This window comes from Rhinatrema bivittatum, chromosome 5 (assembly GCF_901001135.1).
Source record: "Rhinatrema bivittatum chromosome 5, aRhiBiv1.1, whole genome shotgun sequence".
NCBI lineage: Eukaryota > Metazoa > Chordata > Amphibia > Gymnophiona > Rhinatrematidae > Rhinatrema > Rhinatrema bivittatum.
The window spans coordinates 240,936,162-241,512,877 of record NC_042619.1 but is presented as its reverse complement, the minus strand read 5'-3'; the positions used below and the strand labels follow the sequence as shown (position 1 = coordinate 241,512,877).

At 44.7% G+C, this 576,716-nt stretch overlaps 5 protein-coding genes and 1 long non-coding RNA gene across 10 annotated transcripts; 2 read left to right on the top strand and 4 right to left on the bottom strand.

The window, feature by feature from the left end:
• Positions 1–16,166: 16,166 nt before the first annotated feature.
• Positions 16,167–81,227, bottom strand: MIS18A (MIS18 kinetochore protein A). Of its 2 annotated transcripts, none has more exons than XM_029603594.1 (5): positions 80,912–81,224; positions 80,061–80,127; positions 69,578–69,700; positions 38,752–38,848; positions 16,167–19,938 (listed from the first exon to the last, which is right to left on the bottom strand). In XM_029603594.1, the coding sequence occupies exons 1-5, from the start codon at positions 81,072–81,074 to the stop codon at positions 19,858–19,860; spliced, it is 531 nt and encodes a 176-aa protein (XP_029459454.1). In that variant the 5' UTR covers positions 81,075–81,224; the 3' UTR covers positions 16,167–19,857. The 2 variants fall into 2 exon arrangements, with proteins under 2 accessions (XP_029459454.1, XP_029459455.1); XM_029603595.1 differs by lacking the exon at positions 16,167–19,938 and adding an exon at positions 31,697–31,803 and having other exon boundaries at positions 80,912–81,227.
• Positions 81,228–101,508: 20,281 nt separating this feature from the next.
• Positions 101,509–132,460, top strand: MRAP (melanocortin 2 receptor accessory protein). Its single transcript, XM_029603593.1, has 3 exons — positions 101,509–101,750; positions 123,602–123,701; positions 132,222–132,460. Exons 1-3 carry the CDS (start codon positions 101,645–101,647, stop codon positions 132,439–132,441), a joined length of 426 nt encoding a protein of 141 aa, XP_029459453.1. The 5' UTR covers positions 101,509–101,644; the 3' UTR covers positions 132,442–132,460.
• A 2,530-nt stretch (positions 132,461–134,990) lies between these two features.
• Positions 134,991–370,002, bottom strand: URB1 (URB1 ribosome biogenesis homolog). 2 transcript variants are annotated; one of them, XM_029603591.1, is made up of 39 exons: positions 369,698–370,002; positions 366,151–366,290; positions 355,865–356,016; positions 347,581–347,713; positions 336,685–336,781; positions 335,089–335,174; positions 332,199–332,324; positions 319,811–319,941; positions 318,797–318,992; positions 316,863–317,000; positions 316,024–316,197; positions 315,506–315,653; positions 305,563–305,685; positions 304,780–304,892; positions 294,241–294,360; positions 293,494–293,610; positions 280,655–280,793; positions 271,518–271,688; positions 270,366–270,565; positions 269,875–270,099; positions 262,258–262,437; positions 257,176–258,013; positions 253,150–253,351; positions 248,405–248,585; positions 247,677–247,729; positions 247,209–247,393; positions 244,381–244,491; positions 244,237–244,300; positions 242,908–243,076; positions 235,006–235,108; positions 216,396–216,556; positions 214,654–214,765; positions 197,515–197,621; positions 183,349–183,492; positions 176,176–176,285; positions 164,857–165,054; positions 164,230–164,471; positions 138,528–139,130; positions 134,991–136,324 (listed from the first exon to the last, which is right to left on the bottom strand). In XM_029603591.1, exons 1-39 carry the CDS (start codon positions 369,831–369,833, stop codon positions 136,062–136,064), a joined length of 6,891 nt encoding a protein of 2,296 aa, XP_029459451.1. In that variant the 5' UTR covers positions 369,834–370,002; the 3' UTR covers positions 134,991–136,061. The 2 variants fall into 2 exon arrangements, with proteins under 2 accessions (XP_029459451.1, XP_029459452.1); XM_029603592.1 differs by lacking the exon at positions 293,494–293,610.
• A 73-nt stretch (positions 370,003–370,075) lies between these two features.
• Positions 370,076–478,331, top strand: EVA1C (eva-1 homolog C). Of its 3 annotated transcripts, none has more exons than XM_029603590.1 (8): positions 370,076–370,278; positions 410,509–410,708; positions 423,618–423,741; positions 425,172–425,336; positions 458,181–458,324; positions 461,375–461,446; positions 468,457–468,546; positions 474,169–478,331. In XM_029603590.1, the coding sequence occupies exons 2-8, from the start codon at positions 410,643–410,645 to the stop codon at positions 474,540–474,542; spliced, it is 1,035 nt and encodes a 344-aa protein (XP_029459450.1). In that variant the 5' UTR covers positions 370,076–370,278; positions 410,509–410,642; the 3' UTR covers positions 474,543–478,331. The 3 variants fall into 3 exon arrangements, with proteins under 3 accessions (XP_029459450.1, XP_029459447.1, XP_029459448.1); XM_029603587.1 differs by lacking the exon at positions 370,076–370,278 and adding an exon at positions 375,984–377,859; XM_029603588.1 differs by lacking the exon at positions 370,076–370,278 and adding an exon at positions 375,987–377,859 and having other exon boundaries at positions 425,184–425,336.
• On the bottom strand, positions 469,559–473,149 carry LOC115092589. Its single transcript, XR_003857033.1, has 3 exons — positions 472,736–473,149; positions 472,505–472,607; positions 469,559–471,662 (listed from the first exon to the last, which is right to left on the bottom strand). It is a non-coding gene; the product is annotated as an uncharacterized LOC115092589 (long non-coding RNA).
• Positions 478,332–506,452: 28,121 nt separating the features above from the next.
• Positions 506,453–576,181, bottom strand: CFAP298 (cilia and flagella associated protein 298). The gene is given in 8 exon segments (XM_029603586.1): positions 506,453–509,973; positions 510,325–510,420; positions 517,402–517,533; positions 519,183–519,341; positions 540,288–540,355; positions 546,065–546,232; positions 565,987–566,137; positions 575,911–576,181. Coding segments are annotated over 7 exon segments (879 nt in total). The 5' UTR covers positions 566,132–566,137; positions 575,911–576,181; the 3' UTR covers positions 506,453–509,862.
• Between the last annotated feature and the right edge of the window lie 535 nt (positions 576,182–576,716).

Here is a 576,716-nt window from a genome sequence, read left to right as displayed (position 1 = left end):
GTGTGTGTGTCTATGAGAGAGAGGTTGTGGCTGTATATGAGAACATATGTGTGTGTGAGAGAGAGAAGGTAAAGTTTGTGTACTTCCCAGCCTCCTAATACTTAACAATCTCAGGGTGACTGGAAATCAAGAGTTCCCAGGTATGGACAGCAGGGTTTTGTTTTGGTTTTTTTTTAATTCTTATTAGTTTTAATTATTGGGTGTTATTTAATGTGTCTACTGTTTTGAAATATTTTATTGGTGCTTTGGAAATTTAAAAAATGTATATGATTTTAACTAATAGATGATATTCTATTTTAAAAAATTGTACAGAGGGCCATGTACAATTTTTAAAAAATTGTACATGGCCCTCTGCCTTAAAATTGGCAGAGGGCCATGCTATGTAGGTGGGTGTGATTTGTGGAAATGTCACTTTGGCTTGCCCCCCTATAGCTCCCCTCCAAATTCTTCTGTCTAGAGACACCACTGATTTTCTGTAACCTTAAGCATTGGGACAAGAAGGATGGTGGGTGGAGAGGGAAAAAGGGGGGGGGGGGGGAACATTGGAGAGGTGCATAAATGCATTGGCCCCCGGGCACCAGAGACCCTTAGGATGCCACTGGCCTGAGACTATGCAGGGAAAAGTGACTTGCCCAAGGTCACAAGGAGCAGCAGAGGAATTTGAACCCTGGTACCTAATCTTGATATATCTGCAAATAACACAAGATCCATGTTAAGTTGTATAGTCAAGTGATCCATCAAATTTCCCAAATATGTCAAAACCTTTCCCCAAAATACATTGGGTCACCTCATGAGACTAAAACACCTGACCTCATGTGCCCCTTTCTTTTCCACACTTAACACAGATATCAGCATGCGCAATGGTGCTTTGTGGAATAAAATATTTAATCAAACATTTATACAAAGTTTCTCTAAAGTTCACACTGTGCAAAATGTGTTTAATCTTTGTGAAACATTTCTGATATGCCTGTATGGTTAATTTTGAACCTTCTTCATTTTGCTATTTCTATTCCAAATCACCTATACCATCTGTTAAATTAATCCGCATTAAAGTAAATATTAAAAAAAAGAACCCATGAGAAAATCTTGTTGTTCTTTATTCATCATTGCTTTTACACTTTTGGTTATATGTCCCTGAAGGTCCGACCTTCTCAGAGAAAAAAATCTAATACTTAACTTGCAGATATGCATAAAAATATGTTCCATCAACTGAATGTTGTCCTTTGAATTCCTGAAAAGGCAATAGCTGTCCATCTGCTCTAACAAGACACTGAATAAATACTTTTCATTTGCCAAATCTGAAAAATACCAGTTTGTAATCCAGGCGGAAACTTATTATTACCCTAAGAGGCAAATAAGGAGAATCCTTGGAAGTATAGAGGCAGGTTTTCACTACCAATTGAATCAAAGTAGCCCGTCTAATGACAAGTAGGATCTTAGAAGGCAGGGAGTGCAATATATAAGAGAACGTCAAAGACTTAGCCAACACTGGTATATTATCTAAAGTATTATATAACCAATCCCCAAGGTGTCTCGTATTACAAGCCATCTTGTACACCGCCACCAGAAGATCCCAGTGAGCTTGGCTCAGAACTATTCTCCAGCATTCTCTGGTTCCTGTCCTCAGCCTGTGCTTCAGTCTTCGTGCCAGCAGGGGATCTCCAGGAGCTCTGTCCCCTGGCTATCCCAGCCTCCCATACCTGCCTGCACCACAGCCAGCTGTTAAGTGAGGGAGAGGGAGGGAGAGGAGATAAATGCTGAAAGGGGGTGAAGTGAAAGGGAGGTAAATGATGGTAATGTGAGAAAGGGGTGTGGTGTGATAAGGATGAAGGTTGGGGAGGTGCGGTGCGAGTGAATGCTTGGGGGTGTGGCACAAAAGGGGGTGGGGAGATGAGAAGGATATTGAATGTTGGGGGGATCACAAGGAGGGGAAGTGTATGGAGTTTCCTTCCTCATCACCTGAAATCCACAACGCAAACTTGTGCTTTGTGAGGTGAGGAGAGGGGGTGAGAGTATGGAGGTGCATGAGAACTATATGGGAGGAGGAAAAGTGAGTGTGAGAATGCAGACGAGAGGGCGCAAAATTGCTGGTTGAAATGGAGTGCAAGAAAGAGAGCTGGAGGGGGAGCATCTGTATGAAAGAAAAGCCAGAGGTGGTGATGAAGGTGAAGAGAGCCAGAGATAGGGGAGGGGTGGGGCAGAGGTGGTGCTGAGAGAGAACCAGAGGTGGTGAAGGGGAAGGTAGAGTGACAGTGTTAGAAGGGGTGATGGGGTCTGGAGAGAAGAACCAGAAGAGTGATGGAGGTGAAGAGGGTAAGAGAGAACCAGACGTGTGACAGGGTGGAGGATTTGAGAGAAAGCCAGTCATACTGATTGTGAGGTGGAAGGGTTTATGGGAGATTGGTGTGTGAGACCCAGAAGGAGTGATCTAGGAGCATGGGACATAAACCAGAAACATATGAAACAGGATGGCAGAAAAAGACAATACAGCCTATTTACAATCCCTACTATCAGGGGCGGATTGGCCTATCGGGGGATCGGGCATCCCGGTGGGCCGATCGCTCCAGTCATGTGGTCTGCCGTACACGGCCGTGACAGAGCCCCACTTGGCAGACCACGTGATGTGTCCTGGGCCGGCCTGGGCAGCGAATCCCTGTGCCGGTCTGACATTGTGAATCCGCCGCTGCCTACTACCAGGGTTGGTGCTACCTATTTTGCTGCCCTACTCTCCCCCCTGCCTCCTAGTTCCCCAGTCAAACTCCCATTGATTTTTAATGAAGTCATTCATGGGCTTCTATTTTTTTTCCTAACAATAACTTTTTGTGTCTGAACGTTGTTTATAAGTACAGTGAGGTATGTGTTACATTCACCACTCGTGGGACGACCCTGCGAGTGGTTACACTTACCCTGACTCTGCCAGCTGATTCCGGCTGCTCAACACGACAGGTAAATGCCACCAATCCAGCCTTGCCTCTAGGTGCTCGCCGACTTATAAGGACCCTGAGGTGGGAATCCAGGCTCCTGGCGCATCCTGATGAAGTCATACGGCCGGATATTTAAACCCTGGCCGTGCAATACAGGGTTGTCTCAGCATGAAGGTTGCCTGGTTCCTTGTCTTCAGCTTGGCTCCTTCTCGTCAACCTGGTTCCACTCCAGTGTTCAGTCTTCAAGCTTTGCTCTGCTCCAATTTTCAGCATTGTTCTGCAACAAGCCTTCAGCCTTACTCCGCTCCAAGCCTTTGCCTTATCTTCAGCCACAGTCTTGCCTCCATCAAGTCTTCAGCTTCAGCCACAGCTTTGTCTTCAACCACAGCCTGTTGTGTCCGTCGGTGCCCGACGCCCTCTCTCCGCCCTCCTTACCTCTCTGGAGCCTCCCTCTCCGTCCGCGGGAAGATTGGCTGCCGCGGCGTTCTCCTGTCACTTGTCCTCGGGCATTCCTGGACCGGCTCGATGCTGCAACCGCCATGTTTCCTGGAGGCCTAGGGGTGCGCGGCCCTGATTGAAGTACCAGCATTGGCGCGAACTTCGGGGCGTCCCCCAAAGATGACGTCACCCACGACGGATATTTAAGGTCTCAGTAATTGCTAACAGATTGAGTTAGCAAGGGTTTCGTTACCTGAGCAACTCTGCCTCCTCGGACTTACCAGAGGTACCCGCTCCTTGGGGGCCTCGCTCTCTCCTTGTCTTTTTAGGTGACAGTCTGGAACAGGTACTCGCACCTCGAGGGCCTGGGCTTCATTGGGACATTGTGTGATCCCAGGCTCGCTTCTTATACTCTTCTGCCTGGAAGTCTTCACTACCAACTATATCTGCTACATCAGTGAGTTACCATCGTTCTCTCTGAGCTTTCCCTGGAAACAGGTATTCGCTCCTTGAGGGCCTATACTTTCCAGCTCCTGGGCTTCATTGGGACATTGTGTGAGTGTTACCATCTGCATACCCTGCCTACTCACTATACTTAGTTTCTCTACAGCTCTGCCATCCTGGGATCGCTGTTCCAGTATCTGAAGAACTACAGCCCAGCCGGGCTTACCAGCTCACTACTGCCATCTCTGGTGGTTCAGTATACTGTCTAATAAAAGAACTAGTGTGTGTCTCCTACTCTGAACTTGACCGGTGGTCCCTCGGGATCATTCCCCGGGGGCGTGGTCATCTGCCACTGGTCCAAGGATCCACCCTCTACTCTCCTATATATATAACAGATTGCTACTCTTATCTGATTGCTCCTCCCATCAGACATCAGATTAATAACACAGCCTTCCCTCTGTCAAGCCTTCAGCTTCTGCTATAGGCTCTTGGATTCTGTTATAGCCTGGCCCTTGCTAAGACTTGCTCACCTGCCGTTGGCGCAAACCTTAGGGCCTGACCCATGAGGTTGCACCAATTGTGCCATGGCAAGAGGGGCTCACGCTCACGTCATTCACAATAGGTTGCTGAAGCCATGAGCTTGGTGACTGCATCCCTGCGATGGGCCATTGCTGCCTTAGCCTCCCAGATGCAGAAGCAAAGGATCGAATTAAATAGTCTCTTAAACAGGTTAATGCAGCAAGCCCAGCAGCAACTTGATCAAGTAAATGGGTTATTACTGACTTTGTCCTGCTGCTTAGATATGATTCAAGCCCAATGCCCAGCTTCAGTCCCAGTTCCAGCTCTGATAAACCTTGCACCAGCACCTATCCGGCTCATGGAATCCATGATTCAACTCCCATCACCTCCAAGGTATAGTGATGATCCTAAGGGGTACAGAAGGTTCCTGAACCTTTGCAAAATGCAATTCGGGTTACAGCTGACTCATTTTTTTCTGACCATCTGCCTTATGGGAACAAGATGACTTACTTCTCAGGAACTTGGATAACTTCATACAATAGTTTCACCTGATTTTTTGACTAGCCCAGGCGCCTTTTGTCTACTACTACAGAAATTCTTCATATTCATCAAGGAATTCGCTCGGTCAGCAAGTATGCAGTAGAATTTCGTACCCTAGCTTCTGAACTCTGTTGGGGCGAAGACAGTCAAACCGCCATTTTTTGGCAAGGGTTATCCATAAGAATAAAAGATGAACTAGCAGCTTGGGACTTCCCCCGACCCTAGAAGCACTTACTGCCCTGGCTATTCGAATAGATCTAAGACTTCAGAAACAAACTCAGGAGAGGAAGACCTCCCATTGGGTTACTCCCATAGCTCCCAAAGGGAGGTTGGCTGATACTGAACCTTTACGAACTCGAAGGAAAATATCTTCCCATTCATCAAAATTTAGGACTAAGTTAAGATCAGTCTCCAAGACCTTCATGAAGACATCTATCGGCTGGCCTTGCAATATGCTATAGACTTTAGAGATTGCTCCCTTTAACTTTCTCTCTTGCGTACAATAAGTCTCAAACAGGGATTTACCCAGCCATAGAGTGTATGACGTTTGCATTGAGAGAAGGAAATATGGTTAATCTGAGCATACTCCAGGAAATTTAAGGACTCAATATTATATAATGCTATTATAGAAGAAAGAGACATTACTTTCCCCTGTGTTAAAAGTCATTGACTGGAGAACCTTACAAATCACCACTGGGGTCCATACTGCTGGAAGAATTGCACCAACTCATCTCCAGATGCTCCACTCCAGACCACCTTACCTGAAGGACCAGATCTGCTGCTCTGGTATACTCCCTGTTTCTGCTTTTGCTATGAGGAGTGACCAGGAGTCTTAACCGACTGTTCCAAATCTTTAAAGTCCTACATCATGGAGGTAGAAGCCACTGCCAAGACTGCAGGGGCTGTCCTCATTCAACACAATGATTTTGGAACCTACAAGTCATGTCATTATTCTTTCGAAGGATCCCTGTCTGTAGAACAGGATCAACCAACAGATGTTTTCCCAGCTCAGTCCAGAGACCAAATAATTCCTAGATGTCATGCTAACCACCCCCCCCCCCCTCCAAAGTTTCCAGATGGTAGAGTTGTACCTTCGAAGTCACCTCAGAACCGAAGAGAAGAGAAGAGGCTTGAGGAGGGGGCTTAAAGGAGAGGATACTGTTACATTTACCGCTCGTGGTACAGCTTGACGAGCAGTTACATTTACCCTAATGCCACCAGCTGACTCTGGCTGCTCGATGCGGAAGGGAAATGCTGCTGCTCCAGCCTTTTTTCTAGGTGCGTGTCGACTTATGAGGACCCCGTGGTGGGAATCCAGGCTCCTGGCTCGTCCCAATGATGTCACACAGCCAGGTATTTAAACTGTGGCCGTGCAACAGCATTGCATCAGCAAGAAGTTTGCCTGGTTCCTTGTCATCAGCCTGGTTCCGCGCCAGTCTTCAGTCTTGTTCCGCTCCAGTCTTCAGTTTTCAGCCTTGCTCCACTCCAAGCCTTCAGCCAAGCTCCGCTCCAAGCCTTCCACCTTTGCTTCAGCCACAGCCTTGCCTCTATCATGTCTTCATTTTCAGCCACTGCCTTGCCTCCATCTAACCTTCAGCTTTTGCCATAGCCTCCTGGATTCTGTCATAGCCTGGCCTGTGCTAACTCGCTCAACTGCGGTTAGTGCAAACCTTAGGGCCCAACCCACGAGGTTGCGCCAATTGCGCCATGGCAAGACGGTCTCACACTCACGTTGTTCGCAACAGTATGGGTAAGGCAACTAGTTTTCTGGTGGGCAAATCTGGGACATTTCTTTCCTGTAGTGCCATTAATGGGCACTACAGATTCGTTTGTGGAGAGGGGTGATTATCTGCAGGCACACACATGTTCTAAAATACGTGTGTCCATGTGCACGCGCTGGGAACCCCAAATGCAGACTGGCCATCGAAACTGAAGACACGGCTGGTCACGTGAACCACTTCCTAGTGCTGCTTTCCCCAATTCCTGTTCCCATGCAGTTACTTCATTTGCCTAGAAATCATATCTGCAGTTAACTCTTTGATTGCCTAGAGTCTCTGTTTGCAGTGATTGCCTCCTAGAGCTGATTTTCTCAAGGAAGTAATTTGCCACTAATTTGTACATATCTTAGCTTAGCTTGTTATTCAATATGGTCTTCATTACTATTTATGTTCTATTGAAATCTATTTTATTATTGCTGAAGAAATATTTTATCTTATTATAGCTAAGAGAAAATATAATCACTTTTTACCTATAATTATCCTGAGTATTATTGCTATTTATATTGGAATATAACAGACAGGAAATAGGGGAAGAGTAGAGGAATGCCTGTCAATTGTTATAAGCTGATCATTAGGGGTTTCAAGGGCATACATAGGAACCCCCAGCATAGGAATACAACATTGGGAAAAATGTGAAGGATCTTCGAACCCATGCACAAAACAGCCGCCCCGTGGCCTCTTTTGGCCACTGCCTATTAGGGTTTGATTTTTTTTTTATTTACGTTCCACTTTTCAGGCACTTCAAAACGGATTGCAAGCAGGCCCTGCAATTATCATCCAGGTAGAGATGGGGAAAACTCCCGTATGTCACTGGGAATCAGCAACAAGGAATGGATCTGCTAGGTAATTCTTTGTGATCTGGATTGGCCATCAGAGACAGGATGCTGGACTGAATGGATCAAACCAAGGTTTGACCCAGAATAGCACATCTTGTGTTCTTATGTACATTTAAGGCACAATAAAGGTCAATATTTAGCGGCATGATCAGTGATGGATTTAGGATTTTTGCTGCCCCTAGGCACGGTTGGTGCTGTAGCCAGCCTCCAGCTCCAGAAAAGGGACAATAGAGCAAAGGTCTAAGGAACAATCTTCTTTGCTCCATGCTATCGGCTCCAGGCTCATCTCATCTCATGTCCTTGAATGACAGGGAGGAGAGGGGCTGAATTAAGGAGCAGAATGGCTTTTCTTTGCTCTGTGTGCTTTGACCTCAGCCGCTCCTCCTGTTCCCTGCACAGAACAGGAAAAGAGGGTCTGGAATAGGGAGTAGAGCTGTCTTTTTTTTTGCTCTGTCCCTTCCAGCCTCACCTCTCCTCTCCACTGGGAGGGGAGGGGCTGGATCAGGAAGCAGAAGGCTGTTCCCTGCTGGGTGAGATTCAGCACAAGTGGGAGGCAGCAAATCTTCAGCAGCCCTGCTCCCCCCCCATTTTTGACAGCATAGGAACAGGCCAAACTGTGCCTATTGCAAATCCAGGCCTGAGCACGGTGAGTAGACAATCATTATGGCTAAAGTTAGCTAGATAAATAAAGCCCATGTTAGCCAGTTAAACTTATCTGGCTACCTTTAGGACTGTTCTCCAGCACAAGCACATTTATCTGGATAATTTATCAGCTAACTCTGAATATCAGCATCAGCAGGACATCAAGCTAACTTAACTCTGCCCTGGAACGCCTTCAGCTGGATAGATTGGAGATTTTCAGAGCAGCAGGAAATGTAAAATACATGGTTGGTCTGGCTAAGTCCTGAACTTAAGCTGGGTAAACTATTTGAACATTGACTCCACTAGAGCCCAGGAGCTGACAGGGACTAAAACACAAGCCTCCCTGTTTATGACCCTGCATCCAGTTCCCGTAGAGTAGTGGTGGAGATGGGGAGCAGGCCTTTATCAGTTCTCAAATGCAAGATGCGGTTGTTGGGGGAAACAGACACCTGTGAAAGAACAGGGCTGCCAGATATTTAGAAGAACTTGAACGTTCCTGATATATTCAGATGCCCTGAAAAGACAATGCATAAGAACTGGTCCATTGGCTCATTAGAAGACTGGCCTTTCTGCCAGAGCTGCTGGATGACTAGCCCACCCCCTGCCAGAGCCCGAAAACTAAAATCCTCTTTACTCCTGTTCATGTGCTAATCCCAGTGTTCTTCAACCCAGAATCTTTTTTGAACTTGCTTCGTTTTCCCCATGGAAGGTGGACTCTACTGCTGAACTCAACTTGGTAGCTGATCCCCAGCCGCAGTGAAATATTCTGTAATAAACAAGTTTCTTTTTTTTTTCAATTTAACTTTATTGAACCAGTCACAGTGTCCAAGAACAGTAGCACCAACAGAGAAATATACAGTTCAAAGTTTTCTTAAATAAGTATAACCCTCCCTACACCCATCCTGCCTGACTTCCCCTCCACATCAACCCAAACAAATTATTCCCAATAAAACAGATTTTACCTATCCTTTATTTTCCATCACCCTAACTTCTGATATTATCTTTCTTTCCTTGCATTCCTTTCTCCTGGTCTCTCTTCATAATTTCCTTGCAATTTTGCTTATTATTTCATTTTTGCCTTTTTCTTTTTTCCTTCAATTTTTATTCCCTTTGTATATTTTTTATCCCTCTGCTTTAGTTATTTTCTTCCCCATGCTAGTTTCCTTTTTCCTGGCACTCGTTTGTCATTCCTGCACCATCTGGTTTTCCCTTTCTTCACTCTCTATCATTTTGTCTCTTCTACCCCCTACCTGATTAATCCTCAGCAGCCCCTTAATCCTTGTGCTCCACAACCACCCAATGTGCTTCTTCTTCTCTCATTTTCTATCCATGGCACTGCACCATGGCCTTCCACTCCTGTATCACTCAGTCTTGCCTGCTCCTCCATTCCTCTGTGCGGTCCTGAGCTGATGATTGTAGTGCAGCCCATGAACCTTTCATCAAGAGAAAGCTAGAAAACTTTCGGAGGAACTAGAGTGATGTCAGTAAGTCCAGAAACCTCAGGTCCAATTCAACAAGTTCCATCTACCGTACATTACTCTGTCACTAGGACCACCTCTCAACAAGGAACATAATGAAAATTATACAAAAACAATTGAAGGTGGTGACCTGAGATTTAAAACCATACTCATCTACCCACTAAGACCCAGCATTAACATGAATTAAATTAATTGTGTGGTATAGGGCTTGATGAAAAGTGGATTCTTTCAAGGTTATGGTACTTTTTATTGGACCACTGTGCAAACTGTCCTGTGATGATGCTGCTCGAGGTTTGGAGAACAGCTGGGTCCTTTCTTCATGCCACATCTGACAAAAGGACCAACACCGTCTTGAAAACTCATGTACATCATCATCTTGGGATAGCTCTTATGCTGAGCTAATAAAAAGTGCCATAAATCTGGAAAGAATTAACACCATGGCTAAGCAAACTCAAAAAGGTTTTCTTGGATTTTGGACCATTTCTCTTTTTCTCCGTTTCTTCTTTTTATCAAAATGTAATTTTCCATTAAAAGATAAAGCTCTCTCTCACCTGCCTTCCCTCATCAAAAACTAATCACTACAGTAAAACAGCAGCTGCTCTGTGATAAATGATATGCTATAACCATGTGTCAGCTGAAAAATTACAGGTGTGCTCCCTTTCTTGCCGAAAGATGAAAAGAACAGCTGCAGCAATAGATTCCAGCATATTTTAGATACATGTATTGTAATTCCCACTTACAGCTATAAATTTAATAGTGGGACAGAAGTTGCATGCCTAGATACACAGTTAGATGTAGTCATGAATGAAGACCGTTGGCACATTAGCCTTGAACCCCCATCATAAATGATAGGAAAGGAGGTCAGAGTAGGTTATAATTAAGCTAGAAGCCCAAGTAGAACAAAGAAAGACAAAAAAAAAAAAAGAAAGAACATGATGGCAGATAGATTACATGGGCTATCCAGTTTGCCTATCCACACCTCCCGATCGGCTTGAGTCCCTTCCTCTCCCTCCGATTCTCTGTGCTTGTCCCATACTTTCTTGAATTCCGATACTCACCTCATTTCTACCACCTCCACAGGAAGGCTCTTCCATGCATCCACCCCCCTTTTTGCAATGAGATATGTCCTGAGATTACTCTTACACCTATACCCTTTCACTCTCATACCATGACCCCCTCGTTCTAGCTCCTCCTTTCTGTTGCATGAGGCCCACCTCCTATGCATTTATCCCTTAGAGTTATTTAGTGTCTCTATAATCGCTCCTTTTCCTATAAGGGGAACATCGTTGACCATTTTAGTAACCAAACTCTGGCCTGACTTCATCCAGTTTATATTCCTTTGAAGGGGCAGTCTCCAGCCCTGAACACAGTCCTCCAACTGTGGTCTGACCAGAGATATCTACAGAGGCAAAATCACCTCCCCTTTAAGAACATAAGAAAATGCCATACTGGGTCAGACCAAGGGTCCATCAAGCCCAGCATCCTGTTTCCAACAGTGGCCAATCCAGGCCATAAGAACCTGGCAAGTACCCAAAAACTAAGACTATTCCATGTAACCATTACTAATGGCAGTGGCTATTCTCTAAGTGAACTTAATAGCAGGTAATGGACTTTTCCTCCAAGAACTTATCCAATCCTTTTTTAAACACAGCTATACTAACTGCACTAACCACATTCTCTGGCAACAAATTCCAGAGTTTAATTGCGCGTTGAGTAAAAAAGAACTTTCTCCGATTAGTTTTAAATGTGCCCCATGCTAACTTCATGGAGTGCCCCCTAGTCTTTCTACTATCCGAAAGAATAAATAACCGATTCACATCTACCCATTATAGACCTCTCATGATTTTAAACACCTCTATCATATCCCCCCTCAGTCGTCGTCTTCTCCAAGCTGAAAAGTCCTAACCTCTTTAGTCTTTCCTCATAGGGGAGTTGTTCCATTCCCCTTATCATTTTGGTAGCCCTTCTCTGTACCTTCTCCATCGCAATTATATCTTTTTTGAGATGCAGCGATCAGAATTGTACACAGTATTCAAGGTGCGGTCTCACCATGGAGCGATACAGAGGCATTATGACATTTTCCGTTTTATTCACCATTCCTTTTCTAATAATTCCCAACATTCTGTTTGCTTTTTTGACTGCTGCAGCACACTGCACCGACGATTTCAATGTGTTATCCACTATGACACCTAGATCTCTTTCTTGGGTTGTAGCACCTAATATGGAACCCAACATTGTGTAATTATAGCATGGGTTATTTTTCCCTATATGCATCACCTTGCACTTATCCACATTAAATTTCATCTGCCATTTGGATGCCCAATTTTCCAGTCTCACAAGGTCTTCCTGCAATTTATCACAATCTGCTTGTGATTTAACTACTCTGAACAATTTTGTGTCATCTGCAAATTTGATTATCTCACTCGTCGTATTTCTTTCCAGATCATTTATAAATATATTGAACAGTAAGGGTCCCAATACAGATCCCTGAGGCACTCCACTGTCCACTCCCTTCCACTGAGAAAATTGCCCATTTAATCCTACTCTCTGTTTTCTGTCTTTTAGCCAGTTTGCAATCCACGAAAGGACATCGCCACCTATCCCATGACTTTTTACTTTTCCTAGAAGCCTCTCATGAGGAACTTTGTCAAACGCCTTCTGAAAATCCAAGTATACTATATCTACCGTTTCACCTTTATCCACATGTTTATTAACTCCTTCAAAAAAGAGAAGCAGATTTGTGAGGCAAGACTTGCCCTGGGTAAAGCCATGCTGACTTTGTTCCATTAAACCATGTCTTTCTATATGTTCTGTGATTTTGATGTTTAGAACACTTTCCACTATTTTTCCTGGCACTGAAGTCAGGCTAACCGGTCTGTAGTTTCCCGGATCGCCCCTGGAGCCCTTTTTAAATATTGGGGTTACATTTGCTATCCTCCAGTCTTCAGGTACAATGGATGATTTTAATGATAAGTTACAAATTTTTACTAATAGGTCTGAAATTTCATTTTTTAGTTCCTTCAGAACTCTGGGGTGTATACCATCCGGTCCAGGTGATTTACTACTCTTCAGTTTGTCAATCAGGCCTACCACATCTTCTAGGTTCACCGTGATTTGATTCAGTCCATCTGAATCATTACCCATGAAAACTTTCTCCTGTTACTATTCTTCTTGCGATGCACCCAAGCATCCTTCTGGCTTTTTGCTGTTGCTTTTTATACCTGTTTGCCCCCCCCCCCCCCCCAATAAGAAACAGAAATAACAGACTGGGGGCTAGGAGAACTAAGGGATGTGATTGCTGAAGTGTACATTTATTATAATAAAAAAATAATCTGGGGAGATGGAAAAGAACTAGAAGACTGAAGGAAAATAAGCATGATGCTTAGATATAATAAAAAAAAAAAAAGAGAAATAAATAAGATTAAAAATTAGAGACTAGGCAGTCTAATATTGATACCAGTAACATTAAAATCTGTCATTAAGGAAAAACTGAGTGAACAAATTAGGGATCGATGGAGTTATTGCACATATGCAACAATTAGAGGTAAACTAATCATATCAAAGTCAACCCAATTAATTTATTAGAGATTTTCAACAGAGTTGGAGAAAAATAATAATGATACTGACACCATTTCTTTGAGTTTTGCTAAAGCTCTTGCTATAATATCACATGTGAAGCCACGTAAAGACTGCAACTATGGCTAAAGATATGCAAATGGCTGCTCAGATGCAGAGGCAAGTGAGAAGTGGCAGTTTTCAACTACTGAAGGGTAGAAAGCAGAGATGTGAAAAGTAGCAGCAGATACTGGAAGGCTGCAGCTGATTGAGCGATAACAGAGGAAGGAAAATCGTGCAACATTTCAGCTTTCTCGGCAGCCTTTGCGACTATTCACCTATTCCGCATTTAAAAGAACTGCTAGCAGTTGGAGTGGGGTTTTGCTATTAGATTGTGTGGATAGGAGCACGTCGAGAACTAATGCTTGGAGCTCTTGGGTTGTCAAATAGGAGTTCTGTCATTAGGGAGAAATCACATCTCACCCTGCTAATGCAGAATATTTGAGCAAATAAAGAATGTGATGATGGAGAAGACTCAGATGCACTCGTTGGAAACATCGGTTTTGAATTCACTTGTGCATCTCAGCAAGGGGGCTCAGGTAGTGATATTATGAAACTCGAGCCTAGAAAGGCAGGTTAAAGATTAATACTCTGTAGATCCTAGGCAACATCGGTCAATTGGTAACCACAGTAACCATAAAAATAAACCAAAGCATTTTATCAGATCTTCCTTTTAAGCAATTTTTAGTTGTATTGAAATAGCTGAGCCTTAAAATCCAACAACATATCAGAATCAGTTCACACATTAGAAGTCCCAGCCTAATTCAGAAATTCCCTGGCCAGCAGAACAAACTTGAGCCTCTGGTCTTCTTTTCAGACAAGAGGCAAAAACTATTTGTCATGAAATCAAATGATGAAGAAATTTTGACTAAGATAAAAAAAAAAAATTTGAAAAAATAAAAAAACAGTAGGATTAATAAAAAAAACCCAAAAACTTGTAATTTTACAAACATGACTGAAAAAATAAAGATGATAATAAACGCTTTCTAAAGTACTCCATAGCTGAAAATCTCAAAAAAAGGCACAGAAGTCAGCAGGAGACTACAGCTCTTACAAAGGGTCGGTTCTTCTTGGCGGCTGTGGCATTGCACGACTGGATTGTACAAGTCCAGAAACACTGATACTGAGTGGCAATGGTGGCACTCACATGTGCGATGGCGATTCACCTTGTCTTCAGAGAAAATTATTTTTTGGAATGCGGCCCACAAAATTAGCCTGAATCTCAATGTACCACCACCATGGCAAGAGAACACCGTACATCCACTCCAGATTACGGGCAGTAGACAAGGCCTAAGAACTGATTTGTAGCTCCGGTGATAGGGAAGGCCTGCCAGCAATGCTCCTATCATGCTCAGTTAGGGATGATATGACAATGTACTTCCCAGCTTTGGGATGAAGGAGACCGTGATCCCTGTGCACCCAGGAAGATTCTGGCTACTCTGTCAACTAATTCTCTCTCGCCTCTTCTTTTTTTTTTTCCTAATTGTATGGACTGCAGCCACGTTGCAGGAATCAAAATCAGAAAGCAGTCAAGATGTGACCCATGTGGGAAAAATGTGGATTAGGGCATGTAGAAGCAAACCATAATGATGGGACGGGTAAGCACCTGGATCTGAAGGGAGTAAAGATAAACAGGAGCCCTCATCATTAAAACAGAGTCATCTTGCTCCTGCCATTGTCCACACATGAACCTCAGGTTTCCATTCTACTAGCTCAATTCTCCCCCACCCTTCCTTCTGTAGCTTAGGCCACCTAACTCTTTCCAGATGACCAGCATTTCTTAAGCTTAATGACTAAAGCAGCTGCTTTGGCCCACCGTAACCTCAGTTTGCTAAAGAAGGCTCTGGCCCTGTAAAGGTTCGCGACCTCTGTTTTCAGAAGATTTAAACAGTGCTTTGTGAAGGAAGAGGACTTATATTACAGTGGCATCTTGGGGGTCACATAACCAAAAGGTCTGAAAAGGAAAGGTAAAGAGCTCTCCCTTACAAGAGAGCTGCTGCCTTTTCAGCAAATTGACATTACTTTCACCTTTGATTGGGTTGAAAAGATAAATGGTTTCTTATGAGTAGTGATTTAAGAGAAATGGCTCCATTCATAACCTTCTCGGCAAGCTTCAGTGGGAAGCAGCGTCTGAATTATGCTTTTCCAGTTACACTACAAGCACATCAGAAAATATTAAATTAAAAAATGTAGGATTTTTTTTTTTTGTGTTAAATCCTGCTGCACCACATTTCCATATCGTCCCACGTCTCTTGGCTTCACTCACAAGTAATTGTTTCATGCAGCCTTCCCATGTGACTAGCAAGAACCATCTTACCAGCTGTACCAGCCTCATGCTCCCAGTTCCTTCCTCAGTGGATTCTGGCATCGTTGTGCCGCCCTCACGTCTCAGCCCAGGGATGAGTCATTCATTGACTCTTGTCAGCTTAGCTTAGCTTTACCAATCAGATCCAAGGCATATGCTCAGGCGGAACCAGTCCCGCTTTTAGTCCGCTGCAGAAGGATTTTTTGTTTTAGCATAACAGGAAATGCAATAAGTTCAAAAAGCACAATGAGGTAAAAATCAGGCCCAGCTCAGCCTATCCAGGTGAAACAGAGCCCGCTGGTGAACTCCATGCAGCGGTGCATGGAGTTCACCACTTATCAGCAATGCAGTGCTTCCCTTTATAAACTTAAAAACCTGTCAAGAACAAGGATCCACAAGGTTGGAATTCACCTCGCTGAATCCTGCTCCTGCAAGATAAAAAAAAATGATTTCATCCAGTGCGAGAAAGGACATGATTGAGAAGGAGCTCAGAGCCAAGGGCACATCCTAGCCTGCATGAGGTACAGAGCGAGAACCAAGATGGCTGTGATAACCCAACCACTCTGATTTTTAAGGATCACTTGATCTTTATATCCCAACAGTAATAATTCCATCATTTTCTTATCTTTTATTTTTTTTTAAACTTTATTTATTAAATTGCATAGAAGCAAAAGGCAAAAAAAAAAAAGAAGTAAGCATTATGCCAAAACTTGATATGCCAACTCAATATCATTTTCCAATACAATGTAACAAGAATACTCTTTATATTTTAATACACTGCATCTATGAACATGTTAAACCTAAGGAGATTTAAAAAATAATTTTGTTCAGTACAATGTAAATACTATTTAAGGGGCATAAGTAGCCACAGTTTATAGTTTTAGAATCGCTCTCAATACAGAAATCCAATCCCAACACAATAAAACAGTGAACTAAAATGATGATCTGCTGATCTTCCTTTAAACATTATGAATCCTGAAGAAACTACTTTCATTGCATTACACACGGTCCTTGGAATGAATGATTTCTCAATGGTGAGTGAGAGTTTGTATGTGCGCACACACACCGTGAAGATCTATGGTATGTAATCTGAAGGTGACCAGTGGGAGGACTAGAATGTAGTTCTGAAATATCTAACCCAGATTTCATTTGCTAACCCTACAAACAGAAATGTTGAGCTTTTTACTTTGCACCAGCTGTTTTACTGCCAGTTCTCCCAGCTCATTTTCCATTACAGCATACCCCTGCCTTGCACCTTTCCTTTTCAGGAATCACATAACCAATAAAAGATTTTAATGCACTTAAAGCAGCTTGCTTAAAAAAGAAAAATGCTGATAGCTATGACAGTTTACTTCTGCTTCATCCCAGTCTGCCATGCAGCTGGGCTATTGCATTTGCAAACTCAAAAGTAGACTAAATTTGATTGCAATCTGCTTATTTTAACCTCACAAACTATCCCACTCCGTGCTGCACTTTCAGCCCTAATGGTCTGGTTCCATATTACGGAGATATTAGCTGCTAAGGTGAATGACGGTGCAAAACTGTTCTTCTATAGTACTAAAAAAGATTTCAGGATAATTTAGTTCAAGAGAAGGGAAGGGAAGGAGTGCTGCAGATATCACCTGGTAAGTGCCCAGGTTTTTTTCATCACATATTATGATTGTCATTAAGCTGATCTCTTATATAAATTAATATTCCTATGACTAAACTGCTCTCCTAAAACTCAAACAGAGAATAGCAGCAGATTTAGAACTTGTCAACATATATATTAAACAGTTAGCTTTGCTAGGGGAGCACTAGCCAATAGCAGCAGAGCGCCTTTAACCATGCTTGTATCTCTTAGCATTGCTCTTCTAAACCAGCTACCAGGAAACATTGCACACATAGCTGCAACACTTGAATGTAACTTTAACATTAGGATTTCAATTGATCTATTGTCTTCTAAAATGTAAGTGGACAAAAAGGACACGTATGGAGATGAAAAGAAAAGTATTGCATAAACTAGGTATTACAACTGTTAAGCATTATCTCCTATCCAGAGCCTTGTCCTTTCTAGCCCCTGTTGTGAAAAAGTTGCTTTAATTCCAAAGAAAAGCTACAAAGTCTGGGGAAATTAGTCTTGCAAATTATTTTCACTTTTATGGAGCTATGGCTATACACAGTGCCGTTCCCACTGCTTGGAATTCATAAGCTCAATAAAAGAGACAAGAAACATAAGAGTTTCAGAATTGTGACTAAGTGAAGCTCCAGAGGAGTAAACAAGGCGGAAGTGAGGTGGGGATGAGAAACAGGAGCAGACGGATTAATATTTGGGTTGGCTGGTTGTAGGATAAAAGCTGGAGAGGTTCAGATTTGGGAAGAGGATTTATCCTCTAAATATCAGTTCTGTGCCTAGTGTGCACTGCACAGAAAAGCCACATTTGCTTCCCAGCTGGTAGGAGAAAAATTCTCTCATGGACAGAAGCTTCCCAGGCATGACTCTCCATTGTATCAGAGTCAACGCACAAACACAGTATTACAAATCACTACCAAATATTTACAAATTGACTTCACATGAGCATCATGCATTTTGCAAACATAATTAGGAAAAACATGACAACCTGATAACAGAATATGACAAATCACACGTCTACAGCAATCTGCATATGTGCCAGGTTAAAGAAAGCCTCCATAATGGGACAAACGTACAAAAGATGATAGAAACAGACGATGCACACAGAGAATTTACTGCTTCTCAGTACTCCTTTATTCTGTTTTCTTTAATTGGTAGCTCTGGGTTATGAAAACAAATCCAGAACACAAAGGGAAACTGTGCTATAGAAAAAAGTGTAAAAGCATCTTTCAGGATGATGCTATGTCCTTGTAGAAAAACCAAATACAAACAATTACAGAAAAATATAATGAGTGCCAGTGTTAAGCGGCAGAAGCCTAGCCTTAGGAAGCTGCCCTATCATAGGAACGAGGGTCTCATGCCCCCTGGTGGCCTCTGTTTGCCCTGCAACTAATACTAATCTTAATTTTTACTTCATTTTAAACTTAAAACAATATACTATAAAAATGTTTCCCACAAATGTTTTCTTTGTGGGAGAAATAGTTTAGACTATAAAATATAGCAAATTAACTCAAGTAAGGCATACAGCACACAAAATATAAGAGAGCTGTGATGTTCACTTGAATATTTTCTAGCAGCTGAGACAGAAAGCAAACCTTTCCAGAAGGATCAGGGAATTGGTTTCTTGTCCTTCCCCATCCTCTTCCCTAAAAACATCTTCCCTCCTGCTTAATGCCATTGTACTTGGAGCACTATATAACATTCACACCATTTTAATCCCTTTATTACTCTCATACGTCTTGCTGCCACATCCTTAAATCCTAGGACAGTATTTCATTAATTTACTGCAACCACAGAGGATCTACTCTCTGGAGCCATAGCGGGTCCCTAAATGCCTCAGTTGGTTTCTTTGCAGTTGGTTTCTTTGCAGTTAACTGTTGGGAGGATGATCAGTAGCATGAAGGATGCATGAGTAAAATCTGAAATACTTTCAGTGAGGGGAAAATGTGAAGATGCCTCATACTGGGCCAGCATCTTCACCAAGGTGTCCATTGGTAGGGAGCAATATTCCAACAAAAAAGTGTTTTATTTTGCAGTGCTAGCAGGGGTTCCCTCTAGTGCCAGAACTGTGGCATTCAAAGTTTTAACGTGTAATGTCTATTTTCACTCCAGAGAACAATGAAGCCCAGCTTTGTTTACCAGGACAATCTGGCCACCTCCTGCTATAGTACCTTTTACTTGGTTTGCCTGCAATTTTTGTTTAAAACTCAAACCCCAGGACAGTGCAGGGCTGCCCCCACATCACAGCTATGATCTGGGAGTGCAGTTGGGATGCCATCTGCTTATGGAAGCTGAGGATTAATTCCAGTAATTGGCAGGTTGGCATCAGCAATCCTTTTTCTTGCCAGCTGAGGGGATCATAAGACAACATAACCAGGACGTTTCTCCACTTCACTTACTAGAGAAGTCAGAGTTGCATTTCGGACAGATTCTTACCAATAAGTTTCAATATGCAAACTGTTATTAATATACTTGCAAAAAGTTCCTCTCTATCAGCATAATCACATGTAACAATATTTCTGCTTTGGTTTTATTTATCAAAAACCAAAGCCAGCAAGAGGAAAATAGTTTTCTTGGCTTTGTCTCCGTCAGCGCTTTACGCACAGGTAAAAAAAAAAAAATCCTAAGATTTGATTCAATAAAAGTAAATGGCTCTTTGATTTACAATTCCTGGGCAGTCATGTCTCCTTTCTGATGGAAATTCACAATCCTTTCAGATTCCTACTTCAGCCTTTCATTTGGAAAGATGAAAGCTTTGCTTCGATGGCCGAAAGCTTGGTCTCCAACACACTCAACACCGTTTTAGTCTGTTAGGGAAGCAGCAAAAAAAAAAAAAAAAAAACAAAAAAACCACAAGTCATTACAAACAATATGGGGAAAGAGGTGAAATCCTATATAGCAGTATAGGATGGTGCTTAGATGAAGCCTCTCTGGAGAGACGCATCTTCTCTTAAAGAGGAAGCATCATCTGCACAGATTTCATAGATTGCGGTCTTTACCTAAATCAAAGCTGCAACAGGATTGTTTCCTGCTGAGTGGCTTTATAAAACAATGTCCTGTATTTCCGAGTCACAGCCTCAGCAAGCTCACAGTCATCGTGCAACCTTCTCTCTACCCCCTACCTGGATGTATTGCAAGATGCACCTCCCTTGGTGACATTATAGTGCCGTTGCCAGAGAACTGCAGTGCTAGAAACTGTGTACAAGAACTTCTGGAGAAAATGATGATCTGCTGGCGCACTGGTTCTCAAGCAGCATGCTGTGATAATGTTCTTGATGTGCCGTGGTAGCAGCAATCATCGTCTGCCCAGAAGAGAATGGCAGGGCCTGCTGAGTCAGCCTCCACCTTCTCCTCCTCCAGTGGCTGAAGTTGGAACAGATGGGGCTCCTCAGTCTCACAGGACCCACCAATGCCACAGGTTCAAAACGTATCAAGTTGGTCAATGGAGGGGGCAGATGCGGAAGTGGGGTGGGAGGGAGGGGCAGAATACAAAGCTGTTTATCGGTACCAGTCTTCTGAGTAATGTGACTGTGCTCACCGCCAAACAAATGGCTCTTTCCATGGTTTTTTTTAAGAAAGGTGCAACGGTCTTTTAGTGCTTCTACCTAACAGCTCCTGTGCTGCTATAGCATATGAGGAGGGGGGAGGATTTCTGTAATGGGTGAGACTGCTGTTTCCAGAGAATACCCATTACAGGGTATTCTCTAAAGACAATCATGGTCTCCAAATCCCATACATGGAACTCCCTCTTTTTTGCTCCCTTAGCTGGGAACAAGCATCACCACCATTGGACAGGAAGTTGTTTTTGTTCAGAAAACTTTTATTGTTCACTTTTTTATATATTTTTTTTTTATAAAACAAGGAAGAGAACCTGAAATTAAAAAACCAAGGGATGGAGTTAGGTTCTACCTTCAAAGAGGCCATGGAGAATGAACGGTGTGTATCTACTATCTCGCCAGGTGGCCATGTCTAGAAAGTAATGGGATGTGAATTTGTGGACAAATTCCAGATTGCAGCCTTGCAAATCTTCTCATTGGAAATAGAGGTTAGGTGGGTGACTGACACTACCATGGCCTTAACCTGATAAGCCTTGACATGCTCCTTTAAAGGTCAGACCTGCCTTGGCCTAACAGGAGGTGCAATCTGCTACCCAGTTAGAAATGGTGCACTTTACTACTGCACTCCCAGATCTACTAGGGTGAAAAGAAAAAGCTAGGTGGACATTCTAAAAGGTATGAGCCAATGCAGAAGACAAGAGCTCATTTGCAGTGTAGGGAGGGAAGCCTTTCCACTTTTATGTAGAGGTGGCTTCAAAAGAATTGGTTTGTTCATAGAAACAAGACAGCAGAAAAAGACCATATGGCCTATTTAGTTTGCCCATTCGTCCAACTAATTTAGTATCACTTCCTTAGAGATCCCCTGCATTCATTCCATGCTTTCTTGAATTCAAATACCGTTTCAGTCTCCACCACCTACATTGGGAGAAAGTTCTATCAATCGGCTAACCTCTCTGTAAAGAAATATTTCACTTTACGTTTTCCTTGTAAATGTATGATTAAGAAACAGGAAGATATATCTTTTTTATACCTGATCAATTAAAAAATTCTCTTATACAGGCTCAAGTACCAACTTCATCTCCAGTGTCTAATGGTTAATAATGGGAATATATGCAGGTTCTGTGTCTTAGTAAATATTATATTTTGATTAAACTCCCCAGAGGATTACTGTCTATTAAGCAGGAATTCTCCATATTGATTGATATTTTAAATGGAGTGGTAAATTTAAATTTCAAATAAGTGAATTGAATGAAGGTAATTGTTGAGTTACCAATCCATGATTTTTCTGTATGCAAACATTAATGAGTTTGTATATTTGAAAACTGATAAAGAATTAAAAAAAAAATATTTCATAAGATTACTCGAGTCTACCCACTTTCACCCTCATCTCAGGCTCCCTTGCTCCAGAACCTCCTTTCCGTTGAAAGCAGCCCACCTCCTCTGCATGGAAACCTTGGAGATATTTAAAATGTCTATTTTAAATTCTTATATCCTGCATCTTCTCAACAAATTCATTGCGGATTACATAAGCAACACTCAAAATATATACCTATGCTTCCTATCGATTAAAATCAACAGGGAACAGATCTTTTTCCTTGGCAGTTCCTGAGTTAGGGGAACTCATGGCCTGTGAAAGTGCGCCAAGAACCCGATTATTTACAGTTCCAGAAACAAGTAAAAAGGCTTTCTTTTTTAGACAAGTCTATGAAGGGTACGTGGAAGTCTAGTGAGGATTTTAAAGTGCAATATTTTTGTATTTTTATAAGTTTTATATCAGTATTTTATTATGCACAATTTTAATGATTTATGTGAATGGAATTTATGAATATAAAAATGTAATGAAATAAATACAACAAATAAAATATATAAAAACATAATACAGAGCCAACATTTTAAAGTCTTCTCTCATCCATATACTTCTTGAAAGAACAATGCTTTTTTCTTTTTTTTATTACTGTGAACCATATAACATACAATTAATACATTTTACACAAAAAGCCATGCAGTATCCAGATCTATTACAAAGTGTAACACATGAGCTGGTAAGATTCCAAAGGCTCACAGCTTTTATGATTTATAATTCCCTCCCTAATTCCCTCCCCCAAATATTCAACCATGCACACCATTCACCCTTTTATTCACACTCAAATCGCTTTAGTTTAGACCAATGTAACTAGTCAAAATGTCTCCATTCATTACATGTTCTTAAATCTGGTCCACAGATTATAATATTCTTTGTTTCAACAGAGATTTATGACCAGACATAAATCTCCTTCGCAGCAATAGACTGCATTTCAGTTTTCAAGACCAAATTGTTGGCGCTTCCACTGTATTTCAACATGACAAAATGATTTTCTTTGCAATACTAAGAACTGCACAAGAATTTTACTCCTATTGGTAATCTGATATTTGAACTAAAATTGTATAAGAATATCATACCATCCCAAACAATAGTTTTATCTAATACAGAGTGTAGGACATCATGAATTTGCTTCCAATATGTTTTCAGCTTATCACATTCAATAAACATGTGACAAACCTCCAGCTTGATTATTACATTTGTCCCCGTCCCCCCCGGGGTAAGTGCACCTTATGAAAGATCTTAAACTGAATTTCTCTCAGGATAGCCAGTAGTAAATTTTTATATAAAGCTACAAATGCATTTTCCATATCAATCTCCTCTGAAGTCACTCCCAAAGCCTCTCCCCCACAGTGCTGCTAGTTTTCTCAGTATTATGACATCCAAATGCTTATTTTATTAAACTTAGATGTAGTTTCCATAAATGACGACATCTACCTCAGAAAGAGAAATAGCTGACAACTTGCCCTTACTACAGGAGAGACAGTAATGCTGAGCCTGCAAGTATGCAAAGAAACTACTACTTGGGATGTTCCATTCCTCTTGCAGCTGCTGAAAGGAATTCAGGATCTTCTGTTCCAAATGAACAAACTGGCCCAAGCAATACACCCCCTAGACCAGTGGTTCTCAATCCTGTCCTGGGGACCCCCCCCAGCCAGTCGGGTTTTCAGGATATCCACAATGAATATGCATGAGAAAATTTGCATACACTGCCTCCATAACATGCAAATTTCCTCTCATGCATATTCATTGTGGATATCCTGAAAACCCGACTGGCTGGGGGGGTCCCCAGGACAGGGTTGAGAACCACTGCCCTAGACCCTTCTACCCACCAGGAACAAGAAGGCGGCACCGCTGCCCTACAATGTTGCACTGACCTCCACCGTCTCCATACTTTTCAAAATGCTGGAAACCAAAAGCCCCAAGCATTATATGTTTGCAGTTGGTGTCTGGATTGAACAGTCTAGCCATTTCCAATAGAAGATTATCTGTGACAAACTTGGAATTTAATGATATCCAGTTTTGAATATAGCACAACAATGTGTGGCAGCATTGTAAGCACAAAAATCAGGAAGGGCTAAACCTCCTCCATCTCTTTTCCTGACCAATGTATAAAACTTTATACGTGTTCTCTTCTTTTGCCATATAAAAGATGTGACTAAAGCTCTGAATTTTTTAATTTGTTTCTAATCCACAAGGTAACATCTGAAGATTATGCAACAGTTTGGGTAGAATAATCATTTTAACAACTACACATCTACCCATCAAATCAATTTCATTACAAGCTGGACACACATAAGAACTTGCCATGCTGGGTCAGACCAAGGGTCCATCAAGCCCAGCATCCTGTTTCCAACAGAGGCCAATCCAGGGCATAAGAACCTGGCAAGTGCCCAAACATTAAGAACATCCCATGCTACTGATGCGATTAAAAGCAGTGGCTATTCCCTAAGTCAAACTATCCAATGCTGCCACAATATTATGTTCATATAATTCAATCTCAGACTGTGCCACTCTAACACCCAGATATTTCAATCTCAATTGAAAGGGAAATCCCAAGTATCCTTAACAGCTACATCTATTGGGGAAGCTTCCAATTTACTATAGTTGATTTTTAGGCCTGAAAAGTGCCAAATCATTCCAATGCACTCATATCATTCAAACTCTTTTGGATTGCCAACGAATAGCAGCATATCATCAGTATGACACTCCTCCTGCCAATAGAAAGTCCTCTAAAAGAAGGCATATCATGCAAAATTAATTCCATAAGTTCTAAAGCCAATACATAGAGTAACGTCGACAAGGGGCAACCCTGCCTGGTGCCCTTATATAGTTGAAACCTATCAGAATTTGTGCCATTGATCTTAATTTGCACTAGAGGTTTCTCATACATTAGTTTGACCCAACTTACAAAATTATTACCAAACCTATATTGAGATAGTACCCACCATAAATATTGCCACTCAACTCTAATAGAAGGTCTTCTTCCAAGTTAGAATTACTAATATTCTGTTACTGTTACCTGGATTATCTCCTAGTACCGCTGATATGGCTTTAAAATTTTGTCGAGTAATGACATCCCTTGATAAATCCAGTTTAGTCTGATGAAACAAATGACAGAATTACCCATTAACTCTATTGGCCAAGACTGCTGCTAGTATCTTAATATCCTAATTAAACAAGGATACAGGTCTGTGGGATACTAGCAACAGTGGATATTTGCCAGCCTTAGGGATTAGGACTATAGATGCTACATTATGACCCTCTTCAAAATGTTTAATTGCAAAGAAACCACTGTATGGTCTGAATATGGCACCTCAGCGATTTTGCTCACCACTATTTTATCAAATCAGAGTTCTGAAATTAATAAGTAATCTAGTCGGGAGTACAGATGGTGGGGATGGGAATAAAATGTAAATTCCTTATCATCTACACGTAAATATCTCAAAGCATCTCTATGTGATGCAACTCTTGTGAAACAAAACTTACCTCTATACCTTTCTGATTATTCTTAGGTGTTCTAGATGGATTACAGTCTATGATTGGGTTATTGGAAACATTAAAAGCACCCCCAAGTATACAAGTAAACTCCATCCAATTGGAGAGTTTAGCCATTATCATAGAAAAGAAACTATGAGAATACTTATTTGGAGTGTACAAGTTAGCCAATGGCATCTTGACCCCATATAGGTTACTCAGTACCACTTACATCCTCGATTCGTTTTTCAACCTTAAGGGGAAGTCCCTTATGAATAAGAAGAGAAGCTCCTCATTTTCTATTGGAGAAAGATGAGAGTGAAAACACTGCTCCACCCATTCCCTTCTTAATTTAGCATACTCAACATTGTTTAAATGCACATCCTGTAAGGTGGCAATATTTGTAAACACCTGTTTGAGCACATTTTTCTTTTAATTGGGGAGTGTAGCCCACCTCCGTTCAAAGAGCATATCTGAATTGGCACCATTTATTACATCAATTAATATCCTCATTCTGAAAGGTATGCTGACAATATCTCTCTTCCTTCTTTCTCCCAGTTCTGCTACCCTTGTTAAATGTAACTGCACCTTCGGTCACCACAGTTCTAGTTTGATGTATATACTGCACTCCCGTTTTATGTAAACCAGCAAGATATGTTTTCATGATTGCCGGTATATAAAAACCTTAAATAAATAAATAAAATAAATAAAATATGTGGCAAAAAGGCTCCCCAGTATGAGCCCTTCACCATATATTCTGAGAAGCCCCAAACTAATGCCATTCGATCCTCTATTGTTTGCTGAAGTCACAACTACCCTTTACCCAAGCCTGCAACCATCCCATGCACCCCCATACCAAATTTACCAACCATCCAATCTCTGGAGATTCCCCCCCCCACCCCCAAATCAGGGCTCACCCCCTAAACACCACAAATAAAGACTCAGTCCTCCCGCTAAAGTGGTGAGATCCTCCTCTTCACAGGTGCCCCCTTCTAATTAAAGCTCCTCATTATACAACATAATCTTGTCTTTTTTTCCCTTGTGTTCTAATAATCGGGCATATAAAAAATAAAAATAAAAAATAAAAAAGATAAAAAAAAAGCAAAGTCAAATCTAAAACTCCTCACACAGACAACCCAAACTCAGAAAGTCATTGGTGCAGGCACAAAACAGCATTGAAACTAAAAAACCTGACTGAGCTGTAGCAATTGTGACCAGGCATAACTGTTGATTAAATTCTTATAGGAAATTAGTTCCAAGAAAAGCTTTACCGCAAAAGCCCAAAACGTGAACTACTGTTACACTGAACAAACTAAACGTCAATTTCAGGAGCTGTAAACTGATGGAGCTCCCATCAATTTAGATGCCAGGGTATTTGAAAGCTACTCCAGTTCACAAGGTACTCCAACAAAGATGCACTGGTGCGGACCTAAACCGCATCAAAACACATCGTGTCAGGTAAATTGAATTTTAGTGACTATGTCCAAACATGATTGTCTGCTAGAATCAGGCAAAAAAAAAAAAATTTGCTCAAAGAAAAACGGTTTCCACATCACTCGTAATTAACACTCCAAATCCTGAACTTCCATTGTATTGAGACTGCAATGACACCATTGCCCAAACTGGTAGCTGGAAAAGGAAAGTCCTCCCAGGTTACCTGCAAGCGATCACAATTTCTCCAGGAACTCTTTCGCCTCTGCCCCCGTTAATCGAGATCCCCAATCATGGAAGGCTTAATTGGGCTGGAAACTGAAGAGAGAACTTTATGCCCCTATTATACAACTGTGTACAATAGGGAGTCAGCTCACGCCGAGCAGACATTACTTTTGCAGAGAGGTCAGGGAAACAGCAAGATCTTTTGATATTTAAGCTCCTTTCTTTCTCAGCATGCTGTTAAAAAATCTGCATTTTATGCCACATATTTCACGGTCTGCACATGGATTGACTAGCCATTCCCAATCTGGGCGCTCTTTCTACAATTATGGTTCTTTCAGCAGTCACAACCCCCAACTCTTGTGTAGCCATGCTTCACAAAAATTGAGTAACTTGTCAGCTGGCAGGTCCTCTGGCACTCCAACGATATGAATATTATTTCTCCTATTTTCAAACTCATCGAGTTTTTTCTCTAAGTGCTAATTTTTAGCCTGTAATGCTGCCATGACGGAATCATTAGTATCTAGGCATGATTCAGCCGCTGCAACTCTGCCACCCAAATCCGTGAATGCCTCTGTATACCGTAGTTCTCAAATCTGGTCTTTCAACTCATCCATTGAGGACTGCAGTTTTTGTAGCTGGTCTGTTACTGCCACGGTTACCACTCGCATTAGCTCTTTTATTAATGCGACAGACATACCTTACAGAGCTGATGGTACTTCCGGCGCCATCTTGTCCTCAGCCCCAACCGAACTTTTATCCGCAGCCAACCGCTTTGGATGAGTTGACATCTCATCCAATTTCTTAAAAATGAAATTGTCCATGAAATGACACTTTGGATCAGGTAAGTGCAGAGCATAATCAGGAATTTAAACTTGCAGAATTTACTGCTCTTATTGTTGGCTCCGAAGGAGAGGGTGAGCAGAACTCCCCCGTTTAAGGTGTCGTCATCACCAGGAACAAAAGAACAGTGCTTTAATTTGTTTTCTAAACAGCTTCACATCTCACTCCTCCCTTATTTTGACTGGCAAACTATTCTAAACTGTAACAGCTGCATAGGAAAACAGCTCAGTTTGTTCCAATTAAAAAAGTTAATGGTATCTGTAATAGATGAGAACCTTCCGAACGTAGTGTTCTAATGGGAACATACCAGGAAATTGCTTTTCATAGAACACAGAGATGCTCACTAATAAGAAGTTTAAATATGACGGCTAAAAATCTAAACTTCATCCTACATTTTACCAGAAGCCAATGAAGATCTTAGTACTGGGGAATATGCTCTTGTCATGGCAATCTATGTAACACTCGAGCATTAGCATATGGAACCAGTTGTAGAACATGCAGAAGTTTTTCCAATAGACCAACAAGGAGTGAACTACAATAATCTATATGACTCATCAGCAAAGACTGTAAAAATGTATGGAACATATCCTGGTGTAAAACGTTAAGTGATCTCTCAAGCTTAAGCTTATAAAATGCAACTTCAGCTACCTGACTAATTTGTTGTCTTATAGTCAACTGCGAATCTATTCTACCACCTAAGCTTTAGATCTGAGAGAATAGGACTTGACAATCCATCCAAACATACCTGCTGCCTCTGTTGGTTTTCCGGTGAGCACTTGCCACCCAGGGAATCTTTGTTTTCTTAACATTTAAAAATAGATGATTTTGATGTCAGTTGCAGAACAGGCGTCTGTCTGTATTGTTGGAATAATGCCGGATGATGCCATTGGCACTGCTGATGAACTGATGCTTTTGGCAAAAGGGCTTTGTATTGTGAGGCAATGTATTTTAGCCAGATGGGTTAAGGGTGATGCTCCCACGATCTCTTTCTGGCATGCTGAAATGTTGGCTCTTTTGTTGATGGATTTCAAATCTTGGGGCCTGGGGGTCAGAGGTAAGGGGAGCAAGCGTTTTCCTAGCATTTGGGGTGCATTTATTACTCAGTTGCCCCTACCTCGTCTGGCATGTTTCCCCCTACATGACAGAGCCAATTCTCTAAGGGACCTTTCTGACTAGGGTTTTATAGTGCTTACTAAAGGGTACAGACAATCTATTGGTGCTCTCTCCCCCACCTCTAGATTATTTAATTTCTGGGGGGTGGGGTGGGGGGTGAAGGGGTAAGAGTTTGTATTCATTGTGATTGTATTATTTGCAACATTTTTCAGTGTTCTCTTATCTGTATAATACTGCTGGGACATCGGTAGATGGTTTTACACCTCCTCTGAATGTCAGTGTATTGTGGGTATACCCAGCACGAATGTAATGTTCTACATGTTTGCATTCATAAAGGGGTAGATTTTCAAAGGGATACGCGCGTAACCCTTTAAACCCCCCCCCCCCCGCGCGCGCGCCGAGCCTATTTTGCATAGGCTCGGCGGCACGCGCAAGCCCCGGGACGCACGTATGCCCCGGGGCTTTTGAACCAGTCAAACGATTCCTGCTACTCCATAATTCTGCAACTGGTTCGATGATATCCTATGATGCACCATATCAAACGCTGCAAACAGGTACAGTTGGACCAAACTACCTAAAAGGGTGTTAGTCAGTGAGTAAGAAAGCTCAAGATTGAGCTTTTTTTTTTTAAACAAAAAAGTCATACTGATTCTGATCAAGAATTGCATTTTTACTTAAAAATTCTTCTAATTGTAATAGAACCACTTTCTCAAGTATTTTACCTACTGTTGGCAAATTGGAAACCAGACGATCATTTGTTAAATCCGCTGTGAGTTTTTTGTATCTTTCAATACAAGCCTCACGGTGGCACTTTCCCATTGGGCTGGCAAAATCCCCTCAATAAGTTAATCAACTTTATGTATTCAAACAATACATTACTCATTTTTTTTAATCAGAGCAAATGGACAAGGATCTAAAACTGAATGTGTGGATTTAAGGCTAAAGACTATTGAACTAACCTCCTGTATAGATATCAGACAAAATGTGTTTACTTTTGTTCTTCTTCTGAGGATCTCCTTGCAATACCGACTCATAGCATCCTGTTTCCAACAGTGGCCAATCCAGGTTACAAGAACCTCTCAAGTACCCAAACATTAAACAGATCCCTTATTACTAATGCCAGTAATAATAGTTGCTATTCCCCAAGTCATAGAAACAGAGAAATGACAGCAGAAAAGAACCAAAATTGTCCATGCAGCAAGCTTATGGTAGTATCTGTCCCGCTGGCCAGCTTACCACATGTTTCTCTAAAGGGTAGCAGATGCTGCTCCATCAGTTATCCCCAAGCCTTATGATAACCCATAAAAATATACTGCAAGCAACATTTTTACTGGGCGATGAGCCTTTGAAAATTCAGACTGTGCTGCTTGACGTGCTTTCCTTATGGACTTTTCCAAATGCCAATAAAATATTTCAAAACAGCCGATACATAAAATACTACCCAATAATTAAAACTAATAAGGATAAAAACCATTCCTTACTTTCCATACCTGGGCTCTTTTAATTTTCAGATGCCCTGGATTAAGCAGGTGGGATTGGGAGTTGTTGCACTTTCTCCATGCTCTCTCTCATGAATACACACACACACACACACACACACACACACACTTACTTATGCGCTCTCTCTCATATGCTCAATTATACACACACGTTCAATCATATACACAGATCTTTCTTTCATACTCAACTATATACATATACACATTCTCATTCCCTCTGTTTCACATACTGAACTATATACCACACACACAAGCTAATATGCTCTCTCTCTCAGATGCTTAATCACTCATGCTCATACAAAATACAATGACACTGTGAAATTTGGTTCAGTGTGCAGCAAGAATGGAGCAGACTCAGAACTGTTCTTTACGATAACAGGTTAAGAAGCAGCGTGCCAGTGAGAGAGCAACAGTGTGATTTCAAGCAGGGATGTGCTGTCATTTGTTTTGTGTCATTTTAGCACATTAATTTAATGCGCACTAAATCACTAACATACACTAAACAAATTTTTAGTGTGCACACAAAAAAGGAATGAGCCAAATGAAATGAGCATGAACATAAAATGAAACAAGTTCTGACTGCACACCCTTAGCTTCAAAGGGTCAGAAAGAATCTGCAGGCTATTGGTGGGAGAGTACCGAGTCAGGCTACTTCACCTTATTGGATTTCACCCAGAAGAATGTGGTCATCTAGGTCTTACGGTAATAGTGTAGAGACTTAAGCAAGACCCAATACCCTAGTACTGAAAATATCATTGCCTAGCCATCTGCCCACTTCATTTTGGGGATCTTGTAACGAATGCCAGCTTATGTACTGTATATGTAGCTTGGAGATGGGGGTTTTCATTTCCACAGATGGGGGTTTTTCATTTGCACAGATGAGTTTAACTACATAATCTATTACTTCAGTTTTGAGCTGCTGCCACTTCATTAAGGAGGCATTCTACTCAAAGCTGCTTTTAGACCCTGCTACATCTCAACCACTTCCTCCCCCACCACCCATGCTGCCTGCCTGTCAACTCAAGTCCAGGAAATTGACTCTAACCCCGCCCCCAGGGCTTGCCTCTGAATATTCTGGTTCCTTTGCTGCAGGCTGCTTCCCCGATGGAGCTGCAACACATGTGCATGCATCTGCCACAGCAACATGACATCACTTTTACCCAATCACCCCTGCAATAGAAAATGCAAAGAAACTAAAACTGGTGATTCACAGGGAAACAGGAAAAATCCCAAAAGCACTTTTGCTGACTGAACACTAGCAAATTAAAAAACACAAAAAAAAGTCATTAAAAAAAAAAAAAAAAGGCTAAACTCGATGTAAGCCAACAAGCTAACAACTTGGGAGAAAAAAATGACAGTACTATTGCTTTAAGATGTCCAGATCCCTAAGAACTATGGGTAAAAATGCCTCTATTGCAGAATTAAGGCAAGGGGATAATGCAAGGCAAGAACAATTAAGAAGCACAAGAACAGCCTCCAAATCTTTGCTTGCACTGCAGGAGCTACTGCACCAGCAACAGGATCATCTGCGTGAAGTGGATGGGAAAGCACATAGGGCTACCAGCATTTTCCAGCTGGTCAGAGGGATGCTCGATAAGGCAAAGGGCAAGAAGTTGTGCACTAGAGCAATAAAACCACGGAATACAAACTTCTAAGATCTCAGTCCACTCCATTCCTGTTATAAAAATATCTGGCAGCAAAATTGTACAAGTAACTCTATAAAACAACTTTTTTTTTTTTTTTTTTTTTTAATGCTAAGCATGCTAATACTATGGAACTGAAATGTTTTGCTTGGTGAAGAAGCTTCTGATTTTTCTTTTTTTTTCTCTGAACAAATAGCTCATCCGAATACATACTCAGATTGTTGCAAAAAACAAACTTGGCTAGTCTCCAAAGCCTTAGCAGATGCAGGCTATATTTATGCTAGAATACATTGTACCAGAACTACAACTTCTCAAAACATTATCGGCTGGAGCAGGAAGGGACTTTCATTTTTCCCCAACCCTCTCTTTTTCCACAAGGTCCAAATTAAAATATCATAAAAAAAAAAAAATTGTACTGGATAACAATCAGCTTTGATACATTATATCCATATCATTTAAAAATGTATAATCATTCACTTGCAATATAATCCAATAAAATATCAGGTCATATTTCCATGGTCTCACACTCCCTACATGCACACATTTGGGAAGGTATGCTGTATGTGGCAAAAGAAAGTTTGCTTACCATAAATGGTGTTTTCCGTAGATAGCAGGGCATTTAGCCATGCAGCTTGGGTGACATCATCCGTGATGTCACGAGACGGAGCTTACTCTCTTAGCTCGAAGAGCTTTGAAGTGCACATGCACCAGCGTTCCCGCGCTCCTTGAGCCGTCTCCTGAGTTGGTTTTTCCAAGCCAAATGCGAGTGCAGGTGTTGAAATGAAATGGCTGTCCAGGAAGGCGGGAGGGATTGCATGGTTAAATTCCCTGCTATCTACGGAAAACACCGTTTATGGTAAGCAAACTTGCTTTTTTCTGTTGATAAGCAGGGTATTTAGCCATGCAGCATGGGATTCCCAAGCTCATAGGTTGCATAAGAAGGTTCTTGAAATTTATTTTTTTTTTAAACAACCTATGGATTGTGGGCAGCCATTACAAGTTTTTAACAGTATGAAGAATTGCCGATCCTAACGATGAATCCGCTGCGGATTGCTGATCAAGGCAACAGTATGAAGTGAAAGTGTGAATGGAAGACCAGGTCGCCGCCTTGCAGATGTCTTGGATAGGCACGCCCTCGATATGTGCTATTGAAGTGGCAGTGGCTCTGATTTGATGAGCCCTAACCGGAGTTGTTAGAAAAATCGACTTTTGGGAGTAACAGAATTGGAAGCAAGCCATGAGCCAGTTTGATAGAGTTCTTTTAGAGACCGATTGCCCTGGGTTGTTTGGGTTAAAAGAGAAACAATTGAGAGGTTGAGTCCTCTTTTTGTAATAGGCCAAAGCTCTCTTACAGTCCAGTGTATGAAGAGTTTTTTGACGGTTGTCAGAATGTGCTTTAGGGTAAAAGACTGGTAAGGAGATTGCTTCATTCAAATGAAAGGCCGAGACCACCTTTGGTAGAAAGGTAGGGTGAGTCCGTAGTAAGACTATCATGGTGAAACTGTAGATAAGGGAAGTTGACTACCAGTGCTTGTAGTTCACTTATTCTTCTCGCTGAAGTGATGGCTACCAAGAAAAGAACCTTCCTGGTTAGGTACTTGAACAATGAGGAGGACATGGGCTCAAATGGAAGTGTCATTTGTGCTTCTAGGACTAGATTGACATCCCATGGAACTATAGGTTTTTGAATAGGCGGGTGCAAACGATGTAACCCTTTCATGAAATTTTGAAATTAGCGGATGAGAAGAAATGGAGCAGCCGTTATCTGTGGTGTGGTAAGCTGCTATAGCACTGAGATGAACCCGGATGAATGTTACTGCTAGACCTGAGAGGGATAAGCTATGCAAATAGGATAGTAGTGCTTTTGGAGGACAATAAAAAGGGTCAATCTTTCATTGGTTGCACCAATTAGAATATCTTTTCCATTTGAAAAGCGTAATTCTTTCTGGTGGAAGGTTTCCTGGCTGCAATCAAAACGTCCGTGATATTAGGAGGGAGATCTAGTGCGTTCAATACTTGCCATTCAACCTCCATGCTGTCAAGTGAAGAGACAACTGCATGGTGTGAATGAGATTCCCTCTGTCCTGAGAAAGGAGAAAGGGGTCATTGATTAGTGGTATCGGTGAACTGATCGAAAGATGAAGATAAGCATACCATGGTGCCTCAGCCAGGCAGGCGTCATGACGATTAAATCCGCCTTGTCCTCTATACATTTCTGGATTGTACATGAGATCAACGGAATGGGAGGGAAGGCATATAGGAGGCTGACCCTACACGGAATCAAGAATGCATCCTGCGATGTCCTGTGTATGCTGGGGAGAAGAGAGCAGACCTTCATTTTCCTGTTGTCTTCTGACGAGAACAGGCCCATCTCTGGAGTACCCCAGTGTGCGAAGATCCTGTCTGCTTCTGTTTGTTTCAGTGATCATTCGTGTGGGTGGAAAACCCTGCTGAGTTTGTCCGCTTTCGTATTCGCAAGACCTGGTACGTATGATGCCTGGAGAAGAACTCTGTTGTGTTCTGCCCATTCCCATATTGTATCCAAGGATCCTCCTTGTTTGTTTACTTAGAACATTGATACTTGGTTGTCCGTGTGAATCATTACGGATTTCCTTTGTATCCTTAACTGGAATGCTAGTAGAGTGGGGTTTTTTTTATTGCTCTGAGTTCCAGCAACTTGATTTGAAGAGCTTGTTCACTCTTGGACCATGCTCCTGGGTGTCCAGATGTAGGAGATGGGCTCCCCACCCCTTTATTGATGCATCTGTTGTAATAAGTTGATGAGGAGGCAGTCGCAGTGGACTCCGTTCGGTTAAAACAGATGGACTTAGCCACCAAAGGATGTCCCTTCACATGATCTTTGTAATTTGTATTTTTTTTTAGTCATTTGCTGAGTAACTTGGCTCCACTGAGATTTCAGACCCCATTGGAGACATCTTATGTGTAGACGTGTACTCTGAACCACATGAATTGCTGCGGCCATGTGTCCCAACAATACCAGTATCTGACAAACAGAAGCGACTTTTTGACGAAGGAGAGATTACAGAGGAACTTCAGTCTGAATCATGTCTAGAGGTAGAAAGGCTCTGGAAATGGGAGCTTGAATTTTTGCTCTGATGAACTGAATGTCTTGGGAGGGATGAAGCTGGGATTTTTCATAGTTTATGATCCAACCCAAATTCTCTAGACAGAGTAGTGTGTGCTCCACCTGGTTCTGGTAGGAGCTTTGAGTTGGAAGAGACGATTAAACAAATAGTCTAAGTAAGGAAAAATGTTATGCCCTGTTTGCGTAAATGTGCCACAACAACATCAAGACATTTTGTGAAGACTCTTGGGTCAGAGGACAGACCAAAAGGGAGTACCTTGTATTGATAGTGCTGGCCCGCAACTTGGAAACAGAGGTAACGCCAGAGCTTCTTGTGAATTGGAATGTGAATGTATGCATCTTTTAGATCTAGTGAATACATCCAATCGTTGGCTTGTAGAAAAGGAAAGACTGTCTTGAGAGAGGTCATCTTGAACTTTTCTTTTTTTAGATGCTTGTTGAAAGCTTGAAGGTCCAGGATGGGACGAAGCCCTCCAGATTTTTTGAGGATGAGGAAGTATTGGGAATAGAAACATTTCTCCCTTTGTGAGAAAGAAACTAGGCGGATTGCCTTTTGTTGAAGGACCAGTGCTACTTCCTTCATTAGTGAGGGCATTTGGCCCTGTGGCGCTCTGGGCCGAATGGGATTCGGAAGTGTTGGAAAAGAGTTGAATCGTAGCTTGTAACCCTGTGAAATTATACTCAGCACCCACTGGTCTGTGGTAATTTTGGACCACTGCAGATGAAAAAGGGATAGTCTCCCCCCTACACGTTCTGTTGTTGTGGCGAGAGAATCTAAAAAGGTTTAGGTGGTGGTTGAGAAGATTGTGGCTTTTGCTGTCTTTGGGATCTTTGCCAGGGCCTTTGACCTTGTAATTGAGATTGAGGTCTTTGCTGCTGGAAAGGCTGTTGTCTGAAATTTTGGAGGTACGGCTTGTAATAACAGTATGATCTACTATAGTAATATCCCCTTTTGTATTGGCCGTAGTAACGCCTGGACGTTGAAGGTGTGTCAGAGGGTAATATTAATGACTGAACTGCAATGTTTTGCTCTTTTTATTTGGGAAACGGTTTCTCTGAGTTTTTCCCCCAAAAAGACTGTCCGGTCTACATGGCAAAATTCGTCAACTTGTCATGGACATCCTCCTTTATGCTACTTGCATGCAGCCACGCTAGACGTCTAGCTGATATTGAAGTGGCCGAAGACCTGGAGATGTATCAAATGCCTCATATGCGGTTCTTAATAAGTGGTGTAGGCCTTCTTGCAAGACCTGAAAAGGTTGCAGGAGGGGGGCATCCCTATGCGACGTGGCAAGAAAAGGTTGAAATTGTTGAGTACAGTTGAAGTAGTACTGGATGATATAGAACTGGTGTTGAAGTATACAGGATCCCAGCATTGAGTTTTGGTAAATTTTCCAAGTCATCCAGAAGTTTGTTGTCTTTGCCCGGTGGCGTATTGGAATATAGCCTGTTCTTTTTAGCTCTTCTCATTGCTGATTCTACTACTACTGAATTGTGAGGAATCTGGACATTAGAACAGGAAGAGGTTTTCTGCATCCTATACTTCAGGTCTAGTTTCCTAGACGTAGGAGAAACAAGATGTGAAGTATCCCTTGTCCATAAGGGTTTCCAAAACTTGGTGAGAAGGAAGAGCAGTTGGCTCAGCTGGAACTTCCAATATTTGAAGGATTCCCATTACCTCAGATCTGGTAGTTTCCGGGTTTCTATATTAAGAGCTAATCCCAATTTTTCAAGGAATTTAGCGTACATGAGATCTTCTGGTGGTGAAGAAGGCTGGGGGTGTTCTTGTGGAGGGTCCAATTGAATTCCCGTAGAACTGCCTGGAAATGACAGTGGGGAGAGTTCTGGAAACATAACATGAGTGGAAGATGGAGGAGAATTCGAATCCTGTGGGGATGTTATTCCTTGTGGTGAAGAAGGAGAAACATATGGTGATGTAGCTTTATTTACGTAGGTCGGGAAGTAGTGGAGCGGGATTTGATGGCAATCCTTGGAAAAAATTCTGTAAAAGGATAGAGATTTGGGACATCGTTTCCTGGGCCAATGGACACTGAGGTGGAGTAGGTTCCATGGTAGCTGTACGTGACCACTTGATGGGAGTCTTGGGAAGCAGAGAATGTGGAGATCTTGATCTCTTCCGAAAGAGTGGTGAGGAAGGGGTCCGATCTCTGGTGATGAGTCCCAATTACCCACTGGTTCATCTATGATTATATCCGAGAAAACTGAAGAAGGGGAGTGGTGGCTCCCCTGAGGGGATGTGGAATGCTGAGCGGTGGATCTTGAGGAAGAGGGTGCTCCAGATGGTGGCACTATGTGTCTCGTCTTAGAAGAAGACTTACGTGGCATATCGCCCAGTATTCTTTTTGTAATTTGCTTCTCTGGATGATGTTGAGAAGATTTTTTGCTTTTGTGTGTCAGGTGCGTCGTTTGGTCCTTGGGTGCGTCAGAGTGCGTCGAAGGAATCGACGCTTTTAAAGGTACAGACGCATGCATCGGTTGCGTCGAATGAGGCAAGATGGAAAGGAGCGATGCAGGGTCTGACGAAGCATGCGTCATGCTCAGTGCGGCACTCGACACACGAGGCGTGGACGCAGTATTCGGCACACGGCGTGGAGCCTCGGACCGGGGTTTCTTCTTACCTGGAGAGGACTTGGTCGATCATTTGTCAGAAGGAGAGGGGGCATACGATGACGAGTGCCTCAGACTTTCCATTTTCTCTGCCCGTTGGCATCTAGGCCGCGGGGACATCCTGCCGCAATCCTTACATGCGGCCTGGTCATGGTTGGGACCGAGATATAAGTAGCAGTAATTATGTCCATCGGTCACAGACATAATTTTACCACAGGAGCAATATTTGAATCCTGGGCTCTTCGGCATGTCTATCTTTTATTTTATTTTTCCTGTAGTTTTCTGAGGAGTTGGAGAGAGTGTAATAATCCGTCCGTGAAGTACCGCGGAAAATCTAAAACTGAAGAGAAGGCTCGAGGAGCGTGGGAATGCCGGTGCATGCGCACTTCAAAGCTCTTCAAGCTAAGAGTACGCTCTGCCTCATAACATCATGGATGACGTCACCCACGCTGCATGGCTAAATGCCCTGCTTATCAACGGAAAATATTTTATTGGATTATGTTGTAAGCGAGTAATTATACATTTTTAAATGATATGGATATAATGAATCAAAGCTGACTTATCCACTACAATTTTTGTTATTTTATGATATTTTAGTTTGGACCGTGTGGAGAGAAGGGTATGATGGGAAAAATGTTATCAGGTACAGTTTTTATTTTGTGTGATTGTACACTGGTACCTAGTGATTATACTTTCTACATCTGTATTGACAAAATAAAATATATCATTATAGCTCCTCACCTTTTCTATCTCTTCTTCCAGGGCAGCCCGAGACTCAACGCTTATGGGATCTTCCTTCTCGGATATGATTTGTTGTTTTGAGGATCCGAGTATATAACTACAACACAGAAACCATTACAGATTTAAGGATCAGGCAAAAAGAGAAATTCCACTATGTCAGTTTGCTTGCACAATTTCGGGAAGGTTTGGGGTGGGGGAGGGGAACAGTCTCAGTCATTGACACTGAAGCCACCTTATAGGCAGGGCCCTGAAGTTCATGTTCTGGAGGGAAACAGCAGTGTTTCCCAATGTTTTCAAGCCCAAGGCATACCTTTTAACAAAATGTTTGTGTGGCACACATCCTCCATGGAGCGGATTCAAATGGCCAGAAGAGCTAGGGAAGCACTGAAAGAGCTGCCAGTCTCTTTGAAATTTTAAAATAAGGCGGGGGGGGGGGGGGGGGGGGGGGGGGGGGGGGGGGGGGGGGGGGGGGGGGGGGGGGGGGGGGGGGGGGGGGGGGGGAGGGGGCCAAGACATACATGATCTCATCACCATGGACCAGTTTTCTCTACAATCAAGTGCAAGAGAAAGAAGTCAGTGTGGCATGGGCAGCCGGCTCAGTTGGCTGTTAGAGCTCTTTCACTGCTGCTGCTCCCAATATTCAGAATAAGTCACATCTAGTGCTCAGTGAATGCTCTGCCTGTCTCATTAAGCCCAGGGGTAAGACAGAAGCTGGAAGGACTCAAAAGGAGGAAGATGTGTGCCGAACAAATTGGGGCTTGGCTATCCATACGCTGCATGGTGCTTATTAAATTTCCAAACTCCAGGGCTCATCTTGTAGCTAGGAAGTGGAGGTATATGTGACTATGCATGTTCTAAGAAAGGAGCTTCTACATGTTGCTGTAAGGTGCTGAGAGCAGAGCCCGGGTGCTTGCCTGGATCTGTGAATCAGGCAGTGGTGACTTTGCTGTGGCACACCTGCTCAGATCTGAAGGCACACTGGTTGGGAAACACTGCCTTAGAGTGTGGTCCCCTGCCATGGACTATCACTGCAATAACTGGACCTAAGTGAACTGGGAGAGGAATATAAAAATAGGGGTGAAATTCCAGATGGCTATGGATAAAGGCTCATGGTGATGCAGCCCAATTCCAAATTAACCAGAAGGCCAAAGAGCAGAAGGAAGCTACCAGGCAAAAATTAGGAAATAAACGCCCCCCCCCCCCAAAAAAAAAAACAGTCCTCTAAGATCTTGTGTTCTGTATGGATCTATGGTTTTACAATATATTGGTTTTCCTATTAATATCAAAATGCTCCTAGCACTGAAGGAATCTGAATTAGCAAACAACTTGGCTCACCCAGAATCAGGGATGTAAATATTGTTTACAGTATCATGAGTAGCCACTTAGTGGTCAGAGCAGTTGTTACAGCAGTAGACTACGACCCAGGGAAACCAGGATTTGAATCCCTCTGTCGCTCCTTGTTACCTTGGGCAAGTCACTTTACCTTCCATTGCCTCAGGCACAAATTAGATTGTAAGCCCTGTGGGGATAGGGAAACACCTACAGCACCTGAATGTAATCCACTTTGATGTACAATATGAAGTGCCAAAAAGCAGAATATAAAAATCTAAAGAAATAAAAATAAAATATCTATTTAAACTTCTGAAATTCTAATGGTTAACTGTTTAACTATTAACGAGCATGGAGCAGGATCGCAACACAGCCGGCAGCGATAAGACAGTGCAAGACGGGGGGGGGGGGGGGGGGGGGGGGGAAGACAGTTTGTCTAGCCTGGCCGGATTGCATCACTGCCATGACGACAACAGTGGGGAACCTGCTCTCATCCCTGGATCCTACCACTGGGGCAGCAGCAAGGAAGCACCAGAGCCAGCTCAGTGCCCAGGTTTCCCCACAGCAGGTACAGTCAGCCTCCATCACGCACACCCACTGCACCCACTGTTGTAAGGGAGTTAAGTATATTAAATAGTTCAGGGGTGGCTGACGCTGGTCCTCGAACGCCTCAAACAGGTCAGGTTTTCAGGATATCTACAATGAATATGTATAAGATACACTTCCATAAAATGGAGGCAATGCATGCAAATCTCTCACACATATTCATTGTGGATATCCTGAAAATCTGGCCTGTTTGTGGCTCTTGAGGAACAAAGTTGGCCATCCCTAAAATAGTTAAATGGCAGGGTTCAAAACTAAACAGTACCTATATGCTTATCAGTTGAGTGTCTAATATTTTACCACCCTATCCAAACTCTTAAAAATACAATCTTAGAAGCACAGTCCAGATGTATTCCACGCATTAAGAAAGGTGGAAAGGCGGCAAAATGATTACCGGCATTGTTAAAAGGTGATGTGAAAGAGGCTATTTTAGCCAAAAAAAAATAAAAATTGGAAGGCTCCATCTGAAGAAAATAGGAAAAAGCATAAGCATTGTCAAGTTAACTGTCAAACATTGATAAGGCAGGCTAAGAGAGAATTTGAAATAAAGTTGGCCATAGAGGCAAAAACTCATAATAAAAACTTTTAAAAATGTATCCGAAGCAAGAAAACTGCGAGAGAGTAGATTGGACAGTTACATGACCGAGGGATAAACAGGCTCTTAGGGAAGATAAGGCCATTGCAGAAAGACTAAATGAATTCTTTGCTTCTGTGTTTACTAATGAGGATGTTGAGGAGATACCAGTTCCAGAGATGGCTTTCAAGGGTGACGAGTCAAATGAACAGAACCAAATCACTGTGAACCTGGAAGGAGTAGTAGGCCAGATTGACAAACTAAAGAGTAACAAATCACCTGGACCGGATGGTATGCATCCCAGGGCTCTGAAGGAACTCAAAGATGAAATTTCTGATCTATTAGTTAAAATTAGCAATCTATCATTAAAATTATCCATGGTGCCTGAAGACTGGAGGGTGGTTAATGAAACCCCAATATTTAAAATGGGTTCTAGGGGTGATCCGGGAAATTATAAACCAGTGAGCCTGACTTCAGTGCTGGGAAAGACAGGGGAAAATATTCTAAAGATCAAAATCACAGAGCATATAGAAAGACATGGTTTAATGGATCACAGTCAGCATGCATTCACCCAAGGGAAGTCTTGCCTCACAAATCTGCTTCATTTTTTTTGAAGGGGTTAATAAACATGTGGATAAAGGTGAACCGATAGATGTAGTGTATTTGGATTTTCAGAAGAAAATTTTCTAAGAAAACTAAGAAAACAGAATTGTACACAGTACGCAAGGTGCGGTCTCACCATGGAGCAATACAGAGGCATTATGCCATTTTCCGTTTTATTCACCATTCCCTTTCTAATAATTCCCAACATTGTTTGCTTTTTTGACTGCCGCAGCACGCTGAACCAAGATTTCAATGCATTATCCATTATGATGCCTAGATCTTTTTCCTGGGTTGAAATTCCTAATATGGAACCTAACATCGTGTAACTATAGCATGGATTATTTTTCCTTATATGCAACATCTTGCACTTGTCCACATTAAATTTCATCTGCCATTTGGAAGCCAGTCTTTCACTCTCACAAGGTCCTCCTGCAATTTATCACAATCCGCTTCTGATTTAACTACTCTAAATAATTTTGAATCATCTGCAAATTTGATTATCTCACTCGTCTTATTCCTTTCCAGATCATTTATAAGTATATTGAAAAGCACCGGTCCAAGTACAGATCCCTGAGGCACTCCACTGTTTACCCTTTCCCACTGAGAAAATTGACCATTTAATCCTACTCTCTGTTTCCTGTCTTGTAACCAGTTTGTAATCCACAAAAGGGCTTCGCCTCCTATAGGACAGGAGCCTTCTTTGTCAGATGCACATGGAATACATTTAAAGACACAAAGTAGTGTCCATCAAAAGAAGAGAATACAAAATACATCAGCCCAGAGTTACGTCCAACGCCATAAAGAAAACCTATTGGAAGGATGATTTCCGGCTAGTGTGAAAGTCCCAAAGCTTGCCTAAGATAAAAGCTAGAAGTTCTGTATGTTCCCTTAGGAGAGTACATCAGCTTCTCAATTATAGCTATTTAAAATATGCTTCTTCCACGGAGTTCCTTTCACAACACAAACATTTATGGTTTGGTTTTGTTTTTTTTCCAATACATGAAAACTAAAATCTGGAAAGACAGTCAGGCAATTTAGCAATTTTAAAAAACAACTCCCACCAAACTAGCTTGTTTTCAAACTTGTACCAATTCAAGCCCTTTTTGTGTCCATTGCTATGGGTCCAATATGTGTACACAATCTGAAATTTAAACATCTGAATATACAACTGCAGGGCACGGCTGCTGGAAGTGGCAGCCAGTGATTCTATGTGCTCTCTCCATAAGTAAATCAGTGCATCCAATTTTTGCAACAAATAACTTTCATTAACTTTTCTGTGTATATATTTCAGGCATATGGCCTTCCACATTTTCTGGCAAACCTAGGATTCTCACATTATTTCTGTGAGCCTAGTCATTAGATTTACATAAAAATATAAGAATTGCCAAACTGGCTCAGACAGAGGGTCCATCAAGCCCAGCATCCTGTTGTCTCAACAGTGACCAATCCACGTCACAAATACCTGGCAGGATCCCAAACAATAAATAGATCCCATGCTGCTAATGCCCAAAGATAAGTAGTGGCTTTTCTCAAATCTGTTTGGTTAACAGTTTATGGACTCAAGCCCAAAGTATACGAGAAGCGGCAAGAGAGAAACAATATCTCCTTTTTGAAGAGACACTGCCCTGACGCAGCATTTTGCGAAACGTTGCCAACGTCGGCGTTTCCCGTGTCTCTTGGCGTTCTGGCAGCTTTATCAAGCTCCGCTTAAATCTTAAAGAAAAAAAACTGCTTCTAAGATAAGTGATCTAACGCCTATATTAGTTGTCGATAAGAGTATCATTGGTCATTGGGCTTACTTGATAATTCTTACAGACCGATAATTTGCAACAATATTGCCTTGGCTTTGTACAACCAACTTGATTCAATTGTTACAATGTTGCTTAAATAAGCATTTTCTGAATCAGCAAATTCAACATTGTCAACGAGGCATTGAAACCTTGGTACAAATATGACACAGTAGCTCCGAAGCACATATGTTTATTTTTAAAGATAAGTTAAAAAAAATCAAAAAAGATTTTTCAATAAAATATTTGAAGAGGTGTTTTTTTTTTTTTAAAAAGACCCATGATTGCACCGACTGGTTTAAAATTTGATAAAACATTCAGAATCACCACCAGTGCTGCGGTCTTTTTTTCCTCTTAAATTTCAAACATTGTCAGCAGTCCTTGATATTAACAATACACACCAGCTAATTTGATTATTTGTTTAAAATAATTTTTAAACCCATCATCTATGCTATCTGCCTTAACCACATCCTCTGGCATTGAATTCCAGAGCTTAATTGTACATTGAATGAAAAAGAGAATTGTCTCTTGTTTTAAAATATGCTACTTACTAAATTCATGGAGTTTACCCTAGTCTTTGATTTTTTTTTAAAGAGTAAATAACCAATTAACATTTACCTGTTCTATTCTGCTCATGATTTTATAGACCTATCATATCCCTCCTCAGCCATCTCTTCACCAAGCTGGAGTCCTAACCACTTTTGCCTTTCCTCATAGGGGAACCATTCTAATCCCTTTACCATTTTGGCCGCCCTTCTCGTAACTTTTGCAGTTCAATTATATCTTTTTTTGAGATATAGCAACTAGAATTGCACACAGTACTCTAGGTGGTCTCATCATGGAACAATACAGAGGTATTATGACATCCCCTGTTTTACTCTCCATTTTTTTCCTAATTTCCAACATTCTGTTTGCTTTTTTTGATCATCACCACACACTAAGCTGAGGATTCCAAAAGCACTGTCCAAGATGATGCCCAGACCCTTTTCCTGGGTGGTAACTTCTAATATGGAAATCTAACATTGTTATCAAATCAGTTGTTTTGAGCCAGCTATCCCAGTTTTTGAAAATCACTCTATCCTAGACCAGCATCAATTCAGCTTTTGAAAATGTCATAGCACAGAGACAATTTCTACCATAGTTACCGTCCACAAGGGCTTTGACTCAAGAACATGCTATATGATGCTTTCTAAGATCATAAGAACATGCCATAATGGATCACACCAAGGGTCCATCATGCCCAGCATCCTGTTTCTAACAGTGGCCAATCCAGGCTACAAGTACCTTCTCCATCGCAACTATATCTTTGAGATGCAGCAACCAGAATTGTACACAGTATTCAAGGTGCAGTCTCACCATGGAGCGATACAGAGGCATGATGACATTTTACGTTTTATTCACCATTCCCTTCCTAATAATTCCTAACATTGTTTGCTTTTTTGACTGCTGCAGCACACAGCCGACGATTTCAATATATTATCCACTATGACACCTAGATCTTTTTCCTGGGTATTAGCTCCTAATATGGAACCTAACATCATGTAACTGTAGCATGGGTTATTTTTCCTATATATATCACCTTACACTCATCCACATTAAATTTCATCTGCCATTTGGACGCCCAATCTTCCAGTCTCACAAGGTCCTCCTGCAATTTATCACAATCCGCTTGTGATTTAGCTAGTCTGAATAATTCTGTATCTTCGTGCTCCTACTTGATAGCAGTCTTCGATATGAAAGACCATGGCATCCTATTGTCATGTCTTTCAGAAATTGGGAAAGCTGGCTCTGTACACTCCTGGTTTGCCTTCTACATCACCAACCATTCACAGCAGAATAGAATCCACTTCCTCCTAGTATACTATAGATTCTGGTGTCCCTCAAGGTTAATCTCTTTCATCTGCTCTCAACATATGCATTAAGAACATAAGAAATTGCCATGCTGGGTCAGACCAAGAGTCCATCAAGCCCAACATCCTGTTTCCAACAGAGGCCAAACCAGGCCACAAAAGCCTGGCAATTACCCAAACACTAAGAAGATCCCATGCTACTGATGCAATTAATAGCAGTGGCTATTCCCTAAGTAAACTTGATTAATTGCTCCCAAACCAAATAAGCCTGTTACTTCAATTTCTATGCAAATACAGCAGAGCTCTCTGCTTCAACGGCAGGGGAGAAGAAAAAAGGGTTCACACTCACAAAGCGGGGAGTAGCTGGCTTGTTACGGCGGTTACTACCCCAAACCAAATGTGCCTGATACTTCACTTTCGATGCATATCCAGCATAGCTCCCTGCTTCAACGGCAGGGGAGAAGAAAAACAACCAATAAGGGCTGTATAACAGTCTGAGTAAAACAAATAAGCATGGGTGTAGCTTGCTTATTGCGGCGGTTACTACCCCTACTACCCCTAACTTATCAGCTAGATATTCACTTGGATGCAGCTCCATCACTGCTTTCTACATTAATGGTGGGGGTGGAAGGGAAATAGAACCAAGAGCTAAGAGAAACAGATAAGTATGAGAGAAAAAAGTGTGTGAAGCTTGCTGGGCAGACTGGATGGGCCATTTGGTCTTCTTCTGCCGTCATTTCCATGTTTAGGAAACGAGCCACATCGGGGTAAGCAGCCAACGCCACGCCTTGAATGGAACCGCGCAAACAACCAAGAGCTGCCACCTGAACCCTCAGGGAACTAAATAAGCCCTTGGTGAGTCCAGATTTAAGAAACCTAAAATATCTGACACCGAAGACAGAGTAGGAACAATCGCCCGGTCCACGCACCAAGATTCAAAGATTCTCCACACGTGCACATACGCGAGATTGGAGGATGTCTTGTGCGACCGGAGAAGTGTTGCCACCTACAGCATTCGAATACCCTTTGCTCCTCAGGCAGCGCCTCTCAAAAGTCATGTTGCTAGTCAAAAGCAATTGACCTTTTCCAAACACACGAGCCCTTGATGGAGAACCCTGCAGAAATGGCGCCAACTTCAGGTGAACAGCAAAGATGGATTTTTCTACTAGATACAGTCATCCCTAAAGGGCTTAATCGCGAATTAGAGTGGTATTTATTTACCTGAGGTTTGAGTGTTATCCGTGTGTGTGACTGTTAGTTGCGCTTCAGGGACGGGGACCAACTTGATTGGCCCCCTGGAACCACATGACCTGTTCACCTGAAGTTGGCGCCATTTCTGCAGGGTTCAAATACCTGTCTGTATCTAGGTTGTATGCACTCCCTGTGAGGTGTCTAAGAAATTTGCATTCAGGTAGGCTGAACCCATGTACTTTTGATATGCTGTTAGTTGGGTCGGATATAAGTCCATTGATTTGTCCTGATCTGTATATATGTTTTTTACAGCCTTCCTTTGAAATGTATGTGTTCCCTCCCGATGCAGCCAGAGGTGAAACACTGGACCGTGTCGGGGGACGCTTATAAGATGTTTGCATTCTAAGTCAGTGGAGTTGCCGTATTAAATACACTTGCTTCTTAAAACCTGCATTGAAAGCGATTGATTGGGACTCAATATATAGATCTGCACTTTTCTTCTGGTTGCTATTGTTTGAAGTGCAAAACACAAAAATTCAGCTGAAAGGGAACTCTGGTGAAGTGGCATTGAGCAACCTTCATAAATAGCCTCAGTATATTTGTGGCTTATTGGTTGAAGCCTGTAACATTCCGGGCAAGTATAATCATAGGTTGCAACACGCTTTGGTGGCACCAGTAGGTGCTGAAACTGTGACACTAACACTGTGCAATTTTGAGAACACTAGTGTGTGTGCACTTATCTTTGTTCGAGCGCAGGAGAAGGGCAAGAAAGTCCTGAAGCGTGGCCTCCGACACCGTGGTGTTTCGGAGTCTGTTACTCCTTCATCAGGGACCTTCAGGAAAAGATGAGCCTTCAAATATTTTCCGCTGTGTCCCGGTCAGTATGTAAATTCTGAGACGGCGATTAACTGTGCGGTGCACTATATGGTTGTCACCTGCCAACTTGCCGTTCAGAGACTGACCTGCCAACGGCAAGTTGGCAGGTGACAACCATATAGTGCACCGCACAGTTAATCGCCGTCTCAGAATTTACATACTGACCGGGACACAGCGGAAAATATTTGAAGGCTCATCTTTTCCTGAAGGTCCCTGATGAAGGAGTAACAGACTCCGAAACACCACGGTGTCGGAGGCCACGCTTCAGGACTTTCTTGCCCTTCTCCTGCGCTCGAACAAAGATAAGTGCACACACACTAGTGTTCTCAAAATTGCACAGTGTTAGTGTCACAGTTTCAGCACCTACTGGTGCCACCAAAGCGTGTTGCAACCTATGATTATACTTGCCCGGAATGTTACAGGCTTCAACCAATAAGCCACAAATATACTGAGGCTATTTATGAAGGTTGCTCAACGCCACTTCACCAGAGTTCCCTTTCAGCTGAATTTTTGTGTTTTGTATTGATTCTAGTTTTCAGCTGACATCACGAGTATTTTCTAATTTGTAATTGTTTGAAGTGCAGCAGGTGCTCCGTTGTGTTTGGGTAATTGAAATCTCCCATTATTATTGCACTGCCAAATTGGTTAGCTTCCCTGATTTCTCTTAGCATTTCATCATCTGTCTGACCATTTTGTCCAGGTGGACGGTAGTATACTCCTATCACTATACTCTTACCCAACACACATGGGATTTCTACCCATATAGATTCTACTGAGCAATTAGTCTCTTGTATGATCTTTATCCTGTTGGACTCTACCCTCCCGGACATAAAGCGCCACACCCCCACCAAGTTGATCCTCCCTATCATTGCGATATAATTTGTACCCTGATACAGCACTGTCCAATTGGTTATCCTCCTTCCACCAAGTCTCTGTGATGCCAATCTCATCATTTGCTGCTATACACTAAGGGGCGGATTTTCAGAGCCCTGCTCGCGTAAATCCACCCAAAACCGGGCGGATTTACGCGAGCAGGGCCCTGCGCGCCGGTGAGCCTATTTTACATAGGCTCACCGGCGCGCGCAGAACCCCGGGACTCGCGTAAGTCCCGGGGTTTTCGGAGTGGGCGTGTCGGGAGGCGTGTCGGGGGGCGGGACCGGAGCGCGCGGCGTTGTGGGGGCGTGTCGGCAGCGTTTTGGGGCGGGTACGGGGGCATGGCTACGGCCCGGGGGCGTGGCCGCGCCCTCCGTACCCGCCCCCAGGTCGCGGCCCAGCACGCAGGAGGCCCGCTGGCGCACGGGGATTTACACCTCCCTCTGGGAGGCGTAAATCCCCCGACAAAGGTAGGATGGGGGTTTAGACAGGGCCGGGCGGGTGGGTTAGGTAGGGGAAGGTGAGGGGAGGGCAAAGGAAAGTTCCCTTCTAGGCCGCTCCGATTTCGGAGCGGCCTAGGAGGGAACGGGGGTAGGTTGCGCGGCTCGGCGCGCGCAGGCTATACGAAATAGATAGCCTTGCGCGCGCCGATCCAGGATTTTAGCCGATACGCGCGTATCTACTAAAATCCAGCGTACTTTTGTTTGCGCCTGGAGCGCAAACAAAAGTAGGCTGTTCGCGCTCGTCTGAAAATCTACCCCTAACTCTCCCATCTTACTTCTTAGACTTCTGGCATTGGCATACAGACATTTCAAAGTGTGTTTGTTTGCATTAAACAGCCTGCTTTTCATTTGTTAGGGATAATTCGGAAATCATTAGCTTTGGTGATATTTTACATATAGGCACATGGACTAAGTTTGCTTTTATTGGAACCTCTGTTGGGATGCCCTAACTTTTCTATTTCATTAGTATCCTTCAAGGATACATTTCTCCGAACCATGTACTGCTGAGTGACTGTCGGCTTTTCCTCTTGTTCTAGTTTAAAAGCTGCTCTATCTCCTTTTTGAAAGTTAGTGCCAGCAGCTTGGTTCTACTCTGATTCAGGTGGAGCCCATCCTTTCGGAAAAAAGTCTTCCCCTTCCCCAAAAGTTTCCCCAGTTCCTTACAAAACTGAATCCCTCTTCCCTGCAGGATCGTCTCATCCACACATTGAAACTCTGGAGCTCTGCATGTGGAACAGGAAGCATTTCAGAGAATGCCACCCTGGAGGTTCTGGATTTCAGCTTCCTACCCAAAATCCTAAATTTGGCTTCCAGAACCTCTCCCCCACATTTTCCTATGTCGTTGGTGCTCACATGTATCACGACAGCCAGCTCCTCCCCAGCACAGTCTATAATCCTATCTAGGTGACGCGTGAGGTCTGCCACCTTCGCACCAGGCAGGCAAGTTACCAGGCGGTCCTCACGTCCACCAGCCACCCTGCTATCTACATTTCTAATAATTGAATCACCAACTATGATGGCCGGCCTAACCCTTCCCTCCTGGGCAGTAGCCCTGGGACACTTGTCCTCAGTGCGAGAGGACAATACATCACCTGGAGCGCAGGATCACGTCCTGCTACACCAGGGTGATGTTCTCCTACTGGGAGATCTTTCTGATCTAAGGCAGCACTGGGGCTGCCAGACTGGATTTGGGACTTGGCTACTATGTCCCTGAAGGTCTCATCAATGTACCTCTGTCTGCCTCAGCTCCTCCAAGTCTGCTACTCTAGCCTCCAGAGATCGGACTTGTTCCCTGAGAGCCAGGAGCTCTTTGCACAGAGTGCACACATACAATCTCTCATCGGCAGGTAAAAAAATCATACATGTGACACTCAATGCAAAAGACTGGAAAGCCCCCCTCTTGCTGCTGGACTGCTACCTTCATCTTAGTTTTATTGAGTTCCTAGTTAAGTTTAGGATACTAAGGGCCAGATTTTCAAAAGCATTTACTCGAGCAAAACTGGTTTTTGCTCAAGTAAATACACTTTACTCAAGTAAGTGGGCTTTTCAAAATTGCTACAATATATGCCATTGAATTGTCCATAGGATTTACTCAAGTAAGTGCACTTTACTCGAGTAAATAGCTTTTGAAAATTGCTACGATAGTATGTCACATTTACATGCGTAACTCCTTTGAAAATGACCCCCTAAGAGTTGGAATGAGAGTACTTTAGCTGATTAATTAGTAATTTCACCTGTAAATTTAGTGTCCTACAAGGGGATGATTAAACTTCAATAAGGGCTAGTACAATAGTATGATTTAGATACGACCCTGATTGATTTTTAATGAAAAAGTGTCTCATGTCTAAAAATCAAGGACTGAGTGGGTGGGAAAGACAGACACTAGAATTAATTATCTCTGGCTTGCTTATTACCTCAGACACAAAATCTAAAGAATATATCCCTCAATTTCACCTTACCCCAAACTTTTATAAGTCTAAAAATTTCTGAAAGCTATACTTACCAATCCTCTTTAACCATCGTTAAATTAATCTTCACTCAGTTAATTGAAGGGTTTGAGATTTGCGTGCAGTTAGGGCGCGCTTTCGGTCCTCCTCTACTACAAAGTGTGGGGCCTCTGGAAGCTGGGGTGTGGAAGTCAGTCCTTGAATCGCTTGCGGTGACCTCTCCCGGAGGATGCTGGGAGCAGTATGCAGATGAGCCTTCCTGTCCTCCTCTACTGCAAAGGGTACGGGGCCTCTGGAAGCTGGGGCTGTGGAAGTCAGTCCTTGAATCGCTTGCGGTGACCTCTGGACTCCTCTCCCGGGGTATGCTGGGAGCAGTATGCAGATGAGCATTCCGGTCCTCCTTCCTTTATGCCGTCTGCTCACCCAGTTGGACATCATGTACAAGCTATACGCAGACAATATTGCAACCCAAATTTGTTTCTCTGTTTACAATCCAACAAAACTTACCCTTAATATAAAGAAAAGAGCTTATTTTAGGCAAACTGCCACCATTCACAATTCCCGCCTTCATTTCAATTTCCTGGGATTTTTAGCCCCATAACTCTAAATGTCTATGGTACCACAAATTAAGTCGGTTGTCCAATCCTTATTCATGAAATTGGGAATGCTACATCACCTAAAACCTCTATTAGACCCTGCCAGTTTTTTAAATGTTCTTTAGGCACTCATTCTTCCCAACTTGGAATACTGTAACTCAATTTGATCTTCCAAAAGAGACACTCCAACCTCTGCAAATCATCCAAAATTCCACTGCCCGACTATTTACAGGTACACCTCTCCACAACCTCTTCTCCCCAGTCCTGAGTCTTACATTGGTTAGCAATACAATGGCGAATGCAATATATAAGGAAAATTGGTTCTTACCTGCTGATTTTCGTTCTTGAAGTACCATGGATCAGTCCAGACAAGTGGGTTTATGCATCCCTACCAGCAGATGGAGGCAGAGAACACATTTTTGAGGCACTGCTACATAACAGAGTGCCACCTGCAGTCCCTCAGAATTGACCTATATCCAAGCCACGATATCTAATTAAACCCCAATAAACCTTGGGCGAATAGAGACTTAAAGTTGGAACCCCCTGCAAACTAGGCCCCCTTGATATAAAACATATACCAAACTATGTACACTTTTGATTATTCTGATTATATCATATGCCAGCTCAATCAGCTTAGGAATATCCAGAAGCAAGGAAGTCTTTCAACAGAAAGGAACGGGTCTCTGGACTGATCCATGGTACTTCAGGAATGAAAATTAGCAGGTAAGAACCATTTTTCCTTTCCTGTTCATACCCTGGATCAGTCCAGACAAGTGGGATGTACCCAAGCAGCTCTACTCTGGGCGGGAACTCGAAAGACCACGCACAATACACTCTCCACAAACGTAGCCTCTTCAGGAACTCGCACATCAAAGCGGTAATGTTTGATAAAAGTGTGAAGAGAAGACCATGTCGCCATACAACAGATCTCCTGCAGAGAAAGCAGCTGACACTCGGTTGCAAGTGCATTCCACTAGGGTGCAGGGTCACCTGCACCCTAGTGGAATGCACTTGCAACCCCTCCAGCACAGATTAGCCCTTCAGATGTAAGCCAAAGCTATTGTCTCTTTTAATCAGCGAGCAATAGTGCCTTTGGAAGCCTTATTTCCCTTCTTTGCTCCACTGAACAGGAAAAACAGATGATCGGATCTCTTAAAGGCATTAGTCACCTTAAGATATCACAAAAGGATACGGTGCATACCCAATAAGTGAAGTTCCCTAGCCATCGAAGTATTTGGCTGTCAAGGTCGGAAAAATCGGAAGCTCGACCACCTGATTAAGCAAAAAGGAAGGAACTGTGCGTAAAGAAATCCCATCCTTTGAAAAGCACAGGAAAGGGTCCCTACATGACAATGCTGCAGCTCAAATATTCACCTAGCCAAGCAGATGGTCACCAGGAAAAGAGTCTTCAGGGATAAATTCTTCAATGATGCCCTCCTCATTGGCTGAAAGGAAGGGCCACACAGCACCCGAACAGCCAAATTTAGATTCCACACCTGACAGATCTTCCACACCAGAGAATGCAGATGCTTTGCCCAGATACAGATGAGACGCCAGCGGTCTTCCCTGAATCCTACCACGCAGGGAACCCAAAGCTGCTACCTGGACCCGAAGGGAATCATAGGCTAATCCCTTAGACAACCCACTCTGTAAGCAACCAAGATCTGCAGGATGTCTAACTTTAAGGGCTGCACCCTGTTCTACAAACACCAGGATTTGAAAACTCTCCATACCCGGACATAAGCCATTCAAGTGGAAGGTCTCCTTGCTTGAAGTAAAGTTGCAATCACTGGCTCCAAATATCCCTTCAAATGGAGACGCTGCCTCTCAAAAGCCAAACTGCTACTCAGAAGTGATCCTCCCGGTCTGAAAATACAGGTCCCTGCCGAAGCAACCCTGAGAAATGAGCCAAGCGAACGGGCCCATCCAATGCCAGACGCAGAAGGTCTGCAAACCACAGCAGATACGGCCACTCTGGCGCCACCAGAATCACTCTGCACAGAAGAAACTTGATGCGCCGCAGCACCTGACCTACGAGCAGCCATGGAGGTGTGTTGCCCATGGTTGAACGAGAGCATCGATAACCTCCGATCTGACCTCCTGTCTGCAACTGAAAAAGCAATCTATTTTCACATTTGCTGGAATCGCCATGAGGTTTATCATCGGTCTGCTCCACCTTGCTTGCAGCAAGGCAAAGGCTTCCGCTGACAACTCCCACTCCCCTGAATCCAGACGCTGTCTGCTGAGGAAGTCTGCCTGCACATTGTCCACTCCAGCCACATGAGAAGCAGAAAGTCTCACCAGATGTTTCTCTGCCCACATGAACAGCTCCTGCACCTCCACCACCACTAGACAACTCTCCATTCCACCTTGGCAATTGACGTACGCTAATGTCATCTCATTGTGCGAAAATACTCGCACCAACTTGACCCGAATGAGCGGAAGAAATGCCAACAAAGCCTTGCGCACAGCCCTGGTTTCCAGCCGATTGATCGACCAAACCTCCTCCCTCCTGTGCCCACTGACCCTGGGCTGATTTTCCTTGACAAATCACCCCCCATCCAGAGTAGCTGGCATCCATACCCAGTTGGGTATTTCCAGATCCATTCCCTTTTCCAGATTGTGCAGAGACAGCTACCACCCTCCAGCATCGGTAGAGGAAGCTGAAATTCCTCCGACAGCAGATTCCAACGGGATAACAGAGCCCCCTGCAGAGGATGCATGTAAGCAAAAGCCCATGGCACTAAATCCAGCGTAGAAGCCATGGATCCCAGGAGCTGCAGGGTAATCTCAGACCTTGGGCACTGGCAGGCTCAGCAACCAAGAAGCTGACTCTGCAGCTTGAGGACTCTCTCCGAAGTCAGGAACACCTTCCCCAGCTGTGTATCGAAGCGTGTGCCCAGATATTCCAAGGGTTGGGGTGGCTTCAGATGACTCTTTGCTAGGTTCGTCACCCAGCCAAACACCCCCAGAAGCTGAAGTACACACTGGACTGAGCAACCACACTATCACAGACTTTGCTCATATCAGTCAATTGTCCAGGTATGGGTGGGATCAGGACACCCTCCCTTTCTGAGTGCCGCCGCCGCCACTACCACATCACCTTTGTGATTGTGCGCAGTGCCATCCCCCAACCCAAAGGGAAGAGTTTGAAACTGGAAATGTTCTTCCAGAACCATGAACCTCTGATGTCCGGGACAAATGGGGATAGGAAGATAGGCCTCTGACAAGTCCAAGGACACTAGAAACTCCCCTTTGTGCACCGCCACTATCACTGTGCGCAGCATTCACATCCGAAAACACGGCACCTGGAGGTCAGCATTCACCTTCTGCAGATCAAGAATAGGCCAGAAAGTGTCCCCTCTTTCTTTGGGACCACAAAATCACAGAATACCTGCCCTGCCCCCTCTCCTGAGGCAGCACGGGAACAATGGCACACAGAAGCTGCAACTGCTGTATTGTGTCCTACACAGCTCCCTGTTTCCACCTGGAGACTACAAAGGTGTCCCTGAGTGGCTGAGAAAATTCTAAGGCATAACTGTCTCTTATCACGTCCTGGACCCACCGGTCCAAAGTGATTCTGGTCCACTCCTCATAAAAGAGAGATTGCCTCTCTCCGATAGCTTTTAGGGAGGAGCGAACCAACACACCTTCATTGCCCAGTTTTGTTTTCGCTCTCTCCTTGGGATCCACCGTCTCTCGGGGAATCTGCACCAATTCCAAAAGGGCTGCTGTGTATCCGAACCCTGAGATGCCAGCGCAGGGGGTCCTGCCCGCCCAAAGCTTCCTAAGCCTCTCGAAAATGGGCTCGCAGCGGAAAGAACTTCCTAGGACCCTTCTGGTCCCTCCTGTAATTTATTGCCTTTCGACTCTCCGAACTGCTTCATAAGCTGCTCCAAGTCCTCCTCAAAGAGGAACTTCCCCCTGAATGGGAGGTTTGACAGCTGGGCTTTAGATCACATGTCCGCTGACCAATTTCACAGCCATAGGAGCCTTCGCGCTGCCACTGACAAGACCATACTCCTGGCAGAAGTCCGAACCATGTCATACAGAGCACTGGCATCATAGGCTACCCCCGCCTCTAAACGGGCCACCTATGCTGCGTCAGATACCGTTCCTGAATGCTTGTCATGTGCCTTCTGCACCCTGGACAAACAGGCTCTCTGCCTCAGACTTCTGCACACCGCTGCCCAAAGGGACAAAACAAACTTCAGAGAACCGCTTGAGTAGGATCTCCAGCTTCCTGTCCTAGACATCCTTGCGTGCCGCTGCTCCTGCTACCGGAATAATCATCCTTTGGGTAACTGCCGACATGGCTGCATCCATCTTGGAAATTCTCCATAACTCCAAATTCTGTTCTGGCAAGGGATATAATTTTCCCATAGCTCTAGCAACCTTCAGGCACACCTTGGGAGATTCCCACTTGCAATCCAACTTCTTCACCTGCTTCGGCAATGGGAAAGTGGTAGGAGGCCCCTGCAATCCCTCCAGGAGCGGGTTCACCCCTTCCTTGTCAGAGTCTTCCTGGGCGGATTTAATCCCGAGATCCTCCAGCACCTGGGGAATGAACAGACCCAGTTCCTCCCTCTGGAAACAGCTGGACTACTCTCGGGTCATCTCCGTCCGTGACTGGAACCGCATCTGGGTCCTGAGCATCTGAATCCTGCATGGGATCCCTCAAAGTATTCAATGGATCCCAATCTAGGTCCTGCCTCGGATCTCCCAGAGCACCAACAAGGTCCTTGTCTGGTCCCACTGGACCCCCTTAAAGCTGATCAGGATCATCCAGGCTGTCCGACAAATCCTCCTCTTCCGCGGCTCATCCAAGTCCCAGCATACAAAGGAACCCTCATGACTCCACCGGCCCTCTAGTCTTTTTGGCCATCTGGGACTTCCTAGGCAAGAGTCTTTTTGCCCCCAACTCCTTCCTGGCTAAATAAGCCTTATAAAGGAGAACAAAAATCCTGTGGAAAAAACGACTCCAGGTCCAAGGAGGAAGAGTCCTGATCTGCTCCCTCACGAGCCCCTCCCCTGCTACAGTAGGGTACTTTCCCACAGGCAAAAATTTGGGAAGGGAGTCCTGGGGCTCAGAAATGGCAGCCTACATTTCAGCATGTGCTGCCAAAATGGCTACTGGCTCCTCTGAGCCCTCCCCCCCCCCCCCCCCCGGCCACCAGAGCCATCCCAACCACCTGCACTTTCTCACTGCTCCCCCAGGGGCCCCGGCCTCCCCCCCCCCCCCCCAAGGCACCTTCGTGGCAAAACGAGGCTGCATCGAGGCGAGCTTGCCTCAAATCACAGCCGCGGCAAAGTTTGCCATGCAGCGCTGGAGCCAGCATGTTGGGACAGTCAGGCCTGCACATGCAGTCAGGCCTTAAAATAGACAGCGCAGACACAAACTCAGCTGCTGCTGTCCGGTGCTGAAATTCAGCACTCACCCGCCCCCGAAGGCAGGCAATATGGCCTGCTCCTTCTTGCCTGCCTCTGCAGGAAAACAAGTCCTAACCTAACCCACTCCTCAGCCCTGCACAGAGCTGCTGCTGCCACCAATCTCCCTGCTTCAACTTTTTTTTTTTTTTTTTTAATTAAATTAAAGAGAAGCCACAAATAAAAAAGGGGAAAGAATTACTCCCCTGCTTCTGGAGCTTGAGGAGTCAGGCCCACCAAGGGAGGGGAACCAGGACCCTTGGCTGTCTACCCCCCCAGCCTCTGTCAAGAAGGACCAAATCCGGTCAGGGATACAAACCCCTGCTTCCCCCAAGGGATGGCCCTCTAAGGAACCTAACATCTTGGGGAACCAAATCCTCTTATCTGATCTTTTTCTTCAGACTCCAGACCACAGGTTTGCACCTCTACCATCTGCTGCAGACAGAGAAATACTAAGGGACTGCAGGTGGCACTCTCGTTATGCAGCAGTGCCTCAGAGTTTTGTTCTCTGCCGCCATCTGCTGGTAGGGAGGCATAAACCCACTTGGCTGGACTGATCCGGGGTATGAACAAAAACTAATAATCCATAATCTACTCCACAATATATCCTTCCCATGGACTAGTGCAACCCTACGGATCCATACTCCCAACTATATTCTTGGCTTTTCAAGTCAATTATTAGATATCCCTTTCTCCAAAGCTAGCCCACTTACGTGTAACCTGCGAGTGCTCATTCTATCTTAGGTACAAACCTATGGAATTCATATCTACCAGCCTACGACTCACAAGATCCAAAAGGTTTTAAGAAGCTCCTCAAAACATCTATTTAATGAAGCATTTGCCTCCATTAATTAGGTTGTACTATGAATCTGCAGTACAGATAGGACTCATGTATTACCGCAGCCTCTAAGACAGAAGACTGATTTGTTTTGTTGTAATGACACCTTTATATTATGTATGTATTGTTGTACCCCGCTCTGAATTTCTTGAAGGGGCAGGTAACAAATACAATTTTATTTTTTATTTATTTAAAGGTAACTGCAGCATGGATTACTTTTTTTTTCTATGTGCATCACTTTGCACTTGTCCATGTTAAATTTCAACTGCCATCTGGATATCCAGTTTCCCATTTTTGCAAGGACTTCCTGTAATTTCTCAATGCGCTTGTGATTTCGCTACTCAGAATAATTGTGACATCTGCAAATCTGGTCACCCCACTCATCTTTTCCAGATGATTTATAAATATATTAGAAAGCACCGTTCCCAGTACAGATAACCAAGGCACTCCACTGAGAAAACTGACCATTTACTCCTGTTCTCTATTTCCTATCTTTTTAACTAGTTTGCAAGCCACAACAGGACATTGCCTCCTATCTCATGATGTTTTATTTTTCTCAAGAGTCTCTCATGGGGGACTTTGTCACATGCTTTCTGAAAATCCAAATACACTATATCCACCAGTCCATCATGAACCACTTGTTTATTAACCTCTTTAAAAAATATGTAGCTGATTGGCAAGGCAAGACTTCCCTCAGGTAAATCCATGCCAGCTGTGTCCCATTGAACCATGTCTTTCTATATGTTCTGCGATTTTATTTTTTAGGATAGTTTCTGTAATTTCTCTCACCAAATCACCCCTGGAGCCCTTTTTAAAGATTGGCCTCCATACAATCTTCAAGTACAAATAGATGATTTCAAAGATGGGTAACAAATTACTAGTAATATTTGTGAAATGGTTATCTTGCCTATCAAAATTTTCCTAGGTGATATAGAAGGTACATTCATAATTACATAAAAATGTTACAAATAAAAGAAAAAACTCAGTTCAAACAAAATCAATACTACTACTACTGTTTTTGCTGTCCCCAAGATAATCCAGTTACTCATAATTAAACTTGTCCTCCACCACATATCATCTGGCACTGCTCCCAGTTGCCTTGTTCCCTCTCCCCATCATTGCCCTCACCCCTCCCCCTTTTTTGGTTGTCTATCACTGCTAGCATTACTTTCTCTTGACTCCTTTCTCCCCCTCCCTGCCCTTATAATGGCAAACTACCCAATCCCCTGCATTCACTACCCATCCCGCAGACCCCTACTCCTCCCCCATTACAACCCAACCGCCCATCGCAAGTCCCTTCTCCCCATTCTCATTTCCCCCCCTGACACAGCTACTAGGACTCACAACCCTATCCATAGTTCTTTGCAATGCTCAATCTCTCTCCAAAAAAACCACAATCCTTAACGACCTAATAATTGACTATAAGCCGGAAATCTGCGTCGTCACAGAAACCTGGCTCAAGGATTCTGACATTGTCCTCCTCAATCAGCTCCCCACGCCCTCTTATGATATCTTCACCAGCCCGAGACCCAAGAAACGAGGCGGAGGCCTCCTTTTAGCAGTTAAAAAGCACATAAAACAAACCCATGAACATAGACACCCCTCCCAGATTTGAGATTGGTCTGCACAAATCCCCTGAGCTACAAATCTGTCTTGTCTACGCCTCTCCTGGCCTTCTAGAACTCAACCCCTCCCCTCTTACTGAATTCATTTCTATCAACATTGAAGCCCCAGCCATTATATTAGGAGACTTCAATCTCCATATAGACTCCTCCCCCCTTTCATTGTCCTGTGAAACCTCTCCTAACTCACTCCAAGCCATTGGCTTTAAACAAATCATCTCTTCACCCACCCACAAAGCCGGGCACACCCTAGATCTTATTTTTATTAATTCCCGTATCCACTCTACTAACACACCCTCATGCATCCCTGTTCCATGGTCTGACCTTTCCTTCATGAAAACCCTACTCTCCATAAATGTGCCGACCATTTGCAACCCTGCTCCAAGTACCACCATTGTCTTCAGAAAATCCTGCTCCAGCGAGGACCTTCTCAGCTTTTTCCAGTTCTCTGTCCAAACTCAACTGCACCAATCCTGAAGCTGCACTTACCTCTTGGAGCAACCTCACTCACGACATTGCAAATAATCTATGTCCGATCACCAGACGTGACCTGAACCCATCTTCAAAAAATCTAAAACCATGGTATACCGCTAAGTTAAAAAAAAATGAAAAATAAACTCACAGAGAGAGAGAGAATCTGGCATAAAGATCTTTCTCTTCAACAAGCCTCCACCTACAAATCTGCCCTTCACTGCTACAGACTCTCCACACTTAATGCCAAATGCAACTTTTACGCCTCTAAAATACATGACTACATGTACAACCCCAAAGCCCTTTTCTCCTATGTTGCGGATCTCACCAAGTCCACCCCCCTCCTCCCATCCCTGAAAATGAAGCTAGTAGCAAATGTGAAGAACTAGCAGTCTACTTCCACAACAAAATAGCAAACATCCTCCTCAGATTCCCTATCACCCCTCATCCTATCCCCACGGGCCCATGCCATCCTTAACTCTGTCGATCTCACCTCCTCCAAGGAAATTGAATCAATTCTCAAAAAGATTAAACCTGCATCCCACCCTACAGACACCATACCCACTAAAGCTCTCCTAACGATTCCTAACACCATCGCCAAACCATTAGCTGACATTGTCAACTGCTCCCTCTCCTCTGGCATAGTCCCAGACACACTCAAGCATGCAGTGGTCAAATCTTTGCTCAAAAAACCATCGTTAGATCCTAATGACCCAGCTAATTTCTGTCCCATTTATCTCTAAAATCATGGAAAAGATAGTCAACACCCAACTAATGGACTACCTCAAAAATAACAATATCCTTCACCCCTCACAATTCAGTTTTCACAATCATTTTAATACTGAAACCCTCCTACTCACTCTCTCTGACCACCTTATCAGAGGCATGGACCAAGATCACTGCTACATCCTTGCCCTCCTTGACATTTCCTCTGCGTTTGATACAATAAGCCACAATCACCTCCTCTCCCACCTATCTGATATAGGCCTCTCAGGTTCAGCCCTCCAGTGGTTTAAATCCTGTCTAGACAATTCTCAGTCAAAATAGGCAATGCTGAATCCACTCATTATGCCCTCACCCAAGGAGTTCCTCAAGGTTACTCCCTTTTCAATATTTACCTTACACCCCTCTGCCAGCTCCTATCTGACCTTGGTCTCAAATTCTACCTATATGCAGATGATGTCCAAATCATCATATCTATTCATGACTCTATATCAAATTCCCTAAAACTCTGGGGGAAATGTCTTGCTGCCATTAATGCCCTACTCACAAATCTCCATCTTGCCTTAAACATCTCCAAAACTGAACTGCTCTTCATATCCCAATCCCCTAAACCTTCCCTTGCAAACGACCAGGCATATAGTGCCATCTCCGCTCAGCTTTTTGTACGAGACCTTGGTGTTCTGATTGACCAGCAATTGAACCTAAAAAAAAAATACAACAACACAATCCTCAAGGAAGGTTTCTTCAAGCTCAGTGTTATGAAAAAACTAAAACCCTTACTCCATACTAATGATATCCGTACCGTCATCCAGGCCACCCTCTCATCTAAAATGGACTACTGCAACTCCCTTCTCCTGGGTCTCCCCATCTCCACCATAAAACTGCTTCAAATGCTACAGAATGCGGTAGCGAGGACCATCTCAAATGATCGAAAATCAGACCATATTACTCCCATCCTTAAAGACCTTCACTGGCTCCCGATCCCCTCACCTATCCTCTATAAAACCCTTACTATCATTCACAAATCCATCTACACACACAATTCCAACTGGATTGATGAGCCATTCCACCCCACACTCTCTCTAACTGCCCTACCAGAGCAACCAATAAAGGAACCCTCCACGTGTCATTCCTCAAGAAGGCACACCTTACCTCCATGAGGGATCGTGCCCTCTTCATTGCTGGACCTACCCACTAACCTCCGGCTTGAGCCTTGTACCATCAAATTCAGAACTAAATTAAAGACCTGGCTCTTCAAACAGGCTTACCCTGAGTAGATCCCCTGCACTCTTAACCCTTGCTGCATCAGCACTTAACTTTATACATGGGTTCAGGTTATGTTACATTGTTGACTTGTTAGTTTTTACACAATCCATTGCTCTTCTTTACCAGTTCCTTGTTATTTCTCTTTGTTCCTATGTAATCCCATCCCCGGTACCTGTTTAATGTAATTTCCAACTTCAGTTCTGATGTATCTACTAATACCAGTATAAAAAAAGCTTTAAATAAATAAATAAAATGTATTAAAAACAGGTGAAAATAAATATGATATAATTATAATAAAGCAAAATAGATATGCCTGCAACATAAAACAAACAGTTGAACTGACATTAGCTAGACCTCCAATTACATTTTTTAGATCTTTCAGAACTCTGAGATGTAAAGCATCTGGTCCAGGCAATTTGCTACTCTTTAGTTTGTCAGTCTGCCTTATTGAGTCACACAGGTTCATCATGATGTGTTTCAGTTTTTCTAAATCACCATTAAATAACAAAAGTTTCCTCGATGGTATCTCCCCAACATCCACTTCAGTAAACATTGAAGCAAAGAATTAATTTAGTTTTTCCACTATGAACTTTTCTTCCCTAAGTGCATCTAACCTCTCGATCAGTTAATGGTCCAATTGATTCCCTCACAGGCTTCTTGCTTTGGATATATTTAGAAAAGGTTTTAGTACGAGTTTGTGCCTCTTCGGCCAGCTTCTTTTCAAATTCTTTTTGTCTGCCTTATCAAGGTTTAACATCTAATTTGTCAATGCTTATGCTTTTTTCTATTTTCTTCAGCTGGATCCTTTTTCCAATTTTTGCAAGAAGTTATTTTGGCTAAAATAGCCTCATTCTCTTCTTCTATGCTGGTAGTTGTTTGGCCTTCCTTCCACTTTTTCTAATGCATGGAATACACTTGCCTTCTGTATAAATTGGTCGCAACCACCACCACCCGGCGCCTTCAGGAAAATGAAGGGAAAAGAAAAAAAAAAAGTCTGAAAAAGAAGACAAGTGACTTTTAAAAATCAGGGACAGCTGCGAAAATAAGCCCCACCCCCTGATGTTATCGCCTCAAGCCGCGGACCGTTCAAATCTGTCGCGACCACCAAGCATTGCGCGCCAAAGGGGCACGCCCCCTTTGTGCACCCCTTAGTGTTAACAATAATCAGCACTAATAATCTTAAACTTTTCACCTAAACCAGCCAAGATATGGAAAACCCCCAACGACAACAAGAAACACAGAAATAGTTTGAAATTAGAAATTAACCAAAAACAACATAAGCATGAAACCAAAAAACCACAAATTACCAACACTCTACTTTATCTCATAATAAAACTAAAACATACAGCAGCTACTTAGCACTATCATTCATTCATGCTTTTTAATGCACAATCCATAATAAAAAAAATTCCCATCATCAATGACTTTCTTCAAGATGACAAACCAGACTTCATGGCAATCATGGAAACATGGATAAAAAAAAAAAAACACAGACTCAGTACTAATCAATCAAATCAACAACCCTTCCTACAAAACCTTTTCAATTCCCAGACCAAAAAAAGAGAAAGGTGGAGGCCTAATGCTAATAAAAAAAAAACAAAAAAAAAAACCTACAGATGAAATTACTCCCAACTATCAACTACACACCTCTCGATATTGCTCTATTTGACTCACCAAAACTCCAAATCTGCCTGATATACTGCCCCCCCCCCAATACTCTGAATCAAAACTGCTCACCACTTATTGAATTCTTCTTGACAAAAATATCCATCAACAAACCCATAATCATCTTAGGTGACTTCAACATACACATAGATACCATCCCTCACTCCCCTACATGTTCCTCAATAAATTGACGCGCTCTCATCAATAGGTCTTAGCCAAATTATCAATGGACCAACACAAAAAGCAGGTCACACACTTGACCTTGTCTTCATAAATACTAACATATAGAATATCCACCAAACAAAGATCACCAAGATACCCTGGTCTGACCACTCTATAATCCATGCAAACCTATACTCAAACCATAAATTTACTACAATAGCAAACCACATGATAAAGAAAACAATAAAACCCCCAAAACCAATGGTACAATGAAAACATCAGATCAGCCAAACGTGCACTCAGAAAAAAGGAGAAAAAAATGGAGGAAAAATAAACACACAACTAGCTGACTACAAAAAAACTCAAAAGAAAAAAAGGACTTCTACTCAATTAAAATAAATACCAATATAACCCAAAGATGCTTTTCACAATCATAAAAAGTCTAACTACCGGTAAATCATTCAATGACGACCAGTTATCTTCAATATCTAAGATAACAAGTAATGAACTCGCAGAATTCTTTGATGGAAAAAAAATCGAAAACCTAATTAATAACCTCAACAACTCTCAAGACCAGAAAATACAAAATTCTCAAACATTAAGTTGGCCCTACTTTAAAACTGCATCATCTCTCGAAATCCAAACAATCATCAAAAAAATGAACCCAGCTAAACACCCCATTTACTCCATTCCCATAACAACGATAAATATCATACCTTCAATAACTAAAATTTTAACTGAAATCGTAAACCTATCCCTCACACCGAAGGAACCTATCCAGAATGCCTAAAATCAGCAATTATCAAACCCATTCTGAAAAAGAACAACCTTGATCCAGAAAATCCTCTGAACTACAGACCAATATCAAACCTACCCTTCATTGCCAAAATCATCCACTCCCGTCTCAGCGACCACCTTGAAGAAAGCAATATACTACTTCCCAAACAATTTGGATTCGGAAAACAACTAAACACCGAAACTTTATTACTAATCATTGAATGACACCGTACTCAAAGGTTTTGAAAATGGCCACAGCTACCTTCTGATCCTACTCGATCTATCAGCAGCCTTTGACACAGTAAACCACTCTATTATGATCGAACGTCTATCAGAAATTGGTGCAAAAGAAAAAAAAAACAAAAAAAACCACACCTCTACAATGGTTTACTTCATATCTATCACAAAGAACATACCAAGTACGGTTCAATGACACTTTCAAAAAAAAAAAAAAAAAAAGTAAATCTAGACACTGGAGTCCCCCAAGGTTCTGCACTATCAGCGACACTTCTTCAACATTTATCTCCTTCCCATCTGCCACCTCCTATCAAAACTGAACTTAACCCACTTCATTTACGCAGACATTCAAATATTAAAATCCCAATAATCAACTCCTCAGAAGAAACCTACAAAAAAACAACCACATACCTAAACAAAATAAAGCAACTACTAACCAAACTGAAACTTATACTAAACTTTGACAAGACTGAAATAATCTTACTGGACAGAAAGAACAACTTTCCTCAACCTCCACCACTCAACTTAATAAACCAAAAAGTGACTATCACTCCAACCAATCATGCACGTAACCTCGGAGTTATAACTGACAAAAGAACTCTCCTTCAAAAATCACATCACAGCTAAAATCAAAGATGGTTATCACAAACTACTAACATTACGTCATTTAAAACCTTTCCTATCCCCCAATGATTTCAGATCAGTCCTTCAACTTCTCCAACCTGGACCTACTGTAATTTTTTACTATTCAACCTACCTTTCAATACCATCCACCCACTACAGATCCTACAAAACACAACTGCAAGAATACTCACAGGATCACATCACTCCTTCCCTAATATCTCTACACTGGCTCCCAATTAAATTTTGAATTGAATACATAATCATATCTGTACTTCATAAAATATTATATGAAAAACAAACAAACAAACTGGCTTACTCCATCCATTAAATTTCATGATCCAAAGAAAAACCTCAGATCAGCAAATAAAGGACTATTAAACATCCACCTTCTCAATCCAAACAACTCACCTCAACTCAAAAGAGAGCAATTTCACTCGGAAGCCCCAAACTCTGGAACACCCTCCCAATAGATCTCAGAACACAAGAAAACTTAAAAACTTTCAAAAAAGATCTATAAACATGGATGTTTACAAAAGCTTACCAACTCGCCCAATGAATCAAAACTTCGCCACCATCATATAACACTAAGATGACTTATGGACCCAACTAACTATTTATTTCATTTTATTATTTCTCAGTTATGTTATATTTGGTTTAATATATGAACCTAGTACACAAATGATATATTCTATGTTAACAACCATATAAACCGTTTTTTGAAACACTGTTAAACATTATAACTTTGTAAACCGTTGTGATGGCAAAACCGAATGATGGTATATAAAACTCATTAAATAAATAAATATCCTATTTATTTGGATTTTACATATCCAGTTTTCTTGGACTTTGATTTGATCCTCTGTGCCTCCAACACATCTCTCCACTTGATCAGACATCTTATTTCTCCAACTGATGTTCTTACATCAGTTTTATGTTTTACTGGTTAAATGTAACAAACCTCCTTTAATTTCATATGATAGCATCCTTAAGTTGGCCCCTTCTTCTAAACTCTAAAAGGCTATTATCTAGATTCCTTTTTTTTTTTTTTTAAATTAAGATTTTTATTGAACAGTTAATCTAGATCCTTTATTTTTGATGATGTATATCACCTGTGAGGAGTCAGAAAGGTGCAGTGGGTTGGCCTTATGATTTTTTGGAGGAACAGCGAGTTCTGGAAGAGGCAGTCAAAGATGCCCTGCTGCTGTGGTGTTTGGAAAAAAGAGGTTCCAGTCAGAGTCTGCAGAGAGCCAGTGCAGCAGTCAGACCCAAGGAGCAGCACTACTGCTGGGTGAATTAAGCTGAAGGGTGCAGTTAGGCTCTGGAGACTCCTAGTGTACTACAATTGTTAAAAGCTGCTGTCCATTTTCATTTTATTTTCAAATGTATTAATCACCACTCCCAAGAACCTACATAGCGGTATACAAGAAAATAGTTAAAACTCAGTAACAAAGATTACAAAAATCGACAGAGGGCAAGGCAAAGGTCTTGGTAAATAAAGCTTTCAATTGTTTATGAAATGCCTAAAATCAGACCTCAGTGGTCAGAGTAACAGATAAGTATGAGAAAAACAAGTGTGAAAGCTTGCTGGGCAGATTGGATGGGCCGTTTGGTCTTCTTCTGCCTCATTTCTATAAGATTTAAAAGGTTAAACAAAAAGTAAATTCCAAATGTGAGGCTCTGCATATGAGAAGGCTCTCTATGTAAGAACCACTAATCGGTTACTATCAGAAATCTTAACAAGAGCCTGAGATTAAGCCAACAAGGGCCACGCGTGCTTCAAAGGATGGAAGATCTGTGCAGTTATGAAGAATATGATAGCAATTTGCTGGAGATCTTCTGCAGAGAACATTGTGGCATGGTCCTGGGAGGCGATTTCTGCTGGGATCAGCAAGATGAAATCCATTTGTGGAACAGAACTGAACCTTCAGTTACAATGCTTATTTGGGATAAAGCAGTGTGGACTAACTTAATATTTCTTCACTAGCCTTTGACAGCTAATACACTTCTTCAGAACACAATCAGAAGGAAGGATTAGCCCCCAAACGCTAGACAAGAAATATATTAAGTTAGTTCAATAAAAAAATATCACTGTATACATTTTTTTTTAATTGTTTCTATTGGTTAATCTTTATTTGGGATGAGGGAGAGAACCCTTGAGTTCTATGGGTTTGCCATGGCTCGGATCAATTTAGACACTTAATTCCATAAACATTGCTGGAAGGCACAAATTCATACATTGTTCAGATATTCTTGACAAGTCAGAGAATAGTCATTTTTTTGAAGTTTAAAGTTGCTACCTTTGATTGTATTTGAACTGATCCAGATCCAATTGTTCCTACGCTGAATCTGCATTTTCATGATTGATTAGTGCTAATCCTTTCACCACGGGGACTGGACTGTTTTATTCTTTTGTCCATGTGCCTAAAAATAAACAAGCATTCTAGGAAAATGCCAGCTACTGTGTGGCCATTCCATTAACTGCCGGGCTGAAAGCTGAACTGTTCCTAGCAACAGAGGATCTGAGGAGTGAAGTGTTAAAAGACAATGTATGTATTTCCCCGTGGGCCTTGTACCCAGCCAGCCAGAAACATGGATATACGTTCACAAACTGTTACAGCGGTGCCTTCCTTAGTTCTGACACTAATCAGATCCGAGACTATGTAGTTACAACTATTTTCAGAGTCCCTTAAGAACAGTAAAGATAGTGGACAGGAAGCCTGCAAGCAGGCCATGCTTGTCTTTTCCCTGCTGTGTATTAATGTTTTTCTGCTAAACCACACTGAAAACTGCTACAGGCCATAGTCCAGCTCTTCAGAGCTCTGCAGCAGCTCAGTCTGCGCAGATCGCTTAATGCTCTGCAGGGATTTTAAGGATTTTACACTGTGGGGGATTGGAGCTCAAAGACTGACTTGCCTACTCATGTGTCACAATTTAGTGATACTCAATGGTTTTCTGCCCTAAGGAAAAGAGCCCCAGTCTGGACAATCTTTTAGCACAAATAAAGTTTGGAATCCCACTTATTAGCCAGATAACCCCTTTTATGTTATTTCTAACATTTGGATAGCGTTTAGATATATTTTATGAATCCCATACTCCAAACATGGCCTAACCAAGGTGATAGAGTGGGAGGATGACATCTGTCTCCCCCCCAATACCATTAAATGCATGCCAGTATGCACCCAGCTTAGGCTTGCACTAGCTTTATCTTCAGCTAGTATGAAGAGATCTTTTTACTGGTAAGTGATAGTAACTGTTAGGATCCTGTTGGGATACTCTAGGTTCCACGTCCACCAATAGGGATACTTGGAAGGGCTGAACTTTCAACAATATATATTCAATAATACAAACAGTACAAACCTATACAGTAAGAATAGCAAGGCACCAAAAAAAAAAAAAGGACTAAAATAGTTAATGATATGAGAGAAAGTAAACTTTAAAGCTTATTTCATTTAGTCATCCATATAATAGGCTCAGTTAAAATATTTCATAACTTAACATGCAATTAATACCTCAATTGCTAACAGGAAGAAATGTGTAAAAAGGTTTCTTTTTTAAGGATTCTGCAAAGTTCTGTAGACTCCGCTGTCCTTTAAGTGCCGCAGATCACAGTCAGTCAGACAGAATAAAATAAAAGGATAATACCACCCACTGTCCTTTTTTCAGAAGCCTCTGTAGAGGCTGTGACTTTTGAATTCCTTGTTACAAGCAATTCCACGGTAGCAGGATTAGAAGCAACAGCCACACAAGCAGAAAGATAATGAATTGCCCAAACAAACATACTGCCGAAGTTCATCTTCTCCGAGCCAAGACTGCACACTGCGGTTTTATCAAAAAGTCCACTTTAATCCCCTCTCGTGTACAGCTTGAGGTTTTTTTTTTCCTCTTTCTGTCCAGCTCATCAAGCTGCACGGTTTAATTCCCTCTTTTGCTTCCTTCTACCTCGAACCGCACAGTTCAGCTGTCGGACTCTGTTTGTTTTCTCCTTCTCAAAGTCTGTCGCCTTGGCAACAGCACAGTTCAGCTCCAGTCGGGTTGTGAAGATGCTTCAGAAAAGAAGCAGCACGATAGTGCACACTTGCGTGCTTTTCTCCTGAAGTGCTGCAATCACTCAGGCCTTACACATGGTGGTGCTTTTATTTAGTTACTTAGAGTCTGCAAAGAGGGGCTTACAGGTCTTCGTTCAGTAGAGGGCTACAATACAGTCCCAGAGAACACGAGATCAGTTCGCCTGGGCCTGACCAAGCTAAGTATTTGTGTAAATGAATATTAACTCTCTCCCTTACCTTTCAGTCATGCTGATGTCCAAGCAGAAGAGATCTCGCTTGAAGTCCAGAAGCTTTGGGGTACATCTGTAAATTCTGCCAATGGTCTTGGTGCAGCCAATGCAGGACAAGTCCTCAAATAGGCTAAAATTTAAAAACAAAGCACAAATAATTATATTAAAACCTTTTCAGGCTAAGTACAATGCTGAACTGGAGCACAATGTTTGCATTTAGTGTCGACTGAAAAGGAGAGTATTCTCAGAAAGTTAAAAACCCAAAGACAAATCAAGGGACTAGCTCATCAGCAGGGATTAGTTTATTGTGAGGCCAGTTCTAACTTTCAATATGACCTTAATTAACTACAATCAAAGAGCTCAGAGTAAAAGCCAGAATGTCATTCAATAGCAATTTTTGAAAATCTTCAAATATTTTCTACTCAGAGCATTAAAAATAGGAAAAAATATGATTTCAGAAAGTTATGATTATTTAAAATAGACAAGACCTTTGCTAAATTTACAGCTCTAACAAAGAAAATTCTGAGTTATGGCCAGCAAGACTCAGTTTAGGATATCCTTATCCTCCAAATATAAAAAATACAGAAGATTTGAGTACTGATGTTGAATAAAGAGGCATGGTAAGAAATGACCTAATAGTGCAGCAGACAAAAAAAAAGAAGTGACTCGGGACAAAGGAAAAAAAAAAGCAAAGTTTCCCAATGAGGGAGCACAAGAGAGAAGAACATGGTCCCAGGGGCAAAGACAGAATTAGATCATGCTTCCATCTGGACAGATCTGTTATATAGATCCAGAGAATCCTCCACCTTTTTTCAGCCAAATCCATGCGACTTTACCGACGGATAAGAAGTATATGTTCATAACAACACAATGATTTCCTAAGAACATACTCTTCACCAGGAAGCTGTATAAGTGGTTTGTATGAAGATATACATCTTTTCGGTAAACAGAAAAACATGGCTAGTAATGGCAATGTAAGAGCAAAAAAAAAAGTACAGCTTAAAAGAGGTAAAGGCTACTACAAACACTATCCACTACCTATAGTGACATATTGCATGCTATTTACACAGTGCTTAATGTTGGTCATACATCAAAACACTTTATTCACTTATATATGGTAAATAACTAATATAACTCTATACTTTAGAATCCTGACAGGTACTTGTGACCTGAATTGGCCACTATTAGATAAAGGATGCTTGGCTTGATGGACCTTTGGCTGACACAGTATGGCATTTATATTCAATTCTAGGTAAAATATTAAGATCTTATAAGAGATTAACCTTTAAAAAAAAAAAAAAAAAAAAAAAAAAAGGATTAAAGATGCACACAAAGATTTGAAAAAAAAATTAAAAATCTTAGGGCCGACCCAGCAGCAGTGTCACTCACCACTGTGAAAAATACCCAGATTTGACTATCGGGACAGATAGGAATGCACATGCACAGCTCCTGGAGGGAGTCTCAAACATTGCTCAGTGGTGACACCTACTGGCTAGAATGAAGCTGTACATATACTATTCTCTGACGGGAATCCCAGTCTGTTGCTCCTGGCCAAAGACCATCTCTGCAATAGCTGCTTCTAGGAAAGGTTATAAAAACAGTGGAAATACCCCTGGTAGTTGTGAAGGAAGGCTTATGGTGCCATTGCCCAACGGAGGTTGGTTCTGATGGAGTCACACATCCAAAGAGGCAGAAGGAAGCTGTTAGGCCAAAAATAGAACTACACACAAATTTTTGTTTTATATCTTTATTATCAAAATGATGCTATGAGATGATCCTTGTTGTTATAAAGTGTTTTCTGTAAGATTGTTAGCTGTTTGTCATGCATTAACGACTGGGATGCCAGCCTTAAGGATTCACACCATGTTATATATTTATAACAATATGTAGGGACCTTCATTTATGGCTTTTATTTATTTTAACTTTTCCAAGGAATTTATCACGATTTATTATGACAAGAGCAAAAACAGGAGAAAAATCAGTAGAAAAATGTGACATTTTTCTGGGTAAATATCTGAGTTTATTTTGGTGGAAGAAGTCAGTACAATAAAACAATATTAAGCAGATTTTTCCACTCACTCAGCAGCATCCTTATCTCTTAACATATCCCTTTCTCTCCCTACCCACTGCATTCCTCCTCACTAGTGGTGGCTCTAGACTTCTCTCTCCTTTGGCAGCACGCTTTACCGAAGCTCCTGTGCTCTGCAGTACTGAAATTCTACTTTTGTACGAGGCCATGGAGCTTGCTGGAAAGTGGCTTCCGATAGGCATGGCCCGCTTTAAATGCTGCATTGGTGGCATCAAGCAGCAAGTACTTTGGCTGCCTGCTGAGAGGATTGGCAGGCGCTTACTCTCCAGTGCCAAATCAGCGATATTGGAGAACGAGCGCTTTCCCTGGTGGGGGGACATGACTTGAAATGTTGCAGGTTCCTTGGCCTACATGTCCAGCAGTTGCTGAAGTCCTTGAGCACTCCATCTGGAGCTGCTCTTTAATCAGTCTAAAATGTGGGTGAAAATCAGTTTAAACCCAATTATTACTTCTGGAAAAATCCAGGAATTTATGGATAAAAGGAAAATTGTTTATCTGCTAATTTTCGTTCCTGTACCACCACAGATCAGTCCAGACTCCTTGGTTTTGCCTCCCTGCCAGCAGATGGAGACAGAGAAAGTTTCACCGGCACTGTACATAACCCAGTGTGCCACCTGCAGTCCCTCAGTATTGGCTTGTACCCAAGCCAAGATGAAAGCAACAACCATAAATGGTTAAGCAAGCTTCTAAGCTCGCTTCCCTCCAATGAGCCAGAAGAAGGTGAAGTTGCTCAAAAAGACAACAGAACACTAGTTTCCCAAATTTAACAAACGATGAGCATTGAAAACCTCCAACTCCGCACTATATACAAAGCAACAGTACGAGCAGCAGACTTTCCCTCCAGTAAATTGGCAGGTCTCTGGACTGATCTGTGGTACCACAGGAACGAAAATTAGCAGGTAAGAACCAATTTTCCTTTCCCTGTATGTACCCAGATCAGCCCAGACTCCTGGGATGTTCCTAAGCTCCCCTTAGCTCGGGTGGGACCTGGAGAATTCTGCTCATAGAACACTCTCAAAGCACATGGAAGCTGGAGCCCCTGACATCCAAACGATAATGCCTAGCAAAAGTGGGCAACGACTTCCCAGAAGCCACCCAGCAAATTTAATGCGGAGACATCCGATGAGACTCAGCGAAGTCGCCTGAGAACGCGTCAAGTGAACCCCAAACCCCCCCGGCAGCGGGTACCCTTTAGAAGTGTAAGCTAACTCGATTCACTTCTTTCAGCCACCGCACAAGTATAGCCTTAGATGACCTATTTCCCTTCTCTGGACCACGCCACAGTACAAAGAGGTGATGCGATCTATGGAAGTCATAAGTGGCCTTTAGATACCTCAACAATGCATGCCCTGCATGAGGTATAGATGAATCCAAATCCATAAAAGGTGGAAGCTCTGTCTAAGATGGAACGCAGAGACTACCTCAGGCAGAAAAGAAGGCACCATGCATAAAGATACCCCCAAATCAGACATCTGTAGGAAGAGATCTCAACACGACAGCACCTGGAGCTCCGAAGTTCTCCTGGCTGAACAAATCGCAACCAAGAAAATCACTTTAAAGCGTTAAGTCTTTAACTGTAGCTCTCTTTAGTAGTTCAAACAGAGGCTCACACAATTGTCTAAGATGGACAAATGTTCCGCACCCGAAGAAACAGGTTCTTAGCTCCCTGAAATAACTACAGAACATCCGGATGTGCGTACAGAGGATACCCTTGCACCTTACCCCAGAGACAACACAATGTCACTACCTGGACACTCAAGAGTTAAAGGCCAGTCCCTTGACCAGAACCTTTCTGTAGAAAAGCTAGAACATGTGACACTGTAGCCTGAACAGACTGTGGCTACACTCCATCAATAGCAGACCAGGACTCGAAGATCCTCCAAATTCGCACATACATCAAGGATGTAGAAGGTGGAAACGTGCAATATCCTGCAAATGTTCGATAAAATTAGGTTCTATTAAATACATTTTCTTTGATCCAGATCAACTGGAAGGTTTCATACAGAATAGGATAACCCCTACAAATATTTCTTCATAAAATGTATTATCACATGTGTTTATTGGAATAAGAAAAATAGCAGATATTGATTATAATACTGGTTTATTTCCTAATACTTTTATTATAAGTATATTAACAGTCCCCAGTTGAGGTCTCTTTTGAACTGTTTCCTAGTATACTGTAAGTAAATAAGAAATTGTTACATTCTTCTAATTGTTCAATATTTCATTTAAGTCAATGTTGTTGGCTATAAATTGTAAAAGTTTGAAAATAAAGAATTAAAAAAAAAAAAAGGAAGGCGGAAACAACCACTTTGGAATATCCCCTTTGTCTCCTCTCAGAAGCAAAGCCGCAATCCAGAAGTGAGCCGCCTGACCCAAAAATATCAGGCCCTGATGGAAAAGAGCCGACTGATGTCCGAACCTCAGTGGGCCCACCTATGGCCATGTTCATCAGATCTGGAAAGCATGGTCGATGTGGCCACTTTGGAGCGACCAGGATCACATTTTCTGGAGGTTTCTCTATCCGCCGTAATCCTTTGTCCACCAGAGGCCTCGGGAGGGAAGACAAAGCTGCATCAGAGCTAAGATTCATTTGTACCGTGTTCTGTTCAGTGGCTGTAAAACCGCAACACCTTGGCATTCTCTTTGGTCGGGATATCCCCCATCTTCCACCAATGAGGTACATTCTGCCTCCAACAGCTCCCATTCCCTGGGTTCTAACTTTCTCGACTGATAAAATCTGCTTGAATGTAGTCCACTCTGGTGATGTGAGACATCGCCAGCTGCTCCAATTGCTGTTCTGCCCAGAGAATAAACTCTCGGGCCTCTTTAAATCCAATATCTCTTGAATTGGATACAGGGGGGGAAAAGAAACAGGATGCTTAATTTAAAAAATTGACCTCTGGCCACGCCAAGCGTGTTCAGGGTCTGAGCCAACAAACTCAGCAAGACATCTCTGTGGAAAAAAAGAAAAATCTGAGCAGAGTCCAAAGCGGCTCTCAAACATATGCAATTTCTCCCACTTCTAGAAGTGAGAAAGCCAATTCCCCGTCGGAATCCTCCAATGTCTTATGATCCATATCCATGTGAATATTGCCAGGGACAGCCTCCCTGTGGCATTTGTCTGCCGTGACTGACAAATGGAAGGCCAAGTATGTGATCCCTACATAGTAGGTTGCTTTGCCTTCGCTGGGCACCCCTGCAGAAAGGCCTGCAGGCCCTGGAAACATTCCACACAGAAGGAGGAAGATTGGTCTATACCGGAGTCCATAGGCCCAACCTTGCTCTCTCCAACCTCTCTCAAGGAAGCTTCCGCCCTCGGGAACAAGGGAGGAGAACTGAGCATTGCCTCGCCTCCCCCTCCACATCCCCTTCAGAGACACCATAGGCTGAGGGGATGTCTCAACATGGGCAAAAGCTGAGTAGTCAAATTGCTTCGAGCATCTAAACAGCACTGACACAAAACGGAGAGAGTGAGGACTGAATTGCTATCAGATGGAACGCCTCACAGATAGCAAGGCGTTTGGACCTGTTCGTCCCTGGTGCCTAGCTGTCCTGAACTTCGGCTCTAGGCAGCCTCCTGTCGCAAATCAATGTCACCTGGGTGTACAAGCACACACCTCCAGGACGCGTGCAAATATGTGCTCCATATAGGCCATGGTCGTAAAAGCACAAGTACCTGTGCAAATATGCGCTCAAGTCAAGGCCATGGTCTTATGTGTACAGGTCCCAGCACACGCAACTGCCACGGGAGGAGAATGCGCGCATGCGCACGCAAGAAGAAAACCGCTTCAGTGGCCTATCACATGGGTAAGTAAAGCCTGCCTGCACCTTCAGCACATGTAGGCCCAGAACATATAAACATCTGGCACCGAAAAACATCATCCTGAAGAACGCCTCAACAGCTCAGGCCTCTTGACCGGCTGGGAATCCATGGACACTGGGGCCAAGAGCCAGCATCTCACTAAACACGCTTTGCACATAAGCAAATTAAAACCAGCAGAAGACCTCTACCAGAACCAGAGACTCCTCCTCAATGCAAGTGCCTCTCTGCAGGGCAGGGAACTGCTGGCGATAGTTGAGAAGGGGATTCCCCTACCTCTCCCACCGACACTGCTAGAGAATTGAAAATTGCTGCCGTTTCTGTGCTGACAGGGAAAGCCTCAGCTTTAGACCCCGTCACCCGTGAGGCTTGTTCTACCGGTGCATTCATGCTTGATGCAGACCCCCGAATGCTTTTGCTGCATGTACCCGTGGCACCACCAGCACCTTAATGGCAAGCAGGGGGAACAGTCCCTCAGCACCATGTAGCCAACATGCAGTCTCCTACGTGGGCAGAGAAGCCACTGAAAAACCCCATTGCTGAGCTCCCCGAGCTGCTAAGGTAGCTCCCCCCCCCCCCCCCCAGAACCTTGCTGATGCACAGATTCCTCTGTCTAGGTCCTTGTTCTTTTTTTTTTTTTTAAACTTTGAGAACAAATAAAGATACATAGAAACCAATACTTTCCTTTGGTGCAGAGGTTCAGATTCCAGGAACACAGGCAGCATGACAGATCAAAAAAAAAAAAAAAGCCAGACTTAAAATACCTACTCTCCCTAGAATGGAACACAGAGCTGCTAGCAGAAAAAAAGAAAGATTAGTCAAATTAAAAAAGGGACAGACTAAAAGAAAACAGCTGCCCTGAGCCTGTAGCAGCCTTGTGAAGGGAGGGATCTGTACCACCGGATTTACACCCCAAGGAAGAAAGGAGCGAGTGTACAAAAGGGTCACCCACCCCCCAGCTCGTCCACCTCAACCAGTTAGGGAAGGACTGTAGTGGCAAAAACTCATAATAAAAACATTAAAAATATATCCAAAAGCAAGAAACCTGTGAGGGAGTTGGTTGGACCATTAGATGACCGAGGGGTTAAAGGAGCTCTTAGGGAAGATAAGGCCATTGCAGAAAGACTAAATTAATTCTTTGATTCCGTATTTACTACTGAGGATGTTGGGGAGATACCAATTCCAGAGATGGTTTTCAAGGGTGATGAGTCAGACGAACTGAACTAAATCACTGTGAACCTAGAAGATATAGTAGCCCACATTGACAAACTGAAGAGTAGCAAATCACCCTAGGGTTCTGAAGAAACTCCAAAATGAATTTCCGATCTATTAATCATTAAAATCATCCATTGTACCTGAAGACTGGAGGTTGGCTAATGTAACCCCAATATTTAAAAAGGGCTCCAGGGGTGATCCGGGAAACTATAAACCAGTGAGCCTAACTTCAGTGCCGGGAAAAATAGTGGAAACTATTCTCAAGATCAAAATCACAGAGCATATAGAAAGACATGATTTAATGGATCACAGTCAGCATGCATTCACCCAAGGGAAGTCTTGCCTCACAAATCTGCTTAATTTTTTTGAAGGGGTTAAACATGTGGATAAAGGTGAACCAATAGATGTAGTGTATTTGGATTTTCAAAAGGCATTTGACAAAGTCTCTCATGAGAGGCTTCTAAGGAAACTAGAAAATCATTGGATAGGAGGCGATGTCCTTTCGTGGATTACAAATTGATTGAAAGACAGGAAACAGAGAGTAGGATTAAAAGGTCAATTTTCTCAGTAGAAAAGGGTAAACCAAGGAGTGCCTCAGTGATCTGTACTTGCACCGGCACTTTTTAATGTATTTATAAATGATCTGGAAAGGAATACAATGAGTGAGATAATCAAATTTGCAGATGATACAAAATCAGAGTAGTTAAATCACAAGCAGATTGCGATAAATTGCAGGAGGACCATGCAAGATTGGAAGATTGGGCATCCAAATGGCAGAAGAAATGTAATTTGGACAAGTACAAAGTGATGCATCTAGGGAAAAATAATCCATGCTATAGTAACACGATGTTCGGTTCCATATTAGGAGCTACCACCCAAGAAAGAGATCTAGGCGTCATAGTAGATAAAACTTTGAAATCGTCGGCTCAGTGTGCTGCAGCAGTCAAAAAAGCAAATAGAATGTTAGGAATTTTTAGGCAGGGAATGGTGAATAAAATGGAAAAGGTCATAATGCCTCTGTATCGCTCCATGGTGAGACCATACATTGAGTACTGTGTACAACTCTGGTCGCCGCATCTCAAAAAAGATATAGTTGCGGGGGCCTTGAAGGGAGAGAGAGAGAAGCTCAGTATGAGCCCTCCAAGCACCCGCGGTAAGCCCTTTTTGCCATCAGCTGTTCAGCTAAGGGCTGCTGCGTTGAGATCAGCTGGAGACTGGGGCTTTAAAACCCTGGGTGAAGCGGCGCACAGATGCCGCCGGCAATACCATTGAAAGTGTGGCAGCAAATGTAAGTTTTGGAAATAATTCTGAATCATTTGTGGAATTGCAGCCCCACAACCCTTGACTTTTAACCAACAGGAAGGAATAAATGGAAGCCCTTCTGTAAACATTGGAAGCATACAGGCAACTGCCGTAGATGCTTCTAACGTTACCCTGGGAGACTTGTGGAGAATGCTGATAAAATTTGACTCCAATATAACTCAGATGAATTCATCCTTCTCTGCAATGGTTGGTGGAAATAGAATGTTGATTAAAGATCAGGGGAAAAAATTAACCGATTTAGAATCTAGGGTTAATAATCTATCAATGAAAATTCAAAATGCTCAAAATGTTGAATCTATGTTGCATAGTGAAATAGTAAATCTAGAGAATTGTTTGAAAGTTAAAAATCTACATTTTCTAAATTTTCCTTATACAAGACTTATCACCCTATGAGACATTTGTAAAATATCTTAAGGAAAATTTAGCATATAAAGACAAAGAGATTCCATCTATTTCCAAGATTCATTGTTTTCCTCTTCAATTGAAAGATAATCCTGGGGAACAGGGTGTACCACAGACCCCAGGAATATCAACCTTTTTAGAGGAATCTATAGATATCAAACAAGAGAGCAACCCTTTTTGTATCTTTTTCTCTAGAAAAGGATAAAGAATTCTTTTTTTTTTTAATTTCTCAAAAATAGGGACTTGTTATTTTGTGGTCAAAGAATGTATGTCTTTCCAGATGTTTCAAGGGCCACTCAGGTGCCCAGGAAACAGTTTTTGGCCTTGAAAAGTAAGACTATTGAATTGGGGGCAACCTTTTATTTAAGGTTCCCATGTAGATGTTTTGTTAACTATCAAGGTAAAAAGTTTATTTTTAGTATACCACAACATTTACAAAGTTTTTTTGAGAGATAAAGAATTAGAAAAGGTGAGCCAGGTCGTAGCAGCAGAAATAGGTTCGTAATAAAGTAAAAATTTCTCCTTCTCTCTCCAGATTAGTGTATGATAAGAGATTTTCTTTTTTTCTTATTTGTATAAAACCTCCATTAATGACAATCAATTTTTGACTGTTTTTTTTGTTTCTCATATATGGATTGAACACAATTTATTGCCTTTTTTATGTTTTGAAAATTGTATTCATTGTTTTGAATTTAAAAAATTGAATAAAGTATACATTGAAAAAAAAAAAGATATAGTTACGATGCAGAAGGTACAGAGAAGGGCGACCAAAATGATAAAGGGAATGGAACAGCTCCCCTATGAGGAAAGGCTGAAGAAGTTAGGGCTGTTCAGCTTGAAGAGACGAGACAGCTGAGAGGGGATATGATAGAGGTCTTTAAATCATGAGAGGTCTAGATCGGGTAAATGCGAATAGGTTATTTACTCTTTCGGATAATAGAAGGACCAGGGGGCACTCCATGAAGTTAGCAAGTAGCACATTTAAAACTAATCGGAGAAAATTCTTTTATACTCAACGCACTATTAAGCTCTGGAATTTGTTGCCAGAGGATGTGGTTAGTGCAGTTAGTGTAGCTGGGTTTAAAAAAAGGTTTGGATAAGTTCATGGATGAGAAGTCCATTAACTGCTGTTAATCAAGTTGCTTTAGAAAATAGCCACTATTATTACTAGCATCAGTAGCATGGGATCTACTTAGTATTTGGGTATTTGCTAGGTACTTGTAGCTTGGATTGGCCACTGTTGGAAACAGGATGCTGGGCTTGATGGACTCTTAGTCTGACCCACTATGGCAATTTCTTGTGACTCAATAGGATCCAAAAACCCTCTAGGAGGAAGGCTCATAAATCCAAAATAGTCTCCTAATTGTAGAACTGCATGTTTTGCCCATATCTACCATCTGCTGGAGACAGAAATATTGAGGGTCTGCAGGTGGCACAATGGGTTAAGTACAGTGTCAGTGAAATGTTCTCTATCTCCATCTGCTGGCAGGGAGGCAAAATGCAGGAGTTTGATCTGGGTATGTACAGGGAAAATCGGTTTACACTGAAAACAAAGGTCCCTAAATATATATATATATGCCAATCAGCTAATAAACAAAAATATGTAAATATATTCCATACGATGTTTACTTTTCTTACCAACCAAAATCACTTGACATTTTAGAGAATTTCTGCTCTGTACCAACAGACACGTTTGAGGAGACAGCTGAAACAAAGAACAAATTAAATGAAGTTATAAAGAATAGAAATGATGCTTTTTACATATTTTGTGCTTAAACTGGAGTACACTGCTGAAATATCATTTCAGCCTCTTCAAAACGAATCAAAATTAGAAGAGCCAGCAAAGAACTATGACAACAATTCACAAACTGAGTCCCCAAACACTTTCTGGTGGGTCACACAAAATAATGAGTGACCTTGGTAGCCAACCAGAAAAAAAGAATCTAAATCGGGGGAGCAATGTGCAAACAGAGGATGATAGGACAGGGGGTCAAATATTAAGAGAAAATGCTTTCAAGCTTCTTTTATTGCTTGATTTGTGAACTGAAAGAACTTTTCCGCTGGGGAAACTTACTGCATTCCATTTATAATATTTAAACTGTGAAACAACACACAACGATTTGCATGCTAATCTCTGCTTAATGTGCCATTGATTCTGTGATTGTCATGCCTTTTTACTTGACCAATACAAGAATAACTCAAAGGTGATGATGTAGGTAAGCTTTCGAAACAACCCAAGACTTTTCAGAAGTTACCAACCAGGGCGAGGTAACCTGATAACTGCCATCCGGTTTTTCTAAAAAAAAAAATCTTTATGATGGTTCAAAAAGGTATCAAAACCCACAAAGAACCCCGACACAGATATACACTACGTCCCAAGCTAAGGCATCAGAACATTAATGGGGGGGGGATCTGATCCCTGGAGAGGAGCACCTCCTCTCCTTCCTTTAAATGGTAGGCTCCTCCTAACCCGGGCTCATTTCCCTCACCGGAGAAGAACAGCACGTTATCCTGCAGCTCGTTCCCCACCAGACCACAGGAGTCCGCCAGTACAGCTCCGCAGCCGCCGCACATGAACACCATGGGGATGTGCTCGGGGCCCTCCACCGAACTCTTCTCCGCCATGCCGAGCCCAAGACTTTCCCACCGCATCAGCCCCTTGAAATTCCGCGCCTCGCTCTACGTCACGTCTTCATGCTGGCGCTCTTTTCCGCTTCGTCACTTCCGGAATAATAACCCGGGGCCGGAGAGGCCCTGCGAAACCGAGGAGCGGCTTTACGTTTGCGCATGAGATGGGTGGATATCTTGGGGATGGCAAAAAAAAAAAAAAAGTACAACTCTTGTGGCGGTGAGCGGAGGCACGGGTTTTAATAATTATTCAGGAGAGTAGCTTGACTAAAAGTAATTATTATCCAACAGAAGACAGTGAACAGCCGAGGAACGGGGACAAATGTGTGAGAAAACTGTTAAAAACAAAAGGGTGTACGGTTGAACGAGTGGACCTGGGCATAAGAATCATTAACTGCTCGCTTTTATGGCTTCCCAGATTGTAGATTCTAACCAAAGCGAGGACTATCAGGACTCAGAAGTTAAACTGAAGGTCATCATTGCATAATAACAATTGTATTGTTATTTCATGACATCTCTGTCACCCAGTCTCTGAATCAGACCAAAGGTCCAGCAGACCCAGTAAGTAGCCTGTTTCCAGCAGTGGCCTATCCAGGTCACAAATATCTAGCAGGATCCCAAATACTAGGAAGATTCTATATTGCTTATGTAAGCAGTGGTTTTCTTCAAGCCTACCTAGTTCATAACAGTTTATAGTCCTTTCCTCCAGGAACTAGTCCAAACCTTCTTTAAACTCAGCTATGTTAGCCATACATGGGAACTTTTGATTTCCAATCACCCTGAGATTGTCACAGATTAGAGAAGGAGAGCAGTGGCTGTCAGCAGCAGCAGGGTTGCCAGGTTATCATTGAAAGAACAAGAGCTATTTAAAAAAAAAAAAAACAAGCCCAAAACACATGAGAAAAAAAACCAAAATTAGATTACATTTAAAATTGTGTAGAATAAATAAAAAAAAAACCACCAGCCCCTCACACTCATTCTCCCCTCCCTCCAAGCACATTTCTGACCCCCCTCACACTCATTTCCCCCTTCAAGCACATCTCTGGCCTCCCTCACACTCCTTCCCCCTACCCCACCCCTTTCAAGCATGTCTTCTGTCCTCTCACACTCATTCTCCCCTCCTGATACCTCTTCTCTTTGACTGTAGCCAGCTGAGTGCTACACTCCCTTCAGCGTTCAGGTCTGCTGTGATGCATAAAGCTTTCTTGGTCACCTGACATTGCTTGCCCTGCGGGGTCTGCCCACATGCTCCTATGAGCTTTGCAGCTCTGGCTGTGCTGCTGCAATAATTTTGGGTGGGCCTTCAATGGACAGGCCTCATTGTCAACAGCCGCCAATCATAGCAACAGCAGGGCACAAGTTCTCCCCACGAAGCTCAAAAAAATGCAATTAGCAAAAAAATAACACCCAATAAGAAGCAACCTGTGAATTGAAGAAAAAAAAAGTTAATCACTAGAAAAAAAAAGCCCTAACTCACGGAAAATAAGCGAGGTTGGCAACACTGGGCAGCAGCAGCATGCACATGAACTTTCTCTCTCACATGGGTTCTCAACCCAGTCCTCAGGACAACCCTAGTCAGTCAGGCCTTCTGGATTTCCACAATGAAAATGCATAAAATAAATCTGCATACAATGGAGGCAGTGTATGCGAATCTATCACATGCATATTCCTTGTGGATATCCTGAAAACCTAATTAGCTAGGTGTGCCCTGAGGACTGAGTTGAGAATTCCTGCACTAATTCATACAGTTACTTGCATACACTTTTACACAAATACATGCTCATTCTCATACACACTCTCACTCCTCTTTCAACACATATACATACTCACACACACACACACATTCACACTTAATTCTCTCCCTCTTACACATACACATGCCCACTCACATCATGCCCATTGACACATGCCCACATATACTCAGTTCTATGTCTCTCACACTCATACTCATTCTCTCTCCTCAAGTCAAACCTAACAGCTACAGCAGCTTCCTCTCATTAGACTCTCTGTGGCATAGGGATCATTACAGACAACTACTATTGTGAGTGTACCATCTTGTGTCCAGTACCGTGTCTACCCACTACTCTAGTCTCTCTCTACAGCTCAGCAACCCAGAGATTATAATTCCAGTATCAGAAGGACATCAGCTTTGCCGGACACCTCGACTCACTACTGCCACCACTGGTTTTTCAGCTTCCAGCCTAATAAAGAACTATTTGTGTTTGTTTCATATTCTAGCCTAGCCGATGGTCCCTCTCAGGATCTCCTCCTGGGGGCGCTGTCATCTGCCATCGGCCCAGGGATTCATCATTCTCTCCTTACACTACTGTCACTCTGTGGGAGCCAACCACTACAGACCACTAACTCCGCTTACAGAAATACCTATAGATAGTTACTCCTCTTTCTATGGGACTTGCCAGCAGCCTATATATAACAGATTGCTACTCCGTAGTGGAGACAAGACAGTTAGCTATCTCCACCTTTCTAGAGGAGCCACGCATTACAGATTGTTATTCTTTAGCAGATTGGTTACAGATTGCTACTCTTCCTCCTGGCAGGGTAAGACTATTACAGATAGTTAGCACTGCACTTCTGGCAGCGAGATCTCTAACAGATTGCTAACTCCCCCTCCTGGTGGAGGTCGCGCATTACAGATTGCTAACCCCTCCTCCTGACTGGGCAGATTGGTTACAGATTGCTAACTCCTCCTCCTGGCGGAGGTAGAGCGTTACAGCATCATAGTGGATAATACTTTAAAATCGTCGGCTCAATGTGCTGCAGCAGTCAAATAAGCAAACAGAATGTTAGGAATTATTAGGAAGGGAATGGTTAATAAAACGGAAAATGCATTAATGCCTCTATATTGCTCCATGGTGAGACCACACCTTGAATACTGTGTACAATTCTGGGCGCCACATCTCAAAAAAGATATAGTTGCGATGGAGAAGGTACAGAGAAGGGCAACCAAAATGATAAAGGGGATGGAACAGCTCCCCTATGAGGAAAGGCTGAAGAGGTTCGGGCTGTTCAGCTTGGAGAAGAGGCGGCTGAGGGGGGATATGATAGAGGTCTTTAAGATCATGAAAGGTCTTGAACAAGTAGATGTGACTCGGTTATTTACACTTTCAAATAATAGGACTAGGAGGCATTCCATGAAGTTAGCAAGTAGCACATTTAAGACTAATCGGAGAAAATTCTTTTTCACTCAATGCACAATAAAACTCTGGGATTTGTTGTCAGAGGATGTGGTTAGTGCAGTTAATGTAGCTGTGTTCAAAAAAGGTTTGGATAAGTTCTTAGAGGAGAAGTCCATTAACGGCTTTTAATCAAGTTTACTTAGGGAATAGCTACTGCTATTAATTGCATCAGTAGCATGGGATCTTCTTAGTGTAAGAAAATTATTCCTTACCTGCTAATTTTCGTTCCTGTAATACCATGGATCATTCCAGACGGTGGGTTGTGTTCCATGTCCAGCAGATGGAGTCAGAACACAAAATTCCCAGGGGAGGAACCATATAACCACGCCTCCCCTGTAACAGCTCTCAGTAACTAGACTAACAAAGCCCAAAAGAGAGAGTCTAAAAACAGAGGGATCAAGTAATCAAAGAAGGAATTGAAATAACCGCTGTCCAAATAAACAGCAACCAAATTTTGAACAGTGAACTTGCTAACAGCAGTGCGTGAACAAAAAAGACGCGCAGTATTCGAAATACAGAGTAAAAGATTGTTAAGACAGGTAGGCAGGGATGTCCCACAAGCGAACCCCCAAACCAAGGGAGGGTGTCTGGAATGATCCATGGTATTACAGGAACGAAAATTAGCAGGTAAGGAATAATTTTCTTTTCCCTGTACATACCAGGATCATTCCAGACGGTGGGATGTACCAAAGCTTTCCCATCACGGGTGGGCCGCAGACAGCCCTGCTCGTATTACCTTGTCTCCAAGCTGACCGCCCGACGGAGCACCGACGTCCAGGCAATAATGTCTCGCAAAAGTATGGATCGACTTCCAGGTGGCCGCCCTACAAATCTCCTGAGTGGAGATGGAGGAGCTCTCCGCCCAAGATGTCGCCTGGGCTCGAAGAGAATGAGCCTTGACAACCAGCGGAGGGGACTTACCTACGCCAAGGTACGCCGCTATGATCGCTCCCTTCAACCACTGCGCTATAGATTGTTTGGAGGCCATGCAACCCTTCCGGGGTCCGGACCAGAGGATAAACAGATAATCGGAGAGCCAAAAATCATTAATCACCCCCAGATAGCGTATCAGAGACCGCCGTACATCTAGTCTACGCTGGTCTCCAGACTCAGAAGAGGCAAAAGATGGTAATTCCACCGATTGGTTGAGGTGGAATGCCGAAACCACTTTAGGGAGAAAAGAAGGAACCGTCCTCAGTGAAACCCCTTCAGGCGTGAAACGAAGGTATGGTTCACGACAGGATAGGGCCTGCAGCTCGGAAATACATCTTGTTGAACTGATTGCCACGAGAAAAATGATCTTGAGAGTGAAGTCCTTGATGGTAGCCGAGCTTAGAGGTTCGAACGGCGAACCACAGAGGACTCGGAGCACCAGATTCAGATTCCACGACGGACAAGGTGGGCGAATCGGAGGCTTCAAGTGTTTCACTCCTTTAAGGAAACGGGAGACGTCCGGATGCGAGGACAGAAACTCCTTATTTCCACTGCGAAGAAAAGCCCCCAAGGCCGCCACCTGAACCCGAAGAGAATTGTAAGCAAGACCCAAATCTAAACCTGCCTGCAAGAAGGAAAGGACTTGTGGCACTGAGGCCTGCATGGGAAGAATGTCATTCGCTCCACACCAATCCTCAAAGAACTTCCAGACTCGAACATAGGTAACAGAGGTGGACATCTTACGTGCTTTCAGTAGCGTTGAAATAACCGGCTCCAGATAACCGCACCTCCTCAACTGACGCCTCTCAAAAGCCAGGCCACAAGACAGAAGCGATCTGCCTCCTTGAAAAATATTAGTCCCTGGCGTAGAAGACGTGGCAGCTGACCGAGACGAAGGGGACCCTCCACTGTCAAATTGAGCAGATCCGCGAACCACGGTCGTCGAGGCCACTCTGGCGCCACAAGGATCACCGGCCCTTGGTGTGTCTCTATCCTGCGGGTGACCTTGCCCACGAGGGGCCATGGTGGGAAAACATATAGGAGACCGTGGGGCGGCCAGGGCAGGACCAGCGCGTCCACGCCCTCGGCGCCGCGCTCCCGCCTGCGGCTGAAGAAGTGGGCGGCCTTTGCATTTCCGGCGGTTGCCATTAGGTCTACGTGCGGTGTCCCCCATCGCCGTACTATTATCCGCTGCGAGAGCTCCCACTCTCCGGGATCCAAGTTTTGTCGGCTGAGAAAGTCCACCTGTACATTGTCCATTCCCGCTATATGCGAGGCCACTAGTCGGAGGTGAAGCTCTGCCCACTCCATCAATTTGTCGGTTTCCAGAGAGACCCACCGACTTCTCGTGCCACCCTGGCGATTGATGTACGCCACTGTAGATGCATTGTCCAATAGCACCCTGACTGCTTGATGGTGTACTATGGGGAAGAAATCCTGTAACGCCAGATGGACCGCCCTGGTCTCCAAGCGGTTGATGGGCCACTTCGACTGTTCCTCCGTCCATCGACCCTGGATTGAGCTGTTCCGACAGACCGCTCCCCAGCCTGTGAGGCTGGCGTCCGTGGTGATAATCACTCAATCCGGGTCCTCCAGCGACACACCCTGAGCTAGGTGCCGCGGTTCCAGCCACCAATGGAGACTGATGAAGGTTCCTCTCGGAATCAGAAGGATTGCCTGAAAATCTCTCGACCCTGGCTGCCACCGGGAGAGTAGGGATCTCTGCAGAGGCCTCAGATGCGCAAATGACCAAGGAACCAGATCGATGGTCGAGGCCATGGTCCTCAGTACCTGCAGGTAGTCCCAGGCAGTGGGCGTCTCGAGCGCCATAAATCCTTGAATCTGCTGACGCAGAGAATGAGCTCTGTCCGGATGCAGAAAAAACCCTGGCATTCTTGGTGTCGAATTGAGCTCCCAGAAAATCCAACGACTGGGACGGGACCAGGCTGCTCTTGGTGAAGTTGACAATCCATCCCAGAGATTGGAGAAGTTGTACCACTCTGTCGACTGCGAGGATACACTGCGCTCATGACTTTGCACGGATGAGCCAATCGTCTAGGTAAGGATGCACAAGGATGCCTTCCTTGCGCAAGGTTGCTGCTACTACCACCATGATCTTCATGAAAACCCGTGGAACTGTGGCCAGGCCAAAGGGAAGAGCGCGAAATTGGAAGTGTTGACCCAAAATTTTGAAGCGTAGGTAACGCTGATGAGCTTGACAAATTGGTATGTGGAGATACGCCTCCGTGAGATCCAACGAAGCCAAGAATTCTCCTGGATGAACTGCCGCTAACACTGAACGGAGTGTCTCCATGCGGAAACGAGGAACTCTGAGGGACTCTGAGGGACCGGTTGACCTGCTTGAGGTCCAGGATAGGACGAAAAGTACCTTCCTTCTTGGGAACCACAAAGTAGATTGAATAATGCCCCCGGCCCAGTTCGGCGGCTGGCACCGGCACTATGGCCCCCAATTGAAGGAGACGATCGAGGGCTCCCTGTTTGATTAAGGACCCGCAAGGGGAAAACAGGAACCGGTCCCGAGGAGCGCAAACAAAATCCAAAGCGTAACCGCGTCTTAGAATATCCAGAACCCATTGATCCGACGTGATTTGGACCCACTCTTCGTAAAAGAGAGCAAGGCAACCCCCCAGTCGAGGGACCACCTCGCGGGTCCGTCTGGCATCATTGGGTAGATTTAGCGGATGTACCAGCACCCTGTGCTTCCTTACCCTGGCGGCGCCCACGAAAGGGCCGGTTCCAGGAGTGCGAACGAGAAGAGGGAGCCCGAGGTGGCTGTTGCCTCTGAGGACGCACTCTCCGCTGGTTACGATAACGGTTTCTGGAGTAATTATATGATCTTGTCGAACGGGGTCGATCTTCGGGCAACTTGTGCACCGCGTTCTCATTAAGGGACTTGATGATCTGATCCAAGTCTTCACCAAAAAGATACCTACCCTTAAAAGGAAGGGACCCCAAACGTGTCTTGGAAGAGGCATCAGCCGACCAAATGCGAAACCAAAGGAGCCGACGCGCTGAGACCTCTGCCACCATGGTTCGGGCTAGGACCCTTAAAAGATCATATAAAGCATCCGCTCCATAGGCAACCACGGCTTTCAGTCTGTCCACCTGGTGAGCCTCAGCGTCTGGTAAGGACTGGGAGGTGAGAAGCTGCTGCACCCACCGAAGACCCGCTCGCTGTGCGAGGGAACTGCAGATAGCCGCCCGCATCCCTAAGGCCGAGACCTCAAAGATACGCTTGAGGTAAACCTCCAGCTTCCGATCCTGCATATCCTTCAATGCTGTCCCTCCAGTGACAGGAATAGTGGTATGCTTTGTGACCGCTGATACCACAGAATCTACGGCGGGAACCTTGAGAATTTCCAAAAAATCGGCCGGTAGAGGATACAATTTTTCCATGGCTCAACTGACCCTAAGGTTGGCCTCTGGGGAATCCCATTCCCGAGGGATCAACTGCAAGATCTTGTGATGAGTGGGAAAAGACTTGGCTAGAGGCCGCAGTCCTGCTAGGAGGGGGTCCCCCTTCTTGAGAGCCGGGTCAGGCCCCACCGGTTCCGGAGGTGGATCAATATCCATTTCCTGGAGGATGTAGGGAATGAGGTCATCTAACTCCGCCGCTTGGAAGATGCAGAGGACCCTAGGGTCGTCGCCCTCCACCTGGGCCGCCAAGTTATTATACAGCAATGATGGGACCCGGGTCCCAATGATGGGACCCGGGTTGTGATCCAGGCCAGAGGAGAGAGAGACTCTGATGGTATAGTCCAGTCTGTATACTGCAGAGTAGATAAAGTGTCTCAGGAGGTCCAGTAAGAGAGATGGGTCCGGTAGTGGTCCGCAGAGCGGAGTAGGCTGAGAACCCGGGCACTGGGAAGTGCCGGTGAAGGTAGATCCGGTAGTGGTCCGCGAAGCGGGGTAGGCCGAGAATCCACTTCAGATGAGACTAGGCAGAGACAGACCAATAGTTGTAGTACTCACTCAGGGCTGAGGATGCTGTAGAGAAGAGCCCCTGAGGGAGGAGGTCCGGGACGGCAAGGTCCCTGAGGAGCAGGTACCTAGGTGTCCTGGCTGGAAACTGGTACCCCGAAGGGTAGGCAGGAGTGAGGCAAGGCCCCCAAGGAGCAGGTACCTTAAGAGTCCTTGCTGGATACGGAAGGCCCCGAAAGGTAGGCAGTAGCGAGGCAAGGCCCCTGAGGAGCGGGTACCTAAGTTGTTTCAGAGCGAGAATACACAGAGCAGAGGCGTCTGGAAGTAGGCCGAGATCAGCAGGGAGATTCCTTGCTAACTTGTAGCTGGAATGGAGAGGGGAGCTTACATACCCGGAGGTAGTGATGCCATGCGGTGGGGACGCCCCCAAGTTTCCCGCCATGATGTATTCAAAAGGAGGGGCCAAGCGCGCGTTTCCCTCAGAGGGAAAATGTCGAATGCAATCGCCCATGCTGGTCAGGGGATTCCAGAGAGATCAGCGAGGAGAGGCGGAGGCAGCCATCTTGCCCAGAGGAGAGGAAAAAGTTAAAAAAGAGGTGAGACAGAGAGGGTGCAGCTGCCTGCGACTGACAGGCACAACATTTATATTCTATTGCTAACTACAATAGCTGTTTTAACTCTTCTAGAAACATAGAAACATAAAAATGACGGCAGAAGAAGACCAAACGGCCCATCCAGTCTGCCCAGCAAGCCACGCAGTTCATCCATTTATTTATTTATTTATTTATTTCCCACCCTTTTTCTCCCTCCCACCCATCACTATTGGCTTCCAGCACCCTCCGGCCCCAACTCCCTTCTACCCCTCCACCATGCAGAGAGCAGCGCCGTATCCGCATCCCAGTGAACATCCAGCTCAATCAGGGGTAGCAACCGCCGCAACAAGCAGGCCACACCCCTGCCCCATACTCTTACCCACCCCTGCTTTGTTTGTTTCTTGTTTTTGTTTTTTTGGAGATGGCAGCCCTCTGTGAAGGTGGAACACCAACCACTGGCCACTGGCATCCCGCTCCGTGAATGCCTCTGTGGCTACTGCCGCTCCGTGCAGTGTTTTGCTGCCTGAAGGTGGAACCCCAACTACTGGCCACTGGCATCCCGCTCCGTGAATGCCTCTGTGGCTACTGCCGCTCCGTGCAGTGTTTTGCTGCCTGAAGGTGGAACACCTACTGGCATCCCGCTCCGTGAACGCCTCTGTGGCTACTGCCGTTCCGTGCAGTGTTTTGCTGCCTCCTCTTTATTTACGCCCACTAGACTTGATGGATCCACAGTGTTTATCCCACGCCCCTTTGAAGTCCTTCACAGTTTTAGACTTCACCACTTCCTCCGGAAGGGCATTCCAGGCATCCACCACCCTTTCCGTGAAGAAATACTTCCTGACATTGGTTCTTAGTCTTCCTCCCTGGAGCCTCAGCTCGTGACCTCTGGTTCTGCTGATTTTTTTCCGACGGAAAAGGTTTCTCATTGTCTTTGGATCATTAAAGTTTTTTAAGTATCTGAAAGTCTGAATCACATCACCCCTGCTCCTCCTTTCCTCCAGGGTATACATATTTAGATTCTTCAATCTCTCCTCGTATGTCATCCGATGAAGATCCTCCACCTTCCTGGTCGCCCTTCTCTGTACCGCTTCCATCTTGTCTTTGTCTCTTTGTAGATATGGTCTCCAGAACTGAACACAGTACTCCAGGTGAGGCCTCACCAAGGACCTGTACAAGGGAATGATCACTTCCCTTTTCTTACTCGATATTCCTCTCTCTATACAGCCCAGCATTCTTCTGGCTTTTGCTATCGCCTTGTCGCATTGTTTCGCAGACTTCATATCATTAGACACTATCACCCCAAGGTCCCTCTCCTGCTCCATGCACATCAGCCTTTCCCCCCCCCCCCCCCCCCATCGAATACAGTTCATCGGATTTCCACTCCCCATATGCATGACTTTGCACTTCTTGGCATTGAATCTCAGCTGCCATATCTTCGACCACTCTTCCAGTTTCCTTAGATCCCGTCTCATTCTCTCCACTCCTTCCGGCGTGTCCACTCTGTTGCAGATCTTAGTGTCATCTGCAAAAAGACAAACCTTACCTTCTATCCCGTCCGCAATGTCGCTCACAAAGATATTGAACAGGACCGGTCCCAACACCGATCCTTGCGGTACACCACTTCAAACCGCTCTCTCTTCAGAGAAAGTTCCATTTACCATCACACATTGTCTTCTGTCCGTCAACCAATTTGCAATCCAGGTCACCACCTCGGCACTCACTCCTAAGCTTCTTGTTTTATTCACCAGTCTCCTGTGCCCCTGGAGACACATCCTCTCTGCAAGTGAATACTGTATCACCTGGAGGGCAGGTCCTAGCTGCAGGATCATTTTCTGCCATGTCAGGGTGATGCTGTGCTTCCATGCGACCTTACCACCAAATCAGCATAGGGACTGTCAGACTAGAAGTATCCCTGAAAGTTTTCTCTGTATACCTCTCTGTCTGCATCAGCTCTTCAGGCCTGCCACTCTAGCCTCCAGAGATTTGACTCATTCTCTGAGATCCAGGAACTCTTTGCACCGAGTGCACACATATAACCTCTCATAGTTAATCATACTTGTGGCAGTTGGTGCAAGACATCGGATAGTTCTCATTTCTCTGCTGGACTGCTGTCTGCAGCTTAATACTATTTAAAGTTGCGAAGGGAGCAGGGATGCTTAATCTAATGTAAAGTCCCTTTAAATTTATTAATTTAATCCCCATTACTATCTGCCGGAACCATACAGGAAGCTCTGACCAGTTTGTCCACTGTGATTTGCAAAATGCACATTTACAGTACACAGGCAAATGATATTGCTGTAACCAGGCATTTCTCTGCTTTTACTTGTTAATCTTATTTTTTGGTAATGAACATCCCTTGTGTTTCTGGTCTCTTTGGTTATGATAATTACTTGATCTACCGAGTTGTTCCATTTAAGTTCTTCAGTCTCATCCACATATTTCTGGTATTGAGGAAGCCAAAACTGTACCCTGTATTCCAAATGAATCTATATGTGGCTGATTTTCATACTTCTTGCAGTGCTTGCAGGCCTGTGGGTACTTTGTACCTGTGAATCTGAAAGCATATTTTTAAAAGGAAATCCCCACAGAACTTCCCTTTGAAATTTGGGGAAATGCAGGTACTTTATGTACTTGTGCATTTTGAAGGCACAAAGTAGGCAGGGTAAAGGGGGGATTTCCCGTCGATAGTAAGGCTGAATTAGCCACGCTGTCATGGGAAGGTCCTCCGGATGGCGTGAAGCAGAGCTTCTAATAACTGTTACAGAGCTTAGCTCTGTATGGCTGTGTGCGTCTTCCCATGTGGTAGTGCCCTCTCCCTCAGTCTGTTTCTTCTGCGAGCCAGGACACATGCAGAGCAACTTGACTCCCTCAGATCAACAAAAAAATAAAAGAAAGCGAAGAAAGAGAATAAGTCAAACCAAAGGAACCGCAGGTATGCCCAGGTCATCGGGTTTCAAACTCTGTGCCTGCGGGAAAATAATGTCCATCATGGATGTGCACTCTGCCTGTGCCTGGACCATGACCAAGCGGCCCACAAGCACTGCAGCTGCATGTCACCCTGGGCCCAGCACCAGAGAACACCCCCTCCCCTCGGAAGCTCACTCCTCACCAGGCCCGACTCCCAAACATCCGTCAAAGAAAAAGAGGCCATCATCTTTGGGACCATCAAGGCCTGAGAAATGGACTTTCGTGGGGTTGTGACCCAAGCATGGGCACCACAACCCGTCCCGGTCCAAAGGGCGTACTCCGGTGCCGAAGCATCGCCCGGAGCATCGACCCGACGCACACGCCTCGGTGTCGAAGACATTTCCACCCAGACAGTCCGATGCCACCCGAGCAAAAACATTGTCGATGCATTCATCAATGCACTCCTCTGCACAGGAAGCATGGATGCCCTCGTCGAAGTCGATGTATGCATTGCCCATGCATGTATCAGGAGGCCAGTGCGTTGACCGGTGGAAGGGGGCGAACAAACATCGATGCACCGACACGTCTGAGTCGGGTCAGAACCAGAAGGATAGCACCCATACCACAATATAGGCTGAAAGGGATCCAGGGCAACCCCCTCATGCCCACGCGGCTCAACGACAATCTCTAGTGGGGGGGAGAATCACGTAGGGACAACAGAGACTCTCTGCAAGTCTTCTCCAGCTCAAAGTCACAGTTTGTGGACATCTCCTCACATTTGGATGTCCCAGACTCCGACTCTTCTTCTTCATCCCTACAGGTCTTCTCAGACCTTTCATCTGTCTCCAAGAGAAAACGAGATTCCTCGTCCTTGCAAGAATCTCTGCACAAGAAGATGAGAACAGTGAGTGATGAAGGTCCTCAGCCTCAACGCCATAAGGAGCATGACTCGGACATATTACTGGCAGTGGTGAGCAAAAATGTTTGCAAGCATGATCAGTCACCTCCATGCCTGCCACATGTCAGACATAGCTGAAAAGGCTATCTCCCAAATCTCTGCCGCTCTCACTGGCTGTTCATCTCCCTCCAGTCAGTGAGCCCCCGCTCACTTCCGAGCCCCCGCTTGCCATGACTGCCTCCTGTGGAGAACTCACCTCCATCGCCACACTCCCCGCATCTGTCCCCAAGAGGAGAACTGTCAGCGGATTCTCCAGCGGAAGGTGGGATGTCCTCCTCGCCACAATTTGCGCCACAGTTATCATTGCTGCAGGACATGCCGCCTTTGTCACTGGGGTTGTTCACTGGCATTCCCTCTGACCCAGCAGACGAAACCCCCGGAGCCTTATTCTCCTCCGGAGGATCTATCTTACCCAAAATTCATTGAGAAGGTCCGGGCTGCGCTGAATATTGAGACATGCAAACTTCAAGATCCTAGGACGGAGACACTAGGCATCCTGAAGATTTTCAAAATGCCTGCAGAGCTTACAGCTCTCCCGCCACATCGGGTATTGGATTCAGTTCTAGAGAAGTCCTGGGAAATGCCCTTTGCATTAACACTGGCCTCAAGGAAAACCGATCTCAAATTTCGGATGCGACAGTCACCTTACTACACTCCACCACAACTGCTACATGCATCAATAGTGGTAGAGTCTGCCATGAAGCAGGCTAAGAAGACACATCTTCACTCCAGCACTCTGCCTGGCAAGGACAAACCAGTACCTTGACGAATTCGCCAGAAGATCCTACATCAGTTCTACATAACTCAGTACCTCTATGAGTCCCTACAGACCTTAAAGAGCCTACTTCCAGATTCTCCTACTTCTGTCCCCCCTCCCCCCCACACAGCCCAACCAGGACATGGAGGAGGGTCTGCGCCACCTCTTGCAGACAATATACAAAGCCTTCGAAGCCTCATCTTGGTCATCAGTAATAGCAGCGAGACGTTTGGTCTTGCTACGGGCTAATGCAATATGGGAAGATGTCCATGAGAAATTCGTGAACCTTCCCTGTAAAAGGGACAACCTGTTTGGTAGTCGCCTTCAGGAGACGATTTTGCAACTGAAGGAACAGTCTTGCAGTCCAGTCTCTAACTACCCCATTGGAACCGTCTGCATTTAATCGCCGCTTCTACTACCGCAGACAGGGATATCAATGGAGACCATGCCACCTGTAACCTCAGTACAGACTTCCACCCCTCCCACAGCCTAGGCAACAATCACAGCCACAGCAACAGCAGCATAGCAGGCCCAGAACCCAATGCCAACAAAGGCAGCAGCCTCCAACCAACCCCAAGGCCTTGCCGAGTTTTTGAACATTGCAGGGCCTCCGTCACCATGCACCATTGGAGGAAGGATATTGCTTTTCTACCACTCCTGGTCAGAGATCACAACAGATCATTGGGTACTGGAAATCGTCTGGAACGGTTACCAACTGAAGATCAAGTCCCTACCACCTCTTCCCAAACACCCGACCACTCGCATAGCCCAGGGTGACCTCCAGGAGCTGGATGCTGAAATCTTGGCTCTGCAGGCAGGGGGGGGGGGTGTGTTCAGAAACTGGACAAAACCAGCTGGAATATGGGATTCTATTCCCCCTACTTCCTAATTCCCAAGAAGTCAGGAGGACTGCGTCCTATTCTGGATTTATGAGAGCTGAACAAATTCCTTGTGAAAGAAAAATTCAAGATGGTTTCCCACAAGACAATTCTCCCCTTCCTACAACCCAATGACTGGATCTGCTCCCTGGACCTCAAGGATGCCTATTTTCACATTCTGATGCATCACACGTCATGGCGATACCTCTGCTTCCAATTCATTGGGTAGCACTACCAGTACAAGGTGCTCCCCTTTGACCTCTCAGCAGCCCCAAAGTATTCAACAAGTGCCTGGCAGTGGTGGTGGCCCAACTTAGAAAGAAAGGAATCCAATTATTCCCCTACCTGGACGACTGGCTGATAGTGGCTTCGAATGCGCAAACCCTCCGAGAACACCTCTCCATGACAATAACCTCCCTGCAGGATCTCGGTCTCATCATCAATTATGAGAAGTCTAGTCTCCAGCCTTCACGAACCATCCAGTTCATTGGTGCATGGCTCAACACCTCGATAGGGAGGGCGTTCATACCCAGAGAGAGGGTGCTGGAGTTCTGCTGGCTTGCGACTGAACTTTGGTGCACCCAATGGCCCTTGGCCCGTCAGGTCTTGACTGTACCAGGCCACATGGCAGCAGCGATACATACAGTGACTCACACTTGGCTGCACATGTGCAGACTCCAATGGGGGCTCAAATTTCAGGGGTCCCATTTCAGTCACCCCTTGACTCAAACCATTTCACTCACGCAAGACATGGGATGAGATCTAGCATGGTGGCTGAAACCATGAACCCTAATCAGGGGTTCCTTATTCTGCCCACTACCCCACAACACAATCCACACTACGAATGCCTCCCACAAGGGATGGGGAGCGCATCTAGACCACTTTCAAACACAGGGCAAGTGGTCACTCCTGGAACAGTCCTACAAATCACTCTGTTAGAACTGAGAGCGATACGGTACACTCTCCAGACCTTTGCCCATCATCTCACAGGCAGAAGGGTCATGGTACACACAATCAAGTGGCAATAGAAACATAGAAATGACGGCAGAAGAAGACCAAACGGCCCATCCAGTCTGCCTAGCAAGCCTTCGCACTCTTTTTTTTTTTTTCTCTTCTCTCATATTTATCTGTTACTCTTGGCCCTTAGTAACCTTTTGGTTCTGTATGCCTTCCACCCCACCATAATGCAGAAAGCAGTGTTGGAACTGCATCTAAGTGGATATCTAGCTTAATTAGTTAGGGATAGTAACCGCTGCAATAAGCAAGCTACACCCATGCTTGTTTACCCAGTCTATGTAATTCAGTCCTTGTTGGTTGTTGTCTGTATATAGATCCACTTTTCTTCATTCCCCCCTGCCATTGAAGCAGAGAGCTATACTGGATATGCGTGAAGTATCAGTCTTCCTCCCTTGCCGTTGAAGCCGTTCTACATAAAGAAGGAAGGTCAGGTTCTTGGATGCTCTGCAGGGAAGCGGTGCTCATTCTGGAATGAGCAAACCGCCACTCTGTCACACTACAGGCTACCTACCTATCGGGGATGGAGAACAAGCGGGCGAACAGGCTGAGCCGAGTGTTTCACCCTCACGAATGGTCACTCAGCCAACTAGTGGCCAATGAATTCTTCGCCCAGTGGGGAACTCCAATCCTGGACTTTTTTGCCACAGAGCAAAACCAGAAAGTTCCCAAATTCTGTTTGGTATTTCCAAGTGCACCTACAGGTTACCTACCTACCGGGGATGGAGAACAAGCGGGCGGACAGGCTGAGCCGAGTGTTTCACCCTCATGAATGGTCACTCAACCAACTAGTGGCCAATGAATTCTTCGCCCAGTGGGGAACTCCAATCATGGACCTTTTTGCCACAGAGCAGAACCAGAAAGTTCCCAAATTCTGTTTGGTATTCCCAAGTGCACTAAGAACAGCGCAGGATGCCTTCCTAGTTCCTTGGTTGATGGCTTTCCTAGTTCCTAGTTCCTTGGTTGATGGCTGTATGCATATCCTACAGTTTCGCTACTCACACGTATCATACAGAAATGCATACATGACTTAGCCGACTTGATACTCATTGCCCTGGCTTGACCCAGATAACCCTGGTATGCTTACCTAGTCCGCCTGTCAATCAGACATAAGAACATAAGAAAATGCCATACTGGGTCAGACCAAGGGTCCATCAAGCCCAGCATCCTGTTTCCAACAGTGGCCAATCCAGGCCATAAGAACCTGGCAAGTACCCAAAAACTAAGTCTATTCCATGTAACCATTGCTAATGGCAGTGGCTATTCTCTAAGTGAACTTAATAGCAGGTAATGGACTTCTCCTCCAAGAACTTATCCAATCCTTTTTTAAACACAGCTATACTAACTGCACGAACCACATTCTCTGGCAACAAATTCCAGAGTTTAATTGTGCGTTGAGTAAAAAAGAACTTTCTCCGATTAGTTTTAAATGTGCCCCATGCTAACTTCATGGAGTGTCCCCTAGTCTTTCTACTATCCGAAAGAGTAAATAACCGATTCACATCTACCCGTTCTAGACCTCTCATGATTTTAAACACCTCTATCATATCCCCCCTCAGTCGTCTCTTCTCCAAGCTGAAAAGTCCTAACCTCTTTAGTCTTTCCTCATAGGGGAGTTGTTCCATTCCCCTTATCATTTTGGTAGCCCTTCTCTGTACTTTCTCCATCGCAATTATATCTTTTTTGAGATGCGGCGACCAGAATTGTACACAGTATTCAAGGTGCGGTCTCACCATGGAGCGATACAGAGGCATTATGACATTTTCCGTTTTATTCATCATTCCTTTTCTAATAATTCCCAACATTCTGTTTGCTTTTTTGACTGCCGCAGCACACTGAACCGACGATTTCAATGTGTTATCCACTATGACACCTAGATCTCTTTCTTGGGTTGTAGCACCTAATATGGAACCCAACATCGTGTAATTATAGCATGGGTTATTTTTCCCTATATGCATCACCTTGCACTTATCCACATTAAATTTCATCTGCCATTTGGATGCCCAATTTTCCAGTCTCACAAGGTCTTCCTGCAATTTATCACAATCTGCTTGTGATTTAACTACTCTGAACAATTTTGTGTCATCTGCAAATTTGATTATCTCACTCGTCGTATTTCTTTCCAGATCATTTATAAATATATTGAACAGTAAGGGTCCCAATACAGATCCCTGAGGCACTCCACTGACTACTCCCTTCCACTGAGAAAATTGCCCATTTAATCCTACTCTCTGTTTCCTGTCTTTTAGCCAGTTTGCAATCCACAAAAGGACATCGCCACCTATCCCATGACTTTTTACTTTTCCTAGAAGCCTCTCATGAGGAACTTTGTCAAACGCCTTCTGAAAATCCAAGTATACTATATCTACCGGTTCACCTTTATCCACATGTTTATTAACTCCTTCAAAAAAGTGAAGCAGATTTGTGAGGCAAGACTTGCCCTGGGTAAAGCCATGCTGACTTTGTTCCATTAAACCATGTCTTTCTATATGTTCTGTGATTTGCTTGGGTCAGCTTGGGTCAGCAGGTGAACCTATTGACCCAGGAAGGGGGATCCATCCTACATCCCATGCAGGACTCTTTTCATCTGACTGCCTGGAGGTTGAATGGACATTACTGAGAGAGCAGGGTATCTCCCTCCCTGAAGCCTTCCACCAGATGCAACTACCTATTTAAGTGAAAAGATACTCTACCTGGTATACAGAGCGTCACCTAGACCCATTCGCCTGCCCACCAGAAAGCCTGCTCAACTATTTACACATGCTTTACCGAGCCGGTCTAGCGACGACCTCCGTACAAGTCCACATTAGTGCCATAGTGGCTTATCACAGGCCACACCAAGGACATCCTATCTCGAGTCACCCATCAGTCACTCGATTCATCAGAGGTCTGTGGCATCTCTGGCCCCAACGTCAAAACCACTGGTGGCATGGGATCTTAACCTCGTTTTGGAACAACTTATGCTACCTCCATTTGAGCCAATGGATTCCTCAAACATGAAATTCCTAACTTGGAAGGTGGTCTTCCTGGTGGCTATCATGTCCGCCAGACGAGGCAGGGAACTTCAGGCGTTAGTGCATTATCCCCCATACCTGCAATTCTATCACCACAAAGTGTTCTTGAGAACTCACCTGTCCTTTTTACCAAAGGTGATTTCAGCCTTTCATATCAATCAAGCCATTGACTTGCCAATATTTTTTCCCAAGCCTGGGAGAGCATTGGCCTATTACAAGAGAAGGACACATTCAGACAATATAATGTCTCAGTTGTTCGGCACCTTTAACCATAATGCCTCTAGCCTCCCAGTGGCAAAAAGGACTATCAATAGTTGGATTTCACAGTGTATCCAATTCTGCTACTCAAAGAGGAAAACCATGTTGCCAGGGAAGCCAAATGCTCATCAGCTACGAGCAGTCGCTGCCTCCATAGCACACTTACGACACGTGCCGCTCTTGGATATTTGCAGGACCGCTACTTGATTGTCCTTGTACACTTTCACATCCCATTACTGCCTAGACCAACAGGCGTCTGCGGATGCAAAGCTGGGAAGAGTGGTGCTACAGTACTTCATGCAGGACGGGTTGAGCTAGAGTGCGATCCAGGCATGGCAGAACAATGCCCCTCATAGCACAACCTGGGTGCTGGGGACTCCCATGACAGCATGGCTAATTCAGCCCTGCTATCAAATGGTGCCATGCTGACCCACCCTCCTCCATGGACAGCCGCACAAGAGCCCACTAATGACCTTTTCCTTCTGCTAGGATACAGACTGAGGGAGAGGGTGCTCTACCGCGCGGGAAGACGCGTGCGGCTATAACAGATATTAGAAGCTCCATCTTGCGCCATCCGGAGGATGTTCCCAAGACAGCATGGCTAATTCATCCTGCTATCTCTGGAAACACCGTTTACGGTATGCAAATTAGCTTTTTCAAAATGAACCGTCCTTCTCCCCCCCCCCCCCCCCCGCTGTGGAGTTTACTGGTTCTGCCGTTTTTCAGCACAAATAAAAATAAGCAGGCCTACTTTTACCCATATTCATGGGAGGCAGGGCAGTTTTCAAATGTTTATTTATTTATTTTTTATATACTGCATGTGATCTGAGATATCACATTGGTTTACATTCAGGTACTGTAGGTATTTCCCTATCCCCAGAGGGCTTACAATCTAAGTTTATACCTGAGCCAATGGAGGATAAAGTGCCTTGCCCAAGGTCACAAGGAACAACAGTGGGACTTGAACGCTGGTCTCCTTGTTAGTAGCCCACTGCTCTAACCACTAGGCTATTCCTCCTCCCCCTGGAGTTTACTGGTTCTGCATTTTTCAGCACAAATAAAAATAAGCAGGCCTACTTTTACCCATATTCGTGGGAGGCAGGGCAGTTTTCAAATGTTTGTTTATTACTTAATTAATTGATTGATTGATTGATTGATTGATTTTTATATACCAACATTCAGGGTAAACTTATGAAAATTGCCACCTGTATGACAGTAATATCATGTTATTTCCATACTGTTAATTGCCATCCCAAATGTATGAGGACTCTCCATGTTTTGCCAGCCACCAACTGACACTTGATTGCCATTTTACTTAGTTGTTAGTGTACAGCATTTATATGTCACCTGACAGTGAAACCAGAAATAATATAAAAGATCCAATCAGCTGAAGAATGAACTGAGACACAAGAAAAGAGAAGAATCCCACTTTGCATAGACCGCGGTCCTGTTGTCAGCAGGCCTCTTGGCTGATTTATGGTAGATTGTTTCAGTGAAATGGAGTTTAGTTTTCTTTCCAAAGTGCATGAGTCCTATTTTGTTAAATCACATTTGCCACTTCTTGGCTTCCTTCCTCTAATTTATTCACATTCACTTGCAGCCTCATTATCGTGTTTTTTTATTCCATGCAATATTTGAAATATGTTAAAATTCAAACTCCTCAGCTTTTTAGACAACAACATAACAAAAGCTGACAGTCTGCAGTGTGTCTCAAGGCTACAGCCTGACCGCCAACCTTGTCCCTTATTTACCTAATGGTATCATCTTGTACCCCAGTTCCAGGCTTTCTCAGTGACCCCCATGGGCAATTTACCATCCCACTACATGGTCCTTTCTTTACCCTCAGCCTCTGGGTCCCTCAGGGAGTCAGAAATAAACTTGAGTTTTCTAACTGGATTGGCTCCTGTTTACTCTAGATGCTTATCTATAGAAAAGGGGGGTGGGTGGGGGAGGGAGAAGCAGCCAGGGAGAGGTAGGATTAGTCTAGCACTAGCTGACTGCCCTGGTTAGTGGGGGGGTCTGAGCAACAAGGCTCCCAGACCCTGGCACAGACATTTGTCTTTCGCCAGCTTTTTCTGCGGACATCTAAGTTTAGAGCAACACAGAGGACGGTTTTCAGCATCCCGTTCTGGGCCGATTTACAATGGCTAATCTGACGAACACATCGGATTACTTCTGGAGTTTTGAGTATTATTGGGACTATGTGGATCCTGTGTCAGTAGATGGAAGAAACTTGGAGGCCAATAAACGTGAGTATGATTGGAACTGGTAATTAACTGAAGCAGAAAAAGAGAACAGCACAACTAATTTTTTTTTTTTTTTTTACTATCTATAGCGGAAAATGTCTTTGTACTAGTATTATGTTTAAAAAAATGTATTTGTGTAATGTGTGTGTATGCATGGATATAAATCTTTTACACAGATTTCTATACCTCATGTTTATATATATATATAAATAGTGCCATGCAGAACAACATAATTTTGTTGTTGTGGGTGGCACCAGCAGAGAGGATCTAATTTGAGTCATTTTTTATTCCTCAGCTAAAACTCACACTCGCTAAGAAAAAAAGATGGAACTCAGCCCACAGCAGACCCCTGTACATAGATAGGGTCATTTTCAAAGCTGTGTCCATTGCTTTAGATGTTATCACATTGCCCCCCTGCTGTGCATGCACACTTACAGCACACCCAGATTAAGCAGAGGAGCTCCTGGGGATCCGAGGGCGCCTTATGTCCATAGGGCCTGATTTTTTAAAGCATTTACACTTAAAACTGGGTTTTACACATGTAATAGCTCTTTACTCGTGGAAGTGGGCTTTTGAAAATTGCTACCATATGTGCCATTGAATTGTACATAGGATTTACGCTTGTAAGTGCACTTGACTTGAATAAATGGCTTGTGAAAATTACTACGGTAGTTTGTTACATTTATATGTGTAACCTCTTTGAAAATAACCTCCATGCTTTCTTGAAGCCCATGCAGGAAAGATTTGGCAAAAGCTTTCCGCACACAAATCAGCAGGCGTACTTGTGCATGGGTGGTTTTGGTGGGATAATTTGGAAACTTGCTGTAATTTATGTGCATGTTTGCCAGCTTTCTTATGCGAGCTGCCTGCATACATTTGAAACGAAACACCTGCACAAGTTCCACAAGTTTTCAAAGTCAACTTATGGGGGAACGTCTGCTTTGAAAATGACCCCCAGCAAAACTGCCTGCCCAGTTACTCCTTGCTAATTTTTGTACAGAAATGTTTTTTGAGAAAATTTCCATGCCTAACTTTGAAAATGCAAACGTATGCGCGTAAGTGCAAATCCCTCCTCAACTCCACTCTCAGGATCACTGGGTAAATAAATTAAACTAAACTCTGTTCACTGCAGGTAAATTTACGGACCTCAAGCCTATAAGTTTGCCCACGTACTGGGCGGACAAGTAAAGCACTGCTTTATAAAGGGAAATGCCTTTGACCTTTACCCTCATATAAGGGGACATTTTCAAAAACATTTGTGTGTGAAAAACAGCTTTCGGGAAATTACCATGGGGGTGGTACACGCAAACATATGTGCGAAAGTGATTTTGTGCGTAATTGAAAGAGGCGGAGTTGATATAAATGTGTGCACAGGGGTTTGCATGTAGCCATTAGTTTTCAAGGTTCACTTTGAAAATTAGGGCTGAAGTCCATGTGCACGTTCTCCAGGTGGGCTGTTATAAAATTATCAGTATCAAAAAATATAAGTCCAAGGTAGGACATTCCAATGAATGAAAAAATCTTTCTGAATGAGGAAAAGTCAAGATTATAAAAAGAAAGAGGCTGCTCCCTGATGTAGGAAGGGATTGCTTCCGAAACGTTGCCCGTATTGGTTTAGTCCTCTTCTCTAAACTATCAAGGTTTCGGAGATTGAAGCTTTCACATTCAAGATAAATGTGGTTTTTTTAGGAGGCTTTTCACTGAATTCGCTTGTTCACAAAGACTGAATTTAAATTTCAAAGGTGGTTGGAGGCATAAGCTCGATGATTATAAAAATATATATAGGCTTTATGGAAGTTGCTGAGAAATAGTGCAAGGATTAGCCTAATACTATGAGAGTTATGCCTTCTCCACTGAAATCTTTGTAATAAAAATTCCTAGTTCATATATTTAAGTTATGTTTTGGGGGTTGGGTTTCTTGGTTTTTCATAAAATTATCAGTGCCATGAAGATCAGAGATGTAGGTACATACACACACGGCATATACATATTTATTTAGATTTTTATTTTCCACTTTTCAGCACTTCAGAGAACATATCAAAGCAGATTGCATGCAGGTACTTCCTTTCCTCTCCCCACAGGACTTACAATCTTATTTTGTACCTGAGGCAATGGAGGGTAAAGGGTGTGACAGCAGGATTTGAACCCTGGCTTCCCCTGGGTTGTAGCCCACTGCTCTAGCCACTAGGCTACTTCTCCACATTTCTCATATCTATATAGATATATATATCTATTAAGGTGTATATAAATAGATATACGGTATAAGCACACTGGCTATAGGGCAACTGCTTAATTTGGTGGTGCACCAGAAAATTTGTTGCTGCCATGTGGCTTAAGTCTTCTTTGGCTCCACCCTCCCCCTGATTTCTCCCAGAACAGAATGCTGGAAGCCTTACTGGACTCCAAGAAAACAATTCCTTGCACATTGTGGTACCTTTTATTGGACCAAGGCATTAATTCTGGAAAAATGCTGATGTAGGTGAGCTTTTGAAACCACATAGATCCCTTCTTCAAGTCTCGCAGAACATATTTCACTAAACAAAAGGTAATAACTGTCAAGAAGAAAAAGTTGTGGACAGCTCTTAGCAGCAGCACTTCTGTGGTCTCATTTTACTTTCTTTACAGCTAAGCAAGATTTTTTTTTTTAAACCAGAATTTTATTGATTTTTACAAGTAACAGACAGAACATTTCAATAGGCTATGAAGATTGCGAATCAAAGAAAAGGTCTTAGCACAGAAAGAAAAATAGATGGGAATGTTAACATCCATCACCTCCCTCCCATCCCTTCCATGTGATGTAGCCATATATACTCTCAAAAGAGTATTAAATTCCACTGGTGGTAATAACCACACTGCTTCTTCATATAGAAGGGACCAATCACCGGCACCCAAATCTTCTGCATAGCATGCCACCCTCCTCTCTTATTTGCTATTAGCAGATCCATGGCCATTAGGCCACCTACCCTCTATACCCACTCAGCAAATGATGGAGCGAGGACTTTTGGTTAATTTAATCCTTCTCCCCACTAGCAGCAATTTTTGGATAAGCATACATTGACTGTACAGGTTTAAATCAGGAGGAATATGGCCAAAAATTACGATTTTCAGATCCTTTATTTATTTATTTAAATTCTTTTAATATACCGATGCTCAAGACCAGGTCTTATCGTACCGGTTTACAATAAACTAGGGGGTAAACCAGTTAAGAATGAAAGCAAAAAGTTACATTATAACAGGGAATGTGGAACTAGGCTGTTGGAAAATAAGTACAATACTAGGCTGTTGGAAAATAAGTACAATACTGAAAATTTGGAAAATCTGGTTACTAAATTTAAGATCAGAAATCTTTAAATTGCTTTACAATGAAACAAGACATGCATTATAGTCATCTTTTCCCCACAGCTCCAACACTCATCTGAAGAGGCTTTATTCATGGCCTTAAGCCTGACAGCAGTAACATAATTCTAAATTGTTCTTCTCAGATGTTAATGGAAACAGAAGATTTCCATACAATGGCAAAAATGTGATCCTAGTCTTCAACTGTAGAACAAGTTCTCAATTCACTGTCCATTTGTCACACATTAAAGGATTGGCGTTCCTATTTGATCAAATAGATATGCTGTCATCTCCTTCTTTCCAGAATATTTACAGTCAGGTGCTTCTATAGCAGATAAGACCTAGTAAACTATGACGATTTATCTTGTGAGAGAACAAAAGCTGGTCAGTGGAGCGAAAAGCAATCTGAGGGAAATAACACCGTGACGAGCCCTCTGAGAAAAGCTGGGAAAAGATAACTAAAGGTGACCATTTCACCTCTCTTTATACCAAAGGAAGCCACATTCGAAGTAGTGCAGGGCAAGCTAACCAAGGGGAAGTAGGAGCTAACTGGGCCTGGCCCCAACTTTCACCAAAATGTCACCGTTTTTTTTCCCATTGTGACAGAAGTACCAGATGGAATGCCTCTTCTCACGGAGGGACTGACGCTGTGCCACAGGTCAGCATGTTCTGAGTCAACTTGTTATAAATAAAGAGGCCAAATAATAGTGACATAGTAACATAATACATGACCACAGATAAGTGAAGAGAAGAAGAATGAAGATCTGAGAGATTCACCTCTCTCTGTCCCCTTGGTCTTTGGAGGGTCTTTAAACCAATTCATGTTTATGTTTCCGAGTGAAAGTAAACATTATACAGTTCAAGATTTAAAACAAAACAAAACAAAAAACCATGAAGGTAAATCAAGTGAAAGCCCATATTTAGGGGTGTGGTGAGTGGCAAGTTACATGGGTAATTTTAGCTTAGGCATTCAGTGGGAAACAAGTTCTGCTGAATAAACTCGATAGGCTTAAAGATATCTGGATAACTTTTCAACTGCTCTCCACCATGACCAGACTTGCCCATCATAACCAGGTACTGCTGATAATTGGTGCTGCCTGGTGAGCTTGAAGGACTGCTCCCAGAATGCCTCCACACTGCCTTTTTTTTGTTATCTGGGTAAGTTATAGCTAGTTCATAACTTATGCGGCCTAAGATGTATGCACTGTGAGGGGCGGAAAATTCAAAACATCTGGTCAGGTTCCGAACTTATCCAAACTAACCTGCTGACTATTGACGTCTTAGAAAACAAATGCAATACCTGGGGCAGCCAATTCATTTTAATCATGTCATGAATCCTTCACAACCAGCTCACTGCATGTGAACATGCCTCTCTTTGAATGGCAGTGGAGAAGGCCTAATCAGTCTACACAGGTCAAGAAAAGCAGGCAGATGGTGTTAACCTACATGGGCTGAAGGGAGGAGTATGAGGCAATATTGTTGGTCCGCATGATTTGAAGACCGGAGAAGAGGTGGTGCTATCAGCCTCAGTGAGCCAAAGCAAGGAGTTAGTGTTATAATAGGCCTGGAGGATATCTGCTACCTACTACGGGAGTGGAAACACAGTAAGGTGGAATGGTGGGGACAAGGTGGGTTGAGAGAGACTTGAGAAACTGATAGGGAAAGGGTGGGGGTGTTGAGACAAAAAGAGACTGTCTAAGATGAGGAAGGGGGTGAGAGTGAGAGATTGGTGGGGACAAGGAAGGGGTTTGAGGGAGACAAGGGTAATCAGGTGAGGGACTGAGAGAAAGAGACAGGAGGGGAGGGATATCCACTTCAGACTCTCCCATTTTCCTCAGTCTTTTCAGTACTGTGCATTCTGTTTTGTTTTGTTTTTGGCTCTTATATATGGAAGTTTTGTCACCTCTCGGGTAACATATAAACCCTGCCACATGCTGTCATCCACCTGGAAGGAAGCTAACAAAGGTTAATAATTAAGTTTAAAAACTGCCTCGAGCTGAGGTGATAACAAAACTGAACTTATGATCATTACACCTCAACCCATCAATCCCTTACCCACCTCCACAGCCAGCTCTCCCCTCGCCCCCCCCAGTCCTCTCGCAAATCATAAGAGACCTAGGTGTCACACTTGACCCTCAATTCAGCCTACAGAAATTTATCTCCTCCACCATCAAGGACTGTTACCATAAACTACACACCCTCAAAAAACTTAAACCTATCCTGCACCTCAACGACTTTAGAACAGTCCTACAAGCCCTCATTTTATCTAAAATAGACTACTCAAACGCTCTACTCCTAGGTCTCCCGAAGAACAGCCTTGCCCCCCTGCAGCTGCTTCAAAATGCAGCTGCACGAGTACTAACAGGCACCTGCAGAAAAGAACACATCACACCTATTCTCAAACAACTTCATTGGCTCCCCATCACAGCCAGAATTCAATTTAAAACCCTCACCCTTATACACAAAGCCATCCACAACCCAGTCTGGTTCTCAGACTTTTTACACATCCGTTCCTCTTCCAGACCTACCAGAACGCCCTACACCGCAACCATTCACACACCTTCCCCCAAACTCTTCCATCTCACAGCCACCAAACAACGTGCGCTATCCCTAGCTGGACCCTCCTTATGGAACTCTATGCCCACCCACCTACGCCTTGAGACCTGCTCTAAGAAATTCAGACAGAACCTCAAGACCTGGCTGTTCACACGAGCCTACACTTGAGCCCCCTCTTCTTATCTCTCCTATACTCCTTCACCTTTCCGCCCCCCTCTCCGCCCCTCCCTTCGCCCTCCAGGTCTATGACCGAAAACTCCCCTTCTTAAATCACTCCTTCTTGTATTTTATTGTACATAATCTATACTGTTGTATTTAACTATGTTTTGCATTTACCTATTTGTACAGCAAAAACCTTGGTTTCCCTCCTCCAACCCCCCTTCCCCTCCCCCCCCCAGTTCTTTTATCAGTTTCATTGTAAAGCCCTGTTGGCTACTTTTTTGTTACATGGAAACCGATGTGATGTCTTCTTAACGAATGTCGGTATAAAAAAAAACAACTTTAAATAAATAAATAAATACATTTCCAAGTATTTTAACCTGATAAAAAACAAGAATTTTGACAGTGACCTCTTGTGGTAAAAAAAGTTGTTATACCAATTTAATGAATTGATCGATGTATACAGAATCCTAAGGCAGGGCAGAGAATGGGAAATAGCTGTCAAATTCACTGCCTGAAGACTCTGTCCTGAGATCACAAATAAAAACAAATGGCACCATTTCTTTTTCTTTCCGCACCTCTCCAAGACAATTATTTGATCGGTGCAAGTTCTGTTGCTTGATAAGAATATGAAGGAAAGTCTGATCCCTTCTCTGCTATCTGAAGTTGCCCTTGCAGTGGCAATCATAGTTTCTCCCCCAGGATCTGAGAACATCACTCCCACGATGCTTCCTACCTCACTAGGGTCCAGATTCACTAAGGCGTTTCTCCCATTTTGTGTCTATGGGAAAAGCCTCTAGTAAATCAGGTCCCTAGACTGCTAGCTGGCGCAGGTCAACCCAAAGAGTCTGATCCAGTCTTGCCGTTGCCATATTGCATTGCATGGAGATTAGTCCCATTTTTGTTAGGAAGGGAATTCCAAACTATTTCTGCAATAAAGTAAAACCAGGTAGGGCAGAAGTCTGCGAGAGGCAGCAAAAATGCATCAACTTGTATCTTCCAACTTCTATTTATCCCAAATGTATACATTTGAAAGTATGAGACTAACTTATATTGCTGGTGCATTTAGCTGCTTGTCCACTGGAGGAAGATCCTTGCAGGGTAGGCAGTCAAATGTGCAAGCCACCAGGAGGAGAGAGCAGTTAACATTATAAACAAATAGGTGAATTTTAAAAGCCTGTTGTGCACCAATGTTCAACAGTTTTCCTAATAGAGATTATTTATTTATGTATATCAATGGCATACCTTGCCATTATTTATTTATGTATATCAATGGCATACCTTGCCATTATGTATATCAATGGCATACCTTGCCATTATTTATTTATGTATATCAATGGCATACCTTGCTACTTTGCCTCCTCGTTCTTTACCAGAGGTACCCGCTCCTCGGGGGCCTCGCTCTCTCTCTTGTTTTTCAGGTCGCAGTCTGGAACTGGTACTCGCTCCTCGAGGGCCCACGTTCCCGGACTTGCTACTGAATACCACTTCTGCCAGGAAGTCTTCGCTGCCTACAACACTAGTTTATTTATTTATTTATTTAAGGTTTTTATATACCGGCAATCATGACAACATATCTTGCTGGTTTACATAAAACAGGAGTGCAGTAGATACATCAAACTGGAACTGTGGTGACCGAAGGTGCAGTTACATTTAACAAGGGTAGCAGAACTGGGAGAAGGAGGAAGAGATACTTCAATTTCAATGCATATTCAGCGTAGCTCTCTGCTTCAATGGCAGGGGAGAAAGGCTAATACTTCACTTTCAATGCGTATCCAGCATAGCTCTCTGCTTCAACGGCAGGGGAGAAAGTCTGATACTTCACGCATGTCCAGCATAGCTCTCTGCTTTAACAGCAAGGGGGAATGAAGAAAAAGGGATCTAAATACAGACAACAATCAAGGACTGAATTACATAGTCTGGGTAAACAAATAAGCATGGATGTAGCTTGCTTATTGCGGCGGTTAATACCCCTAACTAATTAAGCTATTTCACTTAGATGCAGTTCCAACACTGCTCTCTACATTAATGGCGGGGGTGGAAGGGAACTAGAACCAAAAGGTTACTAAGGACCAAAAGTAACAGATAAGTATGAGAAAAAAAAAAAGTGCAAAAGCTTGCTGGACCGAATGGATGGGCCATTTGTTCTTCTTGTGCCGTCATTTCTATATGTATATTTATATTCTGTCTTTCAGGTACTTCAGAGCAGATTATATTTAGATACTGCATATATTTTCCTCTCCTCAGAGGGTTTACAATGTAAGGGCCTCATTTACTAAGCATTTTTCCCATAGACCTATGGTACCTGAATGTAATCTGTTCTGAAGTGCCAAAACGCAGAATATAAATAAATAAATAAAATTAAAAATAAAATTAGACACAGAATGGGAGAGAAAAGCCTTAGTAAATCAGGTCTTCAGTTAATATGTGAGGTAATGGAGGGGGAAGAGAATTGCCCAAGATCACAAGGAACAGCAGTTAAGCCCTGGTTTTTGTGGTTCAAACCCCACTGCTCCAACCAGTAGGCTACTCCTCTGCTAAGTTGGAGAACCTGCAAACAAGCATCTAGACACACAAAAGACACAGGGTCATAAAAATTATATATTTTAGTTTCATAAATTTCATATGGGGACAGCCTTAAGATTCTAAGCATATATACCCTGGAGGAAAGCAGGGATAGGGAAGATATGAGAGAGACATTTAAAATACCTCCAAGGAATAAATGCACAGGAGGCGAGTCTCTTTCAATGGAAAGGAGGATCTAGCATAAGAAGATAAAAGGGGGTGGTAGACTTAGGAGTAATTTAAGAAAATATTTCTTTATATGAAGGATGATAGATGTACTTCTGGAAGTGGTGGAGACAAGGACTCTATTGGAATTCATGAAAACATGGGACAGGCACAGAGGATAACTTAGGGACTGCAAGGGACTATAAAGATGAGTAGGAGATATGGATGGGCCAACTGGATGGGCCATATGGACTTTATCTGCTGGTATGTTCTACTATACATTTTGAATAAAAGTTGGAAATGCTTGACAAACATCTTCATTGACCTTTTGATTTGATCATCTCTACAAGGATCTTTAGCGCTCTACCATTGACTCATGGTTTGTCACCAGTGGGTATACCGCTCACCTTCTCCATCCCATCATTTGTTCTATGTCTCTATGTAACATGACTCACTGCTCCTGCTGCTGTTCTTTTACTGTGGTCCAGAGTAGCCTGCTTGGCATTCTGGAGACTGGGAACAGGAACCAGTGGTAGCCTAGCCTCTCAGAAGGAAGGGTGGAACCAGAGACATGTGGACTGCTGGGAGGCATAGGCAAGCCAGACTAAGTCAACCCAAATGACTCTTCATTGTCCTCCTGTTCTCTTCCATTCTCACCTACACAGCTCCAAGAGAGGCTCAGCTGCCCACCACCTCCCTGCATAACTCTTTTCTGAAGTGTCCGCTCTACTGTAAGACAGCTTAGAAATGAGGTAGCAGTGTTGCGACCGTCGCTGCCCGACGTCTCCACTACACCCACCTTATCTCTTTGGCGACTCCCTCTTTGCTTGATGGAAGTTTGGCTGCTGTGGCGTCATCTTGCTGACCTCCTCCGGCGTCCCCGGACCGGCTAGATGCTGCAATCCGCCATGTTTCCCAGAAGCCTGAGGGCGTGCGCACGCGCGGCACGGCCCTGACTCAAGTACCAGCAGTGGCGCGAACCTCAGGGACGTCCCCCTGAGATGACGTCATCCTCACTGGATACTTAAGGTCTCTGAATTCGCTAACTAATCAAGTTAGCAACGGAAAGGATTCCTAGCTTCCTCCAGGTATCGCTGCGGATGGGATTCGCTCTCCGCATACCTTGCTACTTTGCCTCCTCGGTCTTTACCAGAGGTACCCGCTCCTCGGGGGCCTCGCTCTCTCTCTTGTTTTTCAGGTCGCAGTCTGGAACTGGTACTCGCTCCTCGAGGGCCCACGTTCCCGGACTTGCTACTGAATACCACTTCTGCCAGGAAGTCTTCGCTGCCTACAACACTAGTTTATTTATTTATTTATTTAAGGTTTTTATATACCGGCAATCATGACAACATATCTTGCTGGTTTACATAAAACAGGAGTGCAGTAGATACATCAAACTGGAACTGTGGTGACCGAAGGTGCAGTTACATTTAACAAGGGTAGCAGAACTGGGAGAAGGAGGAAGAGAGAGGATAGATTGGTAACGATTAAACAATATACAAATAAAATACTATATACAAAAGCAATGTTGAAGGCTGCTTGTTTTGAGAAGGAGACAGTGACTTGTTTTGACTAGTGAGTTACCATCTCTCTCAGAGCATTCCCTGGAACCAGGTACTCGCTCCTCGAGGGCCTAATTCATTTCCAGCTCCTGAGCTGCTTCTAAGAGACTATTATGTGAGTGTTACCATCAAGGTTCTGTTCCTGAACTCTGCATACCCTGCCTACTCACTATATTCAGTTTCTCTACAGCTCAGTTATCCAGGATCGCTGTTGCAGTATCTGAGGGACTACAGCCCAGCCAGGCACTTCCAGCTCACTACTGCCACCTCTGGTGGTTCAATATACTGTTTAATAAAAGAACTAGTGTGTGTCTGTCTCCATACTCTGAGCCTGACCGGTGGTCCCTCTCCGGATCTTTCCTCGGGGGCGTGGTCATCTGCCACCGGCCCAAGGATCCACCCACAACTATCTCAAACACTAACAAGCAGTGACTGCATTCTGTCAGTGCAGGATTTAACACAAGCCCAAACAGTGCAAGTTCATGCTCTTTGTGGTAGATACAGACCACTCTTCCGCTGGCATAGGTTTCCTGTTCAAACAGTGAAAGCCTGCAGGACACTTTCGTCCTTGAACTCACAGCAACCAGGTCCTGGGTTGGTCCAAGTTATAGATACTTTGAAAAAGAATTGCCATGGTGGTAGGATGGGAGACGCTAACTCAGAAACAGAGAAGGTTTGAGGGGAAAGGAAAAAAGGGTGAGAAAATTAAAGTGAAGGGTATTGAATGTATGGAATAGGCTGTGGGGAAGTTGTGGGGGCAAAACACTACTGGAAATCAAGAAAGCATAGGTGCAGAGCAAGATGGTGATTGTGCTAATAGGAACTAACTTTTCAAAATGATTGAGGGTGCTAAACTCAACACATATTACTCCTCCTTGGATAAAATGGAGTTCACTCAATATTGAAGGTGCAGCCATAGAACTGGCATCTATGGTTGTGCCTGTGGTCTGAACTCCTGGAACACTGCTTTGTTTTGATTAAATCCCTGCAATCCTTTACTTGATAAAATGGTGAAGAGGAAGGGCAAGATTAGGGTTTTTTTTCCAGTTGATCCCAGGTCTGCTCTGATGTCTGGCCCAATTGACTGGGAGCAGTGACACACCTGCGGCATGGTGTCATTAGGAGTTGATGTGGGGGTAAATGAGCCATTGATTTCGCTGGCCATGGAGGTTTCTCTCAACCTGGAGGAAAGAAGGATTCTGGCAGACCCAGGTGCCAGTGTTTTGGACCATGCACCACAGGATCGCTCGTTTGCTGATGATGTCAGCATTACAGTGAGCTTGAAGGAAGATCTCGTTGAAACACTGGTAGCTGGTTCTGGCATGCTGTGGGGGCCTGCCCTTTCCCTTGGCATTTACATTTATTAAAATTTGTGATTCGCCTAATACAAAAAGGCCTAGGCGATGAACATAACAACATACATAATAATCATAATACAAAAAATCGGAGGATGCAGTCGAAAGGTGTCGGATTCGGCTGGCAGCAGTAGGAAGGCTGTTGGAAGAGCCAGCACAGTTGCTGTTTTCTCTGGAGAAACTCAAGGTCTTCACTCTGGAAGCCATAGGGATGGCCAGTGAGGAGCTAGGCAAGTCCCTTCCGGGGAAATATTCTCAGCTTTCAGCCCAATTGCAATCTCTTATCTTTAAGATTTTGGCCCATGAAGTTGGCTTTCAGAATATAATATGAGACTGGATATTTGAAATTAAAGTGGCTAAAATTCTGCAGGATGATTTTTTTTGTAGTTAAAGATAATATCTATCTTCATAATAAGTTGGAAAATGTTGAGAATATGTCTAAACACGTGTTTTCTATATCTGATAACATTTCAGCTATTGAAATGCTTGTTACCTATCGTAGATTTAAAAAATTACACCTGTAGCCAAGCGCCAGGGTTTTCTACTTACCTCTGCTTAAGAAAAAGAGCTTAAAGCTGGGGATTGGTTTGGATTATTCCAAGTTTCATCGGATAGTTTGCACCTTACAGCTTTCTTCAAATGTTCCAGAGAAATTAATTTTATCTCAGCAACTTTGATTGTGAACTTTTTGCTTGCGCCGTACAGAGACTGGATGCTGAGGCTATTCTTTAAGCATAGGGAGAAATTATTTGTGAAATGAAGATCAGAGTTTTTCCAGATGTGGCAAAGATACCCAAAAGTGTTTCAAATTGGTGCTATGTTGTTGTTTTTTAAATTCCCATATAAGTGTTCTGTTAAATATCATGTTAAATATGTATTTGATGTTCTCGCTCCCTAACATTGTCCCCTTAGCAACAAGCCAATTCAAGAAGTCAGTCCAGTCGCTGTGGTAGTCTCAGAGTGCAAAGGGTAATTTTCTTCTCCCTGCTTATATAAGGATTGGATGCCGGATTAGCCAGACTCTGTCCCTCTTCTTTTCCTGATGGGTATGTTTTATTGAAGCCTGTATTTCTTTGGTTTGTTGAATTCTTCACCCTTTTGTACATTGTGGACGTCTGTGTGAAGAGTGTGACTTTTCTTTAATGCTGGGGAAGCAAGGATAAAGCTGGTGATCAAGCAGGGGTCCCTGGTACTGTAGACAGTAGGGAAAATGGGTGCTCTAGATGATCCATGGGGGTCTTTGTCTGCCAGACTCCATGTGCAAAAGTGACTGCTGAAGAAAGCCTGACATGCATATGCCAGGCAAGGCATCCACATCAGTTTCTTTTAGGGAAGCAGTGCTTGTCCCTTTTAAAAAGGAATGAATCAAGCTGAGAAGCAAAACTTAGTATCAAACATATTCCAAACATCTCTACACTGTTGGCTAAAAAACACTGAAGTCAATTTTCAAAGGGTTTAGGAACTTAACTTTGGGAGTTAGGCTACTGATGCAATTAAAAGCAATGGCTATTCCCTAAGTAAACTTGATTAATAGCAGTTAATGGACTTCTCCTCCAGGAACTTATCCAAACCTTTTTTAAACCCAGCTACATTAACTGCCCTAACCGCATCTTCTGGTATCAAATTCCAGAGCTTAATTGTGTGTTGAGTGAAAAAGAATTTTCTCTGATTTGTTTTAAATGTGCTGCTGGCTAGCTTCATGGAGTGCCCCCTAGTCCTTCTATTATCAGAAAGAATAAATAACCAATTCAAATTTACAGAGGCATTATGACATTTTCCATTTTATTCACCATTCCCTTTCTAATAATTCCCAACATTCTGTTTGCTTTTTTGACTGCCGCAGCACACTGAACTGATGATTTCAATGTGTTATCCACTATGATGCCTAGATCTCTTTCTTGGGTGGTAGCTCCTAATATGGACCCTAACATTGTGTAACTATAGCATGGGTTATTTTTCCCTATATGCATCACCTTGCACTTATCCACATTAAATTTCATCTGCCATTTGGATGCCCAATTTTCCAGTCTCACCAGGTCTTCCTCCAATTTATCACAATCTGCTTGTGATTTAACTACTCTGAACAATTTTGTATCATCTGCAAATTTGATTACCTCACTCGTCGTATTTCTTTCTAGATCATTAATAAATATATTGAAAAGTACGGGTCCCAATACAGATCCCTGAGGCACTCCACTGCCCACTCCCTTCCACTGAGAAAATTGTCCATTTAATCATACTCTCTGTTTCCTGTCTTTTAGCCAGTTTGTAATCCATGAAAGGACTTCGCCACCTATCCCATGACTTTTTACTTTTCCTAGAAGCCTCTCATGAGGAACTTTGTCAAACGCCTTCTGAAAATCCAAATATACTACATCTACCGGTTTTCTTTTATGTACATGTTTATTAACTCCTTCAAAAAAGTGAAGATTTGTGAGGCAAGACTTGCCTTGGGTAAAGCTATACTGACTTTGTTCCATTAAACCATGTCTTTCTATATGTTCTATGATTTTGATATTTAGAACACTTTCCACTATTTTTCCTGGTACTGAAGTCAGGCTAACTGGTCAGTAGTTTCCTGGATCACCCCTGGAGCCCTTTTAAAATATTGGGATTACATTAGCCACCCTCCAGTCTTCAGGTACAATGGATGATTTCAATGATAGGTTACAAATTTTTACTAATAGCCCTGAAATTTCATTTTTTAGTTCCTTCAGAATCCTGGGTGTATACCATCTGGTCCAGGTGATTTACTACTCAGCTGAATATAACCAAAACTATAAAATCCATCAAAGAGCAATTATTGTCATGGCATGATTTTCTTCTATCCTTAATGGAATGTTGTGCTTTGTTTAAAATGTCACTATTACCAAAAATTTTATATAAATTACAGATGCTTCCAATATGGCTGAAGCAGTCAGATGTTGACCAATTACGTAAGATGTTGTTCACTTTATATGGCGAGGTAAAGGGTCCAGATTAAAATATTATACTCTTATGAGGTCTAAAAAGTATGGTGGCTTACAACTCCCTCATTTTCATTTTTATAATATGGTGTGTCAATTACGTTATTGCTGGGAATGGTACTCACAAAAATGTAAATTTGAGGTTCCAGATCTTATTTCTGACATTTCAGATCCTTATTCTACTATCAATGTGTTTCAAACTAAAGATATACTTCTTTCAAAAAAGTTAAGATTCCATATTCTAATTAGACCTGTTTTGCTGGCATGGCGTTTCTTTTGTAAAGAGTGGAAGATTAATCTCGATGCCTCAGACTTCCTAGAACTGGTTGGAAATCCTGATTTTTTGCCTGGGCTGGAGAATCTGATGTATAAATATTGAAAACAACAAGGCTTGGCTTCAGTAGGAAATTTTGATTGTACAGAACAAAAAAAACAGGTTTTTTTCTTTTGAGCAACTGCAAACATGACATCAGTAAGAATTGTTCATGTATTTACAAAGTAGAAATTATATTTACAATATCCATCCTGATAATCTTTAAAACATTGCAACAATCTAATAATTCTTTGTCTTTTTGGTACAAATTGCAATTTAGTAAAGAGTCTATGATTGCTTGAACCTCTCGCCCATTACTGGACTTCATCTTTAGGGAAACAAAGAGCAAAATAAACTATTTGTGAGTCATTTGATATTGCATTTACCACTGCTATAGAGGTGAGACTTCAAGAAATGCAGGTTAAGTCACTTCATAAAATGTATGTGGATAGAATAAGAGCATACAAAATGAAGCTCAGTGATGCCGAAAAAAATGTATAAAGCGCCATATTGAAAATGGAACATTGGTACATAAATTTGTTTTTTGCTCAGCTTTTAACAGAATTTAGTACTGGAGTACAGTGTTACATTTTATTGAATCTGTTACTCAATGTAAACCATAGTTTTGTGGAGAGTTTCTATTGCTCAGTTCTTTGCAGTGGGTTCCCGAAGCATCAAGGACTCAGGAAAAATGTATTTATTATTATAATTTTGTTAGCCAAAGCTTGTATTCTATTTTTTTGGATAAAGCCAGAAAGTCTCTCAATTCAGATGTGGCATCAGAAATTGGCTGATTGGATGCCAAAGTTATGCAAAGAAAGGTACAGGCAGAATATATTAAACTGTAGGAACTTTCACATTTATTATTACCTAAAGAATTGCAGCAATCTTTGGTCACAATCTTTGGTGTTTAGTGGATACTCTCCACAGTGGTAAACCTGGTGGTATATTATTCCCTTTCCCAAGCTTTCAGAGAGTGCAGTGATCAGAAAGGCTAAGTTCGAGTGAATATGATGTCTGTGTGTATAGGTGTTTGTGAATGCTGTTATGTTCTGAAAAGGAAAAACAATGTCTGCATATAGGAGCTTAAGCCTTGTAAAAATATTGAAGCAAATTGTTTGGCATTTCTGTTGATTTAATATCTATTGTATTGTTTTCAGGATTACAAACATGTATTTTTTGTTTCACCTATATGCTTAAATAAACAGTTAAAAAAAAGAAAGCAAGCAGTAGCGTAATGTAGTTTAAAACCAGGGCCGGATTAAAGGGTGGGCCAGCAGGGCAATTGCCCAGGGTGCCAACCAATAGGGTGCTGAACCCTCACCAGGAGGGGCATGCCAGATTATTAGCCTGCCCTGGGTGCCAACATGTCTCAGTCTGTCTCTGTTTAAAACCAGAAACTACTACCAGCTGACAAATCTCTGCTTATAGTCTGAAGCAGAATGATCATTAGAAAAGCATTCTTCTAAAACTGTTTGTGCACGCGGACAAGATTTGTACAGTTTATAATCTAGGAAGAAACTGTAAATACTGTTTCCCCAGACAAACAGGTGTTTCTGAGTGTACAGTTATTTCTCTATCGCTTATTTTTGTAGCACAAATTCTGCAACAATGGACCTCATCCTTCACCCTCTGTGCTGGCCTCATCCTTGACCTCATCTTCTGTAATCATTACTCTCTCTCTCTCTGATAATGTTTGTTTCTCCTCCCCACTCAGCCATATTTCAGTTTCATATTTTCCTCCCTACTGCATATCCCATCCTTTCTCTTTTCAAACCTTAAAGCAGCAATATTAGTCATCTCCACTAGGATTTTCCACCACCCTTGCATAGTCAGCATGTCTAAACCTGAATCTTTATCCTGTTCCCAACTTCCACCTTTTCTATCCATCTCTGTTTGGAATTCATCTTTCTTTAGCAGTACAGACTCATTCCCTTGTTGCCATCTTCAGCTCTCTCTTTTCCTTTTATTCATATGCTCTGGCATTGGTTAAATCTTGTTGCTTCTTCCTCCACAATATTACTATCCCTTCCTATCCATTTCTATTGCCAAAATGTCTGTCCTCCTCATTTCCTGCCTTGAGTGCTCGTCTCATTGTCTGCTTTCTCCTACACCACTGTTCTCTTTAGTCATCCTACAATGCTGCCGCCTAGAATCATCTTCCAGTTTCAATTTCATCTTTTTTAATTCCTCCATTGGCTTCCCATCTACATCCAAGTCAAATTTGAGCTTTTCACTCCCTTCAAAGTCTTCTACTCTACTGTTACATCCTTTAGCTCAGCTCCTGTGTATCATTAAGACCTCCACTTTTTCCCACCAAAATATCTTTTACATTTGAAACTCGGTCCCCCCTTTGATCACTAAGAACCCTCTTTCTACTGTCAAATCCTGTCTCAGAACCTGCTTATTTCACAAATCAGTTTCCCGTGTAATCACCCTCTTTGCTGCAACATTCACCCCCTGTCCTCTGCTTCATGTTTCCTTCATTTTAAGTCATATCTATCAGCATTATTTTCATTTAAATTCTTCTGTTGTAAAAAAAAAAAAAAAAAAAAAAAAAAGGTAAGATTACACCACAATAGCACTAGTGGGAAATTTCAGCAGCACCGATTCTGTCATAAGAGTCCACTTTTTTTGGCCCAATAGTTTCCTCCTTCTTTGGACTCCCAGCTCAATCAAAACTAGCCTGTAGCACAGGGGTCAGGAACCTTTTTGGCTGAGAGAGCCATAAACGCCACATATTTTAAAATGTAATTCCATGAGAGCCATACAATATGTTTAAAACTAAATACAAGTAAATGTGTGCATTTTATGTAAGATCACACTTTTAAAGTACAATAAGTCTCTGAAAATATTACACCAGGCCTTAAGACACCAATACATCTCCTATTAGGAAAACGGACCAAGCCAGGCTGCTATAGAGTCCTACACAGAAACTACACGCCAGCAGAAAACCTCACCTGAATCACGTGCTGTCCCTCACATAACATAGAATAAAGAGACCAAAACGCAAAACAAGAAGCATGCAGAAAAAACTGAATTGGAAACTGCAACAAGCCAGAGTCTCTGTATGCAGTGTAACAAAGGAAAAAAGAAACATCACCCATCCTTATAAAACAAATCAAGAAATATAAAATCATCAGCAATAAAACTGTACTAACAAAAAGAACATATTTCGAAACAGCTGATGAGTGGAATATCCAATAATTAAAAACTCATATAAAACATTTCCAGATACCAACAAAATATTTCAAAATAGCAGACACAAAGACCCAGTAATGAAAAATAATAAGGATACAAAAGTTTTTTTGCTCTGCATACCTGGGAACGTTTGATATCCAGGTGTCCTGAGATTGTTCTGAATTAGCAGGAGGCGGGGTGGTTTGCTTGGAACTTTCTCCTCTCTCAGTCACACACCAGCGCTCTCTCTCACACTGGCTCTCAATTACACACCTATACACACATGCTCTCAGTACTCACATATACACATATTTTTTCTCTCTCACTTATATAGGCTCTTAATTACATATTTACACACATGCTGTCTATCTTTTCACGCTTACACACACACACAGGCTTTCAATCACATAAATACATGCTGTCTTTTTCTCTCACACACAGACTCTCATTCACATGCTTACAAACATGTCCTCTCTTTCTCTCACTTACACAGGCTCTCAATCACATACTCACATGCTCCATCACCTAAACCAGCTCTCAATCACACACAGACACACATGCTCTCTCTTTCTCTCATTTACACACAGGCTCTCAATCACATATTCACATGCTCCCTCACCTAAACCAGCTCTCAATCACACACAAAACACGCATGCTCTCTCTCTCACAGGCAGGCTCTCAATCACAGACATACTCTCTTTCACATGTACAGGCTCTCAATCATTCACATACATGCAATCTCACACACACACACAGGCCCCCAGGCTCTCAATCATTCACATACATGCAATCACACACATACACACACACACACACACATACAGGCCCCTGCGGCCGGGAAGAGGAAGTGGAGCGTATCGGGTGCGTGCGCGGCAAGAAGAGGCCACGCTAGTGCGCTCGGCATCGGCCTGAAGAAAAGAAGACTGCAGCGCGGCTCGGAGGAAAATGAAGAGCTTCAACCGCGGCCGATGGGACTCCGCCTCCGCGAGGGCTGAAAATGAAGAGGTTAGCGTTGGGAGGAGGCTGCTGCCGCCGCGAGTTCCCGGGGTGGGGGAGAGAGAGAGTGAATAAGCGAGCAAGCCTGTGTGTTTGCTCGCTCATTCACTCCCTCTCTCCCGCACCCCCACCCCGGGAACTCGCGGCGGCAGCAGCCTCCTCCCAATGCTAACCTCTTCATTTTCAGCCCTCGCGGAGGCGGAGTCCCATCGGCCGCGGTTGAAGCTCTTCATTTTCCTCCGAGCCGCGTTGCAGTCTTCTTTTCTTCGGGCCGATGCCGAGCGCACTAGCGTGGCCTCTTCTTGCCGCACAGGCACCCGATACTCTCCACTTCCTCTTCCGGGCCGCAGGGGGGGGGGGGGGGGAGAAGAGAGCACGCCGGTGCCGCTGACTCCAGCTGTCCTGCCGCGTTCCGCCCGGGCTGACAGCATTTTAAGCCCGGGCGGAGGAGGACCGGGGAGCAGCTGGGTCAGCTGGAAAGTGTGGCGACACTTGTCTGCGAGCCAGATGCAGCCCTCAAAAGAGCCATATCTGGCTCGCGAGCCATGGGTTCCCGACCCCTGCTGTAGCAGGTTTACAGTGCCATAAGCCTTTATTAACAACTGTCTGTTTCCTCCCCCCTCCCCCTCTGTTTGGGTTTCCATCTTAGTCGGAGTAGCCACTGCAGTGACAGTACTAAGCTATTAGACCACACGGTGTCACCATTGAGCGATGACCAGAACTCCCTTCCTCCAAGGGCTTTACACATTGCCTCTGCACATCTCCATCCAGCCAAGGGAGCAGCAGATGCCAGGACCAAGAATTGAACCATTTCGTCTAGATGATAGCACGCTGCACTGCTACTTAGCCATTAGGCCATGCAAGAATCCCCTTTTATAGTTCCTGGTTATTACTTTTATGTAGGGGGACAATTTACTGTCTGTGAGCAAAGATATATCTTCATGTGACTAATTGCTGACAATTCAATTTAATGAAAACCTGTAAAGGAGAACGGGATTCTATGGTAAAAAGTGGTAGAATCCCGATGCTGCTGTGGTTCGCAGTCAATTATACAGATGCGTGTTACATTCAGAGGCATTTGAACAGCTTTAGATTTACTTCTTATGTATAGACCATGGGACGTTCAGTAATTATACCTGGAAAAACAGAGAGCATGCCTGCTTCAGATTATCAGGATTTCATTCTCCCATTCCATGTCTCTTTTGTAAATTGAGATATTTTGGAGGCAATCTCTTCGTAAGAATATTGAGAGGATGGGAGAAGCTAAAGGGCCTGAAACCCAAACCTTGCACAAAGAGGCTCAAGGCACTCAAAATGTACTCAGTGGGAAAGAGAAGAGAAAGGGGGCGTGACGTATTCTAAAGTGGGACAGGTTTCAAAGTACAAGAAGGTGCAGAAAAAAAAGGAAATTCCATGACAAGAGGTCACAGTGCAACGTTGGAGAGGACATATGAGGAAAACCATTTTTAGGGAGTGGGTAGTGGATGTTTAGAATAGCCCAGCAGCAGCGGAGGAAGTAGAACTGGAACCGATGCAGAAGATGGTGGGAGAGGTAAGGGAGCCCTTAGATGGTAGTTTACCTGGATTAGTGTAGGGCCAAAGAAGGGCGATTACAAAGCTGATCTGCACCGAGCAGTGGTACGGCTGCTTCAAGCAGAGAAGAAAGGTTTAATCAGCACACAGCAGAAGCAGAGCTTTGGTACATTCTCAGATATAATTCAGGGGAGGTGGCAGCTCACCTAGTATGAGCTGGAACAAAGGCTTATTTATTTTTAAATGTGATTGCCTCTTCCACTTGGGCTACAAAACAGTGAAAATTACTTAACAGATCAATAAAAGAAACATTCAAAACTCTGCAAAGCAAAGTCAACATAACTTTATACTTGCTAGCTAAGGACATAAAGAATAAGGACAGATCTCCTGCAGGTGGTCAGGCTTGTACAGCTGACAAGTGGGATATATCCTTAGCACAGGGAGTAGAAGGGTTGTGGGATGTGGAAAAGCAAGGAAGAGTGATCACCAGAACTAGAGCAGTGTAAACAGGGTAGACTAAGTGAACCAAATGGCCTTGATCTGCTGCTAAATGGTGTGAAACTTGACAAAGACTATGGCCACAAACTCATTTGTAGCCTTTTAGATTACTGCATTCTGGCCTATTACCTGTATTTTTTTTAATGCATTTACAATAAATACACATTTTTAATTAAATGATTTATTTTGCATGCCCAAAGTGCTTTTTTGTTTGGAAGCTGGAGTCTTGCACGTGGTCATTTTTCAGTAGTGTAACAAAAGATCTCCGTTGGCTAATCAACACTAAGAGAAGGCTCCACGGTTCTAACACCCAGTTATCATATGTTGTGCACGGACAGCACAGGCAGAGGCGCATATTCTAAGAAATTCATGAGGCACCCCACACTATAGACTCATTTATATAGAGACATTCAAATGTTTGCTGCTGATCCATCCAGATCAAAATGTATGCCTTATTGATAGTTTAAAGAATGGCCTGTCATTGCATTGGGCACTTTCTTTATGCTACAAGTCCCAAATCATGGGTCCCTGAACAGTGTCAATTAATGCATTGCCCCACAGGGCATCCTCTGACACCTCATAATGTACAGTCTAATGGGCTTTGTTGGGGTTTTTTTTTAAATTATATTTATCTTAGGCTATAGATTATATCATTACTTTCTTTTAACAGATTCAATTGTCATTGCCTTTTGGGTTGGTCTGGCTGCATTCATGTTGTTCCTGTTCCTTATCTTGCTCTATATGTCCAGGTCTGGCTCAGCACCTGTCAGGTGAGTCCAAGTCTTACCATGCGCCACGGCTCTGTTCTATCCGATCAGAGCTCAGCTCTTTACCAGCGCTGCTATAAAGAAATTAAAATGGAAAGTATTGTTGCAGGAATGGCTACTGCAAAAAAAAAAAATAGGATTATAAAGCTGAATAGTAAGACTCAGGAGGAGGAGGAGTGGATTTCGGATTAAGTATGGGATGTATACAAACCAAAGAGGAAGACATCAAGATCTGGAATAGCCTACCAGCAGAGGGGGTGGAGGCAAGCACCCTAACCCGAAGCATTGCCAAGTATCTAAAAGCTCAGGTGTGCTGGTTCATAAGCCCCCCCCCCCCAAGATTTTGCTAATTATACAATTCAATCACAATCAATTTCCCTACCCCCCCCCCCCCCATGAACAATCTGTAAAAACATATATTTGGACATCACACTTTTAAGAATTACATTTTAAATGATCTTTGTTCTACATTCTGATGCAGCTGTCATCAGGGAGTCACCTTATATGACAGGGAAAATCAGCATTAGTTTGATCCCAGCAGAGATCCCAGGGCTTTTTCCCACACCCACCTCTTACCAAACTCCGACCACGTGAAGACATCTCCTGCTCCATACATTTTGTGCCATTGTTGCAAGGCGCTGGGCATGCATCTCAGCATCTCTAGGCAGAGGCATGTTCTATGCAACAAAGAAATCATCTTGTAAAACTACCATTAACATTATTCTATAGCATCTAGCAATAAAATTCTTCTATATGGGAGTGAAGACTGGGGTTTATAAAGGATAGGACAGAATCCCGATATAAACCCAGCTGCACCTCAAGTTCTGCAATACCCTACACTTACAGAAACTTCCCCAACAAAGGGTGCAGAACAGAACTAGGACATTTCTCCTCACCACTCACCACAGAAAAATATTCAGATTCTGCTGGCACCTCAGTAATACTAACACACACTCCTTCCACTGGCAGGAACATGGTGTAATAATTCAAAACCCTGCAAAAAAAAATATTCTCAGAACCTGTAGCAAACCTACCATATCAGAACAAAGTAATGGCCAGGCTCAAAAGGTAACAAGCCTACCTATGAAAAACAATGCAAATATTACACCAGGGCCTAAAACACCAACACACCTGCTAGGAAAACTGAACAAGTTAGGCTACTATAGATTCCTACTCGGAAACTATCTGCTGGCCCACCTGTGAAAAGTCCCTGTGCAGTTTTGTACCTGTGGACCTGCCAGGCAATTTTCCTTAGAAAGTGTGCTTCTGCAGGGTCACACGCACAAAACTTCCAGTGGACTTTGTACCTCCTTTTATTGTGGAAGGGGGGGGGGGGGGAGTATGCCCACCGATTTGAAATGTCATTTTACATGCATACTTACTTAATCTCCCCCCCGCTCCTGCGAAGAAGGCCCCTTTCTAATGTGGTTAAAAGCACATGGGCTGTTAACCTTGCACATACTTCTTAGCCCAGCACATCCCCAACTGTGGTTTGGGATTCCAAATGAGGTCACAAAAACTTCCAGTGGGGTCACAAGTGCCTCAAATGGCAGAACTCTTCAGGTACCAGCAGCATTAATAGTGGAAGTCAGTGTTGGGCCTTTGAACCAGCAAGTGCTCACAGGTACTGTCCTTGCATTAGTTTTTGTGGCTTGAGTTTGCATTCAGCCAGGGGAGACCTTCCATTGCTCCTCTCTCATCATCTACCACTGAACCTACCTAGGACAAAAATGTTGCCCTGTTATCAGCCTGTCCTCTTCCCATCAGTTGTCATCCACCTTTGACCCAGGAGCCTAAAAGTAAAATGGCACTGACCCTTGCCAGGGAGATGTTTGGAGAGGAGGCAATTTGAAGGAGAGGATCAGATGCAGGAGGGGGTTGAGGCATTGGTTGTTCTATCATGAGGCAGCATAAGGTAGCAGCCTCAGGCGGCAAAATTTTGAGGCAGCAAAAAGTGACCCCCATAAAAATCCTGCTGCAGCCACCTCACTCTGCCTTCAGAACAAAACCAGTGTGGCTTCAGTAAACTGCCCACAGGGTTCCCCCCCCCCGTCGGCAGAAGAAAAACTCCTCTATGACAGGCTGGTGGCACAGCTTCAATGATGTCACTCTCGTAGTTAATTTTAAGTGATGTGGCTCCCCCGTGGCGCATCTTCAGTGACGTGGCCTCCCCACCCCCACTCCAGCAGTTCATCTTCAGTGATGTGGCCCCAGCAGCAAAAGAAAAATCTTGCAAGGGCTGCTACAGAAAAGGCCCGGTGGGGCCTCCTGAAAAGGCCCATAAGAAAGGAGACCATGAATGTGTGTGTGCCTGTGAGGGTCAGGGAGAGATAGAGAGCATGTATGGGTGAGAGGGAGAGAGCGCTACTGAGTGTGAGTGTGTTATTCAGTGTGAGAAAGTGCCTGTGTGTGAGGGAGAGCCACTGCGCATGAGAGAGTACCTGTGTATATGTGGGAGAGAGAGCCTCTGAGTGGGAGAAAATGCTTGTTTATACATGTGGGTGGGAGAGACACAGTGGGAGAAAGTCCCAATGTGTGTGAGGGAAATGGGCCACTGAGCACGAGTGCCTGTGTATGAGGGAGAGAGCACCACTGAGTGTGGGATAATGCCTGTGTGTGTGAGGGAGAGAGAACCACTGAGCATGAGGGTGCACCTGTGTGTGCGAGGGAGAACCACAGAGTGTGAGAGTGCCTGTGCTTGTGAGGTAGAGAAAGCCACTGCGCATTAGTGCCTGTGTGTGTGAGCCTATGTGTATGACAGTAGTCCCCAACCCTGTCCTGGGGGCCCACCAGCCAGTCAGGTTTTTGGGATATCCACAATGAATACGCATGAGAGAAAATTTACATGTTATGGAGGCAGTGCATGCAAATTTTCTCTCATGCATATTCATTGAGGATATCCCAAAAGCTGGTGGGCCCCCAGGACAGGGTTTGTGACCACTGGTGTATGAGAGAGAGCCACTGAATGTGAGTGTGCCTGTGTTTATGTATGTATATGGAGGAGAGAACCACTGACTGTGAAAGAGTGCCTGTGTGTGTGTGAGGGAGAGACCTCTGTATGAGAGCTTGTGCATGTGAGAGAGGGAGTTAGTGAATGAGCATGTGTGTGAGAGAGTGTGAATGAGAATGAATGTTAGAGTGTGTGTGTGTGAGAGAGTGTGAATGAGAATGAATGTTAGAGTGTGTGTGTGTGAGAGAATGAAATACTTTAATGTATGTATGAGAAAGACAAAAGAGTTTGTGAACCTTACTCCTTCCCAACTAATCAAGGACAATTTCAGGGTGGCTGGAAATCAAAAGTTCTCAGGTATGGAGACTGGAGGAGTTTTAAAAATCCCTATTAGTTTTAAATAATTGAATGTTAGTTGATGTGTCTGTTTTGAAATATTTTATTGGTGTTTGGTAAATGTTTAGAATATTTTGTATACATTTTTAACTATTGGATATTGTTCTGTTCATCAGCTGATTTTACATATTTATTCTTATTGGTTTGGTTGATGTTTTATATTTCTTGATTGTATTTGATGTTTAAGTACAGGCAAAGATAATGTGAGGAATAATTTCAAATCAAAATCTTTCACTTAAATTATCAGGTGCAATGAGAGTTACAAGCTAGAATTCAGTATGTTGTCTTTATTGGTAATTTGTATTCTATCGATATCACTGCATCATGTTCACAACTTTAAACATTGTAGTCCCCTGTCACGGCCATGATTCACCTGTCAGCTTCTTCGGGAGGGACTTAGCTGTCACTAATAGAAAATATGCAAATTCAGAATAGGCCTTGGGAGCAAATAGAATGAAAAATATTTTAAGTAAAATTAAAACTAAAAATTTTTCAATCTTAGAAGTATCACCCTAAAATAGGTTAAGAAACAAATGAACATGTACCTGAGACACCTGAACCAGCTTACTAGACAGTAATATATAGAAAACCCGTGCTGAAAGAGTAAGATAAAGACTCAAAAACATCACATGACCCAAGAGGACCAATTAGAAAAAGGATCTCAGATTACATGAAAGCCAACCATTCAATGTCCCTGTTAAGGCCAAGTGGATATAGAGATTGTAACTTAAAAATTCACCTCTCTTCTTTCTGAATGAGGGCCCAATCTCTATCTCAACCCAGAGGTCTAGGGGTCTGAAGCATGGAAGGAACTGAATCAATAGCATAAAACCGAAGGTGCGTAATCGAGTGATTGAATTCATGCGAGTGGGTGGTGAGAGGCACCTTTTTATTATGGCTCCATATAGTACTACAATGCTTGTAAATATGAGTTTTCAAACACCAAGATGTTTTTCCCACATAAAGCAGATCACAGGGGCATTTGATAATATACATTACCAAGTCATAGTTACAATCAGTTGAAAAACATAATTTATAGGGAAACCTCAAGGAGTGATGTTTGAAAGTGGTGAGTGCCAGAGATAAATCACATGCTAGACATTTTCCACAGGGTTGATGACTTGTGGTTACCTGAGGTGAAGTTCCCTCGTTGATGAAGTCAGATGACATTTTGGAAAAACTGAGATCCTTTTTCTAATTGGTCCTTTTGGGTCACATGATGCTTTCATGTCATTTTTGAGTCTTTTTATTTTACTCTTTCAACGCGGGTTTTCTATATATCACTGTCTACAGTAAGCTGGTTCAGGTTTCTCAGGTACATGCTGGTTTGTTTCTTAACCTATTTTAGGGTGCTACTTCTAAGACTGAAAATGTTTTTGTTAGTTTGAATTTTACTTAAAATATATTTTTCACTCTATTTGCTCCCGAGGCCTATTCTGAATTTGTATATTTTCTATTATTGACAGCTAAGTCCCTCCCAAAGAAACCGACAGGCGAAACGTGGCCGTGTTGGGGGACTACAATGTTTAAAGTTGTGAACACGATATAGTGATATCATCGATGGAATACAAATTACCAGATAAAGACAACATACTGAATTCTAGCTTGTAACTCTCATTGCACCTGATAATTTAAAAGCGGAAGATTTTATTCCTCACATTATCTTTGCCTGTACTTGGATATCGGCATGTGAGGTTTGAACATCCACTTTATGATATTACTATATTTGATGTTTAACACAGAATAGTGATGTTTCTTTTTTTCTATTGTTTCACTACATACAGAAATTGGCTTGTTTCCAGTTGTTTTTTCTGCCTGTCTCTATTTATACTTTATAGCCTGTTTATTCTATTTAGCAAGGGTCTATCTGTATTCTGCTAATGTGTAATTTCTGTGTAAGGATCTATAGCAGCCTGGATTGTTCTCTTTTCTTAATAGGTGTATTGGTGTTGTAGGACTTCCTGTAATATTTAGTGTTGCCTTTTCATGGCCAGGGTTGTTACTATTTGAGTGCTGCATTTAGTGCTGTTTTGGTATGGGAGATTTACTATACTGCAATCGTAATTCAGTGTCCTCATGGCTATCTGAGGGCCTAGCTCACACCCAACATACTTTTCAGCAGGCATACCATCGTATGGATTCCAAGTGTATTTTTTGCAGAATTTTCTGCAGTGCATAAAAATATCACAACATGTATATTATATTTACATCTCAGAAGAAATAACATGAGTCAGGTGGCACCTTATAGATTAACCAGTTTATTGAGGCATGAGCTTTTGAGGATAGAGTCCATGTTGTCAAACTTTTTCAGATTCTGTCCTCGGAAGTTCATCCCTCAATACATTGTTAGTCTACAAAGTGCCATCCCTGCCTCATGTCATTTTTGCTACACCAGATTAACACTGCTATCCCTTTGAATATTTTATCTCAGAAGAGTGTACACTTTGAATGCCGTTTTCATGTAAAATCTTTTTTGGGGTTGGGGAAATGGTTAATAAGACATTTTAAAATAAATGCATAATGTATATGGGGGTGGCCCAAGGTTGTAAGGTTGGCCTGGGGCTTCTAATACCCTTGCACCTACCCTGCGAGGGTGGCAGTTGATAGGGTTCCCCAGAGTGTGGTAGTTCACCAGTTGCATAGAAATATTATCACTGACACTTTATCAGCCAATCCTCTGGGAACCCTGCTCCCCCCCCCCCTTCCCTAGTATTTCAAATCACTGAAAGGGCAGACTCCCCCACCCCCTCATTAATTTGACTTATGTTGTTCCTTGTGGGGGGGGGGGGAGGGGAGGGGAGTGCTCCATCTTATCTCTTACTTCAGGCAGCAGATTTTCTTGAGCTGCCCCTGGGTTGAGAGTTTATCAGGTGGAGAGTGAGAAAGGGTGAATGACAGAAGATCAACTGGGAGACATAAGATAATAGCTGGGGGGGATGTGCGAAGAGTTTAGGGGAGGAACTGAGGCTGAAAAGGGATGACAGAGGATCGATTGGAGGTTAAGAACATAAGAACATGCCACACTGGGTCAGACCAAGGGTCCATCAAGCCCAGCATCCTGTTTCCAACAGAGGCCAAACCAGGCCATAAGAACCTGGCAAGTACCCAAAAACTAAGTCTATCCCATGTTACCATTGCTAGTAATAGCAGTGGCTATTTTCTAAGTCAACTTAATTAATAGCAGGTAATGGACTTCTCCTCCAAGAACTTATCCAATCCTTTCTTAAACACAGCTATACTAACTGCACTAACCACATCCTCTGGCAACAAATTCCAGAGTTTAATTGTGCATTGAGTAAAAAAGAACTTTCTCCGATTAGTTTTAAATGTGCTACACGCTAACTTCATGGAGTGCCCCCTAGTCTTTCTACTATCCGAAAGAGTAAATAACCGATTCACATCTACCCGTTCTAGACCTCTCATGATTTTAAACACCTCTATCATATCCCCCCCTCAGTCGTCTCTTCTCCAAGCTGAAAAGTCCTAACCTCTTTAGTCTTTCCTCATAGGGGAGCTGTTCCATTCCCCTTATCATTTTGGTCGCCCTTCTCTGTTATAAGAAGGACTTGAAATGAAAGGATCTGCTGGGGGTGATACGAAAATTACTGGAAAGGGTGAGAGAGAATGGGTTAGGGAAATGAAGAACTGGGGGATGTAAAAAGGGGATCAGCTGGAGGGGCAGAGGTTGAGAGGGGATCTACTGGAGGAAGTTAAAAGAGGGGTAGAGGTTGGGAGGAAGGACTGACTGCAGAGTGTGGAGCATGGGGAAGCTGTAAGTGGAATGATTGCTGGAGATGGATTGTACCTCTGCTAATTTGTTTTGGTTGACCTCTGGGGTTATGTGAATTTTCAAGTGTTAAAACGTCTGGGAAGCTTTCCCTTAGCCACACTGTGGGCACATTTCCAATAGGCCCAATTAACTCAGGTTTGTCCTCATTAGGATCAATCCTTCCGAAGACACTAATACGTTTCCATTAGCCCAACAGTTCCGTAAGTCATGTCCTCTGACCAGTTCTTAACAGCAGATTTTTTCTTTGCTTTTAGTTTCAAGCGCCCATGTTTACTTTGCATCAGTGAACAGGTTGCTCTGGCTCTGTATTATGGACTTTCTGAAGACAGCAATACAATGCAGGAACCATAGGTGTCCCTGCAGCCAGAAAGGTTAGATAGCTGTCCATCAACTTCTCTCTCCCTCCACCCACGTAGTTTGATTAAAATAGGGTCACAGGGCCTCAGAGTCATAGAAACATAGAAATGACGACAGAAAAGGACCAACAGTCCATTCAGCAAGCTTCCCATGGTAGTATCTTCTGCCTTGTTCTGGTTATCCCCACGTATCTGTCAGTACTGCTTGACATGCTTTGCTTATGGACTTGCCGTAGAAGCAGGTCTGTGTTTTTCCTTAATGTCTGCGCATCAGTACCACAGACTGTAATAAAGTCATAGTTCATGTTGGTTGTCTCTAAATCCAAATTCCTCTTCCTTCCACCCCCACCTTCGAAGTAGAAAGCGATGGTGCAGTTGCATCAAAAATATTTTTCCAAAATACATTACAGCAATTTCTGTATGACAGTTCATAGGAGGGTGAAGAAGCCTACCCTGCATCTGTATTCAATTCATGTGCCTTCCTTCCAACTCCAGATTTACGGCCAAATTGCAACCCCCCCTCCCCCCCCGCACGTAAAATCCGGGGGTTGTGCATGCCGCGTGCATTTTAGAAGGGGCCCGGCCGCTCGCGTAACCCGTTACGTGCTGAAGAGCTGGGCCTCACAAAAGGGGTGGTCCAGGGGCAGGGAGGGGTGGAGCTGGAGGCGGCCGGTACAGCGGCCATTTGCCGCTGTGCTGGGGGATTGCCTGCTGGCGCAAGTTCTGAAATAAAGAAAAAACAATTGGAGTGTACTGGGAGGGAACTGGGGGAGGCCCAATCTAGTCGCCGGCATGTAAACTGGCGTGTACGCCGGCCCGGATTTTATAACATGCGCGCGCCGGCGCGCACTTGTTACAAAATCGTGTGTCCATGTGTGCACATCGGGTAGCGCATGGAGGAACACGCATGTTTTTAAAATCTACCCCATATTGATCAGCACAAGAAGGCAAACAGGAAGCATTTTGTATAAAAATATCCTTATGTTATGTTTCCATTACTTTGTTTTCCTATTTGTTTTTTGTGTATACAGGAACAGCAACTCAAGAAAAAGATGCCAGTGGGATTCTACAACACATTTCCATCGTTTATTCCATCGACACAGTAATTCACAAAACCACTGCACAAGCCCTTCGTCTGCAGACAGCAGGATAGAAGAATTAGGAGAAACCATATCAAACTGCGAGGCCTCTCCCTGTAAGAATCTCAGCTGTCCAGACTCAGCCTTGATCATCACTGAACTGTGCAGCTGAAACTTGCTGAGATGAGGTTCGGATCCCTGACTGTTGCATTCTTTTAGCTGGCATTACAATAGACAAGAGTCCGCTGACAAGTCTGGAGATTATAATTAGCCTGCTCTAGAAATAGAACTTTTCTAGGTTAAGTTATATGGACAGATGCCTGAAAATGCATGAGCTGTACAGTACACTCACCATCTTCCAAAATAAATATAAAAAATAGTTAATTTTCTGATAAATATACGAAACGATTACAAAAGAGAGATGAGAAAGCTCACTAGACAATTTAACTAAGTGTTTAACTCTTGTACTTTGGAAAACCATTGTTGTGCTACATGGAAAAAAAGGTTTGCTTTATACACACACACACACTCTCTCTCTAACTATTCACTGTATTCTTTATTTCACCTTTCATGTACTAAAGCTGCAGATTCTGTTCATGCAACTCCCTGTACCAGCCCAAGAGAAGACATGACTCCAGAAGGACTGCATTAAATCTAGTTCCTGAAAATTAAATCAAACACTTTCATCATAGTCTAAAGGGGAATGCAGTGATTCAGTACTTGCTAATTAGTTTAGTAACCATCTTTTTCTTAGGCAATGGATTTGGCATCTTTTCCACTGGAAGAATTTTCCAATTAATATTTATCTTTTTTTGTTACATAACTTATTTTTAAACATAAATTGAACAGAGCTGCTTTTTACAAACAAATGATTGCAACATCCACTGCAAATTACAAAAATAATTTGTGTCCCCAAGTCTTTTACAGTCTGATACACAGAATAAGATCCATTCATTACAATTAGAAGTTCTCCACAGAACTAAGAGCCTACATTGTGCAATGGGTTCAGGGGTCGTGCGGGGCATAGGAAAACATTGTCTAAGCTTCCCTTGGCTCCATTGACATCTCTTGAAAATTTGGCATGCTTTAATTGCAAAACCAAATATTAAGTGGAGTAATTGCATGCTTGTAGTCATGGACTATGCAGATATGTAAACTGAAGAAAAATCTATCATGATCCTCATTCAGCACCTGTCAGGGCAGTCTACTCTTATGCTTCTATGGTGAGGGTAGGCCCCCCCTGTATACAGCAATAAAGAATGAATACATAAAGTTTAAGAGAGAGAGAGAGGTCTGACCAACAGGAAGGGACCACCTTACCCTTAGGGAAAACTGCATAGAGTGGCAATTATAACTCTAAAAACTTTGCTGGGCAGACTGGGAGGACCATTTTGGTCTTTAACTGCCGACATTTACTTTTACTATTTTATTACGTCATCTCTGGAAAATATGGTATAGACTGGATACAAAACTAAAGTTATTAGTTGGCATGACTGCATGCATATCTGTGAATCAAAAAATACCTGTCAGAACAGAATACCTACAGTATCTGAATGTAATCTGCTTTGAAGCATCACACTATCTTAAGCAGCACAGTGTCAGTAAAGCTTTTCTTCTCTGTCTCCATCTGCTGGTAGGGATGAAAACCCCATGCATTTGGACTGATCTAGGGAATGAACAGGATTAAGGGTATTCTTCTAAAAAATACCACTGTTGTGACCCTCGTGGGCCCCCTAACAGGTACAAATTTGGGGTGGATCAGATGTAGAACCAAAATGTTATTATGGGACAATGACTGTATGCAGTTTTCATTTAATATGTGAATCCAGATAAAAGATGCCTGTGTGCAACTCTTCTTAGCCCCCTTGACAATGCAAAGTTAATAGTGAGATGGACACAGATACACAAACGGCATGACTGCATAAAATTTCCCTTCCTTTGGAAAGTAGGCTAATGAATTAAATGTTATCGATATACTCGGTAATGGAAAGCTATCAGAAGTTTTCCTTCTCTTCCATGAAGTGCATTAATTTTTAGGGCCCAAGGAAGAACAGACAGTTAATCCATACAAGATTCTAGTGGGTATACGACAGTTACAAAACAAAAAGACAAGAAGTGATCCTGCCATTGCACAGAACTGTATGAAAGCGCAATCTGGAATGCGAGATGGATTTGGCTGCTTCAGTGTCAGAAGGGATATGAACGAGCTCAAGGGAGACAAAGAGAACCCTCATTAAAAAGGAGAACATCTGTTATCCCTAGTCACTTTAGTTCCTCAGGTACGTCTCAGATACTAATTATCATTTTAGAATATAATGATGCAAACTATCAACCTGTTGAAACTAATGTTCTGCTGCTAAGGTGCAGACTCAGATCTTTTTGGCTGCAGTAATGAGGGGATATGTATACAGAGAATGGCTAAATTGTACAATATATGCAGATACTGACTGGTAGGAAACTTTTGAAATGACCTTCAACTCTTGTACGGTGAAACCTTGACTCACACCTTGAAAGATTTCCATGCTTGGGCACCATAACCATTTAGTAATAGTTAAATGCTCCACATACAATAAAAACACCGAGCACAACTGAAGTGAAGCAGTCGATGTGCGGTCACTTCAAATAATGGTTTTTCAAATCCATACCTGGCTTAGTTTTTTGGCTCCCTGACGCAGTCGTGGGGCAAAATGTTAGCCACATTGGACCATTGTTTGAATCTAACACACTTAAAATTAAAATGCAAGTTGAATAGTTTGATTTTCAAATCTTTTTTTTTTTTTTATTATTTAATAAGGCAATAGGAAGTTTTAGACACTAATGATCGATACAAGCCTAATGGGTAAATTTTACTTACCATTGGCTATCTGAAATCTTTCCTGCCTTTTTTCAATCATGCTAGGTGTTTTCATCGTACTGTTCGGGTGATTATATCCCTTTTCCTTTATCTTGGCACACTCTAGTGCCTCTTTCGTTTATTTTTTGGTAATAGTAAATGCTATCACAAAGAAGACAAGAATTAATCTTGCTAAGATTTCCTTAAGAATCTGTGCAGATGAATCTCAGCTTCGTGTCACATTCAGTCTGTGAAAGAGATTGTGTCATGCCCTTTTCATCTATACCACTAAGAGCAGCTGCACGATGTAAAAAAATAAATAAAGAAATCTATCAACACGCTGTGTGTTGTTTTAGGTGGAAATACAAAAATTTTAAGTAGTCTTTTGGACATTTTATACCACTTAGCTGGTATATCAAGCCTAATGGTTCTTACTACTTTAAATAATAGCTCCCAAGGAATCAGACATATTTGGAACAGCTGCTTCTTAGTATGGATACAGAACCCAACAGCTGCTGGTATGAATAATCAACTCAGGAATTACCTCAGCATTGAGAGCTTAAGGTTTTAACATTAACAGGACTTAACGCAGTGCTGTGTGTGAATATTCACTGTGGATTTTCTAAAGAGGTAAATGACACTATTGTGTTTTGTGTAGTAACTTTCAGTTATGGATACAATAAAATAAATTTTGCATTATAAATCTCACTGCCACTTCCAAGCTGCCTTAAGACATATCTGTAAGTCGGCAATAGTAACTTCAGTCCACCCTGCCTCCTTTAAATGCACAAGAGCTGGATTTTTTGGACCCTGTTTTCAGCAGGCGTCTCCAGTTGTGTTCCTGCAGGAGGAAACTTTGCAAACAAGGCCCTTTCGAGGGTGTCAAGCATTCTGTACTTTCCTACTCAACACTAAATTTCTTTGATCCTGTATAAGGAAAATTCCGATGCATGAACCGGTCACAGACTTGCTGAACTCTGGTTGGAAGGCTCTGGGTTAGTAACCAGTACTTTGGTTTCTTCTGCCAGCAGTGCAGCTGAAATCTCTTTGCAGAGAGACACAATGGCTTCTTTTCTTTCTTTCTTTGGTCTTTCTTCATTGCAATTTAATTTCTCATCAGTGGCTGCACAGACCATTTTGACATGAGCTGTGAACATGTCTGGCTTCTGCGCTTCCAGCCACATGTCTCCAATGTAAACAGAAACCAAGAATACAATAGCAGCTGCAAAAAAACAAATAATATTCAGAATGCACCATGTGTCATATTACAATACTGTAGGACTACAGAGCATTTTGTTTCACGAGACACAAAAATGCGGGTTTAGAGACAGGCTTTGCACTTGTAAGTCTACATGAGATTGGCAAGTAATATGACGTATGAAGCGGTCTCTAGCCATGGCTCTATATGGCCAGTGGGATGTGACACATACATTTGACCCACTGGCCAAATGGAAACTGCTTCACCTTTAGAAACAGAATATGAAGGCAGAAAAGGATCAAAGGCCAAGCTAGTCTGCCCAATTTAATTCCTGTTGCATTGCCTTAGGCTCCAACCAATCTGTCTTTGCCTTTACACCTCATATCGAAGGATCCACTATGCTTATATCTCAGGCCTTCTTGAATTCTGTTATTAGGTTTTTTCTCCAGCACCTCCAGTGGGAAGCTATTCCATGTATCCACCACCCCTTTCTAATATTACTTGTCTCCTCTTTTTGAGACTTATATCACAACCTCTTGTTCTAGAATTTGCTTTCCTCTGAAAAAGGATTGTGTCTTATGCATTACTAATACTCTTGAGATAATTTCTATCATATCCTCGTCTCTGCTCTAGGATATACATATTTAGGACAAGTCTCCTAAGACTTTTGGTGCAGACCAGGCACCATTTTGATAACCCTTCTCTGGACTGCCTCTACTCTGTCCATTTCTATTCAGGTGCTACAGCTTCAAGAATTGGACAAAATACTCCAGCTAAGATCTTACTAATATCCCGTGCAGATAATACTACCTCTTTGTTTTCTACTAGTTATGACTGTTTAAACACCTTAGCAACTGTCTGTCTACTGCCTATTCGCACTGTTTTGCTATTTTGAAATCAGAATTGATCACCCCAGGGTCTCTCTCCTGCTTGGCGCACATCAGTATTTCATCCCCCATTATACACTGTTCCCTAGGACTGGTGTACCCTAAATGCATTTTGTATTGAAGCTTAACTACCAAATATTTGATCACTCCTAAAGATTTCTTAGATCTTCCTTCATTCTATCTACTGCCTCAGGGGTATCCAACTCTGTTACTGATCTTGGTCTCCTTTGCAAAAAAGCAAACTTTTCCTTCCAATCATTCCACAATATTGCTCACACAGATACTGAACAGAACTGGGCTCAGTTCTGAGCCATGAAGCACTCTTCTAAGCACCCTTTCTTTTCTTGTAGGGGGCTCCATTTACCTACTATCCTCAACCAGTTTCTAATCAAGTGAACCCCCCCTGGGGACCACTCCCAGGCCACTAGGTTTATTTACGAGACCTTATATGGCATAGTATCAAAAGCTTTGCTGAATTCCAAGTATACTGTATCCAGATTTGCCCCTGATCCAATTCTCTGGTCACTCAATCAAAAGAAATTGACCAGATCTGTTTAGCACAATCTTCCTTTTGTAAAACCTTGCTGCCTCCTGCAACCTGCTTGATTCCTTTAGTACAGTGGTTCCCAACCCTGTCCTGGGGATCCCCCAGCCAGTCGGGTTTTCAGGATATCCACAATGAATATGCACAAGAGAAAATTTGCATGTTATGTAGGCATTTCAGGTAATGGAGGCAGTGCAACCTATTCCCTATTACAACTTTTATAAAAGAGGAAACATTCTTCTCCAAAGATTGACTGACCGGATCTTTCAGAGTTCCCTTCTTTATTTATGTACATAAGAACATAAGAAATTGCCATGCTGGGTCAGACAAAGGGTCCATCAAGCCCAGCATCCTGTTTCCAACAGAGGCAATGGAGGGTAAAGTGACTTGCCCAAGGTCACAAGAATCAACAGTGGTCTCCTGGTTCATAGCCCACTGCTCTAACCACTAGGCTACTCCTCCACTCCTTAATATCCTCGCATGTTTCCCACATCCGACCCCAGAGCTTTGTTCACTTTCGGTTCTGCTAGCCACGCAAACTGTCTCTCCTGTAAATGTTGTGGCATCTTCCCCAGTACCTGATAAAGCCCTGCCATTTATCAGTAGTTCTTTACCCATTCCTTTTTCACTGAATAAAGAATAAAAGCCTTTTATTTAGCACTGCTGTCTTTTCCTTATCTCTCTTCTATAGCATAACTTTTTCTTGCATTATTTTTACATAATTTAAATTTTAAAGGGGGAAACAATGTATGCAACTGTTGATGTTTAAAATCAGGAACAAAGAGGGTGACATTACCTTTCTTTGCTCTATTGTCGTCATCTGCAGCACAGAGGCACATTCCTTTGACAAGTTTATAACAAGCAGTCTCACTGCAGCCCTCAGTGTTCAAGAGACTGACCATGATGGTGTTAAAAAGATGCAGGACATCAGAGTCTGAAGTCTCCCTGGAACTATTACAGACTCTGTTATAAAGCTTAAAGATACAGCTCCTTAATGCATGGTCTCTGAGAAGCTCCTTCGCCATGGCACCATTTGGCAAAATGTTAATGTGAAGCCACTGGAGAACCGCACGCATGCTGGGCATGGATACACTGTGCGTGGTCATGCATTTCAATACCCACTTGACCACTAGAGTAGTGACTGAACACACAAGAGCACTTTCTTGATTACTGGATTCTGCAGCCTCACACGGTGCAGCTGGACATCTGGTAGGCAAGATTGGAAAGGTTGGTTCCCAGTGAATCAATATGGATGTCAGCTGGCCCCTGCAAGTCTCTAAGTAAGCCGTTTGCATCTTTGAATCCAATTCTTCCTTGTCTTCCATTGCAAATCTCTTTCTGTTCTGTTGAGATGTAGACCAAACTGATGCCAAAGGCCTCTTCCTCTCTTTAATGGTTTCTGGAAGAAAGAACACCAGCCTCTAGGTAAATGAGAAGTAATGACAATATTGACATTTCTGCCCTCCTCTAGATCAGTGGTAAAAATATTAACAGCAGTCCAAACACAGACTTCTCTGTATTCCAATGAAAAATGTGCCATAAAAGAAAATTGGCTCTTACCTGCAAATTTTCGTTCCTGTAGTACCACGGATTAGTCCAGACTCCTGGGTTTTGCCTCCCCACCAGCAGATGGAGACAGAGAAGTTTTGACTGACTCTGCCCTATACCCTAAGGTACCACCCACAGTCTTTCAGTATTTCAATGTATCAAAGCAGAACTCTTAAATAGTAGAATAAAGCACCTACACCCTCTTCCTCCAGCCAGGGGAAGAGAAACCTCACCACTTAAACTATCCTGCTCACAGCTACCAACTTTTGGCTTTTCTCAAGGTTTGGAGTGCTAACGGAAGGCTTTAATTGGTTAACTACTCCTGTTGAGAGGGCCGCTGTAGGGGCGGAGATGGAGCAGGATCTGTCCCTACTGGCTGATAACATATCTTTAAGTCCAGGAGCGCCAAACGTTCCACCACCCCCTGGTAAAGAAAAGGAAATATCCTTTATATTACCAGAAATTCCCCAGGATGTGTCAGGGAATCTGGATTTGTCTAATGGAGCTATACAGGAGGATGAGGCATCTGCAAGAAATCCCCCAACAATTATTGAACAAGGAAATGCAGAAGAAAATCATGTGATATCTGTACGAGTACCTAAAGAACCCTTAAGACAACTAAAAGGAAAACACACTCAAGAAATTATAGTCAGGCCAACGACTATAACAATGGACACTTTATGGAATGTCTTGACAAAACTGGATTCTTCTATAAAAAATTTAACTAAAGCGGTTAATGAAACAAACTTAACTGTTAAAAACAACTCAGAAGTTTTGATAGCACAGCAAAAACAGATACAGGTGGTAGAACAGCGTATAGAACAGATAGAAAAAATACAGGTTCAACAAATTAAGGCAGAAGATGAAATACAAAGGAAATTAGAAAATCTAGAGAACAATTCACGGGCTTTAAATTTAAGAATAATAAATTTCCCAGTTATTAGCAAAGTATCTCCTATCGAGCTGTTCAGAATGTATGTTATTAAAATTTTAAATATAACAGAACAAAATATGCCTACCATAGTCAGGGCATTCTATATAAATAATTCGATTAAGACGAAAGAAAATGTCCAAATGGTTAAAGAAAAAGTAGATGGGGAAGTGACAGGAAAAAATGGGGATTCTACATTAGATCTATCTGATTTCTTAGAGAAATCACAAGAAGAGTTAGTTGTGGGTAAGACAGGTACGATGCTAGTAACCTTCGCTTTCATTACCGATCACGATTTGGTGATGAAATATTTTTTCCGAAATAGGTCTAAAACCTATTATGGAAACAAAATATGGATATACCCAGACCTAGTTAAAAACACTCAGACTAGGAGGAAAAAATTCTTGGAATTAAGGCCTAAAGTAATAGAAAGGGGAGGTCAATTTATCTTACGATACCCCTGTAAGTGCTCACTTAAATTAGATGGACATAATTATCAGTTCACAGATCCAGAACACCTAAAGACACTCCTGGGTGTATGAAGGAACGTTAGATAGAGAAAGAATGAGGGGGTTAATCTTAATCCTAATTTTCCTAAATATTATTTAGTTTTGTTTAAAAATGCTCATAGTTTATAAGCATCCCTAATTTTACTTTTACAAATACAGAAGTAATGTAAGAGAATACTAGGTTTGAATGAATGTATTTTACATGTGATTAATTTCTTTTCTTATATTACATTACTTTCTGTAATTTTTCATATGGACAAGTTATTCTTGTATATATCTTGAAACTATAAATAAAGAATAAAAAAAAAAAAAAAAACTATCCTGCTCACAAACCTCAAAAGGAACAGAACAGGTAAAAACAGTAGAACAAGTAAGAAAATACTCTGCAGGGCCAACTAATATATACTAGAATGAGCGGATTCTCAATCAGGGCGGGACTCTGGACTGATCCGTGGTACTACAGGAACGAAAATTAGCAGGTAAGAACCAATTTTCCTTTCCCTGTACATACCCGGATCAGTCCAGACTCCTGGGATGTACCAGAGCTCTTCTAACATGGGTGGGACCCTGAGAGGGCAGCTCGAATCACACCAGCGCCAAAACCCCCAGAGTCTGAGGCCTGGACATCCAAACGATAATGTCTAGCAAAGGTGTGCAAGGACTTCCAAGTAGCCACCCTAAAAATCTCTTGCGGCGACACCAGTTGACATTCCGCCCATGCCGCTTGCAAACGGGTAGAATGTGCTCGTAGACCAACTGGACTTGGGCGATCCTGTAATAAGTATGCTGAGCTAATAGCCTCTTTCAACCAGTGAGCAATCGTCACTCTAGACGCTTTATGTCCCTTCTTAGGACCACTCCCAGAGCACGAACAGATGGTCTGACACCTGAATGATCGAGACCTGGAGAAGAAGGGAGCTCCACCGACTGATTAAGATGAAACGACGAGACAACCTTAGGGAGAAAGGAGGGGACCGTCCACAATGAGACCTCCGAATACGTAATTCTCAAAAAGGGCTTCCTGCAAGATAATGCCTGAAGCTCCGATACCTGGCGAGCCGATGAAATAGCCACGAGGAAATCCGTCTTTAGAATAAGGTCCTTCAACGTCGCACTCTTCAGGGGCTCAAACAGCTCTGCACATAATGTCCTGAGAACAAGGTTAAGGTTCCACGAAGGACACGGATTCCATACCGGCGGGCGCAAATGTTTCACCCCTCGGAGAAAACACGCCATGTCCGGGTGGGCTGCTAACTGTAGCCCCTGAACTTTACCCCGAAAGCAAACTAGGGCTGATACCTGCACCCTTAAAGAGTTGATGATAAGCCCTTAGACAAGCCGGCCTGCAAAAAGGATAAGATATCAGACATCGAAGCCCGAAAGGGGCTCACCTCATGTTCGACACATCAAGACTCAAAAATCCCCCACACCTTGGCATAAGCTAGGGAAGTAGAGGGCTTCTGTGACTGTAAGAGGATAGTGACCACTGCATCCGAATATCCTTTGCTTTTTAAACGTGGCCTCTCAAAAACCATGCTGCGAGACAAAATCGATCCAGCTCGTCCATACAAACAGGTCCCTGGCGAAGAAGATTGGGAAGGTCCCGGAATCTCAAAGGACCCTCTACCACTAAGTTGATCAGGTCCGGGAACCATGGACGCCTCGGCCACTCCAGGGTTACCAGGATTACCTCCGACGGGTGAATCTCTATCTGTTGCAGCACCTTGCCTATGAAAGGCCACGGTGGAAACACGTACAAAAGTATGTTTCTTGGCCAGGCGAGAACCAGGGCATCTACACCTTTGGCTCCCTGCGCAGACTGAAGAAACGAGGAGCCTTGGTGTTGCGGAACGTTAAGAATATAAGCAACTGCCATGCTGGGTCAGATCAAGGGTCCATCAAGCCCAGCATCCCATTTCCAACTGAGACCAAACCAGGCCACAAGAACCTGGCAATTACCCAAACACTAAGAAGATCCCATGCTACTGATGCAATTAATAGCAGTGGCTATTCCCTAAGTAAACTTGATTAATAGCAGTTAATAGACTTTCCTCCAAGAATTTATCCAAACCTTTTTTGAACCCAGCTACACTAACTGCACTAACCACATCCTCTGGCAACAAATTCCAGAGCTTTATTGTGCGATGAGTGAAAAAGAATTTTCTCCGATTAGTCTTAAATGTGCTACTTGCTAACTTCATGGAATGCCCCCTAGTCCTTCTATTATTCGAAAGTATAAATAACTGATTTACATCTACTCGTTCATCTGTGGAGTGGACCACTTGTCGCATATGATCTGGAACGCCTCGGGAGAGAGTTCCCACTCCCCTGGATCGAGTCTGTGGCGACTGAGAAAAATCGGCCTGAACATTTCGACTCTAGCTATGTGGGACGCCGCAATCCTGGCCAGGTGCTGTTCTGCCCAGCACATCAACTGTTGCGCCTCCACCACAACTGGTTGACTTTTGGTTCCTCCTTGGTGATTGATGTAAGTCACCGCCGTCACGTTGTCGGACAGAACTCTAAACAGACTTTCCTGCAGAAGAGTTAAGAAAGCCTGTAACGCTAAGCGGACCGCTCTGGTTTCCAGGCGATTGATCGACCACCGAGCTTCTTCTGTCAACCACTGTCCCTGCACAGACTTCTCTTGACAAACCGCTCCCCAACCAGATAGACTGGCGTCCATAGTAACCACAGTCCATTCGGGAACCTCCAGGGGCACCCCACAGCTCAAACTGGACGTGAGGAGCCACCAATTGAGACTGAGCCGTGCCGAGTCTTTAAGAGGAAGCTGAAGGTGAAAACGCTCGGACACCGGATTCCAACGGGAGAGTAATGCTGATTGCAGTGGTCTCATATGCGCAAAGGCCCATGGGTCTAACTCCTGAGTGGATGCCATCGACCCCAGGACTTGTAAATAATCGAAAACTCTGGGAAGATGTTTGGATAACAAATCTCGGATTTGCTCCTGTAGTTTGTCAATTCGATCCCTCGTCAGAAAAACTCTCCCCTGATGTGTGTTGAAGAGGGCCCCTAGGAACTCCAATGACTGGAAAGGGATTGACCACCCACCGAAGAGATCACAACAGTTGAAGTACTCGTTGCACTGCCGACTGGCAGAGAGACTCCGATTTCGCTCCAATCAGCCAGTCATCGAGATAAGGATGAACATACAGCCCTTCCCTCCGGAGCTGAGCTGCCACCACAATCATCACTTTGGTAAAGGTCCTGGGCGCTGTGGCCAGTCCGAACAGCAGGGCCCAAAATTGAAAATGCTTTCCCATGATGGAGAAGCACAGAAACATCTGGTGGTCGGCTCTGATGCCGATGTGCAAGTATGCTTCCGTGAGATCTAGCGATGCCATGAATTCTCCCCTGTGAACCGATGCAATAACCGATCTCAGGGTCTCCATGTGAAAACGCGGGACTCGAAGGCACCTGTTGACCCTTTTGAGATCGAGGATGGGTCAAAAGGTGCCTTCCTTCTTTGGTACCACGAAGTAAATGGAATAGCGTCCCCTGCGGCACTCTGTGGGAGGAACTGGACAAAATACGCCCAGATCGAGGGGTCGCTGCAGGGTGTCCTGCATAGCTTTCTGCTTTTCTGCGTAAGAGCATGGGGAGATGAGAAAAAGATCGCGAGGGCGCTGTACAAAATCTAACACGTAGCCTTGTCTTATGATGCTGATCGAAGGTCAATGAGACCCATGCCTTGTAAAACAGGAACAACCTGCCCCCTACTGATGGAACCGAGAAGGGGTCTTCCTGGCATCATTGGGAAGATTTAGGTCCTCCTGGTGCTTGGGGAGCACCTGCTCTTCCGCCCTCGCAAGGATTATGACCAGGATTGTTGCCTGCCTGAGTTCTGGCAAAAGGAAGAGCCTGACGACCACGAGGATCGAAATCTTCTATTCTCTCGTGAATGTGAAAGAAAAGGAACTCCTCGTTTTAGGCTTGTCCTCCAGAAACTTATGGACCTTGTTTTCCCTAAGGATTGAATCATATCCTCTAGGTCCTTTCTGAAGAGGAGCTTGCCTTTAAAAGGCAGAGATTCCAACTGAGCCTTAGACTAAATGTCCGCTGCCCAGTTCCTAAGCAACAGCAATATGCGAGCCGAGACCTGGCCGAGGTTCGTAAAAGATCCTAAAGTATATCCGCACTGTAAGCCACTGCTGCCTCCAGACGACCGGCTTAGATGGCCTCCTCCTCGAAAGCGAGGAGCAACTCTGTAACTGCTGGACCCAGCGGAGTCCTGCCCACAAGGAAAAGCTACTGCACATAGCAGCCCGGACTCCCAGCGCCGAAACCTCGAATATTTTCTTAAACTGGATCTCCAGCTTACGATCTTGAAGGTCCTTGAGGGCTGTCGCCCCCGTAACCGGAATAGTGGTCTTCTTGGTGATGGCTGACACTGCCACATCCACCTTGGGGATCCACAGGAGGTCCAGAGCCTCTTCTGGTAAGGGGTACAATTTGTTCATCGCCTTACTGACCTTGAGGCCCAAGTCTGGAGTATCCCACTGTCTAAATAACAAATCCGTCACTGAGAGGTGAAATGGAAAGGACTTGGTCGGACCACGGAGACCAACCATGCCTGGATTGATGGAGCCCATGCGGGAGTCCTCTGGAGAGGCCTCAATCCCCAACTCCTCCAAAATAGCAGGAATAAGAGGATCAAGCTAGTCTTTCCTAAAGAGGCATACCACCTTAGGATCATCTCCCTCCATCTGGGAGCTGGGGTTAGATGAAAGATCCTGGACCTCCTCTGCAGCATTCTGAGGAGGATGGGTCCCTGTCTCTGGGTCCTCGGGCTCCAAGGAATCGGAGGAAGAATCCGGTGGTGGACAGGAGGAGCCAGTCCGGAGGGTGCACTTAGGGTTTAGGAGCCCCCGCTGCCTCCGCGGCCCTAGCTCGCTTGAGGGGTAGCGCTGCTGTTTTCTCCAAAGACTGGCCTGCACGGGAATGACCGCTGCCCCCTGCATGTTTCTTCGTGGACCTCCTGGCCTTGAAAACCTTATGTAGCAGAAGAATAAACACTGAAGAAAATGAGGAGAAGGAGTCAGAGGCCCCCTCAGAGCCCTCGTCCTCCGTTTCAAAATTTCCAGCCCCAGCAGCACCCCCCTTGGGGGCAGAGGGCTTCGGGGAAAGTGGAGGAGGGGATTCCCCCCTCCATCGCTGTATGTGTCGCCGCGCGAAAGGTGGACAAGATGGCTTCCGTTCGCATTGAAGCGGGAATGAATCAAAGGCAGCTGGCTGCGGCCGTTCGGGCCTCGCAGGCACTCAGCACGGCCCTGAAACTCCAGTCCCAACCGTTAAAGATCTGCCTTCCCCCTGGGGAGACAAGCGGAACAGACTCCCTTGCGGGACACGCGGGCACGCGCATCCCCGCAGGCCCGACAGGCTGTACCATGTGGCAGCGGGGTTAGAAGGCAGACCGGCCCGACCACGCGGCAACAGAGTTAAAATAAAGGCACGACCGAAAGAGAGCTGCTGCTGAGGAGAAAATGGCGCGAAGAGAGAAGGAACGCCACAAAACAAAAAGAACGCTCGGTGAATTTATTTTTTAAACCTGGTCAGCCGCTGTCCACCACGCGGATCCTGAACCAAATGAGGAGAGTGAGCCGGGCTCCCCGGTATCACCTCAGTGGTTTGGGGGAGCTGCAGCAGGATCCTCGACCACCAGCTCCACTAGCCTCAAAACCAGGGGGATGGTCCCCTCAGGACCTGCCAACCCCCTGGGAGGCTTCACACTAAAAACTACCTTTTTTTTTTTTTTTTAAACTAAGCACTAACTTCAGACTGCAGGATTTTGCACCTCCACCATCTGCTGGAGACAGAGAAATACTGACAGACTATGGGTATCACCTTAGGGTATAGGGCAGAGTCAGTCAAAACTTCTCTGTCTCCATCTGCTGGTGGGGAGGCAAAACCCAGGAGCCTGGATTGATATGGGAATGTACAGGGAAATTATGGCCTTCTTGCGATTCCCTTTTAACCGGTTTCTTAGCTGTCTGCAAACAAAAACTCTGTAATGCAAAAATTAGCCATTTGCAGCATACCACATCACAAGCTTTAGCAAAATCAAGATATACAACATCAATTACTGGTATAGCAAATTTGCTATAGACATTTCTGAAAAATCCAGTGAAGCTCATTTGGCAAAACTAGTTGCTTTAAAAGCTATGTCAGTTCTTCCTACTTGTTATCATTGCATCCATTTCTTCTTTTATAATGGTTTTCAGCTCTCTTTCCATCATGACAATAACACGATAGACATGACATTAAAGAAGAATAGCAGATGAGACGAAACTTTAGGGTAATGAACGTGGGGCATAAGAACAGATCAGTTAAGGTGAAATTACTTCTTGCCTGATAATTTCCTTTCCTCCAAGTAGGGAAAGCCAGTCCACACCAGTGGGTTGTGCATTCCAACCAGCAGATGGAGACGGAGAACGACTCGCTGATGTCACCCTCATATAGCTCTGTTCAGGCACCAGCCAGTCAGTATTTTCTTCAAAAGCAAACTGTGGACACTAACCACTAAGCATTAACAAGAAATATCGCATCCTACAAACACTATTCAAAATTAACCTGTGATTTTTTTTTTCCCTATAAATAATGGAAATACTGGACTCAGCTCCACTAACAATGGTCACATAGGACAATCAGAAAACCAGAATATTCTAGAAAAACAGACTCATTTACCTGGATTTGTGCTAGTACAGCTCCATGGGGATCCTTGAATCACATTCCTTCCTTGTCAGGATCTAGCAAAACACAAGAAAGTCGGCCGCCCGGTGAGGGATGGTGGACTGGCTTGCCCTACTTCGAGGAAAGGAAATTATCAGGAGAGAAGTAATTTCACCTTCCTCTTCATTTGAGCAAGCCAGTCCACACCAGTGGGATGTACCAAAGCTACTCCCCAGAAGGGTGAAAGGCTGCCTGAGGTCCAAGCAGCAATGCCCTAGCAAAGGCAGAATCCTTTGCTAGGGCAGAGCCTGGAAAACGTATGCAAGGAAGACCACATCGTCGCTCTACAGATCTCTGCCAGAGAAGCAAAACGCAATTCTGCCCAGGAAACCGCCTGTGCCCAGGTCTAATGTGTTCGAACTTCCCGGATTCCACACAGGCCACTGACACCACTTATTCATTTATTTAAAATTATTTATATACCGTTTTTACACCCGAAGGCGGTCAAAGTGGTTTACATGGTTGAGTTACATACATAAAAAATAGAAATTTAACAACGAAGTAAAAAACTAAAAAACATTAAAATAACAAAATAAATATGAAATTAAATTAAGAACAACACAAGGGAGCTAAACTAGGCTAGAATAATAGTGAGGCGGTGGAATTATTCTTAAAACCATGGATATGAAAGTTTAGTCCAATGAGACACTGTGCCCTGAGAAGCCGCCTCCCCCTTCTTCACCCCCTGGTGAAAAACAAAAAGCTGATTCGGTCTCCAAAAATCGTTCGTAACCTCCAGATAACATAATAAATGCTGCCACACGTCCAACGGCTGCAATTTCCTGTATTCCTGTCCATCCATATCCTTTGTCTAAGAATGGCCACAAAACTGACTGATTGAAGTGAAAGTCTGAAACCACTTTCAGAAGAAAGGCAGGTAGCATTCAAATCTGCACCCTATTTGGCATTAAAAAAAAAAAAAAAAAAAAAAGCTATCTGCACAACAAGACTTGCAATTCCGAAATCTGCCTCACCGAACAAATAGCGACCAGAAACATCATCTTCAAGGAAATGCCACGAAGAGGACAAAAGATCGGACTCGCCAGAAAGGAGAGGACCAGATTCAAATCCTACAAGGATACTGGAAGACACAAAGGGGGCCTAAGGTGTTTCACTCCTGTCAAGAATCTAGACACGTTTGGATGTGAAGAGAGGCCTCCCCTGCATGCGGCCCCGATAACATGCTATAGCAGCCACCTGCACCTTCGGTGTGTTCAAGGCCAACCTTCTTGGAAAAAAATCCAAGATTAAGGGAACAGGTGTTAAAGCAGGAAGACAAGCGTGATTCTGACATCAATGCTAACCCCCCCCCCACCAAATGTGGATATAGGCCAATGAGGTGGAAAACTTACGTGCTCTCAGAAGAGTTTTCACCATTGCCCCTGAGTAACCTCTCTTTAAGAGTCGAGCCCTCTCAAGGGCCAAATTGTAAGACAAAACTGACCCGGATTGTCATGAAATATTGGCCCTTGCCGCAACAGCCCCCCGAGAAGAGGGAGCTGCCATGGATCGCCCATCAGAAGACGACGCAGATCTGCATACCACGGCCTGTACGGCTAAATACAGGGCCACCAAAAGCACCACGCCTGGATATTTGCTATCTTTTTCAATAACTGGCCAAACTTGGGCCTCAGTGGAAACACAGAGTAACTTCCCCTGAGGCCAAGACTGAACTAGCACATTTACTCTGAGTGCTTGAACATCCCTTGTCCGACAGTAGAATCTCTCCACTTTCACATTCCTGCAACTCGCCATTAGTTCCAGAAAGGGACAACTCCAGGAATCCATGAGGAGGTGAAAAACTTTAGGAACCAATTCCCATTCTCCCGGATCCAACTCGTGACGACTGAGATAATCCGCCCGCATGTTGTCGACTCCTGCTATATGCAAGGTTGACAGTGCCTGCAAATGAAGCTCTTCCCACAGATGGGGGGCATCCATTTCTAAAGAGAGACTTGCAGACTGAGTCCCCCCTTGGTGATTTATGTAAGCCACCACTGTTACATTGTCTGACATAACTCTCGCTGCCTTTCCTTCCAACCGGTTTGCGAACTGCAGGAAGGCTAACCAGATCGCTAACTGGATAGCTCGGGTTGATGGACCAAGATGCCTCTTTGGTAGCCCAATACCACGCGCCACTGACTTCTGACAGTGTTCTCCCCATCCTGGAGACTCACATCCATTGTGACCACCAACCAGTTGGGAGTCTTCAAATCCATCCTTTTTAGGAGATGCTCCCTTCATAACCACCAGAGCAACTCACCTCCAGCGGTAAGATCAATGTCACATTGTACTCCTGAGACTAAGGATTCCATCGAGTCAGGAGGGGCCACTGCAGAGGATGCATATGAGCACGTGTCCAAGGAACAACCTCTATCGTTGCGGCCATTGATCCCAATGTCTGCAGATACGACCAGACGGACAGATCGACCGCTGACCGTAGGGTCTGGACCTGACCTCTGATCTCCTGGATGCGAGACTCCAGAAGAAACACTTTGCCTTGTACGTATCGTACCAGATGCCCAGGTACTCCAGAACCTGAGATGGCTGCAGGTTGCTCTTGGCTAAGTTCACTACACATCCCAGGTGCAGTAACAACTGAACCACCCTGCTCGACATCTCCTCTAACGACTTGGCTCTGATTAGCCAGTCATCCAAGTATGGATGAACAAGAAAGCCCTCCTTTCTGAGGGCTGCAGTCACAACTACCATCACCTTGGAAAAAGTCCTGGGTGCTATGGCCAAACTGAAGGACAATGCTGGGAACTGGTAGTGCTGACCTAACACTGCAAAGCACAGATATCTCTGATGCTGCTTGTGAACTGGAATATGAAGATAAGCGTCTGATAGGTCCAGAGAAGTGATCATTGATCTTAACTTTTCCATCTGAAAATGGAGGGCTTGTCAACCCCCTTGAGATCCAGAATAGGTTGAAATGAATCCTCTTTCTTGAACCTCAAAGTAAATGGAATAGCACCCTGTATCCTCATGATCCTTTGAAACTGAAACCATGGCCTTTAGGGCAAACAGCTGCTGCAGGATGGACTCAACCACGGACTTTTTTTCCATGGAGTTGCAGGGGGAAACCATAAAAGCGTCAGAGAGGACAGATAAGATCGAAAGCGTACCTGTCATGTACCACTTCCAAAATCCACTGGTCGGAAGTGATGTGGGTCCACCTCCCATAAAACAGACAAGCGTCTGCCCATCTCTGGAACCGGAGGATGGACCCCCAAAACTTCATTGGGAAGATAAGCGTTTCGGACCTAGAGGCTTCATCCTTACCGGGCTTCCTTGCCCAAAAAGACAAATATCTACCGAACATACAAGACCTCTGAATACTCAAACCTCTGGAGGAGTGAAAACACAGAAAACTCCGAAATCGCCCCTTCGCCTGATTTCGGAATTGACTTCTTATCCTCTGGTAACTGAGGAAATTTAGACTCTTCCCACCAATGCACCATGTTCTCTATCTCCTCCCCGAATAACAAGCGCCCCTTAAAAGGGAAGTTGGTAAGGTTCAACTTCAAAATAGTATCAGCAGACCAGTTTTGCAGCCAAAGGAGTCTTCAGGCTGCAATCACTGAAACCACCCCATGAGCCGCTGTAAGTGCCAAATCATATCCGGCATCCGCCAGGAAGGCAGCTTCCAGTTCCAGGTATGGGCCATTCTCTCCCAGAGCTTCCTGAACCTCCTAGGCCAAGTGTAACCTGACCTTTAACAAGCAGAGATGTGGAGGTTCATGGCCATCACTTCAAAGGCCTGCTTCAGAATTGCCTCAATCTTCTGATCTTGAACATCCTTTAAAGCCGCTCCTCTTTCTACTGGAATGGTAGTCGCTTTGTCACCATGCAGACCAAGGCATCCACTTTTGAGAAACTGGAGCTGCTCTCTAGCTTAAGGATCCATATGATACAATCCTGCTAAAGAGCGACCTCCTTTAAAATTAGCCTGAGGTATGCTCAATTTCAAATCTATCAGCTTCTGGATGGTCTTGTGGAGAGGGAAAAAAACAGGATGCCTTGCACAAGTTAACCATTACTGGGTTCTTCTTTGGATCCTTAGTGGCTACTGGTAAGGTCTCCTTACAACCAAGGGCCTTAAAGGTCTGCAAAATGAAATTGGACATCTCGTCTCTGTGAAAAAGCCCAAGCATCGTTCTATGATGCTCAGCATCTGGGGAATCTCCATCTCTTCCAAGAATGGCTCATAGGAATCCAGATTCCCTACCTGAGTCTCTTGATCCCCATCTTCACCTTCTCCTCCAGTCTGTCTCCTTTTCTTCTTCCTCCTCCTGAGAGGAGACAAGGACCTCTTGGAATGCTTCCTAGGATCCGAGGAGGGAGACCTTTGAAGTGGGTGATCTCTAGCTTCCTCCTGGGGCCCTTCCCACCCAATAGAAAACCTAAAGGCCCTCAAAAAATTCCACCCACGAAATGGCAGAAAGAACCATCCACGTGGTAGGCAAAACCTTCTCTGAGCCTATTCCTGAGGGGATTGGTAGGAGAGCAGGCGGAAAAGATTCCTCACTCTCCCTGGTAGGAGCAGCCGCCATAACTTCCCCTGAGGTTACATCTCCCTGGGCCTCAACCCACTTCTGACAAACATTAAGGGACCTTCCTGGGACTAAGGACCCTTATATGGCATGCAGAGCAGATGTGAAGCTTCTTCTCGCGCTGCTCCCCCGATGCTATCTCAATCTGTCTCTTCCCCCGATAGAGGTAAGCAAACACTTCCCACAATGTGTCTCAGCAGTTCCTGCAAACCCCAAAAATGGCACCTGCTGCATGTCCCTGCAATGCTGCAACAATCCCAGCCAGTCCAAAAACAACCTTGCAGCACTCCTCGGCCATGCAGCCGCGATCGCAGCTGCCTCTGACTGGCCTTGTAAGAAGCGCATCAGCACCCACTCTGAGTGCTGCCCGACGAGCATGTGCTTTTATTTATTTTTTTGTCTAAACTTTCCCGGCCAGGCAAGCTGAAAAAGACTGAACCAGCCCGCATCAGTCAGAATGGCAGGAAGCAGAGAGCAGAGGGGAGAGAGAAGGACGAGACAGAGAAGAGGACTATGCAGCAGGGCTGGGCCCAAGGCCTCCTTACCCTACTGGAGTCCTTCTCCTATCAGAAGGGGGGCTAGGACCACAGTCTTCACCTCACTCCTGTTCTGATTTATCTCCTGAAATTTTTCCAGACTCTCAACTAAGGGAGGGAGCAAATGCTATCACCACAGGAGGTCAAAATGGCCTGTTCAATCCTGGTAGGCTGAAGTCCACAAGCAAGGATGCATAGCCATCATCTGCTGGAGACTGAGAAAAACCGACTGGCTGGTGCCTGAGCAGAGCTATATAAGGATGACATCAGAAGTTATTGTTCTACATCTCCATCTGCTAGTTGGCGTGCATAACCCACTGGTGTGGACTGGCTTGCCCAGATGAAGAGGAAACGTGCTTTAATGGGCAGTACTTGCCAACAGCAGCTAGGAAAAAGACCTGGGCACATTAGAAGGTGACAGACTGGGAAATAGTGTGTAAAGCCAGTCACCAAAGTTGGGCATATGTGGGAATAAAAGCAAGGGACAAAAGACAACATCCACCGCAGTAGAAGGCCCTGGTGAGTTACAACTGGTGAATGGGGTTCAGTGTTGGTTTCTATTCTCAAAAAGGATATCATAATGTTAGAAAAGATACAGAATCGAGTCACTGTGCTTATCAAGGGAATGCAAGGATTCATTTAGGCTGAAAGATGGTCTGAAGTAGGGCTAGTTTCCCTTCGAAAAACAACTGTCGAGGGATTTAATTATACTGTTCAAAATATATATATATAGGAATTTTATTTTAAAGTCAGAAACAACAATATAAAAAAAACCCCAAAAAACCAAGATGGTGTTCTCTCAGGTGACATGATTTAATTTTGTTTTTATTTCTTTTATGATCGTTTCTACATGTCAAAACTGTTTATGCATGTTAAATTTTGTAAACCGCTTAGACCGGCATACTGTACAGGCAGCATAGAAAAACTTTAAAATAAATGTTTCACCACTTTCAGAAGGACTATATACTAAAAGAGTGATGAAATCGTGCAATATTTTGCCAGCAGAGATGATCATGGTGACAAGCTTCCTATAAAAATTGGATACATTTATGAAAAAAACAGATCAGTGAGCAAGAAGTCATTAGAGAAGCAAACTGAGAACAGCATTCAAATCTGCTTTTCCCACTGACACTCCTCGTGACCTTGAGTAAGTCGCTTCACCCTCCCTTGTCTCAGGTACAAACTTAGAGCCTCATTTATTAAGCATTTTTCCATGGACACAAAATGGGAGAAAACCTTTATTTTATGATAATCCCCCCCCCCCCCCCTAGATTGTGAGCTTCTGGGACAGGGAAATATGTAATTTGCTTTGAGCTATCAATGAAAAAAGGTGCAAGCTAGTAGATATATGATAAAGACATTTAAATATCTCAAAGTTTCCATGCACAGGAGGCGAGATTCTTTCAATGGAAAGGAGGCTCTAGAACAATAGGTCATTGAATGAGGGTGAAAGTAATCTTAGAAAATATTTCTTTACAGAGAGGGTAGTGGATGAAGGGAACATCTTCCCAGTGAAGGTGGAGACAAAAATGTTATCTGAATTCAAGAAAGAATGGGATAAATACAGGGGGATCTCTTAAAGAGTGATGGGAATTGTAAAATAAAATTGGTTCTTACCTGCTAATTTTCGTTCCTGGAATACCAGAGATCAATCCACACAAGTGAACTTTGCATCCCTACCAGCAGATGGAGGCAGAGAATAAAAACTTTTCAGGCACTGCTATTTAACTGACAGTGCCATCTGTAGTCCCTCAGTATTGTCCTGTACCCAAGCCAAGATTCTTACTTTCAACAAATGCAACATTACTCCCCAATTAGGGTGAACAGAGAAATAAAGTTAGAGCCCATCTAACTGGAGCCCCCTCCTCAAAAGAGGGTAAGAAAAACTTTCCAACTATAAGACTTTTATAGCTACTACTATGGAAATTTTGCCTTATCAGCAAAGTTCTACCTTAATAACTACCAGAAGCAAGAGAGGTCTTTTGCAAACAGGGGCAGGAATGAAAATTAGCAGCTAAGAACTAATTTTCCTTTCCTGCTCATACCCCAGATCAGTCTAGATAAGTGGGATGTACCCAAGCTCCCGTAAACTGGGCGGTAACCCAAAAGACCCGTGAGCAAACTTACTCCAAACATAGCCTACTCTGGATCCTGCACATCCAACCTGTGATGTTTGGTAAAAGTATGCAACGAAGACCAAGTTGCCGCCCGACAAATCCCTTGTAGCGAGACCAATTGGCCATCCAAAAGGTCACTTGCGTCCTGGTAGAATGCACCCGCAACTCCTCTGGAATTGTTCAACCCTTACAAAAACAAGATGAAAAGATTGCCTCCTACAATCATTGAGAAATTGTGGACTTGGAAGCCCTACTTCCCTTTGCTCCACTGAATAAAACAAAAGGACCATCTGAACGCCGAAAACTGTTAGCGACTAAGGTAGTGCAACAGAGTTCAATGAAGATCCAGCAAATGCAGCTGCCTTACATGTGGAAAATCAGATGCCAAATTTGGGAAAAACTGGAAGCTCCACCTTATGACTGAGATGAAACACAAACACAACCTTTGACAAAAAGGAAGGAATCGAATGTAACAAAATCCTGTCATCCGAAATTCACAAAAAGGAATCTCTACTCAATAAGGCTTGGAGCTCCGAAATCAGACTGGCAGAACAAATCATCACCAAGAACACTGCTTTCAAGATGAGATCCTTCAACGAAGACTTCAACGGCTCAAAAAGAGATCCACACAGTACCTGAAGCACTAAATTACATCCTATGGACCAGAAAGCGCAAATTCTTTGTTCCCTTCAGAAAACCAGATGACATCATGATGTGAGGCCAATGGCCTGCAGTGCAGCTTACTGTGAAGACATCTCAAAGCTGCCATTTGCACCAGGAGGGAATTGAAAGCTTATTTATTTATTTATTTATTTATTTATTTAAAGTCTCTTCTATACCGATAGCCGTTCGCACATCGTATCGGTTTACATAAAACAAATAACTTTTGGGCAGAGCCCTTACAATTAACAGACGAATATAATTAACATGAAGTATGGATAATACTGATAAGCATAACAAGAAAAAAGAATTAGTAAATACAACAACTATAATAAATAACAATGTACAGGATCCAGCGTTCATAAAGCATTCTTAGTCATTTGTCAATCCCCTTTGCAAAAAGGCCAAGACTTGAGAAACATTCACTCGCAAAAGCGCTACATGACTCAAAAACTTTCCACACTCTGATCTAAGCCAGATAAGTGGCTGGCCTTATAGCTTGAAGCCAAGTAGCAATGACCTGCTCCAAGCACCCTATAAAACGCAAATGCCACGTCTCAAACGCCCGGATGCAAGACGTAACTGCTTCGCCTGATCCGAAAATATGGACCCCTAATGCAGCAACCCCCACAGATAAACCAATCGGATGGGACTGACCATCGTTAACTGCACCAGTTCCACAAACCACAGATGGTGTGGCCACACTAGCACCACTAGAATAACCCTTCCTGGATGATGTTCTATGCGACACTACACACAACCCATGAGGGGTCACGGGAAAAACACATATAGCAGGAGTTCCATCGGCCAAGATTGGACTGTTCTCTCTACTGGGGCTGAAGAACCACTTCCCCTTGGCCTTGCTTTGCGATGACATGAGATCCAGCTGGTGGCTGCCCCACCTGGCTTGATAGCAAAAGCCTCTGTTGACAGCTCCCACTCTCCTGGATCTAGCTGCTGACTGCTGAGATAATCTGCCAGCAGTTTGTTCATTCTGGCCATGCGAGATGTTTTTCTACCCAGAAAAAAAAAGTTCTTGGGCCTCCTGAGCCACCATACGACTCTTGGTCCCACCTTGACGATTGATACATGCCATCATCGTGGCATTGTCCAAGAAATTACTCGCACTGACCGACCTCGACTCTGTGGAAGACAACCAATGCTTTGCAAACCACCCTTGTCTCCACAACAATTGACTGACCAGGATGGCTTCTCTTTTCAACCAATGACCTTTGTCTGCTCGCCCTGACACGCCACTGCATGTTATGCAGTCCAGCTATTTGAAATGCTGCCAGAATTGCTAGGTGCTTTTTCACTCAGTGAATCAACTACTAAGCCTCCTGAGAAACCATTCGCCTTTTGGTCTCTCCCTGTCAGTTGATCTAAACCACTGTAGTTCAGATTTAGTTCCCCTGAGGCTGGCATCCATGGATACTACCACCCAGTCCAGGATCCCCAGCTCCACTCCTCTCTTCAAACTGGGATGCAACAGCCACCACACCAGAATGGACCTGGACTCCCCCTGAAATGGCAGAGGAAACCGATACTCCTCCGACAGCGGATGCCACCAGGACAAAGGTGTCCTCTGTAGAGGCTGCAAGTGAGTAAGCACCCAAGGAGCTAACTCCAGCATAGACACCATTGAACCCAGGACCTGCAAATAATCCCTGGACACAACCAGCCGCAACAGTTGAAGCACCTGAGACTGCAGCTTTGAAATTCTGTTTGCGGTAAGAAACACCTTGCCAGATATTCTTTTTTTTTTTTTTCAATTTATAATTTTTATTATCACAAGTAACATACAAATTATATGGCGTAGTCCACCACAGTGGTTATATTACAACATACAAATTAACATTGTCATGACCCGGATCCCCCCCTTGTCCCCTCTCCCACCCTCCCTCCCCTCCCTGTCTATGAGCTCACGCTAGGATAATAGGAATGTTAAGTAAATATAAACCGATGTCCTGTGAGAGCCATATATAAGCAAAGAGTCCAGACAGAGTGCAATAAAGTCACTGATTTGCTTGTTGTTTCTCCCATTGGATATATGGTGTCCAGATCGCTTGAAATTTGGATGTGTTTTCATGTATCTCCGCTGTAATGGCAGCCATTTTACAATATAGATGAACTTTGTTGTATCAGATGAAGAGATGGCAATTCCGTCCAATTCCAGTAGCTGGCAATTGCAATTCTAGTGGCAATAAAGACTTGTTGGCAAAACGCTTTTTTGTGGTTTATCCAGGGTTGGGTGTGGGATGTGTAATAACATAAATCCAACATCCATTACTCCTTTCATTGCAAGTAGATCTTCAATCCAAGACGCGACCTCTGTCCATAGTCGTTGCACAGGAGCACAAGACCACCACATATGCAAAAAGGTGCCCACCTGACCGCAGCCCCGCCAACATAACCCGCTGACATGCGGATATCGGCAATGTAGGGTATGTGGGGTAAGGTACCACCTAGTGATCAATTTATAACAGTTCTCTTGTTGCATAGCAGACACTGAGCATTGATGGGAGGAGGTATATATCTGCGTCCATTCGTCTGGCTGCAGTGTGCGACCCAGATCCGCTTCCCAGTATGTCCCATGTGGGTATTTCTGAGTTACAGTCCCCGACAACAATGCATACAGTTTTGAAATCACGCCTCTTTTCTTATCAGTGTCGTCACATAAATGCTCAAACAGTGTCTTACCCTGGGATATGGAAGTATGAACCAGTGAGGAGTGCAGAAAGAGTAATATCTGGTACCCAGCAAGGAAGTCCCCACTTGGCAACTGGTACATATGTTGGATCTCTGCCCAGGGCATTAGTACCCCCCCTCTCATGAGGTGCTCTACATGGCAAATGCCCTTATCTTGCCAGGCTCTAAATGCGCGATGCTCGCATCCAGCTGTCAATTGGGTATTATAATATAGTCGAGTGGAATGGAAATAGACCCTAGTACCCACCAAGCGTTCCCTCCATTTGGCCCACAGCAACATGGTAGTTTCCAGAGCCATGGTCAGTTTTCCCCTTATAGGCCAAGCATTGCGGGGTTGCCAAATCATGGCCGCTAAAGGCATCCCCGCCACTGTGTGTTCTTCAAAGTGCACCCACCGCTTCATAGAGGTCCACCTATGCATATCAGCGATGCTGTTAATTGTGCTGCTGCGTAATACCATTCCAGATTCAGAACCGCTAAGCCCCCTCTGTCCCTTGGCTGATACAGCAGCCTCCTAGCGACCCTGGGGGGCCTCCTGCGCCAGATAAAGTCAACATTATCTTCTGCCATGAAAGTAATATGGCGGTGCTAATGTAAATGGGCAGTGTATTAAAAAGATACAGTAGACGAGGCAGCACATTCATTTTTACAATAGCAACGCGGCTGAACCATGAGTACGGTTCTCTGTCCCATTTTTGAAAATCGCTTTTAATTAAGCGCAGTAGAGGGGTGTGTAATTGAGGCGGAAAAGATCCTTCAAATCGGGACCGAGATGGACCCCTAAATATTTAAGGGAGGAGTGAATGAATTTGAAAGGGTACCTTTCCTTAAGTTCTTGAACAACAACCGATCCGCTGAGATATTCAGTAGTTCAGTCTTATCCAGATTAATTTTAAAACCTGATACAGCACTAAAAGCATGCAACTCTTCTGTCACGCCCCTTACAGAATTAGCTGGGTCAGTTAAGGTCAAAAGAATATCATCCGCAAAGAGCGAAATTTTAAAGTGTTCTTTCCCCATTTGAACACCTGCAATCTTGTCCGCTGCCCGCACTCTGGTGGTAAGATTTTTTGTCCATGGGAATTATTTCAGTTTTGTCGATGTTGATTATGAGTTTAAGAGAATTTAGGAGATGTTTGATCGAGATAAGTAGAGCAGAGGTTTTCTTGTAGGTGTCTTCGATTGAATTTTGGATGGGAATAAGAAGTTGAATGTCGTCAGCATAGAAGAAGTGGGTGATTCCATTATCTTTTAATAGTTGGCAGATGGGAAGAAGGTATATGTTAAAAAGAGTGGCCGATAACGCCACGTTATCGGCCACTCCAGCGCCAACGTTGGCATCGGAGATCACATAATAAATATTGTCTTTTGGCGTGTGTATTGAGGACCTTAACATTAAGGGACCATATTTTTAAAGCCATCTCATACTCCAAGTATACCGCCTGAGATCCCCCTCAGTACCCTGGGCCTTAAGGACATTCTCACAGATATCAACAAAAAACACAGCAATACAAGCATCAGCATTACATATGCCTTTTACCAACCTAAACCTATAGCTCATAGACAAAAGACCCCCCATTTGCCACTTACGTGTATCCCACCTTTGGACACCTCCAAACATAGGGTCTGATACACCAACAGGTAGATCGCTTCCCCGGCCGTAGAAATCTTTAAACTTGAAACTTTGCAACGTCCCGAATCACATTGAAACCCATATTGGGTGTGGTATGGGTTTGCTCAATCAGCGCAGTGCAGTGCTGGCATCTTTTTGCTGACGATCCGATATGGATCCCTTCTGCCGCTCCAATCTTCTATTGTTACCCATCCTCTGCCAACTTGGGGTACGTGCCATCTTAAGTTGGGCCGCATCCGACCGTTGGTCTATCCTGGGAAGGGGCAAATTTGCCTTTCAGAAGGCTTCTTGGGCTTCACTCATATTTTTTACGCGGTACGAAATTCCCTCTACTGTAAACATGAGGCTAAATGGAAAAGTCCATCTGTATCGAATATTGCGCTCCTGCAGCATTGACGTGGCGGGCCTCAGTTCCAACCTTTTCTGGAGCGTTGACGCCGCGAGGTCGTTATATATGCCCAGTTTCTGGCCTTCCCACAGCCATTCATGTTGTGTGCACGATTTATTATACAGTGTGGTCTTTTCCTGATAAGACTGCAGGCAAACCAGGACATCCCTGGGTTTTTCTGCTACATGTGGCCCCAGCGTTCTGTGGGCTCGTTCGATATGAAATGCTGGTATAGCCTCCTCATTGTCCTTATTAATGGCAGGTCTGGCCATCATCAGAAAGCGAAATATGGACGACGCTACCTCCCTGCAATCAGAATACTCTGGCAGCTCGGGTATGCCGTGGATGCGTATGTTGTTGCGGCGTGACCTGTTTTCCAGGTCCTCTACTTTTTCGGCTAGGGTCTGCTGCTCCACCCAATATTGCTGGGTATTGTCGCCATCTTGTGTAAGAGGTTGGCGTGGTCCTCCACCCTAGTATCCAGGTCGTCGATCCAATGACCAAGCGCTGCCATGTCTTCACGGACCTCCGAGATAGACTGTAGTAAGCCTTGTTTATGTTGTTTCAGGTCCTCTCTCAAATCTATAAACCACTCTCATAATTCAGTACAGGTAGTAAGTTCTGATAGCGATACCGGCGCTGCATGGTCAGGCTCCGCCCTGGCATCCTCACTCGCGGCCTGCCCCGCAATAAAAGCGTTAGAATCTTCTCCCAATTTAAGATATGAAAATTGCGTCAAATTGGGACTTTTTCGCTTAGAGGCCATAGCAGATCACATACCGTCCCCAGGGGATGAAATTTGCCAAAAATAAAAGACATAAGCCAGTGATTCGGGCCTGTTTTGCAGTGCTATGCCGGGATCTCTCACCCTATGCGTCCATCCCCGTTGGTGACGTCAGCGCGCCCCCTCCTTGCCGGATATTCTAATGGCTGGGAAGGCTCCAGGTGGCTCTTTTCCAGGTTCACTATCTAGTCCAGAGACTGTAAACAATTCATGTATCATTGAATTGAGTGACAATACTCCAGTTCTGACTTTGGCCAGATAAGCCAGTCGTCCAGGTACGGGTGAACAAGGATCCCTTCCTTCCCGAGCGCCACTGCCACCACCACCATCACCTTTGTGAAATTCCATGGTGATGTTGCCAACCCAAAGGGCAGAGCTCGAAAATGGAAATTCTCACCTAGCCCCATGACCTGTAGAAACTTCTGATGATCTGGTTGTATTGGGATATACAGATAGGCCTCTGTTAAATCCAGAGATGTCAGAAAACTCCCCTGTGCGAACCGCTGCTGTGTCTGCAGCGATTTCATATGAATCCATTCATATAACCCTCTTGCACTTACTTCTTCCTTGTTGTAATTAGTTCATGAGTTATCTGTCCCCCTCTATGCTCTTCCTTCCCAGTTACATACCCCTGTTTTATTGTAACTTTAAACTTCTACTAGTTAATGTTATGTTACTTCTTTGTTCCTTGTAAACCGATATGATATGATATTTTTTCATGAATGTCGGTATATAAAAATGTTAAATAAATAAATAAATAAATAAAATGTGGAACATGTAGCGTTGCATTGATCTTTTGCAGATCTTGACTGGGTCAAAAGATGCCCTCCTTCTTGGGAACCATGAAGCACACAGAGTGCTTTCCTCGTCATTGCTTTTTTGGGGGAACTGGGACAATTGCTTCCAGAAGATGCAGTCATTGCAATGTTTCCTGAACTGCCTCTCATTTCGCTTGACATGGGAAGTGCAATGAGACATCATACAGGCTTCTCTGATCAGGTGAGGAAATTCTAAATTGTAGCTGTCTTTTATCACATCCAGAACCAGAGGTCTGATGTCTTCTTGGTCAATTCCTTGTAAAAGAGAGCAAGCACCCCCCCTCCCCCATCAGCTTCCAAGGAAGTCTGACTTCATTGGGAGGCTTTACTCCCTCCAGTCCCTTGACCGGATCCATCTCAAGAAGGTCTTTGTGTCCCTCAAAGGACTGCTGCCTTCCCGAGCTTTGCTTCCACATGGCAGCCGAAGGACCTCTGTTGTAGCAAAATCTTCTCATATCTCGAAAATGAGATTATGGTGGGAAAGTCTTCTTACTAGCCTTGCTTATCTTCAAGCAATGTATTCTTTAGACTCTACCCCCCAAATGCTTCATCAACTGCTCGAGATCCAAACAGTAGTCTTTCTTTAATGATGAGATTACATAGCTGTGACCTGGACCACACATCCACTGACCAACTATGCAACCAGAGGAATCACCCCCCCCCCCCCCCCCGAGCTGCTACCGCAGAAACCATGTTCCTGCAGACACTGCTGCATCCAGATTCGGAAGCCTCAACAGCCTCAGGGTCTCCTCTGGTATCAGATACAATTTAGCCATAGCCCAGGCTATCTTAAGGCCAGCATCGGGAGCATCCCACTCATGGCCAACCAATTTTTTCACCTTCTTTGGCAAAGGAAATTCTTTGGTGGACCCCGCAGATCATGCAGGGCAGGATCCACCCCTTCAATGTGGGAATCTTCCTGAAGAACCTGGATTCCCAGCACTTGGGGAAAGAATGAATGTAGCTTTTCCTTACAGAATAACTTGACCACTATAGGGACATCCTCCTCGGTGACCGGAACTCTTCAGGGTCTGTCCGCATCCGGATCCAGCATTCTACCCAAAGCCACATCCACAGGCTCTTCTTCAAGATCATCCACAGAAACCTCCCCCAGCCCATACCGGAGATAGTCTGCACCAACCGAGTCCCCAGAAGTGTCGTCACCCCGATAAGCCTTGTGAGACAGAAGAACAAAATCCATGGAAAATCCTCATCTGAGGCATCCACCATGTCTTGCTGCAGCTCTCCTGTACCTTTCAAGTCTTCTACAGTGTCTTGGCACATCAGGAACAGCGGAGGAGGGGAATCTTTTAGCTCCCTTGCCTCTGCCTGCCTCCTCCCACGTGCAGAAAACATGGCCGCCGAGGCTCCGGAATAGGCCCTTTTGACCAGGAGAAACATCTGCTGCCTGGAGCCCCCAAGGAAGTTCCCTCCCCAACAAAGAGGCTGCCTCGAGCTGTGATTGCCGTGCTCCACAGGCTCTTCAAACTTTCCTGCACTCAGCGGGAGACACCATTACAGCCCGACACAAAACAGCCTCGCTTACAACCGTGCTGCAGCTGTCGGTCAAAGGCACTCCCCGACTCTGAAATTACCTCCCCAGGAACTTCCATTGAGCCGGGTGTGTCCTCTCTCACCCCCAATACCGGCACCGACCTCCGGATACCGCCACCCAGGCAGCCCTGCTATGTACTGCTGCCTTGTTTGTTTGTTTTTTTAACGACAGAGAGCCCAGCAAAGAAATAAATACTTCCCTGCTTCTGACTGCCTCAAGCTGCTACTGGCTTCTTCTGTCTGGGGGAAGGAGACTCTTCAGAGGGGGCAAGGTAACCAGGACCTCTGGTTATCAGCCCCCTCTGGAAGCTGATGGCAAGTCACTCTGGAGATCATCAACCCCCTACTTGACCTGCTGAACCTGAGGGATGGCCCACGAAGGAAACTAACACCTCAGGGAGCCTCCACAAATGCCTTCGTGCTTCTTCTATTTCCTTAATTTTTTTTTTTTTTACTTCCAGTTTGCAGGTTTGCGCCTCTACCATCTGCTGAAGACCAAGAAACACTGAGGGACTACAGGTGTCACACTGAGTTATGTAGCAGTGCCTGAAAATATTTTATTCTCTGCCTCCATCTGTTGGTAGGGATACAAAACTCACTTCTGGACTGATCTGGGGTATGAACAGGAAAGCTAAATTAGTTGGGCGGATGTTCAGACTAGATAGATACATGATAGTAGAAAAAAAGACTGTATGACCTAGAAGCTAAATCTAAAAAAGCAGAAAGATGTAGCCTACCTTCCGATAACAGTGCTAATCCAGGAACTGAAACCCATTGATATATTTGGTGGGGTTGGTTGTGGAAATGAACTTATCACTGTGCCACTGAACTGACTATAGAAGCAAAGTGCTGGTTTCCGTCTAAAATTGGTCTAACACCTGCAGACAACTGACCATCCTCACAATAACAATTAGTCACCTAGAATGCACTGAATGAATTTCTGATCTTTTCTTCAAGCTAATACATTATACACAGTCTTGTGGCAGACGTTCTGAAAGCACTTACTGAGAAGATCCTTGAGACTGTACTCTTGAGCCATGGTGTGTATCCTGTCTTGAAGCTCCATGTCTCTTTCTATGAAGCTCCACTTATGTAGGAGCACCAACACAGCCTGGTTGGAAAACACTCTTTCATTCATAGTGAATCTACCCATCTCCTTGAAGGCCTCCATGACCAGTGTACGGTATCTCAGCACAGAATTTAGGGTACTGAAAAATTCATTCAACTGCAGCAAGCTGACATGGGACCTGTGAAAAATAAGCCATATTTCACTGAGTGCTTCAAGTGTTTTTATTCATTATATAACAATTATTTAAAATATCTAGAGATAAACCAGATTATTAAACCACAGCTGGCCCAATTCAGATGTTTCTAAAAGTGGCACAAAGTTCTATTTAAGAGGCAGACCAGCCCTCTTTCAGTAATGTATCATATAACAGATAGTAAAAAATATCTTTAGAATATTAAATCAAAACAAAAAAAAAAAAAGGTAGATTCAGCCATTAGTATTTTTAATTTTAGGTTGAGTTTTAAAATGAAGGTTGTTTGTCACATGATATCAATAATCTTGTATAGCATTGCTAGAAATTAATAGTGTTATGAATATATTTAATGTCGCTGTTGAAGACTTACTGAATATGTTGAATAAGTGTAAGTAAAACAGAGAGAAACTCATTGATCAGCTGAAGAGGAAGAAACTTCGGGATCTTTGGAAGCCCCTCCTTGCACGAAACTACATAAGAAACCTGAGTATCTTTGTCTCCCAAGTTTGTTACCCACAATTTGTGCAGTAAAGAGATGACACTAGCGAGAAGTCTGCTTTCAAGATACCTGCAACACAAAACAAAAGTATCCTTTCAAACCTCAAACGTCTTAAACTAGAAATGAGCTGTCACATAATCTCTCTGTCTCTCGGAAGGGCTTCTGCAGCCGTGCAGGTAACACTACCATATCAATCATCTCTTTGAAAGTGCTGGTACCATAGCAAAAGTAACATCTTGCTGATAATCAAAGCGAAAGAAATTTAGTTTTTAGACTGAAACTGTCTTGCATTTATCAAATGCAGTTGCCTTCTGGCCAGATATGAGGGTAAAGCTTTAGATTAAGTAGGTTTTGTGGTACTGCTTCAGGAATGAGCAAGAGCCCAAAGTACAATAAAACCCCTGAACAGAAAAAACAGATGGGACTTGTGGTCCTTACCTGCAGCCATTTTCTCCCCATCTCTTTTTTGCTTAGGTATTTCATAACTGATCCTTCTCAGTGGTATCTTATAAATCACCACATATGTTAATATATTGTATGTTCATGAAGTACCAATTTTCCCCTACAAAGCACCCACTGACTGTGCACACACTAGCTTATTATGCAGTAAAAAGGAAAATTGGTTCTTACTTGCTAATTTTTGTTCCTGTAGTACCACATAAGAACATAAGAAATTACCATGCTGGGTCAGACCAAGGGTCCATCAAGCCCAGCATCCTGTTTCCAACAGAGGCCAAAACCAGGCCACAAGAACCTGGCAATTACCCAAACACTAAGAAGATCCCATGCTACTGATGCAATTAATAGCAGTGGCTATTCCCTAAGTAAAATTGATTAATAGCCATTAGTGGATTTCTCCTCCAAGAACAGATCAGTCCAGACTCCTGGGTTTTTGTCTCCCTGCCAGCAGATGGAGACAGAGAAAGTTTCACTGACACCTTACATAACCCAGTGTACCACCTGCAGTCCCTCAGTATTGACTTGTACCCAAACCAAGATGACAGCAACCACCATAAATGTCTAAGCAAACTTCTAAGCAAACTCCCTCCCCTCCAATGAGCCAGAAGGTGAATGTGCTCAAAAAGACAATGGAAAACTTGTTTCCTAAATTTAACATAAGCGATCAGCTTTGAATACCTCCAACAACTCCACACTGTATACAAAGCAACAGAACAAGCAGCAGACTCTCCCCCCCCAGTAAATGGGCAGGTCTCTGGACTGATCTGTGGTACTACAGGAACGAAAATTAGCAGGTAAGAGCTAATTTTCCTTTCCCTGTTCGTACCCGATCAGTCCAGACTCCTGGGATGTACCTAAGCTCCCCTTAAATTGGGTGGGGCCTGGAGAGTTCCGCTTGTAAAGCACTTTCAACAAAGCACATGGAAGGCGGAGCCCAGACATCCAAGCAATGCCGCCTAGCAAAATTGTGCAATGACTTCCCAGCAGCCGTCCAGCAAATTTCATAAGGAGATACCTATTGTAATTCAGCCCAGGAAGTTGCCCCAGAATACATCAAGTATGCTCTTAAACCCATGGTTGCAGGCGCCTTTTAGAAATGTAAATCAACTTGATCACTTCCTTCAGCCACCACACAATTTTAGCCTTAGACATTTCCCTTCTTTGGACCACTTCACAGTACAAAGAGGTGATCCGATCTACGGAAATCACAAGTGACCTTTAGATACCTCAATAATGCATTCCTCTCATCTAAGCTCCCCTGCATGACTGTAGAGGAATACAAATCTGTAAAAGCTGGAAGCTTTACTGTCTAACTAAGATTGAAAGCAGAAACAATCTCAGGCAGAAAAGAAGGCACCATGCATAAAGATACCCCCGAATCAGACATCTGTAGGAAGGGATCTTGACACAACAGCACCTGGAGCTCAGAAATTCTCCTGCTTGAACAAATAGTCACCAAGAAAAGCACTTTATGAGTTAAGTCCTTAACTATAGCTCTCTTTAGTGGTTCAAACTGAGCCTCATGCAATCCTTTAAGGACTAGATTCAGATTCCAAGATGGACAAATGTTCCTCACCTAAGGATGTAAGTTTTTAGCTCCCCAAAAGAACTGTAGAATATCCGGATGTGTGGACAGAGGATACCCTTGCGCTTTATCCCGAAGACAACCCAATATCGCTACCTGGACTCGAGTTAAAGGCCAGTCTCTTGACAAGAAACTTTCTGTAGGAAAGCCAAAATATGTGACACCACAGCCTTAACAGGCTAAGGCTGCACTCTCTCAACAGCAAACCAGGACTCAAAGAACCTCCAAATTCGCACAAAATGTCAAGGATGTAGAAGGTAAACTAGCTTGCAGTAAGATGGAAATAACAGACTCAAAATATTCCATCCATTTCAGTCGTCTCCTCTCAGAAGCGAAGCCATGAGAGTGAAGTGAGCCGCCTGACCCAAAAGTATTGGGCCCTGGTGGAAAAGAGAAAACCGATATCCGGGCCAGTCTATGTTCATGTTGATCAGATCTGGGAAGCATGGTCGAAGAGGCCACTCTGGAGCTACCAGGATCACATTGCCTGGATGATTCTCTATCCACCGTAATCCCTTATCCACCAGAGGCCACGGGAGGGAAGAAAAAGAAGAATCCCTTCAGTCCACGGCAGCACCAGAGTTCTGATTTCTTCCGTACTGTGTTCAGTTCAGCAGTGGTAAAACCGCAATGCCTTGGCGTTCTCTTTGGTTGGGATACCTCCATCTTCTGTGAATGAGACATATTGCTACCTCTGACACCTCCCATTTCTCGGGATCTAACTTTTTCCTACTGAGAAAATCCACTTGAACATTGTTCATTCCAGTGATATGAGATGGAGACGCTGCCAGTCGCTCCAATTGCTGCTCTGCCCAGAGAATTAACTCCTGGGTCACTCGAGCTGCTGCCTGATTCTTGGTTTCGCTTTGACGGTTGATGTAGTCCACCATCGTCACATTGTCTGATAGGATCCATACTGGATGGTCGCTTAACCTTGGAAGACAGGCAAGGAACACGAATTGCACCACTCATCTTTAATTGATTGAGGACTCCTGTTTCGACCACTGGCCGATTGAGGACTCCTGTTTCGACCACTGGCCCTACGCAGACTGATCTTGCCATACTGTCTTCCATCCGGAAAGGCTTACATCAGTGGTAACAATTATCCAATTTGGAACCTCCAATTCTGCACCACGCTCGAGACTGATGTGAGTAAGCCACCACAAAAGACTGTCCCTGGCTTGCCCCTCTAATGGTAGAGGAAGATGAAACTCTTCCAATAACGGATTCCAGCGGAAGAGAAGAGCCCCCTGTACAGGTCGCATATGCGAAAATGCCCAATGTATTAATTCCAATGTTGATGCCATAATACCCAGGGTCCTGTAAATAGTCCCAGACCCTGGGCACCGAAAGCTATAGCAAAAGCCTAATTTGACTCTGCAATTTCAGCACTCTCTCTCTGTGAGAAATACTCTCTCTGCCAGTGTGTCGAACTGAGCTCCCAGATACTCCAGAGTTTGAAAGAGGACTAAATGGCTCATTGCTAGGTTCACCGCCGATCCTAGAGACTTCAAGTGCAATGGTTATATTTGTAATGATTGTCAGAGGTCCTCTGATTTCATATGAATAAGCCAGTCATTCAGATATGGATGCATCAACATATCCCTCCTTTTGCAATGCGGTTGCCCCCACCATCACCTTGGTGAAGGTACGTGGAGCCATCACCAGCTGAAGGGAAGGGCTTGAAAAAAGTGTTCCCTTAGGACCATGACCTTCAGGAATCTCTGGTGCTCAGAAGTGATGACTATGTGCAGATACACCTCTATCAAGACAAAAGATTCCAAGAACTTTCCCTTGCATACTGCTGCTATGACAGACCTCAGAGTTGGATCTCAGAATTTCCATGCGGAAACGGGGAACCCTGAAAGCTGCATTTACCTTCTTTAAATCCAATATCTCTGACTTATATATGTGGAATTAATCGTCTCTTTCAACCACCTTACAATAGTTGCTTTGGATGCCTTATGCCCTTTCTTGGCACCGCTCCACAACACAAAAAAGTGATCTGACAAGCGGAAATTATTTGTAACCTCCAAGTATCTCAGCAAGGCTCGTTTGACCTCCAGATGTCGCAAATCCCTAGTGTGCACCGCTGCCAGATCTAAGATTGAGAAGGACAGGAGCTCCACCAACTGATTAATGTGAAAGGATACCACCTTGGGTAGGAAAGAAGGCACAGTCCGCAAAGAAATCCCCTCATCCGAGATTCTCAAAAAGGGCTCCCTGCAAGAAAGAGCTTGAAGTTCGGAAATTTTGTGCGCCGGACAGCCACCAAAAAGACCACTTTCAAAGTGAGATCCCTTATAGTCACCCACCGTAGAGGCTCGAAGGGGGGCGAACAGAGGCTCTGCAAGACCACATTAAGGTTCCAAGATGGGCACGGCTGTTGAACGGGAGGGTGCAGGTGTTTCACGCCTCAAAGAAAACGGACAACGTCCAGATGTGCCGAAAACGATGCGCCATGAACCTTGCCTCGAAGCAACCTAGCACCGCCACCTGAACCTTAAGTGAATTAAAGGACAGCCCTTTTTGCCAAACCATCTTGAAGGAAGGCCAAAATGGACACTCTTCTAGGGTCCATAGACTGCCCAGAACACCAGGAATCAAAAATGCTCCACACCCTTGTGAAACAGAGAGGTGGAAGGCTTTCTAGATTGCAAGAGCGTAGCAATGACAGCATCTGAATAACCTTTTTCCTTCAGACGCCGTTTTTCAAAAGCCAAGCAGCTAGACAGAATCAATCTGCCTCATCAAAACAAACTGGTCCCTGACGCAGTAGGTTCGGAAGATGGGCGAGCCGAAGAGAACCGTCCACCGCTAGGTTGATTAAGTCTACAAACCAGAATCACTGGGCCCGAATGAACCTCTTTTCTCTGGAGAATTTTGCCCATTAGAGGGCAAACACATCCAAGCAGGATGTCCATCAGCCAAGGCAGGTCCAAGACATCTACTCCCTCTGCTCCTCTTTCTCTCTGCCGACTGAAGAAATGCAGAGCCCTGGCATTTCAAGAGGTCGCCATTAAGTCCACGCATAGGGTTCCCCACCAATGACAAATGAGGGACAATGCCTCCTCAGTCAGCTCCCACTCCCCGGGGTCCAGCTGCTGGTGACTTAGAAAATCCGCTTGCACATTGTCCGAGCCCGCTATGTACGAAGCTGCCAGATGTTCCAGATGCTGTTCTGCCTACTCCACCAGAAGCTGAGCCTCCTGAGCTACGGAATTGACTCTTGGTGCTTCCCTGGCAGTTGATATAGGCCACTGCTGTTGCAGTGTCTGACAAGATCCTCACTGAATGGCACCTCACCAAGGGGAGAAATGCTAGCAGGGCCAGATGAACTGCCCTGGTCTCTAGCCAATTGATGGACCAGGATGCCTCCTCCGGGGACCAACGGCCTTGTACCGATTGATGCTTACATACTTCTCCCCAGCCAAATAGACTGGTATCGGTAGTAATGAACATCCAGATTGGAACTTTGAGGTCCACACCACGACTCAACTTGTCCTGGTGGAGCCACCATGAGAGACTGGACCATACAGGCTCTGGTAGAGGAAGAGGTAGCTGATAACGCTCTGACATTGGGTCCCAGCGAGATAGTAAGGCTGATTGCAGAGGCCTCATGTGAGCAAAAGCACAGGGTACCAACTCCAAGATAGAAGTCATAGACCCGAGCACTTGTAAATAATCCCATAATCTGGGAACCCGTTTGGTTAACAACTCCTGAACCTGAGCCTGAAGCTTGGCAATGCGCTGCTCGGTAAGGAATACTCTCCCTGACTTCATGTCAAAAAGCGCCCCCAGGAATTCCAGACTCTGGGAAGGAACTAGATGACTCTTGGCTAAATTGACAATCCACCCTAGAGATCGGCGACAACAGAGGACCAAATCCACCACCATCTGGCACAGGGATTCCGATTTTGCTCGGATCAACCAGTCGCCCAGATATGAATGAACTAGAACACCCTCCTTTCGGAGAGCTGCAGCGACCACAACCAACACCTTGGTGAAAGTCCTGGGCGCTGTAGCTAGACCAAAGGGGAGAGCGTAGAACTGAAAGTGATCGCCCAGAATCATGAACCTCAGATATCGTTGGTGATCCGATCAGATTCCAATGTGTAGGTAAGCCTCGGTCAAATCCAGAGAGGCCAGAAACTCCCTTTTGTGGACTGCTGCAATTACAAATCGCAACGACTCCATCCGGAACCGCGGAACCTTCAATGCCACATTCACCTTCTTTAAGCCTGGGACTGGACGGAAAATGCCTTCCTTCTTTGGAATGATGAAGTAAATGGAGTAGAGTCCAGATCCTCATTCGTCTGGAGAGATGGGAACAATGGCTCCCAACTGACGCAGACGGTTGACTGTGGTCCTCACTGCAAATTTCTTGTGCCGATATGAGCAGGGGCATGAGAAATCGGTCTCTTGAGTGGCTGAGCAAATTCTAAAGTGTAACTGTGCCTCATCACACTTAAGACCTACTGGTCTGATGTGATCTTGGTCCTCTCCTCTAAAAGAGATAGGCATCCTCCTATCTGCAGAACCAAAGTGTGGACCAGCCTTGCCTCATTGAGAGGACTTAGCTCCACTGCCTCCCTGGGAAGATCCATCCCTGCTGGGCCTATGACCTCAAAAGGACTGAGACCAAGACGGTTGTCGAGTGGAAACTTGTCTCTGAGCCAGATCAGAGGGTCTGGGCCCTCGGAATCTTCGATTCCCCTTGAAGCGGGAACGAGAATATGGGAAACTCTTGCCTTTCGGCCTGTGCTCAGGCAACTTATGAACCTTATTCTCCCCCACTGACTATCATTTCCTCAAGATCCTTGCCAAAGAGTAACTCTTCCTTAAAAGGCAAAGATCCCGATACTATATAGCATTATAACTGCGTCCCATTATTGACTGGCACAAGGTAGGAAGCAGTAAACGGTAGGTGCAATTGGAAATGGACCTCCTGGCTGGAAGTCATCCGGCTTCTTTAGTATAGCTACCATGCAAACTTAGAAGACAGCCTGAACTTACAGCTCCTACTATCACACTCACTTTAAGAATTTGGGATCATTGGAAGAGAGAGATAGTAGGAGACAGAGCTCTATATATGAAATCCCCCATATTCTTCAATAGAGAATTTGGCCCTGGGAACTCGCAGGGTATAGCGAGAAGGTGGGCATTACAGGGTTGTACAAGTTTTGAGCATGTGTGGCAAAGGGGTAAACTTAAAGATTTCACAGAGGTAGCTGAACAATATGAGATCCCATTGACGGATCGATTCTTTTATATGCAACTAAGCCATTACATATCTCAACCGGCTGTAAAAAATGATCTATGTAAAGGTAAATCACTATTTGAGGGCTACTGTGACCAAGTGGGGAAAACTGAAAAAGCAATCTCAAAGATTTACAATATACTAAACAAAGATTTACTGCTCCGCCATCTCACATTTTCCAATGGGAGAAAGATTTGAAAACCAACTTGAGCCCTCAAGAGTGGTTATCTTGCTTCAATGTAGCTAGAAAATGTTCAGTCTCAGCCTCCATAATGGAACAAAGCTACAAAATGCTGTACCGATGGTAAGCTACAAATTGCTGTACCGATGGTACTTTACACCGGAGAAACTGCATAGATATTGCCCAACACATGCGAACGCAGGTTGGAGAGAGTGTGGGGGAAAGGGAACATTCATCCATGTGTGGTGGGAGTGTGAGGTCATTCAGAGATACTGGGACATGGTAATCAAGCTCATATTTGAAATAACAAATGAACATGTGCCCGCCGACCCACTACTTCTCCTACTAAACATCTACCCACATGTTCTGAGCGAGCAGAATATATATTTGATACAACAGATTATACTAGCAGCTCGGGCAGAAATTGCAAGGTACTGGACGCAGAGAGAGGTACCCCACAGAACGAAGGTCCTCCAGAGACTGACCAAAGTGTGGTACCTATGCAAATTGACAGCTATGGGACAGCAACAAATTCCAAAATTCAGGAACCGTTGGCAAAGATTTACATCCTGGCGGGAACTACAGGAACACCCATCTATGATATGATTTGATTTGATTTGTATAACTCAACCTTCATGATTTATGGAATGTACAAGGTGGGGGGTGGGGGGGGGGGGAGGACGGAGGGGGGATAAGGAGGAGAATATTCAAAAACTGTATGAGGAAAATAACTGAAGAAACTGGATTTGTGCAACAAGAGTTTATTATGTATAAATGTTTCTTCTTTGAATATCTATTGCTACACTGGAAAAAATATAAATAAAAAAAAAAAAAAGCAAAGATCCCAACTGCGCCTTGGAAGAAACATCAGCCGACCAATTTCTTAACCAGAGGAGGCGCTTGGCCAACATCACTGACATCATAGTCCGAGAAGAGGTCCTGAGGAGATCATATAAGGCATCAGCACTGTACGCCACGACTGCCTCCAGCTGTTCCACCTGGAGGGCCTCAGCCTCCGATAAAGTCTTGTCACCTTGCAGCTGCTGAACCCAGCGAAGACCAGTTTGGAGCATGAAACTGCCACACATGGCGGCCCGAGCGCCAAGTGCGGAAATCTCAAAGATCTTCTTGAGGTGTATCTTCAGTTCTCTATCCTGAAGATCCTTTAAAGCCGCTGCTCCGGTGACCGGAATGGTGGTCTTCTTGGTGACTGTAGCATCCACCTTGGGAACCTTGAGCAGGTAATGCGCCTCCTCGGGCACTGGATACAATCTATCCATCGCCCTGCTGGCTTCAAATCAGTATTCGGAGTATCCCACTCCCGGAATAGAAGAGCACTGACTGAACTATGGAACGGAAAGGACTTTGCGGGACCCCGGAGACCAACCATGACTGGGTCCACCACCCCCAGATTGGAATCCTGTGGCGGGACCTCAATGCCCAATTCCTCCAACACTGCTGGAATAAGTGGGCTCTTTATGGAATAAACGGACCACCTTAGGGTCGTCACCCTCGAGGGATGTACCTTGTAAGAGGGACAGATCCAGATCCGGTGGACAAACCCCAGGCCCGGAGTCCTGGGAATACGCTCCCTGGGCGCCTTTGGTCTCAGAGGCAGTCAAGGAAGAATCGTTGGCCGCCACAGGCGCCAGAGCCCTCAGGAGCTGCCAGACCCTAGGGGCCCCTGCGGCTGCGGAGGTTCTAGACTTTTAGGCGGGCTGCCCCTGGGCCTCCTTGGACACACCCCAACATGCAGCCTTCCTGGCCTTAAAGGCCTTATGGAGCAGGAGCACAAATTCAGAAGAAAATGAGGATGACTAATCCGAATGATCCCCGGGGTCCTCATCGCTGCCAGGAGGGTCCCCCAGCCCGCTGATGACCTCCCCTGGAGGCCTGGGGCTCCAGAGACAACAGGGGAGGGAGATCTGAATTCCCCTCCATGGCTCATGCTGCCAACCAAAATGAAGACAAATTGGCCGCCATTTCCACGCTTAGCGGGAATAGGTCCCTCCGAGGCCAGCAGCGCTGAAGGATGCTACCCCAAGACATGGGAGACACTGCCTCGATGACCCCTCCTCCCTGGGGAAGCATTAGGAGCAAAGGCCGGTGCAGGAAATATGCAACCGTGCTTCCCCGCAAGAAGAAGAACAGGTCGTCCCACGCGGCATCCACAAGTGAAACCGGGACACCCCCCCGGTCGAGCAGCTTATGGGAGAGAGGCCGAAGGAGGCAGGGGAGAGAAGAAAATAAAAGCTTCGATGAAGGCTACCAGAAGACAAGGCCGAAGAAAGGCAAAAACACACTGACCCTAAAGAAAGAAACAACCTTCTCACTATGGTTGGTTTTTTTTTTTTTGCCAACTTTAACAAACGTTAACAGACAAAGGAGAAAGGAGAAAGGGGCATTTTCCTAAAAAAAAAAAAAAAAAAAAGTAGCAGCAGGCTCCTGAAGAGGCGACAGGCTGTGAAGATCCCACGGGGCGAGTGATTCGGAACCTCCGGATATCAGCCCTGTCCTTCCAGGGATCCGAGCAACACAGGGTCCCTGACCCCCTGCTCTCAAGCCTCACACACCAGGGTCTAACCACCTTCTGGGAGGCGCAGACAGAAGCTTATGTGCCCTTTCTGATTTTTTTTTTTTTTAAGACAGACTGCAGGCTTTGCACCTCCACCATCTGCTGGAGTCAGAGAAATACTGAGGGACTGCAGGTGACACTTCGTCTTAAGTGTCAGTAAAACTTTATCTGACTCAGTCTGCTGGAGAGGAGGCAAAACCCAGGAGTCTGGACTGATCTGAGTACGTTCAGTGAACGGACTGTTGCCTCGCGTCCCACGACACCATAGGCCGAGGGGATGTCCTAACAGGGGCAAAAGGTATAAAGATACTTAGAAATGAATACTTTCCTTTGGTGCATAGTTTCAGGTTCCAGAAGCGCAGGTCGCTTGGCAGATCAGAAAAGAGCCAGACCGCTGGCTATATCTGTCTCCTTTCATCAAACTTTAGTGACCCAGCCCAGGACAAACTGTATAAAAGATACTTCCCTGCTCCACTGGGCTTGCAGTGCAGAACTGTCAGCAGGTTCCACCGCTGTCTCATGGAGGATGAGGGATCTGGACCACCAGATGTCCATCCCACGGACCTCCAGACCGAGCTATCTAAAGGATCACCAACCCCCTTCTCGTCCGCCTCAAACTGGAGGGTGAGAGTGGGTGGCTCCACCAGGACCTCACAACCCCCCATGGTAGGATCCATAAATTGTCTTTTAATCCTTTTTTTTCTCTCTCTCCAGACTGCAATACTAAGGGACAGGTGGCACACTGAGATATGCATAGTGTCAATGAAATTTTCTCTGTCTCCATCTGCTGGCAGGGAGGCAAAACCTGGGGGTCTGGACTGATCTGGGTACGTACGGGGATCAGAGCTGCTTTAAAATTAAGTTTCCCCTTTGTAGCTTCAAACATTCTTCTGGCTTTTGCACATTATCCAACGTAAACACATTATTTAATTGCTCCACATATTGACATATCAGATATTCATAGGAGATAATGAGGATATCACCCCTCTAACATTCAGGCTCTCTGCTGTACTTTTTCTAGTTCTGCTGCAGCCTTCCACTTGTGGCCAAATGAAAGTCTGGGTAATGAAGCCTGTACCCAAAGCAGTCGCATTTCTAATGCATCAGCATGCCTTATATGCAGCACATACCTTTTGTTCAGAATATGGAGTATCCAGGTTAAAAGGCTGTGATCTCGGATGAGCCCATACGCTGCCTTTGTGATGTGTGCTGCCCTCTGCAGTATGTCTAGAATCTGATTCTACAAAAATATTACACCAATACAAATGTGAAAATTAACCTGCTATATGAACATTATCGTGCACCTCTTTGGGTGCAAACACATACAAAAATAATTCTATTGGGTTAATGTGTTGAAAATTATGATGATATAAATTTTTGAGCTATCTGATTAAGCCCTGAATGCCTTAGGTCTTTCTGAACTCAGTAAGGTATTTATAGAACACAACATCTGGAATTTATAACACACCAACGAAAGTTTAGCCTCAATAGGCTCGCTGGAATTATGTTATGCAATTATTACAAACTGCATTAATTAACTTGCTGTGGTGTGCCAAGTCTTCCTCACTGATTCAATCTGGTTAAGCTTAATGGGCTACGGTCTGCTTCCATGGCAAGCTGCAGCTGTTTTGGTCTGCTGCTGGAATATTTTATTTTTCAGATTGTCACAGAATTATTTTCAGTTTTGATGTGTGTGTACCATAATCTCTAAATAAAATGACCACTACACTTTGAGCATTATATAGATTCACAGCAGGCTGCTTAGATGCAACTTCAAGGCAAACAGCAGTCCTTCATGTCTCACAGACACTGATCATGGTGAAAATGGGTGTTGCACTATTGTACAATTCAACCTGGAGGTCTTCTTAATAAACCCACACATCACTGTTTGCTATATAAGAAGTGGATGGCTTCCAAAAGAAAGAAGGTGAGAACAATTGTTTGAGCTGGCACACAAGTTACTCTGACCTGTTTCTATGTTTAAAGTCTTTTCTTTTCTTGCACAGAAAAGTGGTTTACAAGGCCAACCCAATGGCCACGCTGTATACTTCCATACAGAGGGACATGGGTTTGACTCTTACATCAGATCTTTCACTTCCTGGATCAGCCAGGGCTGGGGATGCTGTGGGAGCAGTGGTCCATGATTTCAGGGTTTCAGAACATGCATGGCCTTCGGGCTAAGGAAGGTCACCGCAATAACTGGGTTAAGAGGGTTCAAACAAGATATAAACTAGGGAAAAAATACCCAACTAGCTGCAAATGAAAGCTCATAGTGTTGGATACCAGCCTTGTCAGATGCCAAAACAGCAGGTAGACACCGCCATGCCAAAATAAAAGTGGCTGAATTAGCACAAGTCTGAACTTATATGCAGTAACATGTGACTGTTCATCCACTCACCTTCCATAAGATGAAATTACTTCATACTTGATAATTTCTTTCCTCTAAAGAAGGGGAAGGCAATCCACACCAGTGGGTTATGCACTCCTACTAGCAGATGGAGACCGAGTAAACTGACTTGCTGTCGTCACCGACATATAGCCCTGCCCCAACAACCGCCTGCCAATATCTCTAGAAAAGCCAAACTCTGGACAAACTGCTTATACTTGAACCATGACTATTAACAGCCAATGACTCGTTATTTCCAGCCAACTCAGAAATACTGAGTTCAGTAAAAAATGTAACATCTTAGGGGCTGGTTCTTCACTTACCAGTCCTTCAAACATTGCATCATCCCTGAATAAGGGACGAATGGAAAGCAAAATCAAGTAGGCAGCCTACAATGGGTTGTGGATTGGCCCGCCTTCCTTAGAGGCAAGAAAATTATCAGGTAAGAAGTAATTTCACTTTCCTCTGCATTCAGGCAGGCCAGTCCATCATACCAGTGGGATGTACTAAAGCTACGCCTGAAATGGGTGGGAGGCTGCCCATGCAGAAGCTGCATCCTCTTGAGCATTAACATCCAAGTGGTAATGCTTGGAGAAAGTATGTAAGGAAGACCACACTGCCACCTGAAAAATCTCAAAAGGAGACAACTGAATCTCCACCCATGAAACTGCCTGTGCTCTAGTAGAATGTGCCCTGACTTGTCTAGTAAATGGAACATCTGCAGCCATGATGACCTCTTTAGCCCAATGGGCTACTGTCACCTGCAACACTGGTTCTTCTTGTCTACCTCCACCACGGAGAACAAACAGCCGATCAATCTTCAAAGAGCAAGTAACCTTCAAAATACTGCATCAGATGCCGTTTCACATCTAAGGCATATTACAACTGCCAAACCCACTCATTTCCCAGTCCAGTGTGGGCAGGGAAATAGACTGATTCAAATGGAACTCCGATACAATCTTTGGCAAAAAGGAAGGTATAGTCCTGAGCTGCACCATCCCAGATTTATTTGTAGAACTGGCTCAGGGCAAGAAAGAGCCTGCACCTCGGAAATATGCCTCACCGATCAGATCATCACCAAGAAATAGTTTTCAAAATAAGCAGTTGCAAGGAGAGATCATGCAGTAGGCAGAAAGGTAGAGCCAGACAAAAATCTCAATACCAGATTAAGGTCCCAAAGAGGCACCAGTAGACGCAAGGGAGGCAGTAGATGCTTGTCTCCTTTCAAAAACTTAGATAAATCTGGATGGGAGGACAAGGGCCTACCATTTATCTGCCTTCTATAGCATGTGAGAGCTGCCACTTGCATCTTCAGAGTGTTTAGGGCCAAGCCCCTAACACATTCTGCAAAAATTCAAAAACCAGTGGAATCTCTACTCTGAAAGGGTGAGAATCTCTCACCCTGTACCAGTTCTTGAATACTTTCCAAATCCTAATATGGACAAGTGCAAGGTGTTGCATATAGGGAAAAATAACCCTTGCTGTAGTTACACAATGTTAGGTTCCATATTAGGAGCTACCACACAGGAAAAAGATCTAGGCATCATAGTGGATAATACTTTAAAATCGTCGGCTCAGTGTGCTGCAGTAGCCAAAAAAGCAAACAGAATGTTAGGAATTATTAGGAAGGGAATGGTTAATAAAACGGAATTCAAGGTGAGACCGCACCTTGAATACTGTGTACAATTCTGGTTGCCGCATCTCAAAAAAGATATAGTTGCGATGGAGAAGGTACAGAGAAGGGCAACCAAAATGATAAAGGGGATGGAACAGCTCCCCTATGAGGAAAGGCTGAAGAGGTTAGAGCTGTTCAGCTTGGAGAAGAGACTGCAGAGGCCAAGCCAGGCCACAAGAACCTGGCAATTACCCAAACATTAAGAAGATTCCATGCTACTGATGCAATTAATAGCAGTGGCTATTCCCTGAGTAAACTTGATTAATAGCCGTTAATGGACTTCTCCTCCAAGAACTTATCCAAACCTTTTTTGAACCCAGCTACACTAACTGCACTAACCACATCCTCTGGCAACAAATTCCAGAGCTTAATTGTGCGTTGAGTGAAAAAGAATTCTCTCAGATTAGTTTTAAATGTACTACTTGTTAACTTCATGGAGTGTCCCCTAGTCCTATTATCCGAAAGAGTAAATAACCAATTCACATCTACCTGTTTTAGACCTCTCATTATTTTAAAGACCTCTATCATATCCCCCCCTCTTCTCCAAGCTGAACAGCCCTAACCTCTCTAGCCTTTCCTCATAGGGGAGCTTTTCCATCCTCTTTATCATTTTGGTCACCCTTCTTTGTACCTTCTCCAGCGCAACTATATCATATCTTTTTTGAGATGTGGTAACCAGAATTGTACACAGTACTCAAAGTGCAGTCTCACCATGGAGCGAAGTAGAGGCATTATGACATTTTCCATTTTATTTACCATTCCCTTCCTAATAATTCCTAACATTCTGTTTACTTTTTTGACTGCCACAGCACATTGAGTTTATGTAGACAACTGTTGTGGCATTGTCTGACATTACTCTCACTACTTGATCTGCCAACTGCTCGGTGAACCACAGACACACCAAATGAACTGCACGAGCTTCCAAGCGATTGATGGTCCACTGTTGTTCCTCGGCATTCCTCCAACCTTGCGCCATCAACTCTTGACAGTGGGCCCCCCACCAACCAGTCAGGTGTCTCCAAGGGCACTCCTTTCCTGAGGTGGTCCCTTTGCAACCACCGCTGCAACTGCTTGCTCACTTCTATTGGCAAGCGGAGTCTTACTGTGTATTCTTGAGATTGCGGATTCCACCATGAGAGCTCTGCACGCCAAAGTGGCCGCATATGCGTCCTCCGATGTAGCCGCCAATGACTCCCAAGACCTGCAGATAAGTCCACACCGTTGAATGAATGGCCATCCTCAAGGACTGAACTTGCCAACTTCCGGATGCGTTTCTCTGGCAAAAACACTTTACTTACTCCTTATCGAATCACACGCCGAGGTATTCCAGGGTCTGGTGTTGGCTATAAAATGCTTTTGGCTAAGTTCACCACCCAACCTAGCTCCTGTAGGAGGAAAATCACTTTGCGAGATGCCAATTGACTCTTTTACGCACTCTTGGCCGAATCAACCAGTTGTCCAGATGTGGATGGACTAGAATGCCTTCCTTGCGCAGAGATACCAATACTACTACCATGACTTTGGAGAAGGTTCTGGGCACGCAGCCAAACTGAACAGTAGCTCTTGAAACTGATAATGATGTCCTAGAATGGCAAAACAAAGAAACCGCTGGTGCTCCTGTTGAATGGGGATATGTAGAACGGCTTTGTCAGAACGAGAGATGTGAGGAATTCCCCTTTCTGTACTTCCATAATTATGGAGCGTAAGATTTCAATTCTGACGTGAGTCACGTGCAAATACCAGTTGACTCCCTTCAGATCCAGGATTAGTTGGAAGGAACCCTCTTTCTTGGGAATGACAAAATAAATAGAATATCGCCTCATATTTTCCTGCAATCTGGGAACTGGAATTACAGCCCTGAGGTCTATCAACCTTCTAAACGAAGCTTCCACTGCCACTCTCTTCGCTAGTGCATTGCATGGAGAGACCATAAAGGCGTCCAGAGGAATTTGGAGAAATTCTAGAGCATAGATGTCTCTTATTACAATCCAGGTCCCACACCTCTGTCCATCATGATTTGGGCCCATTTGTGATAAAAGCGAGACAGATATCCACCTATCTCTGGAACCAAAAGATGGGCCCCCACACCTTCATTGCGAAGATCAAAATGCTCCAGTCCCAGAGGCAATACAAAACACAAAAATTCAGCTGATAGGGAACTCTGGTGAAGTGGCGTTGAGCAACCTTCATAAATAGCCTCAGTATATTTGTGGCTTATATATACTGAGGCTATTTATGAAGGTTGCTCAACGCCACTTCACCAGAGTTCCCTTTCAGCTGAATTTTTGTGTTTTGTATTGATTCTAGTTTTCAGCTGACATCACGAGTATTTTCTAATTTGTACTAGCCAGTCCCAGAGGCTGCATCCTTATTTGGCTTCTTAGGCTGAAAGGACAAGTATCTTCCAAAGGGACATTGCTTCTGATTTGCTGCACCTCTGTAAGAGCGAAAAAGACAAGAGTCCCTGGAGCGGCCTCTCGCTTCAAAAGAGCGCAATACTGCTTTCTTGTCCTCCGGCAATCACTGAATCTTGGATTCAGTCCATCTATTTGCCCGAACAAGAGAGAACCCTTAAAGGGTAACCTTGTTAAATTTGATTTAGAAATTGTATCCATCAACAAGTTCCACAGCCAAGGCAAGAAGCCTGCTGTAGCTGCCATACGAGCCAAATCACAGTCTGCATCCACTAAAAATGCGGCTCCTGGCTCCATCACCAGCCCGCTACTGGCTCCCACTCCTTGAGCCTCCTGAGAGATGCAATTTGCTCGGGCCACCAAGTGGCAGCAAGAAGCTATTTGCAAATTCATAACTATTGCTTCAAATACCTGATGGAGGATAGCCTCAATCCTTCTAGACAGGGCATCCTTCAGTGCTCTTACCCATTCGACTGGGATGGTGGTTCACTTGGTGACAGTGCACACCAAGGCATCAACTTTCGGGAATCGTAACTGGTCCCTTGCCTTCGGATCCAAAAGGTACAGGCCTGCCAAGGAACACCCACCGTTAAAACTTACTTCTGGAGTGGAGGTCCTGTCGGTTGGCCATGTGGTGAGCACTTAAGCTGTTGCGAAACACCCTTAGGCCACGGTGAGCGTGCTGCAGGCTTGTGCGCATATACAAACGCATATAACGCCATAACGCATATATGGCGTTATACTCACACACGGGAAAAAAACGCTCACGTGGCCTAAGGGTGTTTCGCAACAGCTTAAGTGCTCACCACATGGCCAACCGACAGGACCTGCAACATGGGATCTAGGAGCGAATGCTGCCCTAACTGCTCCGCCAGAACGCCACACCTCCACTCTCCACTGACTCACTGGAGGTGTGAAGAGGAGGGGAAGTTAGCGCTGAGGAAGAGAAACGATATGGCAGGGAAAGGGGATATGTTCTTTTACCTGAGCTAAGCCCTCCTTGGCTGGAAGCACGATCGGGCCTGTGGCTGCGGGGGGAGATCGCAAAGCCTTCACACCCCCAAGCTTCCCCTTGTCCTCAATCTTTAGAGCCTAAATCTGGCTGGGCATTGAGGCTCAACCACGCAACTGAGGAGGGACCAGCCCGGTATCATCTCAGGAGCTCAACTTCTTCCTCTTTCCTTTCCTTCTCTTCTCCTTTTATATTTTTTTTCTCTGCACGAGCAAGCCCCACTAAGGAGATGCATGTCCACCATCTGCTAGAGATGGAGAACACTGGCAGGCTGATGCTGGGGCAGGGCTATATGTCGGTGATGCAGTGACCCAGTTTATGCTGTCTCCATCTGCTGGTAGGAGTACATAACCTACCGGTGAGGACTGGCCTGTATGAGTGCAGAGGAAATATGATTTTTCTCAATTGAGGTCATCCAGATTTCTACATCTCTCTTTCACAGAAAGAATATTTACTCTATAATCAACTAATGGAGAAAAACAGAGTTATCCCAGAAGAAACAGTGAATTAAATATAAACAAACATTTTTCCCATGCTGCCTCAGCTTCTTGGCATGGCTTTCTGCTTAATTTTTTAGTGTTCCAACACTTAGTACTTTGAAGTGTCAAATAAATACCAGATCATTAAATGCATTTACAAAATGCGGTGCAACCTGTTTATGCAATCATTCTTTTTTTTAATGTGTGCCTTCTACCCTGCTACCTCTAAGGGTCGAACAAAACGTAGGGTTTTCTTGGTCTGGTTTTCTCAGTCCAAAAATGTTAATAAATAACAATGAATCTCACAAATGACAAATGAACGCCACAGAGATTATACCTGGGTTTGCTCATCACACAAGGAGCTGCTGAAGAAGGAAAGAATGACTTGGAAAATCCTCTGATAATCGTAGAGCTCATAGCAACGTTTGTCTTGTAAACCTTCAGCCAGGAGGGCAAGAATCCACTCACGTTCCTCTTTGTGCTAACGCCCATGGAAGGCAATAATAAAAAAGCCATGTTAGGTGTAAATCTACTTTTCAGTTATTTGAAACCATTAATTTTTTTATGCAGGCTCTTAGCACCAGCTCAAATAAAGAATCTGTATGCCTGTTTGGCAGATGATCTTAATTGCAAGCCAGGCTTAATGGGCCAGCCTCATGCAGGATCTGGTTTTGACATCCCGGGCCAAGAATCTGCTTCCCAGGCGGATCAGCTAGGGCTGGGGATGCTGCAGAGGCAGCTTTCAAAGGCTCTGGGATGAGGGAGGCCCAATCATCATGCAACGGACACATAGGGAGGAAAGTTTCATTGACACTGCCATATAACCTGGTGTGCCACCTGCAGTCCCTCAGTATTGACTCCCTCTCCCTGACCACAAGCTTTTTCACAGACTTGTGAAAAGGGAAGGCTTTCACTGGACCCCTCAGGCCATCCATGACTGGGTCCACTCCCTCTTGATCAGACTCCTCCTGAGGAACCTTGATCCCTAGCTCCTCAAGAACATGAGGGATTAAGGGCCACAACTCTTCTTTACGGAAAAGATGCACCATTTTTGGGTCGTCCCCTTCCGCAACTGGCACCTGGTTCAACCTTATATCTGGGTCCGGCACAGCTGGATCCGGAGAGGCAGATACCTGTGGAGCCCCGTTCTCTGAGTCAGCATCTGGACTGCCCGGACCTGTCCTCACCCTGAAGATCCTGGGCGCCCGTCGCGGAACTGGACCCTTGGAACTTCCAGGTCTTTTGCCAGGACGCAGACCACAGAGCCCCTGAGTCCAGTCTGACTGCCTCCCAGCTGCCTTTCGTGCCAAATATACCTCATGCATGAGTAGAATGAACTCTGACAAAAACATTGTGGGAACCTCCGATCCATCCCTGGAAGGATCCCCCTTGTCATCAGAATCAGGCTCCCTTCAGTTAGAATCCTGCACTACCGGAGACAACGGGGGGGGGGGGGGGGGGGGGGGAGGGGAATTCTCACACTCCCGAACCAGCCCTGAAGGGTCTTTAGCCCCCAACAACATGGCTGCTTTTCCAGCACCCAACGGGGGAGGGGTGGCTGACTTCAAAGGTGCTCCTTCACCTGTCTTTTGTTTAGGCTGCTGCTCTGGTGCGGCTTCTGCCAGCCCCGACCCACCCTCATCACCACAGGCATTGGGAGCAAAGACTGGAGCGGCAAAGCTGCATGTGCGCATTACTGCACAAGCAGCAAGCACTGCCGCGCTCCATCTCCACAGATAAACGCCATGCCGACACAAAAGAGGCCCAACTGGGGGCGTGTGACGTCACGCTGAGGAATGGCAGCCTGAATCTTGTGCTCCCGCCGCCCTAACCCGAATCCGCGGCGATCCGCGCTCTCACTACCACTAGTAACCTACTTTTAGCTTGGGCAGTGCAGCCCTTTCGCATACTATGGCGAGCAAGAAAAAAAATCCGGACTTACAGCGTTTTTCGTATTATAAAGAAGGGCTTAAAGAATCTGACGCTGCCCCTCCTAACATGGACGGAGAACAAAATGGCGGTCCACCGCGGGCAGACCTACCGGAGGATACTCCGTCTACTTCTGATCCTGCTACCGGACCTATGTCTGCCCACCCCACCCGGGATGAATTCCGGGACTGGTTTGCCGGGTTGCGAGCGGACATTAAGTCTTTCCGACAGGAATTCCTAACACACGTTGAGGAGTTACGGGAGGACCTGACGACTATGGGCCACAAAGTGGACGATTTAGATGTCCGCCTCGAGGGCCATGCCATGCAGCTCTCTGAGACAAAAACCCTCACCGATTCTCTCCGCACGGATGCGGACCAAATTGCAGCTAAACTCGCTGACCTGGAAAATAGGGCGAGGAGGAGCAACCTCCGCTTTCGCGGCTTTCCTGAACTGTCGGGGCCTGAGGACTGCCACGTGCTGGTCCGCGATTTCTGCCTACATCTCTTAGCTGCTGCTAATACCTCAGGAGAACTCCCACCCCCTGACATACAATTTGACCGGGCGCATAGGGCTTTGCGGTCCCCCCAGAATAACCGACCACGGGACATAATTGTTTGTTTCTCTGCCTACAAAATCAAGGAACGGGTTGCGGCAGCTGCTAGGGAGCGGACTGCGTGGCCCTGGAAGGGACACAACATTGGTGTTTTTCCGGACCTCTCCTTGGCTACTCTGCAAAATCGCCAAACGTTCAGGGAAGTGACTTTATTTTTGCGTACTAAAAATATGAAATACCGGTGGCTGCACCCCTTTGGTCTCTCCTTTACGCTCGAGGGGGTTACCCACAAATGTTTTTCTGCTGCGGAGGCCGCTCCTAGTTTACTCTCAATGGGATATACTGCTTCTCACCCTCCTCCTAGGCCGCAAAGAACCGCCACCCCTCTCACTCAGCACCCTGCGTGGCAACGGGTGGGGAAGCGCAGCAGCAGGCTGCGTAGGCACTCGGGTGGATCTTCGTCCCAGCAGGACCCTTCATGACTCTTCTTTTACCAATCTCTTTAAGGGTTATGGAGGCTATGCTTATTTTCTTATATTATTATGATGGTTACTAATGTCTGAATATATTTGAAAAATGCTGAGCGCGTTTCTGATGTTTGCCTTGGTTTTATGTTAACAGTTTTCAGTGGTTGATTGCTGTGGGTTTGTGGGGGCGGGGGGAGGGCGGGGGACTGCCTCTCTCTTGTGACATCTTTCCATCCCCCCAAATGGGAAAGGGAGTTAGTCTGCAGGGAGGATCAGGCAGACTGAATTCCAGGGGAACTATGGGCTCTAAAGCCCTTCAAGGGGAACATGCCTTTGTCCTGAACTCTCAAGGTGCTGTTGTGCCGTTCTTCCATGCTGCATATTTTTTGCTAATGGCAGGTTCGGTCTTTTCTCTCAGCTTAAGCTGCTATGAGCGACATGGTGCTTCATCCATGGTCAGGATTTCTTTTGATTCTGGCGTTATTATTGCACGAGCTACTGTACTCCACTTCACTTTTAACTCATGGCCACGCTACACGTAGCCTCTATAAATGTTAAAGGTCTTAATTCTCCCCAAAAGAGATCCTTATTCTACCGGGAGATGTTGGTCTCACACCCAGATATTATTTTTGTCCAAGAAACACATCTTATGCGACGGTATGAATCCCTGATGCGCTCTAGGCAGTACCAGCACCAGTTTTTCTCTGCCGCTCACAAAACTACTAAGTATGCTGGGGTCGGCATTCTGTTTGCCTCTCATTTGGTGTTTGAATGTAAGAAATGTATTACTGATCCGCAGGGTCGATTCCTCTTGCTTTGTATTACCATGTATGACCTTGATTTTACCTTCGTATCTGTATACGCCCCTAATAGGGAGCAGGCTGCTTTTTTTAACGCTCTTAAACAGACCATTGCCATGCATGCCTCTGGTCATTTGTTGATTGGAGGTGATTTCAATGTCACCTTGTCCCCTCCCCTGGATACTTCCAAGGGGGTATCCCGCACAGCCCCTGTACATATCAAGGCTCTTAAGGCTCTTATGGCTGAGCACAACCTAATCGACTCCTGGCGGGCCTCTTATCCTCACTCACGATCATTCTCTTTTTATTCTAAGCCCCATGATTCCTATTCCCGAATAGACTATCTAATGGTGGACAAAAATTTATTTCATATGTTAAATAAGTCCGATATAGGGATTATATCATGGTCGGACCATGCCCCAGTCTCCCTGCAGCTTCAGCTGCCGGCAGGTGATCATGGGACTAAATACTGGCGTCTGAATGACTCTATCTTACATGATCCGGTGTTTACCCAATCTACCACTCAGCTTCTTCAGGAGTTTTTCCAGCTTAATACCGAGTCCGTTTCTTCACCGGTTGTGGTTTGGGACTGTTTTAAGTCTTATATCAGAGGCCATTTCATATCCCGATCCTCTTATTTAAAGAGGAAGCGGGAGGCAGCCTGTTCCCAGCTGAGGGCGCAGATTCTGGACCTCACAATGCAGCATAGCTTAACCAGATCTAAAAAGCTTTTGACGCAACTTACCAGGGCAAGAGATGACCTGCATAGGCTGGAGTTGGACCATATCTCTCATGCGTTAAGCATTTCCAGACAAGCGCACTTTGAGGGAGGGAATAAAGCTGGACGTCTTCTGGCCCAACAACTGAAAAAACAATCATTCCAGAACCATATCCTTAAAATTAAAAATGGGTCAGGACAACTTGAAACTACCAACTCTGCCATCGCGCAGCAATTTCTTAAATTCTACCAAGACCTTTATTCGGCGGAACCCCATATCCAGTCTGCCGATATAGTTCAGTATCTTCAGGCTCTCCCTCTACCCCGCCTTACTCCTGATATGCAAGAGAGTTTAAATGCAGAAATTACATCCCTCGAGATTCTAGGGGTCATCAAATCCCTGAAAGTGGGAAAGGCACCGGGACCTGATGGTCTCACCGCTAAATTCTATAAAACTTTCAGCCATACTCTAGTGCCACACTTGCAGAGACACTTTAATTTTTTAAGGGGCGGGGGCCGGCTACACTTAGATTCCAATTCGGCGGGGATTACCATAATTGCTAAGCCGGGGAGAGACCCTGCGCTTTGCGCATCGTATCGTCCAATCTCTCTGATCAACCTGGACCTTAAAATTCTAGCTAAAATCCTGGCCGATAGAATGAATACTTTCATATCCTGCATTATCCATCCCGACCAGGCTGGTTTTATTCCGGGTCGGATGGCTAGTGATAATGTACGTAAAATCATGGATATTATCTGGGGGGCCACATACTGCCGATTGGATCATCTGTTATTGGCCATTGATGCAGAGAAGGCCTTTGACATGGTCCATTGGCCCTTCTTATTTCATACCCTGCACGCTATGGAATTCGGGCCTTACTTCCATAACTGGCTTCAAGCCTTATATCATGAGCCATCTGCCAGCTTGAAAATAAATGGCAGATATACTGCTTCCTTTCCCGTTAGGCGGGGCACTAGGCAGGGGTGTCCTCTGTCACCTCTATTGTTCGCTATCTTCTTGGAACCCCTAGCCATTACCATCCGTCTTAATGAGAATGTGCGAGGCTTTACCTATCGGTCCTATGAGTCAAAAATCTCTTTGTTTGCTGACGATATCATATTCACCGTTGGTAGCCCAGCTACGTCCCTCCCCCAAATAGAAGCGGACCTAGCACGCTTCAGTGTGTTGTCGGGCTTTAAAATAAATTGGGAAAAGTCCGAGATATTGAACATTTCCTGCCCGTCAGATATGGTTCACTCCTTAAAGGCATCTCATGCTTTCAGGTGGGCTTCAAACAAACTCAAGTATCTAGGGGTTTATTTAAGTCATGATCTCTCTGCTGTATATAATCTTAATTATACCCCGTTATTTAAACAACTTGAATCAGATATGGACAATTGGACTTCGCTCCCCCTAACATGGATTGGACGACTGGCGACTATTAAGATGACCATACTTCCCAAACTTCTATACCTCTTTCAGACACTCCCGGTGATGATTCCACGCACTGTATTACTCCTTTGGCAGAGAAAGCTGTTGCGGTTCTTGTGGAGGCGCTGGCCCCCACGTGTTGCACAGAAGATTCTGTACCAGACTAAGTTAACAGGGGGTTTGGGTTTGCCTAATTTGCTCTGGTACTATGCAGCGGCGCAGATTCGTCCTATCCTGGACTGGCACTGTACCTCCAGCCCAAAATCGTGGGCGGCCCTGGAGCAGGAATGGATGGCTCCGATGTCTATTGCATCTCTTCTTTGGCAGCCCTCCAAGACGTGGCGGCCGGACACTAGATTGATGCCCTGCACACGACAAACCTACAATATTTGGAAACTGTGGAAACACAAATTGGTGGGCCACACGGACTATTTTTCCATATCCTCTTTATTCCATAACATTAAGTTTCCGGCGGGTATTCCCTCGATGGCGTATGATGCCTGGAAGGCAAAGGGCATTTCTACCTTTGGCCATATTATGCTTCAGAATTCCGTCCTATCCTTTTCGGCGCTGCAGACCTCTTATCAGCTTCCTGCGAGGGAATTTCTCGCCTACATGAGACTACGCCACTTCATCCAGCATCTACAACATGCAGGTGCACTATCGACAACCCGCTCCCTTTTTGAGGGATATTGTGCATCCACACGCCCAATCGGAGGACTGATATCTAAAGTATATCAGATTTTGGGATCCGGTTCCTTCACTAGACACTCCCATATGAGAGCTTGGGAACTGGACCTACAGAGAGACATTTCTGAAGAAGAGTGGCTGACGATTTTCTCCAAGCTTTCGCAAGGCAACGTCTCCTCCAGGATCATTGAAGCTAATTATAAGATACTGTACCGCTGGCATTTAACACCCGAACGTCTACACAAGTGCTACCCTCATGTACAACCACACTGCTGGAGGAATTGTTCGCAGCCCGGTACATTTATCCACATGTGGTGGGACTGCTCCAGTATTCAAGCGTTCTGGTCTTATGTGTCCACGCTACTCTCGCAACTCATACAGGCTCCTTGCTCCCTTACTAAGGAGCAGGCGCTCTTGTTTGGTCTTATGGATGGACTCCAGCCCTCTGAGCAGACGTTGCTCTATCAAGTGTGCTTGGCTGCCAGGATGGAGATTGCTTATCACTGGAAGAGGCCGCAGCCTCCCACAGCGGAGGAACTACTAAAACGCCTGGACGGGACGTGTCTTTTATACCGCCTTACAGCTCTGAAATATCATCGGCTTGCCAAATTCCATCAAGTCTGGGGTGCTTACATTACCTGGCGACCATTGACCTTTACACCAAGTTGAGAGGATAGCTGTCTCGTATTGATCCTTTTGCATTTTTTCCTTTTTATTTACCTGCATCGACCTTGAACTTTGACAAATTATGCTAGCTTGGACTCTTGCCATATTCTGGACTAGGCATGTTGGGAGGGGGGAGGGGGGTGGGATGACGGGTTCTAAAGTTTCTAAACTTGTATTTGCTGTATGACATTCTGCTTGCCTTATTGTATTGTGTATCTCTGTTTCACATCTGGTGTTCTGGTTGACGCGTACTATATTTTCCTGTTGTTGGATTATGTCTACAGCAATAAAAATCTTTAATTAAAAAAAAAAAAAGAGGCCCAACCATGTGGCAAAGGAAGCACAGCCATACTGCCCAGTCAACCAGCTCTGCAGTCCGAGAACTCCCTTCCCAGCAGCTATCGAGAGGTGCAAGCCCCCCCCCCTTCCCCCACAGCCTTCCCGGTTGCTAAAACCCTGCTGGTCTCTTTTGCTTAGTTTTTTTTTAAATTTAAGCAAAAGCCAAAAAGAAAACACCAATGATACTTCCCTGTGGCCAAAGAGCTGATGGACTCCAACTGTTCTCCTGGGGTGGGGCGAACTGGCCCCCACCAGCTATACACCCCCGGCGGTGAAAGACTGAGCCCAGGCAAGGGTCCCTGACCCCCTGCTCGTTCTCAATACCAGGAGGAATAGCCTCACCAGGTCCTAGCAAGCTCCCAAAAGGAATACCGAAAAGAATCTTCTGAATTCCCCCCCCCCCCTTTTTTTTTTTTTTTTTTTTTAAGACTTCAGGGATTGCACATCTACCATCTGCTGGAGACAAAGAAATACTGAGGGATTGCAGGTGGCACACCAGGTTATATGCCAGTGTTGGTGAAACTTTCTCTGTCTCTATCTGCTGGAAGGGAGGCAAAACCCAGGAGTCTGGACTGATACGGATATGAACAGGAATGGAGAAATTACTTACCTGATAATTTTGTTTTCCTTAGTGCAGACAGATGGACTCAGGACCAATGGTTAATGCTCCCCTGCCAGCAGATGGAGGCGGATTCAGGTTGCAAAGCTGAAGTTACCGTACATATATCCCCTGCAGTGACCTCAGCTCTCCAGTAGTCTCTTCAAAAGTCACTGTAGACATGCTAGTTAAAGGACTCAATCGAAAATATAACTAAAAATATGATAAAAAAACAGAACCATAACTTTACTCAACCAACCATAAACACTGAACTCCAGTAAGAATGTAGGTACCTCAATCTATGGAGTGGATGAACACGTATCCATGATCCCTTGGATTCGATGCCTATTCCATGGGAGGACCAGAGGCGCAGATCTTGGGCAGCCCCGAGGGTGGCATGCTGAGTCCATCTGTCTACACTAAGGAAAACAAAAGTTTCAGGTAAGTAATTTCTCCATTTCCAGGGTGTAGCCAGATGGACTCAGGACAAATGGGATGGACAAATGCTACTCCCGATTGGGATGGGAGGCGGACCGTGGCTTGGTCAACACCGCCTGAGAAAAGGTAGCGTTCTCTTGGGCCTGTACATCCAGGTGATAAAACCTGGAGAAGGTGTGCAAGGAAGACCCCATTGCCGCCCGGCAGATATCATTGGGAGACAGCAGTTTGACCTCCGCAGATGAGACCACCTGAGCCCTAGTGGAATGAGCTCTAATCTAAGAAGGTAATGGCTTTCCAGCCTCCACACAGTCTCCTGTGATCACCTCCTTCATCCAGCGAGCTATGGTAGCCCATGAAGCTGGTTCACCCTACCTTCCTTCCACTGTGAAGGACAAGTAGGTGGTCTGTTTTTCGGACCGGTTCTGAGACGTTCAGATACCACACTAGAAGAGGACATCCAAATGGCAGAGCAGCCAATAATCCTCTGTGTCCTTGAGTTGATCTAGGGATGGTAACGAAATGGACTGGTTCAAATGAAACTCCGATACTACCTTGGGCAAAAAGGATGGAACAGTATGTAGCTGTAATGCCCCTGGAGTCATCTGGAGGAATGGTTCCCAGCACAACAATGCCTGCAGTTCAGAGATGCAACATGCCAGCAAAAAGCCACCAGGAACACCGTTTTCAAGGTCAATAAACGTAAGGAAAGACTATGCAGCAGTCGAAAGGAAGGACCTGCCAAAAAATCCAGTACTAAATTAAAATTCCATAAGGGAACTGGCAACTGTAAGGGAGGTCAAACGTGCTTCACTCCCTTAAGAAAACGGGTCACGTCAGATAAGCCGACAGGGAGGCCCCATTCACCTCACCCCTGAAACAGGAGAGAGCCGCTACCTGTACCTTCAAGGAGTTAAGGGCCAAACCTTTATTCAAGCCATCCTTCAAAAATTCCAGAATAAGTGGGATTTTGACCAACCGAGGTAGGACACCGCATTCTTCACATCAGGCCTCAAATATTCTCCAGACCTGCACATATGCTAGGGATGTGGAGAACTTCAGAGTGTGGAGTAAGGTGAAAATTACTGGGCAGAATATTCCAGCTTCATCAGGTGAGCCCTCTCAAGGGCCAAACCGTAAGACAGAATCGAGTCGGATCCTCGTGAAGGACTGGTCCCTGCTGTAACAGGTCCCTGTGCGGTGGGAGGAGCAGGGAGTTCTCCACTAGGAGTTGATGCATGTCCACATACCACGGATGCCTGGGCTAATCTGGAGCTACCAGTAGGATTATTCCCCTGTGGTGGTCGATTCTATGAATGATCCTGCCCAGCAGGGGCCATGGAGGGAAGGCATATAAGCAACTTGTCTTCTGGCCAGATCTGGACAAGAGCATCGATTCCCAGGGACTCCGGATCTCTTCTCTGACTGAAGAATCGAAGAACCTTCATATTGTGAGATGCGGCCAGCAGGTCGACTGACAGGAGGCCCCAGCGATCTAACAGTTGAAATGCTTTGGTTGACAGCCCCCACTCTCTTGGATCCAGACTCTCCCTGCTTAGAAAGTCTGCTCTGACATTGTCTTTTCCTGCGATGTGGGAGGCCGAGATGATCTGTAGACTTAATTCCACTCACTCCATAAGAAGGTCTATCTCCTGTGATACCTGCTGACTCTTGGTTCCTCTCTGGCGGTTGATGTAAGCTACTGTAGTTTCGTTGTCTGACATTACATGGACCACTTGGCCCTGGTCTCTGTGGCTGAACCATAAACACGCCAATCTGACTACTCAGGCTTCCAGGAGATAGGTGTTCCAGAGGGCCTCTTCTTCTATCCAACATTCCTGGGTCATCAGCTCCTGACAGTGAGCTCCCCAGTCGCGGAGTCTCGCATCTGTCGTGAGAACCAGCCAGTTTAGGGAGGACAGGGAGACACCCCTGCTCAGATGCGTTTCCTGCAACCACCACTGGAGGCGGGAACAGACTTCCATCAGTAAGTGGAGATGAACTGCCCAGTCTTGGGACTGAGAGTTCCAACGTGATAGCAGAGAGCGCTGAAGTGGACGCATATACGCCGTTGCCCACAGCACTACTTCCAAGGTTGCCAGCATGAAACCGAGGAATTGGAGATAGCTCCCCACTGTCAGGCGTACCATGTTCACCAACTGATGCACCTGGTACATTATCTTCTGTATCTGTGTGTTCGGAAGGAAGACCTTGCCCTGCTTGGTGTCGAACCAGACTCCCAGATACTCCAAGGACTGGGAAGGCTTGAGGCTGTTCTTGGTAAGGTTTACTATCCAACCGAGTTCCTGTAACAAGTAGATCATCCGGTTGGTCACCAGGAGGCTCTCTTCCACGGACTTGGCCCGGATCAGCTAATCATCCAAGTATGGGTGCACCGGATCCTATCATTTCTTAACGCTGCTGCCAGGACCACCACAATCTTGGAAAAGGTTCTGGGGGCAGTGGCTGGGCCAAAGGGCACTGCCCGAAATTGATAATGACTCAGCACGGCAAAGCAAAGGAAACGTCTGTGTTCCTGTCGGATTGGAATATGTAGGTAGGCCTCAGATAGGTCGAAAGGGATTAGGAACTCTCCCGGCTGTATGACCATTATCACGGATCGTAAGGTCTCCATGCAAAAATGAGTCACTCACAAGTGACGGTTGACGCTCTGGAGATCCAGGATGGGGCAAAAAGAACCTTCCTTCTTGGGTATGACAAAATAAATGCAATAACGCCCCATATTTTCCTGGGGCGTAGGTACTGGGATCACAGCCCTCATCTTGAGGAGTCTTAGAAGAGAGTGATCTCCACTGCCTGTTTCTTGTGCTTGGAGTGGCATGTAGACATCATGAATACGTCTCAAGGAGTGCTGTGGAATTGCAGTGCATATCTTTCTCGTATGACTTCTAATAACCATTTGTCCAAAATAATCTCGACTCACCATTGGTAAAAGAGACAGACGACCCCCTATCTCCTCGTCCTGAAGGTGGGTCAGTAAAATTTCACGGGGGGGGGGGTTGGTCGGGACGAGCCTGAACCCAAACCTACCCCTCTCCTGGGTTGCTGGGTACGTAAAGGCTGAGACCTCCCAAGGGGTTGAGACCTCTGAAATGTCAAATTTCTGTAGGGGAGAAAATTCTGGGAACCCCTGGAATGACCAGACAGGCGAGGGGTGCTGTAGTTGTTTCCTCATCTTCCAGTAACTGGAACTAGAGATGCGCCCCATTTACTGGCCAACTTTTCCAACTCGCTCCTGAATAAGAGTAATCCTTTAAAGGAAATCTTTGTAAGATTAGCTTTGAAGGTTGCATCAGCTGACCACTTTCGCAGCCAAAGCTGTCGTCTGGCTACCACCACGGAGGCCACTCCTCTGGCCGAAGTACGGACTAAATCAGAACCTGCATCTGCTAAAAAGGTGGTAGTGGGTTCCATAACCGCTCTGAAATTCACCCCCGAGTCATCAATCTTCTGAGAGAGAAGCAGACATGAACAAGCCACCAGCGCACAACAAGAAGCGATCTGTAAGGTCATTGCTACAGCGTCAAAGGCTTGTTTAAAGATAGACGGATCGAGTCTATCATGTGCATCTTTTAAAGCCGCTCCTCCCTCCACTGGGATAGTTGTTTGCTTAGAGACGGCACAGACCAGTGCGTCCATCTTAGGGAAACACAAATGTTCTCTTCCCGCTGGGTCCAGAGGGAATAGTGCTTCCAACACCCTGCCCCCTTTAAAACTTGCTTGTGGGGCATCCCATTGCAGATCAAATCAACTCCTGGATGGCATCCATCACTGAAAAGTAGCAGGAGGCTTTCCACAGGGAAACCAGAATGGGATTCTTCTTTGCTTCCGTCATAGAATCTGCCCCAGGGACTCCCAGCATCTTCAGGGTCTGGGAAACCAGGGCTGGCAATTTGTCTCTATGAAAAAATGTAACATGGTCTGATACGGTTCCAACCCAGGGGGGATTGCCCCATCTTCCAAGGATTCTGGATCCTCTTCTTCATCTGTGCCATCTGGTTCCCTGCCAGGGATACCCTTGGTAAGGCTAGGCATACCTTGGGGTCTGCCGGTAGGAATGGGGGGGGGGGGGTGTCACTGGGTGAATTTCTGTCTGGACAGGGGCAAGTGAGGCAGTAGACTGCACCTGTACGAAGGCTTGCAGCCCCTGGAAAAACTCCACCCAGGAAAAGGCAGCCAGGTCCATGCCTAATCCAAGAAGCACTGGAGTGGGACCAGATGAATTTCCCTCTTCTACAGATGACCCAGTTAAGGGGATACTGAGGTCCGGCATACTTCCAGTTAAGGCAGTGACCAACAGTCATCCGAATGGGAGAAGTCTGGCTTAGCAAAGTCCGAGGAGGCCAATTCGCCTTGGGCTTCCTCATAGTGCCGACATAAGTTGGAGTCCAGGTCAGACTGTGAGGCTCTAATATGGCAAGCATTGCAGACAGCAAGACGCTTAGGTTTCTTGTTGGTGGTGTCATTGATAGCGGTAGTTGTGCGCTCTCTCTCGGCTCACGCTTAAAATATTATGCTCACAAATTTCAAGCATCTGGGCGGGGTGCGACGAGGTACATGCACAGCCTGTGCGTACAGCTCTGCCTGTATCGCGCACTTTAAAAATTGTGCGTGTAAGGCCTTGCCCGTTATGCGCACAGCTGACACACCGCGCGTACTGTAGTCCTATGGAGGGTAATATGGAGCGCACACAAACACGTGCAAGATGGCGCCACCGTGGCCTACCATGTGGTGTGCCAATCAAGACTACAGAGGGGCCTAGCCACCGGGGGCTGCTCAATCCGTTCGGAAGCCCAATTCCCCTTACCCCCAACAAAAGTGGGAACGTAGGTATGGCACGCCAAGCATGGAGACCGAGGGGAGTCCTACTGAAAATCCCTCTAATAATCTCTGAATCGGGAGGTAAAACTTCTTTTTTTTTTTTTTTTTTTTTTACTTACCATAGCTCAGCGCTTATCAGCCAAGTACAGAGATGGTCTCCAGCTGCGGGGGGAGAGGGCTTTGGCCATCACCACGGTGCTCGGCTTTCTGCACCCGCTGCCTTTCAGCTGCCTAAGCAGCAAAATCCACACCGGGAGCCAGTTACTGGACCAAGGCACACCTCTGAGGAATCTTGGAAATCGCCTCAGGAATTCTCAACTTGGGGAGGGAGCTTTAGGTATCACCGCAGGACAGCAGGGCTCAATTTTCTTCAGTTTAAAATGTAGAATTTCTCCTTCCAAAAAGCACAGCAATCCCCATAGGGAGAGGTACATTCACCATCTGCTGGAGGCGGAGAATACTGGAGAGCTGAGGTCACTGCAGGAGTATATGTGCGATGACATCAGCTTTGCATCCTGACTCCGTCTCCATCCTCTGGCAGGGGAGCATAACCCATTGGTCCTGAGTCTATCTAGCTACATGCTAGGAAATGAGGGATTTTTTTTATGGACTATGCTCACTAACCATGCTGGAAGGGACACCTGAAGGGTAATTCTGAAAGCCATATCTGCAAGTAAAATGGCATTTTACCCATAGAAATGGGCTTTATGAAAATTGCCCTGTGTGTAGATAAACTTAAACACGTAGTGCCGTTACACGAGCAACATTACCCGCAGTAACAAGAGGTGGTCTTGGAGGCATACTTTTGAATTTTCAAATGCACAGGTTTTATTTTTTCTCAAGAAAACCACCCGCACAAAACAGCGGGTGTAAAGATCTGCAGGCAGTTTTTCTGAGATCATTTTCAAAGTCAAACTGCATAGTACTTTTACTTTGAAAACTGGGGGCAGGTCTAAGGGGAAAATACCCCCCCCCCCAGACTTTGCACCAAGGCAGAGAAAATGAGCCCTTAAAGACTTGGATATTACCTCTCCATCAAAGCTATAGAAAAGCCTGTAGAAATCTGGTACTTTGTTCATGTCCAAGTATTGATGGGAGAGAAGAAATCTGTTGATCTTCATGTACATGTGCTCCTCTGGAGAAAAACAGCAAAGGTTAACACTGATGGAAGGAAACAATTCCATGTGGAATCACGGGGAACAGGATTCTAGAGAATGGGCACAACACTTACTGTAGCTCTAGACTGTCTGGTTTTAAGCATTAGAACATTGTATTTTTATCTGTTTATTCAAGTTTTCAGATACAACATCCAATATGTAATACCAGTTCTAGAAGCTTCTGCTCCTCCTCCCCTTGGCACACACTTCCTGTTTAGAATGGAAGCAGGTAGGGAAGGGGAGGAAGAGGGCCCTGCTTCCTAGTTCAATTCCTGGATCAGGTGTTCTCCGCTAGGGATGGGGCAGAGGCTGCTCTGAAGAGCGGAGGGAGCTATCATCAAGAAAGAACACCTTCACATATGGTGGATTATGTAATTGTGAAAAAACTTTTGGAAGCAAGTATAGGATAATGCTCAGGCAATAATAGTTCAATCCATTCTTTTCTCAGCCACATAGTATTTAATGGGTAGGTGGGGTGATGAAATCCTCTCTCCATAAAGCAGAGTTGCTTACCTGTAATAGGTGTTTAAGTGTTTTATATACCATCTTTTCATGTGAGAATCACTAGTTCATAACAGTGTACAGGTTTGACTCTCATAAATAAATGATGAAATACAGTGGGAGGCATTCATACATACAGGTAATAAACTAGAATTTAGAGGCAAGGGTGCCCTTCAAGGCAGATACAATATAGGGTTAGTATAAATGGGTTAAAGGGGAGTTAGGATTATGGGGGGGTATTGTTCAGGACATATTTTGGATAACTGGCTCATGGTGAATTGGAGGTTTCTGTGAAGGTTTCTGTCAAGCAGTAGGCATTTTTGAATAGACAGGTTTTCAACTCGCTCTTAAATTTTTTAATGTCTGATATTGTTCGTCCTAGTGTTCTCCTAGGACAGCAGGATGTTAGCCCTCACACGAGTGACATCATCTGATAGAGCCCGGCACGGAAAACTTATGTCAAAGTTTCTAGAACTTAGACTAGGCGCACTGAGCATGCCCTAATCCATGCGGGGTCCCTCTTCAGTCTTGTAACATAGAATTATGATAAAATGAAAATAATAAAAAACAAGAGAAACCCAACTCCGCGGGGTGGTGGGCAGGTTTCGTGAGGACTAACATCCTGCTATCCTAGAAAACCTGTTACAGGTAAGCAACTCTGCTTTCTCCTAGGACAAGCAGGATGGTAGTCCTCACACATGGATGAATCTCTAGCTACAGGCTGCTTCCCAACACAAAAGGGGGCCACCATGCACCAACGGGCACAACCACCACAGTGAACCCAAACAACAGGCCCTAGGTAAGAAGAGTTGGGTTCTACACCTCAAATAGATTCTGGAGGTCAGACTGGCCTAACCTACTGTCACATTGGCCATCCCTATCCAGACAGTAACGTGATGTGAATGTGTGGAGAGAACTCCACATCATAGCCTTGCAGATCTCCTCCAGGGGAACTGCTCGCAAGTGGGCCACAGACGTTGCCATGGCTCTAACAGAATGAGCCTTCATATGATCCCCAAAGATGCAGTCCTGCCTGGGTATAACAGAAGGAGATGCTACCTGCTAGCCAACTGGATAGTGTCTGTTTGGCAACAGCAACCCCCAACAAATTGCTATCAAAAGAAAATAAAAGTTGGGTGGACTGTCTATGGGCCTCTGTCCGCTCCAGTTAGAAGGCCAAAGTTCTCTTGCAATCCAAACCGTGCAGTGCTTGTTCACCTTGGTGCGAATGGGGCCTGGGAAAGAATGTTGGCAGGACGATTGACTGATTAAGGTGGAAATCCAACACCACCTTGGGCAAGAACTTGGGGTGCGTACGGAGGACCATCTTATCGTGGTGAAACTTAGTGCAAGGTGGATAAGTCACTAAGGCCTGGAGCTCGCTGACCCTGCATGCTGAAGTAACCACCACTAAAAATATGACCTTCCAGGTTAGGTACTTCAGATCACAGATATGCAGCAACTCAAAAGGAGCTTTCATCAGCTGCGCAAGCACCACATTCAGGTCCCAAGACACAGTGGGAGGCCAGAGGGGAGGCTTCAACTGAAGCATAAATTGTACAACTATGGGCTATACAGAGACGGGCTTACCTTCTACACTGTAGTGGTAAGAGTCAATAGCACTGAGATGAACCCTTAGGGAGTTGGTTTTTAGTTCAAATCTGTTTATTAGTTTTCAAGTTATGAACATATGAACTGTTACATCCAACTAAAACAATACAAGATCCAAAAAGAAGAACACAAACTGATTACAGGGTTCAGCCTCATATACATTGTCAGTATGATTCGAACTTTGCGAATGGTGGTGTGCCTGTTCCTTGTGCACCCCACCCTTATCAAAACGTCTATTCTTATTATCTACCCCAACAGTTATCTATCCCCCTGTCCTCCTCTCACCTACCCCATCTTTGACTGTTAACTTTTCTGTCTTGCTATCACTCTTAAAGAGTATTCAAAATTAAACTCCTAGCCTTATGGGAAAGCGAGTTAATGTAGTGTCTCCAGATCGCTAAAAATAAGTCTTCCCCGATATGAGGAATGGGCTGTCATTGATTCCATAGTTAACATGGAATGTACTGCATTGTGCGTGCCATTGCCAAAATGAAGGTTTATCTCCCCCTGCCAAACCAACAGAATGGAAAGATTCCTTTGAGCAAACAATTTCCTGGCCAGGGTGCCTTCCTCTGCTTTCTTACAATATGCATTCAGGCCTACCTCGAACAGAATTACCTCTGCTCGACCCGGAATTGTGCTGGCCATTAAGTTATTGGTGTAGTGTAGGATCTGAAGCCAAAATTGTGTTATGAGAGGGCATCCCCAAAAGTAATGCATTAATGAGCTGCTTCCCTGACCACATTTTTTTTACAAGTGGCAGAAGGGGTGAGCTTCATACGGAAAGCCATCTTTGGAGTAACATATGCTCGATGGAGGAACTTAAACAACATTTCTCAGATGGTGCTATTGGGAGATATGGCAGGAACACTATGGAAACAAGCTGGGAGCGGGTTAGTATCCGCAGTGAAGTCTCCTTCCTCTCTCCATCTATTCCAAAGAAGGCTCATCCAATCTAAAGCTGGCAGTTTCCTTATTGCTTTATGGAGGAGCGCTAGAGAGAGTGTCAGTCTCTCCATGCAAAAAAAAAAAAAAAAGTCTAATTTGTCTATAATAGTCATGTGAAGACTCGCTGAGGAAAGAGAGCACACATAATGTCGCAGCTGTAAATATGAGAATACATGGGCCGGGGGTAAATCATATTTGCTTTGCAACAGCGGAAAAGAAATTATAGTCCCATTTCCTTCTAGCACATGGTGAAGATGTGTGATGCCCTTCCCCTTCCAACTATAAAAGGCACGTGAGGTCATTCCAGGTCAAAAGTCCGCGTTTCCCTGTATAGGCATCAAAGATGTATAGGTTGCTGATATTCCCAATTTTTTCAATAAAGATTGCCATGCCCAACGCAGAGATGATAATAAAACATGCTGTGCTAAATGAGAGGGAAAGGCTTGAATTCGCAGATTGTAGGATATAGCCTAACTCGTATGGGGCTGTAAGTAATTTATCTGATTCCGGGTCTGAAAATGTTGAGCCATCATACAGCCATTCCCTAATCACCCGCATAAGGCTCGCCCAGTTGTAATCTTCTATATCCGGCAAGCTCATTCCCCCTTCCCTCCAATTCCATTTTAATTTTGTCAGGGCTATCCTAGGTTTCTTCCCTGCCCAAATAAATTTAGACAGCACTGTATTTAGTATTTGTATATCCCTCCTGGCCAATCGAAGGGGAAGCATTTGTAGGATATATACCCATTTTGGGAAAAGTACCATTTTAAATAAATTGATCCTTCCGCCAAGGGATAAAGGAAGGGGTTGCCACAAGGACAATTTATCTTTGGTGAAATTTAGCAATGGCCTAATATTAAGACCATATATCTGCTCCAAATCAATAGCTATATGTACTCCTAAATATTTAAAAGAGCCTTCCATCCACCTCAGCGGGAACTCACCCACCCAGTCTCTGCAGAGGGATAGTGGGGATATCATAGCTTCGGATTTATCCATATTCAGTTTGAACCGAGAAAAACTCCCATATACTTGGATAAGCCTAAGCAGGTGTCCTAGAGATATAGAGGGAGTTAGCAAAAAAACCAGATCATCTGCGAAAGCAGTATACTTAAAAGTGGAATTACTTATCTGGAGGCTAAGGATGTCTGAATGATTCTGTATAGTCCATAATAGAGGTTCCAATGCCAATATAAAGAGGAGCAGTGAGAGATGGCAACCTTGTCTAGTTCCCCTGTATAACCTGAAGTCTTCCGACACTTCCCCAATTAACGGTAACTGCTATGGGGTTGGCGTACAACAAGCGTATCCTATCCAGGAAAAACCCCAAAAGGCCCATGTGCTCTAATATTGTGAACAAGTGCTCCCATTCCACCCTGTCAAATGCCTTTTTGGCGGCAAAGCTCACAATCATATATTGTTTTTTTAATTTACATTGCAGTGAGTTATTGCTGAAAGTAAACGACGTACATTTTTGACTGCATATTGGCCTTTGACAAAACCAGCTTGACCTATGCCAATATATTCAGGGAGAAGTCTCGCTAATCTGTTGGCCAAAATTTTCGCTAAAAGCTTTTGGTCATAATTGAGCAACGAGATTGGCCTATAAGATGTAATGGAGTCGTGATCTTTACCAGGTTTGGGCAGTACTGTGATAACCACTCTGATCATTCCATGTGGATATTGGCCTTGATCAATAAGAGTCATGAAGATTTTATTCAAGACTGGTGGGACATGGTCTAATGGTATTTTAAAAAATTCAGCATTAAATCCATCGGGTCCCGGTGCTTTTAATAATTTCGCTGAATGTATGTCGTTTATTATTTCCTTATCCTCTATGAGTCGATTTAACTGCTGTAGATGCGTATCAGAAAAGTTAGGTATCCCCAGTTTCTTTAAAAATGACTGACAGTTTTCATATCTACTCCGCCTGAGCTATAGAGACTAGAATAATATTGTGCAAAAGCATGTAAGATATCCGGAGTTTAGAAGTAATACTCCCATCACTCCTTTTAATTTGGGAAATGTGCTTAGCGCCCCTGTCAGCTTTTATTCATTTTGAGAGCAATGTCCCCGCTTTCAGGCCGATACAGTGCAGTGCGCTCCGATGGAACGCACTGTTAGCCTGCTATTGGACGCGCATTTTCCCTTACCCCTTATTCAGTAAGGGGAGGAAAACGCACGTCCAACCCGTGGCACCTAATAGCGTCCACAACATGCAAATGCATGTTGATGGCCCTATTAAGTATGCGCGTGGGATACAGAAAGTAAAATGTGCAGCCAAGCCGCACATTTTACTTTCAAAAATTAGCGCCGACCCAAAGGTTGGCGCTAATTTCTTCCGGCACCAGGAAAGTGCACAGAAAAGCAGTAAAAATGCTTTTCTGTGCACCCTCCGACTTAATATCATAGCGATATTAAGTCGGAGGTCCCGAAAAGTAAAAAAAAAAAATGTGAATTCGGCCCGCGGCTGTTGGGCCGAAAACCGGACGCTCAATTTTGCCGGCGTCTGGTTTCAGAGCTCGTGGCCGTCAGCAGGCTCGAGAACCGACGCCGGCAAAATTGAGCGTCGGCTGTCAAACCCGCTGACAGCCACCGCTCCTGTCAAAAAGGAGCCGCTGGGGACGCGCTAGTGTCCCTAGCGCCTCCTTTTCCCCGTTTTTACTGCGTCACCTAAATTAAATACAGAATTGCGCGCACCGGCAAAGGGCCGGTGCGCGCGCCGGGAGAGCGGGCATTCGTCCGCACTCCCGCGGACTTTACTGAATCGGCCTGTTTGTTAGCATGGTGGTATAATTTATATTTATAATATAAAATTGACTTCTTCGCTCTCTGGTAAAAAGTGTATTTAGCTCTGCCTGGGTATTCAGATATTCCCTCCTACTGTCAGCATTGTTAGTAGTCACTAAGTTAGCTCTACATTTCCTTAATGTTTTATCTAGTTCTATGATCCATTTTGCCAACATTTAAGAACATAAGAAAATGCCATACTGGGTCAGACCAAGGGTCCATCAAGCCCAGCATCCTGTTTCCAACAGTGGCCAATCCAGGCCATAAGAACCTGGCAAGTACCCAAAAACTAAGTCTATTCCATGTAACCATTGCTAATGGCAGTGGCTATTCTCTAACTGAACTTAATAGCAGGTAATGGACTTCTCCTCCAAGAACTTATCCAATCCTTTTTTAAACAAAGCTATATTAACTGCACTAACCACATCCTCTGGCAACAAATTCCAGAGTTTAATTGTGCGTTGAGTAAAGAAGAACTTTCTCCGATTAGTTTTAAATGTGCCCCATGCTAACTTCATGGAGTGCCCCCTAGTCTTTCTACTATCCGAAAGAGTAAATAACCGATTCACATCTACCCGTTCTAGACCTCTCATGCCTCTATCATATCCCCCCTCAGTCGTCTCTTCTCCAAGCTGAAAAGTCCTAACCTCTTTAGTCTTTCCTCATAGGGGACTCCAGGCCAGGAAAGAGATGATGTCTCCGTGCATCACTACCTTTGCCGTGTACCAAAATAAGACTGGGTCATTGACATAGTGGCTGTGGTTATTTTTTTGCATAATCCAACAACTTCTCTTTTAAGTATTCCTGAAAAGTGGAGTCTGAGTAGAGAAAATAAGGAAAACGCCACTGCTTATTAAGTGTCCTCCCACCTATGCCTCTTAACTTAATCCATATAGGGGCATGATCCAAAATCACTATATTCCCAATTACTGCTTCTTCCACATATTTAAAACTGGAGCCCGAAATAAAAAAAAAAAAAATCTAGCCTAGAGTAAGTGGCATTGGCCCTAGAGAGGTGGGTAAAATCTTTGTTGGTGGGATGGAGTGTTCTCCAAGCATCTATAAGTTGTAGTTCAGAGAGAAGAAAGGGGGTCCCTTTCCGAGCGCTCATTTTTGTCCTTGTCGGGGCCCGGGATCTGTCCATTAATGGGTCAGCTACTAGATTAAATCTCCGCCCAAAACCACATTACTCACTGATCTAGGAAGTAAGGTCTGAATGAGATGGCAAAAAAAAGTATGATCATATTGATTAGGTGCATATACATTGCAAAACTTGTAGGAGAAACCAAGAATGGAGCTTTCCAGTATTATGTATCTACCCTGAGGGTCCGATTGTGTGTTCCCTCCGAAGCTTAGCATGTTCTAGATCATTCAGATGTGTCTCCTGTAAAAAAAAAAAAAAAGCGATATCTGTGCCCTGTTTCCTCAGCGAATCCAGGATTTTTTTTTTATTGGCTTGTGTATTCTGATAACATTCCAAGATATCAATTTTAAAATCGAGTTATTCGACATACCGGTCTAAGTCAGGGACCCTAGCATTAGCAATATAATGTGGAGAAAAAAGGTGGACACTCCCCCAGTTAGAGTGCCCATCCATATCCTTAGACGGCCAATGAGACTGATCTCGCGATCCCACAAGTGATAGCGACAATTCCTTGACTTGAGAAACCCCATTACCCCTCCATTTTACCCCACTAGTCATCCAAATAGCCTGCTGGCTAGAGATCACAAACGCAACTTCACTTCCTACCTCCCACATCTGCCTCCCCCTCCCACCCTCCCAATGGTACTAGGAAGCTACCAGACATCCTAAACAGTACAGTAACCTGTGTTGTGTCCATAATCAAGGGCTACAGCAGACAGTTACTGGACTGGGCTCCATAGTAGACTCTTCCTTGAGCAGTTTCGCATAGGGGGTATCTTATCTCACAGAGTCTTTGGATATGGTCCTGTTCTTCCTTTAGCCATTTCAACCATCCGGTCTGAGGTGCTGTGTTCCAGATACAGACCTCAGTGTGCTGTGAGGGATCCTCTTCCCTAGACTACAATCGCGAAACCATGTCCGAGGTCCATTACAAGTATGCATAGAGATGTCTGCTCTTTACCGAAATCAAAAGGCAGAAACACTAAATGATTAGATGAATAGATTCCCGTACGGTGTCCAAATCACATCTCTCTTAATCCCATGTCTCACGCTCTCTTCTGATGCATTTGTGGGTTACTGGAGTCCCGATCCGGAAGAGCAAGTCTTCCTGCAGATAGTTACGCTTCCAGAGTGGAGCCAGGTTGCGTTTGCTCTGCGTACAATCGGGAGAGCAGTGTCGCCACCTCTGTTGTGGACTGACACCAGAGAGGACAGATAGGGAGATGAATCTGGAATTTTGCCAAGTAGAGCAACATAAATTTAATACCCAGCTTATGGAGCAGAGAGCAGTAAGGAGAAAATTCTCTCCTAAGCGATGAAAGTCCTGGAACACGAGTATGGCCTTATGATCATGGGTTAATTTCTTCCCTGTTCTGATCACTCGTAAAATTTCAGTTTTTTGAATAAAGTCCAAAAATTTAGCGATAATTACCCTGGGTTGATTCATGTCCTTCCTGCAAGGGCCCAAGTGATGCGCTCGCTCTACTCGCAGTGGCCCACGTGTAGCCGGTAGATTCAATGAGTCCGCCAGCCAGGTTTCCAAAAAATGAACAAGGCTTACTTCTGGGAGAGATTCAGGCAGGCCCATGAATTGGAGATTATTGCGTCTTGAACAATTCTCTAAGTCTTCCAACCTTTCCTCCTGTTTACTTAGCATGGCTTGTAACTGCATCACCGTGGTTTCTAGGGCCGTGACTGCGTCCTGGTTTGCCCCTACGCTCAGTTCCAGCGTCTCGAATCAATTGTCAAACGCGGCGACTCTTTCGTTCACCTCAGTCAATTTCGTTATGATCTTTTGAAACTCAGGTTCAAGAGCTCCAACTACAGCCGCTTTCAGCTCCACAATCATTGAGCCTGATAGCGACATGGCCTCTACAGTCTGGGTTGCGGCCGCCATCTTGTCTTTGATCGAGCGCATCTTCTCTTTTTCCTTTTTTTTTTCTTGGCGTGTAGAGCGGACAGACATACCCGAGAATATCAACATGGCTAGTCTGGGATTTCACTGGTTAGTTGATGTGTAGAATCCCAGGTTTAGAGGCGGCAATGGAGGCAGATGCGAGTATCAGCAGGGACAGAGCAGCCATATCATATCCTGCCCTGTTCAAGGCATCACGTGATCTCCGGAGTTGGTTTTTAAGCCAGCCCCAGACAGGTGCAGGAGGTAATCAAGCAGTTTTTGTCTGGGGCAGGAGAATGGATCTAGGGCCTTCTGCTCACATCACACGGAGAACCTCCTCCACTTCAACCCATAGGACTTTCTAGTGGAAGGCTTTCTAGAAGCCACCAGAACCCGATCCACATCAGCAGAGAGATCAAGTGGCTGTAGGATTAGCCTCTCACATCCAGGTGGGCATGCCAGGGCCTGGAGGTTGGGATGCCGAAGCCTGCCTTGATCCTGCGTGATGAGATCTGGGAAAGTCCCCAGACTGATTGGTTTTCAGAAGGGTAACTTCCGAAGGAGTGGAAACCAAACCTATCTCGGCCAATAAGGAGCTATGAGGATCATAGTTTCCTGGTCCTGTCGAAGCTTCACAAGAGTCTTCATGACTAGAGCAATCGGAGGATACGTGTAGGGAAGACCCTCACTTCAATGGCAAGCAAATGCAGCCGACGCTGGTTCATCGTCTGACCTGAACAGGGAGCAGAACTGAGTCACCTTTCTGTTGCAGGGGGACACGAACAGGTCCACATCTGGGAGTCCTCAGAGGCAGAAGAGCCGGTTCGCCACCCCCTGGGGTCCTGTGACCACTCGTAAGGTCTGAAGGCACGACTTAGATGTCTGCTATCATGTTTTCCTTGTCCCATAGGACAAGGCCCAGGACCAGATCTGGACAGCTTAGTGACACAGGAGGTACGATGCAGATACGATGCTGAAGGTCCTGTGTGGCCTGGCGCCACTGCGACCTTAAGGTCCACTGGGCTCCGCGCATGTGCAAGCATGCCAAGGGAATTACAAGACGGTCGTGGCCATGTGGCCCAACAGCCGAAACCTGCTGGCTCTGTTGAGTCACGCCACCATGGACACTACAGTGACTGACCTGGAGCGCGACAGGAAGGCCTTGGTCTGAGCTGTATCTAGCAGGGCTCCTATAAAGTCCAAGTGAGGTTTAAGGCTGAGGTGAGACTTTGGGTAGTTGACAAACCTAGTGACTCCAGCACCCTGATGGTTAAGAGCAGGGACCGATCTGCTCCTGCCCGAGAGGTGTTCTTGACCAGCCAATCGCCCAGATAAGGGAAACCATGCACTCCCAATCTGCGGCGGTGTGCCCCCACCTCGGCCATACACTTCGTAAAGACACATGGGGCCATCTCTAGCCTGAACGGAAACACTCCGTACTGGAAGTGCTGTTTTCCCACCAAAAATCTGAGATACTTCCTGTGACCTGGAGAGATCTTGATGTGAGTGAATACGTCCTTTAAATTGAAGGAGCATAGCCAGTCCCCTTTTTGCAGGAAGGGAATCAGGGTGCCCAGGGAAACCATCTTGAACTTTTCTCTTTTCAGAAAGCTGTACAAGACCCTTAGGTCTAGGATGGGACAGAGTCCCCTTGTTCTCTTTGGAATCAGGAAGTACCGGGAGTAGAATCCCCACTCTCTTTGCCCTGGTGGGACAGGCTCGACTGCTCTGGCCGTTAAGAGGGCAGAGAGCTCCCTTATCAGTACCTCCTGATGCACTATCCGCTCCCCAAGACAGGCACGGAGGAGAATTTGAAGGGACACCCAACAGGTTCAATCGGTACCCCTGGCAGACTATGGACAACACCCACTGGTCTGAGGTTACATTGGGCCACCAGTCTGCGAAGAGCCGTAGCCTGCCCCTGACCGGGGGGGGGTCCAGCATATCGGGTACAGGTGGCTGGCTTATGCTCCCTATGATCTAGTCAAAACCCCATCCTGGGATTTGAGTGGAGTGTCAGTTGGGGCTTGGGAGCTTGCTGCTGCCTGGAACGGTTGTGGGAAATCACCCTCCGGGAATGGGAGCAAAAGGGCGGAGAATAGTACTTCCTCTGGTGGTAGAAAGACTTCCTCTGCCCTTACCTCGCCTACTTCCTGGCTGAGGAGGCAGAGTCTGAAGTGCTTGCGGAGAGTTGCTGGTGGGTCTCATGGTGATCCTGCAACTGGGCCACTGCGTCCCTCACCTTGTCTCCAAAGAGATTCTTTCCAGTACATGGCAGGTCACAGAGTCTTTCCTGTATCTCCAAGTAGGAGATCCGAGGCCTGCAGACATGCCATTCTGCGAGCGCCGATTCCTGCTGCAGAGACTCTCGCTGCCATCTCAAAAACATCTTAGGTGGAGCGCACTTCGCATTTTCTGCACTCTAGGCCCTGATGCTCCAGCGACAAAAAGGTGTTTTGTTGCTTTTGAGGCAGCCGCTTGACTGCCTCCTGCACCTGCTTCCAGAGATTGCAAGAGTATTGGCTCATTTAAGAGCTGGGTAGGAGGTGATGTGGGCAATGAGCAGAGCCCCCTGAAAAACTTTCCTCCCAAGGGCATCCAGCGCACTGTGATCCGTCTCGGGGGCGCTGAGGCATGGGTCCGAGAACACTGCCTTCTTGAGGGAGGATTCGACCACTACTGATTGGTGTGCAAGCTGGCCTTTTCAAATCTGGTAGCTTGTTGGACAAGGTAAACCCTGTCCGCCTTCCTGTTAACAGGAGGAACTGTGAAGGGGGTGATCCCAAATCCTCAACAGTAACTCCTTAAAGATTTTGTGCACTGGAACTGCCACGATCTCTTTAGGAGCCTCCACAAACTTGAGGATCTCCAGCATCTTGTGCTGGGCTTCTTCCTCAGTGCACCCTTAAGCAGTTGACCTCCTTCACTGATTGTAATAATGTACTAGACCAATATCAATTTGCTTTTCGCAAATTTCACAGTACTGAATTACTATTGCTCTCTAGTTTTGATATCATCAGACGAGGTTTTGAACATAATATTAGCTTTATTATGGTGCTGCTAAACATCTCTGCAGCATTTCACACAATTGACCATAGTACACTGTTAAACTGCTTGGGCGTGTTAGGACTAACAGGGAGATATTGGCTTGGTTCAACTCTTTTTTGTCAAACCGCACCTTACAAGTTCAGATTGAATCGTACACCTTGTCCTGGCAGACAGTAACGCCTGGAGTACCCTAAGGCTCTGCATTGTCAGCGATGTTATTCAACATCTATGTGACACCACTGTGCTGAATACTTGCAAACTTTGACCTTCACTATAGATTATATGCAGATGATATACAATTTTTCCTTCCTATTAAATCTACACGGACACAAACCAAACAAGTTCTTTTGGATTATCTTACTACTATTCAAAACTGGCTATCTCAAAATAAGTTATCATTGAACATTCAGAAAACTGAAATAATACACCTCACAAGATTCCCACTATGCAATGCCCCATCTGAACGTACTATTAATGGCCAATGTATTCAAATGATGAAATCTGTTTGAAATCTTGGCATACAAACTGATCCAACATTAAGCATGAATGTTCAAACTAAAAGTCTGACTCAGACATCTTATCACAAATTGACAAACCATTCCTGGATCCCATCGATTTCTGTATAGCTTTACAGACATTGCTGTTCTCTAGCACAGATTATTGCAATTCTTTATTTATTGGTTTTCCCAAATATACTCTATGTCTATTACAGATTATCCAAAAATCTGCAGCTCACTTACTGACTGACACACCAGTTCGTGAGCACATTACCCCAATATTACAGCAAGTCCACAGGTGTTACCAATAGTATTCAGAATGCAATATAAACTTGCCACAATCATACATTCTCTCATATATAATGTTAAATGAACATGGATAAATGCCATCATGAAAACAGATTCCCTGGCGAGATCCCTCCGATCAGCAAATCAGAATATTCTGGACATCCCCTCCCCTAAAATCACGCATCTGGATAAAACTTGGGAAAGAGCACTTTTAATAGCAGGTCCAATCTTTTGGAATTCGTTACCAAAGGCGACCGGTGCCGATGCTTCTTTGGCTTCCCTTGATGCTCGGCCCGGTCTTTTCCCAGTGCAGAGGTTGACTATGATGAACCAGACGTCCTTGACCTGGAGGAGACCGAGAGCGGTCTGTCCCCGGTGCTCCTATCCACAGGCAGCACTGACGGAATGGAGAGCCCCACCAATGTCAAGGGCTCAGTATCCATCGATACGGCTCCTCAGTCTTTCGGCGTCGATGCCGATGGCTCGATCTTGTTCGTCCCAAAGAGCTTCTCCATCTTATCGAGACTAGGTCTACATTACCTCGGGGCCATTTGGTCACATATGCGGCACCCCCAAAAGTCGTGCGATGCCCCCAAACAGAGGATGTACACAGTCCTCAGGCACTGGGTACATTGGCAAAAACCCAAGGCCATGACGACACAAAATAAGAGGGGTGAAAAAAAGACAAGGGGGCACCGCCGCCACAGGGGATGAAGCGAAAAGAAACTTACCGAACTGGCGAAAAACCTATCTAGTAAGCGAGGGGAACTGAAGAGGGACCCGAATCGAGAAAAACACCGATGAATCGACAAAAGTTTTCCAATGATACTTTTTTTTTTGTTAGCTTAAACAAGAGCTTACAAACCGCAATGTGAAAGCCCTGCGGGGGGGAAAACAAAAGAGAGACTGAAGAGGGATCCCACTTGGACGCGTGGATTAGGGCACTCTGAGCATGCTCAGTGTGCCTAGTCAAAGTTCTATAAACTTTGACATAAGTTTTCCGTGCCGGGCTCCATCAGATGATGTCACCCATGTGTAAGGACTACCATCCCTGCTTGTCCTAGGAGAAAAAGAAGTTTCTTGTCATCTTCCATATGCAGCACGTATTACCATTGCTTACTTTTCAAAATGAAGACTTTTTATCAATTACTGGATATCAGTATCGGTGGACATTGTGCTGATGGAAAGACTTACCTTTTTAGCTTAATAATGACTTGGGAAAATATGACAATATTTGGCAAATATACTGACAATGGAGACGTTTTGCCATTATCACTGATTAGATATGACTCTTTTTGTTAATAGGTAACTGGGATGACCTAACAACTTTGTTATTAGGAAACATATGTGATATTTCTGTTTATATTTTATTCATCGCCTGTTGTATAATACTGCATCAATAATATTATTTCCACTGTGTTTTGTAAATAAAGAGTTACAAAAAAAAGAAGGGTAATACCTGGTAAATCAAAGGAGCACTGGTGCAAGACTCCCAGCTTCAGGACTGTTACTGCAATGACCAACTAGGAACCGTGGGAGGTAGGGTCTATTAAAAACTGGGGAAAAATCCTCAGGAAGCTGTGAATGAAGGCCTCATGGGAGTGTATGCTCTCAATGTGTTCCCGCAATGTTGGTCCCGCTAGCTTCTCATTGGATGCTGCAGTACAGTGCCAGCATCCGTGGTCCTAGCAGTCCAACCTTGTAGGAGCGGCTCTGCAATGTTTATGCTTGCTGCACCTGAAGGTGTCATTTGATCCCAAATAGCTGGTGCATACTCCCATTTTTCAAGTGTGTGATTTTTATTTTTATAAAATTACTATTTTTTGGACAAATATACATTTTCTGTGCTTCAATTTTTAAAACTTCAATCTCTACAGCAACAGCAAGAGTCCTACAGCCGTGTCCACACGATCTGTGTACTGATATAGGGACCTATGAACAGAGGGTCCCATGCAATGAACATAAGATATGCCATACTGGGTCAGTATCCTGTTTCTAACAGTGGCCAATCCAAGTCACAAGTACCTGGGCAAGTACCCAAACATTAAATAAATCTCAAGCTACTATTGCTTAATAATTAATAGCAGTTTATGGATTTTTCCTCTAGGAACTTACCCAAACCTTTTTTTAAACCCAGTTACACTAACTTCTGTAACCACATCCTCTGGCAATGAATTCCAGAGCTTAACTATGCGCTGAGAGAAAAATAATTTTCTTCGATTTGTTTTAAATGAGCTACTTGCTAACTTCATGGAGTGCCCCCTAGTCCTATTATCTGAGAGAGTAAATAACCGATTTACATTAACTTATTCAAGCCCTTTCATGATTTTGTAGACCTCTATCATATCCCTCCTCGGTCATCTCTTCTCCAAACTGAACAGCCCCAACTTCCTTAGCCTTTCCTCATAGGGCAGCTGTTCCATGCCCCTTATTTTGGTTGCCCTTCTCTGCACTTTCTCCAGTGCAACTATATCTTTTTTGTTGAAATATTTTTATTGGGTAACAAGACAAGCACTTACCATAGCTTCTCTAAGCAACAGAATGTAGAAATACATGGATTTGATTGCCAACTAGAAAAACATAGTATGCACATTTAATACAATAAGTATGGACAGATCTGTGAGCTTAGATTATTGTTAACAAGGACACTACTTTGTTCCTCTACCCATTTCTTATCCATAAGTCAAATTGCCCCCACCTAACCCTCCCACACCTCTACCCACCAACCTGCCAGATCTGTTTAAGCCAAAGTGGTCTGGGAGCTTACAGAAAATAAGGTACTGTGAGATATAGCATTGCATACAGGGCAGTATCTTGATGGTTAATTTACGATTGATCCGTTGAGTGAAGGTATTCCATAAAGGAGTGCCAGATAGCGTTACACCTAGCATAGGATTTTGCAGAGTCTCCCTTAAAATGGATTTTTTCTAAAAGATAATGCAGTTATCCATCTTTCTCTGGACGGTCGTTAAGATTAATTTCAAGGCTACACCACAACCTTTGATAAGGAGCTCAATGTGTCTAGAACATCCATTGTTATAGCTTGTAATTCCCAGTATACAAAACACTGGGGACCAGATATCAGTGGGAACTGATAAACTCTCAAGAAAAGCCTTAATTGAAGCTCAGAATGCTGTAATGTTTTCATATTCCCATAGAGAATGAGTTAAAGAGGCTTTGCTCTTACCACATCTCAAGCAACTATAACTTTTTTGAGATGAGGCGACCTGAATTGTACACAGTACTCAAGGTGTGGTCTCACCAGAGGCATTATGACATTTTCCGTTTTATTCACCATTCACTTCCTAATAATTCCTAACATTCTGTTTGCTTTTTTGACTGTCGCAGCACACTGTACCGACGATTTCAATGTGTTATCCACTATGACGCCTTGATCTCTTTCCTGGGTGGTAACTCCTAAGTTAGAACCTAACATTGTGTAACTACAGCAAGGGTTATTTTTCCCCTATATGTTTCACCATGCACTTGTCCACTTTAAATTTCACCTGCCATTTGGAAGCCCAATCTTCCAGTCTCGCAAGGTCTTCCTGCAATTTATCACAATCCGTCTGAGATTTAACTACTCTGCATAATTTTGTGCCATCTGCAAATTGGATCACCTCATTCGTCATACCCCTTTCCAGATCATTTATAAATATATTGAAAAGCACCAGTCCAAATATAGATCCCTGAGGCACTCCACTGTTTACTTTTCCACTGAGAAAATTGACCATTTAATCCTACTCTCCGTTTCCTGTCTTTTAACCAGTTTGTAATCCACAAAAGGACATCGCCTCCTATCCCATGACTTCTTAGTTTTCTTAGAAGCCTCTCATGTGAGACTTTGGCGAACATCCTCTGAAAATCCAAATACACCACATTGGATTGTACCCTTAACAAGAATGGATAGCGCATTAAATCTGGACTGGCAACTACATTCAGAATTGATGGTTCTCCACTCTGTGTGTGGGTTTTTTTTTTTTTTTTTTTAATGAAAAAGCTGCTCATAAATTTAATAAATAAACTTTGGGCTAGATTCCTACCTATTCCTCAAATGTTTATTGGTCTGCTTTTGGATTTTCATGCATCATGGATACCTCAACTGATCAATTATTCTGTCCAGTAACACAGGAGGTTAGGCTGAAGGGAGATCAGAAGTCCATCCCGTTCTACGCCTGTCTCTCTGGTGGCCCACAGTGGTAACCTCTAAGGAGGCACCTAATCCTAACAGTTAAATTGAGACACAGTGTGCAGTAACAGATCTCTAGAAGGGGTTTCCTGTGTACCTGGCTGCAGAATTTGCTGAGCTACTTTGGCAATGTACAGCGTCAGGGAGAAAGTGAGCTGGAGGTTCTGCTTCCTGATTCCACTTTTCACCACATCCATAAGATAAAGCAACTACAAGACAAAAAAACATGAAGAAAAAAAAAATCTGTATAAATGACTTCTTAACTAGGGCTGAGACTGCATAGAAATCAATCCACTCATATCCAAGTCATCACTCAGTCAAAACTGAAGAGACTTACATAGGGAACTCCCTGCAAAGTTTGCCTTTGAAAATCCCTTGGTGGCCTGGTGCTGCAAATGTTCTTTAATCCGCATATTTCATGCCTATAAAGTATGGGGACAGGGGGAAAAGAACTCCTGGGCATTTCAAAATGAAATCCCCGCACATTCTTCACCCTGCCCTCCTCAACACCACCCCAGGCGCTATTACTTCCCCCTGCATGCCAGGCCGGGCCAGGGCCGTTACAATTTTCAGCGCCTCCATGCTAACTCGACCCCGTGGTTACTGGCGGTTTGCCGGTTATGAAAACCGACGCCGAGCATATCAGATTCGGTCTTCTTAATGCGACTGGCTGTTTTTTTTTTTTTTTTAAACTTTTAAAAGAAATACAGAAAAGCATTTTTTTCTGCTTTTCTGTACTTCTTTTCAAAGTGCTCGGCTATTAACGCCTGCTCCAGGCAGGCGTTAATAGCCGAGCGATAAATGTGTGTGAGATGCACATTTATTTTTTTGCATTTGGAATGAAAAATAGCCTCATTCACATGCATTTGCACGTGATGAGCGCTATCCCATTCATTCCGCTTCTTATGCGCATTAAATAGGCGCTAATCCCTCTATTGTATTAGGGGTGGATTAGCGCCTATTTAACCTGCTTCCAACTGCGGGTTATACAGTGCGCTCAGCTGAGCCCATTGTATTGCATCGGCTCCATTGTGATAAAACAGGATTACATAGGGAAAACAAGGTAAGCATTCAGGTCGAAAACTGCTCTCCGCTCCTTCCCCCGTAAGCTGCCGGTTCTTGTGCAAGGTACTGATTAATAAAAAGTAAAAATCTTTCCTCTTTTTTTTTTTTCAGACAGCTTAAAGTGACAGAGGAATTTTACTTCTCTGACAACAGACATGAGGCATGAAACATCTAAGGGGTCTCAACCTGAGGCATGAAACTTCTCAGGGGTCTCAATGGGGGAGGGACTGGACCACCAGTATCACCCCAGAGCTAGGAAAGAGGCCACCGGGAAAAGGGTCCTAGGCTGAATAAATCAAGGGGACAGGAACCCCCTAGGCCCAAGCAAGAGCGAAGAGTCAGAAAACTGCTCCTGATGACTAAACTTTTTTTATTTTTTTTTACTTCTTAAAACACTGGGAATTAAACCAATACTTGCTTGATCCTTTAAAACTAGAGAAGGAGGAAGAACTTCCGCAAACCAAAAAATGTTACAAAGAAAGGGAACCACAGGTTCTGTTAACTGCATCTGCTGGAGACAGAGAAATACTGAAGGGACACAGGGGGAGCACTGTCTTGATATAGGATACCTTTTGAGCTTTTCTCTGTCTCCATCTGCTGGAAAGGAGGCTCAACCACTGTCTGGACTGATCCGGATATGTACAGGGAAAACAGGATTACATAGGGAGAACAAGGTAAGCATTCAGGTCGCGTGTTGTGCTCATGATTTGAGTACAATAATAAAAATGTGGAGAGCTGACGAGCTCTTGCTTAGCTGACTCAACCCATACTTACTGGTTTCTTGTCTCGGAAACGGGACCCTTCCAGGTGGGAGTAAAAGGATCCCAGCACATAATTAGCTGCTGCTCTCATTCTGGAGTCATAGCTGCTAAGAGCAGCTACAGTCAGGCCCAGCCCGTTAACATCCACAAACTTAAGGCAATCCACCACAAACTCTGCAGAATGGTTGATAAAACGAAACAGAAAAAAAAAAGGCACAATATCTGGTGAAGGACTGCTGCACATCTTAAATTCAATTAAAAAAGAACAACATATACTCTCTGTCACAAAGCTACCAGGCAGTTCTGGATGCTTGAAAATCCTGAGGCGTGATCTTTCCTTTACTGCTATAAATGCCACTGATTGATCAAATCAGCAACACGCCAAGAGGAATCAATTGGCACTTACAGAGTTAAATTAGGAGATAGGCAAAAGAAGCTTAGCACAGCAGTATAGTTAGGTTCATCCTGAGGACTGGGTTGAGAACTACTGCAATGGAGCACAGATGTCTTACACTAGTCTAGGTAGAAAATCATTCCCTATTCATTCCCCTTTAATATACAGCATTTAGCTTGGTAGAACAACTTGTCTGCAAATTCTAGAAAAAATCATCCACATGTGAGCCAGTCCCATGGCTTTGGCCACAGGGCTTTGCACTTTGGTGCAGATGACTTGAGCTCAAGTCTCCTAATCCGATGGAGCCAGCTGGGTTTAGATGCATCAACAGTGGTGACAAGCTCAATCCCAGGAAGGAAGGAAGATGACTGGTGACCCCGACAACCAGAGAATGGCGCTAAGGGATGGTTATGGAGGAATCTTCCTTCCAGTTCTTGGAGCCGGCAAAGGCTCCTGATGTTGCCTCGGGCACACCATCTGGGCTGAGATGGGCTTATAAAACAAAGAAAGGAGATCACGGGGTAAACAAAGGAAAGAATTTCTTTTCCATCCACACACACACATATATACGCGCACACTCTGCTGCATGGACTGCTAATTTTATTTTGGTTATCTTGATTACAGGTGCAGTTGCTTGGATCTAATTCCATCGCTGTCTATGTTTTGGCTACCACCGCTGTCACATCAATAAAGCGTGTGTAGCAATTAGGAGGCAGGCAAAGAAAACCTGCATCTATGGCCAATTCTGTAGCATGGTGAAAAAATAAATTCAAACTGAGCTATCAGCACCTTTCCCTTGAGTCTAATTGCACCATTGCACGGGACCAGCTCATTTTCTCTAAGAACCTGTCCCACTTTCCTTAGAATTTATGCAGTGCTGTTGTCACACCTCTCTCACTTGGGAACGTGTTATACAATTTGTAGCATTCTGAGCCAAAAATCCCTTTCTCTGAAGGTAATAACATCTGTTTTCCCTTAACCTGACAGAATACTTTTGTCATTTCAGGGGGGAGGGGGAACAATCTCCTGCAATTGATTTCACTTCAGCCAAAACAACAGGTGCCCTACAGGAAGGGCTTTTAGTCTCTGTTCTGCATTGCTTCAGTATCACTACTGAGAATCAATTTCACCTTCGCTTGTGCATTTAATATGACAGGCACTCTTATTTGGGGGTTAATGGAGAAATTACTAACCTGATAATTTCGTTTTTCTTAATGTAGACAGATGGATTCAGGACCAATGGGTTGTGCTCCCCTGCCAGCAGATGGAGGCAGTCAGGTTTCAAAGCTGACATCACCCTAGATACACCACTGCAGTGATCTCAGCCCTTCAGCATTCTCTTCAAAAGCCACTGTGGACATACTAGTGAAAAAACTAGATTAAAAATCTTACTGAACCCCAGTAAGATTAAAGATGCCCTGACCTAGGGACTGGATGACGGCTTACCCGTAATCTCTTGGAATCAATATCCACTCAATGAGCAAATTCTTGGCACCATTCCTGGGCAGCAGTGGGTGGGATACTAAGTCCATCTATCTACACTAAGGAAAAGGAAATTATCAGGTAAGTAATTTCTCCATTTCCTAGCATGTAGAGCCAGATGGACTCAGGATCAATGGGATGTACAAACGCTACTCCCAATCGGGATGGGAGGCTGCCTGCAATCTGGTTAACACCGCTCTTGCAAAGGCTGTGTCCTCCCGGGACTGAACGTCTAGGCGATAGAATCTGGAGAAGGTGTGCAAGGACCACCACGTCATTGCTTGGCAGATATCGACGGGAGACAGCAGTCTAGCTTCCGCTCAAGAGGCTGCCTGAGCCCTAGTGGAATGAGCTTTTTTTGTTTGAATATTTTTATTAACAGTATAATCAATGTATCAAACAAACATTTTCAAACCATTGGCTATTACAACTGTGGTGCAATACAGCGTGTCCAAACTAAGGGTACATAATGTCATCCTTCATTGTCATATTCCACCCTCTAATTAGCAGGTCATATTAAAATTTAACTGGTGGTGTTGTAAAGCCCCTATATATACTGTTTCCTTTTTAGGATTAGAATAAGAAACAAGATTCTTTCGTCAACAGCCAATCGTCCTCTAATCCTCTTAATCTCATCCTGTTAAACCCTCCCTTTGACCTCCCCCCTACCCCGAAGACACTGGTAGCTGAATCATACTTAGTTAGCTACTCAGGAGGATATCACAAAATATACATTTTCATAATTCACAAATCAGAGAGGTCCAGAAAATGTAAGAGCAGTAACATTATATGAAGGAGTGAAACATGCCCAAATACTTAAGAATGGCAGTTTAGGCTGAATCTACTGGGGAAGAAAGATAGCCACCTCAACAGGGAGTAAAGTCGCATAAGTTGCCCACAGTCGTTTTGCCCCATTATAACAAGCGATGGATTTCTGCTGTGTGGTCAAGAGCTCCATATGCATTAACTGCTGAAATCTTTGCTCCCATATTTTCTCAAAAGAAGGAGTTGGTGTGGTCCATTGCGCCAGAACACTGGCTTTGGCAATAAGAAGGATTTTATCCAGGAGGTGAACTTGAGTTTCATCCAGTACTATGTCTGCTGCGTGGATCGTTCCAAGGAGCCATATTGTAGGATCCAAGGGAAGGACTATCCCCCAAAGTTGAACAATCAAATTTTGTAAATACTCCCAGAATTTTTACAATGTAGGGAAGACCAAAAACCGTGGTAAAAATTGGGGTAAGGATGGGCGCAACGAATACACAGTTTATCCGAGATGATCCCCATATAGTAGGCCTGGGTTTGTGAATAATATGCATGGTGAAGAAATTTGTTTAGTTTTTCTCTCTCAGAGGCACATTTTCCACCGTACCCAGAATACGTTTGAAACAGGACCTGAGGTCGCTCTGCGAAATTTCCTGAGGAAGCTACTTGTTCCATTTCTTGGTCACTGACTGTAACACTGGAAGTAAGTTGAGAGCCTGCAGTGCAGCATAATATTGCGAGCATTTTTGACGCTTACCATCCACACCTGTCAGAAAGAGTTGCAGCTCCTGATACTGGGAAAAGGTGGGATTTACTCTTTGCTCTTCAAGTATAAAATGTCTCAATTGCAAATAACCATAAAAGTCCTTGGAAGAAAGTGAGTAACTTTCTTGAAGCTCTTGAAAGCTGAAAATCTGTGCAGGGTTGGTGTCAACCTTTAGTAATTGGAATAAGAATTTCAGTCCAAGCCTGTGCCAATTTTGAAAGATGATTTGTGTCATGCCCGGTTGAAACCTAGGGCACCCTTGGATAGGCAGACATGCTGTAGACCCCGACATCACCTTAAATTTCTTGCAAATATTTTTCCAGAGCAGTTGAAAAGGCCGCATTACCGCACTTTTGGTTATGTATTTGGGAAGAAGCGCACCACTAAGATGCTACACAGCTCCAAGAGCAAAGGGTGCTAGCCAACTTTTATAGTGACCCATGGGGGGAGTGGATCTCAGAGTCACATATCCAGTCATGCACGTGTTGCAAAAGACTCGCACGATTATATCTTTCTAGGTCAGGGCAGTTAAGACTTCCTTCTTGTTTAGGTTGCATGAGAGTCTTTATGGATATGCGAGCCCGTTTACCATTCCATAAGTATTTAATAAGTTCTTGGTGTATGTCCTTAATTATCTTGTTTTTTCAGCCAAATGGATAACATATGAAAAAGATATAGCCATTTGAAATTTCAATCATTTTCAGCAGTAGTATCCTACCAGAGATAGAGAGAGGTAGACCCCTCCAAGAGCGAAGGTTTTTAAGCAGTTTCTGTTTCAAAGGCTTTATGTTGAGTTCATATAGTTGGTGGGGGTTAGCTGGAATAAAGATCCCCAGGTATTTGAGTGACGACTGGACCCATTTCAAGGGAAACTGACCCGGCCAAGTAGACTGCAATGTACCAAGGACATCTAATGCCTCCGACTTTTCCACATTTATCTTTAACCCTGCAAACTGTCCAAAAGTATTTTTTTTTTTTTGAATTTGACAATTTTTATTGTCTACACAGCAAACCGTACAACAGACAAAATATGCAGTAATGCTAACCATAGCGTGTAAACAGCAATTCAACGAACAATGTGCAGATGTACATTTAAACTAACAATCCCTCCCCTCCCCCCCCCCATGAAGGAGTCCCAGTCCAAACAAGGAAGTCCATCTGTCCGAGGCAACAAGCTGTGAAAGAAAGGGTTAAGTACAGCAAAACAGCAGAACAAGTAATTACTACCAACAAAGAGCATGTATCCTATGTAGCAGGAGAGAAAAGGGGTGACTGCAAGGGACCCCAATCACTCATTATGAGAATGGTCAGACCCCAAGCCCAATTTCCAAATTCTCTGTCGGTCAGCTAAGTGCCATCCATGTAGTTAATAAAGGGTTGCCAAGCCTTAGTAAAGGCAGGGAGGCATTGATGCTTGACAGCTGTCAAGGAGGTCAGCGTATAATAAGTATGTAATTTCGCCTGTATCTCTGGCAAGGTGGGCAACTGTGCAGACTTCCAATAAGAGGCAATGAGGCTACGTACAGCAATAAACAGTTGAGCGCAGAAACGCCAGTAATGTTGGGGGATAGAGTCTGGGAAGATATGTAACAGCGCAACCACCGCCGAAGGCGAGAGATCAATGACTAGGAGGCTACTCAGCCAGGTAAAAACCTCCTGCCACAGGATTGACAATTTAGGGCAAGTCCACCAAATATGCATATACGTGCCTGCCTGATTACAGTTACGCCAGCAGTGGTCGTCGACATGGGAATAGAACTTATGCAGTTTGTCAGGGGTGTGATACCAGCGATATATCATTTTAAAACAGTTTTCCTGTAGCTTAGCCGAGATCGAACAGCGTCTGGCTGCTAGCAACACTGCGCTCCATCCCCCTTCGCCCAATTGCAGTTGTAAGTCAGCCTCCCATTGGGAAACAAATGTGCACTTGTCTATTCCCTGTTGAAAAAATAATTGGTACAGTTTAGAGGTAACCCCTTTAAATACATCACTGTAAGAAAAGTAAGTTTCAACCAAAGAACGCTCAGGGCGTAACTGGTTAGCGCCCCGCAGTGCCTGGATAAAATGGACGACTTGGGCATATACCAGAAAATTTGGGGATGTAAGGTTATACTTAGCAGACAACTGTGCTAAGGTGAGGTGTCCAAAAGTATTTTGAATATGGAGCACATTAGGTAAAGAAGAAACAGGACTGGTTAAAAATAACAGCATGTCATCTGCAAAGGCAGCCACTTTAAAATTACACTGTTTGTGTAACAGCCCTTGGATTTTGATGGACTCAGCTAATTTCCTCAACAATGGGTCCAGGGATAAAATATATAAAATGGGAGACAAAGGGCATCCCTGGTGGACTCCCCGTCGAATGGTAACCTCCGCTGTAAGGATATCGTTTGCTAGGATATATGACACCGGGCTTTGATATAGAATAGAGATAGCATTAATAAGCTGATTTGGAAAACCAAAACACTGTAGAACTGAGAACATGTAATCCCACGAACACACGGTTGAAGGCTCTCTCAGAATCAAACCCCACCGCCATAGTTTCAATATGTGAGTAATGAGAGGACTATCGCCGAGAGGAGCCTGTTAACATGAGCCCCAGCATTCCAACCCCCAGCAAACCCCGCCTGATGCGGTGATATTATCCCGGGTAAAACCACATTTAGTCTAAGGGCTAGTATACGGGCATAAAGCTTAAGGTCACAGTTTAAAAGAGAGATAGGGTGGTAAGAGGAAGCCTGGAATGGGTCCTTCCCTGGTTTAGGGAGGACTACAATATAAGCTTTGTTAAAGTGAGCAGGGAAACTGTTTACTTCACGGGCATGATTAAAAAAAGATGCCAGAGGGCCCACTATACAAGAGCATAAAATCTTATAGTACTAAGAGGTAAGACCATCAGGTCCTGGAGATTTGTGGTTTTTGCTTGTTTTAATCACCCCTTGTAGTTCCTCTTCTCTAATGGGTCTACTTAGAAACCCGCGTTGGGCATCAGAGATTTGGGGCAATTTTATATTTTGGAAAAAGGAGTCTTCTTCCTCTTTCCCCTCCATCCAGTCCTCTTGGTAAAGCCCTTCATAAAATAAGCAGAAGATTTCACATATTTCCGGGCTTGTTGTGACCTGTGTTCTGGTTTGAGTCTTCAATCCCCCTATATAAAGGTCTTTCTTCGTCTCATCGCCACAAGCCTCGCTAAAAGTTTACCTGATTTGTCCCCATGGCGGAAGAAATAATGCTCCAAGGCTTTAATGTACATCTGTGCTCACAAATGTAATTGGGCATTTAAAGCAGCTAGACAAGCCCTATAAGAGGCCATATGGGAAGGGGATGGGAATTCCGCTAGCACATTTTTTGGCATTTTGAAGCAGAGTTTCTAATTTAATGATCTCAGCATTTATTTTTTTCCCGTTTGGCAATGGAATATGCTATGTTGTCTCCGCGGAGCTCCACCTTGCTCGCTTCCCAAAACAGTGAGGGATTAGCACAATGCTGCCCATTATTTGTGACATAGTCTTCCCACTTCTGTCTGAGAAACTGATGGAAATCTTTATCTTCAGCCAAATGCCCCTGAAACCGCCAGATCTTTGGGCTTTTCCTAGCTGTGGAAAGCCAAATGTCCACCCAAATTGGTGCATGATCAGATATGACTATTGGACCTCTCTCTGCGTACTCTACTTTAGCAAATGAAGTCTCAGTGATAAGAATGTAATCAATTCGAGACATCGTGCTATGGGCTCTCGAGACATGAGTATATTCCCGTATATCAGGATGTAGTATTCGCCATTCATCCACTAGGCCCAATCTTTTACAGAATGTTACTACCCCTGACTAACGTCCTTTTATAGATCTTAGGGAGTTGTGATTTGTCTAAGGAGGCATTGAAAACACAGTTAAAATCACAGGCAAGAAGCAGTTCACCTTGTGATTTAGTCAATAAAAGGTTAGTAACATGCGTGACAAAATCCTGATCAGGTTTATTCGGCGCATTTATGTTACATATAGTGACACTTTTCCCGGCCAGCGTGCCTATAACTATAATAAATCGTCCAGCACTGTCTTTAATTTCTTGGTGTACAGTGAATGGGGTGTTTCTGTGGACCAAAATCGCCACTCCTCCCTTTTTTCCTTGGGATGCGGAGAAGTGACAAGCCGTTGCCCATTCTCTGCAGAGTTTCACACTTTCGGGTTCACTTAAATGGGTTTCCTGAAGGCTTGCAATATTTACTTTTAAGTGTTGTAAATGTTGAAATACTTTTTTCCGTTTTATAGGGGATCCCATCCCATCTATGTTCCAAGAAATCAGCCTATATTACTCCCCATCTCTCATCTTACTAGCAGTACTATGGGCTGTATAAACATAGGAAGAGATAATGAGAGCAGGCTCCCAGCCTAGCCTGTCCCTCGTGCCTACATCCTGCCTCTCTCTGTGTGAGAAAATCTCCCTGAGGTTCATTTGCCACAAGTGAAAACAGTAATACATATTAATCCTTAACATATTTTGGTACCAGTGTCTTCGCCCACCCCCTCCCCTCCCCCCAAACCCAATTCAATCCCCCAAAACCAGTGCAGACTCGAGTCTGTGTTGGAGAAAATTTTGATGTGATTGGTGGGCTCAGAGCTCCCACCCGCCACCTTACACATACAGGAGACAAAGGAATAATAAAACAGTGAATCCATGCTGAAAAGTTACTTATTTAAGGTTGTCAAAAACTGAGCTACCGCTTCTACTGTGTCATAAGTGGACCATTTTCCGCCATGATTTATACGGAGTTTGGCTGGGAATTGTACCGTAAATCGGATGTGCTTTTCAATAAGCGTGCTGCAGATTGGAGCGTAGGCTCTACACATGGCCGCCACCTTCACAGAATAATCTGGTGCCAAATGGCTCACTTCTCCTTGCAGCTGTAATGGTTCATGCTTGCGTGTTGCTTGCATAATGATCTGCTTATGGTGGAAATTGAGAATTTTGGCTATCACTGTGCGTGGGCAAGTTTGTTCAGCCCCCCGAGCTCCTATGCGGTGAACCCTCTCAATTTCCAGGGTCTCCTGAAGCTCTGTGAGGCCTAATACGTCGGGCAGCCATTTTAATAATGTGGGTCTAGAAGATGATGTTCAAGCGATTCTGGAATCCCTATGAATCGTATATTTGACCGTCGTGCCCGATTTTCTAGGTCTTCTAGTTTGTCTGCCTGCTCTCGGAGAGCTTGTTCCATCCCTGTCACCTTCCCATTTAATGCTGAGACTTTTAATGAAGACGTCAGACCTTCCACTTGTGCCAGTCTCGGAACATAATCATTGAAAGCCTCTCGCAGTGAGTGTATTTGGTCAGAAATCCCCACTAGTTTGCTGTCTAATGCTTCACTGACGGCGTAGTCAGATGTAAAGGGGAACTGATCTGAGGGTTGTCGCCACTCGGAGCCTCCATCGGCGCGGGTGCCATTTTGAGTTCAGACCCTTTAGTTTTGTCCTTATCTCTTTTCGCCAGTTTGGGTGGCATAACTGAAGGCGATTTCGACATGAAAGTTGTGATTGACTTAAGCAGCCTGAAATGCTAAGATTTCCGATGTCCAGGCTTAATTTAAAGGGTGGATGGTGGCAGGTGGAAGATGTGCCTCCCGGAGCGAGATCAGTTGCGTCCGACCACACTCACCACATCACTTCGTGGAATGAGCTTTAATCTGCCTCCACATAGGCTCCTGTGACTACCTCCTTAATACAGCGAGCTGTGGTAGCCTGTGAAGCTGGTTCGCCCTGCTTCCTGCCATCGTGAAAGACAAACAGGTGGTCCATCTTTCGGACCGGTTCTGAAACTTCCAGATACCGCACCAAAAGCCTACTGACATTCAAATGGTGGAGGAGGCAGTATTCTTCCTCGACCTTGTGCTTATCTAGGAATGGCAATGAAATAGACTGATTCAAATGAAACTCTGAGGCTACCTTGGGCAAGAAGGAGCTGTAACGCTCCTGGAGTCATCTGGAGGAATGGTTCCCGATGCGACAATGTCTGTAGTTCAGAGATGCGACGTGCCGAGCATATAGCCCCAGGAACACCGTTTTCAGGGTTAATAAATGCAAGGAAAGACTGTGCAGCTGTTGAAAGGAGGGCCCTGCCAAAAACTCCAATACTAGATTAAGGTTCCACAAGGGAACCATCCACCACCACAGGGGTGGCTGGAGTTGCTTCACCCCTTTCAGAAAACGGGCCACATCCAGAAGAGCTACAAGGCAAGTTCCATTCACCTCACCCCTGAAACAGGAGAGAGCCGCTACCTGGACCTTCAAGGAGTTAAGGGTCAAATCTTTATTCAAGCTGTCCTGCAAAAATTTGAGAATTAGTAGTATTTTGACCGTTCGATGGGAAACACTGCATTTCTCGCACCAGGCCTCAAATACTCTCCAGATGTTCGCTAGGGACATAGAGAACTTCTGCGCATGGAGTAAGGTGGCAATTACTGCCGCCGAATATCCTCACTGCATCAGGCAAGCCCTCTCATGGGCCAGACCATAAGACAGAATAGAGATGGATCCTCGTGAAGGACTGGTCCCTGCTGTAGCAGGTCCCTATGCAGTGGGAGGCACAGGGGGGTCTTCACCAGGAGTCTCCACATGTCCGCATATCACGGATGCCTGGGCCAATCTGGAGCTACTAGTAGGACTAATCTCCTGTGGTGCTCGATTTTGTGAATGACCCTGCCTAGGAGGGGCCACAGAGGGAAGGCTTTAAGCAGTTCCTCTTCTGGCCAGGTCTGAATGAGTGTGTCGATCTCCAGGGTCAAGTGATCTCTTCTGCGACCGAAGAATTAGTGAACCTTTGCATTGTGAGATGCAGCCAGCAGGTCAATGGACGGGAGACCCCAGCGATCTACTATCAGCTGAAAGGCTTTAGCCAACATCCACTTTCCTGAATCCAGACTCTCCCTGCTTAGAAAGTCTGCAATGACATTGTCTTTTCCTGCGATGTGGGAGGCTGAGATCATCTGTAGATGTATTTCCACCCATTCCATAAGAAGATCTATCTTCTGTGACACTTGCTGGCATTTGGTTCCACCCTGGTGGTTGATGTAGGCTACCATTGTTGCACTGTCAGACATTACGCAGACCACTTGACCCTGGAGTATGTGGCTGAATTGTAGACATGCCAAACTGACTGCCCGGGCTTCCAGAGAGCCTCTTCCTTGGTCCAACGCCCCTGGGCATCCTGTTTCTGACAGTGAGCTACCCAGTCCTGGGGGCTTGCGTCTGTCATGAGGACCAGCCAGTTTGGAGGGGACAGGGGTACACCCCTGACCAGATGAGCTTCCTGCAGCCACCACTGGAGCCGAGAGCATACTTCCATCGGTAAGTGGAGGCGAATTGAATAGTCTTGGGACAGTGGGTTCCAACGAGACAGCAGGGAGCGCTGAAGTGGTTGCAAGTGTGCCCTCGCCCACGGCACTACTTCCAGGGTTGCCGGCATCTAACAGAGGTCTTGAAGATAGTGCCACACCGTCAGGCGTAAGGTGTTCTTCAACAGACGCACTTGGGACATCAACTTCCTTATCCGCGTGGTCAGGAGGAAGACCTTTCTTTGCTTGGTGTCGAACCGCACCCCCAGATATTCCAAGGACTGGGAGGGTTTGAGACTGCTTTTGTCCAGGTTTACGCCCCAACCACGTTCCTGAAGCAAGGAGGTCACCCTGTTGGTCACCCAGAGATTCTCTTCCACGGGCTTTGCCTGGATCAACCAGTCATCCAAGCATGCATGTACCAGGATTCCCTCTTTTCTCAAAACTGCCGATACGACCACCATAATCTTGAAAAATGTTCTGGAAGCGGTGGCTAGGCCAAAGGGCAGTGCCCAGAACCGATAATGGTGACCCATTGTCGCAAAGCGTAGGAAACTATGTTCTTGCCGGATTGGAATATGTAGGTAGGCCTCAGATAGGTCCAATGAGGTAAAGAACTCTCCTGACTTTACGGCCATTATCTCGGAACGTAGGGTTTCCACGCGGAAATGAATCACTTGTAGATGTCTGTTGACATTCAAGGCCCAGGATGGGGCAAAAGGAACCTTCCTTCTTGGGTACGATGAAATAGTTGGAATAACGCTCCTTATTTTCCTGGGGTGCAGGTTCTGGGATTATAGCCTTCATCCTGAGGAGCCTTAAACAGGGTAATCTCCACTGCCTGCTTCTTGTTCTGGGAATGGCAAGGAGATATCATGAATATGTCCCAAGGAATGCTGTGAAATTCCAGCGCATATCTTTCTTGTATAACCTCCAGTACCCATTTGTCCTAAGTGATCTTGACCCACCGTTGGTAGAAGAGGGACAGTTGACCCCCCTATCTCCTCGTTCCAATGGTGAGTCAGCAAAACTTCATTGGGGGGTTCTGGATGAACCTGAATCCAAGCCTGACCCTCTTCTGGGCTCCCGATTCCAAAAGGACTGAGACCTCTGAAATGTCAAGTTTTTTTTAGGGGCAAAAGTGTTGGGAACCCCTGGATCGACCCCTCATGGGCGAGGGGCGCTGTAATTGCTTTCTCTCATCTTCTAGTAGCCGAGGTACTGGAGATTTGCCCTATTTACTGGCTAGCTTTTCCAATTTGCTTCCGAAGAGGAGTGATCCTTTAAAGGGCATCTTTGTGAGATTTGCCTTGGAGGTTGCTTCTGCTGACCAATTTCACAGCCATAACTGTCTTCTGGACGCCACCACTAAGGCCACTCCTCTGGCTGAGGTACGGACTAGCTCTGAGCCCACATCAGCTAAAAAGGCGGCGGGTTCCATAACTGCTCTGGAATTTGCACCTGAGTTAGCCACCTCCTGAGAGAGGAGCAGGCATGAATGAGCTAACAGGGCACAACAAGAAGCAATCTGTAAGGTCATTGCTATTGTGTCAAAAGCCTGTTTAAGGATGGACTCCATCCACCTATCATGCACATCCTTTAAGTCTGTTCCTCTCTCCACTGGGATAGTTGTTCGCTTAGAGATAGCACAGACCAGTGCATCCACTTTAGGGAAACCCAAATGTTTTCTTACTGCCGGATTCAGTGCGTGTAGAGCTTCTAATGCTCGTCCATCTTTAAAACTTGCTTTTGGGGCATCCCATTCCAGATCAATCAACTCCTGGATGTCTTCCAGGACTGGAAAGTAGCAAGAGGCTTGCCGTAGGGAAATCAGAATGGGATTCTTCTTTGGTTCCGTCATAGAGTCTGCCCCAGGAACTCCCAGCATCTTCAGGGTCTGGGAAACCAAGGCCAGCAATTAATCTCTATGGAAAAACGTTAACATGGTCCGATACGGTTCTAAACCAGGGGGGATTTCCCCATCTTCCAAGAAATCTGGATCCTCTTCTTCGTCCATGCCGTCCGGGTCCCTGCCAGGGATACCCTTGGTGAGTTGAGGCATGCCTCAAGGTCTGCCGATATTACTGGGAGGGCTTACTTGTTGAGGCTCCTTCTGGACAGGGGCAAGTGAGATAGCAGACTGTGCCTGTACGAAGGCTTGTAGAAGGCTTGAAGGCCTTGAAAAAATTCCACACAAGAGAAGGCTGCTGGGTCCCTGCCTAGATCAGGAGGTACTGGGGTAGGTGTTGCTAGATTTCCCTTTCCCATGGATGATCCAGTTCCGGGGTTACTCAGATACGGGGTATTTCCAGTTAAGGCTGTGGCTGACCCATCCTCTGAATGGGAGGAGCCAGGCTTAGCAAAGTCTGGGGAGGCCAACTCTCCCTGGGCTTCCTCACAGTGCTGACATAAGCAAGGATCCAGGTCAGACTGTGCCGCCCTAATATGTGCAGCTTGTGTTTCTTTGCTGCCGGAGCCATTGGTGACGGTAAATGCATGTTCAGACAGCACACACTTAAAATTTTATGCGCACAGATTTTGGGCGCCAACGTGGGCTGCAGTGAGACACACGCAGAGCCCCTGCACCTGGCTTTACTTGTATTCTGAGCCTAGTCAGTTGTGTGTGTGTGTATGTATGCACGTACATACTGAAGCTCTATAGTGGGCAATACAGGCACAAAAACGTGCGCAAGATGGGCGGCGGCCTACTACGACCAAGCCTAAAGCGGGGCCTAACCCACCAAGGGCCGCTCAACCCCAACTGAATCAGGAACAATGCCGGTGCGGCATGCCGAGCTAGGAGATCGGCAGAAGTTTTACCAAAATCCCTCTGACGTCTCTGAATCGAGATGAAATCCTCTTTGTTTTTTGTTTGTTTTTTTTTTTTACTTACCTGGGCTCAGCACTTACGAACTGAGTACAAAGACGGTCTTCAGATGCAGGAGGGGGGGCGGGGGAAGGGCTTTGGCTGTCACCACCGCGCTCGGCTTCCTGCATCTGCTGCCTTTCAGCTGCTTCAGCAGCAAAATCCACGCCAGGAACCGGCTACCAGACCAAGGCACACCTTTGAGGGATCTTGGAAAATCACCTCAGCAATTCTCATCTGGGGAAGAGACCTTTAATTATCACTGCAGGAGAGTGGGGCTCAATCTTTTCTCCAATTTTAAAGTAGAACTTTTTCTTCCAAAAGGTACAGCAATTCCCATAGGGAAAGCATGTCCGCATCTGCTGGAGACAGAGAAATACTGAAGGGCTGAGGGCACTGCAGGGGTGTATCTAGGGTGACATCAGCTTTGAAACCTGACTCCATCTCCATCTGCTAGCAGGGGAGCATAAACCCACTGGGGTCCTGAGTCCATCTGGCTACACACTAGAAAAATGGACAATATCCTAGAAGCATTGGGTATAAAAACAGGTCACCAAAACTATGTTCTGGAAAAAATGTTTCCTGCATGAGATCTCAGTAAGAGCTGTCCTTAGAACATCCAGTATAGACAAGTCACAGAAAAGAGTAAACAGACAAGGACCCCTACAGCTTTCTTCAGATGTAGAACGTCACCAGAACATCTCCTCCTTGCCATACTAACATCCACAGCCTGTTGTCCCAGCAGCAGCGTGATAAAATTATCTCAGGCTCTGGTATCCTACACCTACTATAAGACCCACTTTAAAATAACATCCTTAACAAATAAAGATCCCTTTATTTTTTTCACTCTACTATTTCCTCAGGAATAAAAGAAGAGAGTTTTGGTGAGCTCCTGCTACTCAAACAAGCTCTGTAAACCGGGGAAGCTGCTGTGCTGAACTTTGCGAGAAACCTTATGGCAGGAATTGGCATGAAACAGCAGACAACTGGAGAGCAGACATGGGGAAAATTTTGAAACTAGGGTGTGTGGCAGCAATAAAAATGTATTTAGGATTTTTATGAATATTCTTTTACATGTAAGATGTTTATATGATACGTGGAACAGCCGCTTAATAAGATGCTGAACACCAATCAAATTGTGTCTTCTGATTGGCTGTCGTACTCTTCTTTGTAGGAAATCAAGACAGCCACGGAGGCTTGTGCAGACGAGAGTCGCTGGAAGCTTATGTTTGGAAGTTAAGCCCTACAGCATCGAAACATGGCCATGTCAGTGTTTTCTCAAAGATAAGCACTGCAATAGCTATCTGGATTGGACTTAAGTTTTTCACATAAAAAATGGTCATCTAGAGAATTTGTGGATACTCCTGTTCCTCTTCATACCCCAGATCAGTTCAGACGAATGGGTTTTGCATCGCTACCAGCAGATGGAGGCAAAGAATAAAAGATTTTCAGGCACTGCTACTTAACTGAGAGTGCCACCTGCAGTCCCTCAGTATTTCTCTGTCTCCAGCAGATGGTAGAGATGCAAACCTGCAATCTAGCAAAGTTAATAGAAATAAGGGAGTTATGAAAGAAAAATGTAGGAGAAGATTACAGGAGGCGTCAGGTTCCTTCGTGGGTCATCCCTTATGTCGAGCCGGGCGAGCGGGGGATTGGCAATCCCTGTTCGGCTTTTAGCCCACAGCATCCAGGAGTAGGAAAAGCCAGGGGTCCTGGTTCCTCCTCCCCTGAGGTCTTCTTCCCCGTCTTCTGGCAGCAGGGAAGTAATTCTTTCTTCTGGTGTCTGTTTATTTATGTTTTGTTTTTGTACCTGTATCTTAAAAAAAAAAAAAAAAAAAAAGAAACAGGAAAGAAAGATGTTTGCAGCTGCTGGCCTAAGGCTCAGGGGACAGAAGAGATGGTGAGCAGTGCTGCAAGGTTTTTAGATGATCACTGAAGCGACTCACACCGTGGCCATTGGACATGGGATAGGCAGAAGCAGGCCGTGCCCCGTGTGCTCCCTAATGCTGCTGACTTTGGAGCATGCCAAAATTTGTCGGGCCTGTGGAATCTGGGTGCCAGCGGCTGACAGGAGAGCTACCCGTTCACAGGGTCCTGTCAGGGAGGCCTCCAAGGGAGATTTTGCCATGACCGGCAGCAGGGCTGCACATGGCAAGAAGCAAGCTCCTTCTCGGGAGCCTCAAGATTCCCCTCCCCCTTTGTCTCCAGCAGTGTAAGCTGAGGTTGATGTTAAGGGGAAGGAAGTCGTGGAGACACCAGATTGTGGGGGCAAAGATGGAGAGAAATTTTCCACTGGTTTTGTGTTGCTCCTACATAAAGCCTATTTGGCCAGGAAGAGTTCAGCTGGTAAACGGCCCTGAGTCAGGTTTCACTGTGGAACTCAAAGAAGGCTAAAGGATCCCCAGACAGGGGTTCAGGAGACCTACTCTGCAGGTTGGGTCTTTCCCGATCTACTGGGAATGTTGAATTGGATGATTCCAATGACTTGCAGGATAATCCAGGTGATGATCCAGCTAATACTGGTCCTGCGGATGATCATGGAAATGAGCCAAATAATATCGGGTCAGGGAAGAACTTGGACAGAACTGAAGATTTGTCTGACCTTGAGGAGATACAAACTGCGGAGGGAGATGACCCGCAGGTTGTCTGGCTGTTCCGCCAATGGGAATTGAGACCCCTTATTCCCCATGTCTTGAAGGAATTGGGTATTAAGGTGGTGCAGGAGGAATTGGATAATGAAGAAGTGGACCTGGTTTTGGATGGCCTTCAAGGTCCTCTGAAGGCTTTTCCGCTCCCCAAGAAGGTTAAGAAGCTGGTGAACTGGCAGTGGGCGGCCCCTGAAGCAGGTCTGAATGTGGCCAGGGTGATGGCAAAGTTATAACCTTTGACCGAGGATATTTTGCAGCTTTTAGTGTTACCTAAGGTAGATGCTTTGATGTCGGCAGTCACCAAGACGACAGCCATCCCAGTTGCTGGGTCAGCCGTGCTAAAAGACCCTCAGGACTGAAAACTGGAAATCCAGTGGAAGACTATGTTTGAGATCTCGGCATTAAGCCTTCGAGCGACCATCTGCAGTAGCCTGATGCAAAGGGCCTGTTTGCACTGGGTTCAGAAAGCTGGCTGTGGGTTCCTCTGATGATTCGAAGCAGAAGGCTCAGTTGGAAGCAGGGTTTGCATATGCTACCGACGCATTATATGATCTGATTCGGACTTCAGCAGGGAGTATGGTATTGGCAGTATCGGCACGCTGTCTGCTTTAGAATTTTCTCTCCCTGCCACATCCCATTCCACATCTCACAGAAAACGAGAAGCGGTTCTGGCTACGTTGCTCCGGCTTCAAACACAATATCCAGACAGAACAGGACACAGACATACCACATCTAGACAAAAAACAAAAAGACACATCACTACCAGACAGAAGGCAGATACACACCCACACCAAAGACACACAGAGAGGCACAGATACAACACACCCAGTCAAACACGGGCACCCAGACACAGAGCAAGACACAGGCAAACAGACCACATCACACACCAAGACAAAAGCACACCAGACAAACACAGAGATACACACTCCACATCACACCCAGGCCATTTCCATCCATTTCCTTATTTTCCCTTCTCCTCCTCCTTATTCTCTCTGGCCCCTTTGCCTATTCCCCTCCCTAACGTCACTTCTTTTCCCCTAGCAGGCAACAACTGTGATCTCTCTCCCTGGGTAGGGGACCCGGCAGCAGCAGCAGCAGGAAACCCTCCCGGGCAGAGGCCTGAGGCTGGCAGCTCTTCCTGGGTTGGGAAACACTGCAGAGGCTGTTCCCATGTCCAGGTCTGCTGCAGAGTAAACAGCTCCTCTCCCTGGCCCACTGAAAGGGACTCGCAGCTAAGCGATGTCACTGCATGCTGGCAGCTCCCTCCCTCCAGAGCTTGCAGTGCCTAACGGCACAGAGACTCAACAACGCAGTCATTTTCTCTTTCCCGATTAGGCAGCCTGTGCGCTCCTCTTCAGGACTGTTTAAGCCCCCCAGTTTGTTCACCCCTGGCCTAATACATGATGCTTTGAAAAGGCCTTGAAATGTGCCATTAAGAACATCAGATCTGATAAGCATGACAGCAAACATGAGATTAAGACTTTATATAGATTTATCATAACTTTCCACTGACCCTGGAAGGGCGAATAAGGTAAAAAAAAGAAAACATGGCAGTTTTTTCTTAGTGACAAGCAATTCTCATGTAGTGAAATTCTACACATTATAATTTTATGAACAAGAAATCAAGCAGGTAAATAAGCAAATGCTTATGGCTCAACATGATTGCAAATCATATTGACAATAGAAAAATGATGATATGAGTATGGACCTTTGCTTTCATTTTTTTTCCTGGAATTTATCAGTGTTTGTTATAACAATCAAAAAAAAACAGGAGAAAATTCAGAATTAAAAAAATATACTTTTTCCCCCACTGACGTTCCCCTGTTTTTGTTCATTAAAATAAATTCCTGGGAAAAAAATCAAATAAAAACTGAAAACGAAAGTCCCTAGATATAAGGAAATGGGTGCAAACATATCTCCCTGCCATCAGTAACAGGCAATCAACATCACGATACAAAAAGAAAACAGTACTCCCCCTTGTACAGCACATGGCCAGGAGCCGGAGCTGCACCTTCTACTGCAGAGGACAATCAGCTGGTGCTGTGCACACTACAGCAAGCTGCTGTCACATACGATATATGCCACCAGTCAGTGCCGTGCTCCCTATGGCACACGGCCATCAGCTAGAGTCTCAACCCTTATGGCAAACGGCCAATTCTGCACTACCTAGGGCACGTAGCCACCAGCCAGGGTAGTACCCCCAACGGCGCGTGCCCTTTAGCAAACAGAAAACCAAACCAAGGATGAAGGCAAGTGGTGGAAACAGCAGACCCAAAGAAAACATGTTGAAGGTGATGTATTGAGAGGGCGGTAGTTAACACGCGTGGATGAGCATGCCCTTTGCCTCCCCCCCCCCCCCCCGCCCCCACCCAATATTTACCTGGCCTGACCAATTCACTGAAGAGGGGAATCAGGAACGCGGGGTCGTAGAGGGTCTCCGGTTCCTTTGTATCACCAGCCTCGTACAAACTCTGATGTCCTTCCTGATACAGGAGAAAAACAGCATTAAACAAGCTCAGCGGGTTTCATTGCACAGCGGCACTGTCAGAAAGAGCAGCACACTTGTGGCAACTCGGGGATAGATTCTGCAGAAAAGGTCTTCAAATTCTGCAGAACGTGTGCATACATTTTTTTAAATTTTCCACCCCAACAACTAGAACATTTGAGTAGATTAAATCGTTAGCTGGCTAAAAAACTTACTTGAATTAAAAAAAAAAAAAAAAGGTGCGGTGTGGAGGCGTTCTGGGGGTGGGGCTTAAATTTTGCCAAGTACTGCTAATCTTCGGCGTTTCTGTGTGAAGTTTAGACCAGTAAATCTGAGTGTGGTGTAGAGTCAATCTAAAGTTATCTAGGCAGACTTATCTGGTTATGTTTCCCCGCTGAGTACCCTGATCAAGGTTATCAGGGTAACTTTACCTGGCTAACTTCCTGCTGCCCACACCATTCAGTAATGATCAGAAGGATTTACACTGCCCTCAAAGCTTTCAAACCCTTGCTTTTGGCCTCTGAATTATTTCCCTTGTTCGGTGTCCATTATTATTTCTTTCTTTCTCCCATTTTCTTTCTTCTTTTCTTCCCCATCAGCCCTATTAAACGCACTATTATACTGCAGCGTGTCTCTCCCCTTCCCAGTCTTATCTACTGTTTCCTCCCTCCCTCTTTGGGCCTTATTTTTAAAACTATTTACGCTGGCACAGAGCTCTGTGTGTGTAAAAGTATGCACTTTTATGCAAACTGCAGAGAGGTGTTCCGAGGGAAGGATTTGGAAAGGAAAATTGGTTCTTACCTACTAATTTTCTTTCCTGTAGTACCACAGATCAGTCCAGTCTCCTGGGTTTTGACTCCCTGCCAGCAGATGCTGACAGAGAAAGTTTTACTGAAACTGTACATAACCTAGTGTGCCACCTGCAGTCCCTCAGTACTGACCTGTACCAAAGCCAAGATGATAACACACTAAAAAGCTTTTAACAGCAATTTTCCCCAATGAACAGGAGGATGATGAAGTCATACCCACTGGAAACTGTGTCTCAGAAACTAAAGTAAATAAACCGCATGGAGAACCATTAAAACTGCATTACCCGCAAACTATCAATGGGTGGGTCTCTGGACTGAACTGTGGTACTACAGGAATGAAAATTAGCAGGTAAGAACCAGTTTTCCTTTCCCTGTATGTACCCAGATCCTAGGATGTACCTAAACTCCCCTAAACTGGGTGGGACCTTGAGAGTTCCACTCACAAAACACTTCCACCAAAGCACATGGAGGCTAGTGCCCTGACATCCTTGTGATAGTGTCTAGCAAAAGTGTGCAAGGACTACCAAGTAGCAGCTACCTGCTGAGCCTCAACCAAAGTTGCCCGAGAACATGCCGAGCAAGTCCTCAAGCCTCTAATCACTGGTCAATCCTTAGATATATACATCAAAGCAATCGCCTCCTTAAGCTAATGCACAAATGTAGTCTAAGAAGCCTGGCTCTCCCTCTGTGGGCCATTCCACAGAACAAAATGATCTGATATATGAAACTCATGAGTAACCTCATCAGATACCTCAACAAAGAACATCTCCCATCCAAGAGCTTAAGTTCTCTTGAATGAGACGCAGAGGAATCCAAACCTGAAAAGGGTAGAAGATCTACATCCTGATGAAGATGGAACGCCGAAACCACCTTAGGCAGAAATCTGCAGAAATGTATCTCAGGACGAAAAAGCCTGGAACTCTGAAATCCTCCTGGCCAAACAAATAACCAACAAGAAAACCACTATAAAAAAAGAGTCAAGTCTTTTAAGGGTGCCATCTTCAGTGGCCTCATACAGTACTCTAAGCCCCAGATTAAGATTCCAGGCCTTCCCCACCGAAGGATGCAAATTCTTCTCTCCCCCCCCCCCCCCAAGAACAGGTATGACATCCAGATGCGTGGACAGAGAATAATCCTGTACATTGCCTCGGAGATAGTTCAAAGTTGCTACCTGCCCCCTCAGAGAGGTAAAGCCCAGACCCTTGACCACAACTTCCAGAAGAAAGTCAAAATATGCAATACTGTAGCTTGAATAGCATTGACAAGAGTTATGGCGAAGCTTTATCTATTACTGAAAGAGACGTACAACACACCTTGAAGATTCTCCAAATTTGCCCGTAGATGCTAAAGACGTAGAGGTTTGCCTTGTCTGCAACAAGGAGGTAATTGTTTCAGAATATCCCTTCCACCACAGCTGTCTCCTCTCCAAAGCCAGGCCTCGATACAAAAGCAAGCCACTTGTTCCGCAAATAGTAAACACTGGTACAGAGGACCTGACAGATGAGCAAATGCCAACGGTCAACCTATAGCCACACTGACCAGATTCAAGAACCATAGGTGGCATAGCCACTACAGAGTCATAGATGAAGCATCTACTCCAGAGCCATCAAAACACACCACCTGGATAGTTCTCCATAGAGAAGAATGCCTCTAGGCCATAGCAGAAAAGGCTCATTGAAAGAACGCCTCAAGGGCATGGTAGAACCAGAGCACCCATGCCTTCTGCTCACGTGCTCTCTGCAACAGCTGAAAAATGAGAAGGCTTGGTGATCTGTGTGATTGCCATTAAACCCATATAAGAATAACCCCATCTCCAATGAATGAGAAAATCTGCCTGAACATTATCCATCCCAGCTATATTAGACACTGCTATCCACTGCTTTGCTCAGAGAATCAACTTCTAGGCCTCCTGAGCCATTGACTATCAGTTGATTTGGGCCACTGCTGCCACATTGCCCAATAGGAACCGCCCTAGATGGCTGCGTAATCATGGCAGAAAGGCAAACAAAACGTAACACCTCACTCTCATCTTTAATCGAAAGCTAGATCATGAAATCTCTTCCTTTGACCAATAGCCCTGCATCAACTGATCCCAACACACTGCTCCCCAGCCCAAAAGACTGGCATCAATGGTGAGTCTCATCCAACCCAGAACTGCCAGATTGCTCTGATTAAGCCATCACAAAAGGCTGTCTCTGCCTTTCCCCTCGAGTGGAAGGGAAAGATGAAACTCCCCCAATAACAAAGTCCGCTGAGACAGAAGAGCGCTCTGAAAAGACCACATATGTGCAAACGTCCAAGGCCCCAGCTCCAGTGTTGACACCATAGAACCAAGACACCAGCACTAATGGTGATGCCAAAGAGCCCAGGATTTGCAAGGAGTTCCAGACCTTGGGCATCAAAAACCCCAAAGGGTGTCAGATCTGACCCTGCAAACTTCAGTATCCTCTCTTCCAGGCTCTTCCTTCCAGAGAGTGAAACTGAGCCCGCAGATACTTCAGGGTCTGAGAGGGAACGAGATGGCTCTCTGCTAGAATCACATTCTGTACCATCCACCAGCATATGTCCACTGACTTTGGCAAATCCAAAAACGGATGCACCAGCCCAGCTTCGTGTCGAAGGCCACCGCCACTACCACCATCATCATGGTAAACCTACTCTGAGTTGTAGCCAGTCCAAATGGAAGGGCCCAAAACTGGAAAAAAAAAATGTTCCCCCTAGGAACCTAAATCTCAGAAACCGCTGGTCTTTCAGCCTCTGTTGAATCTAGAGATGCAAAGAGTCCTCCTTGTGAACCGCCTCCAAGAAGGACCTCCAGGCCTCCATCTGGCCGAGAAAGAATCACCCTCCAAAGTGACAACAGAGATGCAGTTGTGTAAACTGCATCATGTTTGACAACTGGAACTGCAAGGAGAAATTTTGTAAGCCTTGCGAACCAGACAAGCAAATGCCAGGAGAAATTCTGTAAGGTTTGGGGGATCAGGCAAGCAAATTCTAAAGCATAGCCCCTCCCTCAGGACACGCAAAGGCAAAGAAAGGAAATTTGGTTCTTACCTGCTAATTTTCGTTCCTGTAGTACCACGGATCAGTCCAGACAGCTGGGTTATGCCTCCCTTCCAGCAGGTGGACTCAGAGAACAAACTGAAAAGGCACCCCCTAATAACCTAGTGTGCCATCTGCGATCCTTCAGTATAATCAATATCCAAGCAGAAAGAAAACACAATCTAACCACTGAACAATTTAAACAGCCAATGAATAGACCAAAAACTAATAACAAATGGTCCCAACTTTCAGAACTATGTAGCTGTAAGGAGTGTAGATTCTTCCATTCCTCACACCCTAACCAACATTTTTGCATCTGCAAATCTTTTGTGTAGGAAGCAAAGGAAAGAAAAAAAATCAATGGACTTACCAGACTATCTGGGTGGGCGTCTGGACTGAACCATGGTACTACAGGAACGAAAATTAGCAGGTAAGAACCAATTTTCCTTTCCCTGTACGTACCCAGATCAGTCCAGACAGCTGGGATGTACCCAAGCCGCCTTAACTGGGGTGGGACCCGGTAAGTCCCGCTCGAGTACTCCGCTACCAAAACAATCCGTATCTGGAGCCCGGATGTCCAAGCGATAGTGCCTAGCAAAAGTGTGCAGAGATTTCCAAGTCGCCACTCGACAAATCTCTTGAGGAGAAACATTACCGGACGGTCCTTACATATGTACGCCGAGGCAATGGCTTCTTTCAACCATCGGGCAATAGTAGTCTTGGACGCATTCTGCCCTTTCTTAGGGCCACTCCATAGAACAAAGAGATGGTCTGACAACCGAAAAGTATTAGTCACTTCCAAGTATCGGAGAAGGACCTGATGAACGTCCAACTTTCGCAACTCCTGAGCCTGAGAGGAATCGCGATCCAAATCTGAAAAGGCCGGTAACTCAACTGACTGATTCAAATGAAAAGCCGACACCACCTTCGGAAGGAAGGACGGCACCGTCCGAAGCGAAACTCCCGAGGATGAAAACCGCAAGAACAGCTCTCAGCACGACAACGCCTGTAGCTCTGACATCCGTCTCGCCGAACAAATAGCCACGAGAAATACCGCTTTAAGTGTCAAATCCTTTAACGTGGCCCGCTCAAAGGGCAAGTCGCATAGTGAACTGTTATGATGGCTGAACCGAATGATGATATATAAAACTAAACAAATAAATAAATAAATAAAACCAAGTTCAAACTCCACGAAGGGCAGACCTATCATACTGGAGGATTCAAATGTTTGGCTCCTTTCAGAAAACGTGCCACATCTGGCTGTCCCGTAAGAGAAGTACTGTCCACATGGCCATGCAAGCAGCCCAAGGCTGCTACCTGAACATGGAGAGAACTGTATGCCAAACCTTTCTTCAGGCCTTCCTGTAAGAACTTGAAAATGTGAACTACTGTGGCCCTTCGCGGGGAAATCTGAAAACTGCTACACCAGGAATCAAAAACCTTCCAAACCCGTGCGTAAGTAAGCGACGTGGAAGTCTTACGTGCGTGAAGCAGAGTAGAAATCACACTCAGGGTACCTTTTTTCCTCAGCTGGCTCCTCTCATAAGCCAAGCCGCTAGACAGAAGCGATCCACCTGATCGAAAAATACTGGACCTTGACGGAGAAGGTTCGGAAGGTGTCCGAGACGCAAGGGACCCTCGACCGCCACTCAGTGTTGCCAGATGGGCAGTTTTCAAGCCCAATTGGGCTACTTTTTCTGACCATGTGCAGGAAATATTTTCCTTTTTATGGCAGAGGGATTTTGGGCTATTTTTTTTTTGGTGTGTGCAGTTTTTTGGGCTTCTTTCCGGAAGGGTGCTGCAGTAGCTGGAAGACATTTCCTAGTGGTGTTTTGTTGTCTCTTCCTGACAAACTGGTGCCAGTTTGAAGCTTGAGGGTGAAATGGAGGGAGCTGTGCCTGGGGGGATGGGAAAGGGAAGTATCGGACAACTTAAGTTTGTTTTGCTCATTTTGAGATTTAGAGGAATGAATATTACCAATGGACACTTCTATATCAGTCTTACTTCTCCCATCAAAAGAAAATAAAGACTAAATATAGTTTATGGCTTATTCTAAGTAGACGTACAGATCGCTGTTGACAAAGGATCATCAATATAAAAAAGGGTGGCTTTTACTGTGGAGTGACAGGTGACTGTCTCTTGCAGTTCAGGCTTCCCTTTCTCGTGCAGCAGTAATGGGCTGGCTGTGAACTCCCTAACAAGCTTCCAGGTATCTCTGGGTGAGAACCACTATCATCTGCAATGCCATGTCATGTGGGGCATTGCACTGGGGCTCATTTATAAGTTGTTACTGCTATTAGTTTCACTCAAGAATACAGCACTGTTTTCAGTGCTAAAGGGACTAGAGCTGCCTTATAATGCACTTATCAGTGCTAACAGGAACAACTTATAAATGAGCCCCAGAGCAATCAACAGTGCCAGTATAGTGCTTTATCAATCAATATAATTGCATTGGATTCCACCATTCCTGGGATACTGAGTGGGCCAACTGCGAATTTCAGTAAGATAAAGTCCCGAAGGCATCACTGTTTTGCTGCTACTTTCGCCCTGCTAGGGACTTAAGAGAAATGCTTTCTTTGTTCTGCTACCTCATTTCCACCCTGCAGGGCTTGAAAAAAGAAAGCTGCTTGTTTTACCACCCCTGAGCAGGAACGGAACAGCAATATTTAATGCCCTGGGGGATTGGGTCCCCAACCGGACTTGCTTCTAAATAAATCCTGTATGGTGTGGCTCTGCATAGCTCTGAGATGAAGCTTATGTTATGGCATGAACATGACAACTTTGATGTTTTAGACTTTTCTAGCAATATATATATATATATATATATTTTTTTTTTTTTATTTTTTATTTTTTTTTTTATTTTTTTTTTTTTTTAACTTTTTTATATACACTGTTAATTTTGTAAATCTGTCTGTATGCAGTGCAGGAATGTGTGTAAAATTGTGCATAATAAAAATTGTTTTTGCAACTTTTGAGTTTTGGGCTACTTTTGGTGATTGATTGGGCTCTAAAAATTTTTAGCATCTGGCAACTCTGCACTCAGGACACGAAGACGACAGGAAGCACTTACATTAAATAAGCAATGCTCATATCCAGCTCTCCAGAATCTCCACAGGTCTGGTTTATAGGGGGAACCAAAATATGCATTTGAACCTGGCTCCATATGTATTGTAATTTGATAGATAATCAGGCAGATCATATCAGCAACATGGGACCGCTGGTATGAAGAAAGGGGTACAAGGCTAACTTCCTACCATCAGTGACATAAAATCAACATCACAGTCAAAAAAAATTAACTAGGCAGGCACACCAGCACAGCATTAGCTACTAAAACAAATTTATAATAAATGTAATCTTTAAATTTCTTCTAGGTAGATGTGCCTGCTTGTGAATGGTTTATGAATTTGGACTGATAAGTTTTGTGACTTTCATATCCTTTTTTTTTTTTCAATGCACCCTTTCTCCTCTCAAATAAGCATTCCTATTGCTGTTTTGTTATTTACTATTACACCATATCACTAATTTATGTTCACATCTTTACAAATAAAAGAGCCATGCTTTCTATAGTACACAAATACATCTCCTACAAAATAAGCCAGGTACCCTGAGAATCCAGCACAATGTGGGGAGAGAAGCACCTGAGAACTGGATTAAGACATGCTGAGGCCCCATAAAATATAAAAGTCTTGAAATTTAGCAATTTTTGTTTTCTTATTTAGAGGTCTTTCAATCTGAGGGCTAAGCTATGTCAAGTTTAAAAGGGCCCACAGCATTACAAAATGTAATGTAAAACTTGACATTTGGTCATTTTTTTTTTTTTTATATTTATTTAGAGACTCCTCATAATCCGAGTCCTCAAACTGTAGCTTAGGTAGCTTGTAATTCCATTACTAAACTGAGGGAGGCTGCCAGTGGGAATAGACAGTGGAAGCTCCTGAAAGGGCACCTCAGGGTGAAGGCGGCGACGCAGAGGAAAGTGGGTGATCGTCTTCATCATTCTCTCCCGATCCAGCAGACAAAGGATCTCCTCCATGCTTGGCTGCTGCCAGAGTGATTTACCCATGCTCTTGCGCGTTTTGTGATGCTCCACTGCAGCCGGGCCCCAGAGCAGTAACCTACATCCCAAAGTAAAGGTTAGCGTGGTCTACAGTCCAATAAACCTGTCTTCTCAGCAAGCAATGTATACCCCTGCCATTTGGTTATAAGGGGTACAGAAAACCCCAAGAAAAACGTTCCACTGATAAACACCTCAGTGGTTTCACCTTTCCCAAGAGCGATTACTTCTGCCCTCACCAGAAGAAGATGCTGTAGACTCCATAAAGTATTAGCTTTACATTGCATTGACAACCTTTGGATTGTACTCCACTTTTGGGAAAAGGGGACTATAAGAAGGTATCAATAAATCAATGTCCACTACAGATGATATGGTCAGGCCAGGAAAGAAAGGCAGCAATGAGCAGAGAGAAAAAAAAAAAACAATCCAGGAAGACAGACATGCATCATAGGGGAATGGAATGGAGTGATAATATACCCCCATGAAGAGAAGAGATGCATCTTATCAAAATAGAAGGGAGAGGAGAAATCTCACAAAGAGAAGAGATGCACCATGCACATAAAAGACAGAAGGTGGAAGAAATAGCCCATAAGCAAATGGCAGCAAGAAACCAGACTATGAGGTGATAGGTGTAGGGAGAAAAAGAAGAGCAAACAAGAATATATTGAGGATGATATTCAGCACCATTTGTCCTGCCATGCTTCTGGACCCAAGTTAGCTGGGATGATTTTTTATTTGGCTAAAAATGTATCCAGCTAACTTGGATGTGGGATGCAGGCATTCTGGGGCAGAGTTGGCTGATTTTCAGCATTATCCAGCTAACAGGGTTAGATAACTTTAGGATAGCTGAAGAGCAGTCCTAAAGTTTGCCAAATAAACTTATCCAGCTAACTTTAAGATAGCCAGGGATATTTAACAGTGTGCCCACACTGATGAATATCGCTGCAAAGTTAGATGGATATGATTATCCGGCTAGCCAGACAATGGCTGAATATGGATCTCTTTGTATCTAAGAATAGCCTCACTTGAGTTTGTTTTGACTTCAATAGCCTTGGTTAAGCACACTTTTGTCATATTTGCTATAGACAGGTAGCTTCAGGAAGACCTTTCGTGACTGTAGAGGAAGTCAAAGTCAGATAAGTAAAACATTTCCTAACTTCATTTACTTGTATTACTTTCAAAACATTCCAAAGCTGGAATGAATAAGACAGATATACTTGCCTAAAGTCTGTAAGGCTTAGACTGTTTTTCTCATACAGTTGGAGCAGCTGCAGGATTTTCTGGTCTGAAAGAGAACAGAGCAAATATTTATCATGCAGAGGATATTCGGGAGAAGGCAGCTTCCTGATGGCATAATGGGCTCACCTGTAATGCTCAACGTTGCTCCATAGGCTCCTAACAACACAGCAAAGTGGTTGATGTGGCAGACTGAAGGGCATTTGTTCACCAATGTCGTTAAAATATCTACAAGGGCCTCTAGAAGGAAAATTAACCATTACAGATAAAATAAAACCTTCTTCAAAAGCTTACACCACTCTTTTCTGCAATGTAAAAGTTTAGCAAATCATGAGACAGACAAACCAACTCTCAGTGCCCCATTGTAAAGAATTTGGGAAGGATTTACCCATTTTAGGTAATTTGGAATATCATGTAACTTGTGATATAATTTACATGTTAGGCCACCAGCAGTAAATCACTGTTGGGAAAAGATGGTCACAATACAAATGGGAAAATGAATCTCTTATGGAAAAATTCTGTAAAGTGACATCCAGCAATCAAGTCCAGGACATCAAGTCCTTCATATCTTGTGTTTTTAATAGGGTACCCTTAGAAGAGAAAAGCTGCTACCTCAGCCAGCAACCGTGTGCTGCAACAGAATGTACATAATTAGGCAACCTAATAAAAAATAGTTAACATTTTTCAAGGACTGATGAAATACTAATGGAAACTGCAGCAGCACAGAAGGAGCCATTTTGTTTCACAGCGATGTCATCGATGACTTTTCATTGTGCTTGTCTATGACCTGCTTGCCATTCAAAGAATCAACACAAGCACAAAGGAAAAGCAAACTGCTGCTATTTCAATAAGTTTTGTTTTACTTAAGAGAGACCCAACAGTGTCATCCAGGGCTAGAAAACCGCCGAGTACCAGGTTACCCAGGCAGCTGTTGCCAAGGCTGCGCCTGGGTGCAGCAGATGCTGCCGATGCTGGGAAGCCTTGCTTGAAACAAGAATTGCTTTTGCTGGCAGCAGGGCCCCAGTCGTAATGCCAGGGCCTGGAGATGCCCCGAACCGCTAGGCCCTGTGCAAGGGAGCCAGGATGGAGGAGGGAAGAGAGCACTGGCAAGGAGGGGATGCACAAAGAAAAAGTAAAACTAAAGGAGAAGAAGCCAAAAGAAAAACAACTAAAAGAGAAAAAGAAATTCCCTGGTTCCGAAAATAATTCTCTAAATATTCTTCCATCCTTGTTATTATCAATAACATCACTAAAAGAAAGTGACTCTCTCTATACTCAGTGGAATGTATTTTGAGGATGTAAAGTCCACAGGTAGTTTGCACCCACAGACTATATTTTCCCTTTGAAAAGTAACTAAGTACTGCAATCCCAGCACAAGGAAGGAGTTTCTGAAGGGTGGGGAGAAGCAAGGGGCACGGACTGCATACTTTGCTGGACTGCCCAGCAGACTCCTGCCATATTTCTTCTTTAAATGTTCTTGGGGGGTGCTTGGTCTAGCAGGGTCAATTTTTAACATTTTGGGTGGGGGTATGGGAATCGGGGCACAGACTTGTGTACCACTTTTTTTTGGTTTTCCCTGTGCCAGTTAACCACCTGTATTCGTTTAAGATAGCCGGTTTGGTTAAAGGTAGCTGGGGATATTCATGCACTAGTACTTTCCCTTGAATATTCAGGTAAAGCAAGCATGATAAAACAGCCACATACTCTGCACCTCTGCTTTTGTGCAGGCGGCACGAGCTTTTCATGCATGCACATGGTGTCCACCCCAGGCCTAAGTACATGCATGGTGAATCCTACGTGGGCTTTTTAGCCTCTCCGAGGGCAATTTTCAACCAGGTTAATTTACCTGGGGAAAATCGCTATTTGTCTGTGTAAATGTATTTCATAAATTGCCCTCATATGGGCCGATACAGTAAAACTCGTGGGAAAGTGGGCAAGCGCCTGCTCTCCCGGCGCGCGCACAGGACACTCTCCTGTGCGCGCGATACAGTAATTTAATTTATTTAAATTAGGGCCAGCAGTAAAAAGAGGCGCTAGGGACACTAGCACGTCCCTAGCACCTCTTTTCGGACAGGAGTGGCGGCTGTCAGCGGGTTTGACAGCCGACGCTCAATTTTGCCAACGTCTGTTCTCGAGCCCGCTGACAGCCACGGGTTCGGAAACCGGACGCCGGCAAAATTGAGTGACCGGTTTTCAACCCGCGAGCCTATTTCAAAATTTTTTTTTTTTTTTTTTTTTTACCCTTCGGGACCTCAGACTTAATTTCACCATGATATTAAGTCGGAGGGTGCACAGAAAAGCAGTTTTTACTGCTTTTCTGTGCACTTCCCCGGCACCGGCAGAAATTAACGCCTACCTTTGGGTAGGTGCTAATTTCTTAAAGTAAAATGTGCGGCTTGGCTGCACATTTTACTTACTGAATCACGCGGGAATACCTAATAGGGCCATCAACATGCATTTGTATGTTGCGGGCGCTATTAGGTTCGGGGGGGGGGGGGGGGGGTTGGACGTGCGTTTGACGCGCTATTACCCCTTACTGAATAAGGGGTAAAGCTAGCGCGTCGAAAACGCGCGTCCAATCGAGGGTTAACAGTGTGCTCTGCCGGAGCGCACTGTACTGTATTGGCCTGATAGACTGTAAGCTCTTTTGGGTCAGGGACTTGTACCTGTTTATCTAAGGGCTTGTAAAATGCCCTGGATTAGGCTGAGTAAGAAAGAGAAGTGGCAGGACACGTTACACTGTCACACTGAACAGCCACATATTACACTATCATGCATGGACATGGGCACACATTGCAATGTCACTCTGAATAGCCTCACATTACACTGTCATGCATGCATGAATGTGGCCACACGTTACACTATCACACTGAACAGCCAAACGTTACACCATCATGAATGCCTGAGCATGGCCACACATTGCACTGTCGCATTGAATGGCAGGGGAAACACGGTACCTCTTTCTGGACTGTGTCCGCCCTCATCTCGTGACCGCAGCATTGTTGGCAGAAATAAGGAGTGTTGCGTGACCATCACGTGAATGACAGAAAGCTGGAGCAAAGAGTCCGACGCCTCTTTCCCGTACAACACATCAAGGGCGGTGTTAAGCGCTCTCAGAAATGCGCAGTCTGTGTAGCAATATCTTCATAAGAAAGATTTACAAAGACAGTGTCTGACTGAATGTGCCAGGAAATGTTTTGAAGATAAAAAACTTCCCCATATACTAACATAACAATCACTGTAAAATACAGTATGGCAAACGCTGTGATTTAAGTCCCTTCTTACACCCCTTTTCAACAATTCCCAGTAAAAGGGGCAGGGCTCTGACAGTGCTAATTTACAGCAACTCCATGCCCCCAGCAGTGCCAGAATAAATCAGCCTGTACCCTTTGGTCTCAGCTGCATCAGAACAGAAATGTACTTACTTGAGCCCGGTCTTCACCAGGCTGCTCCAGTCTGCAGGGTCAGGGCCGAACTGCTGTATGAGTAACAGAGAGGCAAGGGCAACATTAGCACGTGCAGAGGAGGAAACAGTGCAGAGGTGCAACACTAGACACTAATGCTGGCTGCCGCTGACTCCATTCGCGAGTATGTGGACACACAAATACTGCATAGTCATTTAATGAATCCATGTGAGTTCATGACTGCGTGTGTATATAGAGATATATATTATATATAATCTAGCTTTTAAGCTGTGCGCTTTATATTGTAGATGTGAGGCATGACCACTTTCAGTTTAATTTTCCACATTGAATGAAATGCAACAATGCATGAAGCCTGGTATTTCTCAGTGTTTAGGTAGACCTCAGGTAGACAGGTCCTAATAAGACAGACAGAGCAGGCAGATGTGCTCCGACAACATAGAAATAAAAGGAGGATTAAGAATATATTTTAAACAATGTGCCCATTCCATGCAGAGCAGTTTTTCATCTCAGTTACACTCACACAGTTTAGAACCATGAAGTGGCTATTAAATCACAAGTTAAATTGCCATGAAAAGTCAAATCACCACATTTAAAACTCTGCAGTCAACCGATAAGGAAGCGAGACATGTGCCAAGCATAAACTGAATGTGAGGCAAGAGGCACAAGAGCAATGTGAAGTTCTCGAATTCTAGATGAGAAAAAAAAATAAAAAAAAGAGACTGTCTCACCAGGAGCTCCTCCAGTCTTGCGAGCATGGCCTTCTCTGTGGTATCTGTCCCCTCTTGTTCTTTGCTGCTGAATGTAGCTACTAAGCAGGTTAGACATGCCGACAATAAGGACCTTTTCCAGGCGCAGGTCTCCTTCACAAGGGGCTCCAATACTTTCCCTATGGAATCTGCCACAAGCCATCTGTACAATATGTGAATGGTAAAGGAAAATTGGTTCTTATCTGCTAATTTTTGTACCTGTAGTACCACAGTTCAGTCCAGACTCCTGGGTTTTGCCTCCCTGCCAGCAGATGGAGAGAGAAAGTTACACTGAACCTGTAACATAACCCAGGGTGCCACCCTGCAGTCCCTCAGTACTGATTTGTACCCAAGCCAAGATGACGGCAATAACCCCTGAGAAAAAACAAATTTTGAACTCTGAAAAAAGTATAACTTTTTTTTTTTTACATATAGGAATTAGTTTATCAATACTTGTTTGATCCTGAAGAAAAAATGAGGAGGAAGAACCCCACAGAAAGAAGAAACAGCTAAAGAAAGGGAGCCGCAGGTTCAACTGTCTGGCTCTGCTGGAGACAGAGAAATACTGAAGGGACGCTAGGGGGCTCTGTCCTGATATAGGATACCCTTTCAGTTTTTCTCTGTCTCCATCTGTTGGACAAGAGACTCAACCCACTGTCTGGACTGATCCGAGTACGTACAGGGAAATCAAATTTTCAGTCACCGCCGAGGTGCCCACCCCCCCGGGGAGGCAGTCGGAACAAATGCCAGCTCTGGAGAGCCGTGCGCGCGCCTTCCCACAGGCACGAGGAGGAGCACTAAATGAGGATGAGGAGTGCTAAATCTAGAAAGGAGAGCCTGGAGGGAGGCACAGCCGTGGGAAGCCAGCAGGCAGTGAGCAGCAGAGGGGTAACGAAGAGATCCGGAGAGGCTGCCCGAAAGAAAGGCAAAGTAAAATTTGTTACCTCTTTTAAACTCCACAGATTTTTTTTTTTTTTAAACAAACAGGACCTGTCCCCCGCAGAGGGTGAGTGAACCGGGCTTCCCGGTTATCACCCTCAGAGCCTGCCAAAGAGGGCCGGGTACAGGGTTCTCAACCCTCTGCTCCTCAGCCTCAGATACCAGGGTCACTATCATCTTGGTGAAGGTACATGGAGCCGTTGCCAGTCGAAGGAAAGGGCTCGAAACTGAAAATGTTCCCTTAGGACCATGAACCTCTGGAATCTCTGGTCTGATGTCTATGTGCAGATACACCTCTGACAAAGCAAAAGATGCCAAGAACTTTCCCTTGCGTACCGCCGTTATGACAGACCTCAGAGATTTCATGCGGAAACTGTAAACCTTGAGAGTCCCATTTACCTTCTTTAAATCAAATATCTCTTGAATTGTATATAAGGGGGAAAGAAACAGGACACAACTTAAAATTGACCTCTGACCACACTAATTCGTGTTCAGGGTCTGAATTCAGTAAGACATCTCGGGGGGGGGGGGGGGGGGGGGGGGGAATCATTTTTTGTTTTTTTCTCTCTCCAGACTGTAGGTTTACACCATCTACCATCTCCTGGAGACACAGAAATACAGAAGGACTGCAGGTGGCACTCTGGGGTATGTACAGTGTCAGCGAAACTTTCTCTGTCTCCATTTGCAAGGAGGCAAAACCTAGGAGACTGGACTCATCTGGGAAAGTACAGGGAAAGTGTTATTGTCTTCTGTGTCTTACCAGGCTAATGTCTGCCGTGTCTGGCCATCTGCAGTTTACAGCAGGCCATGAGGAATGGAAGCAGGGCTGGAAAAATATTTCAGAAACCTAGGTGCCATCTAACATTTTTAGGACCCAGGGGAAAAATTTTTTTAATTTACATTTTTCCCCCTGAGCATGCTTTTATTTTTTTCAGATTTTTTCAATTTCTTTTCATTATTCTTTTTGGTGGTTGAGAAGGGTTATTACTTTTTTGTTTTATTCTTCTCTGCCACCATCCATCCCCTTCCCTTCCCCTCAACCTCTTCTTCTACATGTAACCCTGCTGACAGGGGAGGCCACGGTTCCTCCTCTCTGTAGCTCAGCCCAGGGTCTTTTCCTGAACTGGCACTAGTGGTTCTTATTGGCCCTGGGGAGCACCAGGCAACAAAATTTAGGCACCTAGGCAACCTGGTGCCCAGGATGTTTCCAGCCCTAAAAATTAAAGCATCCAGGAAAGATTTGATTGGCATATAAGACCTGCCATGCTGAGCGAGATCAAATGGCCATTCTTTCAAGCAAGTTCAGTGCTTCTGAAAGGTGCTGGATACTGAATTCTGACATCTATGCAAAGAACAGGTTTGCTTTAGCAGTGAAAGCTTCCTCCACACACTGACTCATCACAGAACAGGTACAGTACAAGTGGAGGCAGCATGGGCAACAGCAGTGCAAGCTTCCCATACATCTTTATCTTTTATCACATGCACTGCCCCACTACAGTACAGGTATAGATAGCAGGAAGAGCAGTAATGAAAGCTTCCCATACACACATACTGCCCCACCACAGCATCAACAGTAGCAGTGCAAGTTTTCATCACACATACATACGTCTGCACCACAAAACAAGTACAGATGAGGACACAGCAGAGCAAGATTCTCTCATACACAACCCCCTCACGGAACATGTACAGCATGAGGAGCAGCAGTGCAAGCTTTACAGGCTGGAAAAATCCCAGGAGCCAGGTCACCTGGGCATCTAAAATTTGGCACCTACCTCTAAAATTCAGAAAACAAAAAAATGAAGGAAAAAATATAATAAATTAAAAAAAAAAACCGCCAAACAAAATAAGCAATAAGGCAGCAACAACAAAAAAAGTGAAGAAAAAAGTAAGCGGTATAGTAAAAAAAAAACCCAAACCATTTAAATAAATAAAATATTGAAAAACATTTTCCCCTCAGGCTCACAAATTTTTGTCTGGTGTCTAAGTTTTCTAAAGATATTTCCTTTCCTGCATCCCCACTACAGAACAAGTACAGTATGGGAGGCACCAATGCTAGCTTCCCTCAAATACAAGCATTGCCTTACCATAGAAGAGATACCATACGAGCAGCAGCAATGGAAGCTCCCTTTTTATACACATCACAGCCCACCACAGATGAGCTTTGGAATTTATTTATTTAGTATATGTAGCTCCAGCCCTTTCACTGTAGCTCAAGGCGAGTTACTTTCAGGTACTGTAGGTATTTCTCTGTCCCTGGAAGGCTTACAATCTAACTGGGAAATGCATCAAGTCGTGGTGGTGCTCTAATGCGCATTGAACAGTATATCATGCGACAGAGCACTATCGCGGCAATACACACAATATTTTGCATTTCCCGCCTTGGCACCTTTCCCTATTACAATGACCTTCTTTGCATGCAATTTGCATGCATGAATAATGTAAATGCATGCAAAGGCAGTCATTAATAGGCAATCCTATGCAAATATTTTATTGCAGCCAACCGAGAAGGTGGTCAGCCGTGATAAAACACCACCGTCTATTTGAAATGCAGTAAATGTGAGGTAGAAGGCCTGGGACCCTAACTCGGGTCCCCAGGCTCCCACCTCATTTTTAAAGAGCTGGCCGAAAAAAGAAAGTCCTGTAGCTAAATGGGGAAGTTGAGTGGAGGAGGAGGGTGGGGGGGTCAGTGCTGACCCCTGGCTTAACTTGGGCTGGCTACTTGGGGCGGCCTAGACTCCCCAGAAGTAAAAAAAATTAGAACAATGAGCCCATGCGGTGGTGATGGTACCCCTCCCCCCCCCCCCAAAATGTAAAGAGCTGCACTGGGGATTCAGTGCCCCGTCACATACCCCAAAGGACTAGATCCGCATTGGGAGTTCAGTGTGTCCCCCCATCCCCTCCCCTTCCTCCCCCCTCAAAGGTAAGTACAAAAAATTGGCTGGTCTGGAGGCCTCCCGCCCTCCCCCGAGCCTTTCAAAGTAGTCTGGGTCCATTGGTGGGGCTGCTCGCTGTGTTCTTTTGTCTTGGGGTGTTTGGCCTAGAATGCGACACCTCCCCGACAATAGTGGAACATCAAGGCTTAGTGGTTCTAGGTCTAAGTCTGTACCTGAGACAATGGAGGGTGAAGTGACTTGCCCAAGGGCACAAGGAGTTGACAGTGGGACTGGAACTTTGGCTTCCCTGCTACTCTAACCACGAAGCTGCTCCTCCACTCCTAATGGGCAGTGCTATAAGCTTGCTCCACATGAAGTGCCAAGGCAGCAGAACAACCTTCCTAAATGCTCCAGGGTGAAGATAAAAGGAGGGACACAGATAGGAGAGAGGAAATGGCTGTGTCAGTTCTTTAAGTCATCCAGCTCTAGAGGTAAAAGGCTCTGTATGAAACGTTACATTTCTTAAACAGGTGCTTTAAGTATCCATTTTCTACCATTGGCCTTCTGATCAGTTACCTCAATACCTCCAAACTGCAACCAAATCCCAGGAAGAAACACAAAGTCACTGAAAGGAAACAGAGTTTCATAATCTCCATAATTAGTCAGTCACTCTTCAGTATATTTCCTCTCTGCTCCTTGGGACATTCGCCCCTTAGTCCTCTACGAACATGCAGTAGACAAAGTCTCCTGTTGCTTGTACACAGTTCATACAGTGCGCTTATGGCTTGGCCAGAAGCAGCTTCCCCTGACTGGCAGTGCAGTATCTGTGTACCGACTAGGAATTATATCAAAACAGGAGATTTTTGGGTTATCTACACATAAAGCAATTACAATCTGAGGAGAGCGCAAAATTACCTTTCTTGGTTTCCTGGGTTTGAGAGAACTTGGGGCAACTGGTCACGGAGTTTTATTAGTTCCCCGGTGTCTGAAAATGGAAGTAGTTTTGAAAGAACATCCATTTGCAGAGCGAGCCCCGAAGAACCCTCATCTGCCAAAGCCGCGTTTACAAGTTTCTTCCACAGGGCCTCTCGCAGAGTAACGGCCACCAGAGAGGATACTGCAGAGAAACAAAAGTCAATATTCAGCAAGCTGGCGTGTGGCAAGAACTCCTGAGGAAAGTGACATGCGTTACTCTTCCTGGATATTCAGAGGGACTTGCGTGCACAACTTTATCTGGGTATAGTCAGGACAGGTATTTTCCAGTCAGCCCTGTGTGTGTAACTTTAGCTGAATGGTACATACTGGTTAAAGAATAGCACTCACCCCCAGAATGCCTCCATTGCTCTTTTTCCTTTCTATACACAAGATGTATGCAGTTGGCAAGGGTAAAATCTGAAAGTTTGGGTAGGTATTAAAGTAGTTGGTAAACTGGTATAACTGCAGGTATTAAAGAAAGGAATGAAACCAAACAACTTACTAAATTAGAAAATAATATATTGCACAGAATAGCAAGGCAGAATACAGCCAGAGGCCCACCCATGGAAGAGGCTCACTCTTCATCTTGAGTCTCTGTCAGGGTGGGAGTATGGTCAGGAGCCCACCCATGGAGGTGGCTCACTCTTCAGTCTCTGTCAGGGTGGGAGTATGGTCAGGAGCCCACCCATGGAAGGGGCTCACTCTTCAGTCTCTGTCAGGGTGGGAGTATGGTCAGGAGCCTACCCATGGAAGGGGCTCACTCTTCAGTCTCTGTCAGGGTGGGAGTATGGTCAGGAGCCCACCCATGGAAGGGGCTCACTCTTCATCTTGAGTCTCTGTCAGGGTGGGAGTATGGTCAGGAGCCCACCCATGGAGGGGGCTCACTCTTCAGTCTCTGTCAGGGTGGGAGTATGGTCAGGAGCCCACCCATGGAAGGGGCTCACTCTTCAGTCTCTGTCAGGGTGGGAGTATGGTCAGGAGCCCACCCATGGAAGGGGCTCACTCTTCAGTCTCTGTCAGGGTGGGAGTATGGTCAGGAGCCCACCCATGGAGGGGGCTCACTCTTCAGTCTCTGTCAGGGTGGGAGTATGGTCAGGAGCCCACCCATGGAGGGGGCTCACTCTTCATCTTCAGTCTCTGTCAGGGTGGGAGTATGGTCAGGAGCCCACCCATGGAGGGGGCTCACTCTTCAGTCTCTGTCAGGGTGGGGGTACGGTCAGGAGCCCACCCATGGAAGGGGCTCACTCTTCAGTCTCTGTCAGGGTGGGGGTACGGTCAGGAGCCCACCCTTGGAAGGGGCTCACTCTTCATCTTGGGTCACTGTCAGGGTGGGGGTATGGTCAGGAGCCCACCCATGGAAGGGGCTCACTCTTCAGTCTCTGTCAGGGTGGGAGTATGGTCAGGAGCCCACCCATGGAAGGGGCTCACTCTTCAGTCTCTGTCAGGGTGGGAGTATGGTCAGGAGCCCACCCATGGAGGGGGCTCACTCTTCAGTCTCTGTCAGGGTGGGAGTATGGTCAGGAGCCCACCCATGGAGGGGGCTCACTCTTCATCTTCAGTCTCTGTCAGGTGGGAGTATGGTCAGGAGCCCACCCATGGAGGGGGCTCACTCTTCAGTCTCTGTCAGGGTGGGGGTACGGTCAGGAGCCCACCCATGGAAGGGGCTCACTCTTCAGTCTCTGTCAGGGTGGGGGTACGGTCAGGAGCCCACCCTTGGAAGGGGCTCACTCTTCATCTTGGGTCACTGTCAGGGTGGGGGTATGGTCAGGAGCCCACCCATGGAAGGGGCTCACTCTTCAGTCTCTGTCAGGGTGGGAGTATGGTCAGGAGCCCACCCATGGAAGGGGCTCACTCTTCAGTCTCTGTCAGGGTGGGAGTATGGTCAGGAGCCCACCCATGGAGGGGGCTCACTCTTCATCTTCAGTCTCTGTCAGGGTGGGAGTATGGTCAGGAGCCCACCCATGGAGGGGGCTCACTCTTCAGTCTCTGTCAGGGTGGGGGTATGGTCAGGAGCCCACCCATGGAAGGGGCTCACTCTTCATCTTCAGTCTCTGTCAGGGTGGGGGTACGGTCAGGAGCCCACCCATGGAAGGGGCTCACTCTTCAGTCTCTGTCAAGGTGGGGGTACGGTCAGGAGCCCACCCATGGAAGGGGCTCACTCTTCAGTCTCTGTCAGGGTGGGGGTACGGTCAGGAGCCCACCCTTGGAAGGGGCTCACTCTTCATCTTGGGTCACTGTCAGGGTGGGGGTATGGTCAGGAGCCCACCCATGGAAGGGGCTCATTCTTCAGTCTCTGTCAGGGTGGGAGTATGGTCAGGAGCCCACCCATGGAAGGGGCTCACTCTTCAGTCTCTGTCAGGGTGGGAGTATGGTCAGGAGCCCACCCATGGAGGGGGCTCACTCTTCATCTTCAGTCTCTGTCAGGGTGGGGGTATGGTCAGGAGCCCACCCATGGAGGGGGCTCACTCTTCAGTCTCTGTCAGGGTGGGGGTATGGTCAGGAGCCCACCCATGGAAGGGGCTCACTCTTCAGTCTCTGTCAGGGTGGGAGTATGGTCAGGAGCCCACCCATGGAAGGGGCTCACTCTTCAGTCTCTGTCAGGATGGGAGTATGGTCAGGAGCCCACCCATGGAGGGGGCTCACTCTTCAGTCTCTGTCAGGGTGGGGGTATGGTCAGGAGCCCACCCATGGAAGGGGCTCACTCTTCATCTTCAGTCTCTGTCAGGGTGGGGGTATGGTCAGGAGCCCACCCATGGAGGGGGCTCACTCTTCATCTTCAGTCTCTGTCAGGGTGGGGGTATGGTCAGGAGCCCACCCATGGAGGGGGCTCACTCTTCATCTTCAGTCTCTGTCAGGGTGGGGGTATGGTCAGGAGCCCACCCATGGAGGGGGCTCACTCTTCATCTTCAGTCTCTGTCAGGGTGGGGGTATGGTCAGGAGCCCACCCATGGAAGGGGCTCACTCTTCATCTTGGGTCACTGTCAGGGTGGGGGTATGGTCAGGAGCCCACCCATGGAAGGGGCTCACTCTTCATCTTCAGTCACTGTCAGTGTATTAAAAGAAAACCAAGTAGGGAAAGCAAGCAGAGGCATGACTTCAGAAATGCTTTCCAACATAGATTTCTTGAAAGGGTGTGGCTGCGGGGGGGGGGGGGGGGGGATATATGGGTATATGAAGAGGTATAGGTGGGATTTCTGTGAGGTATGTCTGTGTATGGATGGGTGGGGAAGGGTTTGTGTGGATAGGAGTGGTTTTGCTTTTTTAGGGTTATGGCTATGTTTTTAAGTAGCGGATGCAGTTGTGAAGGACTGTGTGTGTGTGTGTGTGGTGGATGTGTGTGTGGTTGTGTGTAAATTAGATGTGTATGGAGGGATTGTGTGTATGGCAAGGTTTTAGAGGTATGGGTTAGAGAGTAAGTGTGTGTGTTTCGGTATCAGGGTATGTGTTGTAGGATGGATGGACATGTTTGGGTAGGTTTGTGTGTGGGGTGTGTGTAATGTGGCAGGGTAGTATGTGTAAGCAGAGTTGTGGGATGTGAGGTGTGTTGGGGTATGGTGTGTGTATACATGTGCGGTCTGTGGTTGGAGCAAGTATGTATGTGTATATGTGAGTACAAAGGTATGTGAGGGGTGGGTTATGAATTGAGAAGCTGCATTTATTTTTCCTGTCTCTGTGGGGGGGGGGGGGGGGTAGGCATGGCTATGCTATGAGCGGGTGCTCAATTGTTTCATTTGTGTGCAAGCCTCTGATCACAGCATGTGTTTGTCATGATATTTATGTAATGTAAATATTGCATATCCTACACTAGACCTCTTGGGAAGAGCCCCCATAATTAAACCATTTCATATACTAACCAGTAACTGGGTTTACTGGAAAACTGGCATGCAGTGGACAAGGCTGATAATTTCATTGGTTGGCTGGCTGCTTCCGCCATCCCTACACTGCCCTGACTTGGTGTCCGTTTACCTTTTGATGGTCGTGTAAAATTCTCTTGGCCCCTGCACTGTAAGTACGTACTGATGAGGGGTAGGTAGGCGTCCGTATGCTTCTTTAAGTGCTTTCTCATCCCATCACTCAAACACCACAGTTCGAACTGCAGCAGCTGAGTTCTACTGTGCTGAATCAGCAAAGCCCCAATGGAAAGACAAGTTTCTGTCATGCGACTAAGGCAGTGACTGAGAACATCCAGCCCTAGCACCTGCACGCCCATGGGTTCCTTCTGCAGCATGCACCAGAGCACCTCTTCCAACTCCTGACTGCTAGAGTAACACAGCAGAGTCCCTAGGCCTCGGACATATTCTGTGCTCAAGCAGAGATCTTCCTCCTGTGCTGGTCTTTTGTGGCTTTCGGTGAGTAACTGTACCAAAGCCTTTCCATAGGGCCTCAGGTGCTTTCCGGGGTGTTCTGTGGCTAGACTTTCTTCGGGAAGCCGTAACAGAGCCTGGGTGACTTCTCTCAGCTGAGCCTCGTCCACGTATGGGTGTAAATACTGCAGAGCCTCCATGGCCTGAGACACCCTGTCAGACCTCTTCTCCCCACCAGGTTTCCCGGGCTGCAGCTCTTTCAAGACACTCTCTGCGACAGCCTCACAATACTTCGCCATCAGATACAGACGATTCATGGGCAGCAGCAATGGTGCAGCAGACTGTAGCAGGCCAAGGACCCCACGGTTTAAGTGCGTCGACAGCATCCTCACGCCGGCAGGATTTAAGGTGTGTGAAGGACAAGACTGACGCTCTACTGCCAGGAACCAGTTCTCCAAAACAGGGTGCTTTAAGATAACCGTGAGCATGTCTTCCAGGACCTGGGGACAAGACACAATAAACACACCATACAGCGTGTGAAGGGTTAAACAAAAAATAATTTAGACCAAAAAAGAGGTGAACACAGCAAAGAAAAAGGGAAAATTGGGTTACATATTCTTTGGTTCCCATCTCTTAGATTTTCGAAAAGGGGTTTTATTGTTTATTGACACAACCATACAATCAATTGAACGAGTTGAAACCGTATACAGGGTTGGTCATTACACGCTAAATTAACTTCACTTACAGAAGGTTACTGTACCGAATCAATTTCTTGAAATCACGTACATGAAACGTGCACAAAATCAGATATAAACTAAAATACATTATTGACGACTCCATGGGTCACCTCTCTCGAGTGTTTTGTGGGTGAGGCCAGAACTATAAACTGGCTCCTATCTCTCGGTCAGTCAAACTGCCACAGCAGAGCATCATAGGTGGAGAAGAAAGGGGGTTTAAAAAACAAGCAAGCAAAAAAAGTGAGATCTTGAGAGCTGTCTGACTGGCTGTCAGCGACAGCTATAATTCAGAGGATAAAACTTTACAGCAAGTAAAAGTAACATTAGGAGAAAGAGCACAGAATCAAAGAATGGCTGATCCTTCTTGTGGCATTTCTTGCATACCCTTCTGGGAAACAGAAGTGTCATCACCACCCACAATGAAGGGATCTCACTGGGCCAGATGTACTAAAGCAGTGATTCTTAATCTTTTTTTCTGTCGGGACACGCCTGATAGATGATACTCACATGGGTGACCGCCTTGGGGATAAATGTAAACATATACTCTGCATCTACAGGAACTCCCTGACCCCCAACAATGGGTGCCGAACAGGAAAGAACTTACTTGCTAATTTTCGTTCCTGAATACCACAGGTTTGCATCCCTACCAGCAGATGGAGGCAAAGAATACACTGCTCCACAGCAGAGTGCCACCTGCAGTCCCTCAGAATTGACCTGTACCCAAGCCAAGATGAATGTATTAAAAAGCCAACCTAATTCCCTCTCAGAAACGAGCCCTATTGGAGAAAGATGTTCGGGTCCGGTGCCTGTCCTCCGGAAGCTTGAAAGCCCTGTTTTCTCCGAGCGACTGCATCAAATCGTCCAGTTGTTTACCAAACAACAACTTCCCCTTAAACGGGAGCGAGCCAAGATGAGCCTTCGATGACCCATCCGCCGCCCAATTGCGGAGCCAAAGGAGCAGGCGCGCTGAAACCGCCGAGACCATGGCCCTAGCCGAAGTCCGCAGGAGGTCATGCATAGCATCCGCGCTGTACGCGATCACCGCCTCCAGGTGGTCCGCCTGCGCAGCCTCTTCTCCCGAGAGACCTGCATTGGCCTGAAGCACCCGAGCCCAGGGCAAAAATGCCCGCAAAGCAAAGTTACTACAGATAGCCGCGCGGACCCCCAGGGCCGAAGCCTCGAACACCTTTTTAAGCTGGACCTCCAGTTTCCGATCCTGAATATCCTTAAGAGCCGTGGCTCCTGTGACTGGTATCGTGGACAGTTTCGTGACTGCTGACACCGCTGCATCCACTCTGGGAAAACGAAGGAGTTCCAGCGCGTCATCCGGCAATGGATACAGCTTATCCAGAGCTTTACTCACCTTCAGGCCCAATTCCGGGGCATCCCATTCCCGGAAGAGGATATCGGACGCCGAGAAGTGGAACGGGAAAGCCACAGCCGGCCCCGTAAGGCCCAACAGCACCGGGTCCATCTTGGCATCTGTTCGAGACCCCACCGGGGGGGAGCATCCACCCCCACTTCCCGAAGGATAGCCGGGATAAGCGGCGCCAGTTCCTCCTTCCGGAACAAGCGCATGACTTTAGGGTCGTCACCTTCCACCGCTGGCATTCCTTTGGTGGTCCCAGGGTGCACCACCTCCTCCTCGGCGGGACCCCCGGTTCCCCCCGGGGCCCCTACGTCCGGTTCTTCCTCCACTGACGAGGCCGAATCGGAGTCGGTGTCCTGGGGAATTCCCCGTAAGGGACGGTGCTCTCTGGGCGGGTCCGCGGGTCTCCGGAGACCCTCCCCCGCTTTCTTCTTCCGGGGTTCTGATCGACCGTCCGAACCCCCTCTAGCCGACCTTCCTCTTTTCCTTTTGGACTTCTTATATTTCAAAATTTTCTGCAGCAAAACTGCAAAATCTGAGGAAAAGGAGGCCTCCGAATCCGAGGAGGCCTCCTCTAGACTCTGTCCCGTCGGCGAATCAGCCCCCCCCCCGGGGGGCCTCCCCCGGGGGCCCACTGCTGTGGGGAAAGCGCGGGAGGCAAGCCGGCATCTCCCGCGGCCTTCCTCGTGGCTTCCCTCACAGTAGCTAAAATGGCCGCCGTTCCCGCGCTAAGCGAGCCGCGGCACGAAGCCCCCCTCGGCGAGCCGAGAAATCTAAGTAAAAAAATCAGCGGCCCTGTCCGGCGAAATGGAGCCCCCCCCCCCCCCCCCCCCCAGCGACAACAACGGAGCGAGAGAACGGCGAGCCAGCGAAAACAACTAACACTGGGGTTTTTTTTTGTTTTTTGTTTTTTTTTTTTTTTTTTTTACTTTACTTGCCGCTGACCCTGGTCCTGATCCTCCTGCTCCAGCGGGGGTGAGTGAACCGGGCTCCCCGGTGTCACCCCCGACACTGCTGCCAGAAACAGGCCGGGTCCTCAACCCTCAGCAGCGGCCTCAACCAGGGGGGGGATGGTCCCCTCAGAACCTTGCAACCCCCCTGGGAGGCTTTCAGGACTCGGGCAACTTTCCTCTTCTGACTTGCTGCTTTCTTTTCCTATTCCTATTCCTTTTTTTTTTTAAACAAACAAGAATCCCTGACTAGCTAACCCCACTAACCAGGGACCACCAGAGACTGTGGGTGGACCTGCCCCATCTGCTGGAGACAGAGAAAGACTGAGGGGCTGTGGGTGGCGCCTTACTATATGTAGGTGTGCCCGACAAGTCTTGCTCTGTCTCCATCTGCTGGTGCGGAGTCACAACCCAGGTGTCTGGACTGATCCTGGTACGTACAGGGAACTAGCTCTTATGTAGGTCCTCTTCTTGTTGGGAGTATGTTCACAGGGTGTGCTGGAAGGCTGTGTGTGTGGGGTGAGTGGTCTTGTTATTGAAGTAAGGCACAGAACATGCTGGAATTCCACGTGTAGGCTAAAAGGTCTTATTCTCAGAGAAGTTACAGGTGTGCTGTAAGGTAGGTGGTCTTGGTGTGGGAGTATGTTGTAAGACATGCTAGACAGCTGACTGTGGGGTAGTAGGTCTCGCTATGGGAGTAGGTCCAAGCCATGCTGGACAGCTGTTTGTGCAGCGAGATGTCTCATTATAGGAGTAAATGATAGAACACACTGAAGGGCAGTGTGTGGCATGGGAGTTAGGCACAAGACATGCTGTTTGGTGGCTACCTGTATGTGTGTGGCCAGTTTCAGTTTTTCCCCATACTAGTACACAAAAGTTGATGCTTGCTGTAGCTCTTTTGATGCTGCAATCTTTCTTCCTATCTTAAGGTTCCTTTTAATTTAATTTTTATTTCCTCTCTTTTGTGGACATATCTGACAGGTAACTTATAAATATGCTCATTAGCACAAACATCTATATATTTCTGTACTTTTTCTAATCAGAACTGATCTTCCAAATTTCCCTTTCCACTGAGCACTTACAAAATAATCTGTTAGGATAACATTTCTGTGAACAGCTAGCCACCTGCAAAAAATATTATGATACAAAGGAATAAATCTCAAATCAAGGAAATCCAGTAGGACCTTTTGCAGTTGACAGTGGTCATCCTTTCATTTCAAATATTTTTAGTTTCAGCTTTGAGGCAAAACTTGCGATTTCTTTCCCCACAAGTTGAAATGGTGACATATCATTAATTTATTTTAAGCAAAGAGCAATTTTCACCTCTTTCTTCTTACAAAACATTAAAAATAAACATTCAAAATTATACAAAGCAACTTCTACCTGCATATACCAGGCCTCTAGTCACTTGTTGCTATGTATGAGCCTCCCTCCCCCAGAGCACCACCTGGGACATATGTAAGACTCCCTGCCACTGAATCCTAATACCAAAAAAACAGAGGATCTGGGCATTAGCTGCTTCATTTAGACTTGGAAAGGAGTTAGGCAGATATTACACACAGAGTTTTCCCATAACACATTATGTTGGGATTTCCCTGTAACCTCCTTAAAAGTTTGTCAGGAGAGAAATACTTTTGGATTCTCTGTAAAGCAGGCACTCTAAGTTATGAAACCTCTGGTACTTGTACCTTGTCTCTGGCAGCTTCTTCTGTGGATGTGGACTCTGGGTCTATGAAGAGAGTAGATTCAGCAGGGTTCCCTGTGGATATCTGAGGACAGCCCAGTTTCACGTCATCGTATCTGCAGAGCAGGCAGCTGAGAAGGCTCAGGAAGAGATCGATGAGAGTAGCCCCTAGGTCCTTCTTCAGCTGCAAGTATACAGGAGTATGTTATTCTGTCTGACAGAACGCTAAGTGAAGTACAATATGAAAGACTCTTGACAGGGGAATAACCTCAGGACTCCCACAGCTGAGGCACTATAGGTGTGGACTCATCAGCCCCAGTTGTGAATGTGGGGAAGAGAGGGGGCTCTATACTACTGCATGTTCATATACCAACCAGCAATCCTACGAGCGCATGTATATAAGTGCACAAAAACACACAGACGCACACACATACATGCAGATTGAGAGGATAGAAGTAGTTCAGAGGAGGACTACTAAAATGGTACTGGGCCTGCAACTTACACTACAAAGGCAGGCTTAAGATACTCAATGTACTTATTGGAGGAGAGAAGAGAAAGGGAGGGATATGACAAACATTAAAATATTTAGCAGGCTTCAGTAAAGTACAGAAAGATAAAAATTATCATACAAAAGGAATTTCATGATATGAAGCTGAGGAGGGAAACTCAGAGGAAACAGAACATATTTTCTTACTGAGAGGATGGTGGAAGTCACAGATAGGATTCAAGCATGCTTGGGACAGATATAGGGGACAGTGATAGGAACCTACTCTTCATTCTCAAGAACAGAGGGAAGAGGGGAGGCGATAAGAATACAAGAGGTAGACAAAGGAAGGATAACCTGCAGACCACATGGTAGCCAGGCTGCAACCAATGGGATACAAATTCCCAGAAACCAACCAAGTCAATGCTGGTAGGATGGCAGTAGCATCCAGCAATGCCACACGACTGGACGACCAGATGCTCAAGCAAAAGCCTCACTAGTTTTACTAGCTGTTTAGATTATTACAAAGCTTAGTGGTAAGACACGGGAGTGGCAGAATTAAGTATGGGAATCATATAACAAAAACTAACTTGGAGAAGAGCAATATCCTACAAGTGGTCAAGCTTCTACAACTGGAATATACCCTTAAGCAGTGTGGACGAAAACAATTGGATAGACTGGATAGGTCAGTCAGTGTTTAGATATCCTTATTTAACAGATTTAATTTTATTAGATTTGTGAATCACCTTTCCAATAAATCACAAGGTAACTTACAAAGCATAAAAAAAGGAAAATTGGTTCTTACTTGCTAATTTTCATTCCTGTAGTACCACAGATCAGTCCAGACTTCTGGATTTTGCCTCCCTGCCAGCAGATGGAGACAGAGAAAGTTTCACTGACACCTTACATAATCCAGAGCCACCCGCAGTCCCTCAATTTTGACCTGTACCCAAGCCAAGATGACAAGAACCGCCATACATTTCTAAGAAAACGTCTAAGCAAATTCCCTCACCTCCAACGAGCTGGAAGAAGGTGAAGTTGCCCAAAAAGACAATGGAAAACTCATTTCCAAAATTTAACATAAGCGATCATCATTACAAAGCTACAACTCCGCACTACATACAAAGCAATAGTACGAGCGGCGGACTCTCCCCCCAGTAAATGGGTGGATCTCTGGACTGATCTGTGGTACTACAGGAACGAAAATTAGCAGGTAAGAACCAATTTTCTTTTCCTGTACGTACCCAGATCAGTCCAGACTCCTGGGATGTACCTAAACTTCCCTTAACTCAGGTGGGCCGTGGAGCATTCCGCTCGTAGAACACTCTCACTAAAGCACATGGAAGCCAGAGCCCTGACCTCCAAACGATAATGCCTAGCAAAAATGGCCAATGACTTCCCAGTAGCCACCCAGTAAATTTCATGTGGAAACACCTGATGTGATTCAGCGCAGGAAGTCACCTGACAATGAGTCAAGTATGCTTCTAAACCCCCTGGCAGTGGGCACCTTTTAGAAATGTAAGTTGACAATTGCTTTCTTCAGCCACTGCACAATTGTAGCCATAGATGACTTATTTCCCCTCTCTGGACCACTCCACAGTACAAAGAGGTGATACGATCTACAAAGAGGAGATGCGATCTATGGAAATCATAAATGACCTTTAGATACCTCAACAATGCATGCCTCCAATCTAAGCGCCTAAGCTCCCCCTCATGAGGTGTAGAGGAATCCAAATCCATAAAAGCTGGAAGCCCTACTGTCTAACGTAGATGGAACGCCAAGACTACCTCAGGAAGAAAAGAAGGAACTATGCATAAAGATACCCCTGAATCAGACATCTGTAGGAAGGGATCTCAACACAACAGCCCCTGGAACTCCGAAATTCTCCTGGCTGAACAAATAGCCACCAAGAAAACCACCTAAAGAGTCAAGTCTTTAACCTAGTTCTCTTTAGTGGCTCATACAGAGCCTCACACAATCCTCTAAGGACTAGAGTCAGATTCCAAGATGGACAAATGTTCCACATGTGAGGACCCAAGTTCTTAGCTCCCTGAAGAACCATCGAAAATCTGGATGTGCAGACAGAGCATACTCTTGCACCTTACCCTGGAGACAACCCAATGTAGCTACCTGGACACTCGTTAAAGGTCAATCCCTTGACCAGAACTTTTCTGTAGAAAAGCCAAAATATGCAACACCATAGCCTGAACAGACTGAGGCTGCACTCAGTTAACAGCAGACCAGGATGTGAAGATCCTCCAAATTCACATATACATCAAGGATGTAGAAGGTGGAAATAACCGCTTCAGAATATCCTCTCCATCTCAGTTGACTCTTCTGAGAAGCAAAGCCGTGAGACAGAAGTGAGCTGCCTGACTCAAAAATATTGGGCTCTGGTGGAAAACAGTCGACAGATGTCTAAACCTCAGGGGCCTGTCTAGGGCCATGTTGATCAGATCTGGAAAGCATGGTCAATGTGGCTACTTTGGAGCTACCAGGATTATGTTGCCTGGATGTTTTTCTATCCGCTGTAATCCCTTGTCTACCAGGGACCACGAGAGGGAAGACAAAGAAGAATCCCTCGAGTCCACGGCAACACCAGAGCTCCGATTCCTTTGTACCGTGTTCTGTTCAGCGGCTATAAAACTGTGACGCCTTGCTGTTCTCTTTGGTTGGGATATCCCATCTTCCATGAATGAGACACATCGCTGCCTCCAACAGCTCCCATTCTCCATGGTCTATCTCCAAATGATAAAATCCACCTGAACGTAGTTCACTCTGGTGATGTGAGACACTGCCATCAACTCCAAGTGCTGTTCTACCCAGAGAATCAACTCCCAGGCCTCTCAAGTCACTGCCTGATTCTTGGTTCTGCCTTGACGGTTGGATGTAGTCCACCATAGTCACATTGTCTGATAGGATCCGCACTGGAAGGCCACGTAACTTTAGCAGACAGGCAAGCAATGCGAAATGCACCGCTCTCGTCTCTAACTGATCGATAGGCCATGAGGCCTCCCTGTTTCGACCACTGGCCCTGTGCAGGCTGATCTTGCCGCCGCCCTCCATCCAGAGAGGCTTGCATCTGAGATGACTATTATCCAATTCAGAATCTCCAATTCCGCAGCACGCTCGAGATTGGTGCAAGTAAGCACTACGAAAGACTGGCTTCCCCCGCTAATGGACGAGGAAGATGAAACTCTTCAAATAATGGATTCCAGCAGGAGAAGAGCCCCCTGCAGAGGCCACATACGTGCAAACATCCAATGCATTAATTCCAATGTCGATGCCAGAGAATCCAGACCTGTAAATAGTCCCAGACCCTGGGCACCAAAAGCGCTAGCAGAAGCCTAATCTGACTCTGCAATTTCAGCAATCTCTCTCCGCCAATGTGTTGAACTGAGCTCCCAGATACTCCAAAGCTTGTAAGAGGACTAAATAGCTTGTTGCTAGGTTCACCACCTATTCTAGAGACTTCAAGTGCATTGGTACCTATTGAGCTGATTGTTGACAGAGGTCATTTGATTTTACATGAATAAGCCAGTTATCCAGATACTGATACATCAACACACCCTCCTTTTGCAGTGCGTCTGCCCCCACCACCATCACCTTGGTGAAGGTACATGGAGCCTTCGCTAGCCGAAGGGAAGGGCTTGAAACTGAAAATGTTCACTTAGGACCATGAACCTCAATCTCTGGTGCTCCGGCCTGATGGCTATGTGCAGATATGCCTCTATCAAGGTGAGAGATGCCAAGAACGCTCCCTTGTGTACTGCCACTCTGACGAACCTCAGAGTTTCCATGTGGAAAACGGGAAACCTTGAGAGCTGCATTTAACTTCTTTAAATCCAATATCTCTTGAATTAGATATTGGGGGGAAAGAAACAGGACACGTAACTTAAAATTGACCTCTGGTCACACTAAGTGTGTCAGGGCCTGAGTCAAGAAACTCAGTAAGACGTCTCTGTGAAAAAAAAAAAAAAGAAAAATCTGAGCAGAGACCGAAGCAGCACTCAATCATATTCAATTTCTCCCTCTTCTAGAAGTGAGTAAGCCAATTCCCTATGGGAATCCTCCAATGTCTCATGATCCACACCCCCTTGAACATTACCAGGGACAGCCTCCCTGCGGCATTTGCCTGCCATGACTGACAAATGGGAGGCCCAAGCATGTGATCCCTACATAGTAGGTTGCTTCATCTTTGCTGGGCACCCCTGCAGAAAGGTCTGCAGGCCAAAAAAAAAAAAAAAAAAGAAAGGTCTGCAGGCCCTGGAAACATTCCACCCAGGAGGAGGATGGATCTATACCAGAGTCCATAGGCCCAACCTTGCTCTCTCCAACCTCTCTCAGGGAAGCTTCTGCCCTCGAGACAAGGGAGAAGAACTGAACATTGCCTTGCCTCCCCCTCTACTCCCCTTCCAGAGACACCATAGGCCGAGGGGATGTCCCAACATGGGCAAAAGCTGTAGTAGTCAAATCGCTTTGAGCCTCTAAACAGCACTTACACAAACGGAGAGAGAGTGAGGACTGAATTGTTATCTGACTGCACGCCTCACAGATAGCAAGGCACTTGGACCTGTTCGCCCCTGGCACCTAGCTCTCCTGAATGTCTGCTCTAGGCAGCCTCCAGGGTGCACACCAATGCCACCTGGGCGTACACGCACACCCCTTCAGGATGCACGCAAATTCGTGCTCTAGACTAAGTCGCGGTCATACACACATGCGCAAATACAAGCTTGTATAGGCCGGGGTCTTGCACGCTCATGTACCTGCACAAATATGCGCTCAAGTCTAGGTCGCAGACATACAGACTCAAGCCTAGGCATTGGCCTTATACATCCAGGTCCCAGCACATGCAGCCGCCATGCGGTGAGAATGCACACACACTCCTACATATGCGAGTAAAGAACTGCTGCAGTGGCCTACCACACAACTAAGTAAAGCCTGCCTGCACCTAGCGCGTTTAAGCCCAGATCCGTTTAATATCCAGCACCGAAAATCATCGGCCTGAAGAGCTTCTCAACAACTCAGGCCTCTTGACTGGCCGAGAATCCATGGATACTGGGGCAAAGAGCCAGCATCTCGCTAAACACGCTTTGCACATAAGCAAATTAAAATCAGCAAAAGACCTCTACCAGAACCAAAGACTCCTCTCCTCAGTGCAAGTGCTTCTTTGCCCCTCTGCAGGACAGGGAACTGCCGGCAATAGCTGAAAAGGGGATTCCCTTGGCTCTCCCGCTGACGCTGCTAGGAAATTGAAAATGGCCGCCATTTCCATGCTGATTGGGAAAACCTCACTGCTGGACCCCGTCATCCGTGAGGCTTGTTCTACTGGTGCAATCATGCTTGACACAGACCCCTGGCATGCTTTTGCTGCATGCACATACACTTTCTCCCCGCACCCACGGCACCACGAGCATCTCAACGACAAGCAGTGGAACAGTCCCTCAGCGCCTCGAAGCCGGTCTCCTCCACAGGCAGACAAGCTGTTGAAAAACCCCATTGCTGAGCTCCCCGAGCTGCTAAGGTAGCTTCTCCTCACAGAACCTCACTGTGGCACAAATTCCTCATCTAGTTCCTTGTTCTCTCTCTCTTTTTTTTTTAAAACTCTCTGAGAACAATAAAGATACCAACACTTTCCTTTGGGGCACAGGTTCAGGTTCCAGGAGCGCAGGCCACATGGCAGATCAGAAAAAGGCCAGATCTCTTTTTCTTCAAAAAACTTTACCAAACTTACAATACCTACTCCCTAGAATGGAACAGAGCTGCTAGCAGAAAAAAAGAAAATCAGACAAATTAAAAAAAAAAAAAAAAAAAAAAAAAAAAAGAGACAGACTAAAAGAAAACAGCCGCCCTGAGCCTGTAGCTGCCTCAGCAGCCTCGTGAAGGGGAGGGATATGGACCACCCGATTTACACTCCACGGAAGAAAGGAGCGAGTGTACGAAAGGGGTAACCATCCCCCAGCTCGTCTAACTCAACCAGACAGGGAAGGACCCACTAGGACCCAAAGACTTCCTGGGAGGAAGGCTCATAAATCCAAAACAGTCTCCTGACTGTAGAACCCAAGTTTTGCCCCATCTACCATCTGCTGAAGACAGAGAAATACTGAGGGACTGCAGGTGGCACACTGGGTTATGTACAGTGTCAGTGAAATTTTCTCTGTCTCCATCCGCTGGCAGGGAAGCAAAACCCAGGAGTCTGGACTGATCTGGTACGTACAGGGAATTACATAATGTAGAAACACTAAAATAACACTCAAAACAATCAAATAAAAAAAGTAAAAACAACTCAAAAGAACATATACATACACACAGTGACCAAATCTGAGTAAGTCAAAGGCACTGCTGCACTAAGGAAGAACAGGGATAGGCAAAAGTTTAGTTCAAGGAAACTACAGAGTTTCTTGTTGATTTACTGATGAGGTAACTCGATGTTGAAGAAAACCTTTCCACCAATTCAAGGGTTGGCAGACGTTCTGTAAGGTATTAATCTGTAGCAGATGCATTTATTACAGAATCTGCCAAAAAAAAACAAAACAAAACACTTTTTTGGAAATATCAGTCATGTGGCAGCAGAACATTCCAGGGGCTCGGACAGCTGTGGATACATGTGTGTCCCAGGCCAACATTCTTTGGATGATGGTGAAGGGTGTTCAGGAAGATCAGCCTCCAGAATTCACCATATTTCAGCAACCCCTTGCTTCACGTCAGCAGGACAACACTACCACTACTGCTTTACCAAAATAAGTGGACTTTAACAGGTGCAACACTTAAAGCACTGCAATGCCTGGCCTTCTGCCTAAGATCCAAGCACTGGGTCTGAGCTATAAGCTAAGGGTGGACCCTTTGAGGCCTCGTGGCTGAGACTGAGAACCTGTACAAAATGGGGGTGTGGGAGGCTGTTATTAGCCTGCCACCTGATCACATTGGGGACATAATGCTGTAATGACCATTGCCAAAGCAGAAGGATTAATATCCCAGCTTAAAAACAAAAATAAAACTCCTCCTCTCATCAAAAAAAAAAAAAAAGAAACCAGTGTAGCTTGCATAAGCCGCAGAACTACCTCTCACAGCAGCATTACTCCCACATAACAGCAGTAATGTACAGATGGGGGATGGGAGTAGGGAAAGGTTCTTACTTTACTGAAGTTGTCCACTGTAGTCCTGAGATATAGCATCACTTGTTTGACAGCCAGCAAGAGCTCCTCCAGCTGTAGGCAGGAAACTGCCCCTTTCAGCTGTATCTGCACCTCCGGCTGGGAAAGGGCGAGCGCGCCTTTCATGTAAGCAGACTGCAGCATGCAGGAAAATGAAGAACCTTCCACCCAGGGCAGGTCGGTGCCAGCCTTGGTATCCTGATTAACCTGTTCAAAAAACCCCCCCCCCCCAGCAAGGGGACAAAAGTTAAGACTTAGTACAGAAATAAATTCAGTTTCCATGTAACATCCAGTTACTAAATACCAAACACCAGAATACCCATTGTTATGGTTACACAGTTTGATTCAAAGATAACATTTGTACAGAAAGATAAGACTCAGGCTGCCTACATTTAAGCAATTACTTGTTCATGTTGACCGGCAGACTAGCTTGGGTATAGGATTTTTATTATTGTTAGTGACACAAGTTTTACCAGAGTCCCTCTGGCCTGTGGTGGTATCCAGAGGTGGTAATATGCGAGGAACTGGCAGAGCCAAGGATGCTGCACGGATCTGGTGCTGAATGACTGAAGCTCCTGATCGTAGCAGTGCAAGGTCAGACAAAGGGCGAGGGGGTCTCTCTGAGAGTGAAGGATGTCCATCAAAACCGCCACTAGGTACTGCACCACTCCATCTGGCCAAAAAACAAGAATATCATCAACAGATGGAGAGCCAATAGACTAAACCTTTACCTGAAAAATCACAAGTACTGGAAGGATTAGCCTGACTCCATCCATATACACCCTTCTTCCAGACTAAACTGCCAGCCAGGCTTGGATTTGTTAATAGGCACACTAGATGATATGTGCCCAGGGCGGCAGAAACCTGAGGGGCAGCAGCTAAAGATTTGCTACCTCTCAGCTGTGCTGAATCTCACTCGGCAAAGAACAGGAGGGGAGGGGGGGTGAGGCTGAAAGGGACAGAGCAAAGAAAAAAACAACAGTTGTACTCTCTATTCCAGCCTCCACTGCCCCATGCCCACGCCCCTACTTCGTTTAGGGAGTAAAGAGAAGTCATTCTGTACTGTAATCCAGCCCACCCTCCCTGTCATTCAGGGACATGAGGGGACGAGGAGCATGGAGCAGACAGAGCAGAGCAAAAAAAGGTTGAGCCTCAGACTTTCTGCTCTGTTGTTCCTTGTCTGGGGGGAGGAGGGGGGCGACATCCCACTAGTGCCTAGGGGCGGCAAACTCCTAAATCTTTCACTGCTGCTAACTCGATCTCACTGAGCTAGATATAACTATGGAGTTTTTCCTATTTTGAGTCGATGAGAAAAATTCTCATTTTTACCACATAGTCGAGGGGTGCATGCTCTAATATTCTGGTTAGGTGCAGCATATTGGATCTGGTGATACTGTTTTTAATCAGCTGGTCCAAATATATTAAATGTATCAGACAGAGAACTGCTCCACCTAACACTGTCATCATCACACAGAGAACAGAATACCATCACCGTCATGGAATTTTTGTCTGGAGTGGAAATGAATCTGAATATTTTAGTGAAGGGTCAACTCCTTGCTGCGCTATCTGCACACCAAAGGCATTCACTGCAGGTAATTTCCAGAACGCAATCTACAAACACATACCTTGGACACACTCTGTCTGGAGCAGCAGTTTATTCCTGGCCTCCAGTGCCGCAGGGACAAGGGCACTGAAAGGAAATGTGTTCAGGACCATGTCTTCATTCAAAGCAAACCCGATCTCTTCATCTAGGCCCTCGCTACCCTCCACAATCACATCCACCATATCCAAAACATCTGCAAAGAGAGAAGTGACTCTTATCAGCCTATTAATACAGAATGCACACTTGCATCCTGCAAAGCAAGGGCAAGAAACAGCAATTGCATTTGCTATGAAATCATTTCTGAGAGAACATAAGAATTGTCAAGCTGGGTCAACAAATGGTCCCATCTAGCCTAGAATTCTGTCTCCAATAATGGCCCCAGAGTCACCAAATGAAAACTAGAGTTTATCTAAGCGCTCCTTGTAGATCAATAAAAGCTTGATGCCACTTGGCTTCCACCCAAAATTAATATTTGCTCTCGTCTTTCAAGAATGCAGAGACTCCTCTTGAATCCTGCTTGCTGTGACATTTGGCAGCAGTAGATTCCATAGTTTAAATACCCGCTGATTAAAGAAATACTTCCTTGTGTTCATCTTGAAACTGCTAGCATATGGTTTCGTTGGATGCACTAATTGGGAAGTAGTAGTGTGCACTAATTTGGATTTGTCATCAATGCCTTTCCAAATTATTTCTAACATATAGTTTTTTTTGCTGCTGCTGCACACTGCGCTGATGGTTTCAGCTGGTTCCACAGTAATCCCCTCTTGATAGCAACTTTTCAGATTGGACCTCAGCAGCATGTACTGGTAGTTTGGAATTTTTCTCTCAACATGCATCACTTTGCACTGGTCTACATTAAATTTAATTTGTCATTTATATACCCAAGTTCCCAATTTTTATTTATTTATTTATTTAACAGTTTTATATACCGAAGTTCTAGCAACAAAGTTGCTAATCAATTCGGTTTACATTGTAACAATAAATTGACAGAATGTAGAATAATGTCTTACAGAGAACAGGGAAGATTTAACTTGGAAATAAATAAAATAACTTAATGAGAGCAATAAATAACTTCAACGGAGCAAGGAAAGTATTTTTCTAGAACCGCCTGCAGCTTTACATAATCAGCTTGTGTTTTATCTACGTTTGGTATCATCTGTGAATTTCACAACCTCATTCATTATAAGTGATCCAGAAGATGGGGTAAAAAAACTGAATACCACCAGGCTTACTACTAACCCTTGGAGCACGCTGAGATGTACCCCCTTACAGTACGAGAGCTAAGAACATAAGAAATTGCCATACTGGATCAGACCAGGGGTCCATCAAGTCCAGCATCCTATTCCAACAGTGACCAATCCAGGCTACAAGTACCTGGCAAGTACCCAAAAACTAAGCATATCCCACGCTACTAATGCTAGTAATAACAGTGGTTATTTTCTAAGTCAACTTGATTAATAGCAGGTAATGGATTTCTCCTCCAAGAACTTATCCAACTCAGCTACACTAACTGCACTAACCACATCCCCTGGCAACAAATTCCAGAGTTTAATTGTGCGTTGAGTGAAAAAGAATTTTCTCCGATTAGTTTTAAATGTGCTACATGCTAACTTCATGGAGTTAGTTTTTGTGTACTTGACGGGTTCTTATGGCCTGGATTGGCCACTGTTGGAGACAGGATGCTGGGCTTGATGGTCCCTTGGTCTGACCCAGTATGGCATATTCTTATGTACGGATGTATGTTGCACCATTTCATAGCCTAGCAGTTTCTGGAGTAATCTCTTGTAGGGTACTTTTTGTTTATAGTCCAACAACCACCTCCCCCAATTATACATTACTAATATACAATACGAGATCCAGATGCCTTAGTTCTGGTGCATCCAGACCTCAGTAGACATCTCAGAAATATGTATCTCCCTCCCCCTTATCTACTAAGGCAATCAACGCTAAGGGGTCCAACTATCACTGTTACTCTTCACCTAACACATTACAAAGTATTCAAGATCAAACTGCGCGTCCTATTGGAGAGACTGAATGTGTGTGCCCCAAATCAAATGCCTCTTTAGAGGGTAATTTTACAACAGCACATGTGTATAAAGTACTCATGGACTTCAGCTTAATTTTCAAAACGGACTTATGTGCCACACCAACCTTAGTGCAGCATAAGAGTGCACATTTGAACCCGCCAGACAGCAGGTATAAAATACATCCACCAAACATTTACAAGCCTATTTTCAAAAATCAAAAGCATGTACATCAAGGATTTCCTTGCCCCAACTTTGCCCTCGAGAACACCTCTTTGCAGTACTCCTGAAAGTACGTGTGAAATCACTTCCACATGTGCTTTTCTGCATGCAAACCTCCGGATAATTTTAATTGTGAGTACATGCTTTTGAAAAATTGCACCCCCCCCCCCCAACAAATGTCCCCATACGTGATGTCGACAGGTTCACCAGCATCCATGTGCCTAGTTACAATTCCAAAGAATTCTCATAGATTGAGGAGACATGACTTGCCTTCCTGGGAAATCCATGTTGGCTATTTCCAATTACATCATTTCCTTCTATGTGCTTAACGATTTTGCTCTTGATAATTATCTCCACCATCTTACCCAGTACTGATATCCGAGAAATGATCAGGCAGATATATTGCACGTAAGAAACCCATCTCCCGAGACAACTGTTGAAGATTTATGTTATTACTCTTTATTGCAGTTTCTTTGTATGATTGTTTTGTGGATTATTGCACTGCTTATACTGTGTTTGTTTACATGTCTCAATAAAATACTTTAAATTTAAAAAAAAAAAAAAAAAAAAAAAAAAAAAAGAAACCCATCTCCCAATCGGGAAGCACCTTCTATCAACAAGTGAGAGGGACATAGTGACGTGACTATAGGCTGCTGCTCCCTCAGATGCAGAGGGAAATTTTCAAAGGGATTTCCTCACATAAAAAAGTGCTTTGCCCATGTAAAATGGCCGTCTGAATACCGCTCACCCTGTACACGGGTAAAAGTCTGCATATTACCTACATTGTAATGGAGAGATTCCCAGAACAAGGTTAGGTTGGGAAAGAAAACTACACACAGAGGAAAATTGGTTCTTACCTGCTAATTTTCGTTCCTGTAGTACCACAGATCATTCCAGACTCCTGGGTTTATGCATCCATGCCAGCAGATAGAGACAGAGAAAGTTTAACTGACACTGCTTGTTAAGAACTGGTGCCACCTGCAGTTCCTCAGTATTTATATATACCCAAGCATAAAAACTCACTTGCAAAAACTTGTAAAAAACTTAAAAAACACTTGTTAAAGCTCTGAAGAAAAATCTGCATAGCAAAGTGCACAGCTGAGCGGAAGACTCTCCACCTACATCAAGTGGGCGGGCTCTAGAATGATCTGTGGTACTACAGGAATGAAAATTAGCAGGTAAGAACCAATTTTCCTTTCCTTGTACGTACCCAATCATTCCATACTCTTGGTTTGTACCAAAGCCCCCCTAGCCAGGGTGGGACCTGGAGAGTCCCACTTGCAAAACACTCTCGCCGAAAGAATGAGTTTCCGGATGCCGGACATCTGGGTGATAATGTCTCGAAAAAGTAAGCAGCGACAAATCTCTTGTGGCGACACGAACTGAGCCTTCGCCCAAGAGGCTGCTTGCGATCGAGTAGATTGAGCCCGTAAACCGTCTGGCAGCTGGCGGCCCTTAAGAATACAGACTGACCCAATAGCCTCCTTGAGCCACCTCGCAATGGTAGCTTTGGAAGCCTGGAGCCCTTTCTTTCCGCCACTCCACAAAATAAATAGGTGATCAGATCTCCGAAAGGCATTGGTCACCTCCAGATATCTCAGTAAGTCCCTCCGAACGTCCAAACGCCTGAGTTCCCTCGCATGAGGAGAAGCAGCATCCAAATTGGGAAAGGCTGGAAGTTTGACTGTCTGATTAACATGAAAAGCTGAGACTACTTGGGAAGGAAAGATGGAACCGTATGAAAGGACGCCCCCTAATCTGAAACCTGTAGGAACGGGTCCCTACAAGATAAAGCCTACAACTTGGATATTTTCTGTGCCGAACAAATGGCTACCAGGAAAACAACCTTCAAGGTCAAATCCTTAAGAGTCGCCCTATGAAGAGGCTCAAAAGGTGGTTCACATAAAGCTTGAAGGACCAGATTAAGATTCCAAGATGGACAGACTTTCTGTACCAGAGGACATAAATTCTTGACCCCTCGAAAAAAAATGTACAACATCAGGATAAGAGGACAAAGATCTTCCATCAATTGTCCCTCGCAAAGAGGTCAAAGCCGCTACCTGAACTCGGAGAGAGTTAAATGCCAAGCCTTTGCCCAAGCCATCTTGCAGGAAGGATAAAATCTGGGACACTGAAGCCAGCAAAGCAACAACCCCTTTGGCCACACACCAAGCCTCAAAAACCTTGGACATAAGACAACGAGGTAGACGTGCATCTCGCATAGAGAAGGTAGTAATAACTGACTCGGGTACCCCCTGCGCCTTAAACGTCACCTCTCAAAAGCCAAGCCACTAGACAGAAATGATCTACCTGATCGAAAAATATGGGACCTTGATGGAGCAGATGAGAGAGGTGACTGAACCGTATCAGACTGTCCACGGCCAAGTTGATGAGATCCGCAGATCACAGGTGACGTGGCCACTCTGAAGCCACCGATATGACATCCCCTGGGTGTCTCTGTATTCTGCGCAAAACCTTGCCCACCAGGGGCCACAGAGGAAACACGTAAAGTAGAACTCCCTGAGGCCAAGGAATCAATAGAGCGTTTACTCCCTCGGCTCCGTAGTCTCGTCTGCAGCTGAAAAATCGTGGGGCTTTTGCATAGTGGCGAGACGCCATCAGATCTATATGTGGAAAACCCCACTTCTCGCAAATGAGCTGCATCGCCGACTCTGACAGTTCCCATTCACCCGGATCTAGAAGACTGCAACTTAGAAAATCCGCCTGATGTTCTCGTTGCCCGCAATATGAGAGGCCACTATCTGGGTCAAGTGTGCCTCCACCCATGGTAACTCCTAAGCCTCTTGAGCTACCATCCGGCTCTTGGTACCACCTTGTCGATTGATATAAACCACAGTTGTCACATTGTCCGACAGAATTCTGACTGAACGACCTTGGACAATCGCACCGCCCTGGTCTCCACAGTTGATAGACCAGGAGCGCTCTTCCGGCGACCACATACCAGGAGCCGACTGAAGCTGGCAAACTGCCCCCCAACCAGACAGACTGGCATCGGTAGTAATAATGATCCAATCCGGTACCTCTAGAGCGCCCCCCCCCCGAAGAAGGTGAGACATTTGGAGCCACCAAGAGAGGATCTCCCTCGTAGGAACATCCAGGGATACCAGCTCATGAAAAAGCTCCGACAGCGGATTCCATTGTGCCAACAGAGCTTTCTGCAACGGTCTCAAATGCGTAAAAGCCCAGGGAATCAACTGAAGGGTGGAAGCCATGGATCCCAGACCCTGCAAAATCTGTGGATCTGTGACTGCAATTTGTTCGCTCTCTTGTCTGCCAAGAACACCTTGCCCATGCTCTTGTCAAACCGAGCTCTCAGATACTCGAGACCCTGGGTCAGATTGAGATGGCTCTTGGCTAAATTCACCACCCAGCCCAGCGAATGAAGGAGTTGAATGACCTTCCTGACCGCTGAGTGACAACTGGCCTCCGACTGTGCCCTGATAAGCCAATCGTCGAGATAAGGATATACCAGAACTCCCTCGTGCCACAAGGCCGCCGCCACTACTACCACGATCTTGGTGAAGATCCGCTGCACCATGGCTAGGCTGACCGAGAACCATGAACCTCAGATAACACTGGTGATCCCGACGAATGGAGATATGAAGATACGCCTCCGTTAGATCCAAGGAAGCTAGGAATTCCCAACTGCAAACTGTTGCAATCACCGAAGTTAGGTTTCCATGTGAAATCTCGGGACTTTCAGTGCTGCATTTACTCTTTTTAGGTCCAGAATAGGCCAAAAGGTGCCCTCCTTTTTGGGAACCACAAAATAAATGGAATACCGCCCAGTGCCCCGTTCTTCCGGGGGAACGTGGACCACAGCTCCTAAACCCTGCAACCTGTCCAAAGTCTCCCAAAATGCGCGTCGCTTTGTCAGCAAACCGCAAGGGAAGACCAAAAAGAGGTCGCAGACGGGACAAACAAATTCTAAAGCATAACAATCTCTTATGATCGAGAGGACCCACTGATCCTGTGTGAGACTGGCCCACACCTCATAGAAAAGCGCTAGACGTCCCCTAAGAAGGGAATGACGGAGTGAGCCGGCCTTGCCTCATTGGAAGGATTTTGCCCCCAGAACCCCACCTCTGGAAGGGGCTCTAAAGGGCCTCTGAGCTCCCCGAAAAGTCTGCGCCCAGGACTGACCATGGCCCGCAAACTGCCTCTGCGGGGCTGTTGCCCCCCTCGCATAGAGGCCTTCTGCCTTCACGGAACCAGGCCCGAGACTGAAAGGACTGTCTGGACTTAGGCCTATCCTCTGGCAACTTGTGGACCTTGGTGTCCCCTGTTTTACCAAGTGCTCGAGGTCCTCTCCAAACAAAAGATGGCCCTTAAATGGCAGGGAACTCAACTGAGATTTGGACAAAACATCCACCGACCAGTGCCACAACCACAATAATCTCCTGGCAGACACTGCATAAGCCATAAGCTGTGAAGAGGCCTGCACTAAGTCATACAATGCATCAGCTACATATGCCACTGAAGCCTCCAACGCTCCGCAAGAGAAGGTGGAGCAAATAGCCGCCCGAAGGCTCAAAGCCGAAACCTCAAAGATTCGCTTGAGGTGAAATCTCCAGCTTATGGTCTTGGACATCCTTTAAAGCTGCGGCCCCCGCCACCGAAATAGTCATCTTCTTGGTGACAGCAGATACTATAGTGTCCACCTTTAGCATAGCGAAGAGCTCTAACGTCTACTCGGGTAAGTGACAGAGCTTAGACATAGCTCGGCCCACCCGTAATCCCGCATCCGGAGAACTCCACTCCTGGTCCATCATCCTCTGCATGGACCTATGGTAAGGAAAGGCCGAGGGAGGACCACAAGTCCCATCCAGAACCAGGTCTGCCCCATCTAGGTCTGAAACCGACAGAGAGCTTCAAACCAAGCTCCTCTAGGGTCAGCGGAATTAAGGGGGCCAATTCCTCCCGACGAAACAAACTAAGAATCTTGGGATCGTCCCAGTTAACTGGCATATCAGCCAGATCATCCCCCGGGATCTGTATCAGCAGCATCCGGGTCCGCAACATTTGGGTCGTCTGCCCCACGATTAGGGGCCGGAATCCCCTCCAAGGGGAGCCGTGTATCCCTAGGAGTCTCCGAAGGCCCCTGGAGGCCCCTAGTCTCCCTGTCCGACCGTGGTGCCCCAGTAAATGCAGCACTCTGGGGACCAAAGTACCTCGCAACTGTACAGAGCCAAACCCAGCCGCCTGAACGGCTGGGGGAGGAGGAGGGGCCATTCCCCCCAGCTGAAAGTCTGATCCTTACTGCTGTGTCAAAAAAGCGTGGTGGAGCAGTAAAATAAATTCCGGGGAGAAACCGCGAGGAGTAGACCCATAGGCTCAGCGCCCCCCAATCGAGCTAAATCCACCAGCAGCGTGTCATCCAGGCTCCCCTGCCCCCCTGGGGAAAGCCGTAAAAGGGGAGTCCTTCTGCCCCCCCCCCCAAAAGTGCTGCCAAGTCTGCCGGGGAACCTAAAATGGCTGCCGTTCCCACACTGGCCGAGGCCGAAGGCCCGATGTGGGAAACCCCGCCCTCGACAGCAACCATATGGGTGGTGGAAGGAGGCTCGATGCACCAGTGTTTCGCGGGGGGGGGGGGGAAGGAAAAGACAAGGCCCCATACCACCTGAAACACACGCCGAGCAGAGAGAGAAACGACTGAGGGGGGCAGGAACAGCGCCACACGAGCGGCAGGCCCGACCGCAAACCACAGCACGCGGTTAACCATGGAGAACGGCTAGACTGCCCCCCGATAGTGAAAACGCCACCCATAGAGTCCGGGAGAGATGTACTGCCCCTGCTGCAGCTGCTTTCTGCTGAAACTGGGTTGTTTGGTTTTTTTGGGGGGGTTTTTTTTAAACTTTACAAAAACAACAGGGCCTCTGCTCTCCTAAGGCTGAGGGGAGCTGTCCAGCTTCAGTTCAGCCTGAAAGCTAGGAGAGAGAGCCCTAAAAACAAAAAGCAGGTGCCCTGAGCTGAAAAGCAAACTAGGCGGCCTCGTGAAGGGAGGGATTTGGACCACCAGATTTCCACCTCATGGATGGGAGCCAGAGCGAGCATACAAAAAGGTCACCGACCTCCAGCTCGTCCACCTCAACCATACAAGGAAGGGTTCCCCCAGGGAACCCGACCCTTGGGAGAATTGCTCCTGAGAAAAAGAAACGGAAAAAGTAAAAAAGACTGAAAAATCACCAGAAACTGCAGGTGAATGCACCAGCCACCATCTGCTGGAGACAGAGAAAGACTGAGGAACTGCAAGTGGCACCAGGGATTATCAAGCAGTATCAGTTAAACTTTCTCGGTCTCCATCTGCTGGCATGGATTCATAAACCCAGGAGTCTGGAATGATCCGGATATGTACAGGGAACTTTGGATTTTCAAAACTATGCACTTTGTTTTGGTTGAAAAAAGTATTCATAGAAAAAGGAGGTGGAAATCTGTGTAGGTACTTCTTCCTTAAGCAGTTTTCCAAGTAAAATGTATTCATGAAAACTGGTGCAAAGGCCGTGGGTAAAAAGTATTTGCGGACTTTGCAGTTCTGTGAGAAGTACAAAAATTGGCCCCATAATTAACAGAACCCACCATCAGTATATGAGATGAGCAAAGTGACGTGATTTCAGGCTGAACTAACCCTTATGAAAACTCCTATTCTGCCATCAAAACACTGGTGGCTCATTACAATATAATAAAACCTGCACAGATTTTCCAACTTTCTTCTAAGTGCCTGGATGTGTCTGACTACAAGCTACACGTTCAACTGGTGTGGGAGACAGGCCCAGTGACACTATTCCGGGCTTTTACCTACTGCTGATGCACGAGATGGGCAGAGGGACACGATTCTGGGCTTGTACCTACCATCCATGTGCGAAATGAGTAGAGTGACATGATTCCAACTTACCATCAATGTGTGAGATGGGCACACTTATGTTATCTGAATCCTGTTTGCTCAGGCTGGCTTGAAGCATGCTGGCCTCATTGACAAGCTCTGCTGCTTTATCAGTGTATGGATAAGGGTTTGCCACTAATTTTGTTAAAACCTAAAAACAGGAAATGAATGATACAGTTATTTCTACTATTAACTCTTGGCTGACTCATAATAAGTTAACACTCAAAACACTGAACTTTTATTTCTGCAACACTCTTCTTGCATAGCTGTCCCTTCTTCTGTATGGATTAATAATGTTGAAGTACCTATTTTGCCCCATGTCCAATGTTTGCATTTGTATTGATTTCAGGCTCACCTTCCAGCAATAATTCAAGGTGAAGATTAAATCTGGGTTTTTCAAGCTAAGAATTCTGCAGGATTTTAAACCTTTGTTCCTGTTCGTACCCTGGATCAGTCCAAACAAGTGGAACTACTCAGGTGCTGATCCGCCGAGCTGCCGGGAGGCAGGGCCAGGTGAGTGAGGAAAAAAACCTCCCGATCACCAGGTCGGGGGCTTGCTTAGTATCAGGGACGTGCTGCTGGCGGGGTTTGTACAGCGGCAGGGTCTATTTTTAGGCCTGACCACGATTCAGGCCGATTGGCAGGATTTCGAATCTGTACAGCAGTCTTGTGTTGGAGGGTGCCTTGAGAGGGGCTGGGACCTCCGCAAGCCAATCAGGGGGTGGTCAGACCACGATTGGCCGGGCCGATGCTGCAGGCCCTTGGGGGTGGGGGGGGAGGGAGAGTGTCAGAGGCACCGGCGGCCATTTTGACAGCACATGGTAGGAGTTAAGAGGTTGCTTCAGAATCTCGGGACTCCCCTCCCCCACTTTTTCCCATCAATTTAAGCCTTGCCTGTGGCAGGGAAGGGATTTTATTTATACAGTTTTTATATACCGTTGCACAGAAACCAGTTCCATCTCTACGGTTTACAATGATTCATATAATAAAAAACATGATAAAAGGAATAAAAATGAAAAATACAATATCAGTTAAGATCAAATTAAAATAGAAATTAAATTAATATTAATGGATGGGGGCCTGGGGGGACGATGGGCAGGATAGGACCTCTTCAGACTCAGAGCAGTTTTCAGTGGATCTTGTCCTGCCCTCACTCTCCCAGCAGCTAGGCTGATCAGCACCTGAGCAGCTCCACTTGTCTGGACTGACCTGTGGTACTTCAGGAACGAAAACTATCAGGTAAGAACCAATTTTCCTTTAAGCCTGGTAGATTTCCAATCAGTGGCTCAGGCCCTTGTTATGTCATTACTTGATTACTGTAACATAACATACTTGGACCTTCCTGCTTATGCTCTGAATGCATTGCAGCTTCTTCAGAATGCAACAGCACACGATATTACTGGCATTCATATAAGGGAACGCATCACTTCATTGTACAGGCTGCACCTGCTTCCAATACAATGTAAGAAAGCAGTTATGGTTCACATCCTCTTGCAATTGAACTTTTTTCCTTAGGCAAATGCACTCTTAAGGATTTATCTTCTCACTCGCAATTTATGCTCTCTTACCAGGGGCATGCTTGATGTTCCTTCATATAAACTGGCTTATCTGCAAGAGACATCTGAGAGAGCATTCTCTGTCGCTAGCCCAGAATTTTGGCATACTTTGCCTGTCAATCTGAGACTGCAGCCAGACACCAAAAAGTTTAAAATGGAGTTAAAATCCAGTATTTAGGTTAGCATTTGGCTGACCACTGCTTGTTTTCTCATCTGGTTGAATCTTTTATGCAGGACAGGTTTCTTTTGTTCTGAGAATATCTTTTATGAGTGGTTTTCATTTTATGTTTTGATATGTGTTATCCAATTGTGCATGTTTTCTTGTAAATCGCTGTATTAGTGTGAAATGTTGTGTATAATTTTGTCTTTTTTGAGAGAAAAATACTATCATATAGTTATGATTTATTTATAATGACTGCATATAGTTTTGTGTCACTGTGAGGAAGTTCTTGCTTTGTGTTGTGAGTCTCCTGCGGCCTCCACCATCTTGTTATTACAGAAATGGAGACAGTTGGACTCAGGACCAATGGGTTATGCTCCCCGGCCAGCAGATGGAGACGGAGAAAGATTTCAAAGCTGAAGTCACCCTAGATACACCCCTGCAGTGACCTCAGCTCTCCAGTATTCTTTTCAAAAGCCACTGTGGACATACTAGTGAAAAAACTTAAAAACTTAAAATATGATTAAAAATATTAAACAGATAACCATAACAGTGATTCCCAATAAGAATATACCCTGATCTAGGGACTGGATGAAGGCTTATCCGTAATGTCTTGGATTCAATATCCACTCCACGGGTGACTCCTTGACATCATTCTTGGGCAGCCGAGGGCGGGATGCTGAGTCCATCTGTCTACATTAAGGAAAATGAAATTATCAGGTAAATAATTTCTCCATTTCCTAGCACATAGTCATATGGACTCAGGACTAATGGGATGTACGAAAACTACTCCCGATCGGGTCGGGAGGCTACCCGCGTTCCGGTTAACACCACCCTTGCAAGCGCTGCATCCTCTCAGGCCTGTTCTATTGCCTCAAGGCAATAGAACCTGGAGAAGGTGTACAAGGAAGACCATGTCGCCACTCGGCAGATATCAGCAGGAGACAGCAGTCTAATTTCCACCCAAGAGGCGGCCTGAGCTTTAACCTGAGAAGGCAATGGCTTTCCTGCCTCTACATAGGCTCCCGTGACCACCTCCTGAATCCAGCAAGCTATGGTAGACTGTGAAGCTGGTTCGCCCTGCTTCCTTCCACCGTGAAGGACAAACAAGTGGTCCATCTTTTGGACCGGTTCTGAAACTTCTAAATACTACACTAAAAGTCTACTGACCTTCAAATGATGGAGGCAGCGATATTCCTCCATGTCCTTGAATTTATCTAGGGATGGCAACGAAATGGACTGATTCAAATGAAACTCAGAGACTACCTTGGCCAAGAAGGATGGAACAGTACAAAGCTAAAATTCTCCTGGAGTCATCCGGAGGAATGGTTCCCAACATGACAATGCCTGCATTTCAGAAATACGACACACCAAACACATAGCTACAAGGAACACTGTTTTCAAGGTTAATAAACACAAATAAAAATTGCGCAGCGGCCAAAAAGCAGGACCTGCCAAGAATTCCAATACTAGATTGAGATTCCACAAGGGAACAGGCAACCATAGGGGAGGCCGAAGGTGTTTCACTCCCTTCAGAAAATGGATTATTTCCGGGTGAGTCAACAGGGAGGCTCCACTCACCTCACCCCTGAAACAGAAGAGAGCCGCTACCACACCTTCAAGAAGTTAAGGGCCAAACCTTTACTCAAGCAGTCCTGCAAAAATTCCAGAATAAGTGGGATTTTCACCGTCCGAAGGGAAACACTGCATTCCTCGCACCAGGCCTCAAATACTCTCCAGAATCACAAAAATGCTAGGGGTGTAGAGAACTTCTGCACACGGAGTAAAGTGGCAATTACTGCCGCCAAATATCCTCGCTTCATCAGGTGAGCCCTCTCAAGGGCCAGACCATAAGACAGAATCGAGTCGGATCCTCATGAAGGACCAGACCCTGCTGTAGCAGGTCCCTGTGCAGTGGGAGGCACAGGGGGGGTCTCCACCAGGTGTATCCACATTCCCGCATATCATGGACGCCTTTGCCAATCTGGAGCTACAAGTAGGACTAATCCGCTGTGGCTCTCGATTCTGCTAATGACCCTGCCCAAGAGGGGCCAGGGAGGGAAGGTATATAGCAGCTCCTCTTCCATCCAAGTCTGAATGAGAGCATCGATCCCCAGGGTCAACTGATATCTTCTGCGACTGAAGATTCGGGGAATCTTCACATTGTGAGATGCGGCCAGCAGGTCGATGGACGGGAGACCCCAGCGATCTACTACCAGTTGAAAGGCTTTGGCCGACAATGCCTTCTCTCCCAGATCTAGACTCTCCCTGCTTCGAAAGTCCACTCTGACAATTTCTTTTCCTGTGATGTGGGAGGCTGAGATCACCTGTAGATGTATTTCTGCCCTTTCCATAAGGAGATCTATCTCCTGTGACACTTGCTGGTTTTTGGTCCCACCCTGGCGGTTGATGAAGGCTACCGTTGTTGCGTTGTCTGAGATTACGTGGACCGCTTGACCCTGGAGTGTGTGGCTGAACTGTAGACACGCCAATCTAACTGCCCGGGTTTGTTCCAGAGGTCCTCTTCCATGGTCCAATGCCCCTGGGCAGTCAATTCCTGACAGTGAGCTCCTCGGCTCTGTAGGCTCGAGTCTGTCGTGAGGACCAGCCAGTTCGGAGGAGACAGAGGTACACCCCTGCCCAGAAGAGCTTCCTGCAGCCACCTCTGGAGCAGAGAACATACTTTCATTAGTAAGTGGAGGCGAATCGCATAGTCTTGAGACAGTGGGTTCCAAAGTGACAGCAGGGAGCGTTGAAGTGGTCACATGTGTGCCCTTGCCCACAGCACTACTTCCAGGGTTGCCGCCATCAAACCGAGGACTTGAAGATAGCTCCACACCGTTGGGCGTATCGTGTTCATCAACAGACGCACTTGGGACATCAACTTTCTTATTCTTGTGGTCAGGAGGAGGAAGACCTTGCCCTGCTTGGTGTTGTCCTGAACTCCCAGATATTCCAAGGACTGGGAGAGTTTGAGATTGCTTTTTTACAACCAGAGTACCTGAAGCAAGGAGGTCATCCTATTGGTCATCCGGAGACTCTCTTCCACGGACTTTGCCCAGATCAACCAGTCATCCAAGTACGGGTGCACCAGGATTCCCTCTTTTCTCAATGCTGCCACTACGATTACCATAATCTTGGAAAATGTTCTGGGGGCGGTGGCCAGGCCATAGGAAACTATGTTCTTGCCGGATTGGAATATGTAGGTAGGCCTTGGAGAGGTCTAGGGAGGTAAAGATCTCTCCTGATTGTATGGCCATTATCATGAAGCGTAGGATTTCCATGCAGAAATAAGTCACTTGTAGACGTTGGTTGACGTTCTTGAGGTCAAGGATGGGGCGAAAGAAACCTTCCTTCTTGGGTACGATAAAATAGATGGAATAACATCCCATATTTTCCTGGGGTGCAGATACTGGGATTATAGCCCTCATCCTGAGGACCCTTAACAGAGTAGTCTCCACTGTCTGCTTCTTGTGCTGGGAGTAGCAAGGAGATATCATGAACATGTCCCAAGGAATGCTGCAAAATTCCAGCACATCTCCTTCTCGTCATTCCAGTACCCATTGTCTGAAGTGATCTCGATCCACCGTTGGTAGAAGAGTGACAGTAGACCCCCCCCCGTATCTCCTCATTCCAAGGGTGGGTCAGCAAAACTTCATTGAGGGGTCTAAAGCGGGACCTAGCCCACCAGGAGGCCCTCAACCCGCTTGTAAGCCCACTTCCTCTTACCCCAATGGGATCGGGAATGACATTGGTAAGGCACGCCAAGCAAGGAGACCAGAAGAAGTCTTTTCGAAACTCCTCCAATGTCTCTGAATCAGGAAGGAATCTTCTCTTTTTTTCTTAAAACTTTCCTGGGCTCAGTGCTTACCAGCTGAGTACAGAGACTATCTCCGGCTGTGGGGCAGAGGGCTTTGGCAGTCACCGCCACGCTCAGCTTCCTGGACCGCTGCCTTTCAGCTGCTTCAGCAACAAAGTCCACATCGGGAATATGCTCCCAGAACAAGGCACACCTCTGAGGGATCTCAGAAATCACCTCAGGAATTCTCAACTGGGGAAGGGACCTTCAGGTATTACCGCAGGAGAACGGGACTCAATCTTTTCTCCAATTTAATAGTAGAATTTCTTCTTCCAAAAGGTATGGCGATCCTCATAGGGAGGTTACTGCAGGGGTGTATCTAAGGTGACGTCAGCTTTGAAACCTGACTCTGTCTCCATCTGCTGGCAGGGGAGCATAAATCTATTGGTCCCGAGTCTATCTGGCTACACGCAGGAAACCTGCTTTGCTGATTCACCATCTGGGGTTAAGGAGACACCTTTCAGGTAAAGCTGAGGTTCTGCTAGGCTTGGTGTGAAATTATACTCTATTAGTTGGGAAAATTACTTTTGCATATTGTGCTGATATATTGTATTTTGTCTCAGGTGTTCTCATAAACGTATGTGTACATGAGTGTGTGTGTGTGCGTGTATGTGTGTTACAATTTGTTTGTTGTATTTTCACTAGCGTTCTCATAAGCGTAAGCTTTGTTTTGTACATATTACACAGAAAAATATCACTTTTCATAATTTCACAAAAAAAGACAGTGAGTGTTGTTATTTTTCTTAATCAGTTCAATAATACAGACCCACAGGGCAAATACAAATATTAGCAGACCCTGAACAAACCTACAACAATTGCCTACAGCAGAGCTTCCCAAACCTGTCCTGGGGGACCCCCAGCCAGTCGAGTTTTCAGGATATCCTCGACTGGCTGGAGGTCCCCCAGGTCAGGTTTGGGAACCAGTGGCCTACAGCCTTGTGCACCAGGAAATTATTAACATTTAATTTTTTATTAAAATTTATGAATCACCACGAAGAATACCAATTAACAGCTGATGGTATTCTTACTCCAAGGAGTTATGATGAACACAAAAGCCTGTAGCATGGTATCCCCTTAACAGCCCCAAACAATAGCAGTATGAAAGGAAAATTGGTTCTTATCTGCTAATTTTCGTTCCTGAAGTACCACAGATCAGTCCAGATAAGTGGGTTTTGCAACCCTACCAGCAGATGGAGGCAGAGAACCAAAGACTTTGAGGCACTGCTATATAATGTAGAGTACCACCTTCAGTATTGACCTATACCCAAGCCAGATTAGAGATCAACCACCCCAACTATTGTGTAAATAAGGGGAAAACACTTAACCTGAACAATAGAAAACACCTGAATGTAGAATAACCACTAACAATCCATGGGAGAACAAAAAAAAACCAGGAACATTTTCTGAAGGCTCTGAATATGTACAACCTGACAGTTCTCAGAAAGTGTGACATAAGACAAGGGCCAGCATGATCTATTAGGTGAACTAGGTGGTCGCCTATGGTGCCGACCATTAGGGGGCACTGAAGAGCAGCCGTGTCAGGCCGCAAGTGAAGCCTAACCCGCTCACAGCAAAGAGTAGAGATTTGGCGGTGGGCCATAAATGAGGTAGGACTGGGTGTCGGGGTCAAGACCAGGGTGTGGCAGTCACAAGATATAAAGCACTTAGAGCGCTTAATACCCTTGTACCAGCCCTGCATAAGACTGTCTTGCCGCAATGGTCTTGAGTAAAATATACACAGGGATGGGTCTCTGGAATGATCAGGAACAAAAATTAGCAGGTAAGAACCAATTTTCCTTTCCTGTTGGTACCCCAGATCAGTCCAGACAAGTGGGATATACCAAAGCAACCCTACACTGGGCGGGGTCCACAAAAGACCTCCATGCAACACACTTTCAAAGGATGCTTCACCTGGAGCCTGAACATTAAAGTGTGTAAAGACGACCACGTCGCCGCTCTACCAACTGACATCAGCTCAAGAAACTGCCTACACTCTAGTAGAGTGAGCCTGCAATCCATCTGGAATTCTCCTTCCTTTGCAAATGCAGGCTGAGACAATCGCCTCCTTCAGCCAACATGCTATTGTGCCCTTGCAATCCTTTTTTGCACCTCCAAATAACACAAACAAATGATCTGATTGCCGAAAACAGTTGGTGACTTTCAAATAACACCACAGCACCCGATGAACATATAAGAGATGGAGTTCCCTGGACTCCGATGATTTGGCCGACCAATTTGTGAAAGAAGGAAACTGTACTGTCTGAATCAGATGGAAGGAAGAAACCACCCTAGGAAGGAATGTGGAAACAGTATCCAATGACATGCTCTTGTCCGAAATTCTCAGAAAAGATTCCCTACAAAATAAAGCCTGCAGCTCTGAAATTCTTCAAGCTGAACAAATCACCACCAGAAAAACTACCTTCAGAGTGAGGTCCTTCAAAGAAGCCTTGCTCAGTGGCTCAAACAGAGGTCCACGAAGCACCCACAAGACTAAGTTCAGACTCTACACCGGACTCAACCTAAGCACTGGCGGAGGCAGATGCTTGACCCCCTTCAGAAACCTCATCACATCTGGATGTGAAGCCAATGACCTCCCTTGGAGCTTGCCTCTGAGACAACTCAAGGCTGCCACCTGAACCCGCAGAGAATTGTAAGCAAAGCCCTTGGAGAGGCCGTGTTGCAGAAAAGCCAACACATGTGGAATATCCATCCACAATGAGTCAAGGCCTTCCTCCACACACCAGTTGTTGTATATTCTCCACACCCGGACATACGCCATAGTCATGGCCAGCCTCCTAGCCTGAAGCAAAACTGGAAATCACTGGTTCTGAGTAACCTTTCAATTGCAAACGTCTCCTCTCAAAAACCAAGCCCGATCCTAGAAAATAGGACCTTGTCTTAACAGCCACTATAGATGAGTCAACCTCACGGGCCCATCCACTGCGAGCTGAACCAGATCCACAAACCATGGATGTCGCAGCCACTCCAGCATGACCAGCATCACTCGACCCAGAAGTCTCTCAATGTGTCATAACACCCAGCCTATTAGCAGAAATGGAGGGAACACATACTGAAGAACCCCTCTGGTCCACGGAAGAACCAGCACATCTATGCCCTTGGCTCAGACCTCCCGCCTGCGACTGACGAACCCTGTCACTTTAGCATCGCTCCTAGATGCCAGATCCAGATCTGGACTGCCCCAACGGGATCGGATAAGATCGAAGGCTTCTATTGACAGCTCCCATTCTCCTAGGTCCCACTGTTGTCGGCTGAGATAGTACGCCTATACATTAGGACTATTCCCTTCAAATGTAGCTCCACCCAGACAAAGGGTTCCTGAGCCTCCTGGGCCACTGTGCGACTCTGTCACCCCTTGCCGACTGATATATGCCACTGTAGTGGCATTGTCTGAAAACACTGATCATCTGACCCCTGGATCAACCATGTCACTTCCGCTGGTGACCATTGACCTTGCACTGCCCACCCTTGGCAAACCGCTCCCAACCCTTGAGGCTGCCATCCATAGTCACCATCACCTAGCTCGGGATCTCCAGATCCATCCCCTTTTCCAAATTTGACAGAAAAAGCCACCACAAGAGACTGGACCTGGAAGCTCCCAGTAGTGGCAACTGTCGATGAAACTCCTCTGACAATGGATTTCATTGTGAGAACAGTGCCCCTGAAGTGGATAAATTGAGTAAATGCCCAACACACCAAATGTAAGGTAGATGCACCTGAAGATAATCCTAAGCTCTGGGGACTGACATATTCAGTAACCGTCCCACCTGAGCCTGCAACTTCTGAATCCTCTGAGGTGAGAAAAACCTTTGACGTGGGTACAGAATCTCGCCCCCAGGTACTCCAGTGTTTGGGTGAAGCACAGGTAACTCTTTGCCCAATTGACCACCCAACCTAAGGATTGCAAAGATCCAGCACCCTCAGAACCATTGACATTCTTCTTCAGATTTTCCTCGAATCAACCAGTCGTCCAGATAAGGATGAACCAGGATCTCATCTCTGCGGAAAGCTGCTGCCACCACTACCATCACCTTCGTGAACGTGTGCGGCACCGTTACCAGACCAAAAGGGAGGGCCCAAAACTGGCAATGCTGCCCCAGGACCACAAAATGCAAGAATTGTTAATGCTCCGCTCTAATGGGAATGCGAAGATAGGCTTCCGTCAACTCTAGATGCCAGAAATTCTCCTTGATGAACCGCCACTATAACCGTCCGCAACGTCTCCATCTGGAAATGAGGAACCCGCAGTGATACATTCACCTTCTGAAGATCAAGAATGGGACAAAAGGACTCCTTTTTCTTTGGGACGACAAAACTAATTGAGTACAGACTGCGGCCTTGCTCCACCGTCGGCACCAGGACTATCGCGCCCAGGTCCTGAAGGCACGCAACATAGCTTGAATCGCTTGCTGCCTTTCTCTCGTCCCACAGCGAGATATCATGAAAGCATCCCTGATGAGTCGAGAAAATTCTAATAAGCAGCTATCTTTTATTGCCTCTAGGACTCATTGATCTGAGGTAATTCTGGTCCACTCCTCGTAAAATAGTGATAAACGGCCCCCCACCGCTACATTGAGAGAGCAGACCCCACTGGCCTTATTGAGAAGTCTCACTGGCCCCGGCCCCCTGGCTTGAGCTATCTCTGGAATTCCTACGGGCTCCTCGAAAGGACTACAGCTGTCCAGGACCACGTCTCTGCCCCACCACCAGCGCAGAACCCTTCAGGGAATGAAAATGGCATCCTTCCTGAAAACAGGAACGAGGTGGAAAAGTCTTCCAAACTGTCTTCCTGTCTTCTGGCAGCTTATGACCCTTTGACTCTCCAGCACCTTGATCAATTGCTCCAGGTCCTCCTCAAGCAATTTTCACTTGAAGGGAAGATTATAGAGTTGAGACTTGTACCATGTATCAGCTGACCAATTTCGTAGCCATAAAAGTCATGTGGAGACTGCCGTGACCATACTCCTGTCCGAAGTCCAGATCAAGTTGTAAAGAACATCTGCCACATATGCAATTCCGGCCTCCACCTGAGCTGCCTGGCTATCAGCCCCAGTCGCGACTGAAGACTTCTCCTGAGCCTTCTGGACCCAGCGCAAACATACCCTCTGCATGAGGCTACAACAGATCACAGCTCGTAGACTCAAAGTCGAGACCTAGAACATTCGCTTCAGATGAATCTCCAGCTTACAATCCTGTGTGTCCTTTAAGACCACTGACCCCGCCACCAGATAGCTGCCTTTTTGGTGACCGCCGATAGCGAAACATCCACCTTGGGCAGCTCAAACAGTTGAAGAAGTTCCTCAGATAGAGGATACAACTTTGCCATAGCCCTGGTCATTTTCAAACCAGCTTCCGGTAAACTCCCAGTTTACCAGTTTCTTGACCTTCTTCAGGAGCGGAAAGGCCATAGGAGGACCCCAGAGACCATCCAAGACTGGGTCCACCCCCTCATTGTCCGACTCCTCCTGTATCAGTGTAATACCAAGCTCCTGCAGGACATGGGGAAGAAGCGGCTTCAGTTCCTCCTTACGGAACAGACTAACCACAAGGGAATCATCTCCTTCAGCTACCGGAACCTCCTCCAGACCAGCCATGTCCTTAACTACCCCCCAATTAGAGTCCGCTGGGTCCCTAGGAGCCTCCCCAGGAGCAACCTCGGGACCATTATCCGGGTCATCTAGGTCTGGGTCCCCCCAACCACCAGCATCTTCAGGATAAACCAGGCTCAGGTGAAAAAGGACTCCTGACCCCCCTGGTCAAGGAGGTTCTTGGCGCCTTAGCAGTGGAATGAGCCTGATGGCCTGCAGATCACTCAGCCCCCACACTCTTCCTAGCCAGGAAAGCTTTGTGCTTAAGAACAAAATCTGTGGAAAAACCCATGTCCTCTTCTTCATCGGACCCAGGACAAACCTGATGCTCCCCCCCCCCCCCCAACTCCTGCACCAATGTAAACACTGGCGACACAAAGGAGGTGAATCTCCGTGCTCTGCTTCATCTCTCCTCCTGGCCAATGCTTTCCCCCTGACTGCAAGACCCTCCAGGTCCCCCGCTATGTCAGATACTGGACCCTGGGGTCACGTGGCCCTGCGCCCAGGCTCGGTCCCCCCTGAGGAACCTTCCCTGCCCAAGGCACAATCACGACAAAGCCGCTGAATTAAGCTGCACCTGGAGCCGCCCGCACGAGTGACACCTTTTCCCCGGAGTGCAACTCTGCCGATGGCACCATTTTAGACATACGCGGTCTGGCTTGCTACACACCGCGTGGTCACGGCATACGGGAAATCAAGGAAAGCAAGGGCAAAGGAAAAAGCAGCCACCCGTCCAAACCCCCGACTCCCCAAGCCATTCGCTGAGAGTCATGGTCCCCGTGACGCTCCTTACTCAGCTCTGGCCTGCTCTGCCCTGCAAGGGAACGGCTCGAACGCACCGCTCCGCTTCTTTTTTTTCTTCTTAAACTCTTAAAGAGGCAGCAGTCCAGTCAAAAATCAAACCAACAGGCAGAAAATCCCTCAAGGATACTGTTCCTGTTGCTGATCACCCATCTAGGAAGAAGCCTTCAGGGATGCATAGGGAGCCAGGAATCCTGGTTGTCAGACCCCTGGAACCGCTGCGGGTCAAGCTGCTCAGAGATTTCCAACCCCCGGCTTGCTCGGCTCCACTTGAGGGATGGCCCACGAAGGAACCTAACACCTCAGGGAACGTTTCTTCTTCTCTACCCTCTCTCTTTTTTTATCTTTTTAAACTCAGACTGCAGGTTTGCACCTCTACCATCTACTGAAGACAGAGAAATACTGAGGGACTGCAGGTGGCACTCTAGATTATGTAGCAGTGCCACAAAGTCTTTCGCTCTCTGCCTCCATCTGCTGGTAGGGATGCAAAACCCACTTGTCTGGACTGATCTGGGGTATGAACAGGAAATTAAACATTACATGTGCCCTGTGATTGCTCACATTGGCACCTTCAACCACTAACAAGAATGGATGATTGGATTCATAATAAAAAAAATAACCTGACATTTCTACACCTTAGCTCAAACCTTCACCATAAAGCAGGTGGAGGCAGATCATATCTGTGGGTGACCAGATTCCCCCTATGCCCCTGGCATGGGCTTAGTGATTCTTGGGTCTATGATAACAAGATCCTGGAAATTGGTCGGGGTAAAAAAAAATGTTCTTACCCAGAGTCTTTATCCATAATAAATGCTATATTCAGCCCACTAGCTCTGCTGAATTCACTAACCCTGTAAAGATCATCATACCCGTTCCAAGAATTGAATAGTAGCTTCCTTCGTATCGTCAGCGTGCTTATCCAAGTGTTCCAGCCAGAGGCCCAGCTCCTGCCAGGTGTACTCAAAGACTCCGCTGTCACGCAAGACCTGCAGCACGCAACATCAGATTGCCTTAGACATCTTTTTCTACTTTTTACAACATAGTTGCATGCCATGCTAATACATGATTTATTTCTGCTTTGCTCAATTGCCACTGGAAATAACACTCCAATTATCATCAGGTTAATGGTTGATACAGACAGTGATATACTGCCAACCTCCTTAAGGGAGCTTTTCTGGGTCACTGCCAGTAAGAAGGGCAGCCATCTTGAATTTCTCCTTTTTGATGGATGAAGAGCCCTGAAGTCCAGAAATGGGATGGAGCCCCCCAGGATCTTTTGGGAATAAGACATCAGACATAAATCTCTAGTTATAACTGGTTTGAGGGGATTGGTTCCACCTCTCAAGAACAGGGGAACAGTTCTCTGTCTCCTGCAGTGATTTTGTAAGAAGGAAAATAGAGTGATAAGGGGCTGAGTGCATGGGATAGGGATCTGGGCACATGTCGAGAAACCCAGTAATGGCTATTTCAAATGATTCTCGCTGCTTATAGGGAACATGCATGGTATATCTAAACCCTGGGAGATCAAAGGAGAAAATCTCTTCAAGGAGAATTGCTGTCACTGTTAATACATTCAATAGCCAGAAAACCAAACTCCAGCTACCAAGGGAACTCACCTTGATGATCAGCAGCTTGGTGGATATCTTCAGCTGGGAGCTGTTGCTGGTCACAAACATCTTAAGCAGTAAATAAAAGACGGATTTCTCCCTGCAAACATTTCCTGCCTCTGGAACATCCTATAAGTACACATTCAAACAATTTAGCAGTCCTTATCTAGAGGTACTTAGATGGATAACTCACAAGTTATCAGAAAAATGCCGACTTTTGAATATTTTGGGCACTTTAGCTGGATATCTCATCATTCAGCTAAAATTTAGCTGGATAAAGAGGGGCATTTCTGGGAGGAGTTAAATTAGGTGGCTAAGTTATCCAGCTAATTCTGGCCATGCCAAAGAGCTGTCCCAAAGTTAGCTGGATAGTTATTTAAGATACCTGGCTGTATTCAATAGTGCGGCAACATTACTGAATATCCTTCCAAAGTTAGCTGGATACATTTATTTGGCAAGCTTTCCAATTCTATTATCCCCTTACTAACTAGAAATAAAACAAACCCCCCCCCTGTTTCTGTCCATTTTCCCTGCTATGTATCTTCATGTACCATATTCATTACACCTCCTCCATAAAGGTCCATGCTAACCATTCCAGGAGTGGTCAGAGACAGCAATTTTTCCTCTCTAAATGTCAAGGACAATACTAGCTGCGAAAGTGGCTTCTGCAGTGACCAGCTGGGAGATCAGGAATCAAAGCTGCCGTTCATACTTTCTAGAGCACTGCTCTGTTCCTTCCCATCCAAAGCCCAAATCCCACTGCTTTCTCTGCAACATCCCGTGCTTATCTTTTCCCACTAAAGGGCCCAATGCTTCTGCCCTCCCCCACACACTGTATCTCCCTCTCTCCCATATCACAGCCCAGTACTTCTTCCCCAGAATTCTGAGTGTCCCCCCCCTCCCCACAATAGAGTTTAGCACACTCTCTCCCCTTTAGATTATTCATTTCCCTCTTCCTTAAACCCTAGTACTCCCCTCCTAGCCTATGCATCTCTCCTCCTTTCACTCAAGAGCCCACAGCTTTTCCCCAGAAAGGAAAATTGGTTCTTACCTGCTAATTTGTGTTCCAGGAATACCACAGATCAGACCAGACAAGTGGGTTTTGCATCCCTACCAGCAGATGGAGGCAGAGAAAAAACTTTTCAGACACTGCTACAAAACTGAGAATGCCACTGCAGTCCCTCAGTATTGACCTGTACCCAAGCCAAGATGAACCCCACCACAAATAACCTCACCCCCTTTACAAGGTGAGCAGTATAACAAGCAATAGCACTAAGGATTGGAACTCCTGAATTGGAGCCCTCACCCCCCAACAAAGAACTTGAAAACGGTTCTGCACTATGTACAACCAGCACCATTACAGGTCTTTTGCAATCATATAGGATGGATCTCTGGACTGATCTGTGGTATTCCAGGAATGAAAATTAGCAGGTACGAACCAATTTTCCTTTCCTGTTCATACCCCAGATCAGTCCAGATAAGTGAGATGTATCCAAGCTTCCCTACACTGAACGGGAACCTGAAAGACCAGCTCACAACACACCTTTATCAAAGGTCACCTCCTCAGGTGCCCTGACATCCAAATGGTAAGGTCTGGCAAGCTTATGAAGTGAGGATCGTTTCATCACATGACAGATCTTTTGCAGAGATATCAACTGAAACTCTGCCACTTGTGCTCGTCCGACCTTTACAGATGTATGAACAGATAGTTTCCTTTAGCCAGTGCATAACCGATGCCTTAGCAGCCTTTGCACAGTTTTTGCCCCACTAAAGACAAAGAGATGCTCTGATCACTGAAAACTGTTAGTGACCTTAAGATAGCGCAACAGAATTCGTCAAACATCCAGTAAATGAAGCCCCCATGCATATTGCGTCTCAGCTGTCAGGAGCCGAAAAGCAGGAAGCTCCACCATCTGATTGATGTGAAAGGTGGAAACAAAACAGTCAGAAAGGGAGGGACTGTATGCAATGAGATGCCGCTGTCCGTGATCCAAAGAAAAGGATCTCTACAAGACAAAGGCTGTAACTCTGAAATCCTCATGAAAAAAACTTTTGCATAGTAAGATCCATCAGTGATGGCTGATGCAACAGCTCGAAGGGAGGGCTACACAGGACTTGTAGAACCAAATTAAGGTTCCAAGCCAGACACAACATATGGACTAGAGGTCATAAAAGCTTAGCCCCCTTCAAAAACCAAATGACGTCCAGATGCAAAGCCAAAGGCCTCCCCTAAAAATCACCTTGCACACGTCAGAGGTGCCACATACACTCACAGCGAATTGCAAGCCAACCCCTTGGCTAAACCATCCTGCAAAAAGGCCAAGATGTGAGAAACCTCCACCCACAGAGGATCAACACCCTGATCCAGACACCATGCTTCAAACACCTTCCTCATCTGGCTATAAGCCAGAGAAGTGGAAGGTCTCTTAGCATGAAGCAAAATAGCAATCACCGCTTCAGAGTACCCCTTCAAGCACAAGCATCTCCTCTCAAAGGCCAAGCCACAAGATAAAAGCGATTCGCTCGATTTGAGAATATGGGCCATTGACGAAGCAGAGGGCCATTTTGAAGAACGCATTGGCCATTTTGAGTGAAGCAACTCTTGGAATGACAACAATTCATTTATGAACTCCTGAGGAAGGCATATTTTCATGCTGAAACATGGGGCTTGTTGAGTCTGATTTTTTTCAGGTTAAGAAAAGCCGGTGAATCTACGAAGCTAATTATTGCTCGGCAGCCATTTGGAGTTGTTTACATTTGATTCTAAACATTTTTGATAGGTAGTTGTGTAATTTATTGATTTTTGATAATTTATGAATAAAGATTTTTGATAGTCTGTTTGAAAGAGATATGGTATATGATTTGAATCTGTGGTGTTCCAATACTGATACTGTTTGAAGCCCACTGCGGGCAAGAGACAGTGGATTAAAATCCTTACACGGTGGGGAGGGGGGGGGGGGGGGGTCAATTGATGTGGTGGGCTTAGCTGGCTGCACCGTGCTGAGCTCCGGGTGCGGCCTGCCCCTTTTTAGTGCGATTCCATGTCATTGTGGAACTAATTTTACCAATCCCTGGCACCAAGAGGTGCAGGAATTTGCTGCTTTAATTTGGGCTGGAACAAATGACACTCCGACCTGATGGCGCTCAGACAGACCAAACAAGAAAAAGAAAGGGAAGCCAGCCTCACCTAAAATGGCCAACGACTTGAGAGCTGGAGCCTCAGAAGAGTGTGACTCGGCCTTAATTGTGAAACTTACAGACGCAGCGGTCTCTGCAATGGATGTGAGATTTTCCCTAGGAGTACCCAAATTGAGGAGCTGAAATCATCCTTATCCGAGATATCCCCGCGCCTTGACCATATTGAAGGCAGAGTATCCACGATGGAAGATGATGTATTGCAGCTGGAGAGACGCATGCAGACACTGGAGAAAGAAATGCAGGAGAACACACTAAAGATTGATGATTTGGAAAATCGAGCTTGTAGGTCTAAATTTGCGATTTGTGGAGATCGCTGAAGATGATATCACAGTAAATGTGAGTACCTTTTTGGAGCACTGGCTCTTGGAGGAGTTGGGATTACAAGAGCTGAGGGGAAAGATGATTTTCGAATGGGCCCACTGTCTGGAACCTAAACAGCAGGAGCGGTCCCGCCCAAGGACAATTATTGCTAAAGTATCCCATTTCTCATACAAAGGCACAATACTAAGAGCATATTACAAGAAAAAACATTTCTCATATAAGGAGCAAAAGGTGCGCATATTTCAAGATTACTCCAATAGAGTGATGATGCAGAGGAAAGTGTTTTCTCCTCTCTTTTAAATTGGCTCAGAACAATATCAGATTTGCATTCCAATTTCCTGCCTAACTACGCATTTGGCACCAGGGCTCAAGACGAGATTTTTCAAGGGGTGGAAGAAGCAAAGAAGTATATAAAGCAAATTATTCCCTCTGAATAAGGATCTTATTGTTATGATTGAAACTGTGCTCAAGATTCTTGTACTGAGAGTCTAGACTGTATTAGTTCTGATGACGAGCATATACACCATACATTTTGTCTTTCCGTTTTTTTGATATCATGGTTATGGTTTCGATTAACGAACAGAGCCCACAGCATTTGAGTTTGAAACCAAAGACTGATGCAAATTCTATGGCCCATGATTAGGGAGCGGCTGTTGCATCAGAGGTGCCTTCGGTGGGAAGGCCTAGCTGATGGGACAGAGTGAAGCCTAGACGACGGAGTTACAGTCCTATATTGTTGAGCAACTAATATTCTTAGGCAGCCATTCAGAAGTTCGGACAGCAACCTGGTGGAACTATGATAATGGTGGAGTATGAGGGCACTCATACAATTGACTTTGTGGTAGAGAGAGTGCTTGTATGCCAACCATTTTATTGGCGGAATGTGGGTGAGGTTCATCCAGCACTCTGAGGCAGCCTAAATGCGATGGAGGGTTTTACAGGAGGCTGCCAGGTCGTGGCTATATTTGTGCACAGCAACAAGAAGATGGAAACATCAAATAGGCTTAAGGAAGCGCGCCATCTTTATGGACCCAGACGCTCTGCCAATTATATAAACTGGATCTTTGCTGCACCTTAATTTCTACATCAGACGGACTTTCAACTGTTTGCCTATGGAATCCGATTGCCTGAGCAGGACCACAGGGGATTTGCATACAGATGCAAGGGTGGAATTGGGTTTACGAACTTCGAGTTTTGCAGTTTTCTAAATGCTGTGGATTCAATGAAGGCTGGTGGTATGCTTTAGCTGTAGTACTGGGAAGTACTGTATGGGGGAGGCGGCACCCAAACATGTTTGATGGACTCCTAGCCTGTATTAGGCAATGGGCATAAAGAGGTGGATGTAGGGGTGGGAGGAAAGATGAGGGTGAGTATAGAAGGAAAATAGTGTCTCAAGCTATAATTGGATGAATGGTACAGTATGGTTACTAAGTGGTAATCATTTTATGATTAAGAGTGGTGGGCAAGCACGAAGCATTGGAATTATTGGTGAGTCGTAAAGGGAAGGAGAGGGGCAATCTCATACACATTTCCTTTTTTTTTTTACTTTTACCAATGGGGGGGGGGGGGGTCTCATAAGTTCATCACGTGGAATGTGGCTGGCTTAGGCTCCCCAATAAAAAGGAAGAAAGTGCTTTCCTGTTTACAACAGGAACGTTGTCAAAAAGCTTTCCTACAGGAGACCTATATGGTATATGAAGAACATGAAAAATGAAGGAGACTATGGGTTGCACAAGTTTTCACTGCACAGGGAACCTCTAAAGGATGCGGGGTGACCATTTTATTACACAACTCAGTGTCTTTCAGGTATCCTGCACATGTATAGACCCCCAGGGCCGTTATATTGCGATTGAGGGGTTTCTTTTTGGTAAACCTGTCTGGTTAGCATTGATCTATGCCCCGAATAAATATGACCATTTATTTTTTTTTACCAAAATGGTCTCTGTTTTAGAATTCCTGGGTTCAGCTCTTTTAATAATTGGGAGATGCTTTAACTGTATTGTGAATGAGAAACTAGACAGATAAGCAACTGCTCCAGCCTCAGTTCTGGAGTTACATAAGGGAACTCCTTTTCTTTGTACACAGATACAGGTTCTGGATGCTTGGTGTATATTACCCTCAGGGGAGGTGGGCTTTACACATATTGCTAGGGCTCATGACACTCAAATAAGAATAGATTATATTCTGTTGTCCAAGTCGCTATTCCCGAAACTTAATAGTTCAGCTATTAATCCAATTATAATATCTGACCATGGACAAGTGGTATGTGAACTGGACCCCCTGGTACATTTGGAGATAGGCCAGAGTGGAGACTGCCAAGATGGTTATCTCAAGATAAGCAATTTGAAGCTTATCTGGTGGATAAGTGGAAGGAATATGAGAATAACCACCATCTTCACTTAGATGACCCTATTTTATTCTGGGAGAAGGAGAAGGCAAAGGCAGTATTAAGAGGGGAAATAATTGGTTACAATGCATGTAAGCAGAAAGAACTGGATGGGGATTTATTACATCTGACGATACTCTTCACCAGCTACATAGGTGTATGACAGGTGATAGATCTCACAGGTTAAGGGAAAAATATTGGTCAACTTCTAGACTACTAAATGATCTTCTCCACCAGAAAGCCAACTCATTTCTATCCAATTTACAACACAAATTTTTTGTTTATGGGAATAAGTCGGGGAAGATGCTGGCAAATCTAGTCCGATCTAGCCAGCAGGCAGCCTATGCTACTCATATAAAGGCTTACGTCCTCTGTGGAGATTTGTAGAGGATTCAGAGAATACTACACCAAAGATTATATACAGAGGAGCAATGTGATAGGGGGGAAATGTCCCAGTGTTTGGGGTCAGTTAAGCTTCCCTCAACGGAGCACACAGAGTGGTTAAATAGACCCTTTCAAGAACGAGAAATACAGCTGGCCATAGGGGAATTGTCATTGTTGAAATCTCCAAGGCCTGATGAATTGACAGCTCAGTTTTATAAAGCGCTTTTCAGCAGGTCCCTGGGGCTCTTAAAGGTTTGTTTGATACTTGCTAACTTCATGGAGTGCACCCTAGTGCTTCTATTATCCAAAAGCATAAATAGCCGATTCATATTTACCCATTCTAGACCCCTCATAATTTTAAACACCTCTATCATATCCCCCCCTCAGTAGTCTCTTCTCCAAGCTGAACAGCCCTAACCTCTTTAGCCTTTCCTCATAGGGGAGCTGTTCCAGCCCCTTTATCGTTTTGGTCACCCTTCTCTGTACCTTCTCCATCGCAACTATATCTTTTTTGAGATGAGACGATCAGAACTCTACACAGCACTCAAGGTGCAGTCTCACCATGGAGCGAAACAGAGGCATTATGACATTTTCCGTTTTATTCACTAACATTCTGTTTGCTTTTTTGACTGCTGCAGCACACTGAGCTGACAATTTCAATGTATTATCCACTATGATGCCTAGATCTTTTTCTAGGTGGTAGCTCCGAATATGAAACTTAAAATTGTGTAACTACAGCATAGATTATTTTTCCCTATAAAGCATCACCTTGCACTTGTCCACATTAAATTTCATCTGCCATTTGGATGCCCAATCTTCCAGTCTCGTAAGGTCCTCCTGCAATTTATCACAATCCGCTTGTGATTTAACTACTCTGAATAATTTTGTATCATCTGCAAATCTGATTATGTCACTCGTATTCCTTTCCAGATCATTTATAAATATATTGAAAAGCACCAGTCCAAGTACAGATCCCTGAGGCACTCCACTCTTTACCCTTTTCCACTGAGAAAATTGACCATTGAATCCTACTCCGTTTCCTGTCTTTTAACCAGTTTGTAATCCACGAAAGGACATCGCCTCCTATCCCATGACTTTTTAGTTTTATTAGAAGCCTCTCATGAGGGATTTTGTCAAACGCCTTCAAAAAATCCAAATACACTATATCTACAGGCTCACCTTTATCTACATGTTTATTAACCCTTTAAAGAAATGATTTGTGAGGCAAGACTTGCCTTGGGTAAATTTATGCTGTGTTCCATTAAACCATGTCTTTCTATATGCTCTGTGATTTTGATCTTTGGAATAGTTTCCACTATTTTTCCCGGCACTGAAGTCAAGCTCACTGGTGGTCCAGCCGGATAGGAATATACAGCTAGGCCTCCATCAAATCCAAGGAAGCAGAAACTCCCCTTTGCGCACTGCTGTGATTACTGTTCGCACCATTTCCATCCAAAAACGTGGGAGTCGCAGCACCGTCTTGACCTTCTACAGATCCAGGATATGCTAAAAAAATGCCTGTGGTTTTTTTTTTTTTGGAACCACGAACTACACTGAATATTTTCCTTGGCCCCATTCCTGTGGTAGTAGTGGTTCTATTGCTTCCAGGTGCCGCAGGCACTGCAATGTATTGCACAGTGCTTCTCATTTGACGAGGGATGTACAATGGGACACTACGTAGGCATTTCTGATTGGACGTGAAAATCTTATCACCTCACAAACCCATTGCTCTGACGGAATCTTGTGCCACTTCTCAAAAAGAGAGTCAACCTCCCTCCGACAGCCTCCACAGAAGAATGGATGCGCTTGGCCTCACTGTGAAGCCTTATCTCCTCCGGCTCCTTAACCGGAACTATCATGGGAAGCCCTATGAGCCCCTCAAAAGGACTGCTGCCACCCTGAAGCTTGTCTTTGCGCAGAGGTGGAAGCATCTCTAAATCTCTATGCCTCTCAAAAACGGGAAATTCTACTTAGCGACCTACGTATCCCTCTGGCAACTTATTTCCCTTTGATTTGCCCAAATGCTTAATCAATTGTTCTAGGTCTTCCCTGAACAGCTTCCCATTAAAAGGAAGATTACACAGCTGTGACCTGGATCACACATTGGCCGACCAATTACGCAACCACAGAAGCCTTCGAGCTACGCTGCTGGCAGAAATCCTGAGCAAATCATATAGTGCATCCATCACATAGGCCACCTCTGCTTCTAAACAGGCTGCCTGCTTGGACCTGGCTGAAAACCCAGACTCCCTCTCCTACACGCCTTCAGTGCAAGCAGGGTCGCTGTCTGAGGCTACTACAGATAACCGCTGAAAAACTGAAAGCTGAGACCTCAAAACATCTTCCTCAATGGAATTTCCAACTTGTGCAGCCGACTCCACTACCGGAATAGTCGCCTTTTTGGTCACAGCGGAAACCAAAGCATCCACCTTTGGAATAAGCAGAAGTTACAAAGGCAAGGGATAAAGCTTCGCCATTGCCCTGCTGACCTTAAGACCAGCCTCTGGAGTATCTCACTTCCAGCTCACCAGCTTCTTCACCTTTTTCGGTAAAGCAAAAGCCTTTGGAGGACTATGCAGCCCATCCTAAACCAGGTCCACCCTCAGAGCCTGAGGGGGTGCAATTCCTCCTTCTGAAACCAGACAAACCACTCTAGGATCATCTCCTTCCAACTCTGGAACCTACTCCAGGTCCAATAGGGGATTATCCACATCTGGAACCTCATCAATCAGGTGGGCCCTGGACTCCTCCTCAAGGTCATCACAATACCCCTTCAGGAACATCTGAAGGGGTCAGGGGTGAAGCATCCGAATCAGAGATGGATTTCTAATCATCTGCCAAAGAAAGTCCAAGGTCCAAGCGACAGAGCAGCCCCCCAGAATCTCACGGGCTCCTATCTACGCACCTTAGCCAGCCTCATGGCCTGCTTAACACGCAGACGCTTCACCCCTGACCCATGCCTAGCTAAACAAGCCTTATGCAAGAGCAGGAGAGAATCAGTGAAAAACTCTCCTGGATCTTTCTCGCTCTCCCGGTCCTCAGGAGCTTCCTGCACCAGCAGGGAGAGCAGGGGTGGGGAGTCCGTCTTCCCTCAGCTCCATCTGCCTCCTACCACGAGGAGGCAATATGGCCACAGCAACCAAAGAATGTACGATGCACTTATCTGCTGTCCCTGAGGAAATGTCTTCGCCCCTGGAGGCACAATCTGGACAGAGCGTGCCTGCCTTCATGGGCAAACATCTCTTCCCGCAGGCCCTGCAAGATTTGGTGTGCCCTGCTGCTCTGAGCCCTCCTCGACCCAAGGTGGGCGAATGCTGCCTTCTGACGCACGCCGCACAAAATCCCGTCAAGTCCTCCCAGAACCCAACTGTGCTAAAGCGGCCTTTTAACACGCATTGTACCATATGCACCAAACCTTGCTGAGCCCTCCTGGACCTCAGATGTACAGCTTAAGCCTCTCTCCTCAACCCCTGTTCCAATATAGCCAACACCTCACAAACGCTGGTAGATCCCTGCACTTTTTTTTTTTTTGCCACCACAAGTCATTAAATAAAGAATTAAAAAAAAAAAAAAAAAAAGCAAGGCAGTACACGTAAACAGAACAAGACAATAGTGTGAATATTTCCCTGAGTCTTGCAACCAGGGAACAGGTGAGAGGGATCCAGAGGAACCGAGGGAGCCAGGACCCCTGGCTTTCAAGTCCTCTGATGGCTTTGGGCCGAGACAGCCAGGGATCTCCAACCCCACGCTCGTCCAGCTCGACCTAAGGGATGACCCACGAAGGAACCTAGCACCTTAGGGAGCCAAATCTCATCTTTCTTCTTTTTAAACTCCAGAGTACCATCTGCTAGAGACAGAGAAATACTGAGGGACTGTGGGTGGAACTCTGTTTTGTAGCAGTGTCTGAAAAGTTTTTCCTCTGCCTCCATCTGCTGGTAGGGATGCAAAACCCACTTGTCTGGACTGATCTGGGGTATGAACAGGAACTGTGTGCTCTCTTCTCTCTCACACCCCAGTCTACTGCTTTCTCGTATTGCTCTGTGCTCTCCCCTCCATGACCAGTCCCCTGCAATCCTTCTCTCCCTTCTCTAACCAGACCCCAGCATTCTTCTCCCTCCCTCCACCCCACGTCCAGGACATTCCCCCACCAACATGAGCCTCCACCACATGCTCCGTTTAAAAGGTGAACCGATTATCGGGTCCAGTGGTAGATGTACAGCACATGGGCAAACAAATCCCTATATTATCAGTATGCGTACATGAACTTTCAACCAGGAAAATTTTGCTGCTGGTAATTCCAGTGCCAGCTGCAGGATGTGCTGCTGGAGAACAGGCGGCACCTTCTCCCGCATTCCTGTGTCACTGACAATACCTGTGGGGTGAAATCAGAGAAGACCTGCTCATATCCTGCATTATCAATAGAATACACACACGCTCCTGCAGACATTCCTTTGATATGGCTGACAAGAGAATTTTCTGATCAACTGCCTAATCATGGAACCAAGAGATTCTACATGCCGACATGAGATGTGTCAGTATATTTTATATTACACATCTGTTTACCATCCCATCATCTGCTGACATTATTCTGTTTTAGTTTTCATGTCATTTTATGCTAATTTACTCCATTAATCTTTTTTTTTTTTTAATTTGTACTTTATTCAGAAACACAGCTTTATCCAACATCCAAATACATTGAAACACAATGTTTCCAATTTTTTCTTTACAGCGAAGCATGACCCACTTAACACAATTATACAGCATGAACACCCATATCTTCCCCTTCATTAATCATATTTTATTATATTTGTTTAATTCATGTTTTACTTCTCATATTTGTATTGTTTTATGTCATGATACATTTTATGATTGTTTTTATGGAAACGGCCTAGTAATATTGATAGGTGGTTTAAAAATTTGGAATAAATAAATTCTCCACGCCGATGGACTACATGCAGGGCTGCAACCAGGGAACACAGAGCAGGGCTTGTTCCTCCAGGGGAATCTCTGTGGTGTCACAAAGTGCATGGCAAAGAGCTTACCTTTTAGCAACTTGCTGAAATCAAAGTTACTCTGGGCTACCAAGTATGGGACCACCCTCTGATAAAGGCACAGGACTTGGAGCAGCATGGCTTTCAGGAGTGTTGTTTCCACATCATCTGAACCTGAAGAAATAAATCCCTCTGTTTTTAATCAGAAAATCCAATATACACACACACACATACATATATATAGATATTCTCCACGCCGATATCTTCGGCCTTTGACACCGTGGATCACAAACATTTTGCTCTTTCGACTTCATGATTGCGGTGTTGCGGGCTCAGTTCTCTCATGGTTTGCTTACTACTTGGAGGGCCGTTCACAATTTGTTAAATTTAATCAACTGCAGCTCATTCTCTAAAATCTGGTGTGCCGCAAGGTTCCGCGTTATCCACGATGCTTTTTAATGTATATCTTGCACCAATTACTAAATTGCTGGCCAATGTTACAGATGGGTTTAAAATCTGTGCAGATGATATACAATTTTTCATCAAAGTTCAATCTTCCTGGCAAAATACAGTAAAACATCTTCAACTATGTTTAACAACGATTAAACAGTGGCTACACCAGAATAAACTCTCCCTCAATACTAAAAAAACTGAGTTTTTGCTGATACATCAACCTCACTCTGAGCCTCAGAATGATGCTATCATTCTAGATGATCTTTCTTTTGCTGTCAATAAACCTATCAAAAGTCTTGGCGTCTTCTTAGATGCCACATTATCATTTAAATCACAAATAAAAGTACTTATCAAAATTGGGTTTTTCAAATTACGTTTGATATCCGGTTTACATCATCTACTCTACAATTCCAACTTCCATACTATCGTACGGGCTATTATTTTTCCACATCTTGATTATTGTAATAGTCTGCTCTTAGGTTTACCAAAGTCCACTCTGCAACCCTTGCGGTTATTACTTAATTCTGCGGCTTCTGCGGCTAGATTAGTATCGAAGACAAAACGATATGATCACATTTCACCCATTCTTTCCCATTTGGAATGGTTATCAATCTCTGAACGCATTAAACATAAAATTTCCATGATGGTGTTTAAATTTCTTAGCCTTGACTCTCCTCCATGGTCTAATGCTTTATTAAGAATATATCAGCCGACTCGTGAATTGAGGTCATCTCAACATGAATTACTTGATATACCCTCCATCCGCCTTGCTCATCTTACTGCTATAAGAACATAAGAAAATGCCATACTGGGTCAGACCAAGGGTCCATCAAGCCCAGCATCCTGTTTCCAACAGTGGCCAATCCAGGCCATAAGAACCTGGCAAGTACCCAAAAACTAAGTCTATTCCATGTTACCATTACTAATGGCAGTGGCTATTCTCTAAGTGAACTTAATAGCAGGTAATGGACTTCTCCTCCAAAAACTTATCCAATCCTTTTTTAAACACCGCTATACTAACTGCACTAACCACATCCTCTGGCAACAAATTCCAGAGTTTAATTGTGCGTTGAGTAAAAAAGAACTTTCTCCGATTAGTTTTAAATGTGCCCCATGCTAATTTCATGGAGTGCCCCCTAGTCTTTCTACTATCCGAAAGAGTAAATAACCGATTCACATCTACCTATTCTAGATCTCTCATGATTTTAAACACCTCTATCATATCCCCCCTCAGCCGTCTCTTCTCCAAGCTGAAAAGTCCTAACCTCTTTAGTCTTTCCTCATAGGGGAGCTGTTCCATTCCCCTTATCATTTTGGTAGCCCTTCTCTGTACCTTTTACATCGTGAAACAGCTTTTTCTGTTGCTGCCCTCGCGACTTGGAACTCTTTACCTTTTGAGGTGTGTGTACAAGATAATAAAAAAAAAAAAAAAAAAAAAAAAATTCAGGTGTTTTTTATTAAAAGCTTCCACAGGAAGGAGGTTGGGGGGGGCTGATGGAGCGGGAATGTTTACACTTATATTACAGTTATGTTATACTCGCAGAGAGTGTCTAAGGAATGTCGTGTTCTCTGTACTGCTGTATGTTTATTAAAATAATAAAAACTGTTTACACTAAAAACCTTATCCACCCCAAGCGATTTAATGATATGGTCCAACTCGTCTGGGGCGGACCCATCAACGTCCCCGTCTCCATCCCCAAGGAAAAGGTCCTGCAACCCAGGGTCCGGCGGATGAGGAGCTAATGACCCCAAGGAATTAACAGCTGTCCGTCCTGACTGTCCCCTAGAGGGATCAAACACCCCATATGGCCTGGGGACCTTCGCTGGTGTAGGTCCCTCCTCCTGCCATTCACCCTATGCTTCTAAAAAAGCTTTGGGCATTAAAAACACAAACTTAGAAGAAAAAAACCTGCTGTCTCTTTAAACCTAGACGAAAAACCTGCTGTCTCTTTAAACCTAGACGAAAAACCTGCTGTTTCTTTAAGGCCCCCCTAGGGGAGGGGCCGCATCGGGAGGAGAGACAGGCTCTAGGTCAGTGGCACAGGCTTAAATTAGATGTAATAAAAGTACAAAATCAGTAGTAAAGTAAGAAGGGGCTTTCCCTGGAATTGGAGGAGAGGGGATAGCGTCCTAAGGGTCCAGGATCAAATCTGGAGAGCCCACGGCGCGCAAAGCCGGAGGGGATTGATGAACTACAGAATCCTTTCCCCCCTCCGGCAAGGAAACAGGCTCGATTTGTGCAGAAGCAGGCCGGCTCTCCACATGTGAATACAAAATGGCGATCGAGGCATCGGGAGGGAGAGGAGTTGCCGCGGGAACAGCCAAGTTCTGTGCCTGGCTGCTGCGAGCGGGAGAGAGAGAAAACTGCTCTCCGCTCCTTCCATGTAAGCTGCCGGTCCTTGTACAGGGTACTGATTAATAAAAAGTAAAAGCTTTTCCTCTTTTTTTTTTCCCTCCCCAGACAGCTTAAAGTGACAGAGGAATTTTACTTCTCTGACAGTAAGAGACTAGTGAAAAGAGACCTGAGACAAGAAAATTATTCCTTACCTGCTAATTTTCGTTTCTGTAGTACCAAGGATCAGTCCAGACAGTGGGGTTATCTCCCCCTTCCAGCAGATGGAGTCAATTAGAACTTTGAAGGATGCTTCCTTAGAAGGTAGTGCACCCTCTACTAATCCTCAGTATGGAGTATATCAAAGCAAAGAGGAAAATCAGGATGGATCAAGAACAATAGAATTAAGTAACAAATAACAGTGTGCAAAAGGCACAAAACAGTGTCAAACAACAAACTTGCAGAATGAACCATTAACCAGCCAAAGATAAAAAAGGCACTGAAGAACAATTTGAGCAGAGAGGCAATTCCAAACCCAATAAAACAGTCAGGGAGGGCATCTGGACTGATCCTTAGTACTACAGGAACGAAAATTAGCAGGCAAGGAATAATTTTCTTTTCCCTGTACGTACCAGGATCAGTCCAGACAGTGGGATGTACCAAAGCTTCCCTCCATAGGGTGGGCCTCGGAAAGCCCTGCTCGAATGACCCTAGAGCCAAAGGAGCCAAAAGTAGGCGACTGTATGTGTAGACGATGAGCAAAGGTATGTAACGATTTCCAAGTTGCCGCTCGACAAATCTCCTGGAATGAGACCGATTGCATCTCCGCCCAGGAAGCAGCCTGAGCTCGAAGAGAATGGGCCTTGACACCCGCCGGAGGTTGTCGACCCGCTCCAATGTAGGCCACCGAGATCGCCTCCTTCAGTCAGCAAGCAATGGTAGTTTTCGACGCCTTGGCCCCCTTCCTCGGACCATGCCAGAGAACAAAAAGATGGTCCGACAAGCGAAAATCATTAGTGGCTTCCAGATAGCGAATGAGGATACGCTTGACATCTAGTTTGTGTAGATCTGCCGATGCATCCGCTGAGAAGAAGGACGGAAGCTCTACCATCTGATTCAAGTGGAACTCGGAAACCATCTTGGGCAGAAAAGCAGGCAGTGTGTGCAAGGAAACTCCCAAATCTGTAAAACAAAGGTAGGTCTCTCTGCAGAAAAATGCTTGAAGCTCCGAGAGTCTGCGGGCAGAACAGATAGCTACCAGGAAAACGGTCTTGAGAGTGATATCCTTGAGGGTCGCGGAACGCATGGGTTCTAAGGGTGGACTGACCAAGATTTGGAGAACGAGATTGAGACTCCATGAAGGATAAAGAGCGTGGACTGGGGATTTCACGTGCTTCACCCCCCTGAGGAATCGGATGATATCCGGGTGAGAGGAGAGGGAAGTTCCCTCTCGTTGATGAAGTAGAGAGCCTACGGCAAAGACTTGCACTCTCAGCGAGTTGTAGGCCAGACCCTTGTCCAGTCCCTGTTGAAGAAAAGATAGGATCTGAGCCACAGAGGAGGTCCGTGGCGACACACGTATGGAGGCACACCAGTTCTCAAAAAACTTTCCATACCCTGATATAGGAGATGGAGGCAGACGTCTTTCTAGCCTTGAGGAGGGTGGAGATAATGGCCTCTGGATATCCACGCCATCTCAGCCGGCGCCTCTCAAAAGCCAGGCCACAAGACAGAAGCGATCGGCCTGGGCGAAAGATACCGGACCCTGATGCAGCAAGCGTGGAAGGTGACCCAGACGATGAGGTCCGCCCACTGCGAGGTTGATCAAGTCTGCAAACCACGGACAACGGGGTCTTTCCGGCGCCACCAGCATTACTGGACCCTGGTGGGACTCTATTCTCCGGAGCACTTGCCCACCAGAGGTCAAGGGGGAAACACATAGAGGAGAATGTGACAGGGCCAGGGGAGGACTAAGGCATCCACTCCCCTCTGCGCCGTACTCTCTTCTGCGACTGAAGAACCGAGCTGCCTTGGCATTCCAGGAGGTTGCCATTAGATCCAGATAGGGGGTCCCCCATCTGTGGAACAGGAAATTCACCACCTCCTCTGAGAATTCCCACTCTCCAGGATCTAGATGTTGACGACTGAGAAAGTCGGCTTGAACATTGTCTACGCCTGCGATGTGGGAAGCCGCTAGGCGGCAGAGATGAGTCTCCGCCCATGCCATCAACCTGTCTGTCTCCCGAGAGACATGCCGGCTCCTCGTGCTCCCTTGGCGATTGATGTAGGCCACAGTGGTTGCATTGTCTTAGAGTATTCGGACTGTGCGGCGATGGACGAGAGGTAGGAAGCGTTTCAATGACAGACGCACTGCTCTGGTCTCCAAACGATTGATCGGCCAAGTTGCTTGGGACGGCTTCCACTTCCCTTGCGCAGAACTCATCTGACACACCTCTCCCCAGCCAGAGAGACTGGCGTCCGTCGTGACGATTACCCATTTCGGGATGTCCAAAGGAACACCCTGGAGAAGATGAGACAGGTTGAACCACCACGAGAGACTGTCCTTGACTCCCTGCGGGAGAGGAAGGATGGCTTGGAAGTCCCGAGACACCAGCTTCCAGCGGAAGAGCAAGGAGCGCTGTAAGGGATGCATATGTGCAAACGCCCAGGGGACAAGATCAATGGTGGAAGCCATGGATCCCAGGACCTAGAAGTAATCCCACGCCGTTGGAAGCGAGAGACTGATGAATCACTGTATCTGAGCTATGAGTGTATGAGCCCTGTCCAGGGACAGAGACACCTTGCCCAGTGCTGTGTTGAAATGTGCCCCCAGGAAGTCCAGAGACTGAGATGGAGAAAGGCTGCTCTTGGCGAAGTTGCCCACCCAACCGAGGGAGTGAAGAAGCGTCAACACCTTGTCGACAGCCCCGTAGCACTGGGCTGAGGACTTTGCCCGAATGAGCCAGTCGTCCAGGTATCGGTGCACCAAGACTCCCTCCCTCTGGAGATCGGCAGCTACTACTATCATCACCTTCGTAAAGGTTTGAGGAGAGGTTGCAAGACCAAAGGGTAGAGCCTGGAACTGGAAATGCTGTCCAGGAATCTTGAATCGCAGAAAATGCTGGTGCGCTTGGAGGATGGGAATGTGTAGATAAGCTTCCATCAGATCCAGGGAGGCCAAAAATTCTCCGGAGTGTACCACCGCTATCACGGAGCGCAAGGTTTCCATTTGAAAGTGGGGAATCTTGAGGGCCCTGTTGACCATCTTGAGATCCAAGATCGGGCGGAAGGAACCTTCCTTCTTGGGGACTACAAAGCATACCGAATAATGTCCCCGGCTTACTTCCAGGGGGGGACCGGGCGAATCACTCCGAGAGCCAGAAGCCTGTCGAGTGTCTGCCAGACTATGAGTTGTTTCTGGATTGGGCCACATGGAGAGAAGAGGAACCTGTCTCTTAGTGGCCGAGCAAATTCTAACGCGTAGCCGTGTCTTACAATATTCATCTGACGTGATGTTATTTATTTATTTATTTATTTTAAGTTTTTCTATACCGGCATTCACAATAGATATCGCATCGTCGGTTTAAGGTATGCAGTTACAATAAAACAAGGGAGTAATACAACTTGGAGCATAAAAAAGAAGCAGGGGATTCTGACCCACTCCTCGTAGAAAAGGGAGAGACATCCCCCTATCCTGGGAATCGGGGAGTGGGCCGGCATAGCTTCATTGTGAAGACTTGGAGGATGTCCCCTGGGCCGGACCAGAGCGGGGCTGTTTTCGGGCACGAAAGGACTGAGTCCAGGATTCAGATCGAGAGGACGGCTGACGAGGAGCTGCAGTCCTTGCCTGGCGGAAACGACGTTGATTCCTGAATCGGCTTCTAGTGGAATTAAAAGACCTAGAAGAACGAGGGCGATCCTCTGGCAGTTTGTGTACCTTATTCTCTCCGAGGGATTTGATAATCTGGTCCAGATCCTCCCCAAACAGTAGCTTGCCCTTGAAGGGTAGGGGATCCCAGCTGCGACTTGGAAGATTTATTTATTTATTTGTTTTTTTTTATATACCAACATTCAAGACGATAGTCCCATCATGCTGGTTCACAAGAAACAGGGGTGCAATTAAAATAAACTTTACAATTTGAACAATAGTGCAGAAAAGCAGTTACATGTAACAGGGAATCATCAATAACTTGGAGTAAGAAGGAAAATGAATCTGCCAACCAGTTGCAGAGCCAGAGGAGGCGTCTAGCCGAGATTGCAGAAACCATAGATCCGGCCAAGACTCTCAGAATGTCATATAGAGCTCCATATGCTATGACGGCCTCTAGGTGGTCTGCCTGAAGTGCTTCCTCAGGAGGCAACTCCTGGGAGCTGAGCAGCTGTTGAAGCCAGCGGAGGCCTGCACGCTAAGCGAAGGAACTACAAATGGCCACCCGGACCTCCAGGGCGGACACCTCAAATACTCTCTTAAGAAACTTCCAGCTTTCGATCCTGAAGATCTCGCAAGGCTGCACCACCCGTTACTGAAATGGTAGTTCTTTTCGTCACCGCTGAGACCGCAGACTCTACTTTGGAAACCTTAAGGAGCTCCAGGAAATCATCCGGGAGAGGATATAGCTTATCCATGGCTCTGCCGACCTTGAAGGAGGTCTCCGGAGAATCCCATTCCCTGGATAACAGTTGAAGGAAAGTGGGATGGGAATGAAAGGACCTACACAGCGGACATAGACCAGCAAGAAGGGGGTCCCCTTTCTTCGCTGCTGGATTAGGCTCAGGCGGGTCCTGAGGAGCCTCAATGTCCAATTCCTGTAGGATATGTGGAATGAGGGGGTCCAGCTCATCCCTCTGGAAAATCCGCTGGACTCTAGGATCATCCCCTTCCAATTGAGCCGTAGTTGAAGATTCATCCGAATCCGGGTCCTGCTGAGGAACAGGACCCCCCACAGAGGGGTGTACCAAACGGACCCTTGGAGCGCTTGAGGTGGTCAGAGGTACCCCTGGTCCCGGAACCGCTGACCCTTGGGCACTCCCCACGGTCTGGGCATTTCCCAAGACCTCAGTGGAATCAGCCATTCTGGGTACCTTAAGAGGAGGAGGTCCCGCCAGAAATTCCTGGTGCTGGCCCATCCTGGCCAGGTAAGCATTGTGAAGCAGGAGAACAAAATCCGTGGAAAACGGAGGTGGCCCCGCTGGAGGAAGAGATGGGAGGGGTTGGGGAGAGCTGCTAATAGTACTACCTGCAAGCTTAGAATGCTCCCACTAAAACAGGAGCGGAGGCTACAGGAAAGCTCTCCAAATAATTTCCTCAGAAAATTCAAAGATTTTTTTTTTTTTTTAATTAGACTTGATCCATCCAAAAGAAAGGAAAGCTGAGGAAAATAGAGAAAATTCCTAAAATAGCTTTCTAGTCATCTCAGTGGGGAACGAAAGCCACCACTGTCATCTGCTGGAGTCAAGAGAATACAGAGGATTAGTAGAGGTGCACTACCTTATAAGGAAGCATCCTTCAAAGTTCTAATTGACTCCATCTGCTGGAAGGGGGAGATAACCCCACTGTCTGGACTGATCCTGGTACGTACAGGGAATCACCAATTTACATTAGTGTTCATTCCTTACACTACTAGAACTCCGCCTATGGAGTATTACAATTGTTAGCTCTTCCCTTGGCAGGGGGATCCATAACAGATTACTAAACTCCCTAGCGGACTTATATCAGATTGCCAACTCCTCCCCTTGGCGGGGTGATTTGTTACGATTGCTGGCTCCAGCCCCCTGGGGAGCAGATTCCTAACAGATTGCTACTCCAAGCACCAGAATTATAACAGATTGTTAACTCCTCCCACTACAGGAGTGTCCAGCGGCAGAAATACATCACCATCATCTGCTGGAGCCAGAGAAATACTGAAGGATCGCAGGTGGCACACCAGTATATCTAGGGGGTGCTTTTCAGCTTTTCTCTGGCTCCATCTGCTGGAAGGGAGACATAACCCAGCAGTCTGGACTGATCCTGGTACGTACAGGGAAAGCTTACTCTTGCAATATGCCTACGGTGGGTTCTGAATAACTGACGATGGTTAAGGTACCTCTTTGACTGATCCGGTTTAACATAAATTGTTTGGAATTTTGTGTGTTTCTTTTATTATTTTATTTTCATTTATTTTTTTAAATTTTACTGATGTGATGCTGTTTTGTAATGTATTATGTATTGTTTTTTATTTCTATATGTAGTATTTAAATTGCTTTATGGATGTTTTATTGTAAATCGCTTAGACCTTTTTGTGTTAAGTGATTAATAAATTTTAATAACTGAAATGAAATACTTAAAAGATCATGAAAACCGGAGCAGTTCCTGAGAAAACAAAGAGTTGCCTAATACCAACCTAGCAGCACAAATGCACTCACCTAAGCTTGCATGTGGGTGTCCCTGCAAAGCAGCAAATATTTATTTTTACAAATTATACATTAAATAGGGATGAAGTTTTGTTTCATTTTATAATTATTTCAGTGATTTGGCAAGGACTGTGAAGAAATATGAACCCGTACCGATTCTCTTATGTCCTTTTTAGGTCTTATACAAAAGGTTTCCTTGCTTTTACTTTTTTTTTTTTTAATAAAGAGGATGCATCTTAAAATGGGCACATCCAGAATTATCCATGTCATTCGCAGCCCAGCACTTTCCTCCTGCTCTTTATGGGCTTCCATCTCAATCAGAAGTGATCTCCACTGGGCTACGGTGCCAGGAGTCCTTCATCCACACTGTCTTTAGGTCACGGGAGGACACCCCCACATGGAAGTTTGCATTTTCAAAATCTATGCATATTATTTTCCATGAAAGACGCACCCGCAGAAAAAGCAGGTTCAAAAGTCCGCGAGTACTTTATACGTCACAATGCAAACGTGCACACCAACATTCACTTTAAAAATGGGGGCAAAATTCACAAGTCTGAAAACTACCCCCATACAGTTACATTAACTTTGTGATACAGTAACTAACAGGCTTTCACATTTTTACTAAACAGACACTGCTTTAATATTCTCACAGAGTTAAAAGAATACAAGAGTAATGCTTGACAAGTTAAAGAAGTACTTCTGATCTTCAAATGAAAAAATTCTTAGGGTATCACTCCTGCGTACGAGTACAGAGCACAAGGATTCACCACCAATAGTCAAACCCGTGTACATCGCAGGAAGGGATGACCATGGACTTACCGTGCTGCTGAGCCATTTCTGGGACCTCTCCCAATTCCTCTATGCTATGAACAGTTTCTTCTTTCCTTTCCTCTTTTCCATCATGATCCTTCTCTTCTTTTGGCAGCGACTGCCAAGTTGCCACAATCTGGTTCATGTCTGGCAAAAGCTGCAAGAAATGCAGAACCAGCAATCCCAGTTCACTGTACAGAACTAGAGGGGGCAGGAGGGAACTCAAGGGCAAGGAGCGGGCACCGATTGAGGGGCCTGGTGGGAAGGAGTGCTTGGGCACGGTGCAACGCTGAAGCCAGAGGCTGTGCAGGAGGAAGCACGGGAAGAAGGAGCAGCAGCGGGACCAGAAGAGAAGCGGGAAGGAGCATGGGGACAAGGCACCAGCCAAAGCCAGAATCCAGCAGGAAGGACAAAGAGTAGCACCAGAGCCAAGGGAAGCACAGGAGGTAGTGTGGGGCCTCCACCCAGAGCGAAGAAAGGACAGGGTAGAGGGGTTCCTGATACAGACCGAATCCATCTTCTGGTACCTTACTGACAGCCTCTCTGTACTTCTGGGCAAATTCCAGCATCACAGCTGGAGTATAGATAGCTGATTTCTGCCACACTTCTTCATCCAAGCAGTGATCAATATTCTTCTGAGCTCGTTTCAAAACAGAAGACATGAGGGACAGAGTAGAATGTTTCACTGTTTTGCTGGATAGCTAAAAATACAAAATATTAAAATTAAAACAATAAAAGGCATGCCGTTCAAACTTTGGTTATTACAGAACTGATATGCGTTTCCTACTCTCCCACACCCTATTTCCAAAGCTGTGCTTCTACAGACGCTTTCGTGTGTCCCAAGATTCAGGGAGCACACGCCTGGATAAGGAACAAAATGATCTCAACTTGCTGCCTGAGTGCACCATGTGAGGAACTGGCACCCCAAGACTATTATACGAAGTCAGGACATTAAAAAAAAAACAAAACAAAACAAAAAACCCTCGAAAGATGGAACTGGAGGGTCGCACAAAGTCTTCTAAAGCTGGTCTACCTTAAGGCAGGATCCCAGACAACAGTCTTTAAAAAAACTTTCAAGAACAGAGCTTACAATGCTCATTTCTACCCACACTCACCCCTCAAGATAAATTACTTCTGTGTTGGCTAGCCTCCCAATTAGATGCTCTCTAAAAAAAAACCCCAGTGTTTCTTGACTTCCTTTCAACAGATAGGGATTACAACCAGCCACAGTCTTCACCATAATCCTCCTTTGTGTGTCCAAAAACTATTAGCCTCTCGCTGAATTGCAAAACATTTCCCCCAGACCTCAGCTACAAACCACATTCAGCAAACATCTGTATCAAGTAAGACAGAAGACTCGGCATACATTTAGCCCCTGGGTGAACATGGCTCTATTGCATACAGGGGGAACAGACGTCACCATCACCATGGAAAGCAAGCGAGAGAGGGGAACAAACTCCGCTGTCTTGAATGCAATGGAAATCTCTGGCTGGGCTTCATAGATCTGGCAAAATAAAACGAAAGACATTTTTTATACTGGGCCAAGGACCGTTAACACTCCAACTTTCCATAGTTAACAAGGCACCATATTTTGGCAAACTTGTGTGATGAGGGTCAGGAGGGACCATGTGTTTATTAGGATTGTCAAATTTGCCAAACGGATGGCATGTGGCTGGCCTGGCTAGTTTTACTTCAGGGTAAGCCAACAAGACCATAAAAAAAACAAAAACAAAAAAACCAAAAGAGCAACGTAAGCACAGCAATTCACCAATCACTGAACTTCTTAACATCAGACCATCCCAATGCCCTCCCATCCCTTCTCCACACTCTGCCAACCACTCAGGGAGCAGACACTCTCTCCAGCTCTCTTACCACTCATTCCAACTCTCCCTAATGTTGGCAGCTGGGAAAGAGCAGCAGCAGCATCAGCAGCAGGTTATAAGTGAGCATGAGGCCTTGCATCCTCCTCCCACCCAGGGGGTGCAGCGGAAGGGTCACTGTTAGGACTGTGCTCGCCCTCTCTCCTCCACGATCCACTGACAGTCACCACCAATTGCAGCTGGCAGGAAGTGGCAGCAGGTGGGGTGCCTCAGTTGCCTTCCCTCCCTTTGTCACTTAGAGCCAGAATGTTATGCTCAGTTCAAAGCCCAACCCTCTGGCTCTAGGCTGCAGAGGAGGGGGGTGGTTTCCAGTGAAGCTTCTTCTCCCTGGACTAAGAGCCAGTAGGGAGTCATGACAATGCCAGCCCTGGGCACTGGGGGATGTATGAGGCCCAGAAGAAGCCGGAGCTGGCACTGCAGGTGGAGGTAGGTATGCAAGTGCAGTCTCTGCCCCAGAGGGCTGATAGGAGAAAGGGGCTCACATATACAGGACAGGAGAAACACCTTTGCACATATGACCCTTCTATAAATAGTTTGGGTGGTTAGAGAAGAGTTTGCAGGCAGGGCTCTATCCTTGCTCTCCACTCTGTCATGGGTCTGGGCTTTCTGTCCCAGATGTGACAGATTTTAGCTTTGGGGGTTGTTGGTTTTTTTTTGGGGGGTTTTTTTTTTAAACGTGCCTGCTTCTGGACTCTCTGTTGCTAGGGGGACCTGGGCTGACACAGATATGAGGAGACAGCATCTCCCCAGAAGTCCTGCTCCTCAGAGTCCCACTGGCTGGCAATGTAATGAGTGAGGGGTGGGGAACAGATCTGCAAAGAGGAGTGGATCCGCTCCCACATATTTAAAAAACTGTATACACAATAGTAGTGCACCCACCAAGACAATTAGAGGGAACATTGGTCTGGGGATGGGGTAGAGAGGAAACAGATCTGCTTCAGTGGGTTGGTCTTTTTTTTGGCAGGACAGAGTTGGCAGCTCTAATGTAGATATTCAGGAAACGAGCTTCTGTTTAACTAGCAAAACGAACGGTGACTCATATGATTAGAAAAACATTTAACAAACAGGATATTCATTAAGCAAAAGCTGCCAAGGTTTTCATGTATGACATTTCTAAAATGGAAAGAAAATTCACACCTTCTGTTTCTCATAATTGTTGGATAAGAACATGCAGAAATGTGTGATACAATAAGGCAAAAGACTGCTGAGACAGGAATACTATATCACACTTAAAACGCTGACCTTGCAAGGCATTTGTGCGGTCATCTTCAATGCACAATGGTAACCTAGCATAGTATCTAATTTAAAAAATATACACTCATAAAAAACATGATCAAATAGGATCAACATCACCAAATAAGAAAAAGAAAGACTTTTTATTTAATACAAATATCAAGAAAATGCTTTAGTACATTCTTACCCTTCTTAAAAGCTTAACATTCTGCAGCCAGGTAGTCTTGACCCTTGGCAGGAAGGAGTACTGGGTTTCCTTGAAGAATCTACCAAGTAAATCTGGGCAGCACTGGAGGATCTTCACCACAAGCTCCGCTTGAAGCTCATCCTCGGTGGCGGTCTTTAGGCCTCCCAGGAAGCGAAGCAGCACCAGGTTCCCTGCTCTGGGAAGAAAGGAGCATGCAGGCACGCATTCAGTACTGCACTGCAGTTTATGGACAGGCCCTTGTGGCTGTAACAAAGCCAAGATTAACCATAGGCCTGTCTCCTACAGGATATGCTTAAAAGTCAGAGCTATCATGGCTTTTTTCTCAAGAATTAACTACAGTAAAATGTGGGGGGAAAAGATTTTTCAGCTCTAAAAATGATTAAAAAAATAAAATTAAAAAAAAAGTAACTATTCCCCAAAACAGGCCAACAGAAGACAAAAGTCACATCCCCTCTATCCCAAAGAATTCTTCTTAAAGATCTTTAAAGGGCGTTCTTTGTGACAGAACAGACATGTTAATACCAAACAATACATGTGATTAACACAGACCAGCAAACTCAGCATCATCCTCCACAGGAGTGGATGAACCCTGCTCTGGAAGGCTCACTGCCACATGTGGGAGAAGGAAAGTCATCCTCTATGCGTCCCTAAGACTGCCAACAAGGGTGCCAAGTAGTGCCAAACTGGGACAATTTTGTGTTTGTTTGAGTGATGTGGGCAATTGTCCACTGGTAACCGAACTGGAAGGAACCACAAACTCGTTTCACGGAGGCCACTATTCTCAGTCACTTCTGACCCAAGTTGACTTTGAGCCAGTGAAAAGTTCTGCAAATTTGTGTCAATCCCCTGAACTATGTAGTCCATCGAGTTGTAGGACAACTGATCAGGAATGGCAAGAGACTGCAAAGCAAGATCTGGATAGATGCCTATCTTCTCATGGTGCTAGCTGCGGCTGAAGACACAGCAAGCTAAAGCGAGTGGTCAGAGTTTTACCTGCTGGAGGTGCCAAGGCTTGGGTCATGGAAATTAATGCCATGTTTTAGAGAGCAGCAGAGGTCCAGTAGGAAGCTGTGCACTAATTCTCTTATCATAACCTTTCCTGCATCCCTGGGATCCTGGATGCCCTGTTCAGGGTAGAGAAGAACACAGAAAACATCTCTCTTTTCATGCTCATTACTATTGAGTAAGCCAGGGAGTAGGGAATTTACACAGCTAAGTTCACCTAGATACCCAGCGGCACATTGGAGAAATTACTTACCTGATAATTTCGTTTTCCTTAGTGTAGACAGATGGACTCAGGACCAATGGGTATAGTGTACTCCTGATAGCAGATGGGAGACAGAGTCAGATTTCAACGCTGACGTCAGCCTACATATACCCGTGCAGGAAGCTTAGCTCTTCAGTATTCTCCTCGAAAAGCAATTGTGGATGTGTGTGTGTGTGCTATAATAACTTGTTTAATTAGAACTGGTTCAACTGATTTCCAAACTGGAGACCGACCGCCAGTGCACTCAACCGAATAACGCCGACACCCGGCAAGTATGGGTGTCATGAACTAAGGGTAATACCTGGCTTACCCGTGCTTGTCTTGTTCTCTGGGTTTGCCACCCGAGATTTCCGATTTCGGGGCAGCCGTGGGTGGGATGCTGAGTCCATCTGTCTACGCTAAGGAAAACGAAATTATCAGGTAAGTAATTTTTCCATTTCCTAGCGTGTAGCAGATGGACTCAGGACCAATGGAATGTGCAAAAGCTACTCCCCCGAACCAGGTGGGAGGCCGTCCGTGGTCCACTTAGTACTGCCCTTGCAAAGGTTCTGTCCTCCCGGGCCTGGACATCCAGGCAGTAGAACCTGGAGATGGTATGTATGGAGGACCACGTTGCCGCCCGACAGACCTCGGCAGGCGGCAGCATCTTGGTTTCCGCCCAGGACATTGCCTGGGCCCTTGTAGAATGGGCCTTGACTTGTAGAGGTGGAGGTTTCCCTGCCTCTACGTAGGCCACCTTGATTACTTCTTTGATCCAGCGGACTATGGTTGCCCGCGAGACCGCTTCCTCCTGTTTCTTCCCACTATGAAGGATGAATAGGTGGTCCGTCTTTCGTACAGATTCCGACCTTTCCAGGGATCGGACTAGGAGTCTGCCGATGTTTAGATGGCGAAGAAGGCATGAATCTTCCAAGTCCTTATGTTCGTCTGGAGATGGCAGCGAGATGGTTTGGTTTAGATGAAATTGAGAAACCCCCTTCGGGAAAAAGGAGGGGACAGTGCATAGCTGTATGGATCCTAGTGTGAACCTGAGGAACGTTTCCCGGCAGGCTAGCGCTTTAAGTTCGGAGATGCGAAGAGCTGAACATATTGCCACTAGGAATGCAGTCTACAAGGTCAAGAGCCATAGTGACAGACCACGTGTAGATCTGAAGGAAGCTCCCGCTAGGAAGTCTAGAACTAGATTGAGATTCCATAGGGGCACCGGCCACTTTAATGGTGGTTGGATTTGTTTGACCCCTCTCAGGAAGTGGGAAACATCTGGATGGGTTGATAGACTGATGTCGTCCACTTTGGCTCTAAAACAGGCCAGCGCAGCCACCTCAAACTTGAGGGAGTTGACAGACAACCCCTTCTTCAAGCCGTCCTGCAGAAATTCCAGGATCATGGGGATTTTGACTGTCCATGGAAGGATCTCACGGTCCTCACACCAGGCTTCGAATACTCTCCATATTCGTATGTAAGCTAGAGACGTGGAGAACTTGCGTGTTCGAACCAATGTGTCAATCACTGCCTTAGAGTATCCACTCCTCTTCAGGCGAGTCCTCTCAATGGCCAGACTGTAAGAGAGAATAGAGTCGGGTCTTCGTGGAGGATTGGTCCTTGCCGGTGAAGGTCCCTGTGTGGAGGCAGGCACAGAGGGTTCCCCGCAAGAAATCTTCACATGTCTGCGTACCATGGCCTTCTTGGCTAGTCCAGGGCCACTAGAAGTACTAGTCCCTTGTGGTGTTCTATCATGCGGATTATCCCGCCCAGTAGTGGCCATGGGGGAAAGGTGTACAGCAGGTCGTCCTGTGGCCAGGTCTGGACGAGGGCATCGATTCCCCGGGATTGCGGCTCTCGGCTGCAGCTGAAGAACTTGAGAACCTGAGCGTTGGATCTGGTTGCCAGTAGATCCATGGCTGGGGTCCCCCAGTGGTTTATTATCAACTGGAAGGCTGTGGTTGACAGCGACCATTCCCCTGGGTCTAATCTCTCTCTGCTGAGGTAGTGCGGAAAGATGTTGTCTTTTCCCGCGATGTGGGCAGCTGAGATTCCTTGCAGGTTTGCTTCCGCCCATGCCATGAGGGAGGGGGTCAATTTCCAGGGACACCTGTTGGCTTCTGGTTCCTTCCTGGCAGTTGATGTATGCAACTGTTGTGGCGTTGTCAGACATGACTGACAGATTCTCCCCGGAATCTGTGGCCGAACCGTAGGCAGGCTAGTCTGACTGCTCAGGCTTCCAGTCGGTTTATGTTCCACCCCGACTCTTCCTTGTCCCATTGTCTCTGTGCCATCAGTTCCTGACGGTGGGCTCCCCACCCTCGCAGGCTTGTATCCATGGTGAGCAAGATCCATTTCGGTGAGGATAGCCTTATTCCTTTGCTCAGATGGTCCTCCTGTAGCCACCATTGGAGCTGCATTCGAACCTCTGCTGGTAGCTGGAGGTGCATGGAGTATTTCTGGGACGTCGGATCCCATCGTGACAATAGGGAACATTGTAGTGGGCACATGTGGGCCCTTGCCCATGGAACGACTTCCAGGGTTGATGTCATGAGACAGAGGACTTGGAGGTAGTCCCATACCTTGGGGCGAGCATAGTTCAGCAGCTTTCGCAGCTGTCCCATCAGTTTCCTTCTCCTTGGAGGGGGGGGGGGGGGGGGAACAACCTTGACTTGCTTGGTGTCGAACCGGACTCCCAGGTACTCTAGCGACTGGGAGGGCTGTAGGCAGCTCTTGGCTGTGTCGACGACCCACTCGAGATTCTGCAGTAGATTCTTGACTTTGATGGTTGCCTGGTGACTTTCCTCTGGAGATTTTGCCCTGATCAGCCAATCGTCCAGAAATGGATGTACGAGGATTCCTTCTTTCCTCAGTGTGCCGCCACTACTACCATGATTTCAGTGAAGGTATGAGGGGCGGTAGCTTGTCCGAAGGGTAGTGCTCAGAACTGGTAGTGATGGTCCAGTTTCAAGAAGTGTAGGAAGCGCTGATGGTCATGGTGGACCGGGATATGGAGATAGGCTTCGGATAGATTCAGTGAGGTCAGGAATTCTCCCAGTTGTACTGCCCTTATGACTGAGCGTAGGGTTTCCATGCGGAAGTGCAGTACCCTCAGGTAGCGATTGACAGTCTTAAGATCCAGGATGGGCCTGAACATTCCCTCCTTCTTGGGGACTATAAAATAGATGGAATAGTGACCAGTATTTTGTTGATGCGTGGGCACAGAGGTTATCGTCTTTAGGCTGAGTAGTTTTGTCAGTGTGGTTTCCACTGCCGTCCTCTTGGAGAGGGAGTGGCATGGTGATCTCACAAATTTGTCCGGAGGGATGCTGTGGAAGTCCAGATAGTATCCCTCTCGAACAATGGTTAGGACCCACTTTTCCGACATTATCTCAACCCATCTTTGGGAGAAGAGGGTAAGTCTGCCCCCTATGACTTTTTCCTGAGGATGGGTCTGTTGATTCTCATTGTGGGGTGCGGCCGGGGCCTGTACCTGAGCCAGTTCCCCTTTTGTGTCTGTTCCGAAAGGACTGGGCCCTGCCTGCAGGGCGAGGTGCTTGGTATGTGTTTTTGTACGGTCTAAAATGCTGGGCTCCTCTGCCCTTGGTTCTTCAGGGAGAGGAGTGCTGGTCTCTTTTGTTCCTGTACTCCGGTAACAGAGGTTCTGGGGATTCGCCCCATTTGTTGGGTAACTTCTCCAGTTCGCTTCCGAACAAGAGGGATCCTTTAAAAGGCATTCTCGTGAGGTTCGTCTTGGAGGTCACGTCGGCTGACCAATTTCGGAGCCATAGTTGCCTTCTGGCTGCCACTATGGAAGAGATGCCCCTGGCTGAGGTGTGCACCAGGTCAGAGGTTGCATCCGTGAGAAAAGATATCGCCGGGTCTAATGTTTCAGCGGAAGTGGTTGCGTCCCTGGAGAGAAGCAAGCAGGCACGTGTTACAACAGCGCAGCAGGAAGCGATCTGCAGGGTCATTGCTGCAACATCAAATAACTGTTTAAGGATGGATTCCTGATGTCTGTCCTGGGCATCCTTGAGTGCAGTTCCTCCTTCGACTGGGATGATAGTGCGCTTTGAGATAGCGTAAACCATGACGTCCACTTTTGGGAACCGTTGGCGTTCTTTGGCCGTTGGTTCCAGGGGTATGGGGCTTCTAGGGCCCGTCCTCCTTTGAAGCTGGCCTCCGGGGCATTCCATTCCAGGTCAATCAGTTGTTGTACGGCCTTACAGCATTGGGAAATAGCATGAGGCCTGATGGAGATGACCAAAACTGGGTTCGTCTTTGGCTCCGCAGTGGTACTCGCACCTGGAATGGCCAGCGTCTTCAGGGTCAGAGACACGAGAGCTGGTATCTCATCTTTGGAGAAGAATCGCATCATGGTTCGGTATGGTTCCATTCCTCCAGGGAGTCAGACTCTTCCCCCGAGGTGTGTGTGTCCCCTAAGGGGAGGCTTTTGCCTGGATGGGGTGAATCTGGGTAGATGCGAGAGGCCCTTGGAAGGTCTTGTGCTTCTGGTGGAGACTGGGTCTGTGTTGCAGGCGGTACCAATTGTGCCTGGACAAAGGTTTGCAGCCTTTGACAAATTCCACCCAAGAAAAGGTCCCTGGGTCCATATTGAGTCCAGTGGAGGCCCCCGAGGTGCCCCCCCTGAGTAGGCGCCGAGTCGGAGATACAGAGGTCCATGGTACTATCATTGGTGGATCCGGATCCCTCTACTGGCTGTGGAGGGCCTTGCTTAGGTTCCCCTTGAGCCTCTTCGCTCTGCAGGCATAGGGCAGAGGCTATTTCAGGTTGGGCAGCTCTCAGGTGGCAGGCTGGGCAGAGGGCTTGTCCCTTAGCTTTCTTGGCCAGCTGTGCCATGATTTGTGTGCGTGGAGTGGCACAAACTCGTCTGTGCGCGTAGGTGCGCGTGCCAGGAGGCTTAGTTGTGCGTTCCAGTTGTGCCGGCGATGTACGTGCGGGGTGCACGCGCAAGCTACCACTTTGTGCGCCTGAGCGAGATGTGCGCATCACTGTGCGCACTGACCTATTTATGCGCTCGGCACCGTTGTGCATAAGTCAGTTGTGCGCCTGGCTCGCTGCTGTGCGCACGGCTCAGTTGTGCGGACAATACGGCGATCAAGGGGGGGGAAATGGGGCAGACGACCACGCGGGGAAGATGGCGCGTCCGCAGACCGATTCTGTAGCCATAGTTGTCTCCTGGCTGCCACTTCTGAGGCAACGCCCCTGGCTGAGGTGCACACCAGGTCTGAGCTTGCGTCCGTGAGGAAGGCTGCTGCAGGTTCCATCGTCTCACCAGTGTACGTTCCGGAGTTATTTGCCTCTCTCGAGAGGAGCAAACAGGAACATGCAATCTGCAGTGTCATTGCTGTTGCGTTGAAAGCTTGATTCCAATTGTCTGTCCTGAGTGTCCTTCAATGCAGCCCCTCCCTCAACAGGAATCGTTGTTTGCTTTGAGATGGCACAGACCATAATGTCCACATTTGGGAAACACAGGCGTTCCTTGGTCGTTGGTTCTAGAGGGTATAGGGCTTCCAAGGCCCGACCCCCTTTGAAGCTGGCCTCCGGGGCATCCCATTCCAGGTCAATCAGTTCCTGGATGGCTTCCATCATTGGAAAGTAGCTTGAGGCCTTACACAGGGACACCAAGATGGGGTTCTTCTTTGGTTCCGCCAGAGGGTCCGTGACTGGAATACCCATAGTCTTCAGAGTTTGGGAAACAAGAGTTGGTAATTTGTCTTTGTGGAAGAAGCAAAGCATGGTTCGGTATGGTTCCATTCCTGGAGGGATTTCTCCTTCTTCCAGGGAGTCATTCTCATCATCTGAGGTGTCTGGGTCCCCGTTAGGGAAGTTCTTGGTTAGGCGAGGCATGTCTCGAGGCATCCGAGCCGGGCCGAGAGGATTTTGTGCTTCTGGCAGGAGTTGAGCCTGGGGCGCAGCTGGGGCTGGATTGTGCCTGAACGAAGGCTTGCAGCCCTTGGAAAAATTCCAACCAGGAGAAGGTCCCTGGGTCCATATTAACCCCAGGGAGAGTCGGAGTAGGGACCCCCTGTGGGGAAGCCATCTCAGAGATGCATAGGTCCGGGGAGCTATCGTCAGTAGCTCTGGAGCCATCTCCCGACAGTAAGGGACCAGGCTTTGGTTCCCCCTGGGCTTCGTCGCAGTGTAGACACAAGCAGGACTCCAATTCAGACTGCGCAGCTCTTATGTGGCAGGCTGTGCAAAGAGAGTACCTTCTGGCTTTCTTGGGTGCCGGTGCCATTGTCTCTGTGTGTTTATGTGCGTGCAGTTGTAAACGCGGCTGTGCGTGTAGATATGTGCCCGGGCACACTCAGTTGTGTGCGCCGCTGTGCATGCAGCTATGCACGCGTCTGTATTGGACGTGCGCAAGTTAGGCGCATTGGCCGTCTGGCCTGCCCCGCATGTACCGCTGGCTGACCCCTCCTCCAAGGGTCTCCCCCCATGTGGGGACTCTTGCACCGATCGGGGTCTAGCCCAACCAAGGCTGCTCAACCCGATCGGTGCTCCCTTCTAACCTCACTGGGGACGGATTCGGAATGGCAATCCGAGCTCTGGAGACCGGAGACCTGAATTTAATGATTTTCTCTTACCTGGTCTCGGCGCTTAACGATCGTGTGTCGGACGGTCTCCAGGGGGAGAGGGAATTACCTTTACCGCCGCGCTCATTTCTGCACCCGCTGCCTTTCAGCCACACTGGGGGGCTAAGTCCACGCCGGGAACCGGCTACCAGACCAAGGCACACCTCTAAGGATATCGGAGATCAACCTCGGGAAGTCTCGACTGGGGGAGGGACCCTTAGGTATCACTGCAGGAGAGCGGGGCTCAATCTTCCTTAAGGTAAACTTTGTTTCTTCTTCTGTAATTCTTAACGCTATTCTAGTGCGGGGGATAGTGTCCGCATCTGCTAGGAGACAGAGATACTGAAGAGCTGAGGTTACTGCAGGGGTATATCTAGAGTGACGTCAGCTTTGAAATCTGACTCAGTCTCCAATCTGCTAGCAGAAAAGCACAATACCCATTGGTCCTGAGTCCATCTGGCTACACGCTAGGAAATTTCCAATTTTCTGTCTTGCATATCCTTCAACGACACTAAACCAGCCACTGGAATGGTGGTTTTCTTAGTGACCATCGACACTAACACATCCACCTTTGGAAGCGCCAAAAGCTCAAGGATGGCCTTAGGCAATAAGTACAATTTTACCATTGCCCGGCCAACCTTCAGGCCTGTTTTTGGAGTATCCCACTCCCTGACTACTAACTTCTTCACAGATCTGTGAAGGGGAAAAACCTTTCACTGGACCCCTTAGGCCATCCATGACTGGGTCTACCCCTTCCTGATCAGAGTCCTCTTGGGGAACCTTGATCCCTAACTCCTCTAGAGGAGGATCAGGGGCCACAGCTTCCCTTCAGCAACAGGTACCTGGCCCAGCCCTTCATCTGCCTCTGCCACATCCGGGCTAGTATCAGCAGCAGCAGCAGATAGTTACCAGCGGTACTACTTCCTCTGACTCCTCAGAGCCTTCGTCCAGACTAAATGGAAGCGCCGCCATACCCAGGACCCTCTGAGCCCACCAACGAATATGATCACTTGAACTCCTAGGTCTTTTACTAGGACACGGGCCAAGGGATCCCCGAGACTGAGCTGACTGCCGCCCTGCTGCTTTCCTGGCCAAGTATGCCTTATGTATAAGCAGGACAAACTACAAGGAAAACACTGCAGAGTCCTCAGACTCGTCCCTGAGGTCGTCCCCCTCATCAGAATTAGGCTCCCTCCTGTTCACGGGGCTCAGAACTGCCGGGAACATAAATTGCCATACTGGGTCAGACCAAGGGTCCATCAAACCAGCATCCAGTTTCCAACAGTGGCCAATCCAGGCTAGTACCTGGCAAGTATTCAAACACTAAGTAGATCCCTTGCTACTGATGCCAGTAATAGTAGTGGCTATTCCCTAATTCAACTTGATTAATAGCAGTTAATGGACTTCTCCTCCAAGAACTTATCCAAACATTTTTTAAATCCAGCTATACTAACTGAACTAACCACATCCTATGAAACAAATTTCAGAGCTTAATTGTGCGTTGAGTGAAAAAGATTTTCTCCAATTAGTTTTAAATGTGCTATTTGCTAACTTCATGGAGCAACTTGTCCTTCTATTATCTGAAAGAGTAAATAACTGATCCACATCTACCCATTCTAGATCAGAATGATCTCTAGATCATTCTGATTTTAAAGACCTCTATTATATCCTCCCCTCAGCCGTCTCTTCTCCAAGCTGAACAGCCTAACCTCTTTAGCCTTTCCTCATAGGGGAACTGTTCCATCCCCTTTATCATTTTGGTCATCCTTCTCTGTACCTTCTCCAGTGCAACTATATCTATTTTGAGATACTGTGACCAGAATTGTACACAGTACTCAAGATGCAGTCTCACCATGGAGCGATACAGAGGCATTATGACATTTTCCGTTTTATTCACCATTCCCTTCCTAATAATTCCTAACATTCTGTTTGCTTTTTTGACTGCTGCAGCACATTGAGCCGACAATTTCAATACATTATCCATTATGATGCATAGATCTTTTTCCTGGGTGGTAACTCCTAATATGGGTCGGTTCGGTTTATATTTCTAGGGGCTGGTTGGTGTCTGAAGGTTTGACAGCTCATTCAACGCATTTGCAGGCAGCCTCTTGGGCTGAGGCCCAGCAGGGTCACTGAAGGAAATATGCAGGGCAGTGACTTTGAAGTCACTGCACACTTTCGCCAGACACTATTGATTGGATGTCTGGGCTCAGGCTGTGGCTGGTTTTGACGAGAGTGTTCTGCGAGCAGGACTCCAGGTCCCACCCAGTTTAATGCGCTTAGGTACATCCCAGGAGTCTGGACTGATCTGGGAAAGGTTACGTACAGGGAAAGGAAAATTGGTTCTTACTTGATCATTTTTGTTCTTGTAGTACCACAGATTAGTCCAGACACCTGCCTGTGGTATAAGGGGGAGAGTCGTCTGCTCATGTTCATAGTTTGTCGGAGTTACTGCAGAGTTGTTAGCAGGTCACTGAGCTGTTTTTTCTCAACTCGAGTTCTTTCTTAGAATGTTACAGCATCACCACCCTCTTTGTTCATGAGAATTAAGGTGGCTGTTAAAATTGTTTTAAATTTTGGTATCTTGACTTCGATACAGTTCCATACTGAGAGACTGCAGGTGGCACTCTACATTATATAGCAGTTTCAATAAAACTTTATCTGTCTCCATCTTTTGGTAGGGGTACAAAACCCAGGATTCTGGATTTATCTGGGTACATACAGGGAACAGCCAATTTAAAGTGAGTTGCGCCACGCCGGTCAAGAAGACCTGACTGCATGGCTGAAGAGCACTGCCACCCGAGAACACTACAAATAAAACTTGGCCAGAATACCTCCCGCAGTCCTCTCGGCTGCTGTAATACTGCCGCCCTGTGTTTTTTTTGTTTTTTTTAACTATACCAGAGAAGAAACCAAAAAGAGAGCAGAAGTAAAAGGTACTTCCCTGTGTGGCCAAACTGCTATAAGACGCCAAGAGTTCTCCTGGAAGGGAGGGAACTGGCACCATCATTTGTCCACCCTCGGGGGTGAAAGGACCGAGCCAAGCAAGGGTCCCCAAACCCTGCTTATCCACCTTGGCACCAGGAGGGATAGCCCCATCAGGGCCTAGCAACCTCCTGGGAGGAATCCTCTAATCCTAAAAATCGGTTTTTGGGGTTTTTTTTAATCTTTATTAGACTGCAGGATTTGCACCTCTACTATCTGCTGGAGACAGAGAAAAACAGAGACTGCAGGGTGCACACCAGATTATATGGCATCTGCTGGAAGGGAGGCAAAACCCAGGAGTCTGGACTGATTCAGCTAAGAACAGGAAACAGTTGTTAAAAGAGACAGAGTAGTTTATTATTACTTTTTTAAAAAACAAACCAGATGTATACAGTTCTGTATTAATTATGGACCTGCACCTCTTAAGTCAATAAAAGTGGGATATAAACAAAGGCATAGAGAACCTTTTGTCTATGGACACAGGTACATTTTATCTTCTACATCAAGTGGTTGTGCATTTTGCAAAGACTTAATAAAAAGCTTTTAAATCATGAAAAATAAAAACCCATCCATAACCACTGCCACCCTCAAAAAGGAACTGATCACAGCCAAGGGAAAGCATGATAATTCTAAAAACAGATAAATAAAACAGCAACAGTTAATTTTTGCTAGCCCTTTGAGGCAGGTGGATACAAGGCTTCTGTTATCAGCAGAAACAAACTTTGGGAGTTCTATAGGTTCATCATAAGATGTGCCATGCTGGGTCAGATCAAAAGTCCATTGAGCCCAGTATCCTGTTTCCAACAGTTGCCAAACCCGGTCAGATGTACCCAGTAGATGCCAAAGAATAGATCCAGTCCCTGTTGCTCACTCCCAGGGACAAGCGGTGGCTTTACCAATTATTTATTTAAGGACATTTTCTCCAGGAACCTATCCAAATCCCTTTTAAATCCAACTATGCTAGATGTCTTGACCACATCCTCTGGCAACAAATTCCATAGCTTGATTGGGCATAGAGTAAAAAAAAAAAAAAATGCTCTCTCCAATTTGTTTTAAATCTGTTTCATGGAATGTCCTCTAGTCTTAGTAGAATTTGAAAGGGCAAATAGTCATCCCCTCACGATTTTATAAACCTCCATCATATCTCTTCTCAGTCATCTCTTCACCAAGCTGAAGAGCCCTAACCCATTTAACCTTTCATATTGGAGTGGTCTGTCACTTTTTACTGTTTTTGTTGCCTCTCTCTCTGTATCTTTTTTAGTTCCACTATATCATTTTTAGATGGGATAACCAGAATTGCATACAGTATTATTCAAAGTGCTGTTGCACCATACAGCAATACAGAGCCATTATGATATTCTCTGTTTTATTTTCCATTCTTTTCCAAATAATTTCTAACATCATTTATTTTTAACTACTGCTGCACATTGAGTTGAGGATTTCAAAGTATTGCCCACAATGACTCCAGATTCTTTACATGGGTGGTTACTGCAAATGCACTGTGCACCTTTAATTGAGCTTATTTTTCCTCATATGCATCACTTTGCACTTTTCTACATTATATTTCATCTGATGCCTAGTCCCCTAGTCTCGCAAGGTTCTTCTGCCATTCACAAGCCACGCATGCATTAACAACTTTGAATAATTTCATGTCATCTGAAAATCACTTGTTGCTCCCTTTTCCAGATCATTTTATGAATGTGTTAAACAGCTCTGGTCCCAAACACAGATTCTTGGGGGGGGACTCCATTTTCACCACTGGGAAAATGGACTATTTAGTCCTACTCCAGAAGGTTACTTTCTTCCACCACATCACCTCTGAGCAAAGAAGGATGCATGAAAACATTTTAGCTTGGAAAACATTCAGCACTGAAGAGATATTAAGACTTTGTTGAAAACCATGAAAGAAATTACTCTAAATGCATGCAGAGTGATGATGGAGGATCTCCCATATCAGAAGTTGCCTATGAGGCTGGAAAGTGGCAAGAGCAGCATACCGGAGGTAAATATAACACCTGATCTTGGGCTGGCCCTGGAGCACAGCATTGGAGGTCTAGAGACTTCACGTCCAATCCCATCCTAGGCAAGCCTCTGTGCTCAAGCTTAAATTATATAAACTCTCTTGGAAAATCAGGAGAAAATGTTTATATAGGAGTTACAGACAATGGTATATGAACATTATTATGGCTATAGTTAATTTAACAAAATAAAAAAATACCTATTTACACTTTGGGCAAGTCTGAATGAGCCATTAGATTATTTAAAAGTACTTCTTGGCCAAGCATATAATCTCTAATACCACACAGTTCAGACCTATTTATGCTATGACCCATTACCAACTTTCATATTCATATATCCAAGAATTTTTATTTTTAAACTATTGTCAAATAGCTAATTAAAATGACCACAGCACAAAGGTTTTGGCAGCCATCTTGGAAAACTAACTGCCCGAGAGAAAAATAAATATTTTTTCCATCTTTTTCTTTAGTTAAGAACTCTCTCTGAGAAGCATACAAACAGGGCTATCGATTGTGTGCAAATAAGTTACCTTGACCTCCTCAGTGCTCACATCCACAATCCCATCCCAGCGGTAAAGAGAAGCAATGTGGTTTAATACAGCCGCCGTGAAAAAACGCACTTTCTGGGTTTTGCTGATTCCTTTATTTTTAACGACCTGAAGGCAATGAAACTGCAAGTCAGACCAAACATTCCCGAAGCTCTGTGGCTTCAATATGGATATACACAAAGTAAGGAGGAAAGAGCACGGTGCCTTTACACAGAGACAGACCGACAAACACAAGAAAAAGCATAGCGGGGAAAAGGGACAATATCCAAAGGGATTTCTGTAGGTAAATGGGGGTTTACCTGTTGAAAAATGTCTTTGAAAAATTGTCCCCCATCCCCATCACAGGGAGGATACAAACAGGTGCATTGTTTACAGTGCACACATTTACCTGGGTGAAGAAAGGGAGGAAGGACAGGTGAGGGAGGTTATCGAAGTACATGTGCAGATTTCAATTTGAATCTCCATGCATACTTTTTACTCCTGTTCTCATGCAAATACAAAATCTTTTTTCTACCTGAATTGTGTGTGCCGGCCCCATTTTCAAAAGGAAACTTCTCCAGGAGTTTCCCTTTGGAAATGAGTTGGCAGTACCATGGGTATAAAATATCTCCTATTTCCCTCCATTTTGCTCCCATACAAGAATGAGCAAGCGACGCTTTCACCACAGCTTAAGCCTGAAATCCCAAAAATACTGTATATCCCACAGAACAAAATCAAATCTGAAATATTTTAAACCTTCTCTTTCTTCAACCTCTCCTGCCTTAGCTGTCACACAAGAAGTTTTCATGCTAAACCACTGAGCAGGTTTTCTATGGTAGGTAACATTAATCCACCAAAATCCATTTTAATAATTTTCTTTACACTTAATGATGGCCTGAAATATGGTCCAATTTTAAAAAGCTATTTAAAAAATGGTAGCAATATCTGGATTTGAGTGTCTTGTCTGCTCTAAAGCCAATAGGACTGTGTGCATGTGTGGGTTGGCATAAGCAGGACTTGGGTTCCAGAGATTGTGCATTTGGGTCTCGAGGGAAGAATGGAAAAGACTCAGGCAGACTGCAGAACTCATAGGTTTGTGCCTCAAAGAAAAACATAAAACTGTGAGGGTGATATAAGGGGGGGGGGGGGGGGGAAATGACAGGCAGGGCTTAGATGAACTGAAGTCACAGGTTTGTGTCCTGAATGAGGAACAGGCAAGGCTGGGGAATATTAGAGAATAATATTGAGAGGAAAAAAAATGACCACATTCCACTCTTTCAATTCTCCCCAGTACTCAGAAAAAACTCTACAGTGTGCCACAAGAAAGATTTTGGGATTACTTTGATACTGCATCTTATTATCCCATTTTAAGCCAACAGGGGCTTCTTTTTCCCTTCTGTCAGCTAGTTTTAGTTTGAGGATAATGTATCGAGGCTCTGTGGTTTTTCTGGACAGCCCCATGTGTGACCTCTATATGTACTGTTACTGGGCAGACTAGCTGGGCCAACTGGTTTTTATCTGCTGTCACCCTACTATATTAATGTTACCAGAACAGAAAATACGTCTACAGTCAGTCAAAAGGTGTGAGAAGCAACTAAACAAGCACTCCTGGGTCTTACTCTGTGCTATACTGGCTCACCCCATGATCTAGTTGTTACTGTTACTCCAGCATAGCTTAGAAATATCTTGCTCCCACCCAGATACCTTTGTGTGAAGGGCCAGTGGAAGCACTGGGCAAAGGTCTAGGGCACCAAGGTCTCAGGGGCAGTAGCCGCAACAGCAAAAGAGAAGAGACAGCCACTGCAGTGGCGGCGGTAGTGGCAGCTCAGAAGCTGCTGGCAAGATATTTCACAGATGACTGACTTGAGCCAGTAGGGGGTAGCGTGATGGACGGGTCACTCAGTCGGTCATCGATGAAATATCCTGCCGACAGCTGCAGAGCTACCACTACCACCACAATGGCAGTGGCTCTCTTCTGTCTTGCTGCTGACCGATGAGCAACCCCTCCGTCTTCATCAGGGGGGGCACAAGGCAAAAAGTTTGCTTAGGGCGCCTAATACCCTTGCACCAGCCCTGTTCATGTGTCCTTCTGAGTTTTGCTCTCATTCAACTGGGCCACAGCAGTGCTCATGGTCACTTGCACACTATTCTGGTTTCTAGTTCTAGAAATTCAGGGACCACCAACACATAGAAAAGTCTCTCTCCAGCTGAATAAGAAGAGTGAGATATTGTTCAAAATTTGCTGTAAGAGTTAACACCTGAGCAGCAGCAGTAAAGGAGGCTTTTTTCCCTATTCTGTGTTTATGGAGTACATTTTTACTGAAGAGGGCCCTAAGCATTTTCTCCACAGATTTGACACAGAAACCCCTTAGTACATTTGGCTCTAGAAGCTTTTTATCTCCTCCAGAATTCTGGGGTCTTCCTTATCATCTAGGCCCCTCACCTCAACAGTATGAGTACCACCGGATGCCCACTGCCTACATAATCCAGTTTACAATTCTTGTCCTCATTTCTGCCATGCACACCACTGCTCTCCCTGCTTTCAATTCTTGGTCTCCATATACTGTGTAACAGGGTGTATAGCTAGAAAGATGGCCATGCAGGTTATGGCGTCATTTTGAGGCAAGGTGGCCAAGGGCGATTTGCCTTCAACACCTCCAAAAAGGCTATTCCTTAATGACAAAATTGCCTGAAGTGTATTATTCTGGTTATAAAATGTTTAAATATAAAAACAATAATTTTGCATAATATATTGCCAGCATTACAATTAAATGGAAGAGTGCTGCCCAGAATTTAGCAAAAGAGCCACTAACAATGCATGAAAAGGCCTGTGTCTTTCCAGCGAGAGGCACTGTGAAGGGCACAGAGGGTTCTAATGCCAAGAAACACTGACCTTTGCTTCCAACGTAGAAAGCAGAAGACTAATAGTAGAAATTCTATCTTCCTTTAATCCAGTGCTAAAAATGTTTGTGACAAAATCTAAAAAACACGCAGAGAGAACACAACAATCAAATGTAAACAAGAAGTCCCACAAACTGTATGTATATATATATATTTATAATCATTACAAGCAGAATCTATTTGTTCATAGACCATTAAAGATGTAGAAGAAATACTGGACAACCATGTTGTAAATCTGCATTCCCCTAATCAGGAAATAGGGCAAAATTGCATTGTTGGAAGATCCTGGCCATCAAAGCTTCCAGACACGGGTTCTGTGCAGCCTTTTGCTGATTCCCTCTCACGAAGGATTAATCTGCCATTTTGTGAGGCGACTCCAGAAGCTAAGGAAATACATCAGGCTGGCACTGGAACTGGCTCCCTTTTATATGTTCAATGGGGTGCTCTCTTGTGGGATCATACTTTAACGACATAGTTTATAGTGAACCGATGATTGCAGTGACAAGAAAGCCAGCAGCTAAAAGCTGCATTTTCCCCCTCCTGTTTCCAACTCAAGTGTGGTCCGCAAGGATATGTAACACAGGGTTACATTCCCCAGATCACAGAATCGTTAAATAATAGGACATTCAAAAGTAATGTGAGAAAATACTTTTCCACTGAGGAGAGTGGTGGACCCCTGAAACAGACTTTCAAGGGTGGTTATAGCAGCCAAAACAGTGGCAAAATTCAAGCATGCATGAGATAAACTCAAAAGGGACCTTAGTGATGGAAGAAGGGAGATCACGCAAGACTTGAGACAGCACAGCAGGAAGGTACAAATGGGCAAATGGGACGGGCCAATTAGTCCTTTTCTTCCATCACCACCTCTGTTTCTATGGAATGGGCGTCGTGAGGTCATTTAGTCTACCCCTGACTCCAGGCAGGAGCCACTGTTTCTAAATCATCTCAGACAAACATTTGTCTAACCTGCTCAGAAAAACCTCCAATGAATAAGTATCAAACAGCTAGTGATTTTCACACCTTTATGCTGTTGGGAAGGAGGGGAAAGGGCCTTGCCGCCTCTTGAGCCCAAACGCTGCATGCATAAGACAGAGAGGGGGAACCTGACCCGATTGAGCTGCCCAAGTCTAGTAGGAGGGAAGCTGCAGCCCCAGCAGCCACGGGCAGGGAGGAGAGGAGCAGCCCCAACAGCTGTAAGCAGCAAAGGTAGGCGAAAACAACTCACACATCAGAGACCGGTCTGGCATAGGAATGTGAGCCCTCGTTCTCACAGCTACGTTGTGTGTTTGTTGTTTGTGGATCTCAAGAGAAATGAAAAACAGACTTCTTTACATCTCCCTGCCTCTCCTAATAGAAAATTCAAAGTGCTCAGGCAATTCACTTCGAAGCTGTCACAATGTAGAAGAGGTGCAGGATGGGTCATCAGAGTGCAAACAGCATCAAGATCACAGGGGGAAATACAAGTGGGTTCAAACTGGGGATTCTGAACAGTGCAAGAGCTTTCTCTGATTCGGCTGTCTTGCGGCTCTCTTGTTTCCTCGTATTTGCCAGCATCTCATGCACAAGAAGAGCAAACCCTGCTAGTTACCTTTCAGTTCCAGCACCTGAATGATGCTCGTGTTATCACCAGCGATGAAAAAGGAAAGAGCAAACTGAATATATGCCATACGGACATCCGGCCTCCCCTGAACAAAAAAAAACAAAGAGACCATTTCAGTGTTACACAACTCAGATACAATTTAAATGCTATTTGAAGAAATAATTAAAAAGAAAAAAACTTTAGCAGCAATTTTTTAAGCTGGCACTGTACAACTGAAACAGCATGCCTGGCATAGGTAAGAGCATTACAATGAGATGCAGCTAATAAATAGTTTATTATTTTGTGGAGCATTTCTGTCATTGTGAGTGAACACAGAGGTGAACTTTAAACTTACACCTGTTAATTTCATTCCTTTAGTTCGGCAAGACCAGTCCAGACAAGCGAGTATTGTTCTCCTGACAGCAGCTGAGACAGAGCTCAAGCAGACTTCACTCCCCACTATACAAAGTCAGCTCTTCAGTATCCTATGTCAAAGCAAAGAAAACCAAAAGGCACTAGCTTGGTTTGGTTTCCAATCACCATCAGAACCAAAATCTGATAGAGCCAAAACACTTCTCTCCATGATAATTAAGCCAGGAATAAGAATCCCAGCACCACAATTAAGCCGGCTCCCTTCAAAGTGGGCAACAATATATTCACTGTTAGATTGCTGAATTTATCAGAATGAAAGCCCTTGAATGCTGTGGCTTCACCGGGTGGGCTCTGGACTGGTCCAACAAAATTAAAGGAAAGGAAATTAACAGGTAAGTTTAAAATTTTACCTTCCTTATCATGCATGCCAAACCAGTCCAGACAAGTGGAATGTAGCAAAGCTCCATCCGGACCAGGCAGAAACCACAATAGCTCTTAGGACTCCTGCATCCAAGGCATATCCATTCCCAGCCTGCACACCCATGCTGAGAGCGGGGATGCAACAGAGGCAAGGACATTGCCCTGCCATAATCTTCTGGAAAGACAGATTCTGACTCTGCCTACCAAGACTCTTGTGCCCTCGTCAAGCGGGAGTCACTGGCCCTTTCAGACCTGCAAACTCTTGCTGGAGTGTGTCAACGTGCTCCTTTCCTTGATTACTCCTGAAACCGATGCCTTAGATCCACTGTGATTTAAAAGGATACATTAATAAAACAAAAACCTATCCGAGAAGTGACAGGTAACCTACAAATAAGGTGCGGTCTCACCATGGGGCGATACAGAGGCATTATGACATCCTCTGTTTTATTCACCATTCCCTTCCTTAATAATTCCTAACATTCTGTTTGCTTTTTTGACTGCCACAGCACACCGAGCCGATGATTTCAAAGTATTATCCACTATGACGCCTTGATCTCTTTTCTGGGCGGTAGCTCCTAATATGGAACCTAACATCATGTAACTATAGCATGGGTTATTTTTCCCTATATGCATCACCTTGCACTTACCCACATTAAATTTTTATCTTCCATTTGGATGCCCAATTTTCCAGTCTCACAAGGTCCTTCTGCAATTTAATCGCACTCCGCTTGTGATTTAACTACTCTGAATAATTTTGTATCATCTGCAAATTTGATTACCTCACTCGTCGTATTCCTTTCCAGATCATTTTATAAATATATTGAAAAGCACAGGTCCTTGAGGCACTCCACTGTATACCCTTTTCCACTGAGAAAATTGTCCATTTAATCCTACTCTCTGTTTCCTGTCATTTAACCAGTTTATAATCCACGAAAGGACATCGCCACCTATCCCATGACTTTTTACTTTTTTTAGAAGCCTCTCATGAGAAAACTTTGTCAGATGCCTTCTGAAAAACCAAATACACTACATCCTCCGGTTCACCTTTATCCACATGTTTATTAACCCCTTCAAAAAAGTGAAGCAGATTTGTGAGACAAAACTTCCCTTGGGTAAAGCCATTCTGACTTTATTCCATTAAGCCATGTTTTTCTGTATGTTCTGTGATTTTGATCTTTAGAACACTTTCCACTATTGTCAGGCTAACTGTTCTGTAGTTTCCCGGATCGCCCCTGGAGCCTTTTTTAAATATTGGGGTTACATTAGCCACCCTCCAGTCTTCAGGTACAATGGATGATTTTAATGATATTACAAATTTTTACTAATAGAGCTGAAATTTCATTTTTCAGCTCCTTCAGAACCCTGGGGTGTATAACATCTGTTCCAGGTGATTTACTACTCTTCATTTTGTCAATCAGGTCTATCACATCTTCTAGGTTCACCGTGATTTGGTTCAGTCCATCTGAATCATTACCCATGAAAACCTTCTCCAGAACAGGTATCTCCCCAAATTCCTCTTTTGTAAACACCGCAGTAAAGAAATCTGTTAATCTTTCCGCGATGGCCTTATCTTCTCTAAGTGCCTCTTTAAGCCCTCGATCATCTAACAGTCCAACTGACTCCCTCGCAGGCTTTCTGCTTTGGATATATTTTAAAAAGTTTTTACTGTGAGTTTTTGCTTCTATGGCCAACATCTTTTCAAATTTTGTCTTAGCCTGTCTTATCCATGTCTTACATTTAAATTGCTAGAGCTTATGCTTTATCCTATTTTCTTCTGTTGGATCCTTCTTCCAATTTTTGAATGAATATCTTTTGGCTAAGATAGCCTCTTTCACCTCACTTTTTAACCATGCCGGTAATCATTTTGCTTTCCTTCCACTTTTAATGTGTGGAATACATCTGGACTGTGCTTCTAAGATGGTATTTTTTAATAATGTCCACACCTCTTACACACTTTTTACCTTTGTAGCTGCTTTCAGGTTTTTTTTTCTAACTATTTTTCTCATTTTATCAAAGTTTCCCTTTTGAAAGTTTAGCGCTAGAGCCTTAGGTTTACTTACTGTCCCCCTTCCTGTCACTAATTCAAATTTGATCATATTATGATCACTATTGCCAAGTGGCCCCCACCGCCATTACCAAATCCAAGACTGCTGATTTAAAATTGCTCCCTCTCTCTTCTGTTCCAAAACCAATTGCTCCATAAAACTGTCATTTATTTCATCCAGGAACTTTTTCTCTCTAGCATGCCCTGATGTTTCATTTACCCAGTCAATACTGGGGTAATTGAAATCTCCCATTATTACTGAACTACCAATTTGGTTAGCTTCCCTGATTTCTCTTAGCATTTCACTGTCCATCTTACCACCTTTGCCAGGTGGATGGTAGTATACTCCTATCACTATACTCTTCCCCAACATACAAGGGATTTCTACCCATAAAGATCCAATTGTGCATTTAGTCTCATGCAGGATGTTTATCCTGTTGGACTCTATGCCATCCCAGACATAAAGTGCCACCTCGCCTCCCAGATGCTCCTCTCTGTCATTGTAATATAATTTGTTCCCCGGTATAGCACTGACCAGAACTGTACTCAGTACTCAAGGTGCGGTCTCTCTCCATGCCGCAGCTTTTGTACATCCCATTGGTCCTCAGTCCATCTGGCTACACACTAGGAAATAGAGAAGTTACTTACCTGATCATTTCATTTTCCTTAGGGTAGACAGATGGACTCAGCATCACGCCCCCAGCTGCCCAAGAACGGAGCCAAGGATTCGCCCATGGAGTGAATATAGATTCCAAGAGATTACGGGTAAGCCATCATCCAGTCCCTAGATCAGGGCATCTATAATCTTACTGGGGTTCAGTGTTTGTTTGCTTGAGGACAGTTGTGGTTTATTCAGTTTTAATCAAGTTTTTTCGATAGTATGTCCACAGTGGCTTTTGAAGAGAATACTGGAGGGCTGAGGTCACTGCAGGGGTGTATCTAGGGTGATGTCAGCTTTGAAACCTGACTCCTCCTCCATCTGCTGGCAGGGGAGCATAACCCATTGGTCCTGAGTCCATCTGTTTACACGAAAGAAAATGAAATTATCAGGTAAATAATTTCTCCATTTCCCACTGAGTTATCCATGCCTTCAATTTAATTCTTCCATCAGAGGAGAATGGAGTAAAGGCATAACTCACAAAGGGCAGAGACTGGCTCTGACTGGCTGCAAGAGACACAGTCATAGTGGCTCTTTGGGTACTCTCTCAAAGTAGGTCCTGTGTGGCAGGAGCTCTCCTAGACTTGGAAGTGAGCTTACTTTTGAAGAAATCTGGCATCCCTTCTTCTCAAGATTTATAAGGTAGCATTTTTTTTGAGCCTTGTTGAGGTTAGTCCTTTGGTAATTTTAAAGGAAAGGGTATCTTTGTGCCCATTATGCTCCTTTTTTAGAGGGTTTTTCTCACGTATGAGGGTGAGGGTGTGTACAATTCTGGTCACCGCATCTCAAAAAAGATATAGTTGCGATGAAGAAGGTACAGAGAAGGGGGACCAAAATGATAAAGGGGATAGAACTGCTCCCCTATGAGGAAAGACTAAAAAGGTTAGGGCTGTTCAGCTTGGAGAAGAGACAGCTGAGGGGGGGGATATGATAGAGGTCTTTAAAATCATGAGAGATCTAGAACGGGTAAATATGAATCGGTTATTCTGCTATCACTGTAGGCAACATCTCCATCCGGAAACACAATACCCGCAAGGCTACATTTACCTTTTACAAAACCAAAATGGGATGGAAGGTGCACTCCTTTTTGGGAACTACAAAATAAATGGAGTACCTCCCCCAATCTTGCTTGCTCAGCAGAACCGGAACAATGCCTTCTAAGCTTAGTAACCTTTGCAGAGTCCCCTCTACTGCATCCCATTTGCTTCGCGACAAGCAGTGGGACTCCAGAAAGGCTTCCCTGACCGGGCACCAAAATTCTAAGGCATAACCATCTCTTACAATCTCCAGAACCCACCAGTCCAAGGTGATCTTGGTCATCTACCCCTTGCCACTTCCACTAAGGAATGACCAAGCCTGGCTTCATTGAAAGGCCTCACCCTCTCCGATCCCCTGACCGGAACTGCCTCTGGAGGATATGCCAGTACTCCGAAAGGGCTGCTAACATCCTGATGACTGCTTTGACCCAGAGGTTGAGGTCCCTCTTGCAGAACAAAGCTTCCTTGAATACTTCTTAGTGCTCTTCTTATTCTCCCGAGCAGTTTCCCTTTAAAAGGAAGATTTTACAGCTAGGCCTTATGTCCTCCGACATGTGGTCCAAGAAGCAACCACAGAAGCCTGCACACAGCCACCACAGAGATCATGCTCATGGTGGATGTTTGCACCAAATCATACAATGCATCAGCTACATAGGCCACTCCACCTCCAGGTGGGCCGCCTAGATGGAACAGAGGATCCCGGTAGTCGCCTACTCTTGAGTCTTCTGAATCCAGCACAAGCAGGCCCGCTGCAACATGCTCGCACACACTGCGACTCGGAGACTTAAGGCCGACACCTTAAACATGTGCTTTGATTGAATCTCCAACTTGCAGTCCTGAATATCCTTGAGAAAAGCCAAACCTACAACCAGGATCGTGGTCTTCTTAATCACTGATTAGACTGCCGATTCCACCTTAGGAGTCTTCAGGTGATCCAAATGCTGCTCCATCCAAGGATAAAACTTTGCCATAGCCCTACTGACCTTCAAGACTGCTTCTGGGAAATTCGACTCCTAGATCTTCTTAGGCAATGGAAAGGCACGAGGAGGACCCCGCAGTCCATCCAGGACCGGATTCACACCTTCATTATTTGACTCTTCCTGAGTCCGCTTAACTCGCAATTCACCCAACACCTGAGGAATGAGAGGGCGCAGCTCTGCTTTCTTAAACAGATGGACTACCCAAGGGTCATCCCCTTCAGTCACAGGACCCTCATCCAGGCCCAGATCATCCTTATTTAAATCAGGATCCTGACCCTCATCCGGATTCACGTCCGGGTCCGCCCCCTGCGGTGATGCAGGATCCTCCTGCATCTCATCCGACTCATCCCTCCACACCAGCAAGACGCAACCCCAGGTGCTTAAGCGACTTCCCAGAACCACCCGCTGTTGCCATCCTTGGTCTTTTGGGCGAGACTGGCCGATGCCCCCTGGGTCTCTTCTCTCTGGCACCCTTCCTAGCCATGACGACCCTGTGCAACAGCAGGACAAATTCAGGAGAAAACTCCTCCAGATCATTGGTTCCCTGTGCGAGGAGGCTGCCCTCCAAATCTGCTCCTCCCTCCTGGCTATCCTCAGCAGCCTGCACCGCAGGAGAGAGTGGAGGAGGGGAATCACCGGAGTCCTGGCCAGGAGGAACCCCCTAGCCGTGATCCTCAGTGGGCATGGCTGAGAGGGAGTTCCCCCGGTACCATTGCCGCAAGTCCCAAGACGCAAGAGGCCCTCCTGGCCTTTGCACCCCACCCCGCAGAGGATTCCTCCGCCTCCAAAGCACAGCCTGTGCAGAGGGAGAGGGAATCAAGTCAGGCCAACCAGAGCCCACAGGCCCTGCAAGCCACCATGCACAGTTTGGCTGCCATGTGCCACACGGTCACAACGCCACGTGGCCGCTTCCCCAAAGACAGCCGCACCACGAGGACACCCCACTGCACCGCGCAACTGTAAGTGGTGCATGGGAAATCGCGGCGGGCCAAGCAACACACAAACAAAAAAACTGGCTGCACAGCGCAAGTTTCCATGCCGGGGAAAATACAAACCAACACGTGGCACTCTTCACCCTCCCCTTCCTGCCGACCCTGGCAGCTCTCGCTCTCCGACCACCCTGGTCCCTGAGCCACCAACCAAACCTCCTGTCTCTCTTCCACAGCCTTCTTTGTTCCCCCCACCCCCCCAACTAAAAACAACTTAAATCACAGGAAAACAAAAGGGTACTTCTCTTAACAGAGATAGTGGCTGGCAGGAGGGAAACAAGAGGGAACCATTCCTCTGGCTATTAAGGTCTCCAGCACAGCGGGCTGCTGCAATCAAAGGTATCCAACCCCCAGTCGCCCGGCTCGACCTGAGGGATGGCTCACAAAGGAACCTAGCACCACGGGGAACTAATCCAACTTCTTATCTCTATAATTTAACTTTCAGTCAGAACTGCAAGTTTGCACTTCTACCATCTGCTGGAAACAGAGAAATACTGAGGGACTGCAGGTGGCAATCTCAGATATGTAGCAGTACCTCAAAGTTTTTTTCTCTGCCTCCATCTGTTGGTAGGGATGCAAAACCCACTTGTCTGGACTGATCTGGGTATGATCAGAAACAGTTATTTACTCTTTCAGATAACAGAAGGACTAGGGGGCACTCCATGAAGTTGCAAGAAGCACATTTAAAACAAACTGGAGAAAATTCTTTTTTACTCAATGTGCAGTTAAGCTCTGGAATTCGTTACCAGAGGATGTGGTTAGGGCAATTAGTGTAGATGGGCTTAAAAAAAGTGTGGATAAGTTCCTGGAGGAGAAGTCCATAAACTGCTATTAATCAAGTTGTCTTAGAGAATAGCCACTGCTATTAGTGGCATTAGAAGCATGGGATCTGTTTAATGTTTGGGTATACTTGCCAGATACTTGTAAACCTGGATTGGCCACTGTTGGAAACAGGATGCTGGGCTTGATGGACCCTTGGTCTGCCTCAGTATGGCAACTTATGTTCTTACATAGGGCCAGGAAGAGACCTCCAGGCTGGTCTCTAATGGAAAAGACATACACCAGATGCTGCAAGTACTCCTGTGTCTTGCATCTGCAATACTCTCAAAAGTCTTCCAGCCACATAAGGTGAGCAACATTTGCAAGAACACAGATTTCTATTCATATTATAATGTTCTAACATTACATATACTCTACATTCTTTGCTAGTGTCTTTTATATAAGAACTACTCGGGGGCTGACCTGAGAGAAAGAGGAGGCAAGGTTTGTCCAGCCGAGGAGCCTTTTCCCACCGCCTAAAGAGTCCTTACAACTGACTCGGGAGTCCCGGAGTGGAGAGGGGCGTGACGTCACTTCCGCCCCCACCGAGACCCAGCCTACAAAATCGGGGCTGCAGCGGCGATAGACGGGGGCTGACCTGAGAGAAAGAGGAGGCAAGGTTTGTCCAGCCGAGGAGCCTTTTCCCACCGACTAAAGAGTCCTTACAACTGACTCGGGAGTCCCGGAGTGGAGAGGGGCGTGACGTCACTTCCGCCCCCACCGAGACCCAGCCTACAAAATCAGGGCTGCAGCGGCGATAGACGGGGGCTGACCTGAGAGAAAGAGGAGGCAAGGTTTGTCCAGCCGAGGAGCCTTTTCCCACCGCCTAAAGAGTCCTTACAACTGACTCGGGAGTCCCGGAGTGGAGAGGGGCGTGACGTCACTTCCGCCCCCACCGAGACCCAGCCTACAAAATCGGGGCTGCAGCGGCGATAGACGGGGGCTGACCTGAGAGAAAGAGGAGGCAAGGTTTGTCCAGCCGAGGAGCCTTTTCCCACCGCCTAAAGAGTCCTTACAACTGACTCGGGAGTCCCGGAGTGGAGAGGGGCGTGACGTCACTTCCGCCCCCACCGAGACCCAGCCTACAAAATCGGGGCTGCAGCGGCGATAGACGGGGGCTGACCTGAGAGAAAGAGGAGGCAAGGTTTGTCCAGCCGAGGAGCCTTTTCCCACCGCCTAAAGAGTCCTTACAACTGACTCGGGAGTCCCGGAGTGGAGAGGGGCGTGACGTCACTTCCGCCCCCACCGAGACCCAGCCTACAAAATCGGGGCTGCAGCGGCGATAGACGGGGGCTGACCTGAGAGAAAGAGGAGGCAAGGTTTGTCCAGCCGAGGAGCCTTTTCCCACCGCCTAAAGAGTCCTTACAACTGACTCGGGAGTCCCGGAGTGGAGAGGGGCGTGACGTCACTTCCGCCCCCACCGAGACCCAGCCTACAAAATCGGGGCTGCAGCGGCGCGCAGTCGACGCCGGCGCGCTGCCGAAGGGGCGCGCGCGGCTTTGAATTGCCTTGGGGAAGTCTTCATAAAATTACCTTTAAAGTTTTTATTTGCCCTCGGATCCAAGCAGCCCCTCCACTGAGAGATTCCGAAGAAGAAAGCAGTCAGTAAGTAGAACTTAGACTCTTTGTTTGACTTTTGTTTTTCCTGCCAACAAATGCCGCATACAAAACGAAAGGGGAGGGTGAGGGAGGGTACCTCGACCCCTCGCCAGGCCTCTCCAACTCAAACAAAGATCAAAGAATTCTACCCTGCAGTGGGGGCAACACCAGGAGAGTCAGTTGGGTTACAGGATCAGGAGCAGAATCCTTTACCCCTTGACGAAACATCTCTGAGCCCTGGTGCTCCTGTGACCCCTTCTTACCCCTTCCATGATACAACGACTGATACTGCTAGCCCCTTGGGACCAAAGATGTCACAAAGTGGGGAAGCGGTCGAGGGAGCTTCAGCCGCTGTTAAAACTGGACACCTTCAGGGTGAGAACATTTTATCTGCCCTGAGGGAGATTAATATCGGGACGATTTATGGGACTGGAGTGGTAACTCCATTACCCAATGAAGGGGAGATACTAACAGGAAAGGACAATTTATTTACTTTTTCTCAGAGATCTCCAGTAGTCATACCTGAGGTATCATTGTTAATAAAACCAGAGGTTGTCACTTTAGATACACTATGGAATGCTATTTCTGTGTTTGAGAAAACTATGGTATCTCTGACTCAAGCTTTTCAAGCTTTTCAGGAACAGTCTTTAACGGTGAATCCAGTAATATTATCCAACTCTGTCAAAATACAAAAGTTAGATAATCAAATAGAACAAATTAAAGAGACTCAACTGACTTTAATTCAAGGGGAGACTAGAAACGATAAAAGAATAGAGATTTTAGAGAACAAACTCAGATATAATAATCTGAGGATGATAAATTTCCCAAAATGTAAACTTATCTCTCCCACTGAGCAATTAAACAAATACTTTAAAGAGGTATTATCCTACTCCTCCACAAATATGCCAAATGTAATAAAAGTGTACTTTTTACCTGAAATTTTGAAAAGTGGAGAAGGAGTGAGAAGTACCCCTAAGGAAAATCAGCCTTCATTGTCCCCCTTGGAAGATTTATCTGGCTTTTTGGAGACCTCTCAGGAAGATCAGATAGAGAGGAGGGGTATATTACTGGTTACATTCGCAATACCCACGGAGAGAGATACCGTCCTAAGAAATTTTCTTAAAGCAAGGAATAAATTATATCTGGGGGAAAGAATCTGGGTCTACCCGGATGTGGTAAGAGTTACACAAACTCGTAGGAAGAATTTTTTAAATTTGTGCCCTAGAGCACGTGCATTGGGGGCACAAATTTTAGTTAAATTCCCTTGTAAATGTATTTTGACAATAGATAATATACGGTATGTATTCCTGGAGCCTGATCAACTAGAGAAATTTTTGTCCTCTAGAGAGGAATCCATTTAGTTCTTTCTGTAAGTAGATTCAGGAGTATAAATGATACCTTCACTACTTTCTATACTTGTTTACATAAAATTGAAAAGATCTGCTCTATTAATTTCCTAAATGAATCTCTCAGATTTCATAGTAAGAAATAAGGTAATGGCATGGAAATGTATGATATTTCTTTTTTTTTTTTCTTTATGATTTCTTGATAGAAAATGTATTATGCTATACCTTATGGTAAGGTTTAATCCTTATTTGTATGTAATGTTGAAAAATTAATAAAGAGATAAATAAAAAAAAAAAAAAAAAGAACTACTCACCAATGATGACATACATCAGCTCTAGAGACTGCAGCAGTCCCTTCTTCAGACAGAATCAAAGAGAACCCATTTGGTCTCAATGGCTCATGGAAGACACTAACTTTGTCAGGTTGATCCAATGAAAGACAACACAACCTATGGAGATTCCAGTCTCTGGTTCTCTCCAGGACCAGCACTGCTAACAGAATTTTGCAATACAAGCTACATAATAGGAACATCTTTTGATTAACAAGTCATCAGATGATCCAAACGAGAGGGATTTTTAATATTAGAAGTAAAGCGGTACATTAACTGCTTCCCCCACCAGGCAGATTGCTGTTTCTTTACCTGCTTGTCTCGCTTCTTCATTAATGTAGGCAGGAATTTGTTATTAAAATCAAAATGACCAAAGACATCCCTTGCAGCATCTGGACCCTGTGTCACCATAGCTGACATTAAATTCAGGCAGATCCGAGTCATCCTGCAAAAGTAAATTCAATTTGTTATTTCCGTAAAGTGGGAAATCCTAATAGAATATGAAAATGCAGAACTTGTGCATATAGTAGTACTGTGGGAATTCTGCGCTACAGCAGAGCGCAGAATTCCCCTCCTGCGCAGCTGCACAGAATTTGGCAGGCCAAGAGTGAGTAGGACGGCCTCCACGGGTCTGCTTCATCTTCACCGTGAGCGGGATGGCCTCCGCTAGCAGCACGCCGGAGCCTGTTCCTTCTTCGCTGCGAGCGAAGGACATCTCCGCTTCATGTGTGTGTGTAAGACTACAAGCCTGGGGGGTGTGAGAGAGAGAGCGTGTGTGAGGTTGCATGGGTGAGGGTGCCAAAGAACGGGTGCCAGAGAAGGGGAGCCTAAGTGAGGAGAAAATGAAGGAGCGTGTCTAAATGTTAGAGATTGGGAGCTGGTGTGTGTTAAAAAGGGATTGGTGTATGTGAGGGTGCAGGTTTGAGAGAAGGAGCCTATGAGACTCCTCCATAGAGAGAGAGGGAGCCCGTATGGGGGGGGGGGGTTGTGTGAGCAAAAGAGAGGGAGCCCGTATGAGAGGGCTTTGTGTGAGCGAAAGAGAGGAAGCCCATATAGGAGGGGTGTATGCACGAGAAAGAGGTGGAGTCCACGTGAAGGGGGGGGGGGTGCGAGAGAGAGAGAGGGAGCCCGTGTGAGTGTGTATCAGAACTAAGAGAGGGGTCAGACTCTGGGAGTGGAGATCGAGTGGAAGGGATTGAGCCTAGAGGGAGAGGGGAGAGATAGTGGCAGGTGGAGGAGTTGGGGCCTGAGAGGACAAAGTGAAAGGAGACTGGCCAGGGGAGTAGGAAAAGAAGGTAGAAGAGAGACTCTTACAATGAACTTCTAGGGAAATTCTGCTCAAAATATTTAAAAAAAAAAACAAACAAAAAACTCTGCATCTTTAAAGCAATAACTTTTTTCTATATATTTTAAATTAGCTACTTAAAGACTCGTGTCTATTGTGTTATTTTGTCCAATATAAAGTATGCAGAATTTTAAGTTTTTGTGCACAGAATTTTAAATTTCTGTGTACAGAATCAGCTTTTTAGGGTCTGCAGCAGACTCAAATAATATCTGACATTGATTGGAAATTTAGAAGATGGCTAACATAACTTGAATCCTGTTTACCAGTCTTTTCCCGTCGATAGCAGGCTGATTTAGCCATGCTGTATGGGAGCGCGTGGGGCGACCTTCGTAGGCGGAGCTTCCCTCAGTGAGTCACAGAGCTTGAACTCTGTGCATCTGCGTGGTGTGTTCCCGCGCGAATCGGCCATCTCTCCCTCAGTTCTTTTTTTTCTGCGGGCTAAACGCATGTGGGCTTTTCTCTCAGTGTTTACAAATTTTTTTCTCATAGTCTTTTCGCAAGATTTTTTCCTTTTTCTCACAGAAATGGCACCGAAACCTTCCTGTTTCAAATACTGCCAGTGTGGGAAAATTATGTCCATCACAGATAGACATAATTATTGTTATATTTGCCTCGGGCCCAATCACAATCAGAGTTCCTGTCGTGATTGCGGACGGATGTCCTCCCCCCCAGCGCGCTGACACAGAGCTGAACGTCTCAGGGCATCGGAATATGCCCAAGCCCCGTCGACGCAGTCTTCGCCCGGCCGGGTGAAGAAGCCAATGGAGCACCACAAGAGGGCTGCCTCCCTGGGACCACGGAAGAAGCCTCAACATAGGTTGGGGCCCAGGTACCATATACCTACAGTGCCCAAACACCTTAAAACCGGATCAAATTTAGTTACTCCGGTTAAAGACAGGATTTTGATTGCGTTGTCCAGATCGCAGGGATCTGTCTCCGGCTCTTCGCTTCATACGACACCGTCGCTGTTGGAAAAAATGGCGCATGCGAAGCAAACGAAGCACTCGACGCATGCCTCATCTACGAAGCTGGATGACCCGTCCACGGCACCATTGACGCACCATGCGCCACCCACGGTGCACCATTCAAAATCTAAACAGCCAATGATGCAAGGAGCACCTAAAACACCGTCAGCGCCTCCACCTTCATTGAAACACAAAGAGAAAAGACATCATCACACACAAAGGCCTCATATGCCATGCAGTCACCACAGGCATACACACAAGCCTAAGCCAGCTTCAGTGCATTTTGGTTATTTATCCCATTCCAGAGTATCCATCTCAGATGTCGTTGTGGAGTGTCTCTCGGACTCACCCTCTGTATCCTCAAAGGCAAGTTCTATATATTTGGATATGTCATCAGTTTCCAAACGGACTCATTCTTCAGTTCTGCAGGAACCGTTATCTAAAAAAACGCAACCCATCCCAGGTATTTCCACCAGTAAAAGTTGTCTCTCCTGAACATCCTTTCTTACCAGCAACTCTGGCTAGCCCAACTTCCGCACCACTACATCCGGCCCAGCCAAATGGGGTTTTAGCTTCAAGGGCAATGGCTCGTATATCTCAGGCATTGTCTTCCTTTTTTGAGGACCTGCAGATTTCTCATGAAGATGCTAATCTTCCACCACAAGACTTGCCACCACCTTCTTCACTTCAGGAACCCTCTCCTATAGGAGATCAGGATCCCATATTGCCTACGCCAGACCCCACTTACAATCCAGAATCGCCAATCACATCTGTCTCGTCTCCCAGCTCCTCGACGGATCTACCTTCCGACCCGCCGGATACCCTACCAGAACCCTACTCCCCGCCGGAGGACCTTACATATTCCAAATTTATTGAAAAAGTAGGGGCACTCCTAAATGTAGAAACAGGGAAGGTGGCAGACCCCCGCTCTGAGACACTTGGAATTTTGAAGATATTTGATATGCCTCATGAACCTACTGCTTTACCACCACATGAAGTTCTAGAGAATGTGCTTCAAAAAATGTGGGAAAGGCCGTACTCTACGGCTTCCTCCTCTAGAAAAACAGACTTAAAATTTTGCATGAGGAATTCTCCGACATATACCTCAGCCCAGCTTCCCCACAATTCTATTGTGGTGGAATCTGCAATGTCAAAAGCAAAGCGCCCAAAACTTCACGCCAATACGCCGCCGGGGAAGGATAACAAGTATTTAGACGAATTTGGTCAAAAATCTTACCATTCAGCGATGTTGTCCTCCAAAATTAGTACTCATCAATTCTACATAACACAATATTTCTTTGAATCCCTACAAAAAGTACAATCTCTCTGCCTTGCAGATGATGGCTCATTACCACAATCCTTAACCGACATGGAGGAAGGATTAAGACACTTGTTGCGTTTCATTTATGAAAATTATGAAACGTCTGCAAGAAATTCCTCGGCAGCGATAGTGGACCGTCGCATAGCTTGGCTGCGCGCAAGCGCTATATGGGATGATGTCCACGAAAAGTTGGCCGACATCCCCTGTAAGGCACAAAACCTGTTTGGTGATCAATTTGCAAAGACTGTCTAAGTTGAAAGAGCAAAACTTAGCAGTATTGTCTCTCACAACCCCTATGGAGTACCATTCTACTTCTAAAAGGTACAATCCATCTTATCATAGCAAATCATTTCCAAGAGGTCAATTTTGCCCTTATTCCTCTTTCCGACCTCAGCCATACGCACAACCGAGGGCGTCTTCTATGCAATCCTCGCTTCCTCGACAACATTCCCGTCAACAGCGACCAGCCAGACAGGGAACACCACCTCAACAAAAACAGCCCCCAGCTTTTTTAGTTCGGTACAGCCACCTTCACCGCTACAGATAGGAGGGCGCCTGACATACTTCCACAACATTTGGGAATCCATCACTTCGGACCAGTGGGTCCTACAAATAATGAGGGAAGGTTATCAATTAAATTTAAATCCCCCCCCCCCACTGCATACACAACTTCTTCATGGGCTCGACCACCAACTTCCATCCTTAGAAAAAGGAGGTTTCCAAACTCCTTCTCAACGGATCCATACAATTACTGCCGAATCCTCACAAAGATCAAGGATTTTATTCCCCATATTTCCTCATTCCAAAGAAGGCAGGTGGTTTTCGACCCATTCTAGACCTTCGGGACCTCAACAAGCAAATCCAGAAGAAGTTCAAAATGACCTCGCTCAAGAACATTCTCCCCCTTCTACAACGGAATAATTGGATGTGTTCCATCGACCTGAAGGATGCGTACTCGCACATCCCCATGCACCAATCCTCCTGGGGTTACCTGTGTTTTCAAGTCCAGAACACTCATTACCAATACAAAGTACTCCCCTTTGGCCTCTCCTCGGCACCCAGAGTATTCACCAAATGTCTAGTGGTGCTGATGGCTCATCTCAGACAACAATCAATTCAAATCTTCCATTACCTGGACAATTGGCTAATTGTAGCTTCAGATCCGATCACTCTCAAAGCGAACACGGCCATGACTCTTCAATGTCTTCACCAGCTGGGATTTATAATCAATTACGAGAAATCACATCTCCAGCCCACTCAACTACTACAATTCATTGAGGCAGTAATACACACCATTCACAACAGAGCTTACCTGCCTCAAGACAGGTCTCATACCCTTTCCATTCTAGCACAATGCATGTACACGCAAGCGAGTTCTTCAGCACGTCAAGTCCTACAGCTCCTGGGTCACATGGCTGCAGCCATTCATGTGGTTCCTCATACAAGACTCCACATGCGTCGACTGCAATGGGGCCTCAAATGCCAGTGGTGCCAGTACAGCCAACCATTATCAACAAAAGTTCGTATTACCGCAATGATGAAGCAGGACATTCGATGGTGGCTCTCCCGCTCCAATCTCTCCACAGGAGCACCCTTCAAGCTACCTCCTTATCAGATGATACTCACCACAGACGCCTCCAGGAAAGGTTGGGGGGCACATCTGACAGACTTAAAAACTCAAGGTCTATGGACCCCTGCAGAGTCCAAACTCCACATAAATCTACTCGAACTTCGGGCAACTGGAATGCCCTCCAAATCTTCTCCACTCATGTTGCAGAGAAGCGGCTCATGATTTCCACGGACAACCAAGTCGCCATGTTTTACATAAACAAGGAAGGCGGATCCGGTTCGTGGACTCTGTCGAGAAGCCCTTCGCATTCTCCACTGGGCGGAGATGATGAACATCTCTCTACAAACTACATACTTACCGGGTCTGGACAATACTACAGCAGACCGTCTCAGCAGAACTTTTCATTCACACGAGTGGATGCTCAACCCGCAAATTGCGACAAATCTCTTCGACAAATGGGGCTACCTGACCATAGACCTGTTTGCCACAGAGGACAATCGACAGGTCCTTCGCTTTTGCTCCATCTATCCCAGCAAACTTCGATATGCTCCAGACGCCTTTCTCATTCCATGGACGAACGGCCTACTCTATGCATACCCACCCATTCCTCTGATTTCACGGACGATTCAGAAGTGTATGCAGGATGTAGCAGATATGATCCTAATAGCTCCAGCATGGCCTTGACAGCCATGGTATGCCTATCTCCTCCGTCTATCCACTGCCGACCCAACGCCTCTGGGGTCTGACCCCGATCTCCTAACGCAGGAAGGGGAAGCTCTCCTCCACCCGATGCATCACTCCCTTCACCTAACAGCGTGGAGATTGAACGGCAAATATTAAGTCATCTTGACCTTCCAACACACATAGAAGACATACTTATCTCTTCTAGAAAGCCTTCCACCAGGCGTAACTATAAAGGGAAATGGCACAGATATTCACAATGGTGCCATCAAAGAAAACTTAACCCCTTCTCGTCAGAAGTGACGGACATTCTCCACTACTTGCATCACTCCTACCAGTCAGGACTAGCTACGGCATCTGTTCGGGTACACATCAGTGCTCTTGCAGCTTTCCACTGCACTGTCAAAGGGGTTCCAATTTCCCAGCATCCTCTAATCTCAAGATTCATGCGGGGGTTGCTCCACTTGCGACCGCCAATACTGAAACCACCAATCCCATGGGACTTGAATGTTTTGGAACAATTGATGTTAGCACCATTTGAACCCTTGGACAAGGCTCATATAAAATATCTAACCTGGAAAACAGTCTTCCTAGTGGCAATTATGTCGGCACACAGAGTTAGCGAACTCCAAGCATTAGTTCACTACCCTCCATACCTGGAATTCTTCCATGATAAAAGTAACCCTTCGCACTTATCCCTCTTTCTTGCCCAAGGTGGTTTTGGCGTTCCATTTAACTCAGACAATCACCCTGCCTATCTTCAAACCAAAACCTCATCAGTTGGACAGAGATCGTCAATTGCACTCATTGGACTGCAAGCGTGCTCTAGCTTATTACAAACAAAGAACAGACTCCAAGTCTAGACCTTCTCAGCTTTTTCTTTCCTTCAATCCCAATACTCCAGAGCAACCAGTTTCAAAAAGAACAATTGCCAACTGGTTGTCTCAGTGCATCCAGTTTTGTTACAACAAACGTTCCTTGCCGTTAGCTACTAAGCCTAAAGCGCATCAGATCAGAGCCACGGCCACATCTGTGGCCCATCTCCACAAGGTACCACTCTTGGACATCTGCAAAGCAGCCACTTGGTCTTCTCTACATACTTTCACGATACACTACTGTTTACAACAGCAGTCTGCTTCAGATGCTGCACTGGGTTCAGCAGTCTTGTCACACCTCCAATGCTGATGGGACTGTCTACATGCCTACCGATGGTGTCCTGAAATATCCAAAAGACAACAGGACTCCATCACTAGCTTGGAACTCCCATACAGCATGGCTAAATCAGCCTGCTATCGACGGGAAAAAGCAAGTTTGCTTACCGTAAATGGTATTTCCGTAGATAGCAGATGATTTAGCCATGCGTACCCGCCCTCCTCCCTAGACAGTCAAAAAAAAAAAAAGGGGGGAAGGTTAACGACTTCCTTCTATCTTGGCTACAAAGAAACTGAGGGAGAGATGGCAGATTCGCGCGGGAACACACCGCGCAGATGCACAGAGTTCAAGCTCTGTGATTCACTGAGGGAAGCTCCGCCTACGAAGGTCGCCCGATGTGCTCCCATACAGCATGGCTAAATCTGCTATCTATGGAAACACCGTTTACGGTAAGCAAACTTGCTTTTTTTCCCCCATTCTAGGTCTAAAGGAAACAGCTTAGTAAATCAGGCCCCTTGTGATGTTAAGATCTTATTTGAGTCCAAGACCCGAGGGTAACTACTCTCTACAACCCTGATATTACTTTTACACAAATGTCTGCTGACTTTGTAAGACTAGACCCACATTTCACCACTTTCCTATCTGCCACATGAGTACCCCCTCCCTCAGCCACAATGCTATACCCTCCCAGTATAAGGATATAGTGTTCTCCTTCCCCAGGTGCGAGAAAAAGCCACGACATATTTGTTTTAGGATACCAAGGGTCCATCAAGACACACACATACACCCACACACCATTAGTGGGAGAATCTCTCACATTCTACCTCTCCCCAGTGAGAGAATTCCATGTCCCCAGTATTAGGTTTGAAAACTCCATTTCTCTTTCCCATGCACACAAGTACCCCCTAGTGGGAGAATGCAAAGTGTCCACATCTCTGGTCTCAAAATACCAACGCCTTTCACCTCTCGGTATAAAAATACAATGTATCCTTTCAAGCATATGACAGAATACTATCCCTTCCCCAGTGGGAATACATAGGGAAGATCATTTTTAGCAGCCCATGTAGGACTGACGTCTGCATGTGGAAAGTACAACTGTATCCCCTACACCCTCCCCGTGACAGAATATCAGGTCCTCTCCCTTCCCCTGCAATGAGATGTGAGAACTAAGCCAGGGAAATATTTGCTGAAACTTTAAAAGGGAAAACTTCTTCCTGAGCAAACGTCTTAAGAAATGGTCTCCACTAGTGGCCTCTGTGCAGAGTGTACCATCTTATTCCTTAGTTTGAATTTTCCCTTGGAGTTCTTATCTAATGAACCTGTAAATAAGGGTCAGAACTTCCAGGTCTTAGTGAAGATACCATCTAAAATCCCTCCCCCCAGGTGAGAGAACAGCACAATACACCTCCATTTAGACTACTACATCTCCCCTTGCGCAAGAACAAGCATTTTTACAATCACATCAAAAACCCAAGAACAGCAACAAGCAGCATTCATTGCCCACATTCATACACTGTTTGGGTTCATACTGAATGGAAGGCTGTGGGTAGAAGTGGGCTTACCTGTGACTTTCAGAATACAAACAAGTGTAGATTAACTTCATGTGAGAGTTTATCAGCTTTTTTACTATGTTCATTCCCACAACACTGAAATGAGACAGATCGCTGGCTGTCCGCAGCAAGATGGCTTCCAAGGCTTGAAATATCAACAGCACCTGAAACCATGCAGTAAGAACAAACAAGCTCCATTTATACCTCTAACAGTAATGAGAAATTACTACTCACCTGATAATTTCCTTTTCTTTAGGACAGTCAGATGAATCCAAAACAAGTGGGTTATGCACCTCTACCAGCAGATGGAGACGGAGCAAACTGACGTCACAGTATATACCCCTGCAGTGTCATCGGCCTGCCAGTATTCTCTTCAAAAACAACTGTGGACAGACTAGCAAAAAACTTGATTAAAAACAGAGAACTATTTCAATACTCTGACAACAGGCAACACTGAGCTCAGATAAGAATGTAATAACATTAGTCTAGGAATTGGACTTACACTTACCAGTAATCCCTGTAATACATAGTCACACAGGAGGACCATACTATAAACATTTGGCAGCCAAGGGAGGAAAGCTGGATTCATCTGACTGTCCTAAAGAAAATGAAATTATCAGGTAAGTGGTAATTTCTCATTTCTTAGCATCCAGTCAGATGATTCCAGAACAAGTGGGATGTACCCCAGCTACTCCCAAATAGGGCGGGAGGCTGCCTGCAGTCCAGACAAAACCACACATGCAAAGGCTGCTTTCTCCTGGACCTGCACATTCAGACGATAAAACCTGGAAAAGGTATGCAAGGAGGACTATGTTGCTGCTCGGCAAGTGTCAACTGGAGACAGCAACCTAACTTTCTCCCATGACCCTGCCTAAATCCTAATGAATGAGCCCTAATCTGACTAGGTAACGGCTTGCAAGCATCAACGTATGCTGCAGTGACTACCTCCTTAATCCAGTAGGCTTTTGTAGCCCACGAGGCCAATTCTCGTTTAGTATTGCCATGAAGAACAAACAGGCGATCTGTTTTCCGTAAAGTCTCAGTAACCTCCAGATACCGAATGATATGTCTTTTGACATCCAAGGATCGCAACAGACAATACTCCTCTACATATCTCTCTCTGTCCAGAGACAATAGAGAGATGGACTGATTCAAGTGAAATTCAGTGACCACCTTCGGTGAAAAAAGAAGGAACAGTATGCAGCTGTATTGCCCCTAGAATCACCCGGCGGAAAGGCTCCCAGCAAGACAAGGGCTTGCAGTTTGGAAACTCTCCACGCACAACAAATTGCCACAAGAAATATAGTTTTCAAGGTCAGTAACCGAAGGACAGGCTACACATCAGTCTTAATGTAGGACCCACTAAGAAATACAAGCCAAAAATTTAGACTCCATAAAGGTACTGGAAACCGCAAGGGAGGACGAAGGTATTTCACTCCTTTCAGGAAACGAGCCACATCAGGATGAGCCGACAAGGACCCAATTCACCTGATCCCTGAAACAGATGAGAGCCGCTACTTGTACCTTTAAGGAATTAAGGGCCAAAGCTTTATTCAAACCATCTTGCAAAAAATTCCAAAATGAGCAGGATCTTGGCCAAATGAGGAAGAAAAACCTCGATCATTACACCACACCTCAAATTCTCGCTAAACTCGCACATAGGGTCAAGGAAGCAGAGAACTTTCTAGCCCTAAGCAAAGTGGAAATCACTGCCACAGAGTACCCATATTTCAGCAATCCAGCCCTCAAGGGCCATATTGTAAGACAAAACAGAGACGGATCTTTGTGAAGAACCAGATCCTGACTTAGCAGGTTCCTGTATGCCGGAAGTCGAAAGGGAAAATCCCCCAAAAGCTGCTGCAAATCCGCATACCAAGGCCTCCTGGTCCAATCTGAAGCAACCAAGAGCACCATCCCTCTGTGGCGCTCTAGCCTTCAAATCAATCTTCCCAACATGGGCCATGGAGGAAAGGCATACAGCAATTTGTCTTCTGGCCACTCCTACACTAGAGCATCGATACCTAATGACTGACTTTGGATCTCTCCTGCGACTGAAGAATCGGGAAACTTTCACATTGCAAGAAGTCGCCAGGAGGTCTAGGAACGGGGACCCCAGCGATCCAGAATCAGCTGAAATGCCTTGTCTGACAAAACCCATTCTCCTAGGATCAGACTCTCCCTGCTGAGAAAGTCTGCTCTTACATTGTCTTTTCCTGCTATGTGTGAGGCTAAGATCATCTGGAGATGCACTTCTGCCCATTCCATAAGCTGATCTATTTCCTGCGACACTTGCTGCATCTTGGTTCCAACCTATCAATTGATGCAAGCCACGGTGGTTGCATTGTCCAACATTATCCAGACTGATCGACCCTGCAGCCTGTCTCTGAACTACAAACATGCCAACTGGACCACCCTGGCTTCCAGATGATTGATGTTCCAGAGAGATTCCTCTGTATTCCAGGGCCCTTGTGCCGTCAGCTCCTGACAGTGAGCTCCCCAACCAAGGAGACTCACATCTGTTGTCAACTCTAGCTAGTCCGGTGGCACTAGGGAAACTCCCATTCTTAGACAATCTGCCTGCAGCCACCACTGCAGTTGCGAGGAGACTTCCATCAGCAGGAAGAGCCAAATCGAATTGTCCTGAGACTGTGGGTCCCACTGAGACAGCAGGGAGCGCTAAGAGGACACATATGCACCCTCACCCATGGGACCACTTCCAGGGTTGCCGCCATTAAGCCAAGTACTTGCAGGTAGGACCATATGGTCAGGTGCAGAGTGTTCAATAACAGACGGAGCTGTGTCATCAACTTCTGAATGCGTGTTTCCGGCAGGAAAAAACTTTGCCCTGCCTTGTATCGAACCGAACCCAGAGGTATTCCAATGATTGAGCAGGCTGATGACTGCTCTTGATCAGGTTCACCTCCCACCAAGCTCCTGCAACAGGGAGCTCACCTTGCAGGTCACTCTGCAGCTCTCTGCCAGCGACTTTATTTATTTATTTATTTAGGAGCTTTTATATACCGATGTTCATGTACTGGTACATATCACGTCAGTTTACATAAAACCAAAGTAGGAAATTACATCGAACAATAAACATCGAACAATCGAACATTGTGTCAGACAAGAGATAACAAGTCACAGGTCAAACAACATGAGAACTTATAGATTATGCTGGGAACTTTTGGGTGGAGCTGGGGACAACTTAAAGGTTAAACTTCAAATTAAAATTGTTATTACAAAATCAAATAAGAGTCAATAAACAGAGTCAATAACAGAGTCAAAATATCAAATAAATAAAATTAACAAAAGACTTAGCTTGAATCAGCCAGTCATCCATATACGGGTGTATGAAGATCCCATCTTTTCTCAATTCTGCCACCACTACCACCATTACCCTTAGGAAAGGTCTTTGAGGTGGTGGCTAGACCAAAGGGCAGGGCCCGAAACTGTTAATGGTGTCCCAGAACTGCGAATTGTAGAAAGTGTTGATGCTCTAGTCAGATGATAATATGAATGTATGCCTCAGACAGAACGAAGGAGGTTAGAAACTCCCCCGACTGCACGGCCATTATTACCGAGCCCAATGTTTCCATACAAAAATGTGTCACCCGCAGATGACGGTTGACGCCTTTGAGATTCAGAATGGGATGAAAAAAACCCTCCTTCTTGGGCACAATGAAATAAATGGAATAAACAGCCCGTATTTTCTTAAGACTTGGAGACTGGAACCACAGCACCTCAGACTGAGGAGTCTTGCCAACGTAGTTTCCACTGCCTGCTTCTTCTGTGGCGAGTGGCAGGGAGACACTATGAACACATCCCGAGGAACACTGCGAAACTCCAGGGAATATCCTTCTCGCATCATCTCCAGGACCCACTGATCCGATGTGATCTCGACCCACCTCCTTAAAAGAGAAAGAGGCACCCCCCATCTCCCTTTGCCATGGGGTGGGTCAGCAAACCTTCATTAGGAGGTTTGGGAGGTTCCACTACCTGAACCCACGCCACTTCTTGGCTATCAGGGATGAAAGGACTGAGACCTCCAAAAGGCTGCATTCTCTGAAGGGTCGCTCCTCAGTGGTTCTCAACCTTTTTCCCATCGTGACACGCCTGATAGACCACACTCACATCTGTGACACACTGCTCATTACAATTCATGGCAGAAATAAAAAATAAAAGGCCCAGTATTATTTTTATTGTTAAGAATGACACAAGGGAAAGATAAGTACTCTTGTCTGAACAGAAATTGCATAAACATCCCATACCAAAACAGCGCCAATTTCCAGCAATCAAACTTACAAGTCAAAACTGAAAATATTACACCAGGCCGTAAAATTCCAGTACTCCTCCTATTAGGAAAAAACGGACCAAGCCAGGCTGCTATAGAGTCCTACACAGAAACTACACGCCAGCAGAAAACCTCACCTCAGTCACACGTTCAGATCCTCACCTAACAAAGAGACCATAAAGTATAAATAGAAAAATGCCAATGAAAACTGAACTGGAAACCGCAACAAGCCAGAGATTCTGTGTGCAGTGTAACAAAGGAAAAAGAGAAACATCACCAGTGTCATAAAACAAATCAAGAAATATAAAATCAATAGCAGTAAAACTAGCTGATGAATGAAATATCCAATAATTAAAAACTCATACCAAAAATTTCTAGAGACCAATAAAATATTTCCAAATCGCAGGTACAAAGATCCAATAATGAAAAAAAAATGATTAAAAAAAAATGCTTTGCTCTGCATACCTGGGAACATTTGATATCCAGGTGCCCTGAGATTGTTTTGAGTTAGCAGGAGGAGGGATGGTTTGCTTACAACTTTCTCCTCTCTCTGTCACACACAAGCTCTCTCTCTTACACTGGCCCTCAATCACACATGCTCTCTCCCTCACTTGCATAGGCTCTCAATCACGTACATTTACACATGCTTTTTCTCTCTCACTTATAAAACGCTCTTAATAACACATTTACATACATACACACAAACAGGTTTTCAATCACACACTTACATACATGCTGTGTCTTTCACTCACAAACATGCTCTCTCTTTCTCTCACTTACACACAGGCTCTCAATCACATACTCTCTCACACACATGCTCTTAATCATACATACACTTATGTATGTATGTAAACCGAGGTGATGTTATTTACGTACCCCGGTATAAAAAAATCTATAAATAAATAATAAATAAATAAATAATACACTTGATCTCTCTCACTTACACATACAGGCTCTCAGTCACTCACTTACATACATGCTGTCTCTCTCACACACACAAGATCTCAAACACATATGCATGCTTGCTCACTCTCTCCCCCCACCTAACCAGCGGCAGCAGCAGCCTCCTCCACTCCCAGTCCTCGCAGCCTCGAGAAAGGACTCCAATCGGCCGCGGGGGCTGACGTTGCTCCTCTTGTGCTCTGTGCTGCGCTGCTCATTCTTAAGGCCGCACCTTTCTTCTTCGGGCCACACTGCTAGCATTAGCATAGTCTCTTCTTCCCATGCGCGCGGCCACTGCATTCCACTTCCTCTTCCGGACCACGGGGGGCTAGAAGAAGAGACCATGCTGGTGCCGCTGACTCCAGCTCTCCTGCTGCATTCCACATGGGCTATTAGAATTTTAAGCCCGGGCGGAGGATGAATTTCTAATTTGCTGGAGCAGGGGGAGCTCTGGGCCGGCGGGGGACCGGGAAGTGTAGCGACACACTGGTGTGTCACGACACACCGGTTGAGAACCGCTGCTCTATATGGATGAAAATGCTGGATCCTCTAAAACGACCTCTCACGTTAAAATAGCATGGCATCTGCTTCTTATCCTCTGGCTAACGAGGAACCAGGGTTTCACCCCACTTACTGGCCAATTTTTCCAACTCACTCCCAAATAAAAGCGAGCCTTTAAAGGGCAATTTGGTAAGGTTGGCCTTGGAGGTCACATCGGCCGACCAATTTCTCAGCCATAACGGACGCCTGGCTGCTACCATGAAAGACACTCCTCTGGCTAAAGAGAAGACCAAATCACAGCCTGCATCTCCCAAAAAAGCAGCAGCTGGCTCCATAATTGCCCTGGAGTTTACTCCAGAGTCATTGACCTCCTGGGAGAGAAGAAAACAAAATCGAGCCACTAGGGAACAAGAAGCAATCTGCAAGGTCATTGCCACTGCATCAAATGCTTGCTTAAGGACAGTCTCAATCCTTCTATCATGAGCATCCTTCAAGGCTGCTCCTCCTTCCATGGGAATAGTGGTCCACTTGGAGACTGCACACACAATTGCATCTACCTTTGGAAAATGTAATCGCTCTCTTGCCACTGGCCTTCCAAACCCAACCCCCTTTGAAATTAGCCTCTGGGGCGCCCCACTCAAGCCCAATTAATTCTTGAATGGCTTCCATCACTGGGAAATTCAAGAGGCCTTATGCAAAGAAACCAAAATGGAATTTTTCTTTGGCCCAGTCACAGCGTCTGCTCCAGGAATTCTGAACATTTTCAAGGTCTGGGAACTCAGAGCTGCAAGTCATCTTTATGAAAGAACCGTAGCCTAGTTCAATATGGTTCTAATCCTGGAAGAATTTCACCATCCTCAAGGGAGTCCGGATCAGCATCATCATCTGTGCCATCCAGACATTCATTGAAAAGTTCCTCTGTCGAACTAGCAGTACTCTGGCACTTAACAGCAGGTCTCAGCAAGGTTCATACCTGCAACTCTGCTCTGGGAGTATTAGAGAGGGCTGAAGATTGTGCCTGGAGAAAGGATTGCAAACCCTGGAAAAACTCTACCCACGAAAAGGTAGAAGCATCCAATCCAGGAGGTACTTTATGTGTACACACTGAGCTACCATCCCCTGCTGAGGAAGCAGTTAGGGGAGTTGCAAAATCAGGCGCCCACCTGAGCCGTTTGTACCCAGGCCTATATCCAGCTGGGAAGAACCAGGCTTAGTAAAATCAGAAGGCGGCAATTCTCCCTGAGCCTCCAAACAGCGCTGGCATAAAATAGCGGGCACTCCTGGCTGAGATACCCGAATATGACAGGCAGTGCAAAGAGAAAGGCACTTAGGATTCTTAGGTATAGGCACCATTATGGCTGACATTGCGCTTAAGCAGCAGCTGGAGGCATGCATCTAGCTGTTTTTGGTGGGGGGGGTTTGTATGTCCAAACACACTAGGCGTCCAAAACTTAAGCAGCTCACATCTAGGCATCCCAATGCTAAGCGCCATAAAAATAATTTAAGCACACAATGTAACTTGGACGCACAAGAAAGCGTGCAGCCACTTAAGGTGCCGCTTAACTTAGACGCACGGAACACGAGGCCCGACTAAGCGTCCAGAAACTGAACGCACAGCTAGATGCACAAGCCGAACTGACAATCCTGTAGAGAGTAGCCTAAGAAATGCGCATGAAACGTTGCGGCCTACCATGCAGCCCTCGCAAAAAAGCCTCAGAGTGGGGCCTAGCCTACAGAGGCTGCTCACGTCCCTCGACCTCCCATGGAGTGGGATGAATGTCGGAACAGTGCGCTGATCATGGAGACCAAGAAAAAGGAGGAAGCCCTACGCTACAAAAGCCTCCTTTTACATCTCTATAAAATATTTCTTTAAAAAAAAAAAAAATTTTACCTGAGCTCAGCTTTACCTGGCTGAGCACAGAGACGGTCTCCATCTGCGGGGGAAGAGGGAATATGCCGTCACTGCTATGCTCGGCTTCCTGCACCTGCTGCCTTTTAGCTGCTTAAACAGCTAAGTCCATGCCAGCTGAAAGTACAGCTACTGGACCAAGGCACTCATCTGAGGGACCACGGAAATCACCTCAGGAATTTTCAACTGGGGGGAGGGACCTTTTGGTATCACCGCAGGAAAGCACGGCAAATTTACTTTCTTTATTTCTCCTTTCACAAAATGAAGCAATCCCCAGTAGGGAGATGCACATCTACCATCTGCTGGAGACGGAGAATACTGGCAGACTGATGTTACTGCAGGGGTATATGTACTGTGACATCAGCTTGCTCTGTCTCCATCTGCTAGTAGATGTGCATAACTCATTTGTTCTGCATTCATCTGACTGGCTGCTAAAAACAAAACAAAACAGTATTTTAGCAACAAAACGCCATGCCTGACACACTAAAGTCTAGAGATGTGAATCGGGTGCTGGAAGCTGTTCAGGTTTTGGTATCGTGGACCTGCGGGAAATTCCGTTTCCCGCTGTCTGGACGTTTGGTTTTTTTTTTTTTCGGCTGTCCTGAGCCGAAAAAAAAAAAAAAAAAAAGCATACCCACCCAGACCCTTTAAATCTAATTATTTACAATCCCCCACCATCCCAACCCCCCCCAAAACTTTCCTAAAGTACCTGGTGGTCCAGCGGGGGTCCCGGGTTGCCGTGCTTTCCTCAAAACATTCAGCCATTAACCATGCCATTTGTACATAGTATTTAATTTAATTTGTATATTGTCTAACCATTTATTCTTTCCTATTTCCTCCTTCTTCTCCAAGTTCTGCGTCCCTTGTTAATTGTAACTGTTTCCTTCGGTCACCACAGTTCTAGTTTGATGTATTTAATGCACTCCCGTTTCATGTAAACCAGCAAGATATGTTCTCATGATTGCCGGTATATAAAAACCTTAAATAAATAAATAAATAAAATATTTCTGGAACATAACCCCTCTCCTCCGCTTTTCCTATAAATGCTTCAGCATTTATGTTGTAGAAAGAAGCTATCATCCTGCCACAATCTGACCTTCTGCTGACAATGTCCCCTAAAACCAATCTCTCTCCAGGGGGCCCCACCCCCCCTCCACTGTGCCCCTAGAAGTTTAACTATTTATTCTTAATTTTCAACTACATTACATGGACTTCCGGTAGTAGTGGTTACAAGCTCCCTTGGCATTCTGCTGAATGAAGCAGAGATCATCCTGTGGGGAGATTCAAACGGAAGGTGGACCCAGAAAGCTGTAACGCTCCCGTCATCTGACACCAAGAGTCAGCCCCCAATGTCATGTGTGACAACAGGCAGCAGCAGGCATGCACCCTGCCCTACATTCATCCAAAAGATGAAACCTCAGTGACATTCCACAGCTGGCAGGTGCCAACAGCTACTTCCCCTCCTTTCTTGGGGCTTAGCACATTGCTTCTGCAGCACATCCAACCCTAGCCGACCCAAACAGATAGGAGATGCAGACTCAGGTATCTGATGCCCAAGAGGCCAATATTCAAAAGATCTAGATACCTAACTTCAGGATGCAAGTGTTCACATACTGGCAAAGTGATCATTCTCCCTATCTAAGCGTCTAAATGTAGGCATCTAAAGTCAGGGGGACAAAATTAGGGGTGCTGAGCATTGGTTTCCAATGCTAAGCCCCTAAATTAGGTTCATAAAGCTAAAAGTAAATAGGAGGCTTGAATTTAAGGTCCTCAGTTTTAGGGACCTAAAAAGATAGGCAACTAAGTTTAGCTTTCTCTAACTATCAGCCTCACAGCGTGCAGTGCTACTGCAGGATGTGTGAAATTTCATATTAAACGAATGCAGGAATATTTCATACTCTAAATGTGAACAATTATAGTAACAGAGCCCATCCAGCCTGTGGGCTGAAGACAAGATTCAAGAGTAACCATTCAGTGGAATACATATCTAAATACTGACTGAAAAACAAAAAAAAACAAAAAAAAAAAAAGACTAAATAATGATTTCCTCGAAAGCCAGGCAAGACTAATACAAATGAATATTCAAAAGCTAAACAACGAGCACCTCTAATATACATCTAAAAGGTTAACTGAATTGAATATACATCTGGAGACTGCTTCAATCATCTCATGGAATACACTACACAACATGTGACCTACATTCCTGCAATTCCTACACAAAACTCTGAAGACGGAAGAAAGAAAAGGACACAGACCAACCAACACACTAACAGATGAAGAAACAAAGAGAAGACAAAGTAAGAAAACAGAAGAGGAAAAATAAATACATTTCTGCATTTAGTAAGTTAAGACTAACAATCGATTTACCATTGAGGAAACAGCATGCTCTCTCAATTGCTTATTTTCCTTTAATAGAATCCAGAAGAGAAACTGCAGGCATTTCAGTGATGTTAAGCATTCCAAAAATTGTCAGTTATATTTGAGCAAATAGCTAATACAGCATCCATTTATATAAATAAAAGTACTGATTATAAATCAAAACAAGTCTGTTCCTTGAAATTGATAACCTTGCCATATTTAGTAAATACGTACCTTTCTCATGCAACACTACAGCCTAGGCCATGAGGAAGGCACAAGATGGTCCAGGTTACATCTTACCTCACTCTCCGGTCTTTTTCCTTCATCCAACAGTTTGAATATCTCAGCACACTCCATTGAAATCTTTATGTACCCTTCCACCACATCATACAGGTTAGAACAGGGCAATTTTCGTGCTGTGGCTATGAAGATGTCCAAACCTGCAACAAACCGTGTATACATTTATATCCCAAAAAGTGATGGTAGCAGTATACAAGCTCACATTAGTCAGGCAGTGCTATTATTTAGTAAAGACACAGGAGAAAAATTCAGCTCTACACAACTTCACAGCAATAAGAACATAAGAAAATGCCATACTGGGTCAGACCAAGGGTCCATCAAGCCCAGCATCCTGTTTCCAACAGTGGCCAATCCCAGGTCATAAGAACCTGGCAAGTACCCAAAAACTAAGTCTATTCCATGTTACCATTGCTAATGGCAGTGGCTATTCTCTAAGTGAACTTAATAGCAGGTAATGGACTAACACTATCTTTTAGACTAAAACTATTATAAACAAACTTCTGCCTAAGTACTGTGAATGATTCAGAATAAGAAGATACAGGCTTACACAAATCCAGAATATATTTCAACAACTAAAAAACATGTTTGCATAATACAGGCATCATGGATGGAAACATATTTAGAAAACGTAGGTTCCAATCAAACAGGTCAATACAGTAAAGTGAGGAGCAGGGTAACCGCGGCCGAACCCGCTTTCTACTTACTTTTCGGCCGCGTTAGTCCAACCCGCGATACACTATCCCCTTTAACCCATTCTTACCGCCTCTTTAAATCACTGGGTAACCCCTTCCACCCGCGACATGAATATTAGATGTAAACGATCGAATTAGCTATTCTCTCCCATACAGTAACGAGTGCCCCGACTATCGCTTTTTTAACCTGCTGTTTTGCCGCGCGTTTAACCTAACTTACCGCCTACCCTTACCCCTGCGTTAGAAGCAGGGGTAAGGGTAGGCGGCAAACTTTCCCCCAGCCCCCGCTCACCTGTCCTGGCTGCGTCCATGGGTGCTGGTCTCCGGGGCAGCCCCAGTCCTCTCCCCTCCTCCCGAAGCAACGAAAGCGGAAAAAATCAAAAAAGAAAAAAAAAAAAAAGCAGCAACGAAGTGGACGGTTCTCCTACACTCGGGATTGCCAGTCCTCTCTCCCCTCCTCCCGAAGCAAGGCGCGTAAAGCAGCCTTGCTTCGGGAGGAGGGGAGAGAGGACTGGCAGTGTAAAGCAACGAAGCGACTTACTCTTCTTGCAGCCCCCCTCCGGAGACAGACCGCGGCTCCCCTGCCTCCCGAAGGCAGCTGCCGGCGAAGATGGATGCCTGCACGGGCGAAAGCGGTCCCTGTGCATGCAAATGGGTCACTCAAGGCGTGACATCACGACATTTGGCGTCACGGCATGTGTCGACGTTTGGCGTCACGGCATGTGACATCACGCCTTGAGCGGCCCAACTGCACGCACAGGGGCCGCTTTCGCCCGTGCAGGCATCCATCTTCACCGGCAGCTGCCTCCAGGAGGCAGGGGAGCCGCGGTCCGTCTCCGCCGATGTCCGTCTCTGGAGGGGGGCTGCAAGTCACTTCGTTGCTTTACACTGCCAGTCCTCTCTCCCCTCCTCCCGAAGCAAGGCGCGTAAAGCAGTCTTGCTTCGGGAGGAGGGGAGAGAGGACTGGCAATCCCGAGCGTAGGAGAACTGTCCACTTCCTGGTACCTGTCATTTCAAATGTCATTTGAAATGACATTTGAAATGACAGATACCAGCGTGTCCGTGAAGCGTTAGGCCAGCGCACCCAGGATACTGTATAGCGCTCTATACAGTAAAATGGGTTGCGTGGGCCTAACGCTTCACGGACGCTTCTTGGACGCAGCTTGCATTTGCAAGCTATTTACATACAGAATCGAGCGGTAGGTGAGCCAGACTGTGCATGCGGCAACCGCAGGTGCGCCCGGCACTAACGCAGCTCTTCCTACCGCTCCTTACTGTATCGGCCTGAAAGACTTTTAGGGGCGAGAAATTTTTGTTCTTACTTTTTTCTCATTTTTTCGTCACTCTTTTCATCACTCCTTATAAGTGATGAAAAGGAGTACATTTGTACAATGCAGCTAGCACTGCAGAGTACAAACCAACTCCTCTTGTTAGACTTTCCATCATTTATAAAGACTATAATTCTTTACTGATGTAAATTTTACTATGAATACCTCTGAATGTCTGTACAACATCCCCACTAACTCCAACCCATCTCCCAAAAACCCACCCTATACAGAGGCTCTCTCTCCCCCCCCCCCCCCGAGTGCGCAAGATACGCATGTAAAGGCTATAGAATTACGCGCAACAGTATTTTAAATGCTACACATGTACTTTATATAATGGGGCATATTTTTGCTCGCGCGCACGCATTCCTTTTAAAATTTACCAGATAATTTTACACCTGCTAATTAGCGCAACTGATATTGGACTTGTCTGCTATCTGCTATTTTTGGGTGGGAGGTTTTGGTGAACTGGAGGGAGATAAAGGAAGGTCTCTGAACTGGATTGGGTGAACTGGTGGAGGTATCAATGAACTGGCAATTTCAATTATGGGCACATTTTTTAAATATACTGACTTCTGCAAATAATTCAGGGTTTTACATGACCAAGTTTTTTTTTTCATGCATAAAATATATGCACACATTTATAAAATAGGTAGTTACACACTCTCAATGCATTACAAGTGTTTGCATGTACTGAAACATGCATACACATTTTATAATCTGCACAGACTAGATACACATTGCTTATAAAATACTATAGTAGATCTGTGCATGCTGATATGTGTGTGTGTATAGTGCTGCGGGGAGTTGTTTCAAAGTTATCCTTCCTTGTTCTTTAGAAGGAAGCCAGTGCGTTTACATGCAGAAAATCATCTTCTATCACAGTGGGACAGATTAAAGCCCACATCTTGCCTCATCCCATATTCCAACATGTATCTTGAAGACATCAACATGTGCAAAAACATAGGCCCTGCCTCAATATTTAACCATCTAAACATGCTTATTGTTTATTTGTTTTTGAACATTTCATATTCTTTTTCCAGGAATCGTCTCAAAGCAGATTACAATCTATTTTAGTGGACTAATCAGTACAATAATCTTTCGAATATGTACCCTTGAAGGGCACAGTGATCATGGGAGAGAAATGTACTTCTTTCTGCATTATGGTCCACTAATTCATTCTACCATCACACATCTTAACAAGTCTCGTACACACCATCATACTCCAGCATGTAATGGATAAGACAAAGATAAAGCCAAGATCTGTAGTTTAACAGCAACTAGAATATATAGCCAGACTAAATGAGGATAAATGGTTTCTATCTGCTGTTAGATTCTGATTCTACATCTTCTACTTAATCTGGCAACATGCAATGCATATGTATGCCCTATTACACAATGTCAGTCACACTACACCATGCAAGGGTTCATGCCCCAATAGGTAAGGTCCTAAGTGCCTTCTGCACATACCGGAATGCTGAACGCCGTATAATTTTGCATGCCATGCTACCCACCCCCACGGACTCTTACCCCTCATAACACTCTCTGCTTCTTTCAGTAAGGATTTAAAATGCGTGCCGGTGAATTCCGTCTCCATAGCTCGGGCTTTCTTCCCGCCAGTATCAGAGCCCGTGTGCGGACTCATCTGCTGCCGCTTCTTCCCCATGGCAGTGGAGTTCTCTCTGTCAGCAACCGAGCCGCTCTTCGGGTACGGGCAGTCGAGGCGGTCACCCGAGGCGCTGGGGCAACATTGGCATGACTGCTTAGTACCGTTTCCCGAGCTGCAGCTGCACTCGTGCACAGCTTCCCATGCCTGTCGCACGTTTTAGCGTGGAGTTGACGTCAGAAGGAAGAGCCAAGCCTATCAACCGGGCAGAGGGAAATGACGTTGAAGGAGGCACCGCTAGAAGCAGGAAGGAGAGGATAACAGCGCTCCAAGCAAACTGACTTCAGCAGTGGTAGTAGTTTAGGAGGTGGTCAGCCCAGCTCAGATGTATTTACTAGCTCCCTGTCTCCACAGCATGGTTTGACTTTCCACCAGCATAGCATCTAAAAAGAAAGGATTGTTCACGGCTTCTGTTATGGGCAACTGACCTACAGCTGCTGCAACTGTGAGTAATTTAATAAAAAAAATAATAATTTTGGTTTATAGAGCCACCGTTTACACTTATGGGATGGGTGAGTTTGTTCAAGAGAGGGGACCAGCTGAAGCTGATTGACTGGGTGAATTGGAAGGGGGAAGAGTGCTCGATAGGGAATATCGACGGGGATGGGTGCTTGAAAGGGAGACAGACTGTCAGGCCAATGCAATACCATGCAGTCAGGCTAGCGCACAGGTTAATCTACGGTTCGACGCACATCCACAACCCCTTATGCAATAAGGGGGATTAATGCATCCAAAACATGCGTCCAAACAAGCAGCGCTTATCACATGTAAATGCCATATGGATGAGGCTATTAGCTATTATCCCTTTTCAGGCCAGTGCAATATCTGTTCAGGAAAAACAGGCACTCATGATTGAGCACCCACTCTCCTATTCACACACCCAGGTGCACGATTTAATATTAAAATGAGCTGCTGTGGTAAAAAGGAGGCACTATGGGAAATTGTGCATCCCTAGCGCTTCCTCGGCTTCAGGCACCCAGGAAAGGTGGCTGTCAGTGTAGGTTAGGAAATAGACACTTAATACAAGCATCCATTTTCTCCCACTACTGGCACAATTTACACAGCCTGGACTGTGTATATTGGGCACCCAGAAATTTTTTTTCTCAACTTTTTTTTTTTTTTTACATGATTTTGCTTTCTGTGGTTCCTCCTACTTAGTATCACAGAAAGCAGGAAGCTTTGTTTTTTCAAGGAGCCCTTGAGAGTGGCTGGTGTAAAATTTGCCATGTTGCAATGGGAAATCTTTTGAATCATAGCCTCATCTACATATAGTTTAGATAAGCGCTATTAGCTATGTGCTCAATTGGACATGCGTTTTGGACGCTCTAATTCCCATATTGCATTGAAAGTTATGGATGTGCGGCCAAAACGCATATTCAATCGCGTTAAGCTGTGCATGGGCCACAGCGCATGTATTGCATAGGCCTGAAAGCCTGCTTCAGGGCAGACAATTTTTGAGAGTAAAAATGTGCACGGCGGACACAATTAATTTGTACATAAGTGAGTAATAGCTCATAGCCTCATCAACATGAATTTACATGTGATGAGTGCTGTTAGCTATGCTTGTTTTGGATGTGCTAATCCCCTTATTGCATAAGAGATTATGGAAACACATCAACCAGCGCACACTATTGCATTTGCCTGTATGTAAAAAAATAAGTGTGCCCCAAAGTGCACATTTTTACCCTCAAAAATGATTGCCAGCTCCAGAGCTGGCATTAAGTCTTGAGGAGCCCAAAAAGTTAACAGCAGAAAATATTGCTTTTCTGTAGTTTCTCCAACTTAATATTGTGGTGATATTAAGTCGGAGAAACTGAAAAAAGGAGTAACCTAAAAAAAAAAAATTTAAAGTCTTGCCAGCTGTCAAGTTAGGAAAATGGACTTTCAATTAATAAATATCCATTTTCCTAACCCATGGCAGTGCACAGGTTAGGAAAACAGACTCTCGTAAAATTGAGTGTCCATTTTCTTAACTCGTGCACACCCACTTCTCCTGGGCTCCCGATGCCATGGATGCACTAGGGTTGCACAATTTATCCCTAGCGCATTCTTTTTAGCATGGCAGCTCATTTTTCTATTTCATCGAGCGCCCAGGAGAGGTGATTGTGTGTGCTTTAAAACAAAGTGCATCCAGTTTGGATGCACATTTTTAGTGCGTCAGTATTGCATGTTTTGAATGAGAGGGAAGAATCAGCTGGGTCCAGGGTAAGTACTTGAAGGGAAGAATTAGCTACAGGAGAGATGTTGGCTGGAGAGGGTTTGGTGGAGGGAGAATTAGCTATTATCCTTCCTCATTCTAAATATGTGCACAGTAATAACTCTTATAAATGCAGCTGGAAGTACATGTGCGATGGAACTTGGGTACACTTTCAGCTGTGTTTGAGGACAATTTTCAGTTAAGTGGAGAGATGTTTCCCTTACACAATCCTGAAATGCTGCTTCCCTTGCTGTCTTTTGTTGTTGTTGTTTTAACTTCCATTGATAGTTCTGTAGCAGTGAAACAGTTACATCTTTCTGCTGAGGTTACAATGGCTTACAAAAGTATTCTGTCTTGCATACAAGTCCGATTTTTATTTTATTTTAATGATTCACAGATAGAGGCCAATTGTTAGGGAAATATCTATCATATCTGTAAACAAGGAGCTTTCACAGCACAGGGACTGAATACTTATGCAAACAGCATTTTTTCGTTTTTAATTTTATTTTACAAAAAATGCAGAGAAAATAATGAATTTCAATAATAAGAATTGTTTGCAATAAACATACTCAGGCGAATGCAATACTGGCACGTGAAAAATGGGCGCTCATAATTGAGCGCCTGCTTTTCTAATGCGTGCCCATTCATCTCTCCCAGGCGCAATGCAGTAGGCAAATGAGCTGCTGCATTAAAAAGGATGCGCTAAGAAAAATTGTGTGTTGCTGGTGCCTCCAAGATTCTCTTTTCATCAATCTTTATTGCCAATTTATACCAACTTTGAACTATAGTCTAGTCCAGATTCATCCTGGTTTTTCTCTATTTGGGAATTCACATGAACTTTTACATATTCACCTTCTGCTGGATCCTTCTGAGGAGTGGGAAGGATGGACTGGTTGGTGTTTCAAAAAGGGGAAAATGCTGAATGCTGTAATCCACTGTTACTGTAACCATTTGTGCAAGTCAAAAATAAGTTGCAAAAAAAAAAAAGTAAAAGGAGCATTATCAAATATGGATTGAGATGCAATAGGCCTTGCCAAACAGGCTTCCTTTCTTTAATGTGGCAGATGCCTAAATATAAGGATACAAAGAATTGTTTATTTGACTTTTATATTCCACCTTTCAGCCACTTCTAAAAGATTACATTCACACATAGAAGGTATTGCCCTGTCTCCAGAGAGCTCACAATCTAAGCTTATACCTGAGACAATAGAGGGTGAAGTGACTTGCCCAAAGTCACAAGGAGTTGCAGTGGTATTTTTACCTTGGCTACCCTGGTTTGTAGCCTGCTACTCAATCAAATAAGGATTGGTTATTCAATTTGTTTCTGGATCTAAAACTGGCTAGCGTGCACTTTCATGGAATTTTTCAAAGGGGGTCCTTTGAGTCAGTGGTAGGTATAGTGTTGTTTAACCTATTTGTAAGAGAGCATTGATATTTACATTTTAGTCACTATTTACAATTGTTATTTTATACATAAGTTTTATGATTGCATTTATTGTATTTTTGTGCTATATCTTGTTAACCATTACGATGGCTTGTCTTAGTGATGGTATATAAAACTTAATATGTATACTATACTTATGTACACAATAGCAGTAGAATACCTTGGGTAGAGTTATCAAACAGTAGAAAAAAAATGTTTATGGAAATCCCACATCGAAAGCAGTACCTAGATTATAGGGATCAGTGCTGGGCCCTATATTTAGGAAAGACACACAGAAGCAGAGAACTAATGTAATTATATGGATAAAAAGAAAAGGCTGATTAGAAAAAAGGTTGAGTGGGCATGAGTACATTGTACAAAAACTAAAATTGTACAAGTTTAAAAAAAAAAAAAAAAGTCTCCTGAGCCTACAGCAATGTAGGTTTCCTCATTTTCAGAGGCTGACGATAGTAAAGTGAAGAACATGCTGCCAGAGGTTGTTGTCCTACTTTGGATGTGAACAGGAGGTTGGATTTTTTATTTTGAGGTTCTTATAACCTACTTTTCCACTAACTGAAACCAGATTGGGATGCAGCAAGCTAATTAAAAAAAAAAAAGACCTAACTGTATGAATTTGTAGCGGATAAAAAAAAATCACTGAGCACCACAATGCGCTTTAGATTGTAGGTATTGATCCAGGGAGTTGCTCTTTTTGAAGTCATAAAAACAATTCTTCCCTTGGTAGACAAAATATGTGGTAACTATTTCTCATTGCCTTCCCCTGAATCACCACCAGGGAGCAGCTTTCCACCTAATTTTCCTATGTTACTAAGGAACTCTGACAAATGATAATTATAAGAGAGCAATAATCAAGGACTCTTCCAGTGAATAATGAGCAATAACTAGTACCTCTTTCAGTGGGTAATAACAGGGAGGCAGTAATAACTAAGGACTCCTGCAGTGTAGTAAACCAGTGATCAGAAGTGGGCTGAGGAAAATGCAGAACTGAATTCTGTTTTGTGCTTGTTCTTTAGTGGGAGGATCAGGCAGGTCTTCCTTACTAGTCTTTAAAATTATTTTTTTTTAACACAAAGCTGAGTAGCTGAACTAAAGGCTCAGATATGTCAGAGAGGCTGAAGGATTAGGAGGCAGGGTGTGTACGAGGGGGGGGGGGGGGGGGGGAACTTGTCATTTTGAGAAAAATGGAATTCGGGAACCCGAAGAGGTTCCCAGGCTGTGTGACTTCAACAGCATTTTAAAAGTGCTGGTGGCGGCAATTTTGTGACTTTATTCATGTCAGCAGTTCATGCTGTCAGTAATTAGGGGGGGGGGGGGGGGTGATATTCTCTTTCCATGCTATGATTAGGTGGTGCCTTTGTCTGGCCTGTCAGTAACTGCCACTTAGTGACTGACTCCAGGGGCCAGCTTTAGGGCAAATGGTTCCCTGAGCGAAAGTTGATTGTTCCTCCCCTCCTCCAACCAATTGATCCACACATCACTTATTTCTACAAAATATGTAAAACAACCAAAATCAATGTCTTGGTTTTCATAACCAAACAATAAGAAATACTTAGACTAAAACTTAAAAACTGGTAAATTCAAGTTTCTTAGCAATTTGCCTCACAATAACTGAGAGATCAAGATTTTTAGCAAAGTCATTCCCTAGAGGTAGTATGGCACCAGAAAGCTACAGCACTACTACGAATCAGTATTGCCAGATCTGAAAGACAAAATGATCATATGGTAACTTCAGAATTATAGATTGTCTTTTATATACTGATATTTGTTGGAGCATCATGCCAGTTTACATAGTAACAAATTAACAAGAGTGAAATACAATAAACAGGGATGGGGAGCAGCAATGAAGGAGGAGAGAGGACAGCAGTAGGAAGGATAGGGAAAGAGAGAAATAAGATAGGAACATTTGAAGAATATAAATTAACAATAGACAATATGTACAGGTGGGCTGGTAGGTATCAGACCACTGATGGCAGTGAAAGGGAGAGGGAGGGACAAGGTAGGATAAGATTAGAGTGGAGGAGGGGAACTTATAACACAGTATTTAAGAGTCTTTGCTTGAGGGGAAGAATAGGGGAGAAAGAGGAGAAGCAGATAGGAGGAGGGGAGAGTGAGTGGGCTAAGGGGTTAGAGTGTAAGCTAAGTTTGGTCAACATCTGGATACGCTAATGTAAAGAGCCAGGTTTTGAGCCCTTTTTAAAATTTAGACAGGTTAGGTTCTAGACGGAGGGCCGTGGGCAGGGTGTTCCATACGGAAGGGCCAGCAATGGAGAAAGCCCTTTCTCTGGTTTGAGGTGTGGTGAGCAGTTTTTAGGGAGGGGGTGTATAGAGTTCCAGCAAGGTTGGATCTGGAGGGGCAGGTTGAGGATCGGAAAAGTTGTGCATTCTTGAGCCAAGTGTGATTTTGATTGTGCAATAGATTGTGGAGAATGGTGAGTGTTTTGTATTTTATGCTGGAGGCTATGGGTAACCAGTGGAGGTCTTTTAGGATAGGGGTAATGTGATCAGATTTACGTGTGTTTGTGAGAATTCTGGTCATGGCATTCTGTAATAGTTGGAGGGGTTTGATAGTGGAGAGAGGGAGGCCCAGAAATAAAGAATTGCAATAGTCTAGTTTAGTTAAGATAGTTGCCTGTAGGTCTGAGCGGAGGTCTTGGGTATAAAGCAGGGGTTTGTTTCTTTAGGATGTGCAGTTTGAAAAAACCTGTTTATGGTATTGTGGATGTGAGATTTTGAAATTTAAATGTTGGTCAAGATAGACACCGAGATCTCTCACATTGCAGGTGAATGCATCGGGTGGAGGGTTGGTGTTACTTAAGGCAGGGAGCGAGCAAGCGAGCTGGGGGATTGGAGATTGTGAGCAGCTCTGTTTTTGTTACATTTAAAGTAAGATGTAGGTTTGAGAGGAGGGTGTTGAAGTAAGGCAAGAATCCCAAAATTGTAATGTTTTTTGGGGAGGGATTCTTGAAGCGGAATGAGGATTTGAACGTCTTCAGCATACATGAAGAACTTTAGGCCAAGATCAGAGAGGAGGTAGCAGAGGGGAAGGAGATAGATATTGAAGAGTGTAATAGAGAGGGAGGAGGAGCCCTGCGGGACGCCCTGTGCGAGGGGAATGTTGAATGATTAGCAATTGGCTATTTTTACGGTGTATTTTCTGTTCTTGAGATAAGAGAACCATTGTAGAGATCATTGCAGATCTCTCATTTGAGTTCGTCACTTTTAATTTATCAGCCTTTTTGTATCCCTGTACGCAGCAGGAGGAAATTGACTAAACTGGTGCCCTTACACACGGAAAGATGTAACTGGCTAGCTGCTAATTGTCGGAGGAAAAAAGAGAGAAACAGCATTTCAGGACCTTGTAAAGGAAACCAAACTAAACCCCAAAATCTCTCCACTTGACTGAAAACTGCCCTAATCAAATGGAGTTAAAAATGTTCTGGGGTGCCATAGCATATGTACTTCGAGCTGCATTTAGAAATGTTCCTGTGCACGTGTTTAGATTTAGGGAGGATAACAGTTGAAATTCTTCCTGCTAAAGCCCTCCTCACACACCCACAAAATCTGGCTGCCTCCGTATTAACTCCTCAGCTAGTCCCCCTCTCAAGCACTTACTCTCTCATGCTGTCTATTCTTACCTATCGAGCTCTCCCAGCCACTCTGCCTCAGTATATTAACCCCTCAGTTGACCTCCTCCCTTGCTCAAACTCACCCAGCCCACAGGTGTAAGCAGTGGTTCTAGAAGCTAATTTTTACTTTTTAACTAAATTACTCTTATAGCAGTTGTAAGTGCACGTCCCCTTTAAGAGAAGCAGTGAAGAAACCTTTCTTTAGTTGCGCTGATGGAAAGCCAAACCATGCGGTGCAAGCAGAGGTTAATAAATCAGCTCGGCAGTCTGCACGAATTTAAGTTAGTGGGCTTTACAGTGCGGTAGCGGCAGCTGATTTCCTGCTTCAACGTCACTTCCTTTTGCCCGGTTGCTAGGCTCGGCTCCTCCCCTCCCCGCCTCTTCGCCCGCTGCTGACGTCAACTCCCATGCTGAAACATGAAGCGAGTGCTACGCGCGCGCGGGAGGTAGTGCACGGGCGCATACGCAGCTCGGGAAACGGGCACTAAGCGGCCATGCCGACGGCGCCTCTTTTGACCCAGCGCCCCGGGTGACTGCCCGAGCTTGCCCCTCTCTGAAGAGCGGCTCTTGACTTCGCGGGCATGGTGTGACGGTAGGTGGCCGCATTCAGGGTCCCCACCAGGGAATGAAGCCGTCGCACCATGTCTGAGGCAGAGCAGCGCTGGGACAGGAGACAGCTGGAGCCCGCACTGCTCAACCTCATGTCCTGCCTCGTCCTCCTCTGCTCCAAAGACAGCTCGGCTCTGGCGGACTTCTCGGGTAAGCAAGGGAATCTCGCTGCCGGAGATCTGTATTTCAGGAGACGAGTAACGGTAACGCAGAAAAGTTTGCTAATGGACACCAAAGTTACTTTCTGTAGCACATCGCAATGCATGTATTGAAGGTGGTATCTCTTGCTCTCAAGAATACGTTTCTACTGCTTTTTTGGAGGGGTTCTTGTTGTGAGTTTTTAGTGATAGAAATCTAATAAGGTCTGGATTCAGTTTTGCAGCAAGTTGACTTCATGCTGATGATCCGGTGACCACGGTAGACTAAATATGAACTGTAGTGAAACACAATAAAAAAGGATTGTCGCACAAAAATCAGTTTTTAAGTTTTTTATAAATAAATTAATGTGCAACATACAATGTACTGTAATAAATGATACTTGCGTGCCTTTAATTGTATTTTACGGGATATTGATTTTAAGTGTTACTTCCTTCTTCCTCTCTCCTTCTGTTTTTTAGTGCACGATTCATACAGCAGGTTGCAAGAACAAATAGACATGATCTTATGTAAAGCCTAAAATTAACCTACTAATCTGCTTTGAAGTGCCTGAAAGAATATAAATAAAAAATAAATAATTAAATTAACATTGTAGTTTAAAAAAAAACCCTACAAAATATTTGTATAGCTAGAGAATATCACATAGGTGATCTGAAGTGCATGATATTCTCAGGAACATTAGGACAGAGGAGAAATTTGACATTTATTCACGAACAATGGCATTAAGTGGCTATATCATCGCCTTTGGGTTTTGACCAAGACTGAGCAGTTACGTTATCCACTCAAATTCTGGGCCATGGGGAGATGTGAAGAAAAACTGTTAGCATTGATTTATAGTGCTAGCCATCTAACTTGACTGGTCAAAGCTAGGTGTTGCAATAGCAGACCTAAATCTAGGCAGCTGATGCTGAACCCCTAATGGTAAAAGAGCCTCTCTTAAACCACCTCCCCTTCAGCAAACCCCCCCTCTCTCACCTCCTCAGCCAATACCTTCTCTCTCACGCCCTCTTGCCCTTTTTTGCATTCCACCAACTGGCACTCTTTCATCACCAAGCCCTTCTTATAAACCCAACTGATCCTCTGTCATCCCTTTACTGTCACCCTATCCTCAGATTCCTCCTCAGTTTCATCCCAGCCTCTCCTCCAGCCCTTCTTTCACATCCCCTCCCACCTCCTCGTACATCTCCCAGTTGATTCTGTATTCCTCCCTCTTCATCTTATCCAGCTCTCAAAATTCTCCTGTATGTCATTCATCGGAGACTCTCTTCTCCAGCAACAACATTTTCCATTTGGCCTTGTGCAAAATGTGGATGACGGCTGGTGGGGAAGGGAGGTCAGGCTGCCAACAGGGGCAACATTATTCTTTTGGGTAGGTTCAGTGTTGGGTGAGAAGAAAGGAGAATCTCCACCAATTCATGCATGCTTAGCCCTTCCCTCCCCTCATGGCTGGCGTCTAACCTGACTGAGATCTATAAGCAGCAGCCTCATTACTAATGAAAGACAGTATGGGGCCAGGGGGCTGGTGCAAGTTCACGGGCCCTGCAGTGGACTTGATCCCTCCTTGTGCATGGCTTCCTATTACCACAAAAACTCATGCAAGAGCAGTGCCACAGCAGGGCCTGAATGTGCATGCTGGCTCACAGGCCACACGCTGACTTCCGTTAGTAATGTTGCTGGCACCTGAAGAGTGCTGCCATTTGAGGTACCTGTGACCCGATTTTGGGGTTCTGACCCACAGTTTGGGAAGCCCTGCTCTAAGGCTTTAATTCTGTCCTATGTCTATGGGAAGAGACTGATGAATCAGCTGTGAATGAGCTTTGCAGGGACTAGGAAACAGCAGGATGCTGCAGGCACCTGTCCCAGACCTTGAGTTTGACTGTAGGCCTGTCAGTCTCTGATGTTTCATATTCTGATTTATTTTCACTGATTTTGCTGGACCAGTATCATTATAGTTGTGAACATTTCTGATGAAACATCTATAATAATGCCTGGAAATCAGTAATGCATGTTGTTGTTGTTGTTGTTGTTGTTTAATACAAGTATGAATATCTGCTTTTGTTTTTTTATATTTGTGTGTGTGTGTAAGCTAACCTTTGTTACACCAAGGTAGTAGTTCACAAAGGTATCAGGTATCTAAGTGCCTTGGCTATGTATATACTTCACATTTAGGAAAGCAAATAGTGCCTTAATCTTACATGTAGATAGTGATTTTTTTAAAAAGAGCCATCATGCAATAGGAAATTGGAGTGGTTGGATCACCCCATGAAAAGTTGGGGGATGGGAGAAAAGCAAAATAAAGCTGCGACTGCTTGTAGGAACCTTTTCAATAACTGGTCTTTGAATAGAATTCTGACCAAGTCACATGTACTTATGAGTTCAGGCATATTACATGCCTACATTTTATATCCTGTTAAATAAGTCAATCTTTTCACAATGTCATGGTAGATTCCTTCCTCATATAATACAAAGGAAGCCAGATTTTGCAATATTTAGCATCTCCCTCCCTCACCTGCCCAGCACCTTCTCTCTACAGCTGCCCCACTCACCCAGTTTCCCCTCTGTGTCCACCCCTCACATCTACCCAGCATCCATTCCCTTCTGTCTTATGATGTTGTACCTTAAAAGTAGAAAGGCAGCAGTAAAAACCACAGACAGCTCCAGATGCTGCCTTTCTAGTGTTATCTGTTTCAGTTCTCTGTGCAGTGTTCATGCTGGTGGTCTACCCACCAGCATGAACACTGCTGGTGGGTAGACCACCAGCATGAACAGAAAGGGATCCTAGGCTGGTCAGCAGCACTCCTAGTGGAAGTCAGCATGGGGCCTGTAAGTCAGCATGCACTCAAAGGTCCAGCAGTGGTCTCTCCCTCGCATGAGTTTACGCAGTCTCAGGAAACCTGCACGAAAATGGATTCTGGCTGCTGCAGGGCCTGTGACCGTGCACTGGCTCATAGAATCTGTACTGACTTTTTATTACTAATTCTGCTGCCACTTGCAGATCAGGCTTTGGACCAGCCATGAGAGGAAGGGTAGGCTGAGTGTGCACTGTTAGGATGCTGCTTGTTCTGTGTTTGATTAGCTCCAACATGTCTCACACCTTAGGGCACCATGTATAGGTAGTAGGTAGTACTTAACTTTCCATAAATAATCTCAAGCATGACCTACAATTTAGCCTTTAGTGTGTGGTGGTGTGTGTGTTTTTTTTCTGCCTCATGGTAATAGGGTTGCAGCCTGAGTTGTCTCCCTGGATCTCTAGACCCCAAGAAAGTGTACTTTCCCCCTCACCCCTGTACTTGTACCCTACTCTTGTCTTGTAAAAAAAAAAATAGTTTTCTGATTATTTTTTTGGTTGACTTCACCTGATTGTACAGTCAGCATCATAAAAATAAAATCCTAGCTGGAAGCCAGAGTGTTCAATGAGTGAGTGTAGAGGAATTGCAGTTTAACATGAGCCATTACAACTGTAATTGTGACAGCCTTTCCATGTTACCCTAATAGTTTGTCTTGGTATTTTTCCCAGATATTGCAGCTGCCAAATCACTAGATCAGGGCTTCCCAAAAGGGGTCACACAACCTCCAGCTGGGGTCACAAGTGCTCTTCAGATGCTGCCAGCAGCACTCCTAGTTGAAGTCAGCATGGGGCCTGTAAGTCAGCATGCACTCAAAGGTCCAGCAGTGGTCTCTCCCTCGCATGAGTTTACGCAGTCTCAGGAAACCTGCACGAAAATGGATTCTGGCTGCTGCAGGGCCTGTGACCGTGCCCTGGCTCATAGAATCTGTACTGACTTTTTATTACTAATTCAGCTGCCACTTGCAGATCAGGCTTTGGACCAGCCATGAGAGGAAGGGTAGGCTGAGTGTGCAAAGGCCAGTGAAGACTGTCACTGCTTCTCACCCACTCACCACTGAACCTCCCCAAGAGAAAAATGTTGCCTCTGTTATCAGCCACTTCTCTCTTCCCACCACTTCTCATTCACTTTTGGCCCGGGGCCCAAAGGAAAATGTTGTTGCTGACCCTGGCCAAAGGGATGTTTGGAGAAGGAGCTGTTGGAAAGGAGGGATCAGATGCAAGAAAGGTTTAAGGGTTGGATCAGTGGGAGAGGGATTGGCTGTAGAAGGTGAGGGAAGGAATGACAGAAGATACTGGGGGATGCAAGAGAGCAGCTGTGGGTGAGAAGGTATCAATTGGGGGGGCGGAGAGCAAAGAGTTGGAGGGGCAAAGGAATGGGGTGAGAGGGAGGGGATGACAGAGGAACAATTGGAGGTTATACAAATGACTTGGAGGTGAGAGGTTCAGCGAGGAGGATGTGAAAAGGGCTGGAGAGGGTGAGAGAGACAGAGGATGGGCTGGGAAGGTGAGAAGAGCTGGAAGATGTAAGAGGGAATCAGCTGGTGGCGGAAGTTGTGAGAGGATGTCCTATGGAGGTTAAGAGAAAGCATGGACTGGAGAGGATGGAGAATCAGTTGCAATGAGGGGATGGTGATTGTTGCAGATGAACCACACCCCCACTCTTCTGGTTTGGTTATCCTCTGGGGTCCCGTGAATTTTCAAGTGGTAAAATAGGGTCACATTGACTAACCGTTTGGGAAGCCCTGCGCTAGATGTATACTGTATAATCAAACAATACTGTGCCTGTCCAACCACTAGCACTGCTCCATAGCGTGTGACAGTACAATTGGTAGAATTGTTCAGGCTATTTCTTTTGTACCATTAACATTGCTGTGACTTACAACTACTACCAGTGATCAGTATGGTGTAATTACTGACACTGCTCTTATGATTTGCTGCTAGTTTTGCCAAAGGACATATTTTTTTCATGAACTTTGACACACAGTTTGTCAGTTCCAATTCCTGTCATTGTCATAAATATCATTAAACTTGGTTCTCTGGTATTGAGATAAATGAGGGCAAAAAAAAAGTGATCTAAGCAGTACATAATATATGGATGGAGGCCTTTAATCCTTCAGAGTCATCACTAACAACTCATTCCGGATATCTCCTGAGCCCATTTGCTGGTAGGAATTAGTCAGTCTCACTGTAAAATGGCATCCTGGCCTTGCAGGAACTTTGTCTTTGGGTGGTTTATTACACTGATAACTAGCTCCCCTGTCTGGCAAGACATGCTTTCTCAAGGTTTTCTTAACGGGCTGGTCCCTGCCTCTACCTCGTGTGAAGCCTAGGTCTTTTAACATTTTCTATTCACTGGAAGGACTGGCAGAGGGAAAGCGAGAGCAGTCTGAGAGAATGACAAAAGATGTACAAGACTTGGAAACATGGGCGAAACAATGTGGAAAACAGAGCACAGAGAGAAGTAGTGCACCATAGTTGCCAACTTTTTGTATCTAAGACAAAATTATGGCAGCTAATTGAAGGGTCAGTGTGTTAACACTGCTTGTTAATACATGTAAATGTGTTTATCATGCGTATTAATAAATGTTGATCACATGCAAATGAGGCAGATAGTACAATATGTGAAATACTTTTACATCTAGAGAGGGTCACAAAAACTTAAAATTTTGCATTGATGCATCTGCAAAGTATTTTGTGTGGACCGTTTTTTCACTGAACTAATAACTAATGAGCTGTTGTGTATCTCATTACACTTAGCATAGATTTTGCATTAAAACTCTTGCAAGCTAGATTACGTATTAAAAGCCCTATTAATGCATGTAAACAGGGCCTTTGCTAAGCACAGGCAGGATGGACATCCACCTGGAGTGCCAAGTCGAGGGCACATCAAAAGAGGAAGAAACCGGGACAAGCTGTACACCACCCATCCCCTTAAGTATACTCCCTCCCTTCTTCGGATAGGTGTGCATTTTCCCAGGGCTGGCCAGTAACGACCCAACCTGCTCCATTGTGGGGATGAGAGAAACAGCCAGCTGGGGAGGGTGTGGTGGCAGGCAGGGGGCAGGATAGCATTAATGAAAGTGGTCCTTCCCTGCAATGATCCTGCACGTAAAATAGATTACATGTTAACACTTTTAAATTAACAGTTTATAAAACATTTTAGTAGGTTGTATTTGGCCCCTTATTGTCCAGATGTTCTTTCAGAATGACACCATTCACCATCTAGGAAACCTGGATCCTGTCTCCTGTGGTGCTTCTGTTTTCTGAGGTATAGACCAGTTTAATTGTTCCCATACTTGCAGTTCATAAACCACTGTAGTAGGTGAAGATTTGAGGCAAAGATCAGACCCTTCAGGTCCTCCAGTAATGGATGCTTAAGAGCCTGACCTTTTGTGGTTAGAGTGGCTCCTCAAATGTGGATATTTCGTATTGATACAGTATCGCTTTACAGAGACAGTAATTCCTAGTAGGAACCCATGTTATCGAAATCAGTATGAAGTTTTTAAAACAAAAAATCCTTTAAAATCCCACCTGGAAAATTCGATACAGAAACTTTGCTAGAGAAATGTAATGGTTATATGTAAACAAACAAAACCAGGAAATTCTGGGTTCTGGTTGCCTCAGTATGTTGAGTTTCAATTGTTATTGTAATTCATGAACAGCTTCAAGCAAAGCTAAGGGTTGGGTGGTTTCATATACAGTTATTTTAATTTGGATTTCCTAGCATGTAGACAGATGGACTCAGGACCAGTGGGTTAATGCTCCCCTGACAGCAGATAGAGACAGAACATGTTGAAGTCACAGTATATCTAGCCTTGAAGTGACCCCTGCCTGCCAGTAGTCTCAGTCTCCAGCAGATGGTGGATATGCATCTCCCTATGGGGATTGCTTTGAGCTTTTTGAAAGAAAAAATTTGAAGTTCTAAATTCAGGAGAAAAAAGCCCCGTCTCCTGCGATCATATCTAAAGGTCCCTCCCCAGTTGAGAATTCCTGAGGCGATTTCCATGGTCCTTCAGTGGTGTGCCTTGGTGCAGTAGCTGGGTTTCCCAGCATGGACTTAGCTGCTAGTTCAGCTGAAAGGCAGCGGGTGCAGGAGGCTGAGTGCGGCAGTGGTGGCAGATGCCGTCTTCCATGCAGCCGTAGATCGTTGCTGAACTCAGGTAAGGTTTAAAAAAAAAATACCCTCTGACTCGGGTAAAAAATGTATTTCAGGACTTCCTCCGGTCTCCGTTCTCGGTATGCTGTGCTGAAGTTCATTTCCTCTCCCGTTGGGGTTGGGGAACAGAGCAGCCTGGTGTGTTGAGCGGATCCCCGGTGGGCTAGGCCCCGCACTTAGGCTTTTTTCTTTCATGTCACATGGTAGGCTGTGGCAGCCATCTTCGTGCGCTCTTGTGCATGTTCTGCTGCCCTCTATAGGCTGTCGGTGCGCGCAGTGTGTTGGCTCTGTGTACGCATTGTGCGCTCTGTTTTTGGGCACACTTTTTACGTGCACAAACCTTTTTATGTGCTTAACTTGGTGCACAGGTTGTGTGTGTGCCTTGTGCTTTCTTCTAGGCGCTTATTTTTTGGACGCATGAGCCATTCCGATGCACGTTTCCCACAGTGATGGCGCTGGTAAGCAAGAAGCCTAAGCATCTTCCTATTTGTGTTGCCTGTCATATTAGGGCTTCTAACCTGTGTCAGCACTGCTCAGACGCTCAGGGAGAGTTGTCTTCCTCTGATTTTGCTAAACCTGGCTCTTCCCATTCTGAAGATGTCTTGGTCATGCCCTTGACTGGGGAGATGCCAGATTTTTGGTTCTCCCTTGACTGGTAGTTCTGTGGGACCAGCTCCAGTTCCTTCTGGGCTTGGTCTGGACCTGGTTGCCTTTTCTTGGGTGGAATTTTTTCAAGGCTTATAAGGCTTTCTTCAGGCGCAGTCCTCTGCGTCCCCCCATTTCTGTCCAGTTGGACCCTTAGCTGGTGGATCCTCCCTCTTCAAGTCCTATGCTTAAGCACCGGGTCTCACTTCTGCTCCCTGTGGGTGTTCCCAACAGGAATCCAGATGGCACTGAAGATGAAGTTGGTCCAGATTCCATGGAAGATGGGGAAACTCCTCCAGGGTTGGAACCATATCGAACCATGTTGCGGTTCTTTCATAGAGATCAACTGCCAATCCTGATTTTGCAGACCTTGAAACAGCTGGGTGTACCTGGTTCGGATGCTATGTCAGAGCCGAGGAAGAATCCCATTTTTGGTTTCCTTACGTAAAGCCTCTGTTTTTCCCGGTGGGTAATGATTCAGATGGACTGAATCAAATCACGGTGAACCTAGAAAATGTGGTAGGCCTGATTGACAAACTGAAGAGTAGTAAATCACCTGGACCGGATGGTATACACCCCAGAGTTCTGAAGGAACTAAAAAATGAAATTTCAGACCGATTAGTAAAAATTTGTAACCTATCATTAAAATCATCCATTGTACCTGAAGACTGGAGGATAGCAAATGTAACCCCAATATTTAAAAAGGGCTCCAGGGGCGATCCGGGAAACTACAGACCGGTTAGCCTGACTTCAGTGCCAGGAAAAATAGTGGAAAGTGTTCTAAACATCAAAATCACAGAACATATAGAAAGACATGGTTTAATGGAACAAAGTCAGCATGGCTTTACCCAGGGCAAGTCTTGCCTCACAAACTCCATGGTGAGACCGCACCTTGAATACTGTGTACAATTCTGGTTGCCGCATCTCAAAAAAGATATAATTGCGATGGAGAAGGTACAGAGAAGGGCTACCAAAATAAGGGGAATGGAACAGCTCCCCTATGAGGAAAGACTAAAGAGGTTAGGACTTTTCAGCTTGGAGAAGAGATGGCTGAGGGGGGATATGATAGAGATGTTTAAAATTATGAGAGGTCTAGAACGGGTAGATGTGAATCGGTTATTTACTCTTTCGGATAGTAGAAAGACTAGGGGGCACTCCATGAAGTTAGCATGGGGCACATTTAAAACTAATCGGAGAAAATTCTTTTTCACTCAACGCACAATTAAACTCTGGAATTTGTTGCCAGAGGATGTGGTTAGTGCAGTTAGTGTAGCGGTGTTTAAAAAAGGATTGGATGAGTTCTTGGAGAAGAAGTCCATTACCTGCTATTAAGTTCATTTAGAGATAGCCACTGCCATTAGCAATGGTAACATGGAAAAGACTTAGTTTTTGGGTACTTGCCAGGTTCTTATGGCCTGGATTGGCCATTGTTGGAAACAGGATGCTGGGCTTGATGGACCCTTGGTCTGACCCAGTATGGCATTTTCTTATGTTCTTATGGATGCCATCAAGGAATTGACTGATCTGGAATGGGATGCCCCAGAGGCAAATTTTAAAGGGGGTTGGACGTTGGAAGGCCTGTACCCCCCTGGATCCGGCTGTGAGAGAGCATTTGAGTTTTTCCAAAGTGGATGCTCTGGTACGTGCTGTCTAAACTGACGACTATCCATGTAGAGGGAGACGCGGCCTTGAAGGATGTATGAGGTGGTAGGATTGAGGCTATTCTTAAGCAAGCCTTTGAGGCAGTGGTGATGAATTTAGATTGCCTCCTATTGTGCCCTAGTGGCAAGATCTTGTCTGCTTCTCTCTCAGGAGGTCGATTTAAGTCTAGAAGGGAATTCCAGAACGGTTATTGAGCCTGCTGATGCCCTTTTAGTAGATGCAGGCTATGATTTGTTCCGAACCTCGGCCAGAGGAGGGCCTTCGGTGATAGCAACCAGGTGTCAACTCTAGGTGTGCAATTGGTCAGCTGACACAGCTTCCAAAGCCAATCTTACCAAGATGCCCTTTAAAGGCTCACTCTTGTTTGGGAGCAAGTTGGAGAAACTGGCCAATAAGAGGGGCAAGTCTCCAGTGCCTCGGTTGCTGGAGGATAAGAAACAGTTACGGGGCCCTTTTGGTGTGAGGGGTCATTTCCAGGGTTCCAGACATTTTCGTTCCTACAGAGGGATAACATTTCAGCGGACTTGGCCTTATGATAGGTCTCAGTCCTTTCATCCCTGGCAGCCCAAGAGAGGAGCGGGCTTGGGTGATGGACCTTCATGAGCTTCCCGGTGAAGGTTTGCCAACCCACCTTCCAGAACAGGAAATAGGGAGACGTCTCTCTCTTTTATCGGAAGAGGTCGATCACGTCGAACCAGTTGGTCCTGAAGGTGATATGCAACAGGGGATGCACTGGAATTTCGCAATATTCCATGGTGCTCCTTGCCACTCCCTGTAGAAGAAGCAGGCAGTGGAGTTCACACGTCAAAGGCTCCTCAGACTGAGGGCTGTGGTTCCGGTGCCCATGTCTCAAAGTAGGGGGCAATATTCCATTAATTTTGTTGTGCCCAAGAAGGAGGGCTCCTTTCGTCCTTTCTTGGATCTCAACAGGGTCAACCTTCACTTGTAGATGACTTATTTTCGAATGGAAACCTTCCGCTCCTGTAATAATGGCGGTGCAGTTGGGAATTTCTGACCTCCTTGGATCTGTCAGAGGCTTACCTTTTATATTCCCATACAACTGGAACACCAACACTTTCTACGCTTTGCATTGTTGGGGTGCCATTATCTGTTTCAGGCAATGCCTTTTTGTCTCACCACCACTCCCAGAATATTTTCCAAGTTATGATGGTGGTAGTAACAGCCTTGCGAAAAGAAGGAATCCTGGTGCACCTGTATCTGGACGACTGGCTGTTTAGATCAAAGACTCAGGAAGAGAGCCGTCTGGTGATACACAAGATGATCTCCTTAATGCAGGAGTTCGGTTGAGTGGTGAACCTGACCAAGAGCAATCTTCAACTATCCTATCCTAGTCCTTGGAGTATCTAGGGTCCGGTTTGACATGGGCAAGACAGAATTTTCCTACAGGAAATTCGGATCCAGAGAATGATGTCTCATGTTCGTCAGTTGATGAACACCATATGGCTGATGGTGTGATCCTGCCTACAGTTTGATAGCAGCTACCCTGGAAGTGGTTCTGTGGGCAGGAGCTTTTTAGTGCTCTCTGCTATCTCTTTTGAACCCGCAGTCTCGGGATAATGCGGTTTGGCTCTACTTGCCGATGGAAATCTGCTCCTGCCTCCAGTGGTGGACGCAGGAGGATCATCTGAGAAAAGGAGTTCCCTTGTCCTCTCCAGCCTGGTTAGTACTCATGAGAGATGCAAGTCTCTACAGTTGGGGGGCTCACTTTCTGGAGTTAACGTACCAGTGGCACTGGAATGCCAAAGAATCCCACTGCAACATCAATTGCTGGAGGCCCAGGCGGTATAGCTGGCATGCTTGCAGTTCAGCCACAGGCTGCAGAATCAAGCAGTTTGTGTGTTGTCAGACAAAGAGCCAGCAAGCGCCGCAGGAAATAGACCAGCTAATGAAATGGGCAGAAGGTCACCTGCAGATAACCTCTGCCTCTCATGTTGCAGGAAAAGACAACATTAGAGCGGGCTTTCTCAGCAGGGAGAGTCTAGACCCAGGAGAGTGGCTGTTGTCAACCAAGGTGTTTCAGCTGATTGAGGATTGCTGGGGCCTTCCGTTACTAGACCTGCTGGTGACTTCTCGAAATGCGAAGGTTCCTCGCTTCTATAGTCGCAGGAGAGATCCATGGTCCTTGGGAATAGATTTGCGACAACTCCTGGTGGAGGCTCCCATTCGTAATCTGCTCAACAGGGACCAACCAGTTCTTCTCGAGGATCCGACTCTATTCTGTCTTATGGTTTGGCCCTTGAGAGGGCTCGCCTGTTACAGTGAGGTTATTCCTCTGCAGTGATTGCCACTTTACTCCATGCTCACAAGTTCTTCACTTCCTCGGCTTATGTGTGGCTTTGGAGAGTTTTTGAGGCCTTCTGTAAGGAGCTGGGTGTTCGTCCTCATTCAGTTAAGATCCATCTTGTTGAGGATGGATTGAGTAAAGGCCTGGCCATTAATTCCTTGAAGGTGCAGTTTGCGGCTCTTGCCTGTTTCAGAGGCCTGGTGAATGGTGTTTCCTTGTCATCTCATCCTGATGTTAACTGGTTTTTGAAGGGCGTGAAGCACTTTAGGTCTCCCTTGAGGTTACCGGTTTTATTGTGGAGTCTTAATGTGTTCTGGACGTTTTGGCAGGCCCTACATTCCGACCACTACATAGCTTTTCCTTATGGTTGTTGACTTTGAAAACTGTGTTCCTGGTGGCTGTATGTTCTTCGTGTCATATTTCTGAGTTGCAGACATTGTCTTGCCGGGAGCGTTCCTTTGGATGACTCTGGGGCCATTACAGCTGCATACTGTTCCATCCTTCTTGCCCAGGGTAGTCTCAGACTTTCATTTGAATCAGTCTATCTCCTTGCCATCCCTGGATGATGTGGAGGAGTTTTGCGTTTTGCACTCCTTGGATGTTAAGCTTCTTGTCCTGTGGTATCTGGAGGTCTCTGAGTCTTTTTTTGAAAGACTGATCACCTGTTTGTTCTCCATGGAGGGAGTAAGCAAAGTGCTCCAGCTTTGTGGGCTACCATAGCTTGTTGTATTAAGGAGGTGGTCACGGCCGTGTATGTGGATGCTGGAAAGCCATTGCCTACTCCAAGTTAGGGCTTATTTCACTAGGGCTCAGGCAGTGTCGTGGGTGGAGGTTAGTCTGTTGCTCCAGTCGATATCTACTGAGCTGTGATATGGTCCTCCTTACACACTTTTTCCAGGTTTTATCGTCTAGATGTGCAGGCCCGGGAGGATTCAGCCTTTGCATATGTGGTGTTGACTGGACTGCGAGCAGCCTCCCACACTGTTGGGGAGTAGCTTTGGTACATCTCACTGGTCCTGAGTCCATCTGTCTATATGCTAGGAAATGGAGAAATTATCTGATAATTTTGTGTTCCTTAGAGTAGACAGATGGACTCAGCTTCCTGCCCTCGGCTACTGCATGCGTGTGTCAAGTCCTGTGGGGCTCTGGGTCTCAAGGGATTTCTGTAAGTGTTAATTCAGTCCCTTGCTTTGGGGTACCTTCAATCTTATGTGAGTTCAGTGTTTATGGTTTGAGAACAGTTCTGGTTACCTGTTTTTAATCAAGTTTTTTGCTAGTCTGTCCATAGTTGCTTTTGAAGAGAATACTGGCAGGCTGGGGTCACTGCAGGGTTATATATATACTGTGATGTTAGCTTGCTCAGTCTCCATCTGCTGGTAGGGGAGCATAAACCCCACTAGTCCTGAGTCCATTTGTCTATACCAAGGAAAACTAAATGATCAGGTAAGAAATTTTTCCATTCTTGATTTCTTTCCCACTGAATATTCTCAGCCACTGTTTGAGCATAGCACAGTCTGCAGTTCAGATGTGGTGCGCCTTTAGCATGGTAGGAAGGCTTCACGCCAAGCAGAACTCCAGCTCCACTTCAATAATTCCAACAACCACATGTGCCACTTTTCTTATCAAAGGCTAGCAGCCAGTTGCTAGGTCTATTTTTATACTAAATTGCAAACAGAGACGTAACTGACTTATGCAGTCAGAATATTACATAGAAAGGGAATACAATGGAAGATAAACCCAAGGCCCATTCCTTCTGCTTGCTTCAAAAGTGCAGCCCCTGCTTGATCTGACTGTATCCTCACTTTACCATTGCTAAGGAACTTCTCTACTTGCCGCCCCCCCCCCCCCCCCCCCCCCCCATCCTTTGAAATCTTTTTTTGCTATGTTTTTCTGGGTTGTGTCTTGTTTTGTTTTTTTCAAGCTTTCTTCAAATACAAACAAATGAATTTAAAAAGGATATCACAGCATTTTAGAAAAAAATAAACAGTCCCATTAGGAAAGTTAAACATCACGGTGCAAAGTTCCAAGTAAAAAGATTCCAATAAAAGGAAGAATAATCACAGCAGAGAAACGAATTGGAAAAACAAAATACTATGGCCCATCCTTAATATAAATGAATTCTTACCTCCTGCACCAGCAAAGCTTGATCCAAAGATGGCAAAACAGCTTCTGGTTGAGCAGCAGAGAGATCCCCAAAGGTTTATCTAATATATAATTACCCTGATATTTTTGATAAATATTTGCTGGAGAATCGAGCTGACATAGGTACGTAATTCTGATACTTTTTTCCTACTCCTCTGTTTGTTTGCCCTTGGAAATGTAAGGAAATATCCTGACCTTTCAGTTATAAAAGAGAATATCTCTATTTTTAAAGAACAAATGAAGTACAAGGTCGCTGTCTAAATCAAACACACATGAGACCAAGTACGTTCCTTTTTCGCTGGAGATCACCGCCTCTTGAGTGGTTTCCAGTTGTCCTGGTATATGTGGGTGATAGGAGACCAAGATATTCCACTTTATTCTTCTGGTATCTAAACCCAGTCACAAAACAGGCAAAATCACTGCAAACATAGTATCACAAAAGGAGCACTTAAACCAACCTAGCCTGGAAACTGGTGACACTGGTATGGGGAGTGAGATGATCAAATTTGCAGATGGCACACCACTATTTGGAGTTGTTAAATCACATGCAGATTGCTGGAAGATCTTGCAAGACTGGAAGACTGGCTGGCCAAATGACGGACAAAATTTAATGTGTACAAGTGCATGGTGATACATATAGGGGAAAAATAACCCATGCTGTATTTACTCAATGTTAGATTCCATATTAGGAGTTACCACCCAGGAAAGAGATCTTGGTGTCATACATTGAAATAGTCAGCTCAGTGTGCTGCGGCAGTCAAAAAATCAAACAATGTTAGGAATTATTAGGAAGGGAATGGTGAATAAAATGGAAAATGTCATAATGCCTCTATATCGCTCTATGGTGAGACAGCACCTTGAATACTGTGTACAATTCTGGTCGCCGCATCTCAAAAGAAGATATAGTTGCGATGGAGAAGGTACAGAGAAGGGCCACCAAAATGATAAAGGGCAATTAGGAAAGGCTAAATAGGTTAGGGCTGTTCAGCTTGGAGAAAAGGCAGCCGGAGGTGGATATGATTGAGGTCTATAAAATCATGAAAGGACTTGAATGGGTAAATGTAACTCGGTGATTTACTCTCTCAGATAATACAAGGACTAGGGGGCATTCCATGAAGTTAACAAATAGTACATCAGAGAAATTTTCTTTTTGGCTCGATGCACAATTAAGCTCTGGAATTCATTGCCAGAGGATGTAGTTAGGGAAGTTAGTGTAGCTGAGTTTAAAAAGGTTTTGATAAGTTCCTGGAGGCGAAGTCTATAAACTGCTATTAATCAAGTTGACTTGGGGAAATAGCCACTGCTTATTATGAGCAGTAGTAGAATGGGATTTGGGTACTTGCCAGGTACTTGTAGCCTGGATTGGCCACTGTTGGAAACAGGATGCTGGGCTTGATGAGTCCTCGGTCTGACGCAGTATGGCAATGTCTTATGTTCTGACTCTAATGCTATTTTAAAGAGATCGAGAAAGTACTTCCTTTATGCTACATGCTTAACATATAGAAAATGTTTTTGCATATTATTGTTTTTCCATCAGTTCTACCTTATTGCACAAAAATACATTGTCTTTCATGAGAGCAATATTTTATTGTTTGAAAGTCCTGATCCTCAGGTCCTTAAACTTTGTCATAGGCCAGAAATTTTGCTTCTGAGTTTGAAATGTAGATGAAACATTGGAGGTAAAATTATGTTCTTGTGTAACATAACCAGTTGGAATACCTTTCCATTTTAGCCATCATTCTCCACAGCTCTTGCAGTGAAACATTTTTTGGAGCTGGAACAATCTTCCAAGAAGCAGCCTTGCACAGAGACCGGGAATGGGACTACCTCTAGTGGCCAAATGCAGTGCCATACTTCAAAATGGTGCTGGCTGACCGGAGTCTGGTGCTATTTTGGAGGAGAGCCATACTCCAAAATAGCGCTAGCCAAAGATCAGCTGGTGGGGCAGTAGCAACTGGTGATCACTGCTGCTCCATTCAAAACCATAGAGATAGGTTAGATGCTGGCCTCAGGTAGTCCAAGAGGATGGGGAAATAAAAAAAAATATTTTTTTGCCATATTTAGTTGTTGGGGTGGGGAAAGAGATTTTATAAAGTTAAACAAATGTTAACATTTAATATTTCCTTTAAAATAAAGTGCATCCCCAATAGTAATCATGAATCTCCTTCACCTATAATTTCTCATCCCAAGCCCTTTGTGACCACAGGCATAAGCCCTGTCTGCTCCTCCCTGTTATTTCTCACCCAGGTAATTCAGCCTGGCGTCCAGTGCTGGAAGTTGGCCTCAGATATACTGGGAACACCTGGCATCAGTCACTGACTGTGGAAGGGTTTAGGTTGGAGAGCTAGTCCAGCATTACCCAACTTTTTCAAGCCTAAGGCACACCCACATTAACAGAAATGTTGTATGTCACACCAGCCTCCAGTGGGCAGGCAGTGCAGTCATGGAGAGGACTCAATTGGTCAAAAGAAGAGCTAGGGAAGCACTAAAAGCCCCACCAGGCTCTCTTCCAAATTTTAAAACACATGGAGAGAGGCTACAGAGAAACACATGCACTTATCACAGTGGGCCAGTTTCCTCTATATACAACTGCAGAAGAAGGGGAAAAGTTAGTACCATGTGGACAGCTGGTTCTGCAAGTTACCTTGCCCCATGTGGCTGCCAGAGCTCCTTCACTGCTGCTTCTTCCAACGCTTAGAAATGAGTCACATCCAGTGATTAGTTGCCACCCTCCTTGGAGATGAGGCAGAGGTTTGAAGGATTCAAAGGAGGAAATTCTGGGTGAGGAAGATGAAATGCTGTGTGCGCCAAACAAACCAGGGGCTGGGTATCCATGCCCTGTTGCTGCCCCTTAATTACTACACATCAGGGCTCATGGAAGAGGGGGCATGCATGGTTACACATGTTCTCAGAAAGGAGCTCCTACGTGTTTAAGAGCCACTGCTGGTAACTCATGCTGAGAGCAGAGCCCAGGTGCTGGTCTGGATCTGTGAATCAAGCAGTGGTGACTTTTCTGTGGCACACTTGAGCAGGTCTGAAAGCAGTGCAGTGTTGGAATTTTCTTTTTTTGCTTTGATGGAATCTGATGCACTGGGAGCTCGTGTTGGTATGAGATGGCTTATGTAGGCTGGGGAAGAAGTGCGTGTTTGAAGTTCCTGCCAAAGGAAATGTTGTTTTTAGGATTATGAAAGCTGCTGTTCCAGCAGTGGAAGGCACTGCTGGTTCGGACAGTACTTCTTTCTGCATTTCCTGGATCCACACTGGAGGATCTGCTAGAGAGGCAACTTAAGAAGGTTGAACGTGATGGACTTCCCCCTTAATCCTGACCTGCTTAGCTACAAAATGAAAGTGACTAATGGATGCAGGATTTGCATGTACAGGCACATCTTTGTTCGGTTTCAGCAGGCTCCTGCCCATAAGTGGAACTGCAGAAGCAACTGCTTCTTTGAGACGTGTAAGTACAATTTGTCAAATGACGATAGATTTCAGAAGATCCAGCAGAATAAATGTCTCATAAGGTTTGAAAACATTTTTTTTCTAAGTAGCTAATAATGTGCATCATCTTTACACTTCTTCCTAAACATTTTCACCTTGACTGGGAGGAAGGCTGATTGATTTTTGCGGTGTTATACACATTCTCTCCTTACAGTCTTGATTAAAAATGCATTTCCTGCTCCCATTTCTTGCATCTATTCTTTCTGACTTACTAAGGTCACAGTGCTGGGGAAGACATTTCAAAGCAAAGATGATGGCAGAAGGAATGGGCCATTGACATTTTAATAATATTTATATGTTACATGCTTTATCATCGGAGCTGGCCAGAGAGTGGTATGGCAGTCATATTCAAATACAGCAAAAAATCAGGGCACGCATCTTGCATGGTGTCGTCTGATATAGCATGTTGTATTGAGCTGAGGAGAGCTCGTGGGTCCCCTGTCCCTTCTCTCTAATAGTTTTAGGGCCCCCCCCCCCCTTATTCTACCCTTGTCCCCCAGTTTCAGAACTGCTGTGATAACGATTTCAGCAAACAGGGTATCAGCAATCCTGCCATAGGTTTGCAGTTAAATTGTGCAAATACTGTGTGTGTTGAAATTGTCTTCCAGATGGCTGACCTTAGAAGAGATCTTGGTGATCTGGCTGAACTAATAGAATTTGCTGAAAGAAACTTCACAGACACAAGCTAATTTTAACTTTGATTTTCTTTCTTTCTCTCTCTCGTATTGCAGCTCAGGTTCAGAATTCATTGCCTCTATTTTTGGAGCCTTTCAAAGTACCACAGTTTTGTGAACTTGGCATTCAGTGTTCTGTATATTTTTTTTGTTTTTCATATGACTGTTCATTGAAGCTGCTTTGTTATGGGCCAGATGTTTAATGTCTATAGAAAAGACACTTAATGCATCTGGCTCCTAGTGCGATGGTTAGTATACACGCCACAGGGAAATTTTAAATTGCAGGTTCCTTTTCCAACGTGCACGGCTGCCTGACATCATATGGAATACAGAACAACAAGAAACTGAGAAATAAAACACATGCATTATAAAAATACTTTGAAAGTTTACCGGCAAGCTTTTGTTGAAAGTATAGTGAAAGTAAAGCTCTTCAGTGCTCCATGATGGTAAAAATAAGAAATGTTCATTGTTGCAGTTGAAGGTAGGTATAATTTGTCTTCAGTGTGCAGCCGTTTCAAACATCCTAGGATAGCAATGGAATCATTCCCTGTTGGGCTGTCTGAAGTCACAGACATGGCCTGTTCCTTTTGCTGTATCCTGTTGAATATTTCAGAACCATCGAATTTTCTCATTTTAGGGTAGGCAGTGCATATAGTAGGTCATCTTTATAAACAATGGACTGAGAATCTGCAAATGTGTTTCATATAGTGCAGGTTTTCTTACAGCAGACTAAGGAGGTCATTTACTAAAGATTTTGTCCCATTCTGTGTGTATGGGAAAAATGCTTAGCAAATGACGCCCAAGGTGGCTGTATAAGATTTATTTTAGCACACAAAACTTCAGTGTGTTTAAAAAAAAAAAAAAGAGGGGGCCAGTTGCATATCAATTTGCCATTTAATTTCAGTGGCTCCCAGTTATCATTATTAATAACCTTTTGAATAGTAAGTGGGTTAGTGGGTTCTTATTTAGTTGTGGTTGAACAGATGGTGTGATGGACTGCCCAGGGTGAAACTCTAGCAACTCTCTTCGATGTAGTCCCCTGATTGGTTTCTAAGGGTCACAAATGCACACACTCTACACTGATGGATCAACTCCCAAACAAGTGAATTACACTGAAGAAAAGGAGAGTAGTTCCAACAAGTCTGTTTTATTTACAGGAGTGAAAACCGTGACCAGGGCCCCATCCATAGACACATCACAGTGCGGATAGTGCATCCACTTGTGCTATAAAACAGCAGCAGCGAGAACTCCTTTCCAGCCTTTCTATAGAGCAGTTCAACCAATTGCCAAGCCTTGGCTCCCTGTAAGGATAGGGGAAATCCCCATCCCCCAAGAGCTGACAAACATCTTCTCTTCTTCACCAATCTTTTTACCCTCAACTCTCCAACCCAATTATCTTAAGAGTTTTCAGCTCACAGAGTCCTTCATGGGCCATATATGATGAGGTTGTCCAAGGAAGAAGGAAATATCTCTCAGATGGTACAAGGCTCTGAGGAGCTTCTGCAGTAGGAGCAATATCTCTGAGCTGGAAAAGGAACTAAATCTTTCCATGATAGATTTATAGGAACACAGCAAAACAGGTGCTGGTTCCTTTTGTGCAGACTCTCTCTGTAATAAGTGTTACAACCCTATATGCAGAGTGTATAGGAGACAATAGCTATATATAATAAACCAAAAGCTAGAAACAGCACAGAATGTTGTAAAACCTCATCCAGAAGGGTTTACCCTAATCTAGGATAACCGTGACAGTCAGTAGATAGGAATGGGAATAGTGGAAAAGTAGGATGGAAATGAAGATAACTAGTTTAGTTTTGGTTATATTAAAATTGAAGTGGGAATGAAGTACTGAAGTAGAGATGGTGAAGAAAGCAAAATTTTTATTTTTTTTTTTTTTTAACATAAGGGAATTGGTTAGCCGTGGAAAGAATTACCATGTAGAAGTGGTAGTGTAGGAAATTAGAAGAGGCCCAACAGTAGAGCCCTAGGAACCACGGCACCCAGACCTAAAGGGGGTGAGGCTAGAGTGGTTATTTGTTTGGGGTTTTGCAGGGACTGGGGTCCTTACTCTTGCTGTAAATGGCCAAGCACACCCTTAGAGGCTGCACTTCTAATATGCCCGTGGCAGGCAGTGGAGTTTAATGCCAGCTCGCTTGAGATGATGTGGCTCTCCAGACTAAAAGACATTTGGAGTGGAGGAGTAGCCTAGTGGTTAGAGCAGCGGGCTACAAACCAGGGTTTAAATCCTTGTGACCTTGGGCAAGTCATTTTACCTTCCATTGCCTCAGGTACAAATTTAGAATGTGAGCCCTCTGGAGTCAGAGAAATACCTACAGCAACTGAATGTAAACCACTTTGAAGTGGCTGAAAGGGAAAATATAAGTAACTAAAATAAAATAAAGCTCTGACTTGGGGCAGTAGAGCCCCTGAAATGCTGCTGCCACTGCTACTACATTATACTAAGATAAGTAGTTCCTTCTTGTTGCTGGGTGTGTTAGGGTGATTCTCTTATACAAGCTGGTATATTCAAACCTGTACTAAAATCAGAGTTAAATTTTAGTGTGGGTTTTACTTAAAACACACATTAAAAATAGGGGTCCTCTAATGGGATGCAAATAGAGTAAAAAAAAAAATTCGTGCTAAAATGTGTTAACCTGAAAAATCCACACTAGTGTAGAAAAATGCTTTAAAAAGTGCTTTAAAAGAGGGGGAAGGAGGTAAGTGCCTGCCTGAAGTTGGAAGGAGTTTAACCAAAATGACCTTGTATGTAAGTTTGTGCCCAGTTCAAGATGCCGAGTGCCAATTGTGCATGCAAGGCATGCCAATTAAAATCAAATGGTAAGAGCACCTATAGGCAAACACTATGCATTTTGGTACTATGAATACCTAAAATTGCTGTAGTTGCTTGTTGCAGAGAGTAGCTGGACACTATTACAACTAGGCCCAGTGATAGTAAAACATGGCCACCAGCAATGTGAGTTCAGTTTTTTACTCCTGCACTGACCCAGGAATTAAATTTCCAGTGTTAGGAAAATGCACCTCTCTATATTGCTGAGGAATAGCTAATGGCTTGTTTTTTATATAAAAATAGCACAGGTGCATTCAAATCCTATTATTGGTTTTTACTCCTGGTTTAGTGCACATTTTTATAGACATTGTGTGGTATTTAATAGGGGTTTTAACAGGAAAATGTGTGCTAAAATGGGAAAAAAAAACCCTGTGTGAAGATTAGCGTTCCTTATTATATCAGCCCCATAATGAAATGCCTGACTGAGTCTCTCAGTGAGATACTTGGAAGATCCTGGGGTGCCAAGCAATGGAACTGTGGTGCTGCCTTTGGAGGAACAAACTCTTTGTGAGAAAATAGAGGAATTATTCTACTGAAAGTATTTGCTGTCTGGCGGTTTTTCCAGCTCTCTGAAAGTGGTCCAGAGCAAGCCACAAACAGTGGCCTTTCCTACCATGGTATTGAGGAAATGAGAAGTTGGCTTAATTTGCAGCCATGTAAAAGGAAATAGAATTTTATTTTGAGGAAGAGCTGTTTTTACTGTTATGCTGATTAGATTATGGAACCTCCTGGCTAATGAAATTTGTGCATTATTTAATTTCCTAAGTTAGTCACAAGGAGGATTACATTAAAGTGCATTCAGTGTGTGGTAAAATAAGATAGAATAAGGGTACATTTGGACCATTGCATAGCAATGAAAGAATTAGAAAATATATGATAAATAATAATGTGCACAAAGAGTACAATACATAGACAGACAGATAAGTCTCCAAAGCAGGGATAGTAAAAACCAGCTGAGTGGAATTAGTTCAGTGGTGGGCACAGTTGTGGGCTCCATTAAGAAGAAGTTCAAGAAGAGAGGTAGTAATAGGAAAAATCTCTGCTACAGAATCTAGGGGTAGGCCTGGCTGAATAGCCAAACTTTGATCTTTTTCCTGAAGTTTCAAGGCCAAGAACTGTTGGTATTTTCAATATTTTTTTGGGCAAAGTTGCTGAATGGGCTCAGTCTTGTGATTGTTAGTGTAGAGGAAGCCAGCAGAGGGGCCTGTTGTGAGGATTGAAGCTCTCTTGGGAAATGTAGGAGAATTCAAGTTGGGAGAGAGATAATGTGGCATTTAAAGACAATGTCAATAAACAAAAGGCACCTCTTTTGTATATAACAATAGCGTGGCTCGAAACCAATATGCAATAAACGCCCCGCAGCAAAACACCGGCCGCTGTCGGGTTGGTCAGTTCTGTACAGTCGGGGTACATGTGAATTCCTGTTATTGCTTTGACAGGCTGACACAGCCACGAAATCAGCAAACAGCATTTAAGCAATTATTTACAGATTCCACAGTCCACTCCTGACAGTACAGTTGGGGCAGACGTGAAAAGAGTTGAAGTGCCACAGGTGTTTTTGTGCCGGGCCAGTCGGATTATAAATTTTCTATTTCCAATACTGGTGAATCACAGCCGCCAAGCCGCAGATGATGTGCAGACCGGTTCAATTCCAGCAGATTGAACACGTTCACAGGCTTATTTGGTCAGTGGCTTTGGCCCCTGCCTGAAGTTTAGCTGCTGTGTGTTGCAGGATTTGGAGACACTTGTGATTATATTGAGAAATGCTGCTAAAATAGTGTTACAATCTGTGTAGTTAGTGATCAATGAGCAATATTGTGGTGGCAATGTTGTGCTTCTCAAAAGCAGTTGTGCAGTTGTCAAATTTGGTGGAGATGAGTACATGAGGTCTTTACCACAGTTGAGAGATAGGTTTCTATTGTCAAGATGAACCCCCCCCCCCCCCCCCCCATTCTGTGCATGAAATGTTTAGGTTGTAAGGAGGTTCCTGAGAGGGTAAAGTTAATAGGGAATGCCCTTGGCAGCTTAGCCAGAGGAGTTCAGATTTGGAGGGTTTAGTTTTGTGTTTAAGGCATTGGGCTTCTGCAGAGATTCAATTGTTCAGATTAGCAATGGCTATGATCTGATCCATCCCTCTTTTGATGTACATTTGGATGTCATTAGCAAATAAGTGACGTTGGATGTTGAAAGCCTGGATGAAGTTGCAGAGTGGACAAATGTAGACATTGAAGAGGAATGGGGAAAATACTGGACTCTGGGCTACTCCACAGATAAGATCCCTATGTGGGGACTGATTTGAACAGAGTGTAGTGCCTGCAATACCAATGTCCTCCAAGCGTTGAGTCAACAGCTGGTGATCAACAGCACTAAATGCGACATATCTATTGGGAATAGGAGGGAGTCACTGCCATGGTCATCATGTAGAGGATGATGACCAAGGCAGTGACTCTCTCCCTCCCTCCAGATGAATTTAAGGGGAATGGGATCTAACAGGCAAGTGAATTGACTGGAGGATTTTCTCCACCTCCTTGTGGGAGATAGTCCAGAACTCAGACAGTGGGATAAGGTCTAGAATTCGGCTTGGAGGAGGAGGTGTGTAGGGTACTTCTGTCACTTTGGGTTTAAAGAAGGTGGGTGGGAAGGGGTGTTGACAAAGGAGGAGCATATAGCTTGAATTTTTTCAATGAAGAATTCGGTGAAGTTGTCAACTATGGGACCCTCTGTAGTGGTAATTGGGTAAGGGAATTGGGTTTGGAGAGTTTCCTTACTAGCTGGAAAAGTTTTCCTGGGTGATTCTTTTAGTGTGAGTTGTTTGAAGATAACCTTTCCTTTTCTTTTTTGGCCATCTTAATGGATGACTTGTATTTTTTGTGTGTTCCTTGCAGATGTGTGAGATGGTATCTGATTTTTGTTCAAGTTAATGGCATTGTTTGAGGATTAGAAGACCATCATGGAACTAGGGGGAGTTCCTGGGAGGTCTGGAAGGATTTGGTTTGAGGGCAGTTAAGGTATTGATGACTGTTGTGAACTCATCATTCCATTGTTGTACAAGAAGTTCCACTGGTTCTGAAATGTTAGGAGATTTTGGTAGGTTTAAGGAGCTTCCCTGTGTTTCACTTGTGACAAAGGTCATATCTCTGGAAGGAGATTCAGACTCAGGAGGATGTGATGTTGGCAGGGAGCAAGGGGTTAGGCTGTGAGACGGCCCCTTGTCCTTGGCACACCTACCCAGTCAGGTTTTCAAGATTTGCACAGTGAATGTGCATGAGATAGATTTTGCATACAGTGGAGGCAGACATGCACGTCTATCTCGTGCACATCCTGAAAACCTGACTGGGTTGAGAGCCACTTTGCTAGAGCACCTGGTGCTGTTGGTGAGGGGAGAGAGAGCTAGCCACATTCCGTTCCTCTTCTTTTTTTTCATGCTCCGCAGGTAGGGTCTAGACCCACAAGAAAGCCCCCTGCCCTGGGGGGGGGGAGTGCTGGAGCCCCTGGTGCTGTTGGTGAGCGAGAAATAAGCTAGAGAAAATTTGCTAATGTGATAAGTATATAGGATACAGATGGACATGGTGATTATAGTATTGGTGGCATAGCCAATCAGATAATGATTGAAACCTATTGGCACAAGTGTGTTGGTTTTTTTTTGACTGAAATATGATCCCAGTTCAGACTCTACAGGCCATTGCAAATCATTACTTTATTCATCAGAAAGGCCTGATTTGGCTAGACTTTTCCAACACTGCACAGCTGCTTGACTCTGGGAATTGATTGAATTTGATGCATTGTGGTTCTGAGACTTCACACCAAGAGGCTGATGTACTAATTGGTGGAAATTTTCACAAATAGCTCTTTGGATGCCTAATGCCAGAACAGTGTGCAATATTGGTGATAGCATGCACTAGTTGTGCATTTAGTACATGAAGTGATATTTGCAAAAATTTCCATGGGTGTTTTGTGGTAAAATTTTGCACGTAGTTTTACGTGTGAAATTTTGTTGAGATGCATAATTAATGAGATGCTGTGATGCAATATCATGTAAAGCAGCTAATTATGAATTTTGCAAAGATTTCTTTGTGGACTGTTTTTTGCAAAAAAGATACTTTATTTAATGCCTAACATTTCAATGCCCTTGTTACCATGTAGCCCATATAACTTATTATTATGTGTTAAAGTTACTTGTTTCTTATGCGTTCCTTGTAATTGTTATGCCATATGTTTAGGCTTTGTTTCCTTGTTCCCTGTAAACCGATACGATGTGAAAACGGTTATCGGTATATAAAAACTATTAAAATAAAATAAAGATACCACCTCATTTGGGTTTCGTTATCTTTTTTTCCCGACACTTTCCAGGCAAACTTTTGGTCCACAGTTTTTCTACCCAGCTCTTTGCATGGGGGTAGCAGAGTTGTGCATGAAATTGTTGCTAGCCCATGGGAAAATCCACTGGTTACTACATAGGCCTTTTAGTTAAAGGAATCTCCAAGGGGACAACTCAGGAATAATGTTGGGAAATGTTTCTTAATGGAAAGAGTGGTGGCTGCATGGAATGCCCTCCTGGAATCCCTAGTGGTTAAAGAATGGAAATGGGGTAACCTCTGTTAACTTTTAGATGTAACACTTCTGCATTTGGGTTCCGGCACGGAGCAGCAGTTACTCTTAACAGAAGGCATGGGGGTGACCTAGCAGTTATCCTAAGCAGCTTGTTAGGCAGACTGGATGGGCATTCATTAACGATGTTTCTAGGTTCTTCAGAGTTGTCAGGATTGTACAAGAAAATCTATCTTAAAATATATAATACAAGATTCATTTTATTATTTTTCCTTCATTTTGAAAGATTGTGGTGTGCCATTAATGAGCAAAGATAATTACACGAGAGAGCGAGAGAGGTGAAGCGTTCAGTCTGGCAGTAGTGTCCTGTTAGTATCAAATGAATGCATATGATAATATTGCAGTTGGTAGATAATCTCTTCCAGACTCCAAATTGTTTGCTTTAGAATTCAAAAACCTTTCTACTGGGTCATTGGTAATTTTAATTAAAATGAAAAGGAATAAATTACAAATATTAAAAAATAAAAATGTATATTAATGAGGCTTGTTAACCCAGTGGCAATACTGTCCACTGCCATGAGGAGGGCCAGAGTTTGATTCCCAGGGCTAAGGATGCTGTGGAGGTAGCACTGACAACCCCGAGAGGCAGGAATTTCCAGTCATTGCACAGTGGTGACACTTAGTGGCCAGACTTAGGAGCCATGATCAGAAGGTTTGGAGGGAGCACTAATGCATGGCCCCTGGCCAAGGATTGTCACTGCAATAACCAGGCTAAGTGAACTTTGAGAGGAAAGTAAAATAGGAGTACTTGTGAATGAAGGCTCGTTGTGCTGTGGCCTGACAGAGGCTGGCACCAATTGAGCTGGAACACTAAGGAGCAGGAGCAAATTATCAGATCAAAAAAAATATATCTTATGCATTAATGACCTTGCACAATACCTGGACATTCCAGTTCTTTTTTTAGTCTTTCTGCAGTTATCTGAAGTCTGTAACGTTTTCCAAGTCACACCTGTGGTAGAGCAGTATTTATTAATCTGGTATCTGAAGGCAGGAAGTAAACATTGACATGTTTAGTGAAAAACTTTGCTCCAGACTTAGAGAATGAGCTTAGGAAGCAACTTAAAACTCATCTGATTGTTATGGCTTTTGCCAAAAGACAACATTGACTGCAGTCTAGTACCCTTTAAGTTTGGTTATGCAGCTGCAGCTTTATGTGCTGATATGTTGTTTATTGCTGTTTGTTTGTATTCTATGTGTGTGTTTTCTGTAATCCTCTTAGCTTTGTGGATCAGCGGGATAGACATTTTATAAATAAATATTTAGGGTCTGATTTTACTAAGGCTTCTTTGGGGGGGTGGGGGGAAGCCACAGAGATTGATTTTTAAAACTAGCGCATGCACTCATACATGCGTATATTGGTTGGAGAACAAGGATACCCTGGAATTTTTAATTGTGCACCCAGTTGCATGTGCATTTTTTAAATGCACCAACCGCGCCGTAAGTATGCTCTTAATTTTAAGAGGGTACCCGAGCACAGCTAGGGTGCGTGTGTCGATCTCTTACGCACGTATGTCAGTGAATTTTAAAACATGCTCACTCATGGCACATTCCCAATTTTGTTGACTGGGCCCACCACCCTTTTCAATAAAGCCCTAAATATCGCACTACAGATTTTATCAACAGCAGCAGCAAAGTTACACGGATCTCTAGCATATGCACGCTGCGGTTTTCAGTTTTACAATTCAGATTTGCACGCATAAATCTTGGCCCCACTCCGGAGCACCCTTGCTACGCCCTTTCCCTGCCCCCTTATTCCTTACTTGCGCACAGGTAAATCCGCATGTATTTTGCGGCTTTTTAAAATCCACAAAACACGCGTGGGCATTTTTATGCAAGCAACACTCCTAAAATTGACCTTAATGGTTTCCTTGTTGAGCTGACCTGGTGAAATGCTTGTCTGAGCAGAAGACATAATTACCAGAAGAAGAAATTACAGTTTTTATGTTAATTTTCCTCATGAGAGGTACACTTGCAACAATTTCTGCCTGCTCCTCTGGGCTTCCAGCTTAAGAAGAATGGAAGTGCTGTGCTGGGTCAGACCTGTAGTCCATCGAGCCCAGCATCCTATCTCCAACATTGGACAATTTGGGTCTCTTGGAAGTACAGGGTAGATCCAAAATGGGGAGCTCGATACCTCTTGTGATTCTTTGTGATTCTTTGTTCTGGCTAATAATGAATGACCCTGGTTACCCTCCCCTCCCCTAGTTCTATTATCAGTTACACTGTAAAGCCCTGTTGGCTATTTTCATGTTGTATGGAAACCGATGTGATGTTTGCTTAACGAATGTCTGTATACAAAAACTTTAAATAAATAAATAAATGGAACCAGAGCTGGGACTTTTTTCCCCCCTGTTTTCTGTCCCCTTGCAATTTATTTTAGTCCAGGACCATGCACCAGACTCTTCCGGAACTCTACAGTCATGGGCCCTAAATCTGACCACTAGGTTTCGCTATTGTGTGATGAACATAACTTCCTTCTCCTGCAGCATTCCCAGCCCTGTCCAACCTAGGGTGTGGAAGGCTGGAGCAGGGAATTTGAATATCTCTCTCTCCCTCTCCATAAGAAACTTGCTGGGCAGACTGGACCGTTTGTTTGATTTTGGTGGGGGGTTTTTTGTTTTGGTTTTTTCCCATCATTACTATGTTGGTGTCTGTCTCTCACATTCTCAGTCTCACAAACTCTGCCTTTCAGTCTCTGTCAATCTGTCTCTCTCTCAAATGACCATCCACCTGTCAGCCATATCCCTTTGTTGTACTGCTGTACAACAAAATAGCACTGCCCATCTCCATATAACCCTATTGTCAGCGTTATTTTAAAATTTCGGCAGATAGGATAGGAAAGCCTATGGATTGATTATACCCATTTAGATATTGGACTCACAGATGGGGTAAGAGGGGTTTGGGTGGTTGAAGGGTTTTCAGTTTTTAAATTTTGGCTTGCTGGAACTGGATGGCGTCTTCCAGTTCTGATTCCAACCGCACTAGCTGACTCTCAGTGCCACCGTCCCCTCCCTCTGTGCAATTGCACGATCCTTAGTTCTTCAATCTAGACTTCCTGGAGAGTGTCTCATGCCATAGAGCAGGAGTGGGCAACTCCAGTCCTCGAGTGATTGAAAACAGGCCTGGTTTTCAGGATATCCACAATGAATTTACATGAGAAATATTTGCATTCATTGGAGGTAGTGCATGCAAATATATCTCTTGCAAAATCATTATGGTTATTCTGAAAACCAGACCTGTTTGTGGCAGTCAAGGACCAGTGTTAATTACCTCTATCTTGGAGAGTGTACCACTTTTATGTAAAGTAATCCTGCAGGAATTCTGCGCTACTATGGTGTGCAGAATTCCCCTGTTGCACAGAATTTGGCAGACTCAAGTGTGCCGCGAGAATGCCGGTCTCTGCATGTGGCATGCTGGGGCGTTCCATCTTCCCCGTGAGTGGGATGGCCTCCGCTTGTGGCAAAGATGGAACAGGCCCTGGTTTGCGGTAAGTGGAGGCTGGCATGGTCGCGGCAAAACAGCAGGCCCTAGCATGCTGTGAGTGGAGACTGGCATGGTCTCCACTCACAGCATGAGACCATGCTGTGACCAAACACATTACCCTAAGAGATCGTGCCACCTCCACAGCTGGCCCTCTACTGTGGAATTCCATTCCTACAGACCTCAGACAGGAGCCCTGCCTCCCAACTTTTAGGAAAAAACTTAAGACTTGGTTATTCAAGCAAGCTTTTCCGGACACAACCCAATGACTCCCAAAACACCTTACCATTTGTATATAACATTTATTTTGTATACTACATTTAAATTGTACATTGTTTAACCATTTCTATCCTCTCTTCTCTTTTTCCTTCTCCAAGTTTGGCCTCCATTGTTAAATGTAACTGTTAAATGTCACTTCAGTTCTGGTTCTATGTTTTTAAGTTCTATGTATTTATTGCACCCCCGTTCTATGTAAACCAGCAAGATATGTTTTCATGATTGCCGGTATATAAAAACTCTAAATAAATAAATAAATAAATAAAATAAATGGTCGTAGTGAAGAAGAGCAGGCCCATACGTGTGCCTCGAGCGGAGGCCACCCCGCTCGCAGCAAAGATGGAGCAGGCCTCTGGGTGTGTGTGTGTACACACGCGCGTGTGAGCATGGATGCCAGAGAGAGAGGGAGCCTATGTGAGGAGATTGTGAAGTAGTGTATATGTGGGAGCTGGTGTGTGAAAAGGGATTGTGTGTATGTGAGGGACAAGGGTGCTTGTTTGTGAGAGAGGGAGTCTGTGTGAGGGGTCAAACTCTGGGAGTGGAGATAGAGTGGAAGGGATTGAGCCTATAAAGCAGAGCTTTCCAAACTGTGTGTCGGGACACGTTAGTGTGTCGCCTGCAGTGTGCAGGTGTGTCGCACAAGCCCGGTCAACTCTGACGCAAGTTTGGGCTTTTTTTTTTCTAGAGATTCACTTTTTTTTTTCAGTTTATGGGTTGCTTATTATTGGGTGATTTTTGCTGTCAATCGCGTTTTTTTGGGGGAGCTTGGTGGGTGGAACGAGCCCAGCCATCCTTGCATTGGCTGCTGCTGTCGATGAGGCCTGGCCACGAGGAGTACTGACTGCAAGCAGCAGTGTCTGGTGATCATGGAAGGGAGTGAAGCACTTAACTGGCAACAATCAAAAAGACGAGGTACATGAGTGTGGGGGCCAGACATGTGCTGGGGGGAGAGAGATGAGTGAGTGGGGGGCAAATGTGCTGGGGGAACAGACATGTGCTTGAGGGGGAGAGATATGAGTGTGTGGGGGCCAGACATGTGCTGGGGGGAGGAGAGAGATGAGTGTGGGGGACAGACAATTTGTTTTATTATTGTTTCTCATAAATTATAACAATAACATGAATCTTGGAATATATATTTTTAATATAAATTTAAGGTTTTCATGAGATAGGTTGTGTCGTGAAACATTTTATTTATGTATATATTTAAGGAAACATACATAAATTGTCGAAATATGTTTCGTTCATTTAACCTTTAACCTCTGGTTTACTAGTAGACTGAATTACTGTGTCCCGAAATTATGTTTGTCTAAAAAGTGTGTCACCAACATGAAAAGTTTGGAAAGCTCTGAGAGAGGTGAGATAGTGGCAGGTGGAAGAGTTGGGGCCTGGGAGGACAAAGTGAAAGGAGACTGGCCAGGGTATTAGTGGGAGAGGGTAGAAGAAACACTCTTACAGCAAACCTTTAGGAAAATTTTTGCTCAAAATATTAAAACTACATCTTTAAGTAATAACTTTTTTTCTGTATTTTATTTTAAATTAATTACTTAGACTCTCATGTATATTGTGTTATTTTGACCCTTTTGTGTGCAGAATTTTAAATGTGTTTGTGCAGTATTCCCCCAGGAATTCAGTGCTTGAATGCTGGCATGAAAGTCATCACCTACACACCTTACTTAACTTTTTTATCCAGAATATTTAACATTGTTGTGCTTGGGGGCTTAGGATAACCTTCCGTTCTCCTGCTCTTATCATCAGACCTTAATGATAAATAGAAATATAACAGTAAAAGCTGAACGTTGGCTAGAGATGTGTGAAAGTAGTCTGGGTTTCATTCTGTGGGCCCTATTTGCTTATGTTTGATTTCTTGTATGGTTCTTTCGCAGGCCTCATTCTACTTTGTTATAGGCCTGCCATTTTGAGTTCTGCGAGTTTGTTCATGTAATCATCATCATGTGAAAAGTAGCTGCAGGGTCGAGTGGTTGGAGCAGTCCCTCCTGGCCCATGCCTCTGGCCTTTCACACCCGAACTATACTGGGGTTAATACTGAGAGGATTTGTCTGGCTAACTTTGGGAATTTTCCCTCCTCCCTGTTCCTCTGGTGGTTGGCTACATTTTTTCTGGGAAAATCATTGCCCATTAAATGTAGCCACAAAAAATTTAAGAAAAGGCAACGAGGTGTTCAATTTCCAGTTAACTTTAGACCTGCTCTTCAGCCCAAACTAATTTGGGCTGAATACCCAGATAAAGTTAACCAGACAGAGCAGACCTGCATCCAGCTGGCTGAATGTAGGCCGCCCAGTATCCTCTGCATTTCCAGCTGCAGCCGGCATTTTACTCCCTTTAGTTTCCTCAGTTCAGTCCCCTCCACATGTTTATCTCATGATTGTTCTGGAACATGTTGGGCCCAGTTTTCAAGCTGGTTTGCGAGTACTTTTTACTTGTGGACTTTGCCTTAAGTTTCAAAATGAAAGCATTCACCAATGGGTACAGAATGCCCATGGACTCTTAACCTGCTTTTTGTGAGAGGAAAAGTAGTCGTCTGGGGTTGAAAATGCAATTTACCTGTGTACTTTTCCTCCTCCAGGAATGTCTTCTCTCAATGTGGCTAAAGTCCACGTGTTGAGGAAAGGCAATTATCGAAGCTGATTTAAACAGGTAAATTGCTGTTTACCTGTGGAAATGGCTCTGACTTTTGCCCCCTTCCTCCTGTAGTGCTTACTGCTGCATGCATGGTACACTGTGTTTATCTTATTATAGGAAGAGCTTACTCTGCTCTCAAAAAGCTGAATTTTAAAAGCCTGGGAGATACGTATGTTCAGCCGGCTTGCACCATGCGGATTTTAAAAGGCGCCTGAGTACGCCCTATCTCCCAGAATGCGCACAAGTGAGAAGTTGCAAAAAGGCATGGGCTGGATATGGGCATTCCGGGACTTTTAATTTGAAATGTGCATGTACGTATTTATGTAGGGATAATCTACCGCGTAACTTTTACTTCTGCTATGGATGGTGAGTAAGTAATAAAAGAAATTCTAGGCTAATCAGTGAGGTTTTAAGGGTTGGTGCTAACAGGGTAAAAGGGAGACTATTTAGGAAGTCCTATCCCTTATCTAGGCAAACTGGGGAAATTGGTAACTGCATCGGTGCGCATCTACTAAAATCCCCCCACTTACGCGGTAGAGGTGGTATTTGTATGCACATGCACGCATCCATTTAAAATTGTGCACATGTGTACAGCCTATTTTATACCATGCACTTTTATATGAGCATATATTATGTCTGAGTCCTTTGGTGCGAGCCGGCATACGTGCATACATGTGCGTACAGATGTAATTGAAAAATCTACATGTGCCTACATGTAAACCGTTGCGATGGTAAATGACTTAGTGATGGTATAGAAAAGATTTTAAATTAAATAAATAAAATGTGGTCTGAATAATTCTGTATTTCTATGCTTCAGCCAGTCTTCATGGCAGCTCATAGCCTAATGCAGTTCAATCTTTTTCTTAGGTTACCTGACTAGACTTCTACAGAAACACTCTGTGTACGCATGCGATGGGAACACACTGACTCTGCAGTGTCCTCGCCATTCCACGATCAGTATTCAGTCAGCGTTCTATGGGCACACTGTGCAGAGCCACCAGATGTGTTCCACCCAGCAGCCCAACACACTGGAGACAGCCAACTGCATGGCAGAAACCACCTTCCAGGTATTGCTTGGAATACAGTGTCTGAGAAATGCTTTATTTTATTTTTCTAGGGACTGTGGCTCATCTTCTGTAACTAAGCACTCTTCAAGGTCAGATTTTCAGGATATTTATAAAGAACATGTATACATCAGCTAATTCAGAATGCACTTGTTCTACATGTTCAGTGAATTTGCATAGTTTATTCTGAAAATCACACCTGTTTGTGGTCCTTGAGGACCAGAGTACCTTTTTTTTTTTTTTTTTTTTAATTCATTTAGGGAATGCTACTGCATAAAAGCTTGTAGTGATGTACAAAAGCATTGAACAAATAAATGCACATACAAATACCAATCATAATACATCACAGTTAAAGCCCACCAACCCAAATATCCACCTTAACCCAAACAGTTCATCAATAATTTACCTAAAATAAAAATCCATAAGATTTCCCACAGCAGCAGAAGGTGCCCTCTTAACAGCAATAACCCATCAACAAGGAAAACACTGCTGGGACAGCCAGGCTTTGCCTTGATTATGGAAGATTGAATAGTCCGCTAAAAGCCTGACTTCCACAGGAAGGCTGCTCTATAATGTAGAGGCCAAACCGGAAAATGCACAAGCTTGCTTTCTTTTGTACACAAATTGGGAAAGTTGTGACAAGTCACCCTGTGAGCAGCAGAGATTTTACAGTGGTATGGAGCGCAACATCCTTTTATTGCTCGCTTCTCATCAGGAGAGCTGAAAATGTGTTTCAGCAGATCAAAATATGCATTGAGTAAGGGTATAAAGTCCTAACATAACAGGGACAATATTAGGGAAAGAACATAATTAATACAATGAAATCAGATGAAAATTAAAAAAAAAAGAAAATTAATAATGGATGGACAGTTTAGATACTTTCAAATGCAGTTTTTATGGTACTGGCACTGTGTGGATGTTTCAAACTCGGAGACTTGCTAGTAAGGAGGTAGGCTGTCATACATCCTGTGTTGAGAAGAGCTGCGTTTTCTATAGTCTCAGGAAGATCAGCAGACTCATTGTTAGTCTGATGTTGCATGGCAGAGAGTTCTTGAGAAGGCCTTCCTTTGACACTAGTGAGGCGTTGGTCTCTTAGTGGCAGCACTAATAGTGCTTGAGTCAGTGGTGGCAGAGGACAGGGGTGCATGTAAGGATTTAGATGTTGGCCTAGGTAGAATGGGGAACAGCCATCTAGGGCTTGAAGGCTAGGACCAGGCTTTTAAACTTGGTTTGTGAACCGTCAGTAGCCAGGATAAGAATCTTAAAATAGGTGTGATCTTTTTGAGCTTCTCTGTGTTCAGCAGCATTTTGTATGAGCTGCAGGCACTGGGTAAGTGTTTTGGACTCGTGATGTACAGCGACTTGCAGTAGTTAAGGCATGAGATCACACAGACTTAGTTGACCATGGCAGAAGTGGCAAAGTTGACAGAGTTGAAAAAAAAAGCTTTCTTAGCATCCAGTCAGATGAATCCAGAACAAGTGGGTTATGCAAACTGACATCATAGTGTATACACCCCTGCAGTGATATCAGCCTGCAAGTATTCTCCATCTCCAGCAGATTGCTTTGAATTGAAAAAGGAGGAATAAGGAAAATTAATTTGCCTCTGCTCTCTTGTGGTGATACCAAATGGTCCCTCCCCCAGTTGAGAATTCCTGAGGCGATTTTCTGTGGTCCCTCTGAGTGCCTTGTTCTGGTAGCTGGGTTTTTCAGCTGGTGTGAATTTAGCTGTTTAACAGCTGAAAGGCAGAAGGCAAATGCCCTCTCCCCCCAACAGCCGGAGACCAGGTAAGGCTGAGCTCAGGTAAGTTTAAAATAAATAAATAATAATAAAATACAGAGACAGGGAAGGAGGGCTTTTTGGTGTAGGGCTTCCTCCTCCCCCCCCCCCCCCCCCCCGTCTCCGTGCTCGGTGTGCTGTTCCAACGTTCCTCCCACTCCATGAGAGGTTAAGGGATGTGGGCAGCCTCCGTAGGCTAGGCCCAACTCTAAGGTCTTTTCGCTGCATGCCACATGGTAGGTCTCAAAGGCTTTTCGCGAGCTTTGTCTGTTAGACTGCCCTCTTCAGGATTATTGATTCGGCTTGTGCGTCCAGGTTGGGTGTCCGGTTTTTGGATGCCTTGTCGGGCCTCTATAAGTCCAGGTTAAGCGGCACCTTAAGTGGCCATCCTGCTTACCTGTGCGCACAGGTTGAGTGTTTTGCTGTGCGCTTAAGTTTTTTGCAGCACATATCCTTAGATGTCCCAAACCTAGGTCCCCCTAAGAATTGGACACCTAAATTTTTGGACACCTAGGTTGGACTCCTTAAAAAAAAGAAAAAAACAGCTGGATACATGTCTTCAGTCGCTGCTTAGCATACTGTCGACCTAATGCACCTACACCCAAGTGCCTTTCCCTTTCCACTGCCTGTCATATTCAGACATCTCAGCCTGGAGTGCCTGCTAACTTGTGCCAGTGCTGTTTGAAGGCTCAAAGAGAAATAACGTCCCCTGATTTCACTAAGCCTAGTTCTTCCCAGCCGGATTTGGGTCTGGGTAAAGAAGCCCCTGATATTGGAACTCCCCTAACTGGTTCATCAGCAGGGGAAGGTAGCTCAGTGAGTATGCCTCAGGTGCCTTCTGGTTTTGGTATGGATCCTTCTTCGTTTTCATGGGTAGAATTTTTCTAGGGATTGCAATTCTTTCTTCAGGCGCAGTCCTCAACTCCCAAGGCAGAATCGCAGGTAGGAACCTTGCTTGGACCTACTGTTAAGCGCCGGAGTACACTAAGATCGGCAGCAGGTCTTCGTGATAGGGATCCGAATGGCATAGATGATGAGGCCGATCCTGACTCTCTAGAGGATGGAGAAATTCCTCCAGGAATAGAACAGTATAGGACTATGCTATGGTTCTTCCATAGAGATGAACTGCCGGCCCTGATTTCCCTTACCTTGAATATCCTGGGAGTACCTGGGGCAGATTCCATGTCTGAACCAAAGAAAAATCCCATTTTTGTTTCTCTGTGTAAAGCCTCTTGGATTTTTCCCTGTAATGGAGGGCATTCAAGAACTGATTGATCTTGAGTGGGTGCACCAGAGGCTAATTTCAAAGGAGGTCTGGTTTTGGAAGGCCTGTACTCTGGATCTGGTGGTGAAAGCGTTTACGTTATCCGAAGGTGGATGCGCTTGTATATGCAGTCTCCAAGCGGACGACTATCCCCATAGAGGGAGGATTGGCCTTGAAAGATGTGCACAATAGAAGGATTGAAACTATCCTTAAGCAGGCATTTGAAGCAGTGGCAATGACTTTGCAAATAGCTTCCTGTTGTTTCCTGGTGGCTCACTCGTGTTTACTTCTCTCTCAGGAGGTTGATGACTCTGGGGTGAATTTCAGGGCAGTTATGGAGGCAGTGGCCGCCTTCTTGGCAGATGCAGGGTGCAATTTTGGTCTGCACCTCAGCCAGAGGGATGGCTTTGGTAATAGCAGCCAGGCGTCCCTTATGGCTGAGAAATTGTTCTGCCGATGCAACCTCCAAGGCTAACCTCAAGAAATTGCCCTTTAAAGCCTTGCTCTTGTTTGGGAGCGAGTTGGAGAAACTGGCCAGTAAGTAGGGTGAATCACTGGTCCCTCGATTACCAGAGGATAAGAAGTAGACGCCACACTCCTTTAACATGAGAGGTCGTGCTAGGGGATCCAAGCGTTTTCAACCTTATAAATTAGCAGATTTTCAGAGGACTCTGCCATTTGGTAGGTCTCAGTCCTTTCATCCCAGACAGCCCAGAAGGGACGCTGGCTTGGGTAGTAGAACCTCCCGAGCTTCCCAATGAAGGTTTGCCAACCCACCCCTGGGAACAGGAGATAGGGGGACACCTCTTTATCGTCTATCAGAGGTGGGTCAAGATCACATCTAATCAATGGGTCTTGGAGGTGATATGAGAAGGTTATGCCCTGGAGTTTCACAGTGTTCCTTGGGATGTGTTCATAGTTTCTTCGTGCCACTCCTCACAAAAGTAGGCAGTGGAAAATATATTGGCAAGGCTCCTCAGTCTGAGGTCTGAGATTCCAGTGCCCACGTCTCAAGAAAATACGGGACGATATTCAGTTTATTTCGATTTGCTCAAGAAAGAGGGATCCTTTCATCCCATCCTGGATCTCAAAGATATCAACCATCGTCTGTGGGTGTCGCATTTTCATATGGAGACCTTGCGCTCGGTGATAATGGCCATGCAATCGGGGGAATTTCTGACTTCTTTGGATCTGTCTAGGGTGTATCTTTACATTCCCATTCGACTACAGCATCAACGCTTGCTGCGGTTCTGGGGCACCATTATCAGTTTCGGGTGCTGCCTTTTGGTCCTGCCACCACTCCCAGGACCTTTTCCAAGGTAATGGTGGTACTGACTGCAGAATTGAGAGAGGATGGGATCCTGGAACACCCGTATTTGGAAAATTGGCTGATTCAAGCCAAGTCGCTGGAAGAGAGCTGCCTGGTGACCTGCAATGTGCAGGAACTCTGGGTAGTGAACCTGGCCAAGGGCAGTCTTCAGCCTGCTCAGTCATTGGAATACCTCCGGGGTTCGGTTCAACACGAGGAAGGGCATGGTTTTCCTGCCAGAAGCTTGTATTCAGAAGCTGATGGCACAGCTACGTCTGTTAATGAACACACTGTGCCCGACCTTATGGTCCTAAATGCAAGTACTTTGTTTAATGGTGATAACCCTGGAAGTGGTACCATAGGCAAGAGCTCATATGCATCCTCTTCAGCACTCCCTGTTGTCTCGGTGGAACCCGCAGTCTCTGGACTATTCGATTTGGCTCCACCAGCCAATGGAAGTCTGCTCTCACCTCCAGTGGTGGTTATAGACGGATCAAATAAGGAAGGGAATTTCCCTAGCACCACCAGACTGGCTAGTACTGATGACGGATACAAGCCTCCATAGTTGGGGATCTCACTGTAGTGGACAGCGCAAGGGCACTGGGATGCAGAAGAATCTCTCTGCAACATCTGTTTGGAAGCCAGGACAGTCCAGTGAGCATGTTTTGCAGTTCAGCAACTGGCTGCAGGGTCGAGCAGTCCGGATAATGTCAGACAACACAACGGTGGCTTGCATAAATCGGCAGGGAGGAACCAAGAGCCAACAAGTATCACAGGAAATAGATCAATTTATGGAATGGACCAAACTACATCTCCAGATCTTAGCCTCACATATAGCAGGAAAAGACAAAGTAAGAGCAGACTTTCTCAGCAGGGAGAGTCTGGACCCAGGAGAATGGGTGCTATCGAACGAGGCCTTGCAGCTGATTCTGGATCGCTGGAGTCTCCCATTTCTAGACCTGCTGGCAACTTCCTGCAGTGCGAAAGTTCCGGGATTCTTCAGTCGTAGGAGGGATCCAAAGTCATTGGGAATCAATGCCTTGGTGCAGGAGTGGCCAGAAGACAAGTTGCTGTACGCCTTTTCTCCATGGCCCATGTTGGGCAGATTAGTCTGAAGGATCTAGCGCTGCAGAAGGATGGTGCTCTTGGTCGTTCCAGATTGGCGCGGGAGACCGTGGTATGTGGATCTGCGGCAGCTCCTGGTGGAATTGCCCCTTCAACTTCCAGTGCATAGGGATCTGTTGCGGCAGGGCCCTCTTCTTCACGAAGATCCAACTCTATTTTTTCTTACGGGTTGGCTCTTGACAGAGTTCACTTGCTGAAACATGAATACTCTCCAGCAGGGATTTCCACCTTGCTAAAAGCTAGGAAGTTCTCCCTTGGCCTATGTGTGGGTTTGGCGAGTGTTGGAAGTTTGGTGTGTGGATCGAGGTGCTTTTCCTTGTTTGGTCAAGTTGCTGCTCATTTTGGAGTTTTTGTAGAATGGCTTGAATAAAGGCTTGGCCCTTAATTCATTAAAGGTACAAGTAGCAGCTCTTGCCTGTTTCAGTTTGTCAGGTGAATGGTGGATCCTTGTTGGCTCATCCTGATGTGGTCCGTTTCCTGAAAGGAGTGGAACATCTTTGTCTTCCTTTGCGGTTTCCGGTGCCCTTTATGGAGTCTTAATTTGGTATTGGTTTTCTTAGCGGGCCCTATGTTTAGACAGATGCGTAACCTGACCTTGCAGTTTCTGACCTTGAAAATTCTATTTCTTGTGACAATTTGTTCTGTGCATAGGGTTTCCAAACTGCAGGCCCTATCTTGCCAGGAGCAATTCCTCCAGGTGACTCCAGGGATAGTGCAGCTGCATACTGTTCCTTCCTTTCTACTGAAGGTGGTACTGACTTTCACTTGAATCAGTCCATCTCCCCTGCTGTCTCTGGACAGAGAGAGATGCAGTGGAGTATCGTCTGTTGCGACTCTTGGATGTCAAGAGACTTGTCAGGTATCTAGAGGTTACTAAGCCTTTATGAAAGAAGGATCGCCTGTTTGTCCTTCACGGCAGTACTAGGCAGGGAGAGCCAGCCGCGCGAGCTATCATAGCTTGCTGGATTAAGGAGGTAGTCACAGCTGCATACATTGATGCTGGGAAGCAGTTACCTAGTCAGGTCATGGCTCATTCTACTAGGGCTCAGGCAGTGTCATGGGTGGAGGTTAGGTTGTCTCCCACTGACATTTGCCAAGCTGCGACCTGGTCTTCCTTACATACTTTTTCCAGGTATTTTCATCTGGATGTATAGGCCCAGGAGGACGCTACCTATGAACGTGTTGTTTTGACTAGACTGTGCGCAGCCTCCCGCCATATTCAAGAGTAGCTTGGGTACATCCCACTTGCTCTGGATTCTTCTGACTGGGCACTAAGAAATGGAGAAATTACTACCTACCTGATAATTTCTTTTTCTTTACGACAGTCGAATCCAGCTTCCCTCCCTTGGCTGCCAAATGGTTGTATTATGGTCCTCTTCCATGGCTATGTGTTACAGGGATTACTGGTAAGTGTTAGTCCAGTTCCTAGACTAGTGTTAATACTGAAAAGAACTCAGAGCAAGGTTACCTAGATAATTGGTCCCACAACTTTTACTTTTATTTTATACTCAGTTAAGTTAGAAAAACTCCAGCTTAAGCATACCCCTTGTGTGATAACCATATTAATCATATACATGAACGAGATCCATGCCACTTTTCTTATACATTATTTTATATGAGCATGTACCGACATTGTAATGGCACTTTTGTAAATTAATCTATAACCAAACCAAATATATGTGCCTATATGTGAACCGTTGTGATGGTGTATTACTGGACGACAGTATATAAAAGATTTTAAATAAATACATTCTTGTCTAAGCTCAGTGTTGCCTGTTGGCTGAATATTGAAATGGTTATTTGCTTTAATCATGTTTTGCTAGTCTGTCCACAGTTGCTGATGACACTGCAGGGGTATATACTGTGACGTCTATTTGCTCAGTCTCATCTACTGGTAGAGGTGCATAACCCACTAGTTCTGGATTCATCTGACTGTCCTAAATAAAAGGAAATTATCAGGTAAGTTGTAATTTCTCATTTGGCTACAGCCTGGACCAGAGCTTCAAAGGTGAGTTTGGAAAAGAGAGTGAATCCCAGGCTACAAACTAGATGACTGATAGGAAGAGAAACCAAATCAATGGGTTTTTTTTGTAGAGTGAAGGAGGAGGAGAAAGTGGTGGTAATGGCTAGAGCTGTGGCGAGTGCAGAAATGCGGCTTAGTTCATTCACTGCCCCCTCTCCCCACTCCCCTCACCAGTGCAGCTGTGCCTTGGATCTGGATTTGGCAACAGCTGTTTGCCCTGCACCTCCCGGCCGTTGTCACTGTCCCAGCTCGGGAGCCTGACAGCATTGTCACCGCCAGCCTGGAAGAGATCCAATTCTCCACCCTCGCAGAGCCTCAGCCACTTTTGCTTTCTGATTTTTAAATTTTTGTTCGGTTGTTTTATTGACTGGAGGAGCCTGGTGAGAAGATGCAGAGGAACACAGCCAGTCATGACAATCTGGAGCGGCATTTATGCCTCCTGCCTATTCATTCAACCCAAAAGATGTTTCACAAACCCACTCTGCACTTCTGGAGCATTATCATTGGATGAGAATCAACTTAAAAAAGCCACGGGGCAATGATTGGATATGGATGCAAGTTGGCATGCATTAAATTAGAGCTGAAACAAGGGGCAGAGCTGTCCTACGACGAGTGAGGTTATCAAATTTGCGGATGATACAAAATTATTCAGAGTAATTAAATCACAAGGAGGACCTTGCAAGACTGGAAGATTGGGCATCCAAATGGCAGATGAAATTTAATGTGGACAAGTGCAAGATGTTGCATATAGGGAAAAATAATCCTTGCTGTAGTTACACGATGTTAGGTTCCATATTAGGAGCTACCACCCAGGAAAAAGATCTAGGCATCATAGTGGATAATACTTTAAAATCATCGGCTCAGTGTGCTGCAGCAGTCAAAAAAGCAAACAATGTTAGGAATTATTAGGAAGGGAATGGTTAATAAAATGGAAAATGTCATAATGCCTCTGTATCGCTCCATGGTGAGATCGCACCTTGAATACTGTGTACAATTCTGGTCGCCGCATCTCAAAAAAGATATAGTTGCGATGGAGAAGTTATAGAGAAGGGCAACCAAAATGATAAAGGGGATGGAACAGCTCCCCTTTGAGGAAAGGCTGAAGAGGTTAGGGCTGTTCAGCCTGGAGAAGAGATGGCTGAGTGGGGATATGATAGAGGTCTTTAAGAACATGAGAGGTCTTGAACAAGTAGATGTGAATCGGTTATTTACACTTTCGAATAATAGAAGGACTAGGGGGTATTCCATGAAGTTAGCAAGTAGCACATTTAAGACTAATCGGAGAAAATTCTTTTTCACTCAACACACAATAAAGCTCTGGAATTTGTTGCCAGAGGATGTTGTTGGTGCAGTTAGTGCAGCTGGGTTCAAAAAAGGTTTGGATACGTTCTTGGAGGAGAAGTCCATTAACTGCTATTAATCAAATTTACTTAGGGAATAGCCACTGCTATTAATTGCAACAGTAGCATGTGATCTTCTTGGTGTTTGGGTAATTGCCAGGTTCTTGTAGCCTGGTTTGGCCTCTGTTGGAAACAGGATGCTGGGCTTGATGGACCCTTGGTCTGTCCCAGCATGGCAATTTATTATGTTCTAGAAGGCCCTTGCCAAGCTGCATGTTGAGTATGGGATTTAGTATTGAGCACAAGGATGGGCCATATGTTGGGCAAAGTACAAAGAAGAGCCACTAAAGCTGATCAAGTGCACTTGCACATGCTGATGGATTGTCTGGCCTGGAGTTGTTTTCATTTTAGCCAAGGGATTGTTCAACTGCACAAATACATGGAGGAACCCTACAGAGGTCATGCAAAGAGGGTCCTTTTATGTCTGGAGCACCAAAAAAACAAAGGAATGCCCTGTGTGATTGAAGGAAACATTTTTCATTATAGCAAGGAGCTCTTTATTCATATAGGGTGAAATTAGGTAACATTTTATCAACAGAAATTGCTATGGTTACAACAATTCAAATTAAAACAGGACAGTATATTGGAAGAAAAAGAGCTAGGTGGCACCTGGGCATGATGATCCAGGGAATTGGGCTGATCACCATATCTGGGATGGCAAAGCCTTTTTTGCATTGTGTGGTTGATTTGGTTACAGATGTGCAGTGGCTTTAGGCCTATAAGGTATTACTATGTGCAAAGATCTGGATAACAATCAGAAGAGGTTGACTTCTGGAGTCTAGCTGATTACGGAGCGGAGTAGCTATGTTAGAACAGAAGTAAGACCAGAAACGGATAGAAAGTTTGTATTCATTTCATGCATCAAGCTTTGCTACCCTGTTATAATTTTATTTTGAGTGAAACAAAGCATGCCAATTACATCTTTTGGGAGGCATAAAGACTTCAGAGATTTTATTCCCTGTTTTTGTCCAGGGGTCAATTCCATTTTATTGCAGTAGTTCTCCTGGTGGCGTGTAGAGATATTCTTAAATGATTATTGATAATCCTCCCTCCTATGCACATATCTTTAAAAGTGAAGGAAGGATACGCCAAACTCATGACTCTTAGAAGACTAAAACAACTATTAACTAATAACTTCCGATCAGTGTTACAAGCTCTGATTTTCGCTAGCATGGATTACTGTAATGCCCTTCTACTGGGCTTACCATCCACCTCGATAAGACCACTCCAGATACTACAAAACACTGCCGCAAGAATTCTGACTGGTAAAAGCAAAAGAGACCAAATCACCGAAACCCTAACTGAACTACACTGGTTACCCATTGAGCAAAGAATACAGTACAAAACCCTATGTACCATACATAAACTAATACATAACAAAAAAGCTGAATGGCTGAACACAGCCTTTCATGTACACTTCCCTCACAGAAACCTGAAATCAGCAAATAAAGTGTTACTAACTATTCCCTCGGTGAAAACAGCAAGACTAACCCAAGTGAGGGAAAGGGCGCTATCCTTAGCAGGACCTATACTATGGAACACCATGCCTTTAGAAATCAGATTACAAAGAGACATCAAAACTTTCAGAAAAAATTTAAAAACATGGCTATTTAAACAAGCGTATCACAAAGAGAATGGAGAGTAGAACCCGAGGAGCATAGGATGCGGTCAGTAGAACACCCACGCACATTACCCTAATCTATACGTGTGTGTATTGTATTTTTTTTTTTTCGTTCAACACCAAATGATAAGATATTATGACTAATCTATTTTAAAGCTGTCCCAGATAAGAATGGACATGACTTACCACACCCACCAATTAGCATTTATGATGAAACTGTTACCGTAACTTGATGGCACCTGTTTAGTGGATATAAATCAAGACATATGCCATCATTATTATTTGTGCCTTGTTGTAAACCGTTGTGATGGTACCTAGCTTAACGATGGTATAGAAAATATTTTAAATAAATAAATAAAGATGCAATATGGCAAGAATATATGGTCACTCATATTCAAATAGGAAGGTATGACGTGTACCTATGGAATACATGAAGGCATGGCACTGTTTTTATGACTCGCTAACAATGAGTGACCAAATTATATTACAAAATGTAGGATGCTCCCCAAAATGGTAAGTGAAGAATCATCCTAGTAGTAGACCTTCTGTACCTAGTTGAATTGAATAACAGAATGGGAGGGATATACGAGTGGGAGGGTGGGGAGGGGAGGACTCAGTAAGGGAGAATAGGTGTTATTACCTAATGGCTTGTATATCGACAGTTGATAAATGTGAAGTAACATTAATGTTCTTTGTTCTCTTATATGTTTATGTACTGTTTGATTATAATAGTTTGAAAAAAAAAGTTGTACTTCAAAAATTCATATCCAAAATACAAGCAGAGGGAAATAGTCAGAACTATTCCTGCATTGTGCTTGAGAAAGAAATGGATAGGAGAGAGCTCTTCAGAGCCATAGCATGCCTATGGCCAATGTGGCCTCAGCCATATGCCACTACCAATGGGCACCATGTGCCAGTGAAAGCAGTGTGGCTGGTAGGGCCTCAGTAAGAGAAAATGCAGCACAGCCCCACTGAAGTCAATAGCATGGTTGGTGGGGCTTTAGTAAGTAGAAAAGCAGCGCAGCCACACTGCTAATTCTCTCAGAGCCGTGCTGTTTTTCCTCCTACTGAGACCCCGCTGACCACAGTGTCTATTTTGGCGGGACTGTGCTGCTGCTTCTTTGGAGGAAGAGTATGCCTGCCCCGTCCTGTCCTGCCATAAGGAGTCCAAGGCCAGAGCTTGGCCGGAAGTGAGAGAGAGCATATGTGTATGTGTGTGGGAAAGTATGTGTATGCACAACAACCCCACTTCCCCTCTGCCTACTAATTCATGATAATTTCAGGGCATCTGGAAATCAAAAGTCCCCAGGTAAGGATAACAGGATTTTTTTTTTTTTAACTCATTAGTTTTAATTGTTGAGTGTGGATGTGTATGTTCTGAAATATTTTATTGGTGTTTTGTAAAACATTTTTATGAGTTTTTAATTGAGTGTTATTCTATTCATTAGCTTTGAATTATTCTTTTTATTGGTGTGGTTTTACTAAATTTATTGTTTTATGAGGCATGGTAATGCTTCTGTTTTTATATTATTGCAGTTCATATAGAACTTGGCTTGTGCGGTTTCCAGTTCAGTTTTTGTCTGTATGTTTCTGTTTATATTTTATAGTCTCTTTATTCTGTATTTGAGGGTCTATCTGTGTTTTACATGTGTGTCTGAAGTGAGGAATACTAGTAGTGTGTAGTTTTTATGTAGGGATCTATAGCAACTTGGCTTATTCTGTTTTCCTAATAGGGGGTCTATTACTGTTTTAAGCCTGATGTAGAATTTGCAGTGTTAACTATCTATGAAAAGCTATTGCTGTTTGATTGCTAGCAGTTAGTGTTTTGATATAAAAAATTTATTGCATTGTAATTCTGTTTTCTCATGGCTCTGAGGTTCATGCCCATGCCCAAGATGCATTACAGTAGGCCTAATACCATATGGGTTCCAAGTGTCTCTCTTGCTTTTTTGCAGGGTTTTCTGGTTGGCACCATATCTGTGCATGTAAATATAAGATACATATTGTAAGTGATATTTTTACCTCAGACTGGGCTTTGTGTCATTTTTCATGTAAAATCTGTTCTGCATAATTTTTAATTGTGTGTGATGGGGTACAAGGCTGTAAGGTTTTCCTAGGGTGCCTAATACTCTTGCACCAGCCGTGGGCATTGCTGTACAAACATTTAAGAGTCTCCCAACTCATGGTGTCATGTGTTTAGGTGTGGGTGTGGCCACTTGGCCTTAGGTACCATATTGCCTGGCTACTACTCTGGAGCTCTTCCACAAGGCTGTTCGAATTGCAAGTCTGTTACCCTTCTCCTCCTGCCTGTCATCAGGCACAGCTCTGTGTTACTGAGGGACTTGGAAGCTCTGTCTCTCTTTAATGTTCTTTGTGCTTTCTTTGCTTTTAGAAAGTTCAGGATGAGTGTCAGAACGTGCGCTCCTGTCAGTTCCCTGTCAACAATCGACTTTTTGGACCTGATCCTTGTCCAGGTCTAACAAAATACCTCCTGGTCTCCTTCAAATGCAAACCTAGTAAGTAACCAGACTTCAACAGCTATCTGATAACTGCTCTTCATATTCTGAAGTTTCTCTTGTAAGGACCCAACTTTAGTTAAATAGGTGCTTTGTTAGATGCTTTTCTAATTGTGCCTGCTGCATCTTCACATTAATGAGCACAGGCATGGTGTGGTAACACAGGTTTACTCAGGAGCTAAGGCCTGCACGTGTGGCTTACATAACACAATACAAAGTCGCTTCACATAGTCCTTGGTGCTGACCTGTACATGTTGGGACTGTAGTGCAGTGTTCAATATTTTAGAAGGGCATAGGAGAAGTTTGGCAGTGTGAATCAGTTCAACATTTTACTACTAAATCAATTTTTTCTGAATGTCTTTACCCTTCCTCCTTTCTGCCCCTGAATTTCGGGGAGCAGTCACAATAGCAGGGGAGTCACATGTCGCATCCCACCGGCAGGATCCGTTTGGGCTGACACAAATGGCATCGTTTGCTACATGAGCCGGTCAGAGTCTGCTTTGCATGGCCTTCTCTTATAAGAACATAAGAAATTGCCATGCTGGGTCAGACCAAGGGTCCATCAAGCCCAGCATCCTGTTTCCAACAGAGGCCAAACCAGGCCACAAGAACCTGGCAATTACCCAAACACCAAGAAGATCCCATGCTACTGATGCAATTAATAGCAGTGGCTATTCCCTAAGTAAACTTGATTAATAGCAGTTAATGTGACTCCCTTCCAAATTTGGCTGCGCCCAGGTGCATAGAGAAATTACAAGGGCCTGTTTACTAACTGCTTTCTCCCATTTGGTGTCTTGGGGAGGGGAATGCTTAGTAAATAGGCCCCATAATGTATAATAGCACATGAGTAATTGAAACAGAGTATCATTGCTTGTCATGTGCACTCTATAAATATTAAATAATACCCAGAGGGTAAAATTGTATTTTATTTTTTCCTTTTCTTCCCTTTCCTCTCCCTCCATGGATGACTCTGCTGGTGATACAGGTCTCCTTGCTAGCGCAGTGCTTGCAGCAGAGCTCACCCTTGCAGTATTACCCATACTCGCACCCCCCCCCCCCCCCAAGAGCCCAAACACATCATCTTCCTGGTGTGCCCAGTCCCGCTACTCCCAATGAACAGGTGGCTTAAACACAGCTGAAATATCAAAGTATAACCAGGCCTAAAAAAAGGAGAAATAAATGATCTCATCTAACTGAGGTGCACTCTCTTCTTGAGGCCCCCAGGCAGGACTTGCTCCCCCCCCCCCCTGCAGATGGAGGATGAGAACCTGCATAACTCGTGCTGTTCTCTAAGCCACGCTGCCTCTGAATGTTGTGGAGGGCTTCCATCTGGGTGTCCCGTCTGTACCTTTTTCCTCTGAGCTTCTTTCATCTTGGTCGATGCATGCACAGCAGAACTGTTGATTTCAGCTTGTCAGTAAGCGATGCAGTTATCATTTTAGCCGAATACAAAACCAAATCAGCGTGTGAAGACTCCGAGCTGAAACTCCATTGCCATGAGTCTAAGTTCCTGAACATCTATGAAGCAGCCTATGGCAGATGGGGAGACGAGACGGAAACCTGCCTCCCAGGAGGTAACAGCATTCCTCAGTTTGGTAAGTTCAACTTCTGTACTTCTGAACAGAAAGGTCATTTCCCCAAGCACTGAATAGGGCATGAGGTGCTCCATTTCCTCTAATTTTTGTCCACTTGGTGTGACAAAAACTTCCACTAACGATAAGAGTGAAAAGTGGGTGAGCTCCCTTCTTGATACAGTGTGAGCCAGGGAGTAGTCCGAGCTTGCTGGCAGTGTTCAGGGGCTCCCAAAGAATTTGCTGAAATCTCACAAGAGACTCCAGGAAACTGTAAGATGCAGCTGCTGACCGCATTGGAAACTTACCAGATCATGAGGTTAAAGCAAAAGAGTGAGCATGCCAGAACATCTAATAAAAATAGACAAGGACTAGATAACTTTTTTCTTTATTTACAGTGGAAAGGCCATTTGATAGCAGTTCATCCCATTAAAAATACATCTCATAAACAAAAATATACATTTAAGAAGTCCATATTCAGATGGTTTGTATGGCTAAGTGGGTCATTCACAAAAGGAAAAATGCTGCAGGAATCATAAAGCCGCGGTAAATGGCTCTGTGGCTTTATGATTCACATATATTTTTCCTCGGGGGGGGGAATACTGTGGAAGTAAAAGGCCTGACATACGAGTGATGATGGCCCTAGAACTGTGGGGATGCCATTGTTTAAAGGGGCCACTTGGCCCTGAATAACCCCCCTCCCCCCATCCCGTGAAAAGAGTGAACACACCTGAAGGTCTGCATAGACCTCCCCCCCCCCTGTTTCACTCCACGACCGCCCTGAGGCCTTGTCATAAAGGAGCTGCTCGACCCCTGAATAAGGCCCCCCAAAAGAGTGTAAACCCCAAGGGGTCTACATAGACCTCCTGTCCCACCCCACCACAGGAGGCTTATTGTTGTAATTAAAAAAAAAAAATAAAATTTTAATGTTTGTAGAAACCTTGCCACTTGACTCCTCCCCTTCATTCCAAACATATGGTCCCCAGAGACTGGCACCGCAACACCAGGCCCCCCCCCCCCTCTTACACACAAAATGATCCCTGGTGTTCTAGTGGACCCCTAATCCCCACCTTCTATCACGTGATGGGCAAAGGTTGGAAGGTGCCATTTTGGAAAATAGTGACCACTGGGTCCAGAGCCTAGAGAGCACTCCAGACCCCTACTAGACAATCCGGGGGGGGGGGGGGGGGGTGTCAGGAGCCACTAGAATACCAGCGATCACTTTGTGTTAGAGAAGTGGAGGCTGGGGGGTTACTGGACAAACAGGAGTCTATGTCTGTAAATAGGGACCCAAAGAGGTCTAGGGTGGGGCTTCCTTCAAGCATTAAAACTTTTTTTTTTTTTTTTTTTTTTTAAATTTCCAACATGGGTCACCTGCAAAGGTGGTGGTGGGTGGGACAGGGGGGTCTTTGCAGTCAAGCAGCCCCTTTAAGACAGGGTCTCTGGAGACTTGGGATGTTCATCAGTGTCCCAAGGCTCCTGTGGGAAATTTAGCTACAGCTCTTCAGTTGTAGCTAACTTCAGATCAAATAACGTGGCTTGTGAATTTTTCAGCAACGGTATTTGATTTGCATTGTTCAGGGTATTTATGAACTGATTAACACATTTGCAGGTTAATGAGCTCATTTAAATACACACATGACAGGGCTCATTTAATGCAAGGTATTGAAATACCCTGCATTATCACGGCTGTTTTTCTCGCTGTAAATGGCATATCATGGGTTAATGAATGAATACCTAAGTTTGGGACTTTGCTGAACTAATCACGGTAGCTCTAACTTATTGTTACCAGATACGTCCGAGGTGTTCCTAGGCCGTTTTGGGGCTGACTCTGAATATCAAACCTATCTTAAGTATGGTCCTGCTGTGAGGCAGTCCTAACTTATCCTGATAATAACTTATCCTGATAATAACTTATCCTGGAATATCCTAAGTTACCTGAATATGTCTATCTGGACTGCCCACAGCTGAATATCTACCTCTAAGCAAATAATAATAAATACATGATCACACGGCTGGATCTTTATCCCCATTTTCACTTGGGTTTCTTGGTGACATTCTGTAATGTACTGTTCTTTCCCCAAAGTTTTCATTTTTGTCCTAATATGCTCTTTATATTTGTAACTTTTTTTTATTTTTAGGATAAAATTTGGGCACCATTATGGCCGTGTCTCCTATTTTAGAAAACTTTTTTCCATTTTTCATCTTCCTAATTAGGTAGTCATTTCATATACATTAACCTGATGTTTTCACGGGGACAGGAATATTAAACAGGTTTTCTCTATTAAATATTCATACACTCTAATTTAATCAGTTCAGCATTTGTACAGTTCAACCTCTAATCAGAATAAATATATACTATCCATTGTTTTCTGAGCATTTCTGGATGTTCTACCAAAATGCACAACCAGCATAGATGGAAGCATCCTGACAAACATAGACCATCAGGTTTGCATCGGGATCCAAAAATCCAGGTGAACATTTTACTGTGCATAACAAGTTCTTGAAAGGAAAGTCCAGGAGGGCATAGAGCAAAAGGATAAAGATCATACAAAAGACTAAATGCACACTAGAGTCTTTGAGTAGAAGCCCCGTGTGTTAGGTAAGAATATAGAAATAGTATACTACCGTCCATCTGGCCAAAATAATGAGAAGGACGATGAAATGTTAAGAGAAATCAGGGAAGCTAACCAATTTGGCAGTGCAGTAATAATGGGAGGCTTCGATTTACTTCAATATTGACTGGGTAAATGTAACATCAGGATATGCTAGAAATATATGGATGGAATAAATGACTGCTTCATGGAGCAATTGGTTCAGGAACCAATGAGAGAGGGAGCTATTTTAGATTTAATTCTCAGTGAAATGCAGGATTTGGTGAGAGGTAATTGTGGTGGGGCCACTTGGCAATAGTGATCATAAACATGATCGCATGTGAACTAATAACTGGAAGAGGGATAATATGTAAATCTACAGCTCTAACACTAAACTTTCAAAAGGGAAACTGATAAAATGAGGAAAATAGGTGAAAAGTGCAACTGCAAAGGTTAAGAGTGTAAAACAGGCGTAGACATTTGTTTAAAAATACCATCTTAGAAGCACAGTCCAGATGTATTCCTTCAATTAGAAAGGTGAAAGGAAGGCCAAACAATTACCGGCATGGTTAAAAGGTGAGGTGAAAGAGAGGCTATTTTATCAAAAAAAAAAAAAAATTTCCTTCAAAAATTGGAAGAAGGATCCATCTGAAGATAAGAGGAAAAAAGCATTCGCAAGTTAAATGTAAAACATTTATAAAACAGGCTAAGAGAGAATATAAACCGAAGTTTGCCGTAGAGACAAAATCTCATAATAAAAACTTTTTAAAATACATCCGAAGCAGGAGACCTGCAAGAGAGTCAGTTGGACCATTAGATGATTGTGGGGTTAAAGGGTAATTAGAGAAGATAAAGCCATCACGGAAAGACTAAATTAATTATTTGCTCCCATGTTTACAAATGAGGATGTTGGGGAAATACTGTTCCAGAGATGGTTTTCAAGGGTGATGATTTGAATGAACTGAACCAAATCACGGTGAACCTGGAAGATGTAGGAGGTCAGATTGACAAACTGAAGAGTAGCAAATCACCTGGATGGATGGTTTACACCCCAGATTCTGAAAGAACCCAAAAATGAAATTTCAGACCTATTAGTAAAAATGTGTAACCTATCATTAAAATCATCCATTATTCCTTAGGACTGGAGGGTGGCTAATGTAACCCCAATATTTAAAAGGCACCAGGGGTGATCTGGGAGACTGGAAGATTGTGAGTCCAAATGGCAGTTGAAATTTAATGGAGATAAGTCCTAGGTGATGCATTTAGGGGAAAAATAACCCTTGCTGTAGTTACACAATGTTAGGTTCCATATTAGGAATTACCACCCAAGAAAAAGATCTCGGCATTACAGGGGTAAGAACATTGAAATCATCGGCACAATGTGCTGTCGTGGTCAAAAAAGCAAACAGGAATTATTAGGAAGGGAATGGTGAATAAAACAGAAAATGTCATAATGCCTCTGTATAGCTCCATTGTGAGACCACACCTTGAATACTGCGTGCAGTTCTGGTCGCTGCATCTCAAAAAAGATATAGTTGCACTGGAGAAGGTACAGAGAAGGGTGACCAAAATGATAAAGGGGATGGAACAGCTCCCCTATGAGGAAAGGCTAAAGAGGTTAGGACTGTTCAGCTTGGAGAAGAGATGGCGGGGGGGGGGGGGGGGATATGATAGAGGTCTGTAAAATCCTGAGAGGACTAGAACAGGTAAATGTGAATCTGTTATTTACTGCTTCAGATAATAGGACTAGGGGGCACTCCATGAAGTTAGCAAGTCGCACATTTAAAACAAATGGGAGAAAATTCTTTTTATTTTTTTATATGAAATTTTATTGACCATGAACAAAATATCACATGTGATCTCAATCTGTACAATTCACAATTTCAGTAATGGTCAGGTAATTTTTTACTTATATAATAAACATATTCAAATTACAACATAGTAAGCATGTTCAAGTTACAGCATGTATCCCGCCCTCCCCGTCTCTCCAGAAGATACCCTTAGGAATGATGAAATAAAGAAAATCATCCTAAAGCCTGGTGTCTGCTTTCATGTAGTGATAAGGGGTTACTCTATTTAGCCTGGTGAGCCCTGAGCTTGTAACCACTTGCTCAAGCGTTGCCATACTGTGTGGAATACATGCAGTCTATCCTGTCTCATCGCAGTAAGATGAGCCATGCGATAATGTGTATGGAGTTTGTGGATCACCGCTGGTAAGGAGGGGGGGTCAGGTTGCTTCCATGCTTTTGCCAATTTACATCTAGCCACTATATATACCTGTGTGCAGAAAGTTTGGATCAGCTTGGCATTTCCCTCTACAGGTAGGTTTAACAGAACCTGTTTGGGATCCATTGGCACAACCTCGCATCTTTTCCCAGAAGGAAACTAACTTTGGACAATGCCACCAAATATGTATATAAGATCCTTCCTGCCCACAGTTCCTCCAACTCTTGTCAGTTATGGTAAGAAACATAGCATGAAGTTTAATTGGGGTCAAGTGTCAGCGATTTAGTAATTTATAGCAATGCTCCTGTATAGTAGCAGATATAGAGCTTTTCGCTACCTTAAACACGACATCCCAGTCATCCTCGGATAGTGTGTCTCCCAAATTCTGAGACCATGCTGTAAGATATGGAAAAGTGTAGGGTGAGTGTACATTGAGTATGGTGTATATCTTTGAAATTACCCCTATAATTTTGTCAGAATGCTCACAGTAAGTTTCGAATAGAGATTTAGATAACCATAATAACTTGTTATCCTGCAATGCTTTTTTAAAAAAAAATGTCAAACCTGGGCAAAGGTCAGAAAATGCTGCTCACACCCCTGGTATTTACCCTTGAAAGTCAACAGAGGTGTCCTATGCAGGAAATACCATATTCAGCCCATGTGGAGAAAGCTTTGGATTCTGTGCCTGCCGAGAAACAAGTGTTATGGAACAAATGAGAGCGTTGAAAATATTTTAAACGGACCCACTAACTTTACCCTCCACTGATTCCAGACTTGAAGCATATTCCCTAACACTAGTGGCATGTAAGTTACTTGTCTCCAGGTCAATTTGGGCTGCCACGGCAGTGCCCCTAGCAGCATCACACCTATCTTGTTCTAGCCTCACCCGTTGTTTACTGTCACTCTGATTACAGGCATCCACTAAGGCCCGAAGTTGCGCTGCTCCAAAATACCACAACAGGTTAGGGACGCCCCAGCCACCATTTTTCTTAGGGAGATATGAAACAGCTCTAGCTATTCAGGATGGCCTTTTTTTCCAGATATAGCCAAAAAAGTTTCTGCCACAGCTTTAAAATATTTGCAGAGATGAGAATGGGGACTGTAGGAAAAAAACTACAATAAGCGAGGCAGAATATTCATCTTTATGACCACTATACATCCCACCCATGAAAAGTGTTCCCCACTCCAGGTGTAAAGATCTTTCTCAGTATTCTTCCAAAGTGGGGTATAGTTAAGTTCAAATAATTCAGATAAATTGGAGCTAATTTGAGCTCCCAAATATTTAATGGACTGTTTAGCCCAGCCAAAAGGAAAGTCTTTGGTTATGCGAGCTACCTCTGCATCTGATAGGTTTGTATTTAATAGCTCAGATTTATCGTAATCACTGTGAAGCCCACTACTTTGTGGAAACTATCCATCTCACCCACTACCCCCCTCAGTGAATTGTAGGGTTCAGCAAGAGTAAATAAAATTATCTGCAAAGAGAGAGAGTTTATAATGTAAATCCGCTACCTCCACTCCCAAAATTTATGCACCCTGGTTGCAAATGGCTCCAGAAAGAGAGCAAAGAGCATTGGAGAAAGCGGACAGCCTTGACTAGTTCCATGTTGTATATCGAAGCTGGGGGCCATAACCACCATTTTCCTTCACCCTGGCTTTAGGGGACTCATAACTTGGCTACCTACTGCTGAAAGAACCTCCCAAAACACATTTTCTGCAATACTTTGAAAAAGAAAATGGCCAGTGAACAAGGTTGAAAGCCTTTTCAGCATCTACTGCTAACAGAGCAGAGGGAGACTGATTACGTTTAACCCAGTCTACAATATCGACCACTTTGCGAATATTATCACTTGCCATACGGGCAGGAACAAAGCCCACTTGGTCATTATGTATCAGAATGGGTAAGACGGCCTTTAACCTCTCAGCTAAGATTCTTACCTGTATCTTAAGATCTACATTGATCAAAGATATGGGTCTATAGGATCCACATAAAATGGGGTCCCTCCCAGGCTTTGCCAAAATTGTAATTCCTGCTATGTTAGCATGAGTTGCAAGTGAACTATCTTCCCTCATGGAATTAAACATGTCTGTCAAAGGAGCAGAGATTATATGAGCTAATGTTTTTTTTTATAGTAAGCCCCTGACATGCCATCCAAACCTGGAGACTTACCAGCTTTCAGCATTTTAATGGCATATAGTACCTCTGGCTCCCTGATAGGGCTATCTAAAAAGGCCTGCTGTTCTAGCATGAGCATCTTCAGGGATACTGCTTCTAAATAGAAATCAATATCCACCTCTAGTATAGTCTCTTCGGCCTTATACAGGGTGGCATAAAAATCAGTAAAACATTTTCGAATATCTTCTGAGGATGTGAGTACTGAACCTCCCGTATTCTTAATTTTGGCAATATTGTTCTGGGCTAATACTACTCGTAAGTGCCTTGCTAAAAGGCAGCCAGCCTTATTCCCCTCTTCATAATAGTGTTGTTTAGTTATCTCTAAAGCATGGGCGATAGCCTCAGAATGTAGGGTCTGGAGGTCTGACCTAGCTAATGTCAACTTACGAAAGACTTTGGGGCATTGTGTAGATTGATGAAGCTGTGTGAGCTAGGCTTATCTCCTGTGATAGTTGTGCCCTTCTTTTCCCCTTCTGCTGTTTACAGTAAGCTGCTTGGGAAATAATTAAACCTCTTGCAGTTGCTTTAGAACATTCCCAGATTACCGGGGTGGTATGTGCTGAAGTTGTGTTCAGCTGAAAATAATCTCTGAGTCCCTCCCCTAATTGCTTTAAAAAATTTGTATCCTTTAACAATGATTCGTTTAACTTCCAAAACCGGAGACCTGGGTGGGTAGATGCCAATCTCGCCTCCTTCCACACATGGATGGAGGTGAATTTGGCATCTGTTCCATTACATGGTCACTCTATTCTGTACATGGGTACCAACCAAAAAGTAGTCAATCAGTGAATAAGATTGATGTGCATGGGAGTAATAGGAGTAGCTATGAGAGTGAGGATATCTTTGCCTTCAGATATCTTTCAAATCCCACCTTGTCATCAGGGATTTAAGAGATCAGCGTGCTTGCCGAGACACAGTGGAAACTTGTGACGAATTATCCAAAGTAGGATTGTATGTTATATTGAAATCCCCTCCGATTATTAGAAGCCCTTCTGCATGTTTTGCCAATAGAGCATCAATAGCTTGAAAGAATGAACCCTGTGCCGCATTAGGAGCATATAGGGTGACTAACGTGATGATTTCTGCTCCCCCCCCCCCCCCCCCCAAGCGCAGCTTTAAAATAACATATCTCCCCTGTGGATCCATAAATAGGGCTAACACATCAAGAATTAAATCCCTATTAATCAGGATTCCCACTCCCATGTATTTCGCTGCTTTAGAGCTAGCTGAAAGATATCTATGGGAGAATTGTCGAAATGATAGTAAATGTTCATGCCTTTTACGCAGGTAAGTTTCTTGTGTCATCACTATGGTCGCTCTATTGGATATTAGCTCCTGTTCTAAGAGATAATGTTTATGGTAGTGGTTAAGCCCTTTCACATTAACAGATACAATGCACTCACCCATTGCCATGAGTTAGACAAAAGAGTCTTCCAGAAGACAATATAGAAATCCCCAGAAATAACTGAATCCTCCCCCATTATGCAGACATTAAGAACTAATCTTACTGGAGAGACCCCCCCCCCCCCCCCCCAAATCATACCGCCCTACCACTGGGGTGGTCATCTCCTCTCTCTGGAGGGCCCCCATTGGTGGCAGGAGCAGCCACATCCATGCCCCTCCTCCTGGAACAATCAAGTTATTCAAAAGCAGCTGAGCTATTAAGATAGGTAAACAGTAGGAACTGTGAATAACAGAATACTGCAGTCTGCAGCAATCCAGCAAAAGAGGATCTTGTGTAGGTCCAACGCTATCTCCCCATATAAACAAATATGAACCAATCAGGCCTTGAGGGGGAACCCTTACAGGTAGACTATATATAAAAAAAAGGAAAGATGTCCATCCTTCAGCTCTGACCTGATAAAGCTGATCTCGAGTCCTAAGAATGTCTCCTCAGACGCCTCCCTCCTTTGCCAACTCTATGCCAACGAGGCTGATCATCAATTCTCTGTGGTTTAGGTATTTTCTTAGCGGTGGCGATATTTGGTCGGAAACCAGCCTTGTCCAAGGCCTCTGCCACCTCAATCAGTGTCTTTACTCGGTGTGTCGTTCCGTTTGCTGTGAATTGGAGTCCAAAGGAGAAGGTCCATCTATACCGATTGCTCTCAGGAGTGTTGTCACCTCACGCAGGTCAAACCACCATCTCAGCGTAGAAGCTGCCAGATCTTGGTAAATGCTTAAGGAGTGGCCCTCCCAGGACCAGTTGTTTTTCTTTTTAGCTGCTTCAAGTATCTGAGTCTTTTGCACGTAGCTGTGAAAACAGATGATGATTTCAGCCTCCCAACCTTCAGGAAGAGACTTAAGACCTGGCTGTTTAAAAAAGCTTTCCCGGACACCGATTAATTCTATTCAGCCAGATTCTACCACTTCCACATGTAAAAATGTTATTACTAATGTAAATACCTATACCTAATGTTATTCTCTTTCTTTTCTTCTCTCCTCCCAGTTCTATTACCTTGTTATTTGTAACTGCTTCCTTCTACACAATAGGTTATTGAATTGTTTACTGTACACCCCTGTTATATGTAAACCGGCATGATGTGTTTGCAACATGAATGCCGGTATATAAAAATTTTAAATAAATAAATAAATAAATGATGTCTTTCGGCCGGGCATCTGACCTCTGGCCCAAAGCCCTGTGTGCCCTTTCTATTTTAATTGCCCTTGGTGTTTCTGCCGCCTCTCCATTTGGAGAATGTTCTTCCTGTAGTATGAATGTGCACACCTTCTCAGCCACCTCCTGTGCATTTGCAAAGTCCACTGAGTCGGGTATCCCCCTGATACTGATGTTATACCTTCGAGACCTGTTTTCTAGGTCTTCCAATTTATCTTGTTTTCCATCGAGCTGTGCTATGCCTGTAATTTATTTAATGCTGCCGCGTGATTATCCGATCTCACATCTATGTCATCAACTCGATGTCCCAGCGTTATGAGATCTTCCCTTAGGTCGGTGATAGAGGCTAATAATTCCTTTTTATGTATTTTAAGATCAGACCTTATTTCTTCAACCATCCCCTTCTTTCTTCTCTTAATTGTGGGGTTACCAACGAGGCTTTGGTTCCAGCCTTCTGGAGCTCTCCAGCACTATCTAGCAATTTGACTGTGGCACTGCCTAATGCAGCCTGCTCGGGCCTGTCTGCGGCATCATCAGCCAGCTCCGGTGGCAGTTTGCTTTAAATCTGCAGTTTTTCTTTTTGCCGCCATCACAGCAGTGGAGGCAGCTCTTAAATGTGACGGCAAGCCAAGTTCCGGGGCTCAGGCCTAGGTTTTTGAGCAATTATAAGTTCTGGGAGGGAGAGCTCTGAGTTCATGCGGCCATCCCCATCACCGGCGGAAGAGCGCCACCCCCCCCAGGAGAAAATTATTTTTAACTCAACACACAGTTAAGCTCTGGAATTTGTTGGCAGAGGATGAGGTTAGGGCAATTAGTGTAACTAGGCTTAAAAAAAGGTTTGGATAAGTTCTTGGAGGAAGAAGTCCATTAACTGCTATTAATCAAGTTTACTTAGGGAATAGCCACTGCTATTAATTGCATCAGTAGCATGGATTCTTCTTAGTGTTTGGGTAATTGCCAGGTTCTTGTGGCCTGGTTTTGGCCTCTGTTGGAAACAGGATGCTGGGCTTGAAGGACCCTTGGTCTGACCCAGCATGGCAATTTCTTATGTTCTTATGGTATTAATCAAGTTGACTTGGGGAATAGCCACTGCTATTACTGGCATCAGAACCATGGGATCTACTTAGTGTTTGGGTACTTGCCAGGTACTTGTAGCCTGGATTGGCCACTGTTGGAACAGGATGCTGGGCTTGACCCAGTGTGGCAATTTCTTATGTTCATATTTAGTTAGGTAGACTTAGGGAAAAATATTGGTTATTAATGGAAGTGGGCAGTTAGAAGATGGCGTGGTAATTTGGAACTGTGATGCCTTGGTTTGTCTCTTTCTTTTCATTATTTCAGATTTAATTGCTCTTTTTTACTACTTGGGTCCCCTCTTTTCCTATAATTTATTGGAAGAATGTGCTAGAATATAATTTATTATTTTTCCTTTATTTTTAATAATATGATGTTGATATGTACTTGATTCGGCATATCTCTCCTTTTTTCTGATAAAAGTATTCTTGTGTTTAAATTGTTAAATTCATAAATAAAGAATTTTAAAAAAATGTTTTTTAATGCCATAAGCTGCTCTGGACAATTATTGATTGGTTAGGGGGTTGCAAATCTAATAGAATGATAATTATACAGGGGAGCTAGATCAGGGCCAGCAAATTGGAAGTGCTGTGTGCCATGCTGTAGAGAGCCTGGGTTCAGTTCCTGGCTCAGGCTTCAGCTTCCATGGAGCATTCACAGCCTCTTGCGGGGCCGAAGTTTCCACCATTGCTCAAGGGTGAAATGTAATGTTCAGACATAAGGTCCATATCCAGAGAGTTCTGGAAGAAGCCCTGGTGCTTGTAGCCTGGTTGAGGACTGTCTCTGCAATGATGGAGGGAAGAGGAAGGGAATATAAATAGAAAACAAAGGCTCATGGGGCCATAGCCCAAGAGGGACTAGTTCCAGTTGAACTGGAGGCCTAAAGGAGCAAAAGAAAACTGCTGGGCCCAAAAAAGTCCCAGATCTAACTTAGAAACAATGACATTTAGGGGGCAAGATGGCCGCCAAATAGGATGTTTGTTTATTTATTTATTTAAAATCTTTTCTATACCGTCGTTAAGCGGGTGCCATCACAACGGTTCACAATAAGGCACAAAAACTATGTTGCATAAAGTGTCTGGAATTCTAACTCTTATACAGGTGCCATCAAAAATACTGTAACACTATATCATAATAAGTACTATTTGGTGAGTGTTATAAGTTATGTCTAGATTTTCTAACTCTGCTAAAAGTTTGGTGTTACTTAACTTTAGTTCTTTGAAGTTTAAGATAGATGTGGAGATTAGAATATAGGAGAGGAGACACACTTTAAGAAGATGTGTTTGAAGCAAGCGCTGCATCTTTTCCTATAGAATTTTCTTAAAACACTATGCCACACACTAAAAGGGGAAAATTCAGGGAGCAATATCAAGCTCACCGGTGTTGGATCCCTCTCAGAGACACATCGAGGGCTTCTTCGCGGGAGCAGCCGGTACACCTGAAGGGCTGGTTGCTGGGGGGACGACAGAGGAGCGAACACCATCCCCCCCTGACCCTGGGTGTCACTCTGAGCCTGTGTGAGCCGATCCGGCCGATGCATCCAGCACTGATTGAGGAGGCTCCAGATACATCAGAAACCCAGAGTGGATTACAACGTGAGCCTTTGGAAGAGAGCCGGGGGTCCCCCGAGATAGGGGTGAAAAAAGGAAGAACCCCGAGGAGTGGAGCAAGTCAACCAGTGCGAGAACCAGGCTTCCCAGGAGGAGGAAGTCGGGTACAGGCCTTGATACCAGCTACAGGCAACATGCAGCATACGGCAAACCCAAGGGAGGTGAGAGAAGCCCTAGCAGAACCAGTGACTGTGAGTATTAACCTCTGGCAACCTAAGAAAATAACTTTGGGGACATGTTTGGTCTGCACTGAAAGTAATAGCTCAAACAACAATGGAAGCAAAAGATCAGACTATGATTAATAATAACTTAATTGGGACTTTCAACCTTAAAATAGAAATCATGAACAAAGAATCATCAAAATGGAGGAAATTCAGCAAAATGTTTTAAAGTCTGATGTAGTAAATGAGAAAAGACTGGAAAGAGTTGAAAACAACCAAAGAATATTGAATTTAAGGATAATATTCTGACAGGGAAATTTATCACCAGCCGAATTCTTTAAAATATACATGAAAGAGGTTTTGAAAATACCGGACTCAGCGCTGCCAGTGTGTACTAAGGCATATTATTTACCCCAATCGGGACCAGAGGTTGACGAGAGGCATATTTCATCTATGAATATTTCTGAATTGTTAGAGAAGTCAATAGACACAGAAATTAAAAGTAGGAAATCAATGTTAGTAACATTTGCATTCATATCTTCTACTTTACTTCTTTTTTTTTTTTTACTATACCGACGTTCAGGACAAAAGTCTTATCACACTGGTTTACATCAAACCAAAACTGGGAAAAGTTACATTAACAAAGGGAGTGATCAAGATAAATTCAGGATAACCTAATATAAAGATAACTTAGAACTTAACTCAGATTTTAAGGAAGGACAGGGTTGTCAGGGTAGAGGAGCTATGCGGGGAAGGAGGGAGAATAAGAACAACTAAGTGACAATGGTAACGGGAAAGTAGTATTTAAGTGCAAAATGCCTTAGAGAGAGAGGGTGACTAGGGCTGGAGAGGGGGGTGGGGGGGGGATAGGGGACAAGAGGCATGGGACATGAATGGGATAGTGATTGCAGCCTAAATACTGCATAATTACAGTATGATTAAAGCATAATTACAGCCTGATTACACCAATAACTGCATAGAGAGTCAGTGTTTGAGCCGCAGCAAATTAAGGAAAGGCTTGTTTGAATAGCCAATTTCTTCCTAAAGGTGAGCAGGCATTGTTCCTGGCGTAAGTCTGGGGGTAATGCGTTCCACTGAGAAGGTCTGGCAGTAGAGAAGGCGCGTTTCCTTATGGAGGGGTGGAGCGTGGACTTGGTGGGGGGAGAGTGGAGGGTCCCTTTGCAGGCTGCTCTGATTGGTCTCATGGAGGAATGTAGGTGGAGCGGAATTTTTAGCTGGAGTGAGGACTGATTGTGGATGGTCTTGTGTATGATAGTGAGGGACTTATGAAGGACTCTGAAATTGATGAGAAGCCAATGTAAGTTCTTGAGAATGGGCGTGATATGGTCTCTTCGACTAGAGTTAGTTAGGATCCTTGTGGCGGCATTCTGGAGCATCTGCAAAGATTTAGTGGAAGTTGCAGGGAGACCAAGGAGTAGTGAGTTACAGTAGTCTATTTTTGAGAATAGGGTGGCTTGGAGAACCATACAGAAATCGTGAAAGTGCAGGAGTGGTCTGAGCCTTTTCAGAATATGTAGCTTATAGAAGCATTCTTTCGTGGTGTTGATGAATTTTTTAAAGTTCAGTTGGTTGTCCAGTATGGCACCAAGATCTCTCACTTGGGTTGTTGAGGCTGTAGAGAAGTTGTTGATTGGGGGGGGGGGTTATAGTCATTGGGGGAGATGAGGAGGAGTTCAGTTTTGGTAGTGTTGAGGCTAGAGAGGAGGAGGTTGATAGAGTGTAGGCAGCTGTTCCAGAAATTGAGGGTTTTGGAGATGGATTCTGTTATGGGGATCAGTATCTGCACATTGTCGGCGTAAATGAAATGTGTTAATTTTAGATTTACCAACTTAAGTCCAACTTCAGACTGAAAGGAGAGCCTCTCCTTTCAGTCTGAAGTTGGACCTGAGTCTAAATGGTTGAAATTTATACACTATTCTCAGTCCCTCCCGACGCAGCTCTTAGCGAAACACGGTCCGTGTCGGGGGACCTGGTTGAAAACTTATGTACTGTACACTGAATACCTTGGAGTAGCCACTTGAATGCGTTTAAATAAAACAGACTTGCACATTACCTTGAAGAATTTGTGGACTGCTTAATGCTGACAGCTCTCTATTTGTATTGGTGATTTATATTTGGAGAGCTGCTTATCTCCTTTTCCTACATTTAATTTTAGATTTGCAAGGAGCTGGCAGAGGGGGAGAAGATATATGTTAAAGAGAGTAGGAGAAAGTGACGATCCTTGAGGTACTCCATGTGAAGAGCTAATGGGGTGGGATTCTTTATTGCTTATTCTGACCTTGTAGTTTCTATTGCTGAGGAAGGACTTGAACCAGCTGAGGGGACTGTACCTGAGATGCCAATGTCAGCAAGGCGGTTAATGAAAATGGAATGATTCACGGTGTCAAACGCAGCCAAAATGTCCAGCAGTGCCAGTAGGTATGATTGTCCTTTGCCTAGGCCCATGAGGATAGTGTCTGTGAGCGAGATTAGGAGGGATTCTGTGTTTAGGGATTTACGGAATCCAAACTGAACAGGGTAGTGAATCTTATGATTGTCTAGATAGTCAGAGAGTTGGGTGTTGACCAGTTTCTCCATTAGTTTGGCAATTAAAAAGGTTGGTGATGGGACGAAAGTTAGCGGGGTCTACTGGATCCAGGTTAGGTTTCTTTAGTAGTGGTTTAAGAGTGGCGAGTTTGAGGGTCAGATACTGATCCTTGGGCTACGGAGAAATTTATAATTTCAGCTAGTTGTTTGGAGATGGTGTTTGGCATGGTGAGTAGAAGTTTTGTAGGGATGTGGTCTGAGGGGTGAGAGGAGGGTTTCATGTTCTTGAGGATAGATTTGATTTCTAGGAATGAAGTGAGTTTGAAGGAATCGAAGTTTGCTTTTTGGCTGTTGGGAGGTGTAGGGGGAGGGGGCTGGGTATTCGAGAGGATGAGCGGGGCTAGGAGGGTGGAGATTTTTTTCTCGAAGAATGTTGCCAGTTCGTTAGACTTAGTTTGGGCTTTGTCATCTGGGATGGAAGGAGGGTTTTGTAAGTACTGAAACGTATGAGAACAAGGCCTTTGTGTCATAGAGGAAGTTGTGGAATTTGCTGGCGTAGAAATCTCTCTTAGTGTGGAGTATGATGTTCCTGTAAAAGTGCATGGTGGCTTTGTAGGCTGACAGCGAAGCGGGGGTGGGGTCCTTGTGCCATCTCTGTTCTTTGTGTCTTAGCTCTTGTTTAAGATTCTTCAGTTCTAACGAGAACCAGGGATTTTTGTTTATAAGGGCAGGGTTAATTTCTTTAGCTGTTAAGGGACATATTTTATTTGCCACAGAGTTAGTAATGTTGAGCCAAGAGGTCAAGGTTTTTGTAGGTCCGTATCGAGGTGGGATCTGAGGTCGTCCATGGAGCAGGGTTTTCTGAAGTGAATGGTGGTTTTGAGGAGGGGGGGGGTCGGGTTTTTCTTTATCGAGAGGTCTGTAGTAATCATTGAATGGTCAGACCACGGGATTGGGGTGCAGGAGGGAGGGGAAATGAGTGTGAGGGTTGAGTTTATGAAGATGAGGTCCAGGGTGTGGCCAGCTTTGTGGGTGGGATTGTTGATGATCTGCTTGAATCCCATGGCCTTGAGGGGAGGATAGAAGGGCATCACAATTGGGAGTCATGTCTACATGGATGTTGAAGTCCCCCAAGATGATAGCTGGGGAGTCAGCATTGACGTGTTTGGCGATAAGTTCAATGAGAGGAGAGGGATCTGCGTCTAGAAGCCCTGGGGGAGTAGATTAGGCAGATTTGTAGTTGGTTAGATTTGAAGAGGCCAATTTCTAGTTTGGAAGCAGTTTTCAGAGTTTGAGGAATTAGTCTTAGATCTCTTTTCGCAGCTAGAAGGATGCCGCCACCTTTTTTTTTGTCTGGGTATTGAGAATATATCGTAGAGCTGTAGCGGTAATTGGTTGGTAAGGGCTATGTCTGTATGTTTCAGCCATGTTTCAGTAATGGCACAGATATCAGGTTTCGAATCCAATAAGTAGTCGTTGAGAATGTGAGTTTTTTTTTGTGAGGGATTGTGCGTTGAGAAGCGTTAGTGAGAAGAGAGAGAGACCAAGGAATTGGGTGAGGAGGGGAGGTCATGATGGGTATTGGGGATCTTTTTTGATGAGGATGTGTAGGAGTTGCTAGTTGTGGTAGAGGTGGGTAATTATGGGGATGGGATAAGTTAGCATCTTAGTTTGTTTTGTTAAAAGTGTGGCTGTTGTGAGAAAAGGCACTGAAAGGCTGGGGGGAGGGGGGCGGAGGATAAATAGTCTCACTCGGAGGCTGCACAAAGGGGCGCACTAAGGGGCAGGCCCCTTTGTCGCACTCCTTCGGCGCGGGACGCCGGAGGCTAGAGTTCCTTACTTTAAACAGCCCTCCAGGGCCGGATGTGAGGTAGGCGTAGGGGCAGTCCGATCGCCGCGTGGGTCTCCGGTGGGGCCTAGCGCCGGGTAGGCCTCTCAAACGCAGGGATCACAGGGCTCGGACCCCGTTGGGTCTGGGCACGCCGGGAGCATCGAGCCGGATGGGCGCGGTGGCGATCGGGTCGCCGAAGAGAAGAGAGATCTGACCATAACTAGGTGTTGAAATTGTTCTTGAGAAATAGATTAGCTTCTTTTTATGGTGCACAAGTCTTGATATACCCGGATGTGGTTAAGATAACACAGCAACGTAGAAAAGAGTTTCTAGCTATGAGAGACAGGATCCTTAGTTTAGGTGCCCGATTATATTTTAAAATATCCAAGTAAATGCTGTGTTAGGTATTTAAATAACAACTATGTTTTCTATGAGCCAGATCAATTAAAGGAATTTCTGTTGGGCCACTCACAAGGAACTCTGAGTGGGATCGACTGAGTAGAAAATAGGCAATCTCTCGTATCTTATACCTATTTTTGATTGCCTTTTGCTTTCACTTAGAACTTCGATGCCCCCAGATTCTTATATTTAGGTACATAATCCATGAATGTGAAATATGTTAATCTAGATGTCTTTGATGTTTGTTATGGTTTAAAATAATATGAAAGATTATGTACCGTATTCCATTTAGAAATAATTACATGTAATTATGTGAAATTTGAAAAAAATTAAAAAAAAGAAAGAAAAAAAGAAACAATGACATTGGCATGACCTAGGCACAGATAAACCTTGTAAAAGTCTGTAAAGAAAAGGTTGGCATTAAATTTGTAGAATTATATTGGAGGAAATAATTGAAGTGGTTGCCTAACTCTTCTGACTATTTTAGGAATTAAGATGGTGCAGGGTTCTTAGGATTGGTGACTGGCACATTTTGATCCCTTCTTGAATACATCAGAACTAGTTAACTGCAGACCATTTAAACCAAAATAATTTCCTAGCCCAATACTGGAAGCCATTATAAAAATGGAAATGGTTGCTTACATGGAAGGAAGAGGGATTGTTATTGATAATCAGCAGGTCTTGACTGACTCATCTTATTTGTGTTTTCATAGAAACATAACATATAGCCTAGCTTGTCTGCTCAGCTCTACAATCCCTACCATTCTCTCAGAGATCCCCTGGGTTCATCCCATGCTTTCTTGAATTCAAATTCTATCCCTGTTTCCACCACCTCCATGGGGAGGCTATTCCATGTACCCACCACCCTTAGATTGCTGCTCAGTCTATCCCCTTTCAATCTCAACCCATGACCCCTCATTCCAGAGCCTCCTTTCACTTGAAAGAGGTCTGCCTCCTGTGCATTGATACCTCTATCATATCTCATCTATCATGCCTTTCCTCTAGGATATATTTGTTTAGATCCTTAAGTTTGTCTCCCTGTGCTTTATAATGAAGACCTCCGTCTGGACTGACTCCATCCAGTTTATATCCTTTTGAAGATGTGGTCTCCAGAATTGGGCACAATGTTCCAAATGAGGTCTCACAGTAACATATACAAGGAGAAAGTTAATATGGGATATAGAGGGCAATTTTCAAAATACCCATGGAGATTGCTGGTCAGAGTATGTCTTTTGATCACAGGTATTTCTCTATGCATGGATGTTGCACCTACTTTGAAATACCAATGTATGCCTTCCCTCCCCCAGCGATCCAGAGGGCAGCTATTGAAATTATCTGTATCTTCATAATAAAGAATATGGGGACAGACTTAAAGATCTAAACATGAATACCCTGGAGGAGGAGAGGAAAGGGAAGATATGATAGACATTTAAATAACTCTTAAGTTATCAACACACAGGAGGCGTACCTCTTCAAACACAAAGGAGGCTCTGGAACAAAGGGTCTTGGGATGGGGGTAGACTCAGGAGTAATCTAAAAAAAGGTTGGGAGACTTGAACAGCCCTCAGTGGAGGTGATGGAGATGAGGACTTTGTTAGAATTCAAGAAAACAGGGGACAAGCACAAAGGGTTTCTGAAGGATAGGGGAACAATGAAGCTGAGCAAGAGATGTGGATGGGCACACTGGATGCATTGTTATGTTCATTATCTGCCGTCATGTTCTGTGTTTCTGTAGGTTACATTCCTATGTAGCCCTATCCACTCTTCATGGGAAAAGGAAAGGGACATTTTGATTTTTAGCTCGCCTTTTCCAAGTAAGAGTCAAGTTACTTAGAATTCAGGTACAATAATCCTGGGCAACAGCAAACAAGCCGCAAAGTCCAGAAATAGAGCGTCTACGGTGTAAAACACAAAAGAAGGGCGTTCCCACCGTATAGCTTGGACATGGTGTTAAGCCCCTCTGAGATCTTAGTTTAAGCACTGATCCAAAGAGACTGAAAAGAGATCTGGTTGTGAATCGGTGTTAGGTCATTCTGATTTTGAGTTGGATTTAGTTTTGAAAGCCAGTCATTTGTATTGTAACAAAAGTAATTACAGGCATCACTCTCAGCAGGGCTACCTCTGTGTCTACCCACATCCATGCTTCAGTGCAGAATGAGTGCCTTTTGGATGTTGCACAGAAGGAACCAAATATACCAATGAGTTTTATATAATCCCTCTGTCGGGTCGATAAATCAGATATACTGAGGGGTTTCTCTTTATAGCTAAGGGAAAAATGCTCCGTACATTTGGGTTTTGATGCTCCTTGGATTTTGAGTGGGGTTTTTTTTTTGGTTGTGCTTAATGAATTTAAGAGGGAATCATAATTAGAGGAGACAATTTAATGAGAAAAAAAAAACACATTCCCCAGAATCAAAGGTAACCATGGAAACCTCAGGACAGCAGGTATTCCTGAACACATGATTGCCCTTGTTAGGATATGGAACCCACTGATGCAGAAGGTCGGTGCCTAGGCTGGATACGCAGTTGCATTGAGCAAAATGTCAGTATTAATTTCTTATTTATTGCATGTAGGTAAGCCATGACTGTAGGGGATTTCCCTTCAGGAACAAATTAGAAAGTTTCATTTAAAATGAGATAGAGTAAGGGCATCCTCAATGTTTGTTGGCATCTGGAGGGCAAATAGAGGAGAAAACCAGAAGATATGTAGCAAAATAAAAAAGTTGTCGTAGCCTGAAAAGAGATATTTGGAGGGTGGCCAATGTAACCCTGATATTTAAAAAGGGCTCCAGGAAACTATAGACCATTGAGCCTGAATTCAAGAGCACCAGCATAAATTCTCCACAAATACCCTCCACTTCCACATTCATGCCCACTAACACCGATTTCACCCAAGGACATCTGTTTCTTTTATTCACCTCCAACAGTTCTCTGACCCAAAATATATCTACCCCAGCTTGATGGTAACGAAAATGTGAGTACACCAGCACAGCTTCCATTAGGAAGAAGACTTGTAAGCCTCCTCACTCATTTTTCACAAAGCGTAGGAATGGTGCTTCATTTCATTGCTTACCCATGGGCATTAGTAATTAAGGCTGGGCATGTCCTGGGGAAAGGAAGTTATCTGGCCATTAATACCATTTACCAATACTGGCTAAGACCATCGAAAAATGGGTTTTGATGCGAGTATATAGAAGAATATATCCTTATAGAACAGAAAATTTGGCACCTTTTCTTATTTGTTTCCTTACTTATACAGACCGATAGAGCACGGTTAGTGTAACTCAATATCAAAACCTGCCGCAATATAGTGCGTGATAGTATTTTATTATCATCCTTACAGCTGATTGGGATAAGTTTCACCATTTTGAATTCCTACGTTACTGACAGAGAACAGCAAGTAAAAATAGAGATACCTTTTCTTTCTGAAAACCTTTAGCTTCAGGGGTGCCTCAGGGGTTGGTGGTGTCAGCCGTACTATATGATTTTATATTTGCAACCACTGACAGTGATATTTAGAACTTTCAAAGTAGCTTGCTTTATCTGTACCAGTGCGGTACAGTTTGTGGTACCTTGTGAGGCTGATGGCGTGAGCTCGATTTCTTTAGTTGGATGTACAATAATGTGTTAGTATTAAATTTGAAAAATATTGTGGATCAGTAAAGGTGATCCAGTAGGTCTTAATCCCTTGATAAAGGTAGGGAATATTAATATTCCTACAGAAAAGAGAGCATGGGACGTAAGGGGTCTAGACTGACTTGTGATATTCTCTTAAAAAAAACAAAAATCATGTAAGATTAGTAGTAAAGGAGGCATTTTGTACATTGAGAATGGTCAGACCTTTTGGAAGGGGACTTCCGGGCGGTTGTACAGGCCTTGGTCTTGAGGAAGACTAGTTATTGTAATTCACTGTATTTGTATTGCAAGGGCATTGCAATTGTCATAATGCCTCTGTATTGCTCCATGGTGAGACCGCACCTTGAATACTGTGTACAATTCTGCACCACATCTCAAAAAAGCTATAGTTGCAATGGAGAAGGTACAGAGAAGGGCGAGCAAAATGATAAAGAGGATGGAACGGTTCTCTTATGAAGAAAGGCTGAAGAGGTTAGGGCTGTTCAGCTTGGAGAAGAGACGGCTGAGGGGGGATATGATAGAGGTCTTTAAGATCATGGGAGGTCTTGAACGAGTAGATGTGACTCGGTTATTTACACTTTTGAATAATAGAAGGACTAGGGGGCATTCCATGAAGTTAGCAAGTAGCACATTTAAGACTAATCGGAGAAAATTCTTTTTCACTCAACGCACAATAAAGCTCTGGAATTTGTTGCCAGAGGATGTTGTTGGTGCAGTTGGGTTCAAAAAAGGTTTGTATGGGTTCTTGGAGGAGAAGTTCATTAACTGCTATTAATCAAGTTTACTTAGGGAATAGCCACTGCTATTAATTGCATCAGTAGCATGGGATCTTCTTAGTGTTTGGGTAATTGCCAGGTTCTTGTGGCCTGGTTTGGCCTCTGTTGGAAACAGGATGCTGGGCTTGATGGACCCTTGGTCTGACCCAGCATGGCAATTTCTTATGTTCTTATGTGTCCTCATATAGGGACAGTATTACGCCTAAGCTTCATTTGCTCCCAGTCTTACAGAGAGTCCAATTTAAAGTTCTGGCGGTAAGTCATAAAACTATTCATCCAGCTTCTGCCAGTGGTTTGTGTAGTTTTGTGAAACCTTACGTCACAGACCAGGCATTACGCTCAAGGGATCAAACTCTTTTGACGGTCCTGAACCTCAGAGAATGTAGACTACAAGAAACTTGTAATAGTGTTCTCTCATTCAGGATCAGTATTGTGAAATGCGCTTCTAAATGAACTGTGTAACAAAATTCAGAAAGAAGCTAAAAGCTCAATTTCTTTAAACAAGTGTGTGTGCTGGGGGGGGGTCGCATGGAGCTTAATTTACATAATCTTGTCCACTGCAAGTTTTTAAAGCAGTATGAACTTAATTTTTAAGATAGTCTTGTTTATGGCTGCCTTGTTGCACATTTTTCTGCAATCCACATTGAACTGCTTTGCTGAAAAATGTAGGATATAAATGTTTTAAAATAAATACAAATTGTTAGGCCATCTGAAGGATGAGTCCTAGTTCTGAATCCTAAGCAAGAGGAACACCAGAGCACTGAAAAGGTGGCGAGAAAAGCAGTAAATTTTACTGATAAAGATTAAAAGGGGCCAGAACCGTGATTCAGTGGCAGTGCTGTGCACTGATATGCAGAAGGTCTCTGGTTGAATCCCCAAATCAGATCTTCCACTTCCCAAGTCGACCGAAGCTGGGGATGTTAGAGGCAGCATCCCCAGCCTCCGGGGATAGAGAGCCATTTTGGTCACTCAGGGGCGACAACTATTTCCAGATTTAGGGCTCCTGATTTTAGGATACCAGAAGCCAGGTTTATCGCTGCAGTGACCAGACAGAGTATATTGAAAGAAGGTTATAAATATATGGGCCCTCTAGTTAATTGTGACTGAAAGCTCATGGTGCCTGGTTCTGGCTGAGCTGGAGGCTCAAAGAAGCAGAAGGAAGCTCCCAGGAGAGAGAAAAAAAACAATGAAAAGGTTTCCCTATGAGCAAAATGTCAGAGTAAACCTCTTCTCCTTAGAAAAGAAAAGGTGGAGGAGGAACATGATCCAACGGTACACACTCATTTAAGGATCATGCAGGGATATTTGCATTACCTCTGAAACAACTAACAACCCAGGGCCATCTGTTAGACAGCTGTAGGGTCAGTATCAGTGGATACGGGTGGGTGACACTATCTGAGCCTAGATTGATAACTTGCAGGGTATCTCACGGCTGGTCTTTGTTGCCTTTGTTATTTAACATGGATATGGTACCTCTTGGCAGACATTCACGTTTTGTTGCCTCTGGAAAAAAATCCATTGACCTTTTCAGCTCTTGTTTGCAGTAGGTTTCAGCTTTGTTGCTGTCTAGCAGATCAAAACTGAATTGCAAACAGAACAAGATCTCATGGATAGAGACTCCCAGCCCAACTTGGAAAAGACCTTCATCTTCAGATCAATGATTTATTCTGTGCATTGTCCCCAAAAATTAGAACATTGGGGGGTTGTTTTGGATCCCACTTTTGGATTGGAATTTCAGATTTTTGAGACAGAAAGAAAAAAGCATTATGACATTACCTCTTATTAGGCAGCTTTAAGGGTTGGGACTGGATCCCTGGTGACCTTCAGTTTGGGCTACTGCAGTGCCCTGTGTGTGGACAGTATAAAAAAATAGCAACTGGTCAAAAATATAACCTCTCTGTGGATTTTAGGGACATCATGCAACAAGAGGGCCACTCTAATGTTGGCCAACCTTCACTGGCTTTATTTGTTTTATTTTTGGTTCTGTTTATTTGGCTGTTTGTTTATTTTGTGATTTATTGGTATGATTTGATTGTAAGCTAGTTATCCACCTAGAATGGGTGATAGCATGGCATATAAATCTTATAAACAAATTCCAGATGTTGATCATACCTTTTAAAATTTTGAAGGGCTTGACCCCTGCTATTTAACAGAAGGACTTGACTGTTGCCTCCTGCATCCCAGCCAGGCGGCACTACTAAATATCCCCCCTCTTCACTTCTAAAGCATGTGAGACCCAGAGCTAAAGCCTTTTCCCTAATTGGCATGAGTTCTCAGAGACCTTGGGATAGAATCATATTCCCTCGCTTTTAGATTCTGAAAAACTTTCTTTTTTTTTTTTACTTAAGAATTGGAAAACTTGATTACTGCTCGCTTTGCTTTTGCTCTGCTGTGATACCACTGCTTGGTTTCCTGCAGTGTCCGATTTCTTGAGGTCTGGGTTTTACTTTGGTCAGCTTGCTGAGTTTTATCCTATTGCATTGTCTCTTATGCACTTGGTTGTTTGCTTATGTCTTATGTTTAATATTTTCACTATTTGTATTTTATCTTGATTTGTTGCAATATCACTCAGATTTGTTGGGCTTTGTTTTTTGTTTGCTTGTGTTCTCTGCTGTTGGCTGTTTTTTGTATATTTGATGTGTTTTTGCAGCATGTACACTGCTTTGATTTGGTTCTCAATGGAGAAAGGTGGTTTATACATTTTTTTTAATTAAATGAAATATTTTTTCCAGAAGTTTTTCATGCCAAGCACTGTTAGATTTTTTTTCAGTAGCTATGGAGGTGGCAATAAACAGTGCTGAAATTCAAGGAGTTGTGGGATAAACACAGAAGAGCCATAGCTGAAGGGAAGCAAAGGTAAAGCCAGAAATCAGGTTGGGTCTGAGGCATGGCAACAGGAAGGGAGGTTGGGTAGCACTAGATGGGCCTTGTGGTCCTGATCTGCCTTTATATTCCATGGTTGAAGGTTTCATTGCCTTTCCCCCTAGGTGACTCTCAAGTCTGCCCCTTTCAGCCTTGTATCCAGCTTTGGCTGGATCTTTTACATCTGCTGAAAAATGTTTGCCTCTTCTAAGTCTGTACCAGATCCAGCACTAGATAAACATTACATGCAGTAACAGTCCAGTTTATATATTGCAGGATATTAAATATCCAATGCACCCCATTAAATACTTGTTGCTGGTCATGGGCAATACTTGTTAGTGACTTGTTACAGTCGAGAACTAAACAATTCCTATTATAGAGGCACAGGCACGGTTTAGCGCATTCATTCCTACAACGCAATAACAGGAGTCTCGTCCTGGAATGTGAACAGAACTGCTCTCCAGGATCATGGCTTTATCATCTGACAGGCTGAATCCAATTCTGGTTTCTTGGAAGCCTTTTACTCTGTGTGCAATGGCTTTTCACATGTTTTCTGAGGCTGCCCTCTACAGGCTTGTCGGTCCAGCTTGTGCGTCCAGTTGTGCACCCAGTTGTTGGATGCACACTAAAGCCTTGAATTCTGGCTATGCGCTTAAGTTTTTGTGTGCTTTAATTTTGGCTGCTTGGGGTGAGTGCCTAGGTGTGCATGCATAAGTCTTGGGATGCATAATTTTTGAGTGCATAGGTGTTGGATGAATACATTTTTTTGGGCAGCTAGTTGCGTTCCTATATATATAAATATTTAAAAAAAAAAAAAAAAAAAAAAAGCTAGATGCAGCTTCCACCCACCACTCAGCTCATTGTCTGACATTATGGCATCTATGCCTAAGAAGCCTTAGCGTCTCTCTCTTTGCACTGCTTGTCATATTCGGGTGTCTCAGCCAGGAGTGCCCGCTGAATTGTGCCAGCGCTGTTTGGAGGCTCAGGGTGAATTGTCTTCCTCTGATTTCACTAAGCCTGGTTCTTCCCAGCTGCATGTAGATGTCTCAGGTGGGGCACCTGAATTTGGAACGCCCCTGACTGGTTCTTCAGTAGGGGAAATTAGCTCAGTGACTACCTCTCAGGTACCTCCTGTTCTGGATGCTTCTACTTTTTCCTGGGTAGAACTTTTCCAGGGGTTATAATCTTTTTATCAGGCGCAGTCCTCTGTTCTGTCCATGCTCCTAGAGCAGAGGCATAGATGGGAACCTTACCCTGGACCTTCTGCTCCACACTGGAGTACCTTACCCCTCCCCCCCTCCCCTGAGGCTCCTCTGGCTGGGGATCTGGCTGGCACGGATGATGACGCCGATCCTGCCTTTCTTGAGGATGGGAAAACTCTTTCTTCCCCCCCCCCCCCCCCCCAGATTGGAACCATATAGAACTATATTGCACTTCTTTCACAGGAATGAACTGCTAGCCTTGATTTCCCAGACGTTGACCATGCTTGGAGTTCCTGGGGCAGATCCCATTTCTGAGCTGCAGAAAAATCCTATTTTGGTTTCCTTGCGTGTAAAGCCTCTTGTTTTTTCCCTGTGATGGAAGCCATTCAAGAATTGATTGATCTTGAGCAGTGTGCCCCAGAGGCTAATTTCAAAAGGGGTCAGATTTTGGAACGCCTGTACCCTCTGGACCCAGTGATGAGAGAGCACTTACTGTTTCTGAAGGTAGATGCACTGGTGTGTGCAGTCTCCAAACAGACCACTATTCCCATAGGAGGAGGAGGAGGAGCAAATTTGAAGGATAGAAAGATTGAGACTGTCCTTAAGCAGGTGTTTGAAGCTGTGGCAATGTCCTTGCAGATCGCTTCTTGTTGTTCCTTGGTGGCTCACTTTTGTTGCTTCTCTCCAAGGAAATTGATGACTCTGGAGTAAATCCCAGGTCAGTTATAGAACCAGCTGCTTCCTTTTTGACTGATGCAGGTTGTGATTTGGTCCACACTTCGGCCAGAGGGCTGCCATTGATTTGTGGTGGACAGGTGCCGGTTATGGTTGAGAAATTGGTCAGCCAACGTGACTTCCAAGGCTAATCTCACCAAATTGCCTGTTCATGGATTGCTCTTGTTTGGCAGCGAATTGGAGAAACTGGCCAGTAAGTGGGGCAAATCTCCAGTTCCTCATTTGCCAGATGAGACAGACGCAGTGCTCCCTTGTCATGAGAGGTCTTCTAGAGGATCCAGGTGTTTTTTTCCCCTATAGAAGAGCGACCTTTCAGAGGACTCGGCCCTTTGGTAAGTTTTGGTCCTTTCATCCCTGACAGTCCAGACAAGGCGCAGACTTGGGTGGTGGTCCCTCCAGACCCTCCCAATGAAGGTTTGATGACCCACCCCCGGGAACAGGAGATAGGGGGGGTCACCTCCCTTTCTTTTAAAGAAGTGGGTCGAGATCATATCGGATCAAAGAGTCCTGGAGGTGATACGAGAAAGATATGCACTGGAGTTTAGTGGTATTCCTTGGGACGAGTTCATGGTCTCTCCCTGCAGAAGAAGCAGGCAGTGGAGGATACATTGACAAGGCTCCTCAGTCTGAGTGCTGTGATTCCAGTGCCCATGTCTCAAGAAAATATGGGGATGATATTCAATTTATTTCTTTGTGCCCAAGAAAGAGAGATCCTTTCATCCTGTCCTGGATCTCAAGTGTCAACAGTCATCTGCGGGTGATGCATTTTTGCAGGGAGACCTTGCGCTCGGTGATAATGGCCGTGCAGTTGGGAATTTCTGACCCCTTTGGACTTGTTCGAGGCGTACCTTCACATTCCCATTCGAATAGAGCATCAACACTTTCTGCAATTCGCAATTCTGGGATGCCATTATCAGTTTTGGGCACTGCTTTTCATCTAGCCACCGCTCCCAGGACCTTTTCCAAGGTAATGGTGGTAGTTCCGGCAGAATTGAGAGAGGATGGGATCCTAGTTCATCTGTATTTGGAAGACTGGCTGATTCAAGCCAAGTCGCTGGAAGAAAGCAACCTGGTGACCCGCAAGGTGATCTCCTGTTGCAGGAACTCAGATGGGTGGTGAACCTGGCCAAGAGCAGCCTTCAGCCTGCTCAGTTGTTGGAATACCTTGGGGTTCAGTTCGACAAGAAGCAGGGCAAGGTTTTCTTGCTGGATGCTCGTATTCAGAAGTTGATGGCACAGTTTTATGTCTGTTGATGAACACTGTGTACCAGACTATATGGTCCTACCTGCAGGTACTTGGTTTTAATGAAGGCAACTCTGGAAGTGGTACCGTGTGCAAGAGCGCACATGCATCTTCAGCACTCCCTGTTGTCTCAGTGGACCCTGCAGTCTCTGGACTGTTTGGTTTGACTCCACCTGTCGATGGAGGTCTCCTCCCAAATGCAGTGGTGACTACAGCAGAATCATCTAAGGAAGGAGATTTCCCTAGCACCAATGGACTGGCTAGTACCGACAACAGATGCGAGCCTCCATGGTTGGGGAACTGACAGTGCAAGGGCACTGGGGATGCAGAAGAGTCTCTCTGGAACATCAATCGTTTGGAAGCCAGGGCAGTCGACTAGCATTTTTGCTTTCGGCAACAGGCTGCAGGGTCAAGTGGTCCAGGTAATATTGGACAACACGACGACTGTGGCTTACAATAAATCAGCAAAGAGGAACCAGGAGCCAACAATTGTCACATGAAATAAATCACCTTTATGGAATGGGCCAAACTACATCTCCAGATGATGTCAGACTCACATATAGCAGGAAAAGACAATATAAGAGCAAACTTTCTCAGCAGGAGAGTCTGGATCCAGGGAATGGTTGCTATTTAAATGAGGCATTTCAGCTGATTCTGGATCGCTGGGGTCTCCCGTTTCTAGACCTGAAATCAACTTTCCGCAGTGCGATAGTTCCACGATTCTTCAGTCACAGGAGGGATCTGAAGTCATTGGGAATTGATGCCTTGGTGCAGGAGTGGCCGGAAGACAAGTTGCTGTATACCTTTCCTCTGTGGCCCATGTTGAGCAGATTAGTCTGAAGGATCAATCGCCACAGAAGGATGGTGCTCTTGGTTGTTGCAGATTGGCCCAGGAGACCATGGTATGAGGATCTGCGACAGCTCCTGGTAGAATTGCCCCTTCAACTTCCAGCACACAGGGATCTGTTGCAGCAGGGTCCTGTTCTTCTTCACGAAGATCCGACTCTATTTTGTCTTATGGTATGGCCCTTGAAAGGGCTCACATTCTGAAATGTGGTTACCCTGCGGCAGTAATTTCCACTTTGCTAAGAGCTAGGAAGTTCTCCACTTCCTTGGCCTATGTGCGGGTTTGGCAAATGTTGGCAGCCTAGTGTGAGGATCGAGTGCTTTTCCTTGTTTGGTCAAGATCCTGCTCATTTTGGAATTTTTGCAGGATGGTTTGAATAAAGGCTTGGCCATTAATTCCATAAAGGTACAAGTAGCGGCTCTCACCTGTTTCAGAGGTCAGGTGAATGGTGGATCCTTATCGGCTCATCCTGATGTGGCCCGTTTCCTGAAAGGAGTGAAACATCTTTGTCATCCTTTGCAGTTTCCAGTTCCTTTATGGAGTCTTAATTTGGTATTGGATTTCTTAGCGGGCCCTATGTTTTAGACCGATGCATAACCAGACCTTGTGGTTACTGACCTTGAAAATGCTGTTTCTTGTGGCAATTTGTTCTGCACGTAGGGTTTCCGAATTGCAGGCTTTGTCTTGCCAGGAGCAATTCCTCCGGGTGACTCCACGGGCAGTGCAGCTGCACACTGTTCCTTCTTTTCTACGAAGGTGGTCACTGACTTTCACTTGAATCAGTCCATCTCCCTGCCATCTCTGGACAGAGAAAGAATGTAGAGAAGTATTGTCTATTGCGACTCTTGGATGTCAAGAGACATATTGTCAGGTATCTGGAGATTACTAAGCCTTTACAGAAGACGGATTGCCTGTTTATGTTTCACGGCTGTACTAGGCAGGGAGAGCCGGCCTCGCGAGCTATCATACAGGTCAATCCAGTAACGAGTGGTAGGAAGAGCTGCGTTAGTGCCCGGCGCACCCGTGGTTGCCGCACGCACAGTCCGGCCTACCTACCGCTCGATCTTGTATGTAAATAGCTTGCAAATGCAAGCTGCGTCTAAGAAGCGTCCGTGAAGCGTTAGGCCCGCGCAACCCATTTTACTGTATAGAGCGCTATACAGCGCCTATACAATAACCTGGGTGCGCGGGCCTAATGCTTCACGGACACGCTGGTATCTGTCATTTCAAATGTCATTTGAAATGACAGGTACCAGGAAGTGGACAGTTCTCCGATGCTCGGGATTGTCAGCCCTCTCTCCCCTCCTCCCAAAGCAAGCATCAAAAGTGGGAAAAAATCGGGAAAAAAAAAAGTAGCAAGAGAGAGGACGGGCAATCCCGAAGCAAGGCGCGAAAAAAAAAAAAGTGCAAAATATCCTACATATGTCTAAATATACCACTGAAACGAAGTTTAATATATTTTTACAGAAGAAAGCAATATGTATGCTTCACTTAAGTTATTAAGTAGTTATAACCATCAGTGGTATCCATGTGAGCATTCCAATAAAGAACTACAGTGAAAGTCCTTTTTTTTTGTTTTTAAAAAGGTCCAACCAGACAGAATTTGCAGGTTATCAAGACCAAGTACATCTTCACTGTTACTACTTAAATTCTCTAGAACTCTGAGCCTTCTTCCAGTTTCATAGCTTCCTCAGCAACCAACAACTAGAGTGAAACGAGGCTTAGTTGTCAAGGAAGCTATGGAAATGGAAGAAGGCTCAGAGTTCTAGAGAATTTAAGTAGTAACAGTGAAGGTGGGCCTGGTCTTGATGATCTCTCCTTGAGTGCAGTCCACATTTATATATTGGGGTTCTGCACCTGTGAGTAAGAAGTGAAATGATTTAAGAAGAAAAGCATGTTTTTCTAAGTTCAATGGTATGGATGTAAGTTTAACAAGACAACTTGAGGAAAAGCTGCAAACTTGCAGAATTTTATGTTCATAAATCTCTGTGATTTTCAATGGATGTAAGTTTGCCATGCACAAGTTATGCCCTGCTTGGAGCAGGTGTAACTCTTGTGCATGGACAATTACATATCTTCCGCCACCAATTAAGGAAGAGTTGCACATAAAATCTTTGTTAAAGTCTATGTTTGCACATTGTACACACAAACTTTACCATTATGTAGGAAATTATAATATTTATATCTGTATGCTTAAAAAAAGACCTCAAAATAAGTTATTGCATTTTAAGGAATTAAGCTGATTGCATCCAGTGAGGTTGGAGCTCTTCCAGTACTTCCTGTTACTCATGCCACATTAACCTTGATTCTACTCTACGTGTTCAGTGAGCTTTTGTTGCACAGATGCATGCCAAGATTAGGATATGGACTGCTTAAAGGAAAGAGGAGATGGGTGAATGTAAAAGCTAATATACACTCGTATCCAGCATGTAACCCCTGATGCAAGTTGCTTGTGAAGGAACTGGACCTGTTTTATGCAAGATGCTTTCCGGGGCCCATCCTTGATTGAAGTTGTGTTATTGCCTTGGACCCTAATGTTTGAAGCTGCCTAATATTTCAAGAGTGCAACCACCAGAAGTAAATTCAGACTGCAGAAAAATTCAGCACTAACCAAGTTTGCACTGGACAAAAACTAGCATTGATTTCATGATTTATTTTATTTATTTATTTATTTATTTAAAAGTTATTTATAAAACGCCTTACTGACTTAAATAAATCATCTAAGGTGATGTACAACAATCGAATAAAAACAATCAACATCTATAATACACATAAGAAGATAAAAATAAAATACAAAGGGCCAAGTTTTTAAACCTACGCCTGATTTTATAACATGTGCACGCCGAGGTCAGCGCTCGCAAGGGGGTGCACACTTGTGCACTTTGTGCGTGCTGAGCCCTAGGGGTGCCCCCCACCTTCCCCTCCCTAAACCACCCCCCAGCCCTATCTAAAACCCCCCCTGACTTTTGTTGGCGAATTTGTGCCTGCCTCTGAGCAGGCGTAGGTTGCGTGCGCTGGCCAAGTGCCGGCGCGCCGGAGGCCTCGGTCCAGCCCCTGGCCTGTCCACTCCCCATTCATTTTTTTTTTAAGCCCCGGGACATACGCGCGTCCCAGAGCTTGCGCGTGTCCCAGAACCTATGCAAAATAGGCTCAGTGTGCGCAGGAGCGGGTTTTCGGGGTTACGCGCATAACCCTTTGAAAATCCGCCCCAGAATAGCTCAGCCTGACTATCTCCAAAGACCCTTCTTTAATTGTAACCTTTAATCATTTCTTTTTTTCTTACATAAAAATTCTCAGACTTGGTCAATGTCTAATTAGACATGTTTTGATGGAATTTGGTTGCTAGATATATCAGAAAGTTTACAGTTTATCTGAAAAGAAAAGAAATAGGTATTTTTAACCCCACTTTATGGCAGCCAGCAGTGACTCTATTCACGTGCCATTATGAGCTTGCAGTTTGCTTAACGAGACTATATTTGTAGATAAGGGAAGACTGGCAGAGTTTGTGGAGCACAGAAGGATGTTTGAGATTTTAAGGGCCAGATATACTAAAGGGATTTTTACCATGTTGTGCCTATGGGGAAAAAGCTTAGTACATCTGGCCCTAAATGTTTAAGGAGATTCCATTTTTTTTCTGTAAGATGGTATTACTTTGGCTTTCCCATGGGAAGATCCTTAAGAAGCTGTCAGAGACAACTGAATTCAACAGAACACAACGGAGGCCTATATTCAATAGGCCATCTAGTGGACAAGCTAACCGGCTGATCGCCCCATCGCTATGTTTAAAAAAAAAAAAAAATTCAGGGCTGGGAGTCATTGCTGCTCAATCCTCCTCCCCATCCCCTGCTCCCAGTTCCCAATATTTCCTAAAATAATGGTACTCTCCATGGAGGTCTCCCACCCACCTAATGCCCACTCCAGCCTTTTCCCTTGCACCCATCCCCCAGTACCTAAAACTGTTGTATTTCTTCACCCCGGATCATGGTGAAGTCCTACCACAATCAGGGACCGATGCTACTGTAGTTGCACAGCTGCTATGATGTGAGCGTACTGAAAGTTATCCATCTAAATGGTTTTTGAATATCTACCCCAAGGAACTTTTACTCTTTCTTCAACCTAACTTACTTGTTATTGCGTATGTTAGACTAATGTTTAATCTACAAGGTCATTTTTGTTTGTGCTAAAATAGTTCTTGGAATGTAATGCTTGGACATGCTTAAGTCTTTCCTGTAACTCAGTGGCGTCAAATTGCCTCAAGTCATCCACTCTTCACATTGATAACATGTTTTTGTATGCATACAAATGTAATATATATATATATATTTTATATTCTAGATTGCTTGTCTTTCATGGCCTTGGAGATTTTATCGCAGAGGTGTTATGGCAAGCAGAAGTGTAACATCCTTGTCAATGACAACCATTTTGGAGCTCCGTGCCTGCCAGGAGTAAAGAAATACCTTACTGTTCACTATGCCTGTGGTAAGACTGGGCTGAGATGAAAGCTTTGGAGATCCCATATTACTGCTGATGTGCACACACAGTTATTCTTGTTGAGAAATCTAATAGTGAGCAAATGAAATGCATATGAAATGATTTCATATGTACCGGTATTTTGATTTCTTATTTCTAGTTTCTATAATGGATGTCTATGCTATATTTTAAATGGGATTAGAGCTATTGATTAAAAAAGTCAGTTTACATAGCTTTAATTTGCACAGTAAAATTGACAGTATGTCTTTGTGTCAAGCACCTAAATATAAACCACAGATTAGTAACTGCTACACTATTTTTTCTGTCAGAATATCCAGCACTCATAAAATATCAAAATGTCATTCTGAGGGGAAGAAAAGCTGACTAGCTCCATTTCCATATTTAGAAATGTGCAAAAATGACTTAAGACATAAGTGGAGTTTTTGAAACCCAATGCAGGTTATAATTACAAAACCTCTTATTCCCATTTTGTTCCAAAATCTTTTCAAGATATTTGCACACTGAAACCTACAGGTCCATTGTGTATAATTATATTTTAAGACGAGAGGCAGTCATGTGCATGTTTGAACCGGAAGATGTAGCTTACTTTGATCATATGGCCACTTACAACATGTTCAAAAAAACCCTCAAAATAAAAGAAATAATTTACAAAACAATTTCCAAAAAAATATCAAAATGGCTGTTAATGCATTTGCAGTACTCAAGATAAATACATGAATTGAAGCTTTGTCCCCAGACTAACACTAAACTCAGCAATGAATGCTGTTACAACACTGACCTCATTGTTAAAAGTATCCTACCTATATGCAACAGATAACATATCTTAAAAACAAATACCTCCCCACTTTAACTGACTGCAACAATTGAGGTTACAGTACTGATCTAATACCATGAAACATGCCCACATCCAAACGGCACACAAAAAAAAATTATATTAATATTCAAAAGGGACCAAAATAGGTCTTGAAGTTTGATATTTTCCTTGGATGAGATAATTAGGGACCTTTTTTGGTCCATTTGTAATACTAATATCAACATTTTTTGTATGGGCTTTGGATGTGGGCATGTTTCAAGGTATTAGGTCAGTGTTGTAACAGCAGTTGACATTGTCGTTGAGTCAGTTATAGTGGGGTAGTATTTGTTTTTAAGATATGTTGATCTGTTGCATGCATGTGGAATACATTTTAGCAGTGAGGTCAGTGTTGTAACAGCATTCATTGCTGAGTTTATTTTTAGTCTGGGGACAAAGTTTCATTCAAGTATTTAACTAGGGTATTGCAATTGCATTTACAGACACTTTGATATGTTCCTCTATATATTAAAAAAAAATGTTGGAAGTGTTTTATAAATTATTTTTTTTATTTTGAGGGTTCTTTCTGTTTTGTTTTTTATACTATTTTGACATATTGAACCTCAGGTTGTTGGTACCTCAGCTTGTGGTTATTTTTACCTAGCAGTTCACCTATAAAAAAAAAAAAATGATGTTAAACTGAGCTGTCTTTGGTCTTCTCAGTTTTACTGGATTCAGCTTTTTGCCTTGAACTGATAGAAAGCAGTTCATGTTACCTCCTCCTCTGTACTGCTTCCCACAGGCTGGGCGTTTCTTTCTTGTCTGATTGTGCAATGCTGTTTTTTCTGTGCTCCCTCCCATCTCTCAGTTCTCCTTGATACCACTGTATGCATCATCTGTGCTCCATTTCCCTCCATTGTCTTTACCTGTCCTCTTGAAATCCCTGCATTCACACACATTTCTCAAGAGTCAAATCAGCTTTGTGAACTTTAATCTTGTTTGTAGTGTATTCTGGTGTTTAACAAATATTCATGAATTCACGCGATTAATGCTGTTTTTTGGTATAATTGGTTAAAAGCAACAAAGATGAATTACTGTGAATGCGGATAATTCTTATTCCAGATATTACCTGCTGGCATATATCCGGGGTGGGGGGGGGGGGGGCACTGGACTAGTAGATTTATTATGGGCAACAAAGCCTGCAGCTGAAGTAGTTCTAGAGAGAGAACAAAATAGTATAAAACAAAAGTTGAATTCTCGAAGACCTTGCATTTCTGTCTTTGTGCCTTAGGAAGTGTAAAGAACAAGTCACCTTTTAGTAAAGGAAAACCCACAGTACCAGTAGAGATGTGAAGGAGAAATATTAGAACTGGGTCTGCAACTTCATGCCTAGAGCATTGTACAAGAACAGAGCTTTCAGTGCTAGGAGAGGAAAGAGCAAATAAGACGGGAAGAAAAGCTTCCTAAAAGCCTTCTCATTTATTTAGTGAGGAACAACGCATGACGTGCAAGCTCCACATTAGATCCCCTAAGAAACAAGAGGAATGTACAGTGAGCCAAGTTAAAAGGAAAGGGTAGAAACCAGGCATTATCAAGATAGGAAGTAAAAGGGAAGCACCAGGTTAGCCTGCCAGTAATAATAAAAAAAAAAAAAAAAAAAAAAGCAAAGTGGTTGGGTAGAGCTAGGAAAAGGATGCAGACTTCAGGGACTACTAAGATGCTGTGTACAGGGAATGGACTGCAAACAAAGCCGAATACTTCTACCTATCTAGCAAGGAATATCGGGAAGAGCAACACTTGCCACTTGTCACATTAGCTTTCTTTGAAGTAAGTTCATCCACAGATTTATTTGTGAGCCTAATATGAATAGATTCACACACTATTTATTACTTTCCTTCTTTAAAAAAAAAATATGAAGATGCAACTGTACCAGCTCCCTTCAAATAAAAGGAAGTGACAGATTGTATGGACTCTGGCCATTTATTTGACCACTTATTGACAGTATTTACCAGAGAAGCATGAAGCCACCAGCGAGATTGAACACTTCTGGTTTCTCTGCTGATTAAACTCCGCAGTGTTTGGCCACAGCCGAGGTTCGGGTCTGCTCTTTAGCACTGGCAATGAAAAGATTGCTTTAGTAATGGAGAACTGTGATTTCTCCTGCTGTAGTGCCTCCGATGCATCTCCTCTAGTATAATGTGTTAAAACTGATAGCATAAAATATTCTTTCTTTCTTTTTTTCTTTTAGTTCCGAAAATCATACTTACAGCTGTTGATCCTAAGATTTCTAATCAGAAGCCTTCTTTGGAGCAAAATGATGGTAAGGATGGTAATTTTCATTTACTAGTAGAATCCGGCATCTCGTGCGACCACAGTTAAGTGTTTGTTTCTAGCTGAGTGCAAACATGCAGAACGCATTTCTTAGGCACAAATGGGTACCACTTTTTCTGCAGTGCATATTTATGTGGCCTTTGACATTCGTTGGATCTGATTCATCAGTGGTTTTTCCCACACTGTTGCCTACTCATGATAAATCAAGCCCATTAACTTAGCCTGTCAGGGCTCTTAATTTATAGATAATTGCCTTGATACAGCATAACAACCAATAGTGATATATTATGTCAAACGGACAGATAATTGGCAGCATTCACCAAGAAGTTGTTACAGTTTAATGTGACTGAATATTTGCATCTCACTAACTTGACATGGTACGATGCCTCTGCCTTTGTGTCCGATCTACAGGCCACTAATGTAATAACCAGTCCCTACAGAATCCACTGTCTATGAAAACTGGACAGGTGCGTGGTACCAAAAAATCCTTTCTAAAATGCTATCTCGGGCACCCGAAAATCTTAAAATAAAACACGCATGGCAAATACTAATACCCTGTTCTGAATTAAAACTTTACTGTTTTCAAATCAAGTGACTTCACACTCACTCTACATGGGTTACTAGTTCACAGTGACATCACATAGACTGCATGGACCAATCAGCTCATTCCGTGAGAGGTAATTTGTCTTTAATATGGCCACTGCCAGACACTATGGAGAACTGCAGGGAAGTGCTTTAAAAATGTAATGGTTGACAACTTAGCAGTAATAGTTGCAGTTCATAAAGAGAATTACTGATTCTGCAAATATTGTATAGTACATAGATGATAAGTTCTCATTTCACTTAGTGTTCCTCAGACCCCTATACATTAACTAACAAGTGTGTAAAAAGGCACCTGAACCAGACCATTGTCAATGACTCTTGTGCTTCCTGTAAATTAGAAATGGACAAACTCCCTTTAAAGAATTACTGTGTTCTAGCCTGGGAGGAAATAATGCCTACTTGCTTTTAGGGCAGTTGCTGGGTTAGTTTCAGTGCCCACTGCTTCCCTTTTGGGCTCACCTGCTTACAGACTGAGTCAGAAAAGTGATGTGGTGCCCAGGGTGGTACACTCCATGCCCACTCCTTGCAACGTCCTCATTTTCTCTGTGGCATGGATTTGTCTTGGCCATGGACAGAAGTTTTGGAAAGAAGCAGATTAGTATGATTTACATTTATCTGGATCGAGAGGATTACCAGAAATATGAACAGCAAATCACTAATGTAGTTTTCTTTCCTTTGCCAGTAACCTAAGGGAAATCTCTCTCCTCCCCCTGAACTTATAAAGAGGCAGGAGTTCTCTCACATAATAACATGACATAGTAATGTAGAGCCCAAAATCCAAAACACCACTTAGCCAGCTAGGTGCCACTGCTGAATAGCCAGCTATAGTCAGTGGGTGCCACTTAGCTGGCTAAGCCACTTATCCAGCTAAGACAGGGGCAGGGAATGGTCAGATCGGGGAGGAGTTGAATTGTCCAGATAAATTAACTGGCTAATTCGATATTCACACTTAGGCCTGGATTCTCTAAGGTCGCAGACCTTAGAGAATCCAGCGGTAGCGGGGGGTGGGCCTCCGAAAGCCGGCAGCCATCGCACCACTGCGGTGCGCTGGCTGCTGGCTTTCGCACCGAATAACTACACTATAAAAGGTGCCACCCCGACTCCATCCCGAGCTAGCTATCGCACGCGAAAAGTCCTTTTTTGCGTGCAATACACTTTGAAAATGACCCCCCTTAGCCGGCTGATTTATCCAGCCAACTGTGATTGGGCCAAAGTCCTGTCCTAAAGTTAGCTGGTTATACATTATCAGCTAACTTTAAGATAGCTGGGTGTATTCAGTGGCCTGGCTGCACTGCTGAATAAACGGCATTAGTTAGCTGGTTAAGGATATCTAGCTGTCAGAGCCATGCAGCGGCTGAATATGAACCTCATAGTAAATGACAGCAGATAAAGGCCCATGCAGTCTGCCCAGTTGTTGTCTTCATTTTGGATAAATGATTATATACATTTTCATACTTAAACCAATACTAGTTTCACCAGATCAGCTGAAAGTATTGGCAAATCTCAATATAAAAGTCTGTTTCATGTTGCTTTCCACAAGAATTAAGAGCAGGAGAAACCAACATTTGTCTGGCTGGTAATTATTTATGGATCTGTCCCCCAGAAACGTATCCATACCTTTTTTTGAAACTTATACTGCTAGCCTTACCCACACTTGCTGGCAACAAGTTCTATAACTTAATTATGCATTGATTGAAAAAAAAATACTTTCTTAAAATGTATTTTCTATCTGCTACCTTTCTAGTCCCTCGGAGTGTTCCCTAGCCCTAGTGCTATATGGGGCCGATACAATACAGTGCGCTCAGCCGAGCGCACTGTTTTAACCTGGAGTTGGACGCGGGTTGTATAGGCGCAACCTATTCCCATGCGCCTCCACAAGGCACGTCAAAGGAGCGGCGAAACAAAAAACGCTTCTCACATGCAAATGCACGTTGATGCTTTTCTGTACATCCTCCGACTTGATATCCTAGTGATATTAAGTTGGAGTAATGAAAAGTAGAAAAAAAAAAATGCCGGCGGTCAGGTTCGGCAAACGCTTAGTTAACCAGTGTCCGTTTTCCGAACCCGTGGCTGTGTGCCGGTTAGGAAAACGGATGCCGATTAAATTCAACATCCGTTTTCTTTACCGGCGGACAGCCGAGTACTCCTGGACTCCCGCTGTCAAGGAGGCGCTAGGGACACACAATCAACCCTAGCGCCTCCTTGCCAGCGCGATCCCTAATTAGAATTTAGCATGGCGTCCCCAGGAGGGGTGCCTGGGGGGTGTTAGGAAAGTGGGCGCTGAACACTCAGCGCCCACTTTCTGCGCATTTTAATTGCATCGGCCCCTTTGAAAGTGCAAGTAGCCGTTCCCTATTACCTGTTCCATCCTCACACAATCTTATAAACCTTTCATCGTATCCCCTCTCAGTCTCGTCTCTAAGCTGAAGAGTGCTAACTTGTTTAGCCTTTCTTCATAAAGGAGTCGTTCCCGCCCCATATTCATTTTCGTAGCCCTTCTCTGTACTTCTTCTACTTCTGCTATGTATTTTTTTTAGGTGCAGCAACCAAAATTGTACACAGTACTCAAGGTGTGGCTGCCCCATGGATCAGTACGGAGGCATTATTACAGGGAGGGCCAACTCCTGTCCTTAAGAGCCACCAACAGGCCTGGTTTTCAGGATATCCACACTGGATATGCACGAGAGAGATTTGCATGTACTGCCCCCCTTGTATGCCAGTCTATCTCAACCCGCTGAATGTACTTGTTTAAAGTTATGCGGATAACTTTAGCCCTAATTGGCCATTGGTTGAATATGGCTGGCCAGATAACTAGCTACTTGCCCAGATGTCTTCAGAGATAATAATGCTGGAAGTGTATTTCTGTACTATACAGTACGCTTCCAGCGTTATTACCTAAGTAACGCTGGAAGTGGCCAGGATCGCATAGCAGAGTGATCCCGGCTGGACGAGGGGGCAGATATTGTAGGTATGGGAGGGGGTGTGGATGTTTGTCGGGGAGGGGGACAGAAGAGGTAAAGTACAGATATTTTACTGGGGAGAGAGGAGCTGGAGGCTCAGGCCAGCAGAGCAAATCTTTAACTTTACATCTCTTTTGTAGATTGGGGCACATTTTTTGGTCAATGGGGAAGAGACATATGGTAGGGGGGTGGGTATCAGGCCAGGTGCCTTTTTTTTTTTTTTTTTTTTTTAAAGTGTGTTAATTGCCCAGGTAAGTCGCTAGTTATCTGGCCACATGAGGCCAGATATACCCAATATTCAGCTAAGTTAGCCATACAACGGAACCCCTCCCTGGAGCACCCCTGGAATGCCCCTTTTATATCTGGCTAAATTAAAGCTGGATAACAACTTAACCAGCTATAATTTAGCCAGATAACCGGCTGAAATTGCCATATTAGCCATTTACACTGATAACTTATCAGTTATCTGTCTAAATGGCTTTTGAATATCTACCCCCCAGATTTCAGTTTGTGGTTTCCAATGATCCCAAAATTCTTTTCCTGGGTGGGAATTCCTAATAAGGAACCCAGTATTGTGTGTGTCTGTATATAGTTAGTTTTATTGTCGGGAGCCAGAGATAATGACATCCAGGTCCTTTTGTTGCCAGCATTAACAGTTATGCTGCTGCAGTGTTTGGTTTTCTCCCTTCAGGATTATAAATTCTACATGCCTCTCACTGGGATGCAGACAGCCCCCAAAACACATTAAAGCAAAACTCCTTGCGCTGCCTCAAGGGTGGATCCTAAACAGAATTGTAATAGCAGAATAAAACTCCTGCATGAAGTGTCTGCAAACAAAAGGAACATGAAATAGGCTTTCATAATGGGACTTGCCGGGTACTTCAGACTGGCCAAGGTCAGAGACTGCTGGGCTCAGTGGACCACAGGTCTAACCTAGCATGCATCCTGGACCATCCCTGCATCTTGCTCAGAAAGTCTGACTGTTAGGGAACAGTTAAGCCTCATGCAGCACCGGCGCTTCCCCTGCAGCTCTGATGTGGCAGGTTTAAATCGCTCCCTGCTGGATTATTTGTCCCATCGTATGATCTTATGTGACTCCTGTTGCTCCACAGTGACCTCAGACGGTGCCTGCTGATCATACATTTCCCACGATGACTCTTATATACCTCCTGCAGACATTTAGTTTTCAACTTGGTTTTTCCAAACCTGTCCTGGTGACCCCCACAGCTAGTCAGCTTTGCAGGAGATCCATAATGAATATTTATTTATTTATTTATTTATTTTTAGATTTTTATATACCGGTGTTCTTATATGAAATAAAGATCACATCGGTTTACATTGAAACAGAACATGAAAATTGCCAAAAGGCATTACATAGAACAAGGTTATGAAACTTGGAACAGTGTACATAAGTTCAAAATTTAACAATAACGTTGTAACATTGATGACCAAAAGATAAAGGAGAAAAAAAAAAAAAAAGACTTAAACAATTAAGTTGACAGGTCTTATTGAGCATAAAAATTATAACGTATAAGTGAGAAAGTCTCAAGTGTCCTGCAGCAAGAGATTAGATACCGAAGTAGGTAGTGGTATGGAAAATGGGGGTTTGTGAAGAAGATATGTTCTTGCTGGTTGGAGGGGAAAAAATGATGATCATGGTCCTGGAAAAGCTTGGCTAAAGAGCCAGGTTTTAAGGTTTTTTTTGAATGAAGAGTGGCAGAACTCAAGCCGAATGTCTGGTGGGAGCGCATTCCATTGAATGGGGCCTGCTGTAGATATGGCACGTTTATGATGCGAGGATTTTGTTGAAGGTACATAGAGTGTGCCTTTATATGCTCCTCTGATGGGTCTAGAGGAGGAGTGAGGGCGTAGTTGGTTACATAATTGAAGAGGAGAGATATTGTGAATGGATTTATGAATTACGGTGAGTACTTTATATAGGATCCTTTGCTTTATAGGCAGCCAGTGGAGGAGCTTGAGAATGGGGGTGATGTGATCTCTTTTATTCGTATTGGTAAGGATTCTGGCTGCAGAGTTCTGTAGCATTTGTAGCATTTATATTTATATTTATATTTATATTTGTAGCATTTGTAGCATTTATCTCATACATTTGAATATGTATGAGATAAGTTTGAATATACTGAACTTTCAGTGATGCTCACTTATCTCAGGCATATTGATTATGATTCCTGAAAACCTGACAGTGGGGGGTCCCAAGGACAAGTTTGGAAAGCCTGGTTGAAAAGGACTAAGTTGAGCATAAGCCATCTGGAGGATGTCCGTGATAGCTGAGTGGCACATAAAACACTTTATTACGATAATGGAAAGAACCATGAATGCAATGCAATAAATGTCTGTTCAATATTTTAGTAAAATTGTTTGCATTCTGATGTAACACAGACTGTTACATTACTGTTGCTATGTCAGTCTTAAGTGTGGTCGAGATGTCAACAGGGTGTCTTCTGTCATGAATGTTTGCTATAGTATTTGAACATGATTTGTGCATGATCTGTAATTTATTTGATAAACCAGAAAGCTGCGGCAGCCCAAGATTTTCAAGGCTCCTATCACAATGAAAGCAGCCACTTGATGGAGGTCAGGCTGCTAGCTAATAGCTCATTGATACTGCATGCATGTGGCGCGGAATATCTCATGCAATAATTATACTGGGTATTTTCAACACCTTGTCTCCTGCTCCAGTTAGACAAAGCTTTCTGGTTTCCTGTAAGATGTAGTAGTTTACACAGAGACAGAGAATGTGACGGTAGATAAGAACTGATAAGGCTTATCTAGTCCTCTCAATTTGCTTCCTTTTGCATGCTTGCTATAGACCATAATTGATCTCTTGTCTTCCCTTCATTTCTTGGCTACCAAGATTGCTCTATGCTTATTGCAGGCTTTCTTACTTCTATTACTGTTTTTGCCTCCACTGGGATGCTATGTTCCATACATCCACGACCCTTTTCATGAAGAAATATTTTCTAATGTTGTTCCTGAGTCTACCCCCTTTGAACCCCATATCGTGACCTCTAGTTGCAGAAATCCCTTTCCACTGATGAATGTTTGCTTCCTGTGCAAACCTTTGAGGAATTTGAATGTTTCTATCCTATTCTTCCTCTGTCTCCTCTCCTCTAGTGATTCTCAACCCGGTCCTTAGGGACTGCGTGGCCAGTCTGGTTTTCAGAATATCTGCAATGAATATGCCTATGAGAGATATTTGCACACAATAGAGGCAGTGTATGCAAATATATTGCATGCATATTCAATGAGAGTGTTCTGAAAATCTGACTGGTCAGTGGGTTGAGAACCACTGTTTTAAGGTATACAAAATTAGGTCCTTAAATCTCATTTCAAAGTGTTTGTAGTGCAGGATTCACCAACCATGAGAGCACTGAATAACTTGTAACAATGTGTTTTTCATTTTTTTTAATCACAGACCTAAATCTTGACCCCCGAGGATCCAGACTTCCAGATAAAGATGGGATTATTCTTAGTAACTCTTTGGCTACACTTGCTTATATCAGAGGTAGCAAAATTATTTTAGTATTTTTGATTGTCTCTACCTCATCATAGTATAAATCACACGGCCTTACCACAGTAGATTCAAGGGGTCTCGTGTTGCAAGGTGCTAGTGTCCTGTGCCACTGAAATGGAAATTCCTTCATGTGGCATCTGTCAAGTGGGGTGAAACAGTTCAAAGTGAAATGAACAACTTGTGAAGCAAGCTGTGAAATAAACACAGCCGACAGCTTTACAACATATAGACAAGAAATTGTGGGTTAAATGCTTATTTCCATGTTAGTGTCAGGAAAGACAGGATTGTTCAGAGGTCGTGATATCTTATTTGATCAAGCTAAAGGGAAAAGCATGCATGATCTAGTGTCACCACAGACCATGGGATGACTGGGTTGGAACCAGCAGGCTTAAATCCCTAGAAACTAACTGGGTCAATGCTAGCAGTTTGGTGAAGGCCAAGGAAGAAGCAGAAAAGGATTTATGAATTACAAACATTAGGGCTTTGTTTCTCATTCCAAGCCTCTGGCAAGCACTTTTTTTTTGGTTTAATAAAATCCTAGGTTTTTATTGCACAGTGTTGTTCAGTTTACATTTTATTGCATTACAGTTTTACACAGTTATGTCACTGTATATTATCTTTTTATAATCATGACTGGCAAAAGCTACCCACGTTCATATAAGGCAAGCCAAACAAAGCAGATCAAAAAAGGGGATCGTTCAGTGCAAATGTGCCTCCAGTAAAAGGAAGCAGAAAAAAATACACATTTGTCGTATCATCGATTTAAAAGTTCATCCCACACCACATACCCATGTGATAATATGAAAACAATCAAACAAAACAGATTTCACCCAGCATTTAGCTGAACTTGCAGTTTTCCTCATTAGTATCCCTTAAAGTCCAGTGTGTGATATTTGATAGTGGGTGGGGTATTTTTTTCTCAGCAATATTTTAAAAAATGCCATATGGTGGATTTTATTTACACCATTAAACAAAGAAAGCTCAAAACTGAGTAAACAGCACATTTTAAATGAATACTTTGATGTCAATTATTAAATGACCTAGTCAAGTTTTAGAAATCTGTCTTCATTTTTATTTGCCATTTTGAAAACTCTTCTAATAATGCTTCCTGATGAAAATATTAGACTTGACTGTGAACTATAAAAGACTAGGAATATAAGTGATCTCTTGATAGTTTTATTGAAAATGAATACATATCAGTTTTAAACAATCCAGACGAGAGCAAGATGCTACTTTAGTAAAACAAATGTATTGTAAATTAAAGCTATATTGATTATTCCCATCTAATGAAGTGTCTGGCATTGCATATCATTTACAACAAAAGTCCAAATAACTGGTGAAACCCCCAAAATGTTTAACTATCAAAGATCAATCCAAAATATTCAGATATAAAAATTCAAAATGAAATATTTTTTAAATCACTTCCCACAGACCTCATTCCCAGTAACGATACTTAGTACATGATTGTTAAATTGACAAAAAATGCAGAAATTTTCAGTATAATCACAGGTCTAACATGTTCTTTATAAATTATATCAAATGTTCACAATGTGCCAAAATAAATGTTCTAAAAATGTTTGAAATACACATATCTTGTGGGAAACAATTCTTATCTTCAGTGCAGAGTTTCCAGAACATTAATATTGTGGGTCCATTGTAACCCCACAGTCTTATTCACAACCCAGCACCAGCCATGTTTCAAAGTAATTCACTCCTGCTTAAGGCAAACTTTCATTTTCTGCAAAGCATAAACAAACATCCATAAAAACTTTTGCAACTGTTGAAAAAAAACCCAAATCTAGCACATCACGTGAGGATCCCTAGTCTGCAAATCATTCCAGAGCTGAGTTACTTCCTGGCACCGCCACTCCTGTGTGTTCCAGCGGTCAGAATGTCCACCTGCCAACATGACTTGTTATGCATTTCCTATTGGCATCAAAGAGGGAACTCCTAGATGTTGAATCAAAAAAACCTTATTAGCCAAGCTAAGGGTAACAACACATCTAATCAGGTAAGGACATTAGTAACGCTAAAACATATTATGCAAAACAGCCGCTGCTTCATTATGGCATATTTGCTCCAATAAAGACACGTTGCCCATCAATGAACACAAGTTGATACCACAAAATCTTCATTAGATAAGGCTAAACCAATTCACATCATTATTCAAACCTTCAGGATGCATGGCCCCAAGCTTAAAGTTCCAAAAGACTTCTCTATAATTAAGTTTTTCCAAAAAATGTCACTCCTCCAGTGAGGTTGCACTTGCTGTAAAATGATCCAATAAAGATCTTCAAAGGAATGCCCCTCAGAGAAGCAGTGCTGCACCATAGGAACTTGAGTCTCCTCAACTGAAAGGCAACTGTGATGTTCGATCAAACAGACTTTCACTAGCCTTTTAGTACAACCAACATAGATATTCTGGCAGGGACACACAATAAAGTAGATCACTCATACAGTCGTGAATGAAGATGAATCACTTCTCCCCGAGTGTGATGTGTCCATGAATCACCTTGCAGAGACTACTGTGCACAAGGAACAAAGAAATGCAGGCATAGGGTATGCTGAGCGTGCTACCTTGTCCTGAAAGTTAGGTCCCCATGAGAAAGTGAATATCGGGGGATCTTTAAAAATCTGATGTAGCTGTACAGTACCCCACTGTTTATGAATGAATGATACGACAGCTGCTGTCTTGTTTGTATAACCTAGTATATATAAAAGCTTTTCACTCAATGGTGCTGATTTATAGTGTAACAGGTCAGGATTCAAATATAAGGCTGGTCTGTAAGCAGCTTTATTTAAAAGAAAAAAAAAAGTGAATATACTGAAAACTTCTGTACCATTTTTGTCAATTTAACAATCAGATGCTAAGTATAGATACTGGTATGAAATCTATAATGATTTAAAAAAGCTTTCTTGAATTTTTGTACCTGAATATTTTGGCTTGACCTGTGATACTTATTGCATATCACCTGCCAACTTCCTGAAATCTGGAGTTCACTGTGCTATAACCAATTTCATGCAATCAGGGAGATGAGAATCAGCCAAGCATGAGCCATACTTTGATTTCAGATTCTTCATTACATAAATCAGTCTCGTACACAGATCTGAAAAAAAGCATTTGTGCAAAATTATAGTGGGGTAGATTTTCAAAGGGGTACGCGAGTAGGTGGGTGGGTTAGGAGGGGGGGGGGGGAAGGTCAATATAAATAGAAAATAGAGGCACATGCTTATGTTTACTGTTATGACTGTTGTGCTTTGTAAAAGTTTTTATCCTGCCTCAATAAAGAAAATTGGGAAAAAAAAAAAAGGCCCATATGATCGAGTATCTGGGCTAAGCATGAACAACTTGCAGTTTAAAATGTCCCAGTTATGTGCATATATATATATATATATATATATATATCTATATCTATATGAGCATCCCAACCTTCAGAAAAAGGCGCAGAGTTATGGTGTGTTCGGGCATTCAGGGGCAGGGCCAACGTTTACACGAATTATAAATCCCACACCTGCAGCACATGTTGGGCTGTGACCTGCACTTACTTACTTCTGTTCTTGATGAGGTGTAAGTCTAAAGAAAACTCGTTTACCCAGACCCCTCACCAATTTGTTTTAGGCTTTAAACTGGGGGGAGTGTAAGGTGATGACCTAGAGATAGGCTGGGCTTAACTGGTGGACTAATTGGTCAAACCTATTTCTTTCACATACGCATGTGTTAAAATCTGACTGGCTGCATGCGTTAAAGCTGACAAATTCCTAAGGAAGATGAGCGAATAATGTTTGCTCATGTAACCATTTAAAATTAGGAGCACACGTACGCACGCTAGGTGTATTTAAAACCAAATGCTCGTGTATGCGCTCATTTTCAAGTTACCATCCCTGTGTAACATTTCTGCATGGGGGTACCCTGCACGGAGTGGCAGTCACACTACCCTAAGCAACTTACTGGGCAGATGGATGGACCACTTTGGTCTTTATCTGTCATCATTTACTATGTAAGCAGTGATTTTTGCAGAAGGATCTTCTGATGAATTCAAGGTTTCGGTGTGCTAGAGAAAAAAAAAAAGAGAGAAACAGTAAGAGAAATTCTCGGTATTTTGTTAAATCCTGACCCCACAAACCCTGTTCCTAAGATTAGAGACTGAAATTGAAGAGTGGGTTAACACTGATCAAAAACCTGATGCTGAAATTGTAGAAAAGTTGTGCAGCTGGAGAGATCCACTGCGTCCAAAGAAGACTATCACAGTGAAGAAGCTAAAATGACTTTAGCTGCTCCCTCACTGTGCCTTGAAACAGTCTCGAAATTTGCTGAACAGCAGCCGCTTCCTTCTGCTCAGCAGGTGATGAAACTTCATGTTGTTTAGAACAAATTTCTGGGGAAAAAAAAATAGACAACTGATTTGCAGGCAGGCAGACATCTACAAGTTGCTTCAAAGAGCTTCTCAAGGGCGCATATACAGGGTCTTCACCTGCATGTGGTAAAATGCCATTCGCCACTATACAGGAAAGCGCACAGATTTTTCATTACAGTTTGTAAAGAAAATCTTTTGTCACCCTTATTAAAAGTTGCAGGCATACATTCTGGACCACCAGGGACTTTTGGCAGGTCTTGGGGGGGGGGGGGGGGGTCAGGAGGGTGGGGGGGATGTAGTAAATTAATTTTGGAGGTCTTGGAGGGCGTCAGGAGGGTGGGGGTTTTTGTTAGATTTTTACTTTTTTATTAAAGATTTGTCTGCGAGCCCTGGACCCCCGCTGGATCACCAGGGACTTTTGGCAGGTCTTGGGGGGGGGTTAGGAGGATGGGGGGTTGTAGTAAATTAATTTGGCAGGTCTTGGGGGCATCAGGAGAGTAGGGGGTTGTAGTAAATGAATTTGGTAGGTCTTGGGGGGGTCAGGAGGGTGGGAGGGTTGTAGTTAATACGGCTCTCACGGAATTACATTTTAAAATATGTGGCGTTCATGGCTCTCTCAGCCAAAAAGGTTCCCGACCCCTGGTTTAGGGTCTGGTGAGTAACATGTTGTCCTCAAGCCATGCATTGGGAATCCTTGCTGTATGACAATTCTAATGTAAAATTATAAAAAAAATGTTACTTTATTACAGGCTTGCAGTTAGTTATATACTTTATACAATATTGCATATGAATGTAAGAAGAAAATGGACACAGCTATGTGAAAGTTGTAAAGTTTGTAATGACAAAATCATCTTTAATAAAATATTAGTTATGTGCACTGCAGAGAGGATAATGGATGGGGAGCCATTCTTAAATGACTTCTGATGATATGTAAGTCTGATGTCAGTAAATCTGAATGTGGAGGCAGCAGATCCCAGAGATACAAGGTCCGAGGAGGTTGGAGAACTTGCATTGTGTAATACATAGACCGCTTTGGGGTGGGAGCTTCAAGCATTGTAAATCCCTTCCAGTCATCATGTTACTGTAAGCTTCCAGTCCATGATGATATGACACCATGTAATATATATATGGGTATGTCACACAATCATTGGCCTGCAGTAGTTAGGCAGCATCAAGCCTTAATGCCACACAGATCTTTTCTTCTCACCAGAAACTTCTTTTGTAACTTTTTTTTTTTTTTTAATTATTTCTTTTGCAGCTCACCCAGAACGAGCTGCTCTGCTCTTCATGTGCAGTGTCTGCATGGGCTTAGCCTTCACTCTGTGTGCCTTGGTGATACGCGTGTCCTGTACCATGGACGTCCAGAAGCTCCACCAAGCAAACGACCGCTTGCTGCCAGAATGTAACCAGGAAGATAGCAGCGGTGAGGAAAGCGATGAGGAGGAGTCTTCACACTCAGCTGTTCCAGATGAATTCCTGGGCTTTCGTAAGCCTTCTCTCTCTGCCTATAACTCAATGGAAGCAGCTGAGCTGGCAGAAAGGATTGAACGCAGGGATCAGCTAATGCAGGAAATATGGATGAATAGTGCTTCAGATGCGTTCATTCCAAGATGCATCAGTCCCTACTACTGACCATGCTCTTCATCTGAACAAGGTTTTATGTGTAAAGTTATTTTAAATGGCCATTTTCTATCATTGCCTTCTGTGAAGGAAGATTACAGAAATTTATATATTGTCATTTCTAAAGGAAAACTAATGAACTGGGAGAGTTGGAATTTTCAGTGGTAAAATTGCACCTTTGGGGCTGTATTTTGGAAAACTATACTGTTTTTGATAGATTTGTTTCTACTTTTTGCATTTTTTATTGGTATTTATCTTCAGAAACTTATTTTACTGTAGAGTAAATTAAAACTATTTTTCTATGCAGAAGCAGAAAGCACCTAGAAAAGAGAGAGTGGTAAAAGAGGGTAAGATTAAAGCCATCTTCCCATCATATGGCAAATATATTACTGTTCCTTTCTGATACTAATGTAGATGTGGCTGAGACCAATGCTATTTCATATTGTTTACAAAGCACATGTGTCCATGTAGTAATCTGCTGTCTTTGCCTTCACAAAATCAGCTTCATGTATTATAAATAATCTGAAGGAAGAACAAAAGTCCATCAGCTTCAGCCTTCTTCATCTTTCTCTTTGGCAGTTAGCAAAGGGTGAGCCAGGGGACAGTTTTGTCTCCCAGCAAAAGAATTGGCTTTGGTGACCCCCAAATGATGCCTTCCTAGATTAACCTCTACCATTAAAGTAGATGATCTTCCTGCTCCCTGAACTTTTTGAGCCTCACAAACTCCTCCAATTTCTCTTTGTACATCCATCGATGAAGTCAAGAGGACGTCATCCTAACTGTGCCCACCATCAAAAGAACCTGTTCTAGAAATGATAGGTGTGTGGAGGAGTAGTGTAGTGATCGGAGCAGTGAACTGCAGACCAGAGAAGCCAGGGTTCAAATCCTGCTGCCTGCCTTGTGACCACAGCCAGATCACTTTGCCTCAGGCACAGACTTAGGCCCTCATTTACTATGCATTTTTTCCCTTAGACACCGCACAGGAGAAAAACTTTAGTAAAGAAGTGGCTGAAAAGCAGACTATATATTAAATAAATGTCTCTAGTCTCAGTACATTTCCTCTTGTTCTTAGTTGTTTGTGAGGGGTAGTCTAGGAGGAACAAATAATTTATTTGCAAGATCTGTATGCAACCTTTAACTATACATTTTTATAATATAATCATGCCCCCTATCAACATTATTGGTTCTTGGATATATTTTTTCTTGAGGTGCGGCACTCACAACTGTACCCCAGCTATCTAAATAAACTGCCTGTGCCTAGCGTAGCTTGTATGAGAACTCAGCCGGTGATGGATGGTTCACCCTTAACAGAAGGCCAGGGTGTCTCCTCTGACTGTGGAACTTCCTGCCTAGTACTGTAGCTACCTCAGCTCCACTATAACATTCTTAAGGCGATACAGGAGAGGCGACAGCTATGGTGGGGGAGGGGGGTTAGGCCTTTTTATAGGAAGACACCAAGCAGAGAGGGGCAATTGGCTATCACTAGATTCCTTGTTTTTCATCTTTGTTAGGGCCAACAGGACCAGTCATCTTATTGGAGAAGATGCAATGTTGAAAGCAACCCCAAGCGCTTTTAAGAAAGGGGACAGAATAAAAACTATCTTCACCAAATGAGGTTGAAACCAGCACTAGATTTAGGCCTAGGGATGTGCCTAAGGCACCCCAAAACAGGGATGCAGAACCCCCACCACCACCACCACCTCTTGTTTGAGCTCTGGCAGTCTCTGCCTGTGGGCATGCTTGAAACTATTTGGAAACCAATTTGCCTTTAGTTATCTTAGAATATATTTAATAATTTTGTTTCTAAATTACAATACAATTATTTTGAAACTGGTTTCAGATAAGTTTGTGAGGAAAATGAAATGAGGGCGGCAGTGTACATGCACATTGGATGGAAAGAAATGGAATAGCTGTGTCAAACTAGCAGACCTTTGTACACCAGACTGTGGATTAATTCAATAAAATATATTTCACATGTCCACTGATCCCAGCATTGTTGTGTAACCAAACCATGTGCAGCCGCAATAACAGAATCTGGGTGCCCCATGCTTAGATAAGAACAGTGTCTGTGTGTGTCGTGCTCTGGTGAGGTTTGAAGCCTTGACCGTTCGCACTAGTGTTAAAGTTGTACAAGTTCAAAGCCTCTTTTTTTGTGTGCAGTGAGAGAGAATTGGCTTGAGCCAGGGATGGACAAGAAAGGACAGAGAAGAGAGATTCAAAGGTATGACAGGAACGCATGCAGTGAATTATAGCGCAACAGAGCCAAAAATTAAGATTGAGGAACTAAGAGACAGGGAATGAGAAAGCCAGAACTAAGATGATAAATAGAAAAAACCAGCCAAAGAATATATTGAAACAAGAGCTATAAAGAAACTGGATTGCTGTTTTATTTGTGGTTGGAACTGCAATCAATATTGTATAACACAGCTCAACCTGGCTCATGTTTTGGCTTGTTAGAGCTAAGTTAGCTCCTTTGTCTCTGGCTGGTTTTGCACATCACATGTGACTCTTCCACCTCTATACGTGAATAGCTCTTACATCCCATTGTGATCCTTAGTGTTTGTTCCAGAGTCACTTTACTCTATACAAACCTTAGTGATACTGCCTTCCACCCCTTACCATAAATCCCCCTCGCTGACCTCAGCTCCCTTACCAGATTTACTGTTTGTATTTCTTCTCACACAGAATCTGAGTCAAATCTTATATTTGTCAGCTTAACTCAAGTTCCACTGGAGCATATAATCATCTTGAACCTGACTTGATTTTGGATATCTAGCAAGTGCTACAAGAAAATCTGAAGGTCATTTGACTATACGGAGGACTGGGGTGGGGAATTCAACTGCTCAGTCAATGAAGAGCAGTGGTAAGATATTTATACCACCGTTTTCCTGCTCCTTTGCACTTCCAACTCAATTTGAAGCAGCCTCTGTTGGGCAGTTGTACCATGAGCCTTTCTTTGCAATTAGCATGGGTGTTTTCCTCTACTTTTTTTTTTTTTTTAATTACAGTTTCAGTCCTTGGCTACAAGCACCATCGCTAAGCCACTGAGCCAACCCACTTTCATGTAATCCTAAATACATATCTAGATTCAACTAGTGCTGCCCAGACCTCTGTTTGTGCCAAAATGATAAAATTCTCAGCTGCATTACTAAGTACCATCCTATGCATTAAGGGCTGTGAGCTCCATGCCTCCCTTATCTTCTGCTAGTTGAGGCAATCTGAGTTTCACTCTCCCTTCGTCTAACTTCCAAATATATTTTGTTATGAGTACATTCAGATTTGAGTATCTGGATGGGCAACATAAAAAATAAATAAAACAGCCTTGACAACCAGGATCTTTAAATATCTTAAAGTTCAAAACGAACTTTATGAAGAACACTGTGTGTCTGACGAATGGGATTTCATTCACATGTTAGAAAAAAGGTTTGTGTTGCAAGTTGTTATATTCTCAAACTGGTGTCTGCATTGTATATTCAGTGCAAGGAACATTTTATCCCCTCAAACTGGAAATTTGCCATTTATCATTCAATTAATTCACAGAAGAAATATAATCAAGGAGGATTGTTTAAAATCCTCAGGTTGTAACATCTAAAGGGATTCAGATTATTTTCAGTTTTTCCTAAAATATTAGTATAATTTTACCACTAAACAATTCATACAGGGATAACACGACCACTATCATTTAGGAAAGGGAAAACCTTAGACAGCACACGCATCAGGATATCTTTTTTTCATTCTCTTGATGCTTCACGTGCAAACCTTGTAACTGCCATCACTGGTAAAAAAAAAAAAAAAAAAAAACCTTTTAGGTTTTCAAGCATTTCAATATAAATACTTTTTGATGATTTTCCAATCTTTATAGTCATACAAACATTATCCCACTTTAATCTGAGAATTGCAGTTGGCAATTCTCAGATTAAAGAACCTCCTAAGATTGGAATATCATAGATAATACTTGTCCAGTTGCAATGCGGACATGGCCATGTTTTTGCTCTCGTTTCAGCTGCTTCAGGGCATGCACTCAAAGTGAAGTTCCCAAACACTTCTGCCAGGCTGCCCTCTCACTGCATCTATGCAGCCATTTGTATGACTATAGAGACTGGAAATCAACAAAAAGTATTTATATTGAAACGACTGAAAAATACTATTTTAGGAAAAAATTAAAAATAAAATTTCAGAAGTTCTAAGGAAAACTAAAGTATTCATTAAGAATTCATTTTGAGTGACGGGTGGGTTGGACATTGTATATGTGTGTATATATATATATATATATATATATATGATATACACCGTGATAATGCAGTAGATTGTGTGCAGATTATTTTCAGAACATCTGCAAGTCTGCTCTATGATACATTTCTTCTGATATAACTGTGTAAAATGTTCGTTACATTAATGATTACTTTATTCCAAGGTGTAGTGGCACTGGGGTTGGTTTGCAGTTAAAGAGATATGGCTAGGGCTTGATCATTTACTTCCTTACTAATCCTTGGGTTAGATTTTTCTTAGAAGATTTTCTTTGCCTCCATGGTTTCTCTTTAGCTCTATTCATATCAAAAGAAACAGCAGTGTAGAATTCAAATATTTAGCTTTTTTCTTTTGTCTCCCCCAGAAGCTCTTTTGATTTAACACATAAAGCTCTACATTGCAGTGCTCCTGGGTTAGTAAAGCTCGCTTGAGTTCAGGGAGGCAGAAAATTAAATGAAAAGCTTATCTAAGTTCAGAATAATCTTCCTGCCTTTAAATAAAAGTGGGTCTTAGGCTGCAGGCATTTAAGCAAACAAAGGGCGGAAGACTGTCACATCCTGTAAATAATACTGATGTGATGAGCACATGCTACTTTTCCCATTCAGAGTTCTTGAAGCTGTGCCTGACTAAGGTGCCCCCGCACTGCATAATGCTTATACAAATAGAAATATCAAATCCTGTCAAGGAAAAAGACATTTACTATTGTTTGAAAGGCTAAGTTCACCTTGGGAACAAAATTAGGAAAGAGGAAGGAGACTCCAGCCCAGCTGACTGGGCAGTCACTACTTGGAGGGTGCTGGAAATCCTTACTGCAGATTAGCTTGCCAGGAAGGGAGGGGGGGTTGGTATCAAATATACAGGAAAAAGTAATTTGATTTTTGCTTTACTGCTTAACCATAGCTAGAAAAATTTAAAAACAGAGTGATCTACTATAGAGTTCACCTATGGCTGTTCATAATCAGCTACTTAACGTTTGGTATTTGAAGCCAAGGTCTAGACTGATTCATCCATTTGAACAACATGGGAGGGTGAGGAGTGGGCCAGAGACCTGTGTGATTCATCCATTTCTACAGTCTCTAGTACATGTTGTAGGGGGGGAGGTTGGGGGCAGCATATTATGACTCATTCTTTTGTACAATATGGTGAAGAATGTGCAAATATCCTTTTCTGTGGTAGAACATGGTGAGAGATGGAGAAGAATGGGGCATGACTCATCTTTCCATACACTCTAACATGAGAAGGGAAAGAACAGAGGGCTACATAGTTAATTGGTTGGATTGATAGATTAGAGGTCCAGGGAGTCCAGTGCCCATCTTGGAATTCAGCCATAGTTATGGCCTGTTCGCTGATGGACACATTCAAGTCATGGAATATTTTAAAAGTCAATGCTAACTCATTGCAGTCCCTAACAATTGCTTTCTAGGCCATGGACAATTCAGAACCACATGGATCCCTAAAGGTCATGAGTACAGACCAAGTTAGAGCCCTAATTCCAGTATACTTAACAAGAGAGAGAAACTGTAAGTGGGGAAGGGCATGGTATACATACACCAAACTACTGATGTCCCTCTGCAGGCTTCAAGCTTATTTTCATTTTTAGGATTCCATTTCACTGTTAAACTTTGCAGATGAGCATTTTATTCTAACTTGACTTCAAATCAGTTATATTTCCTTTTCCTGCCCTGAGAGTGTAGTTCAAATGAATTAGGACTTTAGGTAATTATTTTGAGCATGCATTTTCCTTCTTTCCTTAGGGTAGTGTAGCTGGTTCCCAGTTTGGGCTGCAAACCTCATCCAGGGCTGCTGTGGGTTCCAGTGTCTGTGGGGGGGGGGGGGGGGGAAGCTATCTTTCTGGGCCTCGGATGCAGTCACTAACACTTGCGTATACCAACTCACGCTCTAGCTGGATGATTCCCATACCAACAAGTACATTTTCAAAGGCCTACGTGCGCAATTACCAGTGGTTACACGCGGGACCGGGCCCTTTGCGTACTGTGTGCATTTTCTAAAGGGCCCGGCCACGTGCGTAACCACCGGTATGCGCAGAAGTGCCAGGCCTCTCAGAAGGGGGTGGGGGTCTGGGCAGGGCGCGGGCCTGCAGCTGGCTGGCGCACGGAATCTGCTGCTCCAGAGGAGCAGCAAGGTAAAAAATAAAAAAATGTATGAGTTAGGTAGGGGGTAGAGGTCAGGGAGGAGAGGAGAGGGGAAGGGTAGAGTTAGGGATCGGAAAGTTCCCTCCCAGTCCGCTCTTTAATTGGAGCGGACTGAGAGGAAATGGGGGGAGGCCCAATTGCATCACTGCACAAGTCCAGGGCCGCCCGTACGTGCCATCAGATTTTATAGCATGCGCGCGCTGGCACGTCCATGTGCGCATACCAGGAACTGCATGCGCGTGGACGGCTGCGTGCTGCTTTTAAAATCAACCCCCAACTGTGCTAGGGTCCAAAATAGGAGCAAGGAAGCAAAAATTAATAAAAGGATTAAGTAGCAGTCAATCCATTTTCCATCTATACATCAAAGGGACAATAGAAAAAATAATCAGAGTTCTGGTTGGTGTTCAAAATAACAGTTTAGTATAACTTAAAAATGAAAAAAAAAATCAAGAGCATAAGAAATATTCAAGAACTGAAAACCATTGTCTGCTGTCCATTCCAGAATTTCTTACCACTCTCCTTTCTCTTGTGCCACCATCTATATTGAGGAACCCTCCCCTTGAAGGGTAGGGTAACTGGAGTGTAGTTCCAGCATTCACTGGGCAGAAGTTGGGGGGGGGAAAAAAACATGCTAAAAAAATACTACCACTATCCAAATGGTTAAAAAAAAACAAAAAAACCCCTCTTAAACTGTAATTCAACTCTCAAGTCTTCTGGTCGTCTGCTCCAAGTGTTCCACCTTTTTATCACCCTTGCTTCCTCTGCTGGGTCAGGCACAAAGATCTTTGATTGCAACTCTTCAGGATCCTGGGAGAATGCCCATCCCTCCAGATTGAATCAATCTTCTTCCAAAAATCCTCTCTCCTCTTAAATCCAAAAGCCTTCAACTGTTGATCAAGAGTCCCAGGGATCAGGAAAAGCTCCAACAACCTGACTCCTACTCCACCACTCTCTTGCTTGAGATCCAGGGATGAGCTCTAGCTTCTGGCCTTTTGCTCTCGCTTCTCAATATCTCCTTCCCTCTGAATCACTGAGAATGCTCCAGGGGATTTTATATCCCACTTAAGTCTTTCCCCAAGAAAGGTGGGGTTATGGCAAGGGGAGGAATCCTGAATATCAAAAGCCCCCTCCTCCTGACCATTTCTGGAAAAAGTAAATAGAAGTAATTATTAGTGATTGGCAAAGCCCCATCACAGTAGTATTACTAAAGCTTTGGAGGATCTCTACAGGGGCAGATTGGGCTATTGAGAGTTTGGTCATTCACGGGTGGGCTGATCAGGCTGTGACAAACCTGCCCCCTTAAAGGCACAGTGACTTGTAGGCTGCTGGGAGGGAAGAGGCACTGCCCTGTTTATGACAGGAACATAAGAAATTGCCATGCTGGGTCAGATCAAGGGTCCATCAAGCCCAGAATCGGCCTGAAAGTAGGAAGATGTGTAAATGCCAATGCCAGAAGTTGTGTTGTATTTGATGTATAAGAAGAGGAGTAGTTAAACATGGAGGTGGAGGTTACATCCACAATATAGGAATCATTACATTATAAAAATCATATCATTGCTTGAATGACAGGAATCGCGTGGCACCTTATAGACTAACCAATTTATTAAAGCATGAACTTTCATCCGATCATTGCTTGAGGCTCTGAATAGCAAGAACATGTTACCAAAGAAAGCAGGAACATTTAGGTTAGTCAACTCACTGCTGTATGTGTGTTTTATGTACGTTGCTTGGAACTCACCTAGAATTTGAGAGAGAGTGAGTAATAAGTTTTTTAAATTCAATTCAAAAATAAAAATTGAATTATGTCTTGAAAGAGTTTCCCTTTTAGATTTATAGTTCATCTCCTACTATGTGGTCTTACATCCATTGTGTTAGAAAATATTGCAAAGAATTGCATAATATATGTCTTATTTTTATTGGAAAATATATGGAAATGTTTATCAACCCCTGTTGTTTTGAGTACTACAGTTTTCTTCTTTGACTAAGGAGGCCACCCACTACTCTGAAATATCTCCACCAAGTTTGAGAGAGTTGGAAATGAATCTGTTTGAAGCTCGGGTCTTTTGTAAAAATCCAGTCAGCTGTTACATGTACATTTGTCTGACAGGGAAGCCGAGAGCAGGCAGCTGCACCTGAATGGTCTCGCTGAAAGCTCTTCCGAGAAGCAGGGTCATGCATTACCGTCTGAAAGACAACATCAAGGAGCTTATAATACTCACGGTGAGAGGTGGAAGTAAGGAGAGAAATGGGGATTTCCTGGTTCTGAAGTAAATCATCAAGAAAGAAGTGAACCAGAAGAACATTATGAGGGGAAAACAAAAGGGAATGATCTTTGATAGACATCAAGGTGACCTTCACACTGACTTGCTTGAAGCTTAAAAACAAAGCAATGAGAACCTTGACATATATTCTTTTCATAATGGATTGTGTGATCAAGATGTAGAGAGAGAGGTATTAATCAACATAAGTAGTGTGTTTTATCCATCAAAGCTGTTAGTTAACATGTCTTGCATTATTTTGTGTCTTAGAAGTCTTAAGCTGGAATGGGATTTTCACGAAAAAAGATTTCTTCTCAAGTATTACCCCAGTGTATTCAAAATCTTCTTCAGGTCTTTTGTTTCCGTGACCACCACCATGAACATGATGGGCCTGGTCAGACCTTTGAAACCATGAGCTGAGTGACCAAGTGGTGCTTTGTCAAGTGCAAGAGAGCCACATTAATGTCTCATGGCACTGATTCTAATGAGGCAAAGAGTTGTTTGGACTACTGAGATAGACAGACAGTAAAAGAGCAGAGTGTGCCTCGATCACACTCTAGCCCTGATGCTTTGAGGGGGGAAATTAGAAGACAAAAGAGGAGAATATAGAAAGGGAAGAATGGTAATGGAATTCAAAAGAGCAGGGGACAAACATAGGGCCTCATTTTCTAAAGTATTGCAGGCCTGCGATACTTTAGGGAATGAGGGGCAGGGGGCTGAAAGGGGGGGTGGGCCTGCACTAGCCGGCAGCGATCGCACCGTCGTGGTGCGATCGCTGCCGGTTTCGCACCCAATAGCGCCACCATAGAAGGTGTAGTTATTGGGCGCGAACTCGGATGCGAAAAGGGCCTTACCTTTTCGTCGTTTGTGGAGTCAGCCCCGGTGACGGCCCTCTTCCGGGGCCGACTCCACCCCCATTTTGGTATCGCACGCGATAAGGGACTTTTCGCGTGCGATCCGGATGGAAAATGAGGCCCATAGTGGATCCCTACTGGCTGGAGAAATGAAGAAATGGGGTAACCTCTGTTACAAAATGGAGAAAGTGTGAGGTGGTACAATAAACATCCCACCAGGGACATAAAAGTTCAAACAGCTTTATTTGCATTCAAGAGAAAGGTGTTCCAGTTTGTTGCAAACATTAATATTAGTCAGTTGTTTAAAGAAATACATCAATTAAAGTTTCACAAGTTTCCTCCGAAAATGAAGGTATGCCGTACTGCCTTATCTGGGTAAATGGCAGCGCCTACCCTGGCCAGAGAGCCAGATAAGTTCGTACTTATTCAGCTATCTGGTTGGCCTTGGGAAAACCTTTTTTTTTTGCCTGTCCATCGCCAGATAGCAACGCTGGAACCTTTACTCCACCTTTGACGCAGGCATAAAGGTTTCAGCATTAAAAAGATGTATGATCAGCCAGCGCACCTTTCTGCATCGCTTGTTAATGAGACAATACAACCAGGGAAAACAGTGGGGCACAAAAACGAAAGTCATTCTCCTACTAATATTAGTCTTTTTTTGTAAGATGAACATGACGTGATTAAAAATCGTAGGCTGAATGCCAATGCACATTTTCTTTACTCGTGCTAAAAAAAGAGTTAACTTCTGAAGCAGTAAGCTAATGGTTTGCTAATACATTGGGAGTTAAAATGCTAACCTGAAAAGTGTGCACAAGAAGACATACCTAGTACGCAGAAAACCTGATTTACGTGCATTGTTTTGTGCAGAAAACATGATTTGTGCACATAGAAGGTTGTGTGCACAAAAGTTGTCTTCCTAAAAGCAGTAAAATATGAGATAGGGAACACAAACGTTGTGCTCCTAACTCATGCTTCAGGCACAACCTTTAAGACAAATTTAAAAAACCCAACATGCATTAATTAGGGGAATGCGCGAATATGTCGGGCTCATGTGCACCGAACAGATTTTAAAAGCCGCCTGGATATGTGCATAAATGCAGCTGCGCCCCTCCAAAAGGGGTGGGTTCTGGGCCGGGCATGGGCGTTTCAATACTTGAAATAGAAATTTGCACGTAAATACTTAAGCGATCCAATGTGTACCGAGGTCCCCTGCCGCATAACTTTACCTTTGCTATGGATGAAGTGCAACGAGCCATATCTGAGGGGTATAACTGCTCTGGGGCTACTGGGGGGCTGTACAGGCTTTCAAACCAGGGGGTGTTGGAGGACCTAGCTGGTAACTGGGCGAACTGGGGAGGATCTGGTAAAACAGGCAATGGCGGTGCGTGTCCCTTTAGAAATGTCCCCACTTATGCAGTAGAAGCATTTCTTTTGCGCACACAGGCGTGCATCCACTTAAAATTGGGCGCACTTATGCGCACGGCCAGGTTATTTTATAAGATTCGCACATATACACGTGTCTGTTATAAAACAGCCGTGTTCCTGGGTGCAGGCGCCCACGTGCCACTTTGAAAATTAAAGTCTTTATGCAAAAAAATCATCTTCTGTACAGAAACAGCGTGAACTTTGGGTTCAGCCCAAAAGACTAACACTAGCCCTAGAAACTTTACTCCACCTCAGACCAGGAATTACATTTGCAGCATTAAAAAAAAAATATGAGGGAAATCTCCACACTTCTCTGTATTGGGGAGCCATAGCTAATGCCTTGATTAACGTGGAATTTGCATGGAGGAGTGCTAATTTCTGTGCCCTGAACTCCTTGTTACATTAGGAGTAAAGCTGTATGTACTACATTATTATATCAGGGCCTTCAGTTGTACCTAAGGCAATGGAGATGAAGTGACTTACTCAAGGTCACAAGAAGCATCAGTGGGAGAAGTGGGATTTGCACCCTGGCTTCCCTGGTTCTCAGACCGCTGCTCTAGTCATTAGATCACAAATTCATAAAAGGCAGGCCCTTTCAGAGGCTTTTTACCACTAGATTTGATGTGTGCTTTGTTTATAGAGTGTATTTATCTACTATTTCTGGGTTGGTAGTTTTCTGCCTGCTCTAAGTTCTTCCAGCTCTTTAAAGCTGGTAGGCAGGTCCACGAGCCTTTATTTGCAACTACCCAGGATACTTTACCCCTGTTTTATAACTCTCTTCCTCCCTTTAAGTTGGCCATCCCAGTGACTGACCTTAGCCAGGAATCACACTCCCTTCAGAATTTGTAATCGTGGTGCATCACTGTTAAGCTATGGCCAAAGGTTATTTACTGCATTTATTTGTTCCAGAGGGAAAGGTAAATTGCTTTTAGTAATCCCTGAGGGGGAACTGAACGCTGGCTCTCCTGATTCAGGACCTATTGTTCTGACCACTAAGTTACTACCCAGAAAACAAATCGGAAGCCAATCCAGTTGGCTGTGTAGCAGTAAAGATAGCGAAGATCGGATTATGGAAAAGGCCCTTTATTAAAATTTGCCCGACTCTGGCAGAATTTCGCTCTTTAGTCTAGAGCTGCCTCAGGGGCAACTAGAAACTAATATATAAAGTGTTAAAAAATGAACACACATAAAAAGAAATAAAATTAATAAACAACATATATGGGTGTACAGACTTCAGAAATAATGCAAATCATAACATGTATGTGTGTTGACAACATAATGGTATACAGAAATAATGCAGAAAAACAACTCAGGACACAGTATGTGTGCAGATAGCATTAAATACAAATAGTTGTAAAAACAGGTAAGAATGTGCTGGAGAGGATAACTTGGTGTTAGGGTGAACCGTAATTCAATTATCGTGCTTAAAATATTAATAAAGTGTCAGGGAGTAAAGTGGTTTTGGACCATATTGCAGGAGGTTATATAAAAAAATAAAAAATGAAGTTAAAAAATAATTAAAAAATGAAAATGGGAATGCTCACTAAATGTTAGCAGGACTTATTGTATGCCGCTAACATTTAGTGAGCATTCCCATTTTCATTTTTTAATTATTTTTTAACTTCATTTTTTATTTTTTTATATAACCTCCTGCAATATGGTCCAAAACCACTTTACTCCCTGACACTTTATTCATATTTTAAGCACGATAATTGAATTACGGTTCACCCTAACACCAAGTTATCCTCTCCAGCACATTCTTACCTGTTTTTACAACTATTTGTATTTAATGCTATCTGCACACATACTGTGTCCTGAGTTCTTTTTCTGCATTATTTCTGTATACCATTATGTTGTCAACACACATACATGTTATGATTTGCATTATTTCTGAAGTCTGTACATCCATGTATGTTGTTTATTAATTTTATTTCTTTTTATGTGTGTTCATTTTTTAACACTTCATATATTTGTTTCTAGTTGCCCCTGAGGCAGCTCTCGACTAAAGAGCAAAACTCTGCCAGAGTCGGGCAAATTTTAATAAAGGGCTTTTTCCATAATTTGATCTTTGCTATCTTTACCATAGGTTACTACTCCATGCCAAGCTTCCCCCTTCCTGTCTCTGTAGCATCCCTAGCTGGCCTGGGGCATAAGGTCCTGATCTGGGAGCTTAACTTTTTTTTCAGGGCTTAATTTGTAGACCAAAAGGAAGTAGAACTCTCTTTCCCCTCTCTCCAATCACTTCACAATCCCCCCTCCCCCAAATCCCTTCATTCAATCTCTTGGCCCTTTCACCCTCACCCATATGGTCACCAGCAGCAGAGGCAGCAGGGCCTGGGATGATAGCATGATAAGTAGGAAGTCAACACACCCAGGCGTGGGACTGACAGGCATTCACCCTGTGACTTTTTGACCTTGGCTGTTCTCCCTCAGAACTGCACTAAAATCAGCCGTGTGCCTGCCTTTGTCTCAAGGTAAACATCTCCAGCACATTCTGTTGTGCTCTGCTTCCCCCAAGAGCTGGGGGTGGAGGAATCCCATAAATGATCCACTACGCAACTACTGTCTTTGTTCTGTTTCCAGAGAGGAGCACTGCTGACTCTGCTCTGCTTTCTCGGGTTCCCCCCCAAAAAAAAAAAAACAAACGTTGCTAGCCATTCTGAGTTGTTCTGCCCGAAATTAAGCCCTTGGTAATGGACACAAAAGAAGGGGTTGCATTAGCCCAAGTTTGAAATTTGTGAGCAATAGTGCCAGTCATCGAGGCCAGGGTTGAAGCCTTGACAATTGGCACTACTACTCATTCAACACTTTTTTGTGTTTGGGCCTATTTCAGCATTACCCTTTCTCCTTCTGTTCCCTACACTACAGGAGGAGAAGTGGTGGGGAGGGGGGAGAAGAGAGGGCCTGGATTAGAGAGCAGAGTGGCTGTCCTCTGTGTGCTCAAGGCTCCCCCCTCCTCTTTGCTGGAGAAGAACACCCCTGCTTCTCTGCCTCTTAATCTTGAAAAGAAATGCGGGAACTGCATTTCTGGCCATTCCCGCACAAATCAGGCCCTGGGGTTTTTTTGGCTCTGTAGTGTCTGCTCCAGCCTCACCCCCTCCTCTGCCTTCTAAGAGGGGAGGGGGTGAAGCTGGAGCAGACATTACAGGCAGCATGTGAGGATAAGCATGAAGGAAGCAGCTGAAAATGGAGTAAAAAAAATTTATTTTCTGCTCTGGTGTGTACCTTCCAGCTTCACCCCCTCTTCTCTTGTGTCAAGAGGCAGCATGTGGCTAGAAACAGGAAGCTAGGGTCTGGAGCAGACATAGTTTAGATGCAGCTGTGATCCCACGGCCTGGAATTTAGGTGAGGGCAGGGTGGGGGAAAAGGAAGAAGAAATCTCAGAGCACAAGTCAGGGAGATGTGGGTGATTTATAGAGTGGGAGGGGGAAGGAGAGCGCTGAGGTCAGAGCCGGGTGAAGGGCTAGAATGCTGGGGTCAAGCCTGGAGGGAGAGAGTATGTGTGTGCAAGAGTGTGGATTAGCACAGGGGGGGAGCAAACTATGGCCCGCGGGCCAAAACCAGCCTATTGGATCCTTTGTTATGGCCCACAGAGCTTATTTTAAATTAAGATGAGTCTGGCCGCTGACGCTCTAACTCTAATGCAACCCTGGCAACGTCATTATTGAAGGCGCCACGTCACGTGCGTGTCGGCGGCCTTTCATGATAACACGTCCATGGCAGAATCGGCTGTGCCAAATTATATTTTCCTCCTGCCAGTGCCTTTGCTTCAGCACACAAGGCATCCAATCAGAGGCAGCAGGAGCAGAGTTCTCTAACCCAGCCTTTGCCTGGGGACTGCTGCCAGTGGAGAGACAGACTGATGGCTGCAGGAGGTAGGAGGAGAAATTAGGCAAAAGCAAGAGAGGAACAGAGGGTGTTCCTGGAAACTACAGACCAGTGAGTCTTACTTCAGTGCTGGGTAAAATAGTGGAAACTAATGATCAAAATCGTAGAGCATATAGAAAGACACGGTTTAATGGAACACAGTCAACATGGATTTACCCAAGGGAAGTCTTGCCTAACAAATCTGCTTCATTTTTTTGAAGGGGTTAAGATGGACAAAGGTGAACCAGTAGATGTGGTGTATTTGGATTTCCAGAAGGTGTTTAACAAAGTTCCTCATGAGAGGCTTCTAAGAAAGTAAAAAGTCAGGGGATAGGAGGTGATGTCCTTTTCTGAATTACAAACTGGTTAAAAGACAGGAAACAAGAGAGTAGGATTAAATGGTCAATTTTCTCAGTGGAAAAGGGTAAACAGTGGAGTGCCTCAGGGATCTGTACTTGGACCGGTGCTTTTCAATATATTTATAAATGATCTGGAAAGCAATATGATGAGTGAGGTTATCAGATTTGCAGATGATACAAAATTCCTTAAGCATCATGAGTGAAACTTGTTAGAATATTTTAACTCTTATTTCAAGCTCTTAGCAACATCAAAAAGTCCTTATTAATCTGTATTAATTTAATTTATATTTATTGCAATTAATTAAATAAACAAGAATATCAGGTAAAAAGCAAAGAACACAAACATCAGATACAATCAATTATGTCATAAAATAAATATCAATGTATTATTTCTTGAATCCTCTTTCCAGAAAGGCAGAGATCACCATAACTACAATAAAATAGCAATAATCATGAGAACGGGTGCAGAGCAAAACTACAACAGTTCACAATGCAACCCAACATGAAAAAAAGCTAGATTCCAATTCTGGGGTCATCTCACAAAAAAAAAAAAAAAAATAGACCCCTCCACTGCTAAACGTTTTGTGAAGTAACACAAACCCCTGCAAAAAAAACCAAAACCCCTTGCCATACCATATAACAGAACTGACTCTCAGGACTCAAATAATAGCAATCTTATGAAAAAGAAGCAATGCAAATACTACACCAGGCCCTAGAACATTAATACACCACCTACTAGGAAAGCAGAACAAGCCAGACTGCTACAAATCCCTATAGAGAAACTACACGCTAGCAGCAATACTGCAGCTCAGTCACACGCAGGCAGAACACAGACTGAGCCTTACCTAATACACAGGCCGATACAGTACAGTGCGCTCCGACGGAGTGCACTGTTAACCTGCCATTGGACGCGCGGTTTCCCTTACACCTTATTCAGTAAGGGGCGGAAAACGCGCGTCCAACCCGGCAAACCTAATAGCGCCCTCAACAAGCAAATGCATGTTGATGGCCCTATTAGGTATTCGTGCGTGATTCAGGAAGTAAAATGTGCAGCCAAGCCGCACATTTTACTTTCAGAAATTAGCGCCTACCCAAAGGTAGGCGCTAATTTCTTCCGGCACTGGGAAAGTGCACAGAAAAGCAGTGAAAACTGCTTTTCTGTGCATCCTCCGACTTAATATCGCCATGTTTTCACTGCTTTTCTGTGCCCTTTCCCGGTGCCGGAAGAAATTAGCGCCTACCTTTGGGTAGGCGCTAATTTCTGAAAGTAAAATGTGCGGCTTGGCGATATTAAGTCAGAGGTCCCGAAGAGTAAAAAAAGTTAAAAAAAAATTGGAAGTCGGCCAGTGGCTGTCGGGTCGAAAACCGGACGCTCAATTTTGCCAGCGTCCGGTTTCCGAGCCCGTGGCTGACAGTGGTCTCAAGAACCGATGCCGGCAAAATTGAGCATCAGCTGTCAAACCCGCTGACAGCCACCGCTCCTTTTGCCAGTTTCTACCGCCGGGCCTCATTAAAATACTGTATCGCACGCACAGGCAAGTGGCCTGTGCACGCACCGGCGTCCGTGGACTTTACTGAATCGGCCTGACAGAAATAAGGGACGACAAATTAGAAATAGAAACACTGAAACAAAATCAAAATAGCCTGAGAAACCAGACTCTGAACAATGGAAGGCTAAAGAGCAAAACACAAAATTATAGGAAATGCACACACCCAAAGATGGCTTATTCCAATTGCAAAAATCTCAATTTTTTTTTTTACAGTTGTCTTTTTTTTTTTTCTAATCAGTTGGTTCAGGTCTCTTTTTTCCTCTTTCTTTGTCAGACTTTTCCTAATTCTTTCACCAGGGTCACTCTTCTCTTTCTGCTTCTTCTTTCTCCTATCTTCTTCCCTTCCTCTTTCTCTCTCTCTCACACACACACACAAGGCTCATGATTTCTCTCAAAGACTCCCTTATACACACACAAGCTCTCACTCCCACATCCAAGCGCCTATTCTCACATCCAGGCTCCCATTCTCTCACACACACACCAGGGCTCACTACAAACTCCTTTTGTGCCTCCACGGGGACGGGCTCCCATTGGCGGGTCTTTGCCACCACTGGGATGGGCTTCTGTGGCGACCTTACTTCGGCGGGTCTTCTCCGCCCTGTGGCCTTTCCTGCTGCTGCCGCCGCCCTCCCAGGTGGGCCGGGAAGTTTAAAAAAAAAAATCATGTGATGGGAGCGACCGGTCCACCAGGGGAAACCCGATCCCCTGATAGGGTAATCCACCCCTGCATCTTCTATGTTCCCCCTATAGACATGAATTCTGAATTGTGGCCTTATATTTATTTGCACCAAATCCATGTACAGTCCAGCTCTCAAATACTGCATTCTACCAGATTGCCACAATAGCATTTATACTACAGCATAAGAACCTGCCATACTGGGTCAGACCAAGGGTCCATCAAGCCCAGCATCCTGTTTCCAACAGTGGCCAATCCAGGCCATAAGAACCTGGCAAGTACCCAAAAACTAAGTCTATTCCATGTAACCATTGCTAATGGCAGTGGCTATTCTCTAAGTGAACTTAATAGCAGTGAACTTAATAGCAGGTAATGGACTTCTCCTCCAAGAACTTATCCAATCCTTTTTTAAACACAAAATTCCATCCTTGGACTGAAGTACATCAGTTTGGAGTCAGTTCATAGAACATTATAAAATTCAGAGCTGATCAGCACTCAATAATTGATGCTCCATTGGGGCAGCATTGCTATCCAATCTTACTCATGTCAGTTCATGCAGTAATTAAAATGGTTCCATCATAGCCACAAAACAACGTCATGATCCAAGCTGACATATTACTGATATAGCATCAAACATTGCATTTCTTGGCAGTGGTGAAACTTTTGGACAAGCAGAAGGCAAGAAAGGGGCTTGGCCGTCCACTACCTCACAACAGCTGATCAGGCAATCTGCAAATGGCAGTTTCGGTAATCAGCATAAATTAGTGGGTGGCCTGTGATATGCCTCCAGGCCCTATAGCGGTGCCACACCTCACACCTATTTCTGTGGTAACAGGAAATCCGTGTGGGAAAAGGGGAGAGTGTTCCTGCAGAAAGGGCAACTTTATTATCTTAGGCAGCCGAAAACAACTGTTGTATTTACTGTTCCAACCTCTCCCCTTGCAGACTAGCAGGCCGATGCTATACGGATGCGCTAAAACTGCGTGCAAACTGGGCGCCCGCTTTCCTAACGCACACCCACCCACCTCTCCTGGGCGTGCGATGCAGTAGGCAAATGAGCTGCTGCATTAAAAAGAAGGCGCTAAGAGAAATTGTGTGTCCCTACCACCTACCCAGCATTGGGCGCCCAGGAGAAGTGGCTGTGCTCAGTTTTACGAGCGTCCGTTTTCCTAACCTGACCGCCGGCAAGGCATTTTTTTTTTTTTTTTTTTTTAATGTTACTCCTTTTTTTTGGTTCCTCTGACTTAATATCACCACGTATTAAGTTAGAGGAACTACAGCAAAGCAGTATTTTCTGCTTTTCTGTTAACTTTAGGGGCTCCTCAATGCCTGCTGCGGGGCAGGCGTTAATTTTTCAGAGTAAAAATATGCGCATTGGGCGCGCATTTATTTTTTACGTAAGTGGGTAATAGATAATAGCCTCATCAACATGAATTTTCATGTGATGAGCGCTATTAGCTACATGCTGGTTTGGATGCGCGTTTTGGAGGCTCTACTCTTATTGCATAAGGGGTTATAGATGTGTTCCCAAAAGGCGCGTCCAATCGCAGGTTAACCAGTGCGCTAGCCTAGCTCACGGTATTGCATGGGCCTGAATGTGCAGGAAACAGGAGGGGAAGAGATGAGGCTGGAGCGTACACAGCATAGCAAAGAAGAGCTACCCGTAATCTGCTTTCTGTGTCCTCCCCGCCTGTTATTCCTCCCCGCTTTACACCCTGCAGAGAGGTGAAGCTGGAGTTTACAAAGTGGCAGCTAAGAAGAGCTACTCTGCCCTAATGCAGCCCATCTTCTCCTGTGGTTTCCCACCCTTTTCCCATCCTGTCTGCAGAGCAAAGATGAGGAGTAATGCATATTCATTGTGGATATCCTGAAAATCTGACCTGTCTGAGGCTCCTGACTGGAATTGGCCACTCCTAAACGAGCAGTTTGATCCAAGTGCTCCATGACAAAGGACATTACAGTTTCCCCCCTCCCCCAACTCCAAACTTGGGTACCTGCATGCCAGGCTGTGAAAGGAACCATGGTCTGTGGTCCCTAGCCAAGGACTGTGGCTACAATGAGCCCATCATAAAAATGGAGGCAACACCCCCCCCCCCACCCTACCCCCCTGCTCATTGCATCACAGACCAGCAGAGGCAGACTCTGAGTGAACTGGAAGCCCAGGGGCAGTTAGATCCATCAAAGACTGAGATTCTGCAACTTGCTCTTACCAGAGAAGTCAAAACTCTCCAAATGGCTTTTGTGTTTTGTTAATTTACCATTAAAATAAACAGCAGCTACAATCCTACAGAATTCCTTCCTACACCATTCAGGCTGGAAAGTATGACGCTAGCAATGTTTAGTATAAAAGTGCTATTGTACTGGTTCTCTGCTTTGTGCAGCCAGGAACTCCGTTCTAGCACATACAATACAATGCAGGGGTTTTCACAGGCCAGTTTAATATCCCACCAGGCTCATTTTGTCAGTATACATGTCTGCATTAAAATTAATGGTGTTGTGTGATCTGTGTGTGTCATTCTCTCTCCTGCCTAAAAAAATCTACTTTTTTCAGGCTACTTTTAAATGTTGACATGTTGGGGGAAGGCTTAACCCACAGAAAGGCAATGAGAGCCTGGCTTCCCCTGCTCATAGTCTTGTTGATTTTAACCATGTTTTCCATGGGAAATACATTTCCTGAAATGTCTTGTCTGTGTGTGTTGGCTAGACCAAGTACCATGGAGAAGTGACTGTCTCTTGTGTATCCGTACAGAAAGGATAAGTAGTAGTAGGGAGAGCTTTTTAATTCGCACTTCACTTAAGGCCATATATTTAAAAAGCCCAGGGCAGGAACCACAAAGACAATGGTAGCCAAAAGCTCTGAGCAAATTTCCACCAAAAGGAGCTCTCACACAAAACTGAGATAAAATACCGAACTACTTGGATTCTTTGAAAAAGGACATTGTCCTATACTAAATAATACCTTAAAGCTATCAAACCTTACAGAGCAGCCAGAGAACATCTATGTCAACGACTTGCTCGGCTCTAAATATTGTTTTGATAATTACTGTCCCTCACATGATCGGGTCTGAACGAGCCACAACGGGCACACATGAAGTTAACACATTATTTACTGTGACTCCATTCTGTTACCGTATTCAAAGCTCCCTTTTTCCTGTGGCAAATATTCTTAAAGTTCAGTGGCAAAGGATTTGACATTTTCTGGCTAGTGTGGCACCTTTGCACAATTTTGTGTATTGAATAATATACATTTTATTTTACCTTTCAACCTTGCTTGTGTATCTGTATAATTATTTTTTTGGGGGCAGGGAAAAGGCCTTTTCTGATACTGATGTGAGGAAAGGCCAGGAGGAGTTGTCAGGGATGGGAGGAGGAAAGGAAGAAGAGGGGATTTCAAGGATGGGGGAGAGGAAGAAAAGGGGTGTCCCTCTCCTGGCCTGTTCCCTCCCCGCATCGACTACCCTAATACCTCAAGTTTTCTCTCCTACACACATGCACCAGCTCTAATTCCCTCATCCACACTTATACACAGCCCCTTTCCCAAGCTGATCCCCCCCTCACATCCCCTACCCACCATGCACTGTGTAAATACCCACCCTTGACAAATTAGATTACTTTTAAATTAGTTTTGAAATTCATGGAAGGCACCCCAGCAGGGGATCCATTCTCCTCCCCCGCCCTCTCCTTCTCCAGCGGTGGCCGGCAATGGCGCCGGCCACGTGCAACTGGAGTGCCATGTGTACCGGTCTCCTGGAGCGCGGGGGGGGGGGGGAGGTGCTTGAGACATTGCGCACCCGGTGTCAGGCGCGGTGATGTCAGGGGAACGCGACCTGATGCCGGGCCACATGATTGGCCGGGGGGAGGGACCGGCGGAAGATTTAAAACCCGCTGGCTCCCTCTTGTTTGGCCTCGTCCTCCTTGGCCCCATCGCAATGTGGCATGTTTCCCCTCCCAACCACCCTTTGGTTAGTTACGTTTCAAGTGTTAGCAAATCATGATGGTTCATTGTTAATCTATTGCAGTGGCAGTGGCGACCGAGTCCTGGAAGATTAATAAGAACATAAGAAATTGCCATGCTGGGTCAGACCAAGGGTCCATCAAGCCCAGCATCCTGTTTCCAACAGAGGCCAATCCAGGCCATAAGAACCTGGCAATTACCCAAACACCAAGAAGATCCCATGGTACTGATGCAATTAATAGCAGTGGCTATTCCCTAAGTAAACTTGATTAATAGTAGTTATTGGACTTCTCCTCCAAGAACTTATCCAAACCTTTTTTAAACCCAGCTACACTAACTGCACTAACCACATCCTCTGGCAACAAACTCCAGAGCTCAATTGTGCATTGGGTGAAAAAGAATTTTCTCTGATTAGTCTAAAATGTGCTACTTGCTAACTTCATGGAATGCCCCCTAGTCCTTCTATTATCTGAAAGTGTAAATAACCAAGTCACATCTACTCGTTCAAGACCTCTCATGATCTTAAAGACCTCTATCATATCCCCCCTCAGCCATCTCTTCTCCAAGCTGAACAGACCTAACCTCTTCAGCCTTTCCTCATAGGGGACTGTTCCATCCCCTTTATCATTTTGGTCGCCCTTTTCTGTACCTTCTCCATCACAACTATATCTTTTTTGAGATGCAGCGACCAGAATTGTACACAGTATTCCAGGTGCGGTCTCACCATGCAGCGCTACCAAGACATTATGACATTTTCCATTTTATTCACCATTCCTTTCCTAATAATTCCTAACATTCTGTTTGCTTTTTTGACTGCCGCACAGCACATTGAGCTGAAGATTTCAAAGTATTATCCACTATGATGCCTAGATGTTTTTCCTAGGTGGTAGCTCCTAATATGAAACCTAACATCGTGTAACCACAGCAAGGGTTGTTTTTCCCAATATGCAACACCTTGCACTTGTCCATATTAAATTTCATCTGCCATTTGGATGCCCAATCTTCCAATCTCGCAAGGTCCTCCTGCAATGTATCACAATCTGCTTGTGATTTAACTACTTTGAATAATTTTGTATCATTCACAAATTTCATAACCTCACTCATCGCATTCCTTTCCAGATCATTTATATATATATTGAAAAGCACCGGTCCAAGTACAGATCCCTGAGACACTGCACTGTTTACCCTTTTCCACTAAGAAAATTGATCTTTCAATCCCGTTTCCTGTTTTCTAACCAGTTTGTAATCCACGAAAGGACATCGCCTCCTATCCCATGACTTTTTTTGTTTCCTTGGAAGCCTCTCATGAGGAACTTTATCAAATGCCTTCTGAAAATCCAAATACTAATGTAACGATGAGTGCTATATATGAGGCAGGGAGCTGCCGATAAAGATGAGAGGGGCCTAGGGGCTGCCACTCGGCAATTGGCCATCGAGGACGGATGTTGGGTCTGAGGAGCGGGCCTTGACAATTCAACGGCCTGGCACATCTGCATCGCAGCCTGACGGGGCCCCTCAGGTAGCGGTGCTCCATCGCTGGATGTGGTGCTCACAGGGAGAGCAACCCCTCTCTTGTCCCGTTCAGGGTCTACTAGGGCGGAAGGGGTAGAGTCGTCAGCACCTCCTGAAGTTAATAGTAGGACTCAGCTACTAAATTAGATTCCCCTGTTAAGGTCATCTAATAAACATATGCGGCCAATTTGCATCCCAGTTATGACTGAGGCTCACACTGTGTCTGTGTGTAATTGCGGGGTGGTTGACCTGGCTGGGCAGGGGTGGGATAGAACCCAGGGTGTCAGGGCTGCCTGGTTATGTAAGCACATTCTGTGCAATCCTCGAGTCCATGACAGCAACCAAGTTAGCAAGACTCACAAATAATATCATGCAGAATGTTAACAGGTTGCTTATGCCGTGGATGTTATGTTATTTCTGATATCAAATCTAATACAGCTCAATCGGATGGGCTGTGTGTAAGGTAATTTGCCCTTTCTATTAGTGACAGCAGCTTAAAGAATCTGAAAAGCAAAGTAATAGTAACATTAGTAATTGGTTGCCTTGGGTATTAGTAAAACACTGCACGGTAGTCACTGGCTACAGAGCTTTTAAAAGAGCCCTGAATTAAAAAGAACACTACCTAAATGTACAGGTTTGCATTGCTGACTGGGTGCGATCCTCTGGCAAGGCTGCATACTATGAAGGTTAATATATAAAAATTTATGCCGTGAGGTAATCAACTAATTTTTACAGCATTTATCTCACAATTCAGTTTCTTAAACACAGGTTTTAATAGACTTCTCTGGAGCAAGACATATGTCTGTATAAGATCCCTTTACTTAAATGGTAATCTGTGAGAATTTCCTTTCTAAATATATTGTGAGGAGCCCCGCCCACCACTCTGAGAAATGGAATCTGACTATTGTGAGCACACACAATAACAGATTGTTTTTGGTCTTATTAACTCTATGAGACACTTTTCTCAAAACTATGTAGAATTTAGTAAGTCAATAAAACGAGTGATTAATAACAGATGTTTGATAACAGAAGGAAATAAGGGAGGGAGGAGAAGCAAAGCAGGTTGCAGGGGCAGCTTGCAGCAAAGTATCAGCCCAGGGGATTATTTTCAAAACCAGCCCACAAGGCATCTGTTTGACTCTCCTGAGCACTTTCCCTACAGCACACGCTTTGACAGCTCCCAAAAGCAAGCTAAACTGACCCTTAAGAGGTACATCATGCGATCTACAGCCTGGCAGAACTGAGCCAAAATATCTTCAACATAAATTTCACATTTTACCTAGAGAACCCCAGTCCTCCCCTCTCCCCATGTTTGGTTAAATCAGTCATATATATATATATATATATATATATATATATATATATATATATATTTCCTGAATACCTGGCCTACCTTTAAAGTCTCTTGCCAACCAATCAGCTCTTGAACCACCTGCTAAGTAATGCGGCAACCACACTACCAGCCATTGGCTCAGACACACATACTCAACCTTTCTGTTGTTGTGCTGCTGTTCATGGGCTCACAGGGACAGTAACTTTAAAACGGGCGTGCAGGCATCCAATCACACAGATATGGGCATACGGCCAGATGTGCTGCTATTTTATATCATGCACGCAAGTACATGCACTGTGGGGGAATGTCGGCTTTGAGATGCGCAAGTGATGGGATTTTGTAATATGCGCACGTCCAGGACACGACCAGTTTCACCAGCATTCTCCTAATCCCAATAACTATTCTGAACTTTTCAATAATCGTCCTCAGGCCCGACTCAGTCAATTCCGAATATATATTCTCCTATATTATATTGTATTTAAATTGTACTCTCCTTGCTCCGTTGAAGTTATTTATTGCTCTCATTAAGTTATTTTATTTATTTCCAAGTTAAATCTTCCCTGTTCTCTGTAAGACATTATTCTATATTCTGTCAATTTTATTGTTACAATGTAAACCGAATTGATTAGTAACTTTGTTACTAGAACTTCGGTATATAAAACTGTTAAATAAAAAATAAATAAATAATTGAAGGGGAAGACAACAATCGTAATTTCGTAGCTAGGATCTCGAATGTGGTAGTAGTGCACTCTGTAGCGGCCTCATGTGTGCCTTTGCCCAAGGCACTAAATCTATGGTTGCTGCCATTGAGCCCAATAGTTGGAGATAGCCCCAAGATCTTGGCGCTTCCAAGCTAATTAACTTTTTCACTTGGCCCATAATCTTTTCTATTTTTTTCTCTGTTAGAAATACCTTTCCTTCCATGGTTCGGAAATGTGCCCTTAAAAACTCTATCATTTGTGATAGCTGAAGATTGCTATTCATATAATTGACTATCCATCCTAGTCTCTCTTCTAATACCCTGGCTGTTACTTTGATAAATCTTTGAGACAGCACCCTGATCAACCAATCATCCAGATATGGTGAATCATTATTCCTTCCTTTTTTAAGTAAGCTGAAACTACCACGGTCTTTACCAAGGTAATCCTTGGTAAAGATTCTCGGAGCTGCTGCTAATCTGAAAGGACTTGCTCTGAACTGATAATGCTTTCCTGTTATGCAGAAGCAAAGATATTTCTGATGAGTTTCCCTTATTGAAATATGCCTCTATGAAATCTAGGGATGAAAGGAATTCTTCTTTTTGAAATAACATCATAACTGAATGAACAGTTTCCATTTGAAAATGTGGAATATGTAAGTTCTTGTTCATCCCCTTTCAGATTCAAACTTGGTCAATAAGTTTCATCCTTCTTTGGTATGATGAAATAAATTGAACAACAGAGTCTTTGTTCTTGATACAGCACCGTGCAAATTGCATGAAGTTGTAGCAATTTGTAGAGTGTTACTTGTACTGCAATCTTCTTTCTCAAACTTCTTTGACAACATGAATCTTTCTTTTACTGGACATGCTAGTTTGAAAGCATAACCATTTTGGATAATATCCAAGACCCACTGGTCCATAGTTATATGGATCCGCTCTGAAATAGTTTTGAGGGTGGCCTCTGTTAGCTGAATCAAAGAATGGATCTGTCTGTAACCCATCATTGTTGGCTGTTTTCTGAGGTTGAAGGCCTTGTTGAATCTGGTCTTGTTTTTCTAGCTCTCTGGAAGGTCTGCATTCATCCCCTTGGTCTAAAACAGGGCTGGCCAACTCTGGTCCTCTGGAGCCACAAATGGGCCAGATTTTCAGGTATCCACAATTAATATGTAGTGCATGCAAATCTCTCTCATGTATATTCATGGTAGTATCCTGAAAATCTGGTCCGTTTGTGGCTCTCGAGGATCAGAGTAGCCACCCCTGGTCTAAAAGATTGAGAAGTCATCGGTCTAGTAGGGCAGAATCTTCTATAATCCTAAAGGCTATTTTACTCTTATCTTTTGGCAGATCTTGATTTTTCACTAATTTTTCTAGTTCCTCACTGAATAACATCTGGGCTTTGAAAGGTAACTTACAGAGGCAGAATTTTGATCATGAATCTGCCGCCCAATGTCTAAACCATAGATGTCATCTTGCACCTATTAAAAAAGCTAGAGAGCATGATTAAAACCTTATAAGATCATACAAACTATTTGCTAGGTAAACTGTGGATGATTCTAGTCTTGCAGTCTCATCTCCTTCCAGAAGCTGCTGATCCACCAGCATAGGGCTGTACCTAAATAAATTAAATAGACTGTCCTCTGAATAGTTGAACTAATTGGTGAGAAAATATGTTTCAATATAAGCTCAACTTTTTTATTCTGCAGATCTTTTTATTGAAGTTCCTCCCTTCCACTGGGATAGTTGTTCTAGTTACAACCAAGACCAATGCATCTACTCTTGGTATCTAAAATACTTTTTCTATTACACTTGTATTAGAACATAAGAACTTGTCATGCTGGGTCAGACCAAGGGTCCATCAAGCCCAGCATCCTGTTTCCAACAGAGGCCAAAACCAGGCCACAAGAACCTGGCAATTACCCAAACACTAAGAAGAACCCATGCTATTAATAGCAGTGGCTATTCCCTAAGTAAAATTGATTAATAGCCATTAATGGACTTCTCCTCCAAGAACTTATCCAAACCTTTTTTGAACCCAGCTACACTAACCACATCCTCTGGCAACAAATTCCAGAGCTTTATTGTGCGTTGAGTGAAAAAGAATTTTCTCAGATTAGTCTTAAATGTGCTACTTGCTAACTTCATGGAATGCCCCCTAGTCCTTCTATTATTCGAAAGTGTAAATAACCGAGTCACATCTACTCGTTTAAGACCTCTCATGATCTTAAAGACCTCTATCATATCCCCCTTCAGCCGTCTCTTCTCCAAGCTGAACAGCCCTAACCTCTTCAGCCTTTCTTCATAAGGGAGCTGTTCCATCCCCTTTATCATTTTGGTTGCCCTTCTCTGTACCTTCTCCATCGCAACTATATCTTTTTTGAGATGTGGCGACCAGAATTGTACACAGTATTCAAGGTACGGTCTCACCATGGAGCGATACAGAGGCATTATGACATTTTCCGTTCTATTAACCATTCCCTTCCTAATAATTCTTAACATTCTATTTGCTTTTTTGACTGCTGCAGCACACTGAGCCAACAATTTTAAAGTATTATCCACTATGATGCCTAGATCTTTTTCCTGGGTGGTAGCTCCTAATATGGAACCTAACATCGTGTAACTACAGCAAGGGTTATTTTTCCCTATATGCAACACCTTGCACTTGTCCACATTAAATTTCATCTGCCATTTGGATGCCCAATCTTCCAGTCTTGCAAGTTCCTCCTGTAATGTATCACAGTCTGCTTGTGATTTAACTACTCTGAATAATTTTGTATCATCCGCAAATTTGATAACCTCACTCGTCGTGTTCCTTTCCAGTTCATTTATATATATATTGAAAAGCACCGGTCCAAGTACAGATCCTTGAGGCACTCCACTGCTTACCCTTTTCCACTGAGAAAATTGACCATTTAATCCTACTCTCTGTTTCCTGTCTTTTAACCAGTTTGTAATCCACGAAAGGACATCGCCTCCTATCCCATGACTTTTTAGTTTTCGAAGAAGCCTCTCATGAGGGACTTTGTCAAACGCCTTCTGAAAATCCAAATACACTACATCTACCGGTTCACCTTTATCCACATGTTTATTAACCCCTTCAAAAAAATGAAGATTTGCTAGGCAAGACTTCCCTTGGGTAAATCCATGTTGACTGTGTCCCATTAAATCATGTCTTTCTATATGCTCTACGATTTTGATCTTGAGAATAGTTTCCACTATTTTTCCCAGCACCGAAGTCAGGCTCACTGGTCTATAGTTACCCGGATCACCCCTGGAGCCTTTTTTAAATATTGGGGTTACATTGGCCACCCTCCAGTCTTCAGGTACAATGGATGATTTTAATGATAGGTTACAAATTTTAACTAATAGATCAGAAATTTCATTTTTGAGTTCCTTCAGAACCCTAGGATGCATACCATCCGGTCCAGGTGATTTGCTAATTATTATAAGATATTTCCTTTTTTTTTTTTTTTGCAAAATCATTTTTATTTTGAAGACATACAATATCTTAGTGACAGAAAAAAACATAGCACTGAGCAACACTATCAATACGGTAACCAGTTTAACAAAAGGGTAATGTAAGCCTTATTTTCTTTATTATTTTATGCAGCAGCCCCCACCCCTGGATAGTACTAAGAATCCCAATCTAATCAGACTCACAAATTCCTACACGCTCCAAGCACATCACTCGATACCCATTCAAACACCATTCGCACCACCCCCAATCATAACCACGCCCCTGCCCCCAATCCCGCCCAGAAGCCCCAAAGCTCATAACCAAAAGCGGCCATGGATGAAGACAAACAATATAATCAACTTAAATTTTAGAGTCAGAAGAAACAGAGTACCAACATGCATGATAACCTGCTGTGAGCAAGTGACCTTGAAAAACGGGCGAGTAGTCTTAGGTGAAGTAGTAAAGTCCATCCTTTCCAGGAGCATCATGTCCATCATAAGTAGTTGCCAGGCCGTAATAGATGGCTTTAGTAAAGGATCAGTCCAGTCAGTCAATATCACTCGACAGGCTAACAAAAGCGCAATCCTACTGAAATGATCCTGGGCCCCAGTGCATTTTGTAGACAGCACCTGTGGTCCAGCTAGGAGGAGCGCTGCGGACAGTTTAAGAGGAAGCTGAAGACATTTAGCAAATCAGTCCATAACCTGATACCAAAAAACTTGTAGGGTGGAGCAAAATATCAACCGATGGAGCATAGTACCCTCCTCCTGGAGACATTTAATGCATAGTGGAGAGGAAAGGCGGCCCATTTGAAAACGCCGCACATCATCATAAATGGTATGGTGGATAATCCTAAAGTGTAAGTCACGCAAACCGCCATCCTTCAGGTGCTTGTGAAGATAAGTAAAACAGGAGTTGAGGGAGGTAACCACTATATCCATTACACACAATGGTTCCCAATAGGTAGCTAAAAGATCGAGGTGCGTGGTGGGCAGTAGGCTTTTTATCTGTCCACTCCAGCCTTTTATAGAATTATGAGAATATGCGACTTGAGACAAGGTATTAGCAAAAGCGCTTTCCTTCAAGAACTCCGCCGGCTGCCAATGAAAGATCTGTAAATAATGTCATGCTTGAAGATAAGCGAAAAAAAACTTAGGTCGTAACTGATAATTTTTAACCATAGTCTCATAGCTTAACACTTGAGGGGTAGCTTCCTCAAAGTAATAAAAAGCATACATAAGACCCCGGCGTGCCCACATTTGAAAAACTCCATTGGCACCCACTCCCGGCTGAAAATCACAATTACCCACTAACGGGGTTAACAATGAGAAAGGGCTATATAGATGGTAAAGATTGCGTATCCATCTCCAAGCCCGTCTTGTACTAAATAGAGGGGAGACCAAGGTTGAGTCATGCAAGTCAGCAGCCCCTCCTCACAATACGTATAATTATCAATAATCCATTCTCCAATAAAGCGCATCTGACAGGCAACATTGTATAGGCGAAAATCGGGCAGTCCCATCCCTCCCTGTGTCTTAGGATACGTATAAGATATTTCCTTTTTAACATTTTCAGGTCACTTTATTTAAATGTATTTTAATTAATGATGTAATTCATTGCATATTTATTTGTGTTTTCTTATATTACTATGTTGTAAACCGATGTGATGTTCCCACGAACATTGGTATATAAAAATAAATAAATAAATAAAATAAATGCTTTTGCACATCCATTGGGAGCAGATATAATTTTGAGAAATGTTTTATGCACTTTAAACCTGATTCTCTCCATTCAGACACTATCATTCTCTCAATTTCAGAATGGAGAGCAAAACAAGCTGGAGGTTTTCATATACCCCTAATTATAGTGTCCCAATCTGAAATATAACATAGAAACATAAAATTTACAACAGAAAAGGACCAATAGTCTATCCAATCTGCCCAGGAAGCTTACCATGGTAGTTATCTACTATGCCGTGCAAGTTACCCCTGTTATTCAGTCAGTGCTTTGCTTATGGACATGATCATAGAAGCAGGCCTGTGTTTTTTTCCTCAATGTCTGTGCATCAGTATCCCAGACTATAAAAAAGTCATGGCTCGTGTTGGTTGTCTCTGTATCCAAGTTCCTCTTCCTCCCCCACCCCCCACCCTCCTCCTTCAAAGCAGAAATAGATGTTGCAGTTGCATCAAAAGCATTGGAGGAATTACGTGCTTGATAATTTCGTTTTCCTTAGTGTAGACAGGCAGTGAGCCCCTGCTAGCAGATGGAGATGGAGTCAGGTTTCAAAGCTGATGTCACCCTAGCTATACCCCTGTAGTGACCTCAGCCATTCAGTATTTTCTTCAAAAAGCCATTGTGGACATATTATTGAAGACTTGATTAGAATTTGGATTCAAATTGATTAAAAATTGGAGACCGCAACTGTACTCAACCAACATAAGCACTGAATCCCAGTAATACTATAGATGCCCTGAACTAGGGATAGTGCAAAAGCTTACCCGTAATCACATGGAATTGAGGTTTGCCTCATGGGGGATTCCTTGGCGCCTCTTTTGGGCAGGATGCTGAGTCCATCTGTCTACACTAAGGAAAATCAAATTATCAGGTTTTCTCCATTTCCTAGCATGTAGACAGATGGACTCAGGACCAATGGGATGTACAAAAGCTACTCCCGAATGGGGTGGGAGGCTGCCCATAGTGCGCTTAACACTGTCCTCGCAAAGGCTGCGTCCTCTCGGACCTGGACAGGTGTGTAAGAAGGTCCACGTTGCTGCTCGACAGATGTTGCCCTTTGTCTAGACCTTTGAGGATTTAGTCGGTTAGTGAGATTAGGAGGGTTTCAGTACTATGGTGTTTACGAAATCCGTATTGTGAGGGGAATAGTATGCGATTCTTTTCAAGGTGATCTGTGAGTTGCAGGTTGACTATTTTTTCAAGGATTTTTGCTAGGAATGGTAGGTTGGATATGGGGTAGTAAGTTAGAGAGTTCAGTAGGGTCGAGTTTTGTTTTTTTTAGTATTGGTTTAATAATCACTTCTTTCAGTGAATGTGGAACAGTACCAAGGGTGATGGATCGATTAATGTTTGCAATGGGTTGGATATGGTGTTTGTGATGGATAGTAGGTATTTAGAGGGTATCATGTCTGAGGGATGGGAGGATAGTCTCATTTTCTTAAGAATGGTTTCAATTTCAGTGGAGGCAATGGTTTCAAAGGTTTTAAATTCGTTATAAGGGTTGATTGCAAGTATTTTAGGGTGCGATGTTATGTTAGGGAAGTGAGTTGTGAGATTGGTAATTTTATCATGGAAAAATATTGCCAGATCTTCACATTTAGATTTGGCGTTTTCGTCTGGTATGGGGTTAGGTAAAGTTTTGGTGAGTGTTGAGACATATTCAAAGAGTGCATGTGCATTGAATTGGAGGTTATGAATTCTTTGGGCATAAAAGTCACGTTTGATTTTGTTTATGGTCTCACGGTAAGAGTGTAGTGAGGTTTTGTATTTTGCAAGTTGTAAGGCTGTAGTATCTTTGCGCCATTTCCTTTCTTGGTTTCTCAGGTTGTATTTCAATATTTTTAGTTCATGTGTGTACCATGTTTTTTTTTTTTGTGTGTTGTGAGAGGGGTTTATTTCTTTGGATTGTATAGGACAAATTTTATCCGAAGTGATCCTGACATGATGGCAGAGTTGGCATCAGTTAAGTCTAGGTTGTCTAATTCATTGGAAAGAGCTGTGATTAAGTCATCTTGCTTAAATGGTTTTCTGAAATGAATGGTGTTTTTCAATTGGGGATAGGAGATGTTTTTTTATAGAGCAGGTAGTTCTGATGATATAGTGGTCTGACCACTGTACGGGTGTGTGTGAGGGAGTGTCTGTGTTGATTTGGGAGTTAATAAAGATCAGATCTAGTGTGTGTCCTATTTTGTGTGTGGGTTTTGTAATGATTTGTTTGAGGCCTAGTGCATTGAGTGATGATAGGAGTGCTTCGCAATTGTATGATAGTGGTGAAGAGTCAGTGTGTATATTGAAATCTACTAGGATGATGGCAGGAGAGTCTATATTTATATTTTTTTGTGATGAATTCTATTAGGGGGGATGGGTCTTTTTCTAGAGTGCCAGGAGGGGAGTATATTAGATAAATTTGTAGTTTAGGGGATTTAAATAGCCCAATTTCTATTTTAGGATGGGGATTAATAGTTTGGGGTACTAGTTTGAGGTCTTTTTTTTTTTTTTTTTTTTTACAGCTAGTAGGATACCTCCCCTCCTCTTCTCTTAGGTCTGGGTATTGAGAAAATGTTGTGTGTGTTATTTGGGAGCTGGTTTAGTAGCACTGGATCAGTTTCTTTAATCCATGTCTCAGTTATGGCACATATAATCAGGATTTTCATCTAGGAGTATGTCATTGAGAATGGGTGTTTTCATGACTATAGATTGGGAGTTGAATAGAATGAGGGTAAATGTTGTTAGACCAATGAATTGGTGATAGGTAGTAGTGAACTGGGGCATGAGCGGACGTGTGTAAGAAGGGATGGGTTATGTTTAGAGTTGTAGTCTCTTATTATCTGATAGTCTTAGTGCTGAATTCACCTGTGTAATTAAGGCTGTGAATTTTTCCTTATGAAACAGGCGCATCACTGAATCCTCTTCTCCTTAAGAAAAGACTTCCCCTTCCTCAGGGGACTCACAGTCACTTCCCCTCAACAAGTCAATATAATCTTTATGTGAAAGGTCTAAAATTAGTAAGGAATCTTCAAATTTAGCTCTGTACCTTGCTCTTTTGGAATGCTTTGCTGTTAAAAAGGCAAAGGCTCAGATGGCCATTGTGTATTTAATATAGAATCTTCCCCTCTGTAGCTTTTGCTTTTGTAGTGCCCAGAAAGTCTGATGGAGGACATTGAAAAACTCAGGGGAAAAGCAACTTGTCTATGTATTTATTGTGACATATGAGATTGCTTTCTGAGAGCAAGGGCTAGGACGGAGCTTGGCCCAAGAGCTTTAGCCTCTTTTCTTTAATTTCACTGAAAATGTAAAACAAAAACCTATCTATAATACAAAGAAATTCTGCTACACCATCAGGTGGTCTTCACATCAGCTGGAGGCAGAGAATACTGGCATAATGAGGTTCTGCACATAGCACAAGTAGTAGTAGTGATGCCAAATTAAAAAAACAAACCCCAAAATAGAACATTATGCTGCCTCCATCTGCTGGAAGTGGGACAAACTCCCAACATTCTGGTCTGGTGTAGCAGAAAGACAAGGAATACATAAATAATAGAGGTCTGTAACAACCTATTAGCTGGGACAGATACAGGGTGGTGGTGGTAGGAACAAGGTTGGGAGGTTGCAGTATTGTAGACAACCCATTCTTCACGTCCTTAAGAGCAGAAGTGATAAAGCAAAAGCTAGTGATGCTGCAAGCCATGGGGAATCCAAGTGCAAACCAGCTGATTAAAACTACCCAGAATTAGTATCCTTCAGCAAGGCCATGGAAAAACAACAGGTGACCACATGTTCAGGCAACAGCTTTATTAGGTCTTTATAACTGTTTAGACTATTATAAAGCTCATGGTAAGACATGGGAGTGGGTGGGCATGTTGGACTAAGTATGGGAATTTGTATGGGAGTATTGGACTAAGTATGGGAATTTGTATGGGGGTATTGGACTAAGTATGGGAATTTGTATGCTCATGTACTTAGGATGGAAAGACAACAAAAAACTGACTTGGATAAAAGGCAAAATCCTATGATGTCAATCTTCTGCAGTTGGCAACCTGGATATACTAGAAGGGGCTTAGAGAACAAGAAACTGAATTAATGAAGTTCTCAGGGATCACAAAAGGGTTTTTTTAATATAGCAGTGATATTTAACCTGTGGCTCAGAAGTCATATGTGGCTCTCAGAATCCAAGAATAAGACAGCAAATAAGGATCATTAAGCTCATTTAGTCTGTCAAATGTCTTTATTTTCGCAGTCTATATCACGTAATCAAAAAAGAGGAAAGTTTGATATTTTTATTTGTATTCACAAAATCCTCTATTCACAATGTGTCCATAAATAAAAATGTGATTTTTATTTATGGACACATTGTGAATAGAGGATTTTGTGAATACAAATAATAATATCAAACTTTCCTCTTTTTTGATTACGTGATATAGGCTGTATAGAGGAATTGGTTCCAATTTACCCAGTGTATTTATTTTTGCAGTGCCATAGACATCAGGTCATCTTAGGCTTTCCCCTCACTTCTTCATATCCAGGGGGTTCTCAGTTTATCCCAGGCCTCCCCCACCACCCCATGGGGCCATTCCATGTATTCACCATTCCTTCCTGTGAAGAAATCTTTTCCCTTTGAGTTTCTTATATGGCTCTTTATTCAACACCATTTTAAAAAAGTGAATGACTGAAATTCATACTTTAATGGGGTTGCTTGAGTTTGGGCTTACTGAGTGACAAAAGGCTAAGAACCTTTTCCCTTTGTGAGGGAAGGAAGGGGCGAACATATCAAGTGGTGCACAAGAGCAATTATTTAAATCAGAGTCGCTTAAAATTTATGTGCAGAAAAATTGGAAAATTTAAACAAATGTTCTAAAGACTGTGCAGGCAATCCTTTTTTTCCCTTAGTCTTCAGTTATAGATACATTTCATCCCAAAAGAGACTGCATATTTTATAATTTAAGACTGGATCAAAATCAGGAGAAAGACTTTGGGATGTTGCATTTCCAGTTCGTCTACTAGATTTTCAATGGAATCAGTTCTAGCTTTGAAACCAAAGTACATTTTACAATGGTTGTAAAAGTGTTTTAACCAATATCGTGAATGCAGAAAAGACATCAGGTCAGACATTATCAAAAAGCTTACAAACTATTTCTTAGTTTACATTAATATTTGTACAACTTTAGTAAGTTAAAGGAAAACAATTTGACAAAAAAGAGAAGTAATTTGGGGAATTAGCCATTTACTTTAATAAAAGAGGATTGAGCAGAAATGTTCATCCTGGTCGCCATTTAATATTTTTGACACCTTGAAACTGTCTCTTCAAAGCCTGAGTGTCTGCCCATTCAGAATTAAAACAAGAATCATCCTGGTTTTCTTCCAGTTTCTGTAGAAAACAACCAACTAACTTTAAATTCTCAGTGCAAATGGTCGTTAGTTATCTGCTGCTCAATATCAAAACACTGTGTACTATCATCCTGTGCATAGTAGGGGTTATAATCATACTGGGCTTTATACTGTGTACTATCTATCCACTGTTATATCTAGAGGTGGAGCACATACAGTATATGTGCCAGCATATCATGAACTATCAAGACTATAGCCAGAGATGTGTGGCACCTATACTACCAAATGGTGATCACAGTTGTGGAGTTGCATTTTTGTCTGAATGTGACAGGGAGGGGACAGGAGAATGTAGGGGGAGGAGGTAGTGCCCAGAATGGAAAGTATCTAGTACCTTGAATTCTTCCTGCTTTCTGTAATAATGCAGCATCATTTGTTTCTGCTCTTCACTACTGATCACAGGCTCTCTTGCCGGGGCTCCTTGCCCTTTCTGGGAAGGTTATGAAAGCAATTCATTAATAATTAGTTTTATGAGAAGTCAAATTGTGCATATGAATCCTTCCAATGCACAACTTGGAAGAACTGCTACAGTGGCACATAACATTTGCCAAACATGAAGACTGCCAGAATTGTCCCAGCGATTAATGAAGCACATATTAAGAAGGCTTTACTGGTCTTCCAGGTTCTTACCTTTTAAGATGCTGCATCAATTTCTCTTTTATTACATTACAATATATCAGAGGGGCAGAGTCCGAATACAACTGATCCCTTCAAGGGAGAGCAGAATACAGTCCCAATTGTGGTGGCAACCGCCACCTTAAGCAGCAGGCCCTGAGCACAGTGCCACCAACAGCCATCATGAGGGACAGATGCTGAGCACAGTGCCGTCACCACCAAACATTGCACTGCTAGGCCCCGAGCACAGTGCATTGCCACCAGCCACCATGTCAGGCAGGTGCTGAGCACAGGGCTGACAAAGGTGATTTGGTAATTGGGGGGGGTGGGGGTTTAAGGAAACGGAGAACATACTTGGAAACTGTCATCGGTTTGCCTCAATCAGACTGAGGTAGGGAATTTAAAAAAAGAGTTTAGCAAACAGTACGAAAAGTAAATTCAGAAAAAAATATGCACAAACAGTAAGCAAAAGCAGCTAGTTTCAGAAAATATAAACTTATTCTTGGATACTCTACAGTTCAAAGATGAAATAGGTAATGGGTCTCGGAACAGCAGATATTTTACATGTCAAAAGCAATGAACAATACAGCACTTACAAACAATTTATATTTGCAGACACTAGATACAATGCCCCTTTCCAGGAGCCGTGTAATATATTGTAGTTGCAACACTAATGTGATAGATTATTTGCACATAAAACCAGACGGCAGTAGTTCCTAACAAACAAAGAGAAAGCAAATATTGCTTACCTGTAACAGGTGTTCTCACAGGACAGCAGAATGTTAGTCCTCATATATGGGTGACATCATCAGGATGGAGCTCAATCACGGAACACTTCTGTTAAAGTTTCCAGAACTTTGACTGGCCCCTACTGGGCATGCCCAGCATGGCACTAACCCTGCAGCCAGCAGGGGTCCCCCTTCAGTCTTATTTGAAAGGCAGTGCTGAAAAATAAAATAACAAAATGTTACGAACTGGGGTGGCGGGCGGGTTTCATGAGGACTAACATCCTGCTGTCCTGTGAGAACACCTGTTACAGGTAAGCAACATTTGCTTTCTCACAGGACAAGCAGGATGGTAGTCCTCACATATGGGTGAGTACCGAGCTGAGGATGTCTGAACTTGCACCAAATGTACCTAACGGCGTGCAACAGGCACAACAACTGGGGTGGAATTTGGTAAAGGGCATCCTGAACCCCACCGGGCAGGCGGAAGGGGTGTAGGTACGTTACGTTGTAAATAGGTTACGCAAGACAGACTGGCCGAAGATGGAATATTGTCTTCCGGTTTTGTCCAAGCAATAGTGGGCTGCAAAGGTGTGGAGAGAACTCCAGGTTGCAGCTCTGCAAATGTCAGGGAGCGGCACCGATCGCAGGTGTGCTACTGAAGTCGCCATGGCCCTCACAGCGTGTGCTTTAACACGGTCTTGAAATGGAATGCCCGCTTGCTGATAGCAGAAGGATATGCAGTCCGCCAACCAGGAGGAGAGAGTCTGCTTACCCACAGGCTTTCCCAACTTGTTAGGGTGGAAAGAGACGAACAATTGAGTGCTTTCACTGTGGGCCGCTGTATGGTCTAGGTAAGATGCTAGAGCTCATTTACAGTCAAGGGTATGCAGAGCCTACTCTCCTGGATTGGAATAGGGCCTGGGAAAAAAGGTAGGTAGTATGATTGATTGGTTTAGATGAAAATCCGAGACTACCTTAGGTAAGAATTTAGGGCGAGTGCGGAGTACCGCCCGGTCCTGCAGAAGTTTAGTGCAAGGCTGATAGGTTAACTAGAGCCTGCAATTCACTAACTCTGCAAGCTGAAGTGATTGCCAAAAGGAAAATCACTTTCCATGTGAGATATCGAAGTTCACAAGAGTAAAGAGGCTCGAAAGGCGGTTTCATGAGCCGACCGAGAACCAGATTAAGGTACCAAGAAGGGTCCGGAGGACGTAAAGGAGGCTTGATGTGGAGCAAGCCTGTTAAAAAGCGTGTTACAAGGGGTTGTACTGATAAAGGGACATCCCCGATACCTTTATGGAAGACGGCCACCGCACTGACATGCATTCTGATGGAAGAGGTCTTTAGACCTGATTCTGACAAATGCCAAAGACAGTCCAGAAACTTCGGGATTGGACAGGAAAAGGGGTCAAGGGACTGAGAAGCGCACCATGACGTGAACCTTTTCCATTTGTAAGAGTAAGATTTTCTCGTGGAAGGCTTTCGCGAAGCAATCAAGACACGGGAAACTGGATCTGAAAGGTTAAGTGGTTGAAGGATTAACCTTTCAACATCCATGCCGTCAGGGACAAGGTTTGAAGATTGGGATGGCGTAGGCACTCCGTCGTTTTGAGTGATCAGGAGCGGGTCCTTTCCCAAGGGAATGTGCCTGCAGATGGAGAGATCCTGAAGAATTGGAAACCACACTTGGCGTGGCCAGTGAGGTGCTATCAGGATCATGGTTCCCTTGTCCTGACGTAACTTCATGAGTGTCTTCGAGAGAAGAGGAAGTGGAGGGAATGCATAAAGCAAAACAGGTTGCCCATGAGAGGGAGAATGCGTCTCTGGGCTGAGAGTGTTCGCTGCAAATGAGGGAGCAGTAGTTGTCCACTTTGTGGTTCTGAGGGGACGCAAAGAGGTCTATCTGAGGATATCCCCATTGTTGGAAGATGGAGTTCGCTACCAAGGGGTTGAGAGACCACTCGTGCGGTTGAAAGACGCGACTCAGCTTGTCTGCCAGCACATTGTCCACTCCCGGCAAGTAGGTGGCCCTGAGGTACATCGAATGGGAGAGGGCTTCCGCCCATATCTGCACAGCTTCCTGACACAGAAGGAAGGAGCTTGTGCCTCCCTGTTTGTTGATGTACCACATGGCCACCTGGTTATCCATCTGAATTAGGATGACCTGATTTGACAGGTGATCCTGAAAGGTCCTGAGAGCATATCTGATTGCTCGAAGCTCCAGGAAATTTATTTGGTGTTTGGCTTCCTCTAGAGACCAAGAGCCTTGTGTCTGCAGATTGGCTATGTGGGATCCCCACCCGAGGTTGGAAGCGTCGGTGGTGAGAATGATTTGAGGATTCGGAACCTGGAAGGGCAATCCCTGGAGGAGATTGATCTGATTTTTCCACCAGGCGAGGGACAGACGGATTGAGTCGGTGATGTGGACAATGGTCGACAGAGGCTGAATAGCTTGATTCCCTTGAGACCTCAGAGTCCAGTGCATGAGCCTCATGGCCAAGCGGGCCATTGGTGTGACATGGACTGAAAACGCCATGTGTCCCAGGAGGAGGAGAAATTGGCGTGCAGTCGCAACGTGTTGAGACTGCAGTTGGTGAGCAAGAGACACGAAAGTCAATGCTCGTTGTTGAGGCAGGAAAGCCTTTGCCTGTAAGGTGTCCAAGTCTGCCCCAATGAACGATAAGGTTGACATGGGACTAAGTAGGATTTGTCGTAATTGACGAGAAACCCTAACGAAATTAGAGTGTGTAAGATTAGACTGAGGGAAGACAGAGCAGCTTGCTGAGTGGAAGCCCTGATTAACCAGTCGTCCAGATAGGGGTAGATGTGAAAACCTTGTGTCCTGAGGAATGCTGCGATGACTACGAGGCATTTTGTAAAGACTCGTGGAGCAGATGCTAGGCCGAATGGAAGCACTCGGTATTGATTGTGCTTGAGGCCTACTAGGAATCTCAGGGTATTTGCGATGAGCTGGACTTATTGCAATATGGGTGTATGCGTCTTGGAGGTCCAGAGAGCAGAGCCATTCTCCTTTTTGAAGAAGAGGTAGAAGCGAGCCCAAGGTGACCATCTTGAACTTTTCTTGCTGGAGTTACTTGTTGAGGGCCTGTAGATCTAATCCTAATCCCTCGATTTTTGGGGGATTAGGAAGTACCGGGAATAGAACCCTAGGCCTTGCTGAGAGTGTGGAACGGGTTCTATTGCTCTTGACTGGAGAAGGAGGGAGACCTCTTGATCCAGAAGAATGGAGTGGGGTCAGATGTTCTCCACGCCTGCAGAAGTGGGGAGTCCGGTGGCAGGGCGAGAAAGTTCAGATGGTAACCCTGAGCAATGATTGCCAATACCCATTGGTCGGATGTGATTGAATGCCACATGTTGTGGAAGTGGCACAGTCGACCTCCCACTGGTATGTGACACAGAGGAATCTGGCTGCTGCTCTCCAAGTGGAAGTCAAAAACCTGAAGCAGGGCCCGGCTGGGGAGCTGCTTGTGGTTTTTGTTTTCGGGTTTGGCGAGACTGAGGTTTTTGATAAGGTCTCGTAGCACGGGATCTGGCTGGTGGCAGGTAATACTTTCTTGGACGGTAGAACGACTTCTTAGAGTCCTTTCTAAAGGGCTGCTTTGAGGAGAAGTCGGAAGGCATAAAAGAGAGCTGTTTTAGGGTCTCACAATGGTCTTTTAATTCGGTCACCGTCCGTTGGATCTGTTCGCTGAACAGATTATCTCCTACACAAGGCAAGTTGGACAACTGGTCTTGCACTTCTGGGCGAAGGTCAGAAGACTTGAGCCAGGCCCACTGTCTCGCCGAAATAGCAGCTGCAGACACTCTGGTAGAGGTGTCAAAAATGTCATAAGATGTTCGAATTTCATGTTTGCCTGCCTCAAAACCTTTGTTTACAAGGGTTTGTAGTTGGTCTTGGAATTGCTGAGGCAGGGAGTCTGAGAAGTCCTGTATCTGCTTAAAGATGACCCTGTTATATTGGGTCATATAAAGCTGATAGGCAGCAATTTGGGAGATGAGCATGGCCCCTTGGAATATTCGGTGACCAATGTTGTCTAGGAATTTCTGTTTCTTACTAGGAGGGGTAGACGAGTGAGGTTTTGACCTTTTTGCCCTCTTTTGTGCAGACTCTACCACGACCGAGTGGTGATCAAGCTGTGACTTCTGAAACCCTGGGGCTGACTGTACTAAATAAGTAGTGTCAGCTTTCCTGTGTACTGGAGCAACTGTTCCTGAATTTTCCTAGTTCTTTTTGAGGAGATCAAGAAGAACCTGGTGGACGGGAATAGAGGTTATTACCTTGGGGATATCCAGGAATTGGAGCAACTCCAACATCTGGTGCCTATCATCCTGTTCCGTCTGCAATTGAAAAGGAATCAATTCAGCCATTTCCTTCACAAAATTTATAAAAGAGAGGTCCTCTGGAGGAGAATGCTTTCTACTCTCAGTGGGTGAAGGTGGTGAAGGTAAGTCATCGGTGTCTGATGAGGTATCATCTCCTCAGGTATCATAAGGATCAACACCGTTTCCTCTAGGAAGTAGAGGGGGACAGAGTGGTTGGATACCTGAAGGTCCTGGTCTAGGCTCCGAAGGAATCGGAGGAATTATTGGAGGTGCCGACGATGGCATCGAAGGCATTGAGGTGCCGACGATGGCATCGAAGGCATTGAGGGTGCCAATGGACGTATTGGCACCAATGGTTGGATCGGTGGTGAGGGATGTATAGGCATCGATGGCTGAGGCATAACTCCAGATAAAGGAAGGCGGAACGGTGTTTCTCCTCCCAATAATGTTGTCAGTGGGGAGGGCATCGGAGCCATCGGAGACCCGGGATCCATCGATGGAAAAGCAGCCATTAGGGCTTTCAACCTGGATAGCAGTGCTGCCAGCGCTGCCGGAATCAGGTCGATGATCAGTTCCACAGTCGGTGCCAGTGTCGGAGCCGGAGGAACCTGAAGACGTTGCATCGCCTTGTCGATGGCCTCCTGAACCATCCGGTCCAGTTCTTCTCAGAGACCTGGAGCAAGTAGCCCCGGCTCCAGAACAGATGAAAGAGGCAGAGGCATAGCTGGAGGGACCACCATTAAAGGCGGAGTCGCGGCTCCCGATCCCCGATCGGGTGAGGGTTGCCTCGGAGATCCGGTCGCAGGAATGGTCGGTGCCTTTCCTGGATGGGACTTCTTCGACAGCGGCTCGGACGATGGCGAGGTCGATGATGTCGCTCCCTCGATGGTCCGAGTCTTACGGTGTCGATGGCGATGTTTCTCCCTGCGATCCCCTCGATTCTGAGGGGGAGTAGAGGGTGTCTATGGCCGAGAAGTCGATCGACGCTGGCGCAAAGTCGAAGGTGCCGGTTCCGACGACGTCTATGCAATGGACGGAATCGGGGTTTGAGCACGGAAGAGAAGTTCCATCTTCTCCATTCTGGCCTTGTGACCCTTCGGTGTCATTAGGGCACATTTGGTGCAGGTCAAGACATCATGCTCACGTCCTAAACACATTACACAGACTTTATGGGGGTCTGTGATAGACATGGTGCGGGTACAGTCCGGGCACCGAAGAAACCCCGACGCCATGGCAAAAATTTAGCTGCGGTACGGTTGACAGCCAGTAGGCCGCGAAGACCAAACTCGACGGTAATCGACGGAAAACGGGTAAAAACTTACCGGAGTACCGCGGACTTATAAAAGGAAGAGGAAGGACCCCTTTGGGGCAATTAACTTTTAGTAATTCCATGAGGAAAATTCATGTCAGGAATCTCTTCAGAGCTCCTTTACCGCGAGGCTACTGCTGCGAGGAAAAAAGAAGACTGAAGGGGGACCCCTGCTGGCTGCAGGGTTAGTGCCATGCTGGGCATGCCCAGTAGGGGCCAGTCAAAGTTCTGGAAACTTTGACAGAAGTTTTCCGTGATTGGGCTCCATCCTGATGATGTCACCCATATGTGAGGACTACCATCCTGCTTGTCCTGTGAGAAATTTATTACACTAGTATCCTCCAAGTACTAGCAAAATCTCTTTGGTTGGAACAAAGATGAGCACTGCTTGGTGTATTTTAGCATGAATACTTACTTTTTGTATCTTGACAATTATTTTAGTCTTCTCATTTTTGCCCACATAGTTTGAAAGTTTTTCTGCCCTTTTTAGCTCTTTTCCTGCCCACCACAACTGTGCCTCTGATTCTTCGATAATCTGAAGTGCAGCCTGCAATGAAATACATTTAACTAGAGCAAAGGTCAGCAAGATCATTTGGGCAAATGGCAAAAAACCAGCAACATCCCTCACAGCAAAGTTGTCATGTCAAAGGGTGGGGATTGGGGGGGGGGGGGGGTTTGTCTCCTTGGTGAAATTCATCCTCTTCAGGGGGATGTAAGGGAGGGAGGGAAGGAAGGAAGTTCCCTCCCTCCAACAAAACCCAGCTTCCATGATGCTTCCCTCCACTCATCTAGCACACTACTCGTTCAAAATGGCTGTCACTCTGAACATTTTTAAACTTTGCGGGCTGGCTGTGCTAATGTTGAGTATTGTGAGATTAACAAACCAAAAAAGGGAACAGCTAGTTTCCAATTACAATACAACCAAATGATTAGCTGTTAAAGTTAAATATAATGTTGCTCAAATTTTCTCGTTAAAAATATTTTACTCTTTATTATATTATCAACCGTATAAAATATTTTATAATTTTAAATGTTTTGGGAATTTTTTCATAATGAGAAAAAAAGACCTCAGGGCTGGCAAGGTGTCTGGTAAACACAGATACTCATAAGCCAGTAAATTTCAGTCACTGGTCTTTTTCATCTCCTTTTCTGTTTTTTTTTTTTAAAACACTGTTTCTATTTATGTTGAAAAATTATTTTTGCATGTTGCAGACTAACTCTTTCTTTGTGGCATTACTTTGCCTGGTATCCAACAGTTCATTGAAGACAAATTAATTTGAATCACAGCAACTTATATTTAACCAAGAAGTCAGACTGATTCTTTAAAGTAGAGCGTACTCCATGGTACTCCATGCATTTGAGTTTCAGAACAGGGAAATCTCACATATTGGAAAATTCTGAAACATTCCTGACATCTTAATGAAAACTGGCACTTATCTGGCAACTTTGTGCCGACAAAGATATGCTTAATCTTTGTCAGTCGCCGTCAACGATAACGTTTCGCAAGACGTGGCATCAGGGTGGATTCTGCAATATAACAGTCTGCAAAAATAATTTTTCAACATAAATAGAAACAACAGTGTTTTAAAAAAAACAACAGAAAAGGAGATGAAAAAGACCGGTGACTGAAATTACTGGCTCATGAGTATCTGTGTTTATTAGAGGTAAAGGTACAAAAACTTAGATTGTAAGCCCTCTGGGGATAGAAAAATACCTACAGTACCTGAATGTAAACCGGTGTGATATCTCAATTGAGACCGAATGTCGGTATATAAAAATAATAAATAAATAAAATAAATAAATACTAGACACCTTGCCAGCTCTGAGGTCTTTTCTCTCATAATGAAAAAATTCCCCAAACATTTAAAATTATAAAATATTTTATACAGTTGATAATATAAAAAAAAGAGTAAAATATTTTTTATGAGAAAATTTGGGCAACATTATATTTAACTTTAACAACTAATCATTTGGTTGTAGAGTATTGTGAGATTAGCATAGCTGGCCCATAAATTTTGAAAATGATTGCAGTGCCATTTGTGAGCTAGTGGTGTATTGGCAGTAAAGTGCTGAACTAGGGAAGTTTCATCCAGCTCTGATGCAATCGTACTGAAATATGACAAAATCCCATACTAGTGAGAGATTCTGTTTTCCATGACTAGTTTTCCACCTGTAAATGCTATGGTTATTAGATACCTGGGTTCCTGTCAGATCCTCTTTGCCCTCAAACTCCATTCTGATTGGATCATGGGGAGGTAATCCCATAGAATAAACGATCATTACAGCTCCTCTGAGCTGATCTAGGGCATCTTTTACCATTGCCATACTCACACACACATTTGCTTGGGCTTGTTTCTGAAATTGAATGCAAAAATCACAATTAAAATTCATGACGCTAGCAGTGTTAAGTAAAAAGTAAAACAAATTATTTGTGAGGTGGGGAAACATCCCATGCATTTCAATGAAAATTGGTTAAATAAATAAATTATGCCATAGGCATCCACTTAAGATTGTAAACTTTCTGGGACAGGGACTACCTGCACCTGTATAGAATTTTTTTGTAAAGTGCTTTGGTTATGATGCTATATAAATGTTGCGGTCCCCACCGCTTCCTTCCCCGTTGGGCTCGGGGTCTTTTACCTTCCTGCGGACCGCGGAGGAGGATCCCCTGCTCCTGGACTGCCAGACCGCATGGTTCCCGTGCTTCCCTCTGAGGACTCCTCGCTAGGCCCTGACCGTGCTTCACTCAAACTGGGGCTCTCTTGCCTTCCTCCGCTCCACAAAGAGGGACGCCGGTCCCCACCCGGGTCCAGCCGCATGGCTCCGGCCTTGCCTCACGAAAACGCCGCCGAAGCCTCTCTGGACTCCGCCCACCTTGACGGCCTCACGCGCGCGTGCGAGGGCTGGGTACTTCAGCCCCGGTACCCGGAAGTGCTGCTCCGCCCCAGAGGTGATGTCACGCTGCGGCTAAAGTATATAAGCAGACTCCGGACTTCCTCACTTTGCCTTGCAATGAGGTTCACACAGTTCCTCTGTTCCTTGAGTTGCTGCTTATCCTCCGTCTCGCTGCTGATCTTTTGTTTGACTTCTGCTTGTTCCTGACGATTCCCGCTTGCCGCCTGCCTCGACCCTGGTCTGCCTGCTGACTTCGGACTACGCTTCTGCTGCTGACTCCTGGCCTTGACTCCGGTTTGTTCCTGACGTTCCCGCTTGCTGCCTGCCTCGACCCTGGTCTGCCTGCTGACTTCGGACTACGCTTCTGCTGCTGATTCTTGGCCTTGACTCCGGCTTGTTCCTGCCGTTCCCGCTTGCTGCCTGCCTCGACCCCGGTCTGTTCCTCGACCTTGGACTCCAGTCTTGCTGCTGATTCCAGAGGCCCGCTCCCAGTGTGCTCCTAACTTCCCGGCTGACCTCGGCCATGGCCCTGCTGGACCCCTGACCTCAGGACTTTAGTACTCTGGCCGGCCTAGGCCCAGTTCTCCTTGCAGCCTCTGCTTCTGCCCACGGACTATTTCGGACTCTGGGCTCCAGTCCTTGGTTACCTAGTTCTTGTTCCACTGCGTGGCAGCTACTTCCTACGTCTCACGCCTAAGTCCCCGTGGTCTGTCCCTACGGGCGCCTCCTGGGGGGCGTCGCACCGTGCAGGTGAAGTCCTCAGCCATCCATTACCCCCTCTGCCTACCGGCCTCACTCTTACCAACCTCCCGGCCGGCCCAAGGGTCCACGACTCCGCCTGAATGCAACAATAAATGCTGAACTAATAATATAATAGGCACTTACATTTTGTTTGGGGGATAATATTTTATTTTATTTATTTATTTAAGGCTTTTATATACCAACTTTCTTGATACAAATCAAATCAACTCGGTTTACATCGAACTAAGCAGTAACCATAACCAATTAACAAAAGACAAATTTGATGAAGCATAAAGTTACAATATAACAAGGGAGCAAAAACTGGGGATAGGAAAATAAAGGGGGGAGAACAGAGACAGTATACTATATACAGGTGAGGGTGTGGGAGGGGGCTGGCCTGGTTCTTTTATGCTTTCACCTGAACTGGAACCAGTCTCTACTGCAGGGCTTCCCAAACCTGCTCTGGTAACCCCACAATCAGTCAGGTTTTCAGGATATCCAATTTTTGCAAATTTCTCATCAACATTCTTTGTGGATATCCTGAAAGCCTGACCAGCTGAAAGATTACTAGGACAGATTTTGGAAGCCCTGTTCTACTTAGGAAGGCATTTTCTTTACCCAAGTAAGTGCTAGACTATTTGGAGTTTATTAAAGTCATTAAGGCTGCATACTTGAGGCCTATTAACTGTTAGGAACTGTAAATAAAACTGTTTTATCTGTATAAGTGGTGGTTTGAAAATCAATTAGTGACCAGTGTGTGTAAAAGTATGCACATAGCCCAGTTTTGTGCACTGAAGAGACAAATTCTGGAGGGTGGAGTTGGGTCTTAGGCATGTACTTTTTGATTTTAAGAAGTATGTGTGTGAATTACCTGGCACAAGTTGTGTCCTGCTTGCAGAAGGTGTAATTTTGTGTGAGGTAATTTGTGCATGCATTCAGTCAATTACCTGAGGAGATTACTGCCCTTAAGCAATAAGCTTGATGCTTTTAATGCAATTTATTTATTTATTTAATGTCTCTTATATACCGATGTCCGTTCGCACATCACATCGGTTCACAGTAAAACATGAACTTTATGGGCGAAGCCCTTACAAGGAACAGATAAATACAGTTAACTTTAGGGCGTAGCCCTTAACAAAACCAAGGAAGAAATACACTGGAGGGGGGTATTGATTGCAACATTGCTCCCCACTTTCATGGTAGTGGGAAAAGGGGAATTGGATTCAGACAACAACCAAGAGGGCCCAGACTTCCTCAGTCTGGGGTACTGATAAGCAGGCATAAAGCAGAGTTGCTTACCTATAACAGTGTTCTCCGAGGACAGCAGGATGTTAGTCCTTACCCATGGGGTGATATCATCAGATGGAGCCCGATGTGGAAAGCTTATGTCAAAGTTTCTACAACAGTGAGCATGCCCAGCATGCCCTATACCACACATCCACGCGGGGTCCCTCTCCAATCTTGTGACATAGAATTAAAACAAAAAATAGGAGAAACCCAACTCCGTGGGGTGGTGGGCAGGTTTTGTGAGGACTAACATCTTGCTGTCCTCGAAGAACACCTGTTTCAGGTAAGTAACTCTGCTTTCTCTGAGGACAAGCAAGATGGTGGTCTCAAACATGGATGAATCCCTAGCTAAGGCTGCTCTCCAACACAAAAGTGGACACTTTCCAGGTGCTAACAGGCACAACAACGAAAATGCTGTAGGTAACCAGAGGGAGGGAAACTGCCTGAACCCAAACAATGGGCCCTAGAAGCAGGGAGAGTTGTGTTTTACACCTCAAACAGGTTCTGAAGGAAGACTGGCTGAACCTGTCGTGTCAGCCATCCCTATTCAGACAATAGCTCGATGTGAGTATATGGAGAAAACTCGTTGCAGCCTTGCAGATCGATGGCTCTGATAGAATGAGCCTTGACATGACCTCTAAGATGCAGTCTCACCTGGGCATAACAGAAGGAGATGCAATCTGCTAGCCAATTGGATACTATCTGTTTGGCAATGGCAATGCCCTACTTATTCCTATCAAAAGAAATACAAAGTTGGGTGGACTGTCTATTGGCTTCTGTCTGCTCCAGATAGAAGGCTAAGGCTTGCTTGCAGTCCAAACTGTGCAGTGCTCTTTCGCCTTTGGGTCGAATTGTGCCTGGGAAAGAATATTGGCAGGATGATGGACTAGTTAAGATGGAAGTCCATCACCACCTTAGACAAGAACTTAGGATGCGTGCACAAAATCACCCTGCCATGATAAAACTTAGTATATAAGGCGGATAAGTCACTAAGGCCTGGAGCTCGCTGACCGCCACCAAAAACATGACCTGCCAGGTCAAGTACCTCAGGTCAAAAGGTGTGCAGAAGCTCAAAAGGAGCTTTCATCAGCAGAGCTAAAACCACGCTGAGGTCAAAGAGACAGCGAGAGGACTTAGGAGAGGCTTCTATTGAAGCAGGCCCCGCATGAACCATACAACTATAGGTTGTTCAGAGATGAGTGTACTGTTTACACCTTGGTGATATGTGCCAAATGCACTAAGATGAACTCTAATGGAGTTGGTTTTTAAGCCAGTTTCCGATAGGTATAGAAGGTAATCAAGCAGTTTTTGTGTAGGGGAGGAGAACGGATTTAGGGCCTTCTGCTCAAACCACATGGAAAACCACCTCAACTTCAGTCCATAGAACTTTCTAGAGGAAGGCTTTCTAGAAGCCACCAAGACCTGAGACACATCCTCTGAAAGACAGTGGTTGCAGGATTAAAAAAACTTTCCATATGCACAGACTGTGATCGACAGGGTCTGGAGGTTGGGATGCTGCAACCCAGACTGATCAGTCTCCGGATGGATAACTCCTATAGGAATGGAAATCAGACCTGTCTCGGCCAATGAGGGGCTATGAGAATCATAGTCCCCTTGTCCTATCAAAGCTTCAAGAGAGTCTTCACCACTAAGGGAATCAGAGGATATGCATACAGAAGACTCATGCTCCAATGATGTGCAAAGTTGTCCGAGGCTGGTTTGCTATCTGACCTGTACATGGAGCAGAACAGAGGCAAGAGGACGTGAACAGATCTACGTCCGGGCACCCCCAAAGCAGAATATCCGATTCACTACCCCATGGTCCAGGGACCACTTGTGGGATCTGAAGGCTCAACTCAGCCTGTCTGCTACCACCTTCTCCGTCCCAGCAAGGTACATAGCCCTGAGCACCATCCCATGTGACAGGCCCACGACCAGATCTGGACCACTTCCTGACACAGGAAGTACGATCCCGTGCCTCCCTGCCTGATGACATACCACACAGCTCTGTATTCTTTGAGAGGATTCTGCATAGGTATCCCAGACAGCATGGCTAATTCAGCCCTTCTCTGTACTTTTTCTAGTTCTGCTGTATTTTTTTTTTTTTTTTTTTTAGGTGCGGCAACCAGAAGTGCACACAATACTCAAGTAAGACCGCACCATGGATCAATACAGAAGCATTATAATATTCCCAATTTTTATTTCTATTCCTTTCCATATAATTCCTAACATTCTATTTGCTTTTTAGGCTGCTACTGCACAGTGGAGCTTAAGATTTCAACATATTGCCCACAATAACTTCCAGGTCCTTTTCCTGTGTAGTAATCTACCTTATAAATGGGCTCTGACCGACGGCCCGCAAATGCGCAGTAGAGAGCAACTCTACCGCGCATGCGCGGGCGAGCACGTCGGTCAGAGCCGAGCGTGCCCGAAAAAAAAAAAAAGCACTGGGGCAGCAGGAGCGGGAGCGGCGGCGAGAAGCGGGAGCAGCGGCGGCGGCAAAAAGCAGGAGCGGCGGCGGCGGCAAAAAGCAGGAGTGGGGGTAGCATTAGCAGCGGCGACGAGCAGGAGCGGCAGCGAGCAGGAGCGGCGCCGCGCGTGTGGGAGGGACACCCCCCGGAGATCTTCCGTCTGCGGATGAGCTGAAAGGGAAGGGCATTGGGAGGGGGAGGAGAGAGTGAGGGGAGGGAGAATAGAGGGAGTGAGGGAGGGAGAATACAGGGGGAGGGAGAGGGAGGGAGAATAGAGGGGGAGGGGGAAGGTGAGAGGGAGGGGGAAGTTGAGAGGGAGGGAGGGAGAATAGAGGGGGAGGGAGGGAGAATAGAGGGGGAGAGGGAGGGGGAAGGTGAGAGGGAGGGAGAATGGGAGAGGGAGGGAGAATAGAGGGGGAGAGGGAGGGAGGGAGAATAGAGGGAGGGAGGGAGGGAGGGAGAATGAGGGGGAGGGAGTGGGAAGGAAATGGACCGAAAATTTAGTTTTTAAATGTAGCCCGTTGTTACGGGCTTAACGGCTAGTTCCTAATATTGAATCCAATCCTATGTACCTATAGATAGAATTTTTACCTATATGCATCACTTTGCACTTGCCCACATTAATCTGCTATTTAGATGTCCAGTTTCACAATTCCTCATAATCTGTTTGTGATTTAACTATTTTGAATAATTTTGTGTCATTTGCATATTTGTTTTATTTTTTTATCATCATGTTTATTAAAGAGAAATAGTAGAACTGGCAAATATAACAAGTACAACATCAGTTATGGCGTAGACAAGAAATCTATACAAAGATTTATAAATACAAAGTCAAAGTCAACATTGAAATGAATAACATTTTCATAGCCAAAGTCCGAGATCATACATTGCAACATGGCTGGTGGGTCACTTCTACTGTCATCCTCGTCAGCAAAGGGAGCTAACACAGCCGTAGAACTATTATAGGGACCCGCTATACGAGGGGCTCCTGAAGTAGCTTGTGTGACCACTGTAGGTCTCTCTTGTTTTTTGTTTTTTATATATACCCAGAAATGCCTTCCTATCCCTCCCCTCTTCACCCCCCCCACCACTGGTCCAAGGAGATAGAGCTCTGCATGGAGATAAAGAAAGGCCAAAGAAGGCAGTAAACAGATGGGCTATAATAGCTATAACGAATTGAGACTTGTATGGAAGTAAAAGAACTGAATCGTACAAGATCTTTGGAGTCAGTCTAGGGCCAGTTAGTATAGAGGTGTTCGGGCAAATAAGGACTGGGGATTCCTTGCCCTTGTATCGGAAAGAACTATGAGTCTAGCCCAGGATACCATTTAGGTCCTCCCGAATTTTTGGAGATAAGTAGTCCGCCACAGGAGACCAAACTGTCATGCATGTGTGAAAACATTTCGGTGACTATTATTTAGCGGATATAAATTCCAGTGTAAACAGTCTAATCAATTTTTGGAATCATACTTCCGGGAGAGGGGGTGTTGTCGATATCCAAGTTAGTAGAATAGCTTTCTTACTGAGAAACCCTATCTTAGCTACTAAGAGCCTATTGTAAGTCCCGGACTCTACTGCAGTGGGAAGGCTTCTACCAAAGAGCCAAAGCTGGGATCAAGTGGTAGTGTCTGACGGGTAATGTATTGGGCTGTGGTGAGTACCCCTTGCCAAAAGATTTTAATACGAGGGCAGGTCCAGAACATGTGAGTGTAATCTCCGGGCTCCTTATCACATTTAAGGCATCTGGCAGTCTGCGATTGGGATGCTTTAAATGCTCTATCAGGCATCCAATAAAAGTGCCACAGGAACTTGATTTGAGTTTCCTGGAGAGCCATATTTTCGGACAATTGAGGAATGTCTGTAAAGCATTTTTGAAAGCTTAAATATGGTAAGTAATGCTGCCCATTTCTGGTACATTATATATATTAATGTTGATAAGTGCAAGGTGATGCATATAGGGAAAAATAACCCATGCTACAGTTACACGTTAGGTTCCATATTAGGTGCTACTACCCAAGAAAGATCTAGGCGTCATAGTGGATAACACATTGAAATCGTCTGTTCAGTGTGCTGCGGCAGACAAAAAAAGCAAACAATGTTGGGAATCATTAGAAAGGGAAATGGTGAATAAAACGGAAAATGTCATAATGCCTCTGTATCGCTCCATGGTGAGACCGCACCTTGAATACTGTGTACAATTCTGGTCGCCGCATCTCAAAAAAGATATAATTGCGATGGAGAAGGTACAGAGAAGGGCTATCAAAATGATAAGGGGAATGGAACAGCTCCCCTATGAGGAAAGACTAAAGAGGTTAGGACTTTTCAGCTTGGAGAAGAGACAGCTGAGGGGGGATATGATAGAGGTGTTTAAAATCATGAGAGGTCTAGAACGGGTAGATGTGTATCAGTTTTTTACTCTTTCGGATAATAGAAAGACTAGGGGGCACTCCATGAAGTTAGCATATGGCACATTTAAAACTAATCGGAGAAAGTTCTTTTTCACTCAATGCACAATTAAACTCTGGAATTTCTTGCCAGAAGATGTGGTTAGTGCAGTTAGTATAGCTATGTTTAAAGAAAGGATTGGATAAGTTCTTGGAGGAGAAGTCCATTACCTGCTATTAACTAAGTTGACTTAGATAATAACCACCGCTATTACTAGCAACGGTAACATGGAATAGACTTAGTTTTTGGGTACTTGCCAGGTTCTTATGGCCTAGATTGGCCACTGTTGGAACAGGATGCTGGGCTTGATGGACCCTTGGTCTGACCCAGTATGACATGTTCTTGTATTCTTATGTCTGAGTCTGGAATGGTTTGCATTAATTTTTTGCGGAAGCAGACAATTGAAGGTTTGGTTTCATTTGGGGATATGGCCATAATCACATTCCGTAGGGCAATAGAGGATGGAGGTTCAGTCAAGGTGATCCCAGAAGTCCCCGCAAAGTGCTGTACTTGCAAGAATCCAAAGAAATGGTTGGTCGGCACCTGGAATTGTGTTTGGAGGTCTTGAAAGCTAAAGAAAATGTAGGTTTCTGTGGAATATAATTGGAAGAGGTGGGCGAGGCCTCTCGCCTTCCAATGACCAAACACAGTTTGTCCTAAACCTGTAGTAAATAGTGGATTATTATGCAATGACATTAATGAATGTGATTGCAGGGGGTGTTTCACTAATTGGCAAAGATATCACCATGCTTGTCTACAAGAAGAGAAGTGTGTGTGGCTTTAAATGGTGAGGAACCATCTTGGATTCTCCTAATAGTCATTTGCAAATTTGATCATCTCACTCATTGCTTCTTTTCCCCGTCATTTATAAAAATGTTAAATGCTGGTCCCATGATAAAATCCTGGGCCAATATACTATTCTTCTCTTTCCAGTGGGAAAACTGACCATTCAGACGTACACTCTCCATTTCCTATATTTTGGCCAGTTACCAATCCACAACAGGATATTGCCTCTTATCCCATGACTTTTTAATTGCCTGATAAGTTTCTCATGGGACTTTATCAAATGCATTTTGAAAATCCGGGTACAGTATAAATTGACTGGCTCGCCCTTATCCATGTTATTTACACCTCAAAATAATTCTAATAGATTGATGAGGCAAGACTTCCTGTTAAATCCATTTTGACTTTTTCCCATTAAGTCATGCTTATCTTATGCCGAGTAATTCTGTTCTTAATTACAGCTTCTACCATTTTACCCAGCCCCAATATCAGGTTCACTTATCTGTAGTTTCCTGGATCACCCTTGGAATCTTTTTAAAAAGTGGCATTACATAAGCTATCCTCCAGTCCTCAGGTATTTTGCCAGAATTTAATGATATGTTACAGATTATTAGTAGCAAGTCTGCAACTTCATATTTGAGTTCTTTTGGAATTCTGCCGTGAATACTATCATGTCTTGGGGATTTGCTGCTATTTAGCATGTCAATTATGCTCTAATACAGTGATGGCGAACTCCAGTCCTCGAATGCCACAAACAGGCCAGGGTTTCAGGATATCAACAATGAATATGCATGAGAAGATATGCATGCATTGCTCCATTGTATGCAAATATATCTCATGCATATTCATTGTGTATATCCTGAAAACCTAGCCTGTTTGTAGCACTCAAGGACTGGAATTCGCCATCACTGCTCTAATATATGCTCCAGTTTCACAGTAATTTCCTCTTATTATTTTTAAATGTATTACTAGTAACTTCATTGTGTGTCCCCTAGTCTTTATACTTTTCAAAAGAGTAAACAACTGATTAAAGTTTACTTATTCCATTTATTCAGGTGTATGCAATACCAAACGCTCAGCCTAGTGCACAGGTTAACCCGCAGTTGGATGAGCGTCCATACCCCCGGATACAATAAGCGGATCAGTACACCCAAAATGCCCGTCCAAACCAGTGCATAGCTAATAGCACTCATCACATGTAAATGCTATGTTTATGAGGCTATTAGCTAATACCCCCAATGTAAAAAATAACCATGCGCCCAACGTGCACATTTTAACCTAAAAAATTAACACCAGTTGCGGAGCTGGCGTTAAGAACATAACAACATGCCATACTAGGTCAGACCAAGGGTCCATCAAGCCCAGCATCCTGTTTCCAACAATGGCCAATCCAGGTCATAAGAACCTGGCAAGTACACAAAAATTAAGTCTATTCCATGTTACTGTTGCTAGTAATAGCGTGGCTATTTTCTAAGTCAACTTAATTAATAGCAGGTAATGGACTTCTCCTCCAAGAACTTATCCAATCATTTTTTAAACACAGCTACACTAACTGCACTAACCACATCCTCTGGCAACAAATTCCAGAGTTTAATTGTGCGTTGAGTGAAAAAGAACTTTCTCCGATTAGTTTTAAATGTGCCACATGCTGAGTAACCTTACTAGCTACTGTTGACACAGCTTTGTTGCAAATTTTTCCTGATATTTTCAACAAACCTTTGCAAAGATTTTGTATGCAAATGTTTATTGCCACGCGTAGCCAGATTGCATTGCACTGGAAATCTTCGCAGATCCCCAGACTACAAGATATCGTGGACTTATTACATCATTATCAGCAGATGGCCTCCTTGACTGCCACTAAACACAACAAACTGGCGTCCTACTTAAAGATATGGAAACCTTTTATAGACTATGAATCTCAGTAACGCTCCTTATGGTCTTGTGGTTTTACAGTATGGCAGCAGAGACTGGAAGAGGACTGTCCTTCGGAAGGGCTTCCGCAAGAGAATTGCCCTATAACTGCTTTGACAATTTGGCGCCTTGGGGGAATTTTCGCTTGGGATGCTGACACTTATTTTTCGGGTGCATCACTTATCCCATTCTTGACTCTCTTGAAATTTATGTATTAATCTGATATTCAACCACCAGGGAGGGGGGGAGGGAGGGTAAAGGGAAGGGGAAAGTTTTTGCTTATTATGACAATGGCATATGTTGTTATGTGCATTACCATATGTTATGTAATACTTGTTACATGGTTGGTGAAAAACTAATAAAAAATTTAAATTAAAAAAAAAGTGCCACATGCTGCTCCTAACGCTCCCTCACCTCCTGTACAAATGAATATGGGACATGTTGATTCTCTGATAGGGTTCCTCAGCCCAGATAATCTATTAACAGAACCAGGATTGGGGGGGAGAGCAACCTCAGGTGGGGAATGGACAGCTTAAGCGGGAGTTGAATATAATTATACCGGCTGATATGCCTGAGGTCACCATGAGTTCTATATGGACTGCAATAAAATCTCTTGAGAAAGCAATAGTAAATTTATCTCAAAACATTATTAATACCCAACAAAACTTTTCTAAATTGGAAAATAAAATCAATATAGAAAAGTCGGAAAAACGCTTGGAACAAGTAGACATTTTCCAACAAAAATTTGTAAAAGTGAAACTGATATGATAAAAGTTGGAATATCTGGAAAATACAACAAAATATCTGAACCTCAGGGTTTTGAATTTTCCAATGATTAGATTGATATCAGCTAAGGAAATGTTTAATAGATATTTGATAAATGTTTTGAAGCTGCAACAACAAAATATGTCTGTAATAGCAAAAATTTATTATATGCCAACTAGGGCTGCTCCTAGTATTTCAACTGAAGTGGGAATAACAGAGGAGCCGATCGATCTTGCCGAAGTTTTGGAGATACCGGTTGATACCGAAATAAAGACAAGAGCCACATTATTTGTGACCTTTGTCTTTATAGCAGACCGGGATGCAGTTTTAAGATTGTTTTTGAAACAGCGACAACAGTTGTTCCACGGCCAAAGGATCTGGATTTATCCAGACCTGGCCAGGTCAACCCAGTTAAGAAGGAAAAGTTTTTTGAATGTTAGACCAGCTATAGAAGCAATTGAAGCTAGAATGTTTCTCAAATTTCCATGTAGATGTGAAATATATCATTTAAATCATAAATATGTCTTTTATGAGGTGACTCAGCTCCAAAAGTTTCTAAGCTCTCACACCCCAAGAACCACAAGAAATGGTTAGAAGCAAGTAATATTATCCAGGGTAAACTCTGTTTCTTGTAGTGTAGATTTTTATAGTTTTAAAGGAAAATTAGTTTCTTACCTGATAATTTTTGTTCCTGTAGTACCACGGATCAGTCCAGACTCCTGGGCTTTGCCGCCCCCGCCCCCCCCCCCCCTCTAGCAGATGGAGACAGAACAGTTATCAAAACAAACTCCGCCTATAAATAGGCTGGTGCCACCTACAGTCCGGCAGTATTACTCAATGTCAAAGCAGAATGGAAATCTCAAAACCTTTATAACTATATACAGTAAAAGAAACAAACCGGTCCACTGAACCCTCCCAGGACCTGAACCTTGAGAACCACTTGAGGACAAAATTCAGAACTCTGCCAATCTGAAATAAGATAATATATAAGAACCGAGCGGACTCTCCCTTTCTCTCATGTCTGAGATGAGCGGGATTCTGGACTGATCCGTGGTACTACAGGAACTAAAATTATCAGGTAAGAAACTAATTTTCCTTTCCCTGTACGTACCCGGATCAGTCCAGACTCCTGGGATGTACCAGAGCTTCCTTAATTGGGATGGGACCTGGAGAGGCCCGCTCAAAGCACTCCCTCTCCAAATCCTCCTGCAACTGGAGCCTGAACATCCAGTCTGTAATGTCTTGCAAAAGTATGCAAGGATTTCCACTTAGCCGCCCTGCATATCTCCTGCGGTAATACCATCTGATACACTGCCCAAGACGCTGCTTGCAAATGAGTAGAATGGGCACGCAGACCCATAGGAAGGGATCTACCCCAAAGGAGATAGGCTGAACTAATAGCCTCTTTTAGCCAACGAGCTATAGTAGTTTTGGATGCCTGGTGTCCTAGTTTAGGATCGCTCCAGAGCACAAAGAGATGGTCAGACACACAAAACTAATTGGTAACCTCTAGCAGCAAAGCTCTGCAAATATCAAGCTTCCACAAGTCACCAGCCAAAGGATCCAAATGGTCTAATTCCGTGAAGGCCAGCAGATCAGGGAGGAGGAATAGCCTAGTGGTTAGAGCAGTGGACTATGAACCAGGAGACCAGGGTTCAAGTCCTGCTGTCGCTCTTTGTGACCTTGGGCAAGTCACTTTACCCTCCATTGCCTCAGGTACAAAAACTTAGATTGTAAGCCCTCTGGGGATAGAGAAATACCTACAGTACCTGAATGTAAACTGGTTTTCCTCTCATGAAAAGAGGAAACCACTTTTGGCAAGAAAGATGGAACCATCCTTAAAGAAAAAGTGCCTGGAGTTCCGACACCCTACAAGCCAATGTAATGGCCACCAGAAAAATCACCTTCAAGGTAAGAACTTTTAGAGTCGATCTCTTCAAGGGCTCAAAAGGCGCCGAACAAAGAGCAGTGAGGACTAAATTCAGACTCCATGACGCATAGGGATGCCGAAGTGAAGGATGCAAGTGTTTTGCTCCCTTAAGAAAACGAACTACATCCGGATGTGCGGCTAATGCTACGCCCTAGACGGATCCACGCAAGCGCCGCCACTTGCACTCTGAGGGAACTACATGACAAACCATTAGACCGGATTGTAGAAAACACAGAATATCTGACACCGAAGACCGGGTAGGCGTGACCTCTCAGTCCAGACATCAAGTCTCAAAAACTTTCCATACTCTAACATACGTGAGATTGGTAGAAGTCTTACGTGATCGGAGGAGCGTGGCTACTACAGCCGGAGAACAGCCTTTGCGACTTAACCTCTGCCTTTCAAAAGCCATGCCGCTAGACAGACGCAATCGACCTCTTCCAAACAAACATACCCTTGATGCAGCATGTCCGGGAGAACTGGAAACCGCAGTGAGCCCTCCATGGTAAGATTGAGAAGGTCCGCGAACCAGGGACGTCTCTGCCATTCTGGAGCTACCAGGATGACCTCCGTTGGATGAATCTCTATCCGCCTTGGCACTCTGCCGATCAATGGCCAAGGCGGAAAGATGTACAGAAGAACCTCTGTGGGCTAAGGCAGCACTAGGGCATCTACCCCTTCTGCTCCTGTCTCTCTCTGCCGAGCATAAAACCGTGGAGCTTTGGCATTCCGAAACTTCGCCATGAGATCCATGCTGGGCGTGCCCCATGCATCGCAAATGAATTGAAAAACCGCATTCGTCAAATCCCATTCCCTGGGATTGAGACGGTGACGACTTATAAAGTTTGCCTGCACGTCGTCCACACTGGCGATGTGAGACGCTGCTATGCTTACCAAGTTTTGTTCTGCCCAGTTGATCAATTGTTGAGCTTCCATCGCCACTGGCTGACTTCTGGTTCTTCCTTGGCGATTGATGTACGCCACCATGGTCGCATCGTCTGAGAGAATTCTGACCTACTTGCCCTGGAGGAGAGGATGGAATGCTTGTAATGCCAACCATACCGCCCTGGTTTCCAGTCGATTGATCGACCAGAGAGATTCAACGGGAGACCAAAGTCCTTGTACTGATTTCCCTTGGCATACTACTCCCCAACCAGAGAAACTGGCATCGGTGGTGACCATTGCCCAGTTGGGCACTTCCAGGGGAACTCCTCGGTCTAAATTGTCCGTCACCAACCACCAGTCGAGACTGGATCGCACTGCCTCCGTAAGCGGCAAAGGTAGATGAAAAAGCTCGGAGACTGGGTTCCATCAGGAAAGCAAGGCGGACTGTAAAGGCCTCATATGAGCAAAGGCCCAGGGTACAATTCTAATGTTGAAGTCATCGACCTGAGAACCTGTAAATAATCTCTGATTCTGGGCGGGTGCTTGAGTATTAAACCTCTTACTTGGACTTGCAGCTTGGAGATGCGTTCCATGGTAAGAAAAACTCTGCCCTGCTGAGTGTTGAATAGAGCACCCAAATACTCCAATGACTGAGTGGGCTCCAGTTGGCTCTTGGCGAAATTGACCACCCAGCCCAGCGATTGCAGGAGCTGAAGTACTCTCTGAATCACCTCCTGGGCAAGCGCTTTTGATTTTGCACGAATCAGCCAATCATCCAAGTAACCAACAACTTTTCCCTGCGGAGATGGGCTGCCACCACCACAATCACCTTGGTGAATGTCCTGGGCGCTGTGGCTAGACTGAAGGGCAGAGCCTGAAACTGAAAATGCTGATCCAGTACCGAAAACCAAAGAAACCTCTGGTGGTCTGACCGAATGCCTATATGAAGATCTGCTTCCGTGAGGTCTAAGGATGCTAGAAACTCTCCCTTGCGCACCGAGACAATGACTGACCAGAGCGTCTCCATGCGAAACCAAAGGACCCAGAGACATCTATTTACTTTTTTCAGATCCAGAATGAGCCGAAAGGATCCCTCTTTTTTTTTGGCACTATGAAATAAATGGAGTAACGGCCTTTCCTTCTTGCCTCCGGAGGCACTGAGATGATGGCCCCTAGTTGCAGAAGTCATTGCAACGTGTCCTGCACCGCTATTCGCTTGGTTTCGTAACCACAGGGAGAAATTAGAAATCTTATTCTCCCCCAGAGATTGGATCATATCTTCCAGGTCTTTACCGAAAAATAGTTTGTCTTTGAAGGGCAAGGACCCTAGCTGTGACTTGGAGGAGACATCCACCGACCAGTTTCTCAAAAGAGGAGTCTAAGAGCTGAGACAGCTGAAACCATGGATCTGGCTGATGTGTGCAGTAGATCATGTAGTCCATCTGTGCTGTATGCCACCAAAGCTTCCAGACGACCTGTCTGGGCAGCCTCTTCATCCGATAAGGCGGCGTTAGCTTGCAACTGCTGAATCCAGTGGAGACCCGCTTGTAAGGCGAAATTGCCGCAAATAGCTGCATACACTCCCAGTGCTGAAACCTCAAAAATCCTTTTAAGTTGTACCTCCAAATTCCTGTCTTGCAGGTCCTTGAGTGCTGTAGCTCCAGTAACCGGAATCATGGTCTTCTTGGTAACAGCGCACACTGCATCTACCTTGGGTACTCAAAGCAGCTGTAAAGCATCCTCTGGCAGAGGATATAGCTTGTCCATGGCTTTACACACTTTCAATCCCAGGTCCGGGATATCCCATTCCCGGAAGAGCAAATCTGTAGCTGAGAAATGAAAGAGAAAGGAAGAAGCAGGACCTCTCAGACCCAGCAACACCAGATCCATAGCACCCAGTGTAGATTCCTCAGGGGGACCTTCAATGCCCAGTTCAACTACAGTAGAAGGAATAAGGGGACCCAACTCCTCCTTTCTAAAGAGGCGCACCACCTTAGGGTTATCCCCTTCCGCAACATGCGCCCCACGCATTGTGCCTTGGTGCTGTAAATCAGGGTCTACATCCAGCCCCTGTGGGGGCTTGGGCAGTAGGTCTAGGTCATCTGGATCATAATCCTGACTAGAAGTATCCGTAGTAATCTGGGGAACCCCTGACCGACCGGACGCTTAGGCTGAGCAGGCTCCGCACCTCCCTTAGAGGTAAACCTTTTCTTAGCAGAGGGCTTAGATCCTTGAGAAACGACCTTTTTACCAGACTGCAGCTTCCCCAACTTCCTCTCCTTGTAAGCTTTATGAAGCAATAACACAAATTGTGACAAAAAAGAGAAAGAGGAGGAGTCAGAGGCTCCCTCGAGGTTATCCTCCATTGCAGGGGAATTAGGCTGTAAAGGTTCCCTGTCCCTTGGGAAACCTTGCAGGGGAGAAAGAGGAGGAAGTAAAATCCCCTCCCCCAGCGCTGCACTAGACACAACCCTGAATGCCTGGAAAATGATTCCCCGTTTCCATGCTGAACGGGAACTGATCAGCTTCAGACTTAATTGCAGCAGACGTCCCAATCGGGACTGGGGCAGACTTTGATTTAACTACTTTTGCCATTTTAATATATATTTTTTTGGCTCCCGACAGCCCCTCCCCCCGGGATGCAAGCCGAGCAAAGGCCCTCCCTGTAGAGCCGCGCACGGACCAACCCGCACACGTGGCAAACGGACGAACGCGGCATCGAGTTGTGACAGGAAAATAAAGACAAAATAAATTAAAGAAAATTCAATGAAAATTCAATGAATAAACAGCAAAACGAAAGCCAAATACTGCGCTGCGACAGGGAGTGAAGAAGAGAGAGCCGGCGCGGGAGAAAACGAAAGCAAAACTTTTTTTTTAAATATAAAACTTGCCCGGCAGTGGTCCAAGTTGCTGATCCCTTTGGGTGGAGTGAACCGGGCTCCCTGGTGTCTGCTAAGTAGATAAGTAGGGCCCTCCACCCTGTGAAGCAGCTGCCTCAGACCAGTGGGGGATGGTTCTGTCAGAACCTAACGACCACCTGGGAGGCTAACGGCCACTGTGCTGCCACAAGCTCCCTTCTTTTATATTCTTTTTAAATAAAGCTGAAATAATCCAGAAACAAAAGACAAAAAATCTTCTAAACTAACTAAACATAAGATAATCAACTTAAGCACACAGCCCAGACTGTAGGTTTGGCACCTCTCCCATCTGCTGGAGACAGAAGAATACTGCCGGACTGTAGGTGGCACCAGCCTATTTATAGGCGGAGTTTGTTTTGATAACTGCTCTGTCTCCATCTGCTGGGGGGCAAAACCCAGGAGTCTGGACTGATCCGGGTACGTACAGGGAATACCGCTTATTTTCCTGATTAGCTCGTATTTACTAGTAAATAAAAACAGGTTTAGGTTTGATGATATTGGTAATGTTTAATTCATATTTTTGATGGAAAATTTCTACCTATGATACCTGTATTTCATTTATAATGTAATGTTATAAATTTTTTTTTGAAAATTCAATAAAATATAAATAAAAAAAAATGTGCCACACGCTAACTTAAGTCTTGAGGAGTCCCAAACATTTAACAGAAAACCAAATAATACTGCTTTTCTATGTTCCTCTGATTTAATATCATCTCAGTATTAAGTCAGAGGAACCAAAGAAAGCAGCAACATGGTAAAACAAGTTTTGACGGTGGCCAGGTTCAGAAAATGGATGCTCAATTTACGAGCTTCTATTTTCCTAATCCATGGCTTTGCACAGGTTAGGAAACCAGACTAGTAAAATTGAGTATTTGTTATTTACTCTTTCAGATAGTAGAAAGACTAGGGGGTACTCCATGAAGTTAGCATGGGGCGAATTTGTTGCCAGAGGATGTGGTTAGTGCAGTTAGCATAGCGGTGTTTAAAAAAGGATTGGATGAGTTCTTGGAGGAGAAGTCCATTACCTGCTATTAAGTTCACTTAGAGAATAGCCACTGCCATTAGCAATGGTTACATGGAATGGACTTAGTTTTTGGATACTTGCCAGGTTCTTATGGCCTGGATTGGCCACTGTTGGAAACAGGATGCTGGGCTTGATGGACCCTTGGTCTGACCCAGTATAGCATTTTCTTATGTTTTCCCAACCTGCTTTTTGTGTGCCCATATTGCATCAGCCTGATTATTTTATAGACCTCTATCAAATCTCCCCTCTGTCGTCTCTTCTCCAAGCTGAAGTGCTAACCTCTTTAGCCTTTGTTCATAGGGGAATTGTTCCATCCCCTTTATCATTTTGGTTGCCCTTCTCTGTAACTTTTCTAATTCTGTTATATCTTTCTTGAGATGGGGTGATCAGAACACGCAATATGCAAGATGAGGTTGCATCATGGAGTTATACAGAGGCATTATGATATTCTCTGTTTTATTCTCCATTTCTTTCCTAATAATCCCTAGCATTCTATTTGCTTTCTTGGCTGCTGCTGCTGCACACCGAGTACAATATTTCAACATATTTTCAACAATGACACCTAGATTCATTTCCTGAGTGGTGACTCCTAATGTGGAACCTTGCATTATGTAGCTATAATTTGGGTTACTCTTCCCTAAATGCATAACGTTGCACTTATCCACATTAATTTTCATTTGCCATTTGTATGCTCAGTCTCCCAGTTTTGCGATGTCTTCTTGCGATTTCTCACAATCCTCTTGCAATTTAACAACTTTGAATAATTGTGTCATCCGCAAGTTTGATCATCTCACTTATTGTTCCCTTTTCCAGATTGTTTATAAATATTTTAAAAAGCAGTGGTCCCAGAACAGATCCCTGGGGCATTTCATTATTTATCTTTCTCCATTGGGAAAATTTACCATTTAGCCCTACTCTCTTCTCTCATTTCTTTTTGTAATTAAAAGTTTTATTGACAACACATGTTAGCTTGTAACAATCAACTGAGCCATAATATGCCATTATCAGTATAAGTCTTTCATTCAGGGACAAAGAAAACTTGGCATCATATATAGAAAAGTACATCAACAATCTGTACACTGTTATGAGCATATGTTAAATAAATATCCTATAATAAAACAGAAAATCATAAAAGTAAACTCACTGTGTGGCAGATTATTGAATTTCAGGAATGAGTTGCTTTAAATGTATATATGGCAATTTCCATGCTATGAGATTATTAATTTTCTCCCCCCCAACCCAACTCCCCCCCAACCCAACTCCCTCCCCACTGTGAAAACCGCCCTAGGATATAGAGAGTGATCTTGTGTAAGGAGTCAATTACTTTCAAGATTACATTAGAGAGACAGTGGAGTCTGTAACTGAGTCCTCCATCTATAAGTCATCCATGAGGAATCCCTGCGTGTGAACCTCGTAAATACATTCTTTTCTATCTTTTAATCAGTTTCTAATCCACAATAGGACACTACCCCCCTATCCCATGATTTTTTAATTTCCTAAGAAATCTCTGATGAGGGACTTTGTCAAATGCTTTCTGGAAATCCAGACACACTATATCAAACTGGCTTTCCTTTATCAATGTTTATTTATGCCCTCAAAACAAGGTAGCAAATTTGTGAGGCAAGACTTCCCTTGGCTAAATCCATGTTGGCTTTCTCCCATTAAACTATGTTTATCTATATGTTCTATGTGTTCTTTATGATAGTTTCTACAATTTTGCCTAGCACAGATGTCAGACTCACTGATCTGTAGTTTCTTGGATTACTCCTTGATCCCTTTTTAAAAATTAGGGATCAAGGCATGATCACTAATCTCCCACAATAATAATGGGAGATTTCAGTTACCCTAATATTGCCAATTTTAATAGTCTAATCTCTGTTAGCATTTCACAGTCTGTTTCATCATCCTAGTCAGACAGATGATAGCATACTCCTACTGTTATATTCATCCCCATCTCACATGGAATTTCTATCCATAGGGGTTACAGCATGCAGTTTGTTTCCTGCTGAATTATTATTCTACTTGGCTCTATGCCATTCTTAACACATAAGGGATGCCACCCCACCCCCAGTTCAATCTGCCTTATTTTAATATATTTTGTACCTTGTTATCAAAGTGTCCCATTGGTTATCTTCTTTCCACCAGGTCTCGGAGATTCCTTTAGTAATTGGAATGCCATTTACTGGTAGCTCTGATATTTTTGGGGGGAATTCTGTGTTAATGTGAATGCATAATTGGTGCAGAATTCTACATCTTTCTTTCAGAATTTGGTGCTGGAGCAGGCTGGCGAGAGTATGTGCGACTGTAGTGGCCTCTGTGTATCATCAGCAGCAAAGGCTTCAACGGCATGAGCTGGGAAACGAGCAGTAGTGTGGGTCTGCACAGGATGGAAGGATGTTAGCTACCACCACCTGAGCTCACACACTGTGGGAGAGAAGCCACTTGGACCTGTCTGATCTGGGAGAGCAGTTATTTGGGCTCCCACAGATTCTGAGAGAAGCCACAGCAATAAGGTGAAGGAAGGAGAGATGGCGTGGTGGGAAGGGAGTGAGTTGCCATAGGAATGATTCAGTTTTTCAAATAGGGGAAACATAAAAATTAAACTCTTACAAATTCTGAGGGGGCCAGCACAGCCCAGTGGCTCCGTGTGCACTGCTACATGAAGAGTCCCTGGTTTGATCCCCAAGCTGAATCGTCTGCTCCCCAGATAAGCTGAGGGTGCTGCAGAGCCAGCATCCGTAGGCCCCCAAGTTCAGGGAGTCATGATCATTGCTTAAGGATGGTGCTTGGCAACCAGATTAGGGTGCATGATTGCAGGGTTCCAGAAGGAGTCCTGGTGGATGGCCCCAGCCCAGGACCATCACTGTGATGTCCAGACTAAATATGTTTTGTGTGTGTGTTGGGGGGCTGGGGGGGAAAAGAGGATATAAAATAGGGGAAAAAAAAAGAGGATATAAAATAGGGGAAAAAAATTCCCAGAGAGGTATGAATGAAGGGTCATGGTGTTAGAATCTCAGTTTGGCTTGGATTAAGCTGGAGACACAAAGAAGGCACAGGAAACTGCTGGATCAAACAAAAATAAATTCTGAGAACATGGCCATTAAAGAAACTCATTTCAGTCAATACTCGAGGAAAGCTAAGAAAGGGGGACATGGGAATGCTTAAGCAGCTGCCACAGTTAGCAAATGCATTATTTATAATGAACAGTAATTTATGAAAAGATAAAAAAAAAAAAACAAGTCATACCTGAGATACTAATGCTTTAGCCTCTTCTGTAGTCTTTTTTAAAACTTCTTGCATTTTCTCATTTGGGGCTTAAAAACAATAGAATGAGATTTGATGAATGTCAGTCAATATTTGTCTGTGAAAGTTAGAAAATTACAGTTATATATACTGTATGATTTATTTTAAAACATGCATTATTAAATCATGAAAAAAACCAAGTATTTTCACTTTATCTGTGCCTGGGAATGCAGAATAATTTTCCTATAGAATACATTATTGTAAGACAAATCTTTTTTTTTTTTCAAATTGTAATTTTACTGCAGAAACAGTAAACAAGATACAATAAAGTGTCAGAGCAAAAATACAAAGCTGTGCTGAAATTTTTGTAAACAATGATAATAAAGTGTACTCCAATACAGTGCAAAATGAAAATTAAAAAATAGTAAACACTCTCCCTCTCCCGCTATCCATCCTGCTATAACCAGTGAGATAAATTCTAACACAGAACAGCCTGGACTGGGACACCTAAGTCATACATACACTGAAACTTTAAGCTTCCACGGAAGATATCAGAAAAAGAAATAGAAATACACTTGCCCAAACACTAATGAAATTATGGTCACAAAGGCAACCAATGTAAAAACGAGTCCCATACCCTATGAAACTTAGGGAGCATAAGATTTTTTTTAACAGCAGTTAGTTTATATAAAAAAACAGATCCGTTCAAACCTCCTAATAACAGCATCCATAGATGGAATAATATCAGATTTCTAGCAGGAGGCCAACTCATAATGTGCAGAAAGCACAATCTGAAACATCAAAAGCCACATATCAGTTGGGATGTCCAAAGGTAGGTTCAATAACACGTTTTCAGGAGAGAAGCGCATTGAGTTCCAGATAACCCCTGAACAAAGGAAAAGACTGCCTCTCAGAACAAAACAATCCTGGAACAACACCATCACATATGATGGAAAATTCCTTTATTTCTACAACCTTTCCAACACAGATCATCCTGAGCTGGATAACCCTTATGAACGCGATCAGGAGTGAGATATCGTCATATCAGCACTTTATAGCTGTTTTCTGTCAAAAGCGCTGAGACAGAGCTCCTCTTTGTATTAAAGAATATCAAATCCCACACCTCATCAGACAATTCCCATGCCAGATCCTTCTCCCAAGCCATAATAAAAGCAGGGTGCCTTATCGGATCTTTATTAAGAAACCTATATATGTTGGTTATCATACCTTTTATAGTATTGGAATGATCACACCAATGTTCGACCACTCTGGCTGTTAAGAGGGAGAACTCTGCTAGCAGTACCTTCTGATCTGTTACCAGCCCCCAAAATGGGCGCGCAGGGCAATTTGGCAGGACACCCAATAGATTCAACTGGTACCGTTGGACGATGGACAGAACCCATTGGTGCGAGGTTATACTGGGCCATTGGTTTGTAAAGAACCGTAGCCTGCCCCGATCATCCTGGGTATGGGCAAGTGGCCTATGCTCCCTTGACCCAGTCAAAACCCCATCCCCAGAGTTGATTGAGGAGCCAGCTGGGGCTTGGGGGCTCTCTGCTGCTTAAGATAGCTATTGGAGCCCTGATTGTGTTGACGAGAGCGAGGAGGCGGAGGATAGTACTTCCTTTGGTGAAAGAAAAGACTTCCAGGGCCCCAGTCTTGCCAACCTCCTGGAAAAGGAGGACGGGTCTGGAGTTCTGGTGGAGAGTTCTTGGAGGATTTCATGGTGGTCCCGAAGCTGGGCCACAGCATCCCTCACCCTATCTCTGAAGAGATTCTCTCCAGTACATGGCACATCAGTGAGTTGTCCCTGTACGTCTGATCGGAGATCCAAGGCCCGCAGCCATGCCATTCTGCGGGTGCCAATTCCTGCTGCAGAGACTTTCGATGCCATCTCTAAAAATCATAGGTTGCACGGACCTCGTGTTTTCTGCACTCCAGGTCCTTATGCACCAGCGACATGAGGATGTCAGCAACCTCCTGCACCTGCTTCCAGATGTCCCGCAAGTATTGGCTCATGTAGTTGATAGGCAGCAATGCGCCTTGAAACACCTTCCTCTCAAGAGCATCCATCTCTCTATGGTCCTTCCCTGGGTGGCACCGAGAAATGAGTCCAAGAGTGCTTGGCCATTGAGGGCAGATTCGACCACTACCAACTGTTGGGGCAGCTAATGCTTATCGAATCCTGCAGCCTTCTAGACAAGGTAAATTTTGTCTGTCTTCTTATTAATGGGAGGGATTGTGAGGGGGTGTGCCCATATCTTCAGCAACTCCTTAAGGATCTCGTGTACTGGGACTGCCACCATCTCCTTAGGACGTTCCATGAACTGGAGGATCTCAAGCATTTTGTGCCCAGCATACTCCTCCGTAAATAACTGAAGAGAGATAGCTTCTGCCATCACTCTCACAAAACCTGTGAATGTTAAGTCCTCAGGCGGTAACTTCCTTCTCTCCTCTGTAGGAGAAGGGTCTAAAGTAAGACCCTTGGAGGACTCCAAAAAGTCATCCCCCCAGAGGTCATAGGGTTCCTCAGCCTCACTTAAGTGACAGGGGATGGGTCCCTAGGTGCTCGGCCTTCGTCCAGAGGTGCAGGCATCTGTACAAATGGACTGGGGACGGCAGGCCTTGGTATCTCTGCTGGCCTCTGTGGAGCTTCCTCCTCAGAGGAACCAGCAACTACCATCGTATCAATAGGGGGTGGCCTCGGTGCCCCGCCTAGCACAGATGCTGTCCTAGGAACCTTCACCAGCTGTGCCAGTGTCACAGGACCGAAGCCCTGCAGTACCTGGTCCACCGCTAGCTGGACTTGGTGCTCCATATCCTCCTTGAACGTTGTTGATGCCAACACTGATTAGGAGAAAGAGGGGTAGCCAGATAGTCTTTGGACCCTTGAAGTGGATAGGTGACTGGCATCAGGACCGGTGGAGACCGGCACCAATGGAGATTGGCAATCCTTGCCGCGCGGTCCTTTTGGGTGTATTGTGAAAAAAGCCAGTGCATCCTCATGCCCGGCACCGTGCATAGATAGGGACCAGTGCTGATGCTTTTTTGGCTTTCCTCAATGTTTGGCCCGGTTCTTTCTGGGTGCTGAGGCCGATGACAAGGAACCCTTTAGGCACTTCCCTTAAGAATGGCTGCAGGCTCCGTTTGTCCCTCAGGGCGAGTGAACCGTGACCCCCAGCTTTCAGCCCTGTCCAGCAAAAAAAGGGAGTGAGCTATAAAAGGTCCCCGACCCCCTGCTCGTCTGCCTCAAACACGGGGGGGGGGGGGGGGGGGGTATGGCCCCACCAGGACCTAGCAACTTCCTGGGAGGCAAGCACTCAAGACTGTAGGCTTTGCACCTCCACCATCTGCTGGAGAGAGAGAAATACTGAGGGACTGCAGGTGGTACCTCGTGTTAAGTGGCACTGTCAGTAAAACTCTCTCTGTCTTCATCTGCTGGAGGGAAGGCAAAACTGGACTGATCTAGGTATGTACAGAGAACCCTGGATGTCATGTGATGTCCCTAGGCAGAGGATACATATCTCATGTGGTTCTGTGATGAACATGGTCCTTGGACACCGGGGGTATTGCCGAAAACCAGACGTGGCCATAATGGACGAAACAAAAAGGGGCACAAACTGAAGGTGATGGCTGTGAGGCGTCAATGGCCAATAGGCACTGATGCACCATCACCATGGAGAATCGACAATGAAAGGAAACTTATCCGAATCGCCAAAAACCCTGACTAGGAGATGCTACAGGAGGGCACTGAGAGGGACCTGGCGATGGAACAATGAGGAAAAAAGCAAAAACTAAAGTTTTCCACAAGGTCAAAAAATAGCCAAAGTGAGCTCACTCACACCGTGAGTCTTACAGCTCCACGGAAAAAGAGCCTGGAGAGGGACCTTGCGAGGACACAAGGTATAGGACATGCTGGGCATGCTCAGTGTGCCTAGTCAGAGTTCTAGAAACTTTGACATAAGTTTTCTACATCAGGGCTCCATCTGATGATGTCACCCATGAGTGAGGACTACCATCCTGCTTGTCCTCTGAGAATTTGTACATTTTCTCATGTAAACTTCTGAAATGTCACATGGCGGCCCTATAAAACAATTCAGACTCCTTCTGGGAAAATTCACAATATTTGCAAAATTCACCATGGACTTAAAAGGCAAAATTTGTGGCTTGTCATGAATGTTAATAGCTATGATGGAATCTGGGAGGTTTCTAAATTTGTAGTCATCTTGGTCTCTCTTCTGCATTCTACTTATTGGAAGTTTCCATTGTCTGGTGAGGGTAGCCCAGGGTCATTGTCAATACACTAGGAAGAAACAGTGCAAGTTAAGAGGCATGTCAGCTTCACAGAAGAGTGAGGGGAACTAGGAACAGAAAAAAAACAAACCAGTAAAATAAAAGCAAGGAATAAAGAAATATTTTGGGGGGAATACATGAAGCTATTTTCATGACTTATTTTGTTAACAAATACTGCTGTTTTGTGCTAGGTTGCAAACCTGTTTTGCCTTACTCAGAATTATTTTGAGAATGACTGCAGACACCCATAGTTTTTCTGAACATGGCTTATGTGATGTGTAAAATTTTCCTAAAGCCTTTCAATAAGTTTTAATTTTCTGAATAGAGGGAGAAGTAAGAGAGAGAAGTTTCTCCCTAGCTGGCCCAAAACTTTGGAATGAGTTGCCTACTGAATTAAGGATCCAAGCAGAGAGAAAATCATTTAAAAAGAATTTGAAAACCTGGCTTTCTGGAATTGCATTTGGAGGGACTGACTGAGAGCTATTTTAATACTATTTTAAGTATTTATTTATATAGCGTGAGGCAGTCAATTTCAAACAACTGAGAGAGAGAGATTTATAGCATGTACATATTAAGGGGTAGATTTTAAGAGGCGCGCGAACAGCCTACTTTTGCTTGCGCATCAGACTCAAGCAAAAGTACGCTGGATTTTAGTAGATACGCGCAGAGCCGCGCGTATCCACTAAAATCCTGGATCGGCGCGCGCAAGGCTATCGATTTTGTATAGCCTGCGCGCGCCGAGCCGCGCTGCCTCCCCCCGTTCCCTCCAAGGCCGCTCCGAAATCGGAGCGGCCTCGGAGGGAACTTTCCTTTGCCCTCCCCTCACCTTACCCTCCCTTCCCCTACCTAACCCACCCACCCGGCCCTGTCTACACCCCCCCCCTTACCGTTGTCGGGGGATTTACGCCTCCCGGAGGGAGACGTAAATCCCCGCGCGCCAGCGGGCCTGCTGCGCGCCGGGCCGCGACCTGGGGGCGGGTACGGAGGGCGCGGCCACGCCCCCGGGCCATAGCCACGCCCCGTACCCGCCCCCAAAACGCGGCCGACACGCCCCCGAAACGCCGCGTCGACCGGGCCCGCTCCCCGACACGCCCCCGACACGCCCCCCTCCGAAAACCCCGGGACGTACGCGAGTCCCGGGGTCTGCGCGCGCCGGTAGGCCTATGTAAAATAGGCTTACCGGCGCGCAGGGCCCTGCTCGCCTAAATCCGCCCCTAAGTATTTTAGTGTACTTTAAATTGTTTTATTATGATTGTATTTTATCTATTTATTGTATCTTATTTGTTTAAGTTACCATATTTTAGGAACAACTGCTCATTATTTTACTTATGTTATTTATGTTTTACTTGTATTTTATGCATGGAAACTGTTGTGATGGCCAGTCTGAATGATGATATATAAGAGCTTAATAAATAAATAAAAATAAAAATAAATTCCGCCTCTGAGTTGAATGCTAGAAACAGTAAGATCAAGACTCAAAAAGTTACCATGTCCATTTCTTCGTCCAATCTCATCTTTTTAAAGTCATAACCTCCACTTGGCACACCACTTTTCTGCCCACTCATCCTTTAATTTCAGCTCTTCAATTTGCTCGTCTGCCAGTCCTTGCATGTTAAAGGGTAAGGTAATGCCATGTTCTGCCAGCTCTGTCATTTCTACAAACAAGAAGATATTATTGAAGCAGCAGCTCTGTATCCCAGACCAGCCGGTGAAACACAGGTTGTCAGGGTTAGTCATTCTTTCGTGACTGCTATTACTGAAGAATTTTCAATCAATCCTTACACTAATGAACAAGGAAAATAAGCATGACATACAGATGGTGCTCAATGCCACCTGCTGGATTGGCTTCTTTTAAAAATTAAAATTCCTCCTTATTGACCTGTAATGCATTTCAGAAATGTAAAGGGACTAATGACAACAGCCAAAGGAGCTACTCTTTACACCTGACCCCATTTCAGGAAAGTGTGCAACAATTTAAGGAACAAGTTAAAAGTGAAGTTGCTTACTTGCAACAGGTGCTTCATGAAGACAGACATTCACTAGTCACACAAATGGATCATGTACCTATGCTCAGTGCCAAACAGATTCTTACAGACCTTTCTGGAAAAGGCAAAAAAACTTTCCTTGCCTGTGCACAGTATTCCTGTGCTGCTGCAGCCATGAAACTTTCCTCAGTTACGTTCATTCAGCTTTGACTGAGGGAAGAAAAACTCCAAAGAGTGGTGAACTGCTGTCTTCAGAAAACATCTGTTACAGATAGCTAACTTTGGGCCTCGTTTTCTAAAGTATCACAGGTCTGCGATACTTTAGAAGATGAGGGGCGGGGAGCCGAAACGGGGGGCGGGCCCTGCGCTAGCCGGCAGCGATCGCACCGTTACGGTGTGATCGCTGCTGGTTTCACACTCAATAGCGCCATCATAGGAGGTGTAGTTATTGGGAGCGAAATAGGCAGCGAAAAGGCACTTACCTTTTCGCTGTGCGTGCCGTCGTCGTGGAGTCGGCCCCGGTGACGCCCCGACTCGTCCTCTTCTTCCGAGGCCGACTCCGCCCCCATTTTGGTATAGCATGCGAAATGTCCCTTACCGCGTGCGATACGTTTGGAAAATAAGGCCCTTTGCCTTCTTGGAAGGGACACAGGCTCACCAAGTCACACAAGATGAATTCCCTTCCTAACTAAAAGCAGTTGTCAACAAAAAAGGGGAGAAAGCAACAAGAACTGCCAACAAGTGTAAAATATTTTTGTTGGGAAATCTCTTTTAAACAGGGAAGACAAATCAAAATTAACAAGAAGTTCCACACAGAACTAATTGAATCATCTTTTATAGGTGTGCGTATGCATGATTCAAAAAGATAAATACCCTTGTCTGGTTACCCTTGGACATTCTGACGTGTACGGAAATTTGGTGTGGATTGGAATGAAACAAGCGTTGTTAGGGACACAGACATGACAATCTCATAAGACTGCTTTTCTTCCTTCAGGAAGTAGGCTAAAAATGGGCCTTAGGCAGACAGGAGGGAGCTGGGCTGCTGCAGCATCAGAACTACTACTACTACTACTCTTTGTTTCTGGTTCGGGTGTATATATATCCAACAGTGGTTTAATTTGTTCTCTGTACAGAAATAAACATTTAAAAAGTATATGATAAGAAGATACCTTTTTACTGGACTAACTTAATACATTTCTTGACTAGCTTTCAGGAGGGTCATTCCAAAACAAGTGGACCAGGGCTCCATGCTCAGTCTCCTCCAAATCAAATTTGATTGACATCTGAATATGTGATTTATATTTTAATTATAAATTTGGGCTGTCAAGGCATCTTAAAAGAAGTACTGTAGGCAGGATGTTACTTTTCTTTATTAGACTTAATATATTTCTTAATTAGACTTAATATATTTCTCAGCTTTTAATGAGAAATTACTACTTACCTGATAATTTCCTTTACTTCAGTATACATAGATGGTATCCAGAACAAGTGGGTGTGCACCTCTACCAGCAGATGGAGACGGAGCAAAGCTGACATCACAGTATATATACTCCTGCAGTGACATCAGCCCGCCAGTATTCTTTGCAAAAGCCAACGGTGGACAGACTAGCAAAAACTTGATTATTAACAGACAACCATTCCAGCATTCAACCAATAAGAAAACACTAAGCTCAGACAAAGAATATATTAACTCTAGTCTAGGGACTGGATTAACACTTATCAGTAACCCCTGTAAAATGCGGCCAACCAGGAGGACAATAGCACAACCCGCCGGCAGTCAAGGGTGGGAAGGTAGATTCACCTGTCTATACTAAAGAAAAGGAAATTATCAGGTAAGTAGTAATATCTCATTTCTTAGCGTTTAGACATATGGATTCTGAAAAAATGGGATCTAACAAAGCTACTTCTGAATAGGGTGGGAGGTTGCCTGTGGTCCATTCAAAACTGCAAATGTTAAGGTTGCGTCTTCCTGGGCTGCACATCCAGACGATAACACCTGGAAAAGGTGTGTAAGGACAAACATGTCGCCACATGGCAAATGTCGACGGGAGTCAACAATCTAACCTCCGCCCATGACACTGCCTTAGCTCTAGTGGAATGAGCCCTAATCTGACTAGGCAAAAGCTGCTCAGCATCCACATACGTGGCCGTGACTTCCTCCTTAATCCAACGAGCTACTGTAGTCCGTGATGCCAGTTCGCCCTGTTTACTTCCACTGTGGAGAACAAACAAGTGATCAGACTTCCTGAGAGGTTTTGAAACCTCCAGATACCTCACAATATGTCTCTTGACATCCAAGGGCCGCAACAGATGATACTCCTCAGCATCTCTTTCCCTGTCCAGAGATGGCAGAGAAATGGACTGATTCAAGTTAAAATCCGAAACCACTTTTGGCAAAAAAGAAGGAACAGTACGCAGCTGTATCGCCCCCAGAGTCACTCGAAGGAATGGATCCCGGGAAGACAAAGCCAGAGTTCGGATTCTCTATGCGCTGAACAAATTGCCACAAGAAAAACCAATTTCAAGGTCAGTAACCATAAGGAAAGGTTACACATCAGACAAAAAGTAGGACCTGCTAGAAAATCCAGCACCAGATTAAGATTCCACGAGGGCACTGGTAACCGCAAGAGAGGACAAAGATGTTTCACTCCTTTCAAGAAACAGGCCACATATGGATGAGCCGACTAGGGTCCACCATTCACCTGATCCCTGAAACAGGCAAGAGCCTGTACCTTTAAGGAATTAAGGGCCAACCCTTTATTCAATCCATCTTGCAAAAATTCCAAAATGAGTGGGATCTTGAATGAATGAGGAACAACCTTTCGTTCTTCACACCAAGCCTCAAGCACACTCCAAATCCGCACATAAACTATGGAAGTGGAAAACTCTCGATCACAGCCAGGTGGCAATCACCGCAGTAGAATATCCAAACTTCAGAAAGTGAGCCCTCTCAAGGGCCATATCATAAGACCAACTTGAATCAGATCTTGTGTGAAGAGCAAGCCCTTGTCGCAGCAGATTCCTAAGCAACAGAAGCTGGATGAGCAAGTCCACCGGGAGCTTTTACAGATCTGCAAACCATGGTCTCCTGAGCCAATCTGGTGCCACCAGACGTACCATCCCCTTGTGACTCTCAATCTTCTGGATCACTCTGCCCAACCATGGGCCACAGGGGGAAGGCATACAGCAACTCATCCTCTGGCCACTCCTGCACAACAGCATCAATGCTCAAGGACTTTGGATCTCTCCTGCAACTAAAGAAAAGAGGAACCTTTGCAGTGCGAGAAGTTGCTAGCTGGGCCATACAAGGAAGGCCCCAGCGATCCATTATCAACTGAAATGCTTCGTTTGACAATTCCCATTTCCTGGATCCAGACTCTGCTGAGAAAGTCTGCTCTTAATTGTCTTTTCCTGCAATGTACAAGGCTGAGATCTCCTGAAGATGCACTTCCACCCATTCCATAAACTGAGCTATTTCCTGTAACACTTGCTAACTCTTGGTTCCTCCCTGCCATTTGATGTAAGCCATTGTCGTTGCATTGTCTGAGATTATTGAAACTGCTCGACCCTGCAATTGGTCCCCGAACCACAAGCATACCAGCCGGACTGCACGGGCTTCCTGCTGATTGATACTTCAAAGAAACTTTTGCACTCCAGTGCTTTTGCGTTTTCAACTCTTGACAGTGAGCCCCCCAACCCTGGAAGCTCACATCTGTCGTGAGTACTATCCAGTCCGGTAAGCTTAGGGAAACCCCCTCTCTCAGATGATCCGCTTTTAACCACCACTCAGATGAGTACAGATCTCCATCAGCAGGTGAAGCTGTGGGCTCCAACAAGATAGCAGGGTGTGCTGAAGAGGATGCATATGCACCCTTGCCCAAGGTACCGTCCAGGGTCGCCGCCATCAATCCGAGCACCTGTAGATAGGAACACAATGTTGGACGTATTGTTCATCAAAAGAAGCACCTGCGACATCAACTTCCAAATATGACCCTCCGGCAGGAACACCCTGCCCTGCTTCATGATGAACTGAACACCGAGATACTCCAGTGATTGAGGTAGCTGAAGACTGCTCTTGGCCAGGTTCACCACCCAATTGAGCTCTTGCAACAAGGAGATCACCTTGTGTGACAACAGGAGGCTCCCTTCCAGATTCTTGGCCCGAATCAGCCAGTTGTCCAAGTACGGGTGGTCCAGAATCCTATCCTCTCAACTCTGCCACCAACATCACCATAATCGTGGAAAAAGTTCTGGGTGCGGTGGCAAAACTAAAAGGCAGCGCTCAAAACCAATAATGAAATCCCAAAACTGCGAAATGCAGAACACGTAGATGCTCTAGCCAGATGGGGATATGCAAGTATGCCTTGCTCAGACCCAAAGACATCAGAAATTCCCCCGACTGCATAGCCACTATCACTGAGCGCAAGGTTTCCATGCGAAAATGAGTCACCTGCAAGTGATTGATGACTCCTTTGAGATCCAGAATGGGACAAAAAGCACCCTCCTTCTTGGGCAAATGAAAGAAATGGAATATCAACCCATATTTTCTTGAGACATGGGCACTGGAACCACAGCCCCTCAGACTGAGAAGACTTGACAACGTACATTCCACTGCCTGCTTCTTCTGCGGGGAGAAGCAGGGAGACACCATGAATACGTCCCAATGAATACTGCAAAACTCCAGTGCATATCCATCTTGTATCACCTGCAGGACTCACTGGTCTAACGTGATTTTGAACCACCTTTGATAAAAGAGAGAGGCAACTCCCTATCTCCTGTTTCCAGAGGTGGGTCATCACACCTTTGTTGGGAGGCTCAGGGGGTGAGTGGGTGTTGTTTCCGCTACCCGAGCCTGTGCCCCGTCTGGGCTCTCTGGGACGAAAAGACTGAGAACTACCCAAAGGTCGAGTCCTTTGAAAGGCCATTCCTCTGTATGGTTGAAAACGTTTGGATCTCCTAGTATGACCTCTCATGCTAAAGGAGGGCATGCTTCTTAAACTCCGGCAGCCAAGGAACCTGGGTCTCGCCCCGCTTATTAGCCAGCTTCTCCAACTCGCTCCCAAACAAAAGTGAGCCTTTAAAGGGTAACTTCATAAGGTTAGATTTGGAGGTTGCATCGGCTGACCAGTTTCTCAGCTGTAACTGATGCCTGGCTGCTATTATTGAAGACACCCCTCTGGCTGAGGTGCAGACCAAATCGAAGTCCACATCTGCCAAAAAGGCGGCTGCTGGCTCCATCACTGCCCTGGAATTCACACCAGAGTCATCGACCTTCTGAGAGAGAAGTAAACAAGAGTGAGCCACCAGGGAACAACAAGAAGCATTCTGCAAAGTCATTGCCACTGCTTCAAAAGCTTGCTTAAGGATGGCCTCAAGACTCCTATTGTGAGCATCCTTCAATGCCACTCCTCCCTCTATGGGAATAGTCGACCACCTGGTGATGGCACACACATGTGCATCCACTTTTGGAAAACGTAATTGTTCTCACGCAGCTGGATCCAGGAGGGTACAGTCTTTCCAAGACTCATCCTCTTTGAAATTAGCTTCTGTGGTGCCCCACTCAAGATCAATTAATTCTGGAATGGCCTCCATAATAGGGAAAAAAATGAGGCTTTATGTAAAGAAGTCAAAATGGGATCTTTCTTTGGCGCAGACATGGATTCAGCCCAGGTACCCCAGCATCTTTAATGTCTGGGAAATCAGAGCCGGTAATTCATCTTTCTGAAAGAACTGCAACATAATTCTATACCGCTCCAATCCCCATCCTCCAGAAAATAAAGATTGGCTTCATCATCTGTGCCTTCTGGGTTCCTATTGGAAAGACCAACCACCTCTAACCTGGCAAGATTGGTCGGGGCTGAGGATTGTGCCTGAAGAAAGAAAAAGAAAAAAAAAAAAAAAAGACTGCAATCCTTGAAAAAATTCCACTCAAGAAAAGGCAGAAGGATCCATGCCAAAACCAGGAGGCACCTGCCCTGCGCCCACTGAACTACCTTCCCCCGCTGATGAATCAGGGGAGCTCCAAAGTCAGGCGAACCTTCTGACACATCTTTACCTAGACCCGCATCAGGCTGGGAAGAATCAGGCTTAGTAAAAATCAAATGAAGGTAATTCCCCCTGAGCTTCCAAACAGCGCTGACACAAGTTAGAGGGAACACCCGGCTGAGCTGCCTGAATATTACAAAGCACAGAGGGTAAGCTGCTTGGGTTTCTTTGCTATAGGCGCCATATTGCTCTAATAGGCGACTGAAAGGTGAGAGCCCAGCTGTATTTGCACTGGAAAAATAGGCGTCCAAAATCTAAGCGTACAAGCCTGCGTATCGATGAGAGCTCAAAGGCTAAGGGCCCTCAAGACACTCAGATTGTGCATATAGGGAAGCACTTGCCTCAAATAGACGTCCCTATCAACTGAACGTACAACTAGGTGCTCATCAAAGCATCCAACTAGGCGCCCAAAAACTGGACGCACTTGCATGAACCGATGGGCCTGAAGGGGGCAGCCTAATGTGCAGGAAACGCCGCTGTGGCCTACCTCACGGCAAACAGTGATAAGCCTAGGAATGGGGCTTAGCCAAAAAGGCTGCTCAACACAACAGGCTACCCACATCCCGAGCTCCCCTGGAGATGGGAATGAACATCGGATTGGCACAAGGAGCATGGAGACCAGAGGAAGAAGAAATTCCTACCAAAACTCTTTCCCTGTTCCACTTTTTTTTTTAAATTTATAAAGTTTTATTGACCATATATCAAAAATAACATAATTGTCCATGAATACAAACAATACAACATGGACATTATTGGTCAAACATTTTGTAAATAACATGTGCATCTACCCCCATAATTCCCATCCCTCGCCGACTCTCCATTCATTGCCATTATCTCTTTACAATATAACATACGGTAATAACATAAGATAAGATAAAATAAAACAAAGCAGACAAATGTGTGCACTGTCAAGTAAGGAAGCCATAGTGAGCATTACCGTGGCCCAGTAACATTAGTTCTGTGAAATTATCCCAGACTGAAGAGTTCAACTGGGAATAATTGGGAGAGAGGCAATACTTTATTTAACCCATTGAGTCATGGCCCTTTAACCACTCTTTCATTGGGTCCCATATTTCATAGAAAGCTGCTACCCTGGCACGTTTCACAGCAGTAAGATATGCCATACGATAATATGAATAAAGCCTATGAATTACAGCTGCTAGTGGCGGGGTTTCATGCTGCTTCCATGCCCTCGCCAGTTCAAACACGCAGCAATATATACCTGTAAACTAAATGCTTGGTGTGCTTTACTAAGCTTCTCTGCAGGCATGTTTAACAGAACATGTTTGATTGTTAAAGGCTCATCTCCCACCCCTATGTCAGCGAGCCAGCACCTGATCTTATCCCAGAAAGGTATCACCTTGAGGCAGGTCCACCAAATATGTATATATGAACCCATCTGCCCGCAACTCCTCCAACATTTATCAAAAACATTGGGGAACATGACATGGAGTCTTGCCGGAGTTAAGTGCCATCTATATAAGAGTTTGGAGCAATGTTCCTGTATAGCCGCTGAAAAAGAACATTTTGCAGTCCTATTAAACACAATGTCCCATTCCTCTTCACTGAGCATTTCCCCCAAATCTTGTGTCCATGCTTTGATGTGTGAAAAGGGATTTGATGGCTGTACATTGAATAAAGAACACATTTTTTATATTGTGCCTTTCATTTTTCCAGCATGTTCACAGAAAGTTTCAAATAAAGATTTGGTTGTGCGCAACTTTTTGGTGTCCAGTAGTGTCTTTAAAAAATGTCTGGTTTGTGCATAACCTAGAAAGTAAGTTGCACATTATTGGTGTTTAGACTGAAAATCTGCATGGGATATCACCCCACCCTCCTTCAAAAGCTGGCCAGTGTAGAGAACGTCCTGGGCAGCCCATAGCGAGAAGGCCTTGGACTCTATGCCCGCAGGGAAGGTGGTGTTGTTGAACAGATGAGTAAGATGGAAATATTTAAAAGAGCCTACCAATTTAGGCTTCCATTGATTCCAAACTTTAAGAGTATTGGCCAGAGGCAAGTGGCATGTGCCGTATTGGTCTCCATGTCTCCCTGGGTTGCCACGGGATGGCTTGTAACGGCATGGCCCCTACCATTTCTTGTTCCAATCGTACCCATTGCTTAAGGACGGCTTTGTTATGTAGAGCAACCAGAGTGCTAAGTTGCACAGCTCCAAAATACCAAAAGTAAATTAGGAACCCCCATACCCCTGTTCTTTTTAGGTAAAAAAAAGATCAGCTTTAGCGATTCGTGGTGGTCTCTTTTTCCAAATGTTGCTAAAGATCCTTTTCTGCCATGACTTCAGTATGGTGGCGGATATGTGAATTGTAGAAAAAGAAAATACAAAAACGAGGCAATATGTTCATCTTAACTATCGCTATTCGGCCCACCCACGAGAAGTTTTCCCTGCTCCAGTTGCTGAGATCTTTTTAAATATTTTTCCAAAGAGGAGTATAGTTAAGCGTGAAGAGGTCAGACAAATCAGAAACTATTTGCACCCCCAGGTACTTAATTGATTTTTTAGCCCATCGAAAGGGGAATTCTCTCTTTATGAGAGCTACCTTGGCTGGGGGAAGATTTATGTTTAAGATTTCTGATTTATCATAATTCACCTTGAAACCAGCTATCCTATGATAGCTATCGAGCTCCCCCACCACCGCAGTTAAAGATGCTCCTGGGTCTGTTAGCAAAATATCGTAAGCAAAAAGGATATTTTAAAATGCATATCCTGTAGTGTTACACCTTTGATACTCTGCGAGTTTCGAACCCAGGTAGCAAATGGCTCCAAAAAAAGAGCAAACAACATAGGGGACAGTGGCCATCCTTGCCTAGTGCCTCGCTGGATATCAAAACTAGCACCATAGCCCCCATTAACCTTGACCCTGGCCTTGGGAAAGTCGTAGTGCTTCATTATCCATTGCTGGAAAAATTTCTCATTTTGCATTTTCTGTAGTACTTTAAATAGAAAGGCCCAATGGACCAAATCAAAGGCCTTTTTGGCATCTGCAGATAATAAGACAGATGGGTTATTATTGCCTTTAAAAGAAAATTAGGTCTTACCTTGGTTAATTTTCGTTCCTGTAGTACCACGGATCAGTCCAGACTCCTGGGTTTTGCCCCCCTCCTAGCAGATGGAGACAGAAGTTTACAAACCAAACTCCGCCTTAACTAGGCTGGTGCCACCTACAGTCTGGCAGTCTTACTTAATGTCAAAGCAGATGAAGCCCCAAATCTCACCACAAACGAACTATATATAGGAACCTACCAACCAACCACTGGCTCACCTATCCCCCAAATGGGACCAGAACCCGAGCCATTGATAAACACCAACAGACAACCGAAACAGGACAGAGAGAAAGAACACCGCACGATAACGGACTCTCCCTCATCATAGCAGATACGGGCGGGACTCTGGACTGATCCGTGGTACTACAGGAACGAAAATTAACCAAGGTAAGACCTAATTTTCTTTTCCCTGTACGTACCCGGATCAGTCCAGACTCCTGGGATGTACCAGAGCTACCCTACTTGGGGTGGGAACCGGAGAGTCCCGCTCTGAGCACTCCGGCACCAAAACTGCTCGTGCTGGAATCCTGCACATCCAGGCAATAATGCCGAGCAAATGTATGCAACGACTTCCACGTTGCTGCCCTACCAATCTCTTCCGTAGAAAAGTGGTTGCACTCCGCCCAGGACGTAGCCTGGGAACGAGTCGAATGGGCTCTTAAGCCCACTGGCAGAGACCTGCCCTGGAGAAGGTACGCCGAACCAATCGCCTCTGTTAACCAGCGGGCAATAGTCGTCTTGGCCGCCGCCTGACCCCGACGATGACCGCCCCACAGAACAAAGAGATGGTCTGACACACGAAAAGCATTTGTAACCTCCAAATAATACAACAATGCCCTTCGCACATCCAACCGACGTAAGTCACGCTGACCCGGCCACAGTCTGATTGAGATGAAAAGCAGACACCACCTTAGGCAAAAAGGATGGCACCGTACGAATTGAAACACCGGAGTCCGAAATCCGCAGAAAAGGCTCCCGACAAGACAAAGCTTGAAGCTCTGACACCCGTCTTGCCGAGACAATCGCTACCAAAAACACTACCTTTAGAGTCAAATCCTTCACAGTAGCCTTACGAATGGGCTCGAAGGGAGCGGCGCACAACGCCCTCAAGACCAAATTCAGGTTCCACGACGGACATGGAGAATGGAGCGGCGGACGCAAATGCTTTGCTCCCTGAAGAAAACGTACAACATCCGGATGGGAGGATAACCTCCCACCTGGGCCTGGGCCCCGCAACAACGCCAACGTCGCAACCTGAACCCGAAGGGAACTACAAGACAACCCCTTCGACAAACCAGCCTGGAGAAAACGTAAAATCTCCGGCACCGAGGTCCACGTAGTCCGCAATCTTTGCTCAAGACACCACGACTCAAATACCTTCCAAACGCGTACATACGCCAGCGACGTGGATGCCTTGCGGGATCGTAACAGCGTCGAAACGACCGCATCCGAATAACCCCGTGCCTTCAGCCTACGCCTCTCAAAAGCCATGCCGCTAGACAAAAGCATTCGACCCGGTCGAAACAAACGGACCCCTGATGGAGTCGGTCCGGCACATACGGGAACCGGATGGGATCCTCCAGCGCCAGATTCTGGAGATCCGCGAACCACGGCCTCCGAGGCCACTCTGGCGCGACGAGCACAACGGGCGTCGGATGTAGTTCTATGCGTCGGATTGTCCGTCCGATGAGCGGCCATGGCGGGAACACGTAAAGAAGCACTTCCGTCGGCCAGGGAAGTGCCAGGGCGTCCACGCCCTGTGCTCCCGTTTCCCTACGGCGAGCAAAGAACCGTGGAGCCTTGGCATTCTGAAATATCGCCATCAGATCCAAGGCCGGTGTTCCCCACTGAGCACAAAGGAGCCGGAACGCCCCGTCCGCGAGCTCCCACTCGCCGGGGTCTAGACGATGACGACTGAGGAAATCCGCCTGAACGTTCTCCACTCCGGCAATATGTGATGCCGCTAGACACTGTAAGTGCCTCTCGGCCCAGTGCATGAGCTGACGAGCTTCGGCGGCCACCGGTTGACTCGGAGTACCGCCTTGACGGTTGAGATACGCCACAGTCGTCGCAGTGTCCGACAGGAACCTACCCCGCACCAGCGGAAGAAAACGCCCGGACAGCCAAACGCACCGCCCTGGTGTCCAACCGATTGATGGACCAAGACGCTTCCGTCGGTGACCACGTGCCCTGGACCGACTGTCTGAGGCACACCGCGCCCCAGCCCTACAGGCTGGCATCTGTGGTAACCACCGTCCACGAGGGAACTGCCAACGAAACTCCCCGTGCCAAGTTGCCTGGACATAGCCACCAGGCCATGCTGGAGTGCGCCAACTGCGGTAGCGGCAAGGGGAGATAAAACTCTTCCGACACCGGATTCCTACGGGACAGCAACGCCCACTGTAAGAGACGCCTATGAGCGAACGCCCAGGGAACCAATTCTCGGGTGGACGTCATTGACCCCACCATTTGCAAGTAATCCCAGACGACTGGAATGGCCTTGCTCAACAACCGGCCGGCTTGTCCCTGCCACTTGATCATTCGCTCCTGCGTTAGGTACACCATGCCTTTCCGAGTGTCGAACAGAGCTTCCAAAAATTCCAGTGATTGCGAAGGCTCCAGATGACTCTTGGCCAGGTTGATAACCCAGCCAAGCCTCTGCAGTAAACCGACCACCCGTTGGACCGCTAACCGACACAGTTGTTCGGACTTCGCCCGGATCAACCAATCGTTCAGATACGGGTGGACCAGACACCCCTCCTTGCGAAGGTGGGCAGCCACCACGACCATGATCTTGGTGAACGTCCGCGGAGCCGTTGCCAATCCGAACGGTAGAGCTTGAAATTGAAAGTGCTGCCCCAAAACCACGAATCGGAGGTACTGTTGATACTCCTTGCGGATTCCGATATGCAGATACGCCTCCGCGAGATCCAGAGACGCCAGAAACTCACCCTGTCTCACCGAGGCAATTACCGACCGCAGAGTTTCCATCCGAAAACGGGGAATCCGCAAGCACCTGTTGACCCCTTTGAGGTCTAGAATAGGCCGAAACATGCTGAATATCGACCGCTGCGAAGCTCGTGCGACGGCACCGGAACGATCGCGCCTAGCTCCCGCAAGTGACACATCGTTTCCCGCAGCGCTCGCCTCCTTTCCGAAAACCCGCATGGCGACACCATGAGACACGGCCGGGGCCGCCGTGCAAAATCTAACGCGTAACCTTGACTTATCACCTCTAGGACCCACTGATCCGAGGTGATTCTGGCCCACTCCCCGTAAAATCGCCCCAACCTGCCGCCGATTTCCGGAACCGAGGAGTGGACCTGCCGCCCATCCTTGCGAAAGTTTACTGACCGGCGCCCCTGTACCGGCGCCCGGTCTGCCAAAACGACGCCCTCGAAAGGACTGCGCATACGACTGTTGCCTAGAAGCATTGTGTCGAAAAGACGAGGTGGTCTACGACCACCCCGGAAGCAGAATCTCGCCGCTGGGGCCCCCCTAGTCCGCGGTCTATCCTCCGGTAAACGATGGACCTTGTTCTCGCCCACCGACTCAATTAAATCCTCCAACTCTTTCCCAAAGAGCAACTTTCCTTTAAACGGTAGGGACCCTAACCTAGCTTTAGAAGATACGTCTGCCGCCCAATGTCGCAGCCATAACAAGCGCCACGCCGACCCCGCCGACACCATGGCATGTGCCGAGGTGCGCAGCAAATCATAAAACGCATCGGCACTATAAGCAATCACCGCCTCTAAACGACCGGCCTGCAGCGCCTTCTCCCGCGACAGAGCTTCCTTAGCGGAGAGCTGCTGAGCCCACCGAAGTCCTGCCCGCAAAGAGAAATCACTGCAAATAGCTGCTCGAACCCCGAGAGCGGAGACCACGAAAATCTTCTTGAGCTGCACCTCCAGCTTGCAATCCTGTAAATCCTTAAGGACCGTCCCACCAGTCACCGGAATGGTGGTCCTCTTTGTCACGGCCGCCACTGCCGAATCTATTCTCGGGCTTTTGAACAACTCGAGCGCATCCTCCGTAAGCGGATACCATTTATCCATGGCCTTAGCAACCTTCAACCCCAAATCTGGGGTGTCCCATTCCTTAAACAGCAGATTCGATGCTGAAAAATGCAACGGAAACTGATCCGTGCGACCGAGCCAAGACTCCTGCTGCGGCAACTCGATAGCTAGTTCCTCCAGGATAGCCGGAATCAACGGCGCGAGCTTGTCCCGGCGAAACAAGCGCACTAACAAGCGCACTACCTTAGGGTCATCCACGTCCCCGTAGCCAATACTGGGACCAACTGTTCCCGGATCCCCGTCCCCCTCAATGCCTCGCGGCTGGGACGGCGGATCCTGCTAGTCCGGTTCATCTGACTCAGATTCGGTATCCGGGTCCCCCCGTGGCGCTCCCAACCGGAATGGTCGGACCACCCCCGAGGGATCCGACACCGGAGTGGACCGGACTCTCTTCCGGGATTCTGACCCCTGGTCTGCGCGCAGCGAACCCCGTGCACTTTTCCTGGCCATGTGCCGCGCTCTAAAAGCCCTGTGCATCACCAACACGAACTCCGAATTAAAGGAGTCTGAAGAGCTAAGATCCGGGTCCTCCCCCGGCACGCTCTCCACCGCCGGCCGCGGTGCCGCGCCCCCTTCAGGGACTGACCGCTGTGGGGACAACGTGGGAGGTAAATCCTCCCTCCCCCTCCCTGCCTCGGACGCCGCCTTTCTCGGCCGTGCAGGGGACAAAATGGCGGATTTTCCCGCCACCGACGTCGCCAGGCTCAAAATGGCGCCCGTTCCCGCGCTGCGCAGGGACGGGCCAGCCTTCACCCCCGACGAGCTTCCCGGAGTCTCTGCTCGTGCCTGCCGTGCTCTCCGCGGCGGCGGAGCAGCTGAGCCACCTTCCCCCCCCCGAGAGACAGCCGGAACCGAGGCTGTCACGGGAGAGGCGCCGGGCCGCGCCGCAGGCCCTGCACACAGGACGCCGCGGCATGCTCCCAACTCTCCCGGCGACTACAAAAAACAAAAACGCAGCTGTTCCCCGTTCCCTTCGCCCTCGCGATCACGAACGGCGCGCCCGAAGGGACAGAAAAAGACAACAGAAAGACGGCCAGCACGGTAAACCAACACACAAATTAAATAACTTTTTTTTTTTTTTTTTTTTTTTTTAAATACCTCTGGCTCCGGGACCACCTGGGGGGAGTGAGCCGGGCTCCCCGGTATCACCCCCAGGCAGACAACACGCTGGCAAGGGCCCTCAGCCCACCTTCAGCGGTCTCAACCCCCCAGGGACCTGGGAAGAGGGACGGGCGGACCAGCAGGCACCCCACTGCGGTCTCAGCCCCTACTTACCTACCTAAAAACTCTCAAATCAAACTACCAATCAAAAATCTGATCTCTTACTTATTTTTTTTTTTTTTTTTTTTCAATCTTTTTTTTTTTTTTTTTTACTCAGAAAACTAGGCCTCAGCTCAGACTGTAGGATTTGCACCCCCTCCACCTGCTAGGAGACAGAAGAAGACTGCCAGACTGTAGGTGGCACCAGCCTAGTTAAGGCGGAGTTTGGTTTGTAAACTTCTGTCTCCATCTGCTAGGAGGGGGGCAAAACCCAGGAGTCTGGACTGATCCGGGTACGTACAGGGAACCTAGTCTACTAAATCAACCACTTTACGAATATTATCACTAGCCATACATGTAGGTATAAAACCTGCTTGATCACTATGGACCAGAGTGGGTAGAGCTACCTTCAATCGCTCCGCTAATATCCTAGCCAATATGTTGAGGTCCAAATTGATCAAAGATATTGGTCTATATGAGCTGGAAAAAATGGCATCCCGCCCTGGTTTTGCTTTTGCTAAAATCGTTATTCCCGCTACATTAGCGTGCTCTGCTAAATTAATTGCTTCCCTGAGAGAATTAAACATATCTGTCAATGGTGTAGACAATATATGAGTTAGTTTCTTATAATAAGCCCCAGACAAGCCATAGAGACCGGGTGCCTTGCTTGGTTTTAATAGCTTAATGGCATATAATACTTCAGACTCCCTAATAGGGCTATCTAGGATATTTTGTTGTTCAAGGGTGAGCGGAATTAAAGAGACTGAATCCAAATATGAGTTGATATTGGATTCGGAGATGTTGTCCTTGGCCTTGTATAAGGTAGCATAAAAGTCCGTAAAGCTGTCCCTAATATAAGAACATAAGAACATGCCATACTGGGTCAGTCCAAGGATCCATCAAGCCCAGCATCCTGTTTCCAACAGTGGCCAATCCAGGCCATAAGAACCTGGCAAGTACCCAAAAACTAAGTCTATTCCATGTTACAGTTGCTAGTAATAGCGGTGGTTATATCGTCTGAGGACGCAAGTATTGAGTCATTTCCAGTATTAATCTAGGTAATGTTGTTCTGGGCCAGCACTACCCTTAATCTCCTGGCTAACAGACTCCCTGCTTTGTTTCCCTCTTTGTAAAAAAGTTGTTTGGTCACCTCTAGTGCAAAAGCAATTGAGTCAGATTCTAGTTTTTGGAGTTTTTCTTTAACAACTGCCAACCTCTTAAAAATGTTGAGGAATTGGGAAGATTGGTGCTGGCATGTCAGCTGAGCAATTTCTTGGAGTAATTGTACCTGTTTTTTCTCATTCTGTTTTTTTATAATAAGTAACCTGGGATATTAACAACCCCCTTGCCACCGTTTTAGAACATTCCCAGATAATTGGTGGAGTGTGGTTAGCTGCAGTATTCATTTTAAAATACTCCTGAAGTCTCTTGCCTAATTTGGCGAGGAAAGCAGTATCATTTAGTAATGTTTAAATTAAACACCAGTAGCGTTGCCCGGAATATGGAATCATAAACTGTACAGCGATCCACACTGGTACATGATCCGTCCAAGTGATAGGATCTATGCCCATCCTAACTACCCTATTTTGCATTTGAGTGCCAACCAAAAAATAGTCTATCCTGGAATAAGACTGATGAGCATGGGAGTAATAGGAATAAGTGTGAGTGGTCAGGTGTCTCTGCCTCCATATATCCTGAAAGCCCCAACGCTTCATTAAGGAGACCAAGGACTGACGAACCAAAGTGGGTGCAGCAGAAACTTTGGTAGATAGGTTGCAAGTCACATTAAAATCTTCCCCCAATATGAGCAACCCCTCGACATGTTGCACTAACAGATCGTCCAGCTTGTGAAAAAAAGGATCCCTGCCCAGAGGTGGGTGCATATATTGAAACCAGCGTTATCACTTCCCTTCCCAGGCGTAACTTTAGAATCACAAAACGCCCCCGCGGGTCAGTGGTTAAGGTCAATATCTCATGGATTAAATCTTTTGCGATTAAGATGCCTACCCCCGCATATTTGGCCTCCTTAGTGCTTGTGGCTAGGTATTTATGGGGGAATTGTCGATATGTTTTACGTAAGTGGGTTTCTTGCAACATAACGATAGACGCTCTGTGAGCTAACAGTTTCTGTTCCAATAGGTGGCGTTTGTAGTAGTGGTTAAGGCCTTTTACATTAATAGAAATAATATATTCTACCTGTGCCATCTTACACATAGCTATAAAATATCAATAACGCCATAGTGAATGCTCTGCAACTGAAAAACAAAGGCCCTGTTAAGCATCCATTAAAGATTGTGCAAAGTGGAGAGCCATTCCATACCCCCCCATCCATACCTCCCAATCTCCAAGGTGGTCCTCTCCTCACCTGGGAGGGCCCCCATCGCAGTCAGGAAGGGCCGCCACTACACCCCTCCCCCCCAGAACATCCAATTATGGCCTACAAAACATAGGCCATCAAAAAATTAAGCAAAAACCAACTTTTAAAGCATAACCCCTGGGAATCAGTACTCCATAATGCATGGTGATCAATATCCCCCACAATCTTTGTCTGCCCTGGATAAGAGGAGTGCTAAAAGCTCCCCTTTTGGCATCCTGAAGAAAGCATCATGGGCACCTCTAGGTAATTAACCATTAAAACTGGAGAAAAAAGACAAATCCTCAGTCTTTCATCCTTGGTCCGATAGCACTGATCTCGAATTCACTGAATGTCGTTGCAGGCGCTTTCCTCCTTTGCCCACTCTGTGCCAGCGAGGATGATCATCCATTTTCTGCGGCTTGGTCGTCTTCTTGGTATTGGTGATGTTTGGTTGGAGCCCAGCTTTTTCCAGGGCCTCCACCGCCTTAGCGGTCATTTTTACTCTGTAGGTTACCCCTTTCACCATAAATTGAAGTTCAAAGGGAAAGGTCCATCTATATCTGATATTCTCAGCTCATAAAAAGGAGGTTGCTTTGCACATCTCATATCTTTGTCGCAATGTGGACGGAGCCAAATCCTGATATATACTGAGCGTGTGGCCCTCCCAGGACCAAGTGTTCTGTTTTCTGGCTGCCTCAAGGATCTGCGATTTTTGAATAAAGCTGTGAAAACAAATGATATCACGCTGATGAGCGTCCGACCGGGGCCCCCAATGCCCTATGTGCTTTCTCCAATTAGATGGCTCGGGATTCTTCCTCCATTAAAGCCGACTGAGGGTGCCCTCCAACAGCAAAAATTTGCATATCTTTTCAGCTACCTCTTGTGTGTTGCTGTAGTCAGATGAATCAGGGACTCCCCGCATACGAATATTGAATTTTCTTGACCTATTTTCCAGGTCCTCGACTTTATCCTGAAGGGCAACCATCTCATTTTCCAGAGAATATTGTCACCTGTCCAGCTTATTAAGTGCCACCGCATGACCGTCTGTGTGGGCATCGATCTCATCCATCCTGTGACCCAAGTTATTAAAATCATTCCTTAGATCATTGATAGAGGCCAGCAATTCCTGCTTATGTGTTTTAAGGTCTGATCTGAACTCTAGAAATCAGCCCCGGATCTCATCTCGGAGTTGCTGTGGAATCATCATTGTTGCAGTCTCTGCCTGCTCCACATCGCCGGCACCATCTTGTTGAGGGATTACGGGGTTGCTCACTGCGGCCTATGCAGGCCCTTTCCCGCTGCCATCTCCGGCGGCAGTTTGCCTGGTTTATACGTATTTTAGCGTCCTGAGGGGGAGAGCCCGTAGTTCAAGCGACCGTTCCCGACCCCGGCGGTAGAGCGCACCCACTTTTTTTTTTTTTTTACCTGAGCTTAGCCTGTTCTGGTTTCTGTCTGCGGGGGGGAGAGGGCATATACCATCACCGCTGCTCTTGGCTTCCTGAACCCACTTGCCTTTCAGCTGTCTTTTACAGCTAAGTCCATGCCGGTTGAAAACCAGCTATTGTACCAAGGCACTCATCTGAGGGAAATTCCAATATATCACCTCAGGAATTCTCAACTGAGGGAGGGACCATATGGTATCACCACAGGAGAGTGGCGCAAATTAATTTTCTCTCTTCTTTTCTCCTTTTAAAAATGGTTAAGGGTGGAAGTCCAGCAGGCCTTCTTGTTCTACATTCAGATACTGAGAGTTTGACGTGTTTCTATTGTTGTTCATACTGTCTTCACATGAATGCTGAGTTGTGGTGACACGCTGTTTGCTTGTTTGAGCTGTTTCATGACCCTTGACTTAATAAAAAGTATTTTGCAAAAAAAAATAAAAAAAAAAATTTTTAAAACAATCCCCAGGAGATGATGCACGTCCACCATCTGCTGGAGATGGAGAATACTAGCAGGCTGATGCAATGCAGGAGTGTATATACCGTGATGTCAGCTTTGCTCAGTCTACATCTGCTGGAAGAGGTGCATAATTCACTTGTTCTGGATCCACATGTCTAAACACTAAGAAAAAGTTAAATTCCCTTCATCTGGTCAAGAACATAATCTTTGAAACCAGTTAGGAATGCATATACAAATCTGACAGTTACACCATGATAACAATGGCTGCTGCATTTGAACCAAGACAAAATAAAGGTGAAAACAGACATTATGAAAGCAATTTTCAATGCTGTGCAGGAAGATGCAAAGTCAGTGGATGCTTCTGCCCATAGATTTTGCATTTGCTTTTCTGTGGGTGCTTTTTCTGGCCAAAACAATGTGTGTAGTTTTGAAAATCTAAAACCAGGCACATTGTTGCCTGCCCTGGCCTAACCCCGCATTTCCCCCTGCCCACTTTTTGTAAGTGTTGGTCCCTGCGCAGCTTTATACCCGCATAAAGGGTGAACAGTTTTCAGACAGCCTATTTACCTGGTAAATAAAACACAGAAACAGAGAATATGACAACAGATAAAGACCATATGGCCCAGCCACATCTCCTGCTCAGCTATTACTATTCCTCTGAGATAATCTGTCTTTTGAAAATAAATCTCTAATTTCACTTTCTTAGTACAGACCAGTCACCTTACCTGAACATATTCTCTGCACCTTTAGTCTCCCATTATAAATACCAGTAACTTCTTTAATTAGTTCTTCCACTAAAATATCCCCCGTCGTATCCAACAGAAACTGGCTCTCATCTCCACGTTTTACATGGAGTCGGACCATGACCATGCAGGCCTATAAAAACAAACAAAACATTTCAAAATGGGCAATTGAAAACTCAGTAAATTAAAGCCAGTTGGTAAGTAAAAATGGGCAGTGGAGGTTATTGAACCTCACTGTCCCCAAAGATTTTCACTGTACAACAGTGACAGAATGCAAACAAGCGCAACGCATGTGTGAAGGGCAGTGAGGAAAGGATTTCCTTTTGCTTATTTGTTGACAATGACTATGTTACCATATCTTCAGAAATGCTGATGGAGACTGGGAAACTGAAAGAGATATAGCTACATTCTGAATGACTTGCTTAGTATTAGTCAGCAGAGCTGGCTACAGCATGGAGGCTATGGGTTATGGGCTGTGGGGGGAATCCACTTATTGAGGGGAAGGTCTTCCACTCCCCCATCCCCCTGCACACAGTTCCCTTTCCCCATCCCCTTGAAGGAAGAAAGCAGTGCTTCATATTACATCAGTCAACTATACCAGATGGATTCCGTCTTGTGGTTTCAACCGTGCAATGCCAACAGGTGTTGAGACTACAGGGCACTGTATGATTCAAATCACAAGACGGAACCTGGCAGGTAGGCAGCTGATGCTGCATGAAGCTCTGCTCTGCTCTCCTCCGATCAGGGGAGGGGGAGGTACAATGCCAAAATTGTGCGGGGGACAGAATAAAGACTGGTAAATCAATAAACTTGAGTTTCACGCCTGCTTTTGAAATGCAGCAGGGTAGTGCCTATTTATGGGGACAATTGCCCTCAAATTTTGAGAGATTGACTCTGCTTTCTTTTTCCAGTAGTCTTTCTGGAATTTGAATTTGCTGGGTAGTGCCTATTTATGGGGACAATTGCCCTCAAATTTCGAGAGATTGACTCTGCTTTCTTCTTCCAGTAGTCTTTCTTTTCCTGCATCTGTTGTAAAGGCAATGAAAGTGAATGGGGAAATGCTGTAAGGTTCCTCAGTAATCTGTTAAAAAGCAACAACTTATTACACTGAGTCTTTTCTCTTTTCCAACCATGTGACACACGAAACCCACACGCTGCATTCTTCCAAACAATGTGCCAGAAAGGAAATTTGGTTCTAACCTGCTAATTTTCGTTCCTGTAGTACCACGGATCAGTCCGGACTCCTGGGTTTATTCAACCCTGCCAGCAGATGGAGCCAGAGAAAGTTTCACTGACACTGCTTCATAATCCTTGGTGCCACCTGCAGTTCCTCAGTATTGATCTGTACCCAAGCATAAAACACTTGCAAAACTTGTAAAACCTTGAAAAAAAGTCTTCCGAGTCTGTATTCCATAACCTTAAAAATTTGTACCAAAAAGATTACAGCTGAGTGGACGACTCTCCACCTCCATAGATTGGGCGGGTACTGGACTGATCCGTGGTACTATAGGAATGAAAATTAGCAGGTAAAAAACAATTTTCCTTTCTCTGTACATACCTGGAGCAGTCCAGACTCCTGGGATGTACCAAAGCTTCCTACTTAGGGTGGGATCTGGAGAGTCCCGCTCATAAAACACTCTCGCCAAAAGACAGACTCTGGATCCCCTACATCTAGACAGTAGTGCCTTGCAAAAGTATGCAGTGACTTCCAAGTCACTGCCCTACAAATTTACTGCAGTGAAACCAACTGGGCCTCTGCCTACGAGGCCGCCTGAGAACGTGTAGAGTAAGCCCTCAAACCTTCAGGCACCTGACAGCCTTTGAGAATGTATGCCGACCCAAGATACCTTGCAGTGGTAGCTTTGGAAGCCTGGGTACCTTTCTTTGCACCACTTCATAAAATGAACAGATGATCAGATCTCCTAAAATCATTCGTTACCTTGAGATACCTCATTAAAGTCCTATTGACATCCAACAGCCTATGCTCCCGCACATGAGGCGCAGAAGCATTCAATTCTGGGAAAGCCAGAAGCTCCACCATTTGATTAACATGAAAAGCCGATACCACCTTGGGAAGAAACAAGGGAACTGTCCGCAAGGACACTCCTGAGTCCGAGATCTGAAGGAATGGATCGCGGCAAGATAAAGCCTGCAATCAGATTCTCCTCGCAGAACAAATGGCTACCAGGAAAACGACCTCCAAGGTCACATTCTTAAGAGTCGCTCTGCGGAGAGGTTCAAAAGGTGGCTCATACAAACCTCAGAGAATGAGATTAAGATTCCAAGATGGACAAACTCTCCTAACCAGAGGGCACAAATTCTTAACCTCCCCTGAAGAAATTGAACCACATCGGGATGAGAGGACGTGTGACCCTCAACTCTACCACATAGACAAGCCAGAGCTGCTACCTGTACTCTGAGGGAGTTGAAAGCTAGGCCTTTGATCAAACCTTCTTGAAGGAAAGATAAAACCTGAGACACCGAAGACCGTAAGGCCTGTACCCCATTAGTTATACACCATGCCTCAAAGCCCTTCCAGACTCTGATATACAACAATGAAGTTGACGTCCGTAGTTATGATTGCCTCTGGGTACCCTCTTTGTCTCAAACGCCGCCTCTCAAAAGCAATCTGCCTGGTCTGAAAATATGGGGCCCTGCTGAAGATGAGGAAGATGACTGAAGCGTAACAGTCTGTCCACTGCCATGTTGACCAGATTCGTGAACCATGGCCTAGAAGGCCACTCTGGGGCTACCAACACCACTTCTCCTGAGTGTTTCTCTATCTGACGCAACACTTTGCCTACCAGAGGCCAAGGGGGAAATATGTAAAGAACCACCCCCTGAGGCCAGGGTATTACCAGATCGTCAACCCCTTCAGCCCCATACTCCCATCTTATACACACAGGCAAAAGTCACCTGAGAACATGTGTGTTTTTATTTTTATTTTATCATACTTAAGTATTAAGTTAAAGAATTACAGTTTACCGCATCTACGGTTAGCTCATAAAGAGAATTTTAATACACTTTACATATAGCTTATAATACCGAATCATGTATCTGAACAACTATGGCACCCTCTGGTTAAAGTAAATCCATTTTGAACTTATTTATGTGCCTATTTGTAAACCGTTGTGATGGTATATCACTAAACGACGGTATAGAAAAGTTTTTAAATAAATAAATCTTCGACTGAAAAAATTAGATGCCTTTGCATTGAGTTGCGTTGCCATTAGATCCACATGGGGTCAGACCCATCTCTCTCGGATGAGCTGCACTGCTGCTTTGGACCACTCCCACTCCCCTGGATCTAGTGTTGTGCAACTTAGAAAAAAACGCTTGGACGTTTTTGACCCCTGTGATATGAGACGCTGCTATCTGAATCAAGTGCTGCTCCACCCAAAGAATTAACTACTGAGCCTCCTGGGCCACAGCATGACTCTTGGTTTCTCCCTGCCGACTGATATATGCCACAGTCGTCGCATTGTCAGACAAGACCCTCACCAAGCGGCCTTGAATCAAAGGTAGAAAAACAAGCAACACTAACCGCACTGCTCTGGTCTCTAAGTGACTGACAGACCAAGAGGCTTCTTCTGCCGACCAAATGCCCTGGGCCGATTGTCGCTGGCATGCTGCTCCCCAACCAGATCAACCCCAGAGACCAGACTGGGTGATTGCAGCCACCAAGCCAGACTGCCCCGCGCATGACCATCGAGCGAAATGGGCATATGAAACTCCTCCGATAACAGATTCCACTGTGCCCATCAGAGCTCTCTGTAATGGTCTCATATGCGCAAAAGCTCAAGGCACCAACTCCAGCATTGAGGCCATTGAACAGAGAACCTGCAAAAAATCCCAAGCTCTGGGAACCTGCAAAACCAACAGACACCAGACTTGCGACTGTAACTTGCAGGCTCTCTCCTCCGAGAGAAACACCTTGCCCTTCAGCATGTCAAATCGAGCCCCCAAGTAGTCTAGAGTCCAAGATGGAATCAGCTGGCTGTATACCAAATTCACCACCCAGCATAGAGATTCTAGGGTGGTGATTACCTTCTGCACCGCTGCACGACTTCCGACTTTGCTCTGATGAGCCAATTGTCTAGATAAGGGTGCACCAGGACCCCCTCACGCCTCAACGTCACCGCCGCCACCACCACCACCAATACCTTGGGGAATGTGACGGTGCCGTGGCCAGCCTGAAACTGGAAATGCTGACCTAGTACCATGAACCTCAGGAACCGCTGATGATCCGGACGAATAGGGATATGTAGATAGGCCTCCGTCAGATTCAAAGAAGTCAGGAACTCGTCCTTGAGCATCGAAACCTCAGGACATTTAGTGCCACATTTACCAGTTTTAAATACAGAATGGGGCAAAAAGAGCCTTCTTTCTTTGGAACTACAAAATAGATGGAATACCGACCTTTGCCTCGTTCGCTTTGCGGAACAGGAACCACCGCTCCTAAGGCTCGTAACCTGTCTAACGTCCCCCGGACCGCCTGACACTTTTCCAATGACCTGCAGGGGGAAACTAGAAACAAGTCACGAACAACCAAGCAAATTCTAATGTGTAACCATCTCTTATTATGCTGAGAACCCACTGATCCTGAGTGATCTTAGTCCACTCCCCATAAAATCGTGCTAAACGACCCCCTATAAAAGGAATGACAGATGGACCAGTCTCACCTCATTGTAAGGATTTGGCTCCAGCAGCCCCACTATTACAGGAAGCTCTGAATGGCCATAGACTGCCCCCAGGACTGACCTTGAGAAGAGAACTGCTTGTGCAAGGCTGGGGCTCCTCTTGCCTGATGCGACCTCCTAATATGCCGAAAACACAACTGAAATTGAAAAGGCTGCTTGCCCTTAGGCTTATCCTCCAGCAACTTATACACCTTATTCTCACTCAGGTCCTTCATCAAATGCTCCAGATCCTCATCAAACAAGAGGCACCCCTTAAAAGGCAGAGAGCCTAAATGAGACTTAGACAAAACATCCGCTGACCAGTTGCATAACCATAATAACCGCATGGCTGAAATCAAGGAACCCATAATACGGGAGGAAGTTCTGACCAAGTCGTACAAGGCATCCGCCATGTAAGCAATCGATGCCTCCAAGCGCTCTGCTTTATCTGCTTTGACATCTGAATTTGCCTGCCTGTCCTGAATCTGTTGAACCCAGTGTAGGCAAGCCCTTTGCATGAAGCTGGAGCAGACAGCCATCCGCAGACTTGGGGCTAATACCTCAAAAATCCTTTTGAGCTGAATTTCCAATTTCTGGTCTTGAACAGCCTTCAATGCCACAGAACCTGCAACAGGGATAGTCATCTTCTTTGTGACCGCCGACACAGCAGCATCCACCTTTGGAAGGGAAAAGAGCTCCAGCGTCTGTTCCGGCAAGGGAAAGAGCTTAGCCATCGCCCTTCCCACTCTCAAGCTAGAGTCGGGAGCTCCCCATTCTCAATTCATCATCTTTTTCACCAACTTATGGTAGGGAAAAGTTTGCAGGGGAGCCCGAAGCCCATCCAAAACTGTATCCCCACTTTCCATATCTGAGGCTTCCTCTGGGAGTTTCAGTCCTAGATCCTTCAAAACCTGAGGAACCAAAGGGCATAACTCCTCATTCCAGAACAAGCGGAGCACTTTAGGGTCATCACCCTCCAAGTCTGGAAGATTATCTAGATCAACTCCTTGAGATATGCTGTCATCTGCATCAATAACTTGATCCTGCGACAAGGCTTCCTGTGTCCCGGGATTCCCCTGAGACCCAACTGAGTCATCAGAGTCTGCCTCAGCAAACCCAGGTTGCTATGAATGCTGTCCCAGCGGAGGGTTCCAACGTCGGGATTGCTCAAGCCCTGGAGCGCCTCTCTGACCCACTAGAGGGTGAGACTGGCTACTGAAACCTGCCTGCTGAGCTAAATATGCTTCATACAGCAGGAGAACAAAATCATCAGAAAAGACCCAAGGAGCCTGAGAGAGCGCAGTCTCTGAGGATGCAGGCATTAGCAGCAGATCTAAGCACACTGCCTCATCTGTCCCCCCCAGACTCTCTACTGTGGTCGGGCAGGCCGGAGAACTATGCGGAAGCAAATCTCCCCCATCGTCCGTCTGAACAGACTGCACTGCTGCCGTTCCTGCATTGAGAGGAAATTGGAGGCTTGCCGCGGTCCGCACATCGGCGCATCACAGAAACCCTTAGGGGAGAGCCCGAATGATGGTTCCTGCCTCTCGCGGTCACCGGAGCCTCCAATGGACCCTCTCCCCCTGAAATGCAGGCAAACTAAAGCTGCTGAGCCATGCAGAATGCACCCCACATGTGGCAAACAGAGCTGCGAACCATGCTGAAACCGGAAGGAAACCCCCCCCGCCGAGCCCCAAACAAACACGCGAATGGGAGCAAAAAACGGAACCTGCACACCTGCTACAAACAGGGACTGGAGGGAGAGAGCTGCCCGGGAGACAGGCTTAAAGTTTAAAAAAAAAAAAAAAAGTTAAAACTCTAGTCAGCATCTCCTCTGCAGAGAACATGGAGCTGTCCAGCTCAGGTTCAGCAAAAGGCACAAAGAAATAAGGAGAGTCTGAAACCAGAAATTTAAAGAAAGGCAAGCTAATGAAAGAAAGAAAGAAAAAAAAAAAAAAAAGATATCAGCTGCCCTGAGCCTACAGCTGCCTGAGCAACCTCGTGAAGGGGAGGGATCTGGACCACCAGATTTACACCCCACGGACTAAAGCAGCAAGCATACAAAAAGGTCACCAACCTCCAACTTGTCCACCTCAACCAAACAGGGAAGGATCCACCAGAACCCAAACATCCCTGGAAGGAAAGGCTCACACCCAAAAATGAAAAAGTTCACCAGACCTCAGAACCGCAGGTTTATGCACCAGCCACCATCTGCTGGAGACAGAAAAATACTGAGGAACTGCAGGTGGCACCAGGAATTACGAAGCAGAGTCAGACAAACTTTCTCTGTCTCCATCTGCTGGCAGGGATGAATAAACGAGGAGTCTGGACTGATTCGGGTACATACAGAGAAGCAGCATTAGAGATCACATCTTTGTTAAAGCCCGGAAGGTTGTGTCTGGAAAGGGAAAGAATGCACCCAAGAAGCACTTACAGCATGCAGGTTTAGTTTATTGCTACCTTTGGGCAGTGGGTGTTCTGTCCCCAGCAGTGGGTACATGTTGGCATCTGTATATACATTACAGTTTAACTGTGTATAGTGCAGTCCTTACCTTGTAACCCATGATAAAAGCCTGTGAGCCTTCCTTTAAGGGGAACTTTGCCCTTAAGAGAAGTTCCCTCCCCCTTTGCCTTCCCTCTCTGGGAAGAGCTTGTATGCCCTCTCAATCTAACTTGAGTCTTCTTAAGCGCCTTATTGGCTCAAGGGACTGCCCTTCATGCTACCCCCCCCCCTCTATGTCACATGGATCCTAGGCTCGCTACTATTGGATCTTGCCCTCTAGCCCCAGCTTGTGGGGACGTTTCCTGTAATAACTCCCCAAGACTGTTAGTCAGTCTAAGCCATGCTGCTTCAAAGCTAGAAGTGCCTGCGACCTCTGTAATACAATTAGCTTTTTTACATTTCTTCTTACCGCTTTACTTCTAAAGATTAATCAGCTTCAGAACCCCTTGTCTTCTCACCCTGAATCCCAAGAAACTCCATCTCCCTTCTCCTACCTACCTCCAGCTATAAAATATCTCTGCCTGGGGCATATGCGTTTGGAATGCGAATAATTGTAAGTAATGGAAAAATTATCTGTACAATAAATAATTTCAAACTTAAAAGATTTTTGTCTGAAGACTGATTGGGAAGAAAAGTTAGCTGTCTGTAAGAGGGAAATCCTGGTATTTCTTATTGAGCCAGCAGTGGGTCTTTCCTTTTAGACTGCATATTACGTTATCTTCACTTTTCTAGTGTATAAGATTATCTGTGCTCCTAGTTTTACATTTTTAAAAAAAGAAGTGTTCTTTACTTGAGAAACAAACTGGTGTACTGTCCATCAGGAATTAGTGGCCCTTGGGTGTGTTGTGGAGGTAATGCACTCACAGGCCGATGTAGAAAGGGGAGTTCACCAAGTGCACAGTTTATCTGCTCTTGAATGCACATTTTGTAAGCGCAAACCTTATTGCTGATGCAGCAAGGAGTTTTATGCTCACAAAATGAGAATTCAAAAATGTGTGGTTAGCTCAGCACTCTCAAATGGAAATTCCATGCAAGTGAGGGCATTAAGCATTCCCTCCCAATGCAGAGGTGCGCTGGCTTAGTACTCATTGTCCTAATGCTAGAAACTTTACTCCTGGTCAGAGGTAAAGTTTCTAATGCTGGATCTGCCACTGGGGTTCCCCCCTCACACCCATGAGAACAAGCTGCAGAGGCTCGACAGTGCGTTTATTTTTTAAATCTAACCATGGCCAGATAGCTGGCTAGGAACACTACAAAAGATATGCTCCTAAATTAGGAGCACAACAAAATATATGCTCCTTTATGCTCTCTCCCATTCATCCCCTCCCATGTTAAAAAGTGCATTTAGCCTCTGCTAACCACACATATGTACGCACATTTTAACTCCCGATGTGTTAGCATTGTAAGTTAAAAACATTTTTAACCTGTGTGTTAAAACTGTGTGCTGAAAGTCAGTGCACAGGCTCTTAATGCACAGGCTATTGCATCAGTCTGTTAGTTTTGTGAGATAAAATGCCTTGCTGCATTGGCAGTAAGGTATGCGTTCACAAAATGTGTGTTCAAGAGCAGGTGAACACACCTTTCTGCATCGGCCTGTGAGTGGGGAAAGAAGGCGACAGTTATTGCTGTTGTAACCTCTATTGGTACACAAGAGCAGCCTTGAAGTGAAGTGTTCAACCTCAGAGAAGACTTCCCTTCCAGTCTAGATTAATAGGGACCCAATTTTATCATGTTTCTCTTCTCACAATTTTGCCAAAGAAAAAAAACATTTCTCAAATATTTTCATTTTATTTTTTGGAGCTTTCCAGAGTATAAAAACTTCTCCCAGACCCTGATTTGCTGCTGCCTCATCCTTGCTATTTCCGCTGACCTGGGTCCTGATATGCCTATGCTGTCCCCATCCAATCCTCCTCCCTCTAATCTGCTATTGCCTTCTCTCCCTATTCACTCTGGACCCAATATGCTGATGCAGTCATCTCCATCTTAGCGGCAACCTACAATTGCAGTCAGTAATTATGCAATATATTAGAAGATGCAGGTAATTTTACATTTTTTTCTTGAATTATTGCACTTGTGATAAAATTGGTTTTGTACAAATTAGAAAGTACTTAGAGAAATGACAAGGACATATAAAATATGTTTTTTTTTCTTTAAATATATTTATTTTATAGCAACCATACTTACCTGCACAGTGAAGACCTTGAAGGGAATTCTCAGAAGCCATTTACCTGGACAAATTGGCTGTCTGAAAACTGCCCACCGTTTATACGGCTTAAAGTATGCACAGGGATCAAATACATATACTTTTATGTGGGTAAGACATTCCTAGCCGTGTGTTTTAAATCCCTGGGTGAGTGTGAGGGAAAGAAAAAAATGCACACAGATTTGAAAATGCAATCTATACATGGCATATTTTGATAGAAAAGTAATCACAGAAAGCGCAGGTACTTTTTCCCGGGGGCAATTTTCCCCAATTAAAATTAGCTAACCCTGAATACTGCACACACATATACGGACATGTCACGGGCTGCCTTCCCTGCACATGTACACTACATACAGACAGGTCCAGTCAATCTCCCCAGTTCATGTATATACAAACAAGCCTTAGGGCACTTTCTCTGCATATGTATATACAGACGTGCCACGGGGCGCCTTCCCTGGACATTTACATACATTCGTTCGTTCCCCATATTCGAGCCCCAGAGCGGATAAGCAGAAACGGACCTGGGAGAGCAGAGAACAGCTTCCAATGGCAGCGCGGGCCCTCAGCTCCTGCAGTTGACGAAAAGCGCCGGAAGCTCTCACCGGTCCCTCAGCCTCTCACTCCGCGGCTGTAGCTACAACAGCCACTTCCGGAAACACAGTCACCTAGCAACCATCACTTCCGGGCTGTACCACAGGCCCCTCACCGCTGCTGTTACAGCGCCCTCTAAGCCCTCCGACGTCGTGGCTGGGTGGCAGCGAGGCGCGCGGCTCTGCGTTTAGATCCGTAGCACTGGGGGTCGGGGCTCCGGGAGCTCTGCTTACGTGAGTTTATGACGACATAAGAGGCTCACGCAAGGTGAAAACACGGCACTGGGCACCGTCTGGTTCTGCAGAGAGAACGGCTCGGGCCTGGCTCAAGATAAGGTTACCTTGAACAAATGAATGAACGAATGAATGATTTGAATACGGGTTTGAAAACGTTTTGTTGATTTTGTTTAAAACACGCCAACGCCATAATTTTGGCAAAGACTTCTTAACTCGAGACGTTTATTGCCAAAACACAGCCACAGCATATCCATTTGGAATATTTACATTTTTAGTTCTTAGTAGACGAGCAACATCACTGACGACGCCAAGACGGACCAAGCTTGTCCTCCGGTTCTTTAGAAACCTTTAGGACATGGGTAGTAGGGTTCCCATACTGTATGACTATTCCTACTTCTCAGTCTCAGCTCGATACAGTAAAGTTCAGTTGAAGATTTCTCGTCTGTAACGAGCTCGCTGCGCACAATTCGGACGCGTAAGGCAAACCAGCGATACAGTCT

What these genes read in the sequence shown, in the direction of transcription:
- EVA1C (XM_029603587.1), top strand. Translation starts at nt 377,742, where the DNA reads ATGTCTGAGGCAGAGCAGCGCTGGGACAGGAGACAGCTGGAGCCCGCA. An exon ending in GGCTCTGGCGGACTTCTCGG is followed by an intron (nt 377,860 to 410,508) that starts GTAAGCAAGGGA and finishes TCTTTTTCTTAG; the next exon opens with GTTACCTGACTAGACTTCTA. An exon ending in TACACTTGCTTATATCAGAG is followed by an intron (nt 468,547 to 474,168) that starts GTAGCAAAATTA and finishes TTTCTTTTGCAG; the next exon opens with CTCACCCAGAACGAGCTGCT.
- MIS18A (XM_029603594.1), bottom strand. Translation starts at nt 81,074, where the DNA reads ATGCGGTGGGAAAGTCTTGGGCTCGGCATGGCGGAGAAGAGTTCGGTG. An exon ending in TAACGTGCTGTTCTTCTCCG is followed by an intron (nt 80,128 to 80,911) that starts GTGAGGGAAATG and finishes TCTTTGTTTCAG; the next exon opens with CTGTCTCCTCAAACGTGTCT. An exon ending in GACATCAGCATGACTGAAAG is followed by an intron (nt 38,849 to 69,577) that starts GTAAGGGAGAGA and finishes TCTGTGTTGTAG; the next exon opens with TTATATACTCGGATCCTCAA.
- MRAP (XM_029603593.1), top strand. Translation starts at nt 101,645, where the DNA reads ATGGCTAATCTGACGAACACATCGGATTACTTCTGGAGTTTTGAGTAT. An exon ending in AAACTTGGAGGCCAATAAAC is followed by an intron (nt 101,751 to 123,601) that starts GTGAGTATGATT and finishes TTCTTTTAACAG; the next exon opens with ATTCAATTGTCATTGCCTTT. An exon ending in TCTGGCTCAGCACCTGTCAG is followed by an intron (nt 123,702 to 132,221) that starts GTGAGTCCAAGT and finishes TTGTGTATACAG; the next exon opens with GAACAGCAACTCAAGAAAAA.
- URB1 (XM_029603591.1), bottom strand. Translation starts at nt 369,833, where the DNA reads ATGGGGAAGAAGCGGCAGCAGATGAGTCCGCACACGGGCTCTGATACT. An exon ending in TCAGGTGCTGGAACTGAAAG is followed by an intron (nt 335,175 to 336,684) that starts GTAACTAGCAGG and finishes CGTGTTTTTTAG; the next exon opens with ATTTTGTCACAAACATTTTT. An exon ending in TGTTCACCCAGGGGCTAAAT is followed by an intron (nt 316,198 to 316,862) that starts GTATGCCGAGTC and finishes TTGTATTTTTAG; the next exon opens with CTATCCAGCAAAACAGTGAA.